The sequence below is a fragment of the Acomys russatus genome, chromosome 10, assembly GCF_903995435.1.
Source record: "Acomys russatus chromosome 10, mAcoRus1.1, whole genome shotgun sequence".
NCBI classification, from domain to species: domain Eukaryota; kingdom Metazoa; phylum Chordata; class Mammalia; order Rodentia; family Muridae; genus Acomys; species Acomys russatus.
Window position 1 is genome coordinate 1100586 of NC_067146.1, and position 576716 is coordinate 1677301.

Consider the following 576716-nt stretch of genomic DNA (forward strand, 5'->3'; position numbering starts at 1 on the left):
CAGGCCTTAATGTCAACCATTAATAAATGGGACCTCATGAGGCTGAGAAGCTTCTGTAAGGCAGGAGACACTGTCAAGAGAACAAAGCACAGCCCACAGACTGGGAAAAAATCTTCACCAACCCTACATCTGACAAAGGTCTAATATCCAAAATATAAAGAACTCAAGAAATTAAACACCACCAAACTGAATAACCCAATTGAGAAATGGGGCTTGGAACTAAACAGAGAATTCTCAACAGAGGAGTATCAAATGGCTGAGAAACACTTAAAGAAATGCTCAACCTCCTTAGTCATCAGGGAAATGCAAATCAAAACAACTCTGAGATTCCATCTTACACCCATCAGAATGGCTAAGATCAAAAATTCAAGCGACACCACATGCTGGCTAGGTTGTGGAGAGAGAGGAACACTCCTTCATTGCTGGTGGGAATGCAAACTAGTACAGCCACTTTGGAAATCTATCTGGTGCTATCTCAGAAAAATGGGAATAGGGCTTCCTCAAGACCCAGCTATTCCACTCCTTGGAATATACCCAGAAGATGCTCCAGCACACAACAAGAAAATTTGCTCAACCATGTTCATAGCAGCCTTATTCATAATAGCCAGAACATGGAAACAGCCTAAATGTCCCTCAGTAGAAGAGTGGATAAAGAAACTGTGGTACATATACACTATGGAATACTACTCAGCTATTAAAAACAAGGAATTCCCGAAATTTGTGGATAAATGGATTGAGCTAGAAATGATCATAATGAGTGAGTTAACCCAGAAGCAGAAAGAATCAAATGGTATATACTCACTTATATCTGCATACTAGCCCAAGGGGCATGTCCCACAAAAGCCTTCACTTACCAGGAAACTGGGACAGAGGGGAAGGCATCCTATTGGGACTCTAAATGAGAGACGCATGGGAGAACAGCAAAATAAAAGGATACAGAGGGTCCTAGAAATCTACAAGTAGAACAATACGATAGGCAGATTTGGGCCCAGGGGTCCCGCTCAAACTAAGGCACCAGCCAAGGACAATACAGGAGGTAAACTTTAAACCCCTTCCCAGATCTAGCCAATGGTCAGAATATTCTCCACAGTTGAGTGGAGAGTGTGATACGACTTTCTCACGTACTCTGGTGCCTCACATTTGACCATGTCCCCTGGAGGGGGAGACCTGGTGGCACTCAGAGGAAGGACAGCAAGTAGCCAAGAAGAGACTTGATACCCTATGAGAATATATAGGGGGACGTAATCCCCCTCAGGAACAGTCATAGGGGAGGGGAATAATGGGAAAATGGGAGGGGGAGGAATGGGAGGATACAAGGGATGGGATAAACATTGAGATGTAACAAGAATTTGTCTGCAAATTTCATGATTTCCTTGCTTTTAGTAGCTGAGTTGTATTCCATTGTGTAAATGCATCACAGTTTCTTTATCCATTCTTTGCTTGAGGGACATGTAGCTTGTTTCCAGATCCTGACTATTACAAATAAAGCAAAAAAGCAAAAGCAAAAACAAATAAATAAAGCTGCTATGAACGTAGTTGAGCAAATGTTCTTGTTGTATGGTGGATCATCTTTTGGGTATATGCCCAGGAGTGGTATAGCTGGGTCTGCTATTCCCAATTTTCTAAGAAAGCACCTGATTGGTTTCCATAGTGGTTGTACAAATTTGCACTCCCATCAGCAATGAAGGAGTGTTCCCCTTACTCCACTTTCTTACCAGCATGTGCTGTCACTTCAGTTTTCAATCTTGCCTATTCTGACAGGTGCAAGATGGAAGTTTAGAGTAATTTTGATTTGCATTTCCTTGATAACTAAGGGTGTTGAACTCCCAAAACTCCAGACTCCACCTTGAGGTTGTTGGTAACAGGCTTTTACTAACATACTTGTCTCTGTGTCTTTTCTTAACTGAAACAAGAAAAGGTTGATAGCATTGTCTACATAAGAGGCTCTCAACCTGTGGGTTGTGACCCCTTAGGGCTGCATATCAGATATTTACATTACAACTCATAATGGTAAAAAAGTTACAGTTATGAAACACAATGAAAATAATTTTATGGCTGTAGGTCACCACTACATGAGAAACTGTATTAAAGGGTTGCAGTATTAGGAAGGTTGAGAACCAGTGGTCTAGACCCTTCCCACAACACCAAGTTTTTTTTTTTTTTCTAAATTTTTGAAAATTTTGTGCAGGCTTACTTGTCTAATTTCTGTATTTAAAGTTATTTATAAATTCAATGTGTTTACTATTTATTCTTCTACTTAGTTACAGCCTAAAAGTGAGTTGGCATGGTTTGCAATAAGAGATAGACGCTACAGGGGCAACAAGTAAATAAAGGGGCATATTCTTTGGACAGAATTTTAGTAGAGCAGAATGTGAGTTTATATAGTTGCCAGGGCTGAGGACAAAATAAAGGAAGAAAACAAATAACCAGCAAATAAGCAACTGCTGTGCAGTCCCAGAGCAACTTTAATTCCCTGGGCTTACATGCATATTTTCATGTTGAAATTATCTGTACATAACTTTTTCCAGAAAGCGCTCCAAAAACTGTCCTGTATTCTCCAGTGTGATCATGACTTCTGACTAGGTAAGGGTCATGAATGAGCAATAGCATCATCACGTCTGCAGGGTGCTGAAGGAGGACGGCCTCATCCCACCTTGACCCTAGAACTGTCTGGACTTCACAGAATAATCAGAGCCCTTTCAAAAAGCTAAAATCCACATCTACAGCCATTTCTACCCTATCCTATACTACTACCAAATCATAGTGAAACTACAATGAATATTTTTATCATCTTTTGTGGTTTAAAGTGCACTTCAACTGCACCACCTACTGTTATCTTTACACTATATCTAGGAGGTGAACAATAAAGTTTCTATCTTATAAATGAGAATCCTGAAGTTCAGACCTCTTCAGTGATTCAAAGTCTCATTAGAGCTAGTAAGTTTGGGGCCCATAGTTGCCCCTAGGTTCTGAGATATGCTTGAAAGTGAATGGGAGCAACGGTGAGATTGGAACATTTGGATTCCTTCAATGTCAGAAACCATCATCACCATCTCCTAAGCTCTCTTATTCATTCAGCGTGCTTTCTTGTTTTGCTTGGTTTGTTTTGTTACTTCATTTTAACCCAATCTGGCCTTGCATTTGTGCTCTTTTCTTGGCTCTCCTTCTCTTGAATACTGGAATTGCAGGCATGTACCACAGTGCCCAGTATTTCACTAGTCATTTTGGTGCTTGGAAATGTGATCTCGTTGGCTCAATATATGTGGAAAGTATTACTCATAATATGTGTGAAGGAGGCAGGATTGCCATGGATTAGGTTCATTCATTAGCATATACCCTTATAAAAATAAACACCTGGGACATGTCACTCATGTCCCCACCACAGAGTTAGCCAAAATGGGATTTATAATGCAGTGAAGGTGCTGGCAGTAAGAGGAGTTTCTCCTTGTCTTTGACACATCGTGACAGCTTCAGTCATTAGGCACCAACGGTTACAACTCTTCACATTAAGAGAATTTTTTGTCCCAATTTCCTTCCATAGGAAGCATATGTCACTTACCAGGATAATATCCGGCTGGTGGGGGAGCTGGTGACAGTCATTGGAGCTGTGGTTATTCTACTCCTAGAGGTGAGTAGGGGAATCTGGGATACTGCAATTCACCAAGATCTAATATTGAATTTCAGTCTACATGATCTTTTCATTTGATCATCTTTCCCTAGATTCCAGACATCTTCAGAGTTGGTGCCTCTCGCTACTTTGGACAGACAGTTCTTGGGGGGCCATTCCATGTCATCATGTGAGTGTCTTCTTCAGACCCTGATTTCACTTACTAGAATGTTCCAGGTCTTGAGTTCATTCGCTAAGACCTAGATATCATTTGCCACTCCAGGAATTTCTGCCCAGTGGATTTGTATCTTTGGATGTATGTTTTAACTGTTAAGACTTAGTGTGAATGTGTTGGTGCCAGCCAAGTTACCATCATGCTACAGTAGATCTAGAATATTCAAAGCTTGTACCTAACATTTTGATTCCTGCTCTCACTCCAGCATCACATATGCCTCCCTTGTGCTGGTGACCATGGTGATGAGGCTTACCAATGTGAATGGGGAGGTGGTACCCATATCCATGGCCCTGGTGCTGGGATGGTGTAGTGTCATGTACTTCTCTCGAGGATTCCAGATGCTGGGCCCCTTCACAATCATGATTCAGAAGGTCAGTGCTTTCTCAAACCTCCCTCTGATTTAGATGCAGGACTTTCACAGATAGAAGGGTAGGGATAACATAAAAAAGAAAATGCTGCTGAGAGCAGAGCTGGAGGCATCACGGGGACGTTTAGATAGATCTGTTAGCAACAGCTTCTCGGAGACAGTAGCCAAAGAGTCATCCTAGTCTCCTTCCATTTCTTTGTTTGCTGTAGATGATTTTTGGAGACCTACTGCGCTTCTGCTGGCTGATGGCTATGGTCATCCTGGGATTTTCTTCAGGTAACAGCACTACATCTAGACTGTTAGATACAGATCTTCAGCAAGCAGACCATCCTCTTGGTTCTCACATTCACTTGATTCCACTGTTATCATTTCCTATTTGAAAGTAAGTCTAAACACACACCCATAGCCATAGAAAATGACCATCCGGGTTGGCTTGGAAGGTGGACTAGTGAATCTGAGCCAGCAAGATTCCCATTGACTAACTGTGCTGCAAATCCATAAAGAAATACTGGAGTAAGAGAGACATAGAACACTGAAGAGTTGAAGATCTTTTAAACTCTAGGCAAATAGGTATAATGCCATGTTGCACTCAGGTATATTTACAGTTCAGAAGGAGAAATGAGAGGCTTGCAGGAAGACAAAAAAATGCCTTCTTTCTATATGTAGTCATTTAAAGTACTGAGAAAAGGAAAGAATTGTAAAAAAAAAAAGAAAAAAGAAAGAAAGAAAAAGAAAAGAGAAAAGGCAATACAGAATGCCTGAGACGTGGCAGAGTCCAGATGAAGAGGAGCGCAGACATTGAGACTGAAAGAATGAGGACAAATAGGTGCAGTGAGGAGCACCAAGTAGCAGTGAAAACCCAAAACAGAGAGGAAAGACCAGCAGAGATAACTGAGGAAGCACAAAGTGACCAAGCATTCATATCAGGTGAAGAAGAAGGCCGAGGTCCGATTCATGAAAACCCTGCTATTCTAACTCAGTCTTCCATGTCTGTAACTGGTCATCCTTTAGGTGAGAGGCTGGACAAGAAAAATGATCTATGAAGAACCCTGCCCCCATCATCACAGAAGTCTATCACTATCTCTAGGGCTTTCTGTATTCGATGAGGTTTCCCACAAAATGGTAGATAAATATATATTTATATATTAAGACCTTAAGTGTGTAAGAATCAAAGGGCTGTAAGGAGTACGCTATCTTGTGAGGCCGGATGGAAGCTTTGTTCTCCCTCCCTGTCCCAGATTTGCTTGTCCATATACAGACTGCATACTGTTCTACAGAACAGTAAGAGCTGTTTCCTTAAGATGTCCTATAGTGTGGCTCGCCTAAAGGATCACCACTTGTGTGCTCACTGAACTTGTGATTTTACTTAAAGAGGCACATAGCTCTTAAGAGTCTGTGCATGCTCTTGGGATCATCTTGTCCCATATTTCAGTATCCCATGCACAGAGAAGCCAAAGGCCTAGTGCTGATGTAAGGATCCAGGATAACCTGCCACATGATAGGCTGCACATCAGTCAGAAAACTTCTCTGTGATGGTCAAAGCTTGTCCAGCAAGTCACTAAAATGTGCAGTTATGTAGATGTAGAGGTCTTGAAGATTAAAGGGTGCTCTTCTTTTAGCCTGATCTTTGAAATCATTCGAGATTCAATACATTCATTCTCTTAATGACTTATCTTTCAAATATTTGGTTTCCCAAAAGCTAGTAATCTGTTAGGCAATGTATTATGCATATGCGTACACATATAATTCTTTTTGAGAAATGGGATAGTGTTATTATTACCCAGAACAGGGAAGTTAGCCAGGATTCTTAGGTTTAGCCAGTACTGTGTACATGTGTGTAAACTGGTAGAGGTGTATAGACCAGAAGTACAACCATTGCTAACCGAGTCTGTACTTATCACGACAATTTCATTCTCCATGTGCATCTTCCTGGGCGGAGCAGCCTTCTATATCATTTTCCAGACAGAGGACCCAGATAATCTGGGGGAGTTCTCTGACTACCCCACAGCCATGTTCAGCACCTTTGAGCTTTTCCTCACCATCATTGACGGCCCTGCAAACTACAGTGTCAATCTGCCCTTCATGTACAACCTTACCTACTCCGCCTTTGCCATCATCGCCACACTGCTCATGCTCAACTTGTTCATTGCCATGATGGGTGACACTCACTGGCGAGTTGCCCAGGAGAGGGATGAGCTCTGGAGAGCACAGGTGAGTTCATTGGTATTGGTCTTGCAAAGAGGCATGAATTGGCATGAAACATTGTAGTAGAATGAACAACAGAACAGCCCCAAGAGGTTATTGTTTCGGTTAAATTTATATCAACCTGGAGTACGTGTGGATGGGTGGAGGGTACAGAAGTCTGACAGAATCAAGGGTCTAAGCATGGAGTTGTTTGTCACAGGTTAGAAAGTGGATCTAGTAGTCTTTGAATCCATGGGGAGCAAGAATATTTTGTTCTTGTATAATGTAGCTCTTACATTTAGACCTTCACTTCTATTAGATTCTCTAAATCCCTAAATCCCTATTATAGCTTTTCTTTGTATCACAATAAGCTAATCAAATACTAGAGTTAGGAGCTATGTTTCAAATACTGCTAAGAAGCAATTGAGCTGCTTCTCAGGATAATTATGTATTGGTGTGAAAGTCATTCAGCATATTCTTTAGTTTAATTATGACCTTATTATCTTGTATATTTGAGTAAGGTTTCAGAGAATAGGAGTTTTCCTTCTTGTGAAAAGTTTATTATTAGAAGCATGCATATTTCAATGAACTCAAACCTATCTTGCTATAATTCTATTTTTCAGCCTCAGACTGTTCCCTTCTATGTATCAGAGAGCATAAATCATTCCACATGAGTACTGTAGAAATATTTGAATATAACCATTGTTTACCTTTCAGATAACTATATAGTGGGTATGTAGCAATGGTCCTCAAAAGCCTGTTATATGTAGGGAAGTCTTGGAGCTTGGACACAAAACAGCCATCACAGACTTTCTCTGTATTCCAGCTGAAGGGCCAAGCTATAGGAAATATAGATACGAAGTAAATCACTTCACAAGAGGCTGAACACTCATAGAAATAAAAGTGCTTCAGAGAAGTACATTGTGCTAAGAAGGAATTAAGTAGACAGCAAATACTTTTATTGAGGAAGGAATGTTTAAAACAGATGCTAAAGACAGGTAAGACTAGCTGGCTGAAGAGAATAGTGGATGGGATATGAGTCAGCGTTTACATTAATGAAAGTGCATGACCACAGTGATAAATGAAACAAACGCAAACAGCTTTTTTTGTAAAGAGGTGGAGGCAGGTGAGCTGATCCTCATAACTGGAAAGTGTAGAAAATCAGATTAGATTTAGATATCTAACTAGAATTCAGTCTCTGCTTTACGCACCCCTCGGTTTCCCTGTTCTACCTGTTAAGTCTGACTCTCTTTTCTCAGGTAACTCAGCCCGATTAGATTGAGAAAGCAGCTTCTCCAAAGCTCCAGGCATCTGAGGGAATGGTGGCAGGGTGCAGAGTGGAGGCAGCAGCAATAAGGCAATGAGATCCTCTCTTCTCCAGTCTGATCGGGAGAACAGACTGTGTGACCCCCATCTAGTCTAACCAGTTCTCTGAAATGGCTAGGTGTTCATCTGGATGAAAAGGATAGATTCCAATGGTAGAGAGAAAGAGTCAAGGAAAGGACACATGAGCCACTGGGGGTATTCTATCCAGGAGAAGAGAATAGCACGACTGGAAGCCCTGGTGTTGGAGAGAACCTGGTACAACTAAAGGGACTAAGAGAACGGAAGACACCGAGGGAGAGTAGAAGGAAGGGGCCCACAACGTTGCCTATTTTAGGGACTGACAGCTCCTTGTATCAGCACTCTTCTGTCCTCAGTCCATCTGGACTACACAGTCTGTTCATCCTCCTTTGGTTGCTAGACTAGTTTCTGATACGGTGAGAGCAGTAATGTCCCAGAAGAGGCTTTTTATTATTAGGGAAGAATTACTACTTACAGTCAACCACATGTAAAATGGAGTCAGCTTTTCAGCCAGATTTACAACTGGTCCAGTCTAAGTTCACTGTGAGCTCCAACTCTTGGGTTTCTGTCACGTGAATGAGCTGCACTCCACGGGCAGAAGGGCAATGCTTCACATTCTGTTCCGAAGTTTATGTGTCGTTGGCTTTAGCGTTGTGTTCTGGCTGGGTGAAAACATTTTATATTGCTTTTGTCACCCCACAGATTGCGTATCTCTCCTAGTTTTGTGTCACAGGAACATTTGATAAGCTTGATGTCTGTTTCATCAAGCTAATTAATGAGGGCAGGACAAAGGACAGAACATGCGACAGACTACTAGAAACTTCCTGGCCAAGGACACGGCCATTAATCAAACTTCTTCCTTCTTAAGATATGGATTTTTAATTTGTTAGGAAGTCCCTGGACTGGAGCTGCCTCATTTCAAACTTGACACCACATAGATCCTGTTTAATGAATTTATTTAAGTCAACGTCATTGATCTGTGGTTTTCCTGTGATGGTGGTGGTAGGGAATCACATTAGTTTGGAATCACTCACTTTCTGTGCGTATGAATAATAATGTAGAACTCATTGTTCTAGGAGAAACAAAAATACCCTCTATCCTGTTTTAATGAGATAACCAGGTTAGCACAGTTCCGGAAGAAGCTTAGATATAGATGAAAGTGGTCTCTAGAGTCTTTCTTAAGCAAATTGGGTTTGTTTGTTTGTTTGTTTGTTTGTTTCCTTTGTTGGTAGACTTTGTATCTCTCTGTCTCTCATGGCTTTTTCTGAGCTCTTTTGCTACCTCATGTCCTTCTAGGTTGTGGCCACCACAGTGATGCTGGAAAGGAAAATGCCTCGCTTCCTGTGGCCTCGCTCAGGTATCTGTGGTTTCGAGTACGGCCTGGGGGACCGCTGGTTCTTACGGTGAGTGCTGTATGTATGTGGAACCTGCAGGTGGACTTTCTGAGAGTGAGAGCAACCAGGAAATGTTACGGAATTGCATTAGTCTGGTGTTGGGAGAAAGAGTGAGGTGAGGCATCACTGAGGGGGATAGAAAACAATAGCAAGTTGTTTCCTACAGGGCAATGGTGTGTGAAGCAATATGCTTACAGCCATGTAAGTGTTCAGGTGTGGGTATCACTTGTCCCATTTGTTTTACTCATGTTTACTCCTCTTACTTCCTTTTCCTCATTTTCACTATGCTTTGGCCGAGACTCTAACTTCTCCTTCATAGACAACTATTAACCCGTCTGGCTCTCCTCACCCCTCGTTGGTATGCCTTGAAGTGGATACTGTAAACCTCATGACACTCACAACTCTTGTCTTCCCCCCCCCCCCTCTATCATGTCGCTGCATATAGCACACCCCATATCCCATTATGCTCCAGAGCTGACTTCTTCAATTCTCCCACCTCATTCTCAGCTTAACTTTGACTTCATTCTCTCCTGCTTCTTCCATTCTAGATGTTCTTGCTTCAGTTCTGGTCTCTCCTTTTATTCCCTAATATCTCCTTTCCTCCATGCCTCCCTCGGCTTCTCTTTATGACCCATCTCTACCAACCTCTAATGGGTCCTTTCTGTTTCTTTTCCAGGGTTGAGCACCACCACGACCAGAATCCATATCGAGTACTTCGCTATGTGGAAGCTTTTAAGTCTTCAGACAAGGAGGAGGTGCAGGAGGAGCTCTCTGAGAAGCAGCCTTCTGGGACTGAGATTGGGACTTTAGCTAGAGGCTCTATAGTCCCCCAAACACCTTCTCTGTCCAGGACTACATCCCTAAGCAGCAATAGCCACCGTGGCTGGGAAATTCTCCGTCGAAACACCCTGGGACATTTGAATCTTGGACTAGACCTTGGTGAGGGGGATGGAGAAGAGATCTACCATTTCTAAAGAGGGTTCTATAGCTCTAGAACTAGCCCCAAGTGGGCCAAGATAGAGGAGAGAGACAGGGAAGAGGGACAGGGAGAGGAAGATTGCTGCTTCTGCAAGAGTCTGGCTTGTGGAAGGGTATACAAAGAATGTTCTCCAAGGAGCAGTATTTAACCCTTCACACTCCAGCATCTGTAGAGATGAGCAATGGCCATGTATTGTTCTACATACCTCATGGTTTCCTCTGAGGCTCCTATCTTGAGAACCTGGCAGATGAAGACATGAAATGGGGGCCAATTGACCTCTCTGACTGACATCTTGACCATCTTATGTCTTGAACAGAAGCCACGAAGCAGTAAGCCACGAGTCTGGCCTGATTCCACAGTGCTTAATATAGAAAGAACCATCATGACACCAAGTTCCTTCAGATTACTTTACCTTCTTGGGGCTCACTGCCCAACTAGCAACCAAATCTTTTGCTTAAAGCTACAAGAAGAAAATCTCCATATCCTGTTGCCTTTAAATTTTCTTTTATGTCAAAAACTATATATAACATACAATTTATCATTTAAACTATTTTCAGTATAAAGTACATTCAGACTATTGTATTACCATCACTACTATTCACCTATAAAAGGTTTTCATCTTCAGGCACTGAAACTCCTATCCACTGAACAATAACTCTCCACTATTCCTTCTCTTTAGTCCTCAACAATCATTATTTTACTTCCTTTCTAGGAATTTATTGTAGGTACTTTATCTAAGTGGGATCATACAAGGCCAGTTCCATAGCCTTGCTTTATTTAGTATAATAGTTTCAAGGTTTCTTCTATTCTGTAAAGGTATCAGAATTTCATTTCTTTTTAAGACTGAATATACACACAACTTAGTTTGTTCATCCATCTGTCTGTCAGTGGGTATTTATGGGTTTAGTTGTCTTCTGGTTATTGTAAATGTTGCTGCTATGAAGATGAGAGTGTGCATGTCTATAGAGGCCCTTGTTTTAAATTCTTGGGTGTCATGGGGATTTACATGCCTAGAAATTGAACAGGTGGATCACATGACAAGCCCATGTTTAGTTATTTACACCAACATACTGTTTTCCATGGTAGCATTTTATAGCTTCTGCTAGTGGGTGTGAAAAGCTATTTCCTTGTAGTTTTGATTTGCCTTTCCCTAAAGTCTAAGGATATTGAGTCTCTTTTTATGCTCTTATATATGGAGCAGTTTTTATCATTACACAGCCTTCTGGTTTCCAGATCCTCAGAGTCTGAGGTCTGGCATCTCACTAGCATCCTGATGTGTTTTATGAGTGGTAAGGCATGTCTTCCTTTGTTTAAGTAGCACAATCACTTCTTGTATAGGAACTTCTCTGTCCCATCCTTTAAGTGTTCCTTTGCAAGCCACCATTTTTGACTCTGAAAACACAGGCTCTTGTTTTTATCTTGAGGCTGCTATGGGACACACCCTTCTTCCTTCACTTTTACACTGGGTTATGAAGTAAAGAGCAGTAATACCGATCTGGCCATTTCTTCCTGGAGGGAAATTTGGGGCCAAGAATGCAGTGCACCCATTGCAGTGGGTCATATGTAGGCTCCCTCTTGTCTCCAATCCTTATGCCACATGTCAGTCATACCATCACCTCAATCGGAAATCCAAACACGCTGTGGCTGTTGGAATAGTAAAGAAATGTGATTTGGGAATTGTCATACAGGTGCTTTCCAATACACATATTCAAAGCTGTGTACCCAACAGTGAGCTATCATCACAAAAATGTACATACATCTTTAGTGGTATGAAACTTAATGGAGCTGAGTCATGATTAAGTTATATTCTCATTCATAGTGGAAGCACTTATGTGAAGTTAAGCTCCATCTGTGTTCTACACTGTCCCAGATCCAGCCCCTTCTGCATTTTCAGATACTAGTGATGTGCCCATCACTGTGTCTTTTGACCTTTCTCATTTGCGTCATCTGTAGCCTCTCCTTTTTTCCACCACCTGTAACAGCAAGTGTGCTGTATTATTTAAACACTCTTCTCCAAATCCACCTCTCTTTTCTTCAACAACTGCCCTATCGGTTTTTCTACTCCCAGTTCAAAGCCACACTTCTTAGGAGTTGTTTCCATTATCACCTGGCTTCCACTGATTTCTCAACCCTTTGTGATTTCATCTGGTCTCCTGCGTGCTACGTATTCCACTCTTGTTATCTCCTCGAAGGTAAACCTACTCTGTCACCTCAGTTTTGTTGAACTCTGTAGATTACACCAGACTATTCAACGCTTCTTTTCATGTTCCTACCCATCTGGCTGCTTTTGTTTTACCACTCCCTGAAATAATTTTGGTCCAAGGTGATCTTTGTTTCTCATTACCTAGGCAGGGCCACTTACTGCCATAGATCGCCATATATAAGCAAGTCATCTGGAAGGACTCATCTTCTTTCACCTGTGTCTTCTGAGCTCTAGGCATGAACAACTGATATGCTCCACTATCAGACTTTATCTACTTGGATATTTTTATAGACACCTCAACCTCAACATGTCCCAAAGTCAGTCATTTTTCTTCCTCATAAAACCTGTTCCTCTACCAGTATTTTCAGCCAAGATAAGTGTCAGGATAAAAGACAAGATTCCCTAAACCACGTTCTGGGCATCATCCTTAATGTTCTGTTTCAACCCTCATATCTTGCACTTTCAAGACCAATGGATGGACACTTCATTACTTTTTGTTAAAGTGACCAAGTCTAACTAAGCACAAAAGTAAATTTTTCTACCACTACCTTAGTTCTTTATATATTTTCTCTACTGATATTTAATAAATTTTTATTATATCTAATAACATTTTTATGTGTGCTTCCAAAAATATCTTCAGTGTGACAAAGAATTTGTATGTATACATTTCTCTTAAGAATATCAAAGTATGGTGTATTAGAAAAGCAATTCTTTCTATCATTAGATAAGCTGTGAAGACTACTTTGTATCATTATAACATTAGAAAATATCCTTCCAAAGTAAACTGTAATGATGCAACACATATAGTCGCAAAACTCAGGAGATAGTGCCAGAGACAGGAGAAGCATGCATTCAAAGTTACCCTGGGCTACATAATGAGACCCTGTTTCAAAACTCAATGGGACAATGAAAATTTGTTTTCAGTTCTTCAAACTGTTGCCATTCTTATAACAGAGGATACCAACGTCTTGCTTCTGCATGACAGGGTCATATTCTTGCCTGCTCTGTCTGCAAGTGAGATGCAACTGCTGCCACAGTGGCGCTCCTTGGTAAACCAGCTCCTTGCTTGAACATTTGCAACTCTTCTGGGCATCGTCCTTTCTCCTAATGTAATTCATCAAATGAATTATTTTTAGCTCTTAGATAGTGCTCTTCTCTTTTTGATATGACTTTATAGATTGTCTTACCTTCTGCACTCATTCTCCTTGAACCTTTGTAACATTTTATTTATCTTATTGTCTTCTGCTTAAAGATCAGACGTGTGTGTGTGTGTGTGTGTGTGTGTGTCTGTGTGTGTGTGTGTGTGTGTGTGTACCTAATCCCTGACATCAAGGGAAATTAAAACATGCTCATTTTGTTTCCAGGCACTTATATTTTCTCTTGCACATTATTGCACTTATTTAATATATATTTTTGTTTCTTTCTTTTTTGTGGGGGGTGGGGGTTGGTTTGAGACAGGGTTTCTCTGTGCAGCCTTGGCTGTTCTGGACTCTCTTTGTAGACCAGGCTGGCCTTGAACTCACAGAGATCCACCTGCCTCTGCCTCCCCAAGTACTGGGATTACCATCAGGCATGCACCTGGCTTATTTTTCTTAATAGACTATAAGTGGCACAACAACAAAAAGTAGTGTTCATTTTATTGACTATTGTGTTCTCAGGACCGTGTACAATTCCTGGTACCATGCAGTATGAAGTAAATATTCACTAACTGAAGCTATGAATGATTGACTTGGTTTAAATTCTCCTGCTCTCTTCCTCCCTCTCCCTGCTCCGCCCCTCTCTCTCTCTCTCTCTCTCTCTCTCACACACACACACACACACACACACACACACACACACACACACACACAGGTTTTGTTTTATTTTTCTTCCTTACATCTTGCTTTTGAGTGAGGTCTGGTGCCCCATATTTGACCACATCCCCTGGGTGGAGAGGCCTGGTGGCACTCAGAGGAAGGATAGCAGTCTACCAAGAAGAGACTTGATACCCTATGAGCCTATACAGGGGGAAGAGGTCCCTCTCATTCACAGTCATATGGGAAGGGAGTAAGGGGAAAATGGGAGGGAGGGAGGAATGGGAGGATACAAGGGGTGGGATAACAATTGAGATGTAATATGAATAAATTAATAAAATATATTTTAAAAATGAACATAACAAGACTGGGACACCCTGGAAGTGTTTAAAAAATGAAGAACCCTAAAAAAATAAAGAATTTAGTAGTGGTAATTTTTTTTGTTCATTTAAATATACTTCTTTCTGTGTGTATATACATGTTGAGAGAGAAAAATATAAGAAGGAAGAGGAGAGACTGGACAGTAGGGACGGGGAATTTAAAGGAAAAAGGAAAGGAAGGAGGAAAAAGGGTGAGAGATGTGAGGAGGAAGACACTGCAACAGGTCTCTGGATGTAACTTTTGGAACCTGCCCATGTGAACCTGTGAGATGCATTTGAGTGAGCTACAAGTTTCAGAGTCTATCCTCAAGGGCTCAAGAGGAGGAGAGAAAACACACAGGGAGACCCTGACATTGCTCTGCAGATGTGGCTGCTGCCCCATGCACTGAAGGGTTAAAGCAGGAAGCAGGTGTTCATTTGCTGCCTGCTTCATGGGCTCAAGAGACAGCAATAGAGGGGGATGGGATACAGGCGAGAGTAAGCAAAACTGGGCTGTTCCTGCCTAGGGAACTGTCCCAGTATGGCTGCCAGTTGCTCCCATTCTGCTCCCCTTTTTCCCTGCCCTGTTCCTGGTTCTTTCTCAAAAGAATGAAGAAAATGCTTGCTTCTGCATGTCTCATAGGCCAGAGGCAGGCGAGGGCTGAGGATGTTTTGTTTCAACAGGTGTCATAGGCCTTAAAGAGATGTTTCTTCTCAGATGTTTGCAAAGTGTGTTATTAACTCAACAGACTCTGGATTCTGATGAAGAGGGTGAGCTGCACCTGAAGAACGGCTCTGTCTTCAGTCTTGGGAGAAAAGGCCAGGGTCAGTGTCCCTCCAGTGGGGTTGGTGTACTTAAACGCAAAGTAAAATATTAAGGACTAGAAGTGAGGGAGATGGAGAAGAGAGGGGGAAGAAATAGGGAAGGGGGATTGGCTTGAAAAGATCCCAGAATACAGTGGGCTTGGCCTATGACCAGGACACATCAGGAGCTGGAGAGAAAAGCTAAGCATTGGTCCTCTCACCCTAGCTTTTCAGGATCACTGTGAAAAGCTGAGATAGCACAGTGATGGAGGGTCGCGAATGATATGCCTCTTTGTTCCAGGCACACTTGTTTCTCAAATGTTAATGGAGAAAAGGTAAAGACTCCTCTAAGGAAAAATAAAACCACTTGACCAGGTGATAAGTAGAGTTAGCCCAGGGAAGAGGTTTGGGCTGCATGGCCCCTTCTACCTGCTTAGCATAGCAGCCAGGCAGGAGCCACCTGGGGAAGGGCTAGACACACCTTCTTTACTCTGCTTGTAGGTCTTCTTTGTCATCCCCAGATTGAGGAGGTGGCAATTAGAGCCAATTGGGCCTGAGGGTGCAGAGGCTTGTGCAAGGCTGAGCTGCAGCTGGAAATAGAATGGGAGTCTTCTTCTACCCAAGCAGTGACAGGGAGAAGGGTCCTTCTCAGTGATTCTTTAGAAGCAATCTTTTCCAGTCAAAGGGCCTGCCCCATCTCCTGCCTTTAGGAGCTGAAGTCCAGACACCTAGCTATGTAGTCAACTATGGGGCCGGCATAATGTTTTCATTGCAGCATCATGACTCCTCCGATTTCTACAGTGGCTTTCTGGCCAGTGACCACCTTAGGCCCTAGTCATATCTAAGCCCTAGCTCAGGAAGCTGTTACTTCTTTTCTTGTCCCTATGAATTGAGTCCTCTGTAGGGCTTGGTCTTTCAGGGACAATATACTCAGGAATAGACTTAATTGCCAACCCCAGTTCTGCTAATGGGATTAACTGAGGGAACTTGGATAGAAGTCAGTGATCATCTTGATTTCTGGCTTGTCTACCTGGCCCAGTGGTGATGACAGCATAGCACCATGCATGTGAAAGCGTGCAGGCTAAGATTTTATGATGCAAGGAGCCACTGCAATGCCTTGGCCTGTGCCCAGCTGTGTCTGCTCCCATGCCCTCTGTTGTTCTTCAGCTTCCAGTTGCTTCCCAATTCAAGGTTATTAAGGTAAAGGAATAAGAAGAATAAGAACGAAATATCAAAGAAATATCAGGAAAATGCTCATCGTGGTTCTGTCCTTTTGTGAGACGTTAGTGTCAAAAATATAAGCCCTGGTGGGTAATTAGCTCCTCTTCCTGTGGACTCCTTAAACACCATCCCTCTCCTAGGCTCTCATTTTCCCACCTCTCTGCCCATAAAAACAATTTCAGAGAAGGTAGCTACAAAGGAGAGATGCAACTAACTATACTTCTCGTCCTCTCGTGGAACTCTCCTTATTTCTTCTACCTCCATGGACAAAACTGGGTCCTTGAACCACAGACCTAGAGGTCAAAAATAACTTCTTACTACTAGGTCACAGGTCCTTAGGATGGGGTAGCTCACATCTGAAAAGGTGGCAGCAGCTGGAGACACAGGTGCCTTTACTCTATGCACCCCGCCCTCTTCATCCCACCTGCTGCACCCTGCTCAACTCCAAGACAATAAATCTTTCAGGAACAGCTGGCCAGACACTTCTTTGTATGTGGGCTGTGGGTTGACCAACATCCCCAACCGCCATGGACTCCTCTCCCCATTAGATTTTGCCACATTCTGGTCTCTTTCTTCCTCACTGACCTAACTTTACCTTGGAAAGTAAATACACATACTAAATGATTTGCAAGTCCCTTGGCAGTTTGTTTTTCACAAACCGTAGTCATAGTTCAACTCTATGCCAAGTGCACTAATGGGATGAAAGAAGAATACAATGTGGTTTGGCCTCTTTCTTGGAGGATCTTAAAGTGCAGGAAAAAGTTAAGGAAAGGGAAGCTATTTGTTCTGTAGGTCGCTGTGCACTATGAGAAGAAGAGAGGTAGAATACACCATCAGGAATGAGTCTAGATTGGTGGAATTAGCTGCAAATTGTAGAAAGGAGATAATACAGCAGTTGGACTGCACTTCAGTGAGTGAGCTGGTGCTTAAAGGGTGAATCATTTGGGACAGTGGTTCTCAACTTGTGGGCTTCTACCTCTTTGGAGGGATTGAATAATTGTTTCATGGGGCTGGGGGGCTGGGGTTACCAAAAATCATCAAAACCACAGATATTTACATTACAAGTTAATACAGTAGCAAAATACAGCTATGAAGTAGGAAAATAGTTTTATGGTTGGGGTCACCACAATATGAGGAACTATATTAACTGGTCACAGCATTAGTAAAGTTGAGACTTAGGGCATCTCCTTGAGCAAGGGACAGGGCTGATCTGCTTGAAAAGGCTATCAGGGAAATAACATACCAGTTTAAGCCAAAAGTTTCTCTTCCACCTAGGGTCATATTTAATTGTCATATTTAAACATTCATCAGGATGGATGAGGTAAGATACATGCAATGAGTATCATAGAAACTTACTTGTGTACATGATAACAGTCTAAGTTTAGATCTGTTATCCTCTGAAATGGGAGCGTTTGCTCAGGAGAGGTAAGCTGGTCTCCAAAAGGGCTCTAAGACCAAGATCACCTCCAAAGACTAAGGGATAAAAACAAGTTATTTATTACTGTATATGTAAAAGAGGCCAGGTGTCCTGTACACCTGTCTCATCTATTTCCCACAAGGCTATAATTTAACTGTTATTATACTGATTCACAAATGGGGAATGAAGGGCCAAAGGAAGGAGAGGGATTTTTTTTCCAAAGGTGAAGTGACTATTACTGTGTTCATTTTATGGACAAGGAAGTTGCGTCTCAGTCAGGTAGACTATTTGCCCAAGATCACCCAAGCAGAAACTAGCTGAATCTGACTTTACACTCAAGTATAATGGTCTCAAGGCCATTGCTTCCATTATGACACAGGCACTTGAGGTGAGAAAACTCTGATATCTGTCAGAAAGCTATCTCTTGGAGCCTTCAGTTTCAAATACTCCCAACCAAGCAAAGATGATCGCGCAAGTGGCTTGCATTCCTGCCAGACTATAGTACATAGGATCTTTTCATGTCTATTATCACCTTTAATCCTAACAACAGCCCTATAAAGTTAACAGGGCAGAATGAATGCTCCAATTTAAAGACAAGGAAGTCAATTGCCAGGCTGTCCAGTTGAAGTCATAGGTCTGAGTAGTTCAGAGCAGGAAGATAACCCATGGCGTATGGACTCCTGGAAAGACTTATCTCCCTCGTCAATATGGACAGGTGGACATCCAACCCAAGTGTGTGGGACAATACCTTCTGTAAAAATTCTGAAACCCAGTGACACTTTGAAACTATGGTAAGCTCAGGGGTACTTACATACCCCTCACAAGGAATGTGCTTTAGTTGAGTACGCTCTGTAATAGGCAGACAACCTTGGTCACAAGTTCACACACCAGTGATTTCAATAACACTTACTGGTGGTCTTGTGTTCTGGTGGTTTCCTTCTATACTCTGATCTGTGTGTGAAGGACTTGTGACCCAGTCCAGGCAGCAAAACACTTCCCAGACCTTGTGGCTCCTTGGAGACAGAAGAAGGGAAGGAAGCAGAAGAAGACAAAATGGGAGCCACATATGAGATTTGTGGCCCCCCCCACCCCGTGACAGCATGACACTCTGTGATAATGTGATGACTGTGTGAACACGTCCCTGTCAAGAGCTCACTGCATACTCCAGCTGATGTCTATTCATCTCCTGCTCTGATCCTAGCCCCTGCAGCTCCATGCACGCTCTAGCACATTGATGCTGAACAAGCACAGGGGGCATGCTCTGGCATCCATAGTCCAGCATACATAGGGATCTACACATGGGACAGTCCCTTGTCCCTTGTGTTGGAATTGTGCCTGGTGGCAGGGAGGGGACGGGCAGGAGTTGCAGAATAACTAAGGTCTCCCCCATACATACCCCACCTTCTCACTATTTCCTGTTATTTTAGTGACTGACCAGGGACCTCACATTCTCTGTCTAGGTAGACCCAGAATTGCCCAACAGCCACCTAGAGAATGTGCTGTTTGGCTTCAGGCCCTGCCTTGTTCCTAGCTGGGTCACCTCTTCTTCCCCCACCACCCTCACCCTGGCTGCTGCCTCTTCATTTTTCTTTCAGTCTCCCACCACACCCTCCCCAAGTATCTACCACAGAATCTCTGCAGGCCCTTGTGCCCCAGCTTGGTGCTAGCTTGTAATTTCTATCATGCTGATAGTGGACCCCAGCTTCCTTTTTTATCACAGGTTGTACTATAATCCCCTACCTATGAGACTTGCACCTTGATTTCAGGGCTCAGAATCTTCCCCCAGCCACAGATGTACCTTTCCTGCTTAGCACACTTCCTCCTCCTCTGTGTTTTCCCTTTTCCATCCCTCCATGTCTTTGCCTCAGATGCCTTAGACCAATATCATAAAAAGAAGAAGAAGAAGAAGAAGAAGAGAGGAGGAGGAGGAGGAGGAGGAGGAGGAGGAGGAGGAGGAGAAGAAGAAGAAGAAGAAGAAGAAGAAGAAGAAGAAGAGATGAAGATATCCCTCCTCCTTCTCCCTTTTACACCTGGCTACCATTCACCCCTCCCCCTCCTCTTTAACAAGTCTGCCTTTTGCTTTTTCTTTTTTGACAGAGGTGGTGCGGTATTTCAGTGAGTACTTGTGTTGAATAAATAGAATTTGAAAGAGTTCTTATCACCGACTGCCCTTTCACTGAGTTTGTTGGGGTGGAGAGAGAAAAAGAATAAGTGCAGGTGGGAACAAATCAGGGAAAGATCAGTGATAATATGTACTTCTGAAAGGCTGTGCTAGAATCAAATATTCACTTTTCAAAGGGGGATTGGATTTGAGGAACCACAATGAAATTTAGGACCATTTCCCAAGTCCTAAACAATACTATTTCTCCTAGGCTCATGGTGCCTCATCCACCTTTCTAAATCTTTAACTGAGTAAACAGATAAACAGGGTAGAAACAGATGGTGGGTTTGAATGTAGAATTCAGAGCCCTGGAACAGTAACCCAGATTACTCTTGTTTGGCCAGAGGGGCTACACATCTTGCTTCCTCCCTATTTTGCTTTTTGGGAATTCTAGGAATTCCAACCAAGGTTGGAAACCATCATGCTTTTCCCTATCCCGAGCTAGAAAGTGATCAGAAGATTGTATGCCCCTGATTTACCCTCTTGCCTTCTCCTTTTTCCTCCCTACCAAGTGGAGCACCTGCCAGTGTTATATATGAACATCTAGACTTGACCAAAATGGTGAGATCCATTTTGAAGAAGCTCCTCCAAGTGAGACTGCCTTCATTTCTGCACAGGGAAGTTGAAGAGGGGTGGCCTGAGCAGACAGAGAACGGGAAGGGGAACAGGGGGCCCCCAGACACTGACTCTTTAGTTTTACAAATCAGGAATCTGTATGGTCTGTGTGAGCTCTCACAGCAATGAAGCTGGAATGCAGCTGCCACAGCTAGAAAATCCATTGCTCTTTCTGCTTTTCTCTTCTAGCAAGCCAACCCACCTTGGTACATTCAACACAGTTTGGCAAGGCTCATTGGCTTTGAGTGCTGCTGCGTACACTTCTTCAGTCATCGTCCTGCTTGATCCTGAAGATAAAGATACAGGAACAGAGAGTGAGGTGAAGAAGATAGAGGTCCAGTTTTGTTTTGGAAGGTAGATGACCTCATGGCTGGTAGGGAAGAGAGACAAAGAAGGAAGCAGCAGAGCGAAAACAGGTCTGGGGAAAACAAGGCCAGAAGGACCAGCGGCTCACCCAGGAGCAGGCTATGGACTTTGATACCTTCCTGCACACATCATATCTCCAGGGGGCCCCTCCTGGGGCCTATGTCACAGCTAGCCTGGTGCTGAGTGAGAGAGGTCACAGCTTGTGGGGTCCCTGGGATTCATGAGCTTCCAGTAAAGTAACATGAGACACCCACCACCACGTTCTTGAAAAATAGAGCTCAGATGCTTCCCTGCTATCTTCTGGGTGGGGAACTAAGGAATAAGTCAGATTTATCGGCAGGGTCAGGCAGGCACCACCATCAGTGTGAGCATTCCCAAGGTGGAACTAGTCTATGGCCATTTCACCCAGAACGCACCCAACCTCCTCAAGGTGGGGCCGAACAGTCTTCCACTGGTCATGTAGGTAGGAACGTGGCAGAGTCTGATAAAAGAAATTAACACAGGAAAGAAGACAAGAGGATGGTAGATGGTCCTGTCCACATATCCATATATGATCTCTGGGTGAGTCCTGCAGAGTATAAGGCAATGTGTATTTTGAAATCTAAGGACTACTTGGAGGACAACAGGGAACAGATATGTTCATGTTTACACAGCGCCCCCCAACCCCACTCCCTCCTTAAAAAAACACAACAAAAGAAAAGCATTGATACAAAACACTGATCCGTTTCTGCATGAAGTATGCATTAATTAGTGTCAAAAATTGTGCACAGTTATGCCACGGAAAGTAGAAGTAGCTTGCTGGTACTGTTTAGCATGGCCATGCCTTCCGAGGGGCCAGTCACCACATTCTTGGCCTTTCAGCCATCTTCCTTATGCCTCTTCCCTAGAATTTTCCAAAGAAACAGTGAGTATGAGGCTCCACAGTGCTTCTTGTGTTGTATGGCTCAGTGTGGCCTGGGCAGGAGGCAGGAGGAAATGAGTACAGCATTACTTTATGGGAGGGATGAGGTTTGGGGTGGGGTGGGGTGGGGCCAAAGTAATGGAGCTACAACTGCAGGTGACGGGGGAAGAGAAGGGGAGCAAAGGCATGTTTGGGGGAATCGTGTCCAAAAGCTATGCAACAAACTAACCCTCCTGACCTGTGAGAACTGAAGTGTCTTTATGTACACACGAAACTGCACCTGACTCCTATTTCTTCATTTCTTCAGAATCACGGGATGTTTGAAGTTGAAAAGGACCTTGAAAGGTTTCAGCACAAACTGTCTTCAAGTCACAGACAGGCAAATAACAGACCCAGAGTGACATCCCAGTTTGCTAGGCTTCCAGTCAGACATGGCAGGCCCTGAGTGGTGCTGTGTGTGTGTGTGTGTGTGTGTGTGTGTGTGTGTGTGTGTGTGTGTGTAAGTTATGTGCCCGCTCACCTGGTAACCTGTCAGGCTCCTCTACTGGCTTTGTGAGCTGGCACTCAGGAATTTTGAACCCAGTGACTTGGACAAACTCCACTCTGCGTGAGTACTAGTCCTGCCCTCCTGCCCTCTCTGTCCTGGCCAGCTTCATCCCTGAAGACCCCATCACCTGCCATCCTACAGCATACCAGATCTTCTGCCTACAGACACTCTCCAGGAGGCCTTAGAGTAAGAACCTTGGGCAGAGAGAGAGAGAGAGAGAGTCACTGCAACCAGAGAGAAGAAGAGCTGCAGAAGATTAAGAAGCCAGAAACCCAGAGTTCCATAAAGACTACACAGAACATGGATACACAGACATGGATACACAGTCGCATACAGCACACATGTGCAACCCACACATGTGAACAAAACATGCTCTACACACACACAACACAACATATACATACTCACCATGCAACACATACACATATAATGCATGTTTGCATATGAGCCACACCTCACATAATAGTAAACATGTCAAAATGCATGCCCCACTGTACCGAACACATATATTACATACAATAAACATATTATTCAACAGACATGCAACATATACCACATGCATACACACCCCAACATACAACAGATACAGCACATATGCACATTCACATGCATATGATAAATACATACATAGCTCATAATAGTGCATATCCTACACATGCACATACTGCACACATAACAAATGTCTCATACCACACACACCACAAACATACTATGTACCATGCCCACATACACCTCATTCAACATGTGCATATTTCCACAACACGCATGCACAGATGCACACACTGCACACTACATAGAGATTATATAATATATTAAAAGTAAATTTTGTATGCCCACTAGCCAAGTAGCTAACACACACACACACACACACACACACACACACACACACACACACACTTTATACTCTATCAGTGGATCTCAGTGAAAGTTGATTTTGACTGGGGAGACTATTGTTCCTAGGGACTGGAGGGTCAGACCTTGCTAAGCATTGGGAGATGTCTGCATCAGGTCCTACAGGAAAACAAATTATTCCAGTATGTACAATACCCAGGTTCAGCAACCCTGTCACGTGCAACAACTGGCATCTCAGCTCCATTCTCACACATAAGCACAGTTAAGCACATAGAATCTCATCGACCTCTCCAACCCCAATGCATGTGACCCCTAGAGGAGGCCCCTTATGTCATCACGCCCCATCCCAGATCAGAAGTGGAGGTGAGGGTTAAGCCCAAAGCAAGAATAACCATATACAATGAACTGCTCCTGTGCAGCATCTTGACCGATTTTAGATTTTCAGGTTGGTCCTCATTGTCTGCTGACCACCAGACGGGGAGATGATGACTGGCAGGCAATGGGCAACCTTGGTATCACAAGTCTTCTCAGATTTGTCATTAGGGAAATAGATTTAGAAAGAGTGATATTACAAGCCTCTCAATTTGAGATCAATGCCTGTGACAAGGTGTGAGCGCCTCATACTCCAACACTGACAGTATGAGGATGTCTCTTGGCTCTGGGATAACAAACCAAACCAATTCTTCTTTCATAAGTGGGCAATATTGTCCAGTGGTGGCATGGGATCAAAGTCACACCATCTTTAGAATGCTTTCCATCTTCTCAGAACCAGCAGTTTAGCAGGCATAGAGAAACATACCTGTCAACTGAAAGACTGGAGGTGAGTGTTGGGGGTGACGTTATCACCCTATGGGTAGAGACACGAGTAAACAGCCTCACACTGATCTCAGAACATGATGCAGGGTACAAATACAGAGAATATTGATGTCCATATTTGCGATCCCCCCAGGCACTCCATATGTATCTCTATTCATTTGATACTATTAATCAGTGTTCCATCAGCAGTGCTACCCATCCAACAACAAAGCCAGGTGAAGGAAGCCAAGAAAGAAAGGGGAAAGGTGTTATATTAGAAAGTTACTTCTTCCTTCTTTCTTCCTGGTGTCTCACTCCCCAGCACGCCAGCCTTGCTGTATTATCCACTGTCCTGCTAGTGACTAAACTGGGGTCTTTTCCTGCAGCTGAAGAAAACGGAGAAGGTGGGGTTGGCCGGCCAGCATCGAGCAAACACTTGGCTTAATGGGCACAAAGGTCCTGGGTTCAAGGTTTGGATTCTAGCCTTCCCCTCACCCAGCTCGAACTCACTGACCCCTAGGTGGGTGGGGAAGGCAGCTAATCGAAGTGCATTGTTTGCTCAGGGCTGTATGGCCTGGCCTAAGGCCCAAGAGCAGGAACTGGTAGCTTTTCATTTGAAGGTGGCCTTCCCTTACCCCGCCCACAGAAATACCTCACTTTTGCTCCCAAGAATCTCCTCCCTACACATGTTTGAGCATGCTCATGCAAACCAACCCACACAACACATACAACACACCCCACCAAGCAAACACATACATCATGCATACCACACCTAGATACCAGACATACACTATACGCCATTATTACATGCATATTAAGCATAAAACAAACCTAGATACTTCATGTACCATGTATATTACGTGAAAAGTACATATCACATGCATATATCATTCATTAAATATACAACACCAACAAATACACAATATATATTGCATATCCTACATACCTATACACAAGACCCCTATACATCCCATATAGTATTAAAGGCAACATGATGCTTACATTAAAAAAAAAGCACCACAGACAGATCAAAGCCACACACAAAATACATGTACACATGTCAAACACATCACACATGCACTATTACATGGAGCACACAGCACACAGAGCACAGGCATACCACATACACATGCACTTGCACATAAGACACTCACCACACACTTATGATTCCTTTGTTGAGGACTTCCTTTGAATCAGACTTAGGAAAAAACAAGCTGAAACAAGAGAGTGACACATAAACACCTGTGACTTTAGACAACCAGCTGCCATCCCAGATAATTGGACCCCTGGGAGGCAGCTGAATTTTGAATAAGACGGAGCCTCTTTGCCTTCTTCCACATAGGGAAGGTAAAGCCAGATGGACACCCGGGTGTTGAGGCCCAATGCTGTGGTCAAGGATGCCTGTGACCACATCTGGGCAAGTTTTCTTACCTCTGCAGAAATCAGTTTGCCTATTAGAGTGGGATGCATAGGAAAGCAAAAACAGGGTGGAATAAATTCAGGGATGAGGTTTGTGCTTCCCTTGTCACTTCTGTGACCTTGGAGACTCACTTCAGCACATGGAACTTCAGTTTTCTCCATGGGCAAAATGTGTAAAACAACTGCCTCATAGGTGCACCCTGAGTTGGTGGACACACTCAATTATAACGCCTCCTAGTGCCAGTGGCAATGACTCGATGTCTCTAAGGGAAAGTTGCCAGACAAAATCCTCTAGAGCATATAAAAATCAAATTTAACTAGGCATTCTTATACCTTTAATTTTCAGACATGTTGTCACTGGGTAGCACAGACTGGCCTCTCACTTTCCATTTTCTGCCCCTACCTGTGCAGTGCTGAGATTACAGGTAGGTGTCACTGGGCCCAGCCTGTGTCTTATCTAAGTAACACACCTACCCTAGAAGCAGATCTTATACCTTAAATCACTAGCTTGTGGATGGATTTTGCATCTTTAACTGGTGGTGATGGAGACAACACACAGCCAATGAGCAAAGAATGTTCATTAGAGACTAGGCTGGGCTTACAAGACCTAAAATACATACAGAAACCAGTTGCCAAATCAAAGTGGTGAGAACTAAGAATCTTTGCTATTTATATCCCTGTTCAGGAGGGCCAGGCAAGACATTTAACCCAAGAATCAAGAGAACTTAAAGCCGCAGGACATTACTAAAGGCAGAAACCCCTCCGCGCTACAAAAGGCCTTTTCTTGCTTTCCTCCTCCTCACAGCCAAGAGTCCCTCAAGTGCGCCTGACCTGTCCAAGCCTTCCTAGAAAAATGTCACTGCATATCCCAAAGTCCAGGGGCCAGCTCTTTAATCTCTTTGAAGGCCTAGGAACAGGGGGAGAGTCCCAGGGTGGAGAGAGTTGCAGCTGACGCATGGCCTTGGTAGGCAGGGCTTTGGGGACTGTCTCTTTAAATCTCAGGTAATTTGGGAGGAGAGAGGGAGTGCCCACACAGCTCCTGCTCACTCCCAACAGGAGCTCCAGACCTACCGAGCCCAGCAGATTCCCAGCTCTGCCAAGTGGAACAAAGCAGGAGGCCTCTTCAGATTCACAGGGGTAGCCGAGGGCAGCCCCACCAGCTCCACAGAAGAAGTAGGAAACAGGAGATAGGAGACGGGACCTCTACAGAGAGAGGGCAGGCCGGCTCTTGGGGGTGCCAATGTGGCCCCAAGGCCGAGCCCAGTTGGGGTCTGGCGCCAGCCTAAGCCCCGCAAGGAACCAGCCTTCCACCCCATGGGGTGGTCACTGCCCAAGGAGAAGGGGTTAATACTCTGCCTATGGAACAAGTTCTGCAGATGGTTCCACAGACAAGAATCCTGGGCTCAGAGCCGAGACGAGCAGAACCTTCTGCAGCAGAAGAGGTAAGGTAGCCATCTGCTTCTCCTTCTACCTAGCAGCTAGTCTTGCACTCCACCCCCTCCTGGCTTGCTTGAGTCTTCTATTGGCACCCTCGCTGGACAGCCAGTGCCTCTGGTCACAGACAGGCTCCTTGTTAGCACTTTCTCCTGAGTCTTGGCTGTAAGGCTAGCTGGCCAGAATATCAGGTGGGAGGTTGCCTGGGCACAGATGTTAGTTTTATTTAAGGTCCCATTCATTTCCCCCAGGCCTCTTTTGAGTACCTCCCCAGTAGCTAGGCACCTCACTAGCCCTTATTATGAACCTTCTACCCCAAAGGTGACAGTGGCAGTGCCTTATGTATGTCCGGCAGTCTATGGCAGACAAACATTTTATATATAAGCAAACATGTGAGAATGAATGGGACAGTGATTGAATGTATAAAGCTGTAATAAACTATGGCAAAAAATGTGAAAATATATATATATCAGTTCTGTGCATTTTTCTCAGCTACCAGAGGCATTTAAAGACCCAACAAAGCCTAGGCACAGCCTGGAGCGTCTTCCTTCTCTTGAAGGGTTTGCATGGACTCCTGGCCCTATGCCAGAGATGCTCACCATGCTGCCTGTTGGGCAGGTGAAGGGTCTGGAAGGGAATCTGGAGTTTATGCCCTTAGGAAAATCTCACATTTTGTTTCCATTCGCTGAAAACTTCCCTATACTCATTTGATATCTACACCTGCCTCTCTGGATACACACTCCTGCCTCACAGCATATTAAAGTTGACTTTGGGAGCAGGAGGATAGGTAATTGACCAGCTTGTGGGCCCAACCTGTGAGTCTCCCCTCTGACATTGCCAGTGGGGTCCTACCCATTCGGTGGTGCGCTAAAAGGAAGTCCTGCTTTGGGCAGCCTTTCCTTGGTCTATATAGCAACAGGTAGTGTGTGTAGTCACAGAGGAAAGGCTGAGGTTTTCATCCTCCTCTGAATGCAGGGCTTGTCTTAGCCTGTCCTAAAGGCAGCCTGGTCTTCCCTAGTCTTTGGATTAAGCATCCCCTGATGGGATGTGGCCCTTCTTGGTGCTGTGGCTTTCCTGTCTCACACACCAGCCACCCACCTCTCTCCCCCCAGGCCTGGAAGAGTGGGGGCCAGGGCACATGTCTGGCTGATGACATCTGAGGATAACAGAATGGCATTGTTGTTAGAGGATAATTCCTCCTTGGTTTCACTTCTCCTCTTCCCACTCTCAGGACCCTGTGAAAGGGGTAGGTGAGGTTCCTATAGCTCCTATGCAGGAAGAACACAGTGAAGGACTTGGGCCTGAGCAGGCAGTCTGGCTAAGGATGTGCTATCTGCACGCTTCTCATCTGCATCCATTTCTTCCTAGCATCTGATGGGCCCCTTCTGCACCGTTGGGCTAAGAAGGCCTAGTGGCAGTCAGATGATCCTTCGCTCCATTTTTCAGATTGCCACATCTATTTCCATAGTATTTTTAACCCTCTTCTTCCCAGACATTTGGTGTCCACAGTAGTGGACCTCTTTGGATGGTACTTCCCAAAAGGAGCTGAAATTTCCCAAGAGTCTCTTGGCCTGAGAGGTCAGATACATCCAGGGGAGACAGGCTGGAAACAAGGCAAGCTGGGGTTGAGCATATCCAGAAGCGCTATGAACTGTGGGAGAAACTCGTGCTGGACAGGCACCATCACCTAGCCTGTCTGAAATAAAGTCAAACACAGGCTTTGAAGGGAAGGAGAGTCTGCCATCCCCATAAGAGTAAGCTAGAGCTCAAGAGGGGCCCCCTGAGTGGAATTCTCAGGTAGGGTGAGGGAGGACTTCAGGAGCAATGAATAGTCTCCCCAGAAGGCAAAGCTTTTAAGAATTCTGTAAGATGAGCAGAGGCGAGTCAGCCTTGCTCCAGTGATACACTTCTCTTCGGTCTTAAGCATGCTGTTCCCCAGTTAAAAATCCCTGTTGCTGAATTCTCAACTTCTTCCTATCTCCTCTGAACTATTTCTTTGGGCCCCAATTCCCTTATTTCTGCCTATCCGATGCATTAAACATCTACTGAGCATAACGTATACCCTACTTGGTTTGTGGAACCTTGACTTGATATAGTTCTTACTTCTCAAGGAGCTCATGCTCTGATGGGCAAAGTGTACCAATGTGCATGGTGTCCCTGCATATCTGAAGATTAAATCAACTTCAGGGAAAACTACTAAGACAACAAAGCTATGCTGTTGCTTATATGTGCTACACAGTTAGGTTCATGGTAGTTTCATCAATATTGAATGTGTACAACATTTCTTTGTCATCATTCCTAAATGATACAGTATAGTAGCAATTTATATTGCACTTGTATCCCATTAGCCACCATAGGTTACCTAGAAATAATTGAAAGTACACAGGAGGAAGTTAGGGCAGTGGTGCATGCCTAAACTCCCAGTCCTTAGGATACTGAAGCAAGGAACTGATAAGCTCAAGGCTAGCCTGTTATAACTCAGTGAAAACTTGTCTCCAAAGACCCAAAAGTTAATAAACAAGATGGACATTGTGGCTTTCACTTTTAACCCCAATACTTGGGAAGTTGAGGCAGGAGGATGGCCATGAGTTTAACACAGACTACACAGTGAGTTCCAGGCCACCCTGGGCCACATTCATACCTTAAAGTGTTTTAGATGAACGTGTAAACTACACACAGATGTTATATCACTGTATGGAGGGCACTTGAGCTTCTATGGATTCTGGTAGAGAGAGGGATGTTCTGGGATCACTGTCCTGCAGATTCTCAAAGAATAACTGTACTTATGTTGAAGGTGAGCATGGTGAAGGTCATAAGAAGGTTTAAACAAACCTTGAGGAAGTAGCAAGGAAACTGCCCTATCCGGTATCTGATTTCTCCTGGTGTGAGGTGTGCTGAGAGCCTCACAGAGGTTGCCCAACCTGACTTCCCACCCCTACTGTGCTGGCATTTTTCAGTCCCTGGGAGGACAGGGAGTCATGCTAGACATTTGAGTTTGGCTACATAGACATAAACATATCTACATAAGTATTGCATGTGAGTTGCAGTTTCTGTGCCAGCTAAGCCCTGACACTCTCCTGTAGGCCTCAGCTCTTGCCTTCATCAACACATGCATGCATGTCTGTTTGCCTGCCCAAATAAAGGAGTTCAGGCAGTTAAGAAAGAGCTTGGTTTCAAAGCTTGAGATAGTCACAGTCTCCAGATTTTGACGTCCTCGTCTCATTGCCAGGAGTCTCAGCTGGAGGGAGGTGGCCCATGAGTGCCCAGTGTATGCCATGTTACCACACATGACTGCTCTTTCTCATCTGTGGTCATTGCTCTGGGCCTGACCCCCCACCTCCCATGAAAAATCAGGAAGAGCCATAAAAACTAGAAGAACCACATAATTAAGTGGTAAGCGCCTAGGGCTATGTGCTTGGTAAGCAAGTCTGCCTTTTAACCCTGTGTGATCTCCTTGCAACTATTTAACCTTGCGGCCTCGGTTTTCTTTTCTTTAAAAATGAGAGAATTACTCAGCTGGTATCATATGGCTACAGAAAGTAACTGTGAGACTAAGTGATGTTGCTTTGGAAACTGAAAGATACATTGAACAAATGGGCTTATGACAAAAAAAAAATGGTATTAAAAAGGCAACTACTGCGGATGTGCAGAAACAATGGGACCATGAACTTCCTCCTAATAGACATGAATCCACTCAGAATGGAAATGGATGCTCACAGCAGCCGCATGGTACCATCACTCATAGTCTGTCAATGCCTACAGTCACCTGAAGTAGTATGTGTTGAGAAACTCATGTGTATCCCCAGAACCCCCCACTTCTAGCCCAAATTAACACAAAGAACAGGGACAGAGGTGTATCCCGCAAGGCACTTGTCTCAGCTCAGACTCCTTCCTGGTTGGAAGGATCACTTCAGAGTACTCACCCCAAGGCTCCATCTGTTGCATGAACAGATCAGACTCCATCTCTGCATAATTTCTACTCTTTGGATTTGAACATTTCTAGAAATTCACTGGATCATTCCTTGTTCCCCAGAATAGAAGGCAGAACATGACTCATGTACAAGGCACACATAGACTTATATGTGCATAAGAGCCTGAGGCAGAGGGCTAGGGAAGCAGAGGTCTTGAAGGAGGAAGCCAAGGCCTCTCACTTGGAGGTACAGTGTCGGGTTTGAGCAAGAAAACATTAACTTATGTTTCCAACAGCAACAACAAATGCTAGGCTTTATGTCAAGAACCTCATTACTGAGTTTCCCCCAAGCCATCACGGAACTGGACTGTTCAATTTTATACTCAGTCGTCCAGTAAAACAAAATATTAAAAAAACCTGAAATTATCTTTCATGCTTTTATAAATTCTATTTCTTTTTGTTACTCTGTCACTGCAGTTTAAATGCTTCCATCTTTTTGTGTCTTTCTTAGTTTATCGTAAAATATTTTGTATGTTGCTAGAAAATATTATGTAAGTTTAATTTCTTTTCATATGAAAAATCCTTTTATCTTAGTAAGTTTTGAATAATCGCACCTGTAAATCAGGGCTTCTCTGCCCTGGCATGCTTAAGTATTGGGAAGGACAATTCTTTTGTGATGGCATGTTCAGCGTTTTCTCATTCTCTTTCCTCTGTTCTTGAATAGTTCTCTAGCCTTCTATGATGGGCTGCTATTGGAGACTGTACAAGATTCTTCAGTATTCCTTGCACTTCCCCTTTTGGAGCCCAGGGATGGTGAGGCAGGATTGGAGGTCTGCCTCCTTACTGACAAAATTGTTAGGGAGTTAGGGCTTTCTCTGCTATCACCTTGTGGCCCTATGTAGTTACTGCAAGTGATTAAAAAAATGCCTAGGACATGCTTCTTGACCCTTCCTCCTTCATTTTGCTGGGTTCTGGAGTCTGTAACTAGAGACGGTCATTTCTTACAAACATTGCTGAGTTGGATTACAAGCTATTTCTTTACCAAGAGTGTGGTCTGACTAAGTTGCCAGATAAGACACAGAATACTTCTTTCAGTTTGACTCTCAGATGAGTAATGGATAACATATTACTGTGCATGTCCCAAAATATTGCATAGGATATATTTACAAAATTGAAGGGAGGAAATGGTGAATGGATATGATCAAATGCATTGTGTAAACGCATGATATTTTCAAGGAGTACATAAAATAGTACTGAAGTAGATGCATAGTTAAGGCTCAATTTTAATTGAACATCGCACAGCTGTACTCAGTATATCTGGCAGTCTTTGATCTTTCACAGGCCTGCTAGGAAAGCGGCAGACAAAAGGGATGGGGTTACATAGGGAATAAAGGCTTGTGGGGGACATTTGCCAGCTTCAGAGATGTGTCAGCAACAAAAGTAAAGTCTGTGGTTCCCAAGCATAGAGGAAGAAACATTCTATTTCCAACACAAAGCACGAGATGTTATAATAAAAATAAGACCAAAGGAAAGAGCGAAAAATATTTTAAGGATGGTGGTGATGGTGGTGGTGGTGGTGGTGGGGATGGTGGTGGTGGTGGTGGTGGTGGTGGTGTGTGTGTGTGTGTGTGTGTGCGCGCGCGTGCGTGTGTTGGAAGAAGCTTTGTTGCTTTTGAGTGCAGACTCTAAAATATCTATGTAAGAAAGCTTTGGGCAAATGGCGAGAGTGATGATGGTGGTGGTGAAGGGTATAGAAAACTGACCTTGCAGCAGTGTTTTCAATTCAAACACTGTGTCTCATTTAGATTCTATTTTTATTTGAGGTTGGCTTACAGGGTGGTAGATAGAGACAATAAAGAGGGGCTATAAAGCCGCCTTGGCACTACTAGTGATTCATCCCTTCTACAGATAGCACAGTGAGCACCCACAGCACACTAGGCAATTTTCCTGGCCACAGAAGCGAAGAATGCACAATGGACAATCACTGGGTTGGGGGAGTGGACTGAGGAAGCAGCAGCCTTGTGGGCACAGGCCCAGGGAGAACAAACAGTGTGCTCCGCCGGGGTTCAGGCCTGTGGTGAGACTGAAATGCCAGGTATAAGGAGTGAGGGGGAGGATCAGAGAATGGAAAAATAGTTGCACAAAGACCGTGAAGGGCCTCTGTGTTCCTTATCCTTGGGCATTGAAAGACCCGTTGGGTTTTTGTAAGCTGTGACTGTATCGCCATTTAGAAAGTCTATCTTGACAGCATTAGAAAGGATGGGATTTATTTCCATTAAAATATATGGAAACCAAGAGAATGTCTTGTTAATCTTGGTCCAGACAATAAAGATGTGAATTAATGAGCCTTAGTAGCAGCAAAAGACACAGAACTAAATGGAGACAGAATCTTAAGTGATTGATTAATCCTGGTTGCTGCCCATGGGCCTATAAGGGAGCTGGGGGTTGTGGTTGGAGGAAATACAAGTCACTTTCTTCCCCTTATCACTTCGCCAGCTTCAGGTTTTCAGTAAGTATCTTGCCACTGCCAGCACTTAAGGATCGGAGCTCTTATCCAGACCATTTCATATGCCACATAATTGGCTATCTATGGATAAATATGATAATTGCATTTATTCCCATGGAAAGACCAAATCTCTCCAAGCTGAAAGAAAAATTGAATAAAATCAGAGTTATGTGTCTTAGTTGGGTTAAGACTACAGACATCATTTGCAGAGCCAGGGAATATAATTTTCTCCCCAAAACACAGAAATATCAAATAATTAATAAAGAGTCTGGGAGTTGGGTGGGGACTCTGAATTCAATATTGGGTACACCCAAGAACGCATGGAAAGGGAAAATGAAAACGTTCAGATCAACATGAAATTCAAGAAATGAATTCTGTAAGTTTGGTTCTTTATTTCCCCTCATTTGTCATTGCTGGCCAACATTTATATCTTCACAGGTACTAATGGGTGGAAATAAAGTAGCACCTAAGGCCCTATAGAAAGGGTCTGAGAATGATGGAGGACTTTACTTCCTAAGCTTTAAAGTGTGTTCCTTAGCGACAGGAATTGCAAGACTTGCCTTGGATTTATTACTTAGGCAATTTCACATGCATGGACCACTCAATAACTAGTAACTTGTCACTTGAATAATGCTTCCTGGACTTTCATTTGCACAAGAAACTACTGGGTCTCTTACTCAACAGCAGGCTTGGGCATTTCAGGCCAAATGGTAATCTGAGAGGTTAAGAAGGAAAAATCTAGCAATTAAGATGTGAGAAGGAGTTGGGTACGAATGACCACTGGCCCTTTATCACAAGGGCCATTGCTGTTTTTAGACTGAGTCCTGAAGATACTGCTAGAGAAAGGAGGAATCAAATGTTCCACAGTGAAGGCCAAATTGCAAGACACCTTGTAATAGAAGAGAAGTCATTAGTTTCTGCATGTCGAATTCTTCCACAAATAAGAGGGAACTCCTTGTACCTCTAGTACACAAAAAGCAAGGCTTATCATGCAGGGCAATCTCGGGGCACTTCTGAGTTCAGAATAGGACCACTCCATCCTTTCCTCCCCCCCCCTCTCTCTTCTCTCTCTCTTCCTCTCTCTGTCTCTATCTCTGTCTGTCTCTCTGTCTGTCTCTGTCTCTCTGTCTCTGTCTCTGTCTCTGTCTCTGTCTCTGTCTCTGTCTCTCTCTCTCTCTCTCTCTCACACACACACACACACACACACACACACACAAACACACACACACGACCTTATTTGTCATCTCAGCACCAGGGCACAGAAAACTCATCAGGGCAGTTTAGATGACCTGAATCAGTGGGAGAAGAGACTTGCTGACCTTTACACAGAAATAGGCCCACCTGGCTGGGTTAAGAACCTTGCCATTCGTTGCTGTTGAGACACAAACATCTGAGTGAAGCCTTCATAACTTGTCCTGCAGCTGAGTATATTCACTGCTACCACCTTTCTTGTCCCATTTCCTGGTAGGATCTGGGAGTCGCCTCTTCTTCTAGCTGCCAAAGAAAATGATGTCCAGGCTCTAAGCAAGCTGCTCAAGTTTGAAGGATGTGAGGTCCACCAGAGAGGTACGGAACAGAGTCCTAGCAATGGTCTGTGGGTCAGTCCCTGATCCTACAAACCACCTTAAGACAGTCCAAGACTTAGAGTCTGTTTTTTCTCCATTGACTGCCCTTCCTTTTTATATACCAGGAGCCATGGGGGAAACTGCACTGCACATAGCAGCCCTATATGATAACCTAGAGGCTGCCATGGTGCTGATGGAGGCTGCCCCAGAGCTGGTCTTTGAGCCCATGACCTCTGAGCTATATGAAGGTGAGGCCCTAGGATGGATGGTAAGCTGTGTTTTCCAGCAATCTCAGGAAGATAACTTGGCAAACCAGAGAAGTTATCCGAAGATCTCTAGTGTTTACTATTACTCTACAAGCTGTCCTTTTCCTAATTCCCCAATGACAAGACATTTCATGCAGTCCCTTACCTTCCAGAGGCCTAGAAAAGGGCCAGAGTTGGATGGCGGGAACAAAAGGGTCTTCTGGGAACCTTTAACATCCACAGGGTCTCTGTCATCTATCCAAAATGGCTACAGAAAGGAAACTATGAGGCCACAGGGGAGAGACCCTGTTAGGGTCATGGGAACAGATGGGTACGTAACTCATAATTCTTTCTGGGCCAGGCCAGACTGCACTGCACATTGCGGTCATGAACCAGAATGTGAACCTGGTCCGTGCCCTGCTTGCCCGAGGGGCCAGCGTCTCCGCCAGAGCTACAGGCTCAGTCTTCCACTACAGTCCTCACAACCTCATCTACTATGGTAAGAGCCAGGGCCAGGATTAGAGGTGGAAAGTAGAGCAATGGCTAAGGAGGGGAGGCTAAGGATGACACTTTCCCTGGCTGTGTCTTTGGGAAGCCAGTAGAGTACTGCTTATAAGAGCTGCAGGTCAATTCCCTCTATAGCCCTCTGGACTGTCTTTTCCTGAGGTTTCTGTTGGGCAAGTGATCCCAAGCCACAAGCTGAGACACGGGAAGAGGAAGAGGCAGTTGTGGGCCCAGAGGGCAAATGTCGCTCTCATCATCTGGTCCCGCTGTCATCTTTCACGTATCTCTTTGTGTCCACAGGAGAACACCCTTTGTCCTTTGCTGCCTGCGTGGGTAGTGAGGAGATTGTTAGGCTGCTCATTGAGCATGGAGCTGACATCCGGGCCCAGGATTCCCTGGGTAAGAGCAGGGATGAGGAGGGAGTTCCAAATGCTGTGTGGGAGGGAGAGGATGGGGTGGGGAGAAAAGGAACACCTTAGGATAGAGGATGAAATCCTCACCAACTCCACTAAATGGTCACGTGGCAGCCTCTATCCTCCCCAGGAAATACAGTACTGCACATACTCATCCTGCAGCCCAACAAAACCTTTGCCTGTCAGATGTACAACCTGCTACTGTCCTATGATGGAGGAGACCACCTGAAGTCCCTGGAATTTGTGCCCAACCACCAGGGACTCACCCCTTTCAAGCTGGCTGGAGTAGAAGGCAACATTGTGGTGAGACTGTAGCCCTCAGTGTACATTGCCAGGAAGCAAGAGAAATGAATACACCCATGATATTTAGGCCCAATTCTCAGCTCTAATTAGTTTGTTTCGAGCTATGTTTTTCATGTTTCTGGGTTTGTTGTTGTTTTGTTTTGTTTTCTGGTGAGGGTTGCTTTATTTTGTTTGTCTGTTTATTATAAGTAAAGTGTTGGGAATTCATGAGATTTTCTGCAATGCTGAAGCCTATGTGTTCTTTCTGGAACAGCGACCTGTGCATAGCTCCTATCTCTAGCCTCAGAAATAACCCCTGGAGCAAGATAAATCTAGGATTCTGTATGGCAGAGTCCTTTTGTCTTCCCAAGGCTGTGGTCTTTTAAGAGAAGGCCAACACCTTCTCGAGTCCTTTTCGTCTGGGTTTTGACACTCCATTCCCCTGTGAATCCTGACCACCTCCACTCTCTTCCAGATGTTCCAACACCTGATGCAAAAGCGGAAATACATCCAGTGGACATACGGGCCATTGACCTCCACTCTTTATGACCTCACAGAGATTGACTCCTCGGGAGATGATCAATCTCTGCTGGAACTCATTGTTACTACCAAGAAGCGGGAGGTACAGTCTTCCCAGCACTGGCCTTGGTGAGGGGGTGCCATGATCTTGGAGATGCAGTTCTATTCCTTCTGCTGCAGGCTCGCCAGATCCTGGACCAGACACCTGTGAAGGAGCTGGTGAGCCTCAAGTGGAAGAGGTACGGGCGGCCCTACTTCTGCGTGCTGGGTGCCATCTATGTGCTGTACATCATCTGCTTTACCATGTGCTGCATCTACCGGCCTCTCAAGCCCAGGATCACTAACCGCACCAATCCCCGTGACAACACCCTCCTGCAGCAGAAGCTCCTTCAGGTAGTGACAGACTAGCACATTAGGAATCTGCTTTTCACAGCATTGTTCCACATTCCTGACACCACATCTATATCTCTGCTAAGTGGGCACAGAGTCCACATGCACACACATATATTCTTATGCCAAGAGCAGGGTTTGAGACTTGCTGAGCCTCATGGGCTAGAAAGAAAATCGAAGATCTGGTGGCCTTAGGAACTAGGTTCTGCTAGACAGAAACAGGTAATTTACCAACATGTTTCTTCCCTAGGAGGCATATATGACCCCCAAGGATGATCTTCGGCTGGTGGGGGAGCTGGTGAGCATCGTTGGGGCTGTGATCATCCTGCTGGTGGAGGTGAGGTGTGGACAGGATCCTAGTGGAAGCTGTCTGCCCCAGGGGCCCAGCCCACATTCTGGTCTACAAGTGCCTTGTCTCCCCTTGACTTCTTTCTAGATCCCAGACATCTTCAGGTTGGGGGTCACTCGATTCTTTGGGCAGACCATCCTTGGGGGGCCATTCCATGTCATCATGTGAGTGTCTCCTTCATCTCACTAAAGTTTCCCCTGCCCTCCATTCCCTTAGCTGAGTTCTCTCTGTGATGTGTAACCCCGGAGTGCTGAGTATGTCAAGGCTGAGTCTGACAGTATGAGATCTGTTTTAGCTGCGTTCTTGCTGCTGGGTCCCTGAGATGAGACTGGCTTCTTTCTCATTATGCCCCCCATTTCTCCCTCTCCAGTATCACTTATGCCTTCATGGTACTGGTAACCATGGTGATGCGGCTCACCAATGCAGATGGGGAGGTTGTGCCCATGTCCTTTGCTCTGGTGCTGGGCTGGTGCAATGTCATGTACTTTGCCAGAGGATTCCACATGCTGGGTCCCTTCACCATCATGATTCAGAAGGTCAGTGCCTCCCCTATGCTTCCTAACAAACAGCCTCAAACCAAGGTTAAGCAAATACTTTACTAGAGGGCTAGAAAGTAAATATTTTGGGTGTTGTGACCCTGGCATAGTTATTATGTTTCTCTTATTTTCTTTCTTTGAAAAAGTTGAAAATCCTCTTGCAAGCTTAAAAAAATCATTCTTAGTTTAAGAATCTCACCAAGACAGGGCAGATAGACTTAGGCAAGGGGCCTGTAGTTTGCCAACCTATCCTGCTTGGTGGAGCCATCAGATGTGTGGCATTAGGTTTGATGGCATCAGGTGGGTAACTGCTCTGAAGATATGGCATTTCTGCCTCCTCCTCTCCATAGATGATTTTTGGTGACTTGATGCGATTCTGCTGGCTGATGGCTGTGGTAATCCTGGGATTTGCTTCAGGTAAATCACCAGGACGGAAGCCGTGGGAGGAAAGGGCTGGGAGGAGTGTCAAGGGTACAGAATTCTTCAGGCTGAACTCGGAGGGACTCCAGAAATTAGAGGAGGCCATAAAATGTCTAAAGATAGGGTCTTGCTCAGAAGTGAGGAGCAGTAGTGTCAAGGATGGAAGATTAGGAGCATGAGTCTTGTAGAATATAGTGGAGCATACTAGTTTGAAGTGTATTGTTTTGAGCTAATCAAGGACAAGAACAAAGGACCTGCTATTGCTAACACCATCAACAGGGGAAAGCCCATGGGCCACAACTCTACACAAAGAACTACAAGCAACTAAGAAATGCTGAGAGAAGGAGAGATAGTCTTCCCCAAGGAAGAGTACACCATTTCGTTCTCCAACACCAAATGATTGGCCCTGATAACAAACATATAAGTAATATTATAAGACTGAGCTGGTCATATTGGTGTATTTAGGAAATATATATGTATTTAGAAAAATATATCAACAATTAATGAAAAAGAGGCCACGAATTTAATGAGAACAATAAGGGGTATGTGGAAGGGTTGGGAAGGAGGAAAGGAAAGGGGGAAACGTAATTTTATTGTCATCTCAGAAAATAAAATAATTTAAAGTGTATTGTTCCAAGTTGAGACAATAATATGAGATGAAGGGAATAGGGTGGAAACAGACAACAGATAGCTGGTGGTGGGCTATTCATGATAAAGTTGCCATGGTAACTCTCACCCCTTGGGTGGAGCAGCCTTCTATATCATCTTCCAGACAGAGGATGCTGACGAACTGGGCCATTTCTATGACTACCCCATGGCACTGTTCAGCACCTTTGAACTCTTCCTCACCATCATCGATGGTCCTGCCAACTACGACGTGGATCTGCCCTTCATGTACAGCATAACTTATGCAGCCTTTGCCATCATCGCCACACTGCTCATGCTCAACCTCCTCATTGCCATGATGGGTGACACTCACTGGAGAGTTGCCCATGAGCGGGATGAGCTCTGGAGAGCACAGGTGAGCCCTCTGGTGGAAAGGAGGGGTGTTGCATATATCTCCTTCCTACCCAGGAGCTGGCCATGCTCTGATAAAAGCAGCCATTTGTACTCTATGTATGTTTAGATAGGTATTTGCACAAGTTACAAAATAATGTGACATGTCCAGAGGCATTTAATTAGCAACAAAGAGCACTTATGAAAACTCCAGGAAGAATTCTGTTTAGTTTCCCCCACAATTAAATCCTCAGTCTTTTCTAGAAATAAAGTGAACAAATGGCTAAACTATATTTGGTCAATTTTGCTCCCAAGTAAGAATGGAAATATCTAGAATTCTTGAAAACACCTAAGCCTGCAAAATTTGACCCAGAAAAATAGGAAGTGTTACAAATGATGACATGAAAAAATCTTAACCAGCAGAAGCTATCTTTAGTCAGATCATTATCATGGGCATAAAGGGCAATGAGATGAATAAAGTCCTTATGTAAAAATATACCTAGAAAAGAATTTATCTCACCAAAAATAATTTAACCCAAATAAAAATGGAGCTATAAAACCTTGGAAAGCATTGGACTGTGATGTGTCGAAATGGAGTAAAATCCTAAGGCGGCTAAGGAGAATTTGATGTGGAAAATGTCTTGAATATATGTTGATATTAGAAGTTCAAATAGAATGTTTATATTTTTAAATCATATATATATTTTTAAACATTCTGAGACCTGTAAAACTTCTTTATGCTTTCCTTGCTTCTGCCTGTTTCTTGTGTCAAGGTCTCTTCCAAAGAGAACCTCTTACACCCTACCAGCACCTCACCTGGCTTTGCCATGGCTTTCAAGTCACGGGATAAATCATTATAGGGTTCAAGTTCCATCCACTGTCTCCCACAGAAGAGATTCTACCAAGTTCGTACTAACATCTGGATTTGGGGTCTTGCTTCCATTTCCAAAAACCCACAAGCCCCCGAGTTTCTTTGTTACTAAATGTCTTCCCTCTGCTTGGCCCCCCTCCCTCTCTCTACCCCTCCTCAGTCTACACCCAACCTCCTCTCTGACTTCCCTTCCTGTCCCTAAATAAAGGTTGTGGCCACCACTGTGATGCTAGAACGGAAGCTACCTCGCTGCCTGTGGCCTCGCTCTGGGATATGTGGGCGCGAATACGGTCTTGGGGACCGCTGGTTCCTGAGGTAAGTGATGCGGCCCATTAGCGGCATTCTGTAAGCTATCACTTGGGATGGCGTCCTCTTGCTTTTAGACACTCAGTGGAGATCTGTATGCTTCCTAGATGCTATGCTCATTTTATTAAGTGTGACTACTGAAAACAAGATTCCATTTTGAGTGCAGAACCTGCAGCTCCCTGATGCTTGATTCCTGAGGGGTTGGTGCTCTGTGTCCCCACACTGGCTGCAGAGAACCTTTAAGACTGGTGGGGCTGGGTGACAAGTGCTGATAAGGGATCTTCTTTTCAGTCCTACTGTCTCTGAATCCCTCTTTCCACTCTGTCCAGGGTGGAAGATAGGCAAGACCTCAACAGGCAACGCATTCGCCGCTATGCGCGGGCCTTTCAGCAACAAGATGGCTTCTACCCTGAGGACTTGGAAAAAGACTCAGGAGAAAAACTGGAGATGGCACGTCCCTTTGGTGCCTATCTGTCCTTTCCTACGCCCTCAGTGTCTCGGAGTACTTCCCGGAGCAGCACAAACTGGGAAAGGCTTCGACAAGGGGCCCTAAGGAGGGACCGGCGAGGGATAATCAACCGAGGCCTAGAAGATGCAGAGGCCTGGGAGTACCAGATATGAACATTGGCTCTCACTGAGCATCAAAATGGAATGAAAGACAACCAGTTACAAATATAGAAGTCACCCTCCAAGTCCAAGGGTGAAGGAGGAGGAGCATACCAAGGAACGCACACCGAGAATATGTGGTCCAGTTTTCCATAGCTCCTTCAGCTTGGGGCAAAGGGAAGACGACTCTGGTCCTTGCCTCAACCAAGCATGGCTTGTTCTCTTATGGAAGCTCCACTGCACAGCAGAGCACTTTAGAGACAGGCTTGCCATTGCGGGCACCTGTCTCCACCCAGGCCTTGTAATTGGGAGGGGACGGAACTCTTCCCAGTGGCTGCAGACAACTGGTGGAGAACAGTGAGTTTGTGGGAGTGTGTGATGGAGAGATACAAACACCAGACTAGGGGTGGGGAAGCTAGGCCGAGCCTTGCTACCTTCCAATAAAGTCATTTCCTGATCCCCACCCAGCTCCCTTTTATGTCTCAGTGAACTTAGCCACTGGCCCACCCTGTCACGCAGCTCTGCTGCTCCTCCAACGCCTCCACAGCCCTTCTCTGCAGACTGAGGCATTGGACACACCTAAACTTGTAAATTCCCTTCTTTCCCTTTAATATGGAGGAGGCTGTTGGAAGGGCAGGATTTGGGGGATGCAATGTCCAGAGGGCTGGGTTTAATGTGGCAGGCATGGAGGCTGGAAGAGAGCCTGGCTCAGTCTCATATGTCCCTCCTCCACCCTATGGCTAGGACTGGGGTAGGGCATCAGCAGCGGCTCACAGCTTCCTGGCCAGGTTACACTTCCACCGATCCTGGCTGCCTCAGGTGCTGCCGGAGGAGTTGGATGTTGTGCAGTAGTTTCTTCTGGTGGCCAGCCAGGGTGATGCCCAGGCCCGGCAGGTCTCTGGTGAGGAAGGAGTGCATGAGATTTGGGCTAGCTTCTACACCAGCCCAGACGTGGCCCCTTTTGCCTAGGGCCCTGAGAGTCCACCCTCCCACCTCACCAACTGTGCTTACTCCAGGCTGAGCTGAGCCACATCACTGAAGGTGGAAAGACCAAACTTGGAGAAGTTGTCCTGGTAGCACTCTAGTCCAATGGCTGAAAGCCAGGCTTGGGGAGAGTCCAGGCAAGGAAAGTCCAAGGCCACAGGGTTCAGAAGAGCCTGGGAAGGCCTAAGGTGGGGAGGGGCAAACAAGTCAGGTTTTACTCTTCCTCTTCCTCTCTCTGCTCAATTTTCCTTTTGGTTTCCATCCACCCTCCCTGGCTTTCCCAGGCTCCTGCCCCAAACTTCAGACCTGTCCCCGGAACCCCCTTCAGCCTGTAGGGTATCTGGCTTGCGGATCATCTTGTCAAATGCGGCCACCAGCTGGTCAAAGTGAGGCCGACGGGCACGGTCCTTCTGCCAAGTGTCTAGCATCAGTAGATGTAGCCCAGCGGGGCACCCTGGAGGTGGGGGCAGCCGGAACTCTTGCTCTATTGCATTTAGTACCTGCAGGTCAAGATGATCACAGGATGAGAAGCTATTGCTAGTAGCAGTGGTAAGAACGGGGCGGGGATGGCCTGAATCTGGGCGCAGGATGAGGTTCAAGTGGGAAGGGAACTGCCGAATTTGCGATGTTCCAGTCACAAGACCTTAGAACGGGAATGGCTCAGCAAAGACTGGGCTTAAGATATGAGAGCAACTATGGCACCAGCCAAGGACAATGCAAGCAGTAAACTTCAAACCCCTACCCAGATCTAGCCAATGGACAGGACATTCTCCACAGTTGAGCGGAGAGTGGGGACTGACTTTCACACGAACTCTGGTGCCCCATATTTGACCATGTCCCCTGGTCATGGTCAGGGGGAGGCCTGGTGGCACTCAGAGGAAGGATAGCAGGCTACCAAGAAGAGACTTGATACCCTATGAGCATATACACGGGGAGGAGGTCCCCCTCAGTCACAGTCATAGGGGAAGGGAGTAAGGAAAAAATGGGAGGGAGGGAGGAATGGGAGGATACAAGGGATGGGATAACAACTGAGATGTAATATGAATAAATTAATAAAATATATTTTAAAAATTAAAAAAAAAAGATACGAGAGCACAGGAGGGATCAGGATGGGGAAATCAGCAAGCATCTAGGTCAAGTTCACCTCCTGCTCACTCATGTCCCAGTAAGGCCGTTCTCCATAGCTCATCACTTCCCACATGAGTATCCCAAAGCTCCAGACATCGCTGGATGTTGTGTACTTCCCATGAGTAATGACCTCTGGGGCTGCCCAGCGAAGCAAGGAACTTGCATTCTGAGGAGAAAAGCCAGAGGTAAAATAATAAGTAATAACCGTAGTAAGGGCCACATTCACTAGGCAACATCGATTCTTAGTTGTCTTGGGAGTCTTCCATCAGCTCTTGCTCAAGCCCCTTAGCCGAGATACACGTCAAGATATAGGACCAAGGCTTTGAGAATACGAAACTGTACAAGGTCATGGGGCTTGAGTGGAGCATTCAGAGTTTGAATATCTCTGTGTTGACTCTCCTGTGTGAGCTCTATATTGATGGCAAGTAGGAGCTAGTACTAATTACAGGTCTCCTATCTCCCTGTGCCCTTTCCCCCTCCCCGTTCTTGGCTTCCTAAGCAGCTCAATTGCTCTTAGTCCAAGAGTCCCCCTCTTCATTGCATGACTGAGCCTCTAGCCCCCAGGCACCGTGCTATCGCATGTAGCACCCATCCCACATTCTAGGTCTCCCCCTGCCCTGATGAACGGCACTGACCCTCCAAGGTCCCACACTTACTTGAGGGCTGTGGCCAAGACGGGCCACCTTGCACACCAGGTGGCTATTCACCAGCACACTTCGGGCAGAGAGTGCTCGGTGCACAAAGGCAAAGCTAGACAGGTACTGCATGGCAGCAGCCACACCCCGCTGCATGGCCACAAGCTGCAGGCTACTGAACTGGCCCTCTCGCTGCTGAAGAGCAGAGGATAGAGGTCACCAACAGGGTAGACACAAACATACGTCCAAAACACATGTGCCAAACATACATCAGCATGAGAGGGCAGTTGATAGGGGTGGGGCAAATGTGGGAACCCAAAACGGCCTGGGAATAAAGGCTGGAGTCCACAATGGAGAATGGTATAGAATGAAGCAGGGGCACAAGGCTCCCCCTGTCTTCTGGAAAATGTAAGAATGCCCAGGCATTCCTCAACCCAAGAACCCTCTTCCTCAACCAGAGCAGAACTGACCCTAAGGAAGCTATCCAGGGGACCAAGCTCCATGAGTTCTGTCAGCACCATGACAGGCCGGCTCTTGGTGACTACACCTTCCAGCCTCAAGATATTGGGGTGCTGGAACTGGCCCAGTAGTGCTGCCCTGCCCAGAAAGGTCATCTTCAGGCTCTCAGCACCCCCTGCCCACAGGGCCTGGATAGCCACAGCCTGTTCTCGCCTTCCCCGGGGTTGTAGTCGGCCCCGACGCACTTCTCCAAAGGAACCTGGAGGAATAGACACCGGTACGGATAAAAGTGTTAAGTGTTCAACTGTGTTTTAGAAGGGATCACTAGGCCCTCCCAGGCACCCTCTTGCTCCTCAAATACCTGCCCCAATGACTTCTTCAATCTTGATGTACGTAGGGTCAACCTCTCGAGCAAGCTCTCTGATGGCCTGGCAGGGATCCTCATAGGTAGAAGGGTCAATATAATACTTTACTCCAAGTCCTGAAGAGTAGTACAGTGTGCTATGAGGGTGTGCTGCAAGTGTGACTGCCAAAATACCCAAGACACGCCCTTCTATTTCTGGAAGATGTGCCCAGCTCCAAAGCCCATGAACCCAGTCACAATCCCTATCCCCTTCCCAACCTGGGCTGCTGTACTGCTGCAGTTGTTCCGTGTAGCCAGTCCCACGCCGCTTCCTGAGAGGCAAACCAACAGCCGAGAATGACACTTGCTTCTGTTGGCTTGCATCAGCCCCAACCACCCTGGCCAAAGAGACTGCTTTCCAGCCCATGGGTCTAAGGACTGAGGGGACTCTACCAGGCCCCTCCTTCCCACTTTAGCAGGAAACTAGTAGGATATATATGAAATGCTACATGGGGTTCTGGGGTTGTCAGGACTTGAATGGTACTGGGGTAGGTTGGGGAGGAGTGAAAGGGGCCTCACCGCTGGAAGATGACAGCCAGTACAGTGATGGCTGCCAGTAGAAGGAAGGCCAAGGCCCCCAGGATGGAACCAATCACCAAGGACAGCTTCTCTGGAAGCTGGGAGGCCAGCTCACCTGAGGGATCAGTGGCAGGGTCACAGAGGGGAGCCAGGCTTTCTTTGTGACCACATGCTTCTGATGCCCCTGGACAGCCACAGTACCACATACACACACCTCACATCTACATTCATCCACTTGTCCATCCTTCCAATCCTCCATACTCAAGAACTGTCCACAAAGGTCCACACTACATGCATTCATACCTTCAATCCCACTCATATCCACTCATAGTGGCCGCCCCCCGACACTCATACAGCCTCTAACGTCAAGGGTCACCCACAGCATCCTCCTTTCCCAGAGACTCTGATTCGCAGGATGATGGGACAAAGTTTGTGGCTTTGACAGTCTTGAGACCCACATGCCCCTCTAGGCTTCCTCTCACCTTGAGGCAATGTCTGGAAATAGACTTTGCCCCCATAGGGGCCATGGCCAGCTGCAGTCCGTGCCCGCACCTGGAAGCCATAGATGTGGCCAGGGCTCAACCGTGTCACAGTGGCAGTATTAGTCTCACTGGTCATGGTGAAGGAGTGGGATTCGTCTTCTGCCTAGGGACAATAGTCACTCACTTACTCTGCCCTTGATTTTATCTCCTCCTACCTTGCTTTGCTCTATGATATCCCTAGCGCCTCAGACACTTGGCACTGCTTGCCCCAGTCTACACCCATGCCCTTGCAGGGTTGGGGTTGTGACCTGCTGAGGTGCCCTAACTCCCTGCCCACCTGGTCATAGTAGCGCAGCTGGTAGTCGAGGATATTTCCGTTCGTTTGCTCAGGCTGTGGCCAGGACACTGTGATGCTGTTGGCTGCCCTGCTCACCTGGTGCATCATAGGAACTGCAGAAGGGACTGAAGTGCAGAGCGGAGGGGTTATTGTTGGGAGCGACTGTGGCCTCTGGGAGCAGCAGCACTCGAGGGCGGAGGGGACAGAGTTCCGAATGGGATGTCTGATGTCTGGAAAGCAGGGTTTGGGGAACAGGGGTTCTGGGGGGAGCTGAAGCAAGCTGTCCTTGAGGAGAAGGAAAAGGGCTCACCTTCATGGCTGGTGCTGACATTGATGGCTGCTGCCTGGGGCGGGTCAGGGCTGAGCTCAGATACCCCATTGACAGCCTGCACTTCCAAGATGTATGGCACATGTGCTCGGAGCCCCCCAACTAACACTCGACTCTCTGTCAGGCCCCTCTGGCGGGGGTCGAAATGCACCTCGTCCCTGCAGCGTCGACACGTTCCCCCACTGCTGGGCTCCCGGTGGCCTCCACACTCCTTGCACACGACATTGAAGAGCAGGTCCCCTCGTCCACCCAGCTCGTGAGGCAGGCGCCAGTGCAACATGAGTGCTGAGCCTTGCACCTCAAACCAAAGCTCCCTGGGAGCCGATGGAGGGCCTGGAGGATATGTAGGAATGGAGGTTGTGAGGCAAAGGCGATTAAGGACGGGAGGAGCCCAGAAGGTGTGGCAAAGAAGACAGAGATTGAGGCCAGAAAGAAGGATAAGGAAAGAGAGAAGTGTGGGTCATGGGGGGTGGGGGGTGGGGCAAGCAAACAGGAGAATGCAAAGTCATTCCAAGTGACCATCAAAGCACCTTAACCCCTGTTGTTAAATTAGGTCCTCTGAATCCTCATGCATTCCAGGATCTAATGTGTTCCCAGGTTGAACTTGTTTGGCTTGAGCTGAGACTCACCAGTACACGGAGCCTCTGGTGGGTCAGAAGTGGCCCTGTAGAAGCCCTGGAGACATGGACAAACTGGGGCTGCAGGGTCAGGAGAGTGGCTGCGAGCTGGACATGGCGAGCAGGGCACATTTCCAGCCTGGGCCTTATAGGATCCTTCAGGGCAGGCTAAAGAGGCAAAAGGGAGACTATGATGTCATCTTTACTTCATTCACCCATCCTGAGATTCTAGTCATCTGTATAAGGCGTCCTCTGTCCCCCAGGGCTCGTTCTTAATCTTGAGACCCAGTCCCCACCTCCTTCCTGTTTCCTGTTGCAGTGATCTAGTTAGTCAGTCAGGGGACAGAATTCTTTGCCACTTGTGAATGGTGAAGTGTACGGGGGCTGTGGGCGGGGCAAGCCAAGAAGTAGGTGTTCCTGGAGAGGATACATAAAATCTCTGTAGTCATCCTTTTTAGCTTATGGACCACTACTTCCTCCCTGTCTCCACAGCCACCAGCTCTGCATTGACCCTTTCCCAGCCAAGTAGCTTATGGGCAGAGAGGAGCCCATATAAGGTAAGCCAAGAACAGAGCAACTTCTCTTTGTCACTTCTTGGGCCCATGGCCTTAGGGCACAAAATACGGGAATATGGAAAACTACAGCAATTTTCTAGAAATTTCAGAAGAGTTCAATGAGCAATGGGTCCTCTCCTGAGGAGATATTTTGTGGACAAAGTCAAATTTGGAGCGTTCAGCAGAGAAATCCAAGGGCATACAGAACAGGCGATCTCACCTTGGCACAGCTTGTCTCCTCGAGCAGGCTGGTATCCAGGCTGGCAGCGGCAGCCTCCCACAGCTACCATCCACCTGCCTTCCCCATTGCAGTGTAACCTTGGGGGGCTGCCCCCTGCCAGGCCTCCAACGCCATCCTCCTCTGGTTCTGCGTGAGTTACACAGGTGCCCACAGCTGCCACCAAGGAGGCGCCTCCAGCTCCACTGGCCTGTGTCTCAGGAAAAGAGGCAAAGGCACGTAGGACAGAGGGGCATGTGTAGGAGAAAAGCTTAACTGCCACAAGAGCTAGGCAGGCCCCTGTGTCTTGGAAGGCCACATAGAAGCCACGCTGCGTGAGAGGACCGAAGCTACGCTCTTTCACGTTCAGCTGCAGTCCCACTCGCTGAGCAGTCCTGTGGGGTCCGACAGCCCACGAGGAGGAAGAGGAGGAGGAGGAGGATGAAGAGGCAGCGAAGCTCTCATCTGCTGCAATTGTGTCCACTTTGGTCCAGCGTTTGAGGTGCCAGGCCGAAACACTGTCGGGGCTGTCGGGTTCCTCCGCCTGCCGGTAGTAGAGAGTGAAGGTCTCTCGGCAGGTCCCTCCGCTCACACCCAGGCTGGAACATGCTCGTACGGAGAAGTGAAGGCGGATGTGTGCTCTCTGGGCCCCTCGCCGTTCCACAAAGTGTGTCTGTAGCCAATTGTCTTGCCCAGCACCTGGAGGGACCCCTGCAACGTGGCACGCTTCGAAGGTCCGAGTCAGACGGCGCTGGTCATCGAGAACACTCACCTCATCCCACTGGAAAGGGACCAGGAAAAACCGTAACTGCTCTGAGTTTGCAGAGGGAGGTGACAGTGGGACATGGTGGGGCTGTATCTGTTACACTGAGAGGTAGCATTAGTGACAAGCAAAGCACAGAGAGGACACACTGAAACTCTGTTGGAACATTGTGTTGGAGCACAATGGTTGGAGTCTTAGCTCAAAGTTTTTATCCAGGATTTGCTCTCCCGCACCCCACCCCCCACCCCACCCCCACCCCGTTTCATTTTCTAGATAATGGTGTGGGCCAGAGGGTGGGTTCCGAATGAGGAGATGCACTCACGCCCCCTGGTGGGTAGGTGAGCCAGCCGATCTCTGAGGTCTCCCCTGTGGTATCCAACAGTACCTCTGTGCAGACACAATGGGACACACTGTAAAGCCTCCAGCTGATAAAGCTACCCCCCACTCCATTCCATGGAAAACCAAATACTGTCCCTCTGAATCCTTTGACTTTGCCTGCAGGAACTCAGGATCTGTGAGGGTCCTGAGTCTAAAATATTTGATACAAGTCTGGTGATTCTCCCCACAGCTTTATGTCCTTAACATATTCGCTCTTTTCTGCTTTTTTTTCCCAGTTTCTCCAGCCTCCCCACTCCTCCACCCCCCTCCACCTCCCTGCCCTCTGAACTCTACCAGCTGATGACACTCCCCTGCCTCCCCTCCCTCCTACCTTCCAGTGCCAGGACTGAGGGCCCCAGAACCAGGACCCACAGACTGCACACCATGCCCGCCACTCTGCTCCCTGAGCCAGCACTATCCTCAGTAGCCATAAGGTATCTTCAGCACGCCCACCATTGCCTCGGCCACCACCCTGCTCTGAGGCGAGGCTGCAGCTTTTGCAAGACCCAGGGTCTGAAGCCAAGCTTGAGTCCTTGGGAGAACACGGGATGAAAAGATGCGGAGAGGAGAAGTCATTTTCATACACTGTATAGGTGCCCACACCTCACATGGCACTTGCTCTACAAGCTTTAAACTGTCCCTGAACCAGCCATGGGCAGAAGCCAGTGAGGGCTGACTCATCTGAGTCTGTTATGAAAATTTCACTTTCCTGTGGAGCAGCAATTCTCAACCTGTGGGTCGTGACACCTTTGAGGGGTTGAACGACCCTTTCATAGGGGTCACATATCAAATATTCTGCACATCAGATGTTTGCATTACGATTCATAACTAGCACAATTAGAGTTACAAAGTAACAATAAAAATGAGTTTATAGTTGGAGGTCATCACAACACGAGGTGCTGTATTAAAGGGTCACAGCACTAGGAAGGTTAAGAACCACTAGTGTAGAGACATATACCCAGCCCCGACCTCAACTCTTCATGTGACTGTGTCTCAAGGGACAGCAGAGTTCTGACCCAGTCTTACCCTTTCTGTCTGGAAGGAGTTATTCCAGTTTGTTCTCTTCATTTACTCTGTGCCTTCCCTCCAGCAGCCAATCTGTACAGTAGACAGAAGTCTCTTCTCATTAAAAGCAGCTATGTAAGAAGCCGTCCATCCTTATGGACACGCGGGCTCTCACTTAGGCCCCAGCAATTTTGCCCTGAATATTCTAGACATTTCACAGAGACAATGAAGCCAAGGGAACAAAGAAAGATGGCTCTGGGGTATGAAGGGAGGGGGAGGGGGAGAACAGATGTAAAAAGAACATAGGCATGGTGACTCTGAAGAGAAAGGAGGCTATGTGAGGAGATGACAGAGCCATATAGGTGCAGCACTCATTCTGAACAAAGGTTTTCTTCCCCAAGGGGCATGCTGTCTCCTGAAGCTTACAGAACACTAAGTGTATATCATAAACATATGGAATGATGCTTCTTATTTGCTCGTAATTGAAGGGAGGCATGTTCAAACAACAGTGACATGCCATTTGTTACAAACGTGATGTTTGTGCCTTTGCCGTGAATGCCTATGCTACAGTCCTATTCCCCAGTGTGATGGTTTTAGGAGGTGGAGCCTTTGGGAGGTAATTATGCAGGGAAGACTTAAATGGATGGGTTATTATTTTCAGAAGAGGGCTCTCCAGCCTTCTTTCCACATTGTGAAAGCACAATGAACAGAGAACAGTCTGCAACAAAAAAGATGGTCCTCACCAGAATCCAGTTATTCTGGGACCTGATCTCTGAACTTCCTATGAATGGCGAGGAATAAACTTCTACTGATGATAAGCTGTCATTGTCCAGTTGATGGACCTTTATTGTTGTAGGCTGAAATGAATAAATTACCATTTTAACCTATGAGGTCGAGAATGCAGCGCTGGACAAGATGTGGCAAGGGTCTCTTTTCTATATTGCACTGATGAATTCATATTGTATACGCCTGTGGAGACAACTCCAAATACCTGTTTAGTAACCTGATATCTAGAAGCCGTTCAGGGAGCATGGACTCGGCTGATTCTTGTTTAAATAAGGATATTCATGAGATTGGGATGGAGCAATGCAAGGGACCAAGCTTTGTCCTTAGCCGCCGTGAATTGTTTGTATGGAAAAAGACTGAACAGCAATAGGAAGATGGATGAGAAATTATGGCACACCTTAAGCAACAAGTATGAGCTGCTTATGTAATGATACGGAAACGACTTCCAAGTGAGAGTAGTATGTGCAGCATGGTGTAAAGAAGGCTTCTGCTCGTTATCTTAAAAAGAATAGATATCAAGCTGGGTGGTTAGCTTAGAGGTAGAGCATTTGTTTAGCATATGTGAGGCGTTGGCTTCAATCACAACACCACAGATACAAAGCAAACAGATACATTTGAACGTGGAAGGAGAGTGTATTGAGTGAAACTTGGGGAAACAAGAAAATGAAAGAGGCTGGAGAGATATTTTCATTGTCTTCTTAATTTCTAAGGTTAAAAAGAACTAATTCATGAGCACTAATGATCTTTTGAGCTTAATGATGACTTAAGATTTAGTTTTAAGCCTGCAGCTAATACCTGCTTAGCAAAATAAATAACAATATTCTTTATGTCCTCTGAGTGATTTCTAGGCTCTACATACTAGCCAGCCCCTAATGGAACTTCCATAGCCATTAGCAGGTACAGTTCTATGTCCAATGTCCTGCAAAGATATGGCTGCTTCTAAGGCCACAGTGAAAACTACCTCCATTATTGGGGTACTTTTGTCTTTCTCTGTAACTTGCTCTTAAAAGTTCACGTGGCATATGAACAAGAGGAGCTGGATATGTTTACTTCTATTGAGGAGAAAAGTGAGAGGCATGTGGCTCACAATACTGAAAGAAGCAAACAAGCAAAACAAACAGCAAAAACCGAAGCCACCAGGCCTCACCCTGTTTAGCCTAAACATGGCCTGGTTGTCCAGTGATAGAAAAAGACGCATTTCCCAGTGAAGCCGAAGGTAAACTGAAACTGCACTTGACTGTGGTCAACGGAAACACTATAATTCTTGCTCGTTTGATTTTCTTTTCTGGAAGAAAATGTTATGTATATGATAAGATAAGGCCTTTAGTGTCACCCATGAAGCCATCCTAAAGGGACAGACATCTTTTACACACACTGAGGGCTGATGAGTAGCAATCAAGCAGCCAGCAGATTCTTTCCCTCATCAGCATTAATGCCCTCTGAATGAAACAGACACCCATGGCCTGCATAGAGAAGCCCATACTAAGCTGTTCTGTGTAGGAAAGGGGTTGTAAGAAGCACAGATTCTCTGAAAACACTGTTCTAAGTGATGCTGAAATTGTTCACAGACCAAGCGAATGCTCTAGAGAGCATGTATGTATGTGGAAGGATAGAGAAGAACTTCAGACTTTATGAATCAGTCTCAACTTCTGTAATACTGGCTGCAGCACCAGTAGCTGTTCCATAAACACCCTGAAGTAATATATGGTGGAAGTTTAACACTCCCCCTCCCAAAACCCAGGCCCTTCATGTCAGAACAAGCCAGGTTCCATCCAGGGCCACAATAGTTAGGTACATTGTTATCTGGAAAAGAAGATGCCAGAGGCAGGCTTTTAAACAGCAAAGGCTACTTTACTATGGCCCAGAAGATGTTCCTCACAACAGTCACTTTTAGGCAGAACCTGAGTGAGATATGATTCTGCACAAAGAAGAAATAGTAAATACTGAGCCTTCTTACACTTACAACTGGACAAGAAGAAATAATTAATATTTTGTAGCATTGTTAATAGAATGTTGTGTTTGAATGAGAAAAGCAAAACAAAAAAAAAAGCACTACCAATAGTATCAGTTGGGCAATATAGAACATTCTAGAAGATAAAGAATGGTAAATGATTTGCTTGCACAAGGTGTACTAGTGCAGTGTTAGCATGCTTCTTGTTGACCACATGAAGTTGGTGTATTTCAGAAGATCCTGAAAATAGCAAAAGCAATAATGAAGTAAGTTAAAGCCACACAGTTCCTGTCATTAGGAACCCAAAAGAATAAAATGTGGACATCAAATGTAGATTCTTATTTGAGTGTGTGTGTGTTAGATCTGGAGAAGTTCATTAAATGATCATGGAGTGAGAAAGAAAGGAGGAAAGAATACCCCAGAGAGAGCAAGAGAGCGAGAGACAGACAGATAGAGAGACAGAGACAGAGGAAGAGATAGCAAGAGAATAAGAGAGCAAGAGAGAGAGAGGGACAGGAGGGACAGTCTCCCTGCCCTCAATAGAGCCCTGGGTAGGGCCACGCCCCCTTGAGCACTTGTTTTTTGTTTGTTTGTTTGTTTGTATTTAATTTCTAAGAGCAAAGACATTCACTTAAAAAAAATGCTTGATGATCTTAAAGTGTTCAGCAGGATATTTTAATGTTTGAAGTGAATCTTCAGATTCAGACCCAGAATATTGAAAATTAAAAACAAGTGTCTTCAGGCGTGGAAATGCTGCTGAGTCAGAGCAGGAAGTTATATCAGCTCTTGCTAATCCAATAAACCAAGTCTCCCATTTGTATATAAAAAAAGATTCACAGTGCATCTCCACTGCCAGAATAAAAAGAAAGAAAAGGGGAACCTTGGGATATGGAGTAATTGCTGTCAACTGTGTCATACCACTGCAGATTCTTCTGAAGCAAGTTCCAAAGGTAGAGAGGCAAGAGACGCGACAGGAGGGTTCCTCATGCCTGGAATACTAAGAAGGCAGGGCTTAGCATCTGACTTTCAAAGGTTGCTTTGCAGCTTGTAGCCACAACGTGCCCTCGGTTCGTCCAGGAGGAGTGAGACATGCGTCACCTAAGCATGTCTTTAAAGGCGGAAGAGATCACCCTGAAGCCTCTCCAAGCCCCTTCCCCTCCCCTGTCTGAGATCCCCATTTCTGCTGCAGCTTAAGAAGGAGCTGCTCAGATTTGGGCAGGAAAATGTTCATATTTCAGATGAGCGTGAAGTTGTAAAAATATGAAATACCCAAAGCAGCAGAAATGTGGATGTAAACCAAAGTTCAGAAAAAGACCAATGAGGCAATTTCATGAGACAAAAATCACATTCTATGATTTTTCATTCTTCTTTTCCTCGACTCCTTTTCTGGACCTATCACTTTCTGCTTTTTTTTTTTTTTTAATGTGATGGAGACACTAGATCACAAGCCTGATACATTTGATTTTATTTTACATAAAAATAATAAGGCAGGATCTTCGGTATCAAGGTTGTCTCTGGTTTTAGAAACTGGCAAAACCCGGGAATGTGTAGCATTTTAGCTCATCAGATATAGATCATGAATTCTGTTTTCTATCAGAGTGAAAGACTTGAAGGAAATTAAATCAGCAAATCTGCAAGAGCTTTAGAAATTAACCGTGTTTAAATGAAATGCTAAATATGATAGCTACATGGAGGGAAAAAAGCCCAGCTTATTTGATAGTTTATGCACCTCACTCTAAATTAAAAAAAAAAAAAAAAAAAGTAAGTCAAATCAAAGCAGGGAATGACAGATATTTGGATCATGGAAACTGATAACTGAAGGAGGGTGCCAATGGTGGAGACAATTAACTCTTACACGTGCCTGAATCGTTTGGTTCTTATTACAATAAGCACACCTTATTTTTATAGTTAAAGTCTAAACAAAGCAAGGATACTTTGGAGACCGGACGCATACAGCGTATGTTTGTTTCTTTAATCTCTTTTTCCCCTGTTAGTTTTCAGAACATCTGGGAACTTTCAACTATAAGGCACAAGGTGTAAAGCTTGGTGTGAAGGAGCAAACGGATGCCAACAGCAAAAGGCGAAGTAACTTTTATACTTTGATGTACTTCAAGGTTTTCGCTTAAGAAGTTCAGACTGTCCCCATACTTCCCTGTCTCCATGCCAGGCTAAAGACTATGCCTGTAAAGGGTAAGGCTGGGAACAGAGAGGGCTGGATACTTGTAACATGTAGGGAGGGGCCTCCCTGGTAACAGAGGGATGCTTGGGAGAGAGAGAGGGGTGGGGTGGGGGTTGGGGGGGGGTAGGACGACACTTTCATGAGGTATGGTCGGCTGCTGTCCAGCAGGGACACTGGCTTTAGGCCTCTTGGGGTTGCTGAGCTGGTTTTCACACCTGTTAGCTGCAGGGTCAGTGTGGGAGGGGACAGCACCATAGGCTAGTCCACTGTCCTGTTCTGCAGCTGTTAACCGCCCAGGAAATTCCAATATAATCCTTGCTCAGCTGACTGCTGCAGTCTCTACCCTTTAATCTGCACCCTGGTGATCTCTCCGTGCTCTGGCCTTGTGCCTTGAAAAGTATCCCAGGGCGCTTCAAGGCAGCCTTCCTGACAGACAGGGAGGAGGTAGCTGTCTTCTGCTGATCAGATTGGAGAAGCCAGTTTGTGGATCACCTAGCCAAGGACGGTTCCACGTTCCCCAGAGATCTCCAGCCTCCGAGAATGTCCCTCAGAAGCATGCTGGCTCAAGCACTTGTGCCTCCCACTCCCAGAGTCTTTGCAGACAGAAGAGGCATTTAAGATGCAAGCAATGTCTAGGTCTAGCCAGACAGCCATGGAAAATGAATCATTTTGGCTGTTCGCTGACTAGGGTCATGACGGCGCTGGGAAACAATATAGGGGAGGGTTTGGGGGCAAATCTGTGTGCACTGAGTCCTAAAAGGTGATGGGAGAAAGGCAGGAGTAGTTCCTGTTTTGGGCAAATGTCTGGTAGAGAGTATAAGGAAATATACATGTGCTGGGCTAGGCAGCAGCAGAGCAGAGGGATCAGTTGCAAGGGGGTCTTGGAAACTGCTGTCCTCGCTGTGGGCCCTGCTCAGTGGCTGTGAGCTGCTTTCCAGGAAGATGCTCCTGCAGAGGTACTGGCTCAGCATCAGGTACAGCAAGGGGGAACCAAGGCTTCCTGCACCCTCAGATGTTACCTTAGCCCTGGCACCTGCAGTGAGGCATGGGAGAGTGACAGGCCTAATCCTGGCCAGGTTCAGGAGACAGTGACAACCTGGGAGAAATATTATCCCAGAGGAAGGCCCTGCTTTTCCCATACTTAGCCATCAGGGCCTGTTATTCCCAGCTTGCTGGCAACTCCATGGTCTTTCTCAATCACCTGCTTGTATGATGAATGGACCAACAGACTCAAAAGGACTCTTCTGTATGTCATTGGTCCTTCAAGACAAAAGATCCAGGGCTTTCAAAGGTCCATAGCTGCTGTGGTAAGGTTCCCTGCCTGTATGTTCTATTCCTAGGTCAGCCTCCAAGGGCTGTCAACAGCCCTCCCAGTCACCCCTACTGATCTCTCAGTTGAGAAGCATCATCTCCCCTTTCAGAGCCACTAGAATCAAGTTCCCCTGACGGGTGGAGGGCCTGGGTTAACTGATTGGGAACAGGCTGGGCAGCTCTTCCACATGGGCACTGCCAGGGACATTACAACATCAGCTATGCTGGTCCCCTGCCAGCTCCCCCCAGGGATGGGAGGAGAGAGGGTGCCAGACGGCCAAGATCAGTGGGCAGGGGCAGAGGCAGGCTGGGCCAAGCACCCAGATGCATAGAGGGGGTGGAGCTGGGGCAGGAGCAGGCAGGAGACTTTGTTTGCAATTGGAAGGGGAGACGTGCTTGTGGTTGGGGCTCAAGATTCAAGCCTCTATGTCCAGGCTTAAGGGAGGTGGGGGGGGGTGGAGCAGATGTAGATTGGCCCCCTGTGAAGAGATTCCACAGGAGTCAGAGGCATGGACAAACCATTTCTTAACGCTGGGAGCCTGACCTTTGGGAGGTTACCCCCCCCCATCCCCACCCCAAACCCAAGCCGGAGGAAGAGGATGGTCGTTGAAACCGTGAAGATATAATTTTAACAACCAGGATACACAGGATAGTGGGCATTTATAAAAGGCTAGGGAAGAAACGGTTTCTCAGGAACCTACTCCTGCCTTGGAGAGGTATACTCAGTACTCCTTCAGGAGACTCACCACCACCCACCCACCCACCCACCCAGGATGTGCATAGGCCCAGGCTAGAGAGATCCTCTACTTTGCAAACCTAATCCCTTACTCTCCAAACACAGTATCCTCCGACCTCCCAAATCCCGAGCTCACCTTCCAGCCGGCCTCCAGTTCTGCGGGTCTGCGCCCCTGAGGGCCCCCCCGCGGAGGACCCGCAGCTCGCAGATCTCTCCCAGCGTTGCGTGTGTCCTCTCGGGTCTGGGGACCTCGCTTCCCAGCGGCCCGCGTCTGCTCGCAGCTTGGAGTCTCTGGGATTCTGGGGGAGGCTGCAAACTGGGGCTGCTCCTGAGGCGGGGCCCCGGGAGAATCGTTCCAGGGCTGGTGTCACGATCGGAGTCGCCCAGCTCTGCTCTCGGGTTCGGACGCCCGCTCAGGTGGAGCGCTGGCTAGGCTAACGCAGCCCGGCGCGGGCCCGCCCCCTCTCGTCCCTCCCAGTTTGGCCCGCCCCCTCTCCGGCCCCTTCGGCCGCCTCCACGCTCTCCTCTTCCGGGAGCCCAGCCCGCCCTCTAGGCTCCAGACCCTAGTGCGTAGTGCCTGATCCCCAGTGGGGTTTGCAGTGGAGACGCTAAGCGCGCCCTCGGCCCGCCCGTATGCTGTTAAGGGTCGGCCTTCTCTCCTCCTAGCCTGCCGAAGGGACGTGTGCCGGAGGATGGCACGCTTTAGGGTCCGGGAGGAGGCGGCCGGTGGGCGCCGCTGCGAGGCGTGTTTAAAACCCTAGTGTTCGCCCTGGAGCACCAGCGCTGCAAAGCGCTACTGGCTGGCAGCTGATGGCCAGGGCCGGGCAGAAGCCCAAGCGCAGCGCCTCTGGCTCCTCCTTCCCTCTTTTTTAACTCTAGGAACTAAAGCAGTGGGACTCCCACTCTGGGTTGAACTGAAGTGGGCGTGGGCAGAGAAAAGGAGGAGGCAGAGGGAGAAACAAATCTTGGAGGCATGGGAGGGCAGAACAGCCAGCGACAGCGGAGGGCGTCTGGGGAGGAAAAGGTCTCCGTGCTAGCTTCAAACTTGTGTCTCTTTCTTTCGGTTCCTGGATCTGGGTCGGCGTTTGGGCCTCTGACCCGAACCTCTCTCCCTTCATCCTGCTCAAAGGCAGGGAAGCCTAGGGCGGAGTCCGGGAAGTCTGATGTCTGTGTCTGGCTCAGACGCGGCTTGGACAAGTCGCTGCACCTCTGGGTGCCGCCTTCCTGGCGCGCGCTCCGCAGAGAACCTCCCCACAGTGATGAGTGGCGGTGCAAGGTACACGCAGTCGGTGCCTTGAGGCAGGGGTGGAACGGAGGGAGCGCGCTACTAAGGGGGAATCTTTCTCGCCCGACCCCTAACCAATTCTAAACTAGAGTACCGGATTGGGGGTCTATTGTCTAGGTGCCCGCGGAGCCGGGCTGCAGCCATCCGCACGAAGTGTTGCTACCACCTGCTGGTTCTTTTAGGGAGCACAGGCACCTGGTGAATTCCTCCCCCTAACCCCGCCCCTTTTCTCCTTATCACCCTGACCCATGTTATCCTTCCCTCCTTCACTTATTCAAAGGCATGCTTACGAAAGCACTAGCTCCGCATGGGCTGATCATAAGTGGTACTTAAAGAGCATCTAGAAACCAACGAAAATTGTGAAAGAGACTATGACCCAACATGCAGAAGAAACTAAACAATGAGGCACTGAGACAGAAAGGAGTCTTTAATGAATTCGCTGAATGACTGACAGAAAGATAAAGACAAATAACAAGTCCTCACTTGGACAGGAGATTGTTCGCTCATAATATCGAAGGTCAATTAATAAGCCTGATCAAGTTTAATGACCTGCGTTTGGACCTCATTAAAACTTCAATTACACTGGTGTGTCTATAACTCTTGTTTCTTTGGAAACTTTCAGATAAAGGGCTGCCTGTACTTGTGGCCAGCTCTTTCCAAAGCTTTCAATTACTGGGGAAAAAGAGAGGGGAGCAAATCTGCATCATATGCACTATTAAATAATTCTACCACACATCCATCATCATATCCATCAGGGCATCTACGTGTTTTCTATTACCCATTTGGCATGCCATTGATGCTTTCACTAAACATAAACCTTGTACTTCCATCCCTTCCTAGATATATTAACAATGTTTCCGGAAACTTGAAAAAGTAATAAAGTACATAATTAAAGAATGTTTAAACATATGTGCAAAGCCAAAATGTAGATATTTCTTTATGAAAACTAGAAAACCCAGTATAAATTTGTAGCACGCCATGGATTGCTATTACAATAAAATATGTGCTTTCTTTTTTATTGTACGACATATTAAAAGTGCCATTTGCTTTTATTCAGACTTACATAATTAGTTTTTTTCTTATAAAGAAAACCTGAAGGCATCAAGTTTTTAAAGAGAATGCCATTGTATCCAAGATGCATAGGAGATTAAATTTATTATCACATATGGTCTTATATCCTAATCTACATTTTTTTTCAAACCAAGTTTTTCTATAGTATTGCATTGTGTTGTATTGTATTGTGTTGTGTATGAGTGTTTTGCCCACATGTATGAATGCAATGAGTGTGCTTGTGGTCAGAGGCCAGAAGAGGGCGTCAGATTTCCAGGAACTGGAGTTAGAAATGATTGTGACCCATCATGTAGATTCTGGGAATCAAACCTGGGTCCTCTGTAATAGCAGAAAGTGCTTTTCACCATTGAGCCATCTCTCTACTCCACAACCAGGTGTTAACAGTAGAAAGAAAGTACGGTGCATCTGCTAAATTACACTGCAGTCTGCAGCTATGAACAAGGAAAATAATGAGTTCCATTTAAAGTTTACCGTAAATCCCTGCTGTAGTTTGCTCAATGCCTGGCACATATTAGGTACTTAGAAGTGTTTTAGAAAGAATACTAATATTTAAACTTTCTGAGAGGTAGAGCTTAATAAAGCATATGCCTCACCGAGCTCATTATGTCCAGCATACACAATCTCTAATGTAAATGCGGAGCCTAAAAGGTCTCCTGAGTAGAAAACTCCAAGCCAGATAGCATGACTCCTTGGCTGCCTCTGCCACTTTTGTGCTGATGTTTTTCTTCCTTCTTAAGCTTTTCTTTTTCCCCAAATCTATCACTCCCCAAAGATGTGCAATTTTCTACTTTCTTATTTCCCCTTAGAACAGCTGATGCAAGTTGATGTTATTATAAACAAACAGCTTTACAAGTAATTTCAGTGATAGGAAATCTAGCAAAAAGCAATAAAAAAATTTCCTAAGCTTCCAGATCTCTTATTTCAAGGCAGAAGTTACAGCTCCCAAAAGCTTGACTTGTCACCAAACCGTCTTGAGAGCCTGTGGCTTCAAGTTACACTTTAGTTCCCCAAAGCTGAAGTTTGTTCTCTCTAAACATTTTGCTAATAAAAATGCCAAATGTCTGTTCATACAAGGAAAAACTGTTGAGTCAGAAACGTTCAGGGCATTGTCTGAGGTACCAATTTGTTTAAAAGGCAAACCTACATGAGAATTGACTTGTAAACTAAAGCCAGTTGACTTCTTGGCTGTTGATATTCAATGCTTACCCATGACAGTCTTACACTTTGATATTGCTTTCACTAAACAATAGTAACAGGATTGATGCATTTGTGCAGAGAGAGAGAGAGAGAGAGAGAGAGAGAGAGAGAGAGAGAGAGATGGAGTGGAGGGGAGAAGTCCTCTTCTTTAATAATTGCATGATTTCTCAGAGGTTGACTTCAGCCACACATATGAGGAGGAACGTCGGGAAGTCCTTAGCTCAACAGAATTCCATCTTTAGGGGTTAGCGTTTCTTTCTGGGTCTTAGTGTATTAACCAGAACTCTATTCACAATTCCCATTACTTCAGAGCAAGAATGTAACAGAATGAAACAATTCACACAGCTATGAAATTGCTGTTCCAGAAGCTTTTGCGGAGCTCCACTCAGTAACTCCTTACACGTTGTTGTTCCGGACTGTGTTACCTGACCACTCCTAACATGTAAGAAACAGGAAGCTTCAGGCACCAAACACAAGCAAAGGTCTCTTAAGGGGAGAGGAAGAGATAATGAGTATTTGTCCAGTAAGCAATAGTTCTCTCACAAAGGAAACACCACAAAGTGCCCTTTGAGCATGTACACATGACCCAGCAGGAAAGTGGGCTGGCCTTCCTGTGAGATTTACATGCAGAATCCAGGTATGGTGTGAATATTTCCTCATCCTCCTGAATTCTTCCTCATTGTAAATGATGCACCTCCTTTACCACTCAAGTAGTGTTCTAGAAATCATCTAGATCATAACCTTAAGCACAAGTAACTACGTGGGGCTATTCACAATTGGAATTTGTAAACAACAACAACAACAACAACAACAACAGAACTTTCAATCATTAAAGGATCTGGGAGGCAAAGTGGACAATGAAAAAAGATAGAAGAGTTAAAAGGAAAGGTCATTAGTTCTTGTCTTTAATGATATACAAGCAGATATGGAAGCTGTTTTCAAAGACTAGAACAAGGAAAGGATGAGAAAGAAAGAAAAAAAAAAGGAACAAATGAATGAAAATAAACTGCCATGCAGGAGAAAAAGAAGATTCACAACTACTGGAAAAGCAAGCCACTGAAATGTAAGATGAAGCTGGAAGACACTCAGTATGTGAGATATTAAAGAAAGACACTGTGGTACAACTACCCACAATCCTAACATGAGGTAGGAATATCTCAAATTCAAGACAACAAAGACGATACAGTGAGACCCTAACTCAGAGAGGATATGAAGCATATTCTTTATTGAACAATAGAAACAAAAGTGTCTAACATTAAAATGATAATTTCAAGATGAGAAGAAAGATCTGTTATGAGATATAACGTGATGAAAGAGATGTACGTTTGGCCAAGGTGTGCCCCTAAGAAATTAGACCATGCAATAGATGCTGGGTAGAAGAGGTTTACTGGAGGAGGGAGGGGACAGGAGTGAAGACCAGGGCAAAGGGTAGACATATAGACAGGCAGACAGATGGGGAGCAGAGCCATGAGGGGACAGAGAGGGAGAAAAAGGAGATGCATGCAGGAAACAGAGAGAGGGAACCCCAAGAACAGACAGGGTTGGGATGGCTGGCAGTCCTTGTTATCCACAGCACACATCTGGCAGCAGGGACAGGTGATGACATAAGCAGTGGCTAGGTCTCTGAAAGCAGGCCAGTGGAATTGTCTGTACACTTAGAAGCTCAAAAACACAAGAGAAGAAACAAGGGAAGTTTTAGAAAAATAATTTCAATAGTTGAAGTATATTATTAAATTTTAACAAATATTTATAGTGTACTTGAAGTAAGTGAAAAAAAAAGCCAGCACCATTGCCTAAATAAGATGGAAAAGTGATATCTAAAGTACATTCTAACAAATACTCTCTAATCCATACCTTGTAAGGTCACACATGGATTTTACATTTCCCTGTGGAATATTTACAATTCTTTTTGGGGGATACTGGAGAATTAGAAAGTAAAGAGGTATTGCAGGCAGAGTCCTTAGCAGAAAAGAGTTATTTGACACAATCAAGGAGCTTACAAAGCCATTTCCAGCTCTCTTCTGGGTTATCCTAATGCTGAAGCTAAAAGCTAAAAGCTAAATAATTGTCCTCTCTATTATAAGACCTGATTGTGGCCCACCTGAAGAAAACTGATTTCTGCCAGGGCCATTTCTGAGAAAGGTTTTAATCTCCAACAGAAGGCTCCATTGATGGAGACTTCTCTCTTGTTTTTATGTAATTATTTGGATATCATATATTGGTTCCTGTCAATGTCACAATGAACTTAGTAGCTGAAAACAATCCAAACCTATTATTTCATACTCCTGAAGGTCAGAAGTCTGAGGTCCTGCCCCCAGCATGAGATTAAGGTGTAGGCAGAGGTGTTGCCTGGAGTTTAGAAGGAGAACCTGTTCCCTTGCTTTTCTTGGCATGGCTTCTAGAAGAGACATTACCTCATGGGCCTGTCCTGCATCTATAAAGCCAGGCATGTGATATCCCTGAGAATTAACCTTTATGTCCTGGTGTCCCTCTGATTCTTACCTTGTTCTGTTTTTAAGGTCCCTTGTGGTTATAATGAGCCTAGCAGGATAATCCAGGAAAACCTTCTTTCCATAGGTTTGCTAACTAACAAGCTTCAATCCCCTTTCATGCAAACTGCCATGGTATGAACATCCTTGTATACCATGATTTCTGCCTAGTGGCCTTCTGACCTCGTAGCGGGTGCTGAAGAACCATATTAGTATCTGAGTCAAAACTAGCTACTACATGCCTGTAAATTACTATTAGGGGGAACATACACACACATACGTACATACATACATACATACATATAAACACAGGCACACACAAACTATGCAAAGGGTTGCCAGCACACACTAACTAAGCAAGGAGTTGCCAGTAATGTAATTTTTGTTCCATGAAACTCCGAAGATTACTAATACATGCAGATTCAAATACTTTGTCTTCAGCTACAGGATTATTATTTTCAAAAGAGAAATTTATTTTCCAAGCTTTGGTGTTTAGAAAACTTGCTACTTAAGACTATTTCCCCAGAAGGGGGATGATGAATGACCAGTTTAGTCATTATGGAAGTAGTGATTAAGAAAAAGTGTTTATAATCACTTAAATTGTCTAAAATCACAGGATAAATAAATGCAAACAAAATACAGGTCAGAAAAACCACTATTCTGTACTTGGACGAAAATACTATAATTGAGGGTAATTGTAGCAACACAAAATATCAAGCGTCCATATAAAAATAAAATCGTGTGTGTGTGTATGTGTGTGTGTGTGTGTGTGTGTGTGTGTGTGTGTGTGTGTGTGTATCCATGTGCACATATGTACATGAGTGTGTCATGTGTGCTGTCTGGTATATGTACATATATGGAGGCCAGAGGAGGAAGTGAAATATCTTATTCTATCATGCTTTGTCTTAATGCCCTTGAGACAGGGTCTCTAACTGAATTTGAGTATGCTCTTTTTGATGAACCTGACCAGCTATCAAGCCCAAGCCATTTTCCAACCTCTTCCCTTCACAGCACTGAGGTTACAGACACTGCCACACATAGCTTTTTATGTGGGTTCTGGGACCTGAACTCAAGTCCTCATACTTGTTCAGTAAGAACATGAGTACAGAGTCATCTGCATAGTCCCAGAAACTTTTATTTTTAATAAAAGAAAGATATTAAACTCTAGGTTAATATAATGTAAAATAGGAAAAATAGCAAAGATGGAATGTTGTCAGTGGTGAATTCCTTGACATCCATCAGAGGAAGCCAGTAGTTACTGTTGGCATAATGAGGTTAAAAGAATTTTAATGCCTTAAGATAATCATGTAAGATTATCTCTAAAATAAGGTGTTAACCTTTCAAGTCGTAGATAAAAGATAAAGACAAGTGGACATAATTCACTCATCTAAAAGCAAAATAGAAAAGAGTTAACAAAGAAGCACAAAAAGTATAAAGTGCATAATTGTGACAGGTGTCAAGCACAGTACAATGTCTAAGGAACATGGAATTTTTGAATAATTTCTGTGATAAGTAGATGGAATCAAGGCATTGTGAAATTCCACATAGCAAGCAATAAGAGCTCTTTCTTATCTTAATATAGACAAATAATTGCTGTTGCCTTGCATTTTTGGAGATACTTATAAAAACAAGACAATATTTTCTGGGTATATGTCTCTTTAATTTCTCAAATAACAATGGGACCATCAGTGACAGTATAAATGAACGTCTATTGAGAGTAAGTGTATAATTTGGAACAGCTGTACTGTAAATTTTGGATGGACACACACACACACACACACACACACACACACACACACACACCTGGAGAAGCAGCAGCTTTGTCTTTTGTCTTTTTTCCTCCTGTTGCCTCTCTTCCTCTCCCATCCCCTTTCCTCCCCTCCCTTCCTTGTCCTTTCTTTTATTCATCTCTTTCCTGTGAATCACAACTCCAGCAGCCACAGGAGGATGATAATGGCTTGTCTACAGAACTGAGGAGCCTCCTGTAAGCAATACTTTCAAAGCTTCATCTAAGACTTTTCGTAGTTATGCCATCCAAAATGAAAAGGACTATCACTTTGAAATTAGCTGATGTTTTAATTATTATAAAGTTAAGAGGATGTAGTATGGAGGGAATAGTTCATTTTTTAATAACAGTTAACACACATTCAGATAAAACCCTATATACTTAGATACTTAAAGTATTTAAAATAAATGACATAAATTCGTTTATTTCCACATCAGAAAACAGTACATTCCTTAACTAGATATATCATTCACTAATTCTGTTCAAAGCAAATTAATGCGCAAGAGACACTTGACAGAAACTATAGAATCATAAATATAATTGGCATAAACTGCAAAGATTTCCAGTTAATAGCTTTGTTAAATTTCCACAGATGATACAACCCTCCCATCCTCCATCACTCCAAATCTGTAATTGCCTGAAAGAAACTTTTCTAGTTGTACTCTTCACAGAATCTTAGAATACTACTTCAACTGTTGAAAAGTGGGCTATACTAAGATAATTAGGCTCTTCTCCTTTGCAGTGTTGCTGTATGCTATTTATGAGAACTGGTCAGTGTATTTGTGAGATGTGCTTCTCTGAGTCACTGATATCTGCTATCTTCTAAAAAAAAAAAAAAAAAAAAAAAAAGAGGCATGCATGTGACGCAGTGTTTGTGAGACAAAGAAGAATGGAGTAAGAGGCACCCTACTCTGCTGGAGATACCGAAGTAAAGTAAATAACTCAAAATCCCCTGCCCCCAAGACTTAAACACCAGAATAACTGGATGCATTATGTATGAAAGGGACAATGGAAGGAGATTCATCAGTGCTGTATTCCTTCACACCTGGGAAAGGAAGTCAATGCTTACTGTTGTGCAAATCAATCTTTCCATTTTGAGGGGTGTTTCTCTCTTTTGTCCATGACTTAATTCCTGTTCATCCTTAAAACATCATCTGAGAGCCCAGAAATAACACTCACATAAGTGGCAAATTGATTTTCAACAAGTAAGCCAAGTCACTTTAATGGGGGAAAAATCTTTTCAACAAATGGCACTTGGATATTGATCTGTTAAAGACTGATGTTGGGCCCTCACTATACACAGAAAACCAATGTGAGTTCAAAATGGATCAATGATCTAAACTTAAAGCTTAAACTACAAAAATGTTAGAAGAAAGCATTTGAGAAAACTTTCATGTTATTGAATTAGCGAAAATGCAACAGATAGGACATATTGAAGAAAAGGAAAATAATTCAGTTGTCAAAAGTTTAGAATTTCTGTGCATCATAGAATGGTAAAAAAAAAAAAAAAAAAAGCAAAATTGCAATCTAGAGAATTAAAAGAATACTTACAAATTATATACCTGCTAAGGAATTAATATCAGAATACATAAGGAATTCTAAAACACAACCATGATAAACGAGGAATGACTCAGTTCAAACATGGACAGGACATTAGAATAGATAATACTGCAAAGAGATGCTAGGGTTTGTACATGAACATTTCCAAAAGACTCAAGGGTTGAACACTTGACCCTCAGCTGGTAGACCTGATCACTGAGAAGTCACTGGTTTATGAGGGATCTAACCAGAGAGTCAACACATTGAAAAATTTATAATTTGATTGAATTAGAGGAAGTACAAGGGGTTAGAGGGATGGCTCATCAGGTAAGATCATTGCTGCTCTTCCAGAAGGCCAATGTTTGATCCCCAGCACATGTATGGTGGTTCACAACCATCTATAACTCAAGTCTTAGGGTATCAGATAACCTCTTCTGCCTTGGTGGGCCCTTTGCACTCATGTAAACATTCATGGAGACAAAACGCTGAAACACATAAAATAATAAAAGTAACAATAAATTATATATATATACATATATATACATACATATATATATACATACATACATATATATATATATATATATATATATATATATATATATATATATACAACTTAAAGGAGATAGTCACAGGGACATGCTTTTTATGGGTCTCTTATCATGGCCCCTCCTCACCCCATCTTTCTCCTAGCTACTCTGAGATCAGAGTTTGTTCCATCAAACCCTCTTCTCCAAAAGCAATGGTGTGAGCTGCCATGACCTCAAAACATGAGCCAATGTAAAAATTTTCTATTTTAAATAGTTTATCTCCACTGTATTTTCCATAGCTAATGTATTAAAACATAAAAATATAAATATCCAGTAATTGTGTTCAAAGATGCTCAGTGTCTTTAGTCATGAGAAAAATGAAAGCTAAAAAAAAAAAAATAAATAAATAAAAAAAATTAAAGCTACAGTGAGATCCTTCAGATCTTCTAGGACACTGAAAAGCACAAGTGTTGATGGTGCTGTGCAGGAATTAGAAATCTTAAACATTGCTGGGAAGACTATAGGGTGATGCTCATTATAAATATAAGAATGGCTTTTCATAAAAAACTGACTACGGACTAGCCATATAATTTAGTGATTCTACTTGTATCTCTCCTTACACGAATTGAAAACAAAGTCTAGGATAGACAGTTGCATGCTAGTTGTGACATTAATCATAAACATTTGCCAGAAAGTATACATCAGCAGATGAAAAGATTAACAAAATATGGTATATACAAACAATATAATATTATATAATAATAAGGAAGCATTAACAACAAAACAGAACAAGTCTTCACTATGTAACTGTAGCTGATCTGGAAATCAATATGTAGAATGGGTTGGGCTTGAAGTCACATAGATCCATGTGTCTCTGCCTCCTGGTGCTGAAAGTAAAACCCTGTGCTATCACACTCTTTCACAGGAGTGAAACTTTAGTATGTGCCACAACCTGAGTGGATTTTGATATCCTTATACATAATGACACAATCTAGGGAAAGAGGGGCATATGTTATACGTTTCCAGCTATATAAGTGTTATAGTTTCATGGAGTGCTTTAGAGAAAAATACCATATACTAAAAGCAACAGAAATATAGTCCTTACAATTCTGGAGTCAGGAATTCACCACCAGATTTGGGGTCTAGTCCTAGCTGGATTTCTAGCTCATCTTTTGTTGTATTCTCCAATTGCAGGGAGTATAGGGAGCTTCTCTTGGAATTCTTTCATAAAGGCAATAATCTCATTTATGATGAGTCCATATTCCCAGTGATAACCTTCTGATATCAATATCTTATGTTACAATTTCAATATGTGAAAATCTGGGGGAATCCAAACATTTGGCTGATAGCAATAATGTACCATGAGCAAATTAACATGCAAAAAAGTTGAATGGCTACCAGGGATTTTGAGTACAATATACACGGCAATCGTCTAAATCTTTTGTATCTGTGACATTTATTGACTTGACCAGTTTTTATATGGTATTAAAATAGTTAGCTCTGAAAACACGTACATACAAGTAACCATATAAAGACTGAGTAGGTTGGATTTATATATACAATAACATATACACCACCACCACCACCGCCACCGCCGCCACCACCACCAAAATGTAACAACAAGAAAAAAAAAAAGAGGAAATGAAAGAGAGAGCAAGGCTGAGGAGGCCAATGTGGTGCCTGGGAGGGTTTTAGAAGGAGGAAAGAAAAAAAGGAAATGATGTGATTATATTGTAATCTCAAAAATTAATATATATATATATGTATATATATATATATGTATATATATAATCTAGCAATTGTGGCATGATTAAGCCACACACAAACACAGATAGAGAAACAAGTCTAATTATTCCATTGTTACATAATTATCTATGATCAAATTATAGATTGTAAAAGGGATAATTATTCCTAATGGTCTCCAAGAGCTATCATTTTCTTTAATTTGAATGTGGTAGGAACTGAGTGAGGTGGCTGATTAAGAAGGGGCTTAGCAATGCATTCCAAATTCAAGTAATCCATTCAGAAGACTAATGATGGTGTGTTACGTAACCCTCCTGCGATAGCTTGCATATCTTCAAATAAGCTAACAGAGTATTATGCTCTTCTCTGTCTTATAATTTAGAATAAATTTCATGATAAACACTCATAGCTTAAGGCATGGGATTTACGGGTGGGATTTGCAATTTTTTCTCTCTTCTTGGTTTAGACTAGAAAATTTAAGGTTTTAGAATGGCTTCTCTGATGAATGCTTTTAATTCTTAATAATCAGAAGAATATTGACAAAATTTCATCCTGTAAACATTTTTATAAAATAATTCTGCAATTGAATCCTTTTTATAGTGATGGTGATAGAGATAGGGAATGCAATTTCTTGAAAATAGAAAAATTCTATGATCTAAATTAATTATATTAAAGTTATTTTGTATGGCAAATACCACTTTAGTTCTTTTATTATTAATCTTTGTTTCTGAACTGTTTAATTTAGTCTATTTTCTTCCAGATAGAAACACTTTTATGTCTTTGTAAGCAAGCGTTTAGGGTCTTTTAAAAGGGTTTTGTTGGAGCTCACAGAATTTTGTGAAGGATTATAATGTCTGCCTTTCTCAATGGTCTAAGAGTTTGTAGATGCTAAATGCTGTTGTATACTTTTTTTTTAAGTTGTGTTCTCTGTTGTGCTTGCTTGAGTGCTTATATGCTTGCCTGCTAGCAGCTACCAACAGCACTGCCTGCCAGGGCTGAGTTGATTTTGCGTGGCTACTGTTCATCCCTGCTTCAAAGACCCTCACAACATCTGGGAGTGCTAGAGCTGGTCCACTGGCAGGGTCCGTTTGTTACAGCAGCTGATGCTGTCTTAGAATGTCTTTTGTATGCAGATTAATGGTTGAATAGGCACTGTTTTGTGTGAAGCAGGAGCCCAGGATCAGAAGAAGCCTGAGCTGTATAAAACAAGGGGATATTGAAACATCATTTGATCAGAACCCACCTGTAACATAAAGTGTAGTCACTATGCCAGACATCTCACAATGTGTAGTTGTGGAACGGAGAACAAAGAGGATTAAACAATGCAACACCTGGCTGCCTCAGTCGGTGCTCATTCACTTGTTGGAATAAATATTCACAGCCATTTTCACCTCCCTTTCAGTTTTCCTCTCCAAGCATTTCACATGGATGAAGTTCTTCTTTCTTAGAGTGAATTATAGCTTCATTTTTAGAGGATCTGAGTATTTGGCCATTGGACTTAGAGGCTAGAGCTTGTGAATTGATGACACATCGTCTAGGAATATTGGGTAATATTGGAATAGATCTACTGGCCACCAGCCATCAACTTTCTCATGAGTGGCCACGACAATCATGAATGGCTGAGAGTCCAAGCCTTTGTCCACCTTTGCTACTTGTAACTTTAGTAACATGAGCAACCACAAATGTCAGAGGAAAGTCTTAACTTCCCATTTGATGAAGCAATAACTTCCTTTCCTGTGGAAACGATCCTCTCATGAATAGAAATGAAACTAGGTATTAGAAAGAAAGAAAATTCTTTATTGGTATGTAAAGTGTAACAATGAAGGGTTGGTTCACTCCTATCTCTGCTCCTTGATTTCTCTCAGCCCCACCCCCACCCCCGCCCAGTGTTCTGGCAAATCATACATTTTTACTAAGATGAGACATATGTCATTCACTCTAGTACAATGTTCCAATCTCAGTCTAGTCATGTGGGAAGCTTTTCATAGTCTGGCCACTACAGATTTTTAATCAAGCTGCTTCTGAAGGGGGGCATGTGATAAAGGCTAAACATTCTATGGATATATGTCACAAAACTATGAAATATGTTATTTTGTTGGAAATGTTAAGGATATCACCCACTATAGAAAAGGAAAGACCATCCTCCTTTAAAATATGTACTAAATTTACTATTAGTCACTTCCAAGCCCTGGGGTATATTATACAATGAGTACTAGTCATTGGCACCTGCAATTGGTAGTGTTGATGCCCTCCTATTGACAACAGAAGCGTGTGCTGCTGAGTTGAAGCATAGCATCCCCTGGTGCCTGTGGTGATGTCTGGCACACACACAGCTCATGGAGAATGTCCTGGGGTAGAGTCTCTGTTCACAGTCTGCCTGTGATTTCTCATCTTCTTTAATACTTCAATTCTTGCAATGCTTAAAAGGAATTAATTTTTCTTAAGCTGTTCACTGAATTTTGGGGTTTGTTTTATTGCATCTCAGATTTCTTATGTTCACTTTTGGGGGGGGGTCGGGGATGACTGAATTGTGTGGTCTTACCTATTTTAATATTTGTTGCAGGAATAATCCAATCCTGACGTATCTGAAATTGGCTTTAAACTATCTTTATGCTTGATGGATATTTTGGTTAAGTAAAGAATACAGAGTGTACAAGATTTTTGTCTGTAGCCTGATAGAATACCTGATTCTGTTTATTTCTGGTAATCACACTGTTGCTGAGAATTCAGCTGACACTCTGATTCACAATTATTTTTCTGTGACTTGTGCCTGATTTATTATTTTCAATGGTTGGTTTCTAGAAATATTTTCTTCCAGAATAAAAAAAAAGTTTCTTTTACTGGGTGGTGCTGACTCATGCCTTTAATACCAGTCTTGGAAAAAGCAAACAAAAGAAAACAAAATGCACAAAAACACTTATTTTAATTTTATCTTTGTATTATTATAGAATTAAAGGAGATTACTTATACATGTTTCCTTATTAGTATTTAATGTTTTACCTTAATCTTTTCAATTTATTTGGTGTTTGCCTATGTTTTATAATTATCAGTTTTTCTCAAAACTTCCCATCTAAGTAAATTTTTATTATTTAAGCGAATTCTTCTCATAAAGCAAGGCTTTGTCTCAAACAGACCAAAAAAATTAAAATATAAAATAAAATAAAAAATAAGATACAAGAGATTTAGGGTTCAGCTGAGCTTCTTGTTTTTCAGTCAATCATTTCTATTTCTTCTGGTGTCATCTTGTTATATAATCCCGGCCTCTGTCTTTTATGCCTCTGTAACAGTAAGGGTAAATGACATCACTACTTATAGCTCCCAGTTCCTTAGCTCATTAACCAAATGAAAACTGATTTTACTTCTCTTGGCACAAAGGCCAGTGCTTGTCTTCACAGGCAGGCGTCCTTCCTGGGTAGGTTACAGAGCTTCTCACTGCTGCCAGGAAAGGTGGGATGGATAACGTGGTGGAGATTTTGTGTTTGTGCCAAGGCTGGAGGTAATAATATATTTCTACTCAGACTCCGCTACTGAGAACGAGTCATTTGGCTTTAGGTGCCATGTGTTTCTCTTGTGTTCCAAAAGGATAAGAGAGTGATGTGATAAACCTGTAGACTTGTTCTTGTCACAGTGTTTAAAATCAAGTGTCTGCCGATGCTCAGTTGTCCAATGTGTTTATGAACAAGAAGATATGCTGTTTATTACCCATGGCTGACTAACATTTCCTCTGGCAGTGCTGTCCTTCCTGCGTGAAAAGACTGGCTGCAAGCTTTCTGATGGTGGGCGAGGTGTGTGGACTGGCAAGCCCTGCTCGAAGATAAGCAGCCTGCATCCTGGGAGCAGTCTTCTCTCCAGGCTGTCAGTCTCACTCAGCCACACTACAGAGAGGCTTCCATAGGCACATTCACAGATGTGTCGGTCAGAAGAGGTCCTGACTGAGCATCCACAGGAAGAGCTAACAGCTCTTCAGTGTACTGAGCAATGCTTTATGCCCTTTCCCAGAGTCTGATTGTGTCTCTAAGGGGCCCGCCTCACTTGATGCTGTGTCCTGGACCTGAATTAACCAGTGTATATCGGCACTCTGATTTGCATAACATTTAAGGCATAGTCAACAAAAACTTCAGAAACTCATAATCTGTTTTGCTAATAATTTCTATCATCTCTGCCATTCTATCCATTTTTCCCAGTATTCCTTTTAAGCTACAACTTATATTCCATTATTTCTTGCTGTTGTTTTCAGCTCTTCCCTCATACAATACCTCCCAGCCACAGTTCCCCCTTCCTCCACTTCCTCCACTCTTCCCAGTCCTCCCCACACTTCCCATTTCCCCCAGATCCACTCTTCCTCTGTTTCACTTTGAAAAAAGACCAGGCCTCCCAGGGATATCAACTGAACAAGTAACTGGATTTTAAATAAAATCAGTACAAGTGTTTTTCCTTTAATCTATGTTCTTAACTAAAAGCTGTGTTCAGTTAGCAGTATATCAATTACTGTGGCTACATAATCTGTTCTCTACCATTAATAATCTAAACAAGTTTTTAGAATATAAGCATATTCCATTAATACCACAATTTAACAACTCATCTCTTTTAGGTGACTATTCAAGTTATTTTATTTATTTATTTTTCTCTTTTTAAAAATTTTTTTTTATTAATTTATTCTTGTTACATCTCAATGGTTATCCCATCCCTTGTATCCTCCCATTTTCCCCTTATTCCCCTCCCCATGACTGTTCCTGAGATGAATTTCCTCCCCCTGTATATGCTCATAGGGTATCAAGTCTCTTCTTCGTAACCTGCTATCCTTCCTCTGAGTGCCACCAGGTCTCCCCCTCCAGGGAACATGGTCAAATATGAGGCACCAGAGTACATGTGAAAGTCATACCCCACTCTCCACTCAACTGTGGAGAATGTTCTGTCCATTGGCTAGATCTGGGTAGGGGTTTAACGTTTACCACCTGTATTGTCCTTGGCTGGTGCCTTCAGTTATTTTAGTATTTTTGTAACAATTATAAGCAACTCTGCAATGGGCATTTTGTCACTTAAGATTGTGGTTCCCCTGACCTGGAATTGGCTGTTGCATAACTCCCATGCCCCAGGATGTAGACGAGCTAGGGGGCTGGGTCTGGGTGGGAGCAGGAATTGCAGACTGTCTCAGTGGGCCTAGTTTATGTAGCTCGTCAGGGGGGAGGGGAGGAAAAAGGTAAAAGGAGGAAGTGTTGTGGGGGTAGGGGCATTCCAAGTGTCAGATTAGCAGACTGCCAGTCATAAGATTTCTGAGAAGCCAGTTCTCTGGCAGGGAAACAAAAGCTTGATTGACTCTAACATGAGGTGGCCTTTGTCTCTATGGAATTGAGTTGGCCCAGGCCTGATTTGGTTAGAGAATTACTCCATTCCTGCCATGCTTTCTGAGAGATGTCCCAACATATGGGCAAAGTTCTACCATCCCTCCTCTGGCTTGGGAACCCACATCTCCCCATTTGTATTTTATAATGAGACTGTGTCATCACAGCTGTCAGCATAGTCTTAAAAAATCTGTTGATTTTTATAGATCAAATTTCTTGCCATGGAGTTACTGACTCAAATGTTTTTCTTTCTTTTCACTTTATAGAGAGTAGCTTTTTCTTGAGACATACCTTAGTGTCTCATAGGTTCAATAGCAACAGACATTGGCATTTCCTAATATTCATACCACTTATGTAGATCAGTAACATTGAATAAGTATGTGTTCATGATTCCTTAGGTATACAGTGGAGTCTAGACATTGTGCTATTGTGAGGGTTAAGCATGAACATTGCACATTCCCATTGTAAGGTAAATACATAGTAAGATCAATGATGATAATTTTAAACAAACAACTAGCTATTTTTTAGGATTGTTGCGAACATTAAGTGACACAATCTGCATAAAAATAGAGAAAAGGATTATCTATGTAGTTTATAAGTGTTCATTGCTATTCCCTTTCCTTTTTATTTAGGTTCCTTGAATTCATCAGTAACTTCAATCCAAGACTCCCTAGCAAGGACACAGGGACAGCAAACATATCATCTATGCTTTGGGCAAGGAATAAACTTGAGCCATCACTGATAAATACAAAGGAGGACAACAAAGAATTGACCTTTCAGGATTCACTTCTTCTCAGCCAAGCATTCCCTAACCCCTTGCTTACAGAAAGCATCCACTCATCTGTGTTATGGGCACATCATCCTGAGGACTAAGATCTCTTCCCTTCCACAGCTCTGTGCTTAAGCAACTTTCTGTTCCCTCCGCATTATTCCTGTTGTGTCCCTGTGTGAAACGGAGTAAGATACAAAAGCTACCAGTTATAAATGTGACAAGGAACACAGTAGACATGATTTTGGTTTTCAAGACTTCTGGAAGCTTTAATAAAAACTGAAAGGACAAGTTATGGAAAGAATAGATAGGGAAAAAACACCTTAGGTGATAAATATTGGGAATAGTTACAGGGATAATGTTGGCTGTGAAAAAGTAGATATAAAATATTGGAGGGTCAGGTTCTGAAATTGTGAGACTAAAGAGAAGTTGAGTTTAACTGGTAGACTGGCTTTCTACCTGTGTACCTGCCCTAGTCTGTGAATTAAGAACGAAGGGATGATTATCAAGACAAGTTGACATTAAGAGTCCTATTTGCTTTCTCCTGTTTTGTGTCCTGGAGCACCCTGCCATCTGCTAAGTGTAGCCATTGTTTTACACTGTTCTTCAGCTCCAAAGTATTTTGGTTCAGAGTAACTATCAGTAGACTGTTCAAGTAGTCATTGTGTCCTGCTTTGTCTCCCACAGCTGTGCTCTGAAATCAGAGCATCCTCTGTTTATTTGCTCCTTTGTGAAGTGAATGGGCCAGTTTCACTGAGCTGATAGGCTCCAGGCTCAATGAGAGATAGTGCTTCCAACAAGGCAAAGGGTGATTGAGGGAAATAAACCAAAGTTGGCCTTTGGCTTTGGCATATACATGGGTACCTCCCCTCCCCGCATACGCACAAAGTACAAATTTAAGATTTTTAGCTAGAAAGATCATCATATTAACATTTTAGTGATTCTTTTCTTGTTGGTTTGAGAGATGGTAAGAAATATCAAGACATATCTTGCTTTGTATTCCAGGCTGTCCTCAACTCACTTCTGCCTCAGTCTTTTGAGTAGTGGTTTATGGGTACGTATCACCATGCTTAAATAGTGGATAGTTTAGAAGCCAGAATTCATATTGCAAAGTTTACTTCCAAAATTTCCATTTGTAAAATAACAAATAAACAAACAAATAAATAGTCTTATCTCTCCCAAAAGGAAGAGGACTCAATAACATCTATTTTGAACTTGTTTCAGTAGATTGTTCATTTTTCTGCTGGGAAGAGATGTCAAGTAATTATGGCTCACAAAAATAAAAGGAACAAAGGGGGAAAAAGTTGCATCCCTATTTGTGATGATAAGAAAGTAAGTCAGAAGTGTGGCAGTGCCAAGGTGCAAGGTGCATAGAGGTTTGGGATGCTAGTTATTTCTTTTTTCTTTTCTTTTCTTTTTCTTTCTTTTCTTCTTTCTTTCTTTCTTTCTTTCGACAGAGTTTCTCTGTGTAATAGCCCTGAACTCACTTTGTAAACCAGGCTGGCCTCAAACAGAGATCTGCCTGCCTTTGCCTTCCGAGTGCTGGATTAAAGGTGTGAGCCACCAGTCCTGACTAAGCTAGATATTTCTTTCTATGTAAAGTCTGAATGTAGGTAGTTAGAGTGGCTGGCGTTACTGTGGAACCAGAACACTGCTCTGTTTTGCTTTGCTTAGAGACCAAAAATGAATTCAAGCTATCTCATTTGTTAAGAAACAGCATAAAGAGGAGAAAGTGGGCTAGGAGAGTGTCCTTTTGGGACCAAGCGATACAAAATGTGGCACCATTCTTATATCCCATGACCAGAACTGACTTTAAAACTGTCCCAAGCTATATGGTCATCTTGGAAAGGTATTAGGGATTTTATTTTTTGTTCCAAATATTCATGGGTCCAACTAAATTTAATGTCATCTTACTGTGGTACAAAGAATGGAGAACAAACGTTGGGCAGCAACTAGCAATGTTTGTTATAAAGGACTACTTTACTCGGTGAGGAACATGAAATATAAACTAAGAATATGATAAAGTCTTGCATGGGTTGAATGCTAATGTCCCTTTGTACTGTATTATGGTTACTCATTTGTACATTTTAAGCCACCTTTGAATTTCTGAAATAAACATCTTAATTAATAAAATGAAGAGGACAGCCTCTAACTAGCCAAGATGATTAGTGGAGAGAGGGGAACACCAATCCACTCGCAAAAACTCCTACCAAAATTTACCCAGCCTACAAGATGTGCAGGGATAAAGATAGAGCAGGGATTGAAGGGAGGTCCAACCAATGCCTGGCCCAGCCCGAGACCCACCCCATGGAAAAGAGCCAACCCCTGACGCTATTAACGATGTTCTGCTATTCTTGCAGACAGAAACCTAGCAGAGCTGTCTTCTTAGAGATTCCATCCAGCAGCAGTTTGAAGCAGATACCGAGGCTCAAAACCACATATTGGGTGAAACATAAGGAGTCTAGTGGAAAAGTGGAGGGAAGGAGAAAAGGACCTAGAAACAACAAGAACTCCACAAGAAGATCTACAAAGCCAACTGACCATGGTCCAGAGGGACTTGAAGCACCCATCAAGGACCATGCATGGACTGGACCTAGGTCCTCTACATAGATATAGCCTATGGGCAGCTCAGGCTTCGTGTAGGTCCTCTAGTAGTGGAAGTGAGGGCTGTTTCTGACGTGGACTCTGTTGCCTGCTTTTTGATTGCTTCCCCCTGGCTTGACTGCCTTGTCAGGCCACAGGGGAAGAGGAAAAGCTCAGTCCTGGTGTGATTTGATGATCTGGGGTGGGTGGGTGGGGGCCTCCCCTTTTCTGAGGAACAGGGGAGGGGTGGAGGAAGAAGGAGGGAGAGTGGAACTGAGAAGAGAAGAGGGCAGAGGTTCCAGCTAGGATGTAAAGTAAATAAATAAATTAATAAAAATAAAAATAAAAAAGAATGACTATGTGAAAGCTTGTTTCAAACAAACAAACTAACAAAGAATAATAAAGAGTAGATGTCTATACAGACATGTAAATAGATGGATGACTGACTGTTCCTTGATGGGGGAGAATTTCTCTTGCTCAGTTGGGTGTCTCAGGTAAACCTTGGCTAACAGATCATTTGAGCCATCTGTACCAATATGTGGCTTTTCAGTTATCATTTAGATTCACAAATGCCTTCTCTTCAGAAAAATAATATGCTGGCTTAGGGGGGGGCATGCACTTAGAATCCACAGCACTTTATTTTTCATGATTAAAATTTTCATTTACAAGTTGACATTCTATAGTCATGTTGTTCACATAGCAACCTTTTATTTGAACTTGAGTGTACCATGAGAGATGAATTGACTTTTTCTATGAAAGGACAAACAAAACTACCAGCAGGGAAAACCAGGAATTGTGTCAAGGTCTGTGGTGGCTTCTTTCAAGTGTGTACATAGAAGAATCTTTTCATAGCCAGCTAAGGCCTTTGGGGTGTCACCACCTTTTAAATTGTCTTCTCATCTATAGAAGTGTTCCAGAGGGAGTTACAATCTGATTTTGTATTACTCTCCAGGAAGGTTCCTTTGAAGTTTTCTTTTTTCATAAAAAACAAACAAAAACAAAAACAAAAAACAGACTCTCCGTAATTTTTGAACATTTTAATACTCACTCTGCTATGTTTTCAGTATGAAACGACACTCCTCACTTCTTGACTCCCCCATCCCCTGCTACCCAACATACAGGTTTCCTGTTTTGAAATTTGTTCCCCAGATGACAGCACTGTTTTGGGAGTCTGCAGGATCTTTAGGAAGTAGAGTGTAGTTGAAGGAAGTAGGCCTTTAGGCCCAGTGCTTGTTTCTGTCCTCTTCACTGATTTTTGGCCTGTGGTGAAGTGAGCTATGTCTGCCCTGAACTCCAACTGGCTTGGACCTTGCCACTCTTTCCTGGTGATTATGTCCTGAAGGCCTCTGAAACTGTGAGCCCAAACAAAACCTTTTTGCTTTAAGTTGGCTCTGTCACTAAATTGTGGTCACAAGAAAAGTAAAGTCTATATACTGCAATACCAATTCTTTATGCCTCAAGCATTATTCAAGCTGTCCTCCTCAAGCTCCTCACTTGAGTGTCAGCTTCTGTTGTTTTGTTTGGTTTGTTTTGGTTTTTATTACTCTTTCAACAGCAGCATTTAAAGTCATCTTCTATCATGGCCATGGTATGGGATTAAGTGAGGAAACTGCTTATCACAGTTAGGAGTCATTGGTTCCATCTCTCAATGCAAGGAATTGCCCCTCACGAACTCAGGGGTGTCCATGGTGGGAAACAGTGAACCTGCGGATCATGTGTGCTAGAAATAATTATAATGCCAATAAATCCCAACACTCAGCTGAAGAGCCTGAACGCATGAAATAATTCAAAGTCTTTAAAATGATGTCATTTCACTTGTTCAGGCTAAAGACAATATAACCCTGTTATCATTTCCTTTGCCAAGAACTGTGTCCTGCTTGCAGACTTTGTTGAACAGATCTACACCTTGATGAGTTTTTAGCATCACTCATCCTCCTGTGTCTGCTCTTAGGGCTTATTATGGGACCTTAATCCCCTTAGCTGTCTGGGTTCCTCCAGCATGCCTATTCCTCAAGTGTGGCTCTTCATTCCTCCCAGTTTTTCTCTCTGCTCCCACAAGCCAACTGACTCCCTACTCCCCCAACTCTTGCTTTCTGCCCTCTGGAGATGTGGTCAGTCAGACTGACAGCTTCTGCTTCCTGTATTTCCTCTCTCTTTCTCCACGTGTTTGGACTATCTGGACCTCATGTTTCAGGGCCACCGACTCCCTTCTCTACATTAAGTGGTGTGTGGATTCTGATTTTGTCTCAGAACCCTCTTGTTTCCACACTGGGCTTTGTTAGCCTCCCTGTTTGCTGTCCTACCTCTGCAACTCATGTATGTAACAGTTTCAAATGACGCACAGGGAAAGATGCTTTTAATTTCTCCTCCCTTGGTTTTTTACTGCATTGATTTTTTTCCCCCCGAAGGCTCTAGGCCAACTGTCATGTACCAGCTTTTCTTCAATCCTTGTCTTTTGATCTTTTACTTTGCTTAGATGTGGGCACTGTCAGAGAGAATATGAAAGTTTATCTGGTTTGGCTTTTGACACTTTCAGCCAACTCTCTGCTGCCGGTGAAAATATTTCTTGTTTGTAATCTTCTCTTCTTTCCAAATTATAGCTTTGTTAAGCTTAGAGCTAATGACCATACTAGGGTGTTGTCTTTGATTTCCCAAAGTAGGGGTTTTAAGATCCATGATGGAGGCCTTTCTGTCCTTTCCTGGTAGATATCCCACACACACCCTCCCCCTCCCTCTCCCCCCCTCTCTCTGTTTCCCTCTCCTCCCCTCCCTCCCTCCCTCTCCTCTCTTTCTCTGACCACCACCATTTTTGTATGTTCTACATAGTGGTACAAGTCTGTACCACAGAGCCTGCCTCAGCTATGTCACCTCAGACATGGTGGGTGACTAACAATCTGAACTGGACCTGACTACTGGTATCTTTCCAATACCTTTACTTACCTATTTCAGGAACTCCCCTCCACTTCACTCTGCCTGGCTTTCAAACTTTACAGGAAAAGATGGGCATTACTCCACCAGCCCCTGCCCAGCTGGCTGTGCAGAACAACCTAATTGTTCACATTGTTATTCACTGGCTCCTTGCGGCCATGGGTCACTTCTTTAAGAATTGAATGATACATTTGATTTAAATATACTTCAAATTTAATGGAAAATTTAAAAAATAAGGCCTTGTAGACACATCAATGCAGTGCTTTCCATTTATCTGCACTGTGATCAGATGAAACAGTGGCATCTTGGGGAATTCTGTAGCTTAAGGAAGAAGCCACATATCAAGGCATTTCTCTACTGGGCCCCATCTGTGCCCTAATATATCTACTTCCTACTGACATCGATTTCCATCTTACACTCCATTAAATTGGCTGATGTCCCTTGTATGATGTTCTTGGACCTTTTGCTTTCTCTCCATGGTGTAAACCTGACAGCTCCTTAATTCTATCTCAGCATAGCATGGGCATTGGGCTCTTTCTCTGATTTTTCTGTTTTCCCCCTCCTTATGTTTTAAGGTCTTTTATAATCACTCCTTCGAGCATTGTTTGTTCTTTTCTTTCCATCTCCCCTTTCTTTCTTTCTTTCTTTCTTTCTTTCTTTCTTTTTTGGCTATGTTCTTAGAAAGCCTATCTCATTTCTAGTGTCATAGAATCTCAGAGTCCAAAGAATTGACTGGTAGTAACTTGATATTTCTTGAAGAAATTGCATCTCATGAGACCTTATTGGTCTTGGGTTCCAGTTCTCTATCCACTGGTTGATAACTTGATGCTATGGGAGAGAGTCTGATTTTCCTAATACAGATGGGGAAAAACAGGAATTACTCTACAATGGAGTGGGTGCCCCGCTTTGCCGTGTTCTCACATGCAAACACCCAATACATTTTTATTATGATGTTTGCACTTCAGTCACATTTACTTTTTCTTAAATTTTGTTTCTGACATACCCTGACAACTTCAGAAATTGCTATTGGATTGCTTTGCTCAGCATAAGAGATGCTTAAGAACCCGGACAGTCTAAATTTCTGTGATATGCCTGTTAGTCTTCCAAATGATTTTCAATTCTTGTGACCCAGAGTGCACAGACAAAGATGGGTCCAGCTTTTTTTTCTTTCTTTTTTTTTTTTTTCTTTTGGTTTTCTTTTCTGTTCAGCACTGTTATGTAGGAGGGCAGGAACTAGAATTCTTCTAGATTCTCAAAGCAAAAACAAACATCTACTGAAATATAGCACAGCTCTCCGCAGCTGGCTTGGTATTTCTGCTCAACTACTCTCAAAGCCTGTGACTGTGGGCAGAAATGAATAAGCTCTCTGGCCCCCTGTTTCTTGTCTGTGGAGTTGGGGGGGGGGCGGTGATGAGAAAAACTCTTGTATCACATGGTCCTTGTCAGGATAAAGTTATTAAGAGCTGTGCCTGAGGAGCAGTGAGCTCTAATAGAGATGGAGGAAGGCGATGTCTTCACACAGTAGCAGCTGACTCCCTACTGCTCTCACTGTGATGAGAAATAAGACATTGTGCAGATTAAACACTTGAGCCTTGTAGTCAGTGGGTATTAGATTGGACCCAGATGCTGCCTGTGTGGTGTGACCCTGGGCAAGTAATTCAGCCTTTCCAAGCCTCAGTGCCCTCATTTGTTATATGGGATGCCTGCCAAATGCCTCCAACACTGTAGAGCTTTACTTTAAGGGTGGCAAGCTTGATTTCCCGGGGCACAGCAAGTACCCATGTCATTTGTTTAAAAAAAAAGAAAGAAAGAAAGAAAAGAAAAGAAATAGACTACTTCTTATGGCCACAATTTTGAACTTATTTTGGAAAGTTCTTTGTCATTTATTTTCAATTTGCATATAAAACTAATTTCTTTGTTCATAAACACTTCCTTTGCCAATGCTTTGACATCCTGAAACTTTTCCAAGCTGCTTCTGTCTCAGCTTCCTTTAGTGAGAGATAATTCAATTAGAAATATAGCACAAACTCTGAAGTGAGTGCGGCCCGAGACTTCAAAGGGAGATGGAAAAGGAAACTCTCACATCCTGGCTGCTCTTATTGAGTCAGGAATAAACATACCTGCCAGGTCAGGTCATTGTCGCTGTTGTTGTGGCTCATTAGGAGCCTTGCATTAGAATCATAGGGACTGTGTGTATAAACAAGAAAGTGTGTGTGCACATGATTGTGCCCAGCTGGCCTTATGCCTCCTGAACATGATTTTCCTGTTTTGTCATACCACTGGCTTGGAGTAACCCCAACTAGACACTCCAGGTTTCACTCTGACTTTCCCCCGAATGGCTCTCTTCCTTGCTGCCTGCCCAAATATTTTTATTATCCCAATTAACCACACCCAGTGCTCTCCAACCCCACCCTCTGCCCTGTCTGCTGAGACAACCTCTTATTGGCCAGCCTGTTGTAGCAAACAGTACCATCCTTACTGTGCCTCTGCTCTATGTACACACTGTTCTCTTTTTCTTTCAACGTTTTCTAGATGCCCAACTAGTGCAATCTAAAACCTGACTTCATATATGGCATGATACATCTTCCTTTTGCATGCAGGGGTCTCCAAAATGAGTAATGAGGCAGGACCACAGCAGGAGACAGAACTATCTTACTTTTGGTCATCTCTGCTCATGTTTCTCTGCTTGGCGTTCTTTGAACTCATTTCCTTTTATGACTACAGCCTGCTTGAAATTGATGGCTTCACATTCTCTGGTGACCCATTTTCACATCCAAGGATGATTCAGACCCTGATTCATAGTCGTTATTTTTTGCCTCCTCTGGACTTTATTTATTTATGTAGACAGTCTCTCTATTGAATAACTCTTTAGGTCTTATATTTTATAACACTCAAAAATACACACTATAAATGAAATCAAGTTTCTCTTGTAAATTTTCTTTCCTGACTTTTCTATACAGAAATAACCATCATTATCAGTTAGGTGTGCATTTTTTCTAGCCATTCTTTTTTTTTTTTTTAATGTATTTTTGTATTCTACATAACGTAAGTAAACCAGATATGTAAAGAAAGTGCTCATCACTACAGACACAATGAATAAAAATGCATATACACACATGTATGTTTTTTATACACACAAACCTCTCTATATATATTCATATATATATATAAAACCAATATATACACATAGAGTAGTTTGCATATGTATTCATTAGCATATTTTGTAGAAACCATATTGCTTCATGCTTGCTCTTTGGCAACTTGCCTTTGCAACTAAATACTAAGTCTTTGGAATTTTTCCATGATACTACACATTGCTCTCCTTCATTCATTTTAGTTTCCATACTGCCTGGCATGGATCTGCCCACTTGTTTACTGATGGATACATACAGAATAAACTGGCATGTATATCTTTAATGAACATTGCTAAATTCTGCCCCCAAAATCAGCTGAAGTTTACTTTCCTGTTGGGTGTGGAAATGTTCCCCACAGGCTCAGCAGCTCAGCTATTATTGCTTATTTTAATCTTGAAAATCCTTGTACCCAGTTTTTAAATTCGTAGTCCATTGAGATAAAGCATCTCTTTGTGAGGTCATTGGTTTTCTTCACTGAAAGTCTATACATACACTCCCTTCTTCGTTTCCTCCTACTTCAAGAAATCCCCTTCTTAGTGTAATCACTTCTTCATGGTTCTTTTATTTTCTACTACATTCCCCCCTTTAGCATCCTCAGATTTCTTTTTCTTGCCTTTCGAACATAATCTAATTGCCAATAACTTCAGCATCTCCGTTATTCTCTCTGCATTCTGCATCTCCCAGTTTGCCCATGAGTGCTCCATATTTGATACTCTTGGCCCCTTCAACCAGGGATGACACTCAGTTTTAATATTATTGACCTTGATATAACTTCTTCATATGTGTTGTTCTGTGTCCCTAATCACAACTGTAAACACATCATCCCATTTCACTTGTCTCTGACTACCTTCTTAATTTCTAAAACTGTTTTCCTCTTATGGCTAAAAGTATGGATGGGCCCGGAGTGGTGGTGCACACCTTTAACCCCAGCACTTGGGAGGCAGAGTCAGGCAGATTGCTGTGAGTTCGAGGTCAGCCTGGTCTACAAAGCCAAAGCTAACTCAGAGAGACCCTGTCTTGAAAAACCAAAAACCAAACCAAACCAAACGAAAAACAAAAGTGTGGATGGTCAGTAATTCTGTTTTGTTGGATATTGGCTATTTTTTCTTTATTACTTACTTTGGAGTTCCCATCAGTACAAGCATTTCGCTGATGTTTTCATAAGCTCTATGTAGGAGACTTCAAAGCAGCCATCGCTAGTCCTGATGTCTCATTGAAAACCTAATAACTTTTCCCCAGTAAATTGAATCACTATGAATTCAAGGTCAGGGCACATCATCACCACATTTCACTCACTCAAGTTCTTCTTCTCCTTTTAGTCATTTGTTGTATATGCTTATAGCGAGATAATAAAAAAATAAATTTTCAAAGTAAAACATTCTTCTGTTTCCTGGATAAAGAAGTTTGTTGTCCAGAGAACTCTTTGAGGATTTGCGTTTGTGAATGGCAAGTGAGTCAGAGGGCAACACCAGTAAGGGTTAATTAAGCCTGTATAATAAGAGCTGTTCAAGTAGGTACAATTGGTTGCTACTTTCTTGGATATACTTTTCAAGCTAAAAGTCTGGTGCTATAGAGAATTTGAGAGTGGCTGTGGAAAGACAGAAGAAAAAGGTAGCTAGCATTTAGAATGGAAATCTGGCAAAATAACAAGCTGAAGGGTTGCCTTCAGCTCTGCAGGGCAACACACTGTAAATGGTTTCACTTGTCACTCTGGAAACTCTTCGGCATGAAACCTGTTTCTCACTTATTGCTTCTGATTAACTGTGGTTAATTAATTAAAATATTATATTCATTATGGGACTTCCTTGTTCAAATGTTCCAGCGGTTTTTCTGTTCTGCAAATGCTTAATTACATTTATTTTTATACTGGATTGATATAAGGTGTATCTGTCAAATAATGGGATATTTGAAACATACAGTTTGACAAATTTTAACCTATTAAATGGCTATAAGACAATCAGCAAAACTAAGGAAATGCACTTACATATCACTTTCAAGTGTCCTGGCATCTTTTGGTAATCTTACTGTCTCCTCTTCATTATAACTATGCTTTTTCTTGTAATAGACTGCTACGCATTTTCTAGAATTTCACATAACAGAATGATAAAATATGTACTATTTTGTCACCCTGATTTCATTTATGATAATCATTTGGGGATCTATCTATGCGGTTGCAAATATAAGTGGCTCATTGGTTTGTTGCTGACAGATAGGCCATTGTATGGACATACCACAGATCCTTCATCCACTCATCATCTATTGATAAACAAAAGGCTTCTTTTCTAAGTTGTGCTTATTTCAGATAAAGTTATAATTAGTTGTGAGGTTGTATATGTGTACATACGCATATTTTCTAGTCTGTTTCCTGGTTTTCCATTCCTTTAATAGTGTCTTTGAACAGATTTCGAATGTTGTTGAAATTAAATGTATAGTGTTTTTCTTTGATACTGTAAGCTACAGGACTCAGGAAATCCGGCATGAGGGCCAGGTGAAGATTTTTGCACGCGTTTTACTTAGGATTGGCAGGGTAATTAAGAAACCTTCTTTCAGATGACGCTGCCTGAGCGGAGAGATCTAAATGAAGAACTACAGCGAGACACCAAGCGCAAGGACCATCTTGATGAGCTGAGTTGGATTCTCCAGAACAAAGGAAAAAGAGAAAGAGAAGCTAAGTGTCATGGTCTACCCATGTAAGCTCAGTGCTGAGAGGAAGAGAGGCAGATCTCTGGGGATTTCTCCGTAAATTCTACTTCAGTGATTCAGCAAGAGACCTCTTCTCCAAAAGAGACGGATGGCATCTGAGAAACAACTATGCATCTGAGAGTCCTCTGGCCTCTACATGTATGTGAACACACACACGAACACATGCATGTACATATATAATCTCCACAAAAGATATATGCAGTCAATCAAGACATAATCATGAAGTAGTAATTAAAAATATCCCATCAATGAAAAGCTGATGTCATCACTGGATGTTCTGCAAAACACCGAAGGGAGAAACAGCACCAATCCTTGTCTATGTAGCTCTTCTAAGATTCTACAAAGAAGATGTATTTTAAAACGTTGAGAAATGTGATTAGAATTAATGACCTACCAAAGCCAGCCAAGGATACTACAAGAAAGTAAACTATCAATCAGTATCTCTGGTGGATATAAATGTAAAAATCTTCAATAAACTGCTAGCAAATTGAATTCAGTATCACATTAAAAATGTCATTCCCCATGATTAAATGGAAATTTATCCTGTGATACAAGGATGGTTCGATGTATGCAAATCATTTGTTATACCTCAGCACAGCTTAGTCACTGCAATAGATTAAAAAAGCATTATAAAATTAAGCAACTTTCATCATAAAAGGTCTCAAAAATTGGGTTCAGAGGCTGTATTTTAGCACAATAAAAGACATATATTACAAGTGTAGTTAACACATTCAACTGTGAAAAGCTGAAAGCTTTTCCTTTATATTCAGAACCAAGGGGCAAGAACAATGGATCACTGTTCAAGAGCGTTTACTGAGACTACTTGAATCTGCACTAGATCCTCTGCATATCTGTTATGGTTCTTAGCTTGGAACTGGAAGGAGTGTGGGAGGGAAAACTGGTTGGGATATAGGAACTCATGCTTGTTACCCAGTATTCATAACAGGTGGGTCACAATTGCCAAGAACCAAAGACTATAGATGTCACCTGGCCCTCAGGCACCTGCACTCATATGATGAACATAAACTCACACAGGCACACACAAACCCACATAAATAAAAACAGAGGAAGAAGATGCAGGCAGTTCAGATGATATTTGATAGGCTTGAGTCAGCTGATAGGGGAGGAGGGCTCTCCATTTCTGGGGACTAGGGAACTAGGGGACAGGCATAGGGAGTATAAGACAGAGTAGGTGGGACCAGAAGGAGATGAGGGAGGAGCTACAATCGGGATGTAAAGTAAATAAGTTAACAAACAAACAAACAAACAAACAACAACAACAAAAACTATGGTCCTTAACTGCCTAGCACCAATTCTATCCGTCTGTCTGTCTATCCATCCATGATCTTATACAAACTCTGCTATTTAAGAAGCCACACTTGGGTCAATTAGGTACAAAAACAAAAAAGAACCCCTCCCAAAAAAAACCATACCAAACAGCCTGCATCAGCTTAAAGACCCCACCCAACTGTCAAATAAAATCTTATAGTTTTTCTGCCATTTTACTTGTTTCTGCCCTTGTCAGTTTGATCTCCAATAAACCTTTCTTTTTAAGCATGGAATGGTCTAGTTTTATGGTTTTATTATGCCCTCAGTTACCACAAATTATTTTGGAAAATGTAGTTCTATTTTCAAATATTAACCATCAATGACAAAAAGAAAGACAAAACAAGCAATTCACAACAACTTAAAAATGAAAATGCTTGAAAACAAATGTCACTAAGAAACTGAATTTGGGGCTGGAGAGATGACTCAGAGGTTAACAACACTAATTGCTCTTCCACAGGTCCTGAGTTCAATTCCCAGCAACTACATGATGACTCGCAACCATCTGGCTCACACTAAGTTCATGTTCTCAGACCCAGGAACCCACTATTATTCTCATTGATAGAAACAACCTTGCTCAACTCCTATGTCAAAATTTGATTGGACAATGCTGCAGCCCATCCTGCTTCCCCTCGCTTTATGGTTTTATCCTTTAAATATACTGTACAAAAGTCCCTCTCAGGTGTCAGTTCAGCTCCCGAGTCTCTTTTGCAGCCCTGATCAATCAGTAGCAGTTTGATTACAATACATTTTTGTCATCTGCATTGATGTAGTGTTTGAGTTATGTTGAATTTAAGCAGATGGCATCATCAATCTTACAGAGAGCCACCTGCTTCTGCCTCCCAAGTGCTGGGATTAAAGGTATGAGGCACCACTGCTTGACTACTTGTGTTATTTAAATTAAAAACAACTTCTTTCTTTTCTTTTTTTTTTTTTTTTCTGACTTTCTTCTTTCTCTTATACATCACAACCTTAGTTTCATCTCCCTCCTGTCCCCTGAGTCCCAGCCCCTACCTCCCCTCTGCTCCATGTCCTCCCATCCCCCATCCATTCCTTTTCAGAAAAGGGCAGGCCTCTCCCATGGATATCAATCAACAAAGGAATATCGAGTTACAGTAAGACTAGGCACCTCCCCTCCTACTAAGGCTGAAAGAGCCAATCCAGTAGGGGGGAAAGTCAAGAGTCAGAGACAGCCCCTGCTCCCACAGTTAGGAGTTCCACAAGAAGACCAAGCTACACAGATATAACATATATGCACAGGGCCTGGCTCATTTATTTTCTTGCATTGTGCAAAACATGAATTTTAATCTGGCTGTTCTTAGTGTTTTCTTTTAAAAAATTTAAAATAAGCTTTACTATGAAAAATGTGCAAATGAAAACCATCATATACCAAAATTAACTATCCCCAAAATCTAAACATCTCAAAAAACTTCCATGCAGTTAGAATAGTCATTTTTTAAAATTTCAAACATTTTTATTTTTAAATTACAATTTAATTTGTTAAATTTAAATTTTTTTCTTTTTTCCCTTTTTTATTATTAATTTATTCATATTACATCTCAGTTGTTAGCCCATCCCTTGTATTCTCCCCTTCCTCCCTCCCGCTTCCCCCTCATTCCTCTCCCCTATGTCTGTGACTGAGGGGGACCTCCTCCCCCTGCATATGCTCATAGGGTATCGAGTCTCTTCTTGGTGACCTATTATCCTTCCTCTGAGTGCCACCAGGCGTCCCCATCCAAGGGACATGGACAAATATGGGGCACCAGAGTTTGTGTGAAAGTCAGATCTCCTTCTCCACTTAAAGGTGGAGAATGTCCTGTCCATAGGCTAGTCTGGGTAGGGGTTTGAAGTTTTCTGCCTATATTTTCCCTGGCTGGTGCCATAGTTTGAGGAGGACCCCAGGGCCCAGACCCGCCTGTAGTTTTCCAGGACTCTCTGGATCTTTCTATTTCCTCATTCTCCCAGGCTTCTCACACCTGAAGTCTCAATAGGATGTCCTCTCCTCTGACCCACTTCCCTGGTAGGTAAAGTTTTTCATGGGGACGTACCCCTTGGACTAGTGTCTCGATATAAGTGAGTATATACCATTTAACTCTTTTTGCTTCTGGGTGAACTCACTCATTATGATAATTTCTAGTTCAATGCATTTGTCCACAAATTTCGGAAATTCCTTGTTTTTAATAGCTGAGTAGTATTCCATAGTGTAAATGTACCACAGTTTCTTTATCCAGAATAGTCATTTTTAATGCAAGTTTTGAGCAACATAAATGATATTCATTTGTGGTGTGTGTGTGTGTGTGTGTGTAAAATTAGACTTACTTGGTTTTGAAGCTTGATTTTTGCCGTTGTTTTCTTTGCTTGTTTTGGGTTCTTGATGACAAGAAAACTCTGTGTAACCCAGGTTGGCTTTGAACTCATGGCCATGCTCCTGTCTCTGCCCCCAAGTGGTGGGATAACAGGTATGAGCCATCAAACCTGGAAGAGTTCAGTGATTTCATAATTTTAATAATGATATGTTTTAGTTTTATATTTATCTATTTGTCTGATGATGCTAAGTAATTACAAGTATATAAAATTACCTCACACTTTTCTATAATTCATTGGTAATCTGTTTGTTTTCAAAAATTGTTTTTCTCTGTACTTTGCTGTGGTTTGTTTTCATCACTGGAATCAAGCTTTTAACTTTTCTTTTTGACATAGTACAACCTACCATTAATCTTATTGTGTATGTTTTTCTTGTCATGCGTTATAGTTTTTAATTTCCACCACTTTGATTTGGTGCTTTGGGATAGTTCCCTAACTGAGTTTAATGCAGTCAGTCTCTCTGCTTCCCCTTGAACATATGGTACACAGTTATAATTACTGTCTTAATGTCTTTGTCTTTAATTCTGACATCTGTGTCATTTCAGGGACAGCTCGATTAATTCATTTTTGTCATCTTTATGAATAATGTTTCCTACATTTCTTTACATGTCTGCAACATTTTAATTAAATGCTAACCATTGATTTTCACTTTTGTTCTTTAATTGCTATATTCTGATACATATCCTTGAGCTCCATTTTAAAACATTTTAAAATCTCCTGAGCGCAATCTAATTCTGTAGAGTCTGGCTTTAAAGATTTGCTGGGTGCGAGCAAAGCAGCATTTAACCCAAAGGTAATTTTACTTTACTTATTAGTCAAAATATTAAGAGTCTGTACTTTCTCATCTTTCAGGTTCAGCGTATCTGGTTTTATGTGAGGTCTTTGATCCCTTTGGGGTTGAGTTTTGTGCAAGGTGGTAAGCATGAATCTACTATGATTCTTCTACATACAGCTGGCCTGATTGACCAGCAAAATTTGTTGAGGACTCTGTCTTTTTTCCAGTGTGTATTTCTGGCTTCTTTATAAAAAATTAGGTGTCTATATGTGTGAGGACTTACATCTGGGTCTTCAGTTTGAGTCCATTTATCAAGAAAACAACCTAATTTTTAAAAACGTTGTACAGATCTAAGCTGAAAATTCTCAAAAGGGAAAACCCAAGTGGCTGTGAAACACTTAAATGCTGAACATTTGTTTAGCATCTTTAGTCATCAAGCAAATATAAATCAGAACTACTTTGAAATTTTGTCTTACACCTGCCAGAATGGCCAAGATCAACAAAACAAGTGACAAGTGTTGGTAAGGATGTGAAGAAGGAGACCACTCATTCATTGCTGTTGGGACTACAAACTTGTACAGCCACCATGGAAATCAGTGTAGCTGTTCCTCCAGAAGATGGTAATAGATCTACCTCTGAGATCCAGCTATACTAACTACTCTTGGACGTCATATATCCAAAAGTCGCTCCATACTACCTGAGAGATACTTGCTCAACTATGTTCATTGCTTCTTTATTCATAATAGCCACGAGCTGGAAGCAACCTAGATCTCCTTCAACAGAAGAACGGATAAAGACAATGCGAATCACGTACACAATGGCGTATTACTCAGTTGTGGCACTCTTTTCCTCCTATTGGGTTCCCTTGTCCACCCCTGTCTTGTATCTTTTTTTATATTGTTTGGTGGTTATTTCTTGGAGCCCTGATTCCTTCTGAAGGGAAACAGAGGGGGCATGGATCTGGTGGAGAGGGAAAGTAGGGCTAGCTGGGAGGACTGGAGGGAAAGGAAATTGTATCAGTATGTATTGTAATAAAGAAGAATCTATTTTCAATGTAAAAAGATTTAAAATTTCAGGTAAACGCATCAAAGTAGAAAAAAAAAAAATCATTCTATTGAGGCAACTCAGACCCAGAAAGAGAAATATGGTTTGTATTTTCTTATATGTGGATATTGGCTATTATGTCAATAATAGCCAAACTATATTTCACAGAGGTTTGGAATACATTACTAAACTATGGAAGAAGATAAATCTCCCCAGGAAAGGCAAACAGAATAGACGATTATGGATGTAACAGGATCAAGTTGTGAGGGGAAGGAAAGAGGGAGATGAGGGAAGGAATTCCTGAAAAGACAGCTCAAATTAAGGCCATCTGATAGCGGTATGGAAGCCCAATACAGTAGAAGCTTCAAAAAGTGTAAACATATATAAAGGTGACCAAATGAAATCTCTAAGTAATGGGGGAGACAGGCCCACTGGCCATCTCTTGTTACTAAATGAAGCTTCCAGCACCAGGAACAGCTTACATCTAATTTAGTAGTTGGGCAAAGAGATCCCATGGTGATTTCCAAATAACCCAAGCCAGGCTGCTCTCCATAAGGACCCATTGCAGAAGATGACATCTATACAACCCACTGAACATAGAGAAATTGAGCTGGTTTCTCTGTAACATATATATATATATATTTTTTTTCTGAATATCTTTGGAACAGGAAGGTAATCTGCATGCTAACAAAACAGAATCATAAACAACAACCCAGCTACAAATCCTTTCATTTATGGTGTCCTACCTGCAAGATACGCAAGTGCAAATGGGTGTGGAACAAAGCTTGTGAGAATTACCAACCAAGATCTGATTTGAATGGGTGATGAAAGACCTGAGGCTAGGTGGCCTGGAAACCTAAGATAAAACCAAATACTGCTGTTCAAAAAAAAAAAATGTCAATAAAAGGACTCTCAGTGACATTCTGTTGTGGTTATTCATCAGTGTCTGACAAAGCTCTCACAAGAGAAGTTTCCTCCTGCAGCAGACGGGAACAAATACAGAGCCACAGCCAGACATTATGCAGAGAGCGAGAGACCTTGGAACACTCAGCCCAAAATGGGATCTCTCCATCAGATCCCTTAGGACTCAGGGAACTCTGCAGAAAGGGAGGCAGAATGAGTGTAAGAGCCAGTGTCTACACCAAGAAAACAAGACCTTCTAGATTAACTTGATCAAAGCTCATATGGACTCACAGCGATTGAGGCAGCATGCACAGAGCCTGCATGGGTCTCCCCCGGGTCCTTTGCTTATGTATATTATGGCTTCCAATTTTATGTTTTTATGGGATTTCTGAGTGTGCAAACCACTGGATCTCTGATTCTTGTGCCTTCTCTTGTGCTCTTCTCCATCGGTTTGGTTTTGTCCTATTGTGTTATGTTAGGCTTTGGATTATATTGTTATATTTTATTATTACTCCTTTGAAGCCTGTTTGTTTAATAATGAGAGACAGAAAGGAGGTGAATCCAGATGGGAGGGGAGGTGGGCAGGAGCTAGGAGGAGTAGAGGGAGAGACAATGATGATCAGAGCATATTATGTCATAAAAGTATCTATTTTCAATAAAAGGAAAAATACTACGGACTGTAATGCCCAATGTCCCATGAATTTGAAGGTTTTTCAATCCACCAGCTGTGGTGGATATACACCATGTCTTTCCCCTTGGAAACTAGAAGACTGCTCTCCTTGTTGCTGTATTTGGTTACCTTCCTGGTCTCAGGCAGGTTTCTACACCCATGCCTTCATCAATAGGTTTAGAAACTGGAAGTTTCCCGAGACTTCTCTGTGTTCTCCCTGTTCTTTCCCACACAGGGCCTCGGGCAGTATACCAGCCTTATTCTCCATGGGCTCACCTCTGTCTCCTGGACTCAGTCTGTTTACTGGCATCTCCCTGGGGTTTACTCCTTTGTATTATGGCCTGGAGATGCAAGCCCAGCAAAGATTAGTCAGCATTTGAAAGTTATTTTCATTGGAGAAAAATTCTAGACTTGTAGATTCCCTCCTTATTTTAAAGTTAACACCTTTTGCCTGAACTCTGCTTCCTTCACTTGGTTGTACACAGTATGTCCTTTATTCAGTTGCCCGTGCTGTGTCTTTTAGTCTCTGGCTGCCTTTTAAGACATTTGAGCATATTTTTTCTCTTTGTGGGGCACTTATGTGTAATGGGTGTTCATGGAGGCCAAAGGTCAATATAGGGTGTCTACTTCAGGTGTTTCTCATCTTAGTTTTTGAGACACAGTCTCATTGCACCCAGATCTCGTTGAATTGCCTGGGCTGACTCGCACGTTCCCAGGCTACTCTTGTCATGGCCTCCTCCCAGGGCTGGGATTACATGCACACACTGTCCTGTTCTTTATGTGGACCATGGGATTGAAGTCAGGTCTTTATGGAAGCTCTTAGTGACTTATACATCCACCTGCTCCCCTTCATTCTGTTGTTTATAAGTTCCTATTTCATAGCTCAGTTGGCCTGGAACTTCTTATGAAGCACAAGCTAGTCTAAAATTTGGGGTCTTCCTGCTTTAGCACTAGAATTACGGCGTACACTACCACGAATTACTCTCTGATATTTATTTGTTTATTTCCCTTTAAAGTTGCTGGATCTGAATCCATGTTCTTATGCATGCTAAGGAGCCTCTCTGCCAGTGATATACATCTCCAAGTACAAGAGCTTCTTTCTGCCATGTTGATTTTAAGCAATGTGGAAATTAGGAAGTAAAAAGAAACAAAAGGAAGGGGCTAGAGCCAAGATGTCTACCAGATGCCCAAATATCTCCCAGAGTGACCTGCTATGGGTTCCCCTCCCGCCACGTGCACTTGATAATCCACTCAAGTTTTGAGTCCTTAAGTGGATTAAACCATTGCTTTCACCGGAGCCTTCATAGTGTGTATTCATTGCAGACACCCACGGGTGTGTGTTTTACTAATCTAGCCATCTCTCGGTCTGATAAATTTGACAGTCTTTTGGGACTCTCCTTATTAGCTGGCTTTAACTTGCTCTAAAATTCATAACTGCTTTATTTGTTTTTTGTGGCATTTTTCTACCCATTTTAATTCTAGATGATATCTCTTTATCTTTTTGTTCAGACTGAAATATCTAATATGCTGTTAAATCAAATGCAATGTGTTTTCAAATCATAGTCATTGGACTTTTCAGTCATTGTTTTTAATATCTCTTATTAATGGTTACATTTTCTTTTACCACGCTGAATGTATAATGCACACACATTAATCTTTAATATTCTTGCCCTATTGCTTCTACCACATTTATCATTCTTCAATCTGTCTCTACTAAGTGATTTTTCTCCTCTTTATGGACAATATTTCTTTTCATGCATTTTTAAAAATTAGATGTCAAATGTCTGAATTCTATACTGGTGTAGCATTTGCTGCCCTTTAAAAACTCTGGATTTTGCTTGGTGGTGTAGTAATTATGTGAAAACAAACTGATATTTTCAAGTATTGCTTTAAAGGATAATGAGTCATATCTAAAACCACCTTTTAATATAGGGCTAATTGGCCCTGTGGCTGAAGTAATATGCTTGTCAGGATTCCATTCACGCTGGCTGAACAAGGAGATCTCTCTGTTCAGCCTTGCCTAGGTGCCTATTTCCAGCCCTGTTGAACTGGAGTGGTCTTTCTGCTTACCCTCAGTGGCTGCTCCTGTGGGCAGTGTCTTCACATGCATCTGCTTCTTAGAACAGGTGATAACTCACGGTCCTGTGGAGATGCACAGCTCTTATTGGACTTAATCCCTCTTTGCTATCTTTCCCTGGATATCACCCACTTTAACTTCCTGACCTCCTGACTCAAGTGTCCTTGACTCAGAGAGTCCACTTGACAGCAGGGGCAGAGACACAAGGTCCTTGGTGTCTCCCACAGCGGTCTGGGGAGTTCTTCTCAGAGAGCTCTGTTCAGGAAAAATCAGGTTCTTGGCATCAGTGCAAAACAGACTTTGAGGATGAGCCAGTATAAAGCAGAGATAGAGGTTACTGAGATTTTTTTAAGTAGATTATAAACACGAAGATGGAGAAAGAAAGAGTCTCTGAATAAGTAAGTTTCTTAAAAAGTCTTACTTGGTTGTCTTCACAATAGCCATAGGTACCAGTTTGGTGGATTTTGAGGTTTTTAGAACTATTTTAAAGGAAACTGAATAATGAGAAAGTGGTTCCAGGGCTGTACTGACAAGATTGCAATTGAGGAGGTAAATGTTTAGGCCACAGAGGTGCAGGAAGTGAGGACAGCTTCAACTTAAACAAGGTTTCTTTGAGACTCCCAGAAACTATGAATTTCCAAGTCACATATATTCAGGCAGTCAGCCTGGGTCATTGTTATTTTAGCATAACATATCTGGATATGAAACAAATGCTTTATGTCAGCCGGCTTCACAGCAAATACCTCTTGTGCTGAAACTCTTGCTCTAAGCTGGAGAGAGTTTGCCCCTCATTACCATGTGAGGGCTCATTTCCCTTAGTGTGTCTTCCTACCTTTTCCTGTCTTCATATCCTCCTTCATACTGTGTTTGGTTTAGGTTTCTCTTTATATATTGCTGCCTAAGAAAACACCTCGTAGCTGCAGGCTGGGACTATCAAGATCTCTCCTTGCTTCTGCCAGGGATTGCTGTCCAAGGCCTAGAAACCAGTCTGACAACCACTTTAAAGCCTTCTGCAGCTTCTAGAAGCCACCTGTAGTGTTTGGCTCAGACCCTTCTCCTATTTTCAATGCCTGGAGTCTAATACCCTGTTGCCTTCTGTCCTTGGCTGAATTTCTTTTCCCTCTTCCTTCCTCAGCCATGTTCAGGCACTGACTACATTGGACACACTAGAAAATTCTGGATATGTGCCCTAATTTAAGGTAATCCAATAAGAAGTCTTAAATTCTTCTTTTAGCTGGGTGTGGTGGCACACGACTTTAATCCCAGCACTTGGGAGGCAGAGGCAGGCAGATGGCTGTGAGTTCGAGGCCAGCCTGGTCTACAAAGTGAGTTCAAGATAGCCAAGGCTACACAGAGAAACCCTGTCTAGAAAAACCAAAAAAAAAAAAAAAATCTTCTATCATATTGGGGTAAACAAATATATGTGCAAGTTCTTGGGGTTTGGGGTGTGAATACCTTTGGTGGGCCATCATGCCACTCATCACGTGACATATCTGCTGTCCAGCTTCCAGCCAGGGTGACATGTGAGGACATAAGTCTTTAGTTCCCGACCCAGACAGTAATCACAATTCTCCTCCAGTGTCAGGATTGAGCTTCTAATTTTTGCCTTCTGCATCTCTCAAGATAGTACCTGATTAGGACTCATATAAGCAAAGAGAAGGACATTATTATAGTCAATTTTGTGTTGCTATAATGAAACACCATAAACAAGTACTTTATAATGAACAGAAATTTTTATTAGTTAATTATTCCAGAGGCTGCAGTGTCCAAGATTAAAGGTCTGGTATCTAGAAAAAGCCTTCTTGCTGTGCTATTTCATGGCAGAAGTAAAAAGGAGTGGGAAGAGAAAAAAGAAGGGACAGTAAGAAACAGGGAAGGAGAGAGGGAGGGGGAGGGAAATAGAGAGAGGAAATAAGAGAAGAGAGAGAGAGGAAGAGGGAGGGAGGGAGAGAGGGAATGAGAGAGAGAGAGAGAGAGAGAGAGAGAGAGAGAGAGAGAGAGAGAGAGAGAGAGAGAGAGAGAGAGAGAGAATATGCCAGGCTCATTTTTAAAAGGAGCTCATTCCCACTGTAATAGGATTAGTCCATTCTTTTTTTTTTCTTTTTTCTTTTTTTTTTATTAATTTATTCTTGTTACATCTCAATGTTTATCCCATCCCTTGTATCCTCCCATTCCTCCCCCCCCCCCCCCATTTTCCCATTATTCCCTTCCCCTATGACTGTTCCTGAGGGTGATTACGTCCCCCTATATATTCTCATAGGGTATCAAGTCTCTTCTTGGCCACTTGTTAGTCCATTCTTAAGGGCTAATCTCTCATGGTCAAATCACACTTGAAGGTTTTTATCTCGGTTGCAGTAGTGATTAAAATTCCAATACACATGCCTTGGAGGGCACATATAAGCCACAACAGGCACAGAAAACTCAGGCACATGATCTTGACTGATTCTCCACCTCGTTCCATAAGCTATAGTAGTTTCTAAGACTTGTAGAAGAAAAAAGAGAAGCCACAAGAGTCTTCCAAGTTTATTATATAGGCATAAAATTTTATTAGTGGTAAAGAAGAGCTGACTAGTATGGCTATTCTTTTCCTGTGAAGCTTATAGATCAGTAATAACTCACTATCAAATCTAGCATAGTGTGGGGCAGAAGAAGCCCAAGAAAGTAGCCAAAGGACTTGCTAGGAGGTTTGTTAGAAAAATGGGCCCCACTTACAAACGACTTGAAAAGTGAAGGAAAGAACAGACCACAGGTCAACCCAGCCTCTGATCACCTAGTCCAGTGAACACCTTATTGAGGCTAGATGTGGCCAGATCTACCTCTTTCAAAGACCTGAAGCCACAGGCCCTAGCGATCACATCCCCATCAACAGATGAATGCCTTGAATGACGGAATAAACAGCAGCGTTGCAGATGGTGATGGAGAAGGAAGAGAGCTTTTTTTTTCCCCTACGACATCAGCCATATGGAAGGAGCTTCAAGCTAGAATTGTGATAATGATCAGGATTTAGGAGCCAGCTGGTTATTCTGATCTGGCTGATATGCCTCCTCTCCCCCACTCTGCTGTTTCACACTGAAGGAGGAAGATTGTGTTGTTTCTACACTTGGCTGTGACACTGGGCCAGAGCGAGCAATGGATTATATCAGGTCTCATGGGCTAGGATGGTACCTAAACCTGCCAGCCTAATGAAAATATCATGCAGGCCCACTGAAAGCAAGGGTAACTAATTCATTTTCCTATACTGCCACTATCTATTTCCCATCTTCTCTGTCCTTCATTCATTAAAGGCACCCCCACCCCTGCCACCACCATGCAAAATACTAATCCAGAAACAAAGAAGAACAGCGACATAAAAGAACAAAGCCAGCCAGAGACTATATATGTGTATGTTATCTTGGGTCTAGTCCTTAAAATCCTGGCTTTCATACATGTTCTATCAAGTTCTAGCAGAGACTTATATAAACTGATTCTGAGCAATTTTCCAACAGCATTGGCTTCCTGTGTTGCCTATAGCTATTTTCATCATATTTGTAACTGTTTTATTGCATGCTCTATGTGTATCACTTGCTTTCTCAGTAAAATAAATATTGTAAGGGGGTCAATTAGACTTAGCAAAGACGAGAAAACAAATACGCAAAGCATGCCCTTCACAACACATGGCACACTTAGAGGGAAGCACATGGAAAGTGCTGTAACTGAAGCCTTGAGAAAAAAAGAGCTCCAATTTTAACTCATGGCTTTGCCGCCACAGCATCAATACCAAATGCATTATTAGGTCACTAGACCCCGATGAGGTGAGAAAGCACTTCAAACACCTCACTGGCTTTAGGCTCCACCTCCCTGGCTGGCCACATTTCCTTTTCCTTTAAACCACTCTCCCACATCTAAGATTGAAATAATTGTTTTATAAATGAATGCTTCAGAGAACAAAGAACAGCACAAGCGAGGTTCCAAGGGACCAGTTGGCCGTCCTCCAAGCATCTTGGGGTGCTGTGTCTCATCCCGGTGGAATGAAGCTCTACAACTGCTCTTCGGATCTTCCACATCAGCTCAATGTCATTATTCTTCTTATGTCTCCTGTCATCTTCAGCTCCTACCTGCCAAACCTTCCCCTTGTGAAGCTCCCAGTCTTTGCTGCTGGCTTGGATTTTAAAAGCAATATTTGTTAAGAGTGCTTGCTGGTGTACCAGGCAAAATGCATCTCTGAGCTATTTGTTATTCGTTGGTGTTGTAGTCCTTCTCCCTGGGTATTATTTGTCAGGTCTTAAATAGGAGACAAGCCAGGGTCTGAATTAGCAAAGGTTTCCTAAGCAGCAAATGAAGTGAACTGTAGTACCGATCTGGAACCATCTAATTCCAAAGGCCTTTGACATGATGAGTTCACTGCCTCATATTATAACTAAAAGAGAAAAAAAAAATATGTAGATGGACTTTTGGAGGTACATAGAATATAAGAGACCAGCTTTGATCCTTTCAGTAGTTAATTGTGCCCATCCTGATCTCTAGTCCCACATACCAGGGATGAGGAGGGATGTGCTTCCTCCCCCTGTTGGCTAACATAGCAGCTGCCTTTACTCAGAACTACACTTTTCTCCTGTTTTTTACGTCCCTCCTTTTCAGCCATCTAGGTGGCATATCCTGGCACGGACTAAAATCTCCTTTCATCATCCTAATAGCGACAGTTGCTCTGATAACCAAAGACACCCTGATGTCTCCAGGAAGACCTAGAGAGTTACCCCTTGTTTGCAGGTAAATCATGAATCATTAACTATATTAACATACCAGAACATCAGCAGGATTGCAATAATGCTAACTACTGCAAAGCACAGCTGGTTCCCAGGGAGGGTGGGGATGATTCACCACCTGCTTAATAAAGCCCAGCCTCATTTCCTCCCCAGCTCAAGGGGATCTAAACTTCCACTCTGGCAGCCTGTCTCGAGGTGGGAGGGGCCTGTGCATGTCTGGCCTAGAAGAGGAAGTACCTAGCAGACAAGCCTGGGCAAATACCATCTTCAACTATGCTCTACTCTCTCTTTGCTTTTCTCCTGGGCACTGGCTTAGGTGGGTGCTCTCCCCTCTACAAAGCCTCCCTTCAAATCTTTGTTCTTTTCCCAATACCTTTAACCTAGAATGCTTGTTGCTCCCTTGTTTTCTCTTGACCACATTGCCCCAAGTGGTGAGAGAAAAATGGGGCCTTTCACGCCATCACAGTATTGGCTCTCCGTTTTTGTACCTCTTCGAAAGGACTTGTCCCCCATTGCCCTATAACATTTCTCATCCTGGGCTCTTCCAGTGTGCTCCTGGGGATTGATTCCTTGTGCCAGAGCCACACAGAAGGGAAAGTGTACCACCTTCACAAGGAGAGACAACCAAGCTTGGGGGGGCCTCCGGGCAGTGTTCTTTAAATGACCCTTTATCTTTTTTTCAGGTGTCAGTGCTCAGACTATCCAACAATGGCCAGCTTCCAAGGTGCAGCCTGTGGGCAGCCCACTCTCTCTGGAGTGTACCGTAAAGGGGACATCAAACCCCTATCTCTACTGGTACTGGCAGGCCACAGGAGGGACTCTCCAGCAGATTTTCTACTCTTTTAGTGTTGAAAAGGTGGAATCAGTGGTGCCACGGAACCTCTCCGCCTCCAGGCCCGAGGATGGCCAGTTCTTCCTGAGAGCAGAGAAGGTGCTCCTCAGTCACTCTGGTTTCTACCTCTGTGCCTGGAGTCTCACACTGAGTGGGCTGGGGCAGACATCTGTGCAAAAACCACACCCTTTCTGTAGTCCTACCACCATTACTAGGAACCCTCACCAAGGATGGGTGGAGGGGGTTTGTGACTGAGTTTCTGGCTGATAGCCAAATTGAAGTCTGGAACAACAAAATGATTCACATCAGAACTCTCTAAGGATATTGATTAAATTCTTCATTAAGTGACTCACATGTCGAGAACCCGTGAGTTGCCCACACAAAGCAATTTCCAGTTTATGGTATCAAGTAGTAGGAGATCATATACCAGCCGTCAAAGCATGCTACCATTGCCTAAATACCCTTCACTCATTGCAAATTGCTATTTAGCTATAGCACACATGCTTGTGGACATTGTGGCTGAGAGGTGTGCGACTTACGTGTGTCTGTATGCGATGCCAGGTGGACTGGTGAACAAGTAGAAGAATCTCATGAAAGTCAATTAACTTCATCTTCGGGAGTCTCTCTCTCCATCATTCATCTTTCTGCTGTGGCTGGAAAGTTGATAGGGGCTTAGATCTGAGACGTTCATCATGAAGGAACAAGATGTCATTAGACAGCGATGCAGGACAAAAGTTAATGTGGAGAGGTTCTTAGCCTTTGAGTAAGACCAAATGTAACAGTTAGTATAGAAAAATGTTCACTCAGGAATTATGACTGCTGCTTGGGTTTTTTGTTTGTTTATTTTTATTTTTTATTCCTCGTTTGTTTTGTTAAAATTCTACTGTGTAAACTGGGCTTGCCTCAAGTTTGAAGCAATCCTCGTGCCTCAGCCTCACAAGCATGTGCCACCAGGTCCAGTAGTGGTCTTGTCATTTTAACTTTGCAGTTCTTCTGTCTTTTATTTTTTCTTTTGTAGCAAAATAGGGTGGAGAAAGACAGATGGTGGCATAAGAAATGCAGGAGACTGAGGGTAAAGAGGTGTGTGTGTGTGTGTGTGTGTGTGTGTGTGTGTGTGTGTGTAATAGAAAGGTTTAAAGGAATAATGACTTGGATGGGAATGAAAAAGAGGAGAAGAGTGATGTGTGGTCGGAAAGAGATGCACTGGTTACCTTGGCAACTGAGATTCCTTTAACCCTCATTCCTCCCTAGACCATATTCTAAAAGGGGAGGTTTCCCTAATGTCTCTTGTTCTCCACAAGAGGGCACAAGAAGTCTTAAAATCCTCTGCTTCTGGCATCGCACACACATATCTATCTAAGATGATTTTGTTTTATGTTTATTTTCAGTATCATTTAATGTGTGGAGGAAAAATCAAAAGAGAGATTCTGAATGATCAACAAAACACTGCACAATATCCAGAAAACCCTATTACACTTGAGGGATATCCTGAATGGAAAGTAGCTAGGGTACAGAGAGCCATCAAAGATTAAAACAACGAAGCACATTAAAGATGGTACCAGGCAAACTCACAAGTAAAACTCACAAGTAAAAATTACTAGTTACTAAGACTTAATGGGAATTATGTAGTCTCTCTAGATCTCATTTTCTTCACCAGTAAATGTCACATGCATAGATTGTTAGAAATCGAGTGAGATAGTGTTTTGCAAGTACTATTACAAAGTCTAATTTTTGGCAAGTGTCCTTTTCCTCTCTTGAAGCTTACAAAGTACTTTGATAACAGTTCCACATTTTTAAACATCATGCAACAAACATTACAATGCAAAATGCACTCGTGTGACAAACCCATGCCAATTGGCACATGTGCTGTGTCTGCTCTGAATCGGTCCTGCCTCATTTCTTTTAGAACTCTAGGCAGCCTCAGGGTCTGTCTTCAGAGAGAAACATCACAAGTGTTTGCACTCATCAGGCAGTGTAAGTGATTGACTCTAGACTGAAGTTTTGTTCCCCGGAGACTCTGCAGATAAATTTCAGAAAACTTACTTAAAAAGAAGAAACAATTTTAGTTAGATTTGATAAAATTTCACTTTTAATAAAAGAGTTGTGTGACTAGAAACACAAAAATCTCAGTGATAGAGGATGAGCAAAAATAATTCCTGATGATGGCTGAGGGTAACCTAGCATACTCATTGACAAAGAGAAGCTGTTTAAGTCCTGTTGAAAACCATGCACACACACTAGAACAAGTTAGTGTCTTGCATATAGTTATCTGCCCCTATCTGTGAATAAGGATCCTACTGCCATAATTGTTTCCACAGGACTCAGACCCCACAACCCCAATCAATACAACTGTAAAGGAAACAGGACGGCGCTTTCAGGGTGCCATGTCCTAATCACAGGTGCCTCTTCCTGCCAACATCAGTGTCATGCATCCATGGCTCCTTTCTAGGATAACTGCAGGGACCCTAGTTTGAATTTTGAGTTTACAAGAGTACTGAGATCACTGTTCCCAAATATCTCATTGCCCAGTGTTCACACATGGGCCACGGAGGACCAGGGAAGTCAGAGAAATTCTCTGCAAGAGTCTTAGCCATTATGGGATTGACCGGGGACTCTTGACTGCTTTGGGATGGTAGAGAAAGGCCTAGCCTTGGCAAGTTGCTGATGGTAAGACTGGGCTACTTCATATAATTTCCCAAGGTTGTATGCTTAAGGTTGAGTATTTAATGGGCAATTAGTGGACTGTTCCAGGGTAGGATTGGTTTGTTATAGATCTTGTGACTTTCCACCTCCTTGTTTCCAAAGGTCTTCCTGTCCATTATTTCCTGTATTGCATGTAGTCTTCCTCATCTTACACACATGGCACAGGAAATACAAAACACATGCACTTTGCAGGCCTTACTCACAAAGGATACACCTTAGCAAAAATCAGCCAACAAATGGGGCAGAGACAACAGTCCACGTGTCAAGAGGCTATCCATTTTGCACCCTGTTTGTTATTTAGACCCTGCTCTGGAGACTCATGGCATGAATGGACTCTCATCACATTAGCAGGAGATGGAGGAAGCATATGAAGAGAGGTTGGAGGGAGAATGGGGCCTGGTGGGAAAGAGGGAGTGTCAGAGTGGTGTAGAGCCAGAGGAACCCTAATGAGGTCAGAGCAGTTACAGCAGCTGTCTCCATGTGCCTACTTCAGGCTTCTGTTTCCTGTGTGACCTCCAGCAGGTGTGAGATAGGTTAGATGGGGCGGGGCTTAAGCTGAGATATATGGATTCCCCATTAGAGACCCCCCCCTCCCCTCTTGTTCTTCCTCACTGTCATGGTGATAGCCAGAGGCCGAGGTAGAAAGGACCACATTATAAGGGCTTGGGGGGCAGGATGTGGCAAGTGTGGTTCCCAAAATGCTCAGAATGTGAGTGAGGGGAGGAACTTTCACAGGCACCCCAGATGTAAGACCTGGTAAATGTCAAACCACATCCTGTTGTGACTCCCTGAGATGGAGCTAGGGCAGGTGGCTGTTCTTACTTGGTGTTGATGTTACTTAGAGATAAGCGGCCTGGCAGCCAGAACTGGGCTGAGATACCTCCATCCCCTCCCCCATAGTCTTCAGTAACCTACAAGATCCCAGCATGTTTCTCTTCACTTGCTGATGTTTTGACGCAAAGCCATTCTTCTTAACACTATTTTCTTGTCATGGTCCTCTGTCTCTTTCCTGGAAGAGGCCAAGGAAGCAAGTGAAAAGGATTGCAAAGTGCCTAGTTAGCTGTGGCACTCAAGATCAGCACTGTTCTATTCCAGGTCCGATACCTTGTAAGACATGTCACAGATGTGTGGGTCTGAAGCTGGGAAGCACTCAGATTCCCCCAGTTACCACCATCTCAGTGCTACAAGGCCTGCCGAATTGTAATCACCAAACCAATAAGCCAAGCCAGAAGGTTGCTTATGGAACACCCTGGTTCACCGAAATTGAGGGGGTCTGGAAAGCTGGAGATGACAAATTAATAGTTCAGCATCCTGCAGCTAAGGACAGAGGAGAGCGGAAAGCTGATTCTCTTATTTTTAGGAGGTCCTGGACTCCAGGCAGCATGGAGAACGTGTGTTCCACATCAAGCCGAGATCTTGCTGCGATTTTATGAATCACTTGGATAAGAATAAGGAAGACAAAACTGTCCCATCTGAGATAGTGTGAGGATGGAGGATAAATATAATGAACTACAGAATTAGAATTGTGCAGAGGCTAGATAAGTTGGAAGATTCACCAAAGATATGTGAGAAAACTCAAGTACTTTTTGTTCTCTCCCACACCGTTGGAGACAGAACAGCAATGGTTTGCATGGGCAGAGGGAATGTACAGCTCAGATGCAGCACACATATAGATGGACTAGAGATTTGAGTCACAAGTGATCTCTGAGTCAATGGCAGGATGCAGATACAGAAAGCTGAAAAGTTGCCCCACGCAAATGACACCTAAGCCATCCGAAAACAAGGCGTAGGTAGAACTATCTCTCTCTTCACCCTATGTGGGTCATAACCCAGCTGCTGTTGAGCAGTGCTTTCTGAACGACAAAAGAAAGCTGAAAAGTTTTCACAAGAAAGAAACTGATTTGTGGAGAGAAAGAAGTGCTCAGAACAGTGCGTTTGAGGGGAAAAAAAAAATAGGAAATTGGCAATGTTGAGCCTGGAAAAATATATTTAAGGGAACATAAAAGATAACAGTTGATAGTTATTGCCTGTGCCATGAACTCTAGACACTGTATGGATGGAGTAAGTGACTGTGATTGAATCTATTTAACACCAGGAGAAGCTGAGTCTTTCTTTGGTGGCCACTTATGTACAGTCACATAGCTGGGAAAGTAGAGAAATGCAGATTTTGGGGGCCTTTAAAGTCTATGTTCATGGTTTTTAAAGTGAAGATTTTCCCTCTTAGGTTTAGGTAGTCCTATTGAAGGATTCCACGTGACTTCTGAAGCCTTCTTAGGGGAGCAGAATTATAAGCAGAGGGAAATACGCACGGTAAAACTCGTGGATACTTAAATACATAGCAATTCTTCATAGAGCTGCCCAGGGGCTGAAGGATGTAGCCAGACAAGTAGAAAACTCTTTGTCTGGGACAGGTAAAACTACATGGGAAGAGTAGGAGGGATCAATACTGTGCTGTTGTTGCTCTGTAACACACAGGCGGTTTGTGACAGTAAGGTCCAATTAAGACCAACCAATCTTATAGTGAATGTGTAGAGCTGTAATTGCTGAGGAGTCTTAAAATTTGGACCTGGTGTCACTGTTTCCAAATCCATCCCTTATATCAGCAATGAGTCTGGCTACAAGGAGCCGAGTGGCTGGACTATGGCATGGTCTCCCTGTCATAACACTCTTACATTCATAGATGAGAGCTGAAATCAGTTTCCCAAAAATCTGATGAAGCTTTGGAAACAGACACAGTAGTTAGCCCATTTCCACATCCTCTGATGACCAACAGATAGTGTTTTCTCTTCTCTGAGATACTTGCCCCCCCCTCCCCTGCCCCCACCCCCCCCCCCCCCCCCCCCCCGCGACCCCAGGCAGCCTTCTTCAGAGAACAGGTATAAGAGATGAAAAGACTATGGATAGAGAGAGAAGATAGAGACGTAGCTAGGACTTAGGTGGTGAGAATAGTGAGCTGAATATATCTTGTCTGCTGGGAGGCAATGTTTCAGCTAACATGTAAAATTGTCATAGTAAATCTAAGGAGAGGCAGAACAATAGGAGTTATTAGAAAATGAAGGGATTTTTGATCTGCAGATATACACAGGGAAGAAGGCTTTCAGAGAAAAAAGAAAATATACAACCTAACAAAACGGCATGTCTTTTGTTTGGGTCCAAGTTTCCTGAGTATGCTGAGAATTGACCTATGGGTTTTAGCTACCCTTCTATCCCCAGTTCTCTATATGGAACTCTGCCTAGGTATTTGTGTTTTCATACAGAAATTCTTCAGCAGAATATCTCGAGAGCAAATCCTCCACTTCAACACCTATCCCTGGTCAGAGTGACCTCATGAAGCACTCTTACATAGAACATGTGGGACCATGAGTCACACAGTTATTTCTGGCCCACTACAAAGAAAAAAAAAGTGGGAAATGGCTCAAAACAAGAAATAGAGGACCCATGTACTACATCAACTCCTTTTCTCCTTTCTCCTAGTTGCTTTCTTAAGGAAGGACAAACTGTTGTCTTCCTGATGATCCTACAGACTCATGTAAGCCCTCAAGCTTACATGGCCCAACACTGAGTACTCTAGTGGGAAGATCTCCATGAATACTGGTGCCAATACGAAAATTCCTCTGGGCATATGGAAATGACTCCAGTGCTATCCACATAAGAATCCATTTTTCCTCCAGGAAATTATCGTTATCACACAACTACCAGATGTTCGCTTACCCTTCATAATTGACAAATCTATGATGGCCATGAGGTAGTTAATCTCTTAGAGTGCTACCTATGAGAAGACATTTGCATTTCATGACATTGTGATAAATTAGGGGACTTACTCTCTTCCTTTCTTCCTTTTTCTTTCTTTCTTTCTTTTCTTTTCTTTCTTTCTTTCTTTTTTTTGTTTTTGTTTTTGTTTTTTTGTTTTTTTGAGGTAGGATTTCTCTGTGTAGCCCTGACTGTCCTGGACTTGCTTTGTAGACCAGGCTGGCTTCAAAGCCGCTGCCTCCCAGAGTGCTGTGACTACAAGCCTGTGCCACCATGCTGAGCCCACCAGGAATTCTTTTAGAGCATGTTTTATGTAAGTGTCTTCAGGCAGGAAGCATCCTTTACCTCAGCACTGGTGCCACACGTACAGTTTGCTGTGGACTCCGTCTTACATTCTACCTACCTTACTGAGATACAAGTTGTATCAAACCTGAGTCCAGAGCAAGTGAGCCTGTTCAGATCAATGAAGAATCTCTCTAGTGTCTCCCTTTGCAAAAATAACTCTGGACCCCACTGATGTTTCAGAACCTGTATCCTGAGATGGCCTGCACTCTGGTCTTATCAGAACAGTCAGGGTTCACGCTCTGTGTCCTAGAATCACAACTCTTCAGTAGCCTCTTTACACTCCCTTGTCTTTGATCCTACAAACATTGTAAATACTGCCACCTTAACCATATTTGCCCAGCTTACCCTCAGGAAAAATGGAAAGGATTCCTAGATTGGTTCAGAAGGATCAACTGCTTCTAGAGCAAGATGGAGATGGTAGAGATTAACTTGTGAGGGTTGTGAGTGTTGGGATTTGTTATTTGGGGCAGACGAGGACACTGCAATTACTACTTGCAGAGAGATCTGGAGGCTTCCCTTGGTCATGCCCAGTGTTGGATGGGAATGAGGATGGGGTACACTTTGCAACTTCATCTCTTTCATGTTCCCTGGACTGAGAGGGTAAATTACTCTTGGCCGTGTATCTTCCAAAGGGAAAACCTGTTGACAATCCCTAGGGTATCAATCAGTAACTCGTCCCACAATCTGCCATCTCTTAATGTGCCTGTCTTACACACCCAAAAGAAAACAGCCACGAAGCCTTCAGACCCAATTATCTCTCACGTGGGGTTATCCTCCCCCCACCTCCACTCTGGGGTAGTGCTAAAAGTGATTAGTCCTTGGCAGATCTGTTTATTCACACCCTGTTCTCTAGCACCCCTCCCAAATCTAGCCTCTCTGGTCCACACAACATCCACACTTTCTCCAAAGCATTTGCTTGTTCCTCTCATGCACTTATCTTCCCACCCTGACGTGAGAATGGAAACACCACATGTGCTTCACTGTCTCCATAGGTCTAGGGAGTGGGAAATGTCTTTTTGTGGATGCAGGTATAAGGCCTAAAGCCTCCGTCCTCATTGTTATTATATATTTTAGCCATAACCAAATCAACATCAGCAAAACATGCATAAATAACAAAGATAATGACTAGATAAAAAAAAAACTCCACAAAACTATAGTGCAATTTCAGGTATGAAGAAAGATACCACTTATAGATGTACCCAGAATGTGATGGCCTCCCAGGCTGACTCTGACATGACACTTATCCTTTCTGGGCTGTGAAAATGCCCAATCTGGAGCCCTGCTACTGTATTTTCTGCACACTCAGTGTCTTGCAAGGAATGATGTGCTTCTAGAATCATGCCTACCCAGAACCCCTGAAGGTGGCTTTATTTGGAAAAAGGCCTTTGAGGTGACTCGTAGTTAAAGGGCTCAAAATGGAACTGTTTAGGATTTTAGGTGAGCCTCAAATCCGGTGATTCCTGTCTTGATGAAGGAAAAGAGAAGGGCACTTGAAGGCCAAGGCAGAGAAGGGAGAGAGGAATTGATGAGCAAGTGCTGAGGAGCATGGGGACAAGGGGATCAAGGAAGGACATTTTCTCTTAACTATCAGAGAACACGGACCTGCTGGCAAGGTGATCACTTTGGACTTGGGCCCTCCGGGATTGCAAGATAATTGATTTCTACCACTCTAAACCACTCAGTGCCTCTATGAGGCGCATCTTGCCCATATCATGTTAGGAACCCTGGAAAACTGACATGCTGTGGCACTGAGGCAGTCGCAGTGTGGTTCTTTCTGTAAGCCCTTTGCCAGAGTGTATGAGAAGCTGCTCCAGGGCCGCTGTGATACCACGAGTAAGCACACCATCATGGTCACTGCTGGGGAGAAGCTTCCAAAATCATTATCATTGGGAAAAACATACTGCAGCTTCAGTGGTTATTATTTGTTCTGCGAAGCATAGTTTCTATGGTCATGATATAGGGAAATAATTTGCTGATAGTGTCATTTTCATGATAAGCACATGTGCCATAGTCCAGCCTAAGGTCCAAAGACGGTGAGCAGCAGTCTCAGGAAGGGACTTCTTCATTGTCCTTTCTCTTTTGCTTTTAGACTTTGCTTCTCACCCCCACACCAGTTTTGATGTAGCTGCTCTCATTGGTCTGTGCTATCTCTTCTCTAATCTCAGGCAAGTATATTGTTCTATTGTGATTAGTAAACCTCACAGTTTACCCTTCCAAGGTAACTGTCTCTGCCTGAGGAGCTGTACTCAATGTCCTCAGCCCATGGTGGTCTGGTCTCAATCTGACAGGGAAATCTACACATTGGAAGGGTTTCACTTCACATGGGAAGCTTTAATCTCTTTCAGCTCCCCCCTCCACCCAGGTCCTGTCCCTGTGTACCATGGTCTGGGGGCCTTGAGAGTCTAGACCTCATAGATCAGTTTTCAATTTTTGTTCTCTTCCCTAAGACCTCAGAGAGGTCTGTAGATGTTAAGTTAAAACTTTCAAACCAGATAAGCCAGAGATATTAAGGACAGATACAGATAAAACCCAAAGATATAGCAAAAGGAATCAAACTTTGTAATTGAGAAGTGCTGCAATCCATGGGTCTGTCTATCCTCTGCCCTGTACTGGGTGGGGTTACGATGAGTGGTAATTTTTCTTCCTCTGGCCTTGTGCTACTGGTGTGCCAGAGCCTAGTTGCTGCTCTTCAGACAAACGACTCACTGGAGGATCTAGGGTACACAGGGGGGAGAGGAATTTTTTGGCAAGAAAGCAGATTAGACACACTGTTTGCCTTTTCAGACCAGTAGGAATGCCAGAAACAGTAGGATTCCAAAGAGACTGCTGAGACACAATGAGGCCCATTTTTTATTAATTTAGACTATTTCAAGTGTCAAGAGGTCAGTTTTTGGGAAGTGATGAGGAAGGATGGGTACCCACAGAGGAAGTCAAGACAATGCCTTCGGAACAGGGATCGGAAAAGGTGCAGGAGAATCGTGGTCAGGATGAAGAACAACTCAGGATGCACGAGAGTTGGTCTCAGGATTTTTTTTTCTTGGCCTGAGAAAGAAAAGACACTGTTGGACCCACCCTCCCCAGAAGCCATGGATTGGGGGGAGCAGGACACACAAGGTAGATCTCAAGTATGCTTTTGAAGAGAGCTCCTTGGTTCCCCTCAACCCACAGGAGTGCATACATAAGCACCCCTGCATTTTCTCTTTGTTCTGTCTTCCTTAAAGTCATTTTGAGATGACAGGATACATCAGGGCTGGGTCCACCTCTGATCTCCTTACAGTCCATATTCTGTAGTCTATACCCTCCCTCCAAGCCCTTGCCCTACCTATCCTACCGTTCTTACCATGGCCATCAGCACCAGGACACTGACCAGCACAGCATACAGGGCGGCCTTCCCCAGGAGGATCTCATAGAGGATGGTGGCAGACAGAACCCCCTGATGATAGGATGCTGTTGACAGAAAGGAAAGTTAGTAGACCTGTGACCAGGTAGATTTGGGTATCCTCAACCCTACTGTCTGTAGGGTCTCTGTGCCCTATTTTCAGAGCCAAGGCCATGGCAGACCTAGAGAAAGCGGGAGGCTTACTCACCTGAAGTGATTCCACACTCTGAAAGAAAACAGAAGGAGAAAAATGGGTGAAATAATACTGCTTGGTGGTACTGAGCATTGAACAATGGAATTTAAACCGGAACTCAAAGGCCACAAGTACATGCATGTCATACATGTGTAACATAGTCCCCACACTGTCCTCTGATGCTATATGACAAGTGTGAGACACTTTCACAGTGAACCTAAAAATCTAGAACTAGTGATGGGGCTGAGACATGCTGGGCTGAGTGGTAGGTATCAGGAAACCCATCAACACATCTCAGAGAGACAAAAGAACTAGGGACCCGATGGGCCTGAGCTGCCCCACTGTTTCACACTTTAACTAAGTACTTCTTGGGAGGAAGCATATACTATGTTTTTTTTGTTTGTTTGTTTGTTTTTGTTTTCGTTTTTTTGACACCATGTCTTTGATCATCATTCCCAACACCCTGGCTTTTTCCTGGATCTGTTCATTGCTTCTACATGGATCTTTTCATTTTTTCTAAGCACTGGTGCTGTTTAGTCTTTTCAACAGCACCCCAGGTCCCACTTACTTGCTTGGCCCCAAGCCTCTGCACTGATGTTCTGTGTGACAGGTTTGGGTGAGTCCCCTGTCCACTGATCTTCCTCTGTAAGTCCATAGAACTGCACTAGACAGCGGAAGTGGTTGCGAGGATTGTGCCAGAAGGTCGCAGAGACCCTCAGGCGGCTGCTCAGGCTGTAGGTCAAGTTGTTCTTGTAGGGCTGAGGGTCTGTGCTGACCCCATTGCTGACCTTGTTCCCGTTCACCCACCAGCTCAGCTCCACATGGTCCGGGTAGAAGCCCCTGGCCAAGCACACGAGGGTAGCCTTTTGTTTGTCTGTGATCTCTGCTTCTGATGGTTCAAACAAGGTGACCTTGGGTGGGCTCACCTTGCTCAGATCCTCTGGAAAGTAAACATGGGTGGAATTAGTATTTTGCTGACCACTGTCTAGATCAGGTAGGGGCTGAATGTAGGTAGTCCAGGTTGGCCTGACAGTCATGGTATTTTCCTTGCTTCTGTCTCCCCAGTGGTGGAATTACAGATGTGGCCTTAATGGACATTGCCTTTGCTCGGGCTAATACCTCACTTTTTATTTAGCAATGCACCTAGGTCTTTATACGCTGGACTAGAAGGAAATGTTAATATTCTTACGTTTCTCTATGGTACTTGACTCTATTAACCTCACTGCTATTGGTCTCTCTAGTTTTACCCTTTCTCAGTGATACTGGCTTTGGGGTTCTCCCAGCCTTCCATGGGAACCATGGGGTTCTTTTTTCAGATTCAGCTATCATTTAGTCCGTGTTGTGGAAATCAAAGACTTGCCTGAGTCAAGCATGTTGCTCTCTATTGTATGAGTTAACACCATAGTCAGGAGAAATATAAAAAATACCCCCCCATTATACCCTGAAGTGTTACTTGTGTAACTCCATAGAGAGGCTGGAAGCAGCTACATATCCATGTGTGTGTGAATCCCTGAGGATACTTGATAATTGCCTATAAGAGTGAAATGGACTTTAGTGAGCTGCTGCTGGTATGTATGTGATTTGCTTGTTAACTGTACTAGCTGTGGGTAAAACTGTAAGATTTCTCTTCCCTCATTTCAAACCACCTCCCTCTCTGTATCCATAAAATTGTTTCACACTTTAACTTACCTAAGCTTACCTTATCATCAAAGGGCCAGGATTGTATTTCAGCCTCATCTGGTGATAAAGTCTGGCTCTTTTCTCCATCCCACCTGACCACAGGGACCCAACATTTTTTTTTAGACACAATTTAACATGGTCGAGTTCCCTTTGGATCCAACTTTACATTTCAGCCACTAATGGGGTCCACTGTTGTCATGGTTACCAAATAATGCAGGGTCATATATCCAGGCTGTGAATTATTTCTCTTCTAAAGCCTTGGCCCCTACTGCCAAGTGGTATTTTAAGGTCCATTCTAATACTGGGATCCTAAAGCTGTTCAAACGTTTTTCCTTATCTCTCAGGCTAAACATTTCCACTTTAATGTGTGCCTGAAATCAATAAAATCCCTTTCTGATGTCATCTGTCTAGCCTGGATACATGGTGGGAGAGTGAAGCTTTTAGGTTAGGATTCAGGTGAGTAAACGGAGCGTAAATAGACCCGAGTGGGTAAATTCCTCCTGCCTCATGGGAAGGTGTGGATCCTGGGTATCCACGTAGAGGGAAAACAATGGATAGAGTTTAAAAATCGCACACCAACACCCCCAGACTCTTTATCCTTCTGTTCTGGCTTATGTGCCTGTCCTTGGTTTCTTACTCAGCACACTCTCCTTTCTTTTCTTTTCGTCTTTCTTTTATTCTCTCTCTCTCTTTCTCTCTTTCTCTTTCTTTCTTTCTCTCTTTCTCTCTTTCTTTCTTTCTTTCTTTCTTTCTTTCTTTCTTTCTTTCTTTCTTTCTTTCTTTCTTTCTTTCTTTCTTTCTTTCTTTCTTTCTTTCTTGTTTTTCGAGACCGATTTTTTTTTGGCTGTCCTGAACTCTAACTCACAGCCTGCCTCTGCCTCCCAGAGTGCTGGGATTACAGGAGTGCGCTACCGCCCGCCAGACTCCCCTCCTTTCAAAAGATTCTCTTTTGCCTGGTCTAAAGTTCAGAGGCACGACCTCTGAGAGTAATCTCCCTGTCTTTATCTGCCCTTCAGTTCTTTGCGTTCCCGCTATTTATTTTCAAAACCAAGTTTGCTCCAAGCGTCCTGATAAATCCTTTCTCCACTGCCCGCTCAGTGTGTACACAACTCAGACAAAAGAGAAAGAAACCGACTCTGTCTTGGCTTGCGAGTGCAATGCTTGGCACCCAAATACTCTGCCTCACCCATTCCTCCCAGAAATGTTGAAATTGAGAGCTGTCTCTTACTACTCCTCTGAGAGCCTTAATCCCTGTCTACCCCAAACTCCCCCAGGGACCCAGGAATTAGGGCTGGGGGCGCGCAAAATGTCCGCATCTTACCTAAGACCGTGAGCCTGGTGCCTGGACCGAAATACTGCTCATAGGAGCACAGAGGCGCAACCCCACACTCAAACCAATGCGACAGAGAGCTATTTCCCACTTTAAGGACAATCTTTCTGCTACTCAACTTCCCGCCGGGGTGCAGTGTCTCGGAACCCAGTGCAAAGACGCCAGTAGCCCCGGGACTCGCCAGTGCATTTGCCAAAAAGCACATCTTCCACGATTAGCTGGCTGCCAAGCCCGAAAGCCAGGAAAAGGACAGCACAACCCTGTGACTTCCCACAGAAACGCGGCCAAAGGACCCGCGGCCCACCGCAGCCCCAACCCGCTGCCAACGAGCGCGTGGGGTCCCAGCTCACCTAACACGAGCAGCCGCGTGCCTGGCCCAAAGTACTGGGTCTCTTGGTTCACAGCCCCAGAACCCAGCACAAAAACGTACCCCAGGCTCACCTAATACCGACAGCCGGGTGCCTGCACCGAAGTACTGGGTGTTTTGGCTCACAGCCCCTTGGCACAGCACAAAAACTGGGAAGCTGGTTAAGGCGATTCCCTCCATCGCCCCCCCCCCACCCCCCCCAACTACCTCTTAACTTACCGAGCACAGTCAGTCTGGTTCCTGGGCCAAAATATAGGGTGTCTGTACTCACAGCCCCCAGGCTCAGGACAAAAACCCAGTACTGCCTACTCCTGCTGTCCCAACCGTGACTCAGATCCCATCAACCACGAGTGCTCCACTGATCCCGTCATCCAACCCAGAAATCCTTCCACCCAGGCAGGTCAGCTCAGGCCCAGAGGAAGCTGAGCAGCTGTTCTGATCTGCCCATCTTACTCCCCCCACAGTATTCCAGCTTCTCTGCTTACCCAGCACTGTCAGCTTGGAGCCTTCCCCGAAGTACTGCTGCCCGGTGTTAGCACAGTTCAGGAGATGCTGGCAGAAACCCTGTCTTCCCTGATTCAGGGCCTAGGATAGCTCAGTGTCCACACTGCTAAGGCTTTCTGGCTCCTGGGGTTTTCTGACTGATTATCCTATCTTCCCTCCCACCTGTGTGGCCTCTCCTTCTTACCTAGGACCGTGAGACGTGTCCCTTGTCCGAAGAACTGTTCAGCATAGGAACACAGCAGAAAAGGGCTGCCAAGAATTCTTCTTCCTTCGCATAGATGCAAGGTTACCCACATTCTCCACCTACCTCCAAAATTAGCAAGGCAAATCTTGACATTGCATGAGGCCAGTCTTAATTTGAAGAGGAGATAGGACTTTATGGTGAGGAATTAATATCCATCTAACTCACTTGGGAGATTGACACAGTGAATTTGAAATCAGAAAGCTTCCTAGTGGGCTTGGGTAGCCTCCCAGAAGAAGAGACTTGTAATGTCTTTCCCACAAATGGCTTACGTACTTACTTAATGTTTTTAATGAGTGTAAAATTTTCTACCATGCACATACAGATACTTTGCTAAGGGTAAGCTTCATAAAAAGGCCTGAATGGTGACCCCACTTCCCAGGATAGGCTTTCACATCCATGGGCAGCCGTCTAGGGCAGGGAGATGCATAAGACAGTATACGACCTTGTGAGACCATTCACACACACCTCTCCCCACACGGTAAATGCATATTTTGGGGCTGTGAGTTGTTGTTTTCTGGGGTAGAGCTTTTTGTAAAGGCACGTCTTCTCTTTGAATCATTGTGCCCCCCCCCAGTCCCCACAATGTTATACTATTATACAAAAATGTTTCCTCCCCACAGGTGCCCTCCCCTTGTCCCTGGGCAGAGGCAGGAAGCTCAGGTGGCAGAGAGGTTAGTCTGCCTGAGAGGGCCTGGGAAAAGGCTAAAGCTGGGTGAATCTAAAGAGAGGAGGAGCTTGGAGAGGATCTGATCTTGGGACTAACAGTGTTGTTGATGGGGGCAGGGAGTTCTGGTTAGGAACATGCTCTCGCTCTGGGAGAGCATCTATGTCACTGGGTTTCCCCTACAGTGCCCACCTGCTCAGAGTGGCATTTATAGTGAGGTGGGTGGGAGGAGTGAAGGGGGAAAGGCCCCTAAAAGGAGAATCCACAGAGCAGTTAATGCAACTTAGAGCGCAGAGACCAACAGCTCATAAACTATCATCATTCCTATGGCCTCCTGGACAAAGTTCAGTTTCCTCATGTAGTTAGTCCACAAATATTTACAGTTGTTAGAGTAATTATATGCGGTTTACAAGGAAATGAGTACATTCTCAGAGCGGCATGTGCTGATGTGACTTCTCAGCCTTGATTTTGATTATTTCCATCTCTGACTCTTGCATCCAGGCAAATGGCTAAACTCCAAGGCATCCAGCCATATTGCCTGTGCTTTTTATTCCTGCCTCTGGTGCATGCAACCACTCTCTAGCATGCACAAAGTGCCTGAATGAGGCCACTTTGGAAGAACGTACATGTTCTCTCGTGCCCTCCTCTGATTATCTAACTGCTGAGTGCAGTTTAGTGGGCAGTTCACACTGCCGTTTCTAAGCGCTGGCTTTTATTTCTGCTCTTTTTCTTCATGACTTAGTCCCTCTGTGTGCAGATAGGTTTCCTGGGGATTGTGGTTTAGTTTAGTTCCCTCTGTTATTTGGGTGGTCAGAACTAATACGTTACAGTCATATGTGTTCAGTGGGTGAGTGATGTGAACGCATATGTAAGTGTCTGTCTGCCTGTAGCTACATATGTGTGTTTGCACAGATTAAGCTCTGAAGTCATATGCGGTACAGAGGGAAGGCTGTATGGAAGTATAAATGGCTGTTCGGGGAAGGCCTAACTGAGATGACTGCTTCTAAACCTGGGTCACTTTCATCTGCTTCACTAGTCACCGGTTTGTTAGAAAATCACTACCAAATGTTTACCTTGAACTAAAATCCCATGCAGTATTCCAGGGCACTGTCAAAACCAACACCCAGTTATGGAGGAGCCACCAATTGCATGGGAAGTTTCAGATAAGAAACAGCTTCCAGCTGAGTGTGGTGGTGCATGCCCGTAATCCTAACATTCTGGGAGGCAAAAGCAGGCGGATCTTTGTGAGTTTAAGCCAGGCTGGTCTGCAAAGTGAGTCTAAGACAGCCAAGGCTACACAGAGAAACCTTGTCTTGAAAAAAAAAACAAAAAAAACAAACAAACAAACAAACAAAAAACAACAACAAAATACCTCACAAAACAAAACCAAGCAAGCAACCAACCAAAAACCAGTTTCCATCATGTATGACACATGTCCTGAAGGAGGCCTTCACAAGGTGTCAGATAGTAAGATACAGTGTGTATTTGCTCTATTCTTAGGGAATAAGAAGTAGGGACTTGGCAACAAAATGCTAGAGAAGCTCCATGAAGATAATGAAGCCAAATCCTTAAAGCCAACCAAGCAAGGGTTAGTGAGGGATGAAGGAGTACCACAGTGCTCTGGATGGAGGAGGCAGGAGGAGAATGTGCAGAATGCAGGGAAAGAGATGACAAGTACAGAGTATGTGGGATTATGAAGTAAAGTGAACCATCAAGTTCATGTCATCTTAAGAATGGGGGCTACACCACCAGGCCGACAATGTGAACACAGGAGCTTCTGAAGGCTTTCTAGATGTAGAAATTGGGCTTGCTTTTTTTTTTTTTAAAGAAAGCTGCATTTTCTGTACTTCTAGGCAGATCCATGGGATTTTTTTTTTTACATCCTTCTATTTTGCTGAAGAATAATTTATCGAAAAATTCATATCTTAAATGAAAGACACATCTTCCATTGAAGCACAATTTTCCAAGTCCGTGGGTGATGGTGTGTGATCATCTGACAGAGCTGCTTGGTGAACAAACATATGTGTTCAGTGAGAGGCTGAAAGGAAGATTGATGACAAACAGGGAACCAAGCCTTGTCAGCTTCGGGGAACATGACCAGTTGCAGGTGTATATATTTTCCCAGAGAGCCTTTTTTTTTTTCTTGAGGGTAAGAAACTTCCTATACTGTGTACCTCTTTCTCCCATGAAAATCTTTAGATCCCATCACTACCTTCCAGGAGCCCTCACTTTTCATGCCTGAGGTGGCCACCATTTTCTTGAATACCTCTTTTTAATGATTGATCAGGGAGTTCAGAGACAGACAAGAAAAGAAGATTTGTACACACACGAGTGACAGTCAGGCCATTCTTTAACATGTTTATTGGTTATATTTGTTGGTTGTAGATGTGAAAGGTATTCTCCAGGTCACAAGGGTTTCAGACGTACATGTGAAAGTATACATAATTGGCAGGCTGACTTTGGGATGCTCGGAGAAGTGAGAACAGAGCTTCAGAAGTGGAGGGAAAAGAGAATCTGTACTACCACCATAATTAGGTTCGACATTCTTGGATTCACCTTCAGGAATTCTTTCTTTTGACCTGCAGATGAGAAAGATTTTAGGTTTATCCAGAGCTGTGCACAGCGAGGGTTTGAGAGGAAGTAGGAAGACCCATTATTTAGATAAATGATAGCACTCCTAACATATCCATTGGCCTCTTGGGTTACCATAGTTTGTCTTCAGTATGGCTCATTCACTGCAATCCTTTGAAGTTGCTGCTTGTCTTTTATGGCATGGAAGCAAAACTCTTGACTGCTCGTCTCTAGTTCTGGCAGAGCCCTTAAATGCCTGGATCTAAGTTTCTTGTGTTCCGTGTGTCACCTCCCCCGGAGGGTCCGTCTACCCATTCCTTACCCTGGCCATCAGCACCAGGGCACTGACAAACACAGCATACAGGGTGGCCTTCCCTAGCAGGATCTCATAAAGGATGGTGGCAGACAGGACCCCCTGTTGATAGGATGCTGTTGACAGAAAAGGAAAGCCCGTAAGTACCATTGGGCAGGTAGCTAGTGCCACAATCAAGAATACGAGAGGTGAAGAGAGAGTCAACTCCCTTACCTGAGGTAATGCCACAATCTGAAAGAAAAGAGAGAATGAAGCAAATTGAATATTAAGTCAACCTTGAGGCTAGCAGATGTCTGACAGGCCCAGATCAGCCACCTGATGAGGCCCCAGAACTATTTCTCTTCTGTTGGGCCAATACAAACGGATTATTCCTGAAACTCATGGCTTAGGCACAAAGATGCTGAGCTGCTCATGAGGCAGAGAAAGGACACCTTACATGTAAGGATACTGGGCTGAGGATCTGGAGTTAGAATTAGCCATAGATATCTAGTTTATCTTATTGGTAAGATTTAGTCTCCTTCCACTGTTTTTTTGTTTTCGTCTTTTGTTTTTCTATATCTAGACTTCCTGGCTTTTTGCCTGCATCTTTCCATTTCTTTTTGGATGCTCATTCTTCTTACTAGATCCAGAGATACCACTTACCTGCTTGGCCCCAAGCCTCTGCACTGATGTTCTGTGTGACAGGTTTGGGTGAGTCCCCTGTCCACTGATCTTCCTCTGTAAGTCCATAGAACTGCACTAGACAGCGGAAGTGGTTGCGAGGATTGTGCCAGAAGGTCGCAGAGACCCTCAGGCGGCTGCTCAGGCTGTAGGTCAAGTTGTTCTTGTAGGGCTGAGGGTCTGTGCTGACCCCATTGTGGACCTCGTTCCCGTTCACCCACCAGCTCAGCTCCACGTGGTCCGGGTAGAAGCCTCTGGCCAAGCACACGAGGGTAGCCTTTTGTTTGTCTGTGATCTCTGCTTTTGATGGCTCAAACAAGGTGACCTTGGGTGGGCTCACCTTGCTAAGATCCTCTGGAAAATGAAGAGAGCAGGGCTGGTTTGAGAGCTGCCTAGACCTGGCTTGGACAGTATAAGATGAGGCTGGAAATGGTCATTATAAAAAACAACTACATTGTAGCAGGTCCTGTTTGCTTTCTATCGTTGTCCAATTCTGTTTTTGGTCTCCTTTGACATTCCCTATTTTTTTCTGGATTATTTTATGTATATGTTTTTTATACTGTCTTTCTTATTTTCCTCAGGTGAAATGACAACCTGATTTTTTGGACTTTTTGTAATGTTAAAAAAAAACCATATCTATTTTTTTCTTTTAATTATTTTTTCTATCAAAATCCGTGTATGGCTCTCTGATCTTTTAGGTTTGAAATAGGCATTGGGAGAGACTGAAATTTAAGACTAAAGTGTTATATTAGCATTATGATCCTAAGAAGTAAGATGATTTTACTCTTCTTATTGCTAGTTTCCATTTGGGGGTAAGGTGATTATAGAAATGTGATTGGTCGGTTCTGTGTACCATCAACATTTGTTGCCCAAAAAAGTCTCTTTCCCTATAGCCTCCAGAGACATCACTGAGTTTCTGAATACCTTGCTCAGCACCCGGCCCACCCCACCCAGCACGACATGCAACTTGCTTTGAGGTTCCAACTCGTCTCTGGCTGATAGCCTATTTGATGTTCCACATTGACTCCTACACTGAGGTGTAAGAGGGCTGCAGTGGCTTGCACAGCAGAACTGCAATGGAAGATATTATTCACAAGGTGAATTCTTATTTTTCCAGTGCTTAGCAGTCATCCCTGATGAGCTTCAGAATTCTAGTTTGACAAACAAACTTTGTATTCTTTAATGTAGTGAAAGATTCCTATGAACGAATCACAAAGCACAATTGTCATTTCAGAAGTGGGTCTCCACTGAAAGGGCCAGGCCCCAGTCATATACTTTGGTACAGGAAAAAAGAAAACTTCTGGGATTATTGAAATGAGTGACCCTCTGTAAAGACATAAGAGATGCAAAAATCCACACACATCCTCCAAGCATCCTCCCTTTGTATACAGTGTAACATCTTCCCCTCTTTGGCTCTCTTCTGACATAGAAGCAAGATTCTGATGCAGAGACACAGCACTATGAGATCTGTCTTCTCTGTCTGAAGTTGGAGACTTGTGGGAGAAATTGAGAACTGAGTTTGGAAAAAGACAGCAGCTTGAGGAATAATCAATAGTGGAAATAAAGGCAGTGAGATGAGGCAACCTTTGAAACCCTTAAAAGAATTTAGGAGGGAGAAAGAGCTACGGGAGGAGTTAGAGAGAGGGAGAGAAGAATAGGAGAGATGTAGATTCAATACTCATTTATGAAGGTCTCAAAAGTGAAAAAGAAACAAAGCCAGTCATTTTAACCTAAGGTAGTCCTTCCTATTTTATATGTCTTAGAGAGTCTAGGACAGCGTAAGACATTTATCATTATTAATTTTTAGGAATATCATCCCATGCATTTCCTCCAACGATATTCCTTTGAGCCACAGGCCTCTGAACCCAGTGGTCAGTAGTTTTCAATATCCATGGCATGGGTCTTATCTACAAGACAATATCTAAGGATGCTTGCAGTCCTGCCAAGGTGTTCCATTCTTCCATCATTTTCTATATCTCCCACACCTTCCCTACCCACTTCTCCAGCCTGTCTGTCTGCTCCCTCACAAGCACAATACTAGTCATTTTGGACTTTCATGAGAGATTCAGTCATCTATTATACCAAGACACACCTGGAGTCTGAGGACTTCTTACCTATTTTCTATTCTTCATGCATGATATTGCTAACATATAATCTTTCTAGGAGAAATCTTATTCATATCTACCCCCAAAATATCCACCAAATATAGTATACTCCAAACTCCCAGGCTGGCAGCTACTCTAATGTGATAACACAGACCTACGCCTTTGCTCAGGATCAATCCTCAAGTCACCCCGATACCACTAGTGCCTGTTCCCCTCTGCTGTGCAGACCTTTAAGCTACACCAGCAAGACAGACACGAGTCTTCAGAAGCTGACAGAGATGGAGAGGAGGAGGAAGATGAAGACGGGAGGACAGGACCAAAATGTTAAATCAAGAGACAGAGCTATGTTCCAAAACAAGTCAACAGCGCAGAAGGAGGAGGAGAACGGGAAGAGTGGAGAAGTGGTGATAGAGAGGAAAAAAGCAATGTGTCTGCTCAGAAGGGACAGACGGGATTCCACAGAATAACTAAAAGAAAAGCAAGAAGACTCAAAACTCTGAAACAAGGCATTCTGTCACTCAAAAGACAAAACAAACCCAAGGACAAACTAGACCTAAAACGAGCTACCAGGTTTTGGGGGGAATGCAGAGGAGTACAGGGTTTCAGATGGAAAAGGGTGGCTCTGTCTGTCAATCTTACACCTAAGATCCTTTCCCAGACCATGGCGATCCGACATAGGCACAACCCCTCCAGTGAGGAATGGAGCCCCCATACCTGTCACAGTGAGCCGGGTGCCTGCTGCAAAGTAGAGGGGCGAATTATAGGAACACAGCTGCAGGTGGCCTTGGTAAAACCTACCAGGGGCCCCAAAGCCAGAGAGCTACTCTTAGCTCCCTGAGAACTGGACTGCCGCTGCCTCTCTGCCTGCAGGAAGAACCCAGGACTACGGAAATTCCATGAGGCGTGACAGGAGTGGCCAGGAGGAAAGGGACTCAGAAAGAACACATCCATGCCAACAGAAAGGTAGGATGAGCTTGGGAGGTGGGGAGGAGACTTAGGGAGAAGAAACGGTTCCTGATTCACCTCCTCAAATGGGAGGCTGAGGATCCTTTTAGGCCCCAGCAAGTAAAGGCATTTCTAAATTTCTCAGCCCCTTCCACCAAATACAGACCCTCTGGATCAAGGGAACAGTGGCCCCACCTCTTGGGTCCCGTAGCTTACCTAGAACAGAAAGTCGAGTCCCGTCTCCAAAATACTGGGCCTGAGTGTTACACAGTACAACCCGAGGGTGGCAAACCCTCCAAAGAGCTGCTGGAGGCTTTTCTACAGACAGGATTCTACACAGAATCCCAGGGGCTCTGGAACATTCTTCACACTTTCTTCCTCTCTGAACCACAACCCAGGCTTAGTTTGCAGTCCTTACCTTGTCTGAAGAATGTCCTTGCACCTCTAGGCTTATAACATACCCTCCCGAGAAAGGAATCGTTTACATACCCAGCACAGACAGCTTGGTCCCATGACCGAAAAATAATCTTTCGTTGGAAACACAACATTAAAGCCTGGTGGTAAAACTGCCTCCTGCCCTTTGTCCCTCTTCCCCATGCCTATCTGGCAGCTAGCCTCCCTTATTCTTAAGGATAGTTTTTACCTCCAGGGAATAGAAGGACAGACAGCTATGCAGTATTAAATAATATAATTGGCATTCAGTTCTCCTGGTGGATCCATGAAACCCACACTCCAAACTTGTCCTCTGCCTGTGTGAGAGAGCCAAACAGCAGTATGTAAGGCTGACTTCCAGCCAAGCTTTCCTGCATTTCACAGGGTGCCTAGGCTTGGCGTAGCCACCCTGTGAAGTGTTGGAGATGGACATTCATTCCTTTTTGTAAGCATGAGCAGAGACATTTAGCTCTTCCCGACAAGTAGAGGGTGACCAAGGCATCTCAGACAGGGGCATCCTTTGGCACCCAGTCGTAACTTACCTATAACAGTGAGCCGGCTTCCTTCTCCAAAATAGACCGTGTTTCCAGAACACAGCCTTCCAGATTCACTTCAAAACCCCTCACTGTCTGAGAGTCTATCTCCTTCACCCTCCCTAGAATGTAGTCCCAGACATAAGACAGCCTCTCCCTCAAACAGGAACCATGAGCAGGATCCTTGTTCCTGTTCCCAGGTCACAGTGACACTTTTCATCCCACAGCAAAAGACCCTTAGACCTTACCTATTACCGAAAGCCTGGTCCCTGAGCCGAAGGTGTAATCGTAGTTTGCACATCAGAATACAGGTACTCTAATATGGACACAGAGGACATGCTTTATCCTAAGACAGAACTAAAAATTCACATGCAAGATAGCTTACCTACAACTGTGAGTCTGGTCCCTTTACCAAAGAAAACTTCTGTGTTTGCACAGTACTGTGGGGCAAGGAGGAAAACAAGCTAAGGTCCCAGCTAGTGTCTAGAGGACCCTAGAAGGAATATTATACCCGTGTGTGCCTTCCGAGTGTTGCACAAAAGAACATTTTCAGGTTAGACGTGTGGGAATGTAGATCATGGCAGGTTCCATCCACTGAGATCTATATCTCTTTTACGAAGGATGCCCCATATATATTGTGCCTCTCTGAGGGCCCAACAAAATGAGGTAGGCCTGCAGAGAGCAGAGAGCCAGTGATGATCTTTTCAAGAAGACTGTAGAACTGTTCATTTCTTGCTCACCTATTCACTGTTGCTGGTCTGGTTCTACAGGAGTTGGCTGAAGGGGTTGCCTTGCATTCTCTGCCTCTGGGGCCACTTAACTGTTCTTCTTATGCTTGTATTCCTTCTGCAGAGGGGGCTCCTGTTCTGATAAGGCCTCATTCTTCTCCATGATCTTGGCCTGTCAAGCAGCATTGGTACAGTGGAACCATTCTGGATATAAACACATCTAGGCTTGGGACCTAGCAGAAAAGTAGAGGATAGTGGGCCTTGGAACAGACAGAAAGGTTTTTGTAAAGGGTTTCCATAGAATTGAATCACCGTGCCCGCTGTCCCCACAATGTTACAGCTTTATACAAAAAGGACCCTCCCATAGGTCCACCTCTTGAAGGCTGGAAGAAACCACCAAAGCAGCTGCTCCTTTGAGGGGAGCCGAAGCTGAGGAAGGCGACATTGCCCCATCGTTCAAGGTGGTGGTATGATGTAAGGCGATACAGGCAGGTTCCTTTTTACCCGCCCGCCCCCCCTGTACTTCGTTTGAATAGTCTTTGTTCTTGGAGCTGAGTGTCATTGCAGTGCTGTTTGCTGAAGGGGCTGGATTCCCTCTAGTATCCGTCTTTCTCAAGCTCTCCTCATATACGAGAGCCACCCTATGAAGAAGTGACAGCCCCCAATCTAGCCTGGCTCTGCCCATGCCCCGAGGTTGTGAATCACTCAGAGGTTACATTTCCTCCCAACAACAAGGCTCTGCAGCCCACAGACTCTCTGTGTGACAGACTTGGCCTCTCTCAACGCACTGACTAGGGTCTGGACTTCTTAGAATAATGGTGAAGAGTGTACCATATTTCCAGGAATGGGTATGAAATGAGGTGATGTGACCACATAGGTTACCATATGTTCCCCATCCTGTTAGGCAAAGGGAGTCAAGGACACATCCCCATGGAGGCTGGGTAGAGACACAGTTTGGAAATTAGTCTAATATAATCACAAGGCCACTGTGACCTGCATGCTGGTCTCTGAAGACATTTTAAGGCCTTGGTAGGCATTTCAATTTTCCTCTTTCAAGATGAATCTGGTAAGGAGTAGAGGCAAGCACACATCCTCACACTGTGCAGACAGAAGCAGGTGAGACTGTAAGTTTGAGCCTAGTCTGGTTTATAGACTGAGTTTCACGCCAACTAGGGCTGTGCTTTGGGAGACAGTCTCAAAAATCAGACAAACTGACACTGAAATTCAACCTAGCCTTGCATGCCCTGGGTATCTGTCCGCCTAGTGAGGCTCCCTCTTATTGCCTGCCAAGTGGTGACTTAGAAAACTCAGCTGAAGAAAAGACTTGACTATATAATTTTGTCACACTTGAATACAAAAGTAGAAAAAGAATCAAAAGCTAACTGAAAGCCTAAGAAAATATTTACAGTACTCACCATCAGGCCTAGTAATCAATGAGAAGATAATTCAACTGCTTAAAAAAAAAAGTAAATAGCAGATGTTTCAGAGAAACAGAAATCAAAGTGGTGCTTAAAGTCCTCACAATGATAACACAAAGGAAGAACCACATTGAAATAATGCCTTTCAGAGATTTGAGAAAATTGAGCGATTAGAGACAGTTTTCCTGGGGACATTGCAGTAAAATAAAGACTTCAGTGTATTTGTTGCTAGTAAGAATACAGACTTATAAAACAACCTGTGTAGAAAATAACTAGAAAACAGCTATGAAGCTGTAAAAGCATTTTCATTTTCATCCAGAAACCCCACCCAAGGGAATTTACTTTGTAGATACAGTTGCATACAAATCAAACTTTCAGTACTTGGGAAAGCTGAGTCAGAAAGATGGCTGTGAACCCACAGCCAGCCTGGTCTACAGAGTAAGATCATGTGTCAAAAACTCCAAAAAGCTTAAGGATTAGAAGTTTAAGCAAGTGTATACTAATTGTATATCAGCGTGGTCTCTGTCCCCCCCCCCCCCCCCAGATAGCTGGAAAAGGACAAACTGCAGACTTGCATAGATACAGAATACCTGTTGTTTAACAAATGAGACAGGGCATAAGAATGAGAAGCCCGGGAGATTTGTTTATAAGACTCTTCGTAAAGAGATGCTGGGAAGAGGACTGACACGGTAGCTCATTGGTAGATTGCTTGCATGGAATCATGAAGTCCTGGGTTTGATTCCTCAGGACTGCAAAACAAAACTGAAATGAAATTCCTGTAAAAAATAGAAGACATTTATGGTTGTGAGCCTAGCCTTTAACAGCTGAGACCATGTACCCTGGAGGGGGAGACCTGGTGGCATTCAGAGGAAGGACAGCAAGTAGCCAAGAAGAGACTTGATACCCTATGAGAATATACAGGGGGAGGTAATCCCCCTCAGGAACAGTCATAGGGGAGGGGAATAATGGGAAAATGGGGGGGGGGGGGGAGGAATGGGAGGATACAGGGGATGGGATAACCATTGAGATGTAACAAGAATAAATTAATAAAAAAAAAATAGAAGACAATGTGTTAAAAGCAATTATCCACCAAAGAGAGGTGGGATGTACAGACGCAGAGCACTGGGTCATTTCTCATTGTTGGTTTTATTGTGAGTTTTTCAACTTTGGAACCATATACCTCCACTATTTGTTTTGCATTAAAAAAAAAAGTATAAGAGGGAAGAAAACCCATAAAATGTCATTCTCTATTAAAGTATGGAAAAATCTGGTAAATAAAATACTCAATTTAAGTACTTACTTTTTTGCAAAGATTGGTTTATGTGAGAAGCTGTCTCATGGTCCTGCCTTTCTCAGAGAGGCCCTGTGCTGTAGGAAGATTTTCAAGATGCTGATCTCTAATTCCCATTAACTTTTGAATCAAAATCTCTGGGACTGGGTGTATTAGCATGGTTAAGTCAATAATTAGAAGGGGTTCTTATGCATGCTTTATCACAGTGGGAGGCCTGGGGCCCACTGTGCATCCCTGGGCCAAACAGGAAGTTTTAAGACTTGGACAACACAGAGTGCTAGCTACTGATGCTCCGAACTGGATGCAGGACAAAACGGAGACATTCTGTCTCATCAGTAGTGGAAGATCTTACAAATCTACTGTAAGCCTGAGTAAAAAGGCCAACCCCTTTTACCATCTGGAAGGTGGTATAGTCTGTTCTTTATTCTTTATTCTTTTTTTTTTTTTTTATCCCATTCAGCTATGCATTCAGTTTTAATGTTTTTTCATGCTTTGACATCTCACTCAACCCCTCTTCCTAGCAATGATTTGCCCGCTAAGCCAGAGTTTCCTCTCAATCATGTAGCAGGGTATCTTAATCTCATTTGGCTGTGAAGACAATAGTACCATATATCTTGGTGTCATAGTACTGGGGTTTTCCCAGTTTGCTCATCTGCACATTGAGACCAAGTATAAAGGCAGAGGTGTTGTAAGACATTTAAATTTTTTTACTCATTCATTCATATTTTTAAATTTCTTTCTTTATTTTTTATTCTTTTGTATTTTACCTGCGCAAACAACATCAGCGGGGCAGAAATCAAGTTGTAGTCATTCATATATATGGACAGCAGGGGGCAGCCTTTCCTTATTTAATTTTTAAAAGATATAACTACATTTACTTTGATTGTTTGTTTATTTACATCCCAACAGCAGTTTCTTCTTTCTCCTCTCCCCAAGTCCCCCTTCACACTCCCTTCTGCCCTCCCGTCCACTCCTCCTCTTTTCCTCTTCAGAAAAGAGCAAGCCTCCCATGGTTGTAAGTCAACCGGGGCACATCAAGCTGCAGTAAGACCAGGCACCTCTCCTATTGAGGCTGAACAAGGCAACCCAGTAGGAGGAAAGGGTCCCTAAAACAGACAGAAGAGTCAGAGACAACCCCTGCTAGGTGTCCCACAAGAAGACCAAGCTACACAACTGTAACATAAATGCAGAGGCTCTAGATCAGTCCCATACAGGCTCCCTGCTCGTCAGCTCAGTCTCTGTGAGCTCCTATGAGCCCAGGTAGGTTGATTATCATGGGATTTCTAGTAGTGTCCTTGACCTCTCTGGATCCTACACTCCTCTCCTCTTTTGCAGGATTCACTGAGCTCTGTTTAATGGTTGGCTGCGGGTCTGGGCATCTGTTTGCATCAATTGCTGGGGGAGTCCTCTCTGACAATCACTGGGCTAGGGACCAATCTACAAGTATAGCAGAATATCATTAGATATCATTTTTATCCTAGGTGTCTGGACTATCAATCCCCTAGGTCATGGCCCTCCAGGCAGTGTCAGGGGTGGGCTAGCTCTCATGGAATAGATCTCAAGCGGGACCAGTCACTGGTTGGCCCTTCCCACAATTTCTTCATTACCTTTACTTCAGCACATCTTGTAGGCAGAACGAATTTCCCACAAATAGCATTTTATGCAAGAACTGTTCCTTAGAATTTAAAAATGTTAATGGGTTTCTTTAAACCCATCCTACCCAGCTGAGTGTCTCTGTTAAGGAACTAAAACTTGAAGAAGTTAAAATAAGTTAGCAAACAGTAAAAGCTCAAACTACTCAAGACTCCCTAGTTGAGTTTTGGGGCTGTGGCACCTTGCTAAGACCCCTTTTCCTTTCAAAGCCCATCCAGGATACCTATCTACGTGGACTCACAAAGCTAGCTTTATAGGCAAATCATGAAGCCTTCTAAGCCCTAAAGATCCTTAGCTGTAAAGGTAGTGATGATAAAAAATACCTATTTTATGGAGTTGTGGATACAAAGTGAGAGTGCATGTGAAGACAGCAGAAAGTGGTTTTATTTTATTTTATTTTGACAGGTCTTTTGCTACATAGCTTTTACAGACACTTCACTACTCAGGAAGAATACATGTTTGTCACACTCCTTTTCCTGCCAGCTTCCTATCGTTAGGATTATAGTGTGCACTAATATACCAGGCAGCTCAGAGCACTGTTAGCACACTGGTTCTTAAGTTTCATCATGATGACATCATGATGTTCACTAAAGTACAAGTTACTGGGCCCCACCCCAGGATTCTAACTCAGTTGCTGTGGAGTAGAGTCCCATGTTTTCATTGCTCCCAAGTCCTTAGGACTCTGGTGCTCCTCTTCAAGGGACACTTTTCCGAAGCATTTGGAAACGTTGTCTGCTTGGTGCCTTTGTCTCCACTCCTCTTTAATGATTCATTCATTTAGCCACTGTGAACCCACTATGTGCCAGGTTCAAGTTAATCACTAGTATTGACATGCTGAAGACAATCTCTCTTGCCAAGAGGTTGACAGCCAGGGCTGGAGAGATGGCTTAGCGATTAGGAGCACTGGCTGCTCTTTCAGAGGAATCAGGTTCAATCCGCAATACCAATGTGGCAGCTCCAGTTCCAGGGCTTCTGACACCATCATATAGACATACATGAAGGAAAACCAACAATGAGCATGACATAAAAATAAATTATATAAAACAGGGTTCACAGGTGGATGATGACAGCAAGACAAAGATAGAGACAGAAGCAGACACAAAGATAGAGACAGAAGCAGACACTGGAGAGGATGGCATCAACTAATAATCGAGACTGATGGGACCAACACAGGCTAGGAGGAGGAAGAAGGACCTGGCAAGATTTTTAATGCAGAAGATGGAAGGCATGGGAAAGAGAATTCACACTATTTAAAGATTAAATAAAGGTTCAGGGCTTGTTAGATGGGTTGTCAGCTCAGTACTTCTGAGCTAGGACGGAAAAGCACAGCTGTCGTCCTGGGCTCTTAGAAACGAATGAAGAATGAGCCCGAGCCATCTCAGGCACATTCCATCCCTTCAAACATAAGTATTCCTTTTAGTATCCTCTGTGGAGATGAGTTAGTGATCCTAATTTCCTGAAATCTGCCTTTATCATGGAAAGGTTTTTTTGCTTCTTTGATTACAATTGGCAATTTTTCTGGGTATGGCAGTCTGGGCTTGCATCTGTGGTCTTTCATAACATGTGCAAGATAAGTCCAAACCCTTCCAGTTTTCATAGTCTCTATTGAGAAATCAGCTGTTCTTCTGACACACCTACCTTTGTATGGAAGTTGATGATTCCTTTTGCACCTCACAATATCCTTTCTTCATTCTGAACATTCAGTGTTTTGAGTATTATATGATGTGCGAAGTTTCTTTCCTAGTCTTGTGTATGTGTTATTTAGTATGCCCACTGGACCTTGATAGGCATCCTTCCCTTACATTTGGGAACTTTTCTTCTGTGACTTTTATTAAAAAATATTCTGAGTCACTGAAGCGGGCTTCTTCTATACCAATTATTTGTAGGTTTGATCCTGATCTTGTGATGGAAAATTTTGCATGTTCCATGCTTGGAGTTTTTGTTGGTGCTGTTGTTTTGTTTTGTTTGACATTTTCTATGGCTGAGTGATGAAATTCTTCTACCTTGTACTCAATATCTGAGAATCTCTCTTCCACTTGATCCTATGTATCCTTTGGCTTTTTCTTCCTGAGATTTTTGTTTCAATTCCTAAATCTCTCTTTTTTTCTGATAATTTTTCTTTTATTTAAAATAAAATCTTTCTCACATAATATATCTTAATTATTGTTCCCCCCCCCCTTTACTTCTCCAAGCTCCTCTCCACATCTCCTCAGATCTGTATTTACCACCTTTCTGTTTCTTACTGAAAAACAAACAAGCTTCTATTGTATAAATAAAAAATAAAACACAATGAGATAAGACAAAAACCAACATATCAGACTTGGACAAAATACACAGAAGGAAAAGAGCCCAAGAGAAGGCATAAGAAACAGAGACTCATTCTTTCCTGCACTCAGGAATCCCATAAAAACATTAAAATGAAACTCATGAACTATACAGAAAGGACCTATAGTAAAAAGAGAGGACAATTATAAACAAAGTAAAATAAAAATAAAAAGATAAGCTGAAAAAAAATGAAAATCCCTAACACAACACAATATTATGAGACAAGGAAGTTCCAAAGATGCCACTGAGTTCATTTTCTGCTGGACATGAAGCCTGCCCTTAACAGAGGTTGTTATCCTCAGTGAGACTCTGTTGGAAGAATATAAATTTTTATTTGCAAGTGGTTATCCATTGGAGATAACTTCTGGATTTAGAGATGGGGGCATGTGTCAATTGTCCTTCTCAGCTCTAGGTACCCATCTAGTACTGACCCATCAGATCCTGTGCATGCTGCCCTGGTCTCTGTGAGGTAGTTATGTGCTTTGATTATGTTGATGTAGAGGGCCTTGTTTCCTTAGTGTCTTCCATCCTGTCTGGCTCTTGTGCTTTTTCCTCCTCCTCTTCTGTAATGGGTCTCTGAGCCCTGAGCTGAGGAATTTGATGGAGGCATACTATATTTGTCTTTCTGGGTTTGCCCTACTTTAGTCAGGATGATTTTTTTTCTCATTCCATCCATTTACCTGCGAATTTCATGATTTCATCTTTTTTTAAACAACCAAGTAACACTCCATTGTGTAAATACTATATTTTCTTTGTCCATTCTTATGTTAAGGGACATGTAGATTGTCTACAATTTCTGGCTATTATGAGTAAAGCAGCAACGCACAGGGTTTAGAAAGTATCTCTGTGGTAGGATGAAGCAGCCGCTGGGTATATGCCTAAGAGTAGACTAGCTAGATCCTGAGGTAAAGCTATTCTCAGCTTCCTGAGGAACTACCACACTGATATCCATAGTGGCTATACAAGTTTGCTATTCCACCAGCAATGGATGAGTGTTTCCATTGTCCCAAATCCTAGCCAGCATGAGCTGTCAATTGATTTTAGCTATTCTGACAGATGAAAGCTGAAATTCAGAGTAATTTGATTTGCATTTCCCTGATGACTAAGAATATTGAAAGTTTCTTTAAGTTTTTCTCAGCCATTTGAGTTTCTTTTTCTGGAAATTCTCTGTTTAGATCTGTACACTATTTTTTAATTGGGTTTTATGTTTTCTTGAGATCTAGTTTTTTAGTTCATTATTTGAATCTATGGAGCTGGAAAAAAATCTCTTCTTGTTCTATAGGTTGCTACTTTGTCTGAATGAAAATGTCTTATGTCTTATAAGATTCTCAGTTTCATGAGGTACCACATATTAGTGGCTTATCTTAGTCTGTACGATCCTGTGTTCAGAAAGTCTTTCCCTATGCCAATGAGTTCAAGGTTATTCCATACTTTCATTTCTGTCACGTTCAGTGTGTCTTGTTTTATGTTTAAGTCTTTTATCCATTTGGAATTGAATTTTGTGCTGGGTGCTAAGTATAGATCTATTTGGATTCTTCTAACATGTAGCCACCCAGTTTGACTAATACCATTTGTTGAAGATGTTGTCTTTTCTCCAGTGTGTATTTTGGGCTTCTTAATGGAAAAGAAAATCCGGATGTCCCTAGGTATGTGGATTTATCTCTTGGTCTTCAATTCACTGACATTGATTTGTTTGTCTGTTTTTGTGCCAATGCCATGTAATTTTTTATTACCTTGCTGTGTAGTACAACTTGAAATCAGGACGGTGATACCTCCAGTATTTCTTTTATTGTTCAAGATTATTTTAGCTATCCTGGGTTTTTTGTTTGTTCATTTGTTTCCATATGAAGTTTATCACTGTCCTTTCAATGATTTGTAAAGAAATGTGGGATTTTAATGGGGATTGCATGGAATTTGTAAATTACTTTTGCTAGGATGATGTTTTTTAAAGATAATTTTAAATTTAACATTTTTAATTTAATTAATTTATTGAGATTACAACTAAATTGTTATCCCATCACTTGTATCCTCCCATTCCTCCCTCTCTCCTGCTTTCACCATATTCCCCTCCCTTAGATCTATGACCACAGGGGACCTCCTCCCCCACTATATGGTCATAGGCTATTAATTCTCAACTTGGTAGCCTGTTTATTCTTTCTTTGAGTGCCACCAGACCTCCCCACCAAGGGGAGGTGGTCAAATATGGGGCACCAGAGTTCATGTCAAAGTCAGTCCCTGCTCTCCACATGACTATGGAGAATGTCCTGTCCATTGGCTAGATCAGAGTAGGGAGTTCAATGTTTACTACTTGTATTGTCCTGGGCCCTGATCCACCCATCACGATGTTCTTCTTGTAGGTTTCCAGGACCCTCCGGATCCTTCTATTTCTCCATCTCCTATATTTCTCTTACCTAGAGTCTCAGTAGGATGTCCTCACATATATCCCAATCTCCTGGTAAGTGAAGACTTTCATGGGAAATGCCTTTTAGGATGATCGTTTTTATTATATTAATCCTACTGTCCATGTACATGGCAGATCATTTATCTTCTGATATCCTTTTCAATGTCTTGAAGTTGTTATTGTTGTTGTTTTAATAATACAAGTCTTTACGTTGTTTGGTTGGTTACCGCAAGATATTTTATATTATTTGAGGCTATTATGAAAGGTGTTTTCTCTTGATTTCTTTCTCTGTCATTTACATATAGTATGACTCAGGTTTTTTATGTAATTTTGAATCTAGGTATTTTGTTGAAAGTGTGTATAAGTTGTAAGAGTTTTCTGGTGGGATTTCTGTTATTTTGTATATAATAATATCCTGTGCAAATAAAGGTACTTTGTCTTCTTCCTTTTCAACTTGTGTCTCCTTGATCATCTCCTTTAGTTGTCTTGCTGCTTTATCTAAGACTTCAAGTACTATATATAGACTATGTGTGGAGGGAGTAGAAAACCTGTCATGTTTCTGATTTCAGTGGAATTGCTTAAATTTCTGCCCATTAAGTTGATGTGAGCTATGGGCCTGCTGTAAACTGCCTTTATTATGTTTAGGCATGTCCCTTTTATGTCTGATACACCCAGGATTTTTATCATGTAGAATTGGCTGGTTTAGTGAAGGCCCTTTCTGCATCTAATGTGATGATCATGTGTTTTTCTTTTAGTTTTTTTATGTATTACATTTACTGATTTTCATATATTGATCCATCCCTGCATCTCTTGGATGAAATCTACTTGATCATGGTAGATTATCTTTTTGATGTGTTCTTAGATTTTGTTTTAAAGTATTTTTGTACCTGTGTTCATAGAAATAATTAGTCTGTAATTCTCTTTCTTGTTGGGTCTTTATGTGGTTTGAGTGTTAGGGTAGCTATGGTCTCATAATAGGGAAATGAATTGGACAATGTGCCTTCTGTTTCTATTTTGTGGAAACATTTGAGAAATATTGGCATCAATACTTCTCTGAAAGTATTGAATTTTGTGCTAACCCTGTCTGGACCAGAGGTTATTGTTAGATGGGAAAATATTAATGACTGATTCCATTTCATCAGGTGCTATAGGTTTATTCAACTTGGTTATCTGATCTTAATTTAAGGTTTGTAAATGGTGTGTATGAAGAAAAATTCCCATTTTTTTCAGGATTTCCCATTTAGTAAAGAACAGTGTTTTAAAGTATATTCTTATAATTCTCGGGATTTCCTTTGTGTCTGTTTGTATGTCCCCCAAATATTTATAATTTTGTTAATTTGGATATTTTTTCTCTACCTTTTAGTTAATTTGAATAAGGCCTTGACAGTCTTTTATTTTTTCAAAAAAGCAACTCTTTGCTTCATTGATTCCTTGTACTTCCAGGATCAATCCATGGGGGAACAATAGGGTCAGGGCGTAAATTCAATTTTCTTATATCTGTTGAGAATTGACTTGTATCCAGGTATGAGGTTTATTTTGGAAAAAGTTCCATGAGGTGCTAAGGAGAAGCTGCATTCTTTTGAGTTTAGGTGAAATGTTGTGTAAATATATATTAGGTCCATTTAGTTTATAATGTCTGTTATCACCAGGATTTCTCTCTTTAGTTTTTATCTTAATAGTTTGTCTACTGACAACAATGAAATATTGAAGTCTCCAACTATCAGTGTATAAGGGTCAATATATGGTTTAAGCTTTAGTAGTGTTTCTTTTACAAATTTGGGTGCCCTTATGTTTAGGGCATATATGTTAAGAACTGCAATGTCCTCTTGGTCAATTTTCCTTTGATGATTATTTAGGCTACTTTCCTATCTCTCCTGATTAGTTTTTGTTTGAATTTTAGTTTGTCACATAGTAAAATGGCTACAGCAGCTTGTTTCTTAAATCCTTTTGCTTGGAATATCTTTTTTTTTTTCTATTCCTTTACTGTGAGGTGATGATATCTTTGATGTTAGGGTGTATCAATGAGTAGTGTTTGTTGATTCCCGTTATTTTGTTTGTTTGTGTATGTGTGTGTGTGTGTGTGTGTTTCCCCTCTTTTGATTTTCTGCTCTAGGATTATTTATTGCTTGTGTTTTCTTGTATGTTGTTAACCTCTTTAGGTTAGAGCTTTCTTTCTAGTATGTTCTGAAGTGCTACGTTTGTAGATACATATTACTTTAATTTGCTTTTATCATGGAATGTCATATTTTTTCCATCTATGGTGGTGAACATTTTGATGGGTATAGTAATCTAAACTGGCATCTGTGGTCTCTTATAGTCTGTAGAATATCTTCCCAGGACCTCATGGTTTTTAGAGTCTCCTTTGAAAATCAGGGTTATTATAATAGGGTTGCCTTTTAAAGTTATTTGAGTTTTCTCACTTGTAGCTTAATATTTTTCCTTTGTTCTGTTAATTAAAGTATGGAAGTGCTAAGGGGACTTTCTTGTGTGGTCTAGTGTATTTGGTGCTTCATGTGCTTCTTGTACCTTTTTAGACATCTCTTTCTTTAGGTTAGGGAAATTTTCTTCTATGATTTTGTTGAGAATATTTTTTGATTTTGTTGAAAATATTTTCTGTGTCTTCCTCTATTCCTATTATTTTTAGATTTGGTCTGTTCATATTATCCTGGATTCCTGAATCTTTTGTACTGATATTTTTTAAGATTCAATATTTTATTCGACCATTTCTTCTATCATGTCTTAAGGGCCTGAAATTCTCCCTTCTATCTCTTGTATTCTGTCATTGGTGCTTGCCTCTGAAGTTCCTTGTTGCATTCCTAAATTTTTATTTCTATATTTCCCTCAGTTTGGGTTTTCTTTTTTGATTCTATTTCTACTTTCGAAACTTGAGCCATTTTATTTATTTTCTTGCATTGTTTGTGTTTTTTATAGATTTCATCAAGGGATTTTTTTCCATTTCATCTTTAAGGCCTTCTCTTATAAAAATAAAGCCTATTTAGCCTCTTTCTCTGTGCTCCAGCTGTGTTGAATACTCTGGATCTGCAGTTAGCCTACCTACTTCCCTGGCCAAGGTGAATTCCTGACTAGTTTTGTATTGAGTCAGAAATAGTTCTGGCTCAGCTTGAGCTAAGTGAAGTTTCTAAACCCAGGAACTGCCCTTCTCCAGCAGCTAGAAGATTCTGACAGTCAATTTTTAAGAATCTGGGTGAGGTTTTCAGTAGTTGTCCTTAGGCAACTGTAGTTGGCACTCAGAGTCTAAAATTCCTACCTAAAAGGTAAGCAGCAGAGGAGAGGTAGTTAAAACAAATGTGTGACATGTTATCCTGAGCCAGGTCACAAGAGTAGGTGGAACTGACAGTGTAACTCTGGGACTCCTACTTGGGTTACAAGAATGTAGTTGGAAGGATACCTCCATAAAGATAGGGCCAAGGCAATTATTACAGAACTGGAAGGGGTGGGTACAGTTGGTGGTAGGGACAGGGGCCTATGGCACTTGTCAGGGATGGATAAAGTTGGAAGTGTGACTCTGGTGTCCTCACCTAGAAGGAAGTAAAAAGGCATATCAGATGGCAGGAAGACAGAGTAGGGGGTGTGGAAAGGGATAACTATTACTAAAGACATTCTAAAATGCTATATGGAAACTTAGTACTCTAGAAGCTTCTTAAGATATTTACACATATACACAAAAAGTTAAAAAAAATTGAGTTACCCATAATAGGGTGAATATAACTCTATTAGAGACCACAGCCTAAAAAAATAAGTGACAGGAACGGGTTACACCTTTTGGAATTGTGGCCCACTAAAATCCCATATACCTCTGAAGATTATGGTCTATTACTATTACTCTTGGTTACCTTCTAGAACTTGATGGAACAGGCTGATTGCTTAAGACACCACATAAATCAGTCATAGAACATGGAGAAATTAAGCTGTTACTGACCTGGAAACTTTATCCCTACTGGCTAGAATTCAAAATGCTGGAAGGTGCTATTCACAGAATCAGAGCAGAAAAGTAATTGCCAGTCTTATGGAGCTGTAAATGCTGTGACATATAATAATGACTGGCCTGCCAAGACATGCCCACCAGTTTAATGGTGGTACAAGCACCATGGGAATAACCAATCACTTTATGATTGGATTTAAGGCTCACTCCTCAAGTTGAAATTTGGCATCACTGATAGTGTCAAGAATCCATGGCCAGACCTGTTGTAGCCTGTTTGGGGAGAACCTACTACTATTACTTTGCTAAATTGGCATAGTATTAAACTAACTTTTAATGACTTATTATTATTATTATTATAGATCAGTGAATCTTTCAACTCATATCAGAAAACTTTTTTCTATTTGCAGTAGAAGGCAATAAGTAGGGGCTACACACTAGATCAAGGAGCAAAAACTGAGAGTATTTTGAGTTTTTAGCCCTAATTGCAATGCACCCCTTCCTCCCAAGGATCAGGGACAATTGCAGAAGAGGGGAGGAAAAGCTGTAAGAGCCAGAGGTGGTAGATGGTTGTAAGAAAACAATGTACTCTGGACACAACACAGTAACTGCATAATGAACTCATATTGGATATGACAGAATGCACAAGAGTTGTTAAAAGTTAAGCCAGACTAAATCTCAGAAGGGAGATACTAGCTAGGCATGAAGCACAAGCTGTAGCTGAGGGGCTACTAACAATTGGTGACTCCTGAGAAAAGTATAAAGCTTTTCTTTCTTTCTTTTCCTTTCTTTGAGTGTAACTCAAGTTCCAGTGGAGGATCACACATCCAACACTATATGGATGACACAAATTGGACTTGATGGGTATAAAAAAAAAAAAAAGAAAGAAAGAAAAAGACACATGCTGTGTGAGTCAGGAAAAGGGGTGGGTCTGAGAGGAATTAAAAGCATTAGTATGAGAACAACATAATGCGTGAAATTTGTAAAGAGCCAATCTTAAAATCAAGAGAGGAAGAGCCTGAGAGTAAGCTAGTGAGCAGCATTTCTCCATGGCTTATGCTTTCAGCACTTGCTTGAGTTCTTCCCTTGGTATGCCTCAGTGATATACTATGGCCTGAAATTTAAACTCTAAGTTACTTTTGGTCAGGAAATTTTATTACAGCAACAGAAAGCAAACCAGAAGAAAGATGAAAGAAAAACCTGTATTACATGATAAGGAGCTTATGTGCTGTCTTGATCATTGTGGAAAACCAGGAGATGTTGTCAGAAATGACACAATGAACAAGAGTTTCCTAAGAGTGGTTAGACTTCATGGATGACAGTGACTGGGGAATTATTCCAAGAAGTGCATGGAAGCAGGGATGGGTGTTTGTTGGTGAACCTTGGTTGGAGAGATGTCAAAGATCAAGTTGGAGGAATCGTCCTCATCTGAGACCACACAATAGAAAGAGTTGGAAGGCCACTAGTGAGCTTGCAAATAGCTAGGTGAGTGAACAACCTCCTCTGAATCTTTGCTTTCTTTCTGTGGAACTGGAATAACCACTACAGAAGGGAAAATGAAGTAAATGTAAATATGCCTATGAACTTCTCAAGACGGTACAGGCAGATTAGTATTGTTGTGTGAGACAAACAGCAAGCAAATTGCTCAGAGACGTGAGGGTTGTAGATACAACACCTCTTATTTCATCTATAAAAACATAACTAGGAATTTGGGAATGATCAGTGAGACTGGGTAGAAAACCTGATGTGAGGATGGAGTCAGGCTGCATTGGCATAAATATCTTTCTGTAGAGAGCCAGCCATGGCAGTGAAACCTACTGTCCAAGCATTCTGCAAACTGAAGCAGGAAAATCACAAGTTTAAGACCTGCTTGAATCACAGAGCAAGACTTGGTCTCAAAGCTGCCAAAATGAATATGAAGGAGGTAATTGAGGAGTGAGTGTGGTTAACCATTGATGAGGAATAAATCAGTAGTCTTCTCAACCACAATTAGGCCATAAATTACAACTTTAAGCCCCAGCGAAGGACGAAGGGGCAAGACCTTTAATGCCACTACTCAGACACAATTTTTCTTGAAAAAGTAAAATGAAACAAACAAACAAAAAACAAACAGATCCCCATTATGGTTCCTATGGTACTACTACTACTACTACTTTGGCTTTTGAGGCATGGTTTCTCTGTATAGCCCTCACTGTCCTTGAACTCACTCTGTAGAGCACTCTAAGGAACAACAATTTATCCCAGAACGCCATGGGTAAAACCACCAGAGAGACAATTAAGAATATAAATTTCAGCAAAGAATTATAGCTTTCTAAATCCATAAAATTATCATTGTTGATCCTGTTTTCAGAATAATAATATATTCTGTACTTGTTCTTTAGGTTTTAGAAAATAATCTTGGTATTTTATATCCCTTTGGTATCAACTACAGTTTTCTTATATTTAGTACTTCAAATATATTTGCAAGGTAAAAACCAGTAATTTCAAATGGATGCAACCGGAAAAGATCATCTTGAGTGAGGTAACTCAGACCCAGAAAGACACACATGGTTTATACTCACTCATAAACAGATATTAGCCACATAAAAAAGATAAATACACTACATCACAGAGACTGAAACATCAACCAAGGACCAAATATGATGTGGACTTAGACCCACTGCTCAGATGTAGTAGCACAGTCTCCTTATGGATCCAACGTATGGAGAGTAGGGACTACTTCGGACATGTACTCTGGCCGCTAAACTTAGGTCACTTCTCCCTGTCAAGATGGCCTTGCCAGGCTACATAGGAAGAGGTTACAGGTAGTACAAATGAGACTTGATAGGATGAGGTGAGATGTTAGGGGATCAGGGCTCCTCTTTCTGAGTACTAAGGGAGGGAAGGAGAGGGGGTAAGGGGGAAGGGGAGATTAGGAGGGAATGAGGGAAGAGGAATCAATCAGGATGTGAAGAATTTAAACTTCAGGAAGTTCAAAACCAGAGACATGCTGCATTTAGAAAACATGCGGAAGAGGGAATGTATTAGATAAAAAGTCATCCTCATCGCCAAAGCTCAGGGTGTTTCCCGAGCCAGAGATGAGGTCCTGAGTACCAGCAGGTGTACAGGAGGTCAGCACAGCTACAGTGGCCATTCAAGGCATTGAGGATCACAGGGGAAGAGATCTTGACCAGCATGATGTCATTCTCTGCAGTCTTACTATTATATCGGGGATGTCTGATGATCTTGGCAGGAGTGACAAATTGCTCATTGCCCTCAAGGACATTGATGTTGTGCTCACATAGTCTTACTTGGATGTGAATGTTAGAAAGAAGAGACACGATAGAGATTTTTCTATACATTGTCCAAGACACTCCAAGGTTCCTAAGCTTGCTCAGGGGTGGCTCTGGAGGTCATTAGTAGAGCTAGAGGCAGTATGGAGACAGAAGCTGTTTACTGGTGGGCAATTTCTGGTTAAGCATCCTAGCCCCTTTTGCTCTTCATAGGTTTGTGATGTATAGGATACACGGGGTGCAGATTTAGGCTGCTTTTTAACTTGCCATGCCACAGTCCCTCTTACATCCAGGAATGTGGACCCAAGGTTACATTTGATGATCACCTCACTCTCTGAGTCTTTGTAAACTACAGTAGGAACTATGGTTATTATTTCTTCCCTTGTTAAAAATTAGTATTCAGTGGGACCTAATCCTTTGGAGCTTGTGGTACCTTGAGAGAAGTTTACATTCTTGCTCCCAACTACAGAACTACTGATCCAGAATCTAGCCCTGGGTTCAGTGTCTTAAGAAGCCTTGTCATCTGTCATACATGTCAGCTGTGATACTCAGGACTGAGAACACAGAAGAAAGACTGCATTGATTTCACTAGTATTTAGCTGAATTTATGAAATCTTGGAGTTCATTTTTCTTCTTAGTTAATGGTCCTTGTACAAAGCCCTTGCCTGACTTCCTCACTAGTGTCTCTAACAGCAAAATAAACATTGCTTAGTTTAATGACCCGTAATCCTTGCTATTTTGTGGGCTTGTTTGAAGAAGTGGAAGGCTTCCTATTCTGTATCAAATTTCACTCAATGCTCATGATTGTTGGCTGCTGCCAGTACCATCTTTTCTTCATGGATTTCTCCATGACAACCCAAGTACTGTGTTGTAAATATATCCCAGGCACTGGGCTCTGCAGGCAGGGGCCAATCACTTATGCCTTGTAGCAGTGAGCTGCAGACATCACTGGTCATTGATGAAGGAACCTCCACAAAGAAGTGGTAGCCAGAGTTCAGGGACATCTCGTATGACAATGAATTCTCCTAGCAGGTGTGTATCCACTGACAATCTTATCATCATCATCAACAGGAAAAGCAACCCAAGTGGAAGTAGAAAATGAGAATAAGCAAATTCATCAGGATGTTGGAGGGTGAAGCCATTGACTCCATGCAGTTTAAACCCTTAGAATTTCTTACTGAACACAATGAGAATAGGAAAGCTTGGATCACTCTGTCTCCAAAAAGCCACATAGATTGTAGAGTTTCCCAGTACCAGGCTCTGTAGGACAGACAGGTAGTTCCCACAGGGCTCAAATCTCTTCTGAGAATTAGGCTTGGGACAAGAATTACCTAAGAACAGACTTAGTGGTACCCCATTAAAAGCCAGTTTTCCCCATTGCCTGCTTCATTTTTAAGTTTGTGCCACCTAAGTATTAGCTTTTTAGAATATCAGGATGATTTGACCCAGGGCATCTTCTCACAGGAATCAACTCTATAGAATGAGTCAAAACCAGGAATACCCAAGCCAACTTAGACATAAGAAGGGGAGGGCACAACAATTGGCTAATATAACAGTATTTCTTAACTTTAAATGTATGATTGGTAAGATAGAGTTCATCTGGGGACCTTAAGCCCCAGTAGGCAGGCAAGACTCAAGGCACACAGAGTCAGAAATATAGTGGTCAAATATGTGGGGGAAAAAGGTTTCTATGTCTTCAAGCAGATTCTTTTTTCTTAAGAGCATCCATGGTAGAAGTATCACAGAGTAGGTGGAGCCAGACAATGGACATGCTGGCTCATTTCATGGAATCTCTTTACTTGATTTACTTTTCAACATTCCCCACTCTTGGTACAATGAAGAGGGGTGATGAGAGTAGACTAAAGGGGGTGTGAGAAAGATGAAGATGGAGAGCTCAGAAAAGTGGGGAGAAGGCTTGGGAGGATGGTGAGACTATTAGAATGTAGGTAAGAGAAACAGCATTGGAAAAGTTGATATATTTCACTTAATGAAATGGACAGAACTTAGGGAAAGACATGAAACTCACCAGCACCTCCCATAAGGGCTCAGGACAGCAGAAATTAATGGCTATGCGAAGAGAGTTTGTCTCTGTAGCTCCGTAGAGGGAGAGGAAGGCATCCTGGGTAGGAGTGGAGGGGTAATTTTTGTTCCTGCACAAAAATAATTCTGTGTTTCTTACTTTAGCTTTGCCTGGTTTGGCACCCTTGTCACTTGGTGACCTACAGGTGACAAGAAAACTTTTTTCCAAGGCCAGAGGAGAAGGACAATTGATTCTTGGGAGGATACTGGAATGTAACAAACAGGGGAAGTCAAGGCCTTGTCTACACAGTGGGACTTTTTAGGCTGAGGAGATATTTTTTAGGAAGTAAGAATACCGTCTCAGATCCTTAGAAATTCTGATGCTATGGATTTAAGATTTAAGAAACTTTGAGGAAGGCCTGGTTCTGGGAACTAGGGGGGCTATTTGGTATCCTCATGGTAGGAAATAAATGTTGCCTAAGCCTCTTACCTGTGACCTTGACTATTTTACTGAATAGGAAGATGAAATTAAAGGATTTGGAGGTCTGCAGTTAAAACATTAATGATGAAAAAGCAGGACATGCAGAGTTCTTTATAAGCTTGGGCTTTCAATTAACTGTTTTTTTTTCTAACCAGGCTCATGGATTTTCAGGAGGATGAATGAAACTTAAGCAGACACTTTCTTGATATGTTACAGAATTTCTATATAAGACCATAGGTGTAAAAGGAAGGCACTTAAAATTCAAGTGATGGCAGAAAGTAAGCAAAATCAATTGCAGTTATGCGCGAGGAGCACTAAAGAGACAGATTTAATGATCAGATATATGAGGTATTTAAGTATCATTTGTGATATTTAATCATAAATCACAATATCTTAACAAATAACCTGAAATATAAACAACAAAGAAAAATACATAGATTATGCAGGATTACACATGAAAAATAAAAACTGTCTGCAACTGTCAATGTGCTTGAAATAATTTGAGAGTTAGGAGGACACTTACAGGCCTTCAAAATATGAGAAACGTGGATAAGGAGATATTCTTTTCTGAGTGCAAGATAAATGCATTTAAGTTTCAGAAAGCTCATTTTTACAGAAACAGACTTCTTATGATGACTTAAAGCCTATGTTCCTCCTTAGACCTTTAGACCTCTCGTCTGTCTTCTCTGGCCCATTCATAATACCTACCTGGATATATGGCTTCTGTGTCATCTCTTTTTTATTAATGAATTTATATATTCAATTTACATCTTAGGGTTGTTTTCTTTGGTCCACAAATGTGACTGGGCATGACTTAAAGAAAGCAACATTTATTTATTTAAATGTGATCATGATGCTTGGCTTGCTTTGGAGTCCCCAGGAATTAATATTTCTATCCCAGTACTGTGCCTAGTTAAAAAAAAAAAAGGCCATGATTTCTAAAGTCTAGTAGACTGCCTTTCTGAATGCTCCCTGACATACACACAGATAGATTTTCTATTTTCAGATTCACTTGCAACTATTGGCAACTCTTAGCAACAGTAATGAAATCAGACTGTTAGACAAAGATCACAATATTTTGAAATGATAAACTTCCTAAATGAACACTTATTCAGAGGGAAGGATACACATTTCCTCAAAAAGGAGAGAGTTAAATCAAGAAAGCAGGCAATGAAAGATATTATCCATAGATCACTAAAATGTCAATTACTATTTACCTTAAAGAAGGAATCTCAAAATTACTAGTGCCACACAGAAGCTTCAATGAGGTTTTCTAGGTGGGAGAAAAAGAAATGTTAAAAATGAACTCAGCATTCTGTAGGAAGTACCTTTATCCTGAAAGATTAGGTTTCTGAAATTCTATAACACCATATCCCTATGAAAATATTCCTGATCAGGCCTAAGTAAGTCTCTCTGGAAAGAAAAATGCATGATTACATCATCAAATGACAACATTTTCCCATAGATACTTATTTTCCATTAAAACTTTTTAGTTAACTTTTATTTTTTACCCATATTCTGTGTAGTTCACACACAAGTAATATATTGGCACAATTTCCTTCTCTAACATCTCTCCTGTCCCTTTTCCTCTAATTTTTATAGCCTATTATTTTATAATTATTATTTTCACAACACATACATATGCACATACACATCTATACACACATATGAATTTATAAATAAAGTCTGGTGATTTCATGTATTGGTACTCTTATGTACATGCATTTAGGGCTGACTGCTTGGGATTGGATACTCTATCAGGTAGATTATCCCTGGGGAAAATAGATTCTCTTTTTCTTAGCAGCCATTATTACCTGTAAATTTACATTTAGGAGTTAAGCCAAGACACTTACAGGATTTTGAATTATTGCATTTTCTGCCATCTTTTCAATAATCTTTCAGCACTGGTACAGAACAGATGACAGAGGCCTCGGAAGAACCATGTTACAAGCAAAGACCATGCTTTCTGGGCTACCATCTGAAGCCATGTTGATGTGTGAGGCCCCAGCTGCCCTGCCTTTCACCATCCTCTCACTGTATGGTGGTACCAGCAGTGATGTGTGCACAGGCACGTATTGGTCCTGGTAGCAAGAGCACTGGAGAGCTGGTGAAGTGATTAATTCAGCTACCGTGCAGGCCCAGATCCATGGCTTTTGGTTGGCCCACCCCAACACCTACCCCATCTATGGACTGCTGGAAAATTTGAAGGGATGGTCCTGTGGAACCAGAGCTGTAGACCTGTAAAGGACTCAGGGCAACCACAGGATATCCTAGAGGAGACTTGATGAGGGTACAGTATTGTTGCTGTAGCAAAATCCAGAGACCTCAGACCAGACCAATGACTCATTGCAATAAATATTTGCAAGTAAAGCTGTTTAGGGAAAAGGGTATACTCTGTGACACACTAGGACACATCACAGCTTCCATGATGAGACTTCTTGTTTTTGTTTTAATTTTTAATTTCTTTTGGGAGAGGAAGTTACAGGGGTTGAGGATAGATAAGGAAGGACTGGAAAATGAGTGAGATGGAGGTGGATAATGTGGAATTTTCAGAGAATCAATAAAAATTATGTTAAAAACCATAAAAAAGAGATAGATTTTTATTTTTGTTATATTTTGGCATTTTAAGTGATTCACTATTATTGGGTTTAATATTTAAGAAACTTGTATTTTAGGGGATATATGATGCATTGCTTTTAAATTACAGGTGCACATTTGTTGGGATGACTATCTTTTCCAGATATTTGTGTCTTCCTTGTGAGTAGCCTCCTACTAAAGGCTCAGTCCACAGGACTTTTCAGAGAAAAGAAAGCAATTTAATAGTACTTTGCTACTTATTTCACTGCTGTGATCAAACACCTGAAAAACAAATTTAAGCATTAAATGTTTATTTTAGGTCACTATGGGATAGTACAACCCACTATTGCAGGGAAGTTATGACAGAAGGAATTGGAGGTAGTTTCGGTGCTATAAGAGGGAAAAGATTGCAAAAATTAAGTGCTCTTTTTGACCCAAGGTTTAGATTTCTCACATTCCATGGTTAAAAACCTCAGAAAGAAACACCTTGGAAGGTGATACTGGCTTGTGGATATGTCGGTCTCCTCTTATCCAAAGGTGATAATATTGATCCTTGCTACAGATGGTAGAGCCATAAATCACAGTGCTCTTTGTATTGCAGTCATCTGGCTAATTCTATTCAGTGTGTACCTGTTTGTCTGTCCCATTGTCCACAACTACATCTTGCCATCATCCCCCTCAGACATGCTCTCATAGAGTATTCCAGGACCCTTTACTTATGGTTGCTTCAGATTTTCATGCCTGTAGAGTATGCCAGTTTCAACCAATAGGCTTCTTTATCAAGATGATGTCTTGTTAGACCCCCTTCATGATATGAGGAGTGACAAATGTACTCATTCTTCATGTTGACCTGTCACACAGAAAGGATCACTGTTGCACCAAAACTTGCATCGTGTGTGTGTTCCACGTGTAAGCCTGTGCTTCTTTCTGCCACAGCGCTTGGCAATACTTTCTGAATGAAGAATCTATTTCTCCTCCTTTTACGTGATCTTGCTGGAAATACATTTTGATGGCACCATTTCATAGTCTTTCTGTTTCTCCATGTTTTCGAGCCTTCTTATTACCTCTCTTGTGATTCCTGGTGTCTTACCATTCTTTTTGTACAGGACTGTGGTTTCCTACTTACCCCAAATCTTCTTCATCTTTACTAAGCTACAAACTGCTTCTCATCTGCCATCTAACACAAGAAATTAAATATTTGTTTTCTTTGTTTTTAATCTATTTTTCTTTATTTAATAAATATATGTTGAATTATTAAAATATTCTAGGAATTTTAAGCTCTAAAAACAGTATTACAGAGAAGGCACTAAAAGCCTTGCTCTTATGATATTTATTTGTGCATTGTACGGTTCTATAGACATATGAGGGACAGAGATGCAAAGTAGATCATAGACAACTTTACCAATACATGTTTATCCCAGATAGTGAGACTACATGTTATTAAAACATAGTAAAATGTTGAAAGGGCATAAAGCACAGGCACAATGTTCAGGAACACTCTACTTTAGGAAGTATATTTGAGGAAAGTAAGTATGAAGAGGTGGAAAGAAGTTGACTCCTACTATTCCTTCATGTCTATAGCAAAATTCAACTTTTTGTCTCTGTTTCTCCTCATACCACACACCCAAAACATGCCTGAACTTCTTTTTAAATTAAATAAACTCAGGCACCACCCACATAGAAAACTTGCTGTTAGTTTTTACTGTTAAAGCTAATTACATAAAAGATGGTTATCAATGCATTGAATTACCTAGTAAAACATGATATATTTTGACATGAAACAGTATTTGCAAACAATCATTAGCAGCAAATACTAGAACAATACATATGATCCAGCCACATTGTAATAGAATGATTTTCTTTCTCACATTAATAACATGAATATTTTATGATAAATATACATTTTATATGAGTAAAACATGAAAAATAAAATGACACTAGTCAAGAGTCATTACAAGAGAATGCAAAACCCAAGTCAGATAAAGGAATCAGACAGTAGAAAAATGTCAAGCAAAACAGTAAGAAACATTTAGGCACTTACAACATTATTGTTGGTCTATCAGATACAATATAATGTGTTTAATATAGATTATTTTACTCCAGTTTTTAAAAATAATGCTTTTGTTAACTCTTTGAAAGTCTCATATATGCCTGCAATGCATTTTGAATCTTAATGAAATATCTTTCCTAGTTTAAAAGGAAGCGTCTCCTTTCATTTTAGTACTATCAAGTCTCATAAGTATGGATACCTAAATATGAAGTGAACAAAGGGAAAAAAAAGGGGTGCTAAAGTGAGTGGGAAAGACCATGAGGCTTCAACATATGGAGAGGAATTTTATTCCAGCAACATGGCTGCTCTGGTAAGGAATCACATCCAAAGACCTTGTAGGTCTGTGTGATCTGGCTGGAATGACACTTTAATCCCTTTGGCTGGCGTACAGGCACTCCCTTAGTACACACTTTTAATCCTAAATAATGAAGATAAAGTTGGTTTGTAGAAGGACGCAGCCATGTTTGAAATTGGCATCTAATTGAGGAGCCAAGTGATGAATCAGATAAAGATTTGACAGAATGAGTCAGAGACAGGGTATTGTCAATTCTCACGAGAACAGACAGGAAAGAGAGGCTGCTTAAGAGCAGCACAGAAGGAGTCAGGAGTGGAGGGCAGTTCAATGAATGCAGTTCAATTAAATTCAGGCAATGCTGCAGAATTCAGTTGGTGCAGTTCTTACCCTGTAATTGAGTTTGGTTGAGTTCAGCTCACAAGTAGTTTTACTGGGACAATTATGCAGAGACAGGTTACAAAGATAACATGTTAGACACTTGTAAAGACAGAATGAACTAGGGAATAAGAGGGAACCAGAAGATTAGAACAAATTTCCAGAGTTAGTTTGAGGCAAAGCAGAACAATTCAGTGAGAAGCAGAGAGAAGCAGATTTGAATCATTCAGCTTGGAGTGGAGTTTGAGTTGGAGGAGCGAAACCGAACCAGCCAGCCAGAGTTCAGAAAGAACTATCGGGGTGACATTCAGCAGTAAGCCTCCGAGACAACAATTACATATGGCAAACAAAAGTTACCCTTAAGAACCTGTATAAAGTATGGGTTCCTTTCTCTGGGAGGCTGGGCTGAGAATCTGGCCACAGAGTTTTCTTCAGCTTTCTGGAGGCTAGCTGAAGAATACTCCATCCTGAGAACCAGTTGCAGAGAAGACCTTCTGGGCAAGGGGGAAACACAGGACAGCTGCACTCAGCTGGGTTGAGACAAGAAAAATCTGTGTCCCTTTCAGAGGGGAAAGGGGCCTCTGGCTTGTGAAAGGCCGGACTACAGTTTATTAAAAATAAAGAAAAAAGAGTGAAACAACTAGATTTTAATTCACTAAGGTTAAAAAAGGACAAGGGCAGAAGGCTATGGGGAAGGGATGGGGGTATGCTGCTGAACCTTCCAGCCTCTAGGTTTTTAAACTAAGCCTACTTGAATAGCAGGAGACACTCCCAGGACACTTATGGGAGCATGTCTCCAGGGCCCTTTTGATATATTTTTCCTCAAAGAGCCAGCTTTTGACACCTTTTGAGTGGGTTACGGTCTGCAAGGAACTATCTTTTAAAACATTTGGGTCTGGCAAGCTATTGGCAACAGGGGATCCGCTCACCTATGTCCAAGCACGAAGTTTACAGGGAGGGAGCATCCTCTGGCCTGCAGACAAAGGCCTACAATAAAGAACTACAGGTAACTAAGCTAAGGAATGCTGAGAGCAAGAGAAATAGTCTTCTCCAGGGACAGCATACAAATTTGTAATCAACACCTCAGTTTTATAGGAAATCCTCATTCAAAAAGCTTATTATTAGAGGCAGACATGGTGGCTCATATGTGTAATCCCAGCATTCAAAAGACTGAGCAGGAAGACCACAGTGCAAGTTAGAGGCTGGCCTTTATTCACATGATAACCTATATCTAGAAAAGAATGAATATTATTGCCACTTACTTAGCAAGTAGAATACAGAGAATTTATAGAACCTTTTCAGGATTAGACTAGTGATAATGAGATACAGACAAATGTCTGCCCACAGATTCGAAGTTCACAGCTATGGTGCTTTATAGATTATGGTGGTACAATTTTGCTCCTTTGTTGCCATCTTTTAGTCGTAGTTGTAGAATAGTCTGGAAAGCTCTCTAGGTAGCAATCACAAATGCATCTGGGGAAACAATCTCCAGATTTATTGTTAGCTATGTGAGATTGTACTATGAGCCAATTCTCTCTGCACCATTGCTTTCTACATATATATTGAAAAAATAACTGCTTTGTAAGGAAAAGTGAACTAAGGGTAAAACTGTCCATGCAGCTCTCTGAATGGTGCCTACATTTTGTATAATGAATGGAAGCAAATGTCTTCAGAGTATGAAGAACAGACACAGAGGGAATCCTTTTCTTTCCTGTGGAATTACGAACAGACTGTAGGTGTGTTTGCTGTTGGTACAAGGAGGCCCCAGATTAGCTAAATAAGGCAATGTTCTTGCCAACTATGCTTGTGAATGCACATGTTAGCATTTTCAAAAACCACAACCACCAACCACAGAAAAGAATGTTTTTGTATTTTCATATATATGTATATATATATACAAGTATATTATATATAATTAAAATGAGTTCTTCAGTATAATGCTCATTGAAAAGTACATATAAAAATGGCTATCAAAATGTGATTTAATATTGACTTACTGTGATGTATTTTTCTCAAGAAACAGTTATTTTCTCCGATTTTTCCTTTGCTTTGATTCTTGTCTTTTCACACGCTGCTGAGGTCCATGCAAGGTATTTGGAGATACGTGATACTTTCCAGATCTCTCAAGAAATCAATGATCCCCAATGTGAGCATGTTTTCCAATGGCAAGACATTAGAGAGAGTGGGCCCAGACAAGGAAGTAGGACAAATCCACTTTACTGGCATAGTGATTAGAGGACAGGGCTTTTTGGTTTGTAGCAATGCTGGCCTGAATCCACCAGTCGAAGTAGCTGCACAACTTGGTGCTTACTCCTACTTCAGGATTGTCTTTCTGCATGAGATAAATACCCGGAGCTCTCCGTTGCAGACCCTGGGAAGGAGGAAGAGTGTGCAATGAAGAGGGCCTTGGAAATAAAGCCACTTAATTTCATATTCTAGTCATTCCGTGGCTCCATGTCTCTGTCATGCTGACCCATCCTGTACTAAGGAGCAGACGTGCCTATCCAGAGGAGACTTTTCACTTTTCCTTAATCTCACTTCATTAACTTTTCTGTCCCACATTCTTGTAAATTGAATTCTATTCCCAGGAAAACAGGGGTCTTTATTTGCAAAGGGAGCCACCACTTGGCAGTCCTCACTTCCCTGGAGTAGGCCAGCATACAATATTATTGGTGATCTTCCCAGGTTAGAAGGCTCCACAGTCAGCCTGAGACAGCAGGGGGTGTCCAGACACCATAACATGCCTGGGTTTGTTTACTATGAAAAAGAAATCTGGTAGAACAAATGTGACTAAGACCAGACTAAAGTGTAGAAATTCAATAGTAAATACTGTGGGCAACCACTGGTGTGTCTCTCCAAGATATTCAATTCTGGAAGTAATAATAGCACATTCTGCATCTGTCCCTTTTATATTCTTTCAATCATCTTACTGAGTGTATAGAAACATGGAAGCCACTGCAGAAGATTGTTTATACTAGGCACCTGACTTGTATCCAAAGGATAGTGCCCAAAGCTTAATTTCCAGACACATGCTAGGTTCTGCAAAGTACACACAGAAAGAGACCAACAAAGCACAGAGTATTTTCCCAGCTAGAAATAAAGCACAAGAAGTTGTCAGAAATATTGGAGTCAATAAGACATTGAGGTTCACAGGGGAAGAACATGATCACCATGACGTAATTGTTCTGTATCTTCCTAATGAATTCGGAGTGGCTAATAATCCTGGGAGCAGTAACAAACTGTTCATTTCTTTCAAGTATGTAGATGTTGTACTCTTCCAGTCTCACTTGACGTGGCTTTTGGGAACAGGAGACATGTTAAGGGCTTTCTCCTTATGGTTCAAGACACCACAGGTTTCTCCAGATACTTGTTCATGTGTGGCTCTGAAGATTGTGAAAGAGCCTGATGTCGTATCATAGAAGAAGGAAAGGAACTGGTGAACACAGTTTGGTTTGGCATATTGTCTCTTCCTTTTTAATAGAAGATGGTCTACAAGGGCTGAGGCAAAAGACTACAGGCAGGGGCTGCTTTTCATTCCATTACACACAAAGCCCAACATGTATCCAGGGCTTTGGACACAGGAACTATTTGAAGCTCTCTCTCTCTCTCTCTCTCTCTCTCTCTCTCTCTCTCTCTCTCTCTTTTGGCTTTTTAAAATTAATTTATTCATATTTCATCTCAATTGTTATCCCATTCCTTGTATCTTCCCATAACTCCCTCCCTTCCACTTTCCCCTTACTCCCCTCCCCTACAACTGTGACTGAGGGGGACCTCCTCCTCCTGTATATGCTCATAGGGTATCAAGTCTCTTCTTGTTGGCCCCATGACTTTTGAAACAGTATGAAGCTCTCTTCATGCTCTGTTTCTTTGCTAATTTCACATAGAAACATTGAGTCATTCTGATGGGTGTAAGATGGAATCTCAGTGTTGTTCTGATTTGCATTTCTCTGATGACTAAGGAAGGTCGAGCATTTCTTTAAGTGTTTCTCAGCCATTTGATATTCCTCTGTTGAGAATTCTCTGTTTAGTTCTGAGCCCCATTTCTCTATTGGGTTATTTGGTTTGGTGGTATTTAATTTCTTGAGTTCTTTATATATTAATGGCTAAGATCAATAACTCAACTGACACCACATGCTGGCAAGGATGTGGAGAAAGAGGAACACTCCTTCATTGCTGGTGGGAATGCAAACTAGTACAACCACTTTGGAAATCTATCTGGTGCTTTCTCAGAAAAATGGGAATATGGCTTCCTCAAGACTCAGCTATTCCACTCCTTGGAATATACCCAGAAGATGCACTACCACACAACAGGGACATATGCTCAACCATGTTCATAGCTGCCTTATTCATAATAGCCAGAACATGGAAACAGCCTACGTGTCCATCAGTAGAAGAATGGATAAAGAAACTGTGGTACATTTACACTACGGAATACTACTCAGCTATTAAAAACAAGGAAGCAAAAAGAGTTAAATGGTATATACTCACTTATATTGAGACACTAGTCCAAGGGGTATGTCCCCATGAAAAACTTTACCTACCAGGAAAGTGGGTCAGAGGGGAGGATATCCTATTGAGACTTTAGATGTGAGAAGCCTGGGAGAATGAGGAAATAGAAGGATCCAGAGGGTCCTGGAAAACTACAGGTGGGTCTAGGCCCTGGGGTCCTCCTCAAACTATGGCACCAGCCAAGAAAAATATAGGCAGTAAACTTTGAACTCCTACCCAGACTAGCCGATGGACAGGACATTCTCCACCGTTAAGTGGAGAAGAAGATCTGATTTTCCCACAAACTCTGGTGCCCCATATTTGACCATGTCCCTTGGATGGGGACGCCTGGTGGCACTCAGAGGAAGGAGTATAGGTCACCAAGATGGCAAGACAGTAGTGCAGTGTCACAAAGAAGATTTCTTGTAACAATGCCTACAGGGAAGGTCCAAAGACTAAGTTTTAATAGTGATTTTGACTGGTTTTTACTTCTGGATGTCTTTTCAGCATTTGTATTTTTACATGCAAGTTTTCATTGTTGCTTATTTGTATAAATTTGGTGTTTTTGAATTCAGTATTTTCAAAACTAACATCTGTGAAGAAAATATGCTATCTTTTAAGTGTTCTTGTGTTATTTTGTTAAAAATCTATACTTGTTTTCAAGGATAGGCATCTCTCCCAGTTGTTTTGGGGAACCTCTTAATGAATAGACTTCTACTGAGAAGTTTCTCCCTGCCACCTTTTAGATAAAAAGCAAAACACAACAGCAATGACAGCAACACAAAGAAATCCACCACTATCATGTCAACAATATTTTGTTAATTGTTTTATAGCTTAACTTAAAGTGGCATCACTAAAACAACTTAAGACAGAAACGGTTTATTTTTATTCACAGTTTGAAGTCAATCTGTCATGTTAGGAATGTCATAGCAACAGGAGAATGAGGTATCTGGTCACACTGCATACACTAGACTACTTCTTGAGGTAGGATCCATACTTGACAGTGCTAAAGTGTCCAAGAACTTCAGAATAGTTTATAGAGCTAGGGACAACCTAATGTTGTAATTCAGTTATAAGAAGATAGTAATAAAATGACTCTCTATGAAATATTGCTATACCCATAGAGCAGAACACCAATCATGAATAAACTTTCATCATAGGATCTTCTTCTGGCAATTGGCACAGACACCCACAACTGGACAATGTTCATAGTGTGAGACACTTTGGAGTTCTCAACCATAAACGACATGTCTTCATCAAACTGCTCACTTTGAAGCTCATTAACATGTATATAAGAGGAGCCAAAAAGTTTTAAGCATCAGAGGCAGTGGATAACAACAAGGTAACAGTGAATTCCAGATGCAAAAGGAATAATGCACATATGAACTCAGAGAGATGATGACAGCATGCTCAAGACTTGTAGAAGTTCAAGACAAGTTCGCAGTATTGAGAGGCGGGAGTCTGCAAGGGATCCCACCCCTATGCAAGAAGCTATTTGCAATTGATACTTTAGAAATGGAAAAATCAGTTTTCACCAATGTAGTGTCACTGAGTATATCATCCACACATTACAGAAGGCTACATATGCATGTAAGTTGATTAATAGAAAATTGTTCCATGTCGTCTGTCTTTCTTTCTTTCTTTCTTTCTTTCTTTCTTTCTTTCTTTCTTTCTTTCTTTCTTTCTCCCTTTCTTTCTTTCTTTCCTTCCTTCCTTCCTCCTTCCTTCCATTTACATCCTGATGGATGCTCCCCTCCTCTTCTCCCAGTCCCTGCTTACACACATCTTGCTTATTCTCTCCTCCCCTTCTAAAAGAAGGGAGAGGTCCCCAATGTGTACCATCCTGCCCTGGAACATTAAATCACTGCAGGACTAGATGCATCCTCTCCCACTGAAGCCAGACAAGGCATCTCAGTTAGGGGAATGGGATCCAAAGATAAGCCTCAGTTTCAGAGAGGGCCCCTGCTCCAATTGTTGGGGGACATACTTATAACGCATCTGCTACATATGTGCCTAGGACAATCCTAGCATGCTCTTTGATTGATGATTCAGTCTCTGTGAACCCCCATGGGCTCAGGCTAGTTGATTCTGTATGTCTTGTTGTGGAATCCTTGACCCCTACTGCTCCCTAAGTCATTCCACCAACTCTTCCATAGGACTCTCTCAGCTCTAACACTTGGATGTGGGGCTCTGCAGCTGCTGGGTGAAGCCTCTCAGGGGAATTATGATAGGCTCTGTTTCCACAGTGTTTAGTTTTTTTTTTTTGTCTTATAAGTTTTTTACTTTTTAAAATATTCCTGTTGATTTGGGGTGTGTGTGTGTGTGTGTGTGTGTGTGTGTGTGTGTGTGTGTGTGTGTGTGTGTGTGTGTGTGTTTGGTCAAGTGAGAAAGAACATAAAATTGGTTCTATAATGAAGAGGGAATAATACGTAAGGAAAATTTCTGGATAGGAAAATCTCACTCACTCCGTGGACTCCCTACTTTATAACTTCTGTGACTTATATCAAAGCATCGAGAGGCCCAGAAAATGACTTGAACATGGGAGGCACCAAACAATACTGCAGAACACAATAGAAGATCATTCTTATTGCTTTCAATACTGTCCAGTACTATAAACTCTCTATGAGGGACTTCATTGACAAGTTGAACACTGTTAACTGTCAATTTGACACAACCTAAAACCACCTGGGAAGAGAGGCACAATGCAGTGGTGTTGATGAATCATCACATGGACACTTCTTCACCTCCACTACACCAAAGCTTGAAGTACAGCTATTCTTAATTTTCTGAGAAAGTGACAGATTGATTTCCAACGTGGGTGGTACAGGTTTGCACTCCTACCAGCAATGAAGGAATGTACTCCTTTCTCCCCACATCCTCTCCAGCAGGTGCTTTAACTTTGTTTTTTTGTCTTAGCCATCCTGATGGGTGTAAGATGGAATCTCAGTCATTTTGATGTGTATTTCTCTGATGACTAAGAAAACTGGGATTAGCTCTACCACAAGACCCAGCTATACCACTCCTGGGAATATACCAAAAAAGATGCTCTACCATACAACAAAGACATTTGCTCAACTATATTGATAGAAGCTTTATTTGTAATAGTTAGAATCTGGAAACAACCTAGATGTTCCTCAACTGAAGGATGGATAAAAAAATGATGGCACATTTATACAATGGAATACTACTCAGCCATTAAAAAAAAGGAAATCATGAAATTTGCAGCCAAATGGATTGAACTAGAAAAGATCATTCTGAATGAGGTAACCCAGACCCAGAAAGACACACATGGTATGTACTCACTTATAATCAGATGTTAGCCATTTAGTACAGAGTAAACATACTATGATTTACAGACCCAAAGAAGATAAGTAACAGGTAGGACCCAAGAGAGGATGCTTAAATCTCCATCAGAAGGGGAAATAGAATAAACAGAGGTAGTCATTGAAGAGAGGAAACAAGGTAGAAGATGGAACACAGAGAGAAATAAGAGTGGAGATCAGACCTGGAGATAGTGCAGAAGGAGGACAGAAGACCTGCAGAGAAAAGAGAAATTGTGGGTGGGGCCATCTCTGTGACAAGCTGGAGACTTAAGTCAGAATGGGCCTCTGGGAGGATATCTGAGACTCCAAGTAGCAGGGGCCATGAAGACTGAAGAGGTTACCTTATAACTAGACAAGACTACTAGTGGAGGGAGGAGAACACCCACCACCCACAAAAACTCTGTTCCAAAACTTACTCTGTCTACGAGATGTGCAGGGATAAAGATAGAGCAGGTAGAGCAGAAACTGAGGCAATGTTTGATCAATGCCTGGCCTAACATAAGGCCAACCCCATGGAAGAGCGCTAGTCCACGACACTAGTAAGGATAGTATGCTATGATTGCAGACAGGAGCCTATTAGAGTTGTCTACTGAGTGGCTCCACCTCTCAGTAGACTGAGAGGCTGAGACTCACAGCCAAATTTGGGTGGAGCATAGGGAGTCTAGTGGAAAAGTGGGGAGAAGAACAAAAGAGTCAACAGAGCCAATTAACCTGGGGCCCAGAGGGGCTGGTAGAGTCTGAAGCACCAACCAAGGAGCATGCATGGGCTGGACCTAGGTCCTCTACATAGATGGAACTGATAGGCAGCTCAGGGTTCATGTGGATCCACTAATAAGGGTAGTTGGGGCTGTCTCTGACATGAACTCCATTGCCTGGTTTTGATCACTTCCCCATGCATGCATTGGCCTTGGAGAAAGAAGACAAGTTCAATCTTGATGTGAATTGATGAATTGGGGTAGGTAGGTAGGGGAGCTCCCCTCTCCTGAGGAATAGGAGAGGGGAAGGGGATGGTGGGACTGTGAGAAGAGGGGGAAGGGGGCTATGACCTGGATGTAAAGTGAGTGAATGAATGAATGAATGAGTGAATGAATGGATGGATGAAAAAAGAAAGGAAGGAAGGAAGAAGGAAAAAAGGGAAAAATAAACTGTAAATTTTCTACCATGCACTTCATTGTTTTTCTCAAGTTCTCCTGAAATTTTATTCTGTGCAACAAATATGGAGATGTAAGATGATCACCACTTCTCAACGGTGGAGAAAGACGACCTCATATGGGAGTGTGTTTCCCACAGACAAAAGCATAAAGAGCTCAGACACAAAAAGGATGGTGCATTCACTTTATTGATGTAGTGATTTCAGAGAGATTAAGGAGCTTAGTTGGCAGCAATGGTGTCCTGAATCCAGTCCACATAGTTGCAGACCTTGGTGTACACACCAGGGCTGTCCTTCAGGGCACAGCCATAACCCCAGGAGACAATGCCCTGGAGCTCTCCGTTGCAGACCACAGGGCCACCAGAGTCACCCTGGGATGAGAGAATACAGTATTTAATGAAGAGGCATGTCAAAGAAGGACCACATTTACTCTGACCTGAAGATGACATTCTAGCCAACCCTGCTCCCATTTGTAATCCCATTCTCTATTCTTATAAACATGTCAATATGACATACAGAAGAGACCTCCTCACATTTCCAGGGACCCACTACAGGAAACTTCCTTGCCAGAGACACTAGGGCATTCCACACCAATCATAGGAAAACAAGGCATTGGCATGAGAAGGGAGCCAATTACCTGGCAGGAATCTTTGCCTCCCTCCAGGAAGCCAACACAGATCATGTTCTTGGTGATCTTTCCAGGATAGGAGGCTTCACACTCAGCCTGAGACAGAATTGGGGCATCCAGGCACTGGAGCAGGTCTGGGTTGTTCACTTTGATGGAAGGAAAAGGAACAAATGTGATTCAGACCAGGCTAGCCATCAACATTTCAGTGCTGAACACTCTATGGCCCCTGGAGCATTTTTCAAGATATTAAGGCTCAGTGAGAAACTTAGATCCCAGAACAGTCATTAGTGATGTCCTTCCTGAAAGTAGTAACAGCACATTCTCCATCTCTCATGTTTATATTCTGGGAACAAGATCATTCTTTGTGCAAATATCCCTTATGCTCACTAAAGAAACTTCTGTGTATTGAGTTTATGCAATGTATTTGCATCTTAGAAGCCAGTGGTTGAAGTGTTGATATTTACTTGGTTCTGGAAAGTTGTAAGGGTAGATGAAGTGTCTTACTCACCGCCAAAGCTCAAGGTGTTGCCCCAGCCAGAGATGAGACACTGAGTGCCAGCAGCTGCACAAGAAGTGGGCAGAGATACAGTGGCCACTCGGGCATTGAGGGTCACAGGGGAAGAGAGCTTGATCAGCATGATATCATTGTCCAGGGTCCTCGAACTAAAGTTGGGGTGTCTGATGATCTTTGCGGAACTGACAAACTGCTCATCGCCCTCAAGAACATCGATGTTATGCTCTCCCAGTCTCACTTGGATGCGGCTGTTGGGGAAAAAGTCATGTTAGGAACTTCTTCTCCATTACCCACTAGTTCAGAGGTATTAATCTCTTTTTGCTGAATAAGTCTAGAGTGTGGAGGATGCTGGATTTATATTACAGCAGTAGTAGAGGTGTGCTGCGCAAGGACCCAATTCCTTTCTGCTTCAAAAACAGATATTATGGTTGAGGTGCAGAACTCCTGTTGGACACTGCTCATCTCCATTTTGTATGCAAAATAGCTCCTTGTATCTTTACTCTTCCTCTGTGTCTTTGCAGAGTATAAACTACACTAAATCACCTCCTCTTAAAAACTATTATTCTGATGGGTCTGCTCTAGTTTGGGATTAGAATCTTGCAGTCCACTCATCTGTGGCACCTCTCAACTTGGTACCAGCTCCCTTTCTCAGTTTCTTTCCTGGACTTTCTGAATCATAATCTGGAGGATTCTGATGCATGTTCAGTTGTGATAACCTCTAGCACAGAAATTGACTTTCAGTTCTCTCTCTATAGGAAAACTTATTGATATTGAGAAATTTTTAAATCTTACATATTGTCTACACTTTCTGAAAACTGAATTTATCACGACACTATAGGAGCCAGTGTTACTATTTTTAAAATATTTTTGGCACTTTCTGTTTGCTTCTTTATATCCTAAAAATCATCCTTCCTTGCTTTTGTTATCTATGCCACTGACTTATTTTGGATGGCTTAAGGGTGTGAGAAGCTATCTATCCTCTATCCTTATTCTCTCCAAACTCATGAAATGAGCTGCAGTCAGTGATCTCTCTTCCCTCACTCTCTTCCCATTCACCTTACACCCTCAGTTCCTGCCTGACCTTATACTTTGCCCTTAGAAGTGTCAAGTGTGTGTCCTGCACAGTCACAGCCCATCACTTACGACTTGTAGCAGTGAGCTGCAGACACCACCCACTGGTCATTGATGAGGGAACCTCCACAGAAGTGGTAGCCAGAGTTCAGGGACACCTGGTAGGGGACGGAATTCTTCTGGCAGGTGTATCCTCCAACAATCTTGTCATCATCATCAACAGGGAAAGCAACTTGAAGAAAGACAAGAAGACCACTGAGAAGACAATTCTTCAAGTTTCTGGAGGGTGGAGCCCTCAGGCCTCTGTCAGAGGTAAACTCATTAGGAGTCCTTAATGAGTACAAGAGCTGAAGGCGAGAAGGTACCACTGTATCCACAGTAGGCATAGAAGAGATTGTCTAAAATACAGGGTGCAGCAGAACAATGGAAAAAATACTCTGTAGGTGACTGCTTTCTGATAGTTTCAGGTATAGGTTGAGTGGAGCTCTCAGCATAGGTCGTAGAGATGGTTTTCTGATGCACTGCCTCATTTGATCTTATGTTCACCATTAATTGACACCCTGTGGCTAACAGTGCTTAAAGCATTTAGGGTGCTTAGAATCTCTTGGTAAATATCCTCAATATTTGATATTTTTAGAAATACATATAGTATCGAAATGTCCTTCCTAATCAAAGTTACTGTTCCAGACACAAGACCAAAATTTTTAGGTGTTAATATCCAGTATAATGAGAATTTCACCTTTCAACTTAGGAGTATTCCTCTCTTAGCAGAAGCATTGCTGAGCTATCCTCAAGCTGTTGAACACAAGCAGGAGGCCTGCTGCTCCAGTTCATGGCACTTCCACATGCCTTCCTATTCTACAAACTCTGATCACATGATAAACAGCAGTGGAAGGTGTAAAGAACTTTAGGTTTAGAAAGAAATCTGAAAGATTCTAAGCAGAGCTGCTGCAGGAGGAAGAGAGGTCCCTGGAGTATAGATAAAGTGAAAAATCAGACTTGGTGGTAGGGCTCATGACTCTTAGGAGAAGGAAGAACAGGACCTGCGTTGAGGCATGGCACTCACCAGCAGCTCCCACAAGGGCCAGGAACAGGAGTGGACTCATTGTGGCAGAAGGTAGTGAGCACTGGAGGAAGCCTGCCTTTATACCCCAATGGAGGGAGGAGGAGGTACTAAGGGGAGGGCCTCCACTGCTGCTGCACAAGCACACCTGTGGGTTTCCCTTTCCCAGGGTCTTACATCACCTCTTCTTTGTTTGTCTCCACTGTGGGTGGGTGAGGTACATGTGATAAGGAAACTTTTATTCTTGGTAGACAAGGAAAGCAGTTGATTATTTAAAGGAGGTTTTGGCAAAAAGCAATGGAAACATAAACTCTGTCTATGCAACTGGGCCTGCTTAGTCTGATATAAAGAGGTTAGGTTGAAGAGAATGGCTATAGAACTTAGATACACCCTAACTTTACAGGAAACTTATTTCATTTACTTTGAGAAAGACCTGGTATTAGTTGGTAGGTGGATTCTCAAGGACCTAAAGAACCAGGAGAAAAAACATAAAATATCTGGATCTATGTGCTGATGATTCTATTTTCCTCAACTCATTTATTTCCTCATTTTACATTCTGATCACTGCCCCATCCCTAAATTCTTCCTGAGGCCACCCTCCCACCTTCCCACACTCTTCCACCATTCCTCCCTTCCCTTCTCCCCAGGATAGAGGAGACCACCCATGTACAAAACAGTTCCAATTCATACATTTGCACCAGGATTAAGCATATCCTCTTCCACTGAGGAAAGACAAGGTAGCCAGCTATGGGAAAGTGTAACTAAAAGAGACAACTGTGTCCATGTCAGAGGAAGCCCCTGCTCCAATTCCTATGGGACCCACATGAAGATCACACTTCCCCTCAGCTACATATGAATTGGGGCCTAGGTCCCTTACGTGTATGTTCTTTAGGGTGGTTCAACCTCTGGGAGCCTCTATGGGCCTAGGTTAGTTGACTCTGTTCCTCTTCTTGTGGAGTTCTTTTCCCTTCCTGGTTCCTCTATCTTTACACAAACTCTTTCACAAGGTTCCCCGAGTTCCACCTAATGTTTGGCTATTGGTATCAGCATTTGCTTTGATCCACTAATGGTTGGAGCCTCTAAGAAGACTGTTAGGCTCCTATTCCCAAGCAAGCAGAGTGTCATTAATAAAGTCAGGAGTTGGCTCTCTCTTATTGGGTGTCTCAAATTGGGCCAGACATTGCTTGGCTATGGCCCAATCTATGCTGCATCTTTATCCTTGCACATTTTGTGGGCAGGGTAAATTTTGGGTCAAAGATGGTGGTGTTACCATTCCCCCACTGGAAGCTGTACCTGGCTGTAGGAAGTCACCACTTCAGTCTTTATATGCCCTGATGCTAGGAGTCTCAGCTTAAGTCACCCCCATATTCTCCATAGAGCCTACCCCCTTCTAGTCTCCAGCATGTCCTAGAGATGCTCCTTCCGTTTCTTTCCCTTCTATCTCCCAATCCTCTCACCTCCTGTACCCACAGTCCCACATTTGGTCCCCACACTAGTTCTACTCCACACACCCTCTCCTCATCCACTTCCAAAGTTTATATTATTTTTCCATTTCAGTGATATTCAAGCATTTTCCCTTGGGTCCTCCTTGTTACTTAGGCTCTTTCTGTCTGTCGATTATAATATGATTACTTTGTAGTATATGGAAAACCTCCACTTATTAGTGAGTACATATCATGTGTGCCTTTCTGGGTTTGGGTACCTTGGTCACAATGATCTTTTCTAGTTCCATCCATTTTCCTACAGTTTTCAAATTTTCTTTGTTCTTAATGGCTGAGTAATATTCCATTATGTAAATCTACCATGGTTTCTTTATCTCTTCTTTGGTTGAAGTGCATCTGGGTTGTTTCCAAACTCTGGCTATTATAAATAAAGCTGTTATAAACATAGTTGATCAATTGTCCTTGTTGTATGATGGAACATCTTTTGGGTTTTATAGCTGGGTCTTGAGGTAGAACTCTTCCCAGTTTTCTGAGAAAGCACCAGATTGATTTCCAAACTGGTTGTAAAAGTTTGCACTTCCACCAGCAATAGAGAAATGTTCCCCTTTCTCCACATCCTTACAAGCATGTGCCATCACATGAGTTTTTGATCTTAGCAATTCTGATGTGTATAAAATGGATTTCTGAGTTATTTTGATATGCATTTCCTGAATGACTAAGGACACTGGACATTCTTTAAGTGTTTCTCAGTTATTAGAGATTCCTCTGTTGAGAATTTTCAGTTTGAGCTGATGATTCTTATCTCTAGAATAATTCATAATATAGAAATATATACAAAGGATTTGGTAATAAGAATTAAAGCATCAAACAACATGGCAAAAGGAGAAATAGACATGGTTTGCACTGTAGGGTTTCACTTGCCTCTCCTTTCCAATAAGGCTCATACATGCAAAGTATTTGAAATATGAAGAATGAAGTCTGAGCAGGAGCTTCCCCAATAAGTTCCAGAGATAGACCAATACCACAATACATTCCAGAGATATACCAATACCACATTTTTCTTTTCCTCTCTTTTATGACTATTGATTCTCATTGTTCATGTTTTATGGTCCATTTTCAGCATCCTCATGGCTGTATTAACATTCTGTACTAAAAATTAAAACTTCATACACCAACAACAAAGATAGGCATTACTTCAGAGTAAAGGGTTGGAAAACTGTATTCCAAGCTAATAGACACAAGAAGCAAGCTGGAGTAGCCATTCTAATATCTGATTTAGACTTTCAACCAAAACTAATCAAAAGAGATGGGAAAGGTCACTATACCTTCACCAAAGGAAAAAATACACCAAGATGATGTCTCAATTCTGGACACCTATACCCCAAATGCAGGAACACCCACATTCATAAAAGAGAATTTACTAAAACTTAAATCACAAATTGAACTCCACACATTAATAGTGGGAGACTTCAACACCACTTTCTCCCCAGTAGACAGATCATCAATATGGAGAAACAAGGAAACTAATTGACATCATGAACCAAATGGACCTAACACAAAAGAATACACCTTCTTTTCAGCACCTCATGGAACCTTCTCTAAATTTGACCACATACTTGGTCACAAAGCAAACATCAACAGATAGAAGAAAATTGAAATAATCCCTTGCATTTTATCAGACCACCAGGGATTAAAGCTGGAACTCAACAACAAAAGAAACAACTCACGGAAACTGAACAATTTCCTACTCAATGACATTTGGGTAAGGAAAGAAATAAAAAGAGAAATTAAAAACTTCCTAGAATTCAATGAAACTGAAGACACAACATTCCAAAACTTACAGGACACAATGAAAGCAGTGTTAAGAGAAAAGTTCACAGGACTAAGTGCCTTTATAAAAAAAAAAATGGAGAGATCCCATACTAGCAACTTAACAGCAATCTGAAAGTTCTAGAACAAAAAGATGCAGACACATCCAAGAGGAGTAGACAGCTGGAAATCATCAAACTCAGGGCTGAAATCAGTAAATTGGAAACAAAGAAAACAATACAAAGAATCAACCAAACCATGGATTGGTTCTTTGAGAAAATCAACAAGATTGATAAACCTTTAGCCAAACTAACTAAAAGGCAGAGGGAGAGTATTCAAATCAACAAAATCAGAAATGAAAAGGGGGACATAATGACAAACACTGAGGAAATTCAAAGAATCATCAGGTCTTACTCCAAAAGCCTATATGCCACAAAATTTGAAGATCTAAATGAAATGGGCAATTTTCTTGATAACTACCAACTACCAAAATTGAAGTATTCAAGTAATCAAATTGAATAGTCCTATCACACCTAAGGAAATAGAGGCAGTCATCAACAGTCTCCCAACAACCACCACCACCACAACAACAATGACAACAACAAAAGGCCCAGGACCAGATGGATTCAGCACAGAATTCTACCAGATCTTCAGAGAAGAGCTAATACCACTTTTCTTCAAACTATTCTGTAAAATAGAAACAGAAGGAACATTACCAAATTCATTCTCTGAGGCCACAGTCACCTTGATACCTAAATCACAGAAAGACTCAACAAAGAAAAAAATTTCAGACCAATTTCTCTTATGAACATTGGTGCAAAAATACTCAATAAAATACTTGCAAACTGAATTCAAGAACATATCAAAACTATCATTCACTATGATGCAGTAGGCTTCATCCGAGGCATGCAGCGGTGGTTAAATATATGGAAATCCGGGGCTGGAAAAATGGCTCAAAGGTTAAGGACACAGACTGTTCTTCCAGAGGTCCTGAGTTCAATTCCCAGAAACCATATGGTAGATCACAACTACCTATAATGTGGTCTTCTTGCCTATATACATAATAAATAAATAAATCTTTAAAAAATATATGGAAATCCATCAATGTAATTCATCATATAAACAACCTGAAAGGAAAAACAAACCCCACATGATCATCTCCTTAAATGCTGAAAAAGCATTCAACAAAATCCAACACCCATTCATGTTAAAAGTCCTGGAGAGAGCAGGGATATAAGGCACACACCTAAACATAATAAAGTCAATATACAGCAAGCCTATAGCCAACATCAAACTAAATGGAGAAAAACTTAAATTAATCCTACTGAAATCAAGGATAAGACTATCCATTCTCTCTGTATCTCTTCAATATAGTATTCAAAAGTCCTAGCTAGAATGATAAGACAACTAAAGGAGATCAAGGGAATAAAAATCAGAAAGAAAGAAGTCAGACTATCACTATTTGCAGATGATATGATAGTATACATAAATCAAAAATTCTATCAAGGAACACCTACAGCTGATAAACACCCTCATCAAAGTGTCTAAATACAAAATAAACTAAAAAAAATCAGTAGTTCTCCTGTATATAAGTGACAAACAGACTGAGAAAGAAGTTAGGGAAATTGCATGCTTCACAATAACTACAAATAATATAAAGTATCTTGGTATAACTCTAACCAAGAAAATGAAAGATTTGTATAAAAAAAACTTCAAATCTCTGAAGAACAAATTTGAAGAATATTTCAGAGGATGGAAAGATCTCTCATGTTTGTGAATTTGGAGAATCAACATAGTAAAAATAGCCATTTTACCAAAAGCAATCTAGCAAATGCAATTCCCATCAAAATATCCAAACAATTCTTTACCTTCCTTGAAAGATCTGTTCTCAATTTCATATGGAAAAACAAAAAAGCCCAAGAATAGCTAAAATGATCCTGTACAATAAAAGATCTGGAGGAATCTCAATCTTGGATCTCAAGCTGTACTATAGAGCAACGGTAATAAAAACAACATGGTTCTGGTATGGAAATAGCCTACTTGATCAATGGAATTGAATTGAACACCTGGAAATAAACCCACATACCCATGGACAATTGACTTTCAACAAAGAAGCTGAATCCATACAATAGAAAAAAAAAAAAACTTCAACAAATAGGACTGGTCTACCTGGATGGCTACATGTAGAAAAATGAAAATAGATCCATACTTATCACCCTGAATAAAACTGAAGTCCAAATGGATTAAATACCTCAACATAAAACCAAACACACCAAATCTGTTAGAAGAAAAATTGGGAAAGTGCCTTGAGCTCATTGGCACAGAAGAAACCTTCCTGAACAGAACACCAACAGCTCAGGCTCTAAGATAAACCATTAATAAATGAGACCTTATGAAATTGAAAAGATTCTGTAAGGTGAGGGACACTGTCAACAGAACAAAATGACAGCCTAAAGACTGGGAAAATATCTTCACCAACCCTACATCTGACAAAGAGCTAATATCCAAAATATATAAAGAACTCAAGAAAATAAACATCACCAAACCAAATAATCCAATTAAAAAATGTGGTATAGAACTAATCAGAGAATTCTGAATAGAGGAACATCAAATGGCTGAGACACACTAAAAGAAATGCTCAACATCCCTAGTTATCAGGGAAATGCAACTTAAAAATGACTGTGAGATTCCATATTCCATATATCTGAATTGCTAAGATCAAAAACTTAAGTGACAGCACATTCTGGGAAAGGGGAACACTGTTCCATTGCTGGTGGGAGTGCACACTTGTACAACCACTTTGAAAATCAATCTGGTCCTTTCTCAGGAAATTGGGAATAACTCTACCTCAGGGCCCAGCCATACCACTCCTGGGAATGTACAGAAAGATGCTCCAAAATACAACAAGGACGTTTGCTCAACTATGTTCATAACAGCTTCATTCTTAATAGCCAGAATCTGGAAACAACCTACATTTCCCTCAACTGAAGAATGGATAAGGAAACTGTGGTACATTTACACAGTGGGATACTGTTTAGCTATTAAAAAGAAGGAAATATTGAAAATTGCAGGCAAATGGATGGAATTGGAAAAGATCATCTTCAGTGAGGTAACCCAGATCCAGAAAGACACACATGGTATATACTCACTCATACTAGCCACATAATACAGGATAGCTACACTACAAGACAGAGACTGAAACATCAACCAGGGACCATGTATGATATGGATCTAGACCCACTGCTCAAATGTAGTAGCACAGTCTCATTGTGGATTCCACATGTGGAGAGTAGGGACTACTTTGGACATGCACTCTGGCCACTGAACTTAGTTCACTGACCCCTCGTATGTAGCCTTGCCAGGCTAAAGAGGAAGAGGTTACAGGTAGTACAGATGAGATTTCACAGGCTGAGATGAGATGTTAGGAGAAGAGTGCTCCCCTTTCTGAGTATTAAGAGTGGGAAGGAGAGGGGATGAGGGAGGGTGATACAATCAGGAGGTGAGGAATTTAAACTGAAGAACAAGCAGGTAACTTATATTGCTAATCCCACTATATGGGATGAGCTCAGAGACTGGCTGATACATGAATGTCTAGGCATAGACAATGCTTCTTGTTGGTTACAGAACCCCTACGAATTACTATTAGATGCCATTCTTCATATGACATGAATGAAGATTTATAGATGTCTTTTTTATCTGCCCACACAAAAAGCAGAAAACTAGCCTTAATATTCCGTGCATCACATACGCCTTATACACTTATAATTTTAGGTCTGTATAAAGCTTGTGAGAAACCATGTTTTCAGAACAAAAGAACCAGACACTGACATTGGATCAAACCTGACAGGATGCATTCTTCTCAGCATGCTGGACACTGACATCCTGTATCTTTCATGTCTCAGCACCAAGTGCTTCAATTGCTGCTCCTCATCAGAACAAGACAGCTCCCAGGACACTTTGAAAGAAAGCTTCCAACCCCAATTGGTCCAGTATTTCAGACTGTCCCACACAGGACTCTAATTAAGCCTGGAATTTCTCAACATTTAGAAACTGAACCACAAATGTCATTCATAGCTTGTTTAACCATTTCCCTAATTTTATTTGGGCCCCTACTAGGTATTCATCTCAAATCAGCTGGAAGAAACATTAAGAGAATGTTGTCCCATTTCCTTTAAGGGGGGGGGTCAGTAGGTTATTTGTTGCTTTCTTGGCCTATAGAGGGTTATTATCAATGGAAGTTGGTTACAAGTTATTATTGGTCTTATTTAGAAAGAAAACAAGGTTAGATTCAGTGATGTCTCTCTTTTCATGTATCTTCCATTCTATGGTTTGGAGAAAGGTGTTGAAAAGAAAGAAGGGGGAATATAGAAATATATAGGGAGGATAGAACCAAATGCAAATCAGTAAATCTACTCAACTTAGTGCCTCAATTGTCACTCACAAGGTTACTTTTAATTCACTGGTATAGAATTTTGTATAAAGATGCAAAATAAGTTTAATTCTAGACACAGTGGTATAGAATTCAAATGTAAGTTTATTCTTTGCAACACTATATATATATATATATATATATATATATATATATATATATATATATATTCTAATATGAGGTATTGTATGCATATAACTTACATATAAACCTTACAACACAAGGTTTACTTCCAAAACTTTGAAAGTGATATTGCAGGCTGTTGAGGATAAATAATTTATACGAGTTAATTGTTTGCTGATCAATCATGGTCATGTAAATCATTAGTCTACTTTTATCACAAGAATATACATCTTAGGTGTGGCATATAGATATGATTTTATAGAAACATAAGGTAGGAGAGTTAGATAAAGTCTTCAAAAACCTCAGGGACATATAGAATATGACATTTAAAATGTTATTTTATTATTTTACAGATTCACTGACAATGAGACAGGTTAACTCCTGGCAACACCCAGCTTACCTCAAAGAGGATGATGAGCATCTCCTTATGGAGATGTCTTCAAATGTGGCAAACAAGCCACTGGACAAAATGTCATCATTTCTACCACAGACAGAATTCTGGCTAAAAATGGGCAAGCTTGGATGCAGGCAGAGTCAATGGCCAAACTCTGCAAAGACAAGGTAAGCAAGTTCTCAATAGTTCCTACCTCACTAATATGTCTGTCAGACATATTGGGCCAGAAGGCTGAAGAAGATGCTCCAACATTATAGAGAGTTTTGGGTAACTATTCAGATAGAAAACTCTCTGTCACCTTCTCATTTAGAAAGCTACTAAACTGCACTCCTGGAATATTCAGGTAATCCATTTTATTCCTGCTCAAGACTCTGATAGAGTTGAAGACCAGGTAGCTTAATTTTACCATGAAGCTTAATTGTTTAAGGATTAAGATGTTTTTAGGTCTAGATAGATGTTTTAAGTTAATAATGACAAGATGTGATGGAGATTGATTTACATTCAGAACTTTAGATGCACCAAGATAGGAAAGATGTTTTCTTCAAGGCTGTCAAATACAAATAGCCAAAACACTAAGAATGTAACATTTATATAATTCCTGATGATGTCATGGTTCTTCTTGCTATAGGTAGTTTATTTTACATATACATATATATGTGTGTATAATAATATAAATGTACATGTAAATAATAAAAAATGTTTAATTAATAAAAAAAATAAAATTTCCCTATATTCTAGAAGCAGACAGTTTGCGATAGAAGCCTGTACCCTTGGACAATAATCAGTCTGATTTCTGTTCAGAAAATTGTTCTCAGAGGAGAGATTACTTTATTGAAAAGAAGTCATGTAGTGCATTGGTTAGGTATGGATCCTCACTTTCCTTATGAAATCTGGTTTTTGGTGAAGTATAAAAAAAGAATCATCTCTAATTAATAAGGAAGGAAGTATGACTCAGAGGGATTCAGGTTTTGGCCCAGGAATTATCTAAAACTGACATATGGCCTCAAGGCTCTAAAAAGATATGGGAACCCTTGTGAAGTGTGAGATTTTCCACAGGTGCCATCTAGAAGGCTCCAGCCATATATTTTCTTGATAGAGCTTGAACACCACATTTCTATTTTGCCTGGCACTGTGTCTCAAGCTTTGCCTCACCATGAGCCCTCACCCACCTGAACCATTTCTACATAGAAATGCTCATAGCCAGATGACAGACTGTTAGGATTTCATGGTTAATTGGACAGTAAGCACATTTTCTGTAATATAGTTAACAAGCGGTTCTTTTCTCTTCTTTTAATTTATTGATTCTTTGTGAGTTTCACATAATGCACGACAGTTCTACTTATTTCTCCTTCCATTCATATCTGCCCTTGCAACCCCCCCACAGATAACACAGAAACAAACAAAATAAACATAGAATAGAGAATATCTCATTGTGGAAGCTGTAGTGTGTCACAGTGTGTCTCAAAATATACCCATTTCCACATATCTTTACCTGCAAATAAATGCTCAACGCACTGAATCATTGATCTACTTTGAGGTCTCTGAATTCTGTGACATAATTTTTGGCTCTTCACTTGAACTTCTTCCAGTTATCCTGTTGGTGCCCTTTTCACAAAGATTCTTCAGCTTTGGGTCAGCATGACTTGCCCTTTCACGGGCTTGAACAGTTCACAGACGAGGTAGATTTTGAGTGGGTGAACTCACAGCCCTGGATCTGGGCCTTGGTAGTAGCTGAGCTGGTTGGCCTGCCTGTTCTCCTCTATCTTCACTGCTAGGGTGATCTATCCATCACTGGTCTAGCAAGGCAGCCCTACACCCCCTGCAGGATCAGCTCTACAACTTTCATGACCTCATGATTGGCTAACCCTTACCCAGTCCTCCAGAGCCAGATCCACTGCTCTGTTCAGTAGAGGTATGGGGCCCACTCTCCCACCATTGAGGAGCAAAGCCAGCTCTTCCGCTCTCATCCTGCAGGGTCAGCTATCCAGATTACTACAGGTGGCAAGGGGTAAGTGGTGAGGCCATTACCACCTTACCCACTCCATGTGTCATATTATAGACAAGTGGCAGGGCCAGGTCTCTTGTGCTCATGCCCCCCAGATAGACTCACCACTGCCCTCTTCACCAGGGCCAGCACTTCTGTGCTGCCTAGGCAAGGAGCAGGGCACACTTTTTTGGGGGGTTATGCAGCTTGAAAGGGGCCAGGCCATCTCACTCATCCCTAGGACTGTGGAACCATCTCCTTACTTCTGCAGGTAGCAATGGTCTTGTGAAAAGGGAGGTCATCAACCCTCTGCCCAAGCTACTTCACGGAAGAAATGGCTCTCTTGACAGCTGCAGCCATTGAGGGGCAGGACCAGTACTCCTGCTCTCAGGACCCTGTGACCAGATCTCTCAACTGCTGCAGAATGTGGGAGGTTGGGATGGGGACAGCATCACCTCCAGACCTGTGCCTCCTCAAGTCAGACGTGGGGTAGGACCAGGACTCCCATGTTTTCATCCTTAGGGCCAACTCACCTGCACCTCTGCTACTAGGGCCAACTCTACTGTGGTGCCCAGGCAGAGTGCAGGGCCTGCTCTCCAGAGGTGGAGTCAGCTCTCCAGAGATAAGCAGCTATGAAGTGTAGGGACCAGCTCTGCACAGCTTTGGGACATCCACCTGTTCCCAGGCAGCTCTCCAAGACCTGAATAAGTTTAAGACAGACAAGGTCCTAGAAGTGAGAGGGGAAAAAGCTATTTACAATTGAGACCTTGGAAAGGAGACATCAGTTTTCATCAATGAGGTGTCACTCCCAGTCTGGAAAGCCTTTCTGAGCTCTAGATGGAAGACTCTATCTCTCCAACAGGACCTCCTACTCTCTGTCTGATGTCATTTGGAGAATGTCTTTAGGCATAGATGCCTTTGACCACATCTGATATATGATGGTGTTTGGCACAGTTCCCTGTTAGCTCTCTAGCTCTCCCCTCCCTGCGCCTGTAGGATACTTAGGTACCGTGTTCTCATTTACATGATAGGAACATTCTGCCAAATGCATGTCAAGCACCTTTGGAATTCCCAATTCCAACCAATTATGTACACCTACTCTGAGAATCCCCCACCCATTCCCCAAGGACTATAAAGTATTTGATTTCCTCAAATAAAATTGAGCTATCTTACAGAAATGGTTCCTGGAGACTGTTCCATCATGCTCATTGTCTTCTGAGCCCTGTTGCCACCCCTGCTCCTCCTCCTGCCCTCGTGGGCTGGTGGCTAACAGCTCCCTCCTCCCATGGAATAGAAGACCCATAACAAGTCAAAGGAAAAGACACCAGAATTTTGAGATAATGTTGAGAAATTGTTAAAATGGAGAGTAATGAAAAAAAATTCATTATTGTAATGTCCACATCTGGAAAAGAGGAGAAACAAATAAGTCTGTGGTGCCTTCCTGCCAGCCTTCACCTGAAGCTTTAGCTACTCTCTTGCTACTTTGGTTTTAGCTCACAGACAATGAAGCTTGGGTACTTTTCCTGAACTTCCCTCTTTAGCACCTTACCAAATTTCCTTTCTTCTCCGACCCCCAAAAAGCTTTACAACTAGTGGATCATATTGTAGGATTTCTACAATATTTTCAAGCATGTGCATTATTGTCCATTTCTCATATGGGTTACCCTCATTACCACTTGGCCTTCTCATTATTATCCCTTGACACTTTTCCCACACAATAGTCTCTATTCTACTTTCAAGTATATGTTCATCTTATGAGTAAATAATGCAATATTGTGGTTTTGAGATTTTTTTTTGCTTCACATAAAAACTCAAGTTACATACATTTCACCTTAAAATAACATAATAGTATTATTCTCTATCACTGAATTCAACTTCATGATATTTACTCATCAGTTAAGTTTTTGTTTTTGTTTTTTGTTTTTTTAATTCAAAGTACCACCCTGGACCTTTTAATGGGAGAGTTAAGAAAATTTACAGTTAGTTTTAATTGAGAGGTTTGTACCTATTCCTCTAATTTTGTTGGTTCTTTTCCTGGTTGGTTTACATGTTTTCTCCTTTCTCTTTCATCTATTAACCTTAGTGGCTTATTTATTTATTTACTTGCTTACTTACTCATCATCATCATCATTACTTATTTCATTTAATTTTCCTTAATTTTTTACATTTAAATTTTTATTTGCAGTTTTTTCCAATACATTATATTTTTATCACTATTTCTCATCACCAAACTCCTCCAAAACCCTACCTACCCACCATCAACCCAAATCCACACCATTTCTTTCTCTGTCTCATTATAAAATAAGGAATCAACTAAAATAGTGAAAACAAAACAAACCAGAACATGATATAAAACGCAAATGTGGAAAACAAAGATCAAAGGAGAAAGCACAAGGAACATGCACAAACATACAAATCCCATGAAAACAAGAATTTCAAACAATAATATATAAACAAAAGACTTGTAAAATTTAAAAAAGAAATGCTTAAAACACGGTGAGACCAATGACTCTTCCAAAATATTACTGAGTAGGTTTTTGTTGTTGTTGTTGTTGCTGTTATCAACTGCTGCACATGGGGCTTGTCTTTAAGTATAGGTTGTACAGAGTAAGACCTTCTGTTGAAGAAACCTAACTTTTTTGCAAGCACTTGTCAGTTGGAAATGACTTCTGGTTAGGATGGGGCTCCTGTATACTTCCCTCCCAGTGCCAGAAACCTGTCTGGCTCACACACATGCAGGTCCCTGTGAATTCCTATGTGCATCAGTTCTGGTGTGTCCAGAAGGCCTCGATTTTTTATTTTTATTTTTATTTTTTTTTTAATCTTTCTCTGTCCTCTTAAGTCAAATTACCTGAGATATGAGAGTGGAGCTTTGATGGGGACATCACATTTAGGGTTGAGTATTACAAGTTCTCTCACTCTCTCTACACAGTCCAGCTGTGGTTCTCTATCCTTATTCCCAGCAACTGCAGGAGGAAGCTTCTCTGATGAGGGCTGAGGAAAACAGTGATCTGTGAGCATGGCAGAATATTGTTAGGGGTCATTTTAGTGTTATGTTCCTTCAGCAGAGCCATGGTGTTTGATTTTTCTCCTATGTCCAAGGTCTATCAAGTCACAGGTTCTTGGCAACCCTAATAGTGTCATGTTTGGGCTCCTTCTCATTAAGTGGGTACTGATGGTCTTATCTCCAATTGGATAATGGAGCGTTACTTCTACCCACTTTGTGCCAGTATTATACAGCAATATCATGCAAGCAGACAGCCATTGTAGATCAAAGGTTTTGTAGATGGGGTGGTATCACAGGGCTTTATTGCTGTGATGAGATATGAACTCGCATAAAGAAAGCATTTGGTTAGGGATGGCATTTGATCACTTCAGAAGTTCAGTCCATTGCTATTATGGTGGGAAATATGGCAGGCATGGTGCTGTGGAGAAGAAGGCAATAGTTTTACATTCTGACATGTAGGCAGCAGGCAGAGAGACTGGTGGCTGGGCCTTGTTTGAGCATATGAGGCCTCAAATTTCACCCCCAGTGGCATACTTCCTCCAACAAGGCTATGCCTAATTCAACAAGGCCACACCTAATGGTGCCTCATCTTATGAGCCTTTAGGGGGTCTTTTCATTCAAATCACCACAGGTTTTGTTTACTTTTTCATTCTAGTAGTTTGCAGAATGCCTCATTGTAACATGGACACCAGACAGAGTCAGAAGGCTCTAGGAAAGCAGTGAACTGACTTTCCATGTTCAGTGAGTTGTGCCGCTATTGTCTTCAGCAATAGGGCCTTACCGTCAGTTTATGGACAGGAACTAATAGCCTTGGAAATAGAATTAGCTGTTTGGGTGTTTCCATGAGGCTCCACTGGCCAACAGCTCAATTAAATATCATCTATCCTTTACAGTGCAAGTTTTCTTTGGTGTTGAGTGATGTCTAATTGGGCCTTTCTCTCAGCTGTTATTTGGTAATTCCATCTAGATTTTTTAAATTTTACATATATATATATATATATATATATATATATATATATATATATATATTTAAAAACTACTATTGTAGTAGAATTTTATATATCCTCTCAAACAACTCTCAGTTTAGGTATCCATTCCCATATTCCTTTCCTTACCCACCTCTTCTCTCTCTTTCTTCATTAGATACATTTTTCCAGTCCTTTATGCACTATACATTTTATTTCTCCTTTTCCACCAGTCCTTTACTCCCAACTTACTCTATACCTAACCTCTGTGGTTACATGGATTGTACCTTACTTATTGAAGACTTAAAAAGCTAACATGAACATATAAGTAAATACACACCATAATTGTCTTTATGTGTCTAGCTTGCCACACTCTGAATGATTTTTTTTCTAGCTCTAACCATTTATATGCAAGTTTAGCATTTCTAAACAGCTGAGTAATATCCCACTGTGTAAATACTATATTTTCTTTATCATGAATCCTTTGATGAACATCTAAAATTTTTCTATTTTTCACTATTATGAATAGAGCAGAAATGAATATGATTGAACAAGTGTCTTTGTAGTAGGATGAAACATCCTTTGGGCATGTGCCCTCGTGTGGTGTTCCTAGGTCATGAGTGAGATAGATTCCCTTTTTGTAGAGAAACAGCCACATTGGCTTCCACGGTGGCTGTAAAATTTTGTACCCACCATCAATGGATGGGTGTCTTCCTTACCCTAAATCTTTTCCAGTATGAGTTATCATTTATTTTATTAATCTTGACCATTCTGAGTTCTGTGAGATAAAATCTCAAAGGAGTTTTTATTTGCATCCTTCTAACGACTAATGATGTTGAATACATCTCTAATTGCTTCTCAGCCATTTGTCCTTTCCCTTTGAGAAGTCTCTGTTTATCTCTATACCCATATTGTTAATTAGATTGTGTATTTTCTTAATGACCAGTTTTTATTTTGCTCTTTATTTATTTTAGGAATTAGTCATCTATTGTACTTGTAACTGGTAAAAATATTTTTCTATTCTAGAACCTTCCGTTTTATCTGAATAATAGTGTCCTTTGATATGCAGAAGCTTTCAACCTCATGAGGTCCTATTTATTATAGCTCTATTTTTTTTCTTTTCTTTTCTTTTTTCTTTTTTTGGTGCCCTGGACAGAAGTATTTTCCTGCACAAATTCATTCAAAGCCATTCATCACTTGTTATTCTATCATGTTTAATGTATCAACTTTATGTTGAGGTCTTTGATTAATTTGGAGTTGAGTTTTTAGCGGGATGGATCTACTTGCATTCTTCTACCTGCAGACAGTCAGTGTGACCAGCACCACTTTTTTAAGATGCATATATTTCTGGTTTCTCTATCAGGAATTAAGTGTCCATGGGTATGTCTGTTTATATCTGAGTCTTCATTTCTATCCCGTTGATCAATATTTCTGTTTTTATGGCATCACATCATATCTTTATTACTATATCTCTATAATACAGTTTCAGATCAGGCATGGTGATCTCTCCAACAACACTTTTGTTATTCCATATATTTCTTCTAATCTACCCTCGGTTTTATCTCTTTCTATATGAAGCTGAAAATAGTGATTTCAAGGTCTGTGAAGAAGTGTGTTGGAATTTTGAAAGATACTTCATTTATTCTATGGAATGTTTTGGTATGATGGCCATGTTCACTATACTAAACTCACTGAACCATGAAAATGGAATATCTGTATGTCTTCAAATAGTTTTGTTTTGTTTTTTGGGGGGGTATTTTTCAATGAGTTTCTATAGTTCCTTCAAGGTTTTATTATCCAAATGCTTTACTTACTTTGATATAGTGGCTCCAAATTATATACATTTAAGGCTATTATAAAACATATGTTCCTGATTTCTCTGTCAGTCCATTTGTCTTTTGTATATTGGGAATTCACTGATTTTTATGTATTAATTACGTATCTTGGTACTTTTCTGAAAGTGTTTGTTAATTGTTGATATTTCCTGGTGTCACATATGGACAAAAAATATATTCTGTAAATAAATGTTCTTTGACTGATCCCCTTCCTATTTGTATCTCATTGATAGCCTGTTTTATTGCTCTAGCTATGACTTCAAGTACTATATTGAATAGATATGAAAAATTGTACAATTTTGTCTTGCTCTTGATTTTAGTAGAAATGCTTTGAGCTTTTCTCCATTTAAATTGATGCTTTTTGTGGGCTTGTTGTAAATTACCTCTATGATTTTTGAAGGATGTCTCTTGTACCACTAGACTTTTAAGGACTTTTATTATGAAAGGTGTTGGATTTTTGTCAAAGGCCTTTTCTGCATCTAAGAAAATGATCATATGATTTTTGTCTTTCATTTTTTTATGTGGTGAATTATATGTAATGATTTTCATATGTTAAGCCATGGCTATGTCTCTAAGATGAATAATACTTAATCATGATGGATGATCTTTCTGATATGTTCTTGATTGACTTTGCATGTATCTTACTGACAATTTAAGTATTCTATATTTATAAATTAAATTAGCCTGTAATCCCTGTTTTTTTTTTTTTTTTTTGGTTGTTTATGTGATTTGGTTATCAGAGTAACTGCAACCTCATAGAGCAAACTCGGTAATGTTCTCTCTGTTTCTGTTTTGTGTAATCATTTGAAAGTCTGCACTGAAATCACCTAGTCCTGGGATTTATATGTCTGGGAGACTTGTACATACTCCTTCTATTTCACTGAGGTTTATGGGTCTGTTTAAATTATTTATCTGATATTTATTTAATTTTGTTAGTTAATATATGAAGAAAATAATCCATATCTTTTAGAATTTCTTTTTAAGTTTATTTTTAATTTATCCTAATTTACCCACTCTCTTATCTCTTTCTAATTCCTTCTTCCCACCTTTCTCCTCCATCTTTCTTCCCCTTCTCCTCAGAAAATGACACCCCCCCCCGACCACACTATCCCAGCATATCAAGTCATATCAAGACTGAGCTCATCCTCATTCACTGAGGCTAGGAAAGGCAGCCCATTAGTGGGAAGTGATGGAAATCAGGCAACAGAGGTCATGTTATAGACAGTATCTGCTCGATTTACTGGGGGACCCACATTAAAATCAAACTGCTCACCAGTTACCTATGTATAGAGGGCCTAGGTCCAGTCCATATATGCTGTTTGGTTGGTAATTCAGTTTCTGTATGTCCCAATTGGTCTAGGTTAGCTGACTTTGTTGGTCTTCTTGTGGCATTCTTGTCCCCTATCCTTCTCCACACTTTTCCATAGGACTTCCTGAGTTCTGCCTAATGCTTGCTTGTAAGTCTCAGCATCTGATTTGATCAGCTGTTGTGAGGGCCTCTCAGAGAAAGGTTAAGCTAGGCTCCTGTTTGTAAACACAGCAGAGTATCATTAATGGTGTCAGAGGTTGACTCTTTCCCATGAGGTGGGTCTCAGGTTGGACCAGACATTGGTTAGACATTCCTTTAGTCTCTATCTTTATCTCTGCTCATCTTTCAGGCAGGGTAAATATTAAGTCTTAGATTTTATATGTGGATTGGTGCTCCCTTCCCACAACCCTAAGTTCTCTCTGTTGAGAAGGTGGCCTCTTCAGTATCCATGGGTCCTGTTGCTAAAAGGCTCAGCTAGAGACATCCTTTATCCTGTAGCCTACCCAGTCTCAGGTTTCCAGCTTGTCTCCATGATGCCTCCCTTGGTTTCCATTTTTTCTCTAAGACTTCTCCCCTCCCCTACTTTCTCCATTATCCATACATAGGATTCTGTCCTCCTTTTCCTTACCATACCCTTTACTACCCAGTTCCCTCTCTACATCCATTTCCACTGTTTATTCTACTTCCCGATCAGAGTGAGATTCAATCTGGCACTTTCTCAGAAGATTGGAAATAGTACTACTTCAAGACCTAGCTATTCCACCCAAAAGATGATCAACAATACTGCAAGGACATTTCATCAACTATGTTCATAGTAGCTTTACTCATAATAGCCATAAATTGGAAACAACCTAAATTCCCTCTACTGTAGAATGGATAAAGAAAATATGGTACATTTACACAATGGAATACTCCTAAGGTATTAAAAACAAGGAAATCATGAAAATTTCAGGCAAGTGGATGGAACTAGAAACAATCATCCTGATTGAGGTAATCCAGAACCAGAAAGTCATACATGGTATGTACTCATGTATAATATAAGCAGGTATTAGCTGTAAAGTATTGGATAAGCACACTACAATTCACAGACCCAAAGACTCTTTTAGATTTTCTAATGGGATGGAAGTTTTAAAGTAAGTCTTTATGATTCCTTGGATTTAGTTGTTTTCTTTTGTTATGCTCCTCATCTCTAATTTTATTCATTTGGATATTCAGGAACCACCTTTTAATTAATTTGGATAAGGGCTTGTCAATCTTACTGATTTTCTCAAAGAACCAAGCCTTTGTTTCACTGATCCTTTGATTTTATATTTCTTTCTATTTTATGGAATTCAGCTAGGCATTTGACTATTTATTCACATATGATCCGTTGTGATATTATCCTTCTATTTGTTTTATAACTTTCAGGTGAACAGATGAGTTATTAATGTGATATCTCTCCCCATTGTTATGTAGGCATTTAGGGTTATAAGCTTCAATTTTAGAACTGGAGAATATTTTCAATATATAAACTACCATGTGGGATATAGAAACTTCCACCTTTTGTTGTACAGACATCTCAGAGGTATTCCATTCCAGAGGAGCATGACAAGAGCAATATGGATGTCGTGTTTCAGAGAAAGACACACTTTCTTCCCATGGATGGTCCCCTACACCCAGTGAACCCAGAAATAGTGCAATACTCAAGAAACTGAAAACTATGTGTTGACATTCTTCCAGGAAGACAAATTCCAGAAGGGGCCCACAGAGCTTGATTTTGCTTGATTGTCCACAGAGCATTTAGCTGCCACCTACACCAGGTCTCACATGCTCCAATAATTTCTACATCTTCCCATGGCCATGGGGAAGCATGCCAGTTTTAGATGATTTCTCTTGTAAAAATAGATTCCATACAAACCAATTCTTTCTGAATACCTCAAACATGATCATGGAAAAATGAAAGAATGTGACTATCTGAAAAACCTGACGGTGCTATGACAAACCATCCACTTAGGAATGCACCCAGAAGCAAATAAATGAGAAATAGCATCCACAGACAACAATAGATGACAGGTCATCGAGACAGAAACTAAACAGAGAAAAAATGAAGCTAACCGATGTTATAGATCAAATGGGCCTAACATATCGATAGAACATTTCACCCAAACACAAAACAATATAATTTCTTCTCCGGATCTCACAGAACCTTCTACAAAATCATATACTCAGTCACAAAGAAAGCCTCAACAGATACAAGAAAAATAAATTACTCTTGAATCTTTTCAGATTTGTATAAGAAGTAATCTCAAAGTTGTATTGATTTTCATTTCCCTGATGACTATTGATATTGAACATTTCTCTAAGTGATTCTCAGCCATTTGGCTTTCTTTTGCGAATTCTATATGCATTTATGTGCCATATATTTTAATTGAGATTTTTTTCTTATTGTTCAGTTTTTTTTGTGTTTATCATATATTTTTAATATTAAACCTCTATCAGATGTGTGACTGGTAAAAACAACAACAAAATAAAACAAACATATTTCCCTTTGTATACACTGCCACTTTGTGCAAGTGATGGTGTTCTTTGCCTTACTTCTAAACTACCTTCCCCTCTGATTGCTATCTATATTTTCCACAGCCCCTTCCTCTATAACTGACCTCTATCCATTTCTTCTCTTGTATCTTCAGCCATTGAGAATCTCTCTTTCATTTCTTGTTGGTGTAGCTTTCCTGTTGAGTCTCTGTTTAAAATCCTAAATTTTTCTTTTGCAGTATTTCATGAGTTTGGGTTTTCTTTATTGATTCTATTTCCATTTTTCAGGTCTTGAACAGTTTTATTCATTTCTTCTCCATGTTTGTTTGAGTTTTTCTGGGTTGCTTTAAGGAATTTATTATTTTTCTATTTAAGGCCACCATAATATTCCTACAAGCTGTTTTATGATTACTTTCTTATGTTCTAGATATGTTGGAAGATTTAGGTCCTCTCTATGGTAGGGTTGCTGGGTTCTAGTGGAGACAGTGCTGGCTGTTATTGATTGCATTTTGCGTTGGTATCAGGCATCTGATATTGTAGGTGCTCATATCTTCTTTTGTCTTTGTTGGATGGGTGTTTTGTTCCTTGGTTTTGGTTTCTTCTCTGGGTTTTAGAAATGTGTGATTGCTGAGTTTTCTGGTGAGCAGTTTTCTGTGACCCTCATAGATGTTGCCATTTGGTTTTCTAGGTAAAATGTTCTTCTGGGTATTGAGAGTTGACACTCAGGAATGAGGGTAGGCCAGGGGTTTGAAGTGGTTCACAGGAAGGAGGAGGTCTGAGTGTTCACCCACAGTCTGCTAGCTCAGTCTCCCTGGAATGGTGGTAGACAGTGAAAAGAGGTTGCCCCAGATTTGTAGGGCATGTGGACTGTGCCACCATAGTTGTGCTCAAAAACAGGAGAGCACTAGACCAAATGACTGCTAAACATGGAAGGATATGTATAGTATTGGGGAAAATGTTATATCTATGTAAATGAATCAAATGTTGTTTTAGACCAATGTTAACACCCTCAAATAGTAATCATCATCATCATTATCATCATCATCATCATCATCATCATCATCATCATCATCTTCTGTTTAGACTTGTTCTCAAGATTTCAACCCACTAAGCAATTAAGTTGGTTCAATAATCCCTAGTTTTCCTATCCTCTACCCCTCACTAGCCCTCTGATTATGCTGTATTTTATGTTGGTGTTTGCTCTCTGACTCACCCAGTTTTAAAAGTGCAGATAAGTAGCACTGCAAAGGTCACTGCCAGCTGGCTCTGGTTCAGTGTCAATAAGTTCCTCAACCTAACAATTCTTGAGGTAGTTACTTAGCCTAGCACTTGGAATGACTCTCATGCAACTGAGGCACCCCAGCACATTAAGCATCCAGCCAGATACTCACCCTGAAAATCCCTTTCTATGTCTAAATGTTTATATATCATTTGTTCACTCCAAATAAACACACACACACACACACACATACACACACACACACTTTTTTTTTTACTGAATGTTGTCTAAAATCTGCTGTTTCACTGGGAGAGCTAAGAGAACTGTAAACCAGAATCCTCTGAGAATGCCACCTTCTCACAACACTCTGAACCAGACTGCATCCTTGAGAGCCCACCCACTCTGGCTCTTTTTCATCGTTTCAAGCTCTGTGAACAGTAGTGCTTGCACACCCCAAGGGAAGAAGTGGAGCATGGAACACAGGTGTCTGCTATAGTAATAAGGATATAACTTGAGGATTCTATCTGTTTCTCTTGCAAATTCAGCTTTTGAATTTGTAGTGAATGCCTGCTAATGCTTGGTTTGTGATAATGGGATATATATAGAGAAAGAAGTTTGTAGAAGATCTTTGTGACTCCTTGGTTATGGGGTCAGCAGGAAAATGAGTACTGAAGCAGATATTTTGCTGCAGTTCTGAGGATGAGTTTGGGGGAATTAGGACTGGAGGAAGAGAAAGAGAGGTGAACATCTATCCTCAGCTTTCCTTTTCCTTGCAGGATTCCTGTGTTGGAAGATTCATTGAATCTGTAGATTGCTTTTGGTAAGGTGCTCATTTTCACTCTATTAATCCTTCAATCCACGAGCGTGGGGAATCTTTCTATATTCTGATATCTTCTTTTATTTCTTCAATGTCTCTATGTGTGTACCATATAAGCCTCTCGCTTGCTTGGGTAGAGTTACCCAAATTGAAGCAATTGGGAAAGGCATTGTTTCCATGATTTCTTTCTCAGTCTGTAATTTGTATATAGAAAGGCCACTAATTTGTGTGTATTAATTTTGTATCCTCCTCTTTTACTGAAAGTGTTTATCAGCTCTAGTAGCTTCCTGGTGGAGATTTTAGAGTCATTCATGTGCACAATCATTTCATCTGCAAATATATATACTTTCCTTCCCAATTGTATACCCTATATCTCCTCCAGTCTTATTGCTCTTTAGCTAAGATTTCATGTAACATATTAAGCAGATATAGAGATGTCAGAGAAACATATCTGATAGACATTTATGTTGATGTTGCCTGTGAGCTTGCTGGGTAAATCAACTTCATCAGTTTTAGAGATGTCTCTTGTATCCCTACTCTTTTCTGGACTTTCATCATGAAGAGGTGTTGGGATTTGACAAAGGCCTTTTCTTCTTCTGCTGAGATGATTACCTGGTGTTTTCCCCTCAGTCTCTGTTGGTGATGGATTATATTTATGTTGGACCATCCTTGCATCTTTGAGTTGAAGCATACTTAATCATGGTGGATGATTTTTTTCCACATGTTTTTTGTTTCAGTTTGCAAGTTCTTTAATGAGAACTTTTGAAACTACATTGAAATTGGTCTGTAACTCTATTTCTTTGTTGTATGTTTATATAGTTTAGGTATCAGTGTAATAGTGTCCTTATAAATGAATGGGGCAATGTTTCTTCTCTTTCTCTTATAGGAAATAATGTAAAGAATATTGGCATAAGACCATGGTGATCCCTACCGAGATCTAGCCAATGGACAGGACATTCTCCACAGTTGAGTGGAGAGTGGGGTATGACTTTCACATGTACTCTGATGCCTCATATTTGACCATGTCCCCTGGAGGGGGAGACCTGGTGACACTCAGAGGAAGGATAGCAGGCTACCAAGAATAGACTTGATACCCTATGAGCATATAAAGGGGGAGAAAGTCCTCCTCAGTCACAGTCATAGGGGAGGGGAGTAAGGGGAAAATGGGAGGGAGGGAGGAATGGGAGGATACAAGGGATGGGATAACCATTGAGATGTAACAAGAATAAATTGATAAAAAATATTTCAAAAAGAAGAATATTGGCATAAACTTTTCTTGGAAAGTGTCCATCTCCCTGACATTCTTTCTTTTGTTCAGGCTTATTTTTCAGAGATGCATTCTATTATAATTTCTATTTCATGTTGTGAATTTTTCACTGCTAACATTTATGTTTGGTGTTTTGCTTTGTTTCAAAATCTGAATATCATTGTTAAATTTCCCATTCATTTTGTTGAATTTCTTACCCAGGATCAAAGCTGATTTTTTTTTTCACATTATTCGTGTGCTTATTTGTAACTGTTTTGAAGTCATTCACCATAGTTGCAAGTATACTTTCATTTTCTTGACATTTTAACTAGTTCAATGTCTTTGAATTTAGTAATTGTGGAGATATGTTTTTTCTGTGTGTGTGGTTCTCTCTCTCTCTCTCTCTCTCTCTGTTCTTGTGTTGTGTTACAATTTGTACAGTTATGGGTTGGATATTTCTCTCAGTTTTTTTCTGGGGACAACTGCACTAGTATTAGACTTCTTTTGAAGTATAAGTCACTATTACCTTCCTGAACCCTTTTAGAAAGAAACCTTCTATCAGAGGAACCACACTTAAATACTCCTTTTATTGCTTCTTATGAAATACCTTTAATTTAAGGATGAAAACATTCATCATGACATGAAAAGTATAGCAGCAGGAACGTGAGGTGGAGGGTCATATCATGTGCACAGTCAGGCAGCAGGGTTGATGAATGTTAATGCCAAACTTGCTGTTTACTTTGTAATCCAGTCTGTACCACACACTTTGAATGATGCTATCCACCTTCAGGGTGATTATGTCCATACCAATTAATTTCTCAAGACAATACTTCATAGTAGCTTCAGTAATTACTGTTTATAATAATATATGTAATCTCTGAGAAGGGTACACAGAGGACTGTCTCCAATTGGATTCTGGAACACTGGCAATAAACATTAAAGAGCACACCTACCAAACAGCAGAGGATATTGAAATATTAAATTGCTTAAAACTGTCTTATGTATCACCAGGATGACAGAATATATAATGACAATATATAGACTAAGTTTTGAAATCAATAATTACTTAGCATACCATAACATTTGGAAATAAACACCCAAAAGAAGAGCACAAAAATTAACCAAGAAAAAGCAAGGTTTAAATTAAGAAATGACTAAAGAAAAAGGATGGAGTGAAAGTTAAAAAGAAAGAAGATGTTTTAAGATTCCCTTCTGAGCAAAAAAAAAAAAAAAAAAAAAAAAAAAAAAAAAAAAAAAAAAAAATTGCTTGCCCAGTAAAATGGGGAAGAAATATAAAAGAAGAAATGAAAAAATAAAATAAGTCTTTAAAAAATTAAGCAGGATACTTAATTATTATAGTAGAGAAAATATCACCCTAATTGAGGTAACCCAGACCCAGAAAGATATGCATAGTATGTAAGTATAAGTGGATATTAGCCATGAAGTACAGGATAACCATGCTGCAATCCATTGGCCCAAAGAGGCCAATGAGTGCCCAAGAGAAGATGCTTGAATCTTACTCATAAGAAGAAATAAACCCAAACCCTAAATCCACCTCAAAGGCCTGGGTGGTAGCTGAACTCATCAACCTGCCATCTCACCCACAACACCACTAGTGTGAACTCTCCAGCACTATCAGGCCTATCTCATCAGTGCTGCACCCAGAAAGGGACAGAGCCAGCTCTCCTGCTCTTATGCCTTGGAGCCAGCTCTACCGTGTTGGCTAGGCAACGTACAGGGCCTGATATCTGGAGTGCTGAAGCCAGTGAGGTGCTGGACCAGCTCTCCCACACTCTTGAGGCTGAGGCCAGCTCTTCACCTGCAGCAAGTCATGAGAGTACCAGACAGGAGACAAAAGGCAAATCCAGTTCTTCCTCATGCTGTGGTGCTGGCCTACCTGCAAATTCTTTAACAAGGGACAGATCTCCTGTGCTTAATAGGAAAGTGCATGGCACGGTATCCCAAGTCCTGCAACGGGCGAAAAGTGGGGTCAGTTCATCTCCTCTTACACTTCTTGGGCTCTTATACTTATACTCCATGATGCCATTGTGAGGGGTGGGGCCAGGTCTGAACAGCCCTCAGGTACCAACATGGCCCCAGGCAGCATCCTAGACAAGTGATGTCTGCCTGTCTTTTGGTTGTAACACTCCCTCACTGCTACAAGGCCACAGACACAGTCATGGTCCTTGGAAGCAGCACAGGCCAGGACCTCACAATGGCCTTACATGGCATTGCTGGACACTCACACCAGGCTGTTCCACCACTCTTCAGTTCTGCCTCTTTTCATTGTGCACATTGTTGGCTCTGTTGGTCTTCTTAAGCTCCTGTTCCTTCCAGGTTCTTCTATCCTTTCTTCCACTCTTCTACAAGGCTCCCCAGACTCCACCTAATTGTTTGGCAAGGTATCTGTTTCCATCCACTGCTGAGTGGAAGCTCTCAGAGGAAAGCTGTGCGAGGCTACCTTCTGCAAACATAGCAGATATCCAAATAATGTAAGTGCCTGTTTCTTTTCCATGGGGTGGCTTTCATGTTGGTCCAGGCATTGGTTGGACAGTCCCTCAATCTCTTCTCTATCTTTATCCCTGCTCATCTTGTAGGCAGGGTAAATTTTGAGTAGAAGGTGGTGTGTGTGTGTGTGTGTGTGTGTGTGTGTGTGTGTGTGTGTGTGTGTGTGTGTGTTGGTGTTTCTTTCTCTCCACTAGGGGTCCTGTTTGGTTACAGGGTGGTCTCCTTATTCTCTATGAACCCTGTTACTAGGAGTTTCAGATAAGGTCACCTGCACACCCTCCTAGGATTCTACCCTGTAGTAGGTCTCCTGTTTGTCTAGAGATGCCTGTGATCAATGTTTTTCTTTTCTCTGAAAGTCTGTCCTCTGTCCTTGGGGAGCCCTGTTCTTCTCACATCATTTCTCTCCACACTTGTTCTCCTTCCCTCATTCCTCTGTTCAACCACTTCCACTGTTGATTCTATTTTCCCTTCTGAGAGAGATTCAATAATTCTCCTTCTCAGAAGGCAGAGGGAGCATTGTGGAAGAGGAGTTGGAAAGATTGAAGATTCAGAGATCAGCGAGTGTATAGCATATTTTTAGCTATTTTATTGGATACACACACACACACACACACACACACACACACACACACACACACACAAGAAAGAGATATATTACTTTTCTCCAATCCACTCCCTTCCATTCCCCCAACACTAGAAAGGTGAGAAATAAGGTCAGAGGGGAAAGGGGATATAGATCTCTTTAGACTACTTCCTGGTGATTAGGTTTGTCATGTACTAGGGATAACTTCAATCTTCTTTCTCAGAATATCCAGTAGTCCAGCAAAGCAGCAGTCCAGTAACCCAGCAGTTGCAAGCACAGCAGCAGGGACCAATAGCAGCATGGGCCATCAACAGCAAAGGCAGCAGCAGGTTGAGCAGGAGCTGGGATCAGCACTCCCATAATGATACTTTCTACAGTGTCTCCAGAATTAAACTATAAAGATTGCAAAAACCACAGCCCTGCTAGTGCATGGAGCAAATCATAATCATGTGCTGTGAAGCAGACTCTTATCTCATGCCTGGGACTTACACAAAAACATTTACATAACACAACTGGGATTTTAAAGAAACAAAAACTCTCACTGTAAGACTATGTCTCCTACTTATGTCAGAAGATATACCACAAATTCTCATTCACATCATGCCTAAGCAGAACAAGGACAACAATAATATTTATAGCAAAGTAGACTTGGAAAAGCCCATGAGGTCATGCTTACCATTACACAATGAACTACAGGTAACTAAGGAATGCTGAGAGAGGGAATAATTAGTAATCTCAATGAAGAATGCATCAATTAGATACCCAGTGCAAAATGGTCTGTCCTGGGGGCCCAAGCCTTGTGCCATAATATCCTGGCAGGCAGATCATGCTCAAGACAACTCCTGCCCAGCCTCACACAGCACAGATGTGTAAAGAAAGCCTGAGACAGACCCGAGCCTGGTGCCACTCAGGCTCAGGTGGACAAATCATGCCTGAGATGACCTCTGCCCAATGTGACATGGCACATACAAAGCAAATGACTACTGAAAGGATTGTGGACACCAGAATGTCCAGAGCACCATTAATATGAGCAAGTAAGTAATGCTTGTAAGTAGAGCAAGTAAGTGGTTCTGCAGAGACTGAAGCACGCATATGTACCAAACGGAAATCTTTGTCTTCATGTCAGTCTCCTAATAAGGGGAGAGAGGACTGTCTCTGATATGGTCTCTATTGCCTGCTTTAAAAAAAAAATCACTTCTCCACTGGTAGGACTGCCTTGACAGGCTACCATGGAAGAGGGTACACTCAGTCCTTGATTTGCAGGGGTGGTTTGGTGGTAGAGGGGAATACTCTTTTCTAAGTGGTAGGGGAGACATGATGGGGGAAGAAAGAGGAAAGGCTGGACCTGGAGGGGCCTACTACTGAGATGTAAAGCGAATAATTAAGTGAAAATTATACAATATATTTAATAAAATATGCATGTCATTTTTTTTATCAATTAATGTTTTCATGAATTTATTCACTTAAAAACCACACATAAATACAAAGGACCATTAAGAAAATTTTAACTTAGAGTTTTTGCTACATAATTTTAAAAAGAGAAAACTGTAATTCTTTTACCATTTCACTCCTTTTTTAAAATTTCAACTGCTACATGAATATTATTCCATGCATCACATTTGGAGATGTAGGATGCTCACCACATATCAAGGACAGAAGAAGATGACCTCAAATGAGAGTGTGTTTCCTACAGACAAAAGGAAAAAAGATCAGAGATACATAAATAAGGGAAATTCACATTATTGACATAGTGTGTTCAAGAGAGCTTAAGGGTGCTTAGTTAGCAGCAATGGTGTCCTGGATCCAGCTCACATAGTTGCAGACCTTGGTGTACACACCAGGGTTGTCCTTCTGAGCACAACCATAATCCCAGGAGACAATGCCCTGGAGCTCTCCGTTGCAGACCACAGGGCCACCAGAGTCACCCTGGGATGAGAGAATACAGTATTTAAAGAAGAGGCATGTCAAAGAAGGACCACATTTACTCTGACCTGAAGATGACGTTCTAACCAGCCTTTGCCCCATTGGTGTTACTATCCTCTACTCTTGCTAACGTGTGAAAATGACATCCAAACTAGACCTCCTCACATTTCTGGGGAACACCTACAGGAAACTTCCTTGCCAGAGATACTTGAGCATTCTACTCCCAAACCTAGGAAAATGGGCATTTGCATGAGAAGGGAGCCAATTACCTGGCAGAAATCTTTGCCTCCCTCCAGGAAGCCAACACAGATCATGTTCATGGTGATCTCTCCAAGATAGGATGCTACACAGTCAGCCTGAGACAGCACTGGGCCATCCAGGCACTGGAGCAGGTCTGGGTTGTTCACTTTGAAGAATGAATAAGAAAGAAATGTGATTCAGACCAATCTAGGGGTCAACATTCCAGGGTTAAATTTGTGACCCCTGGAGCATTCGTCAAGATATTAAGGCCCAGGAAGAAACTTAGAACCCAGAACAGTCATTAGTGATGTTCTTCCTGAAAGTAATAACAGCACATTCTGCATCTCTCCTGTTTACATTCTGAGAACTAGGTCATCACGTGAGAAAATTTCCCTTATGCTCACTGCAGAACTCTCGGTGTATTGGGTCCTTGAAATGTATTTGCAGGTAAGTTTTGAAACTTGCCTAGTCCTGGAAATTTGTAAAGTTAGAAAAAAGAGTCTTACTCACCACCAAAGTTCAAGGTGTTGTCCCAGCTAGAGATGAGACACCAAGTGCCAGCCCGTGCACAGAAAGTGGGCAGAGCCACAGTGGACACTCGGGCATTGAGGGTCACAGGGGAAGACAGCTTGATCAGCATGATGTCATTGTTCAGGGTCCTCGAATTAAAGTTGCGATGCTTGATGATCTTGGCAGCAATGACAAACTGCTCATTGCCCTCAAGGACATTGATGTTGTGTTCTCCCAGCCTCACTCTGATGCAGCTGTTGGGAAGAGAAGATGGTTAGCATCGTCCTCTCTATGACCCAACTAGTTCAGAGTTATTAATCTCTTTTTGATGACTATTTTTGGAAGGAGTAGGAGGCCTGGCTTACATCACAGAAGTAGCAGAATTGTGGTTTGCAAAGATGAATTTGGGACCCAGTTCTTCCAGCTTCTGAGAAATGTAACATGATGGAGGTGAAAGACTGAAGCAGGAGGAGCCTATTTGCCTACTGTCCCGTTATGAAGGCGAAGTAGTTCTTTGTGTCTTCCTTCTTCCTCTCTGTCTTCACAAATTATGAGCCATACTAAGTTCTGTCCCCTTAAAAATAATCTCATAGGTCTAGTCCAGTTTGGGATAAGAGTAGCTAGGTCCATATAGCACCTTGCAACTAGCTATGAATTCATTTTTGGGTATAGTTTCCTAAACTTTCTGAATAACAATCTGGCTGATTCTGCTGCACTTTCAGTTGTGATGTCCTATGGCATCATGAAATGAATTGATATTCATCTCCAGTATAATAAGGACTTCAAGTTTTAAATTAAGAATAATCCTTTGTAAAGAAAGCCTTGGCTGTGCTTTCCCCAAACATTGGACCCAAGCAATAGGCCTGCTGGCTCATTTCATGGAACCTTCACGTGATTTCCTTTATGAGACTCTCTGGTCATATAGCAAATGACAGTGGAAAAAGTGAGAAACTTTAGGCTTACAGAGATACTTTTCTTCTTTGTGCAGACAAAAAAACAAAACAAAAACAAAACAAAACAAAAAACAAAACAACAAAAACAAAACAAAACAAAAAAAAAAACCAATTGATTGCTTAAAGGAGGTGTTGCAAAATGCAGTGGAGACATAGACTTTGTCTATGTTGCTGGGTCTTTTTGGATGACATATAGAGGTTTGGTGGGAGAGAACTCCAATATCCTTAAATATAGCCTAAACTTCACCTGAAGCTTTTTAAATTTAGTTTGAAGGATATCTGGTATTGGTAGCTAAGTGGATATTCAGGGACCTAGAGACCCGTGAGAAGAAACATGATACCTGGATCCAATAACTCTGAGCGGATTGCTCTAATTTCTAGAATACTTCATCATATAGAAAGGTCATATACAAGAGTATTGCTAATATGCTGTAAAGTATGAAGCAACATGTTAAAGGAAGAAATAGACATGGCTTCACTTGGCTCCTCTTTCCAACAAGGTATATATATATATAATTTTGATGTGTGAAGAATGAAGTCTGAGTAGGAGCTCCTCCAATATGTTCCAGAGATAGACCAATACCACAATATGTTCCAGAGATAGACCAATACCACATAAACCTTTCTGTCACGACCTTTGACACTCTTGTATGGGTTAGTTTTTAGCATATTCACTTTATTCATAAAGCATTGCCATTCTTGTCTAAAGATTACAACTTACCTATTTTCTGGAAGCAGATGGTTTTAGATAGAGCTCTATGTCAGATATAAGGAAGGACATGAACAATAATCAGTCTAATTTTTATCCAGACAATTGCCTCAATAGGGAGATTTCTGAATTGATTAGGACTCTTGTATAGAAATCATTATTAAAAGTATAGGTGGATTCTGATATTGTGAATTTTTTTTCAGTAACACTATTGTGTCAGAATGTAGTTAAGCATAAACTTTCCAGAAGAACATCAAATGGGTTGTAACAATGCCACTGAATCACAGCACTGAACTATATCAAGACATATTCTGCCAAAAAAGAATTCATTGATGAATGATATGTGAAATTACATGTAATTTTATGAGCCAACTTGAGGAATCCTATTACAGGATCTCCTTTTTTTGTTAGTCTGATGTTAGTGTTGCTGAGGGACAAGAAAAAGCGAAGTTCATGACTGATTTCTTTCAAATGTAGGGGGAAAACCTTCTAAAGATGCTGATCACAGTGAAAAATTATGAGTTCAGAATCTAGCCATTGGTTTTGACATGTGACACATGGAGAATGATGAAGAAAACAGATACCAGAATACACGGGGGAAAACAACCCTATGAAATCTTCTAACTATCTTCTGTACCCATTTCTGGCATGACTTGCCCAGACACACAACAGAACTGGCACTCGGAGCTCTTCCCTCTGAACCCTGAATCCCATGAAGTGGCTCATGGGGTCATGTTTAAGTGGAGCACTGTTGTATTTGTGAAATGTCCAGTGGCATTTCTAGATGTTTTACATAACATTCAAGCACTACACTGCTTATGTATGGAGCCTCACTTTCTTTTTAATAACTGGTTCATGATGAAGCAGAAAAAAGAATTATCCATAATAAATAAGGAAGATACTATGACTCAGATGGATTCATTTTTTGGCCAAGAAACTATCTAAATATGGCATATGGTCACAAGCTTCCAAAAAGATATGGAAACTTATGAATAGGGAGATTTTCCACAGGTGGCACCTAAAAGGTTACAGCTAAACAAGCCAGAGGTTCCTAGGAGACAAGTTAAACATCTGGTTCCTACAGCCATTTTTCTTGGCAATGCATGAATGCCACGTATCTGTTTTACCAGGCACTGTGTCTCAGAGCCTTCCCTCACCATGGCTCCTCACCCACCAGAGCCATGTCTACACAGGGATGCTCATGGCCAGCTGGCAGACTATGAGGATATCATCATGGCTAGTTGTACAGTAAGCAATATTTCTGTACTATAGTAACCATGTTTCTGTTTTCTTCTTCTTTTACAACATGTTTATTGATTCTTTGTGAGCTTCACAGAATGTGGCCCAGCCCCAGCTCTGTCCTTGCATCTGGCCTAGGTGGAAGCTGATATGATCAGTCTACTTCTTCTCCCCTTTCTGTACCACCAGGGTGACCGCTCGACATCTGCTCTGGCTAGGCAGCTTTAAGCATCCAGAGCAGCACCCTCTCTCCTGGTTTTTTTTTTTTTTTTGCCCTCTGGTGGCTCACCTCAATCATGCCAACAGAGACAGCTTGGCTTCCAAGTCAAGGTATAGTGCCCACTCACCCATCAGTGTGGGACAGGGCCATGTCTCCTCTCATGCTTTTGTGGCCAGGTCTCCATACTACCACAAGTAATAAAGGGCAAGTGGGCATTACCACCTTACTCACTCCACAACATGTCAGAAGTCAGATGCCAAAAGAATAGTAGTACAGACAGCTCTTCTGCATTTATGCCCACCAAGGAGGCTTACTGTGCCTCCTTCACCAGGGTCTGCTCTACTGTGCTGCCCAGGCAAGGTCCATTGCTCACTCTCCTGAGTGCTACAGCTGGAAAGGGTAAGATCAGCTCACCCAATCTCAGGACCCCAGAGCCAGCTCTCCTGACTGCCATAGGAGGCTTGGGGCTGGGAGGAGGGATGGCATCTTCCCTCTGCCCAGACTACTTCACAGCATATGAGGGACAGGGGCAGCTCTCCTGCTTTCACACCCTCAGGGCTAGCTCACCAATACCACACCTCTATCACAAGAGCCTGCTCTACTGTGCTGCCTCATGAGGTTTGTGCATGGCCAACTCTCCAGAGTGTTGCAGTCAGCAAGACGTAGGGCCAGCATTCCTGCTCTCAGGACCCTGTGGCCAGCTCTCCCAATTGCTTCAGATGGCTAGGGGCTAGGTATGTGGGAGGTATTAACCCCACACCCTCTTCACCCAGGTGGAGAATTTGTGGAGCCAACACTCCCATCTCTCAATTAGAAGCCTATTTATCTGCAGCTCTTGCTTCTAGCACCAACTCCATTTTGCAACCTGTGTGAGATGCAGGGCCTGCTCTTCCAAGGTGGGACTAACTATCCAGAGCTCAGTAGCCAGTGAGGGACAGGACCAGTTCTACAAAGCACCTGGACATTCAAGTTTCCCAGGCTTCTGCAAAGACCAAAGACATCCCATGGTCTCTAGTGGTAATGTAAGCCACTGTTGCTGCTTATCAAAGGACCCACTCATGGCCCTTGGTGATAGCATAGGCTGGAATTCATCATGGTGTCAGGCAGCCAGGGGTAAGCCACTCACAACAGGAAATTTTTCTCTTCCCTAGCCTATACCGTTATATCTCCCTTAACAAAGCTCAAACTGTTCTGTTTTTCTTTCTCTCCCATCTGTCAACCACAAACTTGCACATTGTAGTATCTCCTGCTGTAGGTAGACCATATGGCTGGTTGGGCTCTCTGTGATGGCCTCTGTCCATGCCAAGGTGTGTCGTGGCAAGCCAGCTTCTAGATGTCTACAGAGAGTAGTCTAGTAGCCAGCATAACAGCATAGGGTCTATGCCCCTGGCTGTATTGTTCTGCATCTTCCCCCTCCTGCACAGCTCTGCATCTTGGTAGACTTTGTGCCCATGGCCCCATCCATCAGCTCCTGCATTATGCAGGGATAGAAGGTCTCTGGACATCTCCTTACTTTAGGTTTAACGTCCACTACCATCAGCAAAACTCTGGGATACTGTGATACTTTCTTTGTCACTTATGTCAATGCTGCAGCCTAAGGAATGTCAGTTGTTTTATTTACTTGTTGTGAAGTATTCATAGGACTACTGCTTTGGAAGAAAATGTCAGATATTTTTTCTGGTATTTCCATATTCTAACATATACTGGCCAGGTGTCTCACAAGGAGATTATTCTTTAAAAAATTTTTTTTATTTAGGTAATTTATTCACTTTACGTCTCATTTGTTATCCCCTCACTTGTATCTTCCTGTTCCCCTTCCCACCTTCTTTCATCCTATTCCTCTCCCCTAGGTCTGTGACAGAAGGGAACCTTGTTCTCCACTATAAGATCACAGCCTATCAAGCCTCTTCCTGGTAGCCTACTTATTCTTCCTCTGAGTGTCATTAGGTCTCCTCACCAAGGGCAAGTCATCAGTTAGAGATGCCAAAGTTCATGTCTAAGTCAGTCCCTTCTGTCTACACAATTGTGGAGGATGTGGTGTCCACTGGATGGATCTGGATAGGGGTTCTTTGTTTACTGGATGCATTGTCCTTGGTTGGTACAGTAGTTTGAGCTGACCTGCCTGCATACAAATTTGCCAGCCTTGATGTACTTCTTGTAGGTTTCTAGGACCTTCTGGATAATTCTATTTCCCCACTCTTCCTTACCTCTCTCACCTAGAGTCCCAATAGGAAGTTCTAGTATCTATCCTAATCTCTGGCTAATAGATTTGGTTTCTTTGTCAAAAATCAAGTGTCCTTATTTGTGTGGATTTATATCTGTGTCTTCAATTCGATTCCATTGGTCAACCAGCCTACTGCTGTGCTAGTACCCTGCTGTTTTAATTACTGTTGCTCTATAGTACAGCTTGAGATTGGGCAAGGAGATTTCTCTGGAGGATATTTTATAGTATAGGATTGTTTTTAGCTATTCTGGGTTTTTTGTTTTTCCATATGAAATTGAGAATTGCTCTTTCAATGTCTTGAAAATTTGTATAGATATTTTGATAGAGATTGCATTGAATCTGTACATTGCTTTTGGTAAGATGACCATTTTTACTATGTTAATTAGTCTGATCCATGAACAAGGGAGATCTTTCCATCTTATGATATTATGTTCAATTTCCTTCTTCAGAGACCTGAAGATTTTTCAAACAAGTCTTTCCCTTGCTTGGTTAGAGTTATTCCTAAATACTTTATACTACTTATGGCTATTGTGAAGGGTGTATTTTCCCCAATTTCTTTCTTAGCACATTTGTCATTTGTATACAGGAAGGCTACTGACTTTTTGGAGTTAATTTTGTATCCAGTGACTTTGATAAGGGTGTTTATCAGCTATAGGAGTTCTCTGGTGGAATTTTGGGGGTTACACTATCATATCATCTGTGAATAGGGATGATTTGACTTCCTCCTTTTCCATTTCCATCCCCTTGATCTCCTTTTGTTGTCTTGTTGCTCTGGCTAGAACTTCAAGAACTATATTGAAGAGATATGGAGGAAGTGGGCAGGCTTGCCTGGTCCCGGATTTTAGAGGGATTTTCTTGAGTTTCTCTTAATTTAATTTGATGTTGGCTATTGGCTTGCTGTACAAAGCCTTTATTATGTTTAGATATGTGCTTTGTATACCTGATTTCTCCAAAACTTTAAACATGAATGGGTGTTAGATTTTGTCAAATGCTTTTTCTGCATCTAAGGAGATGATAGTGTGATTTTTTTTCACTTCGTTTATATGGTGGATTACATTGATGTATTTCCTTATAGTAAACCATCCCTACATGCCTGGAATGAAGCATACTTGCTCATGTTGAATGATATCTTTGATGTGTTCTTGGATTCAGCTTGCAAGTATTTTATTGAGTATTTTGCATCAATGTTCATAAGAGAAATTGGTCTGAAATTCTTTTTCTCTGTTGGGTCTTTGTGAGGTTTAGGTTTCAAGGTGGCTGTGGACTCATTGAATGAATTTGGTAATGTTTCATCCATTTCTATTTTGTGGAGTAGCTTGAAGAGTATCAGTATTGGCTCTTTTTTGAAGGTCTGATAGAATTCTGCACTGAAACTATCTTGCCCTGGACTTTTTTTGGTTCAGAGACTTTTAGTGACAACTTCTATTTCTGTGGGAGAAATAGGACTATTTAATTTGTTTAGCTGATCTTGATTAAACCTTGGCAAGTGGAAACGATCAAGAAAATTGTCCATTTCCATTAGATTTTCAAATTTTGTGGCATATAAGCCTTTGGCATAGGAACTTATGATTCTTCATATTTCTTCAGTGTCTGTTGTTATGTATACCTTTTCCTTGTGGCTGAGATGTGTTCCTTGGATGAAGAAGAATGTTAGGTCTTGTTTATACATCCATTCAGCTAGTCTGTGTCTTTCTATTGGAGAATTGAGACCACTTATGTTGAGAGATATCAATGACCAGAGACTGTTAAGTCCTTTGATTTTGACGTTGGTTGCAGTAAAGTGTTTGTGCAGTTATATTTTTGTGCTATTGTAGTTATCCATTTCTTGTGTAATTTTGGTTGTAGCTTGTCATTTTGGCTTGGAGTTTTCCTTCTAGTAACTTCTGTAAGGCTGGATTTGTGGATAGGTACAATTAGAGTTAGTTTTTGTCATGGAATATCTTTTTGTCTCCCTTAATAGTTATTGAAAGTTTTGCTGAGTATAGTAGTTTGGCTTGGCATCTGTGGTTTCTTAGGATTTGTAGGACCACTGTCCAGGCCCTTCTGGCTTTTATGGTCTTTGCTGAGAAGTCAGGTGTTATTCTGATTGGTTTTCCATTATAAGTTACTTGGCCCTTTTCCCTTGAAGCTTTTAATATTTTTTCTTTTCCCACTACATTTTGTATTTTGAATATCATGTGGCAGAAAGACTTTTTTTCCTTATTTATTCTATTTGGTGTTCTGTAGGCCTCTTATATGTTGATATGTATCTCCTTTCTTAAATTAGGGAAAGTTATTCCTATGATTTTGTTGAAAATATTTTCTGGCCCTGGGATCCAGATGTTTTCTCTTTCTTTGATGTCTATTATCATCGGATTTCATCTTTTCCTGGTGTCCTTGATTTCTTGGATGTTTTGTGTCAGGGATTTTTCTGATTTAACATTTTCTTTGATTGCTGTTTCAAGTTATACCATAGTATCTTCTATTCCCAAGATTCATTCCTCCATCTCTTGAATTCTGTTAGAGAAGCTTACCTGGGTATTACTTGCTTTCTTCTTAAAGTCTCTCGTTGCTGGCTTTCTTTTTTTTTTTTTTTCTCTGCTTTTATTATTGTTTCCATTTTCTTTTCTTTTTTTTTATTAATTTATTCTTGTTACATCTCAATGTTTATCCCATCCCTTGTATCCTCCCATTCCTCCCCCCCCCCATTTTCCCATTATTCCCCTCCCCTATGACTGTTCCTGAGGGGGATTATGTCACCCTATATATTCTCATAGGGTATCAAGTCTCTTCTTGGCTACTTGCTGTCCTGCCTCTGAGTGCCACCAGGTCTCCCCCTCCAGGGGACATGGCCAAATTTTCTCTTCAGATCTTGAACTATTTTATTGATTTCCTTCATTTGAGTGTTGGTATTTTCCTTAATTTTTTTCCAGTGCCTCTCTATAGGCCTTTTAATGTCTTCAATCTGTTTGACTGTAGCTTCTTGCATTTGTTTACAGATTTTATTCATTTCCTCCATTATCATCTTAATTACTATGGAATTGAGGTAATTTTCCTGTATTTCAATTGTGTTTGAGCTCTTAGGGTTGATTTCTTTGGGATAGTTGGGATCTTGAGATGCCATATTTTTTGTTTGTTTGTTTTACTTTTTGTTTTTATGCTGGCCTCTAGTCATCTTGCTGTCTTGGACATTGGGAGATAGTTTCTGATGTCCTTCCCTGGGTCAGGCAGGTCACCTGGTTTCTGTCCAGGGGACTTTACTCCACACCCTGGACTCCCCCTAGGCCAGCAAAGGCTGGTGCTGGCTCTCTGTAGCCTAAGAATCAGTTAGAGGTAGTGCAGAGAAAGCTAGTTACCCTGCCTTTAGTTGGGTTTGAAAACCTTGCCCTAGGGTACTGTGGCTTTGTGGGCCTAGTCTCAGTTTGCCCTAGAGTGCCAGAACCCCTGTTGGCTTGTAGGAGTTGCCTAGGATTCTGCCTGATCTGTCCAGGATGTGTGGCCTAGGTTCAGTCCCATTTGAGAGAGCAGATACTATCCTCTGGCTTGTGGGAGTTGCCTGGGTTTCTGTCCCATCCCTTCAGATAAGTTCAATCCTGTCTGGGCATGTGAGGGCACTCCTTCTGGGTTGGGGCAGCTGGTCAGCACCCTTCATGCCAGATCATTTCTACTCTTGTGTGTGGGAACAGTCCTTCAGGGCTGGGATGGAGGTTTCTGGCCAATCCATTCAGACTTTAAGGCCTTAGATCAGTCAAAAAAGGTGTGCAGCTTTGGAGCTGTGCCTGAAGGGCTTGTCCACAGCTGCCTGGACCATTTTGTAGGCCCTGGTTCCCTCTGTGGACAGGTGGGCTCAGATCCACGCTCTTCAGTCCCCCTGGTCAGCTGGCCCATGGATCAGTGAGGGAAACAGAGAGCATAGTGCTCAGCTGTTCTGGGCTTTTGATTTTGTGCTGGCATGGTCTCCAGCTCTGGGGCTTTCTAAGGACTCACTGGTTGGTCTGAGGTCAGAACCACCAGTTTTTCTGTGCTTTTCCCAGGCCAGCAGCTCCAGGCTGGAGTTACCCACCACCAACTGTGGTGAGCCACAATTAAGTCAAGATACCGAGTGCCTGATATAGTGTATGGCAGGCAGCTGCTCACTGGTGGATACAGGTCCAGACTCTACGGGCTGGGTACTCCATCCTCAGTGGGCCTTTTGGGTGGCCTGAGGCCAGACACAGATGTGATCTGCACTTTGCAGACTCCTCTCATCTAGGGATCTTCAGGATTTATATTCTGTAGCTCCCAGACTGGTCTTTAGTCTCAGTCCTGCAGATCAGTTATCCTGTGTGTTTGGCCCCATTTTGGATCCACACTGGAGATTATTCTTACAGCATATGGAAAAACATTTTATCCAGAAGTACTTTCAGACTGATTGTCTCACTCTGACCCTATCTATAAAGAAATATTGAAGGACATAACATAATGGCATTCTATAGCTAACACTTGAAGTTTAACCATCTAATATTTCATGATCCTATTAATCACCAGATCAGATTTCACCAAGATATTAGGAATCACGGGCTAAAAGGACTACTGTAGATTTTAGCTATTGCCTCATACTATAGACTGTGAAGAGTTCAGTAAATTCATCAAGCAGCCATTTGTGCTATTCCCAATACTATTCTTTCTAATATACAAAATTCCTTTGAGTCTTTCTGTAAAATATTCTTCTAGTCCCTATTGAATGTGTGACATTCTCAAAGCATTATATTTAAATCTTGGAAATAATGTTTAATATCTGTGTGTATTTAATGCTGTTGGTTATAGTCTTTTATGAACCTTGAATTTGTTCTATCATTATGCATTTCTTAGATGAGTAAGTTAACTTTATAGAGTAGAATTAATGGCTTTAAGTTTCTTAAGCACACTCAACAACTAATGTGTAAGCATTGAGCATGGTAGTCATACTCTAGACTAGCATGCTTTGACAAGACCATTTTGGTTGCCTTGCTCTTGTCCCATACTTGCTTCTGTCTCATGAAAGAGGCAGATAACAGATACTGTTATCTAATTTTCAAATATGAAGAATCTATATCTCTGAAGAGAAGTGACTTCTTCACAGCTGCTTGGGGAAAATGTAGATGTGAACCATTCCTCTAAAAACTGAGTTTGTTTCTCATTATATTGTTTCAAGTACAGTGTTGCTGGTGTTCCTATGGTAGTGTCTAAATGTCTCTATAAAAATTAACAATACTTTTTCTCCTTATGCTCAGAGATAACTATAGTCTTCATCTGTCACCACAGAAAAGTCTTTTTGTAGCAGACAGTGACAACTACAGAAAAAACACAATCTATCAAAATACAGCCTGTGTACCCCATTCTCAGTGTATATGTCTAAAAAATTGTCCAATACCTATGACCCAGGGAACATGGCAGAAGAGGAGGTGGAGAGACTGTAAGAGCCAAAGCATTAGGGAGTTTTCTGTGAGACTGTGTGTTTCTGTAATGAAAGAAGCTACACCTGTAAAGTCTCACCAATGTGACTGCCCAAATGTGACCTGAACAAATATTATACTATGGACAGGTCAAAGTAGAAGGGAACAGCATGAAGATTCAAGTCTACACACAAAAAATTGGCACCCTAGGAGAAATGGAAGTGGGAGAGGTGGTCTTTCCCAGGGAAGAGCACACCAAGGGAACCAATTGATTGTCTACTGTCAAATGGACAGTGATTAAAACATGCACACAAGTAATACTATACAGATCAATCAGATTATACTCCGGAATATCCTTGTATATGTATATGTGACTATAGACACATATACATATAAGCATGCAATGACAATGAAAGAAGAGACATACATTTTAAGGAAAATATTGTAACATAATATAATCACGAAATAACTAAAAGCAAAAGCATCATTTCTTTCTCCTTGAAAATTTCATACATTTATTCATTGAAATGTTATCTTATCCAACCCTATTTCTCCCTTCTAGCAACCCCTGTGTTTTCTCAAAACTGTTTGTCTCCCAACTTCATACTTTCTTCTTTTTGATAATTCACTAAGTCTAATTAGCACTGCCCATATGCTCAATGGGTAGAAATAGAAAAGCAAAAAGTAAAAGTTATTACTTTTTTGCAGGTGAAATATTCTGTATCTATCAAACACTAAAATACGGCAGCAGAATTTTTATGAACATGATAATTTATTTTACATTGAAATTCTAATGTTATTCTTCACAGAACTAAATGAAACAAAACTAAAATATATACCAAACTTGAATGGTTAATGCAACCCAGAACAGAAAGTTAAAAGTAGGCAACATTATCATACCCATCCAAGTTATCATAGACAGTCATGGTAACAAAAAACACCCAAGCACCAACAAAGCCCAGATAGGTAGAACAATTTAATAGGATAGAGAACTTTTCATAGAATCACATAACTGTAGCTACTTGATCTTAACAAAGGTGCCCAAAACACACGCTTTAGGAAAAAGTCTCCTCTACAAAGAGTGCTGGGAAAAGTTTACCTAAGTATACTTACCTGACTAAGAATTCAAACAGCTGAATAAAGAAAGGAAATGGATATAAGATAATAAAATCAGAATTGGAAAAAAAAAAAGGTAGAAATATTGAAGAAAATCCAACCTTAATTCCGTAAAGGAAAAAAAGCATAAGTAAAATACAAAGTTCCGTGGAAAGTTTCACTAAAGGGTAAAGAGATGACAGTAACTGGGCTTGAAAACAACAAGGGAAAAATTAAGTGAAAAGGAATGCATGAAAATTCCTATGAATTTCTATAGAAATATCAAATATAGATGATTTGGGGGCATAGAAAAATATGTATCACAAAGCATAGAAAATATTTTCAAAAGATGCACAAAATTTCCCAGAGTTAGGTAAATAGTACCCATCTAGATGCAGAAGATAATTATTTCACCAAGCAGACAAGACTGGAAAAGAGGATCCTCATCATGATATTATGACAGAAACACTAGATATACAAAAAGGATGAACATAGAATGTAGCAAAAAAAAAAAAAAAAATACTAAATCACATAGAAAGATGTGCCCATCAGGCTAATAGAAGACCTACCAATTGAAACATTCCAAGTCAAAAAGTATGTATTTTAGCTTTTGAAAAACTAAATAATAAGGAGGACCCTAGGAAGAATGCTTAATTCTCACTCAGAAGGGCAAATAGAATAGGCCCCCACAGTTGAAGAGAAGGAACAGCAAGGGAGCCTACCATTGAGGTCCTCTGAAAGACTCTACCCAGCAGGATACAAGCAGATGCAGAGACATAAATAGCCAAACTCCAGGGTGGAGCACAAGGAGTCTTATGGAAGAATTGGGGAATAGATGGACCTGAAAGGGTCAGGAGCTCCACAATGAGATGAATGGAGCCAATAAATCTAGGCACAGGTTGGGGAGGTGGGTCCTGCTGACACTGATGGACCAAGCAAGAACCATGTGTGGTGAAGACCCAGACCCTCTGCTCAGATGTAGTGAATAGGTAGCACAGTCTCCTTGTGGGTCCCTTAATATGGGGAGTAGAGACTGCTTCTCACATGGGCTCTGGCCCCCACACTTTGGTCACTTCCTTCTGGTGAGGAGACTTTACCAGGCCACAGAGATAGAGGATACAGGCAGTGCAGATGAGATTTAATAGGATGAGGTCTGATATTATGAGAGGTGGGCTCCCATGTCTAAAGACTAGGGGAAGAAGGGATGGCATGAGGGAGGGAGGGTGGTATCAAGAGGCAACAAAGGAGGGGGCTACAATTGGAATGTAAAGTGAACAAACTAAAATTTAAAAACTAAAAAAAAGAAAAATTGTAATAAATTAAAAATAAAAAAAATGATAGGACACAAAAAATACATAAGAAAGTTTTATAAATTATAAATGACCTGTGAGACTGTAATAAAGTCCTACAATCAATATCAGCTTTGCTTAGCCTAGCAGGATATCTACAAAGCAAAGAGACACCCTTTGCCTAGCATAGTACAAAGTGAGAACTTTTGTACAATAAACTGTATTGATTTAAAAAAAAAAAACAAACAAAAGAGAAACAAAATCTGATAGCTCAGACCCTCTACTCAAATGACTCATTTATTCTAACTATGCATAAGGGTCCCTAGAATAGTGGTTCTCAACCTTCCTAACGGCGCTACCCTTTAACAGAGTTCTTCATGATGAGGTGACCCCAACTATAAAATTATTTTTGTTACTACACCCTAACTGCAATCCTGTTACTGTTATGAATTGTAATGCAAATAGTTTTGGAGATAGAGGCTTGTCAGTGGTTCACATAACACAGGTTGAGAACCACTGCCCTGGATGCTGGAGCTGCAAGGGATGGAGATATGGCTCTGTAGAGTAACCACCAGCAGCCTGATGAGTTTACAGAATCTCTAACAGACCTTGCCTAGGGCAAAAGTAGTATGTGAGAGAATGAACTACACTTAACTAGTTCAGGCAAAATTGGAGATTTTATTAAAGATGTTTTAATATACATTTAAGAATAAGGGTTAGAAGAAAGATATACACGAGGAGAAAGCAAGACATGTCCATGTATGGCTGAAAGGCTTCGCAGTGCAGAGTGGCCCTTACAAATGGAAAAGATTCATATAGCATGGGATATATTTTCTGCTAGGTTTCATCCTAGAATAGGCTATACATATCATTTCCATTGAAACAAAATTTAGGTAATTAGAGGCTTAGAACATTCAGGTTTATCAGAATGCATCTTTAGTTCTGACATAGATTTAAATTTTAAAGTATTTTTTCTACTTATTAAAAAATTAAACAGCTATTTATAGATATCTTACTACTATGTTAGTATTGTTATCAGTCTTTCTTGAACTTTTATTAAATTCTAACTGAAGCAAGATATTCATATACAAATTTATTTTATTGTTTTTTGCCTAAGATATACAGGCAAGAGTGTAAAATATTCAAATTAAAAGATAATAAATGTCCTGTATTGAAGGATATATGAAAGAAAGTTATCTTTATTTAGACATTTTAATTAAAAATACATGTAAATTGAATTACATAGTTACCAAAATGTAGTTCCAAATACCATTTTTCCAAACATTTTACTGATTTTCAGTTTAATATTAGAGGTGTCTCTAGAGAAAGCATACTCAATGCTACAAAATTCATGAACTTAATGGTTATAAATTAATCTGTTTTCAAAAGAAACAAATAAAATAGACAAAAGCCAAATGCTTTTAAAACAAGCCAAAAATATATCTAATATGTAGGACTCTAAAATAAGCTCAGAAGAAACAAATGGCTCATTGACAAAATGAAGGAATAGCTAAAACCCAGAAATAAGTAAAAACAAAACAACACACACACCCACACACATCAGAGGAGACAGCAAGCATAGTTGGACACCAACAATCTGGCAACACTGGCCTGTGATCTAAGTCACTCTTCTAGTATGAAGTGAAGTATTCTTGAAATCTGCCTTTGGGTCCCATAACTATTAACACAATTAATCAACCAGCCAACCAAGCAACCAGTTCATCAAAAAATCAAACTAATTTACTAACATATAATTAAAATAACTTTACATCAAAGTAGATAAGAGTTTATAGGCTATTCTAGAACCAAATATGAGTAACCATGGCTCAGATCACAGATTTAGTTGGCCAAATTTCATCTTCCAACAAAATAATTATTTATTGAAAAATTTTAGTAACAAATCAAAGAAAAACATAAGTCAAGACACTTTTTACAGACACTGTGGAAACATCAGCATTGTGGCTAAGAGTTAATCCAGGAAACCTCAGGCATAAACCTTAAATGCTCTGGTGACATTCTTAACTTCTGAGTTGTTGGAAGCAAATAGACCACTAAGATAATACATTTCCAAAAGTTTCAGTCAGTGTCACCTGGCAGGCTAGGGATGGCTATTACAAGATGGACCAAGATAAATTGTAATTAGGCTTTGCACCTGCTACATTCAAACACCTCCACATCTCTAAATTCTATTAACTTAATCATCTTGTAAAATATCCAATGGCACTTTTGACTTCTTTCCTGAAAACTGCATTAAAAGGGTCCATCAAAAATGTCAAAATGGATGGGAGATCTTATAGTGTGTACTACTGTCAGAGCCCATGTCGTGTAGCTTGGGAAAAGGTATTATGTAAGGTCATAAAGGTGAAACTGACATTGTCAAGATCCCAGCAAGTTACAGATGTCAAGAATATAGAGCAACATCTGAGGTAAGCCGGACGAAGCCATCAGAGTTGGATCAGCAGGGAGGCCACTTGAGTTGCAACCAGAAAAAATGGACTGTCCAAGACTGTTGGAGTTCACAGTTCACTCAATGCTTAAAGAGGCCCAAATAGTTAACCTTGCATGGAACTTTACTGTTTGGCTTTCCAGATGTTTCCTTGCTTTATCACAGCATTTCCTCCCCATCTCCTTATGAATGAGTTTGGATTTTTGATATCAGTTTTTTTATGTGTGGCATAAAAATGTTAGTTGTTGCTCTATAAGAGAATAGAATGTATTGAGTCTCAAAAGAGATACTAGTTCTGGGATTTTAAACATCGTACTAGTCAGAATCCTTTGTGATTCACCAAACACCTTTGCATGAAAAGATAAGCATTAGTCACTGTAGGCCAAGGTTAGATCATTATAGTTTGGCTGTGAAATATCTCACACAAGCTCCCTGTGGTGGCGCAAAGGATTTCTTCACTATGTAGAGAGAAATATTGGGTGTCATAATCAGAAAGCATATTATATTGGAAAACGTGAAAGTATACTATGAAAGAAATGGTAGGTAGGGGAGAAAAATGACAGAGTAGAGTTGAGATTAAAGGGGAAACCCATGCCAGAATTAAAATGTGGGAGGATAAAGTAGTAAAAGATGCAAGAAAGAAATGGAGGACTAAGAGATGACCTGAGAAAACTGAAGGTGGTACCCAAAGCCTTTTGCCTGTGGATGGACCCCTTTACCCACTGTGGCAAGAGATAGTGCAATATCAGGGAAACTGAAAATGCTGCTGTCATGTTCTTCCAGGAAGACAAATGCCAAAAGGAAAATGGTTGTGTAGTTTGTCCCATTGGGACCTCTGGTTTGATTGTCATCAGGGAAATTAGCTGCCACCTGCACCTGGTGTCACACACGCTCCAATAATTTCCACATCTTTCTATGGTCGTGGGAAAACATGACAGCTTTAGATAATTTCTCTGGGTGAAAAACAAAAAGGAATCCATCCAGATCAATCTTCTCTGAACCTCAGAACAACATGACTGTGAACATGAAAGTATGTGACTAGTCCAAAAAAAAAACCTGACAGGCATGGCAATATGACAGACCGCACACTTAGGAATGAGCCCTGGAGTAAATAATGAGAAACAGCATGCAGAGGTGACAACTCTGAGTGGATGTCCAGGACCGTGAAGCTCAGGCGGCCATGTCAGTAATAAGAACACAGCACATACTATGAGCCCCATGTTGGCATTTTTTTCGCAATCTGAATTCTAATTTCTCTATCCCCCGGTCATTTCGCCCCTCTCAGACCCAATTGCCCAAATTTTAGATAAGCTTCTCCCATGTTAATGATCTGTTCCAGGACCATCACTGTTTTTCAGGGACTGAAACAGGATCTCACCTACAATGGACTTTTACACATATCTTTGGTTCATGAAGAGAAACACATCTGATAGGAAGGATACTCAGATTGTGTCATATAAATAGCCACCAGCTGGCTCAAAACCAAGTACTACGCTTCTATGGCTGTTTTCTGACATACTAAAGTAGAAAATGAGTCTTAAGAATGGTTTAGCTAAATAAAAAAGTATATGGCCTCTTAAAAGAATATTCACCATAGACTGAGAACAGAATTATATTTTTGTTACATATATAGTTCAAAAAAGCCACAATTCTCCCATTTCTAGGTGTATCTTATTCTTCTTCAGAACTCAGGTTGAACATTGCTCAAACTCTATTCTTCAAAATGAGTACAGACTTATAGCACAGGTTGCTTGATCTAGAATAATGGGTAGTTATTTCTAATACAAATATCCAGGGCAACACTAATAACCCATAGGCTCACCATGGTCTATGCTGACATTATTTTTGTATTTTCTCGTAGTTCCTTGATATCCTTGATATGACATGTGCATGAGATTGAAATATCTTGAAATTGATGGAGCAGTTGGCCTTTGTATGCAAGAACTTCTCTATTCCATTACAAAGTAAGACATTTCCTACTCAAACCTGATACATCCTCCATCACACATCCTTGAGCCTGGTTCGAAAGCACATTCTCTAAAACCTCATACTTATTGGGAATTCTATACCTTCTTTCTAAACATTATTTATGTTACAGTGTTGTTCCATAGTATTCCTTGATCTTTTCTAATTATTAAGTAGATAGACCAAGAGCAGAGCAAAAAATTAAGCAATTACTGATAGACTCTTTTGGGCAGAGAAAGAGCTCCACTATGACCAGGCCTTCTTCAAAGTTACTAAAAGCAATTTATACTCATTGAGGTGAAGCTAGGAATCCCACAGTCTTTCTTCTCTAGCACCTCTGAATTTATACTGGTAAAGCCGGGCTGTGCAGAAAAGGGCAGGACTACCACTGTTTCCCCCTTTCTAGAATCCTTTCAAAATTTAGCTGTTTCCCTCCCTCTCCCTGAGAATAAAAACTTCCTTGACATCTGAGGCTCTTTTTTTTCTGCCAAGAACTCCAAAAAGAAATGAATCTCTCAGAACCTAGGAAGGGATAATACAGGTGTGTTTGCTCAGGAAGAATTAATGATATCCTACCTCCACCTCACAAAGCAGAATTCTCCCTCCTCAGGAATATAACCATTAGCTGTTCTTCAGTGACAATTACTTTTTGCCACTATGAATGCACTCGTGATCCAGGCTATTGTGGGAATTGCTTGTAAATTCCATGCCATTTATGGTCCTGTTTTTCTACATAAGTAGAAAACATGGACTCCTGCTTCACTGCTTTCTTTACCACCTTAACTCTTGTGTTTGTATTCCTTCTACAGCATTCTATTTTCTGCTTTTGTAACCTCTCAGCCATAAACTTATGCCTGTTTCCCTCAATGTACTCTCTGTAACATTCTTTGTTGATTTTAGGTTTTTGGTTATTGAGGCTCAAAGAGAGGCCCAATGGAGGGTGCATAAAATGAGTCAGCAGGCATTTTCCTCAGTCTTAGAATTCAACAGCATAGATATTGAAATGAGATGGAAGCAAGCAATGGGATAGACACCTGACATGTAACCCCATCACATTAAGTTTGTTTCTTAATCATTTGTTCTATTTTCCACCTCTTGAAATCTGATGAATTCTAAGCCCACTAAGATCTAGTTACTTGTCCTGCATTCCTTCCCACTGGCAGATATCCCATCCTGTGTTGTCTGCTGGGTGTGGTGTTTTCCGTGCTTTCTTTTAGTTATGCTGCTCAGAAAGCACTCCTAAAAAAATTGGGAAGGCAATACGGAGTTGAGCAATGCACACGCTGTCATCCTGATGTATTTCCTTCTCCTTTATCTCTACTCTGTATCTGCTCTCTCTACTCATGATGATGGCAAGATTGCAAGATGCTACACCTGCCTGGAGAACTCTGTTCCATATCAGTTATTCCTGATCTCTGGCTAACTTCTGTGGAGGCTCCCTCATCAATGTCCAATTGCTGGTGTCTGCAGCTTACTGATATGGATTTCCTGAGATGGATTTCCTGACAGCACTGCCCAAAGACTCAGGTATTTTTTACACCAGACATTTGCGTGGGCATGTAGTGAAGTTAAAGGAGAAACTGAAAGACAGGAAAGAGAATGTGCTGACACAAGCTCTTGTTCACAGCCTTGTGATGAACACTGGCACATAACAGGATGTTTCAACAACAACACACACAAAAAGTAAACAAGCAAACATGTGAAACCGAAAGAAGAATATATCTTGTAATGAAGATGGGCTTATTTTCTCACCATACAAACCAATGAAGAAGCTGGCAAATGCTTTCAGAACTGGCAGCTGAATCATATAGCATAAATTTGATTGGAGTTTGCAAAAATACAGTAGAATTTGGCTTTATTTTTTTTCATTTTCTTATCTTGATTTTTGAACATTCTATTAAGGGATGAGTAATACTGTCCCCACATTAGGTTTGAAAATCTTGAGTGTGGGTAAAAAAATACAAAAAGGAGTTATGAAAACTTCTATGAGGCATAGCCTCATAATCTAGACTGTGACCCATTAGAACATGAGAATGAACCTCTCACAAGGTCTCAGAACGACACAATGGAAATTTAGACACCAAATTTGACCCATTTGGTTGAAATGCAATAGTACAACACCCTTTCAAAAAGAAATGGTGATTAAAAGTTCCTGTTTGTAGTTAACAATGACTCAGTGGATGGAGGAATCAGCAAATGACCCATAGTTCCTTAGCCCCAGAAATTTGGGGTATATTACAATGCAGATCAGTCTACACTGCAGCTCTTCACCTCTGCCTCTGTACATCATCTCTCTTTGCAAAAGAACAGGCAAGTGTGCCAGATAATGCTGAACCCATCATCCTTATTCTTCAAGATCTGTCAGCCATCAGGGCCACACAAGAGTGTGAAGCTTGATAAACTTGTGATATCTTGAGCCATAGAGAAGATGACTCTGGCATGCTTCCTCTTCCCAACAGCCACAGCGAGTGAGAATGGGAGAACATGACATCCATGTGCGTGTGGGCAGTGAGCAGTTTGTAACTGCTGCCAATGTCATGAACCACCCCGGCTTCAATAGGAAGACCCTGAACAATGACATCATGCTGCAAGTTTGCTTACCCTGTGACACTCAAAGCCCAAGTGAAAACTGTAGCTCTGAAAACCTCCTGTGTATCTGCTGGCAATCACTAGCTCTTCTCTGATTGAGGCAATCCCTCAGCTTCAGTGGTGGGTAGGATCTGTCACTTACTACTACTGTTTTCTGTGTACTTTGCAATAACCCCTACCTAAAATTATCCCACTGGCTTCTAGACGACATACACATCGCAGGTGCACAGTACACACATGGTATGAAATACATAGAAGAGAAATGTGTACAACAAATGAACTGATCCCCCCCCACTATTTCATCACTGAGTTGTTGTCTGGATACATTAGTCTTCACTCTTTTCCTTTCCTCATAGTCAATGATCTAGATCTGCTCCAGTGTCTGGATGGTCCAATGCTGCCTCAGGCTGACTGTGAAGCCTCCTATTCTGCAAAGATCACTGATAACATGATCTGGGCTGGATTCCTAGAAGGAGGCAAGTATTCCTGCCAGGTGATTGGCACCCTGTACTTATACACTCCTCTGTTCTCCTGGGAGTCAGGCTTCTAAGCCTTGGGGTGTAAAGGAAAAAGTGTCGTTTGATAGTCTATCCAGAATGAGGGGTATCTTTTGGATTTCAGCACATTAGTGAGTATTCTGGGTGGGCTATGGAGGAAAAGAAAGGGAGCAAGTAAGAATAAACAAGTAGGGCTGGAGAGATGGCTCAGCGGTTAAGAGCACTGTCTGCTCTTCCAGAGGTCCTAAGTTCAAATCCCAGCAACCGCATGGTGGCTCAAAACCATCTATCACAAGATCTGGTTACCTCTTCTGGTGTTCAGGTGTGTATGCATGCAGAACACTGTATATATAATAAATAAATAAATCTTTAAAAAAGAATAAACAAGTATTGAGTTTAGTATATATAGCTCTATTTCACATAGCCTTTGTTATGCACAATGTTCCTCTTTCTCAGTTGACTCTGGTGACTCTATAGATTGCAAAGGAGAGCTCCAGACCATTGTGGCCTGTGGTTATGGTTTGTCTTGTCAGATATTTAACTATGTGAACTGTATTTAGGACACAATTGCTGCCAACTAGAGATCCCCAATCCCTGTGCTGTCACAATGCTAATAAAGCAAACTTTTCTTCCCTGCTGTGTTCCTGTCTGATCTCTTTAGCCCTTTGGTTTTAATGCTTGCTTACATTTGAGACCATATCACTCTTCCATTGAGTGATATGCTTCCTGTATTTCAAAATAGGTTGTGTGTAACAGCAGTATGTGAGGAAACAAAATTCCAACTGCTCTCTATCCTCACACTGTTTGGATTCCATGACTAAGAAACTGTACCAACCAAAACGGACTGGTTCTCTCTAAATCAAATTACTCTTAAAATATTCTCCCACAAGCCTGCAAAAAGACTACCTCCTTTAGTGTATGTTTCTTATTAGTTGATTCTAGGATGCTGCAAATTGATAGTTAAAATTAGCTGGCATGGTAGTCAATTTCTACAGCATCTTGCCTCAATAAGGATAGGTAATAGCAGATAGTGCTGAAAGCATTTAGTCTAATCCCCAAATGCAGAGCTCAGAGTTCGGTTTACTACCCCAAACATTAGTACACTTGGAGTATCTTGGAGAAGCTTACACAGAATTTAGAAACTTGAAATCTTGGGTAGAAGCGAAAACCTTCCAAATCATAGAATGTGAACAATCCTCATTCACAATGTGACTGTGTCCCTAAAGGATAGCCTGCCCTTCATCAATAAGGACTAAGCTCCTACCCAAATTCTGATAAACACAAGAGATTCCAGCAATGTCTGATGAACACTCACTTCTCAAACATCAATATTAAAGGAACTGAAAAAGAGGTGATCACTAATTTGTTTTTCTTCATTTAAAACTTGATCTTTGTTTTATCTAGTTTTTATAAATTCTATATCATTATCATTTAGTATACTATTAAACTTTTAAAAGCTATATTTTTGTGTTCCTCTTTCTTTCATTGGAAAAGTAGTTTAATTATAGCTTAAAACTTCTTCTTTGTTACTAGTTTTCTTTTGTTCTCTCCCTGTTTCCCATTCTCTATCCTAGGCTAGCATTGCTTTCATGTTTCTAATAAGTCCCAACAGCAATTTCCCCTCACTCCACTCCTGCTACTTCTCCTCCCCTACTTCCCATTTCCCCCAAATCAAATTCTCCTCCATTTATCTAAAAAAGAAAAATGAAAAAAAAAAACACTTATGTTATATGACTATGTTTTTGTTTTAATCCTGGGTGTAGAATATGAGCCTGTAGGAGGCAAGAGAGAAGGGGAAATAATAAAAGTCTATTTCAGGTTTAAAAAATGAAATGGTTATGTTCATAAAGCCCGTGAGAGGAATCAGAGTGATGTCCATCAGTAACACACAGAAAGATGACTCAGGGGAAATCAACCCTACCACCTTCTTGATATCAAACATTAAGTCTTTTCATATTTCTCTGAGAAGTTAAATTTATGGGCAAATAAATCTTTATTATATTCAGACATGGTGGTTCACATCTCAGCACACTGGAGCCTGGCCAACTTCAAGGGCAAACTGCAAATGAAAGTAAGAAGCCTCAAAAAGAATCATCAAGTGCATTAGCAATGCTTATACATTTTTAAGTGGCAACAGAAATGTTCAACATCAAAAAGACTGAAAAAATAAGTATTGTCCAGGAAGAACACTATAGAATGTAGTGCCCAACAGACAATCAGTATATAAAAAATATTTTTAACACACACACACACACACACACACACAAACACACTCACACACAATTTGTGTTAAGATTGAATGCTTGGCCTAGTATATACTAGATAAATACAATACCACTGAGCTACATTCTTAGTCCTTCTTTTGTATTTAGCTTTTATTTTTGAAACAGGACCTTATGAACAACCAATGCTGGCCTTCAATCCACGGTGGAGTCCAGGCCTTAAACTCATTACAATCCTGCTCAATCAGGTTTGCAAGTAGCTGAGATACCAGGTCCATACCAACTGGGCCAGCAGCTACATATTTTTACTTAAAAATAAATGTTTTTAAAAATAAAACAATAAAAGCACCCATCATTTTCATTCTCATTTTTTAGGTGGGATTGTAGCATATAGAGAAATTATTGAGCGTGTTCAATGCAACATCTAGTGATAAAACAGCAGAAGCAAGTTTTAAATTGGGTGTGGCTTGCCTGAGTTGAGGCTTTTTCCATATGTTGCATTTCACAGCATCTACCTAGACAATTTGCTGTACAATGCCCAAGTTGAATTGTAAATGCAGAGAAGATGGGGAGGCAATCCTCAGATTTATCATATGCTGGGTAAAGGCTACTTTAAGCCAATACCCTCTGCATGTCTGTTATCTACCTCTCCCACTCCATTAATAACCAATCTGGAGGGGAAGTAAACTAAGGGTGAAAATGTCTGCATTGCTCTCAGAGAACTGCATACACTTTGCCTTATCATCAGTAAATGGAAGGAAATGTTAGAGGCATGTAAGGGACAGTGATAGAGGAAGTTATTTTCTGTGGGCACAAGAACAAGCCACAGATATGTTTTCTCTGAGCACAAAATGGTCCTACAATAATCAAATTGGGCAGTAGTCTTGGAATTATTAATGGTGAATGAATACCTCAACACTTTCAGGATCCACTACAACCAAATACAGCCACTCTCATTTAAAATAAGTTTTATTTATTCCTTAAAATAAAAGTGTTCAGGAACATGTTCTCTTAAAAGTCACATGTAAATACAAAAGCCTATTAAGAACAACTTTAACGTTACCTTTCTGATTTATGTTTTTCTAAAGGAAAAAAAGGAGCTATCATTCTTCTACCACTTAACTTCATTGGTTTTTTTTTTTTCCTCAACTACTGCTTAAATACTGTTCCATGTGTTTACCACATCTCAAGTGGGGGAAGATGACCTCAAATGGGAGTGTATTTCCCACATACAAGAGGACAAAGAGTTCAGACAGACACAGAAAGTAAGGAAACATTCACTTTATTGGCATAGTGTCTTCAAAGGGAATAAGGATGTTTAGTTGGCAGCAATGGTGTCCTGGATCCAGTTCACATAGTTGCAGACCTTGGTGTACACACCAGGGTTGTCCTTCACAGCACAACCATAGCCCCAGGAGACAATGCCCTGGAGCTGTCCATTGCAGACCACAGGGCCACCAGAGTCACCCTGGAATGGAGGAATACAGTATTAAAAGAAGAGGCGTGTAGAAAAAGGAACACATTTACTCTGATCTGAAGATCACATTCTAGCCAGCCTTGCCCTCATTGGTGTCCCCACCCTCTACTCTTGCTAATATTCAACGTGACACGCAGAATAGGCCTCCTCACATTTCCAGGGAACCGCTATAGGAAATTTCCTTGCCACAGACACTAGGACACCCCCCTGCCAATCATAGGAAAACAAGGCATTTGCATGAGAAGGGAGCCAATTACCTGGCAGGAATCTTTGCCTCCCTCCAGGAAGCCAACACAGATCATATTATTGGTGATCTTTCCAGGATAGGAGGCTTTACAGTCAGCCTGAGACAGAATTGGGGCATCCAGGCACTGGAGCAGGTCTGGGTTGTTCACTTTGGTGAAAGGATAAGAAGGAAACATTGTTCAGATCAGGCTAGGGAATCAGCGTTCCAGTATGGAACACCCTATGCCCATTGGAGCATTCTTCAACATATTAAATTCTAACATGGTTAGATCCCAGAAGAGTCATTATTGATATCCTTCCTGAAAATAATCATTGTGCATTCAACATTTCTCCTGTTTACCTTCTGGGATTCAGGTCATTCTATGTGCACATATCCCTTGTGCCCACTGCAGAAACCTGTGGGTATTGGGTTTTTGCAATGTAGTTATATCAAGGAATCCAATAGTTAAAATATTTAAATTTTTTTGGTTCTGGGAAGTTATTAAGAATGTACATGAAGTGTCTTACTCACCGCCAAAGCTCAAGGTGTTGCCCCAGCCAGAGATGAGACACTGAGTGCCAGCAGCTGCACAGGAAGTGGGCAGAGCTACAGTGGCCACTCGGGCATTGAGGGTCACAGAGGACGCGAGCTTGATCAGCATGATGTCATTGTCCAGGGTCCTCGAACTAAAGTTGGGGTGTCTGATGATCTTTGTGGAACTGACAAACTGCTCGTCGCCCTCCAGAACATCGATGTTATGCTCTCCCAGTCTCACTTGGATGCGGCTGTTGAAAAGAGAAGATGGTTAGAAACCTCTTCTTCATTACCACAAATAGTTCAGTTATTAAATGGTTTTTTACTGAATATGTCTGGAATCGGGAGGAAGCCTAGCTTATATCACAGAAGAAGCAGAGATGTGCTGTGCAAGTACCACTGTGAGGCTCAATTCCATTCTACTTCAATGAAGGTATTATGACTGAGGTAATGGACTGCAGGTGGAGCTGCTCATCAACTGTCTCCCACTGTATGTAAATTAGCTCTTGGATTCTTCATTCTTTCTCTGTGTCTTTGGAAAGTATAAACACTTCTGAATCCTATCATCTTAAAAACTATTATTTGGATGGTTCAAGTCTAGGTTGGGATAAGAATCATTCTGTTCTCTCAGCTGTGGGACCTGGCAACTTGCCATAATTCACTTCCTGGGTTTCTTTCATAGACTTTCTGAAATAATCATGCAGATTCTGCTGCATGTTCAGTCGTGACTCCCCCAGTGAAATTAATTGAAATTGGGAGTTATAAAGAGCTCACACATTGTGCACACTCACTGAAAACTGAGTCTATCCCTTTCCTATAGAACCCAGTGTTATGATTTGTGAAAGTCTTTGTTTAACTTCCTGTTTGGTTCTTTCTACCCTAAAAATCAGCTTTCCTTGCTTTCATTATCTACATTATTTGTGTATTTTGAATGGTATAGGGGTGCAAAACACTTCCTATTCCTTTTCCTTATTATTTTCAACTTCTTGAAATAATTTACTGTTAGTAATACATCTTCTCTGACTCTTCCCAGTCACATTACAACCTCAGTTCTTGCCTGATATTATACTTTGCCCTTAGAAATGTCAAGTGGGTGTTCCGTACAGTCAGGGCCCATCACTTACGATTTGTAGCAGTGAGCTGCAGACACCACCCACTGGGAATTGATGAGGGAACCTCCACAGAAGTGGTAGCCAGAGTTCAGGGACACCTGGTAGGGGACGGAATGCTTCTGGCAGGTGTATCCTCCAACAATCTTGTCATCATCATCAACAGGGAAAGCAACTTGAAGAAAGACAAGAAAACCATTGAAAAGAAAATTCTAGGTGCTGGTAAATGGAACTCTAGGCTTTGGCCAAATTTCATCCATTCAGTCGTCCTTAATGTGTACAGTAACTGAGGCAAGAAGTTAATACTCTATCCCCAGTAGATACAGAGCATTACCAAATAATAAAAAAGCACACTATAATTTACTTCCTTCCAGTGAGTTAGCAAGTATAGGGGAAATTATGCTCTCATCATGCAGCAATAGGGTGCAGAGATGGTTGTCTGATCCACTGCCTGCTTTGATGTCAAGTTCATTGTTCATTGATACCCTGTGGCTAACAGAGCTTAAGAGGTTCAGTATGGTTGGATGCACGTTGGAAAATATCCTTGGTATATGCCCACAAGCCGTCTTTTATAGGTTAAGTCTGTGTATTAAGGACAAATACAGAATAGGCCTTACAAAGGACAGAGTGATATAATGTTTTTGCCCAGGATCATTTATCTTTAACTTTGATTGTATGTTTGTAAGATTTAAAGTCACTCGAATGTCTGAAACAGAATTGTCCTTTTTATATGATATCTCAGATGCATAGATAAAAATTTAAAATATTAATATCTAGTATAATGAGGATTCGAGCTTTCAACGTATGAATATTTCTCTTTAAAGACAGCCTTGGCTTTGCTATCCCCAAAATGTTGGGCCCAAGCAGAAGACATTCTAGTTCATATCATGGTATCTCCACATGCCTTAGTTTTCTACACTTTCTGATCACATTATAAATGACAGTGGACAGGGTGAGTAACTTTAGGATTAGAGTAAAGCCTGAAAGATTGGAAGCAGAGTTGCTGCAGGAGGAAGAGAGGTCACTGGAGTATAGAAAGAGTGAAAAAGCAGCCTTGGTAGTAGGGCTCATGGCTCTTAGGAGAAAGAAGAACAGGACCCAGGTTAAGGCATGGCACTCACCAGCAGCTCCCACAAGGGCCAGGAACAGGAGTAGACTCATTGTGGCAGAAGGTAGTGAGCACTGGAGGAAGCCTGCCTTTATACCCCAATGGAGGGATGGGGAGGTGCTAAAGGGAGGGCTCCCCTGCTGCTGCACAAGCACACCTGTGAGTTTCCCTTTCCCAGGGTCTTACATCATCTCTTCTCTGTTTGTCTTCCTTGAGGATAGGTGAGGTACAGGTGATAAGCAAATTTTTCTTCCTGGTGAAGACAAGGAAACAAGTTGATTCTTGGAAGGGGGCTTTAAAAACAGTGAAAACATAGATTCTGCCTATGCACCTCGGCCTTCTTAGACTGATATATAGAGGCTAGTTAGTAGAGAACACCAAAGGTCCTAAGAAAAAGCTTAACTTTTCAGGAAGTTTATTTTATTTAGGTTGAGGGAGAAATGGTATTGGTAGGTAGGTAGATATACAGGGGGCAGGAATCCTGATAAGAAGCATATCGTTTCTGGATCTAATATCTATGAGTCAATGGCTCTTATCTCTAGAATTATTCATCATATAGATCTCAAATACATGGGCTTTAGTAATCAGAAGTAGAGTATGAAGAAACATTTCAAAGGGAGAACTAGTCATGGTTTATACTTTAGGTTTTCAGTTACTCTCCTAGCAAGGCTCATACATGGCAATTGCTTTGAAGTTTGTATTATGAAGTTTGTGTAGGAGATTCCTCAATATGTTCCAGAGACAGGCCATCACCACATTGTCCATTCTACTCTCTGTCATGACTTTTGACTCTCATATTTCACAATTAGCAACTTTGTGGTTTCATTAACAATCTGCACTAACTATTAAAACTTCACTACCTTCTAGAGGCAGGCAGTTTGAGATAGAAGTCTATAGTCTAGATTAGATATGAGGAAAGATTTGAACAATGGTCACTCTGATTTCTGTTCAAAGAATTGCCATCAGGAGATAGGTTACTACATCAAACAGGAGTCATGCATATAAATCAGTATTAAAAATGCAGGAGAGTTCTGATATTCTCTATATTTTTCAGTGACACTATTATGTCAGACTTAGTTCAGAGTATACTTTATGTAGAACAACCATGATTGAATTTTAACAAAGCCATTGAGTCTCAGCACTGAAATTTGTTCAAACATAAGCTGCCTAGAGGGAGTATGTTAAAAAATGATATATAAGATTTCATGTAATTTTATGAACCAAAATGCCAAACTCTGTTACAGCACCCACTTGTTTACTTAGTAGACCTGGTGTTAGTGTTGCTGAGGTCCAAGATGATTAAGAAGTTCATGATTAAACGATAGTAAATTAGAAAAGAAAAATGTTCTACAGACGCTGATCAAATTGAGAATATCTGAGTTTAGAATCTAATGAGTACTTTTGATATGTCACATGTGGAGAGTGTTAAATGAAATGAATACTGGAATGTACTGGGGAAGGCAATTGCAGCCTGTTAACTATATTCTTTACCCATCCACGCCATGACTAGCCCAGTTACACAACAGAATTAGTACTCAGAAATCTTCCTTCTGCACTCCAGATCTTATTAAATGGCTCATGGAGTCATGCCTAAGTGGAGTACCTATCTATTTGTAAAATGTCTGACAGCTTTTCAAGACTTTTCCCCAGTCATGCACTACGTTGGTTAGGTATAAAGCCTCATTTTCCTTTTTAAAACTAGGTTGTGGTGAAGTATAAAAAAAGGTCTTATCATTAATTAATAAAGAAAATACTACGACTCAGGATGGACTCATTTTTGGCAGAGGAATTGCCTAAAGTTTACATATGGCCTCAAGGCTCCAAAAAGCTATGGAAACCCTTATGAAGGTAAGATTTTTACACAGATGGCATCTAAAAGACTACTGCTAAGAAAGGCATAGCTTCTTAGAAGACAAATTACACAGCTGCCTCATCCTGATATTTTTGTTCTCAGCAGAGCTTGAACACCACATATTTATTTTACCTGGTACTGTGTCTCAGAGCATTGTCTTACCGTGACTTCTCACCCACCTGAGGTATGTCTAAAACAGGGCTGGTCATAGCCATATGACAGAGTATTATGATATTATTATTCGTAATTAGATAGTAAACAAATATTCTGTAATATAGCTAATATGTTTTTGTTTCATTTTGTTAAAAACATCTTTTTGAATCTTTGTGAGTTTCATTTACACACTCCAGGCTCATTCATCTTCCCATTCATTTATATCTGCCAATTGCCCTTGAAATCTCACCAAATAAGACACAAACAAAATAAATAAAAAAAAAAAAGCCTAGAAAACATCTCATTGTGGAAACTGTAGTGTGTCCCAGTGTGTCCCAATTTATATCCTCCTGTCACAATATCGTCATTTACAAAAGTTGATTTCATGTGTTATTTGTCTGCTTTGAGGTCTCTGAATTCTATGACATCAATATTGGCTCTTCACTTGGACTTCTCCTGATAACCCTGTAGGTGTCCGTTTCATGGAGATCACACAGGGTTGGAACAGCAGAGCTAGCTCCTTCACAGGCTCTAAACGTTCACACATGATATAGATTTGGGTGTGGGCCAACTCAAAGCCCTGGATTTGGGCTTTGGTGGTAGCTGTGCTGGTCATCCTGTCTTTTCTCTTCTACCTGCACTATATGAGTGACCTCTCCCATGCTGTGCCTCCAGATAAGGTTCAGCTCTCCTACTCTCATGATCTCAGGGCTGGCTGATTCATACCCAGGCCTCCAGAGCCAACTCCATTGCACAGCCCAGTTGAGGTGTGGGCCCTATTCTCCCACCAATGAGCATTAGGGACAGCTTTCCTATTCTCATGCCCTTGGGACCAGTTCTCCAGACTACCACAGGTCTCAAGGGGGAAAGTGATGAAGTCATTACCACTTCACACAATCCACATCATGTCAGACTCTAGACCAGTGTCAAGGCCAGCCCTCCTGCGCTCATGTCCCCCCTTGTAGGCTCACTATGTGTCCTCTCCTACAGGACGAGTTCTACTGTGTTGTCCACGCAAGGAGTCACCTAGATCTCCTGAGTTCTGTAGCTGGCAAGGGGCAAGGCCAGATCATCCATTCTCAGGACCCTAGTACCTATTCTCTTGACTGCTGCAGGTGGCAAGAGTCTGCGGGAGGGGAGGAGTCACCACTTTTGCCAAGGTACCTCAAAGCAGAACAGTATTGGAGCAGCTCTCTAGGTCTCAAACCCTCAGGGTAGGCTCATTAACATTCCTGCCCTACCCACAACTAGGGCTATCTCTGTTCTGCTGCTCAGGCAAGGTAAATGCATGGCCTCCTCTCAAGACTGATGCAGCCATGAAGGGCTGGGACAGCATGACTCCTTTTAGGACCCTGTGATCAGATCTTTTAATTGTTGCATATGGCAAGAAGCTGAGCATGGGGAGCAATCATCTTCACACCAGCTCTACCTTAAGCAGAGGTGTGGCAGGGCCAGCACTCCAATGATTATGCTGTCTGGGCTAGCTTGACCACGCTGGTGCCACCAGGGCAGCTCCACTGGGATGGCAAGGCTAGGTAGAGGGACTTCTCTACAGAGGTGGTTCCAGCTATCCAGAGCTCAGCAGCCAGGGAGGGACAGGACCAGGTTTGCACAGACCCTGGACAGGTGGACACCTGTTCCCAAGTGGCTGCCTAAGACCTTTACAAGTTCAAGACAAGATCCAAGACTTGCGAAAGGGAAGTCTACACAGGCTCCCACACCTATGCAAGAAACTATGTACAATTGATACCTTAGAAAGGGAAAATCAGTTTTCACCAATGGAATATCACTGAACATACCAACTAAGCATTAGGAAAGGACACATGTGTCTGTAAGATGATGAATAGAAAATGGTCTCCATGGTTGCGAGTGTACTTTTTGTAGAGTTTTTTCTTCGTCTTATTAGTTTTCTTCTTTTTTTTTTTTTATCATGCTTATTGAATACTTTTTCTTTTATATATTTGGGTGAGTGAGAAAGAACATAGAGTTGGTTGAGTAGGGAAGTGAGGATAAGATATAATGAGTTATATGATAAGTATATATTTTATGAACATTTATATAAAATGTTAATCATCATAAGGAGGATTAAAGTAAAATATTGAATAAATTAAATGCAATTGTAGGCTAAACCAACAACTTCAGCCATGATGAAGGCGATCACCCTAAAGTGAGTAAGTCAAGTAAAATAATGGAAAGCATTACCAATAGAGTAGACAAGCCAAAGGAAAGAATACCACATGTTTGAGACAATGCTGAGAAATTATTAACATGGAGAGTAATGGAAAAAATCATTCATGACTCTATCATCCCGGACATCTGGATAGGAGGTCAAACAAATAAGTCTGCGGTCTCACCTGAGAGGTTAGCTCTTCTGCTGCTACTTTGGTTTTAGCCCACAGAGAAATCAATGAATGTCTACTTCTACTCAACTCTCATGTTTAGCACCTTACCAACCTTCCCTTACTTTTCCCTTATAAAATCTTACAAGCAGTGGATCATATTGTAGCCTTTCTATGATATCTTCAAGCATGTGCATTACTGTCCATTTGTCATAATTGTTCTCCCTATTGTAGTTTTCCACCTTCTCACTATTGTCCCTGACACCTTCTTCCTCCCAGTTCTCTCCATTCTACTTTCATGTGTGTGCTCATCTCATGAGTGAACAATGCAATGTTTGCTTCTGAGACTTCTGCTTCACAAGAAAATCTCAAGTTTCACTCCAATTTTTCTTGCAAATAGCATTATAGCATTATTACCTATTATTGAATTAAACTCCATTGTAGGTATTCATCAGTTTTGTTTTTTAATTTGGTCTTTTAATTGGAGAGTTAGGAATAGTTAGTTGTTCTTGAAAGATATGTCCTGATTCCTCTAATTTTTACTTATTTTTCTGATTGTTTCACATGTTTGTTCTTTTCTCTTTTATTTACAAGTTTTAGTGGTTTTCTTATTTCTTCTTATTATTATTTAATATAAAATTTTCCTTAATCTTTTTTACTTAAAGTTTTATTAAGCCTTTTCAAAAATACATTACATTCTGATCATTATTTCCCTCATCCAATTCCTAAAAACCCTAACTACCTACTCACAAACCCAAATCCACATAATTTCTTTCTCCCTCTCCTTATAAAAATAAGCACTCAAGTAAAAGAGTGAAAGGCAGGCAAGCCATAATATGACACAACAAACAAATGGGGACAATAAACAGCAAGTAGGAAAGCACACATAACACATACAAACACAGAAACACACAGTTACATTAAAACTCAAAAATAGAAACCATATATGTAAGCAAAAGACCATTAACATTCAAAAAGATGCTCAAAGCATTATGAGAGCAAAGAAACATGCAAATATATTATTGAGTTAATACTTTGGTTATCTACTTTTGTGCATGGGACTTGCCTCTATAGTTTGTACACTAGTGAGACTTCTGTTAGAGAAAGCAATGGCTTCTTTTGTAAGTAGCTGTAAGTTGGAGATAACTTCTGGATTAGGGATGGGGGCTTCGGTCTACTTTCCCTCTAGGTGCCAGAAACCTATCTGACTTGGACACATTCAGGTCTCTGTGAATTAACATATGCCTCTTTTCTGGAGTGTCTAAAAGGCTTTGGTTCTTTGGTGTCTTCCATCTCCACTGGATCTTACAATTTTTCTTTGTCCTCTTATACTAAGTACTCTGAGCTATGAGGGTGAGGACTTGATGGAGAAATCACACTTATGGGTGAGTGTTAGAAGTTCTCTTACCCTCTGTGCATTGTACAGTTGTGGTTCTCTACACTTAACTTTAGCTACTGTAGGATGAAGGTTCTCTGATGATGCCCAAGTAACACATTGATCTATGACTATAATAGAATACTGTTATGGACCACTTTATTGCCGTGTTCTTTTAGCAGAACTATAGACTTTGATTTTCATCTAGGTCCCTGACCTATCTAGTCACATGTTCTTGGCTACACGAGTAGTGTCAGGTATGGGTTCTATCTCCTAAAGTGGGTCTTAAGTCCAATTGGATAATGGACCATTACTCCTACCCATGTTGTGCCAGTTTTATACCAGTATATGATGCAGGTACATCAGTATTGTAGATTGAATATTTGTAGATGGGTTGGTATTTTATGGTTTTTTTTAAAAGACATCAACTCTCCTTAAGAAATGCATGAAATTAGGGCTGGCTTTCAGTTCCAAGGTTCAGTGATTTGTCATCAGTGGGAAGAGGCATTCAGTACACAGGAAAACATGGTGTTGCTGGAGAAGGAGTCAAGGTTTCTACATACCTCTCTGGAGGCAGGAAACAAAGAGAATAAGTCACTGGGCCTGCAATGAGAATCTGATACCTCAAATCCCATGCCCAGCGACATAGTTTCATCAAGACCATAAGAATATACCAGGAGCAAAATGGACTTCATGATCCAGGTAAGGAAATACCTTCTTTCCATGTGTGGCCCCCTGTACCCAGTAAAGCAAGAAATAGTGCAATATCAATGAAACTGAAAATTATGTGTTCATATTCTTCCAGAAAGACGAATGTCAGAACTGAAATGGCTGTGTAGTTATTTTTCCGACTGGGAACTTTTATTTGATTTTCAGCAAAGCATTTAGCTGCCACCTGCACCCAGTCTCGCATGCTCCAATAATTTCCACATCTTCCCATGGCCCTGTGGCAACCTTCCAATTTTAGGTTATTTTTCCAAATCATTCCATTATGAATGCCTCATACTAACATGATTATGAAAAAATGAAAGAATGTGGATAATCTGAAAATCCTGACAGACAGGGCAATATGACATATCATCCACTTAAGAATTAGACCAGGCTCAAACAGTTGAGAAATAGCCTGCAGATATGAGAATAGATAGCAAGACATTAAGACTGAAACAAAATAGGGAAATAGTAAAACCAACAAACATCATGAATCAAATGAACCTCAAATATTTACAGAACTTTTCACCCAAACACTAAAGAATATGTCTTCTTTTCAACACCTCAAGGGAACCTCTACAAAGTTGATCATTTACTCAGTCTCATAGAAGCCTCAACCAATGCCAATTAAATTGAAATATCCCATTGTATATATTTATATCACCATGGATTATAGCTAGACTTGAACAACAACAGAAACAACAGAAAGCCTACAAATTCATGGAAAATGAACAACTCTTTACTCAGTGACCATTGGGTCAAGGATCAAAGAAAGGAATAAAAGACTTTGAACAATCCAATGACAATGAAGCCAAAACATATCCAAACTTATGGGACACAATGAGAGTACTGTTAAGAGGATTCTTCATAACACTAAGTGTCACGTGTGGAGAAAGGGAGTCTTGGGAATGACATGGGCGTGGGGGCCGGGGAAGAACCAAAAGCCTCAAAGAGGACAGGACCATCAGGAGGCCAACAGATCCAACTAACCAGGGCCATGAGGCCTGTGGAGAGTGAAGCTCTAACCAAGAACCATACATAGGACTGGACCTAGGCCCCCTACATAGATATAACTGAGGGGCAGCTCCATTCCTCATGCTTGTTTCCCCTAAGGAGAAGGGAGCCTGACTCAGATGTTGTCTCTGTTGCTTGCTTTTCAATCATTTTCCGCTGGGGAGCTAACTTGCTACACCACAGAGGGAAAGGATATGCTCAGTCTTGAAGCAACTTGATATGCTGTGGTGAATGAGAGAGTGGGGGAGTGTGATTGCCCTCTCTAAGAAGAAGGAAGCAGGATCAGGGAACAGGGAGGGAGGGTGGGACAAGGAGGAGAGATGGGAGGGGTACTATGACAGGGATGTAAAGGGAATAATTAATAATAAGAAAGGAAATTGGAGAAATCTCATACTAGCAACTTAAAGGCACACCTGAAAGCTATAGAAAAAAATCAACCACTCCCAAGAGGAGTAGATAGCAGAAAATATTCAAAATCATGGCTGAAATCAATAAATTCAAAATGAAGAGAACTATACAGAGAATCAATGAAACCAGGAGTTGATTCTTTAAGAAAATCAACAATTAAAAGCCAAACTAACTAAAAGGCAGAGACAATACCAGGATTACAAACTCAGGAATAAAAGGGGGAACATCACAACAGACACAAGGCAATCCAAGGAATCAGTAGATCTTACTTCAGAACCTGTACTCCATAGAATTAGAAAATCTAAGCAAGAGGGACCATTTTCTTTTCTTTTCTCTCTTTTTTATTTTGTTTTAAATATTTTTATTTAATTATTTTACAGCCTGATCCCAGCCTTCTCCCTTCTTTCTTCTGTGTTCCACCCTCACCACACCTCTCCCAATCTCCCTTCTTCATCTGGGAGAAAAGAAGGTCCCAAGGGCTATCAAATCTACCCTGGTACGTCAAGTTGTAGCAGGAATAAAATTATCCTCTTCCACTGGAGCCTGACAAGGCAGCCGAGTTCAGGGAAAAGGATCCAGTGACAAGCAAAAGATTAGGAGACAGCAACAACTCCCATGATTAGGGGACTCCCATGTTGACCATAGTACCCATATGCTACATATGTATGCAGGGTCTAGGCCCAGCCCATGTATGCTCTTTGGTTGGTGATTCAATTTCTAACAGCCCCCATGTCACAGACTAGTTGACTCTGCATGGTTTCTTATGGTGTCATTGATCCCTCAGATTCACTTTATCCTTCTTCTTACTCTTCAACAGAATTCCCCAAGACTGGTCTCCGCACTTGTTTCCATCAGCTATTGGATAATTCCTCTCAGTTGATAGTTACAAAACTGGAATCAATCAACCAATAAATGTATATTTCCATCCAAGAAAAAAAAAAAAGACCCAGCTATACGAGTCCTGGGCATATAACCAAAAGATGCGTTACTATACCTCTAGGACATTTGTTCAACTATGTACATAATAGCTTTATTCATAATAGCCTGAATCTGGAAAAAACCCAGATGCCCCTCAAATGAAGAATGGATAAGAAAGTTAATACATATAGTCAATAGAATATTAGTCAGCTATTAGAAAAAGGAAAGTCATGAAATTTGTAAGTAAATTGAAGGAACTAGAAAATATTATCCTCTGTGAGGCAACCCAGACCCAGAAAGACACACATGCTATGAACTCGCTTCTAAGTGGATTTTAGCTATATAGTGCAAGATAAACATTCTATAATCGACAGATCCAAAGAAGATAAGTAAGAAAAAGTGCCCAATGGAGGATGTTTGAATCTCCTTTAGAAAGGGAAATAAAATAGACATCAGTAATGAATGAAGAGAGAGAACTGGGTAGGAGAGAGGATAGGTAGGAGAATGAGGGTGGGACTAAGGTTGGGAAGAGTGGGCAACTTGAGAAATGAGATGGCTAGGAAAAAAAAGGTAATCTGAAGTGGATACATCTTTGGGAAAAGCTGGAGAATCAGTGTGGGCTAGACTCCTGGGAGGATAGGGGTGTGACTCTAGCTGATACTCTAACCTCCAGAGATATGGAGATTGAAGTGACCACCTTCTATAGCCAGATAGGACTCCTAGTGAGGGAAGGGGGACAATGTCATCCACAAAACTGCGGCTGTAACATTGTTTATTGCAAAACAAGATGCAATAAGCTCATCACATCACAAGGATAGAGCAAAGTGACCTCAAATAAGAGTGTATTTCCCACAGACAAAGGATAAGGAACTCAGAGACAGAAAGTGAGGAAACATTCACTTTATTGGAATAGTGGCTCCAGAGGGAGTAAGGAGCTTAGTTGGCAGCAATTGTGTTCTGGATCCAGCTCACATAGTTGCAGACCTTGGTGTACACACCAGGGCTGTCCTTCAGGGCACATCCATAGCCCCAGGAGACAATGCCCTGGAGTTGTCCATTACAGACCACGGGGCCACCAGAGTCACCCTGGGATGAAAAAAATATAGTACTTAAAGAAGAGGCATGTACAAAATTCGATCACATTTACTCTGACCTCAAAATGACATTCTAGCCAGGCTCTCCCCCATTTGTGCCCCATATTCTTGCTAACATGTCCAAATGACATCCAGAAGAGACCTCCTCACATTTCCTGGGAACCACTACAGGAAACTTCCTTGCCAGAGACACTAGGGCATTCCCCTGCCAATCATGGGAAAACAAGGCATTTGCATGAGAAGGGAGCCAATTACCTGGCAGGAATCTTTGCCTCCCTCCAGGAAGCCAACACAGATCATGTTATTGGTGATCTGTCCAGGGTAGGAGGCTTCACAGTCAGCCTGAGACAGAATTGGGGCATCCAGGCACTGGAGCAGGTCTGGGTTGCTCACTTTAAGGAAAGGATAAGAAAGAAATATGGTTCAGAGCAGGCTAGGGAATCAACAGTCTATTACTGAACATTCTGTGACCTGTTCTTATGCCAAGAAACTTAAATGCCATGAGAGTCATTATTAATGTGCTTTCTGGAACTGATAATAGCACATCCTGCATCTCTCATGTTTAGGTTCTGGAAACAAGATGATTCGGTGTGCACATATCCCTTGTACCCAATGCAGAACCATGTGTGTTTTTGGTACTTGTAATATATTTGTATCTTCGGGGAACCTGGTTTAAGTGTAGAAACTTGCTTGGCTCCACAATGTTGTAAAGAAGGCAGATGAAGTGTGTCACTCACCGCCAAAGCTCAAGGTGTTGCCCCAGCCAGAGATGAGACACCGAGTGCCAGCCCTTGCACAGGAAGTGGGCAGAGCTACAGTGGACACTCGGGCATTGAGGGTCACAGGGGAAGACAGCTTGATCAGCATGATGTCATTGTTCAGGGTCCTCGAATTAAAGTTGGGGTGCTTGATGATCTTGGCAGCACTGACAAACTGTTCATCACCCTCAAGGACATTGATGTTGTGCTCTCCCAGCCTCACTTGGATGCGGCTGTTGGGAAGAGAAGCTGGTTAGCATCTTCCTCTCCATGACCCAACTAGTTCAAAATAATCAACTGGTATTTGCTGAATAGGTCTGGAATGTGACATTCACATGTGTGGTGTAGTGTGCAAATGCCACTGTGAAACCCAATTCCTTTCTGGTTCAAAAACAGGTGTTATACTTGAGGTGAAGGTCTGCAGCAGGAGACTGTTCATCAAATTGATGTCTCTACTTTGCAGGCAAAATAACTCCTTGTATCTTCATTATTTCTCTGCGTCTTTACAAAGTATAAACCATACTAAACCCTCTCCTTTTAAAAACTATTATTCTGATGGGTCTAGTCCTGTTTTGGATAAGAAAAACTCGGTGGCTATGATTCCTCAGAATTCACTATGAAATACCGTTTTGGGATTTTCCTATATACTCTGTCTCATAATCTGGCTTATTCTGATTTATTTTCACTTATTATAGTCTTTGGTATAGAAATTGGTATTTAGTTCTCTACATACAGTGAAGCTAATTAAAATTTAAAGTTTTTGAAATCTTAGCTTGCTCACATTATCTGAAAACTCACTTTATCCACCTCATATAGCATCCAGTCTTACTAATCATCAAAGTCTTTGCTGCTGATTGTGAAAGTCTTTGTTTAATTTGTCCAATTATATTGCTTAATTGTGAAAGTCATGTTTAGTTCTGTCTATCCTAAAATCAACTTCCCTTGCTTTCATTACCTATACCATTGGTGTATTTTGAGTGGTTTAGTTTGGTTCTTCCCCGCTGTGCAATGGTCTGATGATGTGAGTGCATAGCTCTGGTTTTGCTCCTTTTGGGAAAGGGCACCGAATGGGAAGTGTGAGCTCCTCAGCTGGAAGGTCTGAGTGTAGCTGGTCTCTAGATAAGAAGGGATGAAGCATGGAATTCTGTGTTTTGTTTTTCGCAGGATTGGTTGAAGGGCACCCGATTGACATCCAAGTTACAGGATTTACAATATGACAGGGGATGTGGAAAAGGGTTTTCCACAGGTGTCACAGTTAGATCTTGTAATGAGTTTGCTGGTAACAGATGGCAGCAGAAACTCAAAGTTCAGAAGCTTAGGCAGACAGTGGCAGGAGCCTGGTTTTGTTCCAGCACACAGAATGGTCGCTTCTGTAACAGCTGGCTGCTTTCTCCTGCAGATGAGCACTATAGTTGTCAGAGTAGCATGAATGATGGTGGCAGCAATCTGTGCTGACTCTATGATGAATAGCAGAAGCTCACAAAAGCAGGACAAGCTCCAGTGGTGACCTAGGCCGTTCTGCAGTGACTATCTAGTTACAAGTCAAGTCCTAGGATCCAGAGATGAATTCATTGGGGAAAGCCCTTCTTTCCTCCAATGTTACAGTTCAGAATAAAGAGCCAGTATGAGAAGATGATGCTCACTGGTTTAGTTCATGTGAACTAGGGAGTTATAAATCTTTGGCAGTGGGACTCTTTTCACTTTGAGGGTGAATGCATTTGATTGGTTGGAGCTAGGAGGCTGGTGATGCTCTAATTGCATGGGGAAAGATACCAAGTGACAGCTTACATGTCTGAGCACCTGAAGCTACATTGTGTGGTTGTGTCACATTGCTCTCAGGCAGGGATGGAAACAAAAGAGATCTTTGTCGAATACTTTTCACTCTCAGCATGAGATTGTAAATCTCAAGCTTAAGATTTTCAAGCTTTAAACATGTTCCATTTCTATATTTCCATGCCAACCCCCCTAGAGGCAACAGTCTACAAGTCCCCTAGTTTAAGGGCATGTAAATTTCTTATTCCATGCACTCATTTTCTCCAGGTTCATGAAATAAGTTTCCATCAGTGATCTCTCTTTAACACTTCCAATTCACCTTACACCCTCCGTTCTTGACTAACCTTATACTTTTCCCTTAGAAATGTCAAGTGTGTGTCCTGCACAGTCAAAGCCCATGACTTACGACTTGTAGCAATGAGCTGCAGACACCACCCACTGGGAATTGATGAGGGAACCTCCACAGAAGTGGTAGCCAGAGTTCAGGGACACCTGGTAGGGGATGGAATGCTTCTGGCAGGTGTATCCTCCAACAATCTTGTCATCATCATCAACAGGGAAAGCAACTTGAAGAACGACAAGAAGACCATTGAAAAGAAAATTCTAGATGCTGGTACATAGAACTCTAGGCTTTGGCCTACTTTCAGCTATTCAGTCATCCTTAATGAGTACAGTAACTGAGGCAAGAATTTAATACTGTATCTCCAGTAGGCATAAGATAGGTTGTCCAACATAGAGAGCATTACTAGACAATAGAAAAACACACTGTAATTGACTGCCTTCTGGGCAGCAGGGATAGGAAAATGTATTCTCTTATCATGCAGCAATAGGGTGCAGAGATGATTACCTTCTTTGATCTCAAGTTCATTGTTCACTGACACCCTGAGGCTAACAGAGCTTAAGGGATTTAAGACGGTTAGATCCAACATGGAAGATATTCTTGGTATGTAGAGCTTTATGTGCCCACAAACACACTTCTATACCTTAAGGCTATGTATTAAGGACAAATACAGAGTAGGCCTTACAAAGGACATAGTGATATGTTTCACCCAGGATCATTGCTTCTTAACTTTGATTGTATGTTTATAAGACTTAAAGTCACTCTAATCTATAAAACAGAATTGTTCTTTTTTATATAATATCTCAGATGCATAGATGAAAATTTAAAATGTTACTATCAAGTTTAAAAATGATTTCAACTTTCAACTTATGAACATTTCTCTCTAAAGAAAGATTTGGCTTTGCTTTCCCCAAGATGTTGGGCCCAGTCAGAAGACCTTCTGGTTCATTTCATGGACTCTCCACATGCCTTAGCATTCTACTCTCTCTGATCACATTATAAATGACAGTGAATGGGGTGACAAACTTTAAGGTTAAAGTGAAGCCTGAAAGATTGGAAACAGAGATACTTCTAGAAGAAGAAAGGTCACTAGAGTATAGATTAGGTGAAAAAGCAGCCTTGGTAATAGGGCTCATGGCTATTGGGAGAAGGAAGAGCAGGACCCGGGTTAAGGCATAGCACTTACCAGCAGCTCCCACAAGGGCCAGGAACAGGAGTGGACTCATTGTGGCAGAAGGTAGTGAGCACTGGAGGAAGCCTGCCTTTATACCCCAATGGAGAGAGGGGGAGGTGCTAAGGGGAGGGCCCCCCCACTGCTGTTGCACAAGCACACCTGTGCATTTCCCTTTCCCAGAGTCTTACATCACCTCTTCTCTGTTTGTCTACACTGTGGGTAGGTGAGTTGCTTGTGATAAGGAAACTTTCCTTTTTGGTTTAGACAAGGAAACGAGTAGATTCTTGAAAGAGGGCTTTGAAAAACAGTTGAAACATAGACTTGATCTATGCAACTAGGACTTCTTAGGCTGATATATAGAGTGTAGTCACTAGAGAACACCCAAGGCACTTAGAAAAAGCCTAATGTTTCAGGAATTTTAGTTTACTTAAGTTGAGGGAAACATAGGCCTATAGACCTATGAGAAGAAGCATATAATTTCTGGATATAATATCTATGAGCCAATGGCTCTTATCTCTAGAATTATTCATCTTATAGAATGATCAAATACATGGGCTTTAGTAATCAGAAATAGAGTATGAAGAAACATGGCAAAGGGAGAATTAGTCATGGTTTATACTGCAGGCTTTCACTTGCTTTTCTTTCTAGCAAGGCTCATACATGGCAATTGCTTTGAGTTTGTGTATGAGATCCCTCAATATGTTCCAGAGACAGACCAACACCACATTCTCCATTCTACTCTCTGTCATGACTTTTGACTCTAACATTTCACAATTAGCAACTTCCTGGTTTCATTCACAATCTGCATTAAATATTAAAACTTCACTATCTTTTAGAGGCAGACAGTTTGAGATAGAAGTCTATAGTCTAGATTAGATATGAGGAAGGATTTGAACAACGGTCAGTCTTATTTCTGTTCAAAGAATTGCCATCATCAGACAGGTTACTACATCAAAAAGGAGTCATGAATAAAAATCAGTATTAAAAATGCAGGAGGGTTCTGATATTCTCTATATTTTTCAGTGACACTATTATATCAGACTTAGTTCAGAGTAAACTTCATGTAGAACCATCATGAATGAGTTTTAACAGAGCCATTGAGTCTCAGCATTGAAATTGGTTCAGACATAACCTTCCTAGAGGGAATATATGAAAAAATGAAATATGAGATTACATGTAATTTTATGAGCCAAATTGAGGAACCTGATACAGTACCTACTTATTTTCTTAGTAGATCTGGTGTTAGTGTTTTTTACGTACAAGATGATGAAAGGTCATGAGTGACCTATCTTAAATTAGAAAACATTTTAAAAATGTTCTACAGATGCTGATCAAAGTGGAAAAATCTGAGTTAAGAATCTAGTGATTAGTTTTGACATGCCACAAATGGAGAATATTGAAGGAAATGGATATTAGAATGTCCTGGGTAAGACAAATGCAGCCTGCTAACCATATTCTGTACCCATCCATGCCATGACTAGCCAAGTTATACAAATAATTGGTACTCAGAAATCTTCCTTCTGTACCCCAAATCTTGTTAAATGGCTCATATAGTCATGCCTAAGTGGAGTACTGGTCTATTTGTAAAATGTCTGACAGGTTTTCAAGACTGTTCCCACAACAGTCATGCACTACATTGTTTAGGTATGGAGCCTCATTTTCTTTTTTAAAATCATGTTATGGTGAAGTATAAAAAGGGTTTTATCATTAATTAATAAGGAACATACTATGACGAAGATGGAATCATTTTTGGGCCAGGAATTTTCTAAAATTTACATTGTCTCAAAGCTCCAAAAAGCTATGGAAACCCTGGTGAAGGTAAGATGTTACACAGATGGCATCTAAAAGACTACTGCTAAGAAAGGCACATCTTCTTAGAAGACATATTTCACATCTACCTCATCCTGCTAACTTTTTTCTCAGCAGACCTTGAACATCACAATTTTATTTTACCTGGCGTTGTGTCTCAGAGCCTTGTCTAACCATGACCTCTCACCAACTGAGCCATGTATAAAGTAGGCCTGGTCACAGCCATATGACAGAGTGTTAGAATAGTATTACGGTTAGTTGGACAGTAGGCAAATATTCTGTAATATAGCTAACATGTTTTTGTTTTGTTTTCTTAAAAAAAATCTTTTTGATTATTGCGATTTTCACATTACACACTCTAGTCTCATTTATATCTCCATCCATTTATATCTGCTATCAGCCTTGAAATATCCCCAAATAGTACACAAACAAAATAAACAAAAAAGCCTAGAAAAAATCTCATTGTGGAACCTGTAGCGTGGCCCAAACTATACCCTTCTGTCAAAACATCGTCATTTGGGAAAGTTGAATGTAATGTGTTATTGGTCTGGATTGAGGCTCTGAATTCTATGACGTCAATGTTTGCTCTTCACTTGGACTTCTCCTGGTAAACATGGAGGTATCCTTTTCATGGTGATATCACAGGTTTGGATCAGCAAAAGTAGTTCCTTCAGAGGCTCTAATGGTTCGTAGATGATGTAGATTGGGTGTGGGCCAACTCAAAGCCCTGGATTTGGGCTTTGGTGGTAGTTTTGCTGGTCATGCTACCTGTTATCTTCTACTTGCACCATCAGGATGACCTCTGTAGTGCTGTGATCTCCAGATAAGGGTCAACTCTCCCACTCTCATGGTCTCAGGGCTGGCCTCCAGAGCCAACTCCATTGCACAGCCAGGTGGGTGTGGGTCCCATTCTCCCACCAGTGAGGGTCAGGGACAATTTTCCTGTTCTCTTGCTCTTGGAGCCAGCTCTCCAGACTACCACATATGTCAAGGGGAGAGTGGGGAATGCATTACTACTTGACACACTCCACATTATGTCAGATTCTAGACTAGTGTCCAGGCCCACTCTCCAGTCCTCATATCCCACCAAGGATGCTCACCTTGAGCCCTCTCCTACAGGGCCAGTTCTACTGTGCTGCCCAGGAAAGGTGTCATTCAGATCTCATGAGTTCTGTAGCTGGCAAGGGGAAAGGCCATTATCCCTCCTCAAGACCCTGGTACCTATTCTCCTGACTGCTGCAGGTGACAAGAGTCCAGGGAGGGACAGTGTCATCACTCTGGCCAAGCTACCTCAAAGCAGAAGGGTAATGAGAGAAGCTCTAGCTTTCACACCCTCAAGGTAAGATCACTCACATTCCTGAGCTACCCACCACTAGGGCTGGTACTACTGTGATGCTCAAGCAAGGTGACAGCATGGCCTGCTCTCCAGACTGCTGAAGCCAGTGGAACTTTAGCATGCCTGCTCTTAGGACCCTGTGACCAGATCTTCTAACTGCTGCAGATGGCAAGAAGCTGGGGATGGAGAGGCATGATCTCCACACAAGCTCCACCTTAAGCAGGGGTGTGGCAGGGCCAGCACTCCAATGTTTTTGCCCTTTAGGCTAGCTCACCCAAGCTGGTGCTGCCAGGACCAGCTCCACTGGGATAGCAAGGCTAGGTACAGGGACCGCTCTACAGAGGTGGGTTCAGCTCTCCAGAGTTCACCAGCCAGGAAGAGACTGGACCAGGTCTGCAAAGACCCTGGACATTCACCTATTCCCACATGACTGCCTAAGACCTTTATAAGTTCAAGGAAGAAAAGGTCCAGTGTTGACAAAGGGAAGTCTACACAGGGTCTCCACTCCTATGCAAGAAGTTATGTGCAATTGATATGTTAGAAAGGGAAAATCAGTTTTCACCAATAGAGTATCACTGAATATACCAAGCAAGCATTAGAGAAGGGGACATATGTACATAAGTTGATTAACAGAAAATGGTCTTCATGGTTGTAAATGTACTTTTTGTATGTTTTTTCTTTGTCTTATTAGTTTTTTTCTTTTTTATTATGCTTGTTGAATTTTTTCTTTTATAATTTTGAGTGAGTGAGAAAGAATATAGTGTTGGTTATGTAGAGAAGTGATGATAATATATAATGATTAATATGATAAGTACATATGTTATGAACATTTACATAATATATTAATCATCACAGGAGGATCAAACTAAAACATTGAATGAATTAATTGCAACTCTACGTAACCAATATTTTCAGCCATGAATTAGGCAAGAGATCATCCTAGTAGTACAAATGTGAGTAAATAAAACAAAATACAATGAGAAGCATTACCAATAGAGTAGACAAGCCAAAGGAAAGAATACCAGATGTGTGAGAAAATGTCGAGAAATTGTTAACGTGACGAGTAATAGAAAAAATAGTTCATGACTCTAACACCCAGGACATCTTGTGGGAGGGCAAACAGATAAGTCCACAACATTCTATACCATGTTTCATTTGAGAGGTTAGCTACTTTGCTGCTACATGGTTTTAGCCCAGAAAAACACCCATGAAACTTCATTACTTCTACTTTAATGTTTAGCACCTTACCAAGCTTCTCTTACTTTTTCCTCATAAAACTTTACAACTAGTGGATCATATTGTAGGATTTCAATGATATTTTCAAGCATGTGCATTACTGTCCATTTGTCATAATTGTTCTCCCTATTATAGTTTTCCACCTTCTCACTATTGCTCCTGACACCTTCTTCCTCCCAGTTCTCTCCATTCTACTTTCATGTAAATGTTCATCTTATGAGTGAACAATGCAATATTTGCTTCGGAGACTTCTGCTTCACAAGAAAATCTCAAGTCTCATTCCAATTTTTCTTGCAAATAGCATTATTACCTATTATTGAATTAAACTCCTTCGTTGCTTATTTTTCTGATTTTTCACATGTTTGTTCTTTTCTCTTTTATATACAAGTTTTAGTAGTTTTCTTATTTCACATGTGTCCCAGTTCTGGAGTGTCTAAAAGGCCTTGGTTCTTTGGTGTCTTCCATCTCCATTGGATCTTACAATTTTTCTTTGTCCTCTTATGCTAAGTTCTCTGAACTATGAGGGTGAGGACTTGATGGAGAAATCACACTTAGTGTTGACTGCTAGAAGTTCTCTTACTCTCTGTACATTGCCCAGTTGTGGTTCTTTATACTTATTTTTAACTACTGTAGGAGGGAGGTTCTCTGATGATGCCCAAGGAAAACATTGATCTATGACTATAGCAGAATACTATTATGGGCCATTCTTTTGCTGTTTTCTTTTAGCAGAATAGTAGTGTTTGATTTTCATCTAGGTCCATGGCCTATCCAGTCACATGTTCTTGGCTACACTAATAGTATCAGGTATGGGTTCTATCTCCTTAAGTGGGTCTTAAGTGCAACTGGATAATGGACCAATACTCCTACCCATTTTTTACCAGTTTTATACCAGTATATGATGCAGGAAATCAACATTGTAGATTGAATTTTTTGTAGATGTGTTGGTAATTTATAGTTTTTTGAGGAGACACCAACTTTCACACATAAAAATACCTAATTAGGGTGGCTTTCAGTTCCAAGATCAGTGAATTGTCATCAGTGGGGAGAATCATTCAGTACACAGGAAGGCATGGTGCTGCTATAGAAGAAGCCAGGAGTTCTGCATACCTATCTGGAGGCAGGAGGTAAAGGAATAAGTAATTGGGCCTACATGGAGAATCTGATACCTCAAATCCCATCCCCAGTGAAACAGTTTCTTCAAGACCATAAGAACATACCAAGAGCAATATGGACTTCATGATCAGGATAAGGAAATCCCTTCTTTCCATGTGTGGCTCCCTATACCCAGTGAAGCAAGAAATAGTGCAATATTAATGAAACTGAAAATTATATATTCATATTCTTCTAGAAAGATGAATGCCAGAACTAAAATGACTGTGTAGTTTTTTTCCTATTGGGAGGTTTTATTTGATCTTCAGCAGAGCATGTAGCTGCCACCTGCACCCAGTCTCACATGCTCCAATAATTTCCACATCTTTCCATGGCCTTGAGGCAGCCTGCCAATTTTAGGTTATTTTTCTAAATCAATCCATTCTGAATGTCTCATACTAACATGATTATGAAAAAACTGAAAGATTGTGGATAATCTGAAAACCTGACAGACAGGGCAATATGACATATCATCCACTCAAAAATTAGACCAGGCTCAAACAGTTGAGAAATAGCCTGCAGATATGAGAATAGATGACAAGCCATTAAGACTGAAACAAAATAAAGCAATAATAAAACTAACAGACATCATTGGTCAAGTGGACCTCATATATCTACAGAACACTTCACCCAAACACTAAAGAATAGTTTTTTTTCAGGACCTCATTGGGACCTCTACAAAGTTGATCATAATCTCAGCCTCATAGGAGGCCTCAACTGATGCCAATTAAATTGAAATATCCCATTGTATATGTTCATATCACCATGGATTATAGCTAGACTTGAACAACAACAAAACAACAGAAAGCTTACAAATTCATGGAAAATGAACAACTCTTTATTCAGTAACCATTGTATAAAAGATCAAAGAAAGAAATAAAAAAATTTGAAGAATCCAATGACAATGAAGCCAAAACACACCCAAATTATGGGACACAATGAGAGTACTGTTACAAGGAGTCTTCATAACACTAAGTGTCACATTGTGTGGAGAAAGGGAGTCTTGTGAAAGATGTAGGGTGGGAGGAAGAACCAAAAGCCTCAAAGAAGACAGGACCATCAGGAGACCAACAGATCCAACTAACCAGGGCCTATGAGGCCTGTGGAGAGTGACGCTCTAACCAAGAACCATACATAGGACTGGACCTAGGCCCCATACACAGATATGACTGATGGGCAGCTCCATCCCTCATACTAGTTTCTCCTAACGGGAATGGGGGATAACTCTGATATTGTCTCTGTTGCTTGCTTTTCAATCACTTTTCCCTGGTGAGCTACCTTGCTAGACCACAGGGGAAAAGGATATGTTCATTCTTGAAGCAACTTGATATGCTGGGGTGGATGGGAGAGTGGGTGGATGTGACTTCCCTTTCTGAGCAGTAGGAGGGGGATAGGGGAACAGAAAGGGAGGGTGGGACCAGGAGCAGAGGAGGGAGGGGACTATGACAGGGATGTAAAGTGAATAATTAATAATAATAAATAAAAATAGAGAGATCTCATACTAGCAACTTAACAGCACATCTGAAAGCTATAGAAAAAAAAAGAATGAACCACTCCCAAGAGGAGTAGTTGGCAGGAAATATTCAAACATGGCTGAAATTAATAAATTCCAAATAAAGAGAAACTACAGAGAATCAATGAATCTCAGAGTTGGTTCTTTGAGAAATTCAACAATTAAAAGCAAATTAACTAAAAGGCAAAGAGACAATATCTGAATTACAAAATCAGGAGTGAAAGGGGGAACATAAGAACAGACACCAAGGAAATCCAAGGAATCATTAGCTCTTACTTCAGAACATGTACAACACAGAATTGGAAATTCTAAACAAAATGGACCATTTTCTTTTCTTTTCTCTCTTTTTTATTTTGTTTTAAATATATTTTAAATTATTTTATTTATGTTGTAAAAGCATATACTTCCTCAGAAGCATTATACAGTCCTAAGATTATAAGTATATGAATGTGCAAGTGATACATGGAACAATTAAGGCTGGATTTCTGCTCTTTGTATGAGCAGGAAAAGAAGACATCTGTAAATCTTCATTCACGCCATTTGAAGGATGGCACCTAATAGTAATTCATAGGGGTTCCTTACTCACCAAGAATCGTTGTCTATGCCTAGACAGTCATGTTTCAGCCAGTCTCAGAGTTAGTCCCACAAGGTGGGATTAGGAAATAGGGAATAACTCTACCTTAAGACCCAGCCATACCACTCTTGGGAATATACCCAAATGATGTTCCACCATACAACAAAGACATTTGCTCAACAATGTTCATAGAAACTTTATTTGTAATAGCCAGAACCTGGAAACAATGTAGATGTCCCTCAAACAAAGAATGGATAAAGAAACCATGGCACATCTACACAATGGAATACTATTCAGATAGTGACTGCACCACGACCAAAGGACCAAGTTGTCAGCTCTAAAACACCACTGCCAGTGTTTCCCACGTGAGAGGGGAACACATGGTGTGGAACACAGATGAGTATAGGCTCAGGTCACCTGTCTAATCCACAGAAGTGTCTGGTCCCTGCCAGCTTGCATGAGGTTTCCAGTGTCTAGCCATATATGCTCAGTGTCTCAGATTCAACTGTGTGCCACAAAACACCAGTGTTTGAGTCTCCCAGCCCAGTGGAGACCCACAGGTATGAGACACAAGTGGATCTGACCTCAGATCATGCATATAATCCACTGAAAATTTTCCAAGTCCCACAGGACCTGGGTCCCAGCCTATAGCCACTTACCTGCCAGTTGACTATAATGGCCAGTGAAGGGCCCCATGTGCTACCACCAAATGCCAAGGATATCTAGATGGCTATGCACCAGAAGAAAAACAAACAATAAAAGTCAAACAAAATGGAATATGGAGAACCCAGTATTCCAAAGCAATAGGCTCAGGACACTGTAACACAATTGAAACACATGAAAAGGACTTCAAATCTGTGCTCATGAAGATGATAATGGAGGAAATGATAATAAAACTTGTAAAGAAATACAAGAACATACAGTGAAACAGACAGAAGCCCTTAGAGATGCCATGAGAGAGAACTATAGAAAGGAAATGAATAAGTCACTGGAAGAAAACCAGGAAAATGCAAACAATCAGGTGAAGAAAATCAATCAAATGGTTCAAGATCTGAAAAGGAAAATGGAAACAACAACAACAACAACAACAACAAAACACAAAATGAAGAAATTCTGTTAAGAGAGAACTTAGAGAAGAAAACAGAAACAACAGAAGTAAGCATCTCCAAAAGAATATAAGACATGGAGGAAAGACTCTCAGGTGTAGAAGATATACTGGGAGAATTTGACACAACAATGAAAGAAAATGTTAAATCTAAAAAATTGCTGACACACAACATCCAAGAAATCAAGGACACTATGAAAAGACAGAACCAAAGAATAACAGGAATTGAGGAAAGAGAAGATTCCCTGCTCCAAGGCCCACAAAATATTTTCAGCAAAGCCATAGAAGAAAATGTCCCCAATTTAAAGAAAGAGATGCCTATAAACATACAAAAGGGCTATAGAACATGAAATGAAGTAGCCCAAAGAGGAAATTCCCTCCATGACATAATACTCTAAACTCTAAATTTAAAGAACAAAGAAAAAATATGAAAAGTGGCAAAGAAAAAATGCAAGTAAAATAAAATGGCTAAATTATAAGAATCACACCCGACTTTTCTCCAGAGATGATCAAAGCCAGAAGACCCTTGCCAGATGTCTTACAAAACTTAAGAAACCAAGGCTTCCAGTCCAAACTACTATACCCAGCAAAACTTACAATAAACATAGATCAGGAAAACAAATTATTCCACAACAAAAAGAAATTTCAATATTTCCTATCCACAAACTCAGCCCTACAGAAGATAGTAGAAGAAAACTCCAATCCACAGAGGGTGACTACACCCTGGAAAATAGAGGAAGTAGATAACTTCACTAGGACAAACAAGAAATTAAGCAAGCACACAAAGAAACTACCAGAACAAACATCAAAATAAAAGGATCCAACAGTCATTAGTCATTAATCTCTCTCAACACTAATGGATTCACCCCTCCAATAAAAAGACAAATATGAACAGAATGAATGGGTAAATAGGAACCAGCATTCTGCTGGATACATGAAACACACCTCAGCCACAAAGATAAACATTATCTGAGAGTGAAGGGCTAGAAGAATGTCTTCCAAACAAATAGACACAAAAAGCAATCTGGAGTAGCCATTCTAATATCTAATAAAATAGACTTTCACTCTAAGTTAATCAAAAGAGATGAAGAAGGTGAAACTTTATACCCATCAAAGTATAATTCAGTCAAGATGACATCATATTTCTGAACATCTATGCCCAAACTCAAGGCCAGCCACATTCATAAAAGAAATATTATTAAAGCTTGAACCATACATGGATACCCACACATTAGTAGTGGGAGACAGCAACACCCCATTTTCACCAAAGGATAGGTCAACAATACAGAAACTAGCCTGAAGAATTATAACACTAACAGATGTCATGGACCAAATGGACCCAAAAAATATATAGAGGACTTTTCACCTGAACACGAAAGTTTTTACCTTCCTCTCACCACCTTATGGAACCTTCTTCAAAACTGAGTATCTAGTATGTAAAAAGGCAAGCATCCACAGACAGAAGAAGATTGAAATAACACCATGTATCCTATCAGACCACCATGGAATAGAGTTGGACCTGAACAACAACAGAAATAACAAAATCCTAAACATACATGGAAACTGAAGAATTGCTCTTGCTTTTTGCTTCCCACATTGAATTCAACTCCAATATGAAATTTTCTTAAGGGATGCTACTTAAATTTCTACTTATTATTCAGGTACCATTTATCCTAGAGAGTTTGAATATGAGTGGCTAGCAGCTACAGTGTCCTGATTATTAAAGATTGACTGTATATATTAATTGTCTTCCAAATAGATGCCAACAGTTGATGAATTCATATTTTAGGTTAACATACAAGGTGAAGAATTGCAAGTGGGATACAAAGAGAAGTTCTTCTCAAATTGCCTGATTACCTAGGGACTTTGTCTCTAAAATCATTTTTCTGTGAGGGAGACAGAAAGGATTTCTTCAATACAGAGGAAGGAATATTGAATGCCATTATCAGAAAGCATATTTTACTGGAAAACATAAAGTTGTGGTATAAAAAAAATAATAAGTAGAATCTAAGTAATGAGAGAGAAGAGTTGATTGAGGTTAAAGGGAAAATACATCCTAGAATTACCATGTGGGAGTGTAGAGTGGTAAAAGAAGAGAAAGGAATGGATGAAAGGAGTTGTTTTGAGAAAATTGCAGAGTACTTTAAATATGAAATCAGCAAATATGGTTGTTGTTTTAATGTTAAAGTACTTAAACAACCCCTTCAACCCTTTTAGCCATTATGGAAAGAAATAGTGCAATATCAGGGAAAATTAAAATTCTGTGTTGATGTTTTTACAGAAAGATACTTTCCAGAAGGAAAATGTGTGTGTACTTTGTCCTGAGGGTACTTCTGGTTTGATTCTCAGCAGAGCACTTAACTGCCACCTGCACTCAGTCTCATATGCTCCAATAATTTCCATATCTTCCTATGGCCTTGGCACAGCATTTCAGTTTTGTAAAATTTTATTTTATTAATTTACTCATATTACATCTCAATGGTTATCCACTCCCTTGTTTCCTCCCATTCCTCCATCCCTCCCATTTTCCCCTTACTCCCCTCCCCTATGATTGTGACTAAGGGGGTCTTCCTCCCCCTGTAATGCTTATAGGGTATCAAATCTTTTCTTGGTAGCCTGCTATCCTTCCTCCGAGTGCCACCAGGCCTCCCCATTCATAGGACTCGGTCAAATATGAGGCACCAGAGTAGATGTGAAAGTCTGACCCCACTCTCCACTCAACTGTGGAGAATATCCTGTCCATTGGCTAGATCTGGGTAAGGGTTTGAAGTTTATGGCCTGTGTTGTCCTTGGCTGTTGCCATAGTTTGAGTGGGACCCCTGGGCCCAAACCTGACTATCATAATGTTCTACTTGTAGGTTTCTAGGACCCTCTGGATCCTTCTACACTGCCATTCTCCCATGCTTCTATCATCCAGAGTCCCAATAAGATGTCCTCTCCTCTGTTCCAGTTTTCTGCTTAGTGAAGACTTTCATGGGACATGGCCCTTGGGTTAGTATGCAGATATAAGTGAGTATATACCATTTGACTCTTTCTGCTTCTGAGTTAATTCACTCATTATGATTATTTCTAGTTCAATCAATTTATCCACAAATTTCGGGAATTCCTTGTTTTAATAGCTGAGTAGTATTCCATAGTGTAAATGTACCACAGTTTCTTTATCCATTCTTCTACTGAAGGACACTTAGGCTGTTTCCATGCTCTGGCTATTATGAATAAGGCTGCCATGAACATGGTTGAGCAAATTTTCTTGTTGTGTGCTGGAGCATCTTCTGGGTATATTCCAAGGAGTGGGATAGCTGGGTCTTGAGGAAGCCCTATTCCCATTTTTCTGAGATAGCACCAGATAGATTTCCAAAGTGGCTGTACTAGTTTGCATTCCCACCAGCAATGAAGGAGTGTTCCTCTCTCTCCACATCCTCGCCAGCATGTGGTGTTGCTTGAGTTTTTGATCTTAGCCATTCTGATGGGTGTAAGATGAAATCTCAGAGTTGTTTTGATTTGCATTTCCCTGATGACTAAAGAGGTTGAGCATTTCTTTAAGTGTTTCTCAGCCATTTGATATTCCTCTGTCGAGAATTCTCTGTTTAGTTCCAAGCCCCATTTCTCAATTGGGTTATTTGGTTTGGTGGTGTTTAATTTCTCGAGTTCTTTATTTATTTTGGATATTAGACCTTTGTCAGATGTAGGGTTGGTGAAGATCTCTTCCCAGTGTGTAGGCTGTAGCTTTGTTCTCTTGACAGTGTCTCCTGCCTTACAGAAGCTTCTCAGCCTCATGAGGTACCATTTATTAATTGTTGACATTAAGGCCTGGGCTGTTGGTGTTCTGTTTAAGAAGTTGTCTCCTGTGCCAATGTGTTCCAGGCTCTTTCCCACTTTTTCTTCTATCTGACTTAGTGTGTCTGGTTTTATGTTGAGGTCTTTGATCCACTTGGATTTGAGTTTTGTGCAAGGTGACAAATATGGGTCCAGTTGCATTTTTTTACACATAGACCTCCAGTTAGACCAGCACCATTTGTTGAAGATGCTATCCTTTTTCCATTGAATAAATTTGGTTTCTTTGTTAAAAATCAAGTGACCATATGTGTGTGGATTCCTATCTGGGTCTTCAATTCGATTCCACTGATCATCCAGCCTGTTGCTGTGCCAGTACCATGCTGTTTTAATTACTGTTGCTTTATAGTACAGTTTGAGATCAGGTATGGAGTTTCTTCCGGAGCACCTTTTATTGTACAAGATTGTTTTAGCTATTCTGGGTTTTTTGTTTCTCCATATGAAGTTCAGAATTGAACTTTCAATGTCTTTAAAAAATTGTGTAGGTATTTTGATAGGGATTGCATTGAATCTGTAGATTGCTTTTGGTAAGATAGCCATTTTTACTATGTTAATTCTCCCGATCCATGAGCAAGGAAGATCATTCCATCTTCTCATGTCTTCTTTAATCTCTTTCTTCAGAGTCTCAAGTGGGAATGGACGTAATCCTCATGGCTTGGATTGATCAGGCAGAAGCCTAGCCAACCACCATAAGCCAACAGGGGTTCTCACACTCTAGAGTAGACTGAGTCTAGGCCCACAAAATCCTAATGCCCTTGGGCAGGGTTTGAAAGACCAGCCAAAGATAGGAATACTGACTTTATCTACACTAACTTGGACTGATCCTTGGGTTGCAGAGCACCAGCATTGGCCTCTGTTGACCCAACGGGGAGCCCATGGTTTGGCCCAAAGTCCCCTGCAGCTGAAACCAGGTCATCTGCCTGATCCAGAAAAGGGTTCCAGGATCCCCACAGGTGAGGGCTCTTGAGCTATAGACACCCAACAATAAATTGCTCTCAATGACCAATGAAGGAAAAAGAAAAATACCTGTCAACATTAGAGACAGCAAGATGACAAAAGAACAGCATAAAAACGTAAACAACAAAACCCAAAACTTATATGACATCTCCAGATCCCAGCTAGCCCAAAAAATTATACCCTGAGAACTGAAACACAAATGAAGCAAGAGAAAATGACCTCTAATCCTTAGTAATGAAGATGATCATGAAGGAAACAAATAAAATACAAAAACAAATTCTGGAAGATGCAGCCAAACAGATTGAAGACATTAAAAAGGCCTATAGAGAGACACTAAAAGAAATTCAGGAAAGTACAAACAATCAGATGGAGGAAATCAATAACACAGTTTCAGATCTGAAAATGAAAATGGAAACAATGATCAAAGCACAGACAGAAGAAAGTCAGGAATGAGAGATTTAGGGAAGGAAGCAGAAAATACAGAGGTAAGCTTCTGTAACACAATTCAACACATGGGAAAAAGAATCTCAGGAGTAGAAGATACAATCATACAACTTGCAGCAGCCATTAAAGAAAATGCTAAATCTGAAAAATTCTTGACACAAAACATCTAAGGAATCAAGGACACCATGCAAAGATGAAACCTGAGGATAATAGGTATTAAGGAAAGCGAAGACACCCGAATTCAAATCCCAGAAATATTTTCATCAGAATCATAGAAGAAAATTTCCCCAATTTAAAGAAGGAGATGCAAATAACCATACAAGGAGCCAGCAGAACACCAAATAGAATAGACCAGTAAATAAAATACTCCCGCCAAATAATAATCAAAACACAAAATGTACAGAACAAAGAAAAATATTAAAAGCGGCATGGGAAAAGGCTAAGTATCACATAATGGCAAACTGATCTGAATTAAACCTGACTTCTCAGCACAGACCATAAAAGCCAGAAGGGCCTAGGCAGAGGTCCTGCAAACCCTACAAGACTACATATGCTAGTTCAGACTACTATGCCCAGGCAAACTTTCAATAGCCATTAATGGACAAAACAATATATTCCATGACAAAAACAAATTCAAACAATACCTATCCACAAATCGGGCCCTACAGAAATCACTAGAAGGAAAATTCCAACCCAAAGTGACAAACTACAATCAAAATAGCAAAGGAAATAGATAACCTCACTGTTGCAAAACATAACCACACAAACACTCTACTACAACCAACATCAAAATCAAGGGACTTAATGCTCACTGGTCATTGATATCTCTCAATATCAATGGTCTCAATTCTCCAAAAAGAAGACACAGATTAAGTGAATGGATGTACAAACAAGACCCAACATTCTTCTGCATTCAGGAATCACATCTCAGTCACAAGGATAAACATTACCTCAGGGAAAAGGCTGGAAAAAGTTATTGCAAGCCAATGGACACAAGATGTAAGCTGGTGTAGCCATTTTAATGTCTAATAAAACAGGGTTTCAACCAAAATTAATCAAAAGAAATGAGGAAGGACACTTCATACTCACCAAAATTAAAGTCCACCACGACAACATCACAATTCTGAACATCTACTCCACCAATATAAGGGCACTCACATTTGTAAAAGATATTTGTAAAAGAAATATTAGCAAAGAATAAACCACACATTAATAGTGGGAGACTTCAACAACCCACTTTCACCAAAGGATAGGTTAACAAACAGAAACTAAACAGAAAATAATGACACTAACTGATATCATGAATCAAATGAATCTAACAGATACATAGAGAACTTTTCACCCAAACACAAAAGATTATACCGTCTTCTCAGCACCTCATGAAACCTTCTCCTAATTGATCATATAGTAAGTCACAAAGCAAGCCTCAAGAGATATAAGAAGACTGAAATAATACATTGTATCCTATCAGAGTACCATGGACTAAAGCTGGACTTACCAAAGTTAAATCAAGATCGGATAAACAAATTAAATAGTCATAATTCTCTAACATATATAGAAGCAGTCATTGAGTCTCTCAACAACAACAACAAAAAAAGCCCAGGGCCAGATTGTATAAGAGCAGAATTTTATAACACCTTCAATGAAGAGATAATGCCCATACTCTTCAACCTACTCCACAAAATAGAATGTATGGAACATGACCAAACTCATTCCATGAGGCCGTAGTCACCTTGATACATAAACCTCAGAAAGGTCCAACAAAGAAAGAAAATTTCAGACAAATTTCTCTTAGGAATATTGATGCAAAAACACTCAATAAAATACACACAAAATGAATCCAGGAACACATCAAAGACATCATGAACAAGTAAGCTTCATTCCAGGCATACAGGCATGGTTCAATATAAAGAAATCCATCAATGTAATCCACCATATAAAGAAACTGAAAGAAAAAACCCACATGATTATCTCCTTAGATTCCAAAAAATCATTTGACAAAATCCAACACCCATTCATGGTTAAAATTTTGGAGAGATCAGAGATACAAAGCACATATCTAAACATAATAAAGAGTATATACAGCAAGACAGTAGCCAACATCACAATAAATGGAGAGAAACTCAAGGAAATTCCTCTAAAATCAGGGACTAGACATGGCTGCCTACTTTCTCCATATCTCTTCAACATAGGTCTTGAATTTCTAGCCAGAGCAGTAAGACAACAAAAGGAGATCAAGGGTATCCAAATGGGAAAGGAGGAAGTCAAATTATCCCTATTTGCAGATGATATGATCGTGTACATATGGGACCCCATTTTTCCACCAGAGAACTCCTATAGCTGATAAATACCTTCAGCAAAGTACCTGGATACAAAATTAACTAAAAACATAGGTAGCCCTCTTGTACACAAATGACAATGATCCTGAGCAAGAAATTAGGGAAATTACACCCTTCACAAGAGCCACAAGCACTATAAATTATCTAGGAGTAACTCTAACCAAGCAAGTGAAGGACTTCTTTGAATGTAAACTTCAAATCTCTGAAGAAGTAGATTGAAGATGACAACAGAAGATAGAAATATCTCCCTTGTTTGTGGATGGGGAGAATCAAAGTAGTGAAAGTGGCTTATTTATACTTCTCAGAACGGAGGTAGACAGCGAAGAGGGGTTACCCAAGTAGGTCTGCTACTGCACTAGGGTAAGACTAGAGGGTTTAATTTATTTCTCTTGGCAATTCAGCATTTGCATTTGCAGGGAATGCCTACAAATCTTGGAGATTGTGATAATGGGATAAGTAAGGAGAAGGAAATTTGGAGGTGATGATCTTTGTGATTCAATTGGATGGTGTCATAGGGAAAATAGAGACTGCACTAGGTGTTTTACAGAGCTGGGGATGAGACTGGAGGTATTTGGACTACAAGGGGAGAAAGAGAGGTGAACCTCTACAGTCAGCCTACTTGTTGGCTTTTGCTAGAATGTCCACTTTCACTCTATAAATCCTCCAATCCATGAGCATGGAGACCTTTCCATATTCTGATATCTCTCATTTGTTTTTTCTACGTCCAAGTGTGTACCATATAAGTCTTTCACTTGCTTGGTAGAGTTATCCAAATTGAAGCAATTGTTAATGATATTCTTTCCTCAATTTCGCTCTCAGTCTGTTTGTAATTTGAATATAGAAAGACCACTAGTTTTATGTATTAATTGTATATTCTACTGCTGTACTGAAAGTGCTTATCAGCTGTAGTAGCTTCCTGGTAAAGATTTTAGGGTCTTTTATGTATGTAGTAATTTCATATGCAAGTAAATACATTTTAACATTTTTCCTTCATATTTGTTTTTGGGGGTCAAGTAACACTTCCTTCATCAAGAAAAGTAGTCCATTAAAGATTTTATGATAGAAAAGATGAACCAATAACCTCTTCATATTTCCCTTCATCCTCGTTGTAGTTATTGTTTTTAATAACTATTCATTTTACATTCTGGTTACAGCCTCCTCCTTCCTCTCACATCCTGTCTCAATCTCCTTTGCTGCATCCCCAATCCCTCCTCCCCTATTCCCTGGAGAAGAGAAACCTCCACCCACACATCAGCCCAGCCTCTCAAGTCACATCAATACTGAGGGCATCTCCTTCCCATGTGTCCCAGTAGTGCAGCCCCACCGGGGGGAAAATAGGGCAGCTGAATCCATGCCAAAGGCAGGCCTCTCTTCCTTCACTAGGGTATCCACATGATGACCAAGATGCCCAGCTACATTAGTGCAGGGTCCCAGGGCTTGTCCATGCAGTGTACTTAGCTGGAGCCCCTGTCTTTTCAGGCCCTCCTGTGCCATGTTAAGTTGGCAATGGAGGTCTTCCTTTGGAATGCTTGCCCCTCTGTGTCAAGCATCCTCCCCACCTCTCAGAGATTGCCCTGCCCATGCGCTTTTCTCTCTGTACACACCCTGTTCTCCTGCTCCCACTCTCACAACATCTGATCCCAGTGTTCATTGTCCTGTGCACTCCCTCTCCTTTTCTGTTCCCTCTCTTCAAGCACTTCCTCTGTCTATTCTATTTTCCCTTCTCAGTGAGATTCAAGTATCCTTGCTTGGGCCTTCCTTGTTACTTAGCTTCTTCGGGTGTGTTAAGTGTCCTATGGTTGTCCTCTACTGTATGGCTAACATCTGCTTACAAATGAGTACACACCACATGTGTATTTCTGGGACTGGGTTTCTTCATTAAGGATGATCTTTTCTAGTTCCATCAGTTTGCCTTAAATTTCATGGTTTCCTTGCTTTTAATAGCTGAGAAGTTTTCTGTTGGCAATTTCCCTTTCTATTCTTTGATCGAGGGACATCTTGGTTGTTTCCAGTTTCTGACTACTAGGAATAAAGCTTCTATAGCCATAGTTGTGTAAATGTCCCTGTGGTGTGGAGAGCACCCTTTGGGTTCATTCCAGGAGTGGTACATCTGGGTGTTGAGGTAAAGTTATTCCCAATGTTCTGCGAAAGTACCAGATTGATTTCCATAGTGGTTATACACGTTTGCACTCCCACCAGCAATGAAGGCGTGTTCCTCTTTCTTCACATTCTCTCCAGCATATGCTTTCACTTGAGTTTTTTATTTTAGCCATTATGATGGTGTAAAATGGAATCTCAAAGTTGTTTTGATTTGCATTTTCTTGATGGCAAAGGACACTGAGCATTCTTTAAGTGTTTCTTGGCCATTCAAAATTCCTTTGTGGAGAATTCCCTGTTTAGTTCTGTAACCCATTTTTAACTGGATTATTTTGTTTGTTGGTGTTTAATGTTTTGAATTCTTTATAGATTTTCCATATTAGCCCTTTGTCAAATATAGAGCTGGTGAAGAACTTTTCCCAATCTGTAGGCTGACAATGTATTCTGTTGACAGTGTCCTTTTCCTTACAGAAGAACTTCAGGTTCATGAAGTTCCATTAAATAATTGTTGATCTTAGGGCCTAAGCTGTTGCTGTTCTGTTCAGGAAGTTGTCTCCTGTGCCAATAAGTTCCAAGGCTTATTCTAACTTTCTTTTCTAATGGATTTAGTGTTTCTGCTTTTATGTTGAGGACATTGATCCAGTTGGACTTAAGTTGTTTTTCAGGGTGATAAATATGGATCTATTTGTATTTTTCTACATGTAGATGTACATTTATATGAGGACCATTTGTTGAAGATGCTTTCTTTTTTCCATTATATGGTTTTGGCTTCTTTGTCAAAAACCAACTGTCTGGAGTTGTGTGCATTTATTTGTGGGCTTTCTATTCATTTTAATTGATCAACAAGTTTGTTTCTATCTCACCACAATGCAGTTTTTACTACTATTGCTTTGTACTACAGCTTGAAATCAGGGATGGAGATACCTCAAAATATTCTTTTCTTGTATAGGATTGGTTTAGATATTCTGGCTTTTTTGTTTTGTTTTGTTTTTCCATATGATGTAGAGAATTGTTCTTTCAAAGCCTGTAAATAATTGTGTTGATATTTTGGTGGGAGTTACATTGTATCTACAGAATGCCTTTTAGTATGATTGCTCTTTAGCTAAGACATCATGTAGTGTACTGAATAGGCATATATAGGGATAAAGCATATAATCATGTCTAGTTTCTGTATTTCTTAGTACTATTGGGATTTCTCTCCATTTAGGCTGACATGGGCTGTGGGTTCATTGTTTAAATCACCTGCAGCATTTTTAGAGATGTCTCTTATATCTCTAGTCTTTTAAGGGCTCTTATCATGATTTTGTTAAAGGCATTTTCTTCATCTGATGATATGACCAAGTGAATTTTGTTCTTCAGTCTCTATATATAGTGGATTATATGACTTTCATATGTTTAAACCATCCTTGCATCTCTGGGTTGAAGCATACTTAATCATGGTGGATCATATAAATGTTTTTGTTGTTGTTGTCACAGTTTGAAAATTGTTTATTGTGAACTTTTGCAACTATGTTGGTTAGAGAAATTGGTCTGTTATTCTATTTCTTTGTTGCATCTTCATATGGTTTGGGTGTGAGTGTAACAATGTCCTTATAAATGAATTGGATAATGTTCCTTCTGTTTCTAGTATGAAGAATAATTAGAGGAATACTGGCATTAACTCTTCTTTGAAAGTCTCCCTTTTCCATGATGTTCTTTCTCCTGTTCAGGAGTTTTTCTAGAGATGCTTTGCACTGCAATTTCTATTTCATTTTGTGGTGTTTTCAGTGATAACATTTATGTTTAGTATTTTTTCTTTGTTTTAAATGTCCATAGCATTGTTAAATTTCCCATTCATCTTACTCAATTTCTCACTCAGGCCCTTAGTTGATTTTCAAACATTATTCATGTACTTATTTCTTTACTTTTAAAGTCATTAATCATTTTTACAAGTAAATTTTCAATTTTTTGATATTTTAACTAGTTTAGTGCCTTGAAGTGAGTATTTGTGGAGCTATTATTTTTCAAGGTGATGTGATATTGTATGTGTGTGCATATTTGTTTTTGCGTGTGTGTGTCACAATTTCTACATTGATAGGAATAGTTGTTTCAATGTTCCTAAGGAACATCCTCTTAAGGGGTAGCCTTCTTTTAAAGTACAAGTGCCTATTACCTTCCTGACTGAGCACACACATTCACACCAATACAAAACAAAAACAAACAAACACAAACAAAAAACACAATATGAGAAAAATCTGTCCCAGAAACCACACTTTGTTAGTTGCTCCTTTTATTGCTTTAATTAAAATACCTGAAAAGGCATTTAAGAGTGAAAAGAATTTTTCTTTATTTAGTTTAGGACAACCCATCATGGCATGATAGGTGCAGCAATAGGAATTTTGGGTGACTTGTTATAATATGTGCACAGTAAGGTGGTAGATACAATGAATGTTTGAAGTTATTTTCCTTTTAACTCAGTCTGTACCACAGCACACTGAATGATACTACTCAACTTCAAGGTGATTATTTCCACACCAATTAACATTCAAAACCAGTCCATCACAATAGCTTCAATGGGTATAATATATGTAATGTCTCATAAGGATACGGAAGAGCTTGTCACCAATGTGCTTCTGGAATGTACGTAATTGGCTATAAATATTAAAGCGCACATCTACCAAACAGCAGAGGATATAGAAATACTTAAATTTCTTAAAATTATATACTGTATTACATAAAATGATCAAAAATATAGACTAAGTTTTGAAGTCAATACTCTTAGAGTATCATAAAAATTGTAAATAAACACCAAATACAGTGGGACAAAATAAAAAAAAAAAAACAAGATATAAGTTAAGAATTGACAGGAAATAGTGAATAAAAACAAAAATGATTTAAGATTCCCGTCCTACCAAATTCTCCTAATCCAACAAAGAAAAATAAGAAATGTGTTCAAACAGATATTTTTTAAAAACCACTTTAAAAATAGTTATTGGAAACTTCAGAATTAGAGATGAGAAGACAGTAAAAAATAAAAGAGATAGAGCACAAATTCTTATACAAAAAAAGTTATTGGATCACCTTATCATTAGGTTCCAAGATAATATATCACTTACATTGTTTTATATTCAACTGCTGTTGAAATACTGTTTTGTGCATAACAAGACTCAAGACGCTCACCACATCTCAAGGATAGAGGAACGTGATGTCACATAAGAGTGTATTTCCCACAGACAAAGGATAAAAAACTCAGACAGACAAGACAGTGAGAAAACATTCACTTTATTGGCATAGTGACTTCAGAGGGAGTAAGGAGCTTAGTTGGCAGCAATTGTGTTCTGGATCCAGCTCACATAGTTGCAGACCTTGGTGTACACACCAGGGCTGTCCTTCAGGGCACATCCATAGCCCCAGGAGACAATGCCCTGGAGCTGTCCATTGCAGACCACAGGGCCACCAGAGTCACCCTGGGATAAAAATATATAGTACTTAAAGAAGAGGCGTGTAGAAAATTCTATCACATTTCTCTGACTTCAAAATGACATTGAGCCTGGCTCTCCCCCATTTGTGCCCCTTATTCTTGCTAACATGTCCAAATGACATCCACAAGAGACCTCCTCACATTTCCAGGGAACCACTACAGGAAACTTCCTTGCCACAGACACTAGGGCATTCCACACCAATCATAGGAAAACAGGCATTTGCATGAGAAGGGAGCCAATTACCTGGCAGGAATCTTTGCCTCCCTCCAGGAAACCAACACAGATCATGTTATTGGTGATCTGTCCAGGGTAGGAGGCTTCACAGTCAGCCTGAGACAGAATTGGGGCATCCAGGCACTGGAGCAGGTCTGGGTTGTTCACTTTAAGGAAAGGATAAGAAAAAAATATGGTTCAGCGCAGACTAGGGATCAACAGTCTATTACTGAACACTCTGTGACCTGTTCTTAATGATACTAAGGCCCAGCAAGAAACTTAAATGCCACAAGAGTCATTATTAATGTGCTTTCTGGAACTGAAAATACCATATTCTGCATCTCTCATGTTTAGGTTCTGAGAGCAAGATGATTCGGTGTGCACATATCCCTTGTACCCAATGCAGAACCATGTGTGTTTTTGGTACTTGTAATATATTTGTATCTTAGGGGAACCTGGTTTAAGTGTAGAAACTTGCTTGGCTCCATAATGTTGTAAAGAAAGCAGATGAAGTGTGTCACTCACCGCCAAAGCTCAAGGTGTTGCCCCATCCAGAGATGAGACACCGAGTGCCAGCCCTTGCACAGGAAGTGGGCAGAGCTACAGTGGACACTCGGGCATTGAGGGTCACAGGGGAAGACAGCTTGATCAGCATGATGTCATTGTTCAGGGTCCTCGAATTAAAGTTGGGGTGCTTGATGATCTTGGCAGCACTGACAAACTGTTCATCACCCTCAAGGACGTTGATGTTGTGTTCTCCCAGCCTCACTTGGATGCGGCTTTGGGAAGAGAAGCTGGTTAGCATCTTCCTCTCCATGACCCAACTAGTTCAAAATAATCAAATGGTATTTTCTGAATAGGTCTGGAATGTAATATTCACATGTGTGGTGTAGTATGCAAATACCACGGTGAAACCCAATTCCTTTCTGGTTCAAAGACAGGTGTTATATTTGAGGTGAAGGTCTGCAGCAGGAGACTGTTCATCTACCTGATGTCTCTACTCTGCACGCAAAATAATTCACTGTATCTTCATTATTTCTCTGTGTCTTTACAAAGTATAAACCATACTAAACCCTCTCTATTTAAAAACTATTATTCTGATGGGCCTAGTCCTGTTTGAGATAAGAAAAATCAGTCCAATGTGGCTATGATTCCTCACAACTCACTATCAAATATCTTTTTGGTATTTTTCCTAAACACTCTGTCTAATAATCTGGCTTATTCTGATTTATGCTCACTTATGATAGTCTCAGGTATAGAAATTGGTGTTTATTTTTCTACATATAGTGAAACTGATTAAAATTTGAAGTTTAAAAAATCTTTGTCCACATTTACTGAAAACTCAGTTTATCACCCTCATATAGGACCCGGTGTTATTAATCTTGCATGTCTTCTTTTCCCATTGTGAAATTCTTTTTTAAATTTGTTTAATGTAATTTGTTTAATTGTGAAAGTCATGTTTAGTTATTTCTATCCTAAAATCAACTTTCTTTGCTTCCATTATCTATACCGTTGGTGCACTTTGGATAGTTTAGTTTGGTTTTTCGCCTCTCTGCAATGGCTTGATTATGTGATTGCAAAGGTATAGTTTGTTGCTTCTGGGAAAGGGCAGCAAATGGGGAGTGTGAGCTCCTCAGCTGGAAGGTCTGAGTGTATCTGGTCTCTAGATAGGAAGAGACGAAGCATGGAATTCTTGGTTTTGCTCCCCTCAGGAATGGTTGGAGGGCACCGATTGACATTCAAGTGACAGGATCTCCAATATGATGGGATGTGGAAAAAGGTTTTCCACAGGTATCACAGATAGATCTTGTAATGAGTTTGCTGGTAACAGATGGCAGCAGAAACTCCAAGTTCAAAAGCTTAGGCAGACAGTGGCAGGAGCCTGATTTTGTTCCAGCACACAGAATGGTTGCTTCTGTAACAGCTGGCTGCTTTCTCCTGCAGATGAGCACTATAGTTGTCAGAGCAGCATGAATGATGGTGGCAGCAATCTGTGCTGACTCTGTGATGAGTAGCAGAAGCTCACAGAAGCAGGACAAGCTCCAGTGGTGACCTAGGCAGTTCTGCAGTGACTATCTAGCTACAAGTCAAGTCCTAGGATCCTGAGATGAATTCTTTGGGGAAATCCCTTTTTTCCTCCAGTGTTACAGTTCAGAATAAAAAGCCAGTATGAGAAGATGATGCTCACTGGTGTAGTTCATGTGAACTAGGGAGTTATAAATCTTTGGCAGTGGGACTCTTTTCACTTTGAAGATGAATGCATTTGATTGGCTGGAGCTAGGATGCTGGCAATGCTTGAATTGCATGGGGGAAGGACACCAAGTGACAGCTTACATGTCTGAGCACCTGTAGCCACATTGAGGTTGTGTCACATGGCCCTGAGGCAGGGATGGAAATGAGAAAGATCTTTGTCCCGCACGTTTCATTCAAGGATATGATTGTAAATCTCAAGCTTAAGCTTTTTAAGGTTTAAACATGTTCCATCTCTCTAGTCCCATGCCAACTCCCCTAGAGGCAATAGTCCACAAGCTCCAAAGTTACAGGCATGGAAAGCTTCTTATCCATACACTTATTCTTTCCAGATTCATGAAATAAATTTCCAACAGTGAACTCACCTGACAACCTCAGTTCTTGCCTGACCTTATACTTCTCCCTTAGAAATGTCAAGTGTGTGTCCTGCACAGTCAAAGCCCATGACTTACGACTTGTAGCAGTGAGCTGCAGACACCACCCACTGGGAATTGATGAGGGAACCTCCACAGAAGTGGTAGCCAGAGTTCAGGGACACCTGGTAGGGGATGGAATGCTTCTGGCAGGTGTATCCTCCAACAATCTTGTCATCATCATCAACAGGGAAAGCAACTTGAAGAAAGACAAGAAGATCATTGAGAAGACAATTCATCAAATTGTTGGAAAGTGGAGCAACCCCCAAGGCATCTGCCAGCTTTTTGCTACTCAGAAGTCCTTAATGAGTCACATAAGTGAAGGCAAGAAGTTAATACTGTATCCCTACTAGGCATAAGACAGGTTGCCCAACATAAAGAGCAATACCAGACAATAGAAAAGCACTCTGTAGTTGATGGCCTTCTTTGTGGGTTACCAGGATAGGGGAAGCTATGCTCTCATCATGCAGGAACATTGTGTAGAGTTTGTTTTCTGATGCACTACCTGCTTTGATGTCATGTTCATAATTCATTTACACCCTGTGGCTAACAGATTAAGGGGTTTATGGTGGTTTGGAAGTATCTTGGATATGTAGAACTTTATGTTCCCACAAGTTTTATAGTTCAAGTCTGTGTATTAAGGACAAATGGAGAGCAGGCCAGTCCTAGGAAAGAGAGATGCAATGCTATTGCCCAAGATCATTGATATTTAACTTTGAATACATCTTTGTTTAGAAGTCTTAAAGTAAAGTTTGTATTTTGAATTATACGTATATAAGAAATATGGCCATTAAGATCAAAAACTCAAATGACACCACATGTTGGCGAGGATGTGGAGAGAGAGGAACACTCCTTCATTGCTGGTGGGAATGCAAACTAGTACAACCACTTTGGAAAGCTATCTGGCGCTTTCTCAGAAAAATGGGAATAGGGCTTCCTCAAGACGCAGCTATCCCACTCCTAGGAATATACCCAGAAAATGCCCTACCACACAACAGGGACATATGCTCAACCATGTTCATAGCTGCTCTATACATAATAGCCAGAACATGGAAACAGCCTAAGTGTCCCTCAGTAGAAGAATGGACTAAGAAACTGTGGTATATTTACACGATGGAATACTACTCAGCTATTAAAAACGAGGAATTCCCGAAATTTGTGGACAAATGGATTGATCTAGAAATTATCATAATGAGTGAGTTCACCCAGAAGCAAAAAGAGACAAATGGTATATACTCACTTATATCAAAACACTAGTCCAAGGGATACGTATCATAAAAATCTTTACTTACCAAGAAAGTGGGTCAGAGGAGAGGATATCCGATTGAGACTTTAGGCAAGAGTAGCATGGAAGAAAGAGGAAATAGTAGGACCCACAGGGTCCTGGAAACCTACAATAAGAACTTTATGACAGGCAGATTTGGATCCTGGGGTCCTCCTCAAACTAAGGCACCAGCCAAGGAGAATATAGGCAGTAAGCTTCGAACCCCTACCAAGACCTAGCCGACGAACATGATACTCTCCACCGTTGAGTGGAGAGTGAGATCTGACTCTCACATGAACTCTGGTGCCCCTTTTCTGACCATGTCCCCCAGATGGGGAGACCTGGTGGCACTCAGAGGAAGGATAGCTAGTTACCAAGAAGAGACTTGATATTCTGAGAGCATATATAGGGGGAGGAGGTCTCCCTCGGTCACGGACATAGGGGAGGGGAGAAGGGGAGAAATGGGAGGGAGGGAAGAATGGGAGGAAACAGGGGAAGGGCTAACAATCGAGATGTAATATGAATAAGTTAATAAAAAAAGATTTAAAAAAATATGGCCATTATAATAAAAAGTCATTGTCAAAGGCACATAAGACCAGAAGTTTTAAAATATTAATCTCCAGTATAATGAAGACTTCAACTTTCAACTTTGACTATTTCTCTGTAAAGACTGTCATTGCTCAGATACCCCCCAAGCTGTTGGGTCCAAGCAAGAGGCCTGCTGGTTAATTTCATGGAGCCTGCACATGCCTTCTTTTTCTAGACACTCTGATCACATGATAAATGAAAGTGGGAGCACTGAGAAACACTAGGCTTACAGAGAAGCCTGAAATTGGAAGCAGAGCTGGTGCAGGAGGAAGAGAGAGCATACTGGGTATAGATCGGGTGAAAGGCATCCTCGGTAGTGGGGTTCACTCATGTCTCTGAGGAGAAGGAAGAGGAGGATCTGAATGGAGCATAGAACTCACCAGCAGCTCCCACAAGGGCCAGGAACAGGAGTGGACTCATTGTGGCAGAAGGTAGTGAGCACTGGAGGAAGCCTGCCTTTATAGCCCAATGGAGGGAGGGAGAGGTACTAAGGGGAGGACCCAACTGCTGCTGCCCAAACACACCTGTGCATTTCCCTTTCCCAGAGTCTTACATCATCTCTTCTTTGTTTGTCTACTCTGTGGGTAGGTAACATACATGCGATAAGGAAACTTTCCTTTTTGGTTTAGAGAAGGAAAACAGTTGATTCTTGAAAGGGGGTTTTACAAAAACAGTGGAAACATAGACTCTGTCTATGAAGCTGGGACTTCTTAGGCCAATATATATATGGTTATTAGGTAGAGAATGTATAGGGTCCTTAGGAATGCCATAACTTCACAGGAAACTTTTGCCATTTACATTGGGAAGGACTGGACATTGTTAGGCAGGTAGAAATTGAGGGACATATATCTGAATAGAAGAAGTATATTGTCTCTGGATCTAATTATTATGAGCAGATTATTCTTATCTCTGGAAGAATTTCTCATATACAGAGTTCATGTCCAGGGGCATTGATAATCAGAATGAGAGTATGAAGCAACATTGCAAAGGGAGAAAGAGATATGACTTATATTATAGGCTCTTCCTTGTCTCTCCTTTCCAACAAGGCTCATACATGTAAAATCTTTGAAGTTTCAGTTATGAAGTTTGAGCAGGAGCTTCCTCAATATGTTCCAGAGGTAAACCAATAACATGTTCTCTGTGATGAGCATTGATTCTCCTTGTTTATGCTGTGATGGTCCATTTTCAGCATCTTCACTGGGGCACTAACAATCTTCATTAAACATTAAAACTTCCCTACCTTGCAGAAATAGAGTTTGAGGTAGAAATCTATTTTCTAGAATAGATATGAGGAAGGAGTTGAACAATGGTCAGTCTGATTTCTATTCAGAGAAATTACATTCAGTAGAGAGATTACAACATTGGAAAGGAGTCAAGAATAAAAATTAATATTAAAATATGTGAGTTCTGATATTCTTTCCATATTTTCAGTGACACTATTATATCAGATTCAGTTCAGAGTAAACTTTCCTGTACAAGAACTGTGAATGAGCTCTAATAAAACCACTGAGTCTCAGCACTGGAATTTGTTGAGACATATCCTGACTAGAGGTAGTGTCTTGAAAAATGACACTTGCGAGTACATGCATGTTTATGTGGCAATTTGAGGCACCCTGTTAGAGGACCAACTTACTTTTTAGTAGGCCTGATGTTAGTGTTGTTGAAGGCCATGATGAGTCAATGTTCATGACTTAATCCTTTCAGATTTGAAAATAAACAAAGGTTCTAGAGATGCTGATCAAAGTGAAGTCTCTGAGTTGAGAATCTAGTGATAAATTTTGACATGCCATGATAGAGAATATTGAAGGAAATAGATACCAGAATGTACTGAGGAAGACATCCTGAGAAGCTGGTAAAATATATTCTGTACCCATTCGTGACATGACTGGAATAGCTACACAATAGAATTGGTTCTCAGAACTCTTTTATCTGTACTAGAATCTCATTAAATGGCTCATGAGGCCATGCCTAAGTGGGATACTGTTCTGTCTTATAAAATATCTGACAGCTCTTCAATAGGTTTCACACAACAGTCATGTACTTCATTAGTTATCTATGGAGCCTCATTTTTCATTATAATAATTGTTTAGTGTGAAGTATAAAAGGATTTGTTTCTAATTAATTAGAAATATATTATGATGCCAATGGATTCATTTTTTTCACCAAGAAACTACCTAAAATTGTCACATGGTTTCAAGGTTCCACCAAGATATGGAAACTCTTGTGAAGTGTGAGATTTTCCACAAGTGGCATTTAAAAGACTACTGATAAGCAAGCCAGAGGTCCCTAGGAGACAAGTTAAGCATTTGGCTCCTCTTGCCATGTTTTTCTTCACAAAGCTTGAACACCACATTTATATTTTGATTGCTTTCTAAAACTACAACAGGTGGCCTGGGAGTAAGGCATACAAGTATTACCACCTCAGACATTCCACACCATGTCAAACTCTAAACAAGTGGCAGTGCCAGCTCTCTCCTGTGCTCATGCCCACCAGGAAAGATTCACCTGTGCCCCCTCCACCAGGGCCAGCTCTATTGTGATGCCCAGGCAAGGAGCAGGACTTAATCTCCAGAATTCTGCAGCTGGCAACTGACAAGCCTATCTCACCCACTTTCCAGATGCTGGTGCCAGCTCTCCTGACTGCAGCAGGTGGCCAAGGCCCATGTGGAGAGGAAGTCTTCACCTCTCTTCCCAAGCTACCTCAAATCTGATGAGTGGTAGGGGTAGCTCTTTAGCTCTCAAACCTTCATGGATATCTGATCCCCACTCCTGCCCCCACACACCACTAGCACATGCTCTACTGTGCTGCCCAGGGGAGGTGGGCTGAGAGTTGTCTCAGCCCTCCAGACTGCTGCAGCCAGTGAGGGGCAGGGCCAGCACTTCTGCTCTCAGTATTCTTTGGCTGTATCTCTCAACTACTTCAGATGATGAGAAGCTGGATGTGGAAATGTCTTACCTTCATACCCAAGCCCGCTCAAGGCAGAGGTGTGGCCAGGGCCAGCACTTCAATGCTTTTGGCCTCTGGGCCAGTTTATCCATGCCCCTGCCACTACAGATATCTTTAACCTGATGCCTAAGCAAGGTGCAGGGCCTGCTCCTTAGAGTTGGGCCAGCACTACAGAGCTAAGCAGCCAGGGAGGGGCAGGACCAGTTCTGTACAGACCCCGGACATCCACCTATACCCAGGTGACTGCCTAACACCTGGGCAAGGTCCCAGCATTGACTGGGAAAGTTGACACAGGCTCCCATGCTTATGCAAGAAGCTATTTGCAATTGATACTGTGGAAAAGGAAAAATCAATATTCACCAATGGAGTGTCACCACACATTAGTAAGACCACATATGTATGGATGTTGATCAACAGAAAATTATTTCCATGGTTTTTAACATACATTTTGTTTAGTTTTTTTCTAAGTTTTTTTTTAGTATGCTTGTTGTATTTTTTGTTTGTTTTATGTTTTTTCAGTAAGTGAGAAAGAACATAAAGTTAGTTGTGTAGGGAAGTGGGGATAATGTGCAATGGTAATTATCATTTAAAATATATATTTCATGAACATTTATGTAAAGCCATTAGTTATCATTAGGAGTATCAAGCTAAAGTATTGAATAAATTAAATATAGTTGGTGGCTAGACCAAGAAATTCAGCCAAGAATTACCAATTACAAGATTCATCTTACTACTACAAAAATGAGTAAATAAAATAAAATATAATAGAAAGCATTACTAATAGAGTAGACAAGCCAGACAAAAGAATACAAGAGTTTTTAGATAATGTTGAGAAATTATTAAAGAGGAGAGTAATGGAAAAGAATCATTCATGACTGTAATGTCCAGGACATCTGGGTAGGAAGTCAAACAAATAGGTCTGTGGTGCTTCACTGCTATGCTTCTCCTGAGAGATTAGCTACTCTCTTGCTACTTTGGTTTTAGCCCACAAAGACTATGAAGCTTTGATATTTCTACTGTACTCCCATTTTTAGCACGTTGCCAAGTTTCCATCTCTTTTTTCCCCTAAAACTTTACAATTAGTAGACCATATTGTAGGTTGTTCTTTGGTATTGTGAAGCATTTATATTATTGCCCATTACTCATATTGGTTCTCTCCATAACTGTCTTCAACCCTCTCACTATTATCCCTTGACACCTCTTCCTCACAATTTTCTCCAATCTACTTTCATGTATGTGTTCGTCTTGTGAGAAAAAAATGCAAATATCTGTGGTTTGGGGAATTTTGCTTCACAGGAAAATCTCAAGTTCCATTCATTTTCCTTAAAATTAGCATAATAGTATTATTCTCTATCACTGAAATTAAGTCCATGATATTTCTTTATCAGTTTTATTTTTTATTTTATTTTTTTTTTATTAATTTATTCTTGTTACATCTCAATGTTTATCCCATCCCTTGTATCCTCCCATTCCTCCCCCCCCCCATTTTCCCATTATTCCCCTCCCCTATGACTGTTCCTGAGGGGGATTTCGTCCCCCTATATATTCTCATAGGGTATCAAGTCTCTTCTTGGCTACTTGCTGTCCTTCCTCTGAGTGCCACCAGGTCTCCCCCTCCAGGGGACATGGTCAAATGTGAGGCACCAGAGTATGTGAGAAAGTCGTATCACACTCTCCACTCAACTGTGGAGAATATTCTGACCATTGGCTAGATCTGGGAAGGGGTTTAAAGTTTACCTCCTGTATTGTCCTTGGCTGGTGCCTTAGTTTGAGCGGGACCCCTGGGCCCAAATCTGCCTATCATATTGTTCTACTTGTAGATTTCTAGGACCCTCTGGATCCTTTTATTTTGCTGTTCTCCCATGCGTCTCTCATTTAGAGTCCCAATAGGATGCCTTCCCCTCTGTTTCAGTTTTATTTTTTAACTCAATTTAACACCCTGAATATTTTAACTTTAAATTTAAGGAACTTTACAATTAGTTGTTATTGAGAGGTATGTACTGACTCTGGTAATTTTGTTGGAGCTTTCCATGGTGAGTTCATATGCTTGCTTCTTCCCTAGTCATTTATAAATATTAGTGGTTATCTTATTTATTATTTAGTTTTTAGTTCATTTAATTTTCTAAACCTCTTTAAATTTATATGTTTACTTTAAGTAGTTTTTTTCATACATTATACCCTGATCATTATTTCCCCTCACCCAACTTCTCCCAGACAATGCCTACCTACACTCCAACACAAACCCACACAATTTCTTTCTCCCTCTTATTAGAAAATAATCACTCAACTAAAAAATGAGAACAAAATGAACTAGAATATGACAAAATAAACAAATGAGGGAAGGCAAAAGAGCACAAAGAACACATACAGACACAGAATCTCTCTCTCTCTCTCTCTCTCTCTCTCTCTCTCTCTCTCTCTCTCTCTGAAAAACACAAAATTGGAAACAACTATATATAAGCAAAAATTAGAAAAAGTTCTCATGTAATTATGAAACCACAAGGAGCCTCCAAAAATATCATTGACTTCAGATTTTTCTGGTTACATACTGTTGTGTGTGGGGGTTTCATGTAAGTATATTTTATGTATACACTGAAACTTCTATTGGAGAAAACCAATGATTCTTCTGCAAGCAGTTTCCAGATGGAGATAGATTCTAGGTTAGGGACGGAAGCTTTTTGTCTACTTCTCCTCTCACTGTCAGAAGTCTATATGGCTTAGACACATGCAGGTATTTTTAGCTCATGTGTGCATCAGTTCTGTTGTATCTAGAAGGCCTTGTTTCTTTGGTGTCTCCCATCTTCTTTGGCTCTTACAATCTTTCTATACCTTCTTATGTCAAGTTCTCTGAGCAATGAGGGTGTGGATTTAATGAAGACATCTCATTTAGAGTTGAGTGTTACAAGTTCTCTCACTCTCTTTACGTTGTCCAGTTGTGGTTCTCTGCACGTATTCCCAGCTACTGCAGCAGTAAGTTTTTCTGATGATATCCAAGTAAAACACTCATCTATGAGTAGAGTACAATATTGCTAGCAACATTTCATTGTTATGTTCAATTACCATAGCAGAACTGCCATATTCTGTTTTTGATCTATGTCCCTGGCCTATCTAGTCACAGCTTCTTGGCTACCCTAGTGCCAAGTATGAGTTCCATCTCATTAAGTGGGTTAAATCCAATTTTTAAGGGAATATTACTCCTATTCATTCTGCTCCAGTATTATGCCAGCATATCATGCAGGTAGATGACCAATGTTGATCAAAGGCTTTGCAGATGAGTTAGTAGTATCTTTTTATTTTATTGCTCTGATGAGACACCAACTATCATAACAGAAAGCATTTAATTAGATTGGTCTCTATTGTAGTTCAGTTGATTCTCAACATTGCAGGGAGCATAGTAGTACACAAAGCAAACTGGTACTGCTGGACAAGGAGCCATGAGTTCTGTGTCCCAATCTTTGGTAGCATCAAGAGAATAAGTCACTGGCATGGTTTGAGCATCTGAGACTTCACATCTCACCCAAAGTTACACACTTCCTCTAAGACCATGCCAACTTAAAGTCACACCTCATAATGGTGCCTTTCCCTATAAGCCTGTAAGAGTCATTTCATTCATTTCACCAAAATTGATGTTTACTTTTCCCCTCTGGGAATTTGTATAGTACTTTATAGTGCCATGGACACTGCTTAGAGACAGAAGGCTCTAGGTAGGCATTGGATTGCCTTCTTCATGAACAATGAGTTGTGCCAGTATTGTCTTCCGCAAAAGGGCATTACCATAATTTTATGGAGAGTAACAAATACTCTTGAAAATAGCATTAATTGTTTGGGCATTTTCATGAGGACCTGATGGGCAAAAGCTCAATTAGATGCAACCTACTCTTGGTACTGAAAGTTTTATTTGGTGGCAAGAGATGTCTAGTTGGGGCTTTCTCTCCCCTATTATTTGGTGATTCTGTCTTGTTTTGTGTGAAGTATGTATATATTTTAAAAGCTTCTAATGTAGTGGGATTTTATATATCCTCTCAAACAACACCTGGTTTATGTATCTGTCCCACTATTCCTTTCCTTATCCACGTCTTATCTCCCCTTCTCAATAAGATACTTTTGTTCCAATCCCCTACCCATGTGTATCCATAATTATATACTCTATTTCTCCTTTATCAGAAGATCTTTCACTCTCAACTAAGCCCTTACTCACTACCTAATCTCTGTGGTTATATGGATTTTAGCTTAGTTATTGAGGACTTAAAAGTTAAACTCAACATATAAGTGAATACATACCCTAGATGTCTTTTTGGGGCTAGGTTACCCTACACAGGATGATTTTTTCCACCTCTATCTATTTATATGCAAATTTAGGAATTTTAAACAGGTGAATAATATCCCATTGGGTTAATGTACCATGTTTCTTTATCATAAATCTTTTGATGACCATCTAAACTATTTCCAATTTTTCCTATTGTGAATAGGGCAGCAATGAATTTGGTGGAACAAATGTCTCTGTAATTGGATGAAGCACTATTAATTGGGTATATGCCCTAGGGCAGTGCACCTGGATCATGAGTTAGATTGATTTCTATATTCAAGAACAGCCACATTTGTTTCCACAGTGGATGTAAAAGTTTGCACCTACCAGCAATGGACGAGGACATGAGTGTCTATGTCCTATTGAGAATGAGCTTCATTTGTTTTTCTTTATTAATCTTGATCATTCTGAGTGCTGTCAGATGAAATTTCTATGTATTTTATATGCATTTCTCTAATGACTAATGATGTTGAACATTTGTCTAATTTCTTCTCAGTTATTTGTTCTTCTCTTTTAAGAATTCTCTGTTTAGATCTATACCCAAATGCTTAATTAGATTGTATATATTCTTAAAATGCAGGGTTTTGGTTCTTTATACATCTTAGGAATTAGCTGTTTATCATATTTTTAGTTTGCAAAATATTTTTCCATTCTGGAACTTGCTATTTTATCTGAATGACAGTGTCCTTCAACATCTAGAAGCTCACAGTTTTATGCGGTTCTGTTTATTATAGTTTTGGTGGGTGAACTATTGGTGTCCTGTATAAAAGTATTTTCCTGTGCCAATGAGTTCAAAGCTCTTCCTCAGTTGCTCCTCAATCCAGTCCAGTGTATCAACTTTAATTTGAAGTCTTTGACTATTTGGAGTTGTGTTTGAGTAAGTTGGATCCATTTACATTCTTCTACATGAAGCCATTCAGTTCGAGCAGCGCCATTTACGGGGAGAGATGGTGGCACTCAGAGGAAGGATAGCAGGCTACCAAGAAGAGACTTGATACCCTATGAGCATATTCAGGGGGAGGAAGTCCCCCCATTCACAGTCATAGGGGAGGGGAGTAAGGGGAAAATGGGAGGGAGGGAGGAATGGGAGGATTCAAGGGAGGGAATAACCATTGAGATGTAATATGAATAAATTAATAAAATAAAATTTTAAAAAATTGCGAGGGGTTTGAGAGTGAGTCTGGGAAGAGTTAAGGGGAAATGGGAATAAATATGACTCAAAAAAGAAAGAAAGAAAGAAAAAGGTATATTTTATTCCAGTGTACATCTTTGGCTTGTTTTTCAAAAATCAGGTGTTCATAGGTGTGTGGCATTATGTCTGAGTCTTCAGTTCTGTCCCATACATCAATAACATTTTGCCCTTGCCATCCCTCATTCACAGAGAGGCATAGACCTCTTTGACGTCATTCCAAGCTTTAAGTTTCTTAGGAAGCTGAACAGCCTCCTTGGTCTTCTTGTAACCTGCAACCTTATCTTCAACCACCAAAGTAGCTCAAGAACTTCCTCAATATGATGACTTTTAGATATTACCAAAGCTAGTAAGGCTGAGTCAGAACAGATGGCATATCATTTTGGGGCTGTGTGCCATGCCAACAACACCAGGTTTAGGTTGGCATGAATCATGTGGCCCCCACAACACATGTTTCCAAAGGTACCCTGCCCACAACGGTGGGTCCCATACCTCAAACACTGGGAACCCAAGCCACAACTCTACCAGTACCCTAAAGCTCAGCATTGGTCTGATGATCTGCTAGTTCACTGACGGCATGTGGATGTCTGTTGTTCTTTCTCAAAATGGTGTGAACAAATTTCACGATACCTGGCTGAGTAGGGGCTTTTAACACTGCGGGTGCAGCATGACATTTTTGGCAGATGACTCATTCTTTTCAGAGTACACCACTATGAGGGGATGGGCACAAGCTATGACAAGGCAGGAGGAGAAGGCCACATTCCTCTCAACCCAGCTGCTCCCACAGGAAAAAGATAGACTTATCACCCCATGTGTGTCTTTCTGGGTCAGGATTACCTCACTCACGATGATCTTTTCTAAGTTTATCAATTTGCCTGATTAGTATTCCATTGTGCAAATGTACCACAGTTTCTTTATCAGTTCTTCAGTTGAGAGACATTGAGATTGTTTCCAGATTCTTGCTATTATCAATAAAGCTGCTATGAACATAGTTGGGCAAATCTCCTTGTTGTATGGTAGGGCATCTTTTGGGTATATGCCCAGGAGTGGTTGTACAAGTTTGCATTCCCACCAGTGATTGAAGAATAGCACCTTTTGCCCACTTCCTCCCCAGCATATGCTGTCACTTGAGTTTTTTAATCTTAGCCATTCTGACAGAAAGACCTGCATGAGAGGAGTCTTGCACAACTGTGCTTTGAAAGTCCCCACCTGGAAGATAATTGAATCACATGCTGAGATTCACAGCCAAGCATGAGGAGGAACTCAGGTAGTCCTGTGTAAGAGTTCTAAGAAAGGATGGAAGGATGCAGAGGACACAAGAACGCCTCAAGAAGACCAACAGAGTCAACTAATCTAGGACAGACCATGGAATCTGACAAAGACAGAAGCAGCAACCGAAGAACATGCATGGACTGGACCTCAGCTCCCTACACATATGTAACCAATGAGCAGCATGATCTTCATGTAGGCCCTCCAGTAAGTTGATCTGGTGGTGTCTATGTTGCCTGCTTATTAGACATTTATTATAATTTATTCAGACTACATCCTGACTGTTATCCCCTTGCTTTCATCTTACCATTACCACCCTCCCTCTTCTGCCCTAGTCCCCGCTCCCAGACCTCTGACAGAAGGGACCTCTTCCCTCACCATATGACCACAGCCTATCATGTCTCATCCAGATAGCCTGCTTCCCCTTCCTTTGTGTGCCTGCCAGGCCTCCCCACCAAAGGGAAGTCATCAAATCATCAAATCGGGGGGCACCAGAGTTCATGTCAGAGGCAGTCCCTCTCTCTCCACAACAGTGGAAAATGAGCTGTCCATTGGCTAGATCTGAACAGGGGGTCTAGGTTTCCTCCATGCATTGTCCTTGGTTGGCGCAACCATTTGGGCATGTGCCCCTCCCCTCATCCAGATCCTGTTGCCTGCTTTTTGATCACTTCCTCCTAATGGGGCTGCCTTACATGGATGAGACTGGATGAGAATGAGCTCAGCCCTAAAGTGACCTGATGTACAGGAGTGGGTAGGTTGAAGGGCTCCTTTTTCTCTGAGGAGAAGGTGAGGGGTGATAGAGAAAAAAGGGTGGGAGGGTGGGAGTAGGAGGTTAAAGTGAATATACAAATTAAAAGTAAAATGTATAAACCATCATCTCAGTATCGCTGCTAAATTTCCTACTCATCGTGATGATTTTTTAAGCCAGGCTCTCAGTTCATTTTCTCACATTATTTATGTGCTTCTTTATAGCATCTTTGAAGTCACTCACCGTTTTTCCGTACACACTTTCATTTTCTTCACATTTTAGCAGTTTAATGTATTTGAATTCGAAATTTGTGGAGCAATTATCTTCAGAATGAGATGTGCTGTTTGTATGTGTTTGTGTGTTTGTATGTGTCTTTTTGTGTTTTGGTGTTACAATTTGTACATTTATTGGGATGAAAGTTTCTGTTGGTTTTTGGGATGGAAGCTTCTTCAGGAGTAGCCTTTTTTTGAAGTATAAATGCCTATTCCCCTCCTGATCTCTTCCAAAAACACCAAATCATACCAAAACCCAAACCCACACACACACCGAAACCACTCTGACAACCACACTGTGTTAGTTACGCATTTTATTGCTTCCTTTAAAATACCCGACAAGGAAATTTAAGAGTAAAAGGATGCATTTTTACTCAAGGTTTTAGGGTAACCCATTATAGAATGAAAGGCATGTACCAGAACCCTGAGGTGACTCGTCACATTATGAACAGTCAGATGGCAGACATGATGAATGCTAGTACTCAACGTGCCGCTCACTGTTTAATTCTTTCTATTCCCAGAATATATACAGCACACTGAATGATGTCAGCCATGTTCACAGTTATTATTTCCACACCAAGTAACTTCCTCAGACAATCTTTCACAGTCACTTCAATGTTTAGTTTTATCATAATATATGTAATGTCTCCTAAGTATGCACAGAGCCTTGTCTTCAATGGGATTCTGTAACATGAGTTATTGGCAATAGATGTTAAATTACACATCACACCCACCAAACTGCAGAGGGTATGGAAATACTTATATTGCTTAGTTATCTTCTGTATCACCAATGACCACAGAACATAAAAATACAAATACATAAACTGAATTTAAAAGTAAATATTTATTTAGAATATGGTGAAAACTATAAATAATAACCCAATAGAAGGGCACAAAGAAACTGACAAAGAAAAAGCAAGGCTTATGCTGAGTACTGACTAAAGAAAAAAAGAAGGAATGAAAGTGAAAAATTAGTTTAAGTGAAAAATAGTTAAGGGAAAAGAATACGAAAGTGAAAGCAAGTTTAAGATTCCCCTCCCTTCAAGCATTCTGCTTGCCCATTAAAAAAACGAACACATAGAGAAATTAAAACAATTTTAAAAGAATTAAGTGGGATATTATTATTGTAGAGAAGAGAGTGAAAATTAGAAGAAGCAAAGCATTAAAACCAGTCTTATACAGAGCACACTCATTGGATCATCATCTCACTAGGTTCAAATGTATTGATGTTTACCATTGATGGTTCATCAATTGTTGTTGGAATTCTCTGCATTTACTTCCATTCGAGCAAGTACTGAATCCAGGCTAATCAAGAGTCTGTTATGCTTTAAGATGCATTCATTTTAGGAGTTCCATTTCTGTTACTAGGAACCCCTGATGGCATTTCCAAGTTTTGCTTTCTATATTCAGGGAAATTTCTCACTCACTCCATGGACTCCATATTTTCTAAAACGTCTGTGACTTATATTAAAGCAGTGAGGTACCCTGAAAATGAATTGAACATGAGAGGCATCAAAAGATCCCTGCAGAATGCAATAGAAGATCATTATTGCTGCTTTCAACCCTGTCCAGGACTATAAACTCTCTATGAGGGATGTAATTGCAAAAATTGAGTGCTGTGTTGGTTAATCTTAACTGTCAATTTGACACAACCTTAAACCATCTGGGAAGAGAGGCACAATGCGGTGGTGTTGACCCATTCTTGCACAGAAACTTCTCCACCTTAACTAAACCACAACTGATACCTTTTGTGCCTTATCTTGTCTTGGAAGTTCAGTATTTTTCTCAATCCATGCTTATTTACCCAAGAAATATTTTTTTAAACTTTGTGTGGTATTGTAAGAATTCTAGACTCTGTTCAATGAGTAATATAGAAAACAGAAGATTTCATGCCCCCTTTCCCGCAGAAGTGGTCCTTTTTTTTTTTTTTTTTTTTTTTTCCTCAAACCATGTTTACTTACTGAAGAAATATTTTGTAAAATGTTTGGGAAATTCCAAGTAATATAGAAAATAGTGCCAGGCTTTTTAAATTGAATGGTTCAATGCTCATGTGAAGAACAGATATGAGAGGTAGGTCTTATGCGACTGAAATTCTCTGTATGTTTATCACTAGGAGTGTGACAAGGTGCTAAAACAGCGCTTCATGTTTTTATGCTATGAGATTCCAATACCTTTGGTGAATTGCTGAGGAGTTGCTAAGTCATCAGCATCTTAATTTGAGAAGGTAGGATGATAAATGCTTCCATTATCACTTTTTGAGTCTAGAGTAACAATGAAGACATATACATAAATTTCTTCCTTTAAATTAATCCAAGTTATTTACATTGCAACTGGTTTTGGTTGGAAATCTTCATATGAGAAATGGACATCAATGCCTGAATTATTCATGTAAAAATTGATATATGTCATTGAAAGAAATGGTTTTTTTTTAAATATTACTGATAGAACACATTGTAATTCAACAATAATGACCTAGGTAAATTAGAGCTGAGTGATTCTACTTTTTAAACATTGTTTTAATATTTCACAATAAATGTGTATATTATATGAATGCAATAATCAAATGAAAACATGACTAGTAAGTAGTGAGATATATAAAGCAGCAAAACCTAAGTTAGATGAAGAAATTGGGAAAATGAAAATGTCAGTATAATATTGAGAAATGTATTTAGATACTAAAATTTTTAGTTGTGTTATCACAGGCCGGAGTTCTTACTTGGTGCTTAAAACCATAGTTGTTAAGTTAGAGGAAGAAATTGGGATAAACGAAAATGCCAGTATGATATTGAAAAGCATATATAGATACTAAAACCATTAGTTGTTTTATCACAGCTGGAGAGCTTACTTGGTACCCAAAATCAAAGTTATTTTATCTTTATCAGGAACAATTTGTTTTATATACTCTTACTCTCCCATATACTCTCAAGTGCAAGCTCAATTTTTATGGTTAATATATGCATATGTGAACACATGTCTTTTTAAATACACCCTGCTTATTCTGGTATCATGTTACTTGTAGGCATTTTTCACTTCTGACCGTTTTCTATTTTTAAAAAACTTTTTATTGATTATCAATTTCACACCTTGTACTCAGATCCCACTCATCTCCTCATCCATCTATATCTGACCTTTTGCCCTCCTCCAAAAAGAAAATACTTATCTCCTTGTGGAAGCTGACCTGTGTCCTGAAGTGTCGCACAGTATACCTTTTCTCAATAACTGCAATATAAGAAGAGATAATAATGACTGTATTAATGCAGACTCCAAATGACAAATGACACATATACATTACTATTCCTTGGTGGCTCCTAACTACAAATCTGAAGATGTGAGTACATATTGTGGAATATGAGAGTGTGAGAGTAATGGAGAAAGAATACAATGGGGCAAAAGATATTATTGAGGAAATGACAAAAGTGATATGTGAGAGAACAAAGACAAAGATAAATACAGAAGGAGGCAGAAGGGTAAAATATTAGTAAAGATTCTTGAAAATGTGAGAAGTGATTATGACAATAAACTTAAAATACATGTGTTATATATATCTATCTATGTGTGTGTATATGTGTGTATATTTATATATATTACAAATATATATTTCATATATTATGAAATTAATGATATTTTTATCTAAGCTATGAATACTCTATCCAAGAGCTAAAGACAATCTAACAAAAAGCATAAAGCTCAAAATTTAAAAACCCTTTGACTGATTTAGTGTCTCTGGTTTTATATTGAGGTCTTTAATCCATTTGGACTTGAGCTTTGTGCATGGTGACAAGTATGGGTCCAACTGCATTTTTCTACATGTGGAAATCCAGTTAGACCAGCACCATTTGTTGAAGATGCTATCCTTTTTCCATTGAATAGATTTGGCTTCTTTGTCAAAAATCAGGTGACTATATGTGTGTGGATTCATATCTGGGTCTTCGATTCGATTCCACTGATCAACCAGCCTGTTGCTGTGCTAGTACCATGCTGTTTTAATTACTATTGCTTTATAGTACAGTTTGAGATCAGGTATGGAGATTCCTCCGGAGCACCTTTTATTGTACAAGATTGTTTTAGCTATTCTGGGTTTTTTGTTTTTCCATATGAAGTTCAGAATTGAACTTTCAATGTCTTTAAAAAATTGTGTAGGTATTTTGATAGGGATTGCATTGAATCTGTAGATTGCTTTTGGTAGGATGGCCATTTTTACTATGTTAATTCTCCAAATCCACGAACAAGGGAGATCCCTCCATCTTCTCAAGTCACCTTCAATCTCTTTCTTTAGGAACTTAAAGTTTTTTTCAAACAAGTCTTTCACTTGCTTGGTTAGCGTTACTCCTAGGTATTTTAAATTGCTTGTGGCTAACGTGAAGGGTATAGATTTCCTAATTTCTTCCTCTGTATGATTGTCATTTGTATATAGGAAGGCTACTGATTTTTTTGAGTTAATTGTGTAACCAGCCAGTTTGCTGAATGTGCTTATCAACTGAAGGAGTTCTCTGGTGGAAAAAAAAAGTGGGGAAGAGCCTGGAACACATTGGCACCGGAGACAACTTCCTGAACAGAACACCAACAGCCCAGGCCTTAATGTCAACAATTAATAAATGGGACCTCATGAGGCTGAGAAGCTTCTGTAAGGCAGGAGACACTGTCAAAAGAACAAAACGACTGCCTACAGACTGGGAAATAATCTTCACCAACCCTGCATCTGACAAAGGTCTAATATGCAAACTTTATAACGAACTCAAGAAATTAAACGCCACCAAACCAAATAACCCAATTGAGAAATGGGGCTCAGAATTAAACAGAGAATTCTCAACAGAGGAATATCAAATGGCTGAGAAACACTTAAAGAAATGCTCAACCTCCTTAGTTATCAGAGAAATGCAAATCAAAACAACTCTGAGATTCCATCTAACACCCATCAGAATGGCTAAAATCAAACATTCATGTGACAACACATGCTGGCGAGGATGTGGAGAGAGAGGAACACTCCTTCATTGCTGGTGGGAATGCAAACTAGTACAGCCACTTTGGAAATCTATCTGGTGCTACCTTAGAAAACTGGGAATAGGGCTTCCTCAAGACCCAGCTATTGCTCTCCTTGGAATATACCCAGAAGATGCTCTAGCACACAACAAGAAAATTTGTTCAACCATGTTCATAGCAGCCTTATTCATAATAGCCAGAACATGGAAACAGCCTAAGTGTCCATCAGTAGAAGAATGGATAAAGAAACTGTGGTACATATACACTATGGAATACTACTCAGCTATTAAAAACAAGGAATTCCCGAAATTTGTGGACAAATGGATTGAACTAGAAATGATCATAATGAGTGAGCTAACCCAGAAGCAGAAAGATTCAAATGGTATATACTCACTTATAACTGGACACTAGCCCAAGGGGCAGGTCCCATCAAAATCTGCACCTACCAGGAAAGTGGGATAGAGGTGAGAACATCCTATTGAGACTCTAGGTGAGAAAAATATAGGGGATAGGGAAGTAAATGGATCCAGAGGGTCCTAGAAACCTACAAGAGGAACATTATGATGGGTGGATCTGAGCCCAGGGGTTCTGCTTGATCAAAGGCACCAACCAAGGACAAAACATGCAACCATCATCAAACCCCTACCCAGATCTAACCAAGGGACAGAACATTCTCCACAGTTAAGTGGAGACTGGGGACTGACTTTCACAGGATCTCTGGTGCCCCATATTTGGCCATGTCCCTTTGTTGGGGAAGCCCAATGGCACCGGAGGAAGGATAGCTGACTACCAAGAAGAGACTTGATACCCTAGCACCATATTTAGGGGGAGGAGGTCCCCCTTGGTCACAGTCATAGGGAAGGGGGAGTGGGGTGAAAGTGGGAGGGAGGGAGGAATGGGAGGATGTATGGGATGGGATAGAAAATGAGATGTAATATGAATTATTTTATCTTTCAATAAAAATGTGTTAAAAAAATAAAAAATAAATAAAAACCTTTTGAGTTGGTGCTCAAAGTTGTACAAGAGTCTGAAACACTAAGAGTATTGCTTCTTGCCCTTTCTTGTCACCAAGAAGTGGAAGGTAAGTCCTTTTTTTGAAGACACCATGCATTTCAGAGAGAGGTTCCAGAGGCCACTGAGCCAAGTTGACTCCAATGCCTTCTTTCTGAGGACTAGCACTCATAATAACAGAAGGTGTTATGTAAGTCTCAAAAGGAGAGAGACAACAAACAGAACTACTCAGGAGTGATGCCTATAAATCACCTCACTTTTATATGAAACATCAATTTAAAGTATCTTTGTTTGTGCTCATGTGCGCATGTGCGCACGCTCATACACACACACACACACACACACACACACACAGAGAGACAGACAGACAGACATTATATATATACATATACATATGCATATATATATATCCAAGGAAAAACAAACTGTAAACTTGAAAGCAGATGGCCATGGGCAAGGTATCAGAGAGATCCTGGAGGTGGAAAGGGAGAGGGGAAGTGATGGAAGTATATTTCAGTTAAAATACATTTTAAAACTGAAAAGGAGATGATCATAGAAGCCTGTGAGAGGAATCAGAGAGATGTCCATCAGTAACCCACAGAAAGATGACTCAGGGAAAATCAACCCTGCCACCTTGCCATCAAATGTTGCCATTTCATATTTCTGCGAGAAAATGTATTTAAGTTAAAACAAACCTCTGTTAGAGTTAGACATAGTGGTTGACAACCCAGCACACTGGAGCCTGGAAAAGAGACCACTGCAAGTTCAAAGGCAACTGCAACTCAGAGGATGAAGCCTAAAAAAGACACCATCATGACCACTTCTATTTTATAGGTGGGAAGGTAGCATGTAGAGACATGATTGAGCTCATTCAGACCAACATCTAGTCATAAAACAACAGAAACAAGTTTACATTGGGTATGCCTTTCAAGTTGAGATTCTTTCACGTGGTGTTTCACAGCATCTAGGGAGACAATTTGCTGTGCAAGGCCCTCCTGCTGCAGGGGAGAATGCAAAGCACCATAGTGAGCACAGCATACCTGGGGAGGCATTTCTCCGATGTATCATCTTCTAGGTGAAGGGCACTGTAACCTCCATACTCGCTGCATATGTCTTTCCTACCTTTATCGTTCCAAAAATAATGACTATAGAAGAGAGAGTAAAGCCAGTGTGAAAATGTCTGCAAAACTCTCAGAGTGGTGCATGCATGATGTCTTAACATGGATAAATGGAAGGCAATGTTGCACATACAGAAATAGAGAAGCTATTTCCTGTGGCACAAAAAAGATCCACAGATATGTCTTTTTTGCATACTAAATGTTGCCATTATCATCAAAGTGGATAATAATCTTAGCATTGATAATGGTGACTGAACATGGTAATACCTTTAGATTTCACTACAACAAAATAACAACTCCAATGTAAAATGCAAGTTACTTATTCCTTAACAATGAAAGTGTTCACTTAAATATCACATGTAAACAATAGATTCATTGTGAACATATTCAAAATAAACTTTCTGATGTATCTTTTTCTAAAACAAAATATGTAATTCACATAAAATTTAAATTTATTTTCAATGTCGGCTGACATACTACTACATTCAACATATTTGGAGGTGGAGGATGCCCAACACAACTCAACAGTAGAGGGAGATGACCTCAAATATGAATGTATTTCCAACAGACAAAAGGAAAAGAGATCAGAAAGAGACACATCAATAAAAGAAATTCACTTTATTGGCCTGGTGTGTTCAACAGAGCTTAAGGGTGCTTAGTTGGCAGCAATGGTGTCCTGGATCCAGCTCACATAGTTACAGACCTTGGTGTACACACCAGGGTTGTCCTTCTGAGCACAGCCATAACCCCAGGAGACAATGCCCTGGAGCTGTCCATTGCAGACCACAGGGCCACCAGAGTCACCCTGGGATGAAGGAACAGAGTGGTTAAATATGAAGCATGTTATAATAAAAGGACCACATTTACTCTGAACTGAAGATGACTTTCTATCTAGCCCCATTGGTGTTCCCATCCTTTACTCTTGCTAACATGTCAAAATGACACCCAGAAGAGACTTCCTAATATTTCCGGGAAACACCTACAGGAAACTTCCTTGCCAGAGACACTAGGACATTCCATTCCCACTCTTAGGATTACAGGCATTTACATGAGAAGGGAGCCAATTACCTGGCAGGAATCTTTGCCTCCCTCCAGGAAGCCAACACAGATCATGTTCTTGGTGATCTTTCCAGGGTAGGAGGCTTCACACTCAGCCTGAGATAGCACTGGGGCATCCAGGCACTGGAGCAGGTCTGGGTTGTTCACTTTGAGGAAAGGATAAGAAGGGAATGGGATTCAGTGAAGTTAGGGATCAAGGTTCCAGTGTAAACACTTTGTGACCCCTGGAACATTCTTCAAGATATTAAGGACCAGCAAGAAGCTTAGATCCCAGAGTAAGCATTATTAATGTCCTTTCTGGAAGTAATAAGAGCAACTTTTACATATCTCCTGTTTACATTCCGTGAAGTCGATCATTCTATGTGCAAATATCCCCTGTGACATGTGCAGAACCTTGTAGGTATTGAGTTTTTACAATGTAGTTATATCTAAGAATCTAATGGTGAAAGTATTTTCACTTACTTGGCTCTGGAAATTTGTGAAAGTAGAATTGTCTTACTCACCGCCAAAGCTCAAGGTGTTGCCCCAGCCAGAGATGAGACACTGAGTGCCAGCAGCTGCACAAGAAGTGGGCAGAGATACAGTGGCCACTCGGGCATTGAGGGCCACAGGGGAAGCAAGCTTGATCAACATGATATCATTGTCCAGGGTCCTCGAACTAAAGTTGGGGTGTCTGATGATCTTTGCGGAACTGACAAACTGTTCATTGCCCTCAAGGACTTTGATGTTATGTTCTCCCAGTCTCACTTGGATGCGCCTGTTGGAAAGAGAAGATGGTTAGCATCTTCCTCCCCATGACCCAAATAGTTCAGAGTTATTAAATGTTTGCTGTTGTTTTGTTGTTTATTTATTTGTTTGTTTTGCTGAATATGACAAGAAAAAGGAGGAATTCTCATCTGGGCTCACAGAAGTATCTGTGCAAGTGCCATTTGACACTGAACTCCTGTCTGCTTCCAAGACAGGTATTATGATTGAGGTACAGAAGTGCAGTTGGAGACTGCTCATCAACAGATTGTTCCCCCGCCACCCCCTTTGTATAGAAAGTATCTCCTTGTATCTTCATCTTTCCTTTGTATAAACCACACTAATCCTTTATTCTAAAATTTATTATGGGTCTAGTCCAGCTTGGGATAAGAATAGTTTGGTTCATGTAACTATGGCACCTGGAAACTTGCTCTGATTCCCTTTCTTGGAATACATCCTAAACTTTCTAAATCATGTCCTGGCTGATTCTGCTGCATGTTTAGGTCTGATACCCTCTGTTATATGACCTGAATCCAATTTCTCTTTATATAGTGAACATAATTGAAATAGGAAATCCTAAATACCTACAAATTGTCAACACTCACTGACAACTGAGTTTATCACCCTGTTATAGGACCCAATATTACTATTTGCAGAAGTCTTTTGTGACGTCATGTTTGGTTCTTTCTACCCTAAATTCACCTCTCCTTGCTGTCATTATCTGCACCACTGGTGGACTTGGGGTGGGTCAAGGGTGTGAGAAGCTTCCTATCCTCTATCTTTATTCTCTCCAAACTCATGAAATGAGCTGCAGTCAGTGATCTCTCTTCCCTCACTCTCTTCACATTCACCTTACACCCTCAGTTCCTGCCTGACCTTATACTTTGCCCTTAGAAGCGTCAAGTGTGTGTCCTGCACAGTCAGGGCCCATCACTTACGACTTGTAGCAGTGAGCTGCAGACACCACCCACTGGTCATTGATGAGGGAACCTCCACAGAAGTGGTAGCCAGAGTTCAGGGACACCTGGTAGGGGACAGAATTCTTCTGGCAGGTGTATCCTCCAACAATCTTGTCATCATCATCAACAGGGAAAGCAACTTCAATAAAGACAAGAAGACCATTGAGAAGACAGTTCCTCTAAGTTCTGGAGGGCAGTTCCCTCAGGCCTCCTCCAACTTTCAGCTAATAGAAGTCTTTACTGCATGAGTACCATAAATGAAGGCAAAAAAGTAACCCTGTATCCCCAGTAAGCATACTGAACAACATACAGAGTGCATCAGGACAATATAAAATTACTCTATAGGTCACTTCGTTGTGATTGGTTACCAGGGATAGGGAAAGTGATTTTCTCAGAATGCAGAAAAAAAGTTCCAATATGGTTGTCTGATACACTACCAGCTTTGATCTTAAGTTTATCATTAATTGTCACCCTGTCTGTAAGAGAGTCTAAGGTGTTGAATCTGCCTTGGAAAATTCACTGGTTATGTAGAGCTTACATACCCTGTATGGTACATAAAGCTTTTATACTAGAGTAATTAAACTTTTAGTGCTTAAATCTATTTATAAAGACAAATACAAAGAAGGACTTACATAGGACAGAGGAATGTTATGTTTTTGCCCAGGATGATTAATTTTTAACTTTGATTGCATGTTTCTAAGTCTTTAAGTCCCTTTGACATTTAAATATTTTTTCATAATTATGTCCTTTCTAATACAATGTAATTGCCTCAGACACATAAATTGAGAATTTTTAGATCTTAATCTTCAGTAAAATGAGGATTTCAACGTTTAACTACCAAATACTCCTCTGTAAGGACAGTCTGTTTAGCTATCTCAATGCTCAAGAAAAAGGCATGTGGGTTCATTTCATGGACCTCCACATAATTTCCTCTTCTAAAATCTCTGATCATATAATAAATGGCAAAAGAAGGGTTAAGAAACTTTAGGCTTACTGAGAAGCCTGAAATATTGGAATCAGAACTGCTGGAGGAAGAGAGAGAATATTAGAATATAGAAAGGCTAAAAAAAGTAGGCATGGTGGTAGGGTTAAGGCATGGCACTCACCAGAAGCTCCCACAAGGGCCAGGAACAGGAGTGCACTCATTGTGGCAGAAGGTAGTGAGCACTGGAGGAAGTCTGCCTTTATACCCAAATGGAGGGAGGGGGAGGTAAGAAGGGGAGGAACCCCACTGCTGCTGCACAGGCACACCTGTAGGTTTCCCTATCCCAGAGTCTTACATCACCTCTTCTCTGTGTATCTATTCTGTGGGTAGGTGAGGTACATGTGATAAGGGAACTTTCCTTTTTGGTTTATACAAGCGAAGGAGTTGGTTCTTGAAAGGGGGCATGTCAAAACAGTGGAAACATAGACTCTGCCTATGTAGCTGGGCCTTCTTAGACTTATAGATAGAGGGTATGTGGTAGAGAACACTAGAGTCCTTAGATACACCCTAACTTCATGGGAAACTTATGTAATTTACTGTGTGAAAGACCTGATACTGGTAGGTAGGTGGATAGGTGGATATTCTTGGACCTAGAGACACATGAGAAAAAACATCATTTCTGATGTTTCTAATCTCTAGAATAATTAATCATGTAGAAAGATCATACCTAAAGGCTTTGGTAATCAGAATGAGAGTATGAAGAAACAAGGCAAAGGGAGAAAGAGAAATGATTTTTATTGTAGGCTTTCGCTTGACTCTCCTTTCCAATATGAACATGCAAAGTCTTTGAAATGTGAGCAATGACATTTGAATAGGAGCTTTCTCAATATGTTCCAGAGAGAGCAATATCACATTCTGCCTCTGTTATGACCTTTAACTCTCAGTTTTCATGCATTTATGTTTCATTTTCAACATCTTCATGGATGCATTAGTAATCTGCATTAAAATTAAAACTTCATTACCTTCTAGAAGCAGAGTTTGATGTAAATTGGATAGGAAAAAGGTCTTGAACAACCATCAGCCGGCTTTCTGCTCAGAGAAATGCCTTCAGTAGAGAGGTTTTATATCGAATAGGAGTCATGAATCGAAATCAGTATTTGAAATATAGAAATGTTCTCATATTCTCCATATTTTTCAGTAATACTTTTATATCAGACTTAGTTCAGATACACTTTCATCTAGAAGAACCATGAATAAATTTTAGCAAAGCCATTGAGGCTCAGCACTGAAATTTGTTCAGACATGACTTTCTTAGAGGGAACGTATTGAAAAAATATGTATGAGATTACGTGTAATTTTTGAGACAATTTGAGGAACCCTGTTACAGTACCTACTTAACTTTTTAGTAGATCCGATGCTAATGTTGTTGAAAAATAAGATGATGCAAAGTTCAGGGTTGAATTCTCTCAAATTTGAAAATAAAACAATGTTCTACAGATGCTGATCAAAGTGAAAAAATTCTGAGTTCAGAATCTAGTGATTAGTTTTGATATGCCACACATGGGGAACGCTGAAGGGAACGGATACCAGAATGCACTGGGGAGGACAATTACATCTGTTAAGCATCTTCTGGACCTCTCTCTGCCATGACAGAATTGGTACTCAAAATGCCCCCCCCCCATACCTGAATCATATTAAATGTTCATGGAGTCACGTACACATCAATTACTTTTCTATTTGTCAAATGTCTGACAGCTTTTCAAGATGTTTCACACAACAGTCATAAATACATTGGTTAGGAATGGAGGTGAACCACTACATTGGTTAGGTTATGGTGGTGAAACATAAAAAAGAAATTATCTCTAATTAATAAGAGAGATAGTATGACTCAAATGGATTTGTTTCTGGCCCAGGAATTATCTAAAATTGGCATATGGTTCCAAGGCTCCAAAAAGGTATGGAAAACCCTGTGAAGTGTGAGATTTTCCACAGGTGGTATCTAAATATCTACTACTAAGTAAGTAAGTAAGAAGTTCCTGGGAGACTTGTTAAATATGTCTCTTCTTGGCAGAACTTGAACACCACACTTATATTTTACCAGGCACTGTGTCTCAGAATCTTATCTTACCATGACCTCTCACCCACCTGAGCTATGTCTATCATAGGACCGGTCATAGCCAGCTGACTGGCTGACTATTATGGTTAGTTAGTTGCTTTACGACTTCTTAGTGAGATTCACATTAATAACCACAGTCTCATTCATTTTTCCATCCTCTCATAGAAACATCCCCAACTAACATACACAGACACACACAGAGAAACACAAACATACACACACATATACATACACACACAAATATATATATATATATATATATAAAACAAAGAGTAGAAAACATCTCATCATGGAAACTATAGTGTGTCACATTCTACCCTGTCTACTCATCTTCACTTGCAAATGTTCACTGCAATGAGCCAGTTTAAGGTCTTTTTATTCTGTGACATGAATATTGGCTCTTCATTTGGACTTCTCCTTCTTATGCTGTTCTTGCCCTTTACATGGAGATTCTGCAGCTTCGTATCAGCAGGACTTGCCCTTACACAGGCTGGAAAAGTTCACAGATGATGTAGATTTGGTGGTTGCATCAAATCAAAGCCCTGTATCTGGGCTTTGGTGGTAGTTGAGCTGTTCAGCTTGCCTGCTCCCCTCTATCTGCACCACCAGGGTGATCTCTACCGAGCTCTGGCTAGGCAGCTCTATGCTTCCAGAGCAGGATCAATTCTCCCACTTTCATCACCTCCGAGCTGGCTAAACCAAACCCAGGCCTCCAGAGTCAGCTCCACTGCAAAGCCCAGTTGAGGTATGGGGCCTACCCTCCCACAAAGGAGGGTCAGGACACCTCTCCCACTCTCATGCCTTCAGGACCAGCTCTGTAGACTACCACAGTTGCAAGCAGCAGTGAGGAGGCCATAACCACCTCACAGAGGACATCAGTTCAGACTCTAGACAATGACGGGGCCAGCTCTCCTGTATTCATGCCCACCATGCAGACTATTCTGAACCCCTGCTACCAGTGCCAGCTCTACTGTGCTGCCCAGGTAAGCAGCCTATAAGATTTCCTGAGTTCTGCAGTTGACAAAGTGCAAAGCCATCTCATCCTCTGTCAGGAACCTGGGGCCAGCTTACCTGACTGTTTCAGGTAGCAAGGGTCCAGGGGGAGGGGAGTTTAGCACCCCTATGCCTAAACTTTCTCAAAGCAGAAGACTGGTGGAGGCATCTCCCTAGGTTTGACACCCTCAGGGCTCTGTAATCCCCACTTCCACCCAACCCCCCACTAAGGCCAGTTCCATTGTACTGCCCAGGTCACTGGTGCAGGGCCTGCTCTCTAGACTGCTGCAGCCAGTGAGGGCCAGGGACAGAACTCCTGTTTCACCCTTTCGCCAGATCTTCCAATATGCTGTACATGGTGAGAGGCTGGGAGTTGGGAGGCATCATTTCCACACCAGCACAACCTAAAAGCAGAGATGTGGCAGGGAGAGCAGTCACATACATTTTCCCTCTGGGCCAACTTACCCATGCCCCTGGCACCAGGATGAGTTCCACTGTGATAACCAGGCTAAGCTCAGGGCCTACTCTGCAGAGGTGGTGCCAGCTCTCCAGCTCAGCAGGCACGGAGGGGCAGAGCCAGTTCTGCACAGCTCCTGGAAATCCACCTGTCCCTAGGTGGCTGCTTAAGACCTATACATGTTCAAGACAGACAAGGTCCCAGGAGTGAATAGAGCCAGTATAAGAGGGGTAAGTCTACACAGAGTCCCACACCTATGCAAGAAACTATTTGTAATTGATAGCTTAGAAACAAAGAATGGTTTTCACCAGTGGAGTATCACTGCACACACCGACCATTCCTTAAAGAAGGCCACATGTGTATGTAAGTTGATTGATAGAATATGGTCTCAGAAAAAAAAAAGACAAGAAAAAAAGAAAAAGAAAAAAAAAAAGAGAGAGAAAACGGTCTCCACATTTTTTAATATACTGTTTGTTTAGGTTTTTTCTTTTCTGTTCTTTTAGTTTTCAGTTATTTAGTATGCCTGTGGAATTTTTTATTTTATGTTTTTAAGTAAGTGAGTTTTTGAAATTGTGTAGGGAAGTGGAGATAATATGTAAGTAGAAATCTTATGATAAATGATATTTCATAAGTAATTATGCAAAATATTAAATATAATAAGGAGGATTAAACTAAATTATTAAACAGATTAAATACAAATCCTGGATAGACCAAGAATTTCATTCATGAATTAGAAATCATAAAGGAGATTCATCTTAGTACTACAAATAAATCAAATAAAATACAATGGAAAGCATTACTAATAGAGTAAGCAAACCAAAGGAAAGAATACCAGATGTTTGAGGCAATATTGAAAAATTATTGAAGTGGAGAGTAATGGAAAAAATCATTCACGACTCTATCATCCAGGACATCTGGATAGGAGGCCAAACAAATAAGCCCGCAGTGCTCCGTGCCTCGCTTCACCTGAGAGGTTAGCTCCGCTGTTGCTACTTTGGTTTCAGCCCACAGAGACACCAATGAAGCTTCAGTACTTCTACTTAACTCTCTTATTAAGCACTGTACCAAGTTTCTCTTCCTTTTTCTCCATAAAACCTTACAATTAGTGGACCATATTCTGGGATTCTATGATATCTTCAAGCATGTACGTTACTGTCCATTTCTCATATTGGTTCTCCCCATTACAGTCTTTCACCTTCTCACTATTGTTCCTGACACTTCTTCCGCCCAGTTGTCTCCATCCTACTTTCCTGTGTGTGCTCATCTCATGGGTGAAGAATGCAATATTTGTGGTTTTGAGAACTTTTGCTTCACAAGAAAATCTCAAGGTCCATCCATTTCCCCTGCAAATAGCATAATAGTACTATGCTCTTTCACTGAATTCAACTCCATGATATTTATTCATCAGTTTTGTTTTCTTGTCTAATATACACCCTAAGTCTTTTAATTGGAAGGTCAATAATATTTATCATTAGTTGTTATTTAGGGATTGTTTTGATTCTTCTAAATTTTTTGGTTATTTTCTCCATTGCTTCTTTCTCTTTTATCTATAAATCTTCATGTTCCTCTTATTGTGTATTATTATTATTATTATTATTATTATTATTATTATTATCATTATCATTATTATTATTATTACTCCTATTATTTAGTTAATCTACTTTTTCTTAGCTTTTTTCATACACATTTTTACTGCAAATCGCTTTTTTCGTACATCATATTTTGATCACTACTTCCCCTCATCCACCTCTTTCCAGACCTACCTACCTACCCACTAACCCAAATCAACACCCTCTCATTAGAAATTAAGCACTCAACTAAATAATGAAAATAAACTAGCAAGATTATGATACAATTGGGGGTAGAGATGAGCCAAAGAAAAAGCACAAGGAGCACATATAGACTCAGAAACACGCACATGAATCCCATAAAAACACAACGTTGAAAACCATAATATACAATCAAAAGACCTGTAAAATTAAAAAAACAATGCTCAAAGTATTAGGAGCCAAAAAAAAAAAAAAGAAAAAAAATTAAAAAAAAATAACTGAGTTCATTTCCTGTTGCTGACCTACTGCTATTCGTGGTGCTTGTCTGTTAGTACAATTTGCATACCCAGAGAGACTTCTGTTTGAAAAAGCCAATGTTTCTTTTGCAAGTAGATTTGTAAAAAGCTTCTACTGTCATATTATTATTCTATATATCCTCTCAGACAGCCCTCAGTTTAGGTAGCTGTCCCCATATTCCTTTCCTTAGGTACTTCCTTCTCGCCTTCTTCATTAAATACTTTTGTTTTAGTCCCCTACCATTGCACATTCATGATTATATATTCTATTTCACATTTGTCAGAAGTTTCTTCATTCTCAACTACTTTCTTGCTATACCTCTGTGTTTATATAGATTGTAGTTTTCACATTGAAGACTTAAAAGCTAACAACAGCGTATATGTGAAGAAAGTTGGTAGTTGTCTATCTGAGTCTAGAATACCCCAATCAGGATTTTTTTTACCATTTGCATACATATTTGTGTCTTTACATAGTTGAGTAATATTTCATTTCATAAATGCACCAATTTTTTTATCATGAATATTTTATGGACATCTAAATTGTTTCCATTTTTCACTATTGTGGATAGAGAAGCAATGAAGATAGTGAAACAAGTTCCTGTGTGGTAGAATGAAGTGTGATCTGGGTATATTCCCATGAGTGGTGGACATGAATCTTGATGTAGAATGATTTCCAAATCCCCTTGGAACAGACATATTGGTTTCCACAGTGGCTGTAAAAGTTTGCTCTCATGGAGGGTATAAGATGGCGGCATCTAGTATGTACCGTATCTTGACAGCAAAGGAACAGAGGCTGGAAATGGACTGAAGGGCATAACGCAGGATCACCAAGCTCCTCCCTCCTTGCAGTTGGAAAACTCTTCCATCTGCACCGTCACATATACACTTACTCTCCCATATACTCTCAAGTGCAAGTTCACTTTTTATGGTTAACATATGCATATGCGCACACATGTCTCCTTAAATATACCCTGCTTATTCTGGTATCATGTTACTTGTAGGCATTTTTCAGTTCTGACCATTTTCTATTTTAAAAAACTTTTTATTGATTATCAATTTCACACCTTGCACTCAGATCCCACTCATCTCCTCATCCGTCTATATCTGACGTTTCACCTTCCCTCCAAAAAGAAAATAATTACCTCCTTGTGGAAGCTGTACTGTGTCCTGAAGTGTCCCATGGTATATCCTTTTGTCCACACATCTTTTCTTCAAATGTTCACTGCAATGAGTTATTGGTCTGTTTGAGGTTCCTTGGCTTCTGCTACACTATCAGCAGTGGATACTCATCTGGCCTACAGTTGGAGTCCTGTTTTGCCCTGTCATGGAGATTCTGAGGCTTTGTATCTGCAGGAACAGCCTTTTCACACAATCTAGCACTTTGTAGAGGGAGTAATGGTGGTGTGGGACAAGTTAAAACACTGGGTCAGAGCCTGGGTGGGAGTTGACCTGGTCAGTCTGCCAGCTCTCTCACATCAGCATCACCAAGAAAGCTCTTCAGGATGACCACAGCTAGCTCCCCCAATGCTGCAGCCAGCAAGGGACAGGACCAGTTCTCCCACGCTTGGGGATCACTCTAGTGTGCTCCCTAGGTAAAGAGCAAGCGCAACATCTCTCCTGTGTCCTGCACTGGGTCAGGAGCAGGTCCCGTTTTTCAGCTTTCACAACCACTGGGCCAGATCAGCAACCTGACTCAGGTGGCAAGGGACAAGATAGGATAGGATGGTATCCTTTAACGACTCCTGCAGGCACAAAACAGATAAGGGCAAGACAGACTCTTCCATGTCAATTCCCTTGGTCATCTTAGCTGCAATGGCCACAACCAAGATCAGCTTTACTGTACTTCCTGGATGAGGTGTGGGACCTCCTCTCTTAACTGCTGGAGCTGGTGAGGGGTGGATCCATCTCCCCTGTTCTCATGCCTCTCATGCCTTGGGGCCAGCTCTTCCACAATGCCCATGTGAGTACTGCAGCCAGGTCTGTACAGCCCTCACACAACATGGCCCAGGCAATATCACAGACCAGAGAAGTCTGGTGGCCTTTGTTAGTAACAGATTCCCATTGCTGTAAGGCCATGAACTCAGACATGCTCCTTAGCAGCAACATAGTCCAGGACCTAACCATGGCCTTGGGTGGTATCACTACCTACTCACATCAGATGGTCCTTGAGTCTCAAGTTCTGCCTTTCTTCATTGCATACATGTCCTTCTGCTTCTCTCTCTTTCACCTCTCTACATCTTCCTTGCTCGTATTTGTATTGGTTGGTACTTCTGGGTGGCCAGGTCCTTTCGTGAGTGCTATGCCCAGTCTGTGCATTGTGGCACTGGACAGTGCTTGTCTCTGGCATGTTCTGTCCACTAGGGATTGGGTGCCACTAGGCTGATGGTTATCTCAAGCTTGTTTTGCCCACCTGTGTTGTGTGAGGTTGGGCATGAGTTGCCTTGTTCCCATGGCACTGGTCTAGGGTTCCCAGGGCTGAATAATTGATGTGTTCTTCCTGGAATGACTGTTTCTCCCTTTCTCAGCATCACTGCATTACCTGTACACCATTGTGTAAGGATATGTGTGACTTCATGGACTTATTTATCTCCGTGTTGGCATATCTATAATTGTTGTCTTTGTTCAGTTTGTGTATACGGAGTCACATTGGTGAGAATTAATAGGTGTAGTTTATGATTTAACTAGAAGACACAAACTCACAGCAAACTCAGTGATTCTCTGACTCCTATAGCCTTTCCACCTCCTCTTCCAAAATGTTCCCTGAGACTTCTTAACAGGAAATGTTGTGTAGATGAATCTTCTGGGGCTGAGCTCCACATTTCCACATTTTTATTCATTATGGCTTTCTTTAATGTTCTCCATTGGTTGCAAAGAGAAGTTTCCTTGATGAGACTGAGGAAAACACATACGCGGAGGCATAAGGATGAATATTTAGGATGTAATGAGGAATTTTGCTGGTTTAGTAAAGTGGTATTTGTAGTTTTTTCTTCAAGAACCATAGCCCTGGGTATTGGGTTGGTATGCAGTACCAGCCATACTTTCCCTTGTGTTGAGAAGGATTTATAATTCAATTAGAGAGTGACAGGTTACTACCAGGTTAGGCATCATAGCTAGGAAATGGAAACAATCTGAACGTCTTTAAACTAGATGAGTTAATAATAAAAATGTGTACATATACAATATGGAATATTACTTATTCATAGAAATGAAATTATGAACTTTTCTTGTCAATAACTGCAATACAAGAAGGGATCATAATGACTGTATTAATGCAGACCCCAAACGACAAAGGACACATACACAGTACTTTCCCTTGGTGGCTCCTAACTTCAAATCTGAAGATGTGAGTACATATTATGGAGTAACTAAGAAAAGTTAAAGACAACAGGAAAGTAAGAGAGGACCATCACCAGGGTATGGTAGTGTGAGAGTAAGGAAGAAGCAATAAAACGGGGCAAAAGATATTATTGAGGAAATGGCAAAAATGATATGTGAGAGAAGGGAGACAAAGATAAATACAGACGAAGGAGAAAGAAGGGTAAAATATCAGTAAAGATTCTTGAAAATGTGATAAGGAATTATGACAATAAACTTAAAACACATGTGTTATATTTATCTATCTATCTATGTGTGTGTTTCTATTTATATATATATTACAAATATATATTTCATATATTATAAAAGTTATGATATTTTTATCTCAGCTATGAATACTCCATCCAAGACAATCTAACAAAAAGCGTAAAGCTCAAAATTTAAAAACCTTCTGAGTTGGTGCTCAAAGTTGTACAAGAGTCTGAAACACTAAGGTTATTGCTTCTTGCCCTTACTTGCCACCAAGAAGTGGAAGGTAAGTCCTTTTTTTTTTTTTTTTTTTTTTTTTTTTTTTTTTTTTTTTAAGACACCATGCATTTCAGACAGAGGTTCCAGAGGCCACTGAGCCAAGTTGACTTCAATGCCATCTTTCTGAGGACTAACATTCATAATAATAGAAGGTGTTATGTAAGTCTCAAAAAGAGAGAGACAAATTAAAGTATCTTTATTTGTGCTCATATGTGCGCGTGCGCACACACACACACACACAGACAGACAGACAGACAGACAGACAGACTATATATATAGTCTCCAAGGAAAAACAGACTGTAAACTTGAGAGTAGATGGCCATGGGCAAGGTTTGCGGTAGGGTATCAGGGAGATCCTGGAGGTGGAAAGGGAGAGGGGAAGTGATGCAAGTATATTTCAGTTACAATACATTTTAAAATTGAAAAGGAGATGATCATAGAGGCCTGTGAGAGGAATCAGAGAGATGTCCATCAGTAACACACGGAAAGATGACTCAAGGAAAATCCACCCTACCACCCTCTTGACATCTAATGTTGTCCTTTCATATTTCTGCGAGAAAATGTATTTAAGTTAAAACAAACCTTTGTTAGAGTTAGACATGGTGGTTGACATCCCAGCACACTGGAGCCTGGAAAAGAGACCACTGCAAGTTCAAAGGCAACTGCAACTCAGAGGATAAAGCCTCAAAAAGACACCATCATGACTACTCCCATTTTATAGGTAGGAAGGTAGCATGTAGGCACATGACTGAGCTCGTTCAGACCAACATCTAGTCATAAAACAACAGAAACAAGTTTACATTGGATATGTCTTTCTGAGTTGAGATTCTTTCACATGGTGTTTCACAGCATCTAGGGAGACAATTTGCTGTGCAGGGCCCTCCTGCTGCAGGGGAGAATGCAAAGCACCATAGTGAGCACAGCATACCTGGGGAGGCATTTCTCCGATGTATCATCTTCTAGGTGAAGGGCACTGTAACCTACATACTCGCTGCATATGTCTTTCCTACCTCTATCACTCCAATAATAATGACTATAGAGGAGAGAGTAAACCCAGTGTGAAAATGTCTGCAAAGCTCTCAGAGTGGTGCATGCATGATGTCATACCATAGATAAATGGAAGGCAATGTTGCAGACATACAGAAATAGAGAAGCCATTTCCTGTGAGCACAGGAACACTCCCCAGATTTGTCTTTTCAGCATATAAAATGTTCCCATTATCATTCAAAATGGATAATAATCTTAGCATTGATAATGGTGACCGAACATGGTAATACCTTTAGATTCCACTACATTCTGCTACAACAAAACACAACACCAATTCAAAATGCAAGTGACTAATTCCTTAACAATGAAAGTGTTCACCTAAAAATCACATGTAAATAATAGATCCATTAAGAACATGTTCAAAATAAACTTTCTGATGTATGTTTTTCTAAAACAAAATATGTAATTCATATAAGATTTATATTACTTTCAATGTCTGGTGACATACTGCTATGTGCAACATATTTGGACATGCATTACCCCACCACAACTCAAGAGTAGAGGAAAATGACCTCAAATATGAATGTATTTCCAACAGACAAAAGGAAAAAAGATCAGAAAGAGACACATCAATAGGGGAAATTCACTTTATTGGCCTGGTGTGTTCAACAGAGCTTAAGGGTGCTTAGTTGGCAGCAATGGTGTCCTGGATCCAGCTCACATAGTTGCAGACCTTGGTGTACACACCAGGGTTGTCCTTCTGAGCACAGCCATAACCCCAGGAGACAATGCCCTGGAGCTGTCCATTGCAGACCACAGGGCCACCAGAGTCACCCTGGGATGAAGGAACAGAGTGGTTAAATATGAAGCATGTTATAATAAAAGGACCACATTTACTCTGAACTGAAGATGACTTTCTATCTAGCCCCATTGGTGTTCCCATCCTTTACTCTTGCTAACATGTCAAAATGACACCCAGAAGAGACTCCCTAACATTTCTGGGAAACACCTACAGGAAACTTCCTTGCCAGAGACACTAGGACATTCCATTCCCACTCTTAGGATTACAGGCATTTACATGAGAAGGGAGCCAATTACCTGGCAGGAATCTTTGCCTCCCTCCAGGAAGCCAACACAGATCATGTTCTTGGTGATCTTTCCAGGGTAGGAGGCTTCACACTCAGCCTGAGACAGCACTGGGGCATCCAGGCACTGGAGCAGGTCTGGGTTGTTCACTTTGAGGAAAGGATAAGAAGGGAATGGGATTCAGTGAAGTTAGGGATCAAGGTTCCAGTGTAAACACTCTGTGACCCCTGGAACATTCTTCAAGATATTAAGGACCAGCAAGAAGCTTAGATCCCAGAGTAAGCGTTATTAATGTCCTTTCTGGAAGTAATAAGAGCAACTTTTACATATCTCCTGTTTACATTCTGTGAAGTCGATCATTCTATGTGCAAATATCCCCTGTGACATGTGCAGAACCCTGTGGGTATTGAGTTTTTACAATGTAGTTATATCTAAGAATCTAATGGTGAAAGTATTTACACTTACTTGGCTCTGGAAATTTGTAAAAGTAGAATTGTCTTACTCACCGCCAAAGCTCAAGGTGTTGCCCCAGCCAGAGATGAGACACTGAGTGCCAGCAGCTGCACAAGAAGTGGGCAGAGATACAGTGGCCACTCGGGCATTGAGGGCCACAGGGGAAGCAAGCTTGATCAACATGATATCATTGTCCAGGGTCCTCGAACTAAAGTTGGGGTGTCTGATGATCTTTGCGGAACTGACAAACTGTTCATCGCCCTCAAGGACTTTGATGTTATGTTCTCCCAGTCTCACTTGGATGCGGCTGTTGGAAAGAGAAGATGGTTAGCATTTTCCTCCCCATACCCAAATAGCCCAGAGTTATTAAATGTGTGCTGTTGTTTTGTTGTTTATTTGTTTGTTTTTTTTGTGGAATATGACAGGAATAAGGAGGAATTCTCATCTGGGCTCACAGAAGTATCTGTGCAAGTACCATTTGACACTGAACTCTTTTCTGCTTCAAAGACAGGTATTATGATTGAGGTACAGAAGTGCAGTTGGAGACTGCTCATCAACAGATTGTTCCCCCGCCACCCCCTTTGTATAGAAAGTATCTCCTTGTATCTTCATCTTTCCTCTGTATAAACCACACTAATCCTTTACTCTAAAATATATTATGGTTCTAGTCCAGCTTGGTATAAGAATAGTTTGGTTCATGTAGCTATGGCATCTGGCAACTTGCTCTGATTCCCTTTCTTGGAATATATCCTAAACTTTCTAAATCATGTCCTGGCTGATTCTGCTGCATGTTTAGGTCTGATACCCTCTGTTATATGACCTGAATCCAATTTCTCTTTATATAGTGAAAATAATTGAAATAGGAAATCCTAAATACCTACAAATTGTCAACACTCACTGACAACTGAGTATATCGCCCTCTTATCGGACCCAATGTTACTACTTGCAGAAGTCTTTTGTGACTTCATGTTTGGTTCTTTCTACCCTAAATTTACCTCTCCTTGCTGTCATTATCTGCACCACTGGTGGACTTGGGGTGGGTCAAGGGTGTGAGAAGCTTCCTATCCTCTATCCTTATTCTCTCCAAACTCATGAAATGAGCTGCAGTTAGTGATCTCTCTTCCCTCACTCTCTTCACATTCACCTTACACCCTCAGTTCCTGCCTAACCTTATACTTTGCCCTTAGAAGCGTCAAGTGTGTGTTCTGTACAGTCAGGGCCCATCACTTACGACTTGTAGCAGTGAGCTGCAGACACCACCCACTGGTCATTGATGAGGGAACCTCCACAGAAGTGGTAGCCAGAGTTCAGGGATACCTGGTAGGGGACGGAATTCTTCTGGCAGGTGTATCCTCCAACAATCTTGTCATCATCATCAACAGGGAAAGCAACTTCAATAAAGACAAGAAGACCATTGAGAAGACAATTCATCAAGGTTCTGGAGGGTGGAGCCCTCAGGCCTCCTCCAACTTTCAGCTAATAGAATCTTTCCTGAGTACCATAAGTGAAGGCAAAAAGGAAACCCTGTATCCACCGGAAGCATACTGAACAACATAGACAGTGCGGCAGGACAATATAAAATTACTCTATAGGTGACTTCCTTGTGATTGGTTACCAGGGATAGGGCAAGTGATGTTCTCAGCATGCTGAAATAGGGTACAAATATGATTGTATGATACACTGCCGGCTTTGATCTTAAGTGTATCATTAATTGTCACCCTGTCTGTAAGAGAGCTTAAGGTGTTTGCGGTAGTTGAATCTATCTTGGAAAATATATTGGTTAAATAGCATTTACATACCCTGTGTGGTACATAAAGCTTTTATACTAGAGTATTTAAGCTTTTAACGCTTAAGTCTATTTATAAAGACAAATACAAAGAAGGACTTACATAGCACAGAGGAATGTAATGTTTTTGCCTAGGATCATTAAGTTTTAACTTTGATTGCATGGTTGTAAGTCTTAAAGTCCCTTTGACATTTAAATATTTTTTCATAAATATGTCCATTCTAATACAAAGTAATTGCCTCAGATACATAAAATGAGACTTTTTAGATATTAATATCCAGTAAAATGAGGATTTCAACGTTCAACTTTGGAATACTCCTCTGTAAAGACAGTCTGCTGAGCTATCTTCAAGCTGATAGAGCCAATATAGATGCATGTGGGTTCATTTCATGGAATCTCCACATAACTTCCTTTTCTGAACTCTCTGATCACATATTAAATGGCAATAGAATGGGGTAATAAAATTTAGGCTTACTGAGAAGCCTGAAATATTGGAAACAGAACTGTTGGAGGAAGAGAGAGAATATTAGAGTATAGATAGAGTGAAAAAAAAGCAGCCTTGGTGGTAGGGCTCATGGCTCTTAGGAGAAGGAAGAGCAGGATCCAAGTTAAGGCATGGCACTCACCAGCAGCTCCCACAAGGGCCAGGAACAGGAGTGGACTCATTGTGGCAGAAGGTATTGAGCACTGGAGGAAGCCTGCCTTTATACTCCTATGGAGGGAGGATGAGGTGTTAAGGGGAGGGCCCCCACTGCTGCTGCACAGGCACACCTGTGGGTTTCCCTTTCCCAGAGTCTTACATCACCTCCTTTCTGTGTATCTACTCTGTGGGTATGTGAGGTACAAGTGATAAGGAAACTTTCCTTTTTGGTTTAGACAAGGGAAGGAGTTGATTCTTGAAAAGGGCCTTCTTATAACAGTGGAAACATAGACTCTGTCTTTGTTGTTGGGCCTTCTTAGACTTATAGGTAGAGGGTTTGTGGTAGAGAACACTAGCATCCTTAGATACAACCTAACTTCATGGGAAACTTATGTAATTTACTTTGCAAAGACTTGATATTGGTAGGTAGGTGCATAGGTGGATATTCTGGGACCTAGATCCTCATGAGAAAAAACATCATTTCTAGATCTAATAATTATGAACTGATGATTTTGATCTCTAGAAAAATTAATCATATAGACAGATCATATCTAAAGGCTTTGGGAATCAAAATGAGAGTATGAAGCAACGTGGCAAATGAAGAAAGAAGTGTGATTTTTATTATAGGCTTTCCCTTGACTCTCCTTTCCAACATGAACATGAAAATCTTTGAAGTGTGAGCAATGACATTTGAGTAGGTACTTTCTCAATATGTTCTGGAGAGAGACCAATATCACATTCTTCTCTCTGCCTCTGTCATGATCTTTAACTCTCAGTTTTCATGCATTTATGGTTCATTTTCAACATCTTCATGGATGCATTAGTAATCTGCATTAAAGATTAAAACATTTTTACCTTATACAAGCATAGTTGATATAGATTGGATAGAAGAAAGGTCTTGAACAACCATCAGTTGGCTTTCTGCTCAGAGAAATGCCTTCAGTAGAGAGGTTTCACATCCAATAGGAGTCATGAATAGAAATCAATATTTAAAATATAGAAATGTTCTGTTCAGGAAGTTGTCTCCTGTGCCAATATGTTCCAGGCTCTTCCCCGTTTTTCTTCTAAGTGACTTAGTGTCTCTGGTTTTATGTTGAGGTATTTAATCCACTTGGATTTGAGTTTTGTGCAAGGTGACAAATATGGGTCCAGTTGCACTTTTTTCCACATAGACCTCCAGTTCGACCAGCACCATTTGTTGAAGATGCTATCATTTTTCCATTGAATAAATTTGGCTTCTTTGTCAAAAATCAAGTGACAATATGTGTGTGGATTCATATCTGGGTCTTTGATTTGATTCTCCTGATGAACCAGCCTGTTGCTGTGCCAGTACCATGCTGTTTTAATTACTATTGCTTTATAGTACAGTTTGAGATCAGGTATTGAGATTCCTCCGGAGCACCTTTTATTGTACAAGTTTGTTTTAGCTATTCTGGGTTTTTTGTTTTTCCATATGAAGTTCAGAATTGAACTTTCAATGTCTTTAAAAAATTGTATAGGTATTTTGATAGGGACTGCATTGAATCTGTAGATTGCTTTTGGTAGGATGGCCATTTTTACTATGTTAATTCTCCCAATCCATGAGCAAGGAAGATCACTCTATCTTCTCAGGCCATCTTCAATCTCTTTCTTCAGAGTTTTGAAATTATTTTTCAAACAAGTCCTTCACTTGCTTAGTTAGAGTAACTCCTAGATATTTTATATTGCTTGTGGCTAATGTGAAGGGTGTGGTTTTCCTAATTTCTTCCTCTGCAAGCTTGTCGTTTGTGTATAGGAAGGCTACAGACTTTTTTGAGTAATTTTGTATCCAGCCAATTTGCTGAAGGTGTTTATCAGCTGTAGGAGTTCTCTGGTGGAATTTTGAGGGTCACTTATGTACACTATCATATTGTCTGCAAATAGGGATAATTTGACTTCCTCCTTTCCCATTTGGATACCCTTGATCTCCTTTTGTTGTCTTATTGCTCTGGCTAGAACTTCGAGCACTATATTGACAAGATATGGAGACAGTGGGCAGCCTCTCCTTGTTCCTGATTTTAGGGGAATTTCTTTGAGTATCTCACCATTTACTTTGATTTTGGCTATTGGCTTGCTGTATGTAGCCCTTATTATGTTCAGGAAAGTGCCTTATATCCCTGATCTCTCTAAAGCTTTAAACATGAATGGGTGTTGGATTTTATCAAACGCTTTCTCTGCATCCAAAGAGATGATTATGTGGTTTTTTATTTTCAGTTTGTTTATATGGTGGATTACATTGATGGATTTCCATATATTAAACCATCCCTGCATGCCTGGAATGAAGCCTTAATGTCAACCATTAATAAATGGGACCTCATGAGGCTGAGAAGCTTCTGTAAGGCTGGAGACACTGTCAAGAGAACAAAGCGACAGCCTACAGACTGGGATAAGATCTTCACCAACCCTATATCTGACAAAGGTCTAATATTCAAAATATATAAAGAACTCAAGAAATTAAACACCACCAAACCAAATAACCCAATAGAGAAATGGGGCTTGGAACTAAACAGAGGATTCTCAACAGAGGAATATCAAATGGCTGAGAAACACTTAAAGAAATGCTCAACCTCCTTAGTCATCAAGGAAATGCAAATCAAAACAACTCTGAGATTCCATCTTACACCCATCAGAATGGCTAAGATCAAAAATTCAAGTGACACCACATGCTGGCGAGGATGTGGAGAGAGAGGTACACTCCTTCATTGCTGGTGGGAATGCAAACTAGTACAGCCACTTTGGAATTCTATCTGGTGCTATCTCAGAAAAATGGGAATAGGGCTTCTGCAACACCCACCTATTCCACTCCGTGGAATATACCCAGAAGATGCTCTAGCACACAACAAGAAACTTTGCTCAACCATGTTCATAGGAGCCTTATTCATAATAACCAGAACATGGAAACAGCCTAAGTGTCCATCAGTAGAAGAATGGATAAAGAACCTGTGGTACATGTACACTATGGAATACTACTCAGCTATTAAAAACAAGGAATTCCCGAATTTTGTGGATAAATGGATTGAGCTAGAAATGATCATAATGAGTGAGTACACTCAGAAGCAGAAAGAATCAAATGGTATATACTCACTTATCTCTGCATACTAGCCCAAGAGGCATGTCCCACGAAAGCCTTCACTTACCATGAGACTGGGGCAGAGGGGAGGACATCCTATTGGGACTCTAGATGAGAGAATCATGGGAGAATAGCAAAGTAGAAGGATCCAGAGTGTTCTAGAAACCTACAAGTAGAACATTATGATAGGCAGATTTTGGTCCAGGGGTCCCGCTCAAACTAAGGCACCAGCCAAGGACAATACAGGCAGTAAACTTTAAGCCCCTACCCAGATCAGGCCAATGGTCAGAACATTCTCCACAGTTGAGTGGAGAGTGGGATATGGTTTTCTCACGTACTCTGGTGCTTCACATTTGACCATGTCCCCTGGAGGGAGAGACCTGGTGGCACTCAGAAGAAGGACAGCAGGTTGCCAAGAAGAGACTTGATACCCTATGAGCATATACAGGGGGAGGTAATCCCCCTCAAGAACAGTCATAGGGGAGGGGAATAATGGGAAAATGGGGGGGAGGGAAGAATGGGAGGATACATGGGATGGGATAAACATTGAGATGTAAAAAGAATAAATTAATAAAAAAATTAAAAATAAAATAAAATATAGAGATATTCTGATATTCTCCATATTTTTCAGTAATACTTTTATATCAGACTTAGTTCAGATACACTTTCATCTAGAAGAACCATGAATAAGTTTTAGCAAAGCCATTGAGGCTCAGCACTGAAATTTGTTCAGACATGACTTTCCTACAGGGAATGTATTGAATAATAATATATGAGATTACGTGTAATTTTTGAGACAATTTTAGGAACCCTGTTACAGTACCTACTTAACTTTTTAGTAGATCTGATGCTAATGTCGTTGAGAATCAAGATGATGCAAAGTTCACGATTGAATTCTCTCAAATTTAAAAATGAAACAATGTTCTACAGATACTGATCAAAGTGAAAAAAAATCAAAGTTCAGAATCTAGTGATTAGTTTTGACATGCCACACATGGGGATCGCTGAAGGAAACAGACACCCGAATGCACTGGGGAGGACAATTGCAGCCTGTTAAACATATTCTGGACCCCTCTCTGCCATGACAGAATTGGCACTCAGTATCCCCCCCTCCCGTACCTGAATCGTATTAAATGGTTCGTGGAGTAACGCATACATGAATTACTTTTCTATTTGAAAAATGTCTGACAGCTTTTCAAGATATTTCACACAACAGTCATAACTACATTGGTTAGGAATGGAGGTGAACCACTACATTGGTTACATTATCGTGGTGAAACATAAAAAATGAATTATCTCTGATTAATAAGAGAGATACTATGGCTCAAATGGATTTGTTTCTACATCAGGAATTATGTAAAGTTGACATATGGTTCCATTGCTCCAAAACAATATGGAAACCACTATGAAGTGTGAGATTTTCCACAGGTGGCATCTAAATGTCTACTGCTAGTAAGTAAGTAAGAAGTCCCTGGGAGACATGTTAAATATGTCTCTTCTTGGCCAAACTTGAACACCACACTTATATTTTACCAGGCACTGGGTCTCAGAACCTTATCTTACCATGACCTCTCACCCACCTTGCCTTGTCTATCATAGGACTGGTCATACCCACCTGACTGGGTGATTATTATGGTTAGTTGCTTTATGAATTCTTAGTGAGATTCACATTAAGAACCACAGTAACATTCATTTTTCCACCTCTCATAGAAACCTACCCAACTAACACACACACACACACACACATACACACACATGCACACACAAATATATAAATAAAACAAAGCAGAAAAAACATCTCATCATGGAAACTATAGTGTGTCACATTCTACTCTGTCCACACATCTTCCCTTGCAAATGCTCAATGCAATGAATCAGTTTAAGGTCTTTGGAGTCCATGATATAAATATTGGGTCTTCATTTGGGCTAATCTGCACCTGTGCTACCAGTGCCAGCTCTACTGTGCTGCGCAGGTAAGCAGCCTATAAGATTTCCTGAGTTCTGCAGTTGACAAAGTACAAAGCCATCTCATCCTCTCTCAGGAACCTGGGGCCAGCTTACCTGACTGTTTCAGGTAGCAAGGGTCCAGGGGGAGGGGAGTTTAGCACCCCTATGCCTAAACTTCCTCAAAGCAGAAGAGTGGTGGAGGCATCTCTCTAGGTTTGACACCCTTGGGACGGTGTCATCCAAACTTCCACCCAACCTACCACTAGGGCCAGATCCATTGTACTGCTCAGGTTAGGTGGTACAGGGCCTGCTCTCTAAACTGCTGAGGCAGTGAGGGCCAAGGACAGAATTCCTGTTTCACCCTTTAGCCAGATCTTCCAATATTCTGCACACGGTGGGAGGCTGGGAGTTGGGAGGCATCATTTCTACACCAGCATAGCCTAAAAGCAGAGATGTGGCAGGGAGAGCAGTCACATGCATTTGTCCTGTGGGCCAACTCACCCATGCCCCTGCAACCAGGCCCAGTTCCACTGTGATAACCAGGCTAAGCACAGGGCCTACTCTGCAGAGGTGGTGCCAGCTCTCCAGGTCAGCAGGCACGGAGGGGCAGAGCCAGCTCTGCACAGCCCCGTGACATCGACCTGTTCCTACGTGGCTGCTTAAGACCTATACACGTTCAAGACAGACAAGGTCCCAGGAGTGAATAGATCCAGTATAAGAGGGGGAAGTCTACACAGAGTCCCACACCTATGCAAGAAGCTATTTGTAATTGATAGCTTAGAAACAAAGAATGGTTTTCACCAGTGGAGTATCACTGCACACACCGACCATTCCTTAAAGAAGGCCACATGTGTATGTAAGTTGATTGATAGAATATGGTCTCAGAAAAAAAAAAAAGACAAGAAAAAAAGAAAAAGAACGAAGAAGAGAGAAAATGGTCTCCACATTTTTTAATATAGTGTTTGTTTAGGTTTTTTCTTTTTTGTTCTTTTAGTTTTCAGGTATTTAGTATGCCTGTGGAATTTTTTATTTTATGATTTTAAGTAAGTGAGTTTTTGAAATTGTGTAGGGAAGTGGAGATAATATGTAAGTAGAAATCTTATGATAAGTGATATTTCATAAGTAATTATGCAAAATATTAATTATAATAAGGAGGATTAAACTAAATTATTAAACAGATTAAATACAAATCCTGGATAGACCAAGAATTTCATTCATGAATTAGAAATCATAAAGGAGATTCGTCTTAGTACTACAAATAAATCAAATAAAATACAATGGAAAGCATTACTAATAGAGTAAGCAAACCAAAGGAAAGAATACCAGATCTTTGAGGCAATATTGAAAAATTATTGAAGTGGAGAGTAATGGAAAAAATCATTCACGACTCTATCATCCAGGACATCTGGATAGGAGGCCAAACAAATAAGCCCGCAGTGCTCCATGCCTCGCTTCACCTGAGAGGTTAGCTCCGCTGTTGCTACTTTGGTTTCAGCCCACAAACACACCAATGAAGCTTCAGTACTTCTACTTAACTCTCTTATTAAGCACTGTACCAAGTTTCTCTTCCTTTTTCTCCATAAAACCTTACAATTAGTGGGCCATATTGTAGGGTTCCATGATATTTTCAAGCATGTGCATTACTGTCTATTTCTCATATCAGTTCTCCCCATTACAATCTTTCACCTTCTTACTATTGTTCCTGACACTTCTTCCGCCCAGTTGTCTCCATCCTACTTTCCTGTGTGTGCTCATCTCATGGGTGAAGAATGCAATATTTGTGGTTTTGAGAACTTTTGCTTCACAAGAAAATCTCAAGGTCCATCCATTTCCCCTGCAAATAGCATAATAATATTATGCTCTTTCATTGAAGTCAACTCCATGATATTTATTCATCAGTTTTGTTTTCTTGTCCAATATACACCCTAGGTCTTTTAATTGGAGGGTCAATAATATTTATCATTAGTTGTTATTTAGGGATTGTTTTGATTCTTCTAAATTTTTTGTTTATTTTCCCCATTGATTCTTTCTCGTTTATCTGTAAATCTTCATGTTCCTCTTTTGTGTATTATTATTATTATGTTATTATTATTATTATTATTTAGTTAATCTACTTTTTCTCAACCTTTTACATACACATTTTTACTGAAAATAGTTTTTTCGTACATCATATTTTGATCACTACTTCCCCTCATCCACCACTTTCCAGACTTACCTACCTACCCACTAACCCAAATCAACACCATCTCATTAGAAAATAAGCACTCAACTAAACAATGAAAACAAGTTAGCAAGATTATGATAAAATTGGGGGTAGAGATGAGGCAAAGAAAAAGCACAAGGAGCACATACGGACTCAGAAACAGACACATGAATCCCATGAAAACACAACATTGAAAACCATAATAAAATCAAAAGACCTATAAAATTAAAAAACAATGCTCAAAGCATTATGAGACTAAAAAACCTCAAAAAAAAAATCACTGAGTTCATTTCCTGTTGCTTAGCTACTGCTGTGCGTGGTGCTTGTCTGTTAGTATGGTTTGTATACCCAGAGAGACTTCTGTTTGAAAAAGCCAATGTTTCTTTTGCAAGTAGTTTCCAGGTGGAGATAGACTCTGGGGTTAGAGATTGGAGCTTATGTCTACTTCCCCTCTCAGTACAGGAAACTTATGTGCACCAGTCCTGTTCTATCTAGAAGGCTTTGTCTCTTTGGTGTCTCCCATTTCCACCAGCTCTTACAATCCTTCTGTGTGCCCTTATGCCATGTTCCCTGAGCTATGTGTGTGAGGATTGATGGAAATGTAACATTCAAGGTTGAGTGTTATAAGTTCTATCAGTCTCTGCACAGTGTTGAATGTGATCCTCTATATTTACTCCCAGATACTGCAGGAGGAAGCTTTCCTGATGATGCCCAAGAAAACACTGATCTATGAGTATAGAAGAATATTGTTAGGAGTCATTTTATTGCTATGTTCCTCAGCAGAATGGTCTGCTTGTTTTCTCCTAGGTTCCTCACCTATCAAGTCAGAAAGTTTTGGCCAGCTTAATAGTGTCAGATTCTATCATACTAAGTGGTTCTTGAATCTATTGTGTTATTGGGGTAATTTCCCTACCCATTTTGTGCCAGTATTATATCAGCATGTCATGTAGGCAGATCATCACTATAGATCAAAAATTTTGTAGATGGGTTGGTATCTTAGTGAGGATTTTATTACTGTGATGAGACACCAACAATCATAAAGGAATTAGGCGAGGCTTACAGTTCAGAGGTTCAATCTATTGTCATTATGGCAGGAAACATGGCAGTACAGAAGCATACATGGTGTTGCTGGAAAAGGCGACAAGAGTTCTACATTCTGATCTGTAGGAAGAGAATGAGTCACTGGGCCAGGCTTGAATATCTGAGACCTTAATTGCTACCCCAATGGCATAATACTTCAAAAAACCCATGCTTACTCCAACAAAGCCATACCTAATAATACAATTTCCTGTGTGCCTATAGCATCATTTTCATTCAAATCACTACAGTTGGTATTTACCTTTCCCATCTGGTAGTTTATAGAATACCTTATATTACCATGGACACTAGTCAGAGTCAGAAAGCTCTAGGTAGGCATTGGATTGCAGTACTCATGTTCAATGAGTGACAGTGAGTTTTCAGTAAGTGCTGATATTGTCTTCAGAAAAAGGGCCTTCCCATCAGTTTGTAGAAAGCCTTGAAAATAGCATTAGTTGTTTGGGTGTTTCCATGAGGCTCATTGGTCAAAAGCTCAATCAGATGCAACCTAGTCTTCACAGTGGAAGTTTTATTTGGTGGTGAGTGTTATCTACTTGGGGCTTTTTCTCCCCTGTTATTTGGTGGTTCCATATATATTTCTAAAAAGCTTCTACTGTAGTATTATTTTATATACTCTCTCAGACAGCCCTCAGTTAAGTATCTGTCCCCATATTCCTTTCCTTAGCTACTTCCTCTCTCGCCTTCTTCATTAAATACTTTTGTTTCAATTCCATACCATTGTGCATTCATAATTATATATTCTATTTCACGTTTATTAAGAGATTCTTCATTCCCAACTAATTGCTTGCTATACCTCTATGTTTATATAGATTGTAGTTTTCACATTGAAGACTTAAATGCTAATAATAGTGTATAAGTGAATACAGATGATAGTTTTCTTTCTGGCTCTAGAATACCCCACTCAGGATGATTTTTTTTTACCATTTGCATACACATTTGTGGTTTTACACAGTGGAGTTATATTCCATTTCATAAATGTACCGAATTTTTTATCATGAATATTTTATGGACATCTAAATTGTTTCCATTTTTCACTATTGTGAATAGAGAAGCAAGTGTGAAACAAATGAATAGAGAAGATAGTGAAACAAGTTCTTGTGTGGTACAATGAAGCATGATCTGGGTATATTCCCATGAGTGGTGGACATGAATCTTGAGGTAGAATGATTCCCATATTCCTGGGGAACAGGCATATTGGTTTCCACAGTGGCTGTAAAAGTTTGTACCCAGAGAGGGTACAAGATGGTGGCATGCCGTATGTACCATGTCTGGAGGGCAAAGGAGCAGAGGCTAGGAAATGGACTGAAGAGCACAAAGCAGGATCACCAAGCTCCACCTTCACTGCAGCTGGAGAATTCCCAGCTTGAAGGCACAAACTTCGAATAATCTACATTCCTCCAAATACAGAAAACAGCACAGACCCCCCTGGGAACATAGGGTTTGTGGCTCTGGTGGTGGCGTGGCACAGCAAAACAGGTTAGTGAACGGACTGAGACCTCTTAAATATTTCTCAGACTGAACAATTGTGAAGATTCAGAAAAAGCATCTCCTCCTCATCATAGCTGCCCTTCCTCCAGGTTTGGGAGTCACAAACCCCAAGCACTCCTCTGAATACTGAAGGGAGTATAGACCTCCTGGGGAACTGAGGTTCAGAGGCTCAAAAATACCCTGATTGAACCACCTGCTAACTTAAACCACATTCTTGGGGAGTTTTCAAACTAAACAAGTGGGGAGGATAAGAGGCCCCACCCCCATCCCATCCCCACCACCTGAACTTCCCCAGGGTTGGGGACCACAAGCTCCAAGCACACTGCACTCTTGAGTATTTGAACAGGGTAGGTCCCCTTCAGAACTAAGGATCAACAGGTAGAAACAACAACACAGCATGCTGGCATGAAAGCCATTATCTACTCTGGGACAATTCCTCTGAGAAGACCAAGTAGCCAGAGGATCCCTCAAAATCACAGATCCTAGGTGGCAGAGCTCAGAGGAATCTAGCTCAAGGAGGACAGTCTCTGCCAATCTTGTATATGAAGCAGCTGCATTTCAAAGGTACTCACCCTGGTTATTGCCAGCCTAGAAATCCCAAGCCATCTCAGCAGAGGCCTAAAGGAAAGTGTAAGACACAAGCAACAAAAATCAGGACAGCATGGCTCCACCAGAAAGCCCAGACATCAGTAGATCTTCTAATGCAGCTGAATCTCCAGAAAATGACATAAAGCTATGCTTTTAGAGTTATTTGAGAATTATAAAGAGGAAAGGAATAGATCCTTCCAAGAATTTCAGGAAAATGCAAACAATTGAACAGAGGCCATCATGGAGAAAAAAAGAAATCACAATCAAACAGGCAAAGGAAATGAGTAAAGCTCCTCAAGACATGAAAACGGAATTAGAAACCATTAAAAGAAAACACAAATTGAGAAACCTTCAAAATGGAACAATTAGAGAAGAAAGCAGGAATCGAATAGACAAGTATAACCAACAGAATCCAAACTCATGGGAGAAAGAATCTCAGGGGATAAAGATATAATAGAAGAAATTAATGCATCTCTCAAAGAAAATTTTAAAACAGAAAAATTTGTGATGCAAAGCATCCAAGACATCAAGGACACCATGAGAAGACATAACCTCAGGATTATAGGAAGAGATGAAAACAAAAATGCCAAGTTCCAAGGACCAGAAAATGTTTTCAAGAAAACTATAGAAGAAAATTTGGCCACCCAAAAGAAAGAGATACTCATAAACACACAAGAGGCCTACAAACAGAATACCAAATAGGCTAGACAAGAAAGGACATTCCTCCTACCACATCATAATCAAAACAATAAATCTTCAGAAGAAAGAAAAGATATTAAAAACAGCAAAAGAAAAAGGCAAGTAACATATAAAGACAGACCCATGTGAAATACACCTTCTCAACAGAGACCATAAAAGCCAGAAGGGCCTTGGCTAAGTTTATCCAGACACTGAGAGACCACAGATGCCAACTCACACTACTATATCCAGCAAAACTTTCAATCATCGTACATAGAGAAAACAGGATATTCTGTGACAAAACCAAATCAACACAATATCTAAACTCCAACCCAGCTCTACGTAAGATAATAGAAGGAAAACTCAATCACAATGCGGTCAACCACACTGAAGAAAACATAGTATATAGATAATCTCACAACAGCAAAACCAAAACAGCCATAGCTACACACAATCATCACCAACACCACAATAAAAAGGTTCAACAGCCACTGGTCACTAATATCTCTCAACATCAATGGTCTCAATGGCCTCCTCAGTAAAAAAAAAAAAAAAAAAAATACTATAGGCAAACAAAATCAACAATGAAACAAGATCCATCATTCTATTGCATTAAAAAACATGTCTCAGCAATGAAGATAGACATTGTCTGAGAGTAAAGGGCTGTAAAAAGATTTTCCAAGCAAACAGACCCAGGAAACAAGCTGCAGTAGCCATCCTACTATCTGGTAATGTAGGCTTTAAATTAAAATTGATCAAGAAAGATCGAGAAGGACACTTTTTTATAATCAATGGAAAAACTCACCAAGAGGACATTACTATCATGAATATATATGCCCCAAATACTAGTGTACCTGCAGCTGTAAAAGAAATACTTTTAAAGTTTGAATCATATTCCAAGGAGTGGAATAGCTGGGTCTTGCAGAAGCCCTATTCCCAGTTTTCTGATATAGCACCAGATAGATTTCCAAAGTGGCTGTACTAGTTTGCATTCCTACCAGCAATGAAGGAGTGTTCCTCTCTCTCCACATCCTCACCATCATGTGGTGTCACAGATCATAGCCATTCTGATGGGTGTAAGATGGAATCTCAGTGTTGTTTTGATTTCCATTTCCCTGATAACTAAGAACATTGAGCATTTCTTTAAGTATTTCTCAGCCATTCGATATTCCTCTGTTGAGAATTCTCTGTTTAGTTCTGAGCCCCATTTCTCAATTGGGTTATTTGGTTTGGTGATTTTAATTTCTTGAGTTCTTTATGTTCATAGCATCCTTATTCATAATAGCCAGAACATGGAAACAGCCTAAGTGTCCCTCAGTTGAAGAATGGATAAGGACTATGTTACATTTACACTATGGATATACTCAGCTATTAAAAACAAGGAATTCCCGAAATTTGTGGATAAATGGATTGAGCTGGAAATGATCATAATGAGTGAAAGTCAGTCCCCACTCTCCCCATACATAGGCCTACAGAACACCAAATAGAATAGACCAGAAAAGAAAATCTTCTCGCTACATAATAATAAAAACAGAAGAATTGATAAAGAAACTGTGGTACATATACACTATGGAATACTACTCAGCTATTAAAAACAAGGAATTCCCGAAATTTGTGGATAAATGGATTGAGCTAGAAATGATCATAATGAGTGAGTTAACCCAGAAGCAGAGAGACTCAAATGGTATATACTCACATATCTGCATACTAGCCCAAGGGGCATGTCCCACAAAAGCCTTCACTTACTAGGAAACTGGGACAGAGGGGAGGACATCCTTTTGAGAATCTAAATGAGAGAAGCATGGGAGAATAGCAAAGGAGAAGAATCCAGAAGGCCCTAGAAACCTACAAGTAGAACATTATGATAGGCAGATTTGCATCCAGGGGTCCCGCTCAAACTAAGGCACCAGCCAAGGACAATACAGGCAGTAAACTTTAAGCCCCTACCCAAATCTAGCCAACGGTCACAACATTCTCCACAGTTGAGTGGAGAGTGGGATATGACTTTCTCACGGACTCTGGTGCCTTACATTTGACCATGTCCCCTGGAGGGGGAGATCTGGTGGCACTCAGAGGAAGGACAGCAGGTTGCCAAGAAGAGACTTGATACCCTATGAGCATATACAGGGGGAGGTAATCCCCCTCAGGAACAGTCATAGGGGAGGGGAATAATGGGAAAATGGGGGGAGGGAAGAATGGGAGGATACAAGGGATGGGAAAAACATTGAGATGTAACAAGAATAAATTAATAAAAAAATAAAAAATTTTTAAAAACCCACAAAATATACAGAACAAGGAAAAATATTAAAAGCAGAAAGAGAAAAAGGCAGAGTATCATATGATGGCAAACCTATCAGAATTACATCCGACTTCTCAGCTGAGACCATGAAAGCCAGAAGGGTCCGGACAGAGGTCCTACAAACCATAAGAGACCACAGATGCCAGGCTAGACTACTACACCCAGCAAAACTATCAATAACCACTGATGGAGAATACAAAATATTCCATGACAGAAACAAATTCAAACAGTACCTATCCACAAATCTAGCTTTACAGAAGTTACTAGAAGGAAAACTCCACCCCACGGGGATGAGTTACAACCAAAACTACACAGGAAATTAATAACTACATGATCGCAAAATCACAACCTCACAAACTCTCAACTGTAACAAACATCAAAATATAGGGACTTAACAGTCACTGGATACATTCAGAATTTTAGACTCACCGAGATAGGAAATATTCTCTTCAAGGTTGCCAAACACAAACAATCAAAACACTATGAATGTAATATTAATATAATTCCTGATTGTTGCATGGTTCTTCTTGCTGTGTGTAGTTTATTTTATATATGTATAATAATGTAAATGTATATGTAAAAATAATTTCAAAAAATTTCACGCACCAGAAATGGATGAGTGTCCCTATTACTCCACATACTATCGAGAATGAGATTTATTTGTTTTTATTAACAATGTTCATTCTGAGTTGTGGCAGATGAAATCTCAAAGTAGCTCTTATTTTCATTTCACAATGACTAATGATGTTGAACATGTGCTTAATTGCCTCTCAGCCACGTGTGGCTTTCAATTATTCTCTATTTAGATCTATACCCAATCATAACTAGATGGTGTATTTTCCTAGTTTTCTAATTTTCTGTTGTTTATATATTTTAGGAATTAGCCATCTATCATACTTGTAGTCTGTAAAAACATTTTCTCATTCTGAAACCTGCCATTTTATCTGAATGACAGTGTGCTTTGACATACAGAAGCTTCACTCTTATGAGGTCGCATTTATTATAGTATTTTTTGTGCCTGCATTACTGGTGTCCTTTTCAGAAGCATTTTTCTGTGCCAATGAGTTCAAAGCTATTCCTCATTTTTCTTCTATCATTCTATCAGGGTATCAATTTTTGTTGAGGTTTTTGATCCACTTGGAGTTGAGTTTTGAGAAGGGTGCATCTACTTGCCTTCTTCTACATGAGGACATCCAGTTTGACCGGCATCCCTTGTTGAAGATTCTATCTTTTTTTTCCCAGTACACATCTGTGAATTCTTTGTTTAACTATTTTATTTTTGCCCATATAAATTTATATCATTGCACTTATGTACAATAGATTACCTATGGCAAAAAGAACAGCGACACAATCAGGAATTATATAAATGTTACATTCTTAGTGTTTTGGCTATTTGTATATTTAACAGTTTTGAAGAAGACATCTTTCCTATCTTGGTGCATCTAAATTTCTGATTGTAAGTCAATCTCCATTATATATTGTCATTATCAACTTAGAAGACCTATCTAGACCTAAAAACATTTTAACCCTGAAACAATTAAGCTTCACTGTAAAACTAAGCTACCTGGTCTTCAACTCCCTCAGAGACTTGAGAAGGAGTAAACTTGAATATCTGAGTTTGTGGGACTGCAGGTTAGTAGCTATCCAAATGAAAAGATGACAGAGACAGTTTTCTACCTGAATAGTCACCCAAAACTCTCTATAATATTGGAGCATCTTCTTTAGCCTTCTGGCTCAATATAACTGACAGACATATTTGTGAGGCAGGAACTATTGAGGACTTGTCAGAGTTTAGCCGTTGACTCTGCCTGCATCCAAGCTTGCCCCCTTTTAAAGCAGAATTCTGTCTGTGGTATAAATTAGGACCTTTTCCCCAGTGGCTAGGTTGCCACATATGAAGTCATCTCTATAAGAAGGTTCTTTGATGCTCATCATCTTCTTTGAGGTAGGCTAGGTGTTGCCAGGAGCTAACCTGTCTCATTGTCAATGAATCTTTAAAGTAATAAAAGCATTTTTGAGTGCCATATTCTGCATGTCTCTGGGGTTTTTGAAGACCTTGTCTTTCTATAGAGGCATATTTATCTGCTGTTCCTAAGATGTATATTCTTGTTATAAATGTAGACTAACATATGACATGACTATGATTTAATTTACTAACATTTAATTTGTATAACTTATTTCTCTTAAACAGCTTGATAGCACTTTCAAAGCATTAGAAGTAAACCTTGTACTATAATTGAGTTATATGGGTACAATCAATCATATTACAGTAAATAATATATGTGTGTGTGTGTATATATATATATATATATATATATATATAATATGTGAAGAATAATCTTACATTTGAATTCTATACCATTGTATCTAGAACTTACTTTGCATCTATATACAAAATTTTATTTCAGTGAATTAAAAATATCTTGTGAGTGACAATTGAGGCATTAAGTTGAGGAGTAGACTCACTAATCTTTTTGTTCTATCTACCCTGCACATTTCTATATTTCCCCTTCTTTTTTTTCAACCACTTTCTCCAAACAGAATGTCAATGTACAGTATGCTATGTCAGGATTGATCCAATGTCAGTGTCTGGGTCTTTTGTTCTGAAAGTATGTAATTTCTGACAAGCATTATACAATCCTAAAATTATAAGTGTATAAAAGGTGTGCCTGGAATAATTAATGCTGGATTTCTACTCTTTGTATGAGCAGGAAAAGAAGACATCTGTAAATCTTCATTTGTGCCATATGAAGAATGGCATCTAATAGTAATTCATAGGGGTTCTTTAGTCAACAAGTCATTGTCTCTATGCCTAGACATTCACATTTCAGCCAGTCTCAGAGCTAGTTCCATGGCGGGATTAGCAATATAAGTTACCTGCTTCTTCTGCTGTTTAAATTCTTCACATCCTGATTGTAGCCCCCTACCAATCTCCCTCCCTCCCTCTTCCCATTTACCTCCCTCCCTTATTACTCAGATGGGGGAGCCATCTTCCCCTAACATCTGACCTCAGCCTATCAAGTCTCATCTGTATGAGCTGTAACTTCTTCTTCTGTAGCCTGGCATGGCTGTCTTGCTACAGGGGAGTGATCTAAGTTTGGTGGCCAGAGTGCATGCCTGAAGTAGTCCCTATTCTAGACGTAGGATCCACAAGGAGACTGTGCTACTACATCCAAGCAGTGGGTCTCAGTTCATATCATACATGGTCCTTGGTTGATGTTTCTGACTCTGTTTTGTAGTGTAGTTACCCTGCATGTGTGGCTAATGTCCAATTATGGGTGAGTATATACCATGAGTGTCCTTCTGGGTCTGGGTTACCTCACTCAAGATGATCTTTTCAACCTTGAATTCTTTCCCAAAAGTCAGGTGTCTATAGGCATATGGCTTTATGTTTGAGTCTTTAATTCTCTCCCATTGATCAACATCTCTATTTTATGGCATAACATTTTGTGCTTAGCACTATATCTTTATAGTACAATTTGAAATTGGCTATGGTGATACCTCCAACATCTGTTTTTATTGATTTTTCTGATCTAACCTAGGTTTTATGTGTTTCCATATGAAACTAAAAGCAGTCTTTTCAAGGTCTGTGAAGAATTGTGTTAGTATTTTGAGGGGGTTGTCATTTAGTCTATAGATTGGTTTCGGTATGATAGCCATGTTCACTATATTAATCTCACTGAACCTCAAAGATAGCAGATATGCATGTCTTCAAATTTGTTTTTTAATCTTTTAAAATTATTTTATTAAATCCCTCCAAGGTTTCATTATCCAAGTGTTTCACTCATTTAATTGTAATTGATCCAAACTGTATACATTTAAGGCTATTATAAAAAGTATCATTTCTTTGATTTCTCACCAGCCCATTTGTCATTTGTACATTGGAAGTTCAATGATTTTTACGTGGTAATTATGCATCTTGATACTTTGCTGAGAGTGTTTATCAATTGTTGATATTTTGTAGTGGGGACTTAAGCTTACTCATGTATATAAAATACAATCTGTGGAGGCTGATGACTTATCCATTAGCCAACTGGGGCACCACATAAGGCTGTCAAATACAAAAAGCCAAAACACTACAAATGTACCATTTATATAATTCCTGATTGTGTCATGGTTCTTCTTGGTATAGGTAGTTTATTTTTTATATGTGCAATAACATAAATGTATATGTAAAAATAAAATGTACAATCTGCAAATAAATACTCTCTGACCGATCCCCTTCTTCTTGATGCCTTTCTGTTTAACTGCTCTACATAAGCCTTCAAGTACTATATTGAACAGGTACAGAGAGAATTGACAACCTTGTCTTGTTCCTGATTTTAGTGGAAATTCTTTGATTTATTCTTCATTTAGATTTATGTTCTCTCTGGGCTCGTTCAAAATTGCCTCTATATTTTGAGGGATGTGTCCTGTACTTCTAGTCTTTTTCTGATTTGTTTATTTATTAATTGATTGATTTCATCACTTTACATCCCAATCACAGAAACCTCCCTCCTCTCTTCTCAGACCAACCCCATTCCCTCTTCCCATCCATAATGTCTTTCCCACCAGAGAAGGGGAGGCCCTCAATTGGTGACAATCTCAAGTCTCTAAGCACATTGTTTCCCACCTGGGAATGACAAGGCAGCCTAGCTCGGGGAAAGTGACCCAGTGGTAGGTAGCAGATATAGAGACAACACCTACTCTTATTTTTAGGGGAACCCATAATGACCAGGCTGCACATTTTATATATATATATATATATATATATATATATATATATATATATATATATATATATATATATAGGCTTAGGTTCTGTCTACTCAAGCTCTTTGGTTGGTGGTTCAGTCTCTGTGAACCCCGATGGGCCCAGGTTATATTACACTGTAGGTCTTCTTGTGGTGTCCTTGACCCGTAAGCTCCCTCTAGCCTTCCTGCCACTATTCTACATCATTCCCTGAGATTGGCCCATTGCTTGGGCTTGGGTCTCTGTATCTGTCTTCATCAGTTGCTGGACAAAGCCTCTCAGAAGACAGTTATGCTACACTCCTGTCTGCAAGCATAGTAGAGTATCATTAACAGTGGCAGTGGTCTGCCCTTTCACATCAGGTGGTCACTGATGTGCCATTCTCTCAATCTCTATCCCATTTTTGACACTATGAACCATGTAGACAAGAGATTGTGTCTAAGGTTTTATGTGTGGGTTCCTCTCCCATTTTCTCCATTGAGAGTCCTCTCTAGCTAAAGGAGGGGCTGACATTATGCTCCTTAACACCCACTGCTTGTAGTCTCAGCTAGTGTCATGCCCAAAGACTCCCAGGAGCCTCTCCACCCTAAAGAGGACCACCTCCAATATTTCTCTTCTCTCTCCAGGTTCTTCTCCTCACTCAATCTCCTCCCTTCTTTCTCTGCCTACCTGATCCCCACTCCCATTATCTCTGCCACCCCATTGCCCACCCAGTTCCCTCCAGAAATGTACATCAAATGTCATTGTATTTTTTGTTCTGAGTGAGATTCAAGCATCTTCCTTTGGTCTCTCCTTGGCTTCTTTGGGTCTGTGGATTGTGGTGTGGTTATTCTGTACTATATGGCTAATATCTGCTTATAAGTGAGTACACATCAAGTGTGTCTTTCTGTGTCTGGGTTACCTCGCTCAGGATGATCTTTTCTAGTTCCATCCATTTGCCTGCAAATTTCATGATTTCCTTGTTTTCAATAGCTGAGTGGTATTCCGTTGTGTAAATGTACCACAGGTTTTTAAATTTTTTATTAATTTATTCATATTACATTTCAATGGTTATCCCCTCCCTTGAATTCTTGCATTCCTCCTATTCCTCCCTCCCTCCCATTTTCCCCTTACTCCCCTCCCCTATGACTGTGACTGAGGGGGACTTCCTCCTCCTGTATATGCTCATAGGATATCAAGTCTCTTCTTGGTAGCCTGCTATCCTTCCTCTGAGTGCCACCAGGTCTCCCCATTCAGGGGACTTGGTCAAATATGAGGCACCAGAGTACGTGTGAAATTCAGACCCCACTCTCCACTCAACTGTGGAGAATGTTCTGTCCATTGGCTAGATCTGGGTAGGGGTTTGAAGTTTACAGCCTGTATTGTCCTTGGCTGGTGCCGTAGTTTGAGCGGGACCCCTGGGCCCAAATATGCCTATCATAATGTTCCATAAAAGTCTTCACTAACCAGGAAACTGGGACAGAGGGGAGGACATCCTACTGGGACTCTAGATGAGAGAAGCATGGGAGAATGGCAAAGTTGAAGGATCCAGAGGATCCTAGAAACCTACAAGAAGTACCACAGGTTTTTAATCCATTCTTCAGTGGAGGGGTATCTAGTATGTATCCAGTTTCTGGCTATTACAAATAAGGCTACAATGAATATAGTTGAGTAAGTGTCCTTTTGGTAAATTGAGACATCTTTTGGGTATATGCTCAGGAGTGGTACAGATGGGTGCATATATATAGAACTATTTCCAATTTTCTGAGAGAGCACAAGATTGATTTCTAAAGTGATTGCACAAGTTTGCACTCCCACCAGCAATGTTGTAGTGTTGCCATTTCTCCACATCCTCTCCAACATGTGCTGTCACTTGAGTTTTTTATCATAGCCATTCTGACTGGTGTAAGATGGAATTTCAGTGTTGTTTTGGTGTACCACTGGTCTTTTAAGAACTTTTATTATGAACAGGTTTTCTATTTTGTCAGAGGACTTTTCTGCATCTAAGAAGATGAACATATAATTTTTGTATTTCATTTTCTTTATATGGTAGATTATATTTAATGATTTTCCTATCTTACCCTTGCTACATCTATAGGATGAAGCATACTTGATCCTGGTGGATGATCTCTTTGATGTATTCTTGATTCATTTTGCATGAATTTTATCTATGTTCATAAGTAAATCTGGTCTGCAATCCCTTTTCATTTTGGGTTGGTATGTAGTTTGGGTATCAGGGTAATTGTGACCTCAAAGAACAAACTGGGCCATATTCTTTTTGTTTCTATTTTGTGTATAATTTGAGAAGTATTGATCTTAACTATTCTTTGAAAGTCTACACTAAAATCATCTTGCCCTGGAATTTATTTGTCTGGGAAATTTTACATATAACTTCTATTTCACTGGGGTTTATTAGTCTCTTTAAATTATTTATGTGATCTTTATTTAACTTTGGTAGGTTACATATACAAAGAAAATAATCAATATCTTTTAGATTTTCTAATTTGATGGAGTATTGAGTTTTAAAGTTAGTTCTTATGATTCTCTGAATTTAGTTGTTTTCTGTTGTTATGCCCCCATTTCTAATGTTGTTAATTTGGGTATTAGAGAACCACATTTTAAATAGTTTGGCTAAGGGTTTGACAATCTTACTGGTTTTCTCAAAGAACCAAGATTTTGTTTCACTGATCCTCTGTATTTTTATTTTTATTTTTTTATTTTCTGGATTCTATCCCTGAATTTGACTATTTAGTATATATAATTCTTTGGAATATTATTCTTTCTTTTTGTTTTATAGCATTAAGGTGAATAGATGAGTTACTAATGTGATACCTCTCTCCATTATTATCTAGGCATTTAGGGTTATAAACTTTGATTTTTAGAGCTGGAGAGTATTTTCAATATAAAAACAACTATGTGAACAAAATGGGGAAGAATCTTGAACTCACTGGTACAGGAGACAACTTCCGGAAATGAACACCAATAGCTCAGACTCTAAGGTCAAAAATTAAAAAATGATTCCTCATGAAAGTCAAAAGTGCTTCTATAATGTGAAGGACGCTGCTAATGGAACAAAACAAAACAAAAATCTTCACCAACATTACATCTGACAAAGGGCTAATAATATCCAGACTATGTAAAGAACTCAAGAAAGTAAAAAACAAACCAAATAATCCAATTAAAAATGGGGCACAGAGCTAAACAGATAATTCTCAATAGAGGACCATCAAATGGCAAAAACAAAAACAAAACAAAACAAAACAAACACTTAAAGAAATGCTAAACACCCTTAGTCATCAGGGAAAGGCAAATCTAAACAACTCTGAGATTTCATCTTACATCTGTCAGAATGGCTAAGATCAACTGAAGGGACATGACATGCTGGTCAGGATGTGGAGAAAGGCGAATACTCCTCGATTGCTGGTGGGAGTGCAAACTTGTACAGCTGCTTTGAAAATCAATCTGATGCTTTCTCAGAAAATTGGGAATACTGCTACCTCAAAATAAAGCCATACCACTCATGGGCATACACCCAAAAGATGCTCCACTGTACAAGAAGGACACTTGCTTAACTATATTCATAGCAGCTTTATTCATAATAGTCAGAGTATGGAAACAACCTAGATGACTCTCAACCAAAGGATAAAGAAACTGTGTTACATTTGCACAATGGAATATTATTCAGCTATCAAAAACAAGGAGATGTTGAAATTTGCAGGCCAATGCATGGAACTAGAAAAGATCATTCTGAATGAGATAACTCAGACCCAGAAAGACACACATAGTATATACTCACTTATTCGTGGATATTAAGCCAACATAGATGTCCTTTGAGGGACTCTCCCCAATGGAGGACCTGAACAGTGCTGCAAGTTGTATGGAAGAGTTGGGGGCGTGGAAAGTTGGGAGTGGGGGTGTCAGGAGTTCCACAAGGAGATTATCAAGGCTGGCAGATCTGGATCCAGGGGGCCCTGCACAAACTGATGCACCCACAAAGGACATTATAAGCCGAGAACCTAGAATCCCTGTTCAGATGTAGCCAATGGACAGCTCATTCTCCATGTGGGGAAGGGTTGTGGGGAGAGCAAGGGACTGCCTCTGACATGAACTCTAGTGCCAGAGATTTCATCACTTCTCTTTGGTGAAGAAGCCCTGTGGGAACACAGAGGAAGGACATGTAGGCTATCCAGATGAGATCTGATAGGCTGTGGTCAGGTGGGGGAGAAGTACCTCACTTGTCAGAGATCTAGGGGAGAGGAATAGGACAGAAGAGGGAGGGAGGGTGAGAACAAGAAGATAAGAGCAAGGGATTACAATCAGGACATAACGTCAATAAATTATAATAAAATAATAAAAAGAAATGTTTTTAAAAACGCAACCATGTAGGATCTAGAAACTTCCACCTTTCCTTGTACAGACATGCCAGAGGAATGCCATTTCATAGAAACATGCCAGGAGCAATATGGATCTCATGCTCCAGTAAAGAAACCCCTTCTTCATATGGATGGTCCCACCCATACTTGTGTAGCAAGAAATAGTGCAATATGAGGAAACTTAAACTTCCATGTTCATATTCTTTCCAGAAGACCAGTGCCAGAAGGAAAATGCATATGTAGTTTTTCACATCAGGACAATTTGTTTGATTGTCAGCAGAGCATTTAGCTGCCACCTGCACTCAGTCCCACATGCTCCAATAATTTCCATATCTTCCCATGGCCTTGGAACAGCATGACGGTTTAAAATAGTTTCTCTGGTAGAAAGGAACGTATCCAAATTAAATCTTTCTGTATACCTCATACTAACATAATTGTGAAACATGAAAGTATGTGAATAGCTTGAAAAACCTGACAGACATGGTACTATGATGGTAATAATAATAGTATATTTTTATATAGTAATAAGCCCAGAATCAAATAAATGAGAAACAGCATGCAGAGATGACAAAACAGATGACATGTCAGCAAGATATAAACTAAACAGAAAAATAATGAAACTAACAAAAATGATGAATCAAATGGGCCTAACAAGTATCTATAGATATCTACAGAGGATGCTTAAATCTCAGTGAGAAGGGAAAATAGAATAGATGTTGGGCAAACTGTCATTTTTTTTCACCTTGAAAGCTACTAACCTGCACATCCTGTTTACTCAGGTAATTAATTTTATTCCTTTTCAAGTCTCTGATGGGGTTCAAGACCAAATAGTTTAGTTTCACAATTAAGCTTAGTTGTTTAGGGGTTAAGATGTTTTTTAGGTCCAGATAGATGTTAAAAGTTGATATTGATGAGATATGATAGATATTGGTTTACATTCAGAATTTTAGACTCACCAAGTAGGAAATATGTTTTCTTCAAGGTTGCCAAGTGCAAATAGCTAAAACAATATGAATGTAACATTAATATAATTCCTGATTGTTCCATGGTTCTTCTTGCTGTAGGTAGTTTATTTTATATATGTGTAATAACATAAATGTATACATAAAAATATTTTTAAAAAGGAATCAATGTTCATGGTGGATGGAGGGAGGGAACTGGCTGGGACAGAAGGAAGGGATAGAAACAGGAAGAATCAAATGTGGGGAGGACTTAGAGAAAGCAACCTGGGAGAGAAAACTGAGATTGGTGTGGGGGCATCTCTGAGATGAACTAGAAAGAGATCTAACAAAAGGAAAATTCCAGGAACCTATAAGGGTGACCCTAGCTAATATTCCTAGCAACATATGATATCAAACCTGAAATAGGCACTTTCTGTAGCCAGACAAGACTTCAAATGGAGGGATAGGGACACAAGCCTACACACAAAACTTCAACACAATTTCTCCTGCCACAAGATGTGCGGGCATAAATAATGTCCATTCAATGACTATCCCGACTTGATACAATGAGGGAAAGCCCATCCTTGACATTATTTTTGTTGTTGTTATACTTGCAGACAAGAGCATAGCATAACTGTCCTCTGAAAGGCTTCATCCAGAAGCTAATGGAAACAGATGCAGAGACACACATCCATTATGCAGAGCTTGGGAATCTTACGGAAGAGGCAGAGGAAGGATTGATGGAGCCAGAGGGGTCAAAGACATTACAAGAAAACTCACAGAAACGATGAGCCTGGGCCTATAAGAATTCCCAGAGACTAAACTACAAAACAAAGAGCATGCATGTGACCCCTGTGACCTCAGACCCCTACACATATGTAACAGATATATAGCTTGGTCTTCATGTAGGACCTTAAGAATTGGAGCTGGGTCTGTCTCTTACTCTGTTGTATGCCTCTAGACCCCTTTCCCCTAACTGGACCACCTTGTCTGGGTCCAATAAGAGAAGATGCAGCTAGTCCTACTGCAACGTGATTTCCCAAGGTGGGTGGTTATTTATGGGAGGCCTCTTCTTCTCTGAGGAGAAAAAAAAATGGTGTTATGGGGAGAGGCAAGGTGAGAGGGAGAAACTGTGAGGAGAGAAGGGGAGTAGCTGTGATTTGGATATAAAGTAAATTAATTAACTAATAAAAAGAGAAAAACAAAATTAGAATGAAGAAGAACTTGAGCAGCTTTAACAACAAAAAACTGTTATATTTTTGTTTGTGAGCATGGACTTGCTTTGTAGACCAGGCTGGCCTCAAACTCACAGTGATACCCCTGCCTCTGCCTCTTGAGTGCTGGGATTAAAGGTGTGCACCACCATGGCAGATGGCATTTATATTTCCAGTTCACAAGACAAGAACAGATAGCCAATGACTCAGTGGAAGTTCTTCCAGGTGTGAGCTTCTGGCACTGTAACTCTTCAGTTAAGCCTACATCATCAAGGACACACTTTTCCCTGTTTCAGTAAAATTTTTCAATAAAAACATCTTAACTTCTCCTACAGCCTTGTGGAGGTCAACAACTTTCAGAAGTCATCTCTCTCCTTCCACCATGTGGGTTCTGGAGATGGCACTCAGGTTGTTGGGCCAACGGCAAGCACTTTTACCTGCTGAGCTGTCTTGTCAGATTGCAGTAGAAAATACTTAACTGAGCTGGGCATGGTAACACAGGTGTTTAATCCCCCACTCAAGAGGCAGAGACAGGAGGAGCATCTTGAGTTCAAGGCCAGCCTGGTTTGCAGAGGGAGTCCAGGATAGCCAGTGCTACACAGAGAAACCCTATCTTGAAAACCCAAGAAACTGTGGAGAATATTCTGACCATTGGCTAGATCTGGGAAGGGGTTTAAAGTTTACCTCCTGTATTTTCCTTGGTTGGTGCCTTAGTTTGAGCAGGACCCCTGGGCCCAAATCTGCCTATCACATTGTTCTACTTGTAGATTTCTAGGACCATCTGTATCCTTTTATTTTGCTATTCTCCCATGCGTCTCTCATTTAGAGTCCCAATAGGATGCCTTCCCCTCTGTCCCAGTTTCCTGGTAAGTGAAGGCTTTCGTGGAACATGCCCCTTGGGCTAGTATGCAGATATAAGTGAGTATATACCATTTGATTCTTTCTGCTTCTGGGTTAACTCACTCATTATGATCATTTCTAGCTCAATCCATTTATCTTCTCCACAGTTGAGTGGAGAGTGTGATACGACTTTCTCACGTACTCTGGTGCCTCACATTTGACCCTGTCCCCTGGAGGGGGAGACCTGGTGGCACTCAGAGGAAGGACAGCAAGTAGCCAAGAAGAGACTTGATACCCTATGAGAATATACAGGGGGACGTAATCCCCCTCAGGAACAGTCATAGGGGAGGGGAATAATGGGAAAATGGGGGGGAGGAATGGGAGGATACAAGGGATGGAATAAACATTGAGATGTAACAAGAATAAATTAATAAAAAAAATAAATTAAGAAAAAAAAAAGAAAAAAAGAAAACCCAAGAAACAAAACAAAACAAAGACACCTATTTGAGACCTGCATTGCCAATCCTTTTAGGTGTGCTTCCTTGAGTACTGCCACCACCTCCGCCCCTGTCTCTCTCTCTCCATCTCCCCCCTCTGCTGTGTGTGTCTCTCCCTCCGCGCGCGCGCGCGCGCGCGCGCGCGTGTGTGTGTGTGTGTGTGTGTGTACATCTGTGAGAACCAGGAGGGCAATCTTGAGCATACTATTCTATGTTCTCCAGATTTTTGTTTTGTTTTGCTTTGTTTTTCAAGACAGGGTTCCTGTGTAGCCGTGGCTGTCCTGAACTCTCTTTGTAGACCAGGCTGGATTCAAACTCACAGCGATCCACCTGCCTCTGCCACCCGAGTTCTCTGCTTAAAGGCGTGTGTCACCAAGCCAAGATCACCTTTTTTTTTCTTTTTTCTTTTTCTTCTCTTTATTTTTAAAAGCAGTGCCTCCTGCTGAACCTAAAGTTCACCAATTTATCTAATTGGATGACCAGCAAGGTTAGGGATCCCTCAGGCCACACCTTCCCACCTCTAAGGCTAAAGACGTGCTGCTGTACCTGGTTTCTAGGAGGGTGTCGGGGACCTGAACTCAGGACCCTACACTTGTGCAGCAAATAATTTACCACTGAGATATTGTCTCTGCCACAACTATGCTTCATATTTGTTCATCCTGAAACTTTTTCTGTGTTGAAGCCAAAGATTTAACTTTATGTGAGGTGAGGCCCCTAAGAGATTAGGTGAACTCCATGGGCTACTGTAGGCTCAAGCGCAGGGAGCTGCACTTCAGTCCCAGCTGCTGTGTGCACTGTAACCTCTGAGCCCAAAGGCATCCTTCCTCTGTGAGCTGTTTTTCTTTTTAAGGGAGTGTTGTCTTTTAATGTACTTACTTTATTTTTAATTAAATGCATATATGTGTGTGGCAAGGAAAAAAATAGAATGGAGTCAAATCCTCACTGTTGGATTGTGTCCTCAGGATCTTAACCTCTGGTTTTCTTCTCCCTCATCTAGAAACAGGATAAATAAGCTCTACCTTCAAGAGTTTCTTTTTTTCTAATCACTTTACATCCTGCTCCCTGCACCTACTCTCCTCTCCTCTCTGCCCCACCCTCATGCCCCCCTAACCCCATTCTGCCTTTTACTTCTTCTCAGAGAACAGGAGGCCCGCAAGTTGTACCAACATACCCTGGCACCTCAAGTTTCAGTAGGAATAAGCATATCCTTTCCCACTGAAGCCTGACAAGGCATCCTGGTTAGGGGAAAGAAATCCAGGGACAGGCAAGAGAGTCAGAGAAAACCTCTACTCCTGCTGTTATGGACCCATATGTTGACCAAGCTGCACATCTGCTACATATGTGTAGGGGGCCTAGGTCCAGTCCATGCATCCTCCTTGGTTGGTGGTTCAGTCTCTGGAGCCCTCATGGGCCAAGGTTAAACTCTATTAGAGGTCTTCATGTGGTGTTCATCACCACTCCTGCTCCCTCTATCTTTCTTCCTATTTTCCCACAAAACACCCTGAGCTAGGCCTATTGTTTTGCTGTGGGTCTCTGCATATGTTTCCATCAGCTATTGCATGATGCCCCTCACTCAGAAGACAGTTCTACAAGGCTACTTTCTACAAGCAGAGCAGAGTGTAACTAATAGTGAAAGGAGTTGGCTCTCTCCATGTGGTGGGTCTCAAGTTGGGCCACTCACTGATTTGCTGTTCCCTCAATCACTGCTCCATCTTAATCCCTACACTTCTTAAAGACAAGATTGACTTGAAGGTTGGTTTTTATGGGTTGGTTGATGCACCCCTCCTCTACTGGAAGTTCTATCTGGCTACAGGAGGTAGTGACTTCAGACTCTGGAACCCTCCCTGCTAAGAGGCTCAGATAGGGTCACTCCCATAAACTCCCAGAGCCTCCCATGTCCCAGAGATGCCCCCCACTAATTTCTGTTCTTTCCCTCCATTTCACCCCCTCGATCCCCCTCCTTCCCTCCCCAGACCTGATCCCCACACCTGTTACCCCTCCTTGCCCCCTCCTTTTCCAACTACTTTAGATGTCTATTTATTTCGTGTTCTGAATGAGATTCAATCATCCTTCCTTCAGCCTTCCTTACCTTCTTTGGGGCTATGGATTATAGTATGTTTATCCTGTATTATATGGCTAATATCCACTTATAAGTGGTCACATACTATGCATGTCTTTATGGGTCTGGGTTACCTCACTCTGGATGATCTTTTCTAGTTTCATCCATTTGTGTGCAAATTGCACGATGTCTTCATTTTCAATAACTGAATAATATTCCATTGTATAAATATATCAAAATTTCTTTTTATAAATTTTTATTATTACTATAATTTATTCACATTGCATTTGGATTTTATATTCCTGTTCCCATCCTCTCTCCTTTTTCCATTCTCTTCCCTTCCCCGTGATCTCTGACAGGTGGGGTCCTCCTTCTCCACCATCTGACCACAGCCTATCAGGTCTCATCTGGATAGCCTCCATCCCCTTCCTTTCTGTTTGGATGGGACGTCTCCCCTAAGGTACAGTGATCAAATTGAGAGAACCTTCAGATTGATTTTGAGAGTGGTTGTACAAGTTTGCACTCCCAGCAGCAACGGGGGAGTGTTTCCCTGGCTCCACATCCTCGCCAGCATGTGCTGTCAATTTAGTGTTTCATCTGAGTCATGTTGATGAGTATAGCATGAAATCTCAAAGTTGTTTTAATTTGCATTTTCATGATGACTAGGGACATCAAGCATTCTTTAAATGCTTCCCAGGCATTTGACATTCTTCTGTGGAGAGTTATCTGTTTAGCACTATACCACATTTTTAAAGGTTTTCTTTTTTTTTTCAACTGCTGATGAAACAAGAGGACCTCAAATGGGAATGTATTTCTCACAGACAAAGGAAAAAGAACTCAGACACAGAAAGTGAGGAAACATTCACTTTATTGGCATAGCGACTCCAGAGGAATTAATGATGCTCAGTTGGCAGCAATGGTGTCCTGGATCCAGCTCACGTAGTTGCAGACCTTGGTGTACACACCAGGGTTGTCCTTCTGAGCACAGCCATAACCCCAGGAGACAATGCCCTGGAGCTGTCCATTGCAGACCACAGGGCCACCAGAGTCACCCTGGGATGAAGAAACAGAGTGGTTAAATATGAAACATGTTAAAATAAAAGGACCACATTTACTGTGACGTGAAGATGACATTCTAGCCAGCCTTTGCCCCATTGGTGTTCCCATTCTTTACTCTTGCTAACAGGTGGAAATGACACCCAGAAGAGACCTCCTCACATTTCCTGGAAAGACCTACAGGAAACTTCCTTGCCAGAGACACTAGGACATTCCACTCTCACTCCTAGGAAAACATGCATTTACATGAGAAGGGAGCCAATTACCTGGCAGGAATCTTTGCCTCCCTCCAGGAAGCCAACACAGATCATGTTCTTGGTGATCTCTCCAGGGTAGGAGGCTTCACACTCAGCCTGAGACAGAATTGGGGCATCCAGGCACTGGAGCAGGTCTGGGTTGTTCACTTTGAGGAATAAAAAGAAGGAAATGTGATTCAGATGAAGTTAGGGATCAAGATTCCAGTATAAGCACTCTGATCTCTGTAGCATTCTTTTTTTTTTTTTTACCTTTTAAAAAAAATTTTATTAATTTATTCATATTACATCTCAATGGTTATCCCCTCCCTTGTATCCTCCCATTCTTCCCTCCCTCCCATTTTCCCCTTACTCCCCTTCCCTATGACTGTGACTGAAGGGGACCTCCTCCCCCTGTATATGCTCATAGGGTATCAAGTCTCTTCTTGGTAGCCTGCTATCCTTCCTCTGAGTGCCACCAGGCCTCCCCCTCCAGGGGACGTGGTCAAATATGAGGCACCAGAGTACGTGTGAAATTCAGACCCCACTCTCCACTCAACTGTGGAGAATGTTCTGTCCATTGGCTAGATCTGGGTAGGGGTTTGAAGTTTACGGCCTGTATTATCCTTGAGAGATGGTTCAGCCGTTAAAGGCTAGGCTGACAACTATAAATATAAGAGTTTGGTTCTCTGCAGCATTCTTAAAGATATTAAGGCTCAGTGAGAAGTTTAGATCCCAGAACCATCATTAATGTCATCCTTCCTGAAAGTAATAACAGCTCATTCTGCATTTCTCCTGTTTACATTCTGGGAACCAGATCATTTTATGTGAAAATATCTCTTGTACCCACTGCAGAACCTTGTGTGTACTGGGTACTCACAGTGTATTTGCATCTTAGAAGAAAATGGTTTAAGTGTAGAAAATTTTTGGTCATGGAAATTTGTAAAGAAGGTAGAAGTGTCTCACTCACCGCCTGAGCTCAAGGTGTTGCCCCAGCCAGAGATGAGGCACTGAGTGCCAGCAGCTGCACAGGAAGTGGGCAAAGGTACAGCGGCTACTTGGGCATTGAGGGTCACAGGGGAAGCAAGCTTGATCAGCATGATATCATTGTCCAGGGTCCATGCACTGTAGTTGGGGTGCCTGATGGCCTTCTCAGCATTGACAAACTGCTCCTCACCCTCAAGGACCTTGATGTTATGCTCCCCCAGTCTTACTTGGATGCGGCTGTTGGAAAGAGTTGCTGGTTACAAAATTCTTCTCCACGACCCCAAATAGCTCAGAGTTATTAAATGACTTTTGCTGAATATGTCAGGAATGGGGAAGGGCCTGGTTTATATCACAGAAGTAGGGGAGGGGTGCTGTGCAAGTAACATTGTGGGGCCAAATTCCTTTCTGTTTCAAAGACAGGTATTATGATTGAGAGGAAGGACTGAAATTGGTGATGCTCATCAACCTTCTCTCCCTCCTTTCTATACAAACTAGCTCTTTGGGTCTCCACCCTTCCTGTGTCTTTACAATGTATAGCCATACAGCGTTTTACCCTTAGACACTATTATCCTGATAGGCCTAGTCCAGGTTGAGATAAGAATAGTTCATTCCCTGCCACTGCGGTACTTGGCAATTTGTTGTGAACTTAATTTTTTTGTTTCTTTCCTAGACTTTCTGATTTGTCATCTGGCTTATTCTGAGGCACACTCAGTTGTGACACCCTCTGACATAGATAGCGACTTTCAATTATCTCTATATATTGAAATTTTAAATTTTAAAAGGTTATAGGTTGTCCACACTCACTGAAAACTGAGTTTGTCACCCTGTTATAGGATCCAATGTTACTATTTGCAGAAGTCTTTTTGTGACGTCATGTTTGGTTCTTTCTACCTTAAATTCAACTCTCCTTGCTGTCATTATCTGCACCACTGGTGGACTTGGGGTGGGTCAAGGGTGTGAGAAGCTTCCTATCCTCTATCCTTATTCTCTCCAAACTCATGAAATGAGCTGCAGTCAGTGATCTCTCTTCCCTCACTCTCTACCCATTCACCTTACACCCTCAGTTCCTGCCTGACCTTATACTTGGCCCTTAGAAGTGTCAAGTGTGTGTTCTGTACAGTCAGGGCCCATCACTTACGACTTGTAGCAGTGAGCTGCAGACACCACCCACTGGTCATTGATGAGGGAACCTCCACAGAAGTGGTAGCCAGAGTTCAGGGACACCTGGTAGGGGACGGAATTCTTCTGGCAGGTGTATCCACCAACAATCTTGTCATCATCATCAACAGGGAAAGCAACTTCAAAAAAGACAAGAAGACCATTGAGAAGACAATTCATCAAGGTTCTGCAGGGCGGAGCCCTCAGTCATCAGCCAGCTCTCAGCTAATCGCAAGTCCTTTATAAGTATCATATGAAGTCAAGAAAGTAATACTGTATCCCCAGTAGGCATAGACATGTTTGTCAAAAATACAGAGTACTGCAGGCCAATTGAAAACACTCTGTAGGTTACTGCATTCTGATGTGTTATGAGGAATAAGGCAAGTAATATTCCCAGCATGTAGGAATAGGGTGCAGAGATGGTTATCTGACCCACTACCTACTTTGACCTCATGTTTATCATTCATTGTCACCCCGTGACTAACCGAGTTTGAGGGGTTTAATCTGGCTGCACCTATGTTGGAAAATATCTTTGCGGATGTAGAGCTTTATGTACCCAAATCTTTTCCAGCTCAAGACTGTGTATTAAGGACAAATGGAGAGTAGACCTTACATAGGACAGAGGGATGTAATGTTATTGTCCAAGATGATTGATATTTAACTTTTATTGCATGTTTTCCGTGTCTTTAAGTCAATTTGCTATGTACTTTACAGAAATGTCCTTCCTAAGACAAAGCCATTGTTCCAGAGATATAAGATCAGTATTTTAAAGTATTAATCTCCAATATAATGAGGATTTTAGCTTTCAACTTAAGAACACTCCTCTGTAAAAACAGTCATTGCTGAGCTATCTCCAAGGTGTTGGACCTGATCCAGAGTCCTGTTGGTTAATTTCATGGAACCTCCACATGCCTTCCTTTTCTAGACTCTCTGATCACACAATTAATAACAATGGCAGGGGTAATAATCACTAGGCTTACAAAGAAGCATGAAATATTAGAAGCAGAGCTGCTGCTGTAGGAAGAGACAGGACACTGTAAAAAAAAAAAAAAAGCTGCATTGGTAGTGGGCTTCACGGCTCTGATAAGAAGGAAGAGCAGGACCTGGGTTGAGGCATGGCACTCACCAGCAGCTCCCACAAGGGCCAGGAACAGGAGTGCACTCATTGTGGCAGAAGATGGTGAGTGGCTGGAGGAAGCCTGCCTTTATACCCCAAAGAAGGGAGGGGGAGGTGCTAAGGGGAGGGCCCCCCTGCTGCTGCACAAGCACACCTGTGGGTTTCCCTTTCCCAGAGTCTTATATCACCTCTTCTCTGTTTGTCTACACTGTGGGTAGGTGAGGTGCTTGTGATAAGGAAACTTTTCTTCTTGGTGAAGGCAAGGTAAGCAGTTGACTCTTGAAAGAAGGTTTTACAAAAACAGTGGAAACATAGACTATGTCTATGAAGCTGGGTCTTCTTAGACCAATATATATAAGGTTGCTAGGTAGATAACACACATAGTCCTTAGTTATACCATAACTTCACAGGAAACTTGAGAGAGGCCTGATATTGGTAGGGCGGTGGATATTCAGGGAACTAGAGTTACGTAAGAAGAAACATATTGTTTCTGGATCTAATAACTATAAGCTGATGATGCTTATCTCTAGAACAAGTCATCACATAGAAAAATCATATCCAAGGGCTTTAGTAATCAGAATTAGAGTATGAAGCAACATGGCAAAGGGAGAAAGCGATGTGATTTGTAGTGTAATCTTTCACTTGGCTCTTCTTTCCAACAAGGCTCTGAAGTGTGAAGAACGAAGTTTGAGTAGGAGCTTCTTAATATGTTCCAGAGATGGACCTCTACCACCTTCTCCTTTCTCCTCCCTTTTGGCATAATGTTTTTGTGGATTATATACAGTTTACCCTTGTTCATTCAAATGTTGAATTCTCTACCCTGCTGTCTGGCTTCAATATGGACATTGTATTGTGATAATTATTCTAAGTATCTCCTGTCTCAAGTTTGTATAAACATACCTTCCATTTGTTCTCTGTATTGTCAATAAAAAGCCACCAGCCAATGTTGTGCAATTCAGAGACTAGGGTGGGAACTCTGGGCACAACAATCAGAGGAGACAAAGGAAATAGGAGATAGGGACACGTGGAGAGGACCAGGAAACATCAGGAAAATTAACCGCACATAGGATGTGGTTAAAAGCAAGTATAAAGTGGGCAATCTGAATGGGAGGAAGGTATACTAGCTGGGGGTTTAAGATGGAGTAATTAGTGCTCAGCATTGTGCTCTAGGCTAATTAAGTAAGCCCTAGTCTCTCTGTGGTTATTAGGGTATATAGCTGGTGGATAAGTAACTGCTATTTTACTAATAATATAAATCATTATTAAATATTAATAATTATTCTACAAATGACATTCCATATGTGAAGCATCGAATCAAAACTAACCTGAGGTAAGTTCTGGGTGGAACCACAAAGCCTTCTCAAAACAAAACATCTTCAGAGCTCTGTCTCTTTAAGAAAAAAAAAATGCCCAAAAAAGGGAGAAAGAATAAGCTGAGCTTTAAAACCACCACTTTACACAAATATTAGTAGCAGCTCTGCCAAGCATTGGATGGTTCCACAGGGTCAAAGCACTAGCTAGGGTTTAGCTGTGTGTTCTCCTAGCAGTCTGCCAATGGACCTTACTGCATCTGTGTCCTGAGCAAGACAGAATGCTAGGCTAATGGCAGCAAGTAGAAGGGACGGGTCAGGCATCTACTGAAAAAAAGCCCCAGGACCCAGTAAAACACTGAGCTGGTGGGGATATAGACCCTAAGTCAGAAACTTGGCTTGACCTGATGAGCAATGTCCCAACTCAGGTTGGTACTTGGGCCCTGGGCAAACCGCGTGAAAGTGATCCAGTTTTAGGCTAGAGTAAGGTAGAAGCCTGAAACACCTCTCCCTGTGAATGAAAGAAAAGAGGACATGGACAACCACTACATGGGATGCAGGAGCCAAGCACACACACACACACACACACACACACACACACACACACACACACACACACCAGAGAAAGACAGAGAGAGAGAGAGAGAGAGAGAAGAGAGAGAAGAGAGAAACCCAAATTCAGCCAAACTTCTAAGTAGGCAAAAATGTCTACAAAAGTACATAGATTCTAATAAACAAGCAAACATACAAACTGAACATAGATAGTCCAAAACTACAAAATTTAAAATATAAAACAAAGTCTCCATAGAGAGATTTAGAGATTATTATTATTATTATTATTATTATTATTATTATTATTATTATTATTATTTTCTATGTTAAAAAATGGAAAACCCTGTAGAGGAGGAAATTTGGACTCCACACAGGTTTATTTTCACCATCAGCATATAAATAAAATCATATGGAGAATGCTGAAGGAAATGGATCCTAGGATGTACTGGGGAAGACGAGCCAGCGAGGCCTGGTAAATATAGTCTGTATCCATGCCTGCCATAACTGGCCCAGGTACACAACAGAATTGGTGCTCAGAACTCTTTCCTCTGTCCTCTCAAGTGCATTAAATGGCTCATGCTATCATCCACTACACTGCATATGTATAGAGACTCACATTCCTTTTTAAAAGTTGTTTATAGTAAAGTATAAAAGAAAGGAATTGTCTCCTAATAATGAAGATACTGTGACTCAGATGATTCCTCATATGGTTTCAAGGCTCCAAAAATACATGGAAACCCTTTTGGAGTATGAAACTTTTCACCATGGCATTCAAAAGGCAATTGCTAAGCAAGCAGAAGTTTCTAGGAGATAAGGTCCTCCTGCCATTGTTTTTCTTGGCAGATCTTGAACACCACATTTGTATTTTATCTGGCATTGTGTCTCAGAGCCTTGCTTTACCATAACCCCATCACTCACCTGAGCCATTTCTCACTCTGACCCTCTCTGTAAAGAAACATTGAAGGGCATGAGAGAATGGTATTCTATAGCTAACACTTGTAGCTTAACCACTTAATATTTTGTGCTTCTATTAATCACCTGATATCAATTTTCTCTAAGATATTAGAAATCATAAGCTATGAAGACTATTGCAGATAATTATTACCTCATACTCTAGACTGAGATGAGTATGGTAGATTCATTGAACCAGCCATCACACTCCATTTGAATGTCTCTGCCATTCCTAATACCGTTAATCCTAATAAAAAATTCCTTTGTGTCTTTCTGTAAAACATTATCCTAGTCCCCACTCAATGATTAGCACTGTGAAATCATTGTATTTCAATTTTGGAAATAGTGGCTAATTTTTCTCTGTGTATTTAATGCTATAGATTGTAGTCTTTTATGGACCTTATATTTATCATATCATTCTGCATTTTGTAGATGATCACATGAGCTTTAGAGAATGGAATTAAGTTTTTTTTTTTTTTAAAGTATATGCACCAACAAGTGTGAATGGGAGTCATACTCTAGACTGGCGTGCCATGACAAGGCCATTCTGGTTGCCTTGTTCTTGTCCTGTGTTTGCTTCTGTCTCATGAAAGATGCAGATAACAGATACTGTTACCTCATTTTCAGCCATGAAGAATCTATATCTCTGATGAAAAATGACTTCTTCATAGCTACTCAGGAAAATGTAGAGATAGTTCCTATTTCCATTGTTATGGGACCCACATGATAACCAAGCTGCACATCTGTTATGGATGTGTAGGGGGGTTAGGTCCAGCCCATGAATGCTCTTTGGTTGGTGGTTCAGTCTCTGTGAGGCCCCATGGTATCTGGTTAGTTTACTCTGTAGGTTTTCTGATGGTGTCCTTGATCCATCTGGGTCCCTCAATTCTTCCTCCCACTCTTCCACAAGACTCCTAGAGCTCTGCCTATTATTTGGCTGTGGGTCTCCGCGTCTGTTTCCATCAGCTGCTAGAGGACAACTCTCAGAAGGCAGTTATGCTAGGCTCTTGTGTACAAGCATATCAGAGTATCATTATTTGTGTCAAGGGCTGGCTCTTTCCCATGGGGTAGGCGCCAAGTTGGGCCAGTCACTGGTTGGCCATTACCTCAATCTCTACTCCATCTTTATCGCCACACTTCTTATAGGCAAGACAAGTTATGAGTGGAAGGTTCTATGGATGGATTGGTGCCCCCTCCCTCCACTGGAAGTCCTGCCTGGTTACAAGTGGTGGCAACTTCAGGCTCCATATCCCCAGTCAGCTAGGGTCACCCCCATAGACTCATTGGAGCCTCCCCTGTCCCAGAGATGCCCCCACCAATTTTTCAATCTCTCTACTGGTTCTCCCCTACCCCACTCTTTCCACTCCTGATCCCCACCCCCATTACCCTCACTACCTCCTTTCACACACAACTCCTCCCTCTCTCCATCTACTGCAGATGTCTATTTTATTCCCCCTTTTAAATGAGCTTTAAGTGTCCTTCCTTAGGCCCTTCTTGTTACTTAGCTTCTGGGTCTGTGGATTGTAGCATAGTTATCCCATACTTTAATGGGATAATATCTGCTCATAAGTAAGTACATATCATGTGTGTTTTTCTGTGACTGTGTTACCTGACTCAGGATGATCTTTTTTAGTTCCATTCATTTACCTGCAAATTGCATGGTGTCTTTGTTTTTAATAGTAGTATTGTCAAAGAAATAGTGAAGTAGTCTGTAGAGAAAAATTAATGAATACAAGAAAATTTATGAACTGGATGTTCATAAAGCAAATTGCTTTCAAAAGAAACAAATAAAGTGGATATCTTAAGCCAAATGCTTTAAAAGCAAGCCAAAAGTGTATTTAACACAAAGAACTCTAAAACAAGCTCAGAACAAATAAATAAATGAATCATTGACCAAATCAAGGCAAGTTAAAACCCACAAAAAACTAAAAAAATCACACAAAAGAGGACACATCAAGGATATTTGGACACCAAATGTCTGGCTAATAGCTGCCTGTCATTTAAGTTACTCTCTACTATGAAGTGAATAATTCTGTAGAGTCCACATTGGATCCCATAACTACTAATACAATTAACTAGCTAACACACCCACCTACCAACCAGCCAAGCAACCCACCAACCCACCAATAAATCAAGCAAACAAATTAACTAACACAATTAAACCAAGAACTTTACATCACAGGAAATATGAAGCAGTTTGCTGGTTATTCTAGAACCAAATATAAGTAATCATTGTCCAGATCACAGATTTAGTTAACCAGATTTCATCTTAAAACATGGTAACTATTTCTTGAATTACTTTAGTAACAGATCAAAAATATCATAAGTCAAGCCCCAGCATTGTAGGGTACAGTTAAGTGAGGAAACCTCAGCTATAAGCCTTAGATGCTCCGGTGACATCTGTAACTTCTGAGTTTTTGTAATTAAGTAGGCAGCTAAGTTAATACATTTCAAAAGAATTCCAGTCAACATCACCAGGTGGCCAAGGTATGACTATTTAAAAGATAGGCCAAAATAATTTGTAATTAGGCTTTGAACCTACAACACCCCAACAACTCCACACATCTAAGGTCCAATAAATTATTCATCCTATAAATTACTCAATGTCACATGTACCCTCTTTCCTGGAAATTTCATTCACAGTTTCAAGGAAGCTTCCATTTAAAAAAAAAAAAAAAAGGTCAGAATAGCAGAGAGAGGTCTTACTATGTATGGCCTTGTCACAGGCCATGATGGGTAGCTTGTGAGAGGGAGGTATGTGATGCTTTAAGTGTGAAGAAGATGTAGTCAAAGACCCCAGCAAGTTACAGATGCCAAGAACACAGAATGGCATCTAAGAGAAGCTGGAGGAAGTGAGCAGAGCTGAACCAACATAGAGGCCACATGGGCTACTACTACAAAGAATGGGCTGTCTGTCCATCATTCATCATCTGGCAGTGGCCTGGCTTCCAGGTCCAGGCACTGCTGGCTTCCAGAGGGGAACAGGGGCCTCCAGATCAAAGATCTGGTTTCTTTCTCAGGGGCAGCTTAGAGCACTGAGGGCTAGGCCCCTGTGCTAAATGAGGCTCCCAGGCTCACTGATCTCACCCAGAAGGAGGAAATGAGTTTCCCTTTAGGTGTTACAGTTAGAGTTCACTTCATGCATCAGGAGGCCCAAATTTTTGACCTTGGGGTTGAATTTACTGTTTGGCTTTCCAGATCTTGTTCTCATTTTATCACAAACCTTTGTCACTATCTTCTTATAATGAGAAAGTGTACAATGCATTTATATGTGTTATAAATTAGGAATGCTACTTGTTACTGCATGAGAGAAAGTGATATCATGAATCTCAGAGGATACACTGATCCTGGAATTTTGAAACATTGAAAAAGTCATAATACTTTGTGATTCACCAAATACCTTTGAATGAGAAGAAAAGCATTAGTCACTGAAGGCCAGGGTTAGGACATTACTGTTTGACTGTGAAATATCTCACACAAGCTCCCTATGGTAGGCACTATCTACAAGCAGTGATGCTATTTAGGGGTGATCTTGAAAAAGTAGAATATAGGGCCTCTCTGGAAGAAATACTATTATCACTGTCTTGTCTTTGTGCCAGTGGCTTAAATCAGTACTTTCTCCCACTGAGTCTTTACTTCTGCTCATAGTAAGATGAATGTCACTCAGACTTAACATAGGTATGGAAGCCATAGAACCAAGGAATGAGATATGAAACTTCTGAATCTGCTGCCCAAAATAAATAATTCCCTCTTTGAAGTTCCTCATGTTAGGTGTTGAGTCAAAGTGATAAGTCTGACTAATACTCTCACACTTCCTTTCCCTGCTTCCTTTTTTTCCACCTTGAACTCAACACCAATATAAAAGTTTCATGTTGAAGGAATGCTATTTGCATTTTCTACTCATTATTCAGGCACATGCATCATAAAGAGGTAAAAATGAAGGACTAGCAGCTACAGCGTCCCTATTAGTAAATGATGAGCGTTCATGTTTACACAGCAGCCACTCTCTCTACTCACTTTCTGGGTTTATTGGAATTGCTTAAATGAATTGAGACTAATGAGACTTAAGCTGGAAAAATCCAGTATAGCGTCCAGAAGTTGTCTCTTATGTGGACATCATTTTGAAAGCACCCATAACCTCCATGAGTCGCATAATTTAATACATTAAATATATATACATATATACATGTATAAAAATCATGTTAGATTTACATTATATCGCACAGACAAAACTCGATGTTACATTCAACCAGTCACTTGAGTTTGTTCTAAAGATATACATAAACTGTGCCATATATTTGGAAAACAAACAGCTGATAAAGGCATATCTTCTAGATGAACAGGACTAGAAATATCTTGCAAAGATTTTCAAGTCCCATAGAAGAATTGTCCAACTGTCTGGGAACCAGTACAACGCCAGTGTGAAAACCTTATACGTTGAAATCATTGTGCTTGAGCCAGTTCTGGCTTCACCTTTTCAAACCCATAACATCTGCTGTAGTTCACAACCTTCGAAAAGGCGTCAGAGGGAAAGTGGGTACACACACATTGGTAGCTTTAATCAAATACATAGCTTTGTTTAAATCAATAGTTTATTGGACTTCGCTTTTAGAACAGCCTTGCTAAGTTTTTACTTGGAAACACAGTAATAGTTGTTACAAGATATTTTGGTACCACTGTGAAACCCAAGATTGTGAACTATAAAAATCTGTCTTTTTTTGGTATGGTTTAGCCTTAACATACAGCTTTTAAGAAATTATTATAATTTGTTCGATTACATCCCAATTGTTATCACCTCATTGTGTCTTCCCATTTTCACCCTCCCTCCATCTTCTGCCATTCCCCCTCCCCTAGAACTCTGACACAAGGAGACCTCCTCTCCCACCATAAGACCACAGCCTATCAGGTCTTATCCAGATAGCCTGCTTCTCCTTCCTCTGTGTGCCCACCAGGCTTCCCCACTAAATAATTGAATCAGGGCACCAAAGTTCAAGTCTGAAGCAGTCCCCACTCCTCCTACAACCTACAACCATGGAGAAAGAGCTATCCGTATCTGAACAGAGGGGTCTAGGTTTACTGCATGCATTGTCCTTGGTTGGTGCAACAGTTTGTGCAGGTCCCACTCAGTCCAGACCCGTGAGCCTTGATGGTCTTCTTATGGGGCTCCTGAACCATCTGTGTCCTTCTATATCCCCATTCTTCCAGAACACTCTCAGAACTCCACCCAGAGTCCAGCAGTGAGTCCCAGCAACTGTCCCAATTCTCTGCTGGGTGGAGTCTCTCCAAGTACATCTATGTTGGGCTAATATCCACTTATAAGTGAGTATATGCCATGCATGTCTTTCTGGGTCTAGGTTACCTCACTCAGGATGATCAATTCAAGTTCCATCCATTTGCCTGCAAATTTCAAGATTTCTTTGTTTTTAATAGCTGAGTAGTATTCCATTGCTAACTCACACCTTTAATCTAAGAACTTTCTATTTATTGTAAACAGGTGATTAAGATGTGGCTCAGCCAGGTCTAACACATACTTTTAATCCAAGAGCTTTCTGTAAACAGGATTTAATAAAGTTAATCCTAGGTCAATGGCAGAGCAAGAAACCAGCTGACACAGATAAAGAATAGAGGAGGGACTTTGAGAGAAGGGTATTTAAGACAGTGTAGAGATGTAGGGGCTCTTTAGCTACTTGGCTTTTAGGCTTTTGGCTTTTTCCTCTTGGCCTGTTGGGTGAGAGAGCAAGGCTTTTCCTCCAGACCTGTCAGCTGAGCTAGCCAGCTGTTAGTCTTTGGGCTTTTGGCTTTTGGCTTTTAGTGTTTGCCTTTTCCTTCTGGAATGTGAGCTGAGTAGGAAGGCCAGCTGGGTGCTTTCTCTGCCTCTTTGAGCTAATTAGTTTTCACCTTGTTGGGGGCTGGGGCTGAGAAGCTTATGAAGCAGTAAGACTCAGAGGCTGAAAACATTCTAGGCCTATGCTAGATTTTGGGAGGCTAGAAGCTTTCAGCACTAGGAAGGAGCAAGTAAGCTGCTGAGACAACAAGTGAAATAGGAAAATAAAAATTCCTTTTACAAACAGTAACTGGTATACCTATTATCCAAATTCTTCTGCCTCTGCCCTTGAGTGCTAGTGCTTAGTGTTACAGCTCTGTCCCCATGACTGTCTAACCTTTTTACATCTTAGATTATGGAACCTCAGAAGAATGTGTAAGGGTGTGTGTGTGTGTGTGTGTGTGTGTGTGTGTGTGTGTGTGTGTGTGTAAGTTTTTTGGTAAATTTTTCCTTTACTTAAGATATATTTAATTAACAAATATTTACTATGCTTAAAGTTAACAAAAATAATGAGAAAGAATAGGACCTTATTTTTATTGAACTTAGATATGTATTTATGTGAGCCCACTCACACATGAGGATATATAAGAGCTAAAGACCACAAATAAATAAGTATAACTAAATACACACACACATACTTTGTTTTTAAAATAGTGATTAGGTGTTTTTAAATCAAGGTAAAACAACAATATCGTATGATTTTCAGGGTGAATTGACAGGGAAATTCTCTTTGGAGAGATGATTGTACAATGAGCACTTGCGTAAGAAAGAACTACGTAAAGAATGGATGAAGATATAAGTGAGTATATACCATTTGACTCTTTCTGCTTCTGGGTTAACTCACTCATTATGATCATTTCTAGCTCAATCCATTTATCCACAAATTTCGGGAATTCCTTGTTTTTAATAGCTGAGTAGTATTCCATAGTGTATATGTACCACAGTTTCTTTATCCACTCTTCTACTGAGGGACACTTAGGCTGTTTCCATGTTCTGGCTATTATGAATAAGGCTGCTATGAACATGGTTGAGCAAATTTTCTTGTTGTGTGCTGGAGCATCGTCTGGGTATATTCCAAGGAGTGGAATAGCTGGGTCTTGAGGAAACCCTATTCCCAGTTTTCTGAGATAGCACCAGATAGATTTCCAAAGTGGCTGTACTAGTTTGTAGTCCCACCAGCAATGAAGGAGTGTTCCTCTCTCCCCACACTCAGAGGAAGGACAGCAGGTAGCCAAGAAGAGACTTGATACCCTATGAGAATATATAGGGGGAGGTGATCCCCCTCAGGAACAGTCATAGGGGAGGGGAATAATGGGAAAATGGGGGGGAGGAGGAATGGGAGGATACAAGGGATGGGATAAACATTGAGATGTAACAAGAATAAATTAATAAAAAAAAAAAAAAAAAAAAGAATGGATGAAGAAGACTTCCTTATTCTATCCTGAGTTTATAACAACAAACCAACACACACTCAGTTTTATTTAAAATAAAATAATACTGTCATCTACCATTAATAATTACTCTTCCATTGGTTTTTCTTATAGAAACATGAAGATACAAACTATGATGCTTAATACAGTAAAGTATAATGAGATTTGTGGGAAAAAGAAGGAAAGGAGAAGAAAGTGATGTGAATGAAGCAAACAAAACAAAACAAAACAAACAAACAAAAAAAACAAAAAACAAAAAAAAAAACCTAAAAATAAACAAGTAGCATTAGAAAGGGAAAAAGACTAAATAATCATGTGAAAGACAGTCAGATATTAGCCCTATAATAGAGGATAACCATTCTATAATCCACAGACTTAAAGAAGCTAAGTAACAAGGAGGACCCTAGGGAGGATGCTTGATTTACGCTTAGAAGGGCAAATAGAATAGACACTGGAATTGGTTGAAGACAGGGAGTAGGATGGGAGCCTAACATAGATGTCCTCTTAAAGACTCCACCCTACAGGGGAACAAGACAGATGCTAAGACTCACAGCCAAACTTTAGTCAGAGCACTGGGAGATAAAAAAGTGTGTGTTGGGCGGAGGGGGCGGGGGTGAAAAGACCTAGAGGTGACAGGAGCTCCACAAGGAGACCAACAAAGCCAACAAATCTAGATGCAGGGGTGCCTACAGAGACTGATGCACCAACCAAGGACCACACATAGAGAGAACCTAGACCCTCCGCTCAGATGTAGCCAATGGGCAGCTCAGTCTCCATGAGGATCCTCTAGTAAGGGGAGCAGGGGATATCTCTGACATGGACTCTGGGGCCTGCAATTTGATCACTTCCCCTGGCAGGGCAGCTTTGCGGGGTCACAGAGGAGTAAGATGCAGGCTGTCCTAATGAGACCTGATAGGCTGGGGTCAGATGTTAGGGATGCAGAGCTCCCTCTCTCAGAGGACTAGAGGATGGGAAGAAGAGGGAGGGAGGGTGAAAACAAAATGGGAGAAGATGAGGGCAGGGGTTACAATCAGGATATAATGAGAATAAATTATAAAATTTTTTTATCTCAATGGTTATCCCAACCCTTGTGTCCCCCCATTCTTCCCTCCCCCCCCCCTTTTCCCCTTATTCCCCTCCCCTATGACTGTTCCTGAGGGGGATTACCTCCCCCTGTATATGCTCATATTAAAATATAAAAAAAGTAAGTTGCGCCTAGGCTCTCTCTCCTTCTATAAAATATGAACAACTGATTTCATAGGACAGAGTGCGGGCCTTCACCATTACCTTTCAGAATTATATGTGCATTAGTGTGTACTGATGATTGCAGAACAATGTGCCCACCCATCCAGAAAACAGAGCTATGTATTCACCTGGCATAGGCATTTCCATGCTCCTGGGCATATATCAAGAGGAAGGTGGGCGATGGTCATGAATATCATGAGATTTGGCAAAATGTAGTCTTGACACTGAATTGCTCCTTCTGGCTTGGCTTTTCTTGGTTATATATTCATGGGGTTTTCAGGTCAAATGACACCTGGGTCTAAATGCTGAGAAGAAGCTGGAAAAGCTTTTCAAAGTAAATAATAATGGCTCACAGATAAAAGAGGTATAACTATATACCAAAACTGTATGTCCCGCCAACCAAGTCCTTCATGTCACCAGGAGCAACCTCAGAATGTCCAGACTGTCACTTGAATAACTATAGAATGTGCAAAGCACCCACCATCTTTAAAATAAAGGAGAAATGGCCAGAACAAGTTGAGCTCTATTTGTGCTCCCCCCCCCACCCCCCCGCCAAATCAGCACTATAGCCTGCCATGTGATTTGTGAAGCATAAAACTCAGGCAGGATTATTTTCTGGGGTCCCTCAGCTTGGTGCATGTAAGGTACATGCTAGTAAGGTCCCGCACATCCCAGGTATCATATCTGAGACTTAAAATTCAGTCCTCTGTTACCCATCCCTCAAACACTCAATGTAAGTTGTCTGTATAAATGCTCTATATCAAATGAGAAAGCCAAGACATAAAAGAACTCAAAAGATGCGTACCTGAAGTGATCACCAGAATACAGTGAATTTGCTTCACAATATTCTTTTATAAACAATGATGAAGAGATCCAAAAAAAGAAACCCTACTTACTATAGGCCCCTTTAGTTTGTTTGGTTTCTTTATCATTACTGAGTTTGGGTTTTGCTATATAGCCCAGACAGCAATTAAAGTCCCAATCCTCCTATATTCTCAGCCTCCTTGACATTTGGGCTGCAAGCTGTGCTACCCATTTTTCTTATTATAATAGATTCCTTTTTAAAGACATATTTTTGCTTTGGGATGCCTTGCTGGACCAAAGCTGTGTAAACCAGGCTGGTCTCAAATTCACAGATTTCAGCCTGTCTATGGAAATAATGTCTTAGCAAGATCTGGGTCGGGCTGGCCTATGGCCAAGCAGCAGGAAGCTTTCATCACAGGCCTCCTTCATAACTGCCCCCTCTCAAGCACCACCTTAGCTTTGCAGATCATGTTGAATGAACAAGAATCGTACAGCCCATTGGGACACACCCAAAGGCAATTAGTATGTAGAAAGGCCTGAGCATTGCTCCTCATTCTTTGTGGTAATAATAAGGTGCCAAGGGCGACTAAAGAAGTACTTCAATGTTACTCAGACCTTGTAGAATACTCCAAAGATCACGAGGATAGCAGGCTCCTGAAATTTTGAAAAATTTACATTGATCTGACATTCATGTGTCATATTGGGTATCTGGAGTAGTACTTTATGGTCGTATTTAACAAGATCAGCCAAAAAACCATTAATGTAACAGAAAAGCAATATATCCAATCATGTGAGATGAAATATAAAAGGTAAATATATCATTTGTATAGATAACTAAAGGGTGATTTTGACATTGTTACTTAAAGACAGATTATATACATCTTAACAAAGTATCTGTAAGCATATTTCTAGATGAAAATTTGCCTTTAAGTCTTTCATGAGTTCTCTAATGAGTCCTAAAGATACTTTCTCTGCCATCACCTCCCATTCATATCCATGGTGCCCACAGACATATAAACAGGTGTCACCCAGAAGCTGTGGTTTTCACACTGAATACCTCAGCAGGGCTTTCGGGCTTGTTTGGGGAGAACTTGGTGGAAGGAGACTGGTTTCTTGCTGAGATCTCTCACTTGCCATCAGCACTGTGTCTCCAGAGCTGCAGAAATAGATGCTGCTGTCTTCGGGCCTAGTCTTGCTCACTGTCAAAACTGAGAATGTTAGGTTTGGGTGGCTGATAGGAAACTTGTCCTTTGTGAATCCACTCTCATATGTGGCTTCACGGCCTTGATTCGAGGTTGCCATGAGCACCAAGCTCTGTCCCTGGAACTGTCGGTACCAGAACATCACAGTGGATTGACTGTCAGCCACACACTGGATTTTCAGAGAGATTCCACTTTGACAGATGCTCCTTTTTGGCTTTTGGTGGACGACGACACTGAACACAGAGCCTAGTTTAAGAGAGACAGAGACCATGAAGGCAAACAGCTTTGAATTCAGACACGGCTGAAGACGGAAAGATTTCTGGTTTATTACCCCTGCATCACCTCACTCCCCAAATCATGTGGGACACTCCCCAACTTCTACCACAACTTTCTGGCAGAATCCTCTACACTAAGATCTCTCCCTCGTCCTCTGACTAGTATACTCTGTTTTGGCAGCACACAGTCCCTGTATACCTCAGCTCAGCATTAACATTAGCCTCAGACTCTGCTTAGGACAAAGCTCCTACCTTGGCCCAGGAGAAGCAGCAGGAGAGTCCACATCCTTAATCAATGCTCTCTGTCCTGAGAAAAGACACTAAACCATCAAACATCAAGCTCACACCCATCTTTCCTCCCCACACCGTAACTGCTTCCTTACTTGTTCTGTTCATTTCCTTGCATAGGAAGTTGAGTTTTGGTAAACATTAAAGAAAGAAAGAAAAAGCATTGCCCTCTAGGGGAACTACTAAGCCTTTCACTTAAGAGATACATTCCGTTGAAAGGCATCCCAGAATGCACTTACCACCTGCACAACATTCATTTATCCATCATTATCGAGTACCACATATGCGCTACTCTTTGATTATACAAAAAAAAAAAAAATGAGATGCAATATTAGCTTTAATGAATTTTAACTGTCTGTTGTCTTTGTCATGCTGCCCCTAACTGAACTTGCTTTTCCTCCTCCAACATGCATGTAATAATAATCTGGCATCTATTTCTGAAGTCCAGTCCTTCCATAAGTGTCATTTCCTTTGTTTTGTCCTTTAGGTTTAGAAAGTCAGTAAGGTACTTTTCCTCACCTGCCTCATTCATTAAATCAAAATTTATTTGAAGGTATATATATATATATATATATATATATATATATATATATATATATATATATATTATATATGACATATACATAGCCTCATATATTTTCCCTTAATTCAATATCATACTCAGTAACATTTTAATTAATTTCCACCTATTTGTAATAACATTTATTGTATTCTAACTCAGTTCAGTATAGACTATGAATTGAGTCATTCCAATAGAAAGGCTGACCATGGTGCTATGATTTCTTGCTATTATTTGACTATTTCCTTATATCATACAACAACTTACATAATTTATTTGTGAAAAAAATATCACAGCGGATTTTTTACTTCCTTGAATTATCTTTGAATTTATGGGCTGATTTATTTTTAAAATTTAGAGTCTTAGCCAGGCAGTGGTGGCACACGCCTTTAATTCCAGCACTGGGGAGGCAGAGGCAGGTGGATCGCTATGAGTTCAAGGCCAACCTGGTCTACAAAGTGAGTCCAGGACAGTCAAGGCTACACAGAGAAACCCTGTCTCATAAAACCAAAATAAATAAATAAATAAAAATTAGAGTCTTTTGTTTTGTTGTCTATCCATGAATGTTCTGCTGCCCTTGTTGATCAGAAGCTATCCTTTTGAACTAGAGATGCAGACAATTATGAGCCACAGTATGGTTGCTAAGAGCCAAGACTGGGTCCTCTGCATGAGCAACAAGTACTCTGAACCTCTGAGCCACCTCTCAGGCCCCAGGATAGGTTATGTAGTTAATCTAATCACTGTATCTTATAAATTGAAAGGTTTTTTACAAATAATACCTAGAGAGCTTAACTTACACAAATTCACAAAATCTAAGAGGAAGGGGCAAACTTAGGAATCAAATTTATTTGTTTATTATACAAGAACCATGGATTAACACCAGAGCTGCGGAAGATGGCCTCATTTTACAGTTTACTGTGCCTTACCATTTTGCAACTGAGAATGGTAAGCCTGACTTCCTAAAGTAAATGCAGAACTCAGCAAGGCAATCTTGCAAAAGCAGCCTATCTTTGTTTCCTCTGATTGCACATTCTGTTATAAAATCATGCTCTCAGTTTTTCTTTCACTCGCTCCACTTATATTCAAATAGGTGTATACGTGTCTGTGTACACATCACACATGTGTTCACCTGTGTGTTTAATGGGTATAGGACAATGAATCAGAGGTTTGTAAACTTAAAAATTAACACTATCAAAAAGGTAAATAACATTAGGTTATTTTTTATTAAAAACACCATACATGCAGACAGTGTATTTGGATCAAATATACTCTCTGTATTCCTGCTTGCACATATACCTCCACTTTTTTTTTTTTTTTTTTTTTTTTTTTTTTTTTTTTTTCTTCCCAACTCCATATGCTCTGCTTTTCAAAAACTCACTGAGTCCACTTTGTGCTCTTTGTATGTGTGTGGGCATACGATCATGTACTGGGCTATGACTAGCCTCTTATGTCCCATGTCCCTGAAAAGAACCCCTCCTCCTCCAGAAGTTATCAGTTTCTTGATGACAGTGAATTATAAAATGGTGTGGAATTGTCTATAAAACTCAGATAGGATGTAATTTTCAACACATTTCCCTACTAACCCATCATATGAAAGATACAAAAAAGACATTTTTATTTATGTTGAGTGTAAAACTTTTACTTTTATCTCACTCTTTCCAAGGCTGTTACGGGGTTGTGTCCCCCTTAATAGTTTATATAGTGAGCACAAAAAGAATAGAGGCCATGGAATCTTCAAAGTGGAAAAATCTAATTCAATCTCACAGATAAAAGTCTCACAGTGACAACATGACAGTAGAACTAATGAGCGATAGATCCAGATTGGAGCAGAGGTTTCCAGAGACACAAATGTTGGCAAAATGCAGACTGTGTGTCAGCTAAGCAAAACAAGGTTTCATAGCCTTGCAACAACCTAGATGCACAGTGAGACAGTAATCCTGTCAAGGGAACCCAGATTCTTCTTAAACATCATTGTAGAAAGGAACCAGAGCAAAAGAGTCTAATGCTACTGGGCAGGTGTTGACAAGACTAAGCCAATTGGCGCATCATGTAGCTACTGGTCAGCCATCAAATCCCAAGTAGAATTACAGAACAAACCATTTAAAGTATATTGACAGGTCCATAAACTGGGTGGCTATGAGAAAATTACTTTAATCTGGGTTCTTTGGCTTTTGTTTGCCTGATTGGTTTTTCAAGGTAGGGTTTCTCTGTGTAGCGTTGTCTGTCCTGGACTCATTTTGTAGACCAGGCTGACCTCCAGGTCACGGAGATATGCCTGCCTCTGCCTCCCTGAGTGCTGGGGTTACAGACATGCCCCACCACACCAGACTCAGGCTCATTGTTTTTAATTGTAAGAAAATATTGTCTGTATGTCAGGATTGTTGTGTTAGGTGGCCTGGACTATTTCTTTAATCTCTACAGAAGAAAACACTACCTCAAGCTCTCATTTTCCTGGGTTCCTATAGCAAGAGCTCTGCCTGCTGCGCACCAGCAAAGAATGTCGGGGAAGCTTTCACTTTAAATTTATTATTCTTTTTAATGTTTCCTTGAAGTCATCCATCCTCTTTGACTCACATGAGCTCCTCTTCAGCATAGCTCCCTGAGCCCGGAGGGAAGAAATTTGATGAAGATACCTCACTTAGGATCTGAGTGTTCCAAAACTTCTCCTCCCTGCACACTGTGCAGCTGTGGGTCTCTGTGTTAGTTTCATCTACTGTAAGAGGAAGCTTCTCTGATGATGGCTGAGTAAGGCACTGATGTATGGGTAGAGCACAAGTTGAATAAGTGGAGAGGAAGGAGGATCTGGAAGGAGATGGATACATTATCATTATATATTATAAACATTTTAAAAAATAAAAACACATAAAATATTTTCCTTTTTGTTTTTTTTAAAATTTTCATTATTTATTTATTTAATTTTAATTGACCAAGGCATGACAGGTACAGCAAGGAGAAGAATAGAGCCAGAGGACAGCTGTCCAGAGGTGCAGACCCTGCCACCATCTCCTGGTGCTGACACATTGGAGCTGTCCTCAAGAGCTGGAGCAGCCCTCTGAGGGATGGAACCCTAGAGGGAGGGAGTGCTAGGAAGCAGCGATTGCATCACCTTACTGGCCTCAGCCCTTAGGCATTTTTGCAGCTGGAGTCTGTCATGGATTGTTTGCCTTGCCAGGGCACGCTGTAGATTTGGAAGGAGCAGAGTGTCTTCTTTATCAGGTGGGACTGGTCATGGAAAGGACAGTCAGCCAAAGACACATTTGCCTGGGCCTTAGTACATGTGGTTCACCCTATCTTCACATCCAAAAAGTATTTAACCAGGTCTCCCCATTCAGGGGACGTGGTCAAATATGAGGCACCAGAGTACGTGTGAAAGTCAGACCCTACTCTCCACTCAACTGTGGAGAATGTCCTGTCCATTGGCTAGATCTGGGTAGGGGTTTGAAGTTTACGGCCTGTATTGTCCTTGGCTGGTGCACTCAGAGGAAGGATAGCAGGCTACTAAGAAGAGACTTGATATCCTATGAGCATATACAAGGGGAGGAAGCCCTCCTCAGTCACAGTCATAGGGGAGGGGAGTAAGGGGAAAATGGGAGGGAGGGAGGAATGGGAGGATACAAGGGATGGGATAACCATTGAGATGTAATATGAATAAATTAATAAAATAAAATTTTAAAAAAGGTATTTAACTCCAGGCACGATCTGCTTACTTGCCTTTACCACCTGTAAGGTGCGGCTGTGGTACGTCTTTGCGGGCCTTGTTGTACTCGGTCATGGCGAAGTTCAGCGCTTCCTTCACACCTTGCTCTTTGGTATCTGCATCCTGAATGCCTCCCAGTAAACACCGCAATATTTTTATTTTTAAAATTTATTTATTAAAATTTATTCATATTATATCAAGATTTTTAACCCCTCAATTGTGTCTTCCCGTTTCCATCCTACCTCCGTCTTCCATCTTATTCCGCTCCCTTAGACCTCTAAAAGGGAGCCCTCTTATCCCAGCATCTGATTACAGCCTATCAGGTCTCATCAGGATAGCTTGCACCCTTCCTCTGTGTTCCTGCACGATCTCCCCACCAAGGGGAGGTGATAAATTCGGGAGCACCAGAGTTCATGTCAGAGGCAGTCCTCACTCCCGAAAGTAACCATGAGCTGTCCATTGCCTATATCATAACTAAGGGTCTAGGTTTTCTGCATGCATTGTCCTTGGTTCGTGCAACCCCCTCCCTCCTCCTGGGTCCAGATCCAGCAGTCTTAATGGTCTCCTTGGGGGGTTCCTGAACCCTCTAGGTCCTTCCATCCCTCTATTCTTCCATGCTACTCACAGCACTCCTCCCAGAGTCCAACATTAAGTCCTAGCACTGTCTTGATCTTCTGCTGGGTAGTCTTTCAGAGGACATCTATGTTGGGCTAATATCCACTTATGAGTGAATATATACCATGCATATCTTTCTTGGTCTGGGTTCCTTCACTCGAATGATCATCTCTAGATCCATCCATTTGCCCAAAAACTTCAAGATTTCCTTGTTTTTAATAGCTGAGTAGAATGCCATTGTATAAATGTACCACAGTTTCTTTATCCATTCTTCAGTTGAGGGACATCTAAGTTGTTTTCAGATTCTGTCTATTATGAATAAAGCTGCTAAGAATATAGTTGAGCAAATGTCCTTGTTGTATGGTGGAGCATCTTTTGGGTATATGCCCAGGACTGGTATGGCCGTGTCTTTAGGTAGCAGTATTTCCAATTTTCTGAGAAGGTGCCAGATTTATTTCCAAAGTGGTTGTACAAGTTTGCACTCCCACCAGCAATGGAGCAGTGCTCCCCTTTCTCCACATCCTTGCCAGCATGTCATTTGAGTTTTTGATCTTAGCCATTCTGATAGGTGTAAGATGGAATCTCAGAGTCATTTTGATTTCAATTTCCCTGATATCAAAGATGTTGAGCATTTCTTTAAGTGTTTCTGGGCCATTCGATATTTCTCTCTTGAGAATTCTTTGATTAGTTTTGTACTCTGTTTTTAATTGGATACTTTAAAAATCCATAGCCCTCCTGTATACAAATGACAAATGGGCTGAAAAGGGAATTAGCAAAACTATGCCGTTCACAATAGACACAAATAATATAAAGTATCTTGGTGTAACTTTAAACAAGCAAGTGAAAGACTTGTATGAAAAAAAAAAAAAACAAAAATAACTTCCAGTCTCTGAAGAAACAAATTGAAGAAGATATTAGAAAATAAAAAGATCTCCCATGCTAGTGGATTGAAAGAATCAACATAGAAAAAAAAAGACCATCTTATCAAAAGTAATCTACAGATTCAATGCAATCCCTAACAAAATACTTATATACTTCTTTTCAGACCTTGAAAGATTAACTCTCAAGTTCATAAAAAAAAAAAAAAACCCAGAAAAGCCAAAAAATTTCTGTACAATAAAAGATCTTCTGGAGGAATCTCCATCACTAATCTCAAACTGTACTATAAAGCAACAGTAATAAAAACAGCATGGTACTGGCACAGAAATAAGAATCAAATCTAAGACCCAGAAATAAACTCAAACACCTTTGAACGCTTGATTTTTTTTATTTTTACAAATAAGCCAAAATCATACAATAGAAAAAGGACAGCATCTTTGACAAGCAGTGCTGGTCTAACTGGATGTCTACTTATTTAAAAAAATGCAAATAGACCCTTATTTATCATCCTGCATAAAACTAAAGTCCAAGTGGATCAAACACTCTAAATCTTTTAGAAGAGAAAGTGGTTAAGAGTCTTGAACTCATTGGCACAGGAGATAACTTCTTCAACACAATAAATGGGACCTCATGAAACAGAAAAGCTTCTGTAAGTCAAAGGACACTGCCAAGAGAACAAAGTGACAGCCTACAGACTGGGAAAAGAACTTCACCAACCCTACATCCGGCAAAGGGCTAATATCCAAATTATATAAAGATCTCAAGAAAAATTTTTTGTATTTTCATTAAATATTTTTTTACATATACATTTATATTATTACACATATATACAATAAACTACCTATAGCAAAAAGAACTATGACACAGTCAGGAATTATATAAATGCTACTTTCTTAGTGTTTTGACTTTTTTTATTTGGTAACCTTGAAGATAACAACTTTCCTATCTTGGTGTATCTAAAGTTCTGAATGTAAATCAATATCTATCTTATCTCATCATTATCAACTTAAAACATCTATCTAGGCCTAAAAACATCTTAACCCCTAAACAACTAAGCTTAATTTTAAAACTAAACTATCTGTTATTCAACCCCATAGGAGACTTGAGAAGGAATAAAACTGATTACCTGTGTATACCAGCAGTGCAGGTTAGTAGTTGTCCAAATGAGAACATGACAGAGACAGTTTGCTTCCTGAGTAGTCACACAAAACGCTCTATAACATTGGAACATCGCCCGTCGTCTTCAGCCTTCTGGCCCAATATATCTGACAGACATTTTTGTGAGCAAGTAACAATTGAGGACTTGCTTACCCTGCCTTGGCAGAGTTTGGCCATTGACTCTGCATGCATCCAAGCTTGCCCTATTTTAGGCAGAATTCTGTCTGTGGTAGAAAAAAGGAGCACATTTTTGCCACATTTGAAGCCATTTCCATAAGGAGGTTCTTTGATGCTCCCATCATCCTCCTTGAGTTAGGTTGGGTGTTGTCAAGAGTTAACCTGTATTTTTTTCTTTATTGTTTGAGAAATGTATGCATATATTATAATGTCTTTTGTTCAAATTCACTCATCCACTTCAAACTTTCATTTAGTACTGGATAATTCACTGTTAGATTGGCCTGGTTTTATATTTAAAACCTGTGTTTTCATGAGCAAACTTAGAGTGGCCTTTTTCTGTTAAATCTTCCATTGTGAAATGATATATGTGTGTTGAAATAATAGGGAATATTTTCAGGAGAATAGTGAGGCTTTATGTGCCTCTAAGAGTCTAAATTGTGAACATTTTTATATTATTTTCAGTTTAGCAAAACTCAAACTTTCTACTTCAACAATTGTTTAGTCCCTTTATATGTATTCATTTCCACTAATGTGATTTCATCTCTGCATATTTTTATTTCATTCAAGTTCCCCTTCCTCTCTAATTTTGATGTAATATATAGTTGTGACAGAAGAAGAAAGTGGCTATTATGACAAGAGAGGACCTGAAACTATGACAGGAAACACTGACCTAGGAATTTGACTCTACTGGAAGGCAAATCATCCCTGGTGGTGATGAAAATGAAAACACTACTCAGACCCATTCCTTGTCTTTTATCTGACCTGAGTCTTAGCAATGCTTGTTGTAGGCAATAGTAGATTTATGGATCATGTCGAGTGTGCACACTCACAAAAGATTCTTGTTAAGTAATTATATTCTGTGATGATGCCTTGTCTGTTCTTTTTTTTTTTTTATTTTTAAAATTAATTTATTCATATCACATGTCAATTGTTAGCCCATCCCTTGTATCATCCCATTCCTCCCTCCCTCCCGCTTCCCCTCTACTCCCCTCCCCTATGTCTGTGACTGAGAGGGACCTCCTCCCCCTGTATATGCTCATAGGGTATCAAGTCTCTTCTTGGTGACCTGTCATCCTTCCTCAGAGTGCGACCAGGCCTCCGTATCAATGGGACGTGCTCAGAAATGGGGCCCCAGAGTTTGTATGAAAGTCAGACCTCACTCACCACCCAACAGTGGAGAATGTCCTGTCCATCGGGTAGATCTGTTCTTGATGTTGTTTTCAATCAGTAGACATTTGATTCCTGGACAGTCTGTTCCTTCACTGCAAGGAGATTGCACACAAAATAGAATACTTTTTTGTTTTAGAGAGTACTTATGGTTTTGCCTACTATTATCCCACATCAGCTCATGTATGATCTCTCTTGCAAACTGAATCCTAAACACAATAAATATTTACTCTTCATCCATGACTTCCTTAGTATAAAACTGTAGCATGTAATAATAACACATTGTCATAGGACCAACTAGACAGCTAGGTAAAAGTACCTGTAGCCAACTCCATAAACCTGAATTCAATCTCAGCAAGCCATCCTCTGACAAATGTGTGAATGGTCACACTCGCAAAACATGCTACTGCACACGCACAACTACAAATATAAATAAATGAATTTTTAAGTTGTAAATATGTTGTTACAGCTTATTGTCTCAAAATATTTATTTAATTTGTAATGTGAGACTCATTTAATATTTTCTGTCTTTTCTCCCCCCCCCCCAAAAAAAAACACCCAAAACAAACAAACAGACTTTTCCAGTGTTTGTGAGGGTGATTACAGCCTGGCAAAACCGCATTATGGTTTATTCTTGCTCTGACTAGAAACTTTCAATGAAATGTAATTGATGAGAGAATCTGAAGTCTTGTTTGTTTGTTTGTTTGTTTGTTTTTATGAATTAAACTGGTTTAGTTTTAAGTGGAACAAATAAAATCCAAACTGTATAAACTTTTTGATTTAGACAGACAGTAAAGTTAGGTAAAGAGCTAAGAGGTGTTAGCGCCCCCTGGTGACAGAGAGCAAAGTAATCAAAGCCTAAGAAAAGGGATCAGGCTTAAAATGAAAGGCTGAACTTATTACAATGTTAGACTGAGTTTTAGTGTAAATATGAAAGAGCACATCTTCATGTAGGGTGTCAGTCTCATGAATTCAGTTTATGGAAAGCTCATACTTTGGGGTAGGTTAAGTTCACATTGTCATCATTGTCTTTTGAAGCAAAGAGACTATCTTGTGCTTTTTTTTTTTTTTTTTTCCTAAGATGTCTGAGTTTGTAAAGGCTCCTGTTTCTTGGCTACCTATTTCTAACTGGCACAAATGTGACATGAAGGACCGCATCATGCATGAGGTAGAGTCAACTTCTTCCCATATCTACTATTTTTTGTGCAAAGAGGATGTGGCTGTGCAGAGCTGTGGATAAACTGCTGGCACAGAAGTACACAGATGTCTGCTTGGCTTCAGCAGAGTCCAGAATCAGGGAGAAATCCTCTCGCTTCTCCCGAGAGACTCTGTATCCTTCAGGGATGTCTCCTTCACTGTTACTATCAACATCATATGAAAAATGGATCAGCCGTAGCCCCAGACCGGGGTCTTGTCGATACCAGTACATGCGTTCATGGTTCATATCCTGGGTACATTCCAGCAAAACGTTCTCTCCCATTCTTTTGATCAGGTACCTTGGTGTCTGGGTTACTTTCATGTCCACAAGGCCTGTTAGTGGAGGAGAGGAGGAAGTGAAAACAAGGCAACCAAGCAGCACGATACTCGAAAAATCTGTTACGCAAGGCATAGAAATAACAGTAAACAGTTTGCCCTCAATGGCCAGGACATACCAATGTCCAGGACTCACCTGCTCCCAGGAAACATAGCAGCACAGCAGAGATAAGCCTAATTCTCATGGCAGTTTTGAGGAGAGTATGGGTCCTTTTGCCACTCTACCACTCTAGATTGAATGCTTACCATATCATTGTTCTTGACCACACTCATGAGCGCCCTCCTTCATCTAGACTAGAATATCTGGATGTCTCAAGAAAGGGAAAAGCATATCACAGAAGTCCATGTGCCCTTTTCCTCCCTCCCTCTCTTCCTCCCTCCCTCTTTCCCCCCTCCCTCCCTTTCCCTTCTCTGTGTCTTTCAATGCATATGTATATGGAATGACACAGATTTAGTCTTCAGGAAGTATTTATTTTTCAGAATATTTACTTCTAATAATTGTCTTCTGGGTCCATAGATTGAGGAAATAGTAATTGATGTGTTTCAATATGCAATTAGCTAATTCTTCTTACAAAGCATCCCTTTTCTTCAAGTTTCACTGATGGTAGTGACAGCAATGGTGTAAATATCATTTAAAGGTTTACCAAAAGGGCTGATGAGGACAATGAACGGTGTGCTGAGAGTGGGTGTATGGGCAAGAAACAAAGTGTAAAATACAGGCAAATAATTTGAAGAGCATATTAAAAATGTTTCTGGTTTTGTCATGTGCCAGAAATTTCTAGCAGTGTTGGTGATTGGTGACTCCATGCAATATCTGTGAATATATTAACAGTTTGCAAGTGCACAGTGTAGTAGGACATACTTACGTGAGAAAAGTTACATTAATATGTAAATGATCTCTGACACACATAGATAAATGAAATAAAGCTTTTGTGAGGCCAGAAGCATTCCATCCCCTACCAGGTGTCCCTGAACTCTGGCTACCACTTCTGTGGAGGTTCCCTCATCAATTCCCAGTGAAGGATACATGGCAGAATAAAGCTAATTCTGTTACTGGGTCTGGACTGAAGAGTCCTAATTGAAAGCACCAACAAGGAATAGTGGAAGGACAATACTGACAGCTCCAGTAGTTCTCTGGCTATGGGTTGCAAACCCTACAGCTGTCACATGTCAGAGATCCTGCATATCGAATATATACATTGCAATTCACAACAGTAGCAAAACTACAGCTGTGAAGTAGCAACAAAATTATTTTGGGGTTGGGGGACACCATAACATGAGGAAGTATAGTAAAGGGTTGCAGCATTACGAAGGTTGAGAACCACGTACATTTTAAGCTAAAGTGGTTCGTTGTAGCTTCTACCACCAAAGCACCTGAGACCTCAAGTGCGTTCCTGTGTCGGGAGATAAGTAATGCTTCAGAGTACTTCTTTTCTGTGGGGACAGTATTCCCACCCCACCCCCCCAGCGAGGGCAGGGTTCAGGAAGTGAGAGTTACCTCCTCACTTTGTGACAACCAGTTTGTGCACTGAGGATGTGACTTGCAGCGTTGTGGTCTAACTGATTACAGAGAGCAGAGAGTCTACGCATTTAAAATGGAGGAGAAATACTTAGTCTTGTTTTGAGAAACCCCATACCTTGTAAAGACTTGTGTTTACTTAGCATTCCAAAAGCCAAGTAAAAAACAGGTTAAATATCATCCTGATAGCAATCACATATGGAGGGCCATGTGCATATTCCAGTAGCATCACAGACCTATCTGTCCTGACGGTGATATCTCAAAAGTGCCTCCGTGAAACTGTGACCTATAGATATTATGGGCAACATACAGAGGATGTAGGAAGGATATTAATGTGTACGCGTAAGAGCTAGCAAATGTAGGGTCTGCCACACCTATTTCAACATCATACCTATGCCTCTGACTTACCAATTTTAAGAAGTCAGCAGGCTACACAACAGAGAATCCCAGGGCCTTTCATGGTGGGTAAGCTCCTGATGGGTCTGTGTGTTTATGCTAGCTCTTCTCAGGGAGAAGCACACAACAGAGAACCCATCAGGCTGTTAGAAGATCACCCAGCCCATCAGGATGCCTCTAGGAATCTTCTCAGAGGAAAGCACTTGTAAATGAGCAGTTCATCACTTGGAGATGTGATCTGGCACGGGGGCATCACTGATGCAGAGTGATGGGTGGTTTAGCGTAGGACATTCCGTTAGCTCCCCAGAAAGGAGAAGGGTATATCAGGAGTAAGTATGGAGACTTACAAGCTCACAGCACAATTGTCATGAGACTGTTAATTACATAAACTGAAAGGCTTTCATCTCGAGTGAGATATGTGTGCAGGAACAGCTGGCAAGCTGGCAGTCAGGGTGACTGGTAGGACGGTGGTCAGAGGAATCCACATGGGAGATTATACAGTAATGGCAAGAATGGAGAAAAACAGTAAAAGTTGCAAGGAACTTAATGCTTCCAGGTGTGGAAAACAGTGCTATGGATTTGGTGTGGAAGGACATCAGAGGGGCAGTGAAAAGCTACTTTGTGAGCTTGCACACCAATAAATAACAAAGTTTGATTTGATAAACAACTCAGAATATGGCATTCTCACTCACCTACAGAAAAAAAAATATCGGTAATAAAACCAGCAGTGTGAGAAGACTCATATTTGTCAGGAGCAGCTCCTTGAGCTTTATTGTCTCTGAAGATTAAAGCCCCACAGGGAGAAAGGAACACAGTGACACAGTGGCACTCTAGACCTAATACAAGTACCTTGTTTTATCTCTGTTTTGAAAGGCACTGTTGTATAAGAAGTTGAGACCTGTATCCCGGAAGTCCTTTGCTACAGGGAAGTGCATTGCTGCAAGTCCCTGAGGCTGGGGGTTGGTGGGTGGGAGAGGGCTTCCATGGCTGTTGGCACTGGGAAAAGATGTTCCTTCCCCCTGGCTGGAGTAGGGTCTCCTGATGAAGGAAGCTTTTTGCTCATGTGGCTGTCCTTTTTGTGCAAAGAGCAGCTGGAGGTGCGGTGCTGTGCTCACTGCTGGCACAGAGGTACAATGATGTCTGGTTGATGCTGGTAGATTCCAGTGTTAGGGGAAAGGTCATTTTTTCTTTTCTAGTGACAGCATATCCATCAGAGGCATCTCCTTTATAGATAATATCAACATTAATTGAGTAATAAATAAGCTGAAGAGCCAGACCCAAGTCTTGTCTATACCAGAACATAGATTCATGATCCATATTCTGAGAGCAAGATAGTAACAACTTCTTCCCAGTCTCTGCGATGAGATATCTTGGGGTCTGGGTGACTTGAGCTTCTGTGGAGCCTATGAATGAAGAAGAATGAAGGTTGAGACAGCCAGATGGGTGAAAAGAGTTAATGCTGCAGCCTTCCAGGGAAAGATCTGAGCTTTGGTCTATAAGCTGCAGCCGTAGGTCCCTCATGTGTTCCCAGACTCACCTATTCCTAGGAGACAAAAGACCACACAGCTCAAGAGACTGGTGACCATGGCGATAGTGTAATAAAATCCCTGCCTTAGTCAGTTCTCTGTTTGCCTGGAGGCTCTCATCAATATATGTGATGTTTCTCCATCCTTAAGTACTTGGGTGCCAGAAACATTTGAGAGAGGAATGCTCCTCCCCTTTTCTGCAGCAGTTTAGTGAGTTCACAGGCACAGACTGTCATTTCTTCAGTTTCTGTGAGGCTGTGTGTCTGTATGCACATGCTATGCTTTTGTATTAGCACACCCTTGTGAAAATTGTCAAATATTTATGTATTTTAGATCCTCACGCTCTGAACTGGCATAATGTGTGACTATCACCTAGAAATGTGAGAACAGAAAGTTTACTCTATCAAAACAGCATTTTATATTTAGAAGCTATTTCTACTCTCCAGAAAATGTTCCAAGCATCTTCATTAGCCTAACCAATGAAGTGTTTTCTTAGTCACTGTCATTTAAAACATGCAAAGGTGTAAAAATTCAGTCAAATTTACACCACAGACTATTTTGCCACTGTGTATCCCACTCATAAACTCAGAACACATATACCTTTTTCTTTAGAGATGAGATTTGGTTGTTGGTGCCAGAACCAGCATCTGCTAACCTGGCTTTGAAATTTAAACTATAGAGGATGGAAAAATGGCTCAGTGGTTAAGAGCACACTTGAACTCCCAGACGACTTGGGTTTTATTCTCAGCATCCACATGGTAGCTTAAAATTGTGCGAAACTCTTCTATTCTTCACTGGCAACAGACATGTGGCATAGACATACATAAACACACACAAGAAAATCACACATAGACATAAAATAATGATAGAAATTCAATTAAAGTGTACAGATTGGGTAAGATTTTATATATTTATGAAAAAGAAGGACATGAAAGGAACATGATCACATGTGTGTGTTTGCATAAAAATATACTTATGTCAATTGCTATGTACAATTTTTGTAAATCAAATTCCTAAATCCAGGAAAGAAAAGTTGAATGTATTCACAGTATGCAATATGCTCTTTTGATAATAGTGTCCCCTTCATGCTTTTCTTGTGTAGTGTTGGAAGCAAAGCATTTCTGAGACAGGAAGAAGAGCAAGGGAACATCCCAGCCTTCCTAAGGTTCCCACCCTCAGCCGTAGCCTCCCGAAAGTCTCCAGAATTTTACTTGTGGGGAGCCAATACCATAGCCAACAAGCATCTCGGACCTTGGCATAATACATCGAGTGGACCTGGGGCAGGCTGCCTTGTGACCTCTTTCCCTCCTTGCCTCAGGGTACATTCCAGAAGGCTGCCTTGCCACCTCTTCCCCTCCCTCAAGGTACTCTCCAGCTGTTCTCAGTATTCCAGGAATTACAGAGGCCTTCAGAGGATGAGCGAAACCCCGAAAGTCTATAGATAACCCCTTGTGGTTCCAGATGCCTAACAATTCCACCTAGCCCCAGAACCACAGGGGCCCTCACCCTGCCAAACTTCCTGACTTCCTGATATCTTGTGAAAACCACCCACTCAGATCATCCCACTCAGCCTCCTGCTTCAATGGTATATAGTTGCCTGTGAGAAAATTAAATTTGGTCAGCTTGATCAGACTCCTTGACTTGCTGTCCGTTCTTCACATCTCTTGTCCCCCATTCTCTCCCTAGGGGTCCGAGGGTCCCAGGTGATTGTCCGGCAGGTCTGGACATTTGCTGATTTATTTTCAAGCCCAGGAAAGTTGTAAGTCCTTCATCCCCATTTTCAGGGCTGTGAGTTTGGCTCCCAGGCTGCTTCATGGTGGAAAGTGCAGGCCCATCGACTCTCTCTCTCCATATTAGCGGGGTGAGGAGTAGTTGGTATCGTGGTATGTCTCAGAATAGTCTTTCTTCTCTGCAACTTCTTTCCTGAAGACAGTGTAGAGAAAAAGCCTGACTTACCTTCACACAGAAATGTTTATATCGCCTTGGAAATCCTCCACGCAGCTTAGATGTTCCTAATAAAAGCAAAATAGTGTTTAGCCTCAAACATACATTGAAGAAAATAATTTCATATTACCTAGCAAACTTTGATAGCTAAAGTTTACTATCAGGAATCTGGCCCTGTGCCCATAAACGTAATGTTAAAATCTATTCTAGCAGTCTTTTCCTGTGTTTATAGTGCTTCCCCCGTCTGTAGAGGAGATGATTACACTTCCAAATATATTGCTTTTCCTTAGGTATTTTTCATATTAGGTGTAAAATAAGAGAAAAAACAAAGCAACCAGACAGGCTGGTTCAATCTTCCCATCCTGTGCTGATTAAGTCAGTCCCTGAGGCACATCCCTCCCCTGCTCTTTGCCTTTGACCCTGGAACTTTGCTTCTCTTTTTCCTTGTCTATATAAATCAAGACACTGAGATGATGCAGTTAGTTTGAGTTCAGTTGCCTTTACAGTAGTAGAAGGCTGTCTACTTCCTACCTTTTCTATCATCTTCTCCTCTGATCTCTTCTATCCAAGCCTACTATACTCTAGAATCTGAGAGGCCAATTCCGCTTTCAGTGCACAGCAGGCTTGTATGCCTTTAACAAGAAGATCTAAAAGGAAAGAGGTGTCTTATATTTTTGGTTGTGAGCCTAGCCTTTAACGGCTGAGCCATCTCTCCAGCGCCTCACATTTGACCATGTCCCCTGGAGGGGGAGACCTGGTAGCACTCAGAGGAAGGACAGCAAGTAGCCAAGAAGAGACTTGATACCCTATGAGAATATACAGGGGGAGGTAATCTCCCTCAGGAACAGTCACAGGGGAGGGGAATAATGGGAAAATGGGGGGGGGGAGGAATGGGAGGATACAAGGGATGGGATAAACATTGAGATGTAACAAGAATAAATTAATAAAAAAAAATGAAAGAGGTGTCTCTTTTCTCTCCCCAGTTGGCAATCTAAAGTCATGCACACCATTTTATATGTCTTCCCTGCTTCTCTTTCACTATTTAGCTTTGCTCTCTGTGTCCACTATCTTCTTCCTCCTTCAAGACACAACTCTAGGCCTTGTCTCCAATCTACCCATCCTGGGTAAAAGTATCTTCACAACACACAATGCTTGTATCGCATCTTCAGTGGAGGAGCCATTTATAAAACCCTGTATGAGAACACGTCACCTACACACCTATCTTTACTTCTGTGTGATTTTGAACCCAGGTATGGACTAACAGAATTAGCATCATAATTACAATCACATCACTTTAACCTCAGCCTATTTTAGTTCTACCCTATTTCACCCTGTTCTCTACCACCAACCCCCAAGAATCAAAATTTAAAAATATGTGCGTGTTTTAAAAACTACATATATGTATTTAACCTTGTCACACTCTCATTTATTAATGTCATATAAGCAAAGGATCAGCAGTGGTTCCATTCTTGGGTCTTCCTTATACCAGCACATTTTGTCACAGTCCATGCTTTGAGAACATTCCAGAGCAATTTTGTTTCCTACCCTCATAATGCAGTACTTTGGAGTCTAGGATTTATTAGCATCCAATGGGCCTGCAGCTGAGATGACTTTTGGCAGCCGAGTCCAGGGTGGGATTTAAAGGCAAGGCAAGAAAAAAAATCCCACAGAAAAAAATTTTCCTTCATGATTTTGGAAGCTCTGCATCTTACCTACTCCTAGATGATTAAAAGTCAGATAGCTGAAGAAGCTGGCAGCCATGGAACAGGTCGGCTAAAACAGGATTTGCAGCCATGAAGCCCCAGGATGGACTCTTTTGTATATTAGTGTATCATGGCATAGCCCTGTCAACTTCTCTGGGTCCCATAGCAATCCTATTCAATACAGTTTCATCTGCATTACTTTTCCAATTTCTTCATCAAAAGCAAGTTTGGCACTCTTCTCATTTCTCTTAAGCCTTTTATAGTCTTGGGAAATCTTCAATTGCTACTGTTTCACAAGTGTTGGATATGAATATATTGCAGAACTTTCAGTCTGTAATAACAGAATTTGACCTAATTATGAAGGACGGAAAAAGGAAGCAATGTTTTGTGACTTCTGGAGGATAAACAGGAACAGACTCTGCAAAGCTGAAGTGAGGACCATTCAATAGAAAGAGCCATCAACAGAGTTGCTACACCAGATCAGCAACAGGAGAGCTGTGAGCAGTAAATCATATCATCATCATCAATCCCTAAATCACCACCTATCAGTAAATAAATGTAAGCACCTATGTGTATAACATGCACCTGGGATCTGAAGAAACAGCTAGCAATCACTGATATCTCAGAAAATATAGAGTGATGGAGTGGTCATCATTCAACCATCTCAGCCCCATTTCCACTGACTTGTTAGGCTTTAATTAGCTTAGACATCCCATATGACGATTTTCGGTTCCTCTTTCTTTTAGAAGTACCTTAAACACTGAGAGATCAGAACATTCCAATCTGCAGTTCTCCCTGGCATACAATTTGGTAACACTGGTAAAATAAATCATGATGCCCATTTCTTTATGTACCTTCTGTTTCAAAACCCAGAATCCATTAAAGAAAACAGTGAATTTTTTCATACCATTCTTCCATATTTGCTTCTTTCTAATTTGCAGTTGACTATATATCACCATCAGATATACTTTTGAGAAATATATGTGTATGCATGGACATTTTTGGTCCAATGAAACAGCCTTCTATTTTTAAACTTCTCTGAGCTAATCTTCTTAACACCAAACATTTTTTAAAGGGACTTAAATGTGAGAGGTGTAGAGAATTTAAATAGACATTACCCAGAAGTCAGAAAATATGTTCATGGAAGAGAATCCTGAAGTCCCAGTTATGTGAAGACACATTTGAGCCTGCTTTTGTCCCTTGCTCATGTCCTCCTTTGGCCCCATATGCCATCTTCCAGGGATTACACTCAGCACCAGTCATTTAAAGTTAGCAGGATGTCACTCCTCATCTAAAGAGTTTTTGGGAAGAGTCAGGCTAGAAAGATTCATAAAACCACAGCTTAATGTGTCACAGTCATTTCCAGAGGAGAAGAGTTGGTTCTTTTTTCTATAAGGGCCAGAAAGGCTTTTGTGGACAGCTCTTGTCTTGCTGAAGAATGTGTGAGGTAAAGAAACAGACCCGGGAGAGAGCTTTTGAATAGGTACAGCTGTCCAAGTTCAATGTGATATTTTCAGGAAATTACAAAATGTTCAACTAGGCTGAACTTCAAAGTGCTGGGGAATTTAGAACATTTGGACGGATTTTCCATGAAAGAGAATATTAATGAAAGGCTTTGTGTGCTGCAGAAAGAATATTAAGAATGGATTGCCCCGGTAGTTATGCGTAGATAGTAAATAAATGAGTTTCAAGTCTGGGAGACCAAGAATGAAAGCTTTGTGTTATTTTCTAGGAGGTGGATAGCAAATGCCTACATCACATTAGGAAGAGAAGGAATAAACTAAGTCTGATGAATATGTTTGCTCTGGGAATTGTGATATTTGGTGCATTAGCTAGAGAAGACTCTTTAACCCTTCCCACTCCTTGTCAGATGCACATCAACTTAGTGTAGCCATGGCCTGTGATGTGTTTGCATGAAAAGTGTGGTGTGCATGAATCCTGTCTCCTTCACCTTAGGGTTTTGTCAGATTCTGTCTAGCCTTAGAGTTCCTTGAAGAGTCAGAAAAGACCTTTGCTGAAACTGTAGCCAAGCCCAGTTTCTTTTCTGTCCAAACACTCCTCCCCTTTTCCATGCTGCCTACCAGGGCATTTCTAGCAACTATTGATATTCCTTGGAGAAATTAACTTACAACATTATTGGACAGAAAACTCATAGATTGAGAAACTGATGTCATTGAAAGGGGGAGGAGCTCACAATCATTTTAATCATTGAGATGCACATACAGGGTGCTCAGGATAGAGGCAGATGTGGATGAGGAGGCAATACATTTAGGAGTAAATTCCTTCAGTTTGAGTTGCCTGTGGGGAAACCATCTTGTATTGTTCACTGTAGAGCTAATTTTATTAACCAGCAGAATAGAAAGATGTGATGACTATGGATGGCAAACATGAAGGGAGACTATAAAAGTCAGAAAACAATTAAATGGGATGGTTATTAACTTATGAGAGAATTTCAGTTACATATAAATTACTGTTGAAGTTTGATCAGAAATCAAGAACAAAACTCATGAAAAAATCATTTAAAGAGTTAATGAAATGATATAGAGCACACAAGAGAGACTGGAAAAAGAGAGTGGCTTTTTTTTCCCCAGATGACAACAGGTAGAAGACAAAACCAGTTGGATCCCCTCTTTCTGAACAGCCATAAAATCCCATGGATTCTCCTGCTGATGTGATTGAGGCTAATGAGGAAAGATGGTGAAGCACATGTGAAAGTTTTTAACTTGACCCTTAGCTCTGGCAGTCCCTAATCCAATACTGTTGTGCCTGGTCCTCAAGGGCTGCTGAAAACCAAGAAAAAAGTTGTCTAAATCAGCATGATTGATGCACATATGAACTCACAGAGACTAGGGCAGCATACACAGGGCCTGCAGGGTTCTCCCCTAATTTATTTATTTGCTTATATATTATGGCTTCCAATTTAGTGTTTTATGGAACTACCGAGTATGCAAATGAACGGGTCTCTGTTTCATATGCTTTCTCTTGGGCTCTTTTCTTTCCGTTTGGTTATTTTGTCCAATTTTGCTGTGTTAGGGATTTTTATCTTACTGTATTTTATTATATTATTTTTAAAATAATCATTAAATGTTGTTAAATATTTCAGCTCATCCTGAAAGACTCTTGTTTTTTATTTTAATTTATTATAATTTATTCAGATTATATTCTGGTTGTTATCCTCTATCTTGTATCTGTATCTTCCCATTCCCACCCTGCCTGCCTCTTCTACCCAGTTCTCTTTCCCCTAGATCTCTGACAAAAGGGGACCTCCTCTCCGACCATATGACCACAGCCTCAGTTCTCATTCAGATATAGCCTGCACTCTCTTTCTCTGTGTGCCTGCCAGGCCCCCCCCCAAGAGGAAGAGATCAAATTGGGGCTCCAGAGTTCATGTCAGAGGCAATCCGTGCTCCCCCCACAACAATGGAGAATGAGCTGTTCATTGGTTATATCTGAAAGAGGGGATCTAGGTTTGCCGCATGCACTGTCATTGGCTGATTCAACAGTTTGTGCAGGCCATCCTAGGTCCAGATTCACCAGCCTTGATAGTCTCTTGAACCCTTTGGGTCCTTCCATTCCCCCCATTCTTCCTTACAACTCTCAGAGCTCCACCCAGAGTACAGCAGTGAGTCCCAGAATCTGTCTGGGTCCCCCACTGGAAGGAGTCTCTTAGAGGACATCTATGTTGGGCTAATATCTTCTTATAAGTGAGTATATACCATGTGTCTTTCTGGGTCTGGGTCTGGGTCTGGGTCCATATTTATCATCCTGCACAAAGTTAAAGTCCAAGTGGGTCAAAGACCTCAACATAAAAGTAGACATTCTAAATATGTTAGAAGAAAATTGGAGAAGAGCCTTGAACTCATTGGCACAGCAAACAACTTCCTGGACAGAACACCAATAGTTGAGGCTCTAAGATCAACAATTAATAAGTGGGACCCCATGACACTGAAAAGCTTGTGTAAAGCAAAGGACACTGTCAACAGAACAAAACAACAACCTACAGGCTGGGAGAAGATCTTTACCAACCCTACCTCCAAAAAAGGGCTAACATCCAAAATATATAAATAAGTCAAGAAATTAAATAACACCAAACCAAATAATCAAATTTAAAAATGAGGTACAGAGCTAAACAGAGAATTCTCAACAGAGGAAGATCCAATGGCCCAGAAACATTTAAAAAATGTTCCACATCCTTAGGTATCATGGGAATACAGTTCAAAACATCTTTGAGATTCCATCTTACACATCTTACACCTACTAGAATGACTTAATTTAAAACTTCAAGTGACAAGCTGAGCAGGGTGGCACACGCTTTTAATCCCAGCACTTGGGAGGCAGAGGCAGGCAGATTGCTGTGAGTTCAAGGCCAGCCTGGTCTACAAAGTGTAGCATAGCCAAGGCTACACAGAAACTCTGTCTTGAAAAACAAAAAACAAAAAACAAAAAAGAAAGAAAGAAAAATTACAAGTGACAGCATACAGACACACACACACACACACACACACACACACACACACAGACACACACACACACACACAAACTGCTCCACCATACGACAAGGACATTTGTTCAACTATATTCATAGCAGCTTTATTCATAATAGCCAGAATCTGGAAACAACCTAGATGTCCCTCAACTGAAGAATGGATAAAGAAACTGTTACATTTACACAATGGAATACTACTCAGCTATTAAAAACAAAGAAAGCTTGTAATTTTCAACCAAATACATAGAACTAGAAAAGATCATCTGAGTTTCTCAGACCCTGAAAAACTATTGTTGGATAGCCTACATTTTCTGGAAAGTATATTTTGGGATTATCATCAAATGGAAAGGAAGCAATGGTGTTTCAGAACCACAGTATGTCTGCAGACATTGACCCAAAGTCACACTTGGATGTGACTCAGTAAAAAAACACATCCAAAGGTCTAAGTATCTTACACCTCACTAAGCCTTATTAAGGAAGGCGTCTGAACTACTCTGAAAAATTACTCACTCATCTGCCTATTTTTCTGTTTAAGATAGCAGGTGACCCAGAAGCACTGTGCCAACAATTGCAGGCACAGGTGTAAAACTCTGTCTGATTAGGGGGTACCAATCTTTAGAGACAAAAAAAAATATTTATCTTGCTCCTTCGAAGACACTCTGTACCCATCAGAGACCTCACCTTTATTAATTTCATTGATATAAAGGGAATTGTAAATGAATTGTAGTCCTTCTCCTGGGTCTCGTCAATACCCATACATTCAGTAATCATGTTTAATATGAGAACATCCCAGAATAATGCTCTTTTCTGTCTTCATGATCTTGTTCTGTGGGGTCTGAGTAATGTCAAAATTCATGGGCCCTTCAGGAGAAACAGGGCAGAGATGGAGAGAGAGCTGAGGAAGGTCCACTTTACAGGGTCTCTAGGGAGAAGCTTAATCCCAGCCTGAAAACTTCAAAGATTTCTCCATTTATTTTCCAAACTTAACTGCTCCCAGAAAACAAAAAACAGAAACAAACAAACAAACAAACACAACTGAGTAGTATAAAACCCATGATGAGGAGAGGCGGGATGAAGGTGTTTCCAGCTCTAAATGTTTGGGGAGTTAGGACATGGAAAGGGGAAAGAGGAAGTATTCAAGCTCAAGGAAGATCACTCCGCTTTACTGTGGCTGAGATAGATGGTTGTGAGGCACCATGTGGTTGCTGGGAATTGAACTCAGGACCTCCAGAAGAGCAATCAGTGCTCTCTTAACCTCTGAGCCATCTCTCCAGCCCAGCAGAGGCTTTTCTATTTCATTCTTCTCTCTCTCTCTTTTTCTTTTTTCAGTAACAACTACCAGAGTTGGTTTTTTTGTTTTTTTGTTTGTTTGTTTTTTAATCTTCCCAGGGTTTGTTTCACTTACTCAAGACAATACCTTTAGATAAAATTGACTTTCCCAACAGCAATCAAATTCCAGGGGATTCTCAGCTAAGGATAAGGCTTTCTGCCCTCGTGCCCCCTTCCATGTTGACATTTGGCTGGCTTGACCTTGCGGTGCATACTGTCACAACTGGTGTCAGGTCATTTGTTCTTCTGCCCTGTTGTGTCTGGAAAATACTGCTTCTTTGAAGCACCTCTGGCTCCTACAATCTTTCTGACTCATTTACTAAAAGTATCCATGAACCTTAAGAGAAAAGGTACAAACTCTCAAATAAATAATAAAAATATTGCGTAGGTTCCCCTTTTAAGGGAAGCAGGGCTGTCTTTCCTACAGACTCTGTTGTCTGCTCTTTGATCGCTTCCCCCTGGCTGGGTAGCCTTACCATGGCAAAGAGGAAGAGGATGCAGACAGTCCTGATGAGACTTGATAGACTGGGGTTGGTTGGTAGGAGAGATAGGCTTCCCTTCTCTGAGGACTAGGGGAGGGGCATGGGGAGAAAAAGAGAGGGTGGGGCCTCGAGGAGACTAGGGATAGAGGTACCATTGGGATGTAAAGTGAATAAATGTTAAAAAAAAATAAGTTAAAATAATAAATAAACAAAGAAAATTCACCACAAAAAGACATTTACTGATAATACATAAATAATAGAAGTTACTGAGGTATAGTAAGTGTATCCACAAGAAAGTTCATGAGTTCATTGGGGGAAGTAGAATACCTTCAAATTGAGGAACCTATTTCTACTGTCATGTTAGGACACTACAGGTTTTCTTTCAATTTAATAAAAGTTGATTCTAACTCAGTTGTAGGACAACTCTGCAAATGCAGCATGCTCTCTAAAACCCGAGGCTTTCATTTGTTTTAAGGAAAGCATAATGACTGTCTCTTCCAGATTTTCCATTTTTTTCATGACTCCTGCATTTTTATTCAATATTTTATGGCTAGAGATAGTTACGGGAAATATTGACTCATAGAAAGGAGTGTTCAGTCAATGTGAGCATACATTTCTAGAAAATGCTTAATGTGTTCACTCTTGTTTCAGGCAATTGAAAATAAGCTGTTAAAAAGATGAATTTTATCCTAACCTTAGAGAGAACTTGTTTAGCAATTCAATGCAATAAGTTGCAAGGACTTCAGAGTTACAGTTGCTGTGTGAAACCTTGCCTGATAGACTAATCAATTGGCTGCTTGCTACTTCAGGTCCTATGGTTCAACCAGCTTTTCCATATCCACAGTTGTACCCTTATATGATATATTAGTAAGTCTTATTGCACAGCAAATTAGTAGCATTCTTTAAAATGTTTAATTTATGTTTTATATTTTCAATGTATTAATTTAAGTTTGGCAAATAATCTCCATCTGTATTTACAAAGTTCCAGGTAATACCCTGATTCCCAGAGACATTGGGTAATGCTCAACTCAGGACAATTATTGTATCCATCACCCTAAACTTTCAACGTTTGTGAATGGTGAGTCCATTCAAAATCTTCTATTTTTAACTATAATCACCCTGTTGTGCCACAACACACAAAATATACTCTTTCTGAATAGTTTTTAACAATGTGCACATTAGCTAATGTCTTCTCATCACTGCGTTCTTTTAAAGTATTCTTACTGTTTGACAGCTTCATATATTTATATAGTGAGTTACAGCTGTTTTCTTACATTATCATCCTCCCTTGGCTTCTTTCTTCCACTGAAACCCTTCTTTCCAACAAGTTCCACCCCTGCTTTCAGGACTTCCTTCTCTGTGTGAACCACTGCATTTAATTAGGGCTTCCTGCCTGATCATGGTGAGAGCTAGCTTACTAGAACAAGGGCCGTTTATCAGTAGCTACACCACCAAAGAAGACTCCCCTGCCCTCTCCTCATAACTTAGTCGCCAGTCATTCCCCAGGGAGGAGTGCTGCTCCCTGAGCCCCTGCCCTGTCCATGCTGAAAGGTGAATGAGCTGCTCACATGCGGGTCTTGAAAATGAGCACATTCACACTAAGTGTGTGCGTGCAAGGCCGCGTCATGCTCAGAAGACACACCTCTGCTACATAGCTTCCCATCCTCTGATTTTTAACGTTTTTTCTGCTTCCTCTTCTACAATTTTCTCTAAACACTGGGGGTGATGTCACTGTCCCAGTTGGGCTTGGACATCCTACTGTCCTTTCTTCTCCACACTTTGGCCAGCTATGGGTTTCTGCATTAACCATAGTGAAGTAAGAAGCTCTTCTGATGAAGGCTGAGCAGAGGACTAGTGTACGGGTACAAACACGAGGATCTAGAAGGCAGTTTAAGAACATGACCATTATTCAATGCATCATCAGTAAGTTTTCCCTGGGCCAGTGACATATTCAACCACGAACTTTTGATCAGGTTTACTGAACCAGGTATGATTTATTTTTTGTGGATCAGTTCTCCAATCCTGGTTCACTGAATAACAGTCAAGCCACTAGTGCACTAGAGACCATGTCCTGCCTTGCTAGTCATCACTAGAGCTCACAGGATTGAGAACTGTGTAAGAAGAGTTTTTATGATTTGCATTTCCCTGATGACTAAGGAGGTTGAGCACAGGCGGTAAACTTTAAACCCCTACCCAGATCTAGCCAATGGGCAGAACATTCTCCAGAGTTGAGTGGAGAGAGGGGTATGACTTTCACACGTACTCTGGTGCCTCATATTTGACCATGTCCCCTGGAGGGGGAGACCTGGTGGCACTCAGAGGAAGGATAGCAGGTTACCAAGAAGAGACTTGATACCCTATGAGCATATACAGGGGGAGGAAATCCCCCTCAGGAACAGTCATAGGGTAGGGGAGTAAGGGGAAAATGGGAGGGATGGAAGAATGGGAGGATACAAGGGATGGGATAACCATTGAGATGTAGCAAGTATAAATTAAAAAAATTTTAAAAAAGAGTTTTTATGATATTTCTTTTTTTTTAATTAATTTATTCTTGTTACATCTCAATGTTTATCCCATCCCTTGTATCCTCCCATTCCTCTCCCCCCCCCCATTTTCCCATTATTCCCTTCCCCTATGACTGTTCCTGAGGGGGATTACATCCCCCTATATATTCTCATAGGGTATCAAGTCTCTTCTTGGCTACTTGCTGTCCTTCCTCTGAGTGCCACCAGGTCTCCCCCTCCAGGGGACATGGTCAAATGTGAGGCACCAGAGTACGTGAGAAAGTCGTATCACACTCTCCACTCAACTGTGGAGAATATTCTGACCATTGGCTAGATCTGGGAAGGGGTTTAAAGTTTACCTCCTGTATTGTCCTTGGCTTGTGCCTTAGTTTGAGCGGGACCCCTGGGCCCAAATCTGCCTATCATATTGTTCTACTTGTAGATTTCTAGGACCCTCTGGATCCTTTTATTTTGCTGTTCTCCCATGCGTCTCTCATTTAGAGTCCCAATAGGATGCCTTCCCCTCTGTCCCAGTTTCCTGGTAAGTGAAGGCTTTTGTGGGACATGCCCCTTGGGCTAGTATGCAGATATAAGTGAGTATATACCATTTGATTCTTTCTGCTTCTGGGTTAACTCACTCATTATAATCATTTCTAGCTTTCCCACCACCCTGCACAAAACCCTTTAGAATAAGAAGGATATTCTGGAAGAAGAAGGCTATAGATCAATTTTTAACTTTAAATATTTATATTCTATGAGCACAGTATGTGGTGTCTTTAGCAATAGGTTCTTTCTGTCAAGTTCTGGTGGGGAATGAGAGCAAGTACAATAGCCTGCACTGTTTGGGGATCTCTGGAGCCTATTTGACCCACAGCTCACAGGGCAGTATGCACTGCTGTCAGTGTGACCTTCACGGTCCATGGCTTCTGAGAAGAACATTATTTATCTATGGAGGCCACATCTGTGTGTGGCTTTTTTTTACACCATACTTTTAATAAATTTGCAAAATAGTATAATTCCATATAGCTTTTAATATATCTTTAGTTTGGTTTACATCTCTTTTCTCTATCTCCTTTTTCCTAGCCTCCTACATCTTATTTAGACCTTTCCACTCACAGTGTCATCACATCTTTTTATTTTAATGCTTTTTAAATATTTTGAAACATATTCAAAGTGAATATGATATGGCAATTAGCCAGATATCTCCAAATTACTCAGTTTTAGTCATTACAAGTTCTGCTTATCTCTCACTGAGGTAATTTCCTTTCTGTCGTACTACATTGATTAGTTTCCTCTTCACTCAGGAGCACCCAAGCACATTTTCTTGCTACTATACACATTTCATGTAACTTATTCCAGTATCTCCCTTCTTAACAATTTCATTAAAACATTCCATTCATAGCACTAGGAGATATATAGATTATTCCAATGAATTGTTTGTCTGGGTTCTTGATTAATTAAGGCTGTTATTCTGGGGTTTGTCCTTAGTATCAGAAAAAAAGGCTCTGCCATGGTGTAAAATTCCTAAAGGAAATATGCTTTTCTGCTACCCAATGCTGTCCAGTCAATTGAGTAGAAGTGAGATTGGGGAGAATATAAACTATTTGGTGATGCCATACCAGTTGAAAGCACAGGTCTCTGGTCTCGTGATTATAAGGCCACTATTCAGCCATGCTTGGCAGAATTTTTTAGATGTGTGGTGAGGAAAAAAGAAACAGAAATCATCTCAGGAAAATAATCAATAGCCAAAGATGGGTGAGAAATTATCACCAGAGAAATGAGTGGAGAAGACACTAAAAAGGCAGCTCACATTCTGGACAACTTATAGGGTTCTTGATGGTGTGGGTCTACATTTTTCTACTCCTGACTGGCATATGTAACCTTTAAGTCATGTCTATGATCCACTTTCCCTGTATGTTGGCCTCAACAACAGGCATAGCGCATACAGGCACATGTAACTTTTAAGTCATGTCTATGATCCACTTTCCCTGTAGGTTGGCCTCAACAACAGGCATAGTGCATACAGTTCAGATTTACTCACATTCCACACTCCTCACCTGCATTCAGCTGCCTGTCTTCTGAAGGATTCCTGAATTTTCTCTTCCCAGTTGTTAATTATCTCTCTGTATAACACACAACTTCCTGCACTTAGAATGCTACAGAAGAAAATAGTGCCTGTCCTTCCCTTACAGAAGTGTTTTTCTCTGATTTCTCCTAGAATTTCATTTGGGTTTTTAAAAATTAGATTTATGCTGCATCTCACTTATTTTTATTATGGTGCCAGTGCCAATGCAGGTCCAGTTTTTTGTCTGGTTGTTCCAACATCATTTGTTCAAAAGTAGCCATCTTGATGAACTGAAACACACAATCCATAGCAAGATACTGGTTCTTGATGTTTTATTTAATTTTCCCTATCAAAGTACTGTAGTTTTCACTCAATGTATTTTTCTGAATTTCTTCCTAAGTCATTTGTCACTGACACTATTCTAAATGTTATTGTTTTCTGAAGTCCACCTTTCTTGGCTTTGAAACAGTAAATTAAACATTTGATTTTTTTATATTAATTTGGTACCCTGTCAGCTTACTAAATTTACTAATGTTTCTACTCTTTCAAACAATGATTCCTTAGGGTTTTTTCATGTAAAGAACTTTGTAATCTGCAAAATATTCTTTTTGGGCTTTTTAATTTCATATTTTTTGCATTGTCATTTTGGTTAAGATTTGACTAACAGTAGAAAGAAAATCTAATAACCTGTTTCCTGCTTTATGTGAAAACAGTTTCAGTAACTATTAAATATGATGCTCATTATAAAATTTTTGTCAATAACTTCTATCACATTAAGAAATCTTACATTCATTACTGCTTTCCTTAGAGCATTTATCTTGAATGAATACTAGATTTTAAAAAATATTTTCTCTGAATTTTTAAATGATCTAATAATTACTCCTCATTAGCTGATATGCTAAATGCCTTATTTCTCACCTCTAAGACATTGCTTCCCCTGCGATGTTGATCACGTTGTATTTCCTTTATGTGTTCATCTGTGTGTGGGCATACACGTATAAATACATTTGAATTTGACTTGTTAACAGGAAGTGAAGAATTTTGTGGTCATAAGTGTTTTGTTATAATACTTTTGTCACACTTTCGTCATTAAGTTTTGTGACTTTCATATAATGTTTTCTTGACTGTTTATGAAGTTGATATACATTGCTATCTTTGCATTTAAAAAGTATTTGATTTTGATAGTTTCATACATCCATATAATACCTTATGATCGTATCCATCCCTTATGTCTCCCTTCAACGTCCCAGAACGTCTCTAACATGCTCGCTAATATCTTGTCTCTTTCTTTCTTTATTGAAAATGGATTCTTCTCTCCTACAACAATCCTGAGCACAGTTTCTCTTCTTTCTCCTCCCTCTCCTTGTCCTTCCCTCTCCTCCATATCTGCTTCCCCTCCATTTCCTCTTCACATCTCATTCTGTTCAACAGTGTACGTGTAGATGGCTGTCCATTGTCTCATGAGTAACCTACTAGTGGCTAAAGCCCCCCCCCCCCTGAAAAAAACCTTACAGCGTCTCAGGCACCATCAACTGCCGTGGCTTCTCAGCTAGAGGAGAGGCCTCACCAGTTCTTCCCCATGGGTGTTGGAACTTTAATTTGCTTGGTTTTTACTTGGTCTTATGCTGTGATTGGGGTTCATCAAAAAAGGAAACTGGCTTTGTAGCTTTCTTTTTATGAAATGATTTCATTTCCTGTATACACTGTTCTTCACAGACTGCAACATGAGTCTGTTTTTAAATTCCGTTTTTTCAATAATACTTTCATCTACATAGAATTCATGGGCACATACTTGTTTATGGTTTATGTTTATGGCATTCTATCATTGTTCTAGTGTCTGTTGCAGCTATAAATAAATTCCATCTTGCCTCATTGGCATGGAAATTTATATCCTTGCTCTCTTGCCTTAATTTTTAGGGTCAACAAATGTTATCTGTTGATTAGATTATGAGAACATCATCTTTTAACTCCTTTGGACAAGAGTTCATTGGCTGAAATTCCCAACTTCTGTCTTATATCATGATTTCTTTCTACTGACAATTTTTGGTTCCTATGTATGGTTATATTTTCCTTTTTTACCATGTCTAATACTTTTCAACATTATTCAAGTTTAGAACTAGACATATTCTCTGGAAATATGGAAGCAGAGATGTGATAGACCATAGAGGCTATTTTTGTCTGACTGCCTTGGACTCTGCACAGCATGATCTCAGCATGTCTTGCTGATGGATCTACTCACCGTGGCATCTTGAAAAATACTAAGGACCTTATACAGCTCAGCCAGACTGTGTCATATCCTTAGTGAAGAATTAATCTTAAAAAATAACCTTCCTCCATTTCTGTTTCATCTGTGTTAGGTCTTAAAAGAAATTGAGATACTGGCTTTCATTTTTGTGTCCATGTTTTCTCTCATAAGCTTCTTCAGGTTTCAGATCTTATGGAAGTGACATTTGATATGGTCAGTTATAGTTGAGCAACTTAAACCTCGACAGTATGCTTCCAGGACTTAGAAGATGCTTCAAGTGAGTGGACAAATATACTGTCCATTTCTGTTATTTTCAGGTGTGTTCCATATCGACAATTCCCAAAAGGCAGGGTTTTATTTTGTTTCGTTTTTAATTTTTTCCTAAACCTTCACTAGATATTAGATCTCAGACTATGGTAATCTCCATGACAACAGTGTACTCTACTGTTTGGGGTTTAAACTTAGAAAACACAACTCCAGAAATTTACATCAACATCTGAAATGTGTAAGGTGTTTGAATCCATGAGGTAGGTACCTAAGTTAATCAAACAAACACACACATCTGATTATAGTCTCGAGGCTTTGTGCACATTTGAGAAACAGATAAAACAGCCTACTGTATTGGAACAATATCCATAGGCCATTTTTTATTTGTTTTCTGTGTGGTCACTAGAACTGTGCTCTGAATCTTAAAACAAACAAACAAACAAAAAACCCAAATACTTGCCAGGAATCATGTCCATTTGAATGCAGGAAAGTCTTTGATATGAAATATATTCTGAGAATTCTGTATTTATGAGCCAATTGTTCTAGATAGTAGAAAGAGAGTGGGAGGGGCAGGAGAAAGGGAGGGAGAGGAGGGCTTTACCTGACTTGTAGTATGCCCTTTCTACTTTTTGGCAATCTCAAAATCTTTGAGGCTGAATAGCATAATTTCATAATTTGCCATGAAATCCTACCAAAGAAACACTATCCATCACTTCCTTACAGTTATCAATTAAATATTTTCTCTTAGAAGAGGGCTCAGTCCAAATAAACTCTGCATCCATTAGCTGTCCACAGCTTTACACATGAGCAAGGTTGTGGTTGTGGTTGTGAAACGTGTCATAGACTCATCACTGTGAATACTTTGTCATAGGATCTAGTGAATACATGAAGAGGCATGGAATGTTTCCATTCACTTCAGAATTAGAGTTGTAGATGGCAATTGCCAACAGTTTTTTACCCACACCCCAGGAATTTTAGCCTCAGAGTATTATTTTATTTTACCTAGTGATAAATCTAACTTACAGAGAATGTGACAAATTTCATTTAAAATTTGGACTTTTTCATCATCATGTGTACATTATTTGTAACACATGTTTATGTCTCCTCTTGCTTGCCATTGCCTTCTTACATGGACTGATAACCTGTGTAGGACAACTAAATCTTCTCTCGTCTTTTCTAATGCAGTGAGAGTTAATCCATAAGGATATGTGGTATAAAAATGGATCAGCTGCCACTCCTGAAGTTAATGACACTGGCGATGTCAGAGGATAGGATTAGACTATGAGAGAGAAAATGTTAAAAAAAAATCCGAGTCTTTAAGAACAAGTCTTCTTGCTCCCTTTCTATAGGACCACAGAACACAATTAGAAGCAAAGAATGAAAAACTAATTTCAATGAATTTCATTAAAATGCATAGTTTAATGAATCTTTTAAAAATGTATGTTCAATTTATATATTCACTTTACATCCCAATCGTAGCCCCGCCTCCTCTCCTTCCAGTCCCTCCTCCCCACCATATCCCCCTACTCCCCTTCCCTCTGCTTAGAAAAGGGAAGCTCCCCCACCCCAATCAACCCACTCCAGCACATCAAGTGCAGGAATTCATCCTTATCCACTGAGGCCAGGCAAGGAAGTGATTGAAAGCAGGCAACAGAGTTCATGTCATAGACAGCACCTGCTCAACTTGACTTACCTTAACGTGAAGATCAAACTGCTGATCGATTACATATGTGTAGGGGGCCTAGGTCCAGTGCATGCTTGCTCTTTGGTTACTGCTTCCATCTCTGTGAGGCCCCATGGGTTTAGGTTAGTTGACACTGTTGGTCTTTTTGTGGCATTCTTGTCCCCTGTGGGCCCTTCTACTTTTCTCCCCAACTCTTCATGAGGACTCCTTGAGCTCTCTTTAATGCTATGAGTCTCAGGTTCTGATTATATTAGCTGCTGGTCGGCACCTCTCAGAGGACAGCTGTGTTAGGCTCCTGTCTGTAAGCATAGCAGAGTATCTTTAATGGTTTCAGGGATTGCCTCTAAGGCAAGTCCCAGGCTAGGCTAGGCATTGGTTTGGAATTCTCTCTGCACATTTTGTAGGCAGGGTAAATTTGGGTGAAAGGTTGTGTAGGTGGATTGGTGTCTCCCTCCTACCACTATAAGTCCTGCTTGGCTAGAGGGTGGCCTCCTCGGACTCCATGTCCCTCGTTGCTAGGAAAGCTCAGCTAGAGACATTCCCATACCCTCCCTGTAATCTACCCTGTCATAGGTCCCCAGCTTGTCTCAGAGATGTTTCTGCTCTTGGTTTCCTTTTTCTCTCCAGGAGCTCTCAGCTCACCTCCCAACTCTCCCCATATCTGACCTCCCCTTCTCTTTCCCTCTCCCACTCTCTCCAACCCAGATCCTTGTCTACAGCCATTTGTGCTGTCTATTCTATTTCTCCATCTAGCCGAGATTCAAAGAGAACCTCCCTTGGGCCCAATTCTTTGAGTCTGTGTATTGTGGTATGTTTATCCTGTACTGTATGACTAAAATCCACTTATAAGTTTGTATGTGCCATGTGAGTCTTTCTGAGTCTGGGTTACCTCACTCAGGATGATCATTTCTAGTTCCATCCATTTGCCTGAAATTTTCATGATTTCCTTGTTTTTAACAGCTGAGTAGTATTCCACTGTGTAAATGTACCATATTTTCTCTACCAATTAAGAAAGAATTTCTGTGGGAAAGGCAGTTGCTTATGGGATAGTGTGTTTTGAGGTGAAGTGATGGATAGAACATTTGTATGCTGCTCAAATATGTGAGTGATAATTAAAGACAGAGAGTAGTATGGATGTCCGTGGATACAGGAAAGACTATCCTGATAAAAATAATGGAGACACACACTCAAGAACGAGAACACCTGCTTCTTTCCATACCTATTAGTTATTAGACTTCTTAATCTTGTGTTGTATTGGAAGGCAGAATCTTGAATGATTAAAACAAGAAAGGGACTGATTATCTAGTGTATCTCAGGGACTTCTACAAAACATTTGTAAAAATACAGAAGCCTCAAAAAGAACCACACTATAGACATAAAGGAACCATTTGAGAACAGAACTCTAGAGAAAGCATTATTGTTTGATTAAATACTAACGCTCAGTAATAAGAGAAATGGATATGGAAAGGGTAGATAATATCTCATCTCACATGTCTAAATTATCAAGTAAATATAATATAATATGATAAATATAATTAATATAATATAATATAATACATTTTTCTCTCTCCCTCTCATCATCCTTTCAGCTCTTTACATGAAATCTTACAATTTTGGGGTTTTCTTTTTTTATTTAAAAATTTTTTTATTATTATAATTTATTCAGATAACGTCCAAATGTTATCTCCTCCATTGTATCTTCTTGTTCCCACCCTCCCTACCTCTATTCCCCTCCCATAGACCTCTTACAGAAGAGGACCTCCTCTCCCACCAAATGACCACATCCTATCAGGTCTCATGTGGATGGAGACCCCGATTCCCATTCCTCTGTGTGCTACAAGGCCTCTCCACCAAGGGGGAAATGATCAAATACATTTGTTATCTGCATTATGATTATAAACACTAACAATGTATATGGAGAGTTAAAAGAAGTAAAGAGAAAGGAGGGAGAGTGGAGAGAATGGAGAGAGAGAGGGAAATACTCATCCTTGGTCCACAATACCCCATTGTTGTAACTGAAGGACTATGTGTGGTAATCAGGCTCTTTTCTTTTTCCTCAGCATCTCTATTCTTCCAAATCTTTTTTCCTACTACATATTTTATCACACTTATTATATCTTATGTTATCACCTGCGTTTTATGATAAAAACCAATGATCCCTTGGGATAAATCAAGAATATGGTCTCTCATAGATTGGCTCAATCTAGGTTGCAGGATAAAGTCAAGAGAAGTTATAAAGATAAGTATGTACATATATATGTATGTATGTATGTGTTCACATGTACATGTGCATGTGAGTATGCATGCATGTCCAGAACAAAGTCAACATCAAATATCTTCCTCAATCTTGTACTTCATTTTTAAGGAGATTTTTAAATTACTTTCAAAATATGTTCAGTTTTTGTCACCAACCTGCATGTGATGTTTCCCCTTGGCAGACAAGGTGGCTATGTTATTGCTTCCTGTTATCACTAAAATATTCATAACAACAGAGAGGGAACTTTTCCTGCATGGTAGCTATAATTTTTTATGGCTCATCTACAGAAAGGTATTTTATAACTCTTTTACTAGCATGAACAATAGAGCCATATTTACAAGCATCCTAAAATCAACAAATATTAGAGTTAAAATAATGTACTATTGCTAGGTAATGTTTATGTTAATATTTTTTTTTAAATACTTTTAATCCATTTGCCTTTTAATCAATATTTTAAATTTATATCTTGAAAATTCCATACTATGGACAATGTGTCTTGATCCTATCCACCCGTGTCTTCTCTTTTCCTTTCAACTCCCTTCCAGGACCTGCCAAACATTTACCTTTCGATTTCATTACTTAATTAATTATAACCCACTGAGTTCAGTTAGTGAGATCAATACACATAGAGGTATGAAGTCATCCAATAAGGTATTAGCAGCCTACTAATGATGCCCACCAAAGGAAAGGGCCATAAATTACCAGTAGCTCCTCGGCCAAGGGTGGAACCTCAGAAGCATTTATCTATCTATCTATCTATCTATCTATCTATCTATCTATCTATCTACCTATCTATCTATCAAGCTAGCTAGCTATCATATATCTATCTTTTTTATTTTGTTTCTTCCCTGTTCAATTACATACAAACAATGTCAGCCTATTGCCTTCTTTTCTCTCTCACAAACCCTGTCCCAAACAAGTCCCCTTTCTGCTTTCTCCTTCTTAGTGGTGTTCTCTCTGTCTCTGTCTCTGTCTCTGTCTCTCTCTCTCTCTCTCTCTCTCACACACACACACACACACACAATCTACACATATACACATCTCTTTACATATTAACATTTCTTTAGCTCTCCCCTTCTTCATTCTGTAATTAGAATAATATCAATTAATATTAATAATGTGATGGAGCTCTAGGCTTGTTCTATATCCTGCAATTGTGAAAAGTGAAGTAAGCTATAAGGGTGCACAACTATATCTTTGATAAACCAGTTTTAATCCAGTGGACTTACCCACATAGAATATGGTATAAATGGATCGTGATACTTTTATTTTTAATTTTGGGATCTCTCCATACCAATTTCTCTCTAGCTATAATAGTTTTCATTCCTATCAGCAACATAAAAGGATTCTATTTCTGTATCCTTATCAGCAGTTGTCACTTGCCATCTGTCCTCTTGGTCGTAGCTGCTATGAACACATCTCAATGTGGTTTTTATTTGCATTTCCCTGATAGCTAAGTGCATTGAAAAACTTTTCAATTTATATTAAGCATTTGTGTTTATTATTTTGAGAATTGCATACTCAACTTATCCACTCACTGACAGGATAATTTATGTAAGGCAGTGCTTAACTTCTGCAACTTTTATAGATTATAGAAAATAGGTTATAGAAAAAAACTCCTTCAATTACATGGGAGAGGATTTTATATGCAGGATATCTCTTTAGAGATTATTTTCTTTACTGCGATAACATTTAAAATTCCATGACAACCATGGAATTATATCCTATGCTGTTAGAATCCTTTTCAGAAAGGTCTCCCCTAATCTATATCTTGAAGGATCTTGATTCTCTTTTCTTCTAGTGTTTTAAGAGTTCCATATCTTACATTGAAGTCTTTGATTCATTTTAACTTGTTTTTTCTGCAGAAGGAGATTTATCTCTTATTTTATTATTTTATACATGGTATTTAGTTCCCTAAGCACTATGTATTAAAAGAGATGTCTCCTTTTCATTGCATAACTGCCATGTCTCTTTCAAAGATTAGAAGATTATAAATGGGTGAGTTTATTCCTGGATGCTCCATTTTTTTTCATTGCTCTCCATGTTTTTTTTTTTTGTGTGTTTTTTTTTTTTTTTTTTTTTTGTGGACAATCTGATATTTATCAACATGGTAGAGTGATGTTTGCTTTATTTGTGATTATTGATGATCATTTTATTAACATCATGAATTTTGAATTAAAGAAGAAAGTTTATAGGCAGAAAGATAAAATAATAAGGGATATAAAAAAGGAGGAAACTGTAATATAAAGGAAAGTACTGTCAAAGACCAGACCCACAACAAGGAGGAAGAGTTAGTTTAGAATTCTCAGCCTGCCATTCTTTGACTTCTAAACACCAGAGACCCTTTCAAGAAATGAAGCTCTTAGCCGTTGGCATTAACTCCAGTTAATTTGTTTCTTCTTTCCAACCAAACACATCACCTGCTTCCTAAGCTGACTCCATATAGGACACGTGCACAAAGGGGAAAGCACATTTCAGAGCTCAGGACTTAATACTGGCATGGAAGTACAACACTGTGTCTCCTGTTTCTGAGGACTGTATTTCCAAGTTGCAGGATGAGTTTGGGGGACATTCATTTGACAATCACTTTTTGACCATGTCTATTTCTTGAAGTAATTCTTGATTCTGTAAATACACCGAAAAACTTAAATTCTTTGTTCTGGTCCTGTTGATACTAGAAAATAATACCATGCCACTTTTCAGGAGCCCAGTCCATGACTCCTCTCTGTCTTTTCCTCTTGACCAGATGAGTCTGAATAACTTTGGCATCAAAACAACCCGGAAGATCAGGAAATGGAAGCCAGGATACAAACAAAAAGTGACATGGGCAAAGAAAGGCACAGATGTATAGTTAGCAGTCTCAGAGTAAGAACTGCCCGTTTCTCCTGAGGCCTCATCTGCTCCCAGGGCACAGAAAGCTGTGCAGAAGAAGAGCCATGCAGCTATCATGGCTTACAGCCTGGAAACGAATGAGTTTCTCACACCTTATTGGCACCTTTCCCGTGACGTGATCCCTGCAGACTCGTAATTGTGATGTTGCTGATCACTTACGCCAAGTTAGCAAATATGGCTGCATATCTTATACATTGAAAGGATTTTATGTTGGCTTCTAAATTGTACAAAAATACATATACAAAAAATATCAAAATAAAAGCAGTATACTGCTAGCAATGTAAACACTGACTATAGTCTCTATCTCTATCATCCCCCTTTTCGTTTTGCCATATAGACCACGCTAGGCTCTAAATTGTGATCCTCTCTTCCCCAGGCCCATTGAGGAATTACAGACATTAGATACCTCACTTCAGGCTTTTATTTTATTGGAGTATTTTCTCTACCCAAAAATTGATTTTACTTATTGTTTCTTAAGCTGTCATCTTTGTTTTATGATAAAAACCAATGATGTCTTGTGAAATGGCAAAAGAGTAGTTTCTCTTGACATACAGACGCTGCAAAATTTCCTTCACTAGAAAACAAGATCACTTTATAAAAGGGATATGGGGATAAAGGAAGCCTCTGGTGTACTTTGAAGTTAGATTAGAGTGTACAGTAATCTTCAAATTCTTTCCAGTGCTATGTCAATAAATAAAGTAAAGTAGCTCTCCATATGTCAATAACTATGATTGTGAGACCACAATAATGTGATTGAAGAGGCACATTCTAATGGCATGGGACTCCATATGAATGGTTTCAATGTTGGAAGGAGCCTGGGAGAAATTTGTTTTCTTTTCCAGAGCGAGGACATGGAGTGTCATAGATCATTAGACAGAAGACTGCTCAACTCACAGAAACACGGCTTTATTCACTTTAAGCTTAGGAGAGAGACTGAATGCTAGATTTAAATCCATAATAAAATGAAATATGCATGACTTCGGATACATGCAAATGTGTCTAGAGTAAGTAAGATCCTCCTCAAGAAAATAATGACTGGACCATCAAAAGCTGTTTCTTTCTATTAAAACCTAAACACTGGGTAAAATGTCTTTGTTTCAGCCACACCCACAGCCACAATTCTGCCTAAAAATGCGCAAGTTTGGATGCAGGCAGAGTTGATGGCCAAACTCTATAAAGACAAGGTAAGCAAGTCTTCAATAGTTCCTGCCTCACAAATAGGTCTGTCAGATATATTGTGCCAGAAGGCTGAAGATGATGCTCCAGCGTTATAGAGAGTCTTGGGTAACTGTTCAGGCAGCAAACTGTCTCTGTCTTTTTTTCATTTTGGAAGCTGCTAACCTGCATTTTTCGTTCATTCAGGTAATTACATTTTATTCCTTCTCAAGTCTCTGGTGGGGTTGAAGACCAGATAGTTTAGTTTTACAATTAAGCTTAGTTGTTTAGGGGTTAAGATGTGTTTAGGTCTAGATAGATGTTTTAAGTTGATACAGATGAGATGTGATAGATAGTGATTTACATTCAGAAATTTAGACTCACCGAGATAGGAAAGATGTTTTCTTCAAGATTGCCAAACACAAATAGCCAAATCACTATGAATGTAACCATTTATGTAATTCCTGATTTTCTTGTGGTTCTTCTCGCTGTAGGTAGTTTATTGTATGTATGTGTAATAATATAAATATATATGTTTAAAAAAGGAAAAAATATAATCTTTCCAAATCATACCACCAATGACCCCCTTGATCAAAGTAGACCCCTGGTAGACTATTCAGGGCTGAGACTGAGATCTCAGCAGCCCTCAAAAGTGTCAAGTTACACTCTCCATTTGTATTTTTGGTTTTTCTCTTTTTCTGTAATGTTATAAATACATATGCTCAATTATGAAAAAGACAGTTAATGGTCAGGTGAGTCATGCTTTGCTGTGGTGATCAGGGGTTTTTCTTGAAGCTGTGAGAAGAGTGCTGTGTTTAAACAAAGATGATTACAAAGATTTGTTCATTTGCATTTAGCCTATGGGAAGATCTAATCTTAGGAGAGGGGAATAGGGTGAAAGCGGGAGGGAGGGAGGAATGGGAGGATACAAGTGATGGGATAACAAGTGAGTTGTAATTTGAATAAATTAACAAAATTTTAAAAAAGAAAAAGGCATCTAGAAATTAACATTATTCTTTAAAGGTTTTCGTTTTGGGAAACAGCATTTTTCATGGACACATAACAATCATGCATATACATGGGACTCAGTGTGGAAACTTAATACATGAATAAAATACTTAATCATTAAAAAAAGAGATTTAAACACAAATTCAGGAGGCTAGAGAGATGATCAGCACTTAAGGGCATCTGGCTCCAGGAAAGAGCAGGAATTCAAAGCTCAGCACTCACAGTAGGTGGCTCACAACTGTCTGTAACTCAAGATCCAAAAGATTAAACCCCTCAATGTATTCCGTAGGCATCTGGACTCAAATGTGAACAAGAGTATGCATTTATACACTTGCACACACACACACACACACACACACACACACACACACACAAATACCTTTTTGAAAAACTAAATCTCTGAATGTGCCATTTTCCACAAGACTCTTTGTCTCAGGAGAAAAAGGCAGAGATGCGACAGAGGCCATTCTGTTCTGGCCTCCACCATACACCGACACACATCCACACGTACTGATTGATTAACACACAAAGAGATATGCTATAAAGTCTAAAATACACAGAATTTCAAAAACCTGAAGTACCTTTTGAATGACTGCTTTACAGCATTGTTTTAAGTACATTAATTTAGAGGTTGTTATTAAAAATTAAAATTAATTTTACATTTTTCTTTTTTAAAACGTCTTTCTTAATGTGTGAAATCAAGGATGTGGATTATATCTATATTGTACATTTTATACATATTGAATGACATTAATGTATAAAATATTCAGATGCAAGGGCTAGTTAGTATGCTACATGCCAAAATTGTCTTAAAAATCTATCACCCACATAAATTATTTTTTGCCTTAAAAAAAGAAAAGAAAAACTAAATCTTAAATACAAACTCGAAAACTGATCCTAAACTGCATCAATGTGATACAAGGATGCCAAGGTAAGCTGTGCTCTTTGGTGACTTTTGTATTCCAGCCATGAGCTCTGTGTGAAAACAGATTGATGGTGGATAAATACAGACAAGGATGAGGCAAGAAAAAGAAGAGAATAATGTGACATGAAGAGCAACTATCTCAAACCTGGCCTGTTTCAGAAATGTCGGCTGGTTGCTTTTGTGCCTCCAAACACCTGCTGGCCTTGTGTGCAATCGCTATGGTTGCTGCTAGGTCTGGTATATTTCTTACTGTCTTCCAGTTTCCGGCCTCACCCACTTCCTGAGTTGCGTCCACAATGAAGTTTGTGCACAGAGGGGAAAGCACATTTCAGCGCTGTGGACAGACTGCTGGCACAGAGGTACAGCGCAGAGTCTCCTGCTTCAGAGGACTGGATTTCGAGGCTGCAGGATGAGTCTGAGGGACATTTAGCTGAGAATCGCTTCTTGACCAAGTCTATTTGTTCAATAACTTTTTCATTTCCAAAATTAATCAAAAATTTAAGTTCTTTTTTCTGGTTTTGTTGATACCAGTAAAAGGCAGTATGCCCCTTTTCAGGGATACAGCTCATATTTGCTTTCTGTCCTTTTTCTTTGACAAGATATCTTGGAGTCTGGGTTACTTTGGCGTCAGAAGAGCCTGGAAGGAGAGGAAACAGAGAATAAGAGCAGAGCAGGGGGGACTCTGGAAAGCGCAGAGGCTGGGAACTTAAGTTTGGAGTGCAAGACAAGGTTTTTGCCTTTGTACCCAGTACTCACCTGCCCTAAGCAGACAAAGCATTGCACAGCAGAGCAGCCGTGCATCCATGGCCACACTAGGCACGGCAGCACAGGATGCTGTGTTTTCATGATTCACCTACAAACGTCCTGTGACGTGAGTCTTTGTAGACTCAACTCTTATGGTACTGTTTTGTGCTACCACTGAGAAAGCTTTTAGTATCAAAGGAAGAGCTTTTCCTCACCTTCATTAATATAACTCGATGACTCTTTATTAATTCAAAACAGTTTATATGCATTTTACTAACAAAACAATGCATATGCAAAAGTCATGAGATTGTAAGAATATGAGAATTAAAATATACCACTGCTAGACAATGCTTACAGTACATATTTTGAATTTTATTCTTTCACAAGTTCATTATACACACAACCATTATATATATGTATATGTATGTATTACTTTAATCATATTCTCGCCATTGTCTTCACTAGCTGCCTTCCTTTCCTAATGAAGCTCTTTTCTTTCCAACAAGTCTCCCTTCTACTTTCTTAATACATTAGTGATTCTCTCTCTCTCTCTCTCTCTCTCTCTCTCTCTCTCTCTCTCTCTCTCTCTCTCTCTCTCAGTCACACTATTGTTGAACAATCACAACCCCCTCTCTCCTCTGCATACATTACTGCACCAGAATCTTTTCCATTCCTATTTCTTATTAAAGTATTGACATTATTTATTTATTCTTAAGTCTTTGTTTGCATTTTTATCAAAAAACTGATGATGCCTTGGGAAAGGGTCACAGAAATTATGGAATATAGGACGCTATAAATTATGGAATATAGGAATCTATTGTCAGAGCTAGAAAAATGGCTCAGTCTAATCACTGAATAATGACAGTTGGAGAAATGAGGATATGAGAGAAAGGATTAGGTGCATCACATTGAGACTAGAACATATATTAATTGTAAATATTCCTTTGGTAACATGTATATATGTAAAATAAAATACATATAGTACACTCCACATTTCAACACTCATAGGCCAGGACATACATATTATGAAGTTATTGTAATTGTCCTATGATAGGTTATATACAAGTGTTTTCAGTGGTGGGAGGAAGCTGTGAATAGTTTATTTCCTTTCTGGAAAAAGTAGATTTTTGAATATTTTCTTTCATTTAGGAGGGACAGACTTGATAAGCACACAGAAACAGGATGTGTTTTGCTCCACTTAAGCTCACAGGGAAATACAAACAACAACATTTTAATATGTGATCTTATGATATTGCGTATGTGGGTAGAGTTGAAAGTTCCCCAAGAAAACCATGGCTAAATCATTACAAATCCATTTTCTATTAAGATTATAAATATGGGCTCAGAAGTAACCAAACTTGTCAGTGTGGCAAAATGATGCCAACTAACCTTATGATATTGGTAATCATCTCATCCCACCATGAAATCACATGAAAGGAAAAGCATGGAATGAAAGATCAGAAAAACAAAACAAAAGAAAAGAAAAGAAGGGAAGAAAAAACGCAATATGACAAGCAGCCACCCCTGATTTGGTCTGGGTGTGCTGTTTTAGAAGTGTCTCTCCTAACCTCTCCACATCCCATGTGAAATCTGCTGCGGTTTACACTGGCTCCACTTAATTTCCCTCCCTTCCTTCCAACCCCCGGCATCATCTGCTCCTTAAATTGGCTCCAGGGAGGGTTTTTGAATGGAAGGAAGTGCACATTTCAGTGCTGTGGACTGGCTGCCGGCACAGAGGTAGAGCGCAGAGTCCTCTGCTTCAGAAGACTTTATTTCCAGGCTGCAGAGTGAACTTGAGGGACACTCAGCTGAGAATCGCTCCTTGACCATGTCTATTTGGTCAAGAGGCTTTTGATTCAGAAAGTAAATCAGGAACTTTAACTCTTTGCTCTCTTTCTGTTGATACCAGAAAACAGCACTGTGGCCCTTTTCAGGGTAACAGTTCATCTTTGCTTTTTGTCCTTTCGTTTTGATCAGCTGTCCTGGAGTTTGAATAACTGCAGCATCAAAAACGCCTAGATGAAAATTGAACAGAAAACATCAGTGCAGGACGGAAGAGACCCTGGAAAGGAAAATTATTTCGGTCTGTCACTGGTAAACTCAAAACAAGAATCTATCTTGGGAGCTTAGGTCTCACCTGGCCCGAGAAGGCAAAGCGCTACCCAGCAGATGAGTCGTGCACCCATGGCCACACTGGAGCACCAAAGGATGTGAGTTTACATGCTTCATCAGTAACCTCCCTGTGACATCATCCCTTCGTAGACTGAGTCCTCATATGTTTGCTTCATGTTACCAGCAAAGCAAGTCACAGTATCAGAGAAACTTTACTATAGTGAACGAATACAATGTGTTAAAATTTTAATCATTTAAAATAAATTTGCAACTGTAACAACAGTACATCTAAATTTAAGAAGTTATAAAATAAATGGAACATCACATTAGAGTATCATGTTACTGTCAGATAATGCTTATACTTTTAATCCATTAACTCTTTATAATTTAATGCTATTTTAGAGTTTTCTCTTTCTTTCCTTCTCTCTCTGTCAAAATATGCGATGTAGCCCATCAATTATAGCCTTGAGCCACCACAACAGTGCACCCCATCTTCTGTATACATCAATATATTTCTGTCTCTCCCCTTTTCACTTTCCTGTTGAATTATTTATTTTATTTATTTATTCTTAAATTATCGTCTGCATCTTTATCATAAAACAGATCTGAGAAAGTATAAGATTGTGGAGTCTACTGAACCTACGGTCACCCTCTAGATGGCCTCTGTTTAGCTACTGAATCATTTCAGGAGCAGATATGAGGACATGGAAGAAATGCTCTGCTCCGCCATGTGTGTGCAGATAAAGTGTACATTTTAAGACATGTAAAGTGAGTCATATATGTAATAGTCTATGTCTCAACCCTCATGTTTCTGACCGTACAGTGATATGGGAAATTAGAAAAGTTTATGACATGTTTAGACCAAGGGTTTCAATACTGTCAGTGAGCTGGAAGAAAATTGGTTTATTTTCTAGAATAGGTGGATATGAAGGGAGTACTGTGTAGCTGTAAGGAAAAATCCAGGTAGGATATGTGCATTGAAAAATGGGTGATTCACTCATTTTCAGCTTAGGGAGGAGGGGAGTCTACGTGTCAGATTGTATCATTAATGAAATAGCTGTTATGTGGTATAAAAATAGATACATATGTGTCTACAATGGGTTTTCTGTGACAGGGTCTCTACAAATCCATTTTGTCTTGAGATTTTTAAAGCTAAGCTCACAAAGAACTATGTTAATGTTTAATCATCCCCATTATAATGATTCCAAGAGGATTTTTATCTTTGGTGACTGTCTTATTCTCCTCATGAAGACTGGATCAATGAGAAGGAACGTGGGCTGAGAGAGAAAAGCAAGAGCTAGACAGACGAATAGTCACGTGAAGCCACTAAACAGTGCTGTATTTGCAGGCTTCATGGGCGGCCGCCCTGGGAAGTGATCCCTCTGCAGATACAACTGTTATGTTACTGTTTCATGTACGAACAAAGCAACTTATGGTGACAGAAAGAAAGGCTTTCCTTACGCACATTATATAAAATTTGCTAGCCAGGTGGTGGAGGGGCATGCCTGTAATTCCATCACTCAAGGGGCAGAGTGGTTTATAAAGCAAATCCAGGACAGGCAGGGCTACACAGAGAAACAGTGTCTCAAGAAAACCAAATAAATAAATAGAAAAGTAATATATAAGTAAATTATAAACTTATTCATATTTCATTCATTCAGAACAACTTTGTATTTTTAATTATTATAAGCTCACATGTATATTTTGAGAATTCAAACAATAAATAGAATGTCCAAATTAATATAATATCTTACTTTTGGGTGATGCTGATTCTCTTAATTCACCTCTCCCTCTCTCATTCTCTCTCCTCTCATCTTTATCTCCACAATCTTATATCAAGATATTATAAAACTTCCAGTATAGTCTATAGCTGGCCTCATGCTTTAATTCTCCCTGCTTGTATCAACATATTATGTAACTTACATTATAGTATATAACTGGCTTCATACTTTTCCTGCTTCTTGCTTGTTTGAATTCCAGGCCCTAGCTACCATAGCACCTTTCTTCTTCTCTTCTTTCTTCCCTTCACCATTTTCTATTGATGTATTGATTTAATGTTTCTGAAATAATCCTCTTCTATTTTATGATAAAACTGGCAATGGAAGGAGGACACACACACACACACACACACACACACACACACACACACACATATATATATATATATATATATATATATATATATATAGAGAGAGAGAGAGAGAGAGAGAGAGAGAGAGAGAGAGAGAGAGATTGTTTGGCCCTACCTATCTGGTCATCATGAGTCAGTAGGAAATATCATAGAGAGATATGAGGATTGGGGGAAAGGTTTTGAACGTCTACATTAAGAATGGAACCAACAATGAGTCTCAAGAGTCCTCTCATAATCTGAAGATATATAAATATAATCCTTTATTTCTCAATAGTCACACTTCTGGATATATAATGTATATTGATGATGACAGCACAGGAAATTCTATAAGCATTTAGTCCTCACAGAAAACTTGAAATATTTTTTCTGGAAGATTTGCATGTGTGAAGGTCTCACAGAAACATGGAGTGTTTTGCTCACCTTGAGCTTTGGGGCAGAGTAAAATACATAGCATACAAAATAAAATAACATTTATAAAACTTAAAATATATACATGCAAGCTCGATCATCATAAATCCATTCTTTTGAGATTGGTAAATTCAGGCTCTGAAAGATCCAGGTTATTCTTCCTCAGCAAGATAGAATGCTGAAAGTGAATTTGAGGTCTTTGGTGACCACCTTATCGTCACCATGGGTACCACATGGAAAGAAGTAGGTAGAAGAAATAAACAGAAACACATAAAGCAGAGAAAAGATGAGAAAAAAGCACCGTGTGAAGATAATTCTTCCAAGTTCTGGCGCCACAGTCTTTCTGAACTGTCAGCCTGTCACTCCCCTTTTAAGCATTTTCTAGACGTGTGTAAAAATCTGCTGTGGTTTACACTGGCTCCAGTTAATTGCTGTTCCTTCCTTCCTACCCACCGCCTGTTTCCTTCCTGATTTGGCTCCATGAAGGGTTTGTGCACTAAAGACATTGCACATTACAGCGCTGTGGACAGACTGCTGGCACAGAGGTACAGTGCGGAGTCTCCTGCTTCAGAGGACTGGATTTCCAGGCTGCAGGGTGAGTTCAAGGGACACTCAGCTGAGAATCGTTCCTTGACCAAGTCTATGCTGTCACGAGGTTCTTGACTTTGAAAATAAATCAAAAACTTTAACTCTTTGTTCTGCTTCTGTTGGTACCAATAAACAAAAGTGTGCCCCTTTTCAGGGATACAGGTCATCTTTGCTTTCTGTCCTATCAGCTTGAACAGATGCCGAGGAGCCTGGATAACTTGGCCATGCAAAAAGCCTAGAAGGTAAGAAAACAGAAAGTATGAAAAAATCCAACTGGCCCAAGGAAGACATAAGGAAAGCTTGGAGCTACTACTGTCAAGAAGAATCCCAAAACCAGGACAGACCTGCTCCCAGGAGACAAAGAGTTACACAGCAGAGAAGCCTCCTGTTCATGGTTGCACTGACTAGCATCAGACTGAGACTTCCTGTCACATGATCCCCTTTCAGATTCATAAGTCATCATGTCAACACACATGAAGCTGCTGACACATTTCACAGTATAGAAGGAAATTTTTGGCACAGTAAACAAATTTGGTTTTCTTTTACTAATGGAAACAACACATACATATTTTAGATAGACAAAAGTAAAATAAGCATCTTACGACTACTAGACAAAAAACAGGCTGTTCATGCATTAGTGAGACTCTCTAAAGTTCTTCTCAGTCCCTTTCAATAGCATTCGTGTGTAAAACCATGCTTAATTTCATATGTATGTATATATACTGAGACACATTACCTTTTTACTAAATGGTATTTAATCACTTTTCAGTGTCTGAGTTTTTACTGTTTTTTAAAGTTGTAGCATCTTTTTTGTGAATTTTTTGTCTTTACTTTTTCTCCCTCTTTCCTATTCTCATTCTAGGGGAATCGGTTAACAAGCTGAAGTACTTATTTCTGTGTGTTTTTTCTTTATCATTTAATTAAAAGTTCCTTTCACCTTATAAACTGATATTGAAAATATGATCAAAGCTTGACAATACACTAATTGGGTGAATATTCAATTAATTAATTTCTGTTAGGAAACAGTTACCACAATTTTTAGAGCTCTTGTTTCTTTTCCTGCATCCACGTTCTCTGTTTTCTAATTACATTAAAGGTTTTTTTTCCTCATTAATTTATTTATTTGCTTTAAATCCCGATCGCAGCCCCTTCCCTATTCTCTTCCCAGCCCCTCTCTTTCACCATCTTCTCCCCTTTCCCATCCCCCCTCCTCAGAAAAGGGGGATCGGTCCACCAACCAGCCTCAACACATCAAGCTACAGAGGACTAAGTGCATCATCCTCTTCCACTGATGCCAGACCAGGCAGCCCAGCTAGGGGAAAGTTATCCAGAATCAGTCAACTGTGTCCATGTCAGAGACAACCCCCACTCCAGTTGCTAGGGAACCCACATGAACCAAGCTGCCCATCAGTTACATATGTGTAGGTGATCTATATACACTCCAGGCATACTGTTTGGCTGGTGGTTCAGTCTCTGTGAGCCCTCCTGGGCCTAGGTTGGTTGACTCCGTTGGTTTTCTTGTGGAGTTCTTGTGACCTCCCCATTCCCCTCTAACACTGAAGTGTGTGTGTGTGTGTGTGTGTGTGTGTGTGTGTGTGTGTGTGTGTGTGTGTGTGCTGAGAGCAGCTCTTTCTCAATTTTGATTTTATGAATAGTGTCACATGTGTACCTCAGACTGTCCTCAAACCCAGTCTCATTGTGTAGCTGAGGATGACCTTGATTCTCTTGACGCTTGGATCCATCTTCTGGAATACTAGAACAGCATGCATGTACTAAGATGCCTGGCTGTGCAGGTGACTTTTTTATGTATCTTTCATATTTTACAGTATAAAATAACAAACTATTATTTGGTTTTACATGTTTTTAGACTATTGACATTCTGCAATGTAGTTTTCACTCAAATGTAAAATTCTATTACACTCATATGTTCAGTTTTAGTTCATTTTCACTTTAATTTCATTTCTGTATGATAATTACCATCATGTAGTTATCCACTGCCTAATCAATGGACATTTAGGATTATCGTGTTTTCCAACCAGGACAGCATTATAGAAAGCTTCAGATGCCAATTGGCTCAGCATATCAGACTGTCCCACACAGGACTCCTATTAAGCCTGAAATTTTGCAACATTTCTTTTCAGCTCCTATCTCCTAACCTACAAAAGAGAGATAAAGAAAAAGAGAGATGTCCCTGAGTCAAACATAGTTTCCTCTTCTTAAAAGACCAATAATACTTATAACCAATTCCCAATGAAAATAAGCATATATAGACCAAGGGAGTAAACAAAAACCAACCAAACCCCCCCTTAGAGGAAATGGGACATTGTTCTCTTAAGGTTTCTTCAGGCTGATTTAGGGTGAGTAAATAGTACCTTTGTAGGGCACCCAAAAATTAGGGTAAAAGGTTAAATAAGTCAGGGATAGCATTTGTGGTCCATATAAAGATATTAATCCAGTTTTTAATCAATTTTTCCTGAGATATGTAAATTCTTAATCTTCTTTGATTTAATTTTCTAAAAATATTGGTGATTTAAATATGTTCAACTTTTTAAAATGTGAAATGTGTGTATCTGAGTCCTGTGAGGTAACTTGTTAGGAAAGATGTCACATTTCTAATCACATCCCCTTCACATGCCCCTCACCAGATCCATGCTTTCAGGTACTGTGTCTGATCAGATATGGAGCCTGATTCATGTTCATTCACTGATCTTTACTGTGCGTGTGTGTGTGTATGTGTGTGTATGCATGTGTGAGTGTCTTGTATGTGAGTGTGTATGTGTGTGTGATTATGTGTATGTGTGTGTTTGTGTGTGTGTATATGTATGTGTTTGTGTGTGTGAATGTGTGTATGTGTATGAGAGTTTTATGTGTGTGAGTGTGTGTATGTTTGTGTGTGTGAGTGTGTGTATGTGTGTAAGATTGTCTTGTGTATGAATGAGTGTATGTGTGGGTAAGTGTATGTATGTGTGTGAGAGTGTCTTGTGTGTGAGTGAGTGTGTGTGAGCGAGTGTGTGTGAATGTGTGTGTGAGTATGCATTTGTGAGAGTGTCTTTTGTGTGTGTGTGTGCATTTGTGTGTGTATGTGTGTGTGTTTGTGTGTGTGAGTGTGTGTGAATGTGTGAGAGTGTCGTGTGTGTATGTGTGAGTGTGTGTATATATGTCTGTGTCTGTGTATGTACATGAGTGCTATAGCTCATGTCTTTCTGAATATAGCCTATAGAAATTTCAATTGAAAAGTCTGACTCCCAGCCCTTGGATTACTTTAATTTTCCTAAATTACCAAAAAATTATAATTTGCATTTCCAAGGATTTTTTTCTCTGCTGTCTATATTTATATTCTTGATGAAATTTCTAAACCCATAATTGCTTTCCTTATAGACTGAGTTTGATGAATTTAAACCATATTTTAGCTATACTGCATCTTCATTTCACAATGAGATACATAACAGCTTACTTCAAGTTTTCACCCAGCAGAGAACCTTACACTATTGAGAACCTTTTATCCCAAATGAGAATCACTGTTGTTGACAAGATCTTATTTCATTTTAAACTGTGGTTCTTATATAGAACCAATGTTACAAAAGAAAAATCCAAAAATAATTGTGTTAATAGCCTGTGTCTGTTGAGTAAGGCCTACAGGAAAATCTACACTCATGTCCACAGAACCAGGAACTTGACTTTAAAAAAAAATCAGTCTACTTTCTCAAGCTTGTCCCCCTGGACAAAGCATGCCAACTTTCTCTTTGATAATTGCATCCCAAATGATCCTTTCTTCTACAGGCTTTTGCAGAAATGAGTCTCTCTTGTTCATCATATCCTGATCAAGACCAGCTTAATTTGGTAAAGTTCAGATATGGCCTCCTTTTCGCTTCTTCTGAGACAACCCAAACAAACAAACAAACAAACAAAATAGGTGTATGCCCCTAACCTCCCAAGGAAGTCCAGGTAGAGTCTTATTTACTACTATGTTACACTTAGTCCTGCTAAATTCTGCTATAATTATGGATTCACTGGACTATTAGCTGTCTGGATTAACCTTTTACTATTCAACTAACCCTCAGTGTTTAAAAAAGTAGCATGACAGTGTAAATTGTCGAGAATAAAAGCATAGCTTGTGGTACAGCTCTCATGAGCAGTTTATGACAACTCAGCAGGGAGAGGAGTGGATAGTAGCTAGTATAAGGAATAAAGCATGTGAGGGTATGGTAGGAGAGGAGGCCCTGGAGAATGATGCACAGAGGGGCTTGGCCTGTGATACTGTGCAACACCACCAGAACAGAGGTACAAAGCTATTTGGTTGGTGCTGATCAACTTAATGGTAAAAGGGGAAAGGCCCTTCTCTTTGAGAAAGACACTAGCCTCACATCTGCCATCTGAGCATCCTTTTCATGTGTGCAACAATAAGCCCTTTTAGTCCTTCTTCTCGGGCCTGTTCATACCAGCACAAGACATTGTATACAGTGTGGCTGAAACCCCAGAGTCAATCCTGTCACATTCTGCTGGATAGGAATAATGTCTGAAAGATTGTGGTGTCCACCAATCCTGTGGTCAAAAGAGACAGGGACTGAGGCCTGGCCTCAGAAGGAACCTTTGTGGTGCTGTTAGGAGAAGAAGGTATGAAGCAGGGATCTGGCAAGCCTAGGAAAAGAATTTACCGTGTGTTGACTCATCTACTCCCACAAGACAAAAGCGCTAAAGGCAAATCATATAATTGCTGGTTTCAATGACAAAAGTCTCTCTCTGTGGCTCCATCATAGGCTCTAGGAAATTGGCATGCATGTGAGTGTCCTGCAGAGTGCAACGTGTAGGACTCGTCACTGATGGTGACATCAGTCACAACAAGTGTTTCTGATAGTGGGACCAGGGTGGAGGAAGATCCAGTCTCTGGTACTTTTCCTTTCGCTTCAGGAAGCTGTGTGTATCCCTTCTAAATGCAAAATACCAAATGGGATTAGTTGGTGTCCCTTATTTCCTGGCCAAAGTCACATTCAGAATGCTATGTATTTGCGTGTTGGCTGCAGTTAGGTCTGGGAAAGTACACACCTGAAACTTTCGGACTCTATTGACTCCTCTCATTCCCACTAACATTATTAAGATGAAGAAACCCACACATAAGAGGCAGCTCAGGCCAGGCGTGGTGGTGCACTCCTTTAATCCCAACACTCAGGAGAAGAGCCAGGCAGATCCTTGTGAGTTCCAAGGCCAGCCTGGTCTACACAGCAAGTCCAGGACAGCCAAGGCTAAACAGAGAAACCCTGTCTCTAAAAACAAAAACAAACAAACAAACAAACAAACAGTTCAGATGTACTGTTGTTTCTTGTTAAAAAAATTTTTTTATCCATGTCCAGTGTTTACCATAAGCAATTAATATGATGAACACAGAGAGATGCTCTTGAAAGCTAAGCAACCACAGGATGTCCTATGCCTCACTCAATAGATGAACGCAGAGGACTGGGAGATAGAGGAGGTTCAAAACTTATTTCCGCCATTTTTCAGCTAAGCATCTATACTAACATTATTTGACCTCCTTTTGACTTAATTTTTTCTTCTGTAATATGAAATAATGAGTATCTATTTCAAAATTATATAGAGAATTTAGAGCGGTTCTAAGCCCAAAACAAATATCATATTTATGTTTGTTATCCTTCATTTTAGGATCTAGCATTCTAATAAAAAAGCATTATGAATTTAATACCATACCAAGAGAAATCAGACATGTATTGATATGGGATTTTACCTACTAATGAAAATATTTCCCAGCAGTGAATTTGAACAAGTGGAAATTTATTGAATAAATAGGTTCTTTTAAAAAAAATCTTAGATAAATGGAAAGGATGCTAATAATTTATGAACTAACATTGCTAATCTGCTAAACAAATGTTATTTTTTATTTCATCCATGACCATCTGTAATACAAGGTACACTGCTTTCATAATGACCCCTGGTTAGAACACAATGGCTTCATAGTTACTTGTGACAACTTCTGGAAAAAGGAGAGAGTTCAGAGATGCCATGGTTACAAGGAAAAGAAAATGGGGAGGAAGGAGGGGTGGGAGGAGAAGGAGAGAAAGAAAGAGAAGGAATGGGGATTCATCTTCAAAGAAGAGCTACATGGTCCCTTCCAGTGTCTACGTCTTGCGTTAGCCTTTCAGTCACGCCAATAAAGTGGACGCCTCATCCCTTATAAGAGCCAAAGGACCCCCTGTAAGAATAACATTTAAAGCTATAAAGTGAAATTCATAATATTACAAATGAAACTAACTGTTTTCAAATGCAGATAACACATTAAATTTTATGATGTATCAATGTATAGACAGCTTCCAAGTAAAGTGAATAAAGCATTATGCTCCATTGATCTGAAACAGTCATGAAGGCAAATGGTACTTACACTATGTGATGCAATATGAAAAAGAAATTAACTTTCAAATACCTGCAACATGTGCTACTTCTATGCGAATGGAAATGAACGTGAGTTACATTATCACATTTGTCACAGATAAAATGAAAAACTGTTATATTTTTATTCATTACTTTTATTCTGAAGGGAAATGATATATTTCAGCTAGAAATAAGTGAAAATAAAGATGTACTTTCTTTTCAAATCCGTGTGCTTTCTAAATTTTATCTGTGCCACTATTAGAGGCCCTGAGACTATGGATTAGAAATTTTCTCCTTAGGAAAGAATATGATTCACATGAGAAACCATGCATGGAAAAGGTTAGAAAGCTCGCATACCCTCCAAAACCCATTGTGCACATGTAAAATTCCTAGTGTTGTCCAACTGTAACAGTATCTGGTTCTTTGTATTAATATTTAGACTTAAAATAAAACAAACATTTACCAAAACTGTATCCTGGTCTTAGGAACATAAAGAAAATTTCCATAATCGATCCTTCTACACTGTATATTTGCTGTCCGCCATATTTGTCATTGCCTTGCCATCATCATCACCCTCCTCCTCCTCCTCTTCCTCCTCCTCCTCCTCCTCCTCCTCCTCCTCCTCCTCCTCTTCTATATGTGATTCCTGAAGAGCATTCCTGGCCTGGGATATGATAGCACATAACTCAAAAATGAAAAATTGAACTTTGTGCTTAGAAATCCCATAATCTGCTCATAGGGTATCAAGTCTCTTCTTGGTAGCCTGCTATCCTTCCTCTGAGTGCCACCAGGTCTCCCCCTCCAGGGGACATGGTCAAATATGAGGCACCAGAGTACGTGTGAAAGTCAGACCCCACTTTCCACTCAACTGTGGAGAATGTTCTGACCATTGGCTAGATCTGGGTAGCGATTTGAAGTTTACGGCCTGTATTGTCCTTGGCTGGTGCCATGGCTTGAGCAGGACCCCTGGGCCCAAATCTGCCTATCATAATGTTCTTCTTGTAGGTTTCTAGGATCCTCTGGATCCTTCTACTTTGCTATTCGCCCATGCTTCTCTCATCTAGAGTCCCAATAAGATGTCTTCCCCTCTGTCCCAGTTTATTAGACACTGTCCTTTGCAATAGTATGTGTCACTAATAGTTGATTCATGTGAAAAGCAGCAGGTATCAGGAGCTCAGATATCTTTGCATGCAATCACTGATATTGTAGAAAGTGCTTGCTTTATTGTATATCTATTGTATGTAATTATGGCTTTTATTTTGGTAGTTCACAGAGGCATTTAACATATTTAGATCATATTCACAACTCTATAACTTGGAATATTTTTATATAATATACTGAGGGGGAGGTATGCATTGAGAAGAGTAAAGACTATACTGATTTAATCTGATGTCAATTATTTGAAGAAATGATTTACTAAATAAGTTTATGATTGATATTATAAAATAATTCATACGTTTATTAAAGCAAGTTTGGATGCACTAGCTGATGTTTGTAATCCCAGAACTCAGGAAGTTAAGATTGAGTGATTGAGAATTCAAGCCCAAATAACCCAAATGATGAGATTCTGTATCAATAAAGCAAAATGTATGCAAAATAATAAAATATGCAGAACACCTACATAGTGAAAACTGCAAATTGATACTCTTCTTTGAATATCAAAGGCATCAACAAAGAAATGCTGGGGAACATCTGTATCTCTATCATCTATCTATCTATGTCTGTATAATATATATATATATATATATATATATATATATATGTATATATGTGTGGAGACAGAGAGAGAGAGGGAGAGAGAGAGAGAGAGATGAAACTTGGTTAATCTTGCTTATATTCAGCACATTCAGGAAACTGAGCCTATTTACCCTCTCCTTGTACTTCTCTCCCAATCACTATTTCCTTCCTCCCTTCCTTCCACCTAGACCCATCATTTACAGATTTTCCTTCTGACTATACTGTTACACATTGTGTTTCTGTTAACTTTCAACAAGCTAATGTACCACATATTTCCTGAGCTGGGTCCACAGTGAGTTTGTGTTCTAAGAAAAGCCAACAGTCAGCACTGTGGATTGACTACTAGCACAGAAGTACACAGCTGAATTTGTGGGCTCACTCGACTGGATCTCTATAGTACATGGACTCTTACTGGGACATTTAGCTGAAATATTTTTGTCAATCATATCTGTTTTGTCTAAGATGTCTTCATTCTGAAAGTAAACCAAAAACTTGAGTTCTTCTCCCAGCTTCTTGTAATACCAGTAAACATAACTATGTCCTTTTTCGGGGGTGCACTCCATTCTGGCTTTCTGTTCCTTTCCTTTGACCAGATGTCTAGGACTCTGGATGACCCCAGTGTCCACGGAGCCTGTGGAGGAAGGAAATAGAAGGTGAAGATAACTCCAGAAGAGAGTCTATTGGCAGAGATGTAAAAGAACCTGCTGAAACTGGATCACAACCCACTCGAAACAGACTTACTAACAGTCCAGAGTAAAAGGGACACACAGAAGAGAAGTCTGGAGTGCATGGCTGACTCACAGAGAACCTTCTCTCAAGGTTTCTTCAATGCCCTTAGGCAGTCTTCTCATGACGTAATCACTCCTCCCATGGACTACACAGTTGTTAGCTACGTGAGGCAGAGACGCTGTGCGGGATGTGAGATAGGATGAGGAAGCCGAGTCTTAGATGACCTGAATTTCAGCCTGCTTTTTTCTTCTTCCGTAACTTACTATTTTGCTTGCTTTTTTTTTTTTAAATAAAATTGTTCGCATATTATTTATTTATTTATTTACTTATGCGATTTTTAAACTTGATTTGCTTTCTGCATTTCATTGTAGAAAATCAGTCTGAATAGTTCCTGGATACGCACCATGGTGTTTGCCACATGCACACTGCCATTAGCAGCTACTTTAGGGATTTAAATATTGAAACTTAAAAAATTATTTAGACAAATAGGTGGTGCAGTTAGAACACTAATATAAAGAAATGACCTTGACTTAATCAATGATCTGAAGAGACGGGTTATGGCTGAGAAGTTTTGAGTTTGTACTGCTCTTAGATTTTGTCATACTCTGGTAATGGGCAGAAAGCTAAATCGCTGAATTTTACACTTGTCATCTATTTGTACTCACTATAGCACTTAAGATTTATATATGAATATTAAATTATCCCATGCAGACTTTTTGTCATTTAAACTTATCTAAGAAAAGTTATCCTATTTATAGCTTCTAGAATGTTATTTTCTATTCAGGTTCATGTTGACATGAACAATTGTAGACAATTCGTTCCCATCCATACTTAGCATTTCATTGTACTTAATTCCTGGAGTCCATTTCCCCACTCTTCATGCTTTTTATCACAGTCTTGTACACATGTCTGGGCTGTACATGTAGTAAGATTTTCTCTGACCTCGGGCGTGTACACAAAGCCACATTCCCTTTACACAGGATGACAAAATCCTTAATTAAATGATTAACCCAAATGGTTCTACCAATAGTTTAATCCACGGTTATAATCAATGTTCACGAGTTCTCTAAATTTTCTATTAAACTAAAGCTGTGCCTCATGGTAAAATGTAACTTTTTAATTTATATTCGTGTCTTACAAAGAGATCGAATATCTTTTATATTCATTGGCTACTTGTGTCTCCCTGCAATGGTCTTTGCCCATGTTAGTTATTGGCTGATTAACTACTATTTACCTATGATATTCTTAATCTCTTTAGTACTTCTCCCTTTTTTGGCTGTCTATCTTGCTATTCTCTCCAATTGATCATTTGTACTTAGATTCTCTTTAAAATGATTTTTGTTACACTTATTAGTTTAGTAGAATTACTACCGTTTGCTGTATACACAAGCTTGTATTATTTACAAAGGAGTCTCTAAATCAACTTCATGACTATCTACTACATTGCCTCCCATGGCACTTAACATTTTGAGTTCACATTTAAACACTTGATCCATTTGTAATTTATTTTGTTTTATCCCTATGAAGAAAGGCTTAAACTTATCATCTCTCATACATTAAAACATCTCCTTCTTTATCTGCAGTAATTTTCTATCATATATTAAATTCATCTATAAATGTATATTTTGTTATTTTACTATTATTTCTATTTTTCATATATTGTGAAATAACTTCATAGCCATAGGGTAAATTACTTTGACTTACAGCTTTCTGGTATTATCTAACCCATACTCTCTACTTTTTCCCTTAAATTGTAAGCTTTTCCAATTTTTACAAAAATGTTCCTCTGAGTTTGCCATTAGTGTTGTTCTGAACACTTAAATGATATGGCTGAGAGTGGCTACGCTCACTGCCGAACTCATTTATTTGTGAGTATAATGTATGTTTTCACTTATCTCAGACTTCTGAAATGCATTCCTCTGTAATCTAATGTATCACTTTAAAATCTTGCTTATCTACTTGTGTATTTGTCCCTGACTGTTTTGAATTTTGTATTTAGTTACTACTTTTAATTACTTTAAAAAATTGAGATTGTGATAGAGTTACAGCATTTCCTCATACGCTTTTCTCCCTCTAAACTTTCCCATATACTCTTCCCTGACACTTTTTTCATTAATTGATGTATGTTCCTAAGTCATCTTTATTTACATATGTTTAAGAAATGTTTTCTTTTAACTGTTTTCTATTGTGTATTAATGCTGGTCATGATCTCCAAGAATCAGTAAATAAAACTATTTTTTCTTTTTTTATGTCCATGTCATAATCAGTAAGCCTACGGCTGTTTGCTGCTGGTGGTGCAATGGTCCAGTGGATGTCTTTTGTGTCTCTGTAAACTTCATCTCCCAGGAATTACTCTCCTTTGCCACCTTTCTCATGGTCACCATTACTTTTGTTCCACTAACTTCAAAATCAGTACAATGTTTAATAAAAGAGGTCATTGGTATTGATTATGTATGACTAGAACAATTATTTTCAGGTTTCACGTGTACGGCAGATGGTCCGAGGACTGCAAAATCTAATATCTTATTCAACTAGCTTCTCGGATATCTCAAATTGTTCTTTTAAAACCATCTCTCCTGGAGCGTCCACACAGTCTGATAAATCTTTCCAATTGAGGTTTTGTGTCTGTTCTGTAAGCTGAACAGAGTATTTCAAGAGAATCCCACACTGCCCCCTAGTGTTCTGAAGCGCAAATTCATCTATATATGTTCATTTTATTCATCCTATGTGAGAGACAGAAGGGATAGAGAAACTATAAAGAACACAGTATTTAGTGGGATGATCTTTGCATAGTCCGTCAAACTGTTACTAGAAATCAATTACAGCACCGCACAGTCGTTAATCTATTATTGACATACACTTTATTACTTATTTGCTTTATTAAACTTTGTCTAGGCACGGTGAATGTGCAGATACATTCTCTGAGTTCTCTGCTTTCTTGGAGTATAGTACACACTGTCTATAGAGATCTTTTGTACACCCTTTTTCCAAATATACTAAGTACCCCAAATATGTGCCTTTCCTACTATTCATTTTCTGAGACTTGATGGGTACACTGGCATGACTTCAGCATATCCGCAGGATTAGAGCTCCCTGAATCTTAGCTTAAACCCAGGTCTTCTTTCCATAATCATCCTAATCCAGCTGGCTGCAATGGCCATTTCCAAACCTCCTGTACATTGTTACTCGTGCCTAATCAATTGTCAAGTTTTTAAAGATTCATTTCCTAAACATTTTAAAAACCTTGGAGTCAGCTTCATCACTAGCCTCTTTCTAGTCATTAATTATGACAATTTCTTCCCCGGAAAACATGTTTTCAATGGCTCTTCCATCTTTCTTAAATGTTTTTTAACTTCCATTATCCCCACTCCCACTTAATATATTTGGCTCATATTATGTAAAATACTCAGTAACAATCTTTAAAATTTTTATCGTATTTTTTCTTAAAAGTAAAGTAAGACATACACATACAATATGAAGCACTTTGGGTGTCCCAGGGTTATCTGCAATAAATTAACTTTTGTAGAAAAAAAACCCCAAAGGATTCTTAACTGAACTTTAAAATGAAACAAGATAGTACATTAATGATAAAAGGGCACTAAATAGTCATCAATATTTGAAATTTATTTTAGTTGATCAAAATAGAATGCTTTCAATGTTCTAAAACTATGGTTACAAACTGTGAAGTACCTAATCCAATGAGAAGTCTTAGATACCCGGGATTTGTGTACTATAGCAATTGAGTGACAACTACATAATATCTCTGTGTTCCATTGGGTAGCAATGCCAGCTAGTCTCATAAGCATCGGTAAGGTATTGTATAAGAAATAGAAGCTCAGAATAAGTGTATGTTAATCATGCCCAACCCTAATCTAATTAGCTTTTCTGAACTTGATACAAAGTACTGTTACCCAAAGGGAAAAACACTCAACTGAGGAATTGCCTACATCAGAATGACCTATGAATGTGGACATGTATATAAGGCAATTCAAAACTGGTATTGGAGGGTGGTACTATTCATGAGCAGGTGGTTGTGGATTGTTTACAAAAACAAACTGAGCAAGCCAGTATGCAGCATTCCTGTGTGGTTTCTGCCTCTAGGTTCCTGCATGAAATCTTGCCCCGACTTTCTTCAAGGATGGACTCTATGTCAGCCAAACAGTAACAGAAAGCAAATCAGGACAGAAGCAAAGGGCTTAGAGGATATAGCGTATTTTGAAATGCCCCTATAGCATCTCCATTACAAGATAGCCCAGTGTTTCCTCTCTCTCTCTCTCTCTCTCTCTCTCTCTCTCTCTCTCTCTCTCTCTCTCTCTCTCTCTGTCTGTGTGTGTGTGTGTGTGTGTGTGTATTGTGTGCGTGTGTGCATATGCACACACATATATATGTTTTCTTGGGAGTAGTTAAGAGTATATCTTAAAGTGAACTTCATTTTAAGTACAACATAATCAGAATACAGAATCAAAGTATGGAAAGTATTGCATTAAAAAAAAAAAACCTTGCTCATTAGTGGAACATGTTATTAAGGCTATTTCTATGAGCCTCTTTCAGAAAAGACAAGGGCATGCTTTTGAACTGTGTTCAATGTTATTGCCATACTCCCCAAAACCAACACACATGTGCAGCAGACTGTGTCTCCAGTAGCCAGCTGGAGTAGGCAGCAGATGTGAGTGCGGTGGGTGTGTGTGGTAGTGGACACAAATGTCCTTCAGTTCAGTGCATGGAAGGGAAATAAATGACTCCAGGAAGGAGCCCTGTTACCATGTTCTCACCATATTTCAGACTTAATTTTTCTAACCATTCATGCCATTGGTGGTGTTCATAGTGGAACACTGAGTTCTCGCCCCTAGTTCTGTTCCGCAGGCAAAAACAACTGGGAGAGCGGAAGCTGAAGCAACTGTGACATGGGTTCTTAGTTTCAGGGCTAGCAACACAATCCAAAATGACTGAATCTAGGAGGGTAACCTAAGAAGCCGCAGCAAAATAGTCAGTGTGTAAATGTAGCGTCGCCCCGTGCTCACTGCAGAATTTGCCTGTTCACAAAACACTTGAGAAACGATTAGACATGAATGGTTTGAACACTGAGTTCTTAGAGAAACAAATCCAACCACGAATCAATGTGACTGGTCATAAACAAAGAAACTCCCTCAAAGGCTTCAGCTTAACAGGTACTTAACAAGTCCAAAACTGACAAGCATACCCTAAATAGTCAATCTTTTTGTTTTGGTTGGGGGAGTGGCTCTGTAATGTTTTCCCACAGTACACTTCGCATGCACATGATATACCCTTGGTAGTATCCAAACCATGTGCAGTTTGTCCTTACATTAGTTTCAAATTGCTGTCTATTCCAATAAAATATTTAAGAAATGTGATCTGTGAAATTTTTCTGTTTGACAGTACTCATCCATGTTAGTTGCTTTTCTCTCATTGCTGTGACAAAAACAACTTGAGGAAAGGAAGGTTTGTTTTAGTTCACAATTAAAAAGATTTCCTGGAGTCTGAAAAGAGGTGTTAAGCATTGGGTTTTGAGCCATGTTTGAGCAGGTAAGGTTTAGGGGACTCCTAAGGTAGGAGTGTGAGTTGAAATTGTGAGATGAAAATGAGACTTTGCTAGCCAAGGGGGGAAAGGTTAATGGTTGAAAGCGATGTCTTTGCATACCAACGAGACCAACAGTGGGATGGGATGCTTTCTTTTCACTGTTAGTGGATTTAGAACCACTGTGGATATGTATCCCTGGGAGTGTCTTTGAGGAAGTGTCCAGAAAGGTTTGGCGAAGGAAGGATAACTCACCAGGAATGTGAGTGGCGCCATGATGTGAACTGAGGTCTTTTATTCAACTGAATAAAACTGAGAATGTTATCTGGTGTTAGCATTCCCCATTCCTCCTAAGAGGAGGCTGAAATGTTACATTCTTCCTTGAACTCTGGCCTCCATTTATTCATAGACAGGACAGACTATATTCTGCAACTATTAGTGAAATAAAACCTTTACTCCTTAAGTTACGTTTCTCAGGTTTTAGGCCATGGCAGTGACAGAGCTAACTAACACAGCATTCTATTTTGTTAAGCCACACTTTGGTCAAGGTCAAGGAATATGTGATGGTTAATTTAATTGGCAACTGTATACAACAGTTTCCTCCTATATTAAAATAGTCCATCCTACAGGATGTTCCTTAAACAAGAATGTAAACAATTCAAAATAGCTTCAGGAAGTTCCTGGAACTGACCAGATTTTCTAGCACCCCCTATCAGAGTAAGCAATAGAAGCTGAGAGCTCACCCCAGCTCACCTCCCCAGATGAAAACAGCTGAATGGCAAAGAAGAGAGGAGCTACAAAGAAGACTCTTTTTTTTTTCATAAAAAAAGTTTTAATGTTATTTCCAAAAAAACAGAAAATAAAAACTGCACAATACAAAATTTATTATTTTAACGATTTTCTGGATCACCTGGCAATTCTGTTTTTAACTTTCTGTAGAACCTGTGTGCTGTTTCCCACAATGCTTTCAAAGTGATTATATTCCCACCAATAATGATGTTCAAGGTCCCTGCATCATTGCCAGTATTTATTTTTATATTTATGTATTTATTTATTTATTTATTTTTCTGTCATCCACGTACCTTTTTATTATTATTTTTATTTTTTATACATACATTTATATCATTACACATATATACAATAAGCCACATCAAGAAGAACCATGAAACAATTAGGAATTATATAAATGTTTCAATCTTAGTGTCTTGGCTATTGGTATTTGGCAGCCTTGAAGAATACCTCAAAGAAGACGATAAGCATCAAAGAACCTCCTTATGGAAATGTCTTCAAATGTGGCAAACCAGTCCCTGGGAAAAATGTCCTCATTTCTACCAAACAGAATTCTCTCTAAAAGGGGGCAAGCTTGCATGCACGCAGAGTAGACAGCCAACTCTTCCAAGACAGGGTAAGCAAGTTCTCAATAGTTCCTGCCTCACAAATATGTCTGTCAGATATATTGGGCCAGAAGGCTGAAGATGATGCTCCAACATTACAGAGTTTTGGGTGACTATTCAGGTACCAAATTGTCTCTGTCATCTTCTCATTAGGGAGACCTGCTAACCTACATCCCCTGTATACTCAGGTAATTAATTTTATTCCTTCTCAAATCTCTGATGGGGTTGAAGACCAGATAGTTTAGTTTTACAATTAAGCTTACTTGTTTAGGGTTTAAGATGATTTTAGGTCTAAATAGTTATGTTAAGTTGATAATGAGGAGACATGATGGAGATTGATTTACATTCAGAATTTTCGACACACTAAGATAGCAAAGATGACTCTTGAGACAGGACCAGCTGCCTGGAAGAAGCAGAAACTAGCCAAGTTGTCTGGAAGATGTTTAGATCAGAGTCACTTGGAAAGGACACTCTCCAACCTGTTGAACTAGCTGCAGGCTGTGCAGTGGGTTCCAGATTTGCCGGCTATGTGTGCTGGCACCCGTGCTCCAGTAGGCTTTGGTGATGCAGCTGCTCCTATACCTACCCCCTCACCTATGTTCCTGTAAGCAAACGCAATAAAACTCATTGGTTCACCAACTTGGACATTGATGTTATCCATACTTTGGTCTATCATGGGATCCTTAAGTGAGGTGAGTAGACTGGTGTGTTGTGTTTCCCCAGGAAAAAAAAATTGTCACACAACATTAGTTAACCACAGTCTAGAATAACTGGGCAAAAGAGAGCCTCTTGTTAGATTGCTTAGAACAGGTTGCCCTGCTGACCTGTCTGGGAGTGGTTTTCCGTAAGTGTTGAGCAGTAACACCCCAAATATGGATGAGATCATTTCCAAGGCTCTCCCTCCTCTGCTCCTCCCTTCCCATTTCTTCTGTCTCTCTGTCTTTGTCTGTCTGTCTGTCTGTCTGTCTGTCTGTCTATCTGTCTCTCTCTCTCTCTCTCTCTCTCTCTCTCTCTCTCTCTCTCTCTCTCTCACTCACACACACACACACACACACACATCTTAACCAGAGGAGCTGTGGTTTTTACTCCCTAACACCTCTCATGGTTTCTGTGTGGTGGGGAAGGAAGGCTGCTGCAAAGGTTCTTAGTAAGGTGCCTTGTTCCTGTCCAGCGCTGTGTCACGAGCACCACAGAGATATAAGCCTCTGTCCTCAGGACTAGTTTTCAAAACTGCCAGAGATGAGAAGGTTAAATTCGGATGACTGATGGGATACTTGTCCTGGGTAAAATCTTGTTCATAGGTGACTGTAGAGCTCACAGTAGAAATTGCCATCAACTCTAATGCCTTCTGAGGGAATTGACGATACCAAACCACAGTTGTTGCCTGAACACCCACAGAGTGACACTCCATCTTCGTGGAAGTTCCACTTTTACCGATAGTCCTTCTGGGATATTGATAGACAAAAGCACCAAGCCCGCAGCCTGCCAAAAGAGAAGTCAGTTGATGAAAGCGCGCAGAAACCCCAGAAGCTCATAGAGCCTGCTGATAATCCCAGAAAACTCAGGCTTACTCTATCATCTTTCTTTAAGCTCCCGAAAAACCTTCCTTTGTACTTATGTAAGCATCCTCTGAGACACCCCAGAATCACAATCCCCCACTTCCCCTAGATGGTGATTCATTTGTTGCAGCCCAGATGTGTCTTCTCATCTGATCATCACAAATGATCCTCAAACACTGTTCACTACCTCATTCATGTTAATACACACACACACACACACACACACACACACACACACACACACACACACACACACACACACAACCTCCAAGATATAGCAAGGCGCATACCAGGCCCCAGAAGTAACAGAAGCACCAACATCTTCAGTGTTGGCCTCACACCACCTTCTCTGAAGTGAGGTCTGGCCAGGTCTGTTACCCAGTTTAGGATGGATGCTTGATTGCTTAATCTTGGAAAAGCTCGTGTCTGCCCCCTGGTGGTAGCCTTGCCTATGATAATGATTATATAGATCGCCCTCATAATCAAACAAACATACATTGCCTAAGGAGCCTCAGAAACATCCTGATCGACGTATAAATGCAGAAAACACACTGAGATATATAACACTGAAATGATGAATGGATTTCTTAAATGAAAATGATATGTGTTTGGGTGATAAATAGCATTAGAATCAGCCCTTTGCTTCCTTTGGCATGTCCTCAGAATTCTCGCACCAAGACTTTCACGGACCATGGTTAACCACTAGAACCGCAGGTTGACACTATCATATATGGTGTCCACAATACCCGGTCAAATGTCAAGCCTAGAAGTTCAGGCTTTCTTTACAATGTTGGTGAGGGCACTTCTGCTTCTATTAAACACAACATCCTGACAATATAACATGATGTTCTCTTAGTATTGATATACTTCATTCTAATGATATGTATTTATGATCTATGTCTATATTAACAGGATTTGGGTAATAATTTATTTATAATACTTTTACTATCATGGAGACCATACTAGTTACTGGCCAATCACTGGTGTAAAATGATTAGGACATTTTGTTTTCTGTATGCTGGGGTAAGCTTTTATTCTGGGGCGGGTAGTCTTTTTAATGGATAAGTATTAGAAATGCACATAAATCGGGATGAGCTGGCAGGTTTTCTGTTTTGTTGTTTTTCCTAAAGCACTCTCCTTTCACTTACATGACAAGCTCCTGCTGTGCTTCCATTTAACTTGTACATCTGCTTTTCTGGGGCTGAGGAACTAAGAAGGTGAAGTTAAGAACTGACCTGTTACATCTCAATGTTTATCCCATCCCTTGTATCCTCCCATTCCTCCCCCACCCCCCATTTTCCCATTAATCCCCTCCCCTATGACTGTTCCTAAGGGGGATTACATCCCCCTATATATTCTCATAGGGTATCAAGTCTCTTCTTGGCTACTTGCTGTCCTTCCTCTGAGTGCCACCAGGTCTCCCCCTCCAGGGGACATGGTCAAATGTGAGGCACCAGAGTACGTGAGAAAGTCATATCCCACTCTCCACTCAACTGTGGAGAATATTCTGACCATTGGCTAGATCTGGGAAGGGGTTTAAAGTTTACCTCCTGTATTGTCCTTGGCTGGTGCCTTAGTTTGAGCGGGACCCCTGGGCCCAAATCTGCCTATCATATTGTTCTACTTGTAGATTTCTAGGACCCTCTGGATCCTTTTATTTTGCTGTTCTCCCATGCGTCTTTCATTTAGAGTCCCAATAGAATGCCTTCCCCTCTGTCCCAGTTTCCTGGTAAGTGAAGGCTTTTGTGGGACATGCCCCTTGGGCTAGTATGCAGATAGAAGTGAGTATATACCATTTGATTCTTTCTGCTTCTGGGTTAACTCACTCATTATGATCATTTCTAGCTCAATCCATTTACCCACAAATTTCGGGAATTCCTTGTTTTTAATAGCTGAGTAGTATTCCATAGTGTATATGTACCACAGTTTCTTTATCCACTCTTCTACTGAGGGACACTTAGGCTGGGAAACCACTCTCTTTCTGCAACAAACAAGGACAGTTTTTTAAAGATACTTTTGGGGAAGAAGTGGCTGGAAACCTTCCTCGGTCTCTGGAATGACAGTTGCCATCAGGTGTCTTCCATCTGTGTTGTATTACTATGTCATTTTGCCAGGGCAGGAATTATGCTTCTGAGAAGCTCTTTCCTGATACAATTCTGGGTTGGAGTTGTTCCTTCAAGGGAAAATGGCTACCATCATGTTATTGAATGTCCCTGTTGGTCTGAAGCCGTGACAAACAAGTTCCAAAGTTCTAGGCTGTGGTGATAGCTCAGTGGTAGAACATTGGCCTAGTTCAGTGTTATCAGTGAGATCCCGATTGCTCAAGGCTTTCCTTGTTTGGTATTCAGCTCTCCACACCAACTACCTCTCATGCTGATGCATAGGGACCTGCAGCCCACATCCAGACACTTTCCTGAGAACACATGAGGCAGTCAGAATTCAAAAGCAGAGACCTTACATATCCACCTTCCATCTTCCCCAGAGCCAAAGAGGAAGATTTTTAACTCCCCCCACTTTTTGTTTGTTTGGTTTTTTTTTCTTTGATTTTGGTTTTGGTTTTTTGTTGTTGTTGCTGTTGTTTTAATCTAATTTCTCCTTCACTTGTATCAAGACTGATTTATAAATCAATCATTTGTTCCAGAATACTGGCAATATTTCTCCTCTGGTTACATGTTAATTAAGACCAAGATTATATTTGTGTCATCACTGATGCTGCCATACAATTAGGGATTAGTCATAGCCAGAGCCATGTATTTTGTCAACAATCATATACTGTAGTTCCTTATTTTTTTTCTAGACTATATGAGTGTCATATTTTTTTTGTCTATGTCTTTTAGTACCTGGGAGAGTCACTACCATGATATCTTTGAGAATCACTGACACAGAAGCCAGAGTCAAAGTCCAGGGATCACTGGACTGAAGAACAGAAAGCAACAATCCCCCCCCCTTGGTACTGGGGTCTGATAGCTCCTGATGGGGATCTACATCTTTGCTCAGAATACATATGCCATCAATAATTAAAGGCAAGCAAAACAGTGCTCTGTTTAAAAGGAAAGAGGCAGAGCATAGTGGACTTTCTGCTCTGCGTTGGTTTGTCTAGAAAATCTATAAAGTGAAAATACTGACTATAGTGTGTGCATACAGGAAAGTGACTCTAAATACTAGCAGAAAGATAACACTTATGCTAATTTAAGTCAGACATGTCTAAAATTCTGACCATCCAGAGTACTAAGGACCAAGAAAGGAATAAAAGTGTTATATATGGTGCAGGAGAAGCATAAAGATGAGATTAATTTTAGGTTTTGTTACTGTGATAAAAATTTTATGGTTAACTATCACAAAATAGACCAGAGCATGTATTTTTAGAAGGGAACAATAAAATGAGATAAACTTAATCAGAAGAAGTCAGAAAATGAGGGGGGAAAGAGAATGTGGGAAAATAAATATGCACAAAATGAAAATAAATCCAAGTATATTAGCCATTATGTATTACAGTATGTGAATGTATTAAAAAACTATAGGTAGAACATTCTAGTTCTATAAAACATGAGACTAAAAAGACACTACATAATGCTCATGAAATTTTCTCCTAAAGAATAAGAACACACTAATCAAGGAAGTACACAAGTTGCTATCTTATTCTAATACGAATCGCCATGATGAAAAAAAAAAATGCATGAGGGGCTGGAAGATGATTTATGGGTTGTGCAAACTGGCTACTTTCCCAAAGAATGCAGGTTTGGTCTTAGTACCTTTATAGAACCTCACAGCTCTCTGTAACTCCAGACCCAGTGGATGCAACACCCCCTTCTGGCCTTCCCAGGCACTGCATACACATGGTGCACAGGGCTTAAGATGCAGGCAAAACAATCATACACATAAAATAATTTTAAAACACTCAGGATAAAAATATTCTAATAGGTGTGGAGAAGAATGAACCTTGTTGCACTTTATTATTTGGGATGTAAATTGACAGAGGCATTACAGAAGAGTACTGAATTTCCTCAAAATCTTAAAAAATAGAATTGCATATGACCAACCATCCTACTACTTGATACTTATCCAAAGGAAATTAAGCTAAAAACGATATGTCAGAGGCATCTATACTTGCACACATTTACTGTGGCATTATTCACAAATACATCTAAAATGAAACAGTCTAAAATTATATAGTAATACATATTCAAATAGAATATTATTCATCCACAAAATGGTATTCTGTCACTGCAACAGCATGGTTGAAACAGAGATGGCTTTACTATGTCAAGTAAATGAAATAAACAAAATGTAAACACTTTGTGATCTCACTCATATGTAGAATCCAAAGATTCACCACATAAAACCTTAGTATAGGATCCTAGTTAGAACAGCCTTGGGAGAGCAGGTTTAGTTAGAAAGCAATGAGAAGTCCTGGTGTCCTCCTGTTCAATATGAGAATATTTTTTAAAGCTGCAAGAAGAGGTTTAGAATGTTCCACCATAAACTGTCTGTTTAATCTGATTAAAGCATCACAAAATACATACATATGTTGAAGCACCACACAGATTCCCATTAAGATGGATACTTTTTATGTTTTAAGTGCATTAAAATAAATTTTATTTAAAAATTATAAAGACAACAAAGTTAAACGTAGCAAATAATTGCTAAATAAATATTATATAAAAGGCATTAATAGAAGCTTACAAAGTAATGACAAAGGTTCAAATAATTGTGACTTCTAGCCTTTAAGAATGCCACTTGACCAAGGTCTCCTTCCAGTACTCACATTCATGTCTAGAGCTCTCCTTTTTTAAAATCCTATTTTATTAATTCTTGGGGGATGAGAATTTCATACATCAATGCAATAGATTTCGACCATAGCCACCCTTTACCTCTTCCCCTAACTATTCCAAGTCTATCTCAGATCTTCTACTCCGCCCCCATTCCAGACATGGGTATTTTTTTCAAGTTTGAGGCCACCATTAGTAAAAGGCAATACTTTATCATGTTAAGACTACCAAGGCCCATTGTATCTCAAGTTGCTGCTTTGCTCTGACCTTTTCTTGCTGTTTTTGTGAATGGGAGTGTTTATTCTGTGCCACGGTGCAGCAAATGTGTGTAGCTTGTTTTTTGTTGTTGTTGTTGTTGTTGTTGTTGTTGCTGTTGTTTTGTTTTGTTTTGTTTTGACAGTGAGGAACAGGTAAAAGAGTGCATTGAGTCTCAGAAGACACACTGTGTTGAGACTTTGAAGAGTACTTGGATTTCTAAAGCTGTACCCAATGGGTTTTGTATCATAAGAAAAGCATTACCCTAGTAAGACCAAGAGTTATGGTTTAAATGTGAAATGTATCCTAGTAGATTCATGTGTCTGAGTACTTGTTTGCCTGGTGGTACTTCTGTCGGGGAGATTGCACAACCTTTGGGAGTGTGGCCCAGCTAGTAGAAGTTAAGTTGTTTGGGGAAAGCATCAAAGACAGTATGTTTCTATTTCTTTTATATGCCCTCTATTTGCTGTTTGGTGCCATATGAAAACACACACACACACACACACACACACACACACACACACACACACACACACACACACAGCTGCAGACCAGCATTGTCCATCTCTCAGGCCTTCTCCACCTTAACAGAACTGCACCATCTGAAACTCTAAGCTATATTCAGCCCTCTTACTTCAATTGCTTCTGGGTGGTATGTTCTTAGAGCAACAAGAAAGATAAATGTGGTGGATTGAATAAAAATGGCCATGGCAGGAGCTCCACATAAAGATCAATAGAGCCAACCAATCCGGGTGGGGGGCAGTGCTGCAGAGACTGACGCATCAACCAAGGACCATGTATGATGAGGACCTAGACCTTCTGCTGAAACGCAGTAGATAGGCAGCACAGTTTCCTTGTGGGTCCCATAATATAGGGGGTAAGGGCTACCTCTGTCAGTGATCACTTCCCCCTGGCTGGGCTGTCTTACCGGGCTACAGAGGAAGAGGATACAGGCAGCCCAAATGAGACTTGATAGGCTGAGGTCAGATGATAGGGGAGGAGATCTTCCCCTCTCTGAGGATTCAGGTGGGGAGGGTTAGAGAGTATGAAGGAGGGAAGGTGAGACCAGGAGGCAATGAGAGAGAGGGCTCCCATAATCTCATAGAGAGGGATACGATTAAGAGGTTGGTCTTTTTGGAGTAGGTGTGGGTTTGATGGAGAGGAAGTGTGTCACTGTGGGTGGGGCATTGAGGTTTCAGATGTGCAAACAAACCCTAATGTTCCCCCCCCCCCCTTTCTGCTGCCTGCTGATCCCTCTCAGCTACCTCTTCAGCCCCATGTCTGCCTGCATGCCACCGTACTTTCCACCATAATGATAATGGACTAAACCAGTCCCACTTAAATGCTTTCCTTTATAAGACTTTCCATGGTCATGTTGTCTCTTTACTGGAACATAAATCCTAACTAAGGCAGTAATATACCACATCCTTGAAAGTTTGGTCTTTGTGTGAGTGTCTGAGTTAAGCTTCTGCAGTATATTATGGGAGGAAAACCTAAAGCTAAATCTAGTATCAAGGAAGGAATTCAAAGAAAATGTATAGAATCAAGGCTGTATACTCTGGACACGTACTCCAGAAATACCAGATCAGTCCAGCTAGTCCAGAGAGTGAAATAAACAGCAGAAACAGTGACATTTCAGCTGAATATTTTATAAGTCTATTTCCATAGGCAATCCCAGTTGTATGCTATGGATAGCAGAGACAGCAACATATTGGAGAAAAAGAGAGCTATGTGATCATATAAATATTTATAAGCAAACACCGTCTTAAGAACTAACATTGGTTTTCTAACCCAATGGGAAGATGGTAGCACATAAAAGATGACCACTTAAGAAGACATCAAGGTCATGTGAATAGTTTTACCACCTGTCTGCTCAGCAGTGACTCAGGAACTCCTCTCCAGTGCAAATCTCCTTTATAAACAGCAGACATAGATTTACATATGCTTCCCACACAGAAGCCCAATGGAGGGCCACTTACATTCTTTTTCAGTAACATGCTTTCAAATCTTCTCCCCACTTCTTACCACATCTCATCTGTCAAGCTTTTTTCTCGATTGGATCTTCTCACTCTTCTTCCATACATCTTTATGCCTGTTTCACTCTTGTCCTGTTTTTTCATAATAATGTGTGTGTATGTGTGTGAATGTGTGTGCATGTGTGTGCATGTATGTGCATATGAGTGCATGTGTGTTTGTGCATATGTTGTGTGTCTGTGTATACAAGTGTATGTGTGCGTGTGTGTGTGTGTGTGTGTGTATGTGTGTGTGTGTGCGTGCGCGCTTCTCTTAATCACAGAATTTACTTCTCCTGAAGCCCTTCTAGATGTTCCCAGGCCAAACTGGCTGCAGGACTTCCTGCATGTCAATTACTTTAATTGAAGTACATGCATAATAATATGGTTCCAGCATTTATTTTCATATTTCTCCCCCAATGCTCATATCTCTCTCTCTCTCTCTCTAGAATTTTATTGTTTTTCAAACGAAGGAACATTTTTCTCTTTCTAGTGTTCAGTAAAAAATATTTAATGCTTAATTGCAATAAAAAATTCTCTTCCCCTTTCTCTGTCTTTCTGACTCCTTCTCTCATGTAAATGACGTACATTTATGTATTATGAATATGTATGCAATTTTGGAAGCCAATTTAATGAAGGTGTTGAGCTTTACCCCATTCCACACACAAAAAATGCAGAAGACAGTAGCTACTTTGTTTCATCTCCTGGCTGAAGTGAAAACACAGAGGTTGGAGGAGAACCTAGGAGCCACCTGGTGTGGGGGAGCAGAACTGAGACACATTTGTGCATGGAGAGGAGGTGGCTGTCCTCCACTGTGCTATGCTGCTAGCACAGAGATAGACAGCCATCTGGTTCTTCTGGGCAGATGTCACAGTGAGAGAGAAAACTGGCTTCTTCTTGCGAGAGGCTTCATAGCCTTCAGATAGCTCCCCTTTTTGGAGATCAGTTTCAGTTATTGAATAGTAAATCAGTCTCAATCCTTTCCCTGGATCCTGTCGGTACCAGTACATGGAATCATGATTAAAACTCTGTTTACATTCCAAGGTCAGTCTCTGCCCTCGTTGACCAATCAGAAATTTGGGTGTCTGAGTAATCCCACCATGTGTGGTTCCTGGGGAAGAAAAAGAGTAAATCTGGAATTGGCAGGGCTGGGCTTGATGTTGCTATCAGGGGCAGGGGCTTTGAGATATGCACTTTGGGAGAGGAGCTTACCCCAAAGCCCAGGACTCACCTGCTGCAAGAAGACAAAGGGCTACGCAGCACACCACCTGCTTGCTCATAGTGGGAAAGCAGTTTTCTTTTACGCTGAGCATTGCTTGGAAGAGACAAGAAAAAAACAGCTTGCCGAGGGGCTCCACATGGCTAAATACGAGAACTAGAGAAGAAGGAAGGTTCTTGGGATGTTCAAAAGGGGCTTCCTACTGTAGCAGAAGGGGAGGGAGACCAGAGAACAAGCCACTGGCTCCAGGCATCTGTGCCAGTTCTGGAAGGAGGGGCTGTTCTTCCTTAGACCAGCCCTCTGGTTTGCATCTTTTTTTTTTTTATTAATTTACATCTCGATTGTTAGCCCTTCCCCTGTTTCCTCCCATTCTTCCCTCCCTCCCATTTCTCCCCTTCTCCCCTCTCCTATGTCTGTGACTGAGGGAGACCTCCTCCCCCTATATATGCTCTCAGAATATTAAGTCTCTTCTTGGTAACTAGCTATCCTTCCTCTGAGTGCCACCAGGTCTTCCCATCCGGGGGACATGGTCAGAAAAGGGGCACTAGAGTTCGTGTGAAAGTCAGATCTCACTCTCCACTCAACGGTGGAAAATATCCTGTTCGTCGGCTAGGTCTTGGTAGGGGTTCGAAGCTTACTGTCTATATTCTCCTTGGCTGGTGCCTTAGTTTGAGGAGGACACCAAGATCCAGATCTGCCTGTCATAAAGTTCTTATTGTAGGTTTCCAGGACCCTGTGGGTCCTACTATTTCCTCTTTCTTCCATGCTACTCTTGCCTAAAGTCTCAATCAGATATCCTCTCCTCTGACCCACTTTCTTGGTAAGTAAAGATTTTTATGGTACGTATCCCTTGGACTAGTGTTTTGATATAAGTGAGTATATACCGTTTGTCTCTTTTTGCTTCTGGGTGAACTCACTCATTATGATAATTTCTAGATCAATCCATTTGTCCACAAATTTCTGGAATTCCTCGTTTTTAATAGCTGAGTAGTATTCCATCGTGTAAATATACCACAGTTTCTTAGTCCATTCTTCTACTGAGGGACACTTAGGCTGTTTCCATGTTCTGGCTATTATGTATAGAGCAGCTATGAACATGGTTGAGCATATGTCCCTGTTGTGTGGTAGGGCATTTTCTGGGTATATTCCAAGGAGTGGGATAGCTGGGTCTTGAGGAAGCCCTATTCCCATTTTTCTGAGAAAGTGCCAGATAGCTTTCCAAAGTGGTTGTACTAGTTTGCATTCCCACCAGCAATGAAGGAGTGTTCCTCTCTCTCCACATCCTCGCCAACATGTGGTGTCATTTGAGTTTTTGATCTTAGCCATTCTGATGGGTGTAAGATAGAATCTCAGTGTCATTTTGATTTGCATTTCTCTGATGACTAACGAGGACGAGCATTTCTTTAAGTGTTTCTCGGCCATTTGATAATCCTCTGTTGAGAATTCTCTGTTAAGTACCAAACCCCATTTCGCAATTGGGTTGTTTGGTTTTGTGGTGTTTAATTTCTTGAGTTCTTTATATATTTTGGATATTAAACCTTTGTCAGATGAAGGGTTGGTGAAGATCTTTTCCCATTCTGTAGGCTGTCGCTTTGTTCTCTTGACAGTTTCTCCTGCCTTACAGATGCTTCTCAGCCTCATGAGGTCCCATTTATTGCATCTTTGAGGTTTGCATCTTATATTGTTTTGATTACCGTAGGAGGATTATAGACCCTTGGTCATACATGGCTGCAGGTTGAGGTTTCAATATTTTCAACTCTCCAGGGTCTGTGCAGAGTGTATGTGGTGGAAGTGTGGGACAATGTGGCCCATGGCCTAGCTTTATCTACGCCGGTGATGCTCTGAATCCATCTCATTTTCATGATCACATTTGGCTTCCTTTTAGCCTCTTCCCTCCAGTTGTTTTACCTCTTGAAACCCTCTCCAGCACCACAGGCATTTTGTTGTCTTTTGCAAATGTGTCTGAAAAAAATGTATTTCTTAAATGTATTTATTTATTTATTTTGATGATTTTTTTTTCTTTTCATTTCTTTCTTGAATTTCTTCAGTCAATTTTTTTTCTTTCATTTCTTTTGGTTTTGCTGATGTTCTTCCTCACTTCTATTTTTAAAAAAAAATATTATAATTTATTCAGATTACATCTGGAATGGTATCCCCTAACTTGTATCTTCCCATTCCTTCCCTCCCTTCTTTTTCTGCCCTATTCTCCTCCCCTAGACCTCTGACAGAAGGGGACCCCCTCTCCCACCATGTGGCCACAGCATATCAGGTCTCATCTGGGTGGCTTGCTTCCCCTTCCTCTGTGTGCCAGCAGGGCCTCCACACCAACTGGAAGTGATCACATTGGGGAGTGGGTACCTGAATTCATGTTAGAGACAGTCCCTGCTCCCCCTACAAACGTGGAGAATGAGCTGTTCATGGGCTAGATCTGAAAATGGGGTCTAGATTTGCTGCATGCATTTCCTTCATTAGTGCAACAGCTTGTGCAGCCCCCCTGGGTCCAGATCTACCGGCCTTTGTGGTCTCTTTTTCGGGCTCCTGAACCCTCGGGGTCCTTCCTATTCTTCCATACCCCTCTCAGAGCTCCACCTGGAGTTCAGCAGCAAATAAGCCCCTTTCCTGCTTACTTGGGTTGTTTTAACACTATTTAAATTTATTCTTACCTAACTCTTCCTGAGTTTTGTGTATGGAATCTTTTGTTTGCTTTTTTGTTTATTGTGAGTCCTCTCTATTTCTTTTTGGAGTTCTGACTTTTCTCCATTTTCCTTCTCTTTTCTTTAAAAGGTTGTGAGAGAACTCACCACACTCCTTTGGTGACTTATTGTTGTTGTTTTTATTATCATTATATTTATTGTTGTTTTATTATTATAATCATTATCATTATTATGATTATTTTGATCTCCCTTAGAAGCGATGCTTTCAGAAAGTGTCCTTATACACCACAAGCCTTGGGCAAGTTCAATGACTCAGTTGGTAAAAACATAATCTGTGCAAGTCTGCTTCCCTGAGATCAATCTCAGCTCTTAGCAGTGACCAACTCCCACAAGTGTGCTATGACATGTGTGCTCACACACTCCTACATATGCATCATACACACAAACACATAATACTAATAATCAATAAACCCAAAATATAAAATAAATAACTCACGTATCTGGTACTGTGAGTGGATGAGTTTCACCTCTCTGTTTACTGCACCTATTCCTCTCAGATCATCAAGGGGGTATCTTCTCCTTCTAGTATTGTCTCCAGCCAGCATTTCTCTCCATCTAATAGGATTTTTTTTCTTTATTTTCTTTTTTCCTGAGGAGGATGAGGCAGAAACATAACCTCCTGAAATAATTTGAGAAAATCAAGATGCATGAACCATGCAAAGCAGTGCCATGATTTATCTTCCAGGCTGGTGATGTTGAACTTGTCTCATAACCTGTCATCTGAAGTGACTCAGCACTTGTCTGTCTTTGTCTTTCAGAAATTATTTCATACAAGCAGATAAAAAATAAAGTCCTAGTGCCCAATATTGGTCAAATGAAAAGCATAAACAAACACGCATTCACTGAGGTAACAAAAAGTGGGGGCAGCACATTTCAATGAGCAAGATCAATAGGCTAAAGAATTCTTTTGTACCCCAATATTTATACCGTTCAACTTCCAACATCTCTCAGATACTCTAGTCTCATGGTTTGCTTTATTTTTGAGGCAGGGTCTCATGTGTCCCAGGTTGATATTAAACTTATTATGTGACTGAGGATGACCTTGAACTTCTGATCCTCCTGTTTCTCCCTTTTGAGTGCTGAGATTATAGGCTGTGATCTTTGGCATGAGCCACCATACCCAGTTTACAGAGCTTGGAATGGAAGCCAGGTTTCCATACACGCTGGGAAAACACTCTATCCCCTGAGCTACATATCTGGCTCATCTCTTAGACAGTTTAATCTGGTAGCAGAAGTTACTTATCCTGGCAGCTATCCAAGCCTGTGTGGGAACTACTTAAAGAACAAAGCAAGGATTATGCAATAAAGAATACCAGACAGCATGGTATGATAGAAAGCACACAGCTTTATACTCAACACATACTTTGATTTGAATCCTGACCTAGTCACTTATTACTTTTTTTTCTTTTTTCTTTTCTTTTTTTTTTTTTTTTTTTTTTGCTTTTCTTCCTTACATTTATTTTTATTCTTGAGAGGAAAAAAAAACTAACTGGTAGAAACAAACTCATTTGTGATGAAATTAATAAAATGTTTTCCTTTCCCAACTCTCTTGTGGATCACACAAAATTATATGTGTAAAGTATAAGTTATTTGGCTTCATATGCAGTATGGAGAAAGAGGAGGAGAGTTGCATTGGTCAATACATGCTCCACTTTACAATTATCATTTAAATCCTATATGCTTTGTAAGTGGAGTTTTACTTTCTGACCGTGGTGGACTGAGAGGTTCCATACCCTGTAATATTCCCCTGCTTTCATTCACAACCTGCAAAGTATGTTGTTTAGTATGTTGAAAACCCAATTGTGTCTCCGCCTTCCATGCTGCTTCCAGATGAAGAAACGTTTGATTCTGTATTGGCATGGTTAATGAGCTGGCATGTAAATATACGGCTGGGTCTTCTAGCTCTGCTGGCTTCATCTTTAGGATGTTGGGTTTCTCTTTGGAATACTTATCAGAGAACAATTTCTCCATCATTCCTGGATGGTCTAATACATTTTCTGGACAGAAGTTTTTAATTTCAGAGCTACTTCCAGAAGCTGTCTATACCACGTGACATGACTGTGTCCTTACACGTGGAAGGGCAGCATCCTGACATCTCTTCCTCCCATCGGTTCTGAGTGACACCAGCATTCATGAGATGTTGAGGGAAGAAGCGAGTTCACAAGACAGAGCTGCAATGTGTGCCTTTTAATGAAGTAGATCAGTATGAGGTCAAATATCTTTGCAGTGCTTTATATCCTCCCCCAAAAATTCATAGCAACTTTGCTTTTTACTCCACAATGCAATTACTTCTTTTCATATGTCTTGGTATAGGCCAGAAAGTCACTGGGTATCATATGGGTCCAGTATATACTTTTTGAGAGAGAGACAGGCAGAGCCACATAACCCAGTAGTGCTGAATCATTGGCTCAGAACTTGCCTACTCCAAGTAGCCAACGGCCACACCGGAAAGAAATCTAGTGTCCACTGCAGACCAGAACATAAAAGTGAGGTGTAGACAGAGCCTAGCATGGCAGTTAGGAAACTAGTCCTCATGTCTTCTTCCTGTGAGGTGTGTCTGTTGTGAGGTCTCTATTTCCCAGTCTATAGTGTTCTAGAGCTAATCCTGTATTTCAGTTGAAATGGTGAACATTTTGTTAACTATGTACAATGCAGCTCAACATGTTTGTGGAGTAGGGAGTTCAGGAGAGTTCAGGAATAGTAGGGAGAGTTTCATTTTCAATTCACTGTTATTAAGCATTTCAATGCTTAAACCTGCTTTTAATTATATTATTGTTGTTTCATCATCCCAAGGCATATTTCCATTTTCTGGCTGCTGCCAGACAGAGATATTGACCAGAGATCACATCTAGATACACATGGTAAGAGACATGGAGGTGAAAATGATTTCAAATTTCTCCCTTCCCTTCCCTCTCACCTCAGCTAAGCAAATAAATTTTGAAGGAAATTTATTGTACAGTTTGTTGTTCACATTTCTCATCTTATGTCATTCCATTTGAGCTTTATATAAATAACTCAAACAAAAACATTAAAAAAACCTATGAATTCTTCCAGTGACTCATATCCCCTGAGTCTATGTATCTATCTCAGATTATTCTCTGTAATCATGGATACATGCCTAGATTTGAGAGATCTTTGTTATATGAATAAAAATGATAGCAATATTTACTTTCTTTTCCATGTACTGCAAAAAGAAGCCTTTCTTAAAAGTCACCATTACACACAGCTGGAATATTTAACCATTGAAGGCACTGATATCCTGGTCATCAGTCTTTGCTCTTGGAGTTTGCCTAGTCCAACCTTCAGATTCGCTTCCTCCAGCTCTGATGGAAAACAGATCCTTTCTCTACCGTGAGCACCAAAAGGAGTAAAATTTTTCTTCTGGTTGCAAAATTCTCAAAGTATAGAGCCCTCGCCTACAGACAATTAAAGTGCTTCAGATGACTCACCATGAGAGAAATGTAAGGTAAACTTGTTATGAGATATTACCTCATACCCATTAGGAAAACTATTATCAAGTGACAAGACACGACAAGTGTTGCCTTCTGAAGGTGTGGGCAAGGAGAAGCTTCTCTGCTGTCTCTGGAATGTAGATAGATGTAGTCACCACCCAAATCATTATGGATGTTCCCAAGAAAATTAAAGGTATGATTACCAGAAGACCTGGCTGACCGACACTCACTTGGACATGTGCATGAAGAAAACAAGCTGGGTGCCTCATGAAAGTATCTGAGCTCTCCTGCTCATCAAGGTATTAATCACAATAGGCAGGATAGTAAAGAGCTTAAGTGGCTGTGGCTGTGCAAATAAGCAAGGAATGGTAGAACTATGGTAAATACAGACAACAGAAAGGATTTTGCACATAAAAAGACATCCTGAAATTTTCCACAAAATAATTTAATGTGGAAGACATACCAGACATCTAAATTAGCCAGATGTCCAAAAAAATACATTGCATGATCTTACTTTATCCTTAGAAAGACGATGCCAGTAGAAAATCAGTGTTGCTGAACAGCGGGAAAATATATGTCCAACCCTATAAAGTAGCAAGTTTCTAGGATGAAGGAGCCCAGAGCCCTTTGTACTGTAGTTACTGTCACATTACATTTAAGATTCTTACTTAATAAACTTTTAGCTGCCATTGTCACAAAAAATAAAATAGCTATGTGGGATGCTGGATAAGTCATTTTGCCTATATTAACCACTTCACCATCTAAATGTATTGGATTATTAATGATATATAAAAATTATCTAATTAATGCTAAATAAAAATTTAATAAATATACTGCTTTGTGAATCTAATACTGCCATCTGCTGGGAGAGGTAGGGGTGAGGGTAGAGAGAAAGAAGGCTAATTGTGCTCTGTGTCCTTTTAGGTTGATGCCTCTGTGTGTGTGTGTGTGTGTGTGTGTGTGTGTGTGTGTGTGTGCATGTGTGCATATGTCTTGTAGTGTGTGTGCATCTGTACATGTGTGCATATGTCCAGGTGTGTGTGTGTGTGTGTGTGTGTGTGTGTGTGTGTGTGTGTGTGTGCGCGCGTGTGTTTGTATACATGTGCGCACATGTCCTGGGGTGTGTGGTATAGTAATCATTGATGACCCCAGACATGAAGAGAGGAAACCTTTGATCATTAGCATAGATGTATAGATGTACTTTAAATATAGCTGCATTTCAATACTTACCTTTTCTTTGATATTCTTATGTTTGCAAGTCATACTTTATTGACCATACTCTTATTATTGGAATCTTAGGCCTATTACCATTTCTAATAATTCTGTACCTAAAGAAACCATTTTCTCTATTTAAAATTCTTTTCAATAACTCTTAAAGAGAGGTTTTCCTTAATTAAGATGAATTTATCTTCCATGAGAAATCTAAATCAATTATACTAAGAAAGTATAAGTCATTAAGTTTCTTGCCTTGTCATTCTTCACTGAGAACCACTGGATTGCTGATAATTCCGTGACACCATGAGTTCTGCTAGCTCTGGGGCCATTGATGTTCTCTAGGACCAAGAGACTGGCATCTACCCATTCTGATGCATAACTCGATGTTAAAACAGTCTCCTGTTGCAACCAGCAATTATCTGCCTTTGCTTTCTGATGGTGGATGCAATATTACCAGAAGCTTTAGGCTACTGCCACCAGGATTTCACAACCATGATGGCCTTGAACTGTAAGCCAAAAGAAATCCTCCTTTCTCCCTTAAGCTGTTTTTTTTTTTTTTTTTAAATCACAGCAACAGGAAAATAACTAAGACAGAACAGATTTATTAGGGGTGACTTCACAAACCAAAGAACAAGCATATTATTCCTCTATTCCTGGACATGAGAGCTAGAATATGAGGTACCCCTGGCTGGCTGGATATAATCATCTCTGAATGACTGCAGGGTAAAGAGGCAGGACATGGAACATGGGCAGGAAAGGGGGTTATAATAATAAAGCCGCAGGAGAAGCACTTAGAGCCAGGGAACTGGAAAAAAACATGACAATCAATCTAGTTGCCGGCACAGGGACAGTGGAGCACCAGGAGTCTAGTTCTCCCTGAGTGTCTCAGAAGCACAGTGCTTGGCATAGAAATCCCATCAGTCTCTCTGCAGGTCTCCTGCTCACACTCCAATCAGCTGTGGCCTGGGGCACCTAGAAATGTTCTAATGTGGCTTTTTTGATCAGTCAGCTCTCCACCTTCTACAGAAGCCGAGGCAGGGGTCAGAACTGATCATTGCAGCATCCACTGTGCTCAATCTCTGGCTTCCTCTGTACCTTGGCATTGGAATTCATTGTTATCAACATTTATTTACTTGCTTATTTTAGAGAATATTTTGGGGGGATTTTATTGAGACCTTAATATGGTTATTCAGATGGCTTGCTTCTCAGTGACTTAGCAGCTAATATCCACATATAAGCAAATACGTAACACATTTGTCTTTTGGCAAATAGGAATAAGTACAGAGATCCAAAGACCGAAAATGTGCAAAGAGTGAAAGAGGTTGGAACACTCAGCCTTAAAATGGATGTCTCCATCAAATTTCTGCTCTCAGGGTTCGGGGAAATCTGCAAAGTAGAGGCTAAAAAAATATGTAAGAGACCAAGAGGATGTAGGGCACCAATGAATCAAGGCCTTCTAGGCACAACAGGGCTGATGCACATAGGAACGTGGGCAGGATGAGGCAGCATGCGCACGGCCTGCATGGGTTTGTAGCAGATGGGGTCCTAGAGATGAACAAAAGGGAGGATGGACACCTCACCCATAACCTAGAAGCTATCTCCAATGGATAAGCACTTACAAAAGAGAAATTAGTAGTTTTCTCTAAAGGAGTCACACTGGGGAAACACATCACTTTTAAGGGCCAGTTCCATATTCAGCCACAGATGAGCAACACAAAACTAGCTCAATGTCACCTTTAGAGGTTCTTTGTCTAATAGTGTTAAGTCAGGGCATTGGTTTGTGTTGGTGGTGGTAGGTTTTTCTCTTTTGCCTTGTATATTTTTGTGTATATATTATGTATTCCAGTTTTGTGTTTCTGTGAGATTATTGTGTTTGCAAATATTAGTATCTGTGCATCTATATGTATTATGTATTTCTTGTGCTTTTTCTTTGGCTCTTTGTTTTGTTTTGTTTTGTTTGGTTTGGTTGCCTGGTTATATCCTAATATGTTTGGTTTTGATTACTCATCTTATTTTATTATTTTTTTTTTCAGATACCTGTTTGTTTTCTAAGCAGAGAACAGGAAGGGTGTGGATCCAGATGGCAGAAGAGGTGGGGAAACTGAGAGGTGTAGAGAGAGGGGACCCTGTAATCGGGATATATTGTATGGAAAAAATAGGTTTTTAATTAATTAATTAATTAATTCACTTTACATCTTAATCATAGGCTCATCCCTCCTCTCCTCCCAGTCCCACCTTCCTTCCTGCTTCCCCCATCCTCTCTCCCTTACCCATCAGAAAAGGGGAGCTCCCTCCACCAACCCACCCCAGCATATCAAGTCATATCAGGACTGAGTGCATCCTCTTCCTCAGTGGCCTGGTAAAGCAGCTTCACCAGGTGGAAGTATTTGAAAAGCATGCAACAGAGTTCTCATTAGAGACAGCCTCCACCCCCCCTTAATAGGAGACCCACAGTAAGACCAAGCTGATCATCAGGTACATATAGGGGGCCTAGATCCAGTGCGTGCCTGCTCCTTTGTTTGTGCCTCAGGCTCCACAAGCGCCCCCCACCCCCACCCCAGGCCAGGTTAGTTGGCTGTGTTGATCTTCTTTGATCATTCCTATCCCATCCCAGTCCTTCTATCCTCCCACCCCCTGTTCCTCAAGGCTTCCTGCACTCCACCCAACGTTTGGCTGTTAGTCTCAGCATCTGTTTCAATCCATGGATGAGTGGAGCCTCGCAGAGGACATCTATGCTAGGCTCCCATTTGCAATCATAGCAGAGTGTTGTTAATACTGTCAGTGGTTGGGATGTATCTCAGATTGAGCCAGGAAATGGTTGGCTATACCCTCAATCTCTGCTCAATCTTTATGCCTGTATATCTTGTAGGCAGGGAAATTTTTGGGTTGAAGTTTTTGTGGGTGGGTTTGTGTTTCCTTTCCTCCACTAGGAGTCCTGTACGGATAGAGGGTGGCCTCTTTATTCTCCTTGTCTCCCACTACTAGGGGTCTCAGCTAATGTCACCCCCATATTCTCTCAGGAGCCCACCCTGTCATAGGTCTCCAGCTTGTCTCAGAGATGCCCCAACCCATAGTTTCTGTTCTCTCTGAAAGAAAAAAAATAATGTTCAACTAAACAAATGAAATAAAATGAAAAGACAAAAAAGAGAGAAAGAAACCTGTATTAAAAATGTTACATTGACAGCCATTCAGTTCCATGCCAGCTTTCTCAATGGAAAAAAAATTCTGCTTTCCTCGAGATACTTGCATTAGTTACTTCTGCATAAACCTGACCAAGTTATATATTGTAAACAATGTAAGAGTGGAATAATTTGTTTATCTCACAGTTACAAAAGAGGCATCCCAGGAGAAGTACATCTCAAAGCTCAGCCTCCAAGGGGCACTTCACATTCTAATGGACAGGAACCAGAAGAGAGTCATAAGAGATGAGCCACAGTCAGACACAGTCCCCAAGGACACACTTCCTCTAACCTAGTTCCCCCACCACCAAGGCCACCTTTCACAGCCCATGACTCTCAAAATTCTATTCAGACTTTAAATCCACCCATGGCTTAACCTAGTCACTGTGTCTGAGACCTTGTGACCAAATCATGCACAGAAACACCACACCACACCCAGATATTTCTTAATCAGTTAGATATTTCCTAATCCAGTCAAGGTGATGATGAAGATGATGAGTTTTCCACAACTGTTCACAAGTTCTTCAGTCACAGGACAGGAAGAAGCAATGGGGCACATAGCTGTGCCCAATCCTAGGAAATGCACTCAATCTTATCTTTCTCCAGAGAACTTGCTGCTTTTGATTTTCCTGGAAGCATCTATGCCATCTGGCTTCCTACTTTTCTACCTCTGATAAGTCATCCCTTGGCTGCCTGTATCCTTAAGTTTTCTATATCTGCTTGTTCTAACTCCTTTGTCACTTTTCAGTAAACATTATGATAACAGTAAATTGAGTGCAGTGAAAACATTATTTCAAACGTCAGACAATAAGCTTGCTGTACATCTTACTGACTCTCCTTGAACGCCAGTTAGTAATGGGAAGAAGTCACAGGTCCTTCTGGGTATGAGAGAAAGTTAAGCAGAAGATCATGTGTGAAGTACCTAGCATACTACTTCCTATATTCTACCTAGACAACCTTTATTTTTTTGGTTGACCCTTCTTATACCAAATCCCAGCCCCTTATACTGTACCGTATGTTCCTCTAGGACAGTTTCTTTAGCTATGGCCTGCAAACCCACATGAGGTAATAGAATGTGAGGAGCCACACCAAAAATTGGTAACATTAACACATTTCTGAAGATTCAACGAACAGAATTTTACTACAGCACATAATGAATCTGAGGCACAGCACCAGGCAATAGAAGCATAGATGACTTCACTGCAAGCTTGGTTCTGAGCACATAGCATGTACGTACCCTTTATACAAGAATGCTGTCTTGCAATGCAATGCAATACCAGTGGATGCCACTGCAAACACTACAGCTCAGATTCAAGACCATTCACTATTATGGGTTGTAGTGTTTTTAATGTGTACACAAATGTCTGTGCTCTTATAGAAACCTCATGGTTCTGATGCAAAAAACAAAGACTTTTACTGTTTCCTCCAATCACTCCTCAGCATGTGAGTATCAAGTTAGTACCAAGTATTTTTGGATTATAATCCTTTGGAATTATCAGTTTTAAAAGGTGATGTTTCAGTTGATGTTTTGAGGCTCCTAAAAAAAATGGCTAAATCACTTTAGACTTTAGATTAGGAAAGAATGTCCAACAGTTTATGAACTGGCCTTGAATTTCTGCCAATTTGTACTTTGAGCTATCTAAATTATCATTCTCAGCATTGTTATAAAATAAATGTTATAAAATAAAATATTTTGAGAAACATTGAAGATGCTATCCTGTAGTATTGAATATGCACCACAAATTTAGCTCTTTATGCAAAAATACAACTTTATTTTCTTATGAGTATGAAGTCTTCCTTAGTGGTTAATAAATGATAAAAATACATGTATGTCAAAGACTTGTCTTGAAATAAATTTGTGATTTATTAACAATAAATATTTGATTTATTTTATTTTATTTATTAATTTATTCTTGTTACATCTTAATGGTTATCCCATCCCTTGTATCCTCCCATTCTTCCCTCCCCCTCCCATTTTCCCCTTATTCCCTTCCCCTATGACTGTTCCTGAGGGGGATTACCTCCCCCTGTATATGCTTATAGGGTATCAAGTCTCTTCTTGGTAACCTGCTGTCCTTCCTCTGAGTGCCACCAGGTCTTCCCCTCAGGGGACATTGTCAAATGTGAGGCACCAGAGTACGTGAGAAAGTCATATGCCACTCTCCACTCAACTGTGGAGAATGTCCTGCCCATTGGCTAGATCTGGGTAGGGGTTTAAAGTTTACCGCCTGTATTGTTCTTGGCTGGTGCCTTAGTTTGAGCGGGACCCCTGAGCCCAAATCTGCCTATCATAATGTTCTACTTGTAGGGTTCTAGGACTATCTGGATCCTTCTACTTTGCTATTCTCCCATGCTTCTCTCATATAGAGTTCCAATAGAATGTCCTCCCCTCTGTCCCAGTTTTGTGGTAAGTGAAGGCTTTCGTGGGACATGCCCCTTGGGCTAGTATGCAGATAGAAGTGAGTATATACCATTTGAGTCTTTCTGCTTCTGGGTTAACTCACTCATTATGATCATTTCTAGCTCAATCCATTTATCCACAAATTTCGGGAATTCCTTGTTTTTAATAGCTGAGTAGTATTCCATAGTGTAAATGTACCACAGTTTCTTTATCCATTCTTCTACTGATGGACACTACTGATGGCTGTTTCCATGATCTGGCAATTATGAATAAGGCTGCTATGAACACGGTTGAGCAAATGTTCTTGTTGTGTGCTGGAGCATCTTCTGGGGATATTCCAAGAAGAGGAATAGCTGGGTCTTGAGGAAGCCCTATTCCCAGTTTTCTGGGGTAGCACCAGATAAATTTCCAAAGTGGCTGTACTAGTTTGCATTCTCACCAGCAATGAAGGAGTGTTCCTCTCTCCACATCCTCGCCAGCATGTGGTGTCGCTTGAAATTTTGATCTTAGCCATTTCGATGGGTGTAAGATGGAATCTCAGAGTTGTTTTGCTTTGCATTTCTCTGATGACTAAGGAGGTTGAGCATTTCTTTAAGTGTTTCTCAGCCATTTGATATTCCTCTGTTGAGAATTCTCTGTTTAGTTCCAAGCCCCATTTCTCAATTGGGTTATTTGGTTTGGTGGTGTTTAATTTCTTGAGTTCTTTATATATTTTGGATATTAGACCTTTTTCAGATGTAGGGTTGGTGAAGATCTTTTCCCAGTCTGTAGGCTGTCTCTTTGTTCTCTTGACAGTGTCTCCTGCCTTACAGAAGTTTCTCAGCCTCATGAGGTCCCATTTATTAATTGTTGACATTAAGGCCTGTGCTGTTGGTGTTCTGTTCAGGAAGTTGTCCTCTGTGCCAATGTGTTCCAGGCTCTTCCCCAATTTTTCCTCTAAGTGACTTAGTGTCTCTGGTTTTATGTTGAGGTCTTTAATCCACTTGGATTTGAGTTTTGTGCAAGGTGACAAATACGGGTCCAGTTGCATTTTTTTACACATAGACCTCCAGTTAGACCAGCACCATTTGTTGAAGATGCTATCCTTTTTCCATTGAATGTATTTGGCTTCTTTGTCAAAAATCAAGTGACCATATGTGTGTGGATTCATATCTGGGTCTTCAATTCAATTCCACTGATCAACCAGCCTGTTGCTGTGCCAGTACCATGTTGTTTTAATTACTGTTGCTTTATAGTACAGTTTGAGATCAGGTATGGAGATTCCTTCGGAGTACCTTTTATTGTACAAGATTGTTTTGTTTTTCCATATGAAGTACCGAATTGAACTTTTAATGTCTTTAAAATATTGTGTAGGTATTTTGATAGGGATTGCATTGAATCTGTAGATTGCTTTTGGTAGGATGGCCATTTTTACTATGTTAAGTCTCCCAATCCATGAGCAAGGAAGATCATTCCATCTTCTCAGGTCATCTTCAATCTCTTTCTTCAGAATTTTGAAATTTTTTTCAAACAAGTCCTTCACTTGCTTAGTTAGTAACTCCTAAATATTTTATATTGCTTGTGGCTAATGTGAAGGGTGTGGTTTTCCTAATTTCTTCCTCTGCAAGCTTGTCATTTGTGTATAGGAAGGCTACAGACTTTTTTGAGTTAATTTTGTATCCAGCTAATTTGCCGAAGGTTTTTATTGGCTGTAGGAGTTCTCTGGTGGAATTTTGAGGGTCACTTATGTACACTATCATATCATCTGCAAATAGGGATAATTTGACTTCCTCCTTTCCCATTTGGATACCTTTGATCTCCTTTTGTTGTCTTATTGCTCTGGCTAGAACTCCGAGTACTATATTGAAGAGATATGGAGAGAGTGGGCAGCCTTGCCTTGTTCCCGATTTTAGAGGAATTTCCTTGAGTATCTCACCATTTACTTTGATTTTGACTATTGGCTTGCTGTATATAGCCTTTATTATGTTGAGGGAAGTGCCTTGTATCCCCGATCTCTCTAAAACTTTAAACATGAATGGGTGTTGGATTTTATCAAATGCTTTATCTGCATCTAAAGAGATGATCATGTGGTTTTTTTATTTTCAGTTTGTTTATATGGTGGATTACATTGATGGATTTCCGTATATTAAACCATCCCTGCATGCCTGGAATGAAGCCTACTTGGTCAGGATGAATGATATCTTTGATGTGTTCTTGTATTCATTTTGCAAGTATTTTATTTAATATTTTTGCATCGATGTTCATAAGAGAAATTGGTCTGAAATTCTCGTTCTTTGTTGAGTCTTTGTGAGGTTTCGATATCAATGAGACTATGGCCTCATAGAATGAATTTGGTAATTTTCCATCCATTTCTATCTTTTGGAGTAGCTTGAATAGTATCAGTATTAGCTCACCCTTGGAGGTCTGGTAGAATTCTGCACTGAAACCATCTGGCCCTGGGCTTTTTTTGGTTGGGAGACTATTAATGACTGTTTCTATTTCTGTAGGGGAAATGGGACAATTTAGCTTGTTTATCTGTTCTTCACTCAACTTTGGCAAGTGAAATTGATCAAGAAAATGGTCCATTTCCCTTAGATTTTCAAATTTTGTGGCGCATATGCCTTCAAAGTAGGATCTTATGATTCTTTGTATTTCTTCAGTGTCTGTTGTGATGTCTCCCTTTTCATTTCTGTTTTGTTGATTTCAATACTGTCTCTCTGCCTTTTAGTTAGTTTGGCTAATGGTCTGTCTATCTTGTTGATTTTCTCAAAGAACCAGCTTTTGGTTTTGTTGATTCTTTGGACTGCTTTCTTAGTTTCTAATTTGTTAATTTCAGCCCTGAGTTTGATTATTTCCAGATGTCTACTCCTTTTGGGTGTTTCTGTTTCTTTTTTTTTTCTAGGGCTTCCAGTTGTGTCATTAAGATGCTTATGTGTGATGTTTCCACTTTCTTTTTAAAGGCACTTAGTGCTATGAATTTTCCTCTTTGCACTGCTTTCAATGTATCCCACAAATTTGGGTATGTTGTTCCTTCATTTTCATTGAATTTCAGAAACTCCTTGATTTCTTTCTTTATTTCTTCCCTGACCCAGGTGTCATTTTGCAGAGAGTTCTTCAGTTTCCACGTATGTGTAGGCTTTTTGTTATTTCTGTTGTTGTTGAATTGCAGCCTAAGAGCATGGTGATCTGATAGGATACAAGGTAATATTTCAATCCTCTTGTATCTATTGAGGCCTGCTTTGTGACCTATGATGTGATCAATTTTGGAGACGGTTCCATGGGGTGCAGAGAAGAAGGTATATTCTTTCTTGTTTGGGTGAAAGGTTGTATAGATATCTGTTAGATCCATTTGAACGATGGCATTGGTTAATGATGTTATTTCTTGGCTTAGTTTCTGTTTCACTGACTTATCCTTCCGTGAGAGTGGGGTGTTGAAGTCTCCCACTATTATTGGGTGGGGATTGATGTGTGGTTTATGCTTTTTTAGCAGGTCTTTTTACAAATGTGGGTGTCCTTGTATCGGGAGCATAGATGTTCAGAATTGTGATGTCATCTTTGTTGACTTTACCTTTGATGAGTATGAAGTGTCCTTCCTCATCCCTTTTGATTAATTTTGGTTGAAAGTCTATTTTGTTCGATATTAAAATGGCTACGCCTGCTTGCCTCTTGTGACCATTTGCTTGGAATATTTTTTTCTAACCTTTTACCCTGAGGTAATGCCTATCATTATGAGTGAGATGTGTTTCTTGAATGCAGAAGAATGTTGGATCTTGTTTATGCACCCATCAGTTAGTCTGTGTCTTTTTATTGGAGAATTGAGACTATTGATATTGAGAGATAATAATGACCAGTGACTGTTAAGAGTCTTAATTTTGATGTTGTTTCCAGTTGAGCATTTGTGTAGTTGTGTTTTTGCCATGGGATAGTTATCTATTTCCTGAGATGTTTTGGTTGTTGCTTGACTCTTTGGGATGGAGTTTTCCTTCTACTACCTTCTGTAAAGCTGGATTTGTGGATAGGTACTGTTTGAATTTGTTTTTGTCATGGAATATTTTGCTTTCTCCATTAATGGTTATTGATAGTTTTGCTGGGTAAAGTAGTCTGGCCTGGCATCTGTGGTCTCTTAGGGTTTGCAGGATCTTTGTCCAGGCCCTTCTGGCTTTTATGGTCTCTGCTGAGAAGTTGAGTGTAATTCTGATAGGTTTGCCATTAAATGTTATTTGGCCCTTTTCCCTTGCAGCTTTTAATATTTTTTCTTTGTTCTGTATGTTTTATGTTTTGATTATTATGTGACAGGCAGTTTTTCTTTTCTGGTCAATTCTATTTGGTGTTCTGTAGGCCTCTTGTATGTTTATAGGCATCTCTTTCTTTAGATTGGAGAAATTTTCTTCTATGATTTTGTTGAGAATAGTTTCTGGGCCTTGGAGTCTGATATATTCTCTTTCTTCAATGCCTATTATCCTCAGATTTCTTCTTTTCATAGTGTCTTTAATCTCTTGGATGTTTTGTGTCAGGAGTTTTTCAGACTTGGCATTTTCTTTAATGGTTGCTTCAAGATCTGTGATTGTATCTTCTAGACCTGAGATTCCTTCTTCCATCTCTTGGATTCTGTTAGAAAAGCTCACATCCATGTTGCTCTCCTTCTTCTCTGAGGTCTCACTTTCTCGTTTTTCTTCTGTCTTTGTGTTTATCATTGAATCCATTTTCATTTTCAGATCTTGAACTGATTTTTTGATTTCTTTCATCTGATTGTTTGTATATTCCTGAGTTTCTTCCATTGCCTTTTTATAGGTCTTCTGAGCTTGAATCATTTTATTTATTTCTTTCATCTGGTTGTTTGCATTTTCCTGCATTTTTTCCAGTTCCACTCTATGTGCTTCTTTTATGTCTCTCACCTGTTTGTCTGCGTCTTCCTGCATTTGATTACGAATTTTATTTGTTTCCTCCATTATCATCCTCATTCCTAAGGATTTGAGGTCATTTTTTTTTATTTCCATTGTATTTGAGTTCTCTGGGTTGTTTTCTTTGGGATAGCTGGAAACTGGAGACGCCATGTTGTTTTGGGGTCTTTTGCGTACGCTTTTACGTTGTCCTTTAGACATCTTGCCATCTTTGTTCTTGTTGGGTAGCTTCCAGAGTTGGATGGAGGGAGTCTGATGATAGATTCACCTGTTTTCTCACTATTTCCCTAGGGTGGAAGCTCTAATGCTTCACTGGTGTGAATGTTAGGATGTTAGCCCTGTTGTTTTGGACTCTCACAGCCAGTGATCCTCAGCTCCTCTGTGCTGTGGGTCCTGCAATCGTTCTGGGTCTCTGAATGAACGTTGGGTCAGGCCAAGGTATCCACAGCCTTCTGTGTCCCCTGCGAAGTCCAGCCAGGAACACTGGGCCCGAACCACGGGCCGAACTCAGCTAGGTTCTCAGGGCCTGAACCGTCTGCCGAGTTCAGCTAGGGATTCTGGGCCCAAAATGCACACAGGGTCCAGCCAGAATTTTTGGGCTGGGACTGCGCACCAAGCTCATTTAGGGGCTTTTGGCCCAAAGTGCGTGCTGTGGTCAGTTATTGACTCAGGGCCCGAACTCTCTGCCAAGCTCAGCCAGAAATTCTGGATTCAAACTGCACACTGTGCCCAACCAGAGTCTTAGAGCCGGTGGTGCTGAGCGCTCTGCCCAGCCTGTGTCACACCAGGAGAACTGCGGCTGTGCTGAGCCAGCACCTCCAGTGGAGCTGAGCGCTCTGCCCAGCCTATGTCACAGCAGGAGAACTTCGACTGTGCTGAGCTTGTGCCACTGGTGGAACCAAGCACTCCACCCAGCCTGCGCCACAGCAGGGGAGCTGCCGCTGAGCTGAGCTGGTGCCTAGGGTGGAACTGAGTGCTTGGCCCAGCCTGCGTCACAGAAGGGGAGCTGTGGCTGCGCTGTGTTAGTGCCTTGGGCAGAATTGCTTGCTGAGCTGAGCCAGCATCTCCACGGCACTGTGCACTGAGCTGTACCCGGGACTCTGGGGCCGAACTGTGGGTCCCAAGGCACCACCGACCCAAATCCTGCCCAGAGTCTCCTCTCCTGCAGCAACTCCCACCAGCCATTACACCAATCGCCTCCTCCGGAAGGCTCTGAGCTGGAAACCTCAGCCACCGCCGCTGGTCCCTCCGAACCGCGAAGCACTCCCGCTGCCGTGTTATGGGACCCTTGGTGTTCCTGGCTCAGAAATCTGTGCAATTCCCTGAATTGTTCACTGGAGCCTCCAAACACAGTCCACACTGCTCGCCGCCATCTTGGATCCTTCCTCAACTATTTGATTTTTGTATGTCTATTCTGCCGGATAATTTTTGTCACCTTAACACAAACTAGAGTCAGTTTCTATCAAACTGAGTAAAAGCCTCCATCAGATTGGCCTATAGGCATTTCTGTGTGGCATTTTATTGTTTTTTAAGTAGAAAGCCAAGCCCATTGTGGGAGTTGTTAATCCTGAGATTCACTAGAGGAAAAACCAGTTCCACAATTTTGAGCCAAATGTGAAAGAAGCTCTTAATTAAATACTGATCTGGAGGGGTTTTAGTCAGGACCGCTCCCTGGAATTCCCAGCTGAATGGCCAGGAAACACATTTTGCAGGAGCTTTTAAGGATAAACTCAAACAGCCACTGTATTTTCCCACGTGGCTTTATTATTTTCCAAGAACTACAACTCCCAGCATTGCAGGAAGTTAACTGTCCTTGGGTGGGTGGGGCTTACATGTTAACTTCAGATGTTACTAATTGTCTGCTCCTGAGCAGGTGATCCTAGGAGGCAACAGCAGCCTGGAAGCAAGCCAGTAAGCAGCTTTCCTCCACTGTTCCTCCCTGCTTGAGTTCCTGGCCTGACTTCCCTCAATAATAAACTGTATCAGGGACATGTAATTGAAATAACAGCCCCCCCGCCCCCACACAAGCCATCTTTCATCACAGCAATAGAAAGCCAACTAGGATTCATCTATTTTATACACAAGAGTCACTAGTCCTGCTCCAGGACACTGGCAAACACTTTAATGTGCCTGTTGTGATGGCGAGCCAAGTACACAGGAGTGTTGGTCTTGTAATCTTACACATAAAACAAGATAATTCAGGCGGTTTGGATTTTTGCTGTCAATATTTGCCCTGAATGGTTGTAACTATGAGGCATTACACAAACTGCTATCATCTCTGAACCTCATAAAGTGGAAACCACACCGCCTACCTTATAGGTTCTCTCATTTATGATGTTAGACATTAGTCCCATGTGCCAGGTTAGGAAGTTTTCAGAGTACCTGACTGACTGTTAAGTTAATTTTGACATTTATCTGATAGTGCTTGCCACTACAGACTGAAAAAATTGGGTGAAATCACTAGTCAGGCCCCTTTATCTTAAATGGAACAGACAAAAGGAATTATAATAAAATAAATAGCAATGCATACTTCTAGGTTGAAGTTGAGTTGTCTTGAATTAGTTATCACCAAAACTGTGGTAATGAGTTCCTTATGTCTGCAGGCCAGAGAAAGAAAAAATCGTGAAATCCAGCAGATAGCCAGAGTTTTATGAGTATGTTTGCAGGAGCCATGTAGGAGAAACTACAGTGGGCAAGTGAACTTCGTGGAGACAGCTGCACGCTGTGGTGGGTGTACTGAGGAGAGGCATGGCCCCAGGGGCTTCATCCTAGTATTGCTTCTTGCTGCTGATGTGCCTTCTTGTGTTTTTGCTGTATTCCTCATATGTAGGTCATGGTGGAATTGAGCAGATAGTCTGATGTTATTGGCACTGCTTCCTGGGTATTAGCCCACTCTGTGGGGCAAATTTCCTGCAGATCAACATGAAGATGTAACTCTCATGCAATAACAGTATTTGGATGAATTGATTTTTAGAAAGTAAAAAGTTGAGGTAGTTGATAGTCTAAAGTTAGAATCACATGTAGCAAATTGCATTAGGAAGAAAATTAAGCTCAAGGCCAATCAATGATCAATGAAAACAGTCATTCTAGGTTAAATCCAGGAATGAGGTCACAAGTTTCAGTATGCACCATGACGAGAAAAGCCACAAATAAGGACTGGATAATTCTATGATGAGTATTAAAACAAAGAATGGGCGGCTGACCAGCTTAGCAATACAAGACTTCAAACATAAGAACAGCATAGATTTTCTGTTTCTTGGTTAAAAAACTAAAAACAAAAACCTTGTTAACCTAAGACATGAAAACTGTTGCTTTGACCTTATTATCCTTTTTAAGGGTTTATTTATTTATTATATATACAGTGCTCTGCCTGCGTGTACACTTGCACACCAGAAGAGGGCATTAGATCATGTTATAGATGGTTGTGAGCCACCATGTGGTTGCTGAGAATTGAACTCAGGACCTCTAAAAGAGCAATCAGTGTTCTTAACCTCTGAGCCATCTCTCCAGCGAGCCCCTTTTTTGCTTTGCTTTGAACTTATAATGAACTTGTGTAATGGAAGACAGATAAAAATATTGCTTTGAAAGATAGATAAAAATGTTGGTTAGGGATTTTTGAAAGAAAAGCATGTAACCAATAATTCTGCTATTACTTCCTCCTGGGTAATGAATTTATCTGTATTTGTGATGATCGCTTTTTATGACTATAGGTAATTTTTCTTCTTAAGTAGAGAACTTTGCCTTTAGAGGGTATAAAAAGAGCTAAGAGAAAAAATATAGGTTTGGGGGCTGTTGGAGTTTTACTCCATCCACACAATGTATATATGTGTATATTTAAAATTGGTTGGACCTTGCTCTTCAGAGTTTTACTCCATGTATATGTCTCTCTGTCTGTATGTATGTATGTATGTATGTATGTATGTAAGAATGCATATGTATGAAGTTGCTGAAGCTTGTTCTAACTTGCTGCTTAGAGCCTGCTTTGCTTTATTTGCTGAGTGTTTGCATGGGTGTGTGATTCTTTCCTCTTTTTTTTTTTTCTCACCAGCCCCTGAAGAGTTAAAAAAAAAAAAGTTCAGAATTCAGACTCACAGGTCACAGAGCACACCAGGCCCAGATAATTAAGTTTTGTACCCTGAGAGAAAAGTCTGTTGAATGATTTATCACAGACTCTATGCTCACCTTCTCAGCATCCCCTGACCTGTTGAAGCTGGCCTTTGACAGAATACATATCCTGGATAGTAACTAAGCATCAGGCAGGTTGAACCTACACACACCAGCACTGTAGATTTTCTTGAATTATTATATTTAATCCAATGTTTTAATGTTAACTTTAATAAAAATAAAACAAAACAAACTAACTAGCAAAAAAACCTAAAAACTCAATTTCAGAGGCTGGAAATAGGAATGAATCTTGGTTCTGGACACAGAAAAGAAAGAACTCGAGTTTCTCAGACAAGATTCATTAAGAGGGGAAGATAGCAGTATAAATACGGCCTGACACTTCATCCTGGAAAATTAGAATAACTCTAAAATATCCCTTATCCAAAGAGTAGATTTACCCTAAAGCTTTAACAAGGCTAAGAGATTTACCCTGAAGCCTTAGCAAAGCTAACTTTTCAGAGGAGCCTAAGCGATGCCGATCGCTAGGATTAGAGTGTACAGATGTTGAGCAGCAGGAAAGAACGCCCCATCAGAAGCCAGGACCAATCGATGGAGGTCAGTGACTTCAGAAACAATTTCTGAGTGACACCCAAATTAGTCATTCAAGTGAAAGTGTGCCAGTTGCTGAAGGGACAGTGGTTTTCTTACTACATCTCAGAGAGAGGTGAGTGAACCCTTTTACAGTGAGGAGTGCTTGGAATGAGGCGTCTTAGGACTAGAAAGCTCCTCTGTGGGGTACTGAGCCCCTCCTCTGTTTGTTGCTTTAGAGTTTTACACAGAGGAAATATTGTGGCTTAAACAAATGTTAGGTTTAGCATCGAGGAAGATAACTAAGACTGCTTTCTGGGATGTGGGACAGCTTACCTAGTCAGGTGAAAAGAGGGAGGGAGTTCTGGGAAGAACAGCCAAGGCAGTCCAGCAGGCTCTAATTGCCTCCCACAGAGCCCCTCCATGCACAGGCCACCATTGCCCCTTTTCCTAGAAATGTCTTGGATTTATAGTAGTTACACCGTTATACATATTTCTTCATCTAATGCATCAATCATACCAGAATGGATTCTGGGTGAGGACAGGGACATCTTGTACTTTCCCCGATGTGAGCAAGGTAGAGCGATATGCTAGAGGCAGCCCCTGGGTTTGCTCTCACTCTGAAAAAGCTGCTAGGACTTCAATCTAGAAGCATTTTAAAATAAGCTTTGACTGCTTTCTCTACATACACTTTACTGTGAATTCTCAACCAGCGAAAGAAGACTCTTGCCATAGCTAGGATTGGAGGGAATTCAAGAGGAAAGATTACCTAATACTGTAGAGATGTTAGCCTGCAGAGTCTCCAGTCTGAAAGGACAGGACACACAGGCTCAATTTAGAGGAAGCTGCAAAGGCCGTCATGAGATGATTAGACATGGGGACATCTTGTCTGTTTTTGCTTTTGTAATGGCAGTTGACTGGCGTCTTTCAACCCTCCTTGAATTATTTGAGCCAGGACGGGTTATTAATGTCACTAAAAGGATTGCATCTCAACATCATGTTTAATTTTGTGCCCGTGAGCAGGTAGCTCAAGTTTGGGTGACCCCAGCACCTTGGGTGTGACAGGAGCAGCAGAAGCTGCTGGTACAGCCTGTAAGTGATCTTAGTATGTGCAAGGACAGATGTTCCATGCTGACCACAATACACCATCTCCTAGAAGGACAAAGCCCCAGAATGTAAGAACATGATCATGACCATGGCAGGATCAGGTCGAGGTGATGTGTCTTTTAGCTCAAGAGTTGGTCTTGCTGTAAAGGGGAGAACCCAGAATTCTGACACTGAGGTGCCTAAAACAGCCTGTCTGAGATGGCCATGAGCATCCTGAGATCCAGCAATGCTCGTATCTTCCCAATAGCTTGTTTCTGACCCTAGGAATGCAAGAACTGTGCCCTTCGGGTTAACTCTAGACCTAACCCCAATTCAAGAAACAAGACTCATAGCCTGATCTAATATGGGCTTTTCTTATTTGTGAATCTACACATACAAAAATACTTCAAGTCAAAAACTTAAATTCATTTAGTGACCCCGTATAAACATATCAGTTTGTAAATGTTCATATGAAGTTTTTAAGATAAGTTAGGAAGAGAGATATCCAATATAGTGTGTTTATTTTCAAGGGAAGTATTTTTACCTAAGAATTATCATAGCTTCTGTATGTAGAATCTAAATCTCAGCATGCATTCATTTTAAAATTCTATGACATGTCTATTTTGGCTCCAACTCTGAATTCAAATGACACATGGTAGGACCTAGCATATTCTCTGATTGCCTCTGTCTTGATTTTTTTTCTGCACAAGAAAGCTACCCTGAACTGCGCACTGGACCACCCTCCCGCCCATTCTTACCTGCACCTCTGTTGTCAACTACAGAGGTAACCAAGGAGTGGTTGTTTTAAGATTACCCTATTGTTTCATACTTTCTGGGTATTATTTATAAGATAATATATTATGAGACTGATGCACTGCCTACTGCGCTAAGGAAGCATACTAGCCCAAGGGGCATCTCCCACGAAAGCCTTCACTTACCAGGAAACTGGGACAGAGGGGAAGGCATCCTATTGGGACTCTAAATGAGAGGCGCATGGGAGAATAGCAAAATAAAAGGATACAGAGGGTCCTAGAAACCTACAAGTAGAACAATGTGATAGGCAGATTTGGGCCCAGGGGTCCCGCTCAAGCTAAGGCACCAGCCAAGGACAATACAGGAGGTAAACTTTAAACCCCTTCCCAGATCTAGCCAATGGTCAGAATATTCTCCACAGTTGAGTGGAGAGTGTGATATGACTTTCTCACATACTATGGTGCCTCACATTTGACCATGTCCCCTGGAGGGGGAGACCTGGTGGCACTCAGAGGAAGGACAGCAGGTAGCCAAGAAGAGACTTGATACCCTATGAGCATATATAGGGGGAGGTGATCCCCCGCAGGAACAGTCATAGGGGAGGGGAATAATGGGAAAATGGGGGGAGGGAGGAATGGGAGGATACAAGGGATGGGATAAACATTGAGATGTAACAAGAATAAATTAATAAAAAAAAGACAAAAAAAAAGATAATATATAAATGTATGCTCTCATGGGGCAGTTTATACAGTTATAATATGTACTGTTCAGCTCTTGCTTAGCTTGTGCAAAGGATCCAGGATCTTTAGTTTTCTTTAGGTACATTCTCCTGAGTTTTCATCTCCCCTGGTATCATGACCACCTACTTATATGGATGGATGTAAGGGCTTTACCCTTAAGCACATTCTTTTTATGGTATAACTTCTTAATCTACTAATGCTTTACATTTAGTCATGTCAACAGCACCTCATACCCAGTTATGAACAGATCAATGTATGAATATTTTCTTCCCAGATGACTTTTTTAATAAAGATTTTCATCTTGAGGAAATGGTAATTTCCTTTTCCTGTTAGTTCTTTGGTGAATGGGCTGAAAATGTATGTATTATTATAGACTACAGAATACATCAAGAGTTCTCCAAATGCTAGCAACTTGCATGTTTATAACATTAGGTCTTTGTCATCTTTCATATGCCAGGGCTTGTGTTTGTAAGAATCCATCTTCGACTAAAAGAACTGGGTGTGTTATTTTCTATTTTTTTCCACTGACAAGGGAAGAATTGGATATTAGAGGGGAAATATCTCAAACTGAATGTCGGGCACATGTAAATACTATTCCACTCAATATAACGGCCAGTGGTTTTGTTGGTTTATGGTCGCCTTTTATCTGTGGATGAGAACTGACAGCTAAAAAAACCCATTTCCTACTGTTGCAGGAAGAGGGAGGTAGTTCTAGAAAAAACTACTTGAGTATGGGAAAGGAAAAGGTTTATGAATAGAGGGTAGGTGATGCTGTAGCCCTGTGTCTCTGCTGGTAGCACAGAGGTAAGTGGCAGAATCCTCTAGAACTGCAGAGCGGATTTCAAGAGAGCAGAAAGAAGTGTTAGGCCGACTGGATTGGAAGTTATGAGAGGTGTCAGCCTCCCTGTTCAAAGCCTTATCATAGAAGTACAGCAGTAACTTTGGTCCTTGGTTTGGCTTCTGTTGGTACCAGTACATGACATTGTGATTCAGAGTCTGAGAACAGCTCAAATTCACTGGTATCCCAACCCCGGCAACCTTGTGTCTTGGATTTTGCGTGACCATCATATCCACAAAAGCTGCAGAGAAATAAAAAGAAAAGCATAAAGTGAGTTAAGGTGGAGACCAACTTGACATCATGAGACGAAGGGCACAGAACTAAGTACATGACAGCCTTGTTCGATGATTTCCTTTCTGCTTAGGACCCACCTGCTGCAAGAACACAGAAGACCACGCCAGAGCAGAAAAGGGGCATTTGTCTGTTCAAGGCTTTCACCCTATCTCTGATCCTTGAGAGGTGGAAGTTCTGAGAGTCTCTGGTCCCTTAGAGGAAGGCCTGCTTCTGACTTCACTAGGGTGGAGTTACTGCTCATTGCAATAGTGTACTCAACTTCTTCGTGGCAGGGAAGTCTGAGCTCAGCTACACTAGACATGAAGCAGTAATTCACGTACTGCTTCTCTGGGACATTTTCCCTGTTTTGTCGCTCCTGCATCTGCTTCATGTTCATCTGGAACTTTCCATCTGGCTCCCGAATTTCTCATACTGCAACTCAGAATTCATCCAGCCACACATTCTATACTTCCTATTGTAGACTCTTACATCCAGATATGTATAAGCATTCCAAGAATTATAATTTTTAAATTGGTTCTAGATGTGTCCGGGAATGTTGTGAATTCCTAGGAGATGCTTTCTTAGTTGCCATAGGTCACATGTGCTGGTTTTTAAATATGTGTTTTACATCATAAAGTTATCATTAAGCAGGGAACGTATTGATCAAAAGCAACATGAAAAGTCCACTGGCAGCATGAGAAAACACGGTGCTGGCCCCTCATCCTCTTCATCCCACAGAGAGCTCTGTGCTCTGTTCATAGCTCTTCTGGCCTCTGGTACCCAGCTACTCAGCTACTTTCCATGGCTATATTCATTCCAGGTTCACATGGAATTTCCTCCCCCATGTTAAACATATCTATCCTATACACCCTGGGCTAGGGAGAGACAGTTGTTTAAAGGAGTATTCATCTTTGATGTGTTCATGTTGAATTCAAATTGTAGCTTTTATAAATCATAGAGAATGAAAAGACACCAAACCTCTCATCTTTATTTGCTCCAGGGAGCTGCCTTTTGTCCTAGCCTTCTCTGTCATTGAACTGTCTAATAATACCTATCATCCTGTAACCTTGAGCCATATTTTAAACCTAATAAAAATAGAAACTGGTGATTAGAGTGTGCTTAAAAATTCTGGACAATTGTTGTACACCATGGTGACTGTGGTGAATCATACTATATTGTGTGCTTGAGCGTTGGTAAGAACTCAGATCTTAAGTGTTTTCATGGAAAAATGAAAGGAAGAAAATGTTAACTAAACGATGGGTAGTAATTTAGTTTTAAGTAGTAACCATATCAGAAATGTGCATGCGTTCTCTGAAGACTTTAAACATATATCATTTTGTCTGTCAATCATAACTCAAAATGTTTAGAAAATTGAATAAATTAAATGAGAAAAATAAGATGCCCGAGCTAACAGTACTATAAAGGAAACAGTGTTCTATCCATGATAAGAGGTAATATCAAGTGCTTATATTCTCAAATGTCAAAGTGCTTAATTAATCTCTCACTGACTGTGCTTTGAAACCAAACAATTCACCCATTGAGAGCCTACTTTTCTTGGTAGCTGCTATTTTCAGCTGTAATTATGAGACTAAAAACTTGAAGGATACATGATAGCTTGGTATGAATTATGGTCATAAATTACATAGTATAACAGAAAACAACACTGCATGAGTCCTCTACCTGTGATTTTACATGAAAACTTATGCCCAATATGTAACTGTTTGAAAAATCAATCTTCTCTTGTGCTAATTATTATAAAGAAGGTAATGGGCAAGTTATTGGTAAGAAATGTGTTTATAGTATTGGTACAAAAATTGAATATCCCCAGTTATACATAGAAAAATAGAGAGCATACTGTCTAAAATTTAAAACCTTTACAATTAGGAAAAAATAGTATTTGAAGCATTTGAAAAATTGAAAGTTGACTGAAATTATACATTTATGTAAAAAAGTAGGGAATGAATCAGATGGTTGTTTGAAGTACTAAAACCAATCAGAATAGGAAAAATAAAAACTATTTTAATCAATTTATGCATTGTTTACAAAACATGTACAACAGAAGGAAGGTATATCAGGGTCTAAATGTTTAAAAAGAACTATTGGATCCAGGTTAATATACTTATTTATAAGCCTCACAAATAATTTCACAGTCAATTTTCTTTAACTGGAGTTGCTCTAAAAATGCTCTTGGCTTACACACATCTGTAAATACAGTTAGTCATGCTTCAATTTTTAAAAATTCAGAGCTTATCTAGGTAGGATGATTAGCTTTCACCTCTGAGGAAGGATCTGACTAATCCTCTCAACCATGAGATTTGTAAATGTATTTGGAAACCATCTTACCCGGGGCTTATTTCTCTTTGCTCTGTAACAGATGTCATCTTTGAACATGCTATTTACTTCATTGATTCATTCCAGCTATTTTTTCTTTTCTATGTTTCCCATATAATACAATATTCTCATTAATAACACAAAGACATTGCCTTCATTTTTCATTTTATTGATGTGCACTAATTAAAAACAACAGCTAGAAATTTTTGGAGGGGAAGTGATGCTACAGTTGAATCGTGACAGAGGATGTGAGCTTTGTTGGGGCCCATGGAATGCATATAGAAAAACGAGGCCACAGAGCCTCATTCCCATTTTAGCTTGCTGCAGTTTGAGAAGGATGTTTGATGCGAAGATGAAGAATACACTTGCAATGTGGAAACTGAGTTTAGTGTGGTCTCAATCGATGGGATGTGCCGAGGCATGATAGACTTCCTCCGGTTGCTTCCTCCTTCGGGTAAAGAGGTTCCTTCTCCAACCTCAAAGACTTGTGATAATTACAGCACATCTCCTTATGATTCTAGAACTGAACACAAGGAGATCATCCATGTCACATCCCACACAGCCCATAGCCTTAGAAACATCCAGGCATTAGGGTAGGATGGCTGTAATGCCTCCTCTAGTAGGTTCCATACTCCAGAGACTCCTATCTTTTGTTGGTATGATTTGCAATAAAAGTCTTAGCAACTCCTGTTTCACACATTTTAAATTTTCTTTTACAAGAGCTATTTTCATGGGGGAGATTAACTTTCACCCCTGCTAATCTACCTCAGTAGAAGCAAAAGTTCCTTCCAGAACAATATTGAGTTTCTTGCGGATGCCCCTAAGGATTTCAGTGTTTATTGATGCCCTCTGACCAGTTTCTGAGCATATTATTTTATTTCTTTCTTTACAAAGATTTATTTTTTAATTTTAAGTGTGTGTGTGTGTGTGTGTGTGTGTGTGTGTGTGTGTGTGTGTGTTTGCACATTCTCATATGTATGTGAGCACCTGTGGAGGCCATGAAATGGCCTCAGAACCCCTGGAATTGAAATTACAGAGGTCACAAGATACAGGACATGGGGGCTAGGAACAAAACTCAGGTCCTCTGTTCTTACAAGCAAGACATGTTTCTCCCTGCTGAGCCAGCCTCCCAGTGCCATGAGGATGTGACTTTCCTCCTACACAATGACATAAAGTTTCACTTCACAGTCATGTGAGGCACAGTAGGAAGTTTCACTTTCTCTCTGCTAATTTAGCATTTTTAATCTCTTATCCAACGGCCTGATAAAACATTTAATATCCTAACTTCATTTCTGGATTCAACTGTAATGCTCCTCATTCATGAAGAATGGGACCATTCTGAGGCTCTGAGATTGGTGTGAGAGATGTAATCCTAGAACTTTTTGAGCCATCTTTTTAGATGGTCCTTAACATTGTGATCCCACTGTGATGCTCACATTTGGCATGAATGCATGTAGGTTATTATGATTTTAGCTTTTGCTATAGTTCTGCATATCAATTGCCTATTTTTAAAAAGTAAAATTGTTTTTATTTTTACATTGCATGTGTATAGCATTAACTTTTAAATTTACAATTGGTGGTAAATAGTGCTTCAAACTTAGAAAGAAAAACAAATAGACTAAGATAAGACTGATCATTTCTCTCTGCTTTTCCTGTTTTTTCCTCATTCTCCAGCTAGCCAAAAATATAATGTATAATTTTCTCCTTCCTTATGACAGTGGGTATGAACTTCAACAAGGATCTCTATTGATTTATTGACATGTTCTTTTCTTACATAAGGTCATATTACTTGTATAATTTTGAAGAGTATTTTGCAAAGTATTCTGTCTTTATTATTTATCTTGCTTATCTCTCAGGGGAATGAGTAAATATGACCATTTTGCTTTTGGATTCTTTATGCAATTTGAAAAGAAAAAAATACATTATATTTTTAATGTTTTTGATTGTAAAAAGTTTATGATGTATGTATGCAACCAACAAACTCAAAAACAAAACAGAAAATGTTTTGACAAAAGAAGCATATACAATTTCCTATGCATACATGGCTTTCCATACCTCAGTGCATCCTCCTCCACAGTTACAATGATGATTGACAAGGGTAAAAGAACTAGTAGGATATTTGTGTCATACAAAGGAGTACCTTTTTTTTTCTAGGTAAGAAAATGAGGATAGAAAAAAAATATTGCTCCCTTCTATCCCAGATCCACTCTTTTTTTTTTATCCTTTCAGGAATAAACAGACCTCCCAGGCATCTCAACCAAATATGGTATAGAAAATTACAATAAGACTAGGCAAAACCCTCATATCAAGGTTGGACTAGGCAATCCAGCCAGAGTAAAGGGGTCTATAGAGCAGGCAAGAATCAAAGACATCCCTGACTACCACTGTCAGGAGTCTCACAAGAACACCAAGCCAAACAGCTCTAACACATATGTAGAGCACTTAGTTCAGCGCCACACAGGATACCTGATTCTCACTTCAGTCTCTTGGAGCCCCTATGAGGCCTGTTTAGTTGACTCTGTCGGTTCTTGTGATACTCTCAACTCCTGTGCTTCCTATAATGCTTCCTCACCTTCTTCTGCAGGGATCCCCGAGCTCCACATAAGGTTTGGCTGTGGGTCTCTGTAGCTGTTCATCAGCCACAGGAGGAAGCCTCTCTGACGTTGACTAGGCTAGGCACTGATTTCTGAGTATGGCAGAATATCACTAGGAATAATTTCACTGAGATTCTATCTTGTCAATATTGTTTGGTCTATACTAGGTTCTGGGCTATCCAGCTTTTTGTTTCTGGCCGTCCAGACAGTGTCAGGCACAGTCTACCCCTCGTGGCACAGAAATTGGATGTTTTGTTTGTTTGTTTGGTTGGTATTTCTTATTTTTATTTTTTATGACATTTTATTCTGATTTTCCTCTCAAAATTGTGCTGATATACACATTTCCCCAATTATTTACTTGTTTAATCCCTTTAATCACTTTACAGACTGATCCCAGCCCCTCCCTCCTCTCCTCTCAGTCCCACTCCCACCCTCACACTCCCTCCCCCCCCATTCCTCCTTCTCCTCAATGAAAGGGAGGCTCCAAGGGGTACCAACCTACTTTGATACTCTAAGCTGGGTGTTTTTAAGGAGAGGAGACAAAAACTGGTAGCAAAGCTGTAATAAAAGCAACAGGAGATGATCATTCTTTGGAACCTGCCTGGCTACTCAGTCTTCAGCTCACATGATCGTATGAAAAGCCCACTCAATGCTACATACACTTAATCATAGATTTGCTCACACTCATGAAAAACAGGAGGGGTCTTATGAATCAGCTCTGTCTGCTCTGCTTGTCACCCGCAATACACACCATACCTTTCCCTATGTACCTCCCTACCGAAGGCTTCTTAATGTGATATTCATTACCACCAGCTCTTGTCTCCTCTAGGGACAGGGAAGACACTAAACCCACATCCTTCCTGTTGTGAGGAAACCTCAGGATTACTGTTGAGAACTGCTTCTGAGAGGTGGACAGCCAGAGAGCATATGGTCTCTGCCTCAGCAGGATATGAATCTGGAGCTGTGTGGCTAAGCTGCTAGCACACAGATACACAGCTGAGTCCTGGGCTTGTATGTGGTGGATCTTCAGAATGGAGAGCTTCTCATTGGGTAACTGAGCTGAGAATCATTCTTTGGGCATCCCTGTATCATCGATAGGAGCCTGGTTGCAAAAGTAAACCAGAAACTCCAGTCCCTGCACAATGGTCAATCTGTATCAGAAAATAGCACTATGCCCAGAAATTGGCTCACATCTCAGAGTTATTTCTTGCCCTCCACTGTCACCTTGTGCCTGGGTGGTTGGGAGACTCCAGTGTTTCTTGGCTCTGAAAAGAGAGAGTAGAGAATAAATCATGTAATTGAAACCATGACCACAATGACCAAAACTGCAGATTCTTCATTTCTGGAAACTCGCCTGCTTTCAAGAAACCAAAGATCATAAAGAAAAGGAACTTGGTGGTAATGGCAAAATGAGGCAGTAGCTTCTTCAATCATAATAAAATCACATGGAAGCATGAGAAGGCCAGGCTGAAGTCTATAGGATCTGTTTCCCCAAGGTGGGGCCGACCTTGTAGTGACATCATTGTGTCCATCCCTGTTCAAAGGACCACACTTCAAAAGTGAACACTGATCCTCTATAGAAGAGAAAATAAAATAAATGATTGCTCTGGTACATGCTTGCATAGGTCATCCAAAGACTCAAAGCACCCCTGCAGATAGTTATTTCTCAAAGCCTTGGAGCTTCACTGGTGATCCCATCTGCCACCCCCACTCTACTTTCCCTGATATATCACATATCAAATTACTTACTGGACACTTCTTCTTTTAGTGGAAGTGCTTACTTACTCTCTGAAAATTTTATAAATGTGTTCAATGTATTTTGGTCTTATCCACACTCACCATTAACTCCAACCATCCCCAAGATCTACTCACTCTTTTTCCTCCCAAGGCCATCCGTGTTCTCTTTTGCTAGTAAATTGATGATTTTGTTGTTGTTATCCCCGTGAGTTAACTAGAGTTGAGCATCTGTAGGGGTGGGAGAGCATCTACAGGAGCATAGGAAGGTAACAGGATTTTTTCTTATGTCAAGACAATGGAAAGAAACAAATGACAGGCAGGCTTGGAAGCTTGGTATAGAAACAGCCTTAATGATGGAAGATCAGCAATGTCCACTCCTCCCTCTCTAACATTAATCTCAGTGTGTATCTTTGTGCTTATGGAAATGTATGTGTGTGTGTGTGTGTGTGTGTGTGTGTGTGTGTGTGTGTGTACACCCATGTGTCTGTGTATGTCTGTATTTGTGTGACTGTGTGTGACAGTATGTGTATATGTGTGCATGCCTTATGCCCTTCTTATACTGCTTTTCCAATGAGAGCATATCTTAAGACCCACACACAAAGAAGGCCAAATCTGGCTATAGGACTTAGGACGGAAGATGAAATACAAACACATAGGAAACACTCAGAATCAGGCCACAGTATCCTAGGGTGTACCTAGAACCTGCGCTAGCATATAGTGTTATAAAATAAACTATTAACACACACAAAAAAAAAAAAAAAAAAAAAAAGGGAGAGAGAGAAGAGATAAATAGCACTAAGAATGTCTGAAAAGCCATAAGGAGTGATATAATTTTATATTTTCCTAAAAATTTTTGTGTGTTTTGAAAATGAATCTACGTCATTTGGGATAACAATGCAACCCTCAACAACCATGGGCACTCCAATAAAAACTCCAATACCAGACGTGAGTAACCTCCTTTAAGTTGTTAATCAGGAGAGTCTAAGAGACTCCCAAAACAATATAGGCTATGGTTGTTGGCCTTGAATTTTCTTCCAGAAATCAAGTCTTGAAAACAAATCCTTTTATTGCTGAAGAAACCACACATTTTGGATGCAGGATACAGAGAATCTATTTAGATTTGACTCAAGAGCTTCCTCCTGGAGAACTAGCTTTCACAGTACCAGAAGCTGCCCAGGGAGGAAAGCAATGAATGATCCTACCTAGGTGTAAAATCTAAAAGCCACAAGAATGGCCAGCATGGCAAGACAGCCCTAAGGGTGCAATAGTGGCACTTCTGTCTGATTGAACCTGCAGCAGAGAAGTCATGCTTTGTGTTGGAAACGGAGCCCACTACCCATGACTAGGGACCATAGAGAAGAATGTATTACAACCAGTTTCTTAAACCAGTGTAATTGCTACCTGAGTTCTCAATTTTTATCCTTACACACGCATCAAAGGAGCTTCTCTTTGCAGTAGATGCATGTGCTGTTCTTGGAGTTGACCCAGGTTTGGTTCTCAGAACCCATATTAGGAAGCTAACACCTACCTGTCACTCCTATTCCAGGAGAAGCCAACACCCTCTGTCTTACATGGGCACCTGTGTGCATATGATGCACATAAACTCACATAGGCATGCACGTGTGCCTGCACACACACAGATGCACACACACACACACACACACACACACACACACACACACACACACACAAACAAATGAATGTTTTTGTAATGTCCTAGGGAAAACTAATCTGTCCTTTCCATTATCAATTTGATAAATTTTCTTGATTATGTTATGTTCCAGGCTTTAGTAGTTTTTCTATTATAATTTTTATTTCCTCTACTATAACACACATTTTATCATTTTTCTCTCAATGTGCTGTTTCCTAGTCCTTGAAGGAAGATTAAATTGAATTTCTGAATATTTAAAATGGCTCCTTTTGAATTCTTAAAAGAATTATAATCTAACAAGCAGTATTCACTGGCATAGAGTACCTTCATTAACTTATGTCTGAACCTAGGCCCAAAGCATTAGTCTTCTAAATATATTCTGCTAGACTTTATCTCTATGATGTTCCCTGGTGAGAGAGATGAAATTTATAAACTCTGAAGTCTCTTAAACCAGAGCCATTAAAATAAATGTGTAATACCTCTTATTTCTTCTGTCACATAGTCTTATAGCTAAGTTTTTCTCCTTACATTTTGCCTGTTTCACCTTTCATCTGCATCACACTTTTCCAAGAGCTTCAATTTTAACAATTAATTCAACAGGTTCCCTTGTCAAAATATAACCGAAGATCATACAACTTAAATATTTTCCATAATCTTCTTAGGCATCTCTGTCAACCTCTCCATATCTGTGATTTTCAGAGTCATTGTTTGGCAGGCTTCTGGATCCAGTCTTCTCCCCGGAAGCCATGCCAGTTTGCTTCAAAGATCCTGAATTTTCCCTCTCATGGGATTTCCTGGTTACCTTATCTGACTTAGCAAAACCTAAAACAAACCTTTGTCTTGTCTCCCCAGAAACACAAGACCCAAATCGCCCCTCTTCCCTTCCTTTACATGATGGTGTGTGGTCTTTATTTAAGTCCTTAATGTTCTAATGCAGGTGCATTTGTTTATCCTGACTTTTTAGGCAGGATTGAGAAAGCGATATACATTATCTTTCGGCTTCTTCCCTCCTAAAAGTGTGCATCGGGTCAGTGTTTCCAGCATCCAGTGACATCTTCAGCGTGTAGTAGGAACCTGCAGCATCTCTCAGTTGTAAACATCCTCCTTTTGGTACCTTGATGGCAAGAAGGAAGTGAACTTCAAGCCAGCAAGCAGTTTCATATCTTTTCTGAGGAACTTTGAATTCCCTTATGGCACAGTGCATCGACCACAGGTGTTCCTTTAATCATCCGTTAAGCTTTTGCAATAATTGTGTTGACTGATTTTTGGATTTGCTTGTGTACAAAGTCTAATTTCCTTTGCCTTGAGAGTCCTCTCAATCATGTTTTCTTCATCAGAGAGAGCCTGGCCAGTTGTGCTGACTATACAGGCTCTGAATTACTCCTGTTTGGGAGCTTGCTGCTATGAATAGTTTATCTCTTTGACTTTGTAGAGACTTTTAGAAGCAGGAATTCTTCAGTGATAATCCACCTGATGAGCCCATTTCAATGAGAAATTTTTCACTGCCAGAAAGACTGAACATCAGATAGGCTCATAGGTGTTTTGTTTTTAATAGCTTACCATTGAACAGAGAATTTGTAATCATCTATCACTTCAGAAAATATTCAGACAACAGCAGTGGCCATTATGAATAGTTTCGTGAGTTGCATGCAGACAACCCAAATGCCTGCAACAGCAACATCCAAAACATATATTCTGAATTTCAAATGAACAAGTGGTGATGTTAATAACCCTATTATTAATCCCTAGTACATCTTTTGTGTTTTATCAACACACAATTAGAGCAAACTAGTGAAAAATAAATAAATAGAATTTGTCCTTTTTGTATTGAAGCAATCTTTTTATGATTATGCAACTTTATTTTTAACTAAAATATACTACAATAAGAATGATTAAAATAGGTTACATTCCCTTTTTATTAATTTATTTAGTTATTCACTTTACATCTCAATTGTATCCACCTCCTTCCTCTCCTCCCAGCCCCTCCCTTCTGTCCTTCCCTCATGCCCGTATCTCCCCTCCCTTGCTCCTCAGAAAAGGTGAGACCATCTCACGCAAGCCCACTCTAGCACTTTGAGTCTCATCAGGATTGTATACTTCCTCTTTCACAGTGTCCTGGCAAGGCAGCCACACAAAGGTGAGGTGATCGAAAGACATACAACTGAGACCATTTCAGAGACAGCCCCCATCCCCTTTCTGAGGGACCCACATGGAAACCAAGCTTCCCGTTAGGTACATATGTGTAGAGAGTCTCTCTGGGTCTAGTCCTTCCTGGTCCTCAGTTGGTGTTTCAGTATCTGTAAGCCCTTCTGAGCCCAGGTTTGATGGGACTGTTGGTCTTCTTGTAGAGCTCCAGTCCCCTCCAGGTCATTCTACCTCATGCTCACCCCATCTCTTCTACAAGGCTCCCTACACTCCACCCAAGAGAGAGAACAGGATAGGAGATGGCACACTGAGGAAAATGAGGGTGGAGGCCAGATATATGCTGAGCAGGGCGAAAGAACAGAGGGCTTGCAGAGAGTGGAGCAACCATGGGTGGAGGGACCTCTTAGACAATGTGGAGTCCTGCAACCGGGTGGGTTCCTGGAGGATATGGGGGTGACTCTTGCTGAAACACCTGGAGGCAGAGGTCATGGAGACTAGAGAGGTTACCATTTAACCAGACAGGACTCCTGGTGGAGAGAGGGGAATACCCACCCACCTATAGAACTTCCCTCCAGAATTTATCTTGCCTTCAGGATATGCAGGAATTAAGACAGAGCAGAGATTGGGGAAATGCGCAACCGATGGCGGACCTGACCTGAGACCCACTCCATAGGAGAGAGACAACCTCTGACACTATTGATGATGCTCTACTCTACCGTGTTTGCAGATGGGAGTTTAGCGTCCTCTGAGAGGCTCTACCCAGCAATGGATTGAAACAGAAACCCAGATTCACGGCCAAACACTGGCCTTTTCTTTTCTTTAAAATGTTTTTTAAATTTTTTTCTTGTTTATTCTTATCTCAAATGGACAATTTTAAGATGTATTTGTGTGTGTGTGTGTGTGTGTGTGTGTGTGTGTGTGTGTGTGTGTGTGTGCACATGTGAACCAAGTGGGTGCAGCTTCCTGAGGAGGACAGATGGCATCAGATGTCCTAGAACTGGAGATACAGGAAATTGTGAGGGTTCCTACTTGGGGGCTAGGGATGGATCTCAGGTTTTCTTGAAGAGCAGCAAGTATTGTTAAGTTATAAGCCATTTCTCCACTTCCCATGCATTATATTTTTTAGAAGAAACATTATTGAATTTCTTTTTATATGTACAAGAGCAACAAAAGTTGGAGAATCAGCCTCAATAAGTGCTTATGAGCCATTCATAAGTTATTCTTGAGTCACTCAAGACCAGAAGCAGAGATGCTTCTTAAAGTGTGATATACAGCAAGGTAATGCTATGAGACAAAGCTCCCCTCAAAATTCACTAGTTTAGAGAAACAATGACTTGTTTACACTCTTGAAACTGTGGTTAGAGGGATTTCTCTGTGAACTTCAACTCAGAACTTTAAATGTTATTTTTCTTTGTATTGAAGGGACGATTTGCAAATACTTTGTCTATATTGCAGCTTTTGTTTTGATCTTCTTATAAGGATCTTTCAAAGAACAAAGTTTTTTTTTCATTTTAATCAAAGAATGCCATAGTGAGGAATTCTAAATGGTAAGCATCATACATTTAAACAGAAGTATAACAGAGCTGAGCAGTGCTTATGTGTCCCCAAAGTACCATATTTTCAACCAGTAAAAACAATCTCGACCTACCTACGTGCTGTTCCGTCATGAAATGAGTTTTGTTATACTCTACTGTGAGAAAGCAGTGAGCACAGTTGCTTTCTTTTTTACAAAGATGCATCCAACAGCATGGTAAGTGATTAGAAAGCTGGAAAGTATGGAGACTGAGGCAGAATCTGCGAAAGAAAATGCCCAGGGAGATGCTAAATTGTGTAAGAATGTTTTGCAAGAGAGGGGAGGCACATTTGACTACTAAAACAGATAAACAGTATGAAGCATCAGCTGCCATCCTCAATGGGGCTGTGATCTTGTTCTCAGTAGACAAACACCGGGTGGAGAAAAGTTGGAAAGTGTGCTTCACAATCACTGTGTCACATGAGTAGGACACTGGGGCTTTCTGAAGTATTCACAAAGGCAAATCAGGACTCGGGGCTGCTGGGAAACAAAGGAGAAGTCAGGCCATCAGACTGGTGAGTCAGTAAGCAGACTGGTTAGGCAGTGCCGAGTATGTGGTGTGCTACAGAACAGCAGGTCTAAATTTTGCCTGGCATTTTCAGTTGAAACTCACTGAATTATTCAAAATACTCGTGTTTCTAACTTTCTTTAGTGTTATAACTTATGAAAAAATATTATTCCCTGCTTTCTGGATGTTTAAGAGTGAAAGAAAGAAAATGTTCATCTGATCAATGTACATAGACTATAATCATGAAACTAAGTTAAAAACAGAGGATTCTGTTTGGGGGGACAGAATGTTCCAGAGTAATAAGGTCAAAAAATTAAGAAATAAAAACAATGTGTAAATTTTCCATGTAATAAAGAAGGACTAAATGTAAACAAGCTGAGCCTATAGGAGGATGGGAAAATAATCTGAAAGAAGCAAGGAGCCAGGATAAGCAGCATACAAAGATGTAGAGTATGTCTTTTAGTGCACATAAAAAAATCTGCATGGTATTTTGTACTCTTTTCATCTCAAAAGTTAGGAGAAGGAATTTGACTATAAGGAAGAACTTACTTGGGTCAATCTAACTGTCTTGGTGAGTCAAATATAGGCATCTTTTCCATGAGTTCAGCAATTCATCAATGTGAATAAGATAAGGATCTTAATAAAATCCTGAGACACATTTCCAGTGCTGAGAAGAAATAGATAGGTAATAGATAGATAGATAGATAGATAGATAGATAGATAGATAGATAGAGATAGATGATAGATAGATGACAGATAGATATAGGTAGATAGATGATAGATAGATAGATAGAATAGATACATATCAAATCAGAAGAAACATAAAGACCAAACAAGAGAGACTTGGATGGTTTGTGATGTCCCCCATAATGGGACTGTCCAAGTCATAAAGGTCATCATAACCACAAGCATCATGAGACTACAAGAGACTGATGACAGTACTAGGCTCTGCACATATGTGTGATCAAATAAGAAAACTCTATGGAAACACCACATCAAAACTAGCATGAAAATAATTTTTTCACAACTTAGACTGAGAATGAAATGAGTGGCCAGAAGAGTTCACAGACGCTGCCCTTACGAGGACTGCCACATTCAGATGGGGATGGAAAACATAGAGTCTACACCATGGGTGCTTATGTTTCCCTAATATGGAAGCTTTCAGGCCACAAACCATATGTGAGAAATCTCTGAACTCGCTGCAAGACCATTTCCTACCCAAGCTCTCCTATTTTAATGCTGTATTATTTTCTGTCTTTGTCATTCCCCAATCCCAGTTGCTGCTGTTGCTGCTGCTGGTGGTGGTGGTGGTGGTAGTAGTTTTTTACTTTTTTTTTTTTTTTTTGTGTGTGTGTGTGTTGTATAAAGAAGCACAAAAAACTTGAGTCAGAACTGGTAGGGACTGGAGAGAGAGAGGGGGCTACAAGAGTTTCTGCACTGGCTGGGCTTCCTTGTGTAGCTCTGTGGCTAAGCTGCTGGCACACAGATACACAGCTGAGTCCTGGGCTTCTGTGGGCTGGATCTTCAGAGTGGAGGAGGATGAATTTATCATCTCAGCTTTGAATCGATCCTTGAGTGCCCCTGCATCCTGCACAAGAGACTTGCTGCGGAAGTAGCTCAGTAACTCTAGTCCCTGTATCTTGGTCTGTCTGTACCAGAATAGGGTATTGTGGCCTGAAACTGGCTCACACCTCAGAGTTACTGCTTGTCCTTTCTCTGTCACCTCATGTCTGGGTGACTGGGTGACTCCAGCATCTGTGGGATCTATATTTAAAGAGACAAAGTAGGACAGAGAATAAGAAAACTCTGGAGAGATATGGAGAGAGACAGACTGTGTGATGCTAAGTATCCTCAGAACTTACTTGCTATCAGAACACAGAAGGCCACATAACAGAGGGTCTGGATGCCCATAGTGGGGTGAGAACAGGTGTAAAATATCCAGGGAAGTGACTTTGAGAGCATTTTCTTCTCACAAGAGTCATCTAGTGGTCAGTGACATCATCAATGACATCGTCCACGAGCAAGGAATTCCTCCAACCCCACACAGCCTCAGCTTAAAAGTTGCTAGGAGGAGGAGGTTGTAGCTCTGGAGATGAACTGAGCAAGGCTGGATGCACCTGCAACTGAACTAAGGTGAAGACTTGCATATTTAAGACTCCGGGTAACCTCCCTCTGGTAAGAACCTGCTATTTCCACCTGCACTTCAAATTCCAAATGCTTAAAAATGAATTCATTGTCTTCTCCCAAGCCATTTTCTCTGAAAACTGCTGTATTCAGTTACTGGTGGTATACCTGTCCCACTTACATATTCACACTCAAATCACTCACTAGTCAGGTAAGAACTGTCCTTTAAATTCCATGGGAATGATGTCAGCTTTGATAGAATTACAGGGCAGGAATTGATTCCTGAAGAACTGAATACAGTTGAAAACTCTATGTGGTAAAAAAAAAAAAAAAAAAAAAAAGAACCCTATGATATATTTTTATTGCACCCAAATTGCAAACTCAATAGTACAACCTCCCTTTCCCTACAACAAAACAAGCAGGGATTGTCTTGTTCTTAAAGATTTGAAAAAAAAAATGCCACAAAGTCTACTTACCATGTATTCTTATCTCCTGGAAAACTGCCATGCTTGTTCCTCCTTAATATCTGGCCTTTGCCCTGACCAGTGTGCTACCTTCATACCATCAATGTGTTGACTGTGGAGAAATGAGAAAGGATTCTGTGTCCTGGATCAGTAGGCTTAGTTACTTCCTGGTCAGAATGAAATAGTTTGAATTGTTTCCATTTTGATGCAGAAACAAGCTGCCAAGTTCTCTGAACTTGAAAGTACAGATATTTAAAAAGCAAGGTTTAAATAACTGACAGCCTGACTGGTGCAATCTACATTGCTTCTTTTCCTTAAAGGTACTATCTCGCAATGCCTGTTGGGCCCATGATATAAACCTGTGGCTTTCGTTTTGCTTTCCACCCTGTTACCAGTTGTCTATGTGCAGGAGAAAAAATGATCTTCAGAGAAGTGCATGTGTAGTCCGTGGGGCCTGTGAATTTGTTCAATGGAACAGCAAGAAAGAATAAGTTCCCGATGGAATTAAGGTGATTAACCAGATGACCCCGACATGCAATGATCTTGACATTTCCAGGCGGCTCCAATGACACCACAGGGGTCTTACAATATGAAAAACAAGGAATAAGAGTCAGAGTTAGTGCAGCACAAGGAAACTATCAGCATGCCATCTCTGGTTTTGATAATTGAAGGGCCCATGAGCCACATCGCTCATGGCTTCCATAAGGTGAAAAAAATAAGAAAGTAGCCCTCCTCTTGAGCCTCCAAAGGGAATGTGCCACCACCAACTCATTCATTTTGACCTCAAAACCAAGACAATATATTTGCGTTGGTTTAATGCAGCAAGTATGCCCTGTAGTATCTGTAAGATTCATGCCTGAAACCTTGCAATCAGGGCCGGAAGAGAATGCAGTTGATGAAGTGTTTGTTTTATGGTCATGAAGATGTAGTTCACCTTGAACCTGGAGAAAGCACACTGGTGCCTACACATAACCTGCACCCCGAGGTTCTATTGTCTTTGGTATGGGAAGGTATTCTGCTGGCTACCAAAAGAGCGAAGTAAGCCTAGCGACAAAACCTTTGTTCTACAATCTGTTCTACCTGCAAATATGCTAGTGCTGTGGTGGCGCAAAGCTTGTGGGAGTAACTAACCAATGTTTCGTTTGACCTTAGGCCCACTAAGTGAGACAGACGCCATATCCACCCAATACTGCTTGGGTGACCAAGACCAGACTAGATATCCCAAAGACCTACAATAAAACCAAGTATCAATAAAATGACTCCCAATGACATATTGCTATGCTCAAGGTTCGGTGCCTTATTCAGCCATCATCTGAGAAGCAGAGATCAACAGCCAGACATTATACAGAAAAGAGAGAGAGAGAGAGACAGACAGACAGACAGACAGAGACAGACAGACAGACACACAGACGGAGAGACAGAGAGACCTTGGAACACACAGCTCTAATTGGGATGTCTCCATGAATTCTGTCTCCTCAGAGCTCAGGGAACTATATGGAATAAGAGGCAGAAAGATTGTAAGGGCCAGAAGGGATGGAAGACAGCAGGAAAAACAAACACCTTTAGGTCAATTAATCAAGGCTCATATGAGCTTCCAGAGACTGAAACAGCAAGCTCAGGGCCTGAGACTATCTACACCGGGTTGTCTGTGTGTATATTGCAGATTTCAGCTTAGTATTTTTATTGGATTCCTAAATGTGTAAACAAGTGGATCTCTGATTCTTGTGCCTGCTCTTTGGGGACCTTTTTCTTCTTTTGGCTTGACTTGTTCAGTCACCATGTGATGGTTTCTCTTTATCTTAAATTACATTTTGTTTCATTGGATTCTTACCTCTTAGAAGCCTGTTCCTCTCTAATGAGAGACAGAAAGGGAAAGGATCTGGAGGAATGGGAAGGTGGCAAGAACTGAGAGGAGTACAGGGAGAGAAAACTTAATCAGGATATATTGTATGAGAAAAGAATCTACTTTTAATAAAAAGAGGAAATGGTATAATAATAATAATAATAATAATAATAATAATAATAATAATAATAATAATAATAATAATAATAATAAATGATAGATAAGAGACCTGAGCTCAGTTCTTTTAAAAGCTAGCCATGTTGTTGTCATTTCATGCTGGGTAGTCATGGCAGACAACCCTAGGGCTCACTGACTAGCAAGCCTAACCTGGTTGACAAGCTCTAGGCCAGAAATAAACCCTTCCACAGAACAAATAAACAAATAAACATAAACAAAAATCAAACACCAAAACAAAACAAAAACCCAGGGTGAATGGTACCTATCATTACCTAAGCCCCCTAACCCACATTCTAGGTGACAGTGAAGCCACAGTGCACTCTAGTGTCCAGTGACAAACAGCAGCACAAGTCACAGGGGAGCTGTCATTCCCTTCATTTCGTATAAGAGATATGAGGCTTCATAATGTGTCAGTGTCAGAGAGAGTGGCTGGTATTAATATTATTTTGGTCTAATTTTAAAATTCTGACAGAGAGAGTAGATGGGATGGTATGCAGTGAATGCAATGGAACAAAATTGTCATCTGCATTTAGACTTGGTAGGGAAGAAATGACAGGAGGGTCTGAGAGTGGAGATACATGCAGAGGGTCTCCATCCTGCTGTTTTCCAAGAAGCCCCAACAGTTCAGGCTGATTTCTCTGACTATCTTAGAATGTCAGGAGAAAGATAGTAGATGTGCGGAGACAGGGATAAAGAAGGTATCATCAAGCATTACTTGGGGGCCCTGGGTTGCTTTAGAAGTTCTTCCAAGGGGAAGAAGTTGGCATTTTTACATTCCAAGGAACTATTTTAATAGACAAAGGCAGACAGATAAAATGTATTTAACAGCCTCTGAACTAGCTGGATCAAACCTGTAGTTTTGGGCTGTGCCGATAACATTAGAAATTTGCAGCACTCTGTGGGAAGTGAACTTGGTTTGAATGGAAGTTTGGACTGAGAGTAGTAATGCATGCCTATAACCACAGAGCTTGGGAGGTACTGGCTAGATGACCAGGAATTCATGGGAACTCAAATGTATTCTCGAGTCTGGAATTTCTACAAGGCTATCCATTTTGTGTATTTCCTTGAAGTCAAAACAATGCTGAAAATGAGTTAAAATTACCCAAAAGAAGAAATCAGCAATATAATAATTATTAATGTAGTTCCACACAAACAAGAGTAAACAGAAGTCCTCCAAACAAGCAAACATATACTGTAAGGAATTTGTTCCTTACACAATCTCACTATAAAAGTATGGAAGAAACACAATATAAAGATGGCACCAATGCCTGTAATCCCAGTGACTGGGGAGGCCTAGATGGGTAGATATCTGTAAATTAGAGGCCAGCTTGGTACATAACATGAGTTCATAACAGCCAAGGCCACACAGAGAAACCCTGTTGTGACAAAATAAAAAAACAAACAAACAACAAAACAAAATGAAAGATGCACCAAGTATAGCATTATAAACATTCAGACACTCCAGCTGCAGTGCGAAAGCCCGTTACTCACAGGTAACCTCCATCTGCATTCCTGGCTTTGACATGATTTCCCTGACTACATGTCTTACAGGACAGGTGTCTCCTGATTCTGGACGTTGAGTCTGTGAAGAGTCACTTTTAGTTTGGGGTTCTTGAATTGTTGCTGGAAAGTCCCTGGGAAATTAGTTTCAAACACTCGCAGGCCTCCTGTTTTAAGAAAGAATGTGTGATCTCTGGTTATGTGCAGCATAGCCTATGTTTAAAGACCCACTCTGTCAGTGGAAGAAAGGACGTAATCAGAAGTCTCTGCTATAAGTAAGCTGGCTTGAAGAAAACCATCAGCTTTGTGCACAGCAGGGAGGTGCTACTGCCTTGCTGTGGCTAAGCTGCTGGCACAGAGATAAGTGGCTGAGTGCCCCTGCTTTGCAGACTGGATCTTGAGAGTGGAGTCAACACCTTCAGGCCTCAGTGCAGAGAAGTGATCCTTGGGCAACTGTGACTCATCCACAACAGCCTCATTCTGGAAGTAAACTAGGAGCTGGAGCCCATGGTCTCTGGGCTGCAGGTACCAATAAAGGACAGCATGTCCAGAAATAGGGTCACACTGCAAGGAAACATTCTGCCTTTCCTGTATGACTGCAAATCTGGGAGACTGGGTGACTCCAGCTTCAGACAGTACTGTGAGGGGAAAAGACAGTGTTTCAAAAGGGAAGAGATTGAAATGAAACACCCCCCCCCCCTGAGAAATACAAAGTGGAAACAGTGCTTTTTTAAAAACTCACCTGCCTCCAGGAGACAAAACACTGCCCAGCGGAGGAGCCTGGTACCCATGGCACGGTGAGAGCAGAAGAAGGCCTCACCCCGTCAAGGTCTTGAGGGGTGTATTACTTGTTAACACATGACAGTCCCCACAAAGACTTTCCTGCTCCTGCAGAGAGTCACAGTCTTAGAGCAGAGCCTGTGAGTGTAAATGGTTTAGCACATGCACAGACAGTGAGTGAGGTCATCCAAGCATCCTCACACACAGCCCAGCCTTTAGAGGGCACAATCTTGTTCTACGTCTTCAGGCCCTTCTTCTAAGGCCCTGATTGTTGTTTTGACTTGAGCATCACAAAGGCAGCTCAAAGGCATCATTATTGGATGAGTACATTGTCCTTTTTTGTTACCCTTCACTTTGGCATAGCTCTTTCATCAGGTTCCGGCACGGTGTAATTAGGCATCACATTAAACTAGATGATATAGTCCAATATGGGTAAAGTGATACCTTCCACACAGGGAGGTCTTAAGTCCCAGTTTATTCTTTGCATTCATCAGCTGTCATGACACTATGCTTTATATACCAAAGCCTTCACTCTTGTGTGGCCTGCACTTTTAGGACATTGATGAATAAATGGTAGAATTGACATCGTCTCTAAGGAAGGTGAAGATATTTCTCAGCATAGAAATCCTCGTTGCATATATTGTAGTAATAAATGCGAATTTAAACATCCTTTTAATGTTTTTGAACCTTTAAAAACTGACACATCAGATAAAATTTATCTGGACCCAGGGAAGTCTGCACAAACTGCTGTACCAACCAAGGACAGTGCATGCAGTAAATCTAGACCTCCTGTTCAGATATAGCCAATGGACAGCTCACTGTCCATGGTTGTGGGGAGAGCAGGGACTGCCTCTGAATGATGTTCCCAATTTGATCACTTCCCCTTGGTGGGGAGACCCTGTAGCACACAGAGGAAGGGGAAGCAAGTTATCTGGATAAGACCTAATAGGCTGTGATCATATCTATGGTGGGGAAGGAGGTCCCCTTCTGTCAGAGTTCTAGGGGAGAGGAGCAAGGCAGAAGAGGGAGTGAGGATGGGAGTGGGAAGATACAAGCAAAGGGATAGCAATTAGGGTGTAATCTGAATAAATTATAATAAATTTTTAAAAACTGTACTGGTTAGTATCTGACTGTTGTTATTTCTTAGTTGGGGAAACAATGGGTACAAGAGCACACACTTATAATGTCTGAGTGCTGTAGTGGGAAGAATGGGGGGACTGAGAACCTCTGGGAGTTGAGATGAGGAACAAAACAAGGACAACGATGTATGCTCAGATACATGAAATACTGTAGCTTAGTGGGTGTAGATCCTGTGCCATGTCTCCCAAATTTAGGAAACACGTACCTGTGTCACCAGGTAAAGATCTGAGGTATGCAGTTAATAAACAGACCCACTGGCTTTATTCATTTTGTCTTCATCAACAGTGCAGAAAAGCTGTCTGTGCAGGGTAAACTTTAGATGTGTCAGCTCATACCTCAGTGATACAAGGTCTCTACATATCAAGGGAACGGTGTAAGTTCCATCCTCTGACCAGTATGTTGGGTGACAGCGACATGCAGTGGTCTTAGAGATGTTGATGCGCAGACAATGGGAGAAACTGTGCCCCTCAGACAATGGGAGAGATTGTGATCTGCAGACAATGGGAGAGATTGTGATCTGCAGACAATGGTAGAGACTGTGTCCCTCAGACAATGGGAGAGACTGTGATCTGCAGACAATGGGAGAGACTGTGTCCCTCAGACAATGGGAGAGACTGTGATCTGCAGACAATGGGAGAGATTGTGATCTGCAGACAATGGTAGAGACTGTGTCCCTCAGACAATGTTAGAGATTGTGCCCCTCAGACAATGGGAGAGATTGTGATCTGCAGACAATGTAGAGACTGTGTCCCTCAACAATGTTAGAGATTGTGCCCCTCAGACAATGGAGAGATTGTGATCTGCAGACAATGTAGAGACTGTGTCCCTCAAACAATGTTAGAGATTGTGCCCCTCAGACAATGGGAGAGACTGTGATCTGCAGACAATGGGAGAGACTGTGTCCCTCAAACAATGTTAGAGATTGTGCCCCTCAGACAATGGGAGAGACTGTGATCTGCAGGACAATGGGAGAGACTGTGTCCCTCAAACAATGTTAGAGATTGTGCCCCTCAGACAATGGGAGAGACTGTGATCTGCAGACAATGGGAGAGACTGTGATCTGCAGACAATGGGAGAGACTGTGATCTGCAGACAATGGGAGAGATTGTGATCTGCAGACAATGGGAGAGATTGTGATCTGCAGACAATGGTAGAGACTGTGTCCCTCAAACAATGTTAGAGATTGTGCCCCTCAGACAATGGGAGAGATTGTGATCTGCAGACAATGGTAGAGACTGTGTCCCTCAAACAATGTTAGAGATTGTGCCCCTCAGACAATGGGAGAGATTGTGATCTGCAGACAATGGGAGAGACTGTGTCCCTCAAACAATGTTAGAGATAGACTCTGCCCCTCAGACAATGGGAGAGACTGTGCTCATCAAAAACTCTGCATACTGCCAGAAGTTGAAGCGTATGCAGTGTATTAAGGAAAATCTCCATGTATCCACTGCATCCCCTACTTCCTGAGTAAGGAATCTAATAGGTGATAGAATGGTGGTTGTCTCTGTTCTTGAATTCTGAGAAAACTGATTCATATTCAGAAGGCTTGGAGTGTTGTTGTCCAGAATTTCAAACAAGCACATCTAGAAATGTCTAGAAATGTTTGTTTTTATTTACCCTTCTGTCACAATACATTCTATACCATTCCATATATTAACCAGCTGGGTTAAGTGAAGGGATAAAGGTGCACAGTTAATGTTACTCCGATGTGTGCTTGAGTATTTCTTCTCCCTGTAAATGGGTCTCTGGGTTCTCAGATTGATTTGTGGTCTAGCATCCATGTACTGGGCAAGATGAGAATATTCTTCATCTGGTGATTTGCTACAGCTCCATCTTTCCACAACAAGGGCCACCTATATCACTGGAAGAACTGCAGCACCTCTATCTAGTATTCATAGCATCTCCAAATCACTAGACACAAGAATGAAGCCACACTCCACACTCATCCTCATTGGCCAACCATGTGTGCATGTTCACCCACCTACAGTGGGTCTTGGTGGCTGCAGTCTAGAATCAGGAGGCAGAGTCCATAGCTCAAGGAAGCTGACACAACTTTTGCTCTGCATACACTGAAGTCAGATCTAGACTGTGAGAAATTATCCTCTAGACCTACCTCCACTACCCTTCTTGTCAGATCACAATTTGGAACTAACACCACTCTCCTCCTGTTTCTATTTAGCCAGCTTCTCAGAGTTAGGGTTTATAACTAGCTATGGAGATGTACAGTTAACATCTATATCCAGACCTGTAGAGATCCAAGAGGCCAAAGAGTAGCTCATAAAAGTTCACCATAATGAATAAAATAAGTATTTTTTTTGAAATTCCATAGAGTGGCAAGCTTCTATTGATAACTACAGTATTTATTTCTTTATTACTTTAGAATCTTATGTGAATATTCTGTTTTCACACTTACATCATTTCCTTACCTCCTTTTAACCCCAACTCTTGCTGTGTTTCCTCCAAATTCTTCTTGAATTCATGAAATCTTCTTTAATTATTATAGTAACATAATATGTAATTATTATTCTTTTCTTATTTTTTTTTTACATGCACACACACAAGCTACAAACTGATGAACAAGGGATAAACTCCTCAATAGGAGTTATCTTATGCTAACTAACCAGACCTGAACACATGTACATGGGACAACTGCAAGCTTTACGTTGGCAGCTCCCTCCTCACCAAGGCATTGTTTGTCTGTTTGTTTTTTTATGGCTGTAAGTAGTATAAACAAAATTACTCCAAACTTGTGCTTAGAGCACTACCTAGTGTTAGACAAGCACACCGATGACAAGCTCAACCCCTATAAGATGACTATGGCACCAGGTTCTGGGAAAGTCATCTGTGTGTGTGCATACTGTCTCCTCCCATAGGAAAGTGTCCTAGTCTCAGGCAGCACAGTGGAGTGACAGTGTATGAAATCTGGAGGACTATATTTTTTACTACTAGCTGCCCTCACCATAGTAAAACTATTAAAAGCCTAAGGGCCACAGTAATTTCTAAAACATATCTAGCAACAGCAGGCATTCCTCCAAAGAAAACATAGAAATCTGCCATGAGCACATAAGTAGATGCTTGACCTTACTAGTCCTCAAGAAATGCAAAGCCCACAATGGGGTGTCACTACACACACACACACACACACACACACACACACACACACACACACACACACAGTCACACAACAGTGATAAGTGAACATATGAAAACATTAGAAAGGCTTGAAGAAACTGGGACCCTTATACATTGGTGTTGGAAATGTAAAAGGACAGCTGCCTTAACAAAATGTTGACAGTAACTAAAAATATCAAACAGAATTACTGCATGACTCTGTCATCTCCTGTGCAGATATAAACTCCAAAAAAAACTGAAGACTGGGAGGTAAACACACAATTGAAGTTCATTGTCAGTTGAGTATTAGTAACAATAACTAAGAGATAGAAAAAACATAAAAATCCATAAAGTAATGGGAGGTAAAAAAATGTATAATTTTAATATAATGAAGTATTGAAATAAGTCAAGTTCTGACACGAAATAAAAGTGTTATGCTTATGCTAAGTGGAAAGAGATCAAACCCAAAGAGAAAGTAATGTATACTTCCAAACATATACTTCCTATAATAGGCAAGATCATGGGTTTGTGGGAAGAAGAGTTACAGATGAAAACTTTTTAGGAAATGCATGGTGATGACGCATGGACAACACAAGGGATATGTGTAAAATGACAATGTTATAGATATAAAAACATTGATGCAGTTCAGACAATGGTGGTCCAGTGTACTACTTTGGTTTATGCTTATTCTGGACTTGAGGATAAGCCAGTGCAAGGAAGTCTTTCTCTCAGTTTTCCTGATAGACTAAACACAAATTCTCTAAAAGAAACAAGTGAGCCCCTCCCTTGGAGTCCCACCAACCAGGAGGATTAAGTTGTATCACAGAAGGAGACATAGGAGAAGTCCCTACCATGCACAGACAGGCATCTCAGAGTCTGTCAGCCATTCTCCTAAGGACATGTTCAACTTTCCCCATCATTTATTCTTCCCCGGCTTGCTGCAATACCCTGCACCTTAGCCTGTGGATTAGAAGTTTCTAAATACCAATGGGTGCTTAGATTTCATTTTCTTTGCATCTGTCCCAGGCATGCCACCAGCTTGGAGAGCTTTGTTCCAGTTAATCTATGAATTTATGTCATAGACTCAAATCAGAGAGTAAACAAATATATCTTCCCATGCAACTGTAAAAAATTTTATGTTACAATGTATTTCATTACAGTGCTTAAAAAGTTAAAAAGAGATAAAGAAAGACTATCTTCAAAATGAAAAAAAGGTGAATGAAAGTAAATATTAATAATCACAGAGGCACTTAAAGGAAAGAACTCAAGTAATTCAGATACACTGGTAACTAATAAACATGGTGTTTGTCACAAAGCATCCTGGGAGAGGTTTTCTGGTGTGCTGTAATTTTCTTCTGTGGTGTAACACAGTTCCTGTAGCCCACAGCTCCAGGCACATCCTGTATCGAGATTCTTGAGAAAATGCTCCTAAGTTTGACTTCAAATCTCATCACTTCAACTGCTCATGTTTTGTTTCTAAGTAACAATAAAACAGTAATGTTTTACACTAATTTCTGTTTACTCTTCTGCAGCTTGACAATATAGGTGGAATGTTGATGTCATTATTAGGGTGCCTTTCTTATTAATAATGATATGTTTATCTACTTTAGATATGAATTTTGTTGAACAAGGTGCATCATATGACAAAGAAGCATAGTGATTAATATTATGGTTCAGTTGTGAAGTGTTCTCCAAAGGTTCACGTTTTAAAGGCTTACTTGTCTGCACAGTGTTCAGAGGAAGAACTCTGAGAAATACTTGACCATGAAGGCTTTGATGTCACCAATGGCTAATCCAGGGAGAGGTTTATATTAGAACGGGAACTGACTGAGGGAGACAACTCCAGAAAGTAGGAGCATGGCATCCAAAAGCAACAGGTCCAATTAATCATAGAACAAAACCTTTGAAACACTGAAAAAAAAAAACCCAAAACACACCTTCATCCTTTATTTTCTCAGACCTGTCATGATGAAAGAAAGGTACCTTCACACAAATATCCAAACACAATGCTGACTTGGTTTTATTGCCCATTCTGTAAAATGCAGGCTGGCATGAGAAGCATCCTGCAGTTGTCCATTCAATTACCATCCACTGAAACAAGTTACTTACATACTGTGACAAGAAAATCTGTCATTTTTATTTTTAAAATCCTTGATACCTGGAAAAAGAGCAGTATGTCATAGAATGTACATAATAATCCCAACGGCATATATTTGTAGAAACGATTAAGGACTGCTGAAAGAGGAGGAGGTAGTCTTCCTCTGGATAAGTCTCTTGCATGGTTACCGAATCCTAAGTGCTCAGCCAGCCATAAAAAATATACATGCAAGAAACACTAAACAGACCAAACAAGTTACATTTATATATTTATTTCCAGAATACACACACACACACACACACACACACACACACACACACACCACCACCACACATACACAATCCAATAATAGTAATTAGAGAAAAAAGAGGCTAATAATTTGACAGAAGAGAACATCATGTTAGGGGCTAAGGGAGAATAAGAGTGATAAAAACAAGGTAATTAAAATAAAAATTTTTAAAGGTCAAAGAAAAACAATCCAATATTAAGTATATTTTAATGTCAAGAAAAGATACAAAAACAAGAGGGAAAGGTATGTCTACAGTGCAGAAGAAATGCCCTGGGGAAAATATATCTAGAGTTGAAAACCTATGAGAAAGTAATTGGATGTAGATAAGTTTAGCTGGAGAGGAAGGAACTAGCCAATGGTAGGTAAAAGCTGATGACACAAATAAAAGAAGAAAAATTACAAAGGAACGTATGGGCTATTATTACAGAAGAAAAGGGGACTACTAGTATAGAGTACATACAGCGAGAAAAGAGATCATAGAAGTGATTCAGTTAGATGGTAAAGTGATTGAAGTGGTCAATGAAGCTACAGGGCAGGAGATCATGGCTGTGAGGTGATCAAAAGGTCACCTTAAACTTCAACTAAGGATTCATTCCACTGCTGGGTGCAGCAGTGCATGCCTACCATCCCAGCACTCCAGATGTGCGGTGCCTAGTGAGCCAGACCTTAGTGACTCTTACAGAGGCAAGGACTTCCTGGGGCACACAGGCAAACACACACACAGTGTTTCCCTGGTGTACTTTATGTGCTGAGGGCAGGCAGCCACACATCACTGTGAATCACTGCTAGCACAGAAGTACACAGATGTCTGAGAGAGGGAAGCCAACTCCAGAATGAGCGAGAAGTTCTCTTGGCTTGGTCTGGAGGCCTTGTACCCATCTGGAACATCTCCTTTCTCAGTTTTGCCAGCACCATATGAGTAATGGATCAGCCTCAGTCCATGCCCCATGTCCTGTCGGTACCAGTACATGGAGTTGTGATTATTAGTCTGGTGACAGCTCAATGTCACATTTGCTTCTGTTACTGTCACCTTGTTTATTGGGCTTTGAGTGACTGCAGCTTCCATGTCTTCTGTAATAGAGAAAGACAGAGTGTGATTATGTCATTTTAGAAAAAAGCCTTTGGAATTGTGGGGAGGGAAGCACACCTGTGGACTGACCAGTACTCACTTGCACACAGGAGGAGACTCAGAACCACAAAGAAGAGCCTGGAGGACATCTCAGGACCAAGGCAAGCTCTCATGTGTTCCAGCTCTCTTTGGGAAACTAGAGCTGGGGCTTTCAGTGCCTTAGTGATGTCACTGTCTCCAACAAATGGTTGAGCTGCACAGTTCACACGCCACACCCCTTCCCTAGAGAAGCAAAGCAATATTCAAGCATTATCTCATAATTACATTATGCAACAATATTTATAGTGAATATACAATAATTACCAACTAAAAAGAATTTTGTACTTTGGTTCCTAATTCTAGATGTATTTTCTTTCTATTATTTTAGTCATTATATCATTTGGTTCCTACTATCACAGTACTGCTTACTTTACAATGACTTAATGTTTACCCTTTCTGTACTCTCAGATGCTACCTTTTAACTTGCTGTGTTCTATGATGTTTTCTCTAATTCTCTACTTTCTCTAAATATTTAAAGATAAACCTTTAGTGCTATCTATGGCTAAAAGGCTGCTTGACATCCAGAAGACTTTGAGCACACCAAAGTTGAGGCCATTACAATTTGAACAATTGTTTTAAGATCTCTCCGACTTATTCAGGGAAACAAGCTCTAACTTCTAGGCTCAGTCATCAGTATGTTCTTATTGGTAGGCATTCTGTTTCAGTAGACGATGTGGATGGTGGACCTAAGTGTTTGTCACTATGCTTTCTGTCAAAAGGAAAGCCCATGGATCAATGTAGGTTACCTGTTTGTCAAGAAATATGCAGGTCTGGTATCTACAGGGTCCCAGTAAATTGAACCAAAATCATTCAAAATCTCGCATATCACCTTTGACATAACTTTACTAATAAGAAACACTTACCTCGACTCAATGCAGTACACGTTCCTTCCTAGGTAAAGCACATCTCAGGTACTCTGCACACAGATACCTCACTTTGAACCCTCCTTTTTGTGGTCATGAATCCTGATAGGATCTTAGTGGAAACCTTCTATAACTCTGCCCTGGTGAGGAAGGACTCAAAAGCAGAAGCATGAAAAACGAAGGTCAGGAGAGTACCCATCTGCAGAAGTTGGCAATAGGGTCTGACCATCCCAGGAAGGACACTCTCCTCCATATCTAAAGCTTGGCTGGTCCTCAGTGATGAAGAGCTACCAACATAGGAGGCTATTTCCCATGGTAGAGTCAGGCCAAGAAAAAGGCATTCTCTATTAAGACTTAGATGTTTGGAGTGGTGGAACATAAAATTTCCTAGATCTTATGCTCAGTCCCAAAATAAGGTATGATCTACCAGTAATGTTAGTTTTCTGAACAACACTCTATTTTCATTGGAGAGAAAAGCATCTACATAAGTATATACTTTTTGTTCCATTTCAAATGATTTATAATTTTTGAATAGCAAATTTCCCATCTTGAAAATGTAAACGACATCTTGAAACTATGACAAGACAAACATTATCTACATTATCTGACTTAATATTGACATACACACTAAGCTCAGCTGATCTTATGACACAAGAGACATTCATAGGCTACATTTTTTTTTGACGAAAAGCAACAAGCACCGGAGAAAGTCATACTTTGATTTTGAATGAAAAGCGTATCATGCTGACACTATTAAACATGAAATGTGAAATTTCCTAAACTATCAATTGCTTGCTATCTATAAAATGGCATCTAGAAATCTGAATCAGCAAATGGATACACTAATGTCTTAATGGATACCTTGTCTTCAACCATGCAGCTTATGCCTATGCCCCGACATTCAGCTCAGAGCAGGGCTCCTAACACTGACTAAAAGCTGGAACATGTTGCCAGAGATCTGGGATTGTCTGGAGATCCTGAGGGCCACCCCAGTGTTTAGAACCATTGGTGTGAGCTCAGTTACACAGGGCATCACCAGATGGGAAAGGAAGATTAAGATACAGAAAGCTACTAACCCTGTAAGGCTGTGATGAGCTGGCACAGAAGTACACAGCAGAGTCCTCCAGCTCCAAGGCGCTCATGTTCATCTCAGAATGGTAGTCACTGAACTGCTGCACTGAGAACCGCTCAGGCATGTCTCCTTTATCTCTCTCCAGTGTTTCATAGTGCCCAATGAGGAGCTTCATTTCATGCCCCAGGGTCTGTTGGTACCAGAGCACACTGTTATGTCCAGACATGGGAATACATTTCAGAAAGGACCCTCCTCTCTTTCCTTTGATGATGTGTCTTGGAGACTGGACAACCCCAGAACTTGCTGCACCTGGGGAAGAAGGAGACAGGAGTGAGCATCTAGAGAAAGAGTAGGGCGATGCAGCAGTGAAGGAGCAGGAGCAGTCCCAGCTGCACCCAGGACTTACTTGTTCCCAGGACAAACACAGCAACCCACCAGAGCAGGGTGGGGCCCTGGGTAGAGTCAGGGGAGGCAGTGCTACATACACATCCTTCTACTCAGCATGCTAGTCTCCTTGGTGAGAGAGCAGGAGTCAGCTGCTCCTTTCTCTCTCCTCCTCTCCTCTGTTTGCTGTGATGTCAGGTTGTGAGGTCAGTGCTCTTGTTGACTCCAAATAGGCTCTCTGCACCCTTGGGCATACACAGCTATTAAGGCTTCCCCCTTTAGGCTCAGCCTGCTCAGTGGAAGGGAAGATGGCTGTGCTGAATAAATGGGGCTCTGTCTGGGGAAGTCTGCTTCATGCTTTCTACTGAGAGTGTTGCTTTCTTCTCTCTATCTAGTTCCAGAGGGTTTTGATTGCCAGATATACAATTCCAGTCTACAGGTCAGATTTTCTCTAGAGATGCACAGATTATGTTCAAAGATGACTGCACCTCTGTTCTGCCTTGCGCTGCCTGACTCAGCACTGTTTATGGCTCCACAGCTACTATTGACTCCAAAACCAAGTTCTGCCTGCATCATCTTCTAAAGAGATACCAGCAGCTCACTAGGTGGATCAACTGTGCCCCCTAGTGACCAGCTGTGCAGTCACTGGGCTGTACCTCTAGGAGCTGTTGAGAAGGCGGGAAGGTCCCCTAGTCAGTCATTATGAGTGGGCCAGAAATTATCGCAGAGTTTTTTTTCTAGTTCCAGTTTACCCAGCTAAATGTCAAATATCGCAGGTGCTAGTGAGAGATGCATAAAGTGAACTCATTAAGAAAAAGAAAGAAAGTGGAGTAAAATCTAAGTCATACCACAGTGCTGCCGGACAACAAAGACTAGTCATTAGATGCCAGATGTCTTTGGAAGGCCAAGGGCCTGAGCAAAGCACCCTAGAGACCCGGGACTGTTAATTACATGCTGACTGTGGATGCTGTCAATGGAGAGATCTTCTGAGCCTTTGAAAAATAAACCCGTCTAAGGAAGAGAAAGCTGAGACCAGTAGAATGTTGAAATTATTATTGTAGAGACCTAGCTGTTCTTTAAAGAAGTTTATGCATTAAAATATTACTTGAATCATGGATGGCATTTTTGACTATTTTGGGTTATCCTTGGCTCACCCATTCCTTGTTCTTATTTTCTATGTGTTTCCTTGTGAATATCATCTTCAAATTAAGTAATCATTCATTCTGGAATATTCAAGTTACTATTTTTTTTACAGTCAAGGTATTTTCAACACAAACACTATAATTTCACTTCTGGGGGTCTTCACATGTCTTCTTCATTTCTACACACAGTTTAAGGCATGTGCTACTATTATACTGTTTAATGTCACTGTCCGCAAATTTTTCAGAAATAGGTGACTTATTTTTCTTATACTGATGAGTCCTATTTTCTCCCCCCTTTGAAAAGCTATAATTGTTTATTAGGTTACAAACTGTATATTTTATGTTTGGGGGTTCTAGATACCATGTTCTTATTAATACATTCATAGATTTATACTGTAGTGTGCTTTAGTCGCTGAGAAATAAAAGTCAGGGAAATTCCTAGAAGATAGTTGTTGTTCTTTATAGGCTTTGGGAAATATAGATACATAACTTAGAGGGCTGGAGAGATGGCTTAGCCATGAACGACTGGGATCACAACCAAAACCATAAAATATACAACTTTTAGATTGACACAACATAAAAATCCATAAAATAATGAGAAGGTAGTATAATATGTTATTTTAATACAATAAAATATTAAAATAAGTAAAGTTCTTATCCACATCAAAATTTTAACAATACACGTGCTAAGTGGAAAATAAGACACAAAGAAACATAATATAATTCTAAGCACAGACTTGCTAAAATGGGCAGGATCAGGTTCTTACAATTAAGAAAAATAGTGTCATGCAGCAAATCTGATGTAAAGAGATATATTATAAAAGCATGAGGGATGAAAAGAAGGGGGTGCCCCAGGGGGACATAGAGACAGAGAAAGTACAAGAAAATGAGGGAGAGAGAGAAAGAGAGAAAGAGAGACAGACAGACAGACAGACAGACACAGACACAGACACAGACACAGACACAGACACAGAGAGAGGTGGCCTACTGGTCTTTTTTTTTTTTTTATATATATATCTGGTACCTCTGGCACACACCTGGTGGCCGATTGCAGATGATGATGTCAGAGGTTGCTAAGCAACCTACAGGCAGGCCGATTATTTGCCAACACAGGGTCCTGATGGAGAAATACTTACTGCTTAATGGGCTTACAGATGAAAACTCTGTGGGAAGCAGTAATGATGGTTATGCAACACAATGAATATGTGTAAAATAGCATAGAGTTATAAATATAAAAGTAGTAATGTAGTTTAGAAAATGGCAGTCCAGTGTGCTAATTTTGTTTCTGCTTCTTTTGAACTAAAGGTGGAAAAGCAAATGTAGAAAAAAGTTTTTTCCAGGGAAGCATAGAAATCTTCCCCTTGTAGACAAAACAGACAGACTCCAAAAGAAACCTGTGAGCCCCTGCCTGGGAGTGCCACCAACCAGAAGAAATTAAGTTGTACTACAGGAGGAGTCACTGGATAACATAGTATGCCCGAACAGATTTCTCAGAGCCCATCATCCATCTCTTAAGGGCATATTCATCTTTCTATCAAATAATTTATCTTCCCCAATTTGCCTGTATTACCCGCACTCAGTGTATGAAGAGGTAGTAGAAATTTCAGCATAGAGGGAGTTTAGATATTTGTTTTCTTTCCATTTGATATCCTCAGGCATGCAATTAGCTTGCATAGGTTTTTTTTGTTGTTAATCTGTGAATTTATTTCATAGATGCAAATCAGAGAGTAAAAAAAAATATACCTCACACACACACACACACACACACACACGCATCAAAGTGAATTTTTTTTTGTTACCATATATTTCACTGTGATGCTTAAAAAGTAAAATGGAGAAAAAGAAAGATTATCTTTGACATGATAAAATAAATCAAACTAAATATTTATAGCCATGTAGATGCCAAAAAGAAAAGAACTGAAGTAACTCAGATGCACTGATAACTAATAAACATGGTGTTTGTCAGAAAGCATCCCCTGGAGTGCTTTCTGGTGTGGCTGTAATTTTCTTCCATGGTACAGCACAGTTCCTGGTAGCCCACAGCTCCACACACATCCTGTATGGTGAGTCTTTAGAAAATGTTCCTATCTGGTAAGTTTGACTTCAAGTCTCATCACTTCAACTGCTCATGCTTTGTTTCTAAGTAATAATGAAATATTAATGTTTGTGGTAACTTCTATTTACTCTTCTGTGATGTGACAATTTAGGTAGAGCATTGCTGTATTCCTGGATTACCTTTTTTTGTTTATGATGGTATTCTTTATCTATTTTGGATAAGAATTATATTTAGGCACATGGTACTATATTGCAGTTCAAAATAGTGCTTCTGTGTTTTAAACGTTAACTGTTCCCCTCAAAGATTCACATATTAAAGGCTTAGTAGGCTGTGCAGTGTTCAAAGGAAGAGCTTGGAGAAAGATTAGATCATGAGGGTTTTGATATCACCAATGTCTAAGCCATTAACAGGTTTATATTAGAAAGGACTTTAAATCATGGAGACAACTTCAGAAAGTAAGGACCAATGGAAGATCTAGGCCACTAAAGGCATGCAATTATACAATTAAAAGATATTCTCTCTCTCTCTCTCTCTCTCTCTCTCTCTCTCTCTCTCTCTCTCTCTCTCTCTCTCTCTCTCCCTTCTTGGCTGGCATGAGATAAACAACCCAGCTCTGTCATATTCTTCTTCCTAGACTCTTCTGCCACACGACAAGCCCAGCAACAACAGGTCCCATTAATCATAAACCAAAATGTTGTAACCCTGAGACAAAGCACACCTTTCTCTTCTATTTTCTCAGACCTGTCATGATTATAGAAAGGTGACTATGGCACAACTCTTCAAACACAATGCCAACTTCATTGTATTGCCCTTTGTGCAAAATGCAGCGTGGACTGAGCAGTTTCTTACAACTTTCCACACAATTATCACACACGGAGCCAAGTCACTGACACATTCAACAAGAGAATATTATACTTCTAAATTTGTAAAAAATGAAATTCCTTGTAAATTAATCCAGATATGGAAAATGAGTTAAATTCCTTGCTCTCTGGCATAGCATTTCCTCCCACATTTTTCCATCAGGACCTGGGGAATTAATCCTCTCCAGGATGAGTCCCTTAAAGAGATTTCAAATCATAAGTGGTCGAAATGTATATATAAACAAGCACCACTGAACAGACGTAGCAGGTTGCATTATTATATTTATTCACAGCACAAATACACAAAAACAACTCTAAAATAACAATTAAAGAATAAGAGACCATGAATTTTAAAGCTGCAGGAGAATGTGGATCCTTTAAAGGGTGAAGCAGGGGAGGAAAACGTGGGATTAAGTTAAAATCCTAAAAAGGATAAAAAATGATCCTCCTTGAAATATATTTTTATAGGAAGAAGACATCAAAAAAGAGTGAAAGACATATCTTTGGTACACGAGAATGTCTTAGGAAAATATCTCAAAAATCAAAACCAGCAAAACACACATGAGGAAGTAATTGAATCTAGATAAGTTTACCAAAAAAAGAACAAGAGAAAGGCTGGGTAGAAGCTGGTCATACACACAGCGAAGAAAAACGACATAGAACCTTATGGTCTATTGTCCTATAAAACAAAGGGGCGACTGACCTACAGCATAAACATAGCCAGAAAAGAGATCATATAAGTGATTCAGTTGGATACTAGAGTGACTGAAGTGGTCAGTGCAGACCGCAGGGCAGGAAATGCTGGCTGTGAGGTGATCAAACGATTCATCAAGAACTTCAACTAAGTATTCATTCCACTCTCTGAAAACAGAAACACTTGCTTGAGATCTGACAAGCATCTATGAAAATGTGTCAGCGTGGCCTTCAGTCAGGCAGGGAGCCATGCTGCATGGTTCCTAGTGTGTCGCAGCTCAGTCATTCTTATAGAGGCAGGGACTTCCTGGGGCACACAGGCAAACACACACACAGTGTTTTCCTGGTGTACTTTATGTGCTGAGGGCAGGCAGCCACACATCACTGTGCATCACTGCTAGCACAGAAGTACACAGCTGTCTGAGAGAGGGAAGCCAACTCCAGAATGAGCGAGAAGTTCTCTTGGCTTGGTCTGGAGGCCTTGTACCCATCTGGAACATCTCCTTTCTCAGTTTGGCGAGCACCATATGAGTAATGGATCAGCCTCAGTCCATGCCCCAAGTCCTGTCGGTACCAGAACATGTTATTGTGGTTGTAAGTCTGGTGACAGCTCAATGTCACATTTGCTCCTGCTACTGTCACCTTGTTTCTTGGGCTTTGGGTGACTGCAGCTTCCATGTCTTCTGTAACAGAGAAAGATAGAGTGTGATGATGTCATCTTAGCAAAAGGCCTTGGGAATTGTGGGGAGGGAAGCACACCTGTGGACTGACCAGTACTCACTTGCACACAGGAGGAGACTCAGAACCACAAAGAAGAGCCTGGAGGACATCTCAGGACCAAGGCAAGCTCTCATGTGTTCCAGCTCTCTTTGGGAAACTAGAGCTGGGCCTTTCAGTGCCTTAGTGATGTCACTGTCTCCACCAAATGGTTGATCTGCACAGTACACATGCCACACCCCTTCCCTACAGAAGCAAGCCTATATCAATTATAATCTCATAGGTGGAGTATACAACAATATTTGTAGTATATTTACTTATTCTTGAATATACTCTTTCTCTGATTTTAGTGACTATATTGGGCATCTTTTACTCTTAATGGAATGTAATTCTATATTTTGCAGTGTTTTAATTTTTACTATTTCTGTAGTCTCAGGTGCACCATTACAACATCTTGTGTGCTAGAGGTTCCTACTAATTTTTCAGTTTGCCTGAATACTTTAGGAAAACTTTCAGTGCCATCTGCAGCTACAAGAACTGTTTGACAATTAAAACCTTACAAAGCATCAAGGTTGAGGTCATTACAATTTCAACAGTTGTTTTATGCTATCTCAGATCAATTTGGGGACACAAGCTCTACATTCTAGGCTCAGCCTTTAATGTGTCCTCATTGATAGAAATTCTCCCTTTGGTTCAGGTGAGGCTGTGGATGGTTGGCCCATGTCTTTAGCACCATACTTTCTGTAAAGAGAAAATGCCCTGCAGCAATGTGTGAGAGCTTCTTGTCAGGTAATATGTAAGTATAGTGTCTCTGGGGTCTCAGAGAATTATACCAAAATTGTCACCATTGTCATAAATTTGATAACATGAAACACTTCTACACAATGGCAATACAGGTTCCTTCCTACGTAAAGCACATCTCAGTTCCCTCCCCCCCCCGCCTCCCCACCCCCGATAATATCCCAGTATGAAGCCACCTTTTGTGGCTACACATTCTGGTGGAACCTTGATGAAAACTTGCTGTAACACTGCCCCGGTGATGAAAGACTCAAAAACAGAAGCAAAATTAGAGTATGGAGTGTGGTCACCACAGAATCGGTATAAAAACCTGGAGACAGGATCTGCCCATTTCAGGAGGGATTCTACATGCTGTCGAAGTTTGAGTGGCTCTATAGACCAGGAGACACGAACAAGGAGGCCATGACCAATGCTCCTGTCAGTTCAAGAAAAAGGCAATTTTTATTTAAGAGTTGAAGGTTTGGAGTGGTGAAATTTCAAAACTCTTGGACACATTACTTAAATTAGTATGATCTACAATAACAGTAGTCTTCTGAACAATACTCTGATTTCACTGTAGAGAGGTATCTGTGTAAATATCTATGTTTTATTCCTTTTCAATTTATTATTTCATTGTTGAGTAGCAAATATTCTTTTGTTAAAAATGTAAGTCTCATCTTCAAATTATGACAAGACAAACATTATCTGGGTTAATAACATACATCTCTCCTCTCTCTCTCTCTCTCTCTCTCTCTCTCTCTCTCTCTCTCTCACACACACACACACACACACACACACACACACACACACACACACACACACAGCTCATCTGATCTTATAATATGAGAAGACAGTGACCTGCTAAAATTTTTGCCCAAACTGGAGAACACTAAGAAAATTCAGAACTTTGTCTTAGAAGGCAAAGAGCTGCACATTTTAATCCTAGTGTTGATATTCTTATACATGAAACACTGGGAAATTTTATGAGCTACTAATTCCTACTGAAATGATGTATAGAAATCTTCATCTTTAAATGAGTGTGTAAATAGCTACACTTGTCTTAACACATCTTGCCTATGGTCATAATCTAGCACAGATTAGGGTTTGGTACCACGGCCTGGAAGTTAAAAGATATTAATAGATATCCAAGAATATCTGGAGGTTCATAGGACAGCCCTAGTGTTAAGAGCACTCTGGTGAGCTCAGCTAGACAGTGGGGAATTAGTAAAGAGCTAGAAGCACATCTGGGCTTGGCTAGGGATCTGTGGCATCTCCTAACCTCTCTCTACTACATCAGCATCGGGGGCAGGAAGATTAAGGTACAGAAAGCCACTAACCCTGTAAGGCTGTGGTGAGCTGGCACAGAAGTACACAGCAGAGTCCTCCAGCTCCAAGGCGCTCATGTTCATCTCAGAACGGTAGTCACTGAACTGCTGCACTGAGAACCGCTCAGGCATGTCTCCTTTATCTCTCTCCAGTGTTTCATAGTGCCCAATGAGGAACTTCAGCTCACGCCCCAGGGTCTGTTGGTACCAGAGAACATTGCTGTGTCCAGACATGGGAATACATTTCAGGAAGGACCCTCCTCCCTTTTCTTTGATGATGTGTCTTGGAGACTGGACAACCCCAGAACTTGCTGCACCTGGGGAGGAAGGAGACAGAAGTGAGCATCTAGAGAAAGAGTAGGGCGATGCAGCAGTGAAGGAGCAGGAGCAGTCCCAGCTGCACCCAGGACTTACCTCTTACCAGGACAAACACAGCAACCCACCAGAGCAGGGTGGGGCCCTGGGCATAGTCAGGGGAAGGCAGTGCTACACATCCTTCTTCTCAGCATGCTAGTCTCCTTGGTGAGAGAGCAGGAGTCAGCTGCTCCTTTCTCTCTCCTCCTCTCCTCTCTTTTCTGTGATGTCAGGTTGTGAGGTCAGTGCTCTTCTTGCCTCCCATAGGCTCTCTGCACCCTTGAGTATACTTTGCTGGCCAAGCTTCCCCCTTTAGGCTCAGCCTGCTCAGTGGAAGGGAAGATGGCTGTGCTGAATAAATGGGGCACTGTGTGTCTGTTTCATGCTTTTATCTGTAGCAGTTACTTTCTTCCCTCTATTTGGCTCAAGAGGCTTTGGATTCCCAAGACTAGAGTTCAGGTCTATAGTTCATGTTCTTTGAGTTGATGCCCAGTTGGTGTGCACAGACTAATGGCCACTCCCTCCACCCCTGGGCCTCCGAGCCACTGCTGTTTCTGCTTCCACAGCAAAGACAACACTGCAGGTTCCATATCAAACTTCCGCATCCACCTTGTCCACTCCTGCCCACAGTTTAGGTGGTGGATCTGCAATGCCTCCTAATGACCAGCTCTGCAGTCATAGGGACTGTACTTCTCCTGCCTGTGGTAGAGTGTGAGAGCTCTCAAAATCAAGCATCTGCTGTCGGGCAAAAGGCATCACAGAGTTTGAAAGTACCCATTTTCCCATCCAAATCTCAAATTTTATCTGTGTAGTGACAGAGGTGTGAGAAGAACATCATTTTTGAAAGAAAACAAATAAACAAAAACTAAAGAAACCCACAAGAGAATAAAATCTAAGTTATTTCACAATGTCACAGGGAGATGTAGACTGCTCATGATGTCAAGTGTCCTTGGAAGGGGTATTCCTGGGAAATATAGGCTTGATTCAAAGGAAACACCAAGAAGGCCTGATGGTGGATGTCGTCAGTAGAACAGCCTCTGAGCAGTTGGATAAATACAACCAGGATAAGGAACAGAAAGGTGAGAAGGACAGAATATTGGAATAATTGTTCTAGACACTTAGGCTTTGAATGAATTTAAATATTAAAATTGTACGTTGCGAATCCCACTCGTGTGTTTGACCATTTATGTATTCTCTGCTCACTTGCACCTTGTTCTCATTTTCTCCGTGTTTCCTTTTGAACTTCATCTTTAAACGCATTAATGCTTCCTTCAGGAGCCTCATCGAGAGGGAGCTATTTCTCAGTGCACACACTACAATGTTTATACTCCTGGAAATTTTATTTGTATTTTTCTGTTGCAGTTGGTCTGATGTATTTTGAGGCTAATTGCATCTGGCTAGGACAAATGTGGTGGGCGTGGCTAAAGTTCCTGGGCTTAGAGAGCCAGGGAAAATCTTGAGGAGAAGAGAGACCTGAGGAGAAGGGAGAAGAAGAAAGGGCACCATGGGTTAGACGAAAGAGAAGCACATGGCAGGTGTGGATGGTGACTTGGCCCAGATGAAGAACATTAAAAAATATATGGAATGATGGATCGGAGGTAGCTTGATAGAAATTATTAGATCCAGATGGCATGGGGTTGGGGCAGGGATTCCATGCCTGCCACACTGTGGGAAGTAGTTTAGGGGATTGATGTTTGCCCTGCCCGAGGTTAACTACAGCTATTTTAAAATATAACAAGTGTCTGTGTCTTGATGGATTGCTAGTGGGTTAGAAAATACTGCCATAATAATAATTATAGGCCTGATAATAAAAAAATTTTAGGTTGTACTGGTAAATTAACAACATCTTTGCATCTCTACAAACTGTTTAAGGTACAGTTTACTATATAGTCAGTCAATTTGTCCGAAATAGGTTGTGTTCTACATATTGACTTTTCTCCTAATGATGAGTCCTATTTTCTTCTTTCTTTAAAAATCTGTGACCTTTCATTAGATGCCAAACTCTATATTTTATTTTTGAATATATAAGATACCAAGGTTTTCTTATTAATTCACTCATAGATTTATTCTGCAAAGTGCTTCTGTCGCTGCAAAATAAAAATCTGGAAAATTCCTAGCAAATAGTTATTTCTCTTGGTAGGATATTCACACACACGCACACATATGTACATATATTTGCATATACAAATATAGAGAGAGATTGGCATAGTTTAAAAATCTATAAAGTGATGGGTGATAGGGAGGTAGAAAGTCTACAATTTTAATACAATGAAGTATTGTAATAAGTCCTTACACATTAAAAATTGTAACAAATATTTTATAAGTGAAAGCAACCAGACACAAAGAAAAATGCAATTCTAAACACAAACTTCATAAAACAGAGAAGATCAGGGACCAGGGCTGGGGGGCAGGGGAGGAAACGTAAATGCTTTATGGGTTTACACATTAAAAAATGTGGGGAATTACTAATGATGGTTATTCACTACAATGACTGTGCTCAAGATACCATGGGGATACAGATGTAAAAGCAATTTGGAGTTCGGAAAATGACAGTGCAGTATACTACTCTGGTTTCTGTTTCTTCTGAATCAAATGTGCTTGGGAAAAAGCAAATGCAGAAAAAAAAATTCTCTCAGCTTCCCCTTGTATCTAAGCACAGACTCTACAAAAGAAACAAGTGACCTCTCCCTCGGAGTCCCACCAGCTGTGTCACAAGAGGAGGCACAGGAGAAGTCCATACCATGTGCGGACAGGCATCTCAGCCTCTGTGTCTGTCAGCCATTCTCCTAAGGGCATGTTCATCTTTCCCCCACATCATTTATTCTTCCCCAGCTTGCCTGCCCCTCAGACTGTGAAGAGGGAATAGAAGTTTCTAAATATCAGTAGGTGTTTATATTTCATTTACTTTTCCTTTGATGTCCCCAGGCATGCAATTAGCTTGCAGAGCTTTTTGACTCTTAATCTGTAACTTACTCGTGGACTCAAATCAGAGATAAACAAATATACCCTCCAGTACAAACATCAAAATGGAATATTTATGTAACTATGTATGTCATTGCAATCCTTTTAAAAAGTGTGTGTGTGTGTGTGTGTGTGTGTGTGTGTGTGTGTGTGTGTGTGCATGTACATGCTTCAGAGAGAAAAAGAGAGAGCGAGACAGACAGAAAGAGAATCTTCATAATGACAAAGGTGAATAAAAGTAAATATCAAAAGCTGAATCCTCCGTAAAGTTGCTAAAAGGCAAAAAACTGAAGTAATTCAGATGCACCTGTAACTAATAAAATGTTTGTCAAAAAGCATCCCCTGGACTGTTTGATGCTGTGGCTGTAATTTTCTTCTGTGGAGTAACGCAGTTCCTGTAGCCCACAGCTCCATGCACATCCTGTATTGTGAGTCTTTAGAAAATGCTCTTGTCTGCTAAGTTTGACTTCAAGTCTCATCACTTCAGCTGCTCGTGCTTTGTTTCTAGGTAACAATAAAACAGTAATGTTTGGTATAAGTCTCCTATACTCTTCTGTGACTTGACAATATAGGTGTATTTTTGCTGTATTCATCAGGTAATCTTTCTTTTATCAAGATAATTTTTCTGTTGTGGGTAAGAACTCTATTAGGCAAGGTTTGCTGTCTTAAAAAACAAAATGGTGCTTATTTGGCTTAGATGAGAAAGCATTTCCAAAATATTCACATACTAAAGGCTTAGTTATCTACATTGCTTTCAGAGGGGGAAAACTAAGAAATATTAGTTCATGAAGGTTTTGGTATCACCAGTGGGTAGGTTAATATTAAAAAGAGCATTGAGTGATGGAAACAACTTCTGAGAGCAGGACTGCTTAGGAGGATTTAGGACACAAGAGTCATGCAGATAAAATATCTGTCTGTCTGTCCGTCTGTCTATCCGATCTTTTCCTTTTCTTTTCTCTACTCTTCTATTCCTTCTGGATGTCATGAGCTGGGCAGCTCACTTCTGCCATACTATTCCTGGCAGTCTGTTTGGCCACACCACAGGCCTAAAATCAACAGGTTCATATTATCACACACCAAAACCTCTGAAACACTGAGACAAAAATTAAAATATACCTCTTCCTTTGCTGCCTCAGACCTATCATGATGTCACAAAGATGATCATTACGAAAGTCTCCAAACTCAAAGCAGACTCAGTGTTATTACCATTCTGTAAAATGCAGTGTGGTGTGAGCAGGTTCCTACAGGTGTCTACCCAGTTGCCACCTACTGATACAAGCTACAGGCACATTGTAACATGCCTGTTATAGTATGTTATAATATGAAGTCTTTGTAAGTTCATTACAATATAGAAAAAGAATGATATGTTTAGAAATCTTGCATGGGAATTGATCCAGCCCTTATTTTTCTGGCAATTAAAGACTACTGAAGAGAGGAACCACCAATCTTTCCTAGGATGAATCCCCTACATAGTTATCCAATTAGGCTGCCGTAAACGGATACTTACAAGAGACACTAAAAAGACCAGCAGGGTGCATTTATTTACTTATTTAACATACACACACACAAAAAAACCCAAACCATAACTAAACCCAAACCAAACCCAAACCCAAAACCCAAAACATAATTTAAAAAATAATAAGCCATACATATGAAATGCAGGAGAAGTGTGGGAGGGGTTAGAGGAAGAAGTGAACAAGGAAATGTTATTAAATGAAACTCTTAAAGGGTAAAAGAAAAGTAATCCAAACTGAAATATATTTTTCCTGGGAGAAGAGATTTAGAAACAAGAGGGAAAAGTACGCATTTAGTGCAAAAAGAAAATATCCAACAAAAAAAAAAAATCTCCAGAATTGAAAATAGCACAACACAAATGAGGTAGAAATTGAACGTAGATAAGGTGAGATTGGAAGGAAAGAATCAGGGTGCTCCTTAAAGGCTGGAGATTCCAATGAAATGAAGAAAATTGAGATGGAGCTTAATAAAGAGGCTACTGACACACCGAGGAAACACAGGCCGGGAAAGGATAATACAAGTGACTCTGCTGGATAGTAAAATGGTGGATGGAGACTATGGCTGTGAGGTTATCAGAAGCATAAGCAGTAACTTCAATTAAAGATTCATAATTAGCCAGGCATGGTGGCCCAAGCCATTAAATCCACCACTCTAGAGGCAGAGGCAGGCAGATCTCTGTGACTTCCACACAGCCTGATCTACAGTGCTAGTTCAAGGACACGCAGAATTGTTGTAAAGAGAAACTCTGTCTTTAAAAAATGATTCACTTTCCTCTCTGAAACAAAAACAGCTGAAACAGATAAGAGAAGCAATCATGAAAAGGTGTTGGAGTGGCCACCAGTCAGCTAGCAACTCAGGCTGTGGGGTTCCTAGAGTGCCAGAGCTGAGGGACTCTTACAGAGACAGGAACTTCCTGGGGCACACAGGCAAAGAAAGCAGAGAGGTGCATTCTTGAAAAGATGTTAAAAGTGGCCTACAGTTAGGCTGAGACCCAATCAGGTTCCTAATTTGTCAGAGCTGAGTGACTCTTACAGAGACAGGGACTTCCTGGGGCACCCAGCCAACACATTTTCCTAATTTCCTTTATGTGCTGAGGGCAGGCAGCCACACATCACTGTGCATCACTGCTAGCACAGAAGTACACAGCTGTCTGAGAGAGGGATGCCAACTCCAGAGTGAGCAAGAAGTTCTCTTGGCTTGGTCTGGAGGCCTTGTACCCATCTGGAACATCTCCTTTCTCAGTTTGGCGAGGACCATATGAGTAATGGATCAGCCTCAGGCCATGCCCCATGTCCTGTCGGTACCAGTACATGTAGTTGTGGTTGTATGTCTGGTGACAGCTCAATGTCACATTTGCTCCTGCTACTGTCACCTTGTTTCTTGGGCTTTGGGTGACTGCAGCTTCCACGTCTTCTGTAACAGAGAAAGATGGAGTGTGATGATGTCATCTTAGCAAAAAGCCTTGGGAATTGTGGGGAGGGAAGCACACCTGTGGACTGGCCAGCACTCACTTGCACACAGGAGGAGACTCAGGATGACAAAGAAGAGCCTAGAGGACATCTCAGGACCAAGGCAAGCTCTCATGTGTTCCAGCTCTGTTTGGGAAACTAGAGCTGGGGCTTTCAGTGCCTTAGTGATGTCACTGTCTCCAACAAATGGCTGAGCTGCGCAGTTCACATGCCACACCCCTCCGGACAGAAGCAAGCCTACTATCAACTATAATCTCATAGGTGGAGTATACAACAATATTTGTATTTATATACAGTACAAATTAAGAAGATATCAGAAAAAATTTATGGCCTGTTTTGTATTTACACTTGCATGTATTCTTTCTCTGATTCTAGTCAACATATTAATTAAGATTATTTTATTCATAATAAAATACAATTTCTTATTTTATATAGCTTTAATTTTTACTATTTCTGTTGTCTCGTTTGCATCTTCACAACATGCTGTGTTCTATGAGGTTTCTACTAATTCTTCACTTTGCCTAAGTGGTATTTAAAAAAAAAAAAACTTTCAGTGACATCTAGGGATAAAAGAATGGCTTGACAATCAGAGAGGTTATAAAGCACCAAGGATCAGGCCATTACAATTTGATCAACTATTAAAATATGTCTCCAACCTCTGCAGGGACACAACCACTCCATTCCAGTCTCAGTCCTCATCGTGCCCTCATTTATAAAAATTCTCCCTTCGTCTCAGGTGAGGCTGTGGATGGTGGGACTGAGCCTTTGTCACTGTGTTCCCTTTCAAAAGGAAACCCCCTAGAACAATGAATGTGAGCTCCTTGCCTACTAAAGTGTAGGCCTGGTGTCTACAGAGTACCAGGGAATTGCATCAAAATCATTCAAAACCTCTGGCATCACCTTTGTCATAATTTTGGTAACATGAAACATTTACCTCTACTCAATGGCAATATAGGTTTCTTCCTATGTGAAGAATGTCCCAGTTCCTCCCTCCACGGAAAATGCCTCAGTATGAAACCTCCTTGCTGTGGCCACACATCCTGGTGGAATCTTAATGGAAATTTTCTATAACCCTGCTTTGTGAAGAAGGACTCGAAAGCAGAAGAGGGGATAAAGGCGTCAGCATAGCTCCCATATGAAGAAGCTGGGGCCAGGGTTTGGTCATCCCTAAAAGGACATTCTCCTCCATGCCCAAAGCATGGATGGTTCCTACAGACTAAGAGCCACCACAGAGGAAGAAAACACCCATGGTTAAGTAAGGCCAAGAAAGAATCATTTTCGACTTTACACATATACAGTGGGAGTGCAGAAGATGAAATTCCATAGCTCTTATGATCACTTCCAAAATAATGTGTCATCTGCCAATAAAGACAGTATTCTGAACGCTACTCTGATTTAATTGGAGAGAGAACCATTGCATAAATACTTCCTTTTTATTCCCTTTCAATTGATTGTTTAATTGCTGAGTAGTAAATTTTCTTTAGGCGAAAATGTAAACCGCATCTAGAAACTTACAAAGCAAGCTATATCTGCCTTAATATTATAAATCTATAACCTATCAGCCCTTGCCCCATGTGTACTCTAAGATCAGCTGGTCTTATAACATAAGAAATGACATTGCTACATTTTTTACCCAAATTGGGGGGCACGAAGGAAACTCAGAACTCTGAAGGCAGAGAGATGTGGGTTTCAGTTCTGATTTCTATTGAAATAATATCTAGCATTCTTCATCTACTAAACGCGTATGTTAATGTCTACACTTGTCTTAAATTACAGAGCGTAGGGTCACAACCCAGAACAGAATAGGGTTTCCTATAACTGGCTAGGAGCTGAAAGGTACTAACAGAAATGTGCACACATCTGGAGAGTTCTGTTCCCACCTATGTGAGCTCGGATAGAGAGTAGGGAATTAGTAAAGAGCTAGAAGCATATCTGGGACTTGGCTAAGGGTCTGTGGCATCTCCCATCCTCTCTTTAGTACATCATCATCTGAGGCAGAAAGATTAAGGTACAGAAAGCCACTAACCCTGTAAGGATGTGGTGAGCTGGCACAGAAGTACACAGCAGAGTCCTCCAGCTCCAAGGCGCTCATGTTCATCTCAGAATGGTAGTCACTGAACTGCTGCACTGAGAACCGCTCAGGCATGTCTCCTTTATCTCTCTCCAGTGTTTCATAGTGCTCAACGAGGAACTTCAGTTCGCGCCCCAGGGTCTGTTGGTACCAGAGCACACTGTTATGTCCAGACATGGGAATACATTTCAGGAAGGACCCTCCTCCCTTTTCTTTGATGATGTGTCTTGGAGACTGGACAACCGCAGAACTTGCTGCACCTGGGGAGGAAGGAGACAGGAGTGAGCATCTAGAGAAAGAGTAGGGCGATGCAGCAGTGAAGGAGCAGGAGCAGTCCCAGCTGCACTCAGGACTTACTTGTTCCCAGGACAAACACAGCAACCCACCAGAGCAGGGTGGGGCCCTGGACAGAGTCAGGGAGGACAGTGCTACACATCCTTCTCCTCAGCATGCTAGTCTCCTTGGTGAGAGAGCAGGAGTCAGCTGCTTCTTTCTCTCTCCTCCTCTCCTCTCTTTTCTGTGATGTCAGGTTGTGAGGTCAGTGTTCTTGTTGCCTCCCATAGGCTCTCTGTACACTTGGGCATACTCTGCTGGCCAGGCTTCCCCCTTTAGGCTTAGCCTGCTTAGTGGAAGAGAAGATGGCTGTGCTGAGTAAATAGTGCTAGTGTGGGAAAGTCTATTTCATGTCTTCTTTGAGGCACTTGTTTCCTTCACTCCACCTATTTCAAGGGGATGGGGGTAGATTATCAAGACTACAGTATAAGGCTACAGTTTATGGATCCCTGTGGATATGCAATGGTAACTAACCAAGTCTTTCCTGCCCTGAGCCTCCTGATCCAGCTGGGTTCTGGTTCAGCAACTAATACCTTACTGTAGGCTCCAAATCCAAGCTCTGCCTGCAATCACCTTCTAAAGAGATGCCTGTAGCTCATTTGGTGGTTCTGCAGTGCCCCCTAGTGACCAGCTGTGAAGTCACTGGGCTGTACTTGTACTGGCTTGTGGTAGAGGCTGGAAGCATCAGTGGTGAGCCAGAAAACATCTCAGAGTTTACTGAAATTTCAGATTTTGCCCTTGACGGTGAGAGAGGTGAGAAGGGAACTTCATTTTTCAAAATCAAGCAATCAGGAGATGCTTCTTTCACGAATCCACTCTGTGGCATCTAAGTGAAAAGTATAGCACCATGGCAACTGTGTTGTCATAGGAAAGCCTGGTACACTCTATGGCTGGAGCCGTGAGAATTGTGACCATCATGACCATGTTCTTTCCCTTGGATACTGCTAGACTTCGCCCTTCATGTTGATGAGAAAAAAAAGTCAAATACGACACATGCTCCTGGAGATAATTAAGGAAGGAAGGCCTCCTGGCACCATACTGAGGGTGGTTTCCAGTTATTTCCAGTCTAGTTGCTCCAACTTTGTCTATTTCTACATATTTAATAGCCTGAAAGCAGTATGGGTCAAAGGTCAACATTCTTCTACAAGAAAAGATCGAGTGGTTGGATTTGTTGCAGGAGTGGTGAAGGTGCTGCTAATGCCTTCACTCTAGGTGATAAACACCAGACTGGAGCTGAAAGGGGGGAAAGTTTGAAATGAAGACATTATACCAACAAACTACAAAGGCAAACTTGTCCAACCACTTTGGAAATCTATCTGGTGCTATCTCAGAACACCGGCAATAGGGCTTCCACAACTCAGCTATTCCACTCCTTGGAATATACTCAGAAAATGTTCCACCACACAAGGACATAGGCTCAACCGTGTTGATAGCAACCTTATTCATAATAGCCAGAACCTGAAAACAACCTAAATGTCCCTCAATAGAAGACTGGATAAAGAAACTGTGGTACATTTACACTATGAAATACTACTCAGCTATTATAAACAAGGAAATCCTGATCGTACTGAGTGAGTTAACCCATAAGCAGAAAGACTCACATGATATATACTCACTTATAATTGGACACTAGCCCAAAAGGCATGTCCCATGAAAGTCTTCACTTACCAGGAGATTGGGATAGTTGTGAGGACTTCCTGTTGGGACTCTAGGTGAGAGATGTACAAGAGAATGGGTAAATAGAAGGATCAAGAAGGTCCTGGAAACCTACAAGAAGAACATCATGATAGGCAGATCTGGGCCCAGGGGTTCTGCTCAAATTACTGCACCAACCAAGGACAATAGATGCAGTAAACATCGGTCCCCTACTGGGATCTAGCCAATGGACAGGACATTCTCACAGTTGAGTAGAGAGCATGGACTGACTCTGGTGCCCCATATTTGACCACTTCCCTCTGATGAGGAGGCCTGGTGGCACTCAGAGAAAGAATAAGCAGACTACCAAGATGAGACTTGATAGCCTATGACTATATAGTAGGGGAGGAGGTCCCCCTCAGTCACAGACATAGGGGAGGGGAATAGGGTGAAAGCGGGAGGGAGGGAGTAACAGGAGGATACAGGGATGGGATAACAATTGAGATGTAATCTGAATAAATTAATTAAATAAAAAGTAAATTTTAAAAAGTGGACAAAAAGGCACTACATATGCAATCCACGAGATTACTTGGGATCTTGGCTCTGTGGAATGGCACCTTTGCATCCTTGCTGTTGGATTTCAATCCTGCCATCCAATTGTTCTACAAAGGCTTAAAAGGGCAGTTTGTAAAGAAGCAGATGAAACTCTCTTCTCTGGATGTGGTCATCATTGTAGCAATCGCCAGAATGATTGCCACCACAGTCACCGATCCCTTGCAGATGGTACAGCCAATTTTGAGGTTGGGATCTCATAGACTACACCCAGAAAACAGAATACCATGGAGTCTCTAGAATGTTCTCTATTTTCTTCACCAGCAAGTCAAGTGCTCTAGAATAGTACGACTCTACAAAGACCTTAAAGCCAAGCTGCTCCACTCTGGGCATATATAAATATATATCCCAAAACCAGAGACTGGGACTTTTGGCGGCTTGGTATTGTTTGGCTGTTCATTGCTCCACGTTGAGACACTCCTAGAGAAAATGGCTCCTGCAAAGGCTTCCAGGCTCCAGGTTCCAGTTGCTCCAGGTTCCAATAACAATTTTGATAGATTTGCCAGTCAGATGAAATCATGCTGACTAAGCCAGGGGAATCACTCCCAGAAACTGAATCCAACAAGGTCTACTTCCCCTGTTCCCATAAACCTCCTTTCTCTTCTACCTAGCTAGAGTAGGTGGGTTGGAAGGGAAGTATAAGCATTTTAAAAACAACAAATAAAGTAGGTTTGGAAAAGGTAAAACCTACACCACTCAGTGCTCAAGGCTGCCCTCATGTTCCTGGTGTAAGAGAAGCTGACAGCTGCTACCTTCACCATAATGGACCTGAAGAACTCACAGGAGCACTGAGCTCCACCCACAGGACAGTGTGGAGATGAGTATGCTACACAGAGCAGAGGGTGGAGTCCTTTCCTTTCGACTCCACCCACACCCACAGACATTCCTTTCATTGGGTGGAAAGGCATCAAAGGGTGAACAGTGAGCAGAGCCAGCTAAGCCTGTTGCCAACTTAATTCCTTTAGTGTTTGGTTCGATTTGCGCGTAGAGGTTGGACTAATGCAATAACCTGAAAGTGGAAGTTTGTGGGTGTTTATTAATTTTTCTCGAGGGGGATGGACTTCGCATCTAAAGCTTTTTCCAACTTGCCACTTGTTCCCTTCCCTTATATCCCTTCCAGACAATTCAGTAACAGCTCTCCTCAAATACTTTGATGTGTCTTAATCTTGGTAAAGAGTTCCGGACTGAAAAATAAGATCATGACTATGCCATGAGCATGGCATTATTTCTGTTTGACTCTTTTCATTCTGCTTAAAGAGAGTTAAGTGAACTATTATTTTTTAGGGGAAATGCAAATTATCAATCCTAATTGATTTTCTTAAAATTTGTAAATGTTGATTATTCATAAGTGTTTGACATAGGTTTTTGAAAAATACATATTTATTTTGAATTGTCTTTTATTACCAAAAAAAAAACCAAACAAAAAAAAACAAAACACCTTGATGCTGTGTGTCCATTCATGCAAGCTCCAATCAGATAAGCCTCAGTAAATTGTCATCATACACACACACACACACACACACACACACACACACACACACACACTTGGGCATATGCATGCATGTAAATTGAACCATCACAATAACAACAAAACCCTGAAACCAAAGAAAATCACGACTGAATAAATCCAAAGTCTTATCACATTACTTCATGGAGACATAAACTAGTCATAAGATGCCAGCCGCCTTTGCATATCTCCCTCACTTCTACAACAGGGTAAGGTGTGTGCTTCAGTTAAACTGTTTAATGTCGTAGTTAGCTGGTTTGTCAGAAATGGGCTGTGTTCTACCTGTTTTGCTGCTGGTAATGAGTCCTGTTTTCTTCCTTGTTTAGAATGTGTGATCTTTTATTAGATTCCAAACTGTATATTTTATGTTTCTGGATGTCAGATACTGTGGTTGATCCCAGCACTCGGGAGGCAGAGGCAGGTGAATCACTGTGAGCTCAAGGCCAGCCTGGTCTACAAAGTGAGTCTAGAACAACCAAGGCTACACAGAGAAACCCTGTCTTAAAAAACAAAATACAAAAAAAAATTGATAAAGAGACTGGAAGATAGAAAATATATAATTTCTATACAATGAAGTAATAATAAGTGTAGCTTTTTTACACATTACAAGTATAAGAAATATTATGTGAGTGAAATGAATCACACAGAAAGAGAAAAAATAACTAAACACAGACTTACTAAAACAGACAAGATCAAGGTCCTGAGGGAAGAATAGTTACTGCTTAAAACATTCAAAGATGAAAACTTCTTGGGAAATGCACAGTGATGGTGGCTCTAAAACACATAAATAGTTCAATACCATGGATTATAGAGTTAAGGAAACTACTGTACAGTATGCTACTTTGGTTTCTGCTTCTTCTGAACTAAATGTGCTTGGGGGAAAGGAAATGTAGAAAACAATCATTCTCTTAGCTTCCCCTAGTAGACTAAGCAGAGATTCTCCCATAGAAACCTGTGAGCCCCTCCGAGTGATTCCCACCAGCCACCATGTGAGCCCCTCCTGGGAATCCCACCAGCCACCATTTGAGCTCCTCCCTGGGAGTCCCACCAGCCACCCTGTGAACCCCTCCTTGGGATTCTCACCTGCCACCATGTGAGCCCCTCTTGGGAGTCCCACCAGCCACCATTTGAGCTCCTCCCTGGGAGTCCCACCAGTCACCCCGTGAACCATTCCCTGGGATTCCCACCAGCCACCCTGTGAGCCCCTCCCTGGGATTCCCACCAGCCATCATGTGAGCTCCTCCCTTGGAGTCCCACCAGCCACCATGTGAGCTCCTCCCTTGGAGTCCCACCAGGCACCATGTGAGTTCCTCCCTTGGAGTCCCAGCAGCCACCCTGTGAACCCTCCCTGTGAGTCCCACCAGCCACCATGTGAGCTCCTCCCTGGGAGTCCCACCAGCCACCATGTGAGCCCCTCCCTGGGAGTCCCAGCAGCCACCATATGAGCTCCCCCCTGGGAGTCCCAGCAGCCACCATGTGAACTTCTCCCTAGGAGTCCCACCAACCACCATGTGAGCCCCTCCTGGGAGTCCCACCAGCCACCATGTGAGCTCCTCCCTTGGAGTCCCACCAGTCACCCTGTGAACCCGTCCCCTAAGGATCCTCACCCAGTGACTCATGCCTGGGATTCCCACCAGCCACCATGTGAGCCCCTCCCTGGGAGTCTCATCAACTAGGACTGATTAACTATATCAAATGAAGAGACACAAGAAACTCATAGATAGACTATTCCAAGTCCAGCACTCAATCTCCTAATGACATTTGTAGTTTTCTCCCAGACAATTTATTCTTCCCCAACTTGCCTTCATCATCTTACACTTCAGCCTATGGAGAGGGAATAGAAGTTTCTAGGTATAAGCGTCTCTTGGAGTGTTTTCTGCTGTGATGAAATTTTCCTCTGTGGTGTAACACAGTTCCTGTAGCCCACAGCTCCATGCGCATCCTGTATCGTGATCCTTTAGAAAATGCTCCTTTTTAAGTTTGACCTCAAGGCTCATCACTTCAGCTGCTCATGCTTTGTTTCTAAGTAAATGTGAAAACAGTCAATGTTTTCTGGCTATTACTATTTACTCTTCCATGACTTGACAACCTAGGTGGAGTATTTCTCTGTTTATTAGGTCATCTTCTTTATTAATAAAAACTAATAGAGTCTAAATTGGAGACTCTCTCTGGTCCCTCCTCATGGAGATTAGGGAACACTGTGGAAGAAGGGAAGGAACATTGTAGGACTCAGAGATGGTTGAGGACACCAGGAGAACATAGCTCACCAAGTCATTTAATCAGGGCGCACACAGGCTCACAGAAGCTGAGATGAAAGCACGGGGCCTGCAAGAATCTGTACCACATCCTCTGTGTGTATGCTATGTTGGCTTGGTGGGTTTGTGGGACTCCTAACAGTAGGAGCACATGGGTCTCTGATGATTTTGCCTGCTCTTGAGTCTCTTTTCCTCCTGGTGGGTTGCCTTTTCCCGCCTCTATATGAAGGCTTTTGCCTGGTTTGTTGTTTTTAATTCTTTCATATAATACATTTTGACCACAGCTTCCCTTTCATTCACTCCTTCTTGTTTTGTCCTGTTTAGCTGTGGTTTCTTGGACTTGAGGTCTTTTCTGAAGAGAAAGCAGAGGGGGAATAGATAAGGACAACAGGGGAGCTGGGAGGAGATGGGAGAAGTGAAGAGAAATAAAACTGTGGTTAGGCAAGGTTTGCTGCATTAAAAGCAAAATAGTGCTTATCTGATTTAGGTGAGAATTATTTCCCAAAGAGTCACACATCACAAGCTTAGTTGTCTTCACTGTGTTCAGAAGAAAAACTTGAGAATTATTAGATCATGAAGGTTTTTGTGTCACTAATGGTTAATCTATTGACAGCTTGATATTAGAAAGGGTGGTGGAAACAATTTCTGAGAGTAGGGTCTTCTAGGAGGATTTAGGTCAGTAGAATCATGCAGTTAAAAAAATTACAGTCCCTTCCTCTTTTTCTTCCTCACTCCCTCCGTTCTTTCTTCCCTCCCTCCCTCCCTCCTTTCCTTTCCTTCCCTCCCCTCCTTTCTTCTCCACTTCTTTTCCTTCTTGGTTGCTGTGAGATGGGCCTGTTCTGCCACACCACAAGCCCCAAAACAACAGGTCCATATGATCAGAAAGCAAAACCTTTGAAAGACTGAGCCAAAATCCAAAATATGCCTTCTTCCTTTATTTTCCCAGAACTGTCAAGATCCCAGAATGGTGACTATGACGTGCATCTCCAAAATCCAAGCTGACTCCATTCTGTCGCACATTTTACAATATGCATTGTGACAGGAGAGCCTCCTGAAGTCATCTACCCAACTACCAGTGACTGAAACCAAAATACGTATACATTATGATAAGAAACTAATGGTACTTACATGTAAAAATTCATCAAGACATGGAAAAAGAAGAATATTTCTTGGTAACCTGCTATCCTTCCTCTGAGTGCCACCAGGTCTCCCCCTCCAGGGGACATGGTCAAATATGAGGCACCAGCTTATGTGTGAAAGTCAGACACCACTCTCCACTCAACAGTCATAGGGGAGGGGAATAAGGGGGAAATGGGAGGGAGGGAGGGAGGAATGGGAGGATACAAGGGATGGGATAACCATTGAGATGTAACAAGAATAAATTAATAAAAAAATTAGAATAAAATAATTTTTCTTAGGGCAATTTAAGACTACTGAGAGAAGGAGAATTAGTCTTCCCCAAGATGAATCCCCTTCTAGTCACAGGTGGGCAGCCCTAAAAGTTTATTTACAAGTAAAACTAAACAGATTCAGTATACTGCATTCATTTATGTCTTCATCCTTCTCTCTCTCTCTCTCTCTCTCTCTCTCTCTCTCTCTCTCTCTCTCTCTCTCTCTCTCTCTCTCTCACACACACACACACACACACACACACACACACACACAGAAAAAATAAGAATAATTAAAGAATGAGAGACATGAATTTGAAATGGGAGAGAAGCATATGATGGGCTAGAGGGAGAAGGGAGCAAGGCCTGCTTTTTACTGAAGGGAGGCTGAGGGGTCAGATCTGAGAGAAGGCAGAGGTGGGAGGGATGGAGTGGGAAGTGAATGTGGGCAGGGTAGAAAACGGACACCACTACAGGGAAACTGTATAGGAGTGTAATAGATTAGATAAGAATGAAAAATAAAATCTTAAGAAGGCAAAGGAAAAGTAATCTTCCATGAAATATATTTTCATGCAAAGAAGAGACACCAGTACAAGGGGAAAGGCAGGTTTTTGTTACAGATAAATGTCCTGAGGAAAAAAAAATGTCTCCAGAACTGGAAACAGCAGAACACTTATGAGGAAATAACTGAATGTAAATAAGCTTAACTGAAGAGTAAAGAACCCAGGGAAATGACAAAGGACATTATGGGCTACTGACTTGTAGAGGAAACAGCCAGAAAAGAGATCATATAGTGACTGAGTTGGATAGAAAAGTGGTTAAAGAGTTGATTGAAGGCCACAGTAGGGACACGGTAGCTATGCGATCATTAAAGGAGTCATTGTGAATTTCAACTAAAGCTTCATTTTCCTTTCTGAAATCAGAAAAAGGTGCATCCTTGAAAAGATGTTAGAGTGGCCGGAAGTCAGGCTGAGACCAAATCAGGTGACCATTTTGTCAGAGCTGAGTGACTCTTACAGAGACAGGGACTTCCTGGGGCACCCAGCCAACACATTTTCCTAATTTCCTTTATGTGCTGAGGGCAGGCAGCCACACATCACTGTGCATCACTGTTAGCACAGAAGTACACAGCTGTCTGAGAGAGGGAAGCCAACTCCAGAGTGAGCAAGAAGTTCTCTTGGCTTGGTCTGGAGGCCTTGTACCCATCTGGAACATCTCCTTTCTCAGTTTGGTGAGGACCATATGAGTAATGGATCAGCCTCAGGCCATGCCCCATGTCCTGTCGGTACCAGTACATGTAGTCATGGTTGTCAGTCTGGTGACAGTTCAATGTCACATTTGCTTTTGTTACTGTCACCTTGTTTCTTGGGCTTTGGATGACTGCAGCTTCCATGTCCTCTGTAATAGAGAAAGATAGAGTGTGATGATGTCATCTTAGCAAAAAGCCTTGGGAATTGTGGGGAGGGAAGCACACCTGTGGGCTGGCCAGCACTCACTTGCACACAGGAGACTCAGGACCACAAAGAAGAGCCTGGAGGACATCTCAGGACCAAGGCAAGCTCTCATGTGTTCCAGCTCTCTTTGGGAAACTAGAGCTGGGGCTTTCAGTGCCTTAGTGATGTCACTGTCTCCAACAAATGATCGAGCTGCACAGTTCACACGCCACACCCCTTTCCTAGAGAAGCAAGCCTACTATCAATTATAATCTCATAGTTGGAGAATACAACAATATTGTACTTAATATACAGTAATGAGGAAGCCAGGTAGGAAAGGATATATTCCTTGTTCTGATTTTCTTGTCAATCATTATTTTATTTGTTTCCTACTATGACACTACTACCTATTTTGCATTGTTTTAATTTTTACTGTTTCTGCAGTCTTAGTTGCTCCCTTACAATATGCTGTATTCTATAAGGTTTCTCTTAATTCTTTTCTTTCTCTAAATACTTGAAGGCAAACCTTTAGTGCTATCTGTGGCTACAAAGATCACTTGCCACTGAGAAGGCTTTAAAAATACTAAAGCTAAGGCCATTACTGTTTGAACAACTATTTTAAGATCTCTCTTATCCATTCAGGGCAGCAGGCTCTAACTTCAAGGCTCATCCCTCATTGTGCTCTTTTTAATTGGAATTCTCGACTTACTTCAGGAGTCTGTGGATGGTGAACCTAAATTACTGTCTCTTTCTGCCAAGAGGAAACCCTCTTCAGCAATCCAAGAGAGTTGTTTGCCAGGTAATATGCAGGTCTGGTACCCCTAGGGTTCCAGCAAATTGTACCCAAACCATTCAAAATCTTCTATATCACCTTTGACATAATTTGCTAACAAGAAACACCTCTACACGATGGCACTACAGGTTCCTTCCTTAGTAAAGTGCATCCCAGGTACTCCCTTAACAGATACTATCTCACAGAAAGTATCCATTCTGTGGCCATATATCCTGGTAGGATATTTATGGAAACCTTCTATAACCCTGCCCTGGTAAAAGACTCAAAAGCAGAAGTATAGATAAAGGAGTCAGCAGAGCTCCCCTATGAAGAAGCTGGAGACAGGGTCTAGAAATTCCAGAAAGAACACTCTCCTCCATTCCCAAAGCGTGTCAGGTCCTCAATGACCAAGAGACACCAACAAAGGAAACCATTACCCATGGTTGAGTCAGGCCAGGAAAGAAGCACTTTCTATTTTAGACTTAGATGTAAGAGTGGGCAATATGGCATTTCATAGCTCTTACATGGCTTCCAAAAATAAGGGAGCATCTACCAGGAATGAAAGTCTTCTGAACAACACTCAGATTTCATTAGACAGAAAGGTTCTTCGTTCTTCTGTAACTGTCTCCTGTGTACTCCCTTTCAGTTGATTGTTTAATTGTTGAGTTGCAAATTTTCATTTGCTGGAAATGTAAACCTCATCTTGAAACTTACAAGGGAAGCTACATACGGCTTAACATCTATACGCTGTCAGTACCCTCACGCACCCAAATATCAGTTGATTCCATAACACAAGAAACTGAGTTGCCATATTTTTTTAACCAAAATTGGGGAAACTCAAGAACACTCAGAACTTTGAAGGCAGAGAGGTGTGGGTTTCAGTTCTGATTTCTATTGAAATGATGTGTAGAATTTACCTACTAAATACATATATTAATGTCTATACTTGTCTTAAATCATAAAGCCTAGGGCCACAACACAGAACAGAATAGGACTTCCTACAACTGCCTAGGAGCTGAAAGGTAGTGGCAGAAATGTGCAGACATCTGGAGAGCTTGGGTCCCATCAGTGTTTAGGACTATCTGGGTGAGCTCGGATAGACAGTGGGGAATTAGTAAAGAGCTAGAAGCATATCTGAGCCTTAGCTAGGGGTCTGTGGCATCTCCCAACCTCTCTCTAATACATCATCATCTGGGGCAGGAAGATTAAGGTACAGAAAGCCACTAACCCTGTAAGGCTGTGGTGAGCTGGCACAGAAGTACACAGCAGAGTCCTCCAGCTCCAAGGCGCTCATGTTCATCTCAGAATGGTAGTCACTGAACTGCTGCACTGAGAACCGCTTGGGCATGTCTCCTTTATCTCTCTCCAGTTTATTATAGTGCCCAATGAGGAACTTCAGTTCACCCCCCAGGGTCTGTTGGTACCAGAGCACACTGTTATGTCCAGACATGGGAATACATGTCAGGAAGGACCCTCCTCCCTTTCCTTTGATGATGTGTCTTGGAGACTGGACAACCCCAGAACTTGCTGCACCTGGGAAGGAAGGAGACAGGAGTGAGCATCTAGAGAAAGAGTAGGGCAATGCAGCAGTGAAGGAGCAGGAGCAGTCCTAGCTGCACTCAGGACTTACTTGTTCCCAGGACAAACACAGCAACCCACCAGAGCAGGGTGGGGCCCTGGGCAGAGTCAGGGAAGGCAGTGCTACACATCCTTCTACTTTGGTGTCCAAAACGAAGTTCTGCCTGCATCACTGTCTCTAAGTGGCTGCCAGTAGCTCACTAGGTGGATCAGCTGTGCCCCCTAGTGACCAGCCTTCAAAATCAAGCATCTGAGGTAAGCCTGAAAACATCACAGGGCTGTTGCCAGTTCCAATTCACTCACCAAAATCTCAAATATTATCTGAGCCAGCGATACATAAATGAATTTGTTTAAAAAAATAAATTCTGAGTAATATGACTGTGTTACAGAGAGAAATGCACTAGTCATTAGATGCCAGATGTCTTTGGAAGGAGTAGACCTGGACAAAACCATCTTTAGTCAGTGTAAAGAAATTTTTATACACACTGACTGGATTCTGTCAAGGAGAGGTCTTCTGGGCACTTGGAAAAATAAACTTGCGTAAGGAAGAGAACGCTAAGAATAGAATGTTGGAATTGTTGTTGTAGATACCTAGCTAGTCTTTAAAGAATTTTCTATGGGAAAATGTTGCTGACTGTTTAAATTACCCTGAGCTCACTTATACCTTGTTCTCTGTTTTCTTGTGACATCATCTTCAACCCATCATTCCTTCCTTCTGGAGCATCCAGTCTTCTCCTCTACTCAGCTATTTCTCATCACAGACACTACAATTCTTACTTCTAAAAGTTTGGTTTGGATATTTGCATAAATTGGTGTGTGTATGCATTGCAGGAATACTGTGTAATGTCATTGTCAAACAATTTGTCACAAATACGTTAGTTTTTGTGATGGATTTTTAATCTTAGGGATGAGTTCATGTTTTCAGTTGCTAGATATTGTGTTTCTCATAGTTTTATTCTGCAATGTTCTTTTTTGCTGAGAAATAAAAACCATTCAGGGAATTCCTAGCACGTAGTTGTTGGTCCTTGCAAATATATATATGAAATATCGGCATATATATGTAAACATTTTCTTATATGTTGGTTATATATTAAAATATTGTCTAAGGTGATTAAGAACCTTTGATTTAAAGAGAGCTTGGGAAATTAGGCTAATAGATAAATGGTCTATTATAACATTGTAATAAATAAGACAATGTGCAGGGTCTAGTAACACAATACAGATCCAGAAAAGGGTCAATGCATGTATAATTACTGCTTTATGATATAATGTGGTTTATTGACCAGTGAAGTAAATGTCATATGTAGGCAAATACCAATAGGTAAATTGGAAAACAATATATTGACCTTTCTTATGTACAGAGAGTAATTGTAGCTGCATTACAACTTAAAAGTGTAAAACTTTGAAAACAATTAAAAAATATATAAAACATGACTGTTTAGTAGTGAGCAACACTTGTGTATTTCAAGTAACAAAATATACAATACAAATTAAAAGGAGAAAGATGGAATGACTGGTTTAAGAACTTCTGTTCATCATAATATATACTCTACATAATTATGTAAATCAACTCATATATATATATGCATCAACAAAAGTCATTTAAAATTCTTAAGAAGATATCAAATCTAATTCATTTAATCATTGCACCATATGTGTGTATCATGCTATACTTTATAAATATATGTAATTAAAATGGCAATATTTAAAAATGGAGTTTATTCACAGGCTTATAATCTAAGTGTCAGGAAGAGGAGCAAAGCAGATCTTTGCCTGGACTGTCTAATAGAACACCCAAGTCTCAATGAAGATGCTACATCTCAAAAAAAAAAAAAAAAAAAGAAGAAGAAGAAGAAGAAAAGAAAAGAAAAAAAGAAAAGAAAAAGAAAGAAAGAAAAAAGAAAAGAGAAAAGATAGAAAGAACCTGAAAAATGATAGGGCTGACCTCTGGCTTCCCTGAATAAATACACAGACCCACAGACATACTCTCTCTCACACACACACTCACACACATACACACATATGCACACACTCACCCATACACACATACATACAAACCTACACACACACACGCACGCACATACTCAAACACATAGACATACACATTCATACAAACATTCACACACAAACCCACACACACACACACACACACACACAAACATACCCACATATTCATATAGGCACACACACTTGTACAAACATACACACACATATATACACAAAGATATAGACACACACACTCACACAAATATGCACACACTCATGCAAACATACACACACACACACACACACCAAAAATATAAAACAGATGAGCAATACTGGAAAGAGAAAGAATGCAGCAGTGACTGATGAGCCCCCAACACACCCCAGGCCTCAGGGGAGCCTGTAGACTGACAGAACTACTAAGAAATCACTATGCAAGATTTCTTGATGCTGTTCTCTTTAAGACCTTCACAAATGTGATGGCATTTTATGAAATCAAGCTAAATTGGACTTTCTATTTTTCCTATATTTAAGAAACCTTTTAATAATTCATTTATTATAATTTATTCACATTACGTCTCGATTGTTATCCCCTTGCTCTTATCTTCTCCTTCTCACGCCCCCTCCTCTTCAGCCCTATTCCCCTCCCCTAGGCCTCTGACAGAGAGTGCATCCTCCCCCACTCTCTGATGACAGTTTATCAGGTCTCATCAGGATAGCCAGCTTCCCCTTCCTCTGTGTGCCCAGAGGCCACCTGGCAAGGGGTAGTGATCAAATTGCAGGCATCAGAGCTCATGTCAGAGGCTGTTGCAGCTCTAGCCCCACCCCACTCCCCCACACATGAAGAATCAGCTGCCCATCAGTTACATCTGGACAGGGTGGGTCTAGGTTCTCTGCATGCATTGTCCTTCGTTGTTGCATCAGTTTGTGCAGGCCCCCTGGGTCCAGATCCGCTGGCATTGATGGTCTCCCTGTGGAGCTCCTGATCCCTCAGAGTCCTTCCATCCTCCTTCCCACTATTCCATACAACTCTCAATGTTCTACCCAGGGTCCTGCTGTGAGTCCCAGTATCTGCTCCAAACCCCTGCTAGGTGGAGTCTCTCAGAGGACATCTATGTTGGGCTAATATCCACTTATAAGTTAAGTATATACCATGCATGTCTTTCTGGGTCTGGGTTATCTCATTCAGCATGATCTTTTCTAGTTTCATTCATTTGCCTGCACATTTCAAGATTTTCCTTGTTTTTGAAAGCTGAATAGTATTCTATTGTGTAAATGTACCACGGTTTCTTTATCCATTCTTTGGTTGAGGGACATCTAGATTGCTTCCAGATTCTGGCTATTACGAATAAAGGTGTTATGAACATAGTTTAGCAAATGTCTTTGTTGTGTACAGTGGAGCAGCTTTTGTGTATATGCCTAGCAGTGGTATAGCTGGGTCTTATGGTAGCACTACTCCCAATTTTCTGAGAAAGCACCAGATTCCCAAAGTGGTTGTACAAGTTTGCACTCCCACCAGCAATGGAGGAGTGTTCCCCTTTCTCCACATTCTCACCAACATGTGCTGATACTTGAGTTGTTTTTTTTTTTTATCTTAGTCATTCTTTTTAATTACATTTAATCCAGAATTTTACAAACTTAATTGCCTGAAGATTCCTTTAAATTAACCAACCCCATTATTATTTTGCATAGAACATATGTTGAGAAATTTTACCATATATCCTGAGCATTAGGAGAAGAAACTAAAGCACCTATGAAGGATCTAAAAGAAAAACATGAAAGAATCATGATAGAACCTTCTCAATTATTCAGAATGGGTGGAATGCTTGCTTTTTAATATTGAAGCTGAAGAAACTATCCACACTGGTACAGCTATAATTTGCAAAGAACAGGCGTGGCTATTATGGCAACAAACCTCTCATCAACCTATGAGGTATAGCAGTTAATCTCTCTTTATATAAATGAAGAAATGGGGCTTACTGTACTAAGTTATTTGCTAATCACACAACTGATAGAAAATGGGGTCGGTATTTTAACATGGGTGCTATTACACAATTCAAAGCTCTGTATTGCATCTTGCAGTTTCACTAACATGGATGCGCTACAAGGATGTTGGAAAACACTTCTGTGTGCTACTTGACCTTTATTAATTCAGAGCAATGGAAACAATAATACAAAGATTTTAATGAGCTCTTACTTTAATTTAGTGATAGCAGGCCAAAACTCTGGCAAATGGCACACATCCTTTGTTTCTCTGTTTAAAATATAAGCACAGACACAGTCGTGTTAGTTCGTATTTTTAAGAGGCAGAAATGAATAAAAATATTTTACTCTAAGATAAGAGTTTTTAAGTATTTATAGTCATACTCTCATACTTAAATATGTTGTTTTATACTGATAGAACCACTGAATACCATACTCACATGGGATTGGGTGTGCTTTTTATTTTATTTTTTAATTTTTTATTAATTTATTCTTGTTACATCTCAATGTTTATCCCATCCCTTGTATCCTCCCATTCTTCCTTCCCTCCCATTTTCCCATTATTCCCTTCCCCTATGACTGTTCCTGAGGGGGATTTCCTCCCCCTGTATATTCTCATAGGGTATCAAGTCTCTTCTTGGTAACCTATTATCCTTCCTCTGAGTGCCACCAGGTCTCCCCCTCCAGGGGACATGGTCAAATGTGAGGCACCAGAGTGCATGTGAAAGTCATATCCCACTCTCCACTCAACTGTGGAGAATGTTCTGTCCATTGGCTAGATCTGGGTAGGGGTTTAAAGTTTACTGCCTGTATTGTCCTTGGCTGGTGCCTTAGTTTGAGCAGGACCCCTGGGCCCAAATCTGCCTATCATAATGTTCTACTTATAGGTTTCTAAGACCCTCTGGATCCTTCTACTTTGCCATTCTCCCATGCTTCTCTCATCTACTCCTTGGAATATACCCAGAAGATGCTCCAGCACACAACAAGAAAATTTGCTCAACCATGTTCATAGCAGCCTTATATTCATAATAGCCAGAACATGGAAACAGCCTAAGTGTCCATCAGTAGAAGAATGGATAAAGAAACTATGGTACATATACACTATGGAATACTACTCAGCTATAAAAAATAAGGAATCCCCAAAATTTGTGGACAAATGGATTGAGCTAGAAAGGATCATAATGAGTGAGTTAACCCAGAAGCAGAAAGACTCAAATGGTATATACTTACTTATATCTGCATACTAGCACAAGGGGCATGTCCCAAGAAAGTCTTCACTTACCTAGGTGTGCTTTTTAAACAACTATATTTCTAGGGAAAAAATTAACATGCAGTAAATGCAAGGTTTTGAAAGAAATAAAAATCAGTATATGGGTGTAGTCTAATTAATATGGTTCTGGGAGACAGGTTGCTTTTGAATAACTGCTTTGATAGAAAGTCTTATCCAGATCCTAAATTTTTCATATTTTTAAATTTTTAATTTTAATTATTTTACATCCTGACTACAGTTTCCCCTCCCTCCTCTCTTCCCAGCCTGCACCCCCCCACACACACATCTCCCCTCCCCAACCCCCCAACCCCCAACCCACCCTTCCTCTGTTTTACTTCAGAAAAGGATCGGCTTTGAGAAATATCAACCAGCCATGGCATATAAAGCTGCAGTAAGGCTAGACTCTCCTCTTCTATCCAGGAGAGACAAGGCAACCCAGTAGCAGGAGAGCATCCCAAAGGCAGGCAACAGAGGCAGAGACAGCTCATGATTTTTTTTTTTAAGGCTGACCTTAACATTGCTTTGCTTTAGCTCTGGGCCACTGTTTGCTATAGTGTGGGTTGAGTTAGCAACACACATTGTGGGATTGTTTGTAAATATAATGCAATTTTGTCCTTTACTAAGAAAACATCTATTTGTCAGTACGATCTTCTCCCTTTGATGAGGAGGATCCAGCCAACTCACTTGTTCAGATCTTAGATACCTGTGGCTATGATGCTGACACAGAAGCACACTGCTGAGTCCTCCTGTTTCACACACTGGCTCTTCAGAATGGAGTAGGACCCTTCAGTCTTTTCTACAGAGAGTGATCACTTGGCAGACACTGATTTGTCTGGTGCAACTTCATTCTGGAAATAAATCAGAAACTTTGAGCCTTGGCCCAAGCTCTGTCAGTACCAGTAAAGGTGGTTGTGTACTGAAACTGGATCACACCTACAGGATATATTCTGTCACTTTTGGTGATCCTGTGAGCAGAAGACTGGGAATGTGTGTGTGTGTGTGTGTGTGAGAGAGAGAGAGAGAGAGAGAGAGAGACAGACAGACAGACAGACAGACAGACAGACAGAGACAGAGAGGGGGTGGACAGAGAGATAGAGTGGAACCAAATGATATTCTGAGAACTCACTTGTCCCCAGAAAACGAAGGGCCACATATCAGAAGAGGCTGGCATCCATGACAGGGTCAGCAGAAGATAGCTACTCTTAATTTAGATCAGTGTCCCTGTGAGCAGCAGAGAGTAGGGCAGGCATCCATGGCACTCACACGACTGTTCTCACAGTGGCATCACTGAGCATCAGGACTGACTAATATTAACCCTAGGATACAAGAGTCTAAGACGTGTCCTTCTATCCTGTATCAGTAAAAAATCTTTGTGGGTAGAAGGAAAGTATTGTTAGTTATCAAAGGAAATACTATAAGATGAAAATGGAGTGGTACAGAATTCAGAAAAATGCTAAACCATGGTTTAATTTTAGCACATACTGATTCTGACAGCCCTGCTTAGCTGTCCTTCTCTGCACCCCAGGTCCTACTTAGCTCGTTCTGTGCTTTTCCCATTGCCAGTTAGCCATTGCCACCTGGATGTTTCAATTGGACCTCACATCAGTGATGTTTTATTTCTGACTTTGTTCCTGTATCCACCTGTCAATGTTTAGGCTCGGAAGGAGCCCTGGCTGTTTACGGCTAAATTGAAGAATTGCTAAATTCTTATCCCCAAAGCAGTTTGAATTGACTCAGAACAGCAAGAGAAGAAATTCTGCCTCTGACAAACACCAGCTCAAGCTGCAATTTTCAGTTAAGGGTTAAAATATTTGTCATTAATTCATTAATCTCCATACTTCCATGCTGCTTTCAGTCCTCAAACATTTATTATGGCACCTCTTGGCTTTCAATGATGTTTCAAAAAGATGCCTAAATTTTTACCTTCAAAACACACCCTACTTTCAGAGGAGTCAGAACCCTCCACTCTAACAATCCAACAGGACAATAAAAATGTGCAGTAGAATTGTTGTTGATTTTCCTCGCAGTCTGCATTATAAGTAATTAATAGTTTACTACTATTGCTGGTCTGACTTATGAAGGTTTGTAGATGGAGCCCTTTATGAAACAAACAATAATAACAGTGATTGTCACTGTAGGGAACTAGATTTGCCTTGAAAAGATGACAAACAAAAGAAAAAGAAGCCCTAGGCAATAGGTTAAAGATCATAGATGGCCTAGCACAGTCTGCTGCTAGTTTGGAGACACTCTGCTGAAGCCCTTTATCGGGGAATTCATGGCCTGTTTGCAGAGTGAGATTTGTTTACAGAACTTGACCAGCTTAGCGTATAAAACAAATCTTCAGCTTCAGGTGTTACCTGTCACTACCTTGAAATTTTTTCGACATGCTCCCAGCTTGTGCTAAAGCGTGGACATGCTACGACAGAAAGGTTTGTTCACACCATCATCGCCTGGGGGAGGCTTAATCACCTCTATCACCCATTTTCAAGAGGTCTGGATAAGGGTAGTATCAGGGGCCTATGCTGTGTCAGTATGGTGGCTATGGTACCCATGCATGGAGACACAAGAAGCTCAGCAGTTGTATGTTCTGAGATTTCCCCAACAGTTTCTACTGCTAACTCTTCTGATGACACCAAGGACAGTCAAGCAGAGGAAAGCTGACTCTCTTCAAGCCTCTTAAGAAGGGGTCTCATTTTTAGTCCAGAACCCTTATATTTTTTGTGTGCATGTCTTCTATAGTGATGATTTGTATGCTTAGAGAAGAAATTCCCAAAGTATATCCAATATCCACATGACAAAGGTTTGTATAAGAGGAGGAACCAACCTAGGGGGAAGGTCTGAAAACGTCAAGGGCATCTCAGAGTTTCAGTGCTTCAGGGGCAAAGCGGAGAGCATTGAGCCTCTGACTCTGGTACATACATGTCTGTGATGTTGCAAGCTCATGGCGGTGTTCCCAGGTCTTTCATACGTGGTTCAGTTTTTTTTTTTTTTTTTTTTTTTTTTAATCTTCTGCTCAGTCAGCAGTCTTGTGCGTTGTTTCGTGCACAGCAAGAGATTCAACTTTAAGATAGGCTGACCTCAGAGAAGAGCCATACTGTTTTTCTAGTGTTTCTCCAAGTTTTGCTGTACACACACCTGTCGGTGTAGAAATGAACGTGAGGATAGAGATTGTCTGTGGGTGGCAAAAAAGCTTTGCTTCCAGGTATTGCTTTGTCTCCGGGTATCCACAGATGCGAAAACACCATCAGTAGTGACAGTCTTAGACTCAATTATTGGCATTTACCACAGGTCCAAAGTGTTGCAAACTATGTTGTTGGTGCAGACATCTAGCAGGCATGTGTCGCCTCTCACTTTCCCAGGAAGCTCTCTGTCTTTGATCACCTGCTGCACACAGTCATGTAACTCCTGGTTTTCAGGGGAGCCTCCATTCCCTAAGAGCTGAGGGAAGCTTGTGGTTCCATCCTGTACACATGGTCAATCTGAACAATCAATGAAGCACCCTCCAAAGAATAATAACATTTAGTTGATAATGGAAGCATTGGAAAAGGAGTTTAAAAACTGTTTAAAATGATAGGTATTATTTAAGGAGGTTGAAACAAGGGGAGGTTTTCAAAGGCATAAAGGAAGGAAATTACATAAGCCACTTGAACACAAAGTTCATTGATTTGGGGAACCCAGTTCTGCAGTGGTAAGGGCTGTTGCTGGGCAAGTGTTCTGCTCAGAGTCGTGTCTGAATTGTTGGAGTCCTACAGAATGCTAAAGATAAATTTTGATATAGAATTCTGTGCATATGTGGGAGGTGTGTACAGCATGGGGTGGGTGGAGAATGAGAAATCTCTTTGAAGTCTTCAGAAGTCTTTGTGGAAAGTGCTTATCTCAGATAGGCAAGCCTGAGTCCACACCCTTCCTAACACCCTGGCTCCAATTTTATCTGGATGTGACAAGAAGATTTTCATTTTCCTGTCACCAAACTCTCATGACACAAATATATCTGAAACATTAACTGCTCAACCCTACCCTTTCATCCTGCCTCTTACTATTTTGTTCTTTGTGGCTTTGCCCTTTCCAGACTCAGAAATATATCCTAAGTCCCTAGTGAACACAATAACCTTAATCTTAAACATCATAAAAAGAGATTCTTTATCAGTCCAATGAGTCCTCTAAACTTTCTAGATGGGATCACTCACAGTGTCTGATGACTCATACCCCAAACACTGTCAATAAGGTTAAGTTGATTTTATCTAGGGAGCACCACCCCTTCAAAACTGAAAGTGAACCATTCCCACCATCTTCTGGAGAGAAACTAGCTTCCAGTTCCACTGATATGCCTTTCCTAGGATTTTCCACATGTTTATTTTCTGAGCCCATCATCATCTTTTCAGTGTCACTGAGCCCCTATCTCCAATATCAACAACAGTTCCTCCAAGTCCCTCTATGAGCTGAGGAAGCAGAAGGGTTTGAGTTCTTCTGGTCCTCAAGTGCAGTGTTCCATAACAATGGAAAGATTGCTTTTGTAATGAGACAAGATAAAGAAAAGTAAAAGGCATTTTTCAGAGAACTGCATGTCACACTCAGGATAGTAAAGCAAAACATTTTTGCTTACCAACACCCACCACGACTGAGGCCACCATTGCTTCTCTTGCTATGGAGGTGGGAAACTAGTAGACATTAGGCTGGAAAGTTCTAAAATTGAGCCTCATTTCCATTTCCAAATGCAATTTGCAAAATGAGATTCTAATTAGCTTTTAATCACACTACTTGTCCTGGATTTCCACAGAATCCATTTTCCAGGCATGTGTCTACACTTGAGCCATTAAAATGAGCTGCTGGATAAAAAAAGGAAGGTTATATCACAGACTTGAAACAGCTTAGTTAGGTCTTGGGAGTCTTGGGGTTTTCTTGATAAGTTCTCAACTGCCTCTTTACCCCTCTTCATCCCTGTACTTTCTTGGCAACCTATGCAAAGAAGATAGGAGTTTTGTTTGGTTGGTTTTTGTTTTGTTTGTTTTGGTTTCTGTTGTTGTGTGTGTTTGTGTATATCTATTTGTGTGTGTGTGTGCTTGTGTGTATGGATGTAGGTAGGTAGGTACATAGGTATTGTGTGCTGGCTAGTTGATTGTGTTTGTTTGTTTTTGTAAACTTCACAAAAGTTATAGTCATCCAGGAAGAGAGAACCTCAATTGAGAAAATGTTCCCATGAGAATGACTTGTAAGCAAATCTCTTGGTCATTTATTTGATTAACAGATTGATATGGGAGAGCCCAGCTTACAGAAGGTAGCTCCATCCTTGGGCAAGTAGTCTTGAGTTGTATAAAGGAGGAAGCTGGACAAGCCATGGGTAGCAAGTCAATGAGTAATGTTCCTCTAGTTCCTCTATGGCCCATGCTTTAGTTCCTGCTTCCCGGTTCCTGCCTTGAGTTCCTGTCTTGACTTCTTTCTTTCATTGATGGACTGTAAATTGTAAACCAGATAAATTTTGTCCTCCCAAGATTATTTGCAGTCATGGTTGTTTATCACACTAACATAAAACAAACTAGGAAAATATGTACATGTGGGTGTATAGATACTGACAGGTTTTCGCTGCCAATGTAATAAGCCAATTTAAGATGAATTCAAAGAATATAGTGACAGGCTTATTGGGGGTAGTTCTTGGGTGGGTTCAGTGATCTCACAGGAGGAGGTCAGGGAAGTTGCCATGCAGACGGGGAGACAAAAAAAGGGGTGCAGAGACAGAAAGCCTGTGTTCAGAGAGGCAAATTTTAGAGAGAAAGATGGAGAACCAAAATGTCTGGATTATATAGTGAAGTCTCTGGAGGAGAGGAAGCCCAGGCCCTAGGCTGAAAAGTTCATGGTAGAGGGTAGGGTATGTCAAGTATGCTCTGTAACTGGGAAAGACTGAAGGATGCTGGGAGAACTTGGAGGTCCCCATTTTAATTTTAATGAGGATTCCTCACAGAGCCTCTTTCTTAGATTGGCCACGGCTGTATCTGTGCTATATCTTATAACAGAAGTAGCTTCATCAAATATGAGCTCTCGTGACAGAAGGAAAAACTACATGTAGTCTCTTCCCACTGCCAACATCAAGATGATTTACCTCCCATGGAGAAGGATGATGTAGTCTCTTCCCACTGCCAACATCAAGATGATTTACCTCCCATGGAGAAGGGTACGCAGCACACTCTATTTCAGTTCCTGTCCTGAAGACTGAAAACCTCAAAGAGCCTCAGGTTCTTCCCTCTTCCAGGCCAGTGATCCTGTGCTTCCTATGATACCATTACATGCAGAAGTAATCAGCCTGTCACTGGTAATGGGGAGCCATCATTTATGCAGTCTGAATGCAGTCATTGATCTTTCTGCAAAGCAGAGGTAACCCTCATTCACCACGCTATGTGAGCATGAATTGAGACACTGAGGTGCTGGAGGGCCACATGTCTGTCCTTCCTCTATTCCCACCATCTGATGTAAAGAGTATGATGGGGACTCTCAAATATGCTGGGGTTATGAATGACAGAAGAACTGAGCTCATAGGCAAGGTGCTAAAGAGAGAAGAAGCTGTGAGCACAAAGAATTTGATCAGACAGTTGGAGAAAGATCTGTCAGAACCTAAAAATCATTTTGAAAGGATGTTAAGATAATTATGACATTAGAATTATACCTATCTTCCCATTATAAAATAGGAGGCAGTTAATAAATATTCCATTTCTCTCTCTTTGTGTGTCTCACTCTCTTTGATATATGTACATATCAAAATAGAAAAAACTACATATGCTTTTAATATAAAGAGATACATGCTTATCAAGAAAAGGGATTGTTACAAAATACTGAAGTGGTAAAATTGATTGCTGCTATAAGGATATTTTACTTATACATCATTGAAATTTTATATTAAAACTTAATTTACTCACATAAAAGCATGAAATACATATTTTTTTATCAGGTGGAATAATTTATAATTCATAAATAGGAAAAATACAGAAAATCTTTAGCTGTGGGACACCTAAAAAGGCTCATTTCTTTAATGAACTGAGGTTAAATTGTAAAGCACAAAAGGGCTCAAACTTCTTGTGGCATGGTTGGCTACTGACTGGGCATGGGTTAGCAAGGTGTGTGATATGCTTGGTTTGTTTGGTTGGTTTTTCTGATTATGACTAACTTGGCTTTTACCTCTGAAAGACTGATTACCATGTAAATGCTAGGGCTCTGACTCTCACTCTCCAAGAATTTGAATAATTCTGTATTCAAAAGGAAAAGTACATGAGCACCATCTAGTGCCTATAGTTTTAAACCTGGATTAATTTCCTTATGCAATTTTTATTAAATTCATTTCAAAAATATCTCTCATCTTTTGAAAGAGTCAGTTCTGTTTACAATTCAGGTCATGTCAACCATACTATTATTCAAGAATTCATCAGTAGGCCACAACTTTCTCAACTGTAGTTTCAGCAAATGGTTGGAAAGAGATATTGTCCCTAAGGAAGAAATCTTTTAAACTTTGATTCTAAAATAAGTCATTGATTTTTGGTCCTCTCTGCCTCAGGACACTACATTACACAAGGCTTTAAAGACTGTGAATCCCGCAGGCAAAGCTTGTACTTTAGTCTACCCTTGGTCTGAATTGAGTGATTATTTCAACCCCAAATGAATCCCACTGTTTTGCAAGAGCACAAGCTATCTTCATTCTGTAAATGGGCTCTGTACTGTTATGACTGGTCCCTCCCAATTGCAAAGGAGAGGAAGTGAACTCTTACCAGTACCTTGTGCCATGGCAGAGGTTGAGATAGGGAAGCAGATACAACACAGTTGTCTTGGGCATCCAAACACCCACAAATGCACGTTCATAAGATAGAGTAGCAGGTCTCCTGTACTCAAAGTCAGCAGGAGGTTATCTTAGTCTTGAGAAAATTGTGTGGCATTAAGGAAGCCATCTCTGTTCTCCATCAATTTTTATTTCTAGTGCTGATGATAAATCTACTAGACACTTGCTATCCTTTCTCTGGAAGACTCCGAACTCTAGGTAGCTTATGAGGGACAGACTGAAGAAGGAAAGAAGCCCACCATGGTAGTGAGAGTATATAAAGCTCAGACTTGCAGAAAGGAGTATGATCCTGGTAGAATCTACAATAGAAATTTCTCATTTTAGGATGATTCTATGTGATAAGGGGATAGGAATTCCCACATAATATGCACAGGCTTCTTGAATGGCCAGGTGGAAATCTAAAGATGGCTTCCTTATAGATCTTTGTTCAAATATCGGCCACTGCTACTCAAAACTGTTTAGAACAGGCAATAAAAATAGAGCAAAGACAGTTCCTACAAAGAGGAGCTTTTCAAAACAAAGAAAAAGAGAAGATTTTGCTGATAAACACTGAGGAACAGTGGCTCTGCCAAGTCACAATCCTGAAAAGGCCATATGAGAGGATATGGCCTAATTAAATGGTCAAAAGAATATTTCCTTATGGAGGTGGTATTGGGCGATGGGGAGAAAGTGTGGCACCTGCTCACAGAAAATACAGATTGGAAGAAGCAGAGATTTTCCATAGGAAAACTGTAGTTAAGAAAGAGAAAAGAACTGGACATAACTTCCTTGTTTGAAGTGAAGATAAGAGTGCAAGGAGTTGCAGGAGGACAGTCGCACAGACAGAGCTGAGCAAAGCTGAGGCTGAGATGAGCAAGGAATCAGGAAGTCGAGATCAGGAAGAACCAATGGAGAAAGAGAATGAGGAGCTGTCTTGTTGATATCTGTATTATCTGTTTTCAAAAATGCTTTCTGCTTCCATGTTCTGGCTATTATGAATAAGGCTGCTATGAACCTCAGTAGAAGAGTGGATAAAGAAACTGTGGTACATACACACTATGGAATACTACTCAGCTATTAAAAACAAGGAATTCCCGAAATTTGTGGATAAATGGATTGAGCTAGAAATGATCACAACGAGTGAGTTAACCCAGAAGCAGAAAGAATCAAATGGTATATACTCACTTATATCTGCATACTAGCCCAAGGGGCATGTCCCACAAAAGCCTTCACTTACCAGGAAACTGGGACAGAAGGGAAGGCATCCTATTGGGACTCTAAATCAGAGACGCATGGGAGAATAGCAAAATAAAAGGATCCAGAGGGTCCTAGAAATCTACAAGTAGAACAATATGATAGGCAGATTTGGGCCCAGGGGGTCCCGCTCAAGCTAAGGCACCAGCCAAGGACAATACAGGAGGTAAACTTTAAACCCCTTCCCAGATCTAGCCAATGGACAGAACATTCTCCACAGTTGAGTGGAGAGTGGGATATGACTTTCTCACATACTCTGGTGCCTCACATTTGACCATGTCCCCTGGAGGGGGAGACCTGGTGGCACTCAGAGGAAGGACAGCTGGTAGCCAAGAAGAGACTTGATACCCTATGAGAATATACAGGGGGAGGTAATCCCCCTCAGGAACAGTCATAGGGGAGGGGAATAATGGGAAAATGGGGGGGGGAGGAATGGGAGGATACAAGGGATGGGATAAACATTGAGATGTAACAAGAATAAATTAATAAAAATGCAAAAAAAATGCTTTCTGCTCTTTGGGTAACTAAGTAAGGTTCTAGCTATGCCAATTAAAATGCACAGAGAGACATGGGGAGGTGGGGGTGGGGGAAGGAAGACTGCACTCACTGACATCACAGTGCTGCGGAAGAACTGGCACAGAGCAGTTTTTACATACACAGGACTGAACCAAGCTCTAGAACTCAAGCTTGGCAAGTTGTAGAGTTTTCTATGGGATGTTCCTTGCTGATTTGAATGAATATGTTTCATAGACTTGGGTATTGCAATATTTGGTCTCTACTTGATGCTGCTTCTTGGATAGGTTTAGGAGGCATGGCCTTGCTGGAGGTTTCAAAGCCTCTTGTTATAGCATTGTGCCTTCCACCTCTTGCTTGGAGTCCAAGATGTGATCCCTTCACTTCTGCTCTACCCATGCCTGCGCTTGTTGCCAAGATCCCCCACCATGATCAACTCTTAGCCTTCTGTCACTCTAAACCAAGTAAGCCTTGCCATTTCTAAGTTGCCTTGACCACTGTTTCTTATCTCATCAACAGAAGTAGCTGTTACATAGCCTCACTCAGGTAGAACCACCTAGTTTTTCTTCTGAGCTTGTGTGCAGACTGGGGTGACTGTGGGATGACTGCTGAAATAAGAATATAAAGAAGTCCAACGGGGCATGCTGGTAATTATTAGGGTAAAATTTCTGCATTTGACAGGAAGTTAGAAACCAGCAAGGATTTCCCATGTGTGTGCAATTGTAGGTGAGGTTTAGGTCAGTTTCAGCTTCTGCTGATTTTTTTCATATAGTCATGAACAATTATGGAAGTCTCATTGTCCCTTTCTGTCCTCATCTCTTTCTCTTATACCTTGTAGTCTGGGTCCTTCTACCCTCATGGAGTGTGTGATGGAGGAGAATTGACTACAGACACTAAACCAGGAGGGACATCTAATATTTTATATGCAAGAAAAGGCTTACAGGAGGGCTTAATGGTCCTAGAGACAGGTTTTAGAGGACACAAAGGGCCATATGAAAAAGAATCCTACTTTCTACACAAGGTTTGAGGAAGAGCAGTGGATGTAGAAGAAAGGAATTTTGTTAGTTTTTGTATTAAAAGAATAGTTTCTGCTCAATAAAGTTAGCATGCATTGTCAATGTGCTTGACCTCTGTTATGACTCTATAGAATTCTTCAACTGCCTGTCTTAGCTTTCATCTGCATGGTCTCCTCCATAGTCATAGACAGAGTCCTGTATCAATCCATTCTCCATTTATCACTCTACATGTATCTCAAGGGACCCTTTTTATAGGCTGTAGCTACATTGTACACATTTTACTCTTTCCTATTCCAAGATCTCTTTATATTTTACATATTTTAGATGAATTTATTTTTAGTTATGTAGAATATAATTTAAATCTTATTAGCATAAATTAATGTTGGACATTTATTTGAGGGGGGAGATTATTCAAATGAGGCAAATGCAAAACAATGGTCTTAGTTGTGTTAAACTCCTGTACATCAATGTGCCCCATAAACTGTGGAGTGGGGACACTCACAGGTTTTACAAATAGATAAAGAAGAGTCAGTGTGGACTTATACATGCCTCAAAAATTCCCAGGAAGACATAGTGATAATGGCTCATGGCAATGCCTGGGGTGTCTTCTACTGACAGGTTGGCAAAAAGGGCAAGTCTGGGGCTCCATTGTACTGACTAAGATAAAAAGGAAAGTAATGAAACACTTAAATATGAAAAAATCCTCTTCACAATATAAGAAATATGCCTCCAGTTTTAGTTCTTATAACCTATGAGGAATTGTAGGTTGGCTTACTGACCTTTGACCTTATCAACAAAGATGGCATAAGAATATTTGATTTGTATGATTGTCACAAAGCTTTACAACATGGATATTTAGAATGTAACACAAATTGGGAGAGATCACTGTTCAAATGAAGTTAACCAGAACTGACAAAACTCCAAGAAGATACTAACAGAGTAGCGGAAATCTTTGGCACATACACACATGAGCATGTTTCCAAATAATTTGGTTGGTTGGTTGACTGGAAATGCTATGTATTTAGCAAGACACAGAAGCATCTTTGAAGAAACTGATAGTGTCCCTTGAAGTAAGCAAGCCAGCATGTTTTCTGTGTCAGAGAAAAGGAGGAGGGTTATGCAAAGGACATAGGTGCATCTTCAGGGATGTGTCAAGATGTTGGCACAGAAAGAAAGGATGAGTCCTTGAGTGCCAAAGTGTTCACATTCAGCTCAGAGCTACAGTCAGCAAACAACTGAGCGGAGAGTCACACAGAGAAGTTCCCTTTTCCTCTTTGCACACTTCCACAAAACTCAACAAAGAACTAAGGAATCCTGACTCAGGGAGTGTTGGTAGGGATGTCCTGAAACTGCCGAGCATCTCAGAAACACTTGCTATCCTCTTGTTTTGATGAGCTGTCTTAGAGTCTCATGACTCTACATTCTCCCATGCCTGAGGGAAAAGAGATAGATAGTAAACACAGAAGAGAGTCTGAGGTACATCCTTAGGACAAAGTGGCAAACTTGAGAAGTCAGCAAGTTTAGAACAGAGTTTCTTTTTTTGGACACAGGATCAACCTATCCTCAGAACAGACACAGACAGAAATGGGTCAGAATTCATGGCTAGGCTGCAGGAGGCAGGACCCTCTGTGCACAGGGCTGGTGCTCTTTGGTAAGAGGTGCGTTCTTGGCCGGCATGATTTCCCCTGATTTGAGGATTATTCTGTGATGTTGCTGTCACTGTCTTCTTACCATATTTTGAAAACTTCTTGTAGTCCTGCACCCAGAATATGCAGGTCTCACCACTCTTCTCTTCATATAGTGTGGGCTGGGGCCTTTTCTGGAGCTTGCATACTTACCCATCAGCTGATGGCACACAAACAAGCTGTGATTGAAACCTACTCTCCCATCTCTACCTGGACATCCACACATTATCTTTACGATTTGAGGATTTGGGATACTAATGATTTGGGTTTTTCTGTATTTTCTTTTATGGAGCGTGTGTGTGTGTGTGTGTGTGTGTGTGTGTGTGTGTGTGTGTGTGTGTGTGTGTGTGTGTGTATTTGCTTCACATCTAGTTGAAGCCCCATCCCTCCTCATCTCTCAGTCCCACCCTATCTCCCTCTCTCTCTTCCTCTATTCCCATTTTCAGAAAATGGGATGTCCCTCCCCTTCCTATCTACCCCAACACATCAAGTCACATCAGGACTGAGCATGTCCTCTTCCCCTGTTGTCTGACAAGGCAGTTCAATCAGGGAGAAGTATGGAAAAGTTGGCAACAGAGTCCATGTCAGAGACAGCCTCCACTCCTCTTACTAGAGGACCCACATGTATCCTGAGCTGCCCATTGGCCACATATTTGTAAGGGGCCTAGGTACAGTTTATGCAAGGTTTTTGGTTGGTGTTGCAGTCTTAACAGGCCCTTCTGGGCCCTTGTTAGTTGGCTCTGTTGGTCTTCTTGTGAAGTTCCTGTCCCCTCTAGGTCTTTTTCCCCTTCCCCACACTTTCCCACAAGACTCCCTAACATCGCTCAATGTTTGGCTGTGAGTCTCAGCATCTGTTTTGAACCACTTCTGGGTGGAGCCTCTCAGGGGACAACTATGCTAGACTCCTGTCTGGAAGCCTAGCAAAGTATCCTTAATAGTGCCAGGGGTTGGTTGTCTCCCATAGGGTGGGCTTGGGTTGTCCCAGTCATTCGTTGGACATTCCCTCAATCTCTATTTTTATCCCTGCACATCTTGTAGGCAGGATAAATTTTGGGTCAAAGTTTTTGTGGGTGGGTTGGTGTTCTCCTCCCTCCACTAGGAGTCTTGTCTAGTTAGAGGGTGGCCTCGTCAGTCTTCATAACCCCTGCTACTAGGGTTCTCAACTAGAGTCACTCCCGTATCCTCCCAGGAGCCTACCCTGTCATGGGTCTCCACCTTGTCCCAAGGATGGCCCCACCTAACAAGGTAAGAGAAGGAGCACAGAGAAATTAGAGTGGAGATCAGACCTTGGGAGAGTAGGGGTGGGAGGACAAGAGGGATTCTTTTTCTCTTTTAAATGGCACAATCGGGTGTAGACAGCTTTATTCTCAATGTGCCATACCCTGAGGACTGAAGCCACTGCCTTTTGAGCCTTTTGTAAGTAAGAGCAACACACCTATGCCCCATGCTTCTATTTCTCCTTAACTCTACCACCCATTTGTACACAACATTTTCATTCTTCATTCTCAGATATACCAACACCTTGTCTAAAAGTCCTAGTTAAAAGGCACAAATAATCATTGGAGAATTTTTTTTTCCCCTGTGAAAAAAAGTGAAATGTGCTCTAATATACTGTAATTAGAGGTAATAATGTTTCTACTGTTCTGCAATTAGCAGTAAAGTTCTAGCAGTTTGCAATTAGCAATTCTAAGTGAGCCCGTAGAAATGCTAAGAAAGAACTCTGCAATGTGAAAATAAACACTATGGCTTGGGGCCACAGACTCCAAAGGGATTCATCAATGAGCTACGCATCCTGATCTACTCCCAGTGGGGAGGTCTTAGGGACATCATGTCGGCTTCTTATATATAGTGTAAATGGGAACTCTGCTACTGCATACAAATGTCCTCTTAAGGGACACTCTACCACCCTCAGAGATGTGCCCCAAGTTGCCCCTAAGAAAAAGAAAGCACAGTTACAAACAGAAGAGAAGTCTTAGTCATGTACAAGAACTGATGTGGTAGGATGAACATCTGGAGGCAAGTAGAAGCTGTTGGATTTGTGGCTTTGGAAGTGTTCAGTTTCTAACCCGCACAAAGTGATGAGGTGCCAGTTTACCATATCAAAGCTGACCAGGTTGACAGATCTCCCAGCATTCCTCAGTCCCTGCAATATGGCTGTCATTCCCATCCCCCTACCCTGACCACTTCAGGCAAGGGGCTTCTCTGCCCTTCCCCCAGAGGTTCTTCCATGTATAATGCCACCAGTTTGGTTACACATCCTTTTTGAACCTTTGGCCTCCTGGCTGCTGCACCTGGTTCCCCTCTCTACTTCCCCTCCCTTGCTCCTCCCGCATCTCCTCACATGGCTTTGGGTCATGACCACTCTAGACTCTCTCAAATGTGTATGCCTCTGGCTGTGACCTTCAAAACTTTCTCCTCTACCGTATCTAGAAATTATATCCTTTCATTTGTATTTATTATTATTGTTATTATTATTATTATTATTATTATTATTATTATTATTATTATTATTCAGGAAGCAGTGAATTTTCAACCAATGACAAAGAACACGTAAAGTGCCAGTTTTTGTGGATCTGTAGAATTTTAGCATACAGAAATAACGTATAGCTTTGGGTTAGTTTATCCACCCTGATGGATCCAGCATTGAGAGACTGACACTGATGCGAAGGAAATACAGGTTCCAAGGCAATCAACTGTCATGGCTCGCAAGATCTGTTCCTTGTTTCCTTGCCACCCAGAAAACATTGCTTAGTGACTGGTTCCTTCTTTTAAATAGCACAGAATATTTTAGAGAGCCTTCTCCCAAAACTCATACACAAATACCCAAGGACTGAAACTCTCTGCCTTTTAAATTGAGCTTCATAAGAATGTAAAATCTTAGTTCATCAAAGAATACTTTTAGTTCTCCTTCTCTTGACATCCTAAAGTTCTTTGATTAGTGGTGAGATTTTTCCCTCTTCTATGTTAGCATGTCTATTGTCACTAGCTGGCATTGTTCAGGCCTTATTCACTCAGCCACTTCTAAAAAGAGGTCACCTCAGAGAAGATTTCCCAGCGTTCTGCCTCTTACAAAGAGACTCAATTTGAGAGTTGAGGTTTACGGACGGTTTGGGGAAAGAGGACATGGGAAGAGATGGAGGAAGGAAAGAGAAGGCAGAAGAGGTATAATATTTTAATTTAAAATGTATTTTACAAGAGAGAGAGGAAGCTGAGATTGAGACTTAAAGTAAATAAATTAATGAAAAATGTATTTTAAAAAATAGGTATCACTACACACTGGTTATAATCACTAAAATGGAAAAGAACAACAGCAGCAATCCACAGCAAGCATGTGGAGAGACAGATACTGTCATTCATTGCTGGTGGAAAGCAAAGTGGAAATTCCATGCTGGGAGTCAGTGTGCTGAGAGTCCATTTGGCTGATTTTTAATAGAACTGCAGGAATCCTTACCATGCACCTCCTTGCTATTTGTCCAAATGAAGTGAAAATCCTGAACACAGATGCTTATATTAACTTACTAGTAATTGTAGCAGGCATAAAGCACCATTGTTACCCATCAGCAGGTGAGTGGATATGTAAACCAATTCATCTTGACAATGAACAAAATCAAGCCATTAGAAGATATGAAGAGGACTTGCTTGTCTATTACCCAGCAAATGACACCAACCTGAAATGGACACACGCTGCATGATTCTAATAGGTCTGCATTAAAACTGTAGAAACAAAAAGGTGTGCTGATGGGACATTACCGGGGGAGGGGCCCATGAGAGAAGTCACATATCCCCGGGCCCATGGCATCATGGCAGAAGTCATGTACCTACTACAGACATTTGCTGGCACCAACCAATCCCAGTTGGAGTCATTTAACAGGATGCTCCTGGTCCCTGAAAGACCGTGAGAGGAAGCTTTGAGCCAGTCAGCTGTTGATGTGACCATATATGGCCTAATGCTTCTGCAGTGTAACTCAGGTGACAACTTATTCAACCCCAGCCTATCATCTTACGCCCCCTGTGATTGCTCCTTAGCCCACTCAATCAAATTAGAAGATAGCACACCCTTTTAGAAGTCCCCTAGCTCCCTATAAGAAGGCTTGCCACCATTTTGTATGGATGGTTGACCCCTGCATACTGGTTGTTTCTGCAGAATAAATGATCTTTGCTTTTGCATACTACTTGAGTCTGGGGTCTTCCTTCAGTGACTCTCAGACCCTTACAAATGCTCAGGGATTAGTTAGAATAAGAGGACAGATGAGTGAGAGGACATTGAAGAATTTTAGGACAGTAAAACTATGTACTAAGTTGTAAGGATAGTTTTCCCTGTGTGCCTATCAAAATCCTTAGGTTATATGACATCAAGAATGAAACCTGATGTGGACAGCAGATGTGGAGTGCTGATAATTTCTCAATGAAGATAGCATATCAGGCTTCTGGTGCAGGATGTTGATTATAGGGGGAAGGGCCCTGCTTATGAGGGGTCAGGAACTGTATGGAAACTCTGTAATTCCTCATCAATTTTGCTATGAACCTAAATTCACTCTAAAAAAAAAAATATTAGTTTTATGTAGTCAAGAGAGAGAAAGAAAGAAAGAAATCTTTAAAACTTCAGGTCCAATTAAAAGTAACTTTTCATGGAGCAGAGAACGTATAAGCAGGTCTTTACATTATGTCCTCCTTATCTCACATTGTCTTTCAACACCCATCTCCCCTCAGGCCATCCTGATCTTTCTGTGGTTTTTTAAGATGTACTTCTAGAATGAGAAAGAATTGAATAATAGTATTGAATTAATAAAAAAAAGTTTAATCTATTAAGAAAATGAAGGGTAACTAGAGAGAATAGTCATCAGTTAAAAGTTTCAATTGCAAAAACATGAGGACCCAAGTTCAAATGACCACTATCCATGTAAAACTACATACATGCCTGCAACCCCAGCATTGTAGGAAAGAGAGATGAGAGAATCACTGCCGATCCCTGGCTGGCCAGCCTAGTATTATCACACATTCCAGGCAGTGAAGCTCTGACACTAAAATGTGGATGGTTTCCTAAAGAATGTCATCTGTGGTTGCCCTGAGGCCTACAAACACACAAACACACACACACACACACAGAGAGAGAGAGAGAGAGAGAGAGAGAGAGAGAGAGAGAGAGAGAGAGAGAGAGAGTGCCAACATGCAAAATGAGTAAATATTGTGAGCTGGAGAGATGGCTTAGGAATTCACAGTATGTATTTGCCTTGTAGAGTGTGATGGTTTGAGTAGGTATGGCTTCCATAGACTCATGTGTTTGACTGTTTGGCCCATAAGGAATGACACTATTTGGATGTAAAGCCACATTGCCTTATTGGCATAGGTTTGGTCTTGTTAGTGGAAGTGTGCCACTGTGGAGGTGGGCTTTGAGGATATATATGCTCAAGTGCCATCTAGTATGGAACACTCTCCTCTTTGCTGCTTGTAGATCAAGATGTAGAACTCTCAGCTCCTTCTGCAGCACCATGTCTGCTTGCACACCACTCTTTCCCTCCATGACAATAATGGAATACACCTTTGAAACTTTAAGCCAGTCCTCATTAAATATTTTCCTTTATAAGAGCTGCTGTGGTCATGATGTCTCTTTACAGCAATGGAAACCCTAATTAAGACATATAGGACCTCAATTTTATTTGCTGACTTCTATTGGATGACTAACACCACCTATAACTTGACCTTCAGGGGAATCTGACACTGTTTTCTGGACCCAGGAATACCTGGACTCCTGTGCACATACCCACAGGTAGACACATACATATGTATAATTAAAAATAAAGTGGAGTGAATATCATCATTCACCAGAGAAATATGCAGGAGAGACTATTATTAATCTAATGGGTAGCTAATAAGATGAAGAATATCAAATGCTAGTTAGAATGTAGAACCAAAGATTACCAAGATCTCAGAATTGTAATTCAGAAAGCCACTTTGGAAAACTTTCCAAATGTTTTCAGTAAGTTTAAGTATGCATGTGGCCAATGAGTGAATAATTCTACTCTGATATCCGTAACCAAGCAGACTAGATGAACGTTCACAATTAATTGCACAGCAGTACTCAAAGAAGCTTCAGTGCCACAAGTAGTTGAAAACTGAGGTAAGTAACTTGAATATACTTCCATAGGAAAAGAGGTCAAGAAATTATGATGTAATACATGCTAGAGCATTGTGCAAAATCAGACAAATAAACTACGAACACAAAATGAATATACTTCAAAAACTTTTAATTTTGAAGGAATATAAGTCAATAAAATAAATATAATCTCATTTATAAGGGGCTCAAAAATAGATGCAATATTTAACAGATCAAATTATCTCACTTCTCCAAGGGGAAAAAATGGTTGAGAGATGGCAAAATCTTTGTTTTCTTTTTAGCTGTAATTATACTAATATGTGAGTTTTACCAGCGAGCCATGGATTAGTTTGAGCATTTTATTTCCCATTATACCTTACTATGGTATTTCTTCAAAGAGAATTTTAAATTTTAATAAAAGATAGGAGTCCTATACAAATATGTGCTTTTATTCTACATGGGGCAATTTCAAATCCATCACAAAGAAGTAAATCCCTGAACACACATATTTACACAAAATACTGAGAATGTGAGAAGTGGTTCATGACTGAAATATAGGCAACCAGAACTAACTTCAAAGTACACTGGATTGACAAGTTTGCCAAGAAGAGCTAAGGATTGATTGCTGGATGAAAGCTGAATGCAAACAAAAACTTAAACACAACTCAGAGGCTGTTAGAATCATTCATAAATGGCTGTAAATGGCATAATTTGTAAAGCTGTAAATTATCATTCCCATTATCAGTAGACTGGCCAATTGGAGAATTGATTTTTTTGCAAGGCAAACAGCCTGGTCCTCTCTTCAGCTACTGGCTCCTTGGTGCGCCAGTACACTCCCGCAGCAGCTTTACAGAGCCACATTTGGGCGCAGAATAAACACCTGGGTTTCCACTTCTTGTAAAGTTCATCGATGGACTCCATTGATTCAGAGTTCATAGATCCCAAATTAAGGGACCTTGCTCCTGGTGTGGACTCCTGCCTGTAGGAGCCAAAGAGTGATCCAAGCTTGGGGAGAGTGCTTACTCAATACTCACCAGAAAAAATGCTGCAATCCTCTCATATTTTAATCTAAGACAAAGAAATGTGTGTATTAATTTCCTATCTGGATCTCTACCTTAATAAGATTCAAAACCCCATGTTGCCTCCGTGGGTCCTTAGTATGTTTTCTCTGGCTTGACCATCTTTACATCTATGTCTGCTGTTTGGCCCATCTATTAATATCCTCCTGCAGGTTTGTTGACTTGCATATTTTAAACTTATCATTAATACTCTTTGCTGTAGAGGAATCGTGCAGAACTTGATGGAGTTAATGACAAGGTGACGTTATGCACTAGTTTTAACCTTGGAGAATCCTGGATCCTCTGAGCAGTTCAGAGTGCTCAGATATTTCCTATGTTGTTCTTACCTTTTGCTAAGAAAATGAAATACAAATGTCACGTTGAAAGCTGCCATCCCCTCTACTCAGTTACTAGGAGACTCCAAATTAGAAAAGGCAACTTCCAACACCATTTGCATTTACACACATAACGGCCCTCAGCTCACACTGAGATCCATGCTGTACAAGGACCCTGCCACGGGGATCCATTGCTGAGAAGATGAGGTTCAAGAGTGCACACTTTTGTCCTGCTTGGGGCGGGGCCTGAGGGAGGAGGGCCCATCTCTCCCTTGTGGGCATTCTTCTTGTGCAGGCAGCACCTGCCTGTGCAGTGCTGTGTTCGCTGCTGGCACAGAAGTACATGGAGGTCTGGCTGGGGCTGGTTGACTCTAATGTCAGGGGGAAGTGCTCTCTCTTATTTCTGGAGACACTGTACCCTTCGGAGACATCTCCTTCGGCAGTGCTGCCCACGCTTCCTGAGTAGTGGATCAGCCTCAATCCCTGCCCTGCATCTTGTCGATACCAGAACATTGAATAATGGCTCATGTCCTGAGAGCACTCCAGGACCATCTTTCTTGCTGTCGGTGTGATCCAGTATCTTGGTGTCTGGATGACTCCAGTGTCTGTTAGTTCTGCTGGAGAAGGAAGCATAAGGGAAAATAAGAAACAACTTGTGTCTGTGTAGGGAAAGGAAAGGTTTGGAGCCAGAACACTGCAGATGTACCCATGCAAAGTACAGAATTCACCTGCTCTTAGCAGACAAAGCATCACAAAAAAGACTATTGGGATCATTGCAGGTTACAGCGAGGAAGGAATCCGCCCTGTTGAAAGCTCTGATCTGAGGTCTCAGAACAAGAATTCTGAGCCTCCTCTCCTAGGAAATGATGGTTGGGCCTCTGATGTCACCTCCCTCTCACCACTTTTGCCACGGGGCTCCTCTCTTGCTCAGCAAAGCCAGAAGGAAAAAGTGAGTTTAAGAGAGATACCAGGAAATGAGCGTAAACCACACTCCAGTGGTTTTCTTCATTTCCTCTGAGGAGTTTGTCCGTTGTCAGCACCTGTCCTGATATCCAAGCTGCCCTGCCCAGGTCCTCCAACTGTGGGTCTCATCAAAGTTTAAAGCCATCTGCCCCCCACCTAGATAGCTGTGGGCTGCCTAATAACTGGAAACTGGGAGGCACTCCCAATGCGCGGAGCCCAGTGCCATCTTGTGGCCAATACAGGAAACCCTCTTTGCGTTCCCGCAAGGAACTCTGGGAAATATCTGAATAGTTAGCAGGAAAAAAAAAAAATCCAGAAGTACTATAGGAAAAGTTTTATAAACAATTTTCTTAAGCCTTAATCCAAACTCTACTTCTAGCTCTGCCGAGTTCTTGGAGTCTTCACACTTAGCAGCCATCTACGCCGCCTTTATTCTACTACTACATACAAAACAATTAGAGTATGAGCATATTTTCCCTTAAGTATTTTTCTTTTGCAAGATGGATAGGCGTAAGAAGAGCTGCTACTTAGTATAAAATATTAGGAATAGAGACATAGGAATTGATGTGTAAGAATTAACCTCTCTTATTAAAGATAAACAAAACCGCCCAGGCAACTCAAAATAAACTGCTCAACAGTGAGTTCGTCTTCAAGATGGAGGTCATATACGTGGATAAAATATTAAATTGAAATATAAGAAATATATAGGCTGTATTATAAGTCAACTGAATATGGATTGAGCAGTGGTAGGGAGTCAAGGTTGGGTATAATTAGCCAAGGGTGTGTGGCAAGCTTATACCATGAACACCTAACTGACTTGGTAAGAGAATTCATAGCAGAATGGTGGGAAACAAGGTTATGTGGGTGCAAATTTGTTCTACAGTGAAGATAAAGCCAGTAATAGAACATGCTAGGTTATAGCTATTTGCTGTCTGTGTGCTGGCCCAGAGAGATCATTTCTATTTCAAGTTGTGCTCCTATCTGCCTTCCTCTATCAGGTTAGAATTGCTCCTAGTATTTGGACTTTCTCAGTAGCCATGTACCAGCTCATGGCTCCCTCCCCACCCCGCCCACCCACCACCCACTCGTCCTCTTCCTCCTCCTCCTCGTCCTTCTCCTTCTCCTTCTTCTTCTTCTTCTTCTTCTTCTTCTTCTTCTTCTTCTTCTTCTTCTTCTTCTTCTTCATGTTCTTGTTCTTGTTCTTCTCCTCTTCTCTCCTCCTCCTCCTCCTTTCTTCTTGTTCTTCTTGTTCTTCTTGTTGTGGTTATTCTTCTTTCTGAATACTTACTGTATCAAGTAAAATTCTCCCTTCTCCACATTCCATAATTAATGAGACCTCTTTCCTAATCACATGTTCTTCTTTCGTTCTCTGTCCTTTTATGCCAACTACACTAGAAGTTCTTTGCTTCCAAAATGAAAAAAAAAAAAAAAATGACTGAGACAGTTTACTGCTTGAACAGTCACTCAACACTCGCTATAATGTTGGAGCCTCATCTTTGGCATTCTGCCCCAATATCTCTGCCAGACTTATTCACACGACAGGAACTATTGAGAAATTGCTTACCCAGTCTTGACAGAGTTTAGCCATTGACTCTGCCTGCATCTAAGCTGTTCATTTATAGTCAGGATTCTGTCTGTGGCAGAAATGAGGACATTTTGCTCAGTGGCTTGTTTGCCACATTTGAAGTCATTTCCATAAGGAGGTTCTCTGATGCTTATCGTCCTCTTTGAGATAGGCTGGGTGTTGTCAGGACTTAACTTGTCTTGTTGTCAAAGAAACTTTAGAATAGTAAAAAAAAATTTTTGGATGCCTTATTCTGTGGGTCTCTGAGGCTTCTGAAGACTTTATTTAATTATTTTACCTATATGTCTATAGAGTCACTTCTGGTGCACTCAGGAATTTAAGTTTTATTCCTTCTCAAGCTGAGGGGGGTTGAATACCAGATAGCTTAGTTTTACAATCAAGTTTAGTTGGTTAGGGGACAAGATCTTTTTAGATCAAGATAAAGGAGTTAAGTTAATAGAGATGAGATATGATAGATATTGAATTTCATTCAGAAATATAGGCCCAACTAAACAGGAAAGCTGTTTACTAAGTTTATCAAAGACAAATAGCCAAATCATTATGTATGTAACATTTATAGAACTCATGATTGTCACATGGTTCTCACCTACGATATGCAGTTCATTTTATGCATGTGTAATAAAATAAATAAATGTATATGAAAAAGAAGTTATTTGCTAAGAATAAACCTTGAAATAGGCCTTTATCATATGATATGGATGGTGTCTGCTTTACATAGCTTAGTGCTCATTGCTGATTCTTTTGCTGTGACAAATTTTACCAAACAGAAGAGTTGAAATGATTTCTGAATACAATTAAAGCACAAAACCCTTCCTTAGTGCTGTAGGCAGCACAAGCCACAGGAAGTCTTCTCCCCACTAGTGAGAATATGGGATGAAACAGAAAAGGGTGAACTGTAAAATATTTCAAAAGAATCTTCAGAGTGCGTGTCCTACAATCTCTCCACTACAAATACAATATTTACTGCCAAGGTCTGTGTTCTGTATAAATCATGACACAAATCAGAGCTGATCCTGCTATTCTGATGAGGTAGCCAAGGTGGAGACAAAATCTAAGAAGAAAATTGGTCCCCAGGGACAGAAAAATCAAAATACAGGATATTTGAGGATCACATCATTAAAATAGGACCTGGGCAATTCCTTGCAAAGGTTATCATGATAGAGGGAAAAAGAGGGTATAGAAAACCACTCTAATTTCAGAGAAGTAGGTTTGAGGGGGATTGGAATTCCTCTAACTAGCTTGCAAGTGCACTGTATGGTGGCTGGCTCTGTGATGTCTAGCCCCAATCTTGGAGAGCTGGGCTGTCTCTGAGGAGTAACAGAAACCCAGGATTTTTTTTAATCAACTCTCATTATATGTTTAGGTCTCATAGATACAAACTTATTTCACTTATGGATGGGCAGGAAACTATATAACAATATAATTGTATTTTAACAAATAATATACAGCAGTATATACTAGAGTAATGAAAATAAATAAGGACATTAAAATTTAATTCCATCTCCTTGAGTTAGAGACCTCAGGAAAATTAGTGGGCAAGAATTGAAAAATTCAATTTCTAGTTATTGCTTTAGGGTATTAAGACTGCGCTGAAATGTAAGTGAAATTGTGCTAAAGTGTAACTTTCAGGGCATGAGCAGTGGGAAATGGAAACAAAATTTAAAAAACCAAATTGCTTAATATATGCAGATAAAGTGAAATTATTTTCCCAACTTTTTATGTTTATCAAGTAACTGCCATTAAATGTAGCAAAGATTTTAGATTAAAAAACTAAGATAAATGTCATACTATATAGCCTACAGTGTTTAATGTGGCTAACATGGAAGATGTAGCTAAAGAAAGACTATAGTCAATGGCTTGAGGCATCGCAGATACCACAGTGATCAACCAACTACAAGAGAGGAGTCATGGACACTGTGTGTGACACAGGTTTGTGTATGAGTAGCAGCCTCAAGATTCTGTAGATTACTGCTTACTAAAGCCCAAAGGAAAATAAGATGTCCAGTCCTTCCCCTGAAGCACCTTACTGCCTGTGGAAATGTCTAGAACGCAACAGGTCTCAGTTGTTTTCTTTTCACCATGTTTACAGACAGTGTTTTGTGGATTTTTTTCTGATGGCTTTGTATAAAAGATAAATGATATTTGAGTCTGCATGCTGCATGCTCTACACATTGTCCAGAGCATGAAGTCAGAGGTTTGTGAGTGGGAAGGAAATGTCTGTGCCACGCTGTGGCTATGCTGCTGGCACAGAGGTAGATGCCAGAGTCCTTTTGATCTGTGGACTGGATCTTCAGTGTGGATAAGGAGCCTTCAGGCCTCACTGCAGAGAATCGATCATTAGGTATCCCAGAGTTGTCTGATATAAACTTTCCCTGGAATGATACCAGAAACTCTGGGCCTTGTCTTGGGTTCTGTTTATACCAGTAAAGAACAGTATGACCAGAAATTGGGTCACATTTAAGAACTACATCCTGTCCCCTCTTCGTAACTCTGTACGTGGGAGACTGGGAGACTTCGGCATTAGTGAGGTCTGTGAAAACATAAGTTGTAAACAAATATAAGGAAAATGGTTGTTGTAACAGCTCATTAAACATGCACACCTTAAGGAGTTGATATTCTGATGACTCACCTGTCCCCAGGAGATAGAGCATCACCCAACAGAAGAACCTAATGCTCATGGCAGTGTCAGTGCAGGATGGAGGCTCAGTGAGTCTGGATCTTAGTAAGTAAGTGCAGAGGAAGACTGTAGCAACCCCTTCTCCCCACATGGCAGTTCCCATGGTGACTTCATTTCCTGGTACCAGGAACACACAATTTGCACTGTCAGTGCTTAGATGACTGACAAACATTTACACATTTCTTCTAACAAGAATCAACGTATGGGTCTTCATTTTTAGCCTCAATGCCACCTGGACAGGGATTTCATATCCTTTTAGAAGTAAAGAAGACAGGTATCTATAGGTTTGGATATTTTTATATTTAAAATAAATATATATGCACATATATAGGAATCTTTAGATACCTGCTCTCCTCTTTTCTCTATTCAAAGGTTTAAGGAATAGCTTGGATGCTTAAACTATATTTGTAGGTTTTACACAAATTGGGGTTAAAGAACAGGCCATATGTTAATGGGAAATTTCTGTGCCAACTGACAAGTTGGACTGCACACACAAAAGCATCCAGATTTGTTTAGAAAGTAAAAGATCTCTGACTTGATAGCCTTTGACCATATAGCGGGGGAGGAGGTGCCCCTCGGTCATAGACCTAGGGGAGGGGAATATGGTGAAAGCAGGAAGGAGGGAGTAACGGGAAGATACAAGTGATGGGATAACAATTTAGATGGAATCTGAATAAATTAATAAAATAAAAATTTTAAGAAGTAAAAGATCTCTACAAATTCATTACTTCTAAAGTATTCTGGTCCTCAGACTGGGTAACTGGGAAGTATGAAAGATTCAGACCTTAAGGTATGGCATCAAAGACATGTGCTACATTGGTCAGATGAAGCCAACAGAAATAAAATATTTACTACTTAATAGCAACTTAGAGTAGAGTAAGCATTCTTACTTTGGAGTTATCTGCTCTTCTTTGAATGGATAAATCAATCATATTACTCAAGAGTCAATCCTGCCTGGTGAGACCCGAGTATAAGAGGAGCTCATGGGAAAATGACAGAAGCAGGAGATAAAACCCACAACTGAGTAGGAGGAAGACTTCTGCCACAGTCATCAAAGAAGCATCTAGAACAGAAACATCCTAGTTAGAGTCACAGTTCACTTGCAGAGAGAAGTGAATTCGGAAGAGGAGCCTGGATATCAAGACGGGCTTGAGACAGGTGTGATATCTCAGCACAGGAGAAGCCATCCTGTGCTACTTAGTGTTAAATCAACCTACCTAGGCTGAAATCATGTTCAGATTATACTTGGTAAGAAAACATGTGTATACAATTTAGAGTGAATCATAGGCACAGGAAACAACTTCCTGAACAGTACACCAACAGCCTATGCCTTAATGTCAACAATTAATAAATGGGACCTCATGAGGCTGAGAAGCTTCTGTAAGGCAGGTGACACTGTCAAGAGAACAAAGCGAAAGCCTACAGAATGGGAAAAGATCTTCACCAACCCTACATCTGACAAAGGTCTAATATCCAAAATATATAAAGAACTCAAGAAATTAAACACCACAAAACCAAACAACCCAATTGCGAAATGGGGCTTGGAACTTAACAGAGAATTCTCAACAGAGGAATATCAAATGGCTGAGAAACACTTAAAGAAATGCTCATCCTCGTTAGTCATCAGAGAAATGCAAATCAAAACGACACTGAGATTCCATCTTACACCCATCAGAATGGCTAAGATCAAAAACTCAAATGACACCACATGTTAGCGAGGATGTGGAGAGAGAGGAACACTCCTTCATTGCTGGTGGGAATGCAAACTAGTACAACCACTTTGGAAAGCTATCTGGTGCTTTCTCAGAAAAATGGGAATAGGGCTTCCTCAAGACCCAGCTATCCCACTCCTTAGAATATACCCAGAAGATGAACTACCACACAACAGGGACATATGCTCAACCATGTTCATAACTGCCTTATTCATAATAGCCAGAAAATGGAAACAGCCTAAGTGCCCCTCAGTAGAAGAATGGATAAAGAAACTGTGGTACATTTACACTATGGAATACTACTCAGCTATTAAAAACAAGGAATTTCCGAAATTTGTGGACAAATGGATTGAACTAGAAATTATCATGATGAGTGAGTTCACCCAGAAGCAAAAAGAGTTAAATGGTATATACTCACTTATATCGAGACACTAGCCCAAGGGGTACGTCCCCATGGAAAACTTTACCTATCAGGAAAGTGGGTCAGAGGGGAGGACATCCTATTGAGATTTTAGGTGTGAGAAGCCTGGGAGAATGAGGAAATAGAAGGATCCAGAGGGTCCTGGAAAACTACAGGCGGGTCTGGGCCCTAGGGTCCTCCTCAAACTATGACACCAGTCAAGGAAAATATAGGCAGCAAACTTCGAACCCCTACCTAGACTAGCCGATGGACAGGACATTCTCCACCGTTAAGTGCAGAAGGAGAGCTGACTTTCACACAAACTCTGGTGCCCCATATTTGACCATGTCCCTTGGATGGAGATGCCTGGTGGCACTCAGAGGAAGGATAATAGGTCATCAAGAAGACACTCGATACCCTATGAGCATATACAGGGGGAGGAGGTCTCCCTCAGCCACAGACATAGGGGAGGGGAATGGGGGGGTAGTGGGAGCGAGGGAGGAATGGGAGAATACAAGGGATGGGCTAACAACTGAGATGTACTTTGAAGAAATTAATAATAAAAAAAGGAAAAAAAACAATTTAGAGTGAATTAAAATATCCATCACTGTACTTGGAAGGTCCCTGTAGACAAACAGTGAGATGGTGACATAGATACAGAGGTCTATACAGACCAAAAGAATGTCTTGCTTCTGTATTTTATATCTAGTTATCTTCAACTGTTCATTGCCAGAGGTCAGGTGAGCATAAACGTTACAACAGATAGTTGAGAGTGAGTGTCCATATGTTTCTTGTTCTTATTCAAGATCCTATTAATTCCAGCGTCGGATTTCTACCCAGAATGCCTGGGCACACTTGAATCCCTCTCCCTTGGAACTGTATCCTGTGGCCTGCATCAGAGAACCAAGAGCTTTGGTTGCTAGCTGAGCCACTAAATCCAACTTCTCCTTTTCAGTCCAGCTCTTCCTTAGTTCTTCTCAAATCTAGAAGATGTGTGATCACATCTGTGATAAACATCATCTTCCCATGATGCTTAGCAGGTTTTATAACATCCCTGTGGTGAAAATTTAGTAGACATATTATTATCATAATGGGCTTCAATGAAAGAAGACTCTAAGGATGGCATCCTGGCAATGGGTTTCTGAACTATCTAAATTCTTTGTAGAAAACTCACCTAGAAGTCTTGGGATGTAGTCGCTCAAAGAAGCCTTGATCCTGCTGTGGTCACTAGGGTTTAGAGAGTGTGGCACCACATTCCAGTACTCACTGTAGCTCAAGGAGATAATGTTTCCTCAGAGTTAGGCTTCATCTCTGGCAGGGCAAAATACCATCTAAGCTGCTTCTGTTGTTGATTCCACAATCTAGTGAGCAGCTGTTCAATTGTCCCTTTCCTAGGGCATGAGCTGAACTGCAGAGGGAAAGCGGAGTAGTGTTGTGTCAAGGAGAATGGGGAGTTTGTGCATATCCTAATTACAGGCCACTTTCCATCCTGGAATATTTAGACACAAGACAAAGACTAGGCAAGTCAGAATTTTAAAAAGGCATCAGAGGAAAGACAGAAACAGTGGAGACATCTGAGTCCAAGGGATGGTGCAAACCTGGATGAGCTTGCCAAAAGATGCCACTCAGAATAGACTGAGCTGTGCACTGCCCAGCATACTCACAGCTCCAAGGTTCCAGTGTTGAGAAGTGCAGTGTGCCACTGAGTTCAAGGGGTGGGGGAGAGGGGGAGTGCCTCTTCTCTCCATGTATCTTTATGTGCAGAGAGGATGCAGCCACATAGCTCTGTGGTATAACTGCTTGCACAGAAGTACACAGATGTCTGGGAGGAAGAGGCTGATTCCAGAGTGAGGGGGAAGTCCTCTGTTCTAGATCTGGCGACGCTGTAGCCCTCAGGGATATCTCCTTTGTTGATGACGCCAACATCATATGAGTAGTAGATTAGCCTCAGCCCCAACCCTGGATCCTGTCGGTACCAGAACATGGAGTCATGGTTCATATCCTGAGTACATGTCATTGTCACACGTTGTCCTACATTTAGGAGCAAGGATTTGGGATTCTGAATGATGCCAGCATTCACTGGAGCTGTGGGAAAAGAGGGGCAGTTTCCATGATGATGGAAGGGTTTCCTTTCAGTCCCTTAGAACGCCACACCCACCAAGACCTGCACAGAACTCACCGGCCTGCAGGAAGCACAGTGCTGCACTGCATAGTAAACTGAGGCTCATGACCCAGATTCAGCAAAGCAGAGAGCACGCTGAATCTTCCAGTTGCAAAAGAAAGCGGGCTCTAAAGCAAATGACTCTCAGTTCTCAGTTACCCTACCTGGCCCCAGAGGCCACGCCCCCTCCCCCTGAGAATCCTCTCCAAAACAAATGGTCATGCAATGGCTAAATAGACATAGTTGTTCAAATTAACTCAAGTACCTCTTGACATTTTTTAAAGTAGCCTGTGAGTCCATGCGTATTACGTTCCCAGTAAGGAATAGTTCCTCATTAATACACTGGTCTAGAATTATAGGGAACACTCGTGGTTTCCTGGTGGCTTTGGATTCATGTATCTCACATTATCCTTTGCTGATTACTTAATTAATCACAATCCTGTTAACATTATCTAGCTGCAGTGAGTCTCTCTCATGTTTGATTTTTAAACCTGAGAGAATTACAGCCTTTAAGGAATTTTTTGCTGTTTCTTGAAATTTGTGACAGACAGAACACCCACCAACTGTTCCTAGGGCACCTTTATATATAAAACCAATGAATTTGCTTCCCATAACCCAGGTAAGATCACATCATAGAATCACAGTATACTGGTGACCGGCCTCTCTTCATGGGCTGGAATGGACATTCGATATAATAGCTCAACCTCTTGGCAAAACCTGTTGACCTACCACATGCTGGCTCAAAATATAACTTTTTTGGAAATGACTGTCGGAGTATCATTATAAAATTATATTAGTGAAAAACATAAATAGAAATACTAAGAAAAATTTATAGAGTCAGGAAAAAATAAGATGTAAATGAAGGAATAAGAAGGAGCTGAGGGAGATGAGAGATTCCTGGGAGGGGACAAGTGTTAGGTTTTACTTGAGCCACATTCCATAGGCAATGTTTTCTTGTTTAGGATATTGTCATGAATTACTTAACATAAAAAACCTTTAAAAACCCATATTTTACAATTTGCTTTATAGACATTAAGTTCTTAATGTCCAAAAGTCCAAAATCTAAGTTCTGTAGCTTGCCCATGGAAGTCCTTGTCTCAACTTCTGTTCATTTTCTCTGAGGTGGTCTCCTTGAGCATCAGCCAGTATCACTCAGCTTCTGTGGTGCTGAAGACAGAAGGATGCAGACAAAGAGGAGGAGACTTCATCTAATGCTATAGTCACTATCAAGCCATGGATTCCACATCTGTGCCCAGAACTCCTCTGGACCAGAAAACATCACCTGAGCCTGAGGCCAAGAGCAGACCCAGAGGAGAAAGAGCTTTCTAGGTCATGGTTGTTCAGTTACAGTCAAGGCAAAGCCATTCCTTCTCAATATGACCCCATAAATGACATATGTGGTCTGCATGGCTCCAGCACATATGCTTACTATGAGAGGTCTAGCCACATGTCTCAAGACTAAGGTTTATCAGAGTGCATTTGTGGCTGAGAAAATGAGTGAATAAGAAAGAATGAGTGAATGCTGTAAAGCTAGTTTGTACCAGCAGGAGTGACTCTTTCTGACCATCATGGTACCTCACTGTCTTTCTTCAGAGAGGGGTGTTCAGAGAAGGGTGTTCATGTGTGGATCAGGTATCTTACACAGTTTCAAATACTCTCTAAGCTACTACAGTTTCAAGGAGCTCCTAACCCTCCTAAAATACTTACCAGTGCCTCAGTATTTTAATGTGTATAGAGGTTAATTTTGTGTTTAAAATGCCCAAGCTCAATTACTCTATAAAAATTAAATTTATTTGGTAAATTATCAGATATGGAGAAAGGCATTGCAAAGAATAAAATTTCAAAATCATAGAAATATCCTATATCTTAGTATATAAATATAAATATGTATATATATATATATATATTGCTCAAACATCAATGATTTGTTACTTTACAGATAATATCAGTCATGTATGATTTATATATCAATAAAGTTTTTAAAAGTCTGACTAGGGATATATGCTAAATTTTCTAGTTAGTTCACATGATGGCCCACCAAACATATGCATTTCCAAATCTGTGGTTTTTAGTTCTTAAACTATAAAATGACAAGTTAAGCCATGTCCGCATCTGCCTTTGCACATAGATAATGATGAAAGAGACTGTCTGTAATTAGGAAATAGAATCAAGCATCTGGATTAATGTTATATGCCATTTATTTTATGCTTATTGAAATGTTATACATTTGTGGAGATGGCATGACGGCAAATTTTATATGTCAGCTTGGGCAGATCATGAGTACCCAAAAGACTTTGTCAGACATTCTAGATGCATCTGTGTGAATGTTTTAAATAATATTTAAATAAGTAGATTTTAACATTAAATTAAATTAACAACTTAGTCGGTATAGCAAACCAAATAGCCCTTCAGAATATGACTTTATCTGATCAGTTCTTACTGATAAACAAAAACTCACTGTCTCAAGTGAGGTCGAATGTGCCCATTATACAGCTGTCAGCTTTGAGCCTGGAACAGCAGTACCTCCTTTGCTCACCAGCAGCACCAGCTCACCTGGAGTTAGAGACTTTCATAATTGCCTTAGCTGGTTCCTTAGACAGTCAGAAAGACAGATAAATAGATGATAGACATAAAGACAGATCTTGGTGATTTTGCTTCATTGGACCCATGCAACTAGATACTGTTGATGCCATTTATAGTTGAACAAGCTAAGATGTGGCCTGTCTTGATGAGCTCATGTTGGGATGGGAACAAGAATTAGATGTAGTGTTCTCCATAGTTATCTCTCAGGTCAGCCAGTTTTTGTCAATGAGTTCATAGAACCACTGGATATTAGGGGGATAGAAAGGGTAGAATTCTGATCTTGAAGACAGGTGTCTTTAATGACATATGTACTGTAACAAAGAGTTAAATAAACATGGGATTTAAAGAAGGAATTTAACTACACTTGGGACCATTTGAAGTGGTCAAATGATTATATACTTACAGCCCAAATTATCTATAAAGTAAATGAAAATGATATGGAGTCTTCTGATGCCAGCACACAGGGGAGTATCTCATGGTTGCTAGTAGTCTACTGGGCCTACAAATCAGGAGACAGAGCCTGCTAGAGCCCTCTTTGCCTGGCTTACTTAAGACATGAAAAACACAGGAACAAAAATTTCCTGTTGTCAAAGTATCAGGTCAGTCCATTCTTACAGGTCTGTCTGGTTTAACTGTTCATATTTAGTGTAAACACATAAAGGATGATTATGTCAAGAAAAGATGACTGGCTTGGGTGAGTCATCTTCAGAAGATGCTGAGAGATGAATACTGATGATACCATGAGACAAGGTAATAATTCATCTTTTATTTATGATGGAGGCTCTGAGCAGCATGTCATAGCATTCATCTGAAGTATTTTGGATTTGAGGTTTTTTTTTTTTTTTAGTCTCTTTTGCTGATATCTTCCTAGCAATGATCCAATTTATTCATACAAATAATAATTCTGTCTTTCCATTAAAGTATAATGCAGAAAAATACCCTTCCAAGCTGTCCCCATGATGCATCTGTTCCTGGAAGGCAAAAGCACCACACAGCAGAGCTGCCTCAGCAGGCCCATGGCAGCATCACTTTGTTCCTGACCTTAGTTCCCAGCCCTTGCCTTCCCCCTTCTTTTATCCTCCCTCCTAGGAAAAAAAGGCCAGGCACTCACTCTTTATTGAACCCACTGACTCTTTTTTTTCCTTTAATTTTATTAATTTATTCATATTACATCTCGTTTGTTAGCCCTTTCCCTGTTTCCTCCCATTCTTCCTTCCCTCCCATTTCTCTCCTTCTCCCTTCCCCTATGTCTGTGACTGAGGGAGACCTCCTCCCCCTATATATGCTCTTAGAATATCAAGTCTCTTCTTGGTAACTTGCTATCCTTCCTCTGAGTGCCGCCAGGTCTCCCCATCCAGGGGACATGGTCAGAAAAGGGGCACCAGAGTTCATGTGAGAGTCAGATCTCACTCTCCACTCAACGGTGGAGAATATCCTGTTCGTCGGCTAGGTCTTGGTAGGGGTTCGAAGCTTACTGCCTATATTCTCCTTGGCTGGTGCCTTAGTTTGAGGAGGACCCCAGGATCCAGATCTGCCTGTCATGAAGCTATTCCGAAAGATAGAAATGGACGGAATATTACCAAATTCCTTCTATGAGGCCGCAGTCACATTGATACCTAAACCTCACAAAGATCCGACAAAAAAAAAAGAGAATTTCAGACCAATTTCTCTTATGAACATTGATGCAAAAATACTCAAGAAAATTCTCGCAAAGCGAATACAACAGCATATCAAAGACATCATTCACCACAACCAGGTAGGATTCATTCCAGGCATGCAGGGATGGTTTAACATATGGAAATCCATCAATGTAATCCACCATATAAACAAACTGAAAGAGAAAAACCACATGATCATCTCTTTAGATGCAGAAAAAGCATTTGACAAAATCCAACACCCATTTATGTTCAAAGTTCTGGAGAGATCGGGAATACAAGGCACTTATCTAAACATAATAAAGGCTATATACAGCAAACCAACAGCCAATATTAAATTAAATGGAGAGATACTCAAAGGAAATCCCTCTAAAATCGGGAACCAGACAAGGCTGCCCTCTGTCCCCATATCTCTTCAATATAGTTCTTGAAGTTCTAGCCAGAGCAATAAGACAGCAAAAGGAGATCAAGGGGATCCAAATGGGAAAGGAAGAAGTCAAATTATCCTTATTTGCAGATGATATGATAGTGTATATAAGTGACCCGCTGACTCTTTTACCCATCCCTGTATTGAGAGGTCTCAGACTGGCTGGGAAGCATCCTTTTGAGGCTGCTTTTAAGGGCTCTGTAGGGCTTCCAGCCACACCATGGTGTCACAGTGCCCCCAAGTGGGAGATGCATATATCAGTTCCTGGAGTCTCACCTTTTTTTGTTTTTTGTTTTGTTTTTGTTTTTTTGTTGTTGTTTTTTTTTTGTTTTTGTTTTTATTACACACGTATAAGACAAACTACATACAGCAGGGAGAACCATGTGACAATCATGAGAATAATGAGTTCTATACATGTTACATTCATAGTGACTTGGCCATCTGTATTTGTCTCATTTGAAGCAAGTGTTTTTCCTGTCTTGTTGGGTCTAAATTTCTGAATGAGATTCAATATTTATCCTATCTTAACTCTAGTAGCTTAACTTCTTTATCTTGATCTAAAATGATCTTGTCCCCTAACCAACTAAGCTTGGTTGTAAAACTATACTATCTTGTCTTCAATGCTACTTAGATGCAGGCAGAGTTGATGGCCGCACTCTGCCAAGTCAGGGTAAGCAAGTCCTCAATAGTTCCTGCCCTGCAAGCAAGTCTGTCAGAGATATTGGGCCAGAAAGCTGAAGATGAGGCTCCAACGTTATACAGTGTATTGGGTGACTGCTCAGGCAGTAAACTGTCTTAAGTCAATTTATACATTTTGGAAGCTGCTAACCCACACTGCTGGTTCACTCAGGAATTTAAGTTTTATTGCTTCTCGAGTCTCCCCTTCTAAGGTAATATGTTCTTGACTGTCCTCTGCTGAACCAGGCACAGCGACCCAAGCCCTCTTGCCTATCTCTCTCACATACATGCTCCTGTTTTCCCAGTTGGCCCAATTTAGGGATTGATTTTCGAATTCATCATCATCCTGTGGATACAAAATATATGAGCCAACATTATGATTCAAAACAAAACAAACGTTGCCTCTGTATAAGTAGTAGCTAATGTGGAGGGTTAAGCTAGGATAGCCTAGACAATAAAAATAATGAGCAACGGTCTCAAGGGTGTGTCCCTGGAAGCATGCTACTCTAAGCTACCCCTCCTTAATCAGACCTAGACAGTTTCACTCTTTACATGTAAATCATTACCAAAATTCAGATAGCACACTTTATAAGGAGGGTTATTAGATTTTGTATATTCATTTGCAAACTTACAAATCCACAAACTGTGCAGCTCCATAGGCAGTGATTAAGGTAAAATTGGCAGGGTCTGAATTTACTCTGAGCTGTCACCAGTGACCCAGCGCTGCTGATGAAACATAGGCACACCAGAGAGGAACTGCTCCCAGGTGGGCGAGTCTCCCCAAGAAAGCTCACGCACATAAATTCTCACTCACAGGCACAATGCTGTCTAATTAGCAAGAAGTACGATTTGTATTACTCAGCACAGCTAAGTCTGCTTTCGGTTTTATGTAAATTTCCGAGAAACTTTGATGATGTTTCCAGCTGCGTCAACTCTCTAAAGATGAGACGATGAAAAAAAAAATGTGGCAGTGGTGACAGTTTCCTTTGCTAAGGAGCTGTTCTGCTATCTGAGCATTGCTACAACACCTCATCTTTGTTTCAGAAGACAATGCTTAAAAGGCAAACTTGCCCTTCTGTTCACAGAGCCAGGGGCTTTCCTGGTGCCACTCAAGGATTCTGACTGTGAAATCACAATGGCTCAGAGTATTACAAAAGACGCATGGAAACTTGAATGACCCACAGCACTTGTTCATCTATTACAGATAAGAGAACTGCTTGAGGGGGGACAGTAGTGATTGATAATAAGACAGGGCTCTGTGGTAGCGAGTGTTAACTTTTGGTTTCATAAACATCATAGTCAGTTGCATATGTCACTTAATTTTGAAAGCAAAGGCAAAGAGAGCAAGACTCTCTGGAGCCAGGGAAGAGCAAGGCCGCTGGAATCGCACATTGCACACCATCTGTCCAGTCTGGAAAGCACTGGATGAAAAGCCTGACAAGTAGAGAGAATCTGTCAATGGGTTTCAGAACATTAACCCAGGGGAGAAAAAATTTATGTTTGGGAAGTTGGAGAATCTCTCTGTTTGGAACCAGGCACAATATGACCTCCTGTGTACTTTGCAAAGGATTCGTCTGGACCAGAACCTGGACCAGAAGTCAGCAAGGAGGATGCCATATTAAGCGTCACCATTCTCGTGTGCCAACCAGCCACCAGCGATATCCCAAGTGGGACTGTCCACCAAAACCTGCCTGTTACAACACCACTTGCTGCCTTGTGAGCACAGCCTGCTCTGCGGTAGGCTGGGCTGCTTTGGGCCTTACAATCCCTGTACAGTTCCTCTGCTTCTCCTGGAAGGCAGTTGTTCCTTGACAGCTCACTGCTGGAGAAGAACATCTGCACGTTCATGAGTTTATTATTTGACTTCCTAGTAGATAAAAGCATCAAGCAGCACTATTCTTAGTCCTCTATGATGCTGGCAGCCAGCTACGAAACCAGAAACGTCGGCAGCTCTTTGGTGTGACCTAATCTTGTCTGTTACATGGTTTTCCCAGCTAGACAGGTACCACAAGCATATATGCACAAAATAAATAAACTCCAGCCCCAGAACATTGGAAATTTACCTTCCTTAACCTCGCTTTTGACACTGTAGGAGAAAAAGTCCTAGGGAATTAAGAAGTTCCTTTGGAGATTTTAATGAAAGGCAAGACAGAAGCCTAGATGATCTTAGAGAGGGAAATAATAAGGAAAACCTAGAACGAGTTACCAAGTTCATCCAGTCATCCTCACTGCACAGAGCCTTTGGTCTTAGATAGCCCTGCCAATTCCCTCAGGACAGACACCTTTCTGGCTTCTCTTTACCAGCTGCTTATTGGTCAGCTTATCCTGAAATAAGCCACAGTGGCTGCTCTTGTGGCATTTGCTGTCTTTTCTTCTAGTCTTTCCATTCTAGAACTCTTTTGACTTTGGTCATATATAAGCAATCATGTGGACCCATACATGTGATTAAATTCCTTTGACTTTTTCTTTGATGCTGAAATTGTAGGTGAACTATTCCTATAATCTATGCTCAGAGAGCAAAGAAAGAAGAGTCCTGACTGAACCAATGTATGGTTAAAAGCTAAACAGGAACACTTGGGAACACTGGCCTTCTTACACATGCTACTTCTGACTTAAATTACTGCTAGTGTTAATTTTCTTAAATATCCTTGCTTAGCTGCCATTGACTTTTGAGTAGTGCAGTATATAAAAGGAATATAGATATTCTTACACAGTCTATTTTTATTCCCTGGGCATAAATGCAAGCAACGTAAGAAGATTTCACTGAGAAGTATTTGCTGGGCCAGTTGCATCCAATAGGAGTTGTCAATTATTGATAAACCCACATGCTGACAAGATGCTACCCATAGGAAAGAATTATCCCCTATTTTTTTCATGGTTATAAGCCAGAAAAATTTCTCTCGAACACAGCCTAGCTTCACAGACTTTAAAATTCCATGCACGCAAAACGTATTAAAAACCTTTCATAATAGAAGCTGATGTATCTGATGGATATTTGGGTGGTGTAAGAATGACAGTTTCTACTCAAAATCATAAAAATACAAGCTATCACTGTAAAGCACAATGAGAAAGAGTATATTTCTCTGCTTTTAAAAAATACCTAATCATATTTTGTTTTAATTAGGTCAAACCTCTAAATGACCAGTCAAGCCTAAACAGTAAAAGTCAACAAAATAATAGCTTGGAAATGCATTAGTATCCATGAAAAACTAACCATTATGTTTCAGATGGAAGGAAGCCAATATAATAACATAAAAAATGTCTGAAATACAAATGCCTGTCACATTCTAAAACTGTAAAGCAGTGTCATCTTCCAGCTGCTTTCCTCCACTGAAGCTAATGAGACAAGAAGGAAGTAGATAGGCCAGGGATGAACTCGAAACTGCGAGACTCTTGGACGAGGACAGACCCTATTTGGAAGCTGCAATATGAATAAAAAGAAAGGTGAGCCAAAGCCTGTAGTGGGAAAACAGGAAGGAAAATTATGTAAGTTCAGATCCGTCTGACTTCATGCTTGCACTAAAGTAATCTATCTGACTTTTTAGTGCAGGAGACAGCTGTAGGCTAACTGATAGCACTCCCACCAAGTGAGAACACAGCAAGGAGGTAGTATGTATGAGACAGACTGGAAGATTCCTCTGGATACTGATTCTGTTCTGCCTTGCTCAAGGACTTCTGGCCTCAGGACATGGAGAAAGGCAATGCTGTTGTTTATGAATTGCTGAGCCCATGTATTTTGTTGTCATATTCCAAATGGAACAGGCAACAAACAATGAACAGTTTATATCTCCAGTGTGTGTGTAAATTGCTCAAGTAGGTGAACGAAGAATGCTTAAGCAAATTTTGTAAACATACCATATGCAAATATACAGGGAGGTAAAGGAATCCAGCACATGGGAATATAAAGAGTTAATTTATTAGAAGTCATAACAAATAGCAAATCAACATATTTGACATTCACGTTTCCAAGTATTTTGATGTAGAAGAAAATGTCATCGATGTGTAAAGTTTAAAAAACTGAGAAAATATTTTGCCTAATAGAAATTACAGAAGTGAATCTTATATTTAAAATATCCTTTTAACTTATCTGGTAGATTTTAGCTATTAAGTTTATAATCTAAATAATACCTACAGAAGCTTCATTTCAAGATATATATATAAAATTTTCCTATAGCCCATCAATTTCAAAAATGATGAAATCCAAGCTAAGGGTTCCTCTTTTCTCCTTAGGCAGCTCTCCTGCTTGTCCAGGTCTGACTATAAGCGGCACAGAGCTGTTTTTCTTTTTCTTCCTCAACAAAGAAGGATGCAGGAGAGCCAGGACAAAAGACTGAGCACACTGCCGAGGAACCACAAAAGACAGAAAGATGCTTCCACCGTTTGCCTCCTCTCTTTATTGTTCCACATTCCCTCCCAGGAATTTCCAGGGTCTCCAGATGATCCTACATGCCATGGACAGAACAGCACCCTTAAATTTACCTTCCACACCCACCAATCAAAATATTCCCATCAATGACATTTCACTGCAGAAAAAAATGTTGCCAAATAATACATATATATATACACACACGCACATACACACACACATACATATATATTTTTTCTAAGTTACAGTTAACCAATTATGTAATCTTTTTTATTGAGGAGAAAGATTCATTTTCTCCTTGAGGGAAGAAGAAGCTAATGAAATTTACCAAAAAACAAAACACGAGACCCTGCTCCAGTTTAATTAATTAGTAATGAACAGAGAGAAAAGATTTTTTGGGGCGAGTTGCCTCCATGTTGGCAGGGGGCTTCAGGGATATGACTCTTATGTGTGGTCACTCACTCTACAGTGGGCTTTTGGGTGGTGCTGCCGCCCCATGCTCCTGCAACTCTTCACATATGTGTCTGTTGGTTAGCCTTAATCCCAATAAAATCAGTGATTGATCAGATGCAACTTGAGTAGGATATTTCTTTGGTCTACTGTCTCTGCCGTATCTGGGTTAGTACACAGTTGTTCAAGTATTTTCGTAAAAATTCATACCACACTAATCTCTTCTAAAACACAATTCATCTTTAGTGATTGAGCTGTCTTTCTAAATGGTTGTTTAACCATTCCTCCAACCTTCATAATTATATTTTAAAATAACTACATAATATCACAAAACACAATAATTAAATATATTTTCATTGTTGTGATTAAAAACATACTTAAAATGGACCGTTATAACTATTTTCCTTGAAGTTAGTTTTAACCACTTTGAGTATACAGTCCGGAAGTATTAAAACATCCATATTGTAGCACACCTACCGTAACTATCCATCTTCCCCGCATCTTCGTCTTCCCAAAGTGAGACTCTGTACTCATCAAACACAGACTGCCCACTCTCTCTGTGTCTGTTCTCAGGATGTTGCCGTTCTATTTGGAGTCATATAGTTACACAATGCTTGTGCTTTTCTTTTCTTTTTTCCCCCCTGGTTATCTTCATATGATACAGTGTCCTTAAGATTCAGCCATGCCACTGTCTGTTTCAAAGTTTGTTTTTACTAAGGGTGGATACTATTCTAACATTCATGTGTGTACACATATGTGTGTGTGTGTGTGTGTGTGTATGTGCACACAATGACTTATCTGTGCACCAATGGACAGACATTGCTCCCGCTTTTTGGTTGCTCTGGGGTAGTATATTGTTGTTCTAGTATTTGTTCTAGTCCTGCATCCCACTCCTTTGAACATGTGCATCCAAAAGTTGAGTTGATGGACTATAGAGTAATTCTGTGCTTGAGATTTTGAGGAACTACTGTGTTCTTTTTCAGAGTGAGTAGCTGAACTATTTTAATCTCCCACTGGCATCACACACACATAACATCCGGTTTCTCTATGTCCTTGCCAACACTCATCATCTAGTTTCTTTTTTCTAAATATTTATCATAAGAAGTATAATGTGAGAATTTTTAATTTTTTCTTTTTAAAATTGAAAATAGATTCTTCTCTCACATAATACATCCTGACCACAGTTTCCCATCCATCCACTCCTCAAAACTCCCCCCGTCCCTCTTCTCTCTCTCTCTCTCTCTCTCTCTCTCTCTCTCTCTCTCTCTCTCTCTCTCTCTCTCTCTCTCTCTCTCTCTCTCTCTCTCCAGAATGTAAATATATGGTGGGATTTTTGTTCTCTTTTGTTGTTATTTTAATTTTGGTTGATTTTGAATATTGAATTAGCCAAAATATTGGTCTCCACAGCTGCAAGAAGTTACTTTCAATTGTAAAATCCCATGGTTGAAAAACTGTTCCATTCAAGGCTCAAACAATTTTTCTATAATGTACCTAAAGTTAAAAAAGAAAAGTTCATGTTTCAGTTGAACTGGTGCCTGCAGTGGAGTATCAGGTGGTTTAGACTGCGTTTTTAAAAACAGGTTCTCTATGAACTTAGCATCCCAATCCTGATGCTTTGCAGCCCATTGGAGACCAGCTCCATGTAAAATAAAAATGCCGTGGCTAAGTTTCGATAGAAATCCCATTTAAAATGAATTTATGCCATGCATAGCTACAGGGACTTACAGATAGTCATTAAGCATGCTGTCTCTCGGGGATGGGAAAAAAGAGCATGAATTCATCAAAGCTTTTAAAATAAGCTGTTATTTATAGGACCTGAGTTAGCTAGAAAAATATTGCTTTCCCTTAAAATTTTGAGGTACAAGTCCTTCTCTTGTAGAGCTGTGTATCTTATGAACCTAACGGGAGTATGGTGCTCCTTGAGAAATAACTGGCTTCTTTTTCTTACTGCCTTCAAACAAGGATAGCAATTGGAAGCTGTAACACAAACTGAAGACTTTGTATTGATTTCTGTAACGTGACTCATTGACCACTTGAGTCATGATTCCCAAGCATCTTCTAAATTGCTTGCTGTTCAGTTACTGAAAATATCAAATGAAGGGACAAAATTGGATAGTACAAGCAATGGCAGACTTCAGTGGGTCTAGAGTAGTGTGGAGTAACACAAATTTCATTTTCTGAGTTTGAGTCTGTGTGTGTCTATGGCATGCCCAGGGGAATATATTCATCTGGAAATTCAATAAAAAGTTTTAGAGACTGGGTAAATCCAAACGGGAAGTATACAACTGGAAAAATACTGAAACAAAATAGCAGAAGCCTGGGGCTGAGAGCAGTGGATGAAAAGCCATTCCAATACAATAGTAGAAATGAAATGATAAAAATGAATTGAATTAGAATCCTCAATGGATATTCGCCTTTACAAATAACTAAAACTAGAGAAAAGAGATGTATAGAAGACACAGCTCACAATTCAAAACTGGAGTTTTTTTTTTTTTTCTTTCTGTTCCTCAAGCTCACCTACCATGTAAACAGCATTTCTAACTACAGCATCCCAGTGTTATCATGCAATTGGTCAGCTCTCACCCAGAAATACTAGGGACATTTTGACCTCTATGCACCTTATGCTTCACTTTATACAAATTACACTAATAACAGTAGTTTATTTGTGGGCCATGTTTACACAATTATATCTTCATTATACCATGTTTCTTTGCTTTAAAATTTCTGAATAAATCTAGCTTTTATCCACAGAAATATGACTAGAAACTCTTTCAAAAACCAATATTTTAAAATTTTGTTTTAATCCTATCCTTTCAAATTTTCAGATATGTGTATATTGTGTAATGATCATATATTTTCCCATATCATCTTATCCTCCCTTTCTGGGCCCCCACCCTCTGTTTATCTCTTTTGTTCCCCTAGATAGTCACTCCACCTTCATTTCATACATACATACATCATTTTATATAATTACTTCTAAAATCTAAGAACCATAAATGAGACAACATTCAGTGCCTACAATTGCACCAATTCATTTGCTATAATTATCTCCAATTGCGTACATTTTCCTGTAAATGACATAACTCTTTTTCTTTGAAGCTGAAAAAATATCCATTTCCCGTGTGTACCACATTTCTAAATATTTACTTATTTTTGTGGGAAGCAGCACATTGCATGCAGCTTCATCTGTGTGGAAGCCAAAGAATGACTTGGGAGAGTTGGTTTTGGCTTCTATCATGGTGGTCCTGGGGACCAAACTCACGTCTTCAGGCTTAGCAGCAAACAGGTATTCCTTATCCAGTCTTCTTTTGGTGAGCAATTGTCTTGGCTCCACAATGTATCCATTGTGAACAGTGTTGCCATAAACACTGATGCTCAAGTGCCCTTGGGTCAATGCTTAGGCGTGGTATGGCTGGGTCGTATGGTATCTCTACTCCTAATTTCTTTTTTTAAAAGCTTCCATACTTATTTCCATATATTTTAATAGAAATCTCTGTACATAAAAGAGACTCTCATACCACAAGATATAACAAAATTACTTTCCCCAGCTGCCTCCATGATTATAAATAATCCTAGAGGTGAGGCATTTGCTTCTGGCTCTAATCAAGTATGTCCATATTGATGAAGATAGTATTGTCTACTCTAGCTCTTCATGAAGTAAGAAGTCAGCTCCACTTTTCCAAACGTCTCAAAACTTCTATCCTGCCTCTGACCGTGAGTTATTGAATTTATCTTAACATGAATGTTTGTCTTTTCCCGTGCTAGTCTAAAAATTCTGTAAAGGTGCTATCATAAAAGGGGGTATGCTCATAGAGTATCAAGTCTCTTCTTGGTAGCCTGCTATCCTTCCTCTGAGTGCCACCAGGTCTCCCCATCCAGGGGACATGGTAAAATATGAGGCACCACAGTACATGTGAAAGTCATACCCCACTCTCCATTCGACTGTGGAGAATGTCCTGTCCATTGGCTAGATCTGGGTAGGGGTTTAAAGTTTACCGCCTGTATTGTCCTTGGCTGGTCCCATAGTTTGAGCGGGACCCCTGGGCCCAAATCTGCCTATCATAATGTTCTTCTTGTAGATTTCTAAGGTCCTCTGGATCCTTCTACTTTGCCATTCTCCTATGCTTCTCTCATCTAGAGTCCCAATAGGATGTCCTCCCAGGATACAAGGGATGGGATAACCATTGAGGTGTAATATGAATAAATTAATAAAATAAATAAAAAACAAACAAACAAATAAGCACACAGACAAAACAACCCTCTCTCCTCTCACTGCAAAACAAAACTAGCCAGGTTAGCTAAAACAATGCGGAACAATAAAAGAATTGCTGGAGGCCCCACCATTCCTGATTTTAAGTTGTACAGCAGAGCTATAGTAATTAAACAAAACAAAACAAAACTGCATGGTGTTTGTGTAAAAACAGACATGTTGATCAATGGAATGAAATTAAAGACCCAGACATAAATCACAAAAATAATAATAAAATAAAATAAAAGGGGATATACTACATAAAGATAAAATGTAGCTATAAAATAAGATTTACAAGGTAATGTAAAGGCAAAAAGCAGTAAAATATATCCAATATTTACCCACTCTATGTGTAAAGGTATTTGGGAAGACATGTACCATAGAAACATCACCAAAGTGCCCTACATATTTATAACAACACTGAGTGGTGAACATGCTGCTGTAGACAGGAGCATCTCAGTGTCTGATGGATGGTTACAGCCTAACTCGGGAGCCTATCTTAACTCAGTTAAGAACCTCTTCTCACTTGGCAGGCTGTAATTTAGGATTCTAACTCAGGGGACGATATGTTCTTTGAGTCAAGTTACAGAGCTATCTCACTTCATGAGCACATGAGCAGTATATTTTCCTTCAAGGAAAGCCAATTTGCTATTCAGGATGACCACTGCAGTGCCAAAGTGGTTCTAGAATGAGCGACTGGTGACAGGGAGTCCTATTAAGCACCAGTAATTGTTGTTCTCAAGATCATGTGTAGAGTTAGTTTGTCTACTCACTTGAATTTCAGCAGACTATCTGTATGCATACCACAGTTTGGGCAATGCTTATGAAATAACTGTTGTGAGGTATTCATCAGAGAATAAGCTTAGACATGACCTTAAGCCTATAAAAAGCCTCCGTTCACTGGCCTGCGACTACATTACGTATTTGGAATACTAGTGTAGCCTGAGCCTTTCTCAAGATGAGCTTTTAAGCACAAAACCATGTTCTGGGTTGATATACTTCAGTTAACAAAAACTGTTAGCCAGAAGAACTACAGTAGCTAAGAAGCAAGGTTGGGACATCTAGAAACTTTCCAAGAACTATATGGACTTTGATGGATTAAGCCTTTTCTTTGCTTTCGGCAGGTGGTGCTGTCTACGTGTTGAGTTTTAAAGCCTGAGTGGCACTTCCACCCATCATGCAGTGAGCTGTGTTAGGGTCTGGGGCTCTGTTATAATAATCAAACAACTTTCCTTCTCTTCCAATTTTCTGGGTGTGGGGGAGTTTTGACTTATAACTCTGTTGCTCCAACACAACCCAGGTTGGAAATATTACAGCATCCTCTAATGCCAGTGGAAAAGAGATTATCAAACCTGCAGGTAAGAGACCAATTTCCATTTGTCAAAAGGCCTTTCTCTTATAGAGAAGTTTTGTAATATAATAATTAATCTATTTTTTCCAGCATGTTCTGTGCTTATTTGTCTTATGTTTGAGTATAATCACTAGAATAGGCATGATTTAAAAGCTGCGAGTCCTTCACACCCTCCAGTCCCTTTAAGTATATTATTTTTGGAGCAAAGACAATACACACTTAGAGAAGGTGCTATTGTATCCTGGAAAAAATTATAATAATAATGCCTAGCCATTTATGGAACACTGAGCATCTAGTGGCATTTTATATACGTGGTGTCCGATATCTACATTAATGCTTTAAGTTAGATGTTATCATCTGTATGCCATAGGTAGTAGAAATTAGGTTAATTTTAGTCTGTGGCTGAGCATTGATATAAGGGGAGAGCATCGTGGCAACAGGAAATGGAATGGGCCAAAGAAATGAGGTGACACTTTAATCAGAACCCAAAGGAAAAGAAGGTAGACCAGGAAGAGGGGAAATGTACACAATGGGATACAACTCAGCTATTAAAAACAAGGAAATCTTGAAATTTGCAGGCAAATGGATGGGAGTAGAAATGATCATCCTGAGCGAAGTAACCCAGACTCAGAAAGATACGCTTGATATATACTCACTTGTAAGTGAATATCGGCCCAACATAGATGTCCTCTCAGAAACTCCACTGGGAGTGTGGGGTGTGGGGGGGGGGACTTACTGCTGGACTCTGGGAGGAGCACTGAGAGTGGTATGGAAGAATGGGAGGATGGAAGGACTCAGAGGGCTCAGGAGTCGTCAAGGAGACCATCAAGGCTGGTGTACCTGGATAGGGGGGCGTGGCACTGCACAAACTGATGCGCCAACCAAGGACAATGCACACAAAGAACCTAAACCCCTGTTCAGGTATAGCCAATGGACAGCTCATGCTCCATGGTTGTGGGGGAGTGGGGACTGCCTCTGACATGAACTCTGGTGCCCCTGATTTGATCACTTCCCCTTGGTGGGGAAGCACAGCGGGCACACAGAGGAAGGGTAAGCAGGCTATCTGGATGGGACCTGATAGGCTGTGGTCCTAAGGGAGGGGAGGAGGTCCCCTTCTGTCAGAAGGAGGGTGGGAATGGGAAGATACAAGCGAGGGAATAACAATCAGGGTGTAATCTGAGTAAATTGTAATAAATTTATTTTTTTAAATAAAAAGATAAAGTTAGAGTTTTCTTCCCAGAGAAAGAAAAACAGTAGTTGTTCTCATCAAAGGGCAGAGACAAAGAATCATTGAAGTCAGCAGTATATGAAGACAGAAGAGTTCTGAGGCAGGAGGTGTCACATGATGAAGCAGACCTGGGACAAGGACTCGTGTCTCCCTGGACACTGCTAGCTCATATGTACAACTGCCATTTCTGCACACTGCATTATCGTCCCATGCTATGGATAAATATGCTAGCATAATGGTGCATGGATTGCTAGTTAGAGGTGACAAATACCATGTAGGAGTAGAAAGAAGTGGGAGATAGAATGGCACATTAAAATTTCCCCACTTCCCTTTGTAGCTGACTCACACCTATCGGCTTGATGATCACACAAAGGCTGTTGACTGAGACAGGTAGTGAGTCTGAGTGCTAAGGTCTTTTAAGTCAGAAATTATCCATGTATGCCATGTACTCAATGGCAAGATCAAGGCAAGTCCAGAGCCTCTTTTTATTATGAATCAGGGGCTGGAGAGATGGCTCAGTGGTTAAGAGCACTAACTGCTCTTCCAGAGGTCATGAGTTCAATTCCCAGCAACCATATAGTGGCTCACAACCACATATAATGTGATCTGATGTCCTCCTTAGGCCTGCAGGTGTACATGCAGGCAGAACTCTGTATACATAATAATAAATAAATAAATCTTTACTATGAATCTGAAGAAAACCCAAAAGCTCAAGAACTGGGATACACACAGAGTCAATGTTACAAGGCATGACCTTTGTTCAAGAGCACTCAGTGGCAGCATCTTCCTCACTCTTAATAGGCCCCCTTTTAGATGATAAATTATGTACTTAGCCTAAGACTCTGAAAGCTTATGTTGCCTCCAAACTTGGCGTCTATCCTAGTCACCCAGCAATTCTTTCTAGAGAGACTGGTAACTTCACAGCATGAAGGACAGTTGCCTCAACAGGGTCAGACTGCAATTTTTTAAAAAATTTATTTAATTCTAATTTATTCACTTTACATCCTGATTGTAGTGCCCTTCCTTGTCTCCTCTCGGTCTTATCCTCCCTTCCTTCTTCCTCCTTCCCCTGTCCCATAGTCCTCAGAAAGTTGAGCCCCCCCATACCTACCATCTGACCGCAGCCCAGCAAATCTCATCTGGACTGCCTGCATCCTCTTCCTCTGTGGCTTGGCAAGGCCACCTCACCAGGGGAAAGTGATCAACAAGAAAGCACCAGAGTTTATGTCAGAAACAGCCCCTCCTCCCACAGTACCCACAAGGAGACTGTGCTGCCTATCGACTACATCTGAGCAAGGATTTATATGTATGGCTCTGTGACTGATGCTTGGGTAAACTGTGGCCTCTGGAATGTCAACCACACTTGCTGTTCCTGGGTTGTTGTATGACACTGTTCCTGGCATCACGTGAAGGAACATCCAATCACCCCCAGATAAAGAAACAATGGCAGAGCATAGTGCAGATAGCACCAAAGTTTTATTGGGGTTACCTACATGAACACAAGGAAGGGGTAACCTACATGAGTATGGGTGAGCGGTTGCTCACAGGAGCAGAAGTGAATCAAAGGCAACCTCATCATTAAAAGCCCAACCCAGCTCACAAAACATAGAAACCTGGAGCTCACTGCACAGCTTGCAGGCAGCTCACCAGGCATGGACAGCCATGGTTCAAACAGCCTCCCTGTCCCAAGAGCAGGCTCCAGCTTCTACTGTCATCTACTGCTCTGAACCAACCTTCTTAGTTAATCTTTAGACTATGATGCTTAGACCTACCTCCTTTCTGGAAAATTCTCACTTGACTATTTTCAGTATTCTCATGAAAAGCCCTCATGTCCTCTCTGGAAAGCCCTTCTCCACTCCTGCTCAAAGTAGGTGCTTAGATTCCTGTCAGGAGCCATAGGACCTTGCCTGACCTGCCCCAGTGGCTGAGAGGCCCTGCTGGCTGAAAGCCACAGCTGTCTGCATACTTGAGATAATTATTTTGCCTGGCAACCACAAAGATCCAGCCTGACCTTGAGAAAGAGAACATTCGGTGTACCGCGACTTCTGTATAATCGCCCCATTCCACACCTGCTGTCCTTGGGCCTGGCCCAGAAGATTTTGTAACTTTCCACTGCATTCCTTCCCACCCCCCCGCCCTTTCAGAAGCTTACTATAAATTTGGATACCCCCTTACAATAAACAGCCCTCGATTAGCAAAGTTTTCCTGGGCTCGTGCCTTTCTTTCACCTATTCTTTATTCACAGGTCGCAACCCTCCTTGCCACTCCATGAATAACTGAACCCGCGGGTCGGGAACAGGTTCCTACGGTCAGTGGTCAATACTATGGCTACAGTCACACCACTGTTATAGCCATAGCTACATTCTAATGGTGCTTATGAACATTTCCCAAACATCACGACTTCTCGCACCTCCATTTCTATCTCCTCTCTGGTAATTGGAGTTACTTTCTTTCTTCCACTGGAAGCACCTTCAGCCTTTACCACCTGTCTGACCTTTTTAGGGCATGAAGGGCAGATGGCATTCTGGGAAGAGAGGAGAATATTCAGCTTTTATAGGAACAAAAACATCTTTGTAGGTCTGTGCCATCTTGTCTGATTTCTTCATTTCTTTTCACTCTGCTTTTAGCTGCTCTGAAACCTTAGTTCTGATCTAATTGTCTCTACTCCGCAGATTCAGCCTGTTCAGCCAGGAGAATCCACTGTATCTGTGTGCCCGCATCTTAGGCACAGACCTACAAAGAAAGCAACTTCAATATCAGAACTAAAGAACTACTGAAGACATCATATATAATATATCATTATATATGAATATATATGTATATAATTTCCAACACATTTCATAAAGACTATGGTCTCCTATTGTCCTGCCATCTGGCTCCAGACCTGGGATCCCATTTTAGAAGTTCAGTCTCTGATTCCTCAAGACTTAGTGGTCCTGGATCTGGAGCAACAGTACCAGAGAAGAGTCTTTGAAGTGCCAGGACCTAACGTATGTGGACCAGGATGCCCCTTTCAGAAAAATGTCTTGCTTCCTAGCTCTGTACTGCTATGTACTTGCTAACTATGTAGCAAGAGATTTTTGTAAGCTATTATTTCAAATGGTTAATGTCTTAGCAGGCTTATTTTCATCACTTAAAAACCAGTACCTACAAGTAATTATCTTTTCACCAGTTGACAGCAGAGCCATGCACAAGTGAAGGAAACATCACCTCTAAATATGGGCATAGAATATAGAGGTGTTGTGTGAGTTGAATTAGAACATAGTGTTATACTTTGCAACATCTGTCTTGGGTCCTGCATGAAATGTTCAGTGGAGCCCTCAGTTGCCCCACAGCTTCCTGCATTTGCAGGTTTGTGTACAGAGAGCTGATGAGTCTGCCGGGCTGTGTCTTGGCTGCTGGCACAGAAGTATACAGCTGAGTCTTCCGGCTCCAGGGCAGACACGTGAAGAAGTAACTTGGAGCTCTCCGGGCATTCAGGTAAGAAACGACTAGGCACAGTCTCATTTTGCATCAGTTTTTTAAGATTGTAAATAAACATGAGCTCTGGAGGCTTCTTGTCCCTCTGCTTATACCAGTACATAGCATTATGGGCCCAGATGTTGCTCACATTTCAAAGACTTCTTTTTTTCTCTTCCCGTGACCAGATATCTTGGTGTCTGGGTAATTTTAGCATTTATGAGTACTATGAGGAGAAAAAAACAAAAAAACAAAATTTAGACACAGCTCAGGAAAAAAAGATGGAGGCTGCTGCAAAAAGAAAATTGGAACTAGGAGCAGCTTGAATCCAAGACTCACCTGTCTCCAGTAGACACAGGAAAACGTAGAAAAGAACTGTGCAGCTCATGGTGGAACCAGGTCCCTGCAAGGCATTGAATAGCTCAGATACTATGGATGAGAGTTGACTCTATTCTTCATGGCCCTGATTGGTGGTTTTGTCTGTGATGTCACTATGCTTTTTGGCTTCTCCAACAGCAAGAGATGTTTATTTTCTCCTTTGACAGTCAACTAAATTTACTGGGCCTGGGCCGGAGGGGAGAAGAATAAATCTTTTAAAATGCCAAGCCAGCGTTTAGCCCCCAGGGACACTCCTAGAACTTGTTTCTGTGCTTGGAGCTATACTCTCGTTGTGCAAATCATCCCCACCACCATGGTCCAGGGCCCTCTCTAACACAGCCTATTTCTCCTTCAAGCAATCTCCTTCCTCCCCTTCCCAGTTTCAAGGGATAGTACCCCCAAAATGCTGCTTTGGTTCATGCCTGAGACTGATGGATGGCCCAGATTTGTGGAAACTGGGTGATGACTGGATGATTTGGAATGCCTACTCATTACTTGACTGTACAACTGTGGTGGCCTCTAGGAGCCAGACACTGGTCAGGACACTAAAGAAAGCATGAAATGTACGGGGAAGCCTGTGTGCGTGTTTAAGGGGTGGAGCCTCTCTAGGCTTAGAGGAAAAACACTGCACATAAGATGTTGAGAGCGACATCATTTGATGTTAGACCAAGGGAAATCAATTAGAAACTGAAGCCGGTGTTTTTGAGCTATGTACAATTGAAACTCCTGATAAGGAGTCTGATGGGTGAGACTCTCTCCTTTCCCACCCTCCAATCCTCCCATCCACCGGCCTCATCCCCAGCTTCAGGCATATCACTAGACCACAGCTCCACCTTGTGGCCAAAGTGGCTCATTTACATGCCATAAGTCTCACTATGTAGAATTTGTCATTGTCAGTATTCTTACCTATCAAGGAGTCACATGGGCACTAACTATGTAGCTCAAACGGACCTTACAGGCTAAATTTGTTGTTCATCAGTGACCAAAAACTAGGAGAAAAAAACAAAACAAAACAAAACACCGTGTTCACCCACAGAGTAGCAGGAGAATTAAGTATGTTCATAGATAACAATTATAAAATAAAATTCTGATGTATTTAAGGAAGCCATTTTGCACTGTAGGGTTTAAATCATTTAATGTGTGTAATATGACATTCCTCATCTATAGAACCAGAGAAGCTGAGGTGGATTAACCCCAGCTCTGCCCATTTCTGAAACCATCGTCATCATGACTTCCCATGGCCCACCATAGTCATCCCAATTTCCTCGAAAAAAATGTGCATGCATTTGATCACTTCGTTACTGGACATTATCTTTATTAAAATGTATTTTATGAAAGTGTTGGATTTCGGGTTTTGTCTAGGAAATGTAAAGGTATAAATAAACAAGATAGAATGATCTTCAAGCCCTAAATAAATTGGATCATTCACTCACTGTTGTGTTTATTTTGACAAATAACCATGTTCACAGTACTTGAAGATAAAAAGTTCCAAAACAGCTAGAATTGGGACCACACAGAAGTGCAAAGAAGCCCTAAGAATCTGAATAAAGAAATCTTCTGGGGGAAAACCGTATTCAATTTGTGGATGCAGACGATAGGCTACCTGAAGGGAGAGTAGAGAATATTCTGGAAGGCTTGAGAACTGAGAAGAATTTTCAGCAGAAACTTAGGGAAGGGGATTTTTGGCATTCAGACTCCATTATACAGGGGAGACTTTGGTAAATACACTTTGATTTCTACAAAAAGTCTGTGAATTGGCAATAATAGCTATATGCTAGGACTACCTAACAGAGAGCAATGCTGAACATGACACTTCAACGTGCTGCATCCAAACACTAGGATAAAACAGCACTTCTCCAGGAAAGTAGCTGACTCAGAGTGCCCACGCTGCGTAACAGGCAACAGTGCACATTCACTGCTTTATGACGTGCCTTTCTGGATGTTTATGTCTTTTCTTGGTGAGTCTCACCCAAGTAGCCCATACCAGTGTTGTATTGTACCAAAATGCACATTTGATCATGTGTTGAAGGGGACCCTGCAGGCAGGAAAGTAAACTGCAAAGGGCTGAGAATTAAAAACTTGATTCATATGCAATTTGCCAACCTGGATCAAACTTCAGGGAATCTGATGCCAGATGGTTTATTCCCGATAAATATAAATATGTTATAATCCTGAAAAATTTTTTTCCTTGTTGTAATACAAACCCCAGTGCACAGGAAGCATTATTACATTGAAACTCAACTCAAGGTACAAATCATTTCTTCCAAGAAGATGGGTTCTAGAGACACCCTACCTGAGCTAGCTTAAGAGCCTGAGGGAGGATCTGGCCTAGACTCTGTCAAACAGATAGCATATGGGCTATTAGGCACCTCTGGTCCTGGTTGTGGGAGCTTGGGGAAGCCTCTAACTCTACAGATAATGTAAGGGTCATTTAGACCATTAGGTATCTCTGGTCCTGGTTGGGGAGTCTTGGGAGAGGCCCTGGCTGCATAGTTAATGTCAAGGTCATTTAGATTACTAGCCACTTCCAGTCTTGGTTGTTGATACTATCTGGCCCAACAGATTATACAGATCACCAGGCTGTTAATCATCTCCAGTTCCAAGCTTTCTGGCTGGAAGAACAGGTTTTGTGTCCATTCCTCTTGAGAGGATAATCATGTGTGCTTAACATTCCTGGTTGCTGTGGAGATCTGCGGGTGCAAGGACCTTTTGTGCTGTGCTCCCAACAGTATGCTGTCACTTTGGTTGGCCCGGCGGTTAACTACTGGGTGGAAATTTATAGCTAAAGACCTTTTTGTTTCTCAACCTATCCTCCAGCATTTACTGATGCTTGTTTTTTGGAGAAGGTTAAAAGATGGCAGAATAGGGAGAAAAGCTGCATTGCTTGATGAGAAAGGGTTCTAACTGCGCAAGCCTGACTCAAATGACTTCTTCCTCACTCCTTTTTACTGTATCTGTGGCCATGAGCATCCGTGCTTCTCCAGATAATGTTTACTTAAAACAAAAACTCAGTGAAAATCTGAATTTGCGGTGGAGTCTTAGAATCGGTTACTTTGCCCTGTCCTTTAGAAATGTGCTTTTTGAATAGTTGTAGAAATCATCCACCTTCAATCCTAATGTTACAGGCAGCATGTGCACAGTCTTCTCTCAGTTAAAATCTCCAAGGTCTGTCGTTGTTGTGAGAGCCTAGGTACTTAGGCGACTGTGCTGTGAACTACCATTCCGGATAGTCTGCAGAAATCTTTGAGAGTCATCTGTGCATAAAACACAGATTCACCTCGTAAATTATCCCAAGAGGCTGGACTGTAGACTAAAAGGTCATTGGGGGTTCCAAAAGCACCCGTGGGGCCTCAGGTGTGGGTAAACACTTGGCCTCCACGGCTTCCTGGTTGGCTGAGTTTGTGCACAGGGAAACAGTGACTCTGCACAACTGTGTCTTAACTGCTGGCACAGAAATACACAGCAGAATCATCCCGCTCTATAGACTTCACGTGAAGATTCAAATGAGCTTTATCCGAAGAGTGAGGTGAGAAGCGACTCGGGACCGTTTCATTTAAAATGAGTTCCTGATTATTGTAGCTAAACATAATCTTCAGCAATTGCGTAGAGTCTTGCTTATACCAGCACATAACATCATGGCCCAGATTTTGTTCACACTTGAGAGACACTTCACTTCCAACCTGTGTGACAAGAGATTTTGGAGTCTGGAAAACAGCTGTCTCCAAAGGGCCTGTGGAAAAAAAAATAATCAGAATTAAAAAAAAAAAAATTAGAAGTAGGCCTGCCCAAAGGACTTAAACAGGATCATAACCCCTTGCCTAGGAACTCAGCTACTCACCTACTCGCAAGAGGCAAAAGGCTACACAGCTTAGGAGCCTTAAGCCCATGGTTGAGTCAAGGCAGGCCAGATAATTCCTGACCCCAAGATTCTACTACAGCTGTGAAGCCAAGTGGTAGGCTTCCCTGTAGCTGACATGTGATTTGCTTGCCTATCACAAGAGCCAGAAAGGCACTTGATTCACAAATACACATACTGGGGGTGGGCGTGGAATGGGATGAACTGAGGAGGGAGGGAGAGAAAAAGGGACAGATACAAAGACAGAGACAGTAATAGACCAAGTGAGACAGAGGTGGAGAAAGAGAGGCAGAGTGAAACAAGGTAGAGAGAGAGAGAAACAGACAAGCTTTGGTACCACTACCAACAGTAAACTCAGGTGGTGCATGTGTGTCTTTCTGAACACAGAATGAACATAAGGATACATCAGTGAAGGAAATAAGAATAACCACACGCCTTCCTGGAAGAGCAAATGTGACTTTCTTCTTTCAGACATTAAATACCAACATAGTGCAAAGCAAGAAGAAAATAATCTCGCTCTTAGGATATTAACACTCTAAAAAGAGTGAAAAGATTCTAGTACAGGTGTGGGGTCTTAGTTCCTATAGTCCCAGCACTCAGGAGGCTGAGACAGGAAGAGTGCTAAATTCAAGGCCAACCTGGGCCGTAAAGTGAGTACTAAGCCAGGCAGAGTTAAAGAGCAAGGCGCTATCTCACAAAAATAAGTTTAGAAAATAAATAGATTGCCCATGGACCAAGGATATGAAATTCATGTTCTATGGGAGTCAAGAATTCATTTTTAAGCACTTGATACAGTATCCTATTTTCTTATCTGCAAAACAGTGGACTAAAATCAATAGCTTTTTGTTTCCGTGAGCATTTATTAGTGCCCTTAGCACACAGGACGCCACTGCATCACAAAGCTTACATGTGAAATGTTTCAAAGGAGGCAGTCAGAAAGAAAAAGAGAGAGAAGGAAGGAGAAAGGGAAAAATTGGGGGGGGGGGGGGGGGAGAGAAAGGGAAGGAGGGAGGGAAAGTTTGGTGGAGAAACAGATGGAGGAAGGGAAAAAGGAAGGAAGATGATAAGATAGAAGAGGAAACAAGAAAGGCACAGGTGGAATGTGCACTGTAAGGGGCAGCTCACAATGGCAGTCATGATCATGCAGGGAAATGAGAATTCTTGAAGTTTATTGAAAGTAATTGTCCATCCTACTATTTTCTGCCAATAGCCTTGACATAATGAGGTGACCAAGAAACAACGGTACTTGTAATTACTGTTTGATATTTTAAAAAGAATTTTTAAAAGATGCTGTGACTTTTTCAATAATTGCCTGAAGGATGGGAGGAAACAAATATGATACAGTTTCCCTCCTGATAGGTCTAGCCTGATTGATAGGGGAAGGGGAGACCCGAACAGAAAGAACCCGGAGCTGACTCTTCCATCCCCGGCCACAGGCCAGACTTCAGCAAAGTAAAGGTGGCGGGGGGGGTTGAAAATTAAGCAAGTTTAGCTCGGCTGTCACATAAAAATAGACGTGTACACGAGCAGTGGCGATAAGGCAGAAGGCTGGAGAAGAACCAGAACAAACAGGAAGTGGCCTGAATGGCAGCCAGATCCTCCTGTTGTCACTGATCCTGAATTTGGCTGTCTTTAAGCTACTTACATTTGGCCTTGCTGCAGAGTGTGTGTCTCGGTGGGAAAAGCATATGTGTTCATCTGTGTGTGTGTGTGTGTGTGTGTGTGTGTGTGTGTGTGTGTGTATAAAATCACACCACTTTGGACCAAAACTTCCTTTGTTACTTTTGCATTGAGTGATTTCCATCAGAAGAAATTCCCTGAGAAACCTGGGGACACTGCTGGGTGCTCTGACAGAAAAAGGCACACAGCCAGTCCTGTCACCCATGGTTAGTGTGGCACAGGAGCCCACGGAGATTTCACTGTCACAGATATTCTGTCTCTCTGTGCTCAGGCTGTTTCCTCAAGTATCCCAAGGATCAAGGAACAAGGCAGCCTTTCTGTTCCACTCAAAAGCAGAGTAGATTACAGTGGCTCTGACCCAGAAGAGAATAATCAACATTCTCACTGGAAGAAAAACATAAAAGTCAACATATATATTAACTCATGAGATCCCGTGCATGCATATTTATCTACCAGTCTTCCAAGTAAAAATCCAGACCAAATCAAATGGGATATTGCATTACAGGACACTGGCCATTTACCTTTACACATTATCAGTTGAGTTTTTGAGTTATTTCCCCTATTTAAGAACTGAATTCTCACTTATCCTCTTAAAATACATTAATAATAAATGTCTATTATTCTATGAATCACTAAGCATTTAATCTAGTTCTTGAACGATTTAAAATACTTGTATAATATGATATATAGGTCTTTTTGTTAGTTTAAAAAAAAATCTATATTTTATCTTATCTTCATTATTGGAACAAAAAGTTGTACTTATTTTAATGTGAGTGCTAGTGAGAAAAATCCAAAAGTCCCCAAATTCCCATGCCTTAAATTATAGATCCTCAATATTAAATTTTAATTTAGATTTTAGATTTTTTTTTTTGATGTTCATAATTCTCAGCAGATTTTAAAAGGAGCTCATGACACAGAAAGAGGGTTAGATTTCAGCTTAGGAAATCGAGTTACTATCTCCAGTATATTTCTTATTTCGTTCTAAGATGGGCTATACAATTAACCTTTACAGAAAAGTGGATCATTTTCCAGTTGATTTGGCTTGACTCTCGCTTTGTGCCGTATGGTGGAATATATATGGCAGCACGGCTAGATATCCTCGAATTCCTTCTGCTGCCTAGCAACTACCCACAGAAAATGTAATTTTATTACATTCTTGGATTTCCAGGAAACAAGGGGAATTCCAAATGCTTTAAAGCTGAGATAGAGCCTTGAGTAAAAACACATTGTCCAGTGCCTGTGTTTTGGGTGACAGACAATGCCACCTGCTTTTCTACCTCTGCCTATAGTGACAGCATCAAACATTGGGGCATTGGGGCAGACCTACTAGTAGATAGATGAAGAAATTGAGAGTAGAGTCCAAACTGGACTCTGTTCCTGCTCTTTTGGTACTGTTGCTGCTACTTTAATAGAATATAAGCCCAGAAAAGGTGTTTTCTATTACTATGTGAATGTTCACGCTCCAAGATCGGAGAGGGCCCCACCCCCACCCCCGCCCCCAGCAGATAAACAACCCCCAAGGCACTGATACTTTAATTCCTTGATGGTGTGGAGTGAGGGAAATGGAAATGAGATCGTTTGGCCTCTTTTGGCCTGAGTAGTGGATTTTAGTCACCAGGTATATATATCTTCATGTGTCCCAAGGAACCCCTGGTCTGCAGCATTCATGGCTCATGCCATGCAAGACCGGGCTGGACTGGTCTAAGCTGAGGCATAAGCTGAGCTTCATATATTACATTCAGGCAACTATTCTCCACCCGGACCTGCCTGTGGGTTCCTAGCCCTTGTACCCCAAACTCTATTTCCACACAAGATAGCATACAACAAGTCAGCCAGGGTATTTACAGGAACTTCAGTGCAGAGAGTGTTTAGCCCTTCAGCTGGCAGCACTGGCTCAAAGCCTCTGCACACCAAGGTTTCCCATCCTATAAATAAGTTAAAGTTTCTCTTAACCTTCGCAGGCTTTCCTGAGAAGTCTGAATCACGGTGTCACAGTGCCTCCTTGTGGCCAGTGGTGTAAAAAGCATTCTAACCTTGGTTCGTACGTGCAGTCTTGTTTAGGATATTTGTTCCACCTCAAGGTTGAGGTTTTACAACAGAATGAAAGTCAATGTAACCTTCCCTGCAGGAATGAAGGCATTCTAGAGAAGACACTACAGATCTCACTTTGGCTATCCGACGATTGAAAGAATGAACTTCAAGACGCTAGCCAACTCCTGGGAATCACACTGGACCCCACCGATGGGAAACTCTTCTCCCAGGAAGACTTTGAAGTTGTCAGACTACTTCTCAGGAGGATGGACATGAAACGGTGATGGATGGGACCATCCCTTGACAGATAGGTTCTTTCTTACACATGCATACCTTTGGCTCTCTATTTCAAACTAAAACTGAACTGCTTATCAGAAGCCTGAAGATGGACTCAGGGAGTCACTGGGTCTTTCTGACCCTCTTCCCAGTGTAAGCACATTGAATGACCCCCTCTTTCTACTGTCCACTATTCAAATACAAAATACAAAAGAAAACAGGGCACACAAACAAGACAAAAATGTTACAGGATTTAGCGTTTCTGCTGTGTACTAGGGCAAGTGGGTGGGCAGAGGTCCTAGAGACAAGGATACATTTAGGAGAAGAATCGTCATTGGTCCAAGGGCTGGGCTCTCCCATCCCAGACTGATTTCTCAATAGGCACCATCTGAGAAAGTGGTGTCCAGTGAACAGGCAAGAAGGCAGGAACAGGGCCATCCAGGGGCTAAAGCCACTAGGAATAAAAGGGCCTCCTAGAGCGCTGCTAGAAGAGGGGTGCTATTGTCATTAGGCTCTCAAGGCTTCAAAAGCCCCATTCACAGGAAAAGAGAAAGAACCTTTGTCCACAGAGGACACAAGCCTGAGCCAAGCTGTGCTCCCACGCAGCCTGAGACCACAGAAGTAGCACATGGTCTGAGGCCCAGGCAAGGGGTTAGCTACAAGAGCCACAGGGACTCTCAAGAAGCTTCCAAACCCAGAAGTGCTAACCCAGCAGCAGAGACTAAAATGTAACTATTGGATAATTGTCCTCTTGGTGTTCAGGATTTGAGGGAAAAATTCAGACTCACAGATTCTGCAAAGGATGTTGAATTCTCAAGCAGACAGTGTGTGTTCCACAGTTTTGGGTGGGGAGACTTTTGTGTGAGGATGTCTTCATGCCCTGAAATCCTGACAGGTTTCAACCCTTATGCATCACTTAGAGAACTGTCTTTCAAATGTTCTTAACCAGATGAAGCAAGGACGACAAAAACTAAGTAACATGTATCAGTATTCCTTAAAACTCTAACACATAAGCATTCCCTCGTGTGGAAAACAAGGGGTGATATTATCCATCCTTCAGGCCACTAAAGCCACATATTTTCACAAGAGTTTACATGCTGGGCCTTACAGTAGCATTATTAGAACAAGTAGTAGGCTTAACTCCCTCTTTTCTTAAGGGTGTTCCCACCCCAAATACAGACATGCTCAAACATCCCTGGCTTTCAGAGTTGGATTGGAATATTACTATGTTCACTCCAAAGCCAGCTAAAACAGTTTATTACAATAGAAATGATTCATGTTTTGAGATGTTTGTGTGCAAAGGCAGTGAGGACACAAAATACCAAAAATTCAAGGAAAATAGAACCCTTCCATATATTTTCTCTTAATGCCATTTGACAGTTTAGCATAATCTACTATCTACGTAATCAAAACAAAAAAGACTGAGAGAGCAAGGTGCTTTGAAAAGCAACCAGTAGCTGTTGGATATGTAGAATGGCACTTGAGTTCAGTCGCTCTGATCAGAAGGACTGTGGGAAAGCCCTAGGCCTGAGGCCTGCAGATACAGACAGGAGATTTCTGACAACAAGCACAAGGGATCTTTGAAGAGAATTTAGAGCTAGACCATAATGACACTGCCACGGCACCACAGATTTGTTAAAGCTGATGATCCATTTGAATAAATAGTACATTGTTTGAATTTCATATCAATAAATATATAAATAAATAAATAAAATATATAATATTATATATATTTATATATATTATATATTTATTTTATATAATATATAAATAAAATAAATAAAAATATATTCAAACATTATTTAAAACTTAAACCACTGTCCATTTAAGACCAGCACTTAACAGTGATCCTAGGAGCTCTACAAAGCCCAGCTTCAATTTAACTCAATCATCAGCTTAATGAAGATGACCTGCCATTCTTACAACTTCTTAGCAGATGCAGCCTCAGGCCTTTCAGAGGAAGATGACCTAATTTCAGAGTCTCAAATTGTTTCTAATTTTGCATGTAATCCAGCAATCACATGAGTTACTTGGTCTACCAGGAAACAAGATAACATCACAAACCAAGGCAACAGACAAAAAAAATGTGGCTCAAACATATATTACAGTTAATAAACACTGGTTTATAAATAGCAAATGTTTTAAAACATAAATATAATGGAGATTTCAGCAGACAACTTGAAACTGTAATCATGATCTAAATAGAAGTTCTGAACTGAGTTACATTGATGCCTCGTATATACATTCAACATATTTGTTTGCAAAGAGAAATGGATGAACCTTAAAAGAATAGGTAAGCTAGAGAGCTGAGGTGTGACTACCCAGACCAAATCAAAGAAACAACAAAAAAGAGAAAATTACAAACAAAAGTCTGTTAATTGGATCATTGGTGTCGGCAAGTGATTGATCGTCAATCTAAGACCTTCTAATGAGTCAGACTAATGTGGAGCTCTGTGATGAATCTGTCCCACACTGTTAGACTCCACCAGCATAAGTGTCGTCCAGGCCACTACTATAATTCAAGCCAACCACAGCGTTCCTTGGGGAACATAACACCCATACCTAACCACCGTTCCTAAAGAGTGAGTTAATGTCTGCATTGAATTGCTTGTCACAGATGTGGCTGGTACCATTTACACTTTTTATTGACTCCAGATTCTCTGGACTTCAAGTTAGTGCTTAGCTGCAATGTCTACAAACATAGTAGGTTCGTGGCAATAAACTTCAGAGCCGATGAGACCAGGTGGTACCCGGGAGCATAGCTGATGATCCACCAATTCTAGATTTCCTTTAGCCTTGCTCTGCTTTTCTGTGGGCTGTTCTTTGTTGACCAAGATGGTCCCCAATCTCCTTATGGCAGTGTTCTTCAACCTTCCTAATCCTGAGACCCTTTGTTAAGTTCCTCATGCTGTGGTGACCTCCTACCATATGATTATTTTTGTTGCTACTTCATAACTGTAAGTTTGCTAATTGTGAATTATAATATAAATATCTATGCTTTCGGTGGTCTTAGGCAACCTTTGTAAAAGGTCCTAAGCTCTCTAAAGGGGTCACAACCCACAGATTGAGAACCACTGCTTTATGACTTTGATTCCTCAGGTACATCTATTTTTTTTCATACTGTGATTGATTCACTCAACAAATTGACACCCATCACCAAAATAAAAATTACAGAAACTTGATTTAATTTGCTCAAATCCAGATCAACCTTTCCTTGTTCCCAATAGGGAACAGCAAATTTATGACCACATGGTATCTATTTTTAGATAACATCTATTAATATAAACTCCATTTTTCATACTAACCCTCTTGATTCCAAGTAAAATGAACCAAAGCCAAACATAGTTTCAGATCAGAATCAATGGAATGCTGATTGTATCTTCTGGTTGCAGCATCAATTTATTTTTCCTCCTTCTCATAAATCAAGATTTCTTGTCTGACAGATCTGATTAATGGAGGGGCAAAAATTACAGTTGTGGCCCCTTGATTCACCAGGAGTGATGATCAAGGGAACAGCGACCCTACTTCTATTTTATGTTTTGAAATGCTTTATCTAAACAACTATTAGTAAAAGAAACAAAGAAATTTCCAATGCAACTAAAATAGAGGAAAAGAAGATATGAAACACTTAGTTACTTGGTGAGAGAATATTTCTTCATTTATTTACCAGTCACACTCAACGGTCTCAGGACACCCCTGCATCAAATAGTGTATCTTGGTCATTTGATTTCAGATATTTATCTGCTTAAAAACAACTTCAATTAAAAATATATATATAGCCAAACAGACTTCCTTCTCCTTGGGAAGATAAGGTGCTAGGAAAGAGGCAGACACATGAGGGTTTGTGTACAGGAAGAAGGTGTGTCTGCAAGGCTGTGGATAAGCTGCTGGCACAGAAGTATACAGCTGAGTCCTCCAGCTTTGTGCGTTGTATCTTCAGCATGAAATAGGAACCATCTGGCCTGTCAACTGAAAACTGATCTGTGAATAGCTGAGACGTCTCCGTGATTTTACCATTGTAAAAAGAAACCATGAACTCCATTTGCTGTCCTAAGAGCTGTTTATACCAATAGAAGTATAGGTGATTAGAAATAGGGTCACAACTAAGGGTCACCATCTGCCCCATAACTGTCACTTGATGACTTGGGATCTGTATGACTTCGGGTCCTGTGTGTCCTGTGGAAAGACAAAGAAGGTTAATGGAAAGCTTTAAAATTGTCACGGTATGTAATGAAAGTTGACTAGAATCCCTAAGCATCCACCTTCTTTCAGGAGACTAAGAATTATCCAACACAGGAGCCAGATGCCCATGGTAGGGTCACAACAGGAAAGTAGATTTTCCTAGCTTGAATGACTGGGCAGCTAAGACAGAGGAGGGGCATGCTACGCTTCTATGGTCTCATAGGCAAGGTCTGACAGAGTTAATGGTGAGTTGCAGACTGCCCTCTATGGGAGAAAGAAGCAAAATCTAGCATCATGCATATAGCAGACACCCCAGTGTTCAGAATTCTGTTCTGCCTATGAGAGCTGGTGGTGTGGCACAGGACAAAGGGCCATTACTAGGAGAAATCAGAGGGAAGGCAGAGTTCTGCAAAGGAGGCTCCAAGAATCAAGTCTTTCTATGAAATGCCAGATGGTTTTCCTCTTTGTTACTGTGGGGAGCGGCAATTCAGAGGCAACAAACTCTACAACTAACTACAAAGAGTGCAAAGACCAGCATGAAGATGTAAGGAAAGGCTCAAGCATGGAAGAGCTAACAAAAAAAAAAAAACGCCAAGGAAAGAGAAGCAGGAGTTGAGGACCTGACCATAAGCAAGGTCTTTACCATAAATAGTGGTAAAAAAAAAAATCAATTGAGGAGCAATTATCCTGGGATATAGGAACTCTAAGAGCCACTTGGGGAGGGCATGGAGGGCATGGAAGAGGTGTGAGCATCATTGGAGCTAGAATGAGAACTGAAGGGAAGGGGCTCCTCTTCTTGAAAAGAGAAGTCATATGAGAGTACATATTGGAACCTGATTGTCGAGGACAGTTACTTAGTTCATAAAAGATTTCTCAGGGCCGTAAGCCCTTTCCAACAACTTAAACTTGAACTTGAACAGTCAACTGTAGACCCTGTCACTCATGTCTAAGACTGCTTCTGTTTGAACACACAGCATCCTGATGTCTAATCAGCAGGTGGTGTTGTGGTCTGAGGTTCCTATTTGAGTCTTGTGGGCTGCTGAGTTTCCTGGCTCAGGCGGACCTGTAACACAAGCAGCTTCCTGGATAGACTGAGGAGGTTTGTGTACAGGATGACAAGAACTCTGTCAGGCTGTGTCTTGGCTACTAGCACAGAAGTACGTGGCTGAGTCATCAGATTTCATGGCTGTGATCTGAAGGTCTAAGGAGGATTTCTCTAGATTGTGAGGTTGGAAGCGACTTGGGACAGTCTGGTTTTCAATGAGTTTTTGATAGTTGTAAGAAAACATGAGCTCTGGGGCATTCTTGGCACTTTGTCTGTACCAATACATAGAGTTGTGTCCCTTGTGCTGTTTACATAGGAGGGTCCTTTCACTGTCTGTGACTGTCACCAGATGTCTTGGTGTCTGGATAATTCTAGGTTCCACTGGACCTGTGGGAATAAGAAAACAAGTTTAATCCTCAAGAGAACTGTAAAAAGATGTTCTGTGGGAAATTCAGAAGTGTACGGAGCAATGGTAGGACTCACCTGCCACCAGGAGACAAAGGGCCAGGCAACTGAAGAGCCCAGAACCCATGGCAGTGTCACACAGGATGGGATCTGTGTCTCCCTCTTTGGGTCCTGGCTGTCTGGGTGCCTCCTGCTGACCCTGTAGGGTTTGCTTGGGTGCTCCCTGTTCCTGGATGTGACTTCAGCTTACACTTCCTCTTTGCCCTTTATGCTTGTCAGGGCTGAGCATGTATACATAGGCTCCCAGAGATACATACCATGTCCAGTCACCTCCTGAGGCTCTGCAGACAGTTTCTTGCACTGGCAAATGGCATTCTCTTTCCTCTTTCTTCTTTGTAGTGCTCCTCCTCCTCTGACACACAGATTCACTTCCTTTGAACAGACACACTGTCTTTTGTCTCTCATGGACCCAGATCAGGTACACCCAGGCTTTCTCTCCTTCATCCTAAGAAAGGCAGCCTCATTGCTCATCAGAGCCTTTTCTGAATCCAGCTGTACATCATTTCAAGACACAGTAATTTAACGATAAGAAGCACCTTGGGTGAGTGTTGAGAGAGGAGGAAAGAAAGGAATAATCTGTAACACACACACACACACACACACACACACACACACACACACACACACACACACACACACACACCTCACAGGGAACACCTCACCTCCTAGATGACAGGCCCTGCAGATGGAAAAGAGACACAGAACCAGGGGCCTTTGAGAACAACTCCTAGGCAACAGATTTGGGAAGCCCTGTTATCTTTGAGCTCCATCCACACAGCGTCTCAAGCAAAACAAGAAGCAAAGCTCTACAAAGCTGTATTTCCTGCCCAACCACATTCCCACCTTCCCTTCCCACCCAACCCCATCAGCCTCATGAGTTTCAGTGAAGTCACAGCTACCCCTAGAGGATAAACAAACACATTGTATTCCTCTGAGACCATTTCTTCAAGATATCCACCTTTTGAGCTACACAGAAAGGTCAACCAAGGGTTGTTGAAGGCAGGGTTATCCATAGACTAAGGAGGCATGTGAAGCCCCAAGGAAAGATGTACATCCTACAAGCATCAATACTGGCAAAACTCCCAAAATTAGTCAAAAAGTATCTCCTGAGCAGATTCACACTTGTCAGGCTGATACACTAAGAATAGATGGGTAAAATAGGCTGAGATAGGCTATCTTAATTTTTTTTTTTAATCACCAGCGAATGATGTTCTTCCTCTTGAATTCTGGGGGTGGGGTTGCAATGCACACTTTGGGAAGATTTAAATGTAATTGCTCTTAGGCATCTAAATAATTTCATCTTCTCATTTCCCTTGAAAGCTGCATGCAGGTAAAATCTAAAATAAAATTTTTGCAACCCTCTGCCAAACATTCAGACTATTAGATTAACCTTCTGCCAAGATGTCCAACTCATTTGTAGTAGGAACTACAGTGTTCTCCAATTCTATCTCAATGTTTTATGAGGTACATGTGCTTAACTGTGCTTCTTAGTGATTGAGTAGATGAATGTGATGATAAATAATAAAAGATAACACGTAAAGATGTCTCTGAATATATTAAATAGTGTTTCCAATGTGACCTCATTGGCACTGGCTTATTTATAGTGGCAGTTTGGCATACACTGAAACTGCAGTCTCAAGATGTAAGACTGGAGCGTAAATGACTAATTTATATGACCTACGTGGAACACTAGTACTTTAAAGGTGGTCATAGAACAGTAGCTTTTCAGTTTGTGCCAAGCATTGTTTAGAGTAACTGTGAGAGTGGGAGGGGGACATATCCTTCCTTTCTTCTTCCTTCCTTTTGTGTGTAGCCATGGCTGTCCTGGAACTCAGTGTGTAGACCAGGATGGCCTCGAACTCACAGAGATCCACCTGTTTCTGTCTCCCAACTATTGTGGTCAAAGATCTCCCTACTTGTCACAATCCCCTTATTCTTTGCAGACTCCATTGCTTTGTGACACAAAATGTTTCCCACATTTTCTCTCCCTTAGTCTCATATTTCTTACTTATCTGAAGAGAACTGTTCTTTTTTTTTCTCTTGAGTGGGGCTATTTAGGAGATAGATTGTAAGCTCTAGACATGTGTTCTCGGGGCACCAGGGTAACTAAAGTAGGGAGCATGAACGGTAGATAGACAACAGCCACGTGCTCATGTATGTCTAATTGTCTTTACTGATAGTGAGAAGCTGTGGTTTACTAATATTTCCAGCGCATTCTAGTTCTGGCACTCTCCCTTTCCATCTCTACAGCTTTCTTAGGCAGTGCTGAGAAACTTGGCATCTGTTGTTACCTTAACAGGTAACCTTCGCTGTCTGCCGGGGTTTCAACAGCCTGCAAGAGGCTGTTTCATGTGCCCCAATTTTACTTTAACACCAGATTCAACTAGGGATATCTTCTTCGCTTTATACCAGTGGTTCTCAACTTGTGAGTTGTGCCTCCTTTGGGGGGTCAAATGGCCCTTTCACAGGATTTCCTAAGACCACTGGAAAACACAGATGTTTACATTAATATTCATAACAGTAGCAACATTACAGTTATAAAGTAGCAAAAAAATAATTCTATGATTAGAGATCACAACATGAGGACCTGTATTAAAGGGCTGCATTGTTGGGAAAACTACTTCATATGGTCTCCATCTTCTTTCACACAGACGCAAATAAATGCGTTCTTTAGTCCCCTGACAAAATTATTTTTTTGATAACAGTGTGTTTATTATGTAACTCGAAGCACCATTAGTGGGATGGGACGCTTTGCCTGACTGCACATGCTCCAGAGAGATCTTCCAAGTGTGAGGTTGATAGTGGCAACCACTAGACCATATACTGCGCCACTTGGGCCCTCTGAGCCCTTTGTATTTCTCTGTTGCTTTTTTTTTCCCACTCAGTTCTTCAGGAAGCATTGTTGATTACTTGATCCTGAAAGCCCTAGAATCTTGCCCTCCGTATTGACCATTTTGTGCTTTTTAAAATACTTTATCATCTGCCTTTGATCTTCATCACATCATAGCCTTTCCATAGCCACCTCCGTTTCGGTCGTTCCTGGCACCACCTCATCCTCACGTACCAGTACTTGCAAACCACCTTAAACAACCATAGACGTGACAAATGGATAGATGAAAGCCCACAGGACTTCAACACTGCACAAAGAACTACAGGTATCTAAGGAATGCTGACAGTAGGAGAAACAGTCTTCCCAATAGTGCAAACCAATTGGTTATCCAATACCAAACGGCCAACCCTGAAAACATACACAAGTAACAATATTCAGACAAAGCCAGCTATATTTAAGAATATTTATGTACACATACAAATACACATACTACACGAACGGAAGAACAACGAATGATAAAAGAGGCCATGAATTTCCAAGAGAACAAGGAGGAATGTATGAGAGGGCTTGGAGGGAGGAAAGGGAAGGGAGAAATGATGTAAATATATTATCTCTAAAATAAAGAAAATAGAAAAAACCCCCTGGAGGGAAAGACCTGGTGGCACTCAGAGGAAGGACAGCAAGTAGCCAAGAAGAGACTTGATACCCTATTAGAATATATAGGGGGAGGTAATCCCCCTCAGGAACAGTCATATGGGAGAGGAATAATGGGAAAATGGGGGGGGGGGAGGAATGGGAGGATACAAGGGATGGGATAAACATTGAGATGTAACAAGAATAAATTAAAAAAATAAATAAAAGATAATAAAAAAAAAGAAATTAGATAAACGTATCTTACATAAAATATTTACTTACTATAGTTTTAAAGTGAAAAAAAATAAAAATAAAGTTTTATATAAAAAAAAATAAAAAGAAAAAAAAAAGAAAAGAAAAGTATGTTCCACTTGCTGACAACAGCAACTGTTCCTAATCACATGCCTAAGCCCACCATTTGCTCCTCACCACACTGGGGAGGTGTGAATATTCCCAGGTGTGAAAATATTCTAATTACCACCCACTCCTCATGCTCAGACTCCAGGCCTCAGAAGCACAGTTGTTTCATCATTAGAGAGTCTGACCTCAATTCTGTTCCCCAAAGGCATGTCCTTGATCTGTTCTGGTCACCCAACGTACTGACTCTGTTCACGGTCATTGGTTGTAAGGAACACTAAGTGGACATAGGGCAAACTAAAAATCAATAATGTTTCTTTAAAAATATAGGCTGCACATTTTTGTTACATCATGTTTGAATTTTGTAGGTGGACAACCAGGACTGATGTGAAGCAACTTTTAAAAACACACAGCAAGGTATACAGACAGTTTCAAGCAATAAGGCATAAATTTCTGTCTTCAGAGTTGGGAGGACATTTAGGAAAGAAAGAGATAAAGAATACAATTTGGAGAAGAGAAGTTTATGCCAAAACCTGTGGTCTAGTCAGTCTTGTACCCTACACCAACTTCTCTCTGTTTAGGGGCAGAAGCAGAGATTTCCAAGAGGCCTCACTCTCTGTAGCACAAGGTTAGGCTAAAACTCACTACATATCCCAAACTAACCTCAAACTCAAAGCAGTCCTCCTGCCTCAGCCTCCCAATTGTTGGAATTACAAGCATGAGCCATTACACCTAGCCTTTTTTCTCTAAACAAATTCTGTTTTCTAAGTACTATTTCTACTATCTACGAAGACCCAAACCCAAAGTTCACTTGCTCTGGTTGACATGCTGCTTTCCAGCATCCTGAAACCAGTTTTAAGGCACTTTTAAGATTTCTAGTCACTACATAAAGACGGAATACCATCTTTGCTGACTTGATAGTGTACTTATCTCGACTCACGTGTTAACTGATCTGGAAGCCCCAGTGTCTGGTCACCTCTGGCCTGTTTTGATCACTTAGGCTCCTGTGATTGCTCTTCTACTCATGTGAATCCCCCCCCCCCCCCGCCCAAGGTGCAGAACTCGGAACAAGAACAAAGTTTTCTTCACACAAGAAGAAACAAAGTTTCTTCAACACAAGAAATAAGTTCCAAATACATAACTTGGAAGGCAGAGAGATTCCCCCTAGAGCAAAGCTAGATGACCCTTGCTGGTGAGTTCATAGACGATGAAGGAAGACAGCTCTGCGCCTGCCCAGCCTTTGCAGCTGCAACACAGAATTACGTCTTACAGGAGCTTAAAATCGTCAAAGAGATTAAAAAAGAAATCAAAACTCTCAGCAAAATAAAAAACCCCCAAGAGCAAAGTATCTAGGACTGCAACAAGGTAAAGAGTGACAACAGATGAGCAATGGTGTCTAAGAAGATTTGACAATAGAGGGATGAAGACAGAGACATGCAGAGAAAGTTTCCAAGACTACTTCTAAGAAAAAGGTCATATTTGGAATGGCTTTTGATGGGTAAGTAGAAATTTATCAGGAAAAATGCGGCAAGTTATTACATCCACCCCTTGAGCAATTATTCACTCAACAAATGCTATGTGCTAGGTTCATGCTTAATTTTAGGCACAATAGTTAGAATGTAGTACATTGCGTCCCCAGGAAATTCAAACTGCCTGGAACAAAGAGAATATATGTACATATTTTATATAAACAATATTTAAGTGAAAGTAATAGTAATAGCACAAAGGTAAAAGGCAAAGGCTGTTAAGAAGTGTAGGAAGGGCCGAGTTTGGCTGGAGAATGAAAAGTGAGAGATGTTGAAAGTGGACAGAAGCTGGTAGGTGTGTGTTGACCAGTGTGTTAGGAAGGCTGTGAAGGAGATAACCTCCTTTGCTGTGCCCTAGAATTTAGATGTGACTTCCTCTCAGTGAGGGAGGAGCTGCTAGTGAGATTTCAAGTATGGGGTTATATATCTATGTCTATCTAGATCTAGTTATATCTATGCCTATTTCACATCTAGCTCACTGGTTTGGAGGATGGATTAAAGGAGAAAAGTTCAGAAATAAAACACTTTTAATAGGACTGTTTCAGTAGCTTAGCAGAGAGAATGTGGTCCTGAATTAAGGCAAGACATGGGTGATGACAAAGATAAATTATTCAGTGATAAACCAAGAATCTTCAAGATGAGTGGAACCTTCCAAGTTTCATATTTGACAGTAGATTATGTGTAAAATGAATTGTGGACTGGGAGGAGACTTCCAATTTCAAGTCTGGACTCCTCCTCCCTACCTCTCTCCCTCTCATATTCACTATTTTCCTTCCTCCCTGTCTCCCCGTTCTTTTCTCTCTCCCTTCCCTGGTCTCCCTCTTTCTTTCCCTTGCTTTTTCCCTCCCTCCCTCCCTCCTCCCTTCCCTTCCGGATACAGATTTTAAATTATTGTTTTAAATAGAATTTAGGATAACTTGATTTTTCCGGTATCATTTCTACAACACGATAGTTCTAGTCACATTTTCTGTGTGAGTAGATGCTATATTCTAAAAATGTTTAGAAGATTTGACGGGAACAGTCATTTTCATTTTCACTCCTTTCCAGTGCCATATATTTTAAAGTTGATCTCTTGGGCAGATGCTTCGCTATAAAGCACAGTCCCTCCTTCTCACCTCTGAACCCTACCTCTATGAATGGTGATGTCATGGCTATAAAATTGCCAGGGACCATACTCATACCAAGAACATTGGACCTACTACATGTTATTGATTGTTAGGTATCACCTGTATATTTGTAAAGGGGGGGATTTTCAGCAGACAGAGCACAGAGAATGGGGTCAGCAGTTCACTATTACAGTCTGTAACCATAGGCTCCTCATATGGGAGAAGATCCAGGTAGATAGGTTCAAGGGTGAACTATGACATTGCTAATGTCGCCAGTTCTTTCCTAAGATTGGCCCTTTCCCAATTATCTGGATGCCTGTTCTTTGTCTTGACTTTTCTTGAAAACTCAGTCTTTCAAGTAACTTTGTTGTCCCTCTACGCACGCACCTCGATCCCTAGTACAGTATACACAGTATTTTCCTTATCTTGACATTTTTTTAAATTTCTAGTGCAACTTCTAGATGTAAAAAGTTTTTTTTAAAAAATGGCAGTGCAGTGGTATAGTCACTGTGTCAGTTTTTGCACCAGTCCTGCGTGGCAAAGCTTTTCTCCTGTTCACTGAGAGCATTAGTTTTGTCGTCCTTGGGCCATTTCATTTGCTCATCAGATTATGATGGGGTGGAACAGAATCAGTCTTCCAGCAGGAAACCAAGATATGATTTGGTGTGGCTACTTAGTGGGAACTTTGTGCAGATACTTCTGAAGACATTTCAATTAGATTAGAGATTCAATAAGAGCCTGAACAGCTCATAAATGCAACTGAGTACCCCAGAATCAAACTATTGGGAGGCATGAGCTCACCATCATTGAGCTATTTGCTCCCACCCTGAGCAGCACTGTCCCCTGTGAGGCTTCTACTCCAAACTAAATCCTTGTATATGAACCCCAATCTGAGGAAGTATACAGTCTTCTCTCAGTAAAGGATCATGAGAAAAGTAAAAGTACAACGAAACAACTCAATAATGGAGGATGAGGGCTGAACAGGCAAGATTCTATTGGAGCTCATTCTATTTCCCCCAGTGTTACGTTATGGTAAGGGAAACAATTCAAAGGATTTCTATTTTATTATTTGATCTTAAGGATTAAATAAATTTAGGAAGTAAGTGCTTAGGAAGCATGCAGGCTTTGATCTTTTTAAAGCCTACTTTATTTGAGGTTATTTAATGTCTCTACCTCCATTTCAATCCACCTACCCTAGATAGGAGAGAAAGAAGGTTCGTAGAGACAGTGGTGGTAGGCCTTTTTGACTCAGTCCCTTGGGGCAATTCTACTCTTCACCATCAGAATTTCAACAGTAAGTCTGTTCTTGGTAGCCTGCTATCCTATGAGCATATATAGGGGGAGGAGGTCCCCCTCAGTCACAGTCATAGGGGGAGGGAGTAAGGGGAAAATGGGAGGGAGGGAAGAATGGGAGGATACAAGGGATGGGATAAGAATTGAGATGTAATATGAATAAATTAATAAAATAAAATAAAATAAAAAGAATTTCAACAGCAAACACAGCAGCAGTGGAAACAGGGACCAAAAGTGCCTCTTTGAAGTTTTCTCTCGAGTGTTTCTGAAGTTATTTCCAGAAAGTTTCTCTGGAAGCAAGCTATGCACAGCCAAGCAGAACAAAGTATGAGAAGCAATGGAAAGTGATCTCTCTTTGTTTGGGGGCTATTTTTATACCCTTCCATAGTCCATACAGGATGCTTTTCAACTGGCAAAGACCATGCCCTTGCATGAGACAGTTTCTTTGTAATGGACAAACATCACACTGTTTCCAGCAAACACCACACGGCCTCACAGGAGACAGTTTCACATCCCACACTTAGCATCAAAACAAATATACATTTACATCCACTACAGAAACATTGTTGTACATATGTGTATATGGTGTGCATGAATGTGTGTATACGTACAAGTGTGTGTATGCATGTGTGTAGAAGCCAGAGGTAGAAGTCAGGTGCCTTTTTCAATCACTACCTATGTTTCTTTCTTTCCTTTTTTTTTTTTTTTAATGTAGGGTCACATGTTTAACGTAGAGCTCACTGCTTTAGCTAGTCCAGCTATCCAGCTGCCCGAGGGACCTCTGTCTTTACCTCCCAAGGACCTGAAATTGCAGGCAGACCATAATGCATACCCAGTTTTACATTGGTTTTAGAAGTCCAAACCCAGTTTTTACGCTTTCAGTTGAGCACCTTATTTATTGAGTCATTCTCTTAGTCCTGTTATTTCCCCCCGACCCCGCTCAGTTTTGGTGCCCGTAATCCTGAGATATGAAATACTCGACAATTCCAATATTTTGATTTTTCATTATTATTTTTATTTTATATGCATGTGACTGGAGTCAGACTGAACACCAACAAAAAGACAGACATGGCGTTTCATTCCATGAAGGCCAGCAAAGCAAAGTAGGGGATCTCTGTGAGTCCCAAACCATCCAAGACTATACAGTGAGACCCTGTCTCAAACAGAACCAAAAAACCAAATAAATGAACAACTTCCTGTTAGGATGCAAACAATTTGAAACTTGTTGGCCTAAAGAGATGGCTCACTGGTTCAGAGCACTGGCTGCTCTACCAAAGCACCCAGCTTTGAGTTACAGGTCTCACATGGTGGCTCACAACCATCTGTAACCCTAGCTCCTGGAAATCCTACGCCTTCTTCTGGCTTCCTCTGCCATTAGGCAAACAGTCATTCAAGCAAAACATGCACGCACACACACACACACACACACACACACACACACAATATATATATATATATATATATACATATATATATATATATATATATTACATTTTAAATGTATCTGATAAAATGAAGATAAGTAGTTTAGAATGGTGGAACTTGAGGACAGTGGCAGGAAAACAACAAATTTTTCTGAATTACTCGTGTGTCCAATGTTTTGTTGTGAAAATGTTTGTTTATTCAACACAAAGTTTTCATAAACACTGATGTGGAATCTGCATCATTGATTCTTGACCCATGTCATTTATTTGTTTGGCTTTGTTGTTTGTTGTTGTTGTTTTGTTTTGTTTTTGTTTCCTTCCCCCCCCCCCCTCTTTTTTTTTTTTTTTCAGACATGGTCTCATTATTTAGTCTTAGCTGTCCTGGAACTGAATGCGTAGACCAACAGGCTGGCCTTGAACTCATAGAAATCTACCTACCTCTCCTCCTGGGTGCTAGAATTAAAGTACTGTGCCACTATGCCCAGCCTTGTGTCTTGTTTTTTAATGTACCTTTTTGTCCTTTAATTACATTTCAGTTTCTGCCTTCATTTCTGTTTCTCTATTGACTTCGTTGTCCTCTGATCTAATGAGTTCACTTTATAAAAACCTTGTTTCCCTATCATATCCTCAACTGTGTGCTTTTCAAATTGTTTCATGGTAGCAGCTGTACTGATGGGTGTGTTTCAGGCATGCCGCCCTCTCTCAAGCTTGCGTGGCAAAACTGAGGATTTCTCTTGACATGCTTGTGGGATGGAGGCAGAGTCTGATACAAAGTGAAGATGAGTCTTTGAAGTGAACTGCCAGAGAAGTGTTGATCATATTGGCATTTTAAAGCTCTAACATGGGCGTCAAGAATTGTTCTGAGTGGTCTGATGTATCCTCTATGCTCTGAGAGAACTTGGTTTACACATAAGGGTGTTAAAGTCCAGATACAAACACGCTAGTGATGACGTGAGCACAGGAACTCAGGTGTCCACCTCTAAATGCTCTTTCACAAAATTGTCTTCCTCATATTTTGATGTTTATTCTATTTCTGTCAAACTATACCCTCCACTAGTTTCTTTCACTATCCTCCCAGACTTCCACACTCCCCAGCCTTCTTCTTCTTCTTCCTCATCATCAAATGAACACCAAGATGGTTTCCCTAACGTAACATACAACCTTTATTTCCAAGCATCTCAGTCTCTAAAAGTAAACTAGCATTCCATTTTAAATCCTGACAAAGACATTTCAGTGGTTTATTTCTAGAATAGGCTAAGCAAGTTGTTGCCTGTGCAGAGTATATGGCCTGCAGTCAAACTGCTTTTTTTTTTTTAATCAAGTTTTATTAAAATATAGATATATTCAATCATTCATACATTTTATGACTACATTTGTGTGATAGCTGTGATAAGAGACAACCCTTGCAACAACTAAACTTCTTCCATTGATCTTTATGCAAAAATGTCCTTGCAAATAGTTTTGTGGTGAGAATCCTAAATAGCAAGAGTAGAAATCCCCTACACATATATTTTATCCTTGAACAGAGCTCAAGGAAACAAGGATCTGTTATAGGGTTCAGGTTCCCCCAAAATCAATGTTCTGTACTCTACCAGTGATGGCTTGTACATGGCAAAGATTGGAAATGCAGCTGAGGGTGGATCTGCAGGGGAAGATCAATGTGATTTCCAGAAGTGCTGACTTTGTGAACTGTTCCCTTTGTATTTTGGCTGTCCTGCTTGCTTACGTTATATATTAGATGTCTCACTAGAACTTTTTTTTTTTTTTGAAGGAAAGTAATTTAAGTTTTAACTTTCCGTGGGCATTGTAGTTGTTCAATGGAAGCATTGCTTCCCAGTAATGAATATCATATTAGCCAGGAAAGTAGCTAGAGAAGCTAAAGAAATATTCAATAAGTAGATGGAGGAAAAGAACATGCGTTGCCTTCCATGACTGAGTCCTCTTGCTCCTGCCAATGCAAACGTCAGTATACTTGCTTGACTTCAATCAGGCCCCAGTTTAGTTGAGTCTTTCAAGGCCACTAGGCCATGTGCATGGGAAAGACAAATAAGAAGCACAGGCTAATTAAACATAAGCAGAGGCTTCCGAGCCAACATGTGCTTGAATTCCCCATCGTTCACGGCTCTTGTTATGGAACAAGAAGAGGAAGGAGACCCCCACACAGTGTAGCAAGATCAGTTCTTGTTTGAAATGAGAATTTCCTAGTATTATTGATCACAGATATTTTACACAAAGAGTAGAGAAGCATATATTATTATGGAGTCGGGGAACTTTCAACTTCATTATTCATTATCAAGCATCACAGAATATTTCATAGACGATTTCACGGAACTTTAGAAGTGCAGAACAATCTTGTGAGAATCTTTTAGGCCTAAGAATCTATAGACTATATCTGAATATATTTTTTTCAGGTTTGTTCAACTACTGTACAAAACCAATTACATAAACTATACATACTTATATATACATATATAAAGTATACATATACATATATAAATATATGCTAGTTGAATATTAATATCCTAACTAGGGTGAGTCATCAATACCATTTCCAATCACAGACACCTATCATAGGAGCCACATGGGTGATCCCGAGCTTGCTATTTTCTGGACCATCTGCCTAACATCTTATTTCAAGTATGATATGTTCATAATTATTAGTCTTCAACTTGAATTTGGATAGTATAAACAGGATCATTTCATTTTAAAAGTGACCTTTTATCTTAATATCCATTGGGTAAGATATGGACAGAACATGGAAGGTCAACATTAGCATTTAAGAAGAGGTTAAAGAAAAAAAAACATCTAGAGTGCTGGAAAGATGGTTCCAGTATTGAAGCTCACATTGTTTTTATAGAGAACTCAAGTGAGATTCCCAGAACCCACGTCTGGTGGTTCACAAATACCTCTAACTGCATCTCTAAGTGATGCAGCATCCCCTTTTGCCCTCTTTGTGCACGGCACTCAAATTCACAAACACACTTAGATATACACACATAATTAAAAATAAAATACTGAAAAAGAGATATGGTCTACTCAATTCTCAAAATGTAACAATGTTTAGCCACTGTGCTCAGTGTTTTGCATGTACAGAGGTATTTTCCCATATGCCTACTACCACTTTTTAATGACTAAACAATTCTCATATCTGTTGAGTAGAACCATGTTCTGTTGTCTTGTGCTTTTTTTGGGGGCGGGCGAGGATGTTATGAAAATTATCATATTTCTACCTTACCTTTATGTTACTCCCTGGAAGCCAGTATTCTTTCCCTCTCAGAAGGAGTGAATGTGATAAAGTCCAGGTAGGACCACAAGATTGAGCATTGAGGGGAGCAACAGTACATGAGACTGTAAGAAGTTTTGCAATGAGATGTATCTTTCCCATAAACCCAGGTCTCAGACGAGTGTCTGAAGAAGTTCTGAGAGGGATAAGGAGGTGTACATCTTCCAGAATTATTGTAGGAATAAGCAGCAGATCATTAAAGAGGGTGAGAAGATGCCCCTAATTCTGTATACTGCTTCTTCTCTTACTTTTAAATATTTTCTGACTCTTAGGAATCAGTTAATGTCCGTTTCCTACCTTGAACTCCATTCAATTAGTGAGTATTGAGTATCTATATTGGCCCAACATTTAAAGCCTCTTCTTTGACAATAGCCTTGGATACAAAATCCCCTTGACCTTTTGTTTTCTGCCCATTGTCTACACTTCTCAACTGGGGAATTGTTGCTTGGAGAGGACACTTGGGAGTTTGGCATTGGTTGTCACCACTGCAATCAAGAGGTAGTTCTCTTTGCATATTAAGATGCTGGCAAATACACCACAGTGCTCAGGGTAGGTTCCCATCGCAAAGACATAAGACGCTACAAATGTCAATAGTGTCAAAG

At 40.8% G+C, this 576716-nt stretch overlaps 9 protein-coding genes, 2 pseudogenes and 7 gene segments (V, D, J or C); 4 read left to right on the forward strand and 14 right to left on the reverse strand.

The window, feature by feature from the left end:
• The window catches only part of Trpv5 (transient receptor potential cation channel subfamily V member 5), a 22388-nt gene extending 12220 nt beyond the window's left edge, over nucleotides 1-10168 (forward strand). Inside the window, exons 9-15 of the mRNA XM_051151644.1 lie at nucleotides 3542-3628; nucleotides 3721-3797; nucleotides 4048-4213; nucleotides 4419-4485; nucleotides 6152-6420; nucleotides 9034-9140; nucleotides 9808-10168. Coding sequence (XP_051007601.1) covers nucleotides 3542-3628; nucleotides 3721-3797; nucleotides 4048-4213; nucleotides 4419-4485; nucleotides 6152-6420; nucleotides 9034-9140; nucleotides 9808-10105 — 1071 coding nt within the window. The 3' untranslated portion in view covers nucleotides 10106-10168. The remainder of the gene's footprint in view (nucleotides 1-3541; nucleotides 3629-3720; nucleotides 3798-4047; nucleotides 4214-4418; nucleotides 4486-6151; nucleotides 6421-9033; nucleotides 9141-9807) is intronic.
• Nucleotides 10169-26585: 16417 nt separating this feature from the next.
• Trpv6 (transient receptor potential cation channel subfamily V member 6) lies at nucleotides 26586-41430 on the forward strand. Of its 2 annotated transcripts, none has more exons than XM_051151645.1 (15): nucleotides 26586-27005; nucleotides 34882-34979; nucleotides 35104-35226; nucleotides 35585-35722; nucleotides 36028-36126; nucleotides 36271-36443; nucleotides 36898-37044; nucleotides 37122-37334; nucleotides 37582-37668; nucleotides 37768-37844; nucleotides 38051-38216; nucleotides 38567-38633; nucleotides 39389-39657; nucleotides 40712-40818; nucleotides 41139-41430. In XM_051151645.1, exons 1-15 carry the CDS (start codon nucleotides 26878-26880, stop codon nucleotides 41428-41430), a joined length of 2184 nt encoding a protein of 727 aa, XP_051007602.1. In that variant the 5' UTR covers nucleotides 26586-26877. The 2 variants fall into 2 exon arrangements, with proteins under 2 accessions (XP_051007602.1, XP_051007604.1); XM_051151647.1 differs by having other exon boundaries at nucleotides 37122-37160.
• A 698-nt stretch (nucleotides 41431-42128) lies between these two features.
• On the reverse strand, nucleotides 42129-49770 carry Ephb6 (EPH receptor B6). Its single transcript, XM_051151643.1, has 16 exons — nucleotides 49551-49770; nucleotides 49164-49228; nucleotides 48082-48859; nucleotides 47320-47475; nucleotides 46673-47023; nucleotides 46363-46487; nucleotides 46026-46188; nucleotides 45544-45658; nucleotides 45244-45296; nucleotides 44983-45102; nucleotides 44633-44880; nucleotides 44184-44357; nucleotides 43544-43693; nucleotides 42706-42899; nucleotides 42427-42582; nucleotides 42129-42313 (listed from the first exon to the last, which is right to left on the reverse strand). The coding sequence occupies exons 1-16, from the start codon at nucleotides 49648-49650 to the stop codon at nucleotides 42205-42207; spliced, it is 3057 nt and encodes a 1018-aa protein (XP_051007600.1). The 5' UTR covers nucleotides 49651-49770; the 3' UTR covers nucleotides 42129-42204.
• Nucleotides 49771-106275: 56505 nt separating this feature from the next.
• Nucleotides 106276-114950, reverse strand: LOC127194821 (T-cell receptor beta-2 chain C region-like). The segment is given in 5 exon segments: nucleotides 106276-106440; nucleotides 111149-111264; nucleotides 111405-111422; nucleotides 111958-112329; nucleotides 114841-114950. Coding segments are annotated over 5 exon segments (777 nt in total).
• A 3630-nt stretch (nucleotides 114951-118580) lies between these two features.
• LOC127194822 (T-cell receptor beta-1 chain C region-like) lies at nucleotides 118581-349818 on the reverse strand. The segment is given in 8 exon segments: nucleotides 118581-118757; nucleotides 119072-119178; nucleotides 119276-119293; nucleotides 119705-120076; nucleotides 122989-123028; nucleotides 193303-193310; nucleotides 349343-349630; nucleotides 349770-349818. Coding segments are annotated over 8 exon segments (903 nt in total).
• Nucleotides 157745-293416, reverse strand: LOC127194343 (anionic trypsin-2). Of its 3 annotated transcripts, none has more exons than XM_051151655.1 (5): nucleotides 293379-293416; nucleotides 278021-278180; nucleotides 158660-158913; nucleotides 158161-158297; nucleotides 157745-157894 (listed from the first exon to the last, which is right to left on the reverse strand). In XM_051151655.1, exons 3-5 carry the CDS (start codon nucleotides 158787-158789, stop codon nucleotides 157745-157747), a joined length of 417 nt encoding a protein of 138 aa, XP_051007612.1. In that variant the 5' UTR covers nucleotides 158790-158913; nucleotides 278021-278180; nucleotides 293379-293416. The 3 variants fall into 3 exon arrangements, with proteins under 3 accessions (XP_051007612.1, XP_051007613.1, XP_051007611.1); XM_051151656.1 differs by lacking the exons at nucleotides 278021-278180; nucleotides 293379-293416 and adding exons at nucleotides 159809-159860; nucleotides 215911-216009; XM_051151654.1 differs by lacking the exons at nucleotides 278021-278180; nucleotides 293379-293416 and adding exons at nucleotides 159809-159968; nucleotides 160803-160842.
• Nucleotides 188760-192927, reverse strand: LOC127194305 (anionic trypsin-2-like). The gene is made up of 4 exons (XM_051151607.1): nucleotides 192905-192927; nucleotides 189657-189910; nucleotides 189176-189312; nucleotides 188760-188909 (listed from the first exon to the last, which is right to left on the reverse strand). Exons 1-4 carry the CDS (start codon nucleotides 192925-192927, stop codon nucleotides 188760-188762), a joined length of 564 nt encoding a protein of 187 aa, XP_051007564.1.
• LOC127194777 (anionic trypsin-2-like) lies at nucleotides 207847-210328 on the forward strand (annotated as a pseudogene).
• LOC127194340 (anionic trypsin-2-like) lies at nucleotides 213816-230934 on the reverse strand. Of its 2 annotated transcripts, none has more exons than XM_051151651.1 (5): nucleotides 230870-230934; nucleotides 215859-216018; nucleotides 214732-214985; nucleotides 214232-214368; nucleotides 213816-213965 (listed from the first exon to the last, which is right to left on the reverse strand). In XM_051151651.1, exons 1-5 carry the CDS (start codon nucleotides 230907-230909, stop codon nucleotides 213816-213818), a joined length of 741 nt encoding a protein of 246 aa, XP_051007608.1. In that variant the 5' UTR covers nucleotides 230910-230934. The 2 variants fall into 2 exon arrangements, with proteins under 2 accessions (XP_051007608.1, XP_051007609.1); XM_051151652.1 differs by lacking the exon at nucleotides 230870-230934 and adding an exon at nucleotides 216965-217004.
• Nucleotides 226655-257859, reverse strand: LOC127194339 (anionic trypsin-2-like). 3 transcript variants are annotated; one of them, XM_051151650.1, is made up of 5 exons: nucleotides 257820-257859; nucleotides 255627-255786; nucleotides 227550-227803; nucleotides 227068-227204; nucleotides 226655-226804 (listed from the first exon to the last, which is right to left on the reverse strand). In XM_051151650.1, the coding sequence occupies exons 1-5, from the start codon at nucleotides 257857-257859 to the stop codon at nucleotides 226655-226657; spliced, it is 741 nt and encodes a 246-aa protein (XP_051007607.1). The 3 variants fall into 3 exon arrangements, with proteins under 3 accessions (XP_051007607.1, XP_051007606.1, XP_051007605.1); XM_051151649.1 differs by lacking the exon at nucleotides 227550-227803 and adding an exon at nucleotides 253450-253703; XM_051151648.1 differs by lacking the exons at nucleotides 226655-226804; nucleotides 227068-227204; nucleotides 227550-227803 and adding exons at nucleotides 252547-252696; nucleotides 252955-253091; nucleotides 253450-253703.
• Nucleotides 290077-293418, reverse strand: LOC127194341 (anionic trypsin-2-like). Its single transcript, XM_051151653.1, has 5 exons — nucleotides 293379-293418; nucleotides 292198-292357; nucleotides 291020-291273; nucleotides 290526-290662; nucleotides 290077-290262 (listed from the first exon to the last, which is right to left on the reverse strand). The coding sequence occupies exons 1-5, from the start codon at nucleotides 293416-293418 to the stop codon at nucleotides 290113-290115; spliced, it is 741 nt and encodes a 246-aa protein (XP_051007610.1). The 3' UTR covers nucleotides 290077-290112.
• Nucleotides 322320-323923, reverse strand: LOC127194345 (anionic trypsin-2-like). Its single transcript, XM_051151658.1, has 3 exons — nucleotides 323676-323923; nucleotides 322739-322875; nucleotides 322320-322469 (listed from the first exon to the last, which is right to left on the reverse strand). The coding sequence occupies exons 1-3, from the start codon at nucleotides 323803-323805 to the stop codon at nucleotides 322320-322322; spliced, it is 417 nt and encodes a 138-aa protein (XP_051007615.1). The 5' UTR covers nucleotides 323806-323923.
• Nucleotides 349819-380270: 30452 nt separating the features above from the next.
• Nucleotides 380271-380831, reverse strand: LOC127194346 (probable non-functional T cell receptor beta variable 23-1). The segment is given in 2 exon segments: nucleotides 380271-380657; nucleotides 380777-380831. Coding segments are annotated over 2 exon segments (417 nt in total).
• Nucleotides 380832-382423: 1592 nt separating this feature from the next.
• LOC127194823 (T-cell receptor beta chain V region 3H.25-like) lies at nucleotides 382424-382950 on the reverse strand. The segment is given in 2 exon segments: nucleotides 382424-382779; nucleotides 382902-382950. Coding segments are annotated over 2 exon segments (405 nt in total).
• Nucleotides 382951-451773: 68823 nt separating this feature from the next.
• LOC127194824 (T cell receptor beta variable 12-4-like) lies at nucleotides 451774-452264 on the reverse strand. The segment is given in 2 exon segments: nucleotides 451774-452117; nucleotides 452216-452264. Coding segments are annotated over 2 exon segments (393 nt in total).
• Nucleotides 452265-456700: 4436 nt separating this feature from the next.
• On the reverse strand, nucleotides 456701-457427 carry LOC127194347 (T cell receptor beta variable 11-2-like). The segment is given in 2 exon segments: nucleotides 456701-457099; nucleotides 457204-457427. Coding segments are annotated over 2 exon segments (363 nt in total).
• Nucleotides 457428-472465: 15038 nt separating this feature from the next.
• Nucleotides 472466-483810, reverse strand: LOC127194344 (T cell receptor beta variable 5-8-like). The segment is given in 3 exon segments: nucleotides 472466-472800; nucleotides 474949-475253; nucleotides 483664-483810. Coding segments are annotated over 3 exon segments (444 nt in total).
• Nucleotides 483811-484486: 676 nt separating this feature from the next.
• LOC127194338 (peroxisomal membrane protein PMP34-like) lies at nucleotides 484487-486678 on the forward strand (annotated as a pseudogene).
• The last annotated feature ends 90038 nt before the right edge of the window (nucleotides 486679-576716 follow it).

Excerpts from the sequence above, each read along its gene's own strand:
- Trpv6 (XM_051151645.1), top strand. The coding sequence starts at position 26,878 with ATGGGGTGGTCACTGCCCAAGGAGAAGGGGTTAATACTCTGCCTATGG. Across the intron at positions 34,980-35,103 it reads ATGTGAGGTCCACCAGAGAG|GAGCCATGGGGGAAACTGCA; the intron begins GTACGGAACAGA and ends TTTATATACCAG. Across the intron at positions 35,723-36,027 it reads TCACAACCTCATCTACTATG|GAGAACACCCTTTGTCCTTT; the intron begins GTAAGAGCCAGG and ends TTGTGTCCACAG.
- LOC127194343 (XM_051151654.1), bottom strand. The coding sequence starts at position 160,842 with ATGAGTCCACTCCTGTTCCTGGCCCTTGTGGGAGCTGCTG. Across the intron at positions 159,969-160,802 it reads GGCCCTTGTGGGAGCTGCTG|TTGCTTTCCCTGTTGATGAT; the intron begins GTGAGTGCCATG and ends TCTTTCTTCAAG. Across the intron at positions 158,298-158,659 it reads CAACACCTTGAGCTTTGGCG|TGAACAACCCAGACCTGCTC; the intron begins GTGAGTAAGACA and ends CTTCCATCAAAG.
- LOC127194305 (XM_051151607.1), bottom strand. The coding sequence starts at position 192,927 with ATGGCCCTGTCCCACACTGATGG. Across the intron at positions 189,911-192,904 it reads GCCCTGTCCCACACTGATGG|CTGCATCAGAGTGAGGCTGG; the intron begins GTGAGTGGGCAC and ends TCTTCCCAACAG. Across the intron at positions 188,910-189,175 it reads GAGGCAAAGATTTCTGCCAG|GGTGACTCTGGTGGCCCTGT; the intron begins GTAATTGGCTCC and ends CTCTCATCCCAG.
- LOC127194341 (XM_051151653.1), bottom strand. The coding sequence starts at position 293,418 with ATGAGTCCACTCCTGTTCCTGGCCCTTGTGGGAGCTGCTG. Across the intron at positions 292,358-293,378 it reads GGCCCTTGTGGGAGCTGCTG|TTGCTTTCCCTGTTGATGAT; the intron begins GTGAGTGCCATG and ends TCTTTATTGAAG. Across the intron at positions 291,274-292,197 it reads GCAGCTCACTGCTACAAGTC|CCGCATCCAAGTGAGACTGG; the intron begins GTAAGTGATGGG and ends TCTTTCCAACAG.
- LOC127194339 (XM_051151650.1), bottom strand. The coding sequence starts at position 257,859 with ATGAGTCCACTCCTGTTCCTGGCCCTTGTGGGAGCTGCTG. Across the intron at positions 227,205-227,549 it reads CAACACCTTGAGCTTTGGCG|TGAGCAACCCAGACCTGCTC; the intron begins GTGAGTGACACA and ends CTTTCCTTAAAG. Across the intron at positions 226,805-227,067 it reads GAGGCAAAGATTCCTGCCAG|GGTGACTCTGGTGGCCCCGT; the intron begins GTAATTGGCTCC and ends TTTTCATCCCAG.
- Ephb6 (XM_051151643.1), bottom strand. The coding sequence starts at position 49,650 with ATGGCTACTGAGGATAGTGCTGGCTCAGGGAGCAGAGTGGCGGGCATG. Across the intron at positions 49,229-49,550 it reads CTCAGTCCTGGCACTGGAAG|AGGTACTGTTGGATACCACA; the intron begins GTAGGAGGGAGG and ends GTGTCTGCACAG. Across the intron at positions 46,488-46,672 it reads TGTCAGCACCAGCCATGAAG|TCCCTTCTGCAGTTCCTATG; the intron begins GTGAGCCCTTTT and ends TCTGCACTTCAG.
- LOC127194345 (XM_051151658.1), bottom strand. The coding sequence starts at position 323,805 with ATGCTGATCAAGCTTGCTTCCCCTGTGACCCTCAATGCCCAAGTAGCC. Across the intron at positions 322,876-323,675 it reads CAACACCTTGAGCTCAGGCG|TGAACAACCCAGACCTGCTC; the intron begins GTGAGTGAGACA and ends TATTCCTCAAAG. Across the intron at positions 322,470-322,738 it reads GAGGCAAAGATTCCTGCCAG|GGTGACTCTGGTGGCCCTGT; the intron begins GTAATTGGCTCC and ends TCTTCATCCCAG.
- LOC127194340 (XM_051151651.1), bottom strand. The coding sequence starts at position 230,909 with ATGAGTCCACTCCTGTTCCTGGCCCTTGTGGGAGCTGCTG. Across the intron at positions 216,019-230,869 it reads GGCCCTTGTGGGAGCTGCTG|TTGCTTTCCCTGTTGATGAT; the intron begins GTAAGTGCTATG and ends TCTTTCTTCAAG. Across the intron at positions 214,369-214,731 it reads CAACACCTTGAGCTTTGGCG|TGAACAACCCAGACCTGCTC; the intron begins GTGAGTAAGACA and ends CTTTCACCAAAG.